The sequence below is a fragment of the Vanacampus margaritifer genome, chromosome 7 (assembly GCF_051991255.1).
Source record: "Vanacampus margaritifer isolate UIUO_Vmar chromosome 7, RoL_Vmar_1.0, whole genome shotgun sequence".
In the NCBI taxonomy this organism is placed as follows: domain Eukaryota; kingdom Metazoa; phylum Chordata; class Actinopteri; order Syngnathiformes; family Syngnathidae; genus Vanacampus; species Vanacampus margaritifer.
In genome coordinates this window covers 1,602,785-2,047,137 of record NC_135438.1, presented here as the reverse complement: position 1 = coordinate 2,047,137, position 444,353 = coordinate 1,602,785, and the positions used below count along the sequence as shown (strand labels likewise).

General features: G+C 40.9%; 24 protein-coding genes and 2 long non-coding RNA genes across 50 annotated transcripts; 15 read left to right on the top strand and 11 right to left on the bottom strand.

Moving 5' to 3' along the window:
• Positions 1–3,715: 3,715 nt before the first annotated feature.
• cacna1ib (calcium voltage-gated channel subunit alpha1 Ib) lies at positions 3,716–140,096 on the bottom strand. 8 transcript variants are annotated; one of them, XM_077569871.1, is made up of 39 exons: positions 139,972–140,096; positions 136,499–136,614; positions 96,863–97,204; positions 82,332–82,444; positions 77,328–77,461; positions 66,841–66,938; positions 59,299–59,458; positions 57,712–58,054; positions 57,552–57,644; positions 53,912–54,251; positions 52,036–52,337; positions 47,058–47,209; positions 44,051–44,236; positions 42,829–42,946; positions 42,568–42,723; positions 42,375–42,462; positions 41,263–41,432; positions 38,457–38,527; positions 37,795–38,290; positions 36,746–36,846; positions 31,267–31,390; positions 30,889–30,957; positions 26,140–26,318; positions 25,936–26,062; positions 24,316–24,441; positions 24,144–24,233; positions 22,299–22,491; positions 21,913–22,064; positions 21,661–21,770; positions 18,637–18,770; positions 16,681–16,751; positions 16,166–16,244; positions 15,724–15,845; positions 13,011–13,439; positions 12,803–12,937; positions 12,607–12,741; positions 12,265–12,457; positions 10,903–11,081; positions 3,716–7,540 (listed from the first exon to the last, which is right to left on the bottom strand). In XM_077569871.1, exons 2-39 carry the CDS (start codon positions 136,548–136,550, stop codon positions 7,175–7,177), a joined length of 6,528 nt encoding a protein of 2,175 aa, XP_077425997.1. In that variant the 5' UTR covers positions 136,551–136,614; positions 139,972–140,096; the 3' UTR covers positions 3,716–7,174. The 8 variants fall into 8 exon arrangements, with proteins under 8 accessions (XP_077425997.1, XP_077425998.1, XP_077426001.1 ...); XM_077569872.1 differs by having other exon boundaries at positions 96,863–97,201; XM_077569875.1 differs by lacking the exon at positions 136,499–136,614 and having other exon boundaries at positions 139,972–140,095.
• Positions 132,234–147,320, top strand: fam83fb (family with sequence similarity 83 member Fb). Its single transcript, XM_077569880.1, has 5 exons — positions 132,234–132,833; positions 140,630–140,797; positions 141,836–141,957; positions 145,543–146,273; positions 147,037–147,320. Exons 1-5 carry the CDS (start codon positions 132,339–132,341, stop codon positions 147,081–147,083), a joined length of 1,563 nt encoding a protein of 520 aa, XP_077426006.1. The 5' UTR covers positions 132,234–132,338; the 3' UTR covers positions 147,084–147,320.
• A 1,030-nt stretch (positions 147,321–148,350) lies between these two features.
• cyth4b (cytohesin 4b) lies at positions 148,351–173,347 on the bottom strand. Of its 4 annotated transcripts, XM_077571814.1 has the most exons (16): positions 173,084–173,347; positions 168,423–168,627; positions 167,385–167,545; positions 165,837–165,973; positions 158,228–158,310; positions 158,099–158,163; positions 157,357–157,420; positions 156,057–156,175; positions 155,159–155,239; positions 154,923–155,035; positions 153,844–153,992; positions 152,539–152,650; positions 152,377–152,453; positions 151,900–151,971; positions 149,428–149,582; positions 148,351–148,546 (listed from the first exon to the last, which is right to left on the bottom strand). In XM_077571814.1, the coding sequence occupies exons 4-16, from the start codon at positions 165,949–165,951 to the stop codon at positions 148,459–148,461; spliced, it is 1,293 nt and encodes a 430-aa protein (XP_077427940.1). In that variant the 5' UTR covers positions 165,952–165,973; positions 167,385–167,545; positions 168,423–168,627; positions 173,084–173,347; the 3' UTR covers positions 148,351–148,458. The 4 variants fall into 4 exon arrangements, with proteins under 4 accessions (XP_077427940.1, XP_077427941.1, XP_077427939.1 ...); XM_077571815.1 differs by lacking the exon at positions 168,423–168,627; XM_077571813.1 differs by lacking the exons at positions 168,423–168,627; positions 173,084–173,347 and having other exon boundaries at positions 167,385–167,685.
• On the top strand, positions 162,799–167,798 carry rac2 (Rac family small GTPase 2). The gene is made up of 7 exons (XM_077571817.1): positions 162,799–162,946; positions 164,565–164,636; positions 165,428–165,545; positions 165,620–165,682; positions 165,908–166,067; positions 167,371–167,507; positions 167,620–167,798. Exons 1-6 carry the CDS (start codon positions 162,912–162,914, stop codon positions 167,499–167,501), a joined length of 579 nt encoding a protein of 192 aa, XP_077427943.1. The 5' UTR covers positions 162,799–162,911; the 3' UTR covers positions 167,502–167,507; positions 167,620–167,798.
• sstr3b (somatostatin receptor 3b) lies at positions 169,753–176,090 on the top strand. Its single transcript, XM_077571812.1, has 3 exons — positions 169,753–169,939; positions 173,091–173,856; positions 174,478–176,090. Exons 2-3 carry the CDS (start codon positions 173,131–173,133, stop codon positions 175,048–175,050), a joined length of 1,299 nt encoding a protein of 432 aa, XP_077427938.1. The 5' UTR covers positions 169,753–169,939; positions 173,091–173,130; the 3' UTR covers positions 175,051–176,090.
• A 521-nt stretch (positions 176,091–176,611) lies between these two features.
• Positions 176,612–178,970, bottom strand: LOC144055648 (protein CutA homolog). 2 transcript variants are annotated; one of them, XM_077571819.1, is made up of 7 exons: positions 178,867–178,970; positions 178,098–178,173; positions 177,737–177,855; positions 177,406–177,465; positions 177,030–177,075; positions 176,896–176,945; positions 176,612–176,816 (listed from the first exon to the last, which is right to left on the bottom strand). In XM_077571819.1, exons 2-7 carry the CDS (start codon positions 178,158–178,160, stop codon positions 176,717–176,719), a joined length of 438 nt encoding a protein of 145 aa, XP_077427945.1. In that variant the 5' UTR covers positions 178,161–178,173; positions 178,867–178,970; the 3' UTR covers positions 176,612–176,716. The 2 variants fall into 2 exon arrangements, with proteins under 2 accessions (XP_077427945.1, XP_077427944.1); XM_077571818.1 differs by having other exon boundaries at positions 177,737–177,885; positions 178,867–178,961.
• Positions 178,971–186,638: 7,668 nt separating this feature from the next.
• Positions 186,639–223,593, top strand: cacng2b (calcium channel, voltage-dependent, gamma subunit 2b). Its single transcript, XM_077570479.1, has 4 exons — positions 186,639–186,986; positions 207,469–207,552; positions 217,273–217,413; positions 222,424–223,593. Exons 1-4 carry the CDS (start codon positions 186,776–186,778, stop codon positions 222,945–222,947), a joined length of 960 nt encoding a protein of 319 aa, XP_077426605.1. The 5' UTR covers positions 186,639–186,775; the 3' UTR covers positions 222,948–223,593.
• A 4,240-nt stretch (positions 223,594–227,833) lies between these two features.
• On the bottom strand, positions 227,834–234,223 carry ift27 (intraflagellar transport 27 homolog (Chlamydomonas)). Its single transcript, XM_077571329.1, has 7 exons — positions 234,074–234,223; positions 233,510–233,589; positions 230,778–230,837; positions 229,517–229,576; positions 229,313–229,430; positions 228,204–228,313; positions 227,834–228,024 (listed from the first exon to the last, which is right to left on the bottom strand). Exons 1-7 carry the CDS (start codon positions 234,105–234,107, stop codon positions 227,920–227,922), a joined length of 567 nt encoding a protein of 188 aa, XP_077427455.1. The 5' UTR covers positions 234,108–234,223; the 3' UTR covers positions 227,834–227,919.
• Positions 229,532–234,494, top strand: LOC144055399 (uncharacterized). Its single transcript, XR_013294864.1, has 3 exons — positions 229,532–229,686; positions 232,369–232,498; positions 233,469–234,494. It is a non-coding gene; the product is annotated as an uncharacterized LOC144055399 (long non-coding RNA).
• Positions 234,495–234,570: 76 nt separating this feature from the next.
• On the top strand, positions 234,571–246,888 carry syngr1b (synaptogyrin 1b). 2 transcript variants are annotated; one of them, XM_077571327.1, is made up of 4 exons: positions 234,571–235,036; positions 241,999–242,236; positions 242,830–242,975; positions 244,283–245,123. In XM_077571327.1, exons 1-4 carry the CDS (start codon positions 234,935–234,937, stop codon positions 244,382–244,384), a joined length of 588 nt encoding a protein of 195 aa, XP_077427453.1. In that variant the 5' UTR covers positions 234,571–234,934; the 3' UTR covers positions 244,385–245,123. The 2 variants fall into 2 exon arrangements, with proteins under 2 accessions (XP_077427453.1, XP_077427452.1); XM_077571326.1 differs by lacking the exon at positions 244,283–245,123 and adding an exon at positions 245,135–246,888 and having other exon boundaries at positions 234,578–235,036.
• A 562-nt stretch (positions 246,889–247,450) lies between these two features.
• Positions 247,451–259,294, top strand: tab1 (TGF-beta activated kinase 1/MAP3K7 binding protein 1). The gene is made up of 11 exons (XM_077571519.1): positions 247,451–247,522; positions 247,931–248,061; positions 248,141–248,294; positions 248,659–248,754; positions 249,216–249,318; positions 250,808–250,924; positions 251,480–251,591; positions 252,570–252,714; positions 253,505–253,718; positions 255,303–255,459; positions 257,939–259,294. The coding sequence occupies exons 1-11, from the start codon at positions 247,490–247,492 to the stop codon at positions 258,162–258,164; spliced, it is 1,488 nt and encodes a 495-aa protein (XP_077427645.1). The 5' UTR covers positions 247,451–247,489; the 3' UTR covers positions 258,165–259,294.
• A 3,235-nt stretch (positions 259,295–262,529) lies between these two features.
• On the top strand, positions 262,530–296,777 carry mgat3b (beta-1,4-mannosyl-glycoprotein 4-beta-N-acetylglucosaminyltransferase b). 2 transcript variants are annotated; one of them, XM_077571552.1, is made up of 7 exons: positions 262,530–262,660; positions 262,743–262,813; positions 266,614–267,118; positions 286,663–287,092; positions 288,143–288,762; positions 289,499–289,781; positions 292,363–296,777. In XM_077571552.1, the coding sequence occupies exons 4-7, from the start codon at positions 286,664–286,666 to the stop codon at positions 292,843–292,845; spliced, it is 1,815 nt and encodes a 604-aa protein (XP_077427678.1). In that variant the 5' UTR covers positions 262,530–262,660; positions 262,743–262,813; positions 266,614–267,118; position 286,663; the 3' UTR covers positions 292,846–296,777. The 2 variants fall into 2 exon arrangements, with proteins under 2 accessions (XP_077427678.1, XP_077427679.1); XM_077571553.1 differs by lacking the exons at positions 262,530–262,660; positions 262,743–262,813; positions 266,614–267,118 and adding an exon at positions 283,317–284,993.
• Positions 296,778–298,487: 1,710 nt separating this feature from the next.
• On the top strand, positions 298,488–303,611 carry atf4a (activating transcription factor 4a). The gene is made up of 4 exons (XM_077571555.1): positions 298,488–298,737; positions 300,132–300,290; positions 300,528–300,800; positions 302,185–303,611. The coding sequence occupies exons 2-4, from the start codon at positions 300,251–300,253 to the stop codon at positions 302,925–302,927; spliced, it is 1,056 nt and encodes a 351-aa protein (XP_077427681.1). The 5' UTR covers positions 298,488–298,737; positions 300,132–300,250; the 3' UTR covers positions 302,928–303,611.
• Positions 303,612–305,228: 1,617 nt separating this feature from the next.
• On the bottom strand, positions 305,229–306,631 carry rps19bp1 (ribosomal protein S19 binding protein 1). Its single transcript, XM_077571558.1, has 4 exons — positions 306,432–306,631; positions 305,823–305,999; positions 305,583–305,680; positions 305,229–305,503 (listed from the first exon to the last, which is right to left on the bottom strand). Exons 1-4 carry the CDS (start codon positions 306,484–306,486, stop codon positions 305,330–305,332), a joined length of 504 nt encoding a protein of 167 aa, XP_077427684.1. The 5' UTR covers positions 306,487–306,631; the 3' UTR covers positions 305,229–305,329.
• A 5,044-nt stretch (positions 306,632–311,675) lies between these two features.
• LOC144055528 (uncharacterized) lies at positions 311,676–321,286 on the top strand. The gene is made up of 10 exons (XM_077571554.1): positions 311,676–311,730; positions 311,880–312,021; positions 312,257–312,380; positions 313,598–313,697; positions 314,513–314,591; positions 315,090–315,217; positions 316,248–316,458; positions 317,290–317,383; positions 317,461–317,527; positions 318,590–321,286. The coding sequence occupies exons 2-10, from the start codon at positions 311,931–311,933 to the stop codon at positions 319,394–319,396; spliced, it is 1,701 nt and encodes a 566-aa protein (XP_077427680.1). The 5' UTR covers positions 311,676–311,730; positions 311,880–311,930; the 3' UTR covers positions 319,397–321,286.
• A 144-nt stretch (positions 321,287–321,430) lies between these two features.
• On the top strand, positions 321,431–330,009 carry c1qtnf6b (C1q and TNF related 6b). Of its 2 annotated transcripts, none has more exons than XM_077571556.1 (3): positions 321,431–323,410; positions 326,974–327,178; positions 329,325–330,009. In XM_077571556.1, the coding sequence occupies exons 2-3, from the start codon at positions 326,989–326,991 to the stop codon at positions 329,870–329,872; spliced, it is 738 nt and encodes a 245-aa protein (XP_077427682.1). In that variant the 5' UTR covers positions 321,431–323,410; positions 326,974–326,988; the 3' UTR covers positions 329,873–330,009. The 2 variants fall into 2 exon arrangements, with proteins under 2 accessions (XP_077427682.1, XP_077427683.1); XM_077571557.1 differs by lacking the exon at positions 321,431–323,410 and adding an exon at positions 325,892–326,098.
• Positions 330,010–331,838: 1,829 nt separating this feature from the next.
• On the top strand, positions 331,839–340,435 carry LOC144054848 (cytochrome P450 3A40-like). The gene is made up of 13 exons (XM_077570204.1): positions 331,839–331,997; positions 332,521–332,614; positions 333,449–333,501; positions 333,591–333,690; positions 333,929–334,042; positions 334,583–334,671; positions 334,737–334,885; positions 335,732–335,859; positions 335,926–336,001; positions 336,483–336,643; positions 337,776–338,002; positions 338,773–338,935; positions 339,642–340,435. Exons 1-13 carry the CDS (start codon positions 331,933–331,935, stop codon positions 339,717–339,719), a joined length of 1,497 nt encoding a protein of 498 aa, XP_077426330.1. The 5' UTR covers positions 331,839–331,932; the 3' UTR covers positions 339,720–340,435.
• Positions 340,436–341,088: 653 nt separating this feature from the next.
• On the top strand, positions 341,089–355,254 carry foxk1 (forkhead box K1). The gene is made up of 9 exons (XM_077570203.1): positions 341,089–341,749; positions 343,664–343,879; positions 348,064–348,256; positions 349,507–349,653; positions 350,776–350,969; positions 351,903–352,075; positions 353,096–353,332; positions 353,761–353,985; positions 354,465–355,254. The coding sequence occupies exons 1-9, from the start codon at positions 341,298–341,300 to the stop codon at positions 354,677–354,679; spliced, it is 2,052 nt and encodes a 683-aa protein (XP_077426329.1). The 5' UTR covers positions 341,089–341,297; the 3' UTR covers positions 354,680–355,254.
• A 448-nt stretch (positions 355,255–355,702) lies between these two features.
• On the bottom strand, positions 355,703–382,858 carry radil (Ras association and DIL domains). 8 transcript variants are annotated; one of them, XM_077570539.1, is made up of 23 exons: positions 382,546–382,858; positions 379,277–379,369; positions 379,102–379,212; positions 377,994–378,486; positions 377,045–377,140; positions 375,459–375,574; positions 375,217–375,387; positions 374,360–374,674; positions 373,233–373,548; positions 372,032–372,162; positions 370,921–370,958; positions 370,323–370,474; positions 369,369–369,481; positions 368,062–368,178; positions 366,789–366,912; positions 364,387–364,559; positions 363,413–363,563; positions 363,087–363,298; positions 358,800–359,070; positions 357,920–357,937; positions 357,789–357,841; positions 357,537–357,676; positions 355,703–356,650 (listed from the first exon to the last, which is right to left on the bottom strand). In XM_077570539.1, exons 3-23 carry the CDS (start codon positions 379,183–379,185, stop codon positions 356,551–356,553), a joined length of 3,384 nt encoding a protein of 1,127 aa, XP_077426665.1. In that variant the 5' UTR covers positions 379,186–379,212; positions 379,277–379,369; positions 382,546–382,858; the 3' UTR covers positions 355,703–356,550. The 8 variants fall into 8 exon arrangements, with proteins under 8 accessions (XP_077426665.1, XP_077426663.1, XP_077426667.1 ...); XM_077570537.1 differs by having other exon boundaries at positions 357,789–357,937; XM_077570541.1 differs by lacking the exon at positions 357,920–357,937.
• Positions 382,859–387,019: 4,161 nt separating this feature from the next.
• LOC144055605 (monocyte to macrophage differentiation factor 2-like) lies at positions 387,020–395,173 on the bottom strand. Its single transcript, XM_077571723.1, has 8 exons — positions 395,054–395,173; positions 394,429–394,655; positions 389,521–389,602; positions 389,247–389,407; positions 389,066–389,140; positions 388,900–389,001; positions 388,719–388,788; positions 387,020–387,370 (listed from the first exon to the last, which is right to left on the bottom strand). Exons 2-8 carry the CDS (start codon positions 394,440–394,442, stop codon positions 387,167–387,169), a joined length of 708 nt encoding a protein of 235 aa, XP_077427849.1. The 5' UTR covers positions 394,443–394,655; positions 395,054–395,173; the 3' UTR covers positions 387,020–387,166.
• A 589-nt stretch (positions 395,174–395,762) lies between these two features.
• LOC144055346 (uncharacterized) lies at positions 395,763–397,601 on the bottom strand. The gene is made up of 2 exons (XR_013294843.1): positions 396,141–397,601; positions 395,763–396,075 (listed from the first exon to the last, which is right to left on the bottom strand). It is a non-coding gene; the product is annotated as an uncharacterized LOC144055346 (long non-coding RNA).
• Positions 397,602–397,740: 139 nt separating this feature from the next.
• On the bottom strand, positions 397,741–404,268 carry hapstr1b (HUWE1 associated protein modifying stress responses b). Its single transcript, XM_077571253.1, has 4 exons — positions 403,809–404,268; positions 400,228–400,308; positions 399,218–399,493; positions 397,741–398,417 (listed from the first exon to the last, which is right to left on the bottom strand). The coding sequence occupies exons 1-4, from the start codon at positions 404,005–404,007 to the stop codon at positions 398,179–398,181; spliced, it is 795 nt and encodes a 264-aa protein (XP_077427379.1). The 5' UTR covers positions 404,008–404,268; the 3' UTR covers positions 397,741–398,178.
• Positions 404,269–405,083: 815 nt separating this feature from the next.
• Positions 405,084–414,104, top strand: abcg2b (ATP-binding cassette, sub-family G (WHITE), member 2b). The gene is made up of 16 exons (XM_077570276.1): positions 405,084–405,290; positions 405,523–405,656; positions 406,570–406,629; positions 406,967–407,084; positions 407,151–407,306; positions 408,271–408,428; positions 408,519–408,670; positions 408,744–408,836; positions 409,270–409,421; positions 409,747–409,898; positions 410,862–410,951; positions 411,030–411,154; positions 411,903–412,057; positions 412,135–412,224; positions 412,968–413,020; positions 413,094–414,104. The coding sequence occupies exons 1-16, from the start codon at positions 405,183–405,185 to the stop codon at positions 413,239–413,241; spliced, it is 1,944 nt and encodes a 647-aa protein (XP_077426402.1). The 5' UTR covers positions 405,084–405,182; the 3' UTR covers positions 413,242–414,104.
• Positions 413,776–418,007, bottom strand: LOC144054885 (proline-rich protein 18). Its single transcript, XM_077570271.1, has 2 exons — positions 416,300–418,007; positions 413,776–415,283 (listed from the first exon to the last, which is right to left on the bottom strand). The coding sequence occupies exons 1-2, from the start codon at positions 416,663–416,665 to the stop codon at positions 414,873–414,875; spliced, it is 777 nt and encodes a 258-aa protein (XP_077426397.1). The 5' UTR covers positions 416,666–418,007; the 3' UTR covers positions 413,776–414,872.
• Positions 418,008–418,165: 158 nt separating this feature from the next.
• LOC144054886 (lipopolysaccharide-induced tumor necrosis factor-alpha factor homolog) lies at positions 418,166–421,117 on the bottom strand. Of its 4 annotated transcripts, none has more exons than XM_077570273.1 (6): positions 420,400–421,024; positions 420,241–420,301; positions 420,084–420,153; positions 419,860–419,982; positions 418,513–418,687; positions 418,166–418,436 (listed from the first exon to the last, which is right to left on the bottom strand). In XM_077570273.1, the coding sequence occupies exons 3-6, from the start codon at positions 420,142–420,144 to the stop codon at positions 418,319–418,321; spliced, it is 477 nt and encodes a 158-aa protein (XP_077426399.1). In that variant the 5' UTR covers positions 420,145–420,153; positions 420,241–420,301; positions 420,400–421,024; the 3' UTR covers positions 418,166–418,318. The 4 variants fall into 4 exon arrangements, with proteins under 4 accessions (XP_077426399.1, XP_077426401.1, XP_077426398.1 ...); XM_077570275.1 differs by having other exon boundaries at positions 420,852–421,024; XM_077570272.1 differs by lacking the exons at positions 420,241–420,301; positions 420,400–421,024 and adding an exon at positions 421,102–421,117 and having other exon boundaries at positions 420,084–420,173.
• A 25-nt stretch (positions 421,118–421,142) lies between these two features.
• On the top strand, positions 421,143–426,085 carry arpc1a (actin related protein 2/3 complex, subunit 1A). Its single transcript, XM_077570270.1, has 11 exons — positions 421,143–421,472; positions 421,953–422,053; positions 422,172–422,276; positions 422,500–422,722; positions 423,041–423,148; positions 423,415–423,518; positions 423,599–423,707; positions 424,640–424,715; positions 424,802–424,995; positions 425,199–425,289; positions 425,500–426,085. Exons 2-11 carry the CDS (start codon positions 421,990–421,992, stop codon positions 425,536–425,538), a joined length of 1,113 nt encoding a protein of 370 aa, XP_077426396.1. The 5' UTR covers positions 421,143–421,472; positions 421,953–421,989; the 3' UTR covers positions 425,539–426,085.
• The last annotated feature ends 18,268 nt before the right edge of the window (positions 426,086–444,353 follow it).

Sequence of the window (444,353 nt, the reverse complement as noted above, 5' to 3'; positions counted from 1 at the left end):
TCTGCTTTTTTAAATTTCAAAAATTTGAGTTTTTCCAGAATATTTTCCTGATGTTCGTGATCACCCCCCCCAGTATCAAATATATATTTTTAAATAACAGCAAAAAATTACCAAAAAAATGAAAAAACAATTTTTTTTTTTAAACAAAAAATCTGGAGATTAAAAAAATAATTAAATGAATGCCATACATTTCCGTATTAATTATTTACTTTTCATTTTAATATTGATTACAATATTGATTATATTGAATATTTAATTACACAATACTTAGTGACTTTTTTTTAAAAATCTTGAACTTGCCAAATACTCCATATATTTAAAAGAAGAAGCTAAAACTAATACTAAAACTAATAAAAAAACAAACAAAGTAAAACCAAAAATAAAAATGAAGTTAAAACAATCCGCTCTAATTCAAATGAACTCAATATAAAAATCAAATTCAAAACAAAATCAAATCTATCCATCAAGAAACGTGTCAAACGTCTACGAGTGCCTCGGGTGAAACTCACCAACCTTCCTGGAACCTTCCTGGAACCTTCCTGGAACCTTCCTGGACATCAAAGCAACGATGATGTCACGTCACGGCCTCATCTCACGCGGACAAACGCTAATTGGTCGCCGAGGTCTCTCCCGTCTGCTTCTCATCCCGTCGCCTTTCCTCTCCACCTCTGGAACATCTGCTTCGTTACCGGCCGACATCTGCCACCTGCGGCCGGGCAGCAGTCGGGAGTGCTGCTCGCCGATTCCCCCCCAAATTCCTCCATCACGTCGCACTTGACCGCGGTGGCAATTTGTCGACTGTTTACGCAAACGTGGCGTTCGCGCCCACTGAGTGTCTTGTTTTATTCATGAAAGCGATCGCAGGGTGCTAATGTTTTGTTTTGGTGTGACATTGTTTATTGAAGTGCTCGTTTTGTCCACTTTGACGCTTTTTAATCATTTATGGGGAGAAATTGGCTGTTTGAAACACAGCAATGCCTGCGCTCGCTCTCTGGAAGTCTAAAGTGTGCTAAATGCTGCTGCTCGAGTGCTAACTCTTTGACTGCCAGACATTTTCAGAAAAGGGATGCCGTGGGTGCCAGCCGATTTTAAGCATTTTGACTGATCTTTCAAGGTCCATAGAAAATTATGTGTTTGGACTATGGAAACACACATACTGCCAAAACAAGATTGGACTCTCATCTTTCATCAGAAAAAAAAGTTTGTTTCTACCTTATTCCGTTTTTGAGTAATCAACAATAGAAAATGGTTAATTTCACCTGTTTTGGAAAAAAAACGTCTTTTAACGTCTTTGGCACTCCTCCATAGGATTTTACGAAACGTTATTTAACGTTTTTGGCAGTCAAAGAGTTAACTAGAATGCTGGCTTGTTTTTGTTTTTGTGTCTTCCAAAGAAATGGGGGCTGTTGCGCTTTAGGATCATCACATTTCTCTTGTGACAAGCAGCAAGTGTAAATTTCAGAGGATTTCCAGAACGCTGCTGCCCGAGTGCTGACGAGAATGTTGGATTCATCTTTTTCATTTCCAATAAAAAGCACCAGCACAACTCTGAGGATCTCCGGAATGCTGCTGCCCGAGTGCTGACGGGAATGCTGGATTTATGCCTTTCATATAGAACAAAGTTGATGCTTTTGGATGATTCCAATTCTTATTTTCAAGTGCTGAATAGAATTAGGAGGACTTTTTTCGGACAAATTCATCTTCTTTATTGGCTTCATTAAATGTCTGCCAAGCTGCACTAGCAGATCTTTGACAGGCTTCAGAAGGCAGTCCTGCTCCTTCTGCTGCTCCTCAAGCGCTGACTAGAAGTAGAAGGGCTGTTTTGACCAATAAATTAACCTAGTTGGGTTTCAATAAAAGCAGCTTTGGGACTTTATGACCGTGAGAAAATGTGGGCATTTATTTTCGCCTTCTAGCACCGTCTTTCATTGTCGTGCCTCGTTTCACACGAGCGTTCGAGCGTTGCGGCACACTCGACGGGGGGGGGGGCTGGCACGGTAATTACACGGCCCCGCCCTCTTTCGGTTGTGCCGTGCATATTAAGCAGCTAACTGCGGCACACCGCTCTCAGCTTGTAAATGCATCCTTCATTCATTTAAAAATAACACACACGGAACAAAAATGCATCTTCGGTCACCATTTATAATCAATTGGTTTCTTGCGCCGACGAAGACTGATGGCAGCTGCAAGTTTTGAAAGTTTGTTAAAAGTTGGCCGAAAAATATTCGAGAAAAAAAAAAAGTGCTACAACTTTTTTTCAGCAAATGTTCTAGGAAGTTGAAACAAAAAGAATTGCTGAGTCAAAAGTTGTTGATGCGCAATTGCAGATTAGAATCAGTACGATGACCTTATTAACTCTTTGACTGCCAAAAACGTTAAATAACGTTTAGTAAAATCCTTTGGAGGAGTGCCAAAGACGTTAAAAGACGTTTGTTCCAAAACAGAGGTGAAACTAACCATTTTCTATTGTTGATTACTGAAAAACGGAATAAGGTGGAAACAAACTTTTTTTTTCTGATGAAAGATGAGAGTCCAATCTTTTTTTGGCAGTATGTGTGTTTCCATAGTCCAAACACATAATTTTCTATGGACCTTGAAAGATCAGTCAAAATGCTTAAAATCGGCTGGCACCCACGGCATCCCTTTTCTGAAAACGTCTGGCAGTCAAAGAGTTAAAAATAAATAAATAAATACTTGGTTTGCACTATCAAGTCTCTGACAGTGTCTAGAATACTGCTGCTCGAGTGCTGAATAGAACTTGGTGAAATATGCATACTTTTTTTTTTTTTTTTAAATTCGTGATGCTGCTCCAGTGCTGACTAGAACTACGAGGAATGTTTTTGGCCAATTCACGTGCTTACTTTGCAACATCAAGGCTCTGCAAGTTTTCAAAATGCTGTGGCCCGAGTGCTGACTAGAACTAGGAGCTGGATTTTTGACAAGCAATGGCATACTGCCTTTAAATTGTACAAGCTGCATAATTGTCTTTTTAAATGCAGCACCAGCAAAATCCGTGAAATGTTCCATAGTGCTCGAGTGCTTACTAGAATCAAGATGACTTTTTTTTTGTTACTATAGTATCTGACACTCTTCTGAATGCTGCCACTGGTGGTCTTTTTTTTTGATTTGGATGAATTTGCTTCGTTTTCATAGTTCAGATTTAGAAGTTGTCCAAAATGCTGCTGTTGCTGCTGCTCGAGCGTCGAGTAGAACTAGCACGACTACTTTTGTAGTGTCAAGACGGCTATAGAAACATGGTCTGCGTATATAGAATTTTTTAACCTAATTCCGGTTACTTAATTCTGTCTGTTAGCGAGAGCCATTACATCGTGATAACTTACATTGATGTTTCTGCATTTGGCAATTTATTATTATATTATATTATTAGTATTAGGGATTTTTTTTAATGGGCTTTAGGTGAACTGATGAATACACGCACGCACGCACGCACACACACACACACACACGCACATACACATACAAAAAAAAAGTATATATATATATATGTGTGTATATGTATATATATATGTATATGTATTTAAAAAAAAAAAAACATTTATTAATTTTTTTTTAAATTGATTTGTTGGTTTTTAAAAAAAAAGAAAAAAAAAAAGGAGAGCAATGATGATGTCAAATCGAATGAACAATACTGAGCTCTCCTGTAGAAAAAAAGCAAAAAAAAAAAAAAGGAAAAGACGGCTCGGAGACGGTCAGCTGCTGAAAAGCTCGTTTTATCTGACACCAGAGTGACATTCAGAAAAACAGAAACAGAACCGCACATGCAATTTGAGGGATGGAAGGGAAGGAGGTCTGCTAGGTAGGTGGGGGCTTGTGGAGGAGGAGGGGGGGGGGGTGTTAGGATACACATCACATGTAAAACAACACCATCCTTTCTGTGACCCTTCAACCCCACTGGCATTTTTATTCTATGACATATATATAATCTTCTCTATTCTCAAATGTCTAACTGTACAGCTACCATAACATATTGCATATCTCCAATGTGTGTGTGTGTGTGTGTGTCTGGGGGGGGGGGGGCAAGGGGCTTGGGGGGACTCAATATTTATTTCATACTTGCGGCTTCTCTGAAGAAGGCCGAAGATGACGTCGGCTACAAAACACCGCGTTGACGTCCACCTGACGTCTTTACATTGGCACTTTGCAAAAAAACCACACTCGGCCAGGAGGATCGGACCAGAACCGACAAGCCGCCAGCCAATGACAACAATCCACGAGACAAATGAGGATCATTTGTTGGGCCGCCGCTTGCCAAAGTCTGTTTGTTCTCTTGCTACACGTCGGCAGACTTGAGTCAAATGAGAGTTTGGAAAAGCAAAATCGAGAGGAATCGGTGGGTTTGGAGCCTTAAAGGAGACGTGTTAAGTCTTTTTTTTTCTCGGCGTCGTGCTAACCTGGCATCAAACAACTTGCAACTCTGCTTAGTTGTTAGGAAGTGAACGTGTTTCCGTGTAGTCCGACTGTCATTTGTGAGAAAAGGAAAAGATGAAAGTGAAGAAACGCCTCTGCTCGAGCGCTGACCAGAACTGCAACTTAAATCAATACAATTGTTTAGCTGAACTATAAAAGTGGCAGCTTTAGGATTTCTTTAAAACATCTAGAAGGCTGCTGCTCGAGTGCTGAATCAAATCAGGAAGATTTTTTTTAAAAAAAAAATTTAATTAACATATTTACTTCGTTTCACTATAAAACTAGGAACACCGCTACGTCTCTGAAAGTCTCCGTCTGCTCCAGAATGCCGCTGCTCGAGCGCAAACTAAAACTAGGGGAACTGATTTAGTTTGACATTTATTAAGTGGCAGCACCAGCAAGTCGCTTAAAGAGTCTCCATCTGCCCCACAATGCTGCCGCTCGAGATGTGACGAGAACTTAATATTCGAAAAATATTCGATTGGCAACTCTGTCGGCACCGTATCAGAATTCTGTAAATCTTTTGAATGCAGTTGCTGATGCTATTCGAGTGATGACTAGAACTAGTTTTCTTGCACTTCTCTGAAAAGTCTTTCAAATAGTCTATATTGGGTCCAGAATGCTGCTGCTTGAGTACTGACACTTTTTACAGGGATGTGATTTGACCAAAGTGAAATTATCTGAAAATTTAGCTGGGGGTCTGGGGGCCGCTGGCACCCAGCTAGGTCCAGTCCAAAAACATTGGACTGCCTTTGCTTTTAAAAACTATCACTGAGAATATCATCATATCGAACTAATGTGATTACTAAGTTAACACATAAATAATGTTGAAGAGTTCAAATTTCATGAACAAATAATTGTATCATGACCAAATGAAAAGTAACTCATATTAGAGCATACCACAAATGTCTTTGTTATAGCAGAGGATGTTATCTGTCGGAGTCATGTGCATACACAATGAACTACTAAAAAAAAAAAAAAAAAAATTGAATTTTTTTTGGGGGGGGGGGGGGGGAGATAAAAAAAGCGGAATTCCGCGGATTAGCGGAAAAATCACATCCCTGTTTTTATGAAGGTATTTAAAAGTCCCTTTTCCATAATATGTCCCCTTTAAAATGCAAAGAGACACAGCAGAAAGTTCGCCATTGGTGCGTGGAACAAGTCAAAAGACGGCCAACAGGGGGCGCAACACATGACAATTAAACGAGCAAAGGTGTAAAAGCAGCCAGGATACGTGTATAAAACTGTTCGGACCTCAGCTGGGACGGAGATCAAATTCCACGCGGCCCCTTGACCTGTGACCTGTGGTTAAAAATGCCACGTTGGGGCATCCAAGACTGATGCTAACAGTTTTGGGCCCACGCCTGCACTCTTTTTTTTATCACACATGTTTAGCCCTTTTTTGCAGGCACAGTCAAGGAGCCCACGTGTTTTTTTTTTAGTAGTCCGCGGTCCGAGCTCCGAACTCCTGTTTCCAACAAGCAGCAGTGTGGTACGGTAGTCCGAACGCATCCATTTGGATTTTCCTCGTCCAAAGTCTCAACTTAGTCATGAGGGAAGTCAAACGTGGCGACATCTAATTTTGGGATTCCGTTGTCGCAAATTACGAGCTAACTGTGAAGGAAGGGAAAGTTCCTGATGTCTTACTGATCCAAAGCACTTTTAGTGGTTTATTCAGACCTGGCAAAGACACTGAAGACCTGTTCGCAACCACGCAGCAGTACATTTCGTTCGCGTTCATTTTGGCTTCCATTTGTCAAGAGTCTGAACCGAACCATGAATGATATAAAAGGTACTGATGCATATAATTGTTCCGAACCGTGTTTAGGGTTTCACTTTGAGACCTGACAAAGACACTGAAAATCTGTTTTTCCACAAAGCAGCAATCAGGTTTTGGTTCAGTTCATTACAATTTTTTTTTTTTTAAGTCTCTAACTGACGGAAACCAAAAGGTGCCAACATAACTGATACACTTTTAGTGGTTCATTTCAGACCAAACGACCTCCAAATATCTGATTCCACAAAGCAGCGGTACAACTTGGTACGGTACACGTTCATTTGGGTTCATGTTACCCAAAGTCTCTACGAGACGACCAGAGACGCTACCAGAGATTCTACCTAACCATGTCAAACACACATACTGGCAAATCACTGATCCGAACCACTTTTAGGGATTCACTTTCAGACCCGCCGAAATCTGAAGACCTGTTTTCACCAAGCAGCAGTACGGTTTGGTTTTCATTTAGCCAAAGTCAAACATACTGTCCATTGCCAATACTTGCCCAAAGTGTTTGGTCAGGGTGTCGGTTTAGCCTCCAACTCAGCAACTGGACCAGGCTGCTTGGTGGAAATATGTCTTTGGAGGACAGACACATGGACATTCACGCACAAGATCACAGAGCATAACCTGGCAATGTCCCGTACCTAACAAAATGCACCTGTCGGTCGATGCTATTGTTAGCGACGGTGCTATAAAAATGCAGACCACCAGCCGCAATCCAACCGCGGCGGTTTCGGTTCAAACAACCGGAGTCCTGAATCACGGCTTAGATTCAACTGGCAGATTTCAGATTATCTACCACAGTCAAACCCGGGGTCCGAAACTCCTTGCCCGTCATCCAAGATTCGGGAAGAACCGGTCGCTCTTAGGACGACCAATCCCGAGCGGCCGAGCGACAGAGAACAGACGGTTCAAAGACGAGAGATTTGGTTCTGAGTTCCGAGCGTGGTCTGATGACGAAAAGTTTCATCTGTTCTTCCGGGAGTTTGCGTCCCTTTCCCGACTGCTCTGCGTGTTTGTTTGCTGACAGGTCAGCGAGAGGCTGCTGAGGGCGTCGGAACGATTCTCCCCCGCGTCTTCGTCTGGGTGCTCCGCAGAGTCCTGGCGGGGGCGGCCGGGACTCCTCTGGAGTCCTTTCATGGCCTGGATGTCGGAAGCAGAGCCGTGGTTCTTTGGGGTCGGGTGCTCGTAATGGTCTAGGTTTGATGGGCGACGCTGGGGATCCGGATGCCGAGTTGGTGAGATGTGGAACCCGATGCCTTCCCCTAGCGCCACCTGCAGGCTCCCCTCAGGACTGCCGGCGGCCGATGACGAGTCGCTCTGGGACGGGCGCTGCAGACAGAGAAGCCAGTTTACTTCCAAGTTTGCACTTCTGCCAAACAAGACCGATGGGTGATACCGTTGCGTTCCATTCTGGATCAAAGTCAACAATGATTAGCTTCTTCCCGGGTCCGTGTTTTGTGAAAAATGCTTTTGTCGGCCTGATGTAACCTTGCGAAGTAGCAACGAAATAAGCAAGTAAACAAAGCAAACAATAAATAAATGCATGAATGAATGAAAAATTGGATGAACCTGATTGAACAAAGGATGGCAAGCAAGTTAATGGACTTACAAATGGGCAAGTAAAAAACAGACTGACCAATTAATAAATTAAGGAGCTAATGAGCAAGGAAGCTAAAGTATAAATGAAGGAACTTGCAAGTGACCAAACAAATGAATAAACAAGCTAAATAGCCAATTCACAAAATAAACCACAAAAAAAGCAAACTATCAAAAAGAGCAAATAACTGAGAACAAACAGACAAAAAAAAAAGACAAACGAGCTAATGAACAAACGAGGAAACTAACAACAAGCTAACTAACTGATAAGCAAACAAATAACCACAAGACAACCAAACAACCAATCAACAAAACAACAACGAAACTAGCAAACAAACACAAATTAGCCAACGGACAAACAGGCAAAATCATTTAAGTCAATACGTCAAATGAATGACCAACTGACCAAAAAAAAAAAACACTTAAGGAAAAAATGAGCAAACGGCCAAGCTAGCTAGCTAGCTAACTAACTAAAGCAAATCAAACAATAAATAGTACCAACAAAACGAATTAACAAATCACTGAGCGACCAGCGAGTAACTAGAGCTTTTAAATCATCGCATCTTCGGAATAAACGGACTTACGACGACACGGTTGCAATAGAATCTCAGGCTACTTGGTTTTAGCCTCCCAAATTAGAGGAGGGGGGGCGGGGGGGTATCCTCCATCACAAATACTTTCTATTGACGATATTGTGAAAGTGCTCGTGTTGACCGAGTGGGATCTTAAGAGGGGTGATATTGGACAGACGGGGTTATTGGTGCAAAAACAATCAAAAGCAAACAAGCAGGGGTGAGAAGAAAAAGGCGCTCGAAAACAAAGAATAAACCCCGCGAGAGATGTAACGAGATTAAGGAAAAACATGATAACCGGAGAGAAGAATGCGAAGGCAAGCGCAAGCCAAGAACGACGGCGGCCAACTAAGCTGAGCGCCAGCCATGCTAATTAGCTCAGCGCCGCCGAGCGCTACCGGATCACAGAGGCACCGAGCTTTACAAAGCCACCAGGTAGAGCGGGAGAGGGAGGGATGGGTCGCCATGGATACACAAGAACGAAAAAAGACCAGGAGCTCTTTGTTCTTGTTGCGCACACACGCCAACGGAGCGAAGGGTGCGAGTCAACGTGGATGCAGCTTGGATTAGGTGAAGCGATAATAAGAATTAAAGCTAAGTTGGGAGATGCCAAGAACTCAATGTGAGCACACGAACAACGCAAATCGTAATCAGAGAATCTCTGGGACTGAATTGGAAATGTCCAAAGAGAGGCTAAAATGACGGCTTCAAACCAGGATGGCAGACTTTTTTTTTGTGTGTCTTTTTAGTCATGGCTTCTTGAGACTTTTTTGTGGGTCTATTGATGATAGACATATCTACCAAATTTCATGTTGCCAAGGGAAACTGGCTCCGGGGCTGAATTTTCGCAGAAGCCCCCTTTTTCCACTCGAGGAGCAAAACACAACTAAGTGTAAATTGTGAACACGCCGGATCAAACTTTGCCACCAAATTCCAACCACACACAATAACCAAAACACAAATGGTTTACAAGTTAAGAGTCACACTGGTGTCTTAATGCGTGGTTTAAATTTGGTAGCACTAACACAAAATATCTAGGAGGAGTTGGTTTTTGAATTTTGATTCACCTCTGAAAAAAAAAAGTCAAAATGAACCTAAAATTGAAACCAAATAGCAGACCTCATTTAATGCATGGCTATGCGAGACTTTTTTTGTGGGTCTCCCAATGATCAACATGACCACCAAATTTCATGTTGCTAAGTGAAAGTGGCTATAGAGGCTCATTTTTTTTCTCAAATTGGGGATGAAATTACCCAAAAATGACCTAAATGGCAGACTTCGTGTCTTTTACAGCATGAGAAAAAAAAAGCAAAATGACCCTAAAATTCGAACCAAATAGCAGACTTCATTTAATGCATGACTTTGTGAGACATTTTTGTGGGTCTCCCAATGATCCACATGACAACCTAATTGACATTCGACCTGATTTTTTATTTTATTTTTTAATTAACACGTGGGACAAAATTAACCTAAAATGGCCACTTCAAACATTCATGGCTTTGTGGGCTTCCTAATGATAGACATGACCACCAAATTCCGTGTTGCTAAGTGAAACTGGTTTTAGGGGCTCTTTATTTTTTTCCCCCTCCACACTTGGAGATGAAATGACCCTAAAATGGTCACATCAAACCAAAATGGCAGACTTCATGTGTCTTTTACAGCATGACTTCTTGAGACTTTTTTGTGGGCTTCCTAATGATAGACATGACCACCAAATTCCGTGTTGCTAAGTGAAACTGGTTTTAGGGGCTCTTTGTTTTTTTCCCCCTCCACACTTGGAGATGAAATGACCCGAAAATGGTCACATCAAACCAAAATGGCAGACTTCATGTGTCTTTTACAGCATGACTTCTTGAGACTTTTTTGTGGGCTTCCTAATGATAGACATGACCACCAAATTCCGTGTTGCTAAGTGAAACTGGTTTTAGGGGCTCTTTGTTTTTTCCCCCCTCCACACTTGGAGATGAAATGACCCTAAAATGGTCACATCAAACCAAAATGGCAGACTTCATGTGTCTTTTACAGCATGACTTCTTGAGACTTTTTTGTGGGCTTCCTAATGATAGACATGACCACCAAATTCCGTGTTGCTAAGTGAAACTGGTTTTAGGGGCTCTTTATTTTTTTCCCCCTCCACACTTGGAGATGAAATGACCCTAAAATGGTCACATCAAACCAAAATGGCAGACTTCATGTGTCTTTTACAGCATGACTTCTTGAGACTTTTTTGTGGGCTTCCTAATGATAGATATGACCACCAAATTGTGTGCTGCTAAATGAAACGGCTTTTAGGGGCTGAACTTTTGCAAAATCCCAGGGAGCGCAACCGAGCCAGTTACATCGAGGACTCCGACTAAATGTCAATTCTCACCTGGATGAACACGCCTGCACAATCTTGTGAATTTTTGACCCTCGTAAGAATCCGCGATGTCTCGACCAGTTTGACAAATTGATGCGGATGTCAGCCGGTCACGCATCCACCCGTGCACACACTCGTCAATCCATTCATGCGGTCGTTAATACCCGTGAGTGCGCGGCCCCGCTGTTGGCTCCGGGTGAGCGGAGGGACGCCCAGGAGGCCGGGGAGGCCAGCCGGGACGGAGGCCCGTCCCCGGGGTTGGCGGCGGGGTGAAAGAAGTCCGCCGGCAGCTGGAAGAGCGGCGAGGACCTGCGGCCGCCTTCCAGGCAGCGTACGCGCTCATCTGCAAAACGCAATGAAGTGTCGTCGGTTCGCATTTCGTTTGCAACGTCAGATTTGGACAAGTCTCAGCTCTTATTGTTTCACATTTGGGATCATGTTTCATTATTTCACAATGTGAGACGGCGTCAAGTTTGGCTGTTCCACATTTTGTGACGTCACATTTGACTGTTTCACGATTTGCTATTTCAGGACTTGATCGCCGTTCCAATATTTTCTGCTCCAAATTTGGCTCCATTTTGAAGTTTTGCTGTTTTTTTTGTTTTGTTCCGTCTTTTGCCATTTTGCAGTTTCAGTGTTGCATATTTTGCCATTTAATTTGATACCAGTTCAAGTTCCAGTTACATTTTGCCATTTTGGATTTCTCTGTTTTAGGTCGCTCGGTTTGTCAATTCCTTTTTCGGCGTTTTGTTAATTGACATGAAATTATTATTTCAAATTTTGCAGTCTTATATTTTGTTTAGGGATGCTCGATACCACTTTCTTTTTTTAGATACAAGTACGAGTATTCACTCTTTGAGTACTCGTGGTTTCAGGTTTCACCATTTTACACTTAATTGATTCATGATTCTTGTTTTATATTTTGCCCTTTCACCTTTTGCTGTGTTACATTTGGCAATTTAAGTTTTTTGCTGCTTCATATTTCATGAATCACTTTTCAGCACTTTACAGAGCAATGTTTTGCTGTTTCATGTTTTTAACCAGCTTTTCAGCTTTAGCTGTTTTGCATTCCACTAATTGTAATTTCTTGTTATGCCATTTTAGGGATCCATTAAGTTTGGTTTTGTAGCCACAGTTTGAGGGCTATTTTAAAAATATTTAAAGATCCACTCATTTTTAGTTCTCTTGGCAGTTTGTTCCATTGTACTGCTGCACTGTACAAAAAAATGTTTTTACCCATTCGGGTTTTGCATTTGCACGGAACAAAATGAGTTGAACTCTTGATGATGTCACTTCTGAGTAACACACTTTCAAACATCTTTATTCCGGTTGATATCGAAATAAATATACTTCAAATCATATTTAAAATCAACCCCAAAGACTCATGTATTAAATTTATTACCAAAGACTAAACCGAAGGACATTTTCACTCTAATTCTAGTTTTAGTTAGTTTCAGCTTATTTCGTTAACGAAAATGTTAATTTGAATTGTAGTTATTTTGTTAGTTTTTGTTCACCAAAATAACCTTGGCAATGCGTCGGGTTTTGTCGTTCCACTGAGGGCGGACACAAGTCAGGATGGACGTTGGCCTCATAAAGCTGGTGGACCGCCTCGTCTTTGTCTTCGTCTCCTCTGGAAGCATCTGAACCAGGGAGCCCCCCGTATTGCCCCTCGGTGGGCAACTCATCCGAATTGTGGGAGCCGCCGCTGCTGCCGTCCTGAAGGAGAGGAGACAACGTGAGCTTGGAGACCTGTGAGTGTGTGCGTGTGTGTGTGTGTGCGTGTGTGAGTGTGTGTGTGTGTGTGTGTGTGTGTGTGTGTGTGTGTGTGTGTGTGTGTGTGTGTGTGTGTGTGTGTGTGCGTGTACCTGGCTTCCTCCTATCAGCATCTGGTCGCTGGCGTGTTCATCCAGGCTGAGATCATCGGGCAGTGCTGGAGATGATGATTTGTCTGACAGCTGCTCCGACATCAGCGAGGTCCGCTCCACCTCCGCCAGACGGACCTGAGACCCCCAACATGGTAAGCAAGCGTCCCCCAACATGTGTGCGTGCGTGCGTGTGCACCTCCTGTGTGTGTCCATCACAGTCCTTGCAAACGGGGGAGTAATGATGGAAGACGGAGCCGGACAGATTGTCAATCATGTCCCCTTCCATTGAGTCCTTGATGAGCAGAGACACACTGTCCAGCCACTGGCTCTCCTTTAACACAAACACACACACACACACTAGCGTCATCACAATGAAACCAAATAATCAAATAGAATATTTATACCTGAGCAGGAGAATGAAGTCGACATCTGTGGTTTGTGTGTCCCTCCTGAGAACCACCACCCCCTCCGTCCTTTGGCACCGCCATCAAAGGTCCGCCGGGCCCCCCGCCGGCGCCCGCCGCAGCCACCGCCGCTCCTCCGCCCACGCCCGCGCCGGTTGCCCCAGCGATGGCCCCGATGCCGCCCATCATGCAGCACAGGCCGCCCTGGGCCAGCTCCAGCTCGATTTCGGCGTCCATCTCGGCGTCCTCCTGCGCCTCCTTGTTGGAGTCGTCCAAGTGCTTCATGAGGACGGCCACCACCACGTTGATGAGGACAAACTGAGCCGTCAGCACGAAGGACACGAAGTACAACGGCGAGATGAACTGGAGGCCCGCGTGGCAGCCGTAGTCGCCGCCCGACCACCCTGGAGGGCACTCGCGGAGAGTGTCCTGGGGAGCGCAGACGGGACATGGAAACATACCAATAAATAAGTGAAAAAGTCAACATGAACATAATGACAATATTGACTTACAGCCAATATTAGTATCAGTACCGTTAGCTTTTGCATTTCACATTAGCATCATATCTACAAAGTCCCCAGTTATCATTCGAGTCATGTCTGTGTAGTCATTTGAGTTTTGAGCAGCCACAGCTAATGCTAGCATCGTACGTGTGAAGTCATGGGGGGAGGGGAGGGGAGGGGGCCACGAATGAGGTGAAAGACTACTCAATTAAATGAGCTACAGCTAACATTGCTACAACGATAAATCAAGCCAACATTAGCATCCAGTCCTCAAAGTCCCCAGTTAGCACTGGCAGCTAATGATAGCATCGTATGTGTAAAATCTAAGGAGGCGCAAATGTAAATGGAAGAATGCGCTATTAAACCATTAGCATGAAGATAAACACTAACGTAATGACAACATTAGTGCCATTTTCATGAATTCGGCTTACAGCAGCAGCATCAGCAATGTAACATATTCAGTCTGCTGTTCACAGCTACACCTCATGTACGTAAGCTCTTGTGTTAGCATTGACGTCATATCTCCAAAGTCCCGTTACAATTAGAAGCTAACGTTAGCGTCACATGGATGAAGTCATTCCAACAGCCGAAACTGATATTAGCATCAGCTTAGCAAAGCTCATTTCTAGCATTCTGTAGCTAATGCTAGTGTGACATATGCAAACTGCTAGCACCTCAAGCTAACGTTAGCGTCACATGGATGAAGTCATTCCAACAGCCGAAACTGCTATTAGCATCAGCTTAGCAAAGCTCCTTTCTAGCATTCTGTAGCTAATGCTAGTGTGACATATTCAAACTGCTAGCACCTGAAGCTAACGTTAGCGTCACATGGATGAAGTCATTCCAACAGCCGAAACTGCTATTAGCATCAGCTTAGCAAAGCTCCTTTCTAGCATTCTGTAGCTAATGCTAGTGTGACATATTCAAACTGCTAGCACCTGAAGCTAACGTTATGGTCACATGGATGAAGTCATTCCAACTGCCGAAACTGATATTAGCATCAGCTTAGCAAAGCTCCTTTCTAGCATTCTGTAGCTAATGCTAGTGTGACATATGCAAACTGCTAGCACCTGAAGCTAACGTTAGCGTCACATGGATGAAGTCATTCCAACTGCCGAAACTGATATTAGCATCAGCTTAGCAAAGCTCCTTTCTAGCATTCTGTAGCTAATGCTAGTGTGACATATGCAAACTGCTAGCACCTGAAGCTAACATTCGTGTCATGTCTAAAAAGTTCACTCTAAACATATGTAGCTAACTTGAGCATAATATTGTCAGTCTCCCATTAGTGGCTATCTATGCGACACACCGTGTGTTAGCATCGGTGGCTAATGTTTATTTCAGCACTAGTTGAGTCACGTAACAGACCGCGAGCAGAACGTTTTCAAAGGAGAGCCATTGATTAGTAATCTTCAGTCTGTTGTGTTGCTTGAGAGATTGTTTAGCCTTTTGACACCGTCTTTGCTTTCATTATTCACTCCATCCGGCACGGATACCTGCTTACTGTGGGTGAGCCAGTGAGTGACCTTTTCCCATTCAATCACTTCTCCGCTATGGTTTAGAACAAAACACATTCAGCTCTCACTGTGATGCAGTGCAGTTGTACGCCACTGCACACTACAATCACAATAATCACAATTTTAGAACAAAAAGATTCTCCGGAGAAAAGCTCTTGGATTTTTTTTATTTTTTATTTGTGCTTTAAATGTCATATTTAGAAAAAAATAAGTATAATATCCATTACAAGAATAAAGTTTTATTTCCAGAAAAAACACATCACGTTGTTTTAGAACAAAGTTTTCAAAATTGAAGTTGTGTTGGGAAAAAAGTAATAATTGTTAGAGAAACAAACGTAAATACCAGAATTGCCAGTTGTCTTTCAAGAATAAAACTGAGAAAAAAGAGAAAATGATGGTATGTTTTTGGGAGGGGGAAGGGAGCTTATTTATTTATTTATTTTAAATATTGTAGATAACTGTTGTAGGATTACAAAAAGTTTATTTTTCCAGCAAGAACTCCTGGTACTATGAAATGAAAAGTAAAACATTTTCTTTGAATAAAACCATATTTTCCAGATAAGATGAAAACAAAACAAAAAACACATTTTCAAGAAACAGCAAAGAAATGTAATTCATCACACCATATTTGATCTCTCAGTTGTTGCTACGAAAAGCTTTGGTATGCATCAGTTGATAACAGAAATGCCAAACCTTCATGATGCCGTTCCAGTTGTCGCCCGTGGACACCTGGAAGAGTGTGAGGAACGCCATTCCGAAGTTCTCAAATGTGGCGTGACGGCTCATGCCCTCGCACGGGTAGTCAAAGTTGCACACTGATGAATTTTACACAAAAAAAAACGTGTCATTCTATGGCTATCATCACAGGAGTGGTCTAACTCACATTTTTGTCCATTTCAAGCGTGGAACTCAATGCAGAAAAGGAATTTCTTTCTGAATGGATACCGGCTAAATTAAGGAGTAGTTCCAATTTTGACATGAGCAATTTTCATGTTCCAATTTTTGGCAGAAAAATCAACAAAAATCTGAAAAATCGTTGCCATATAAATCACCCAAATTGAAATTGACTCGATACGTTGCAGCCATAAAACGCTGACTTGCTCTCCTTACTAAATGCGGGGGTGCAAATCCTTACCCAGTTCTCCAAAGAGCTCCACACCAAGAGCTGCGTAGATGAAGAAGAGCAGCATGAACAGCAGGCCGAGGTTTCCCACCTCAAACACAAGTACACAAATCAATTCAAATTTTTAAAACAGCAAATGGCCCTTTTATGTCATAATTTTTTCAAGGAAAAGTTATGATATATATATATTTTTTTATATTTAAAACATATATGTTTTCAAGAGAAAAAAAAAAAAAATTTCCAGATATTTTTTTGTTGAGAAAAATGTTATTATTATTATGAGCCACCAAATACCGTGGACCGTAAAACATGATTCAAAAATTCTAAATCTTTTTTTAATTTTTATTTTTTTTTACCAGCATGTCTCAGGAGATGTTAAAAATGAATGTATAGTTCATTGAGGAAAGTAAGAAAAATGTCATCAGTGATGTCAGCGTGAAGGTCACAATTCTCCTCCAACAGTGGCCATTGATCATTCCGCAAATGTTAATCAACTCCTGGGAGCTCCCACATGCGTGTGTGCTCACCTGAGGCAGAGCTTGGACGACAGTATCCAGCAAAGCTCTCATCCCGGTTGCCATTTTAAGCAATTTCAAGACTGCAGACAGAGAGAACACACACACACACTTAGAAACATAAGTGGGAGATCACACAGCGGCCAGATAAAGCTGAATAAGAGGAACCGGGAAAAGAGAGAGAGATTACAAGTGATCAATAGATGGACACTCCAATTCCCGCAGGTCCAATTTTCAAATGCTATCAATGGTTAGCGGGAAGAGAAACAGGAAAGCCTCCTGAGAGGTTTTACTCCTAACTCTTGATTTTGACATGCATCTTGACTTGACTTACATCAACACTAGAAAAAAAACATTGCAGGATCCGTTGTTGAGAGAGGAAACTAGCGGGTGAGCGTGCTAACATGGCCTCCCGCGGACCCGGACAGACGCTACACATTAGCGTGGGCGATAAAACCACGAGATGGGTCGCCCGTTAGCCTCCAACTAGCCATCAAACCGCCACCCGGCTCGCTCGTTAATTACCGCCAGCTGCCGTTTGATTAGCGCGCGGCGGCTGCGGGCCCCGTTTCGCGCTAAGGTCACGGGGGGGGGGGGGGGGGGGGGGGGGGTGTGGCTCGGGAGAGGCGGGATAAAGTGCGATTGGCGTAATGAGCTATTATCCGACTGCGTTCAAAGTTAAAGCGTTGGAGCCTGGAGAGCCGAGACGCCAAGTGGGGATTCATGCGGGGGAGAAGAGTTTGGAAATGGGATGCTAATGCTTCGCTTGCAGGAAATGGAACAAAAGCACAATGTCAGTTTATCCCGCGAGACCTCAGTTCTGTGAGCATCCAAGGGATCATCTGCTGCACGACTCGGATATTTTTGTTTTTGTGACACTTCTTCCAGTCAGAGAATAAGAATACGTCGATCCCAATTCACTGCCAGTCGTTTTCAAAGCAACAAGCTTTCCACATTTTGCCGGCCATTTGAGAGCATTTTGATAGATTTTTTTTAGAATGTTCTGTCAAAATATAATCTATCAAAAGAAAGTGTACCGTCTTCTTTCACCCCCAAAAAAGTTTCTACGTTTTTCCGTTCTTTAATAATCAGCAATAGAATATGGGTTGGTTTCACTGAAAACACCGTTTCACAGCAAAAAGTCAAGGCTAGCTAGCTAGCAACGAGCAATTAGTAAGTCGAACTACCTTACAGAGTCACTCCTAAATTGTGACGAATAAGATACACTTCTGATAAGTACAATTTTGCTTCCACACCATCCACTAAACCAAGTTTCACTGCCTTATCTTTATCTTATTCTCCCCCAAAAATGTGTTGATTTTTACATCCAAAATGCAACGCCACCATCTATAGTTGAGGTGGCTTGGGCATCTGGTTTGGATGCCTCCTGGACGCCTCCCCGGAGAGGTGTTTCGGGCATGTCCCACCGGCGGGAAGATCCGGGGATGACCCACGACACACGGAAAGACTATGTCTCTCGGCTGGCTTGGGAAGGAGGAGCTGGTTGAAGTGGCTGGGGAGGGGGAAGTCTGGGCTTCCCTGCTAAAGCTGCTACCCCCGCGACCCGACCCCAGATAAGCGGTAGATAATGGATGGATAGGTTAAAGGTTAGTCTTAATTTAAAGACTAGAGTGGGTTAGGGGTCTTGTGGTTAGCTTTAAGGGTTTTTACATGAATACGATTTTTGTTTAGAACATTAGTAAAACAAAAAACAAAGGAATGAAAGTGGAAATTTTAGGATTACAGGTACAGGGTTAGGGATTAGGGTTTGAGATTAGTCAAAGATTAGGTTTAGGGGTTATGATTAGTGTGTTTGAATTATCGGGTTTTAGGTTTGTAAGGTTTGTTAGGTTTGTAAGTGAAGGGGTAGGATTGTTCGATTTTGGGGTAATGGTTCGTTCCAAACCCGATAATCCTTATTTCTATTTCCATTCTTTCCATTGGGCGCGCGCGTGTGTGCTTGTGTACCTCTCGCTATCCTGAGCACCCTCATGATCCTGATGATGGTTGGATTGATGGGCAGGGAGGCGTTGATCTCAATCTCCTCTAACGTGATGCCCATCACGGACAGCAACACGATGGCCAGGTCCAACTGGTTCCACCTGCGCACACGCACACACACGCACACACACGCACACAACTGTCACCGTCGGCAGAAGTAGCAGAAAGTGAATTGCGAGCGTCGTCTGGGTTCGAGGCTATGTTATGTTAATTCCCCAATGAATATTAATGCTAACTTCACGCATCATTTGCATAATTCTCCCACCAGTAGCGTCGCACCTGACGGCCGATTCTCCTCCTATGAATATTTACGCCGGGACGGGCGAGATCGCCTTCAAGGACCTCGGACCCCTCACCTCGTTATCATTTACTACCGCCTTCAAAGATATTACATTTGAGTCAGTGTTGACTGTTAGGAATTAATTCGAAGACAGACTCAGATGGGTTCGGGTTGGGGTCTTTCTTTTTTTTTTGCAAGTGTTATTTAAAACTGCCTGTATGGTTTCTGAAAATTGGGGCTAAGCGGTCAGAATTGGGTAAGGAGACCCAGCATAGGGTTGGAGTGTGTGATTAGGGGTAAGTGGTTTGGTATAATTGGTTAATTTTGGGAGCAGGCGGCTAGTGTTGGGAAAAGGTGATTTAAGTCAAGGTTTCAGGTTTGTGGTCAGTTCTTTGGGTTACTGGCAAGATGATTCTGCTCAAGATGGTTGTACCCCCTTTCTAGACTATTTAATCCTGGTAACGTGACTGTCTGGAGAAGTCTAAGATCTTCCTGAACCGCATTTATAAATCTCCACATTGGACTTCTTCATTACCTCCTACTTGGCGGCTTACAGGTCGTGTTGGTGTTTTTTTTTTTTTTTAACAGATAGAAAAAGTCGCCATTAAGAGGCTCCCTGATTTGTTGGAATTTAACTCTTTGACTGCCAAAAACGTTAAATAACGTTTAGTAAAATCCTATGGAGGAGTGCCAAAGACGTTAAAAGACGTTTTTTTTTTTCAAAACAGAGATGAAACTAACCATTTTCTATGGTTGATTACTGAAAAACGGAATACGGTAGAAACAAACTTTTTTTTCTGATGAAAGATGAGAGTCCAATCTTTCATTTGGTAGTATGTGTGTTTCCATAGTCCAAACACATAATTTTCTGTGAACCTTGAAAGATCAGTCAAAAATGCTTAAATCGGCTGGCACCCACGGCATCCCTTTTCTGAAAACGTCTGGCAGTCAAAGAGTTAGATGTCTCTGGGGTTGGTGAAGGACTCTGGTTGGTGGCCTGGTGGGTGGTGTCTGGTCGGTGCTGGATTTCACTTTCCTTTCTTTGATCCTTCCTCGGGTCTCCTGACGGCCTCACGACTCTGGCTGGAAGTGTTCGGTTTAGGTGAACGGTATGGGATTTTTTTAATAGGTTTTAGGTGAACTAATGAATACACACACACTCGCACGCACGCACGCACATACACATTCTCACCCACATACAAAAAAAGAAAAGAAAAAAGGAGCGCAATGATGATGACATGTCAAATCGGTAAAATTACCGAATGAACAATACTGAGCTCTCCAGAAAAAAATAAAATGAAATAAAAAGGCAGCGCGAAAGGGTCAAAACACAGTCCAATCAAACAGATATGAGTTGCAGCACCTGCTAAATAAGTCAAGAGCGCACGCACTCACAAAAAGCTAACTTTCTTTTCGAGAAGTCAATTCCCTGCCAAATTGTGAGCTGGAGTAAACGCTTCCTCTGACCAGATGTTATCTCGTGGCGAGGAGGTGGAGAAAGTAGTGCCGTGTAAACGCCCTCAAAATCCAAAACACACAAGAGTGGAAAACAGGACACAAAATGCAGTAGAAAATACAAATAATGGGTATTGTCACAGATGGATGCAAAGGGAAGTAGACAGGAAGTAAAAAGCTTCCTTCGGCACATCCACCTTTTCTAAAAATGGAGCAGCAGATGTAATAATAAATATTTCCTCAGTGGGATCTGCTGAAGTAATATGCAGCAGCAGCTGCTCCATGCGGCGGCCACGGCGGACGCAAGAGGACTCCGCTGATATTGATATCCATTCAATTCTATTTTTTGCACCTGCACAGCTTTAGCGTGGGTGTCAAAATATATATTATTCCTTCCCAAAAAAAAAAAAAAAAGAGAAAATGTCACCACCAGTTTGTTTCCCGATTGAAGAAGACATTTTGCTCCAAATGGATTAGTCACGCATGGACAAACATGGCTTTTAACCAACCATCAAAAACAAATGCAAAAAAAAGGGAAAGCAACGAAAACCCCCGCAAAAGCCAAGGAAGGGGATCCGAGGATTTGAATTCCGCGTTTATGGCGAGTCATTTCATGGCCATGTTTTGCCCACACTCAGTGACGAAGGTGCAAAAATCTTCGCAATTTTTCGAGGTTCAAATTTTGTAGCAATGAAAATCTCTCAAAAATGCTCCAAACTTTCAGTTTCTTTTCAAGCATGAGATTCTGAGACTTTTTTTTGTGGGTCTACAAATGGTAAACACAATAAAACATGTCATGAGAACCGTCTTTGGGGGCTTTTCACAGTGACGCCGTTTTATGGGATGCAATATTTTATGGCAAGTCATCTCATTTCACCGCCATTCTGCACCCACGCACAGTAACTAAATCTCAAAGTCTTCTTCAATTTGGCATTACTCATCTGTCAAGCATGTGATTAAAATTTAGTAGCAATCAGAGAACATCTTAAGGAAGAGTGTTAGAAGAACCCTGGGAAAAGTTCCAAAAATAGCTGCCTCAAATTTCCAGGGTCTTATTGCAAATTTCATGACGCTATGTGAAACCGGCTTTGTGGCCTGAATATTTTCTCTCGGCCAAGTTTGTTTTTCAAAGACCCTCTGACCCTCGGGCCAAAAGCATCGTATAAAATGACAGATTTTCTTTGTCTTTCTGAGACTCTTTGCGTTGTGGCTGAATTTTCCAAACATTTCATGGGTGGCCACCGTTCTTCTCATACCTGTCCTTGAAGAAACGTCGAAATCCGAAGGCCACCAGCTTCAAAGTCGCTTCAATGACGAAGGTGGATGTAAAAAAGTAGTTGCAGTACTTCAGCGCCGTCTCCAACGACTAAGACAAACAAGGCAGGACATCCCTTGACATCGGTTGTGCTGCTAGCACGATTGACTCCAAGACCAATTGCATGCATCCTTGATTATGAATGAATGAATGCTAAATATGTCATGTATGTTATATACACGTTGACTATTACTTGAGGTTGGCTGTAGTGCTCGAGTGACATCGTGATGACGTTGATGCAGATGATGAAGGTGATGGCCAAGTCCAGGTAGTGGCTGGTGCACAACGTGTGGATGGTCAGTCGCGCCGGGCCATAGGAGGCGTAGTAAGGAAGCTTCTGGGCCTCTGCACAACGGTTACATAGTGTTAGGAACGCTGCATTTGAGGACGCTGGGAAATTGGGGGGGGAAATGCTTGGAGCTCTTGATATGCTTTTTCAGAGCAATCGAGTTAAAAAATATTTGATACTATTTTGGCCTTAGCCCACAATTGTGTGTTGACTTCAAATCCATAGGAAAATCGGGATGCTATTAGCATTAGCATAGCATTTAGCATTTCCCCCCCCCTGTGTTTTCTTACTTCGCCTTTTCTTCTCCATGCGCCGCTGGCGCTTCTCCTCGCGCCGCTTGGCCTCCTCCACTTCCTGGTGTTGCCGACACTTGTGGAAGTTCTCCACCACCACGCCCACAAACATGTTGAGCACAAAGAAGCTGACGATGAGCAGGAAAGAGATGAAGTAGAGAAGCATCCACGGGTTGTTGTTGATCACCGGCTGCAAGTGGGGACAATGAGTAGGGGGACAAGGTTAAAGAAAGATATGCTAGGCTAGGCCTAGCTAGCTATTAGTCAACTTCTTTTTTTTTAAATAGTTTGACGGTTAAAAATGTTAATGACAGTTATGAACCTCTAACACTAGCGCTAATCGTAACCCAAACCTCAAACAATAGTTAATTAATAGATAGCAATAATGCTAACTGCTAACACTAACACTTGCGCTAATCACAACTGCCAACCCAGAACCAACACTAGCTTAACTGTAACTCAAGCAGCAACGCTAACTGCTAATGCTTAACACGAATCGCTAACCGCAATCACTAAACCCTAATCATTAGACCTTAGCCTCCAACACGCTTACACTCAAACCTACCGCTAAATCTAACACTTGCAATAGCATTAACATCTAACCTTATTCGGAATGAAGACTACCTTTTTTAAAGTATGCTGTATAATATGCTATCCTACATTTCGTCTTTTTTAATATCAAATCACTGTCGGGTTTCGCCCAATTATCTATAGCATATTTTGTATAAATACATAAATTATCAGTATATAATACATCCAGAAGATTGAAAAAGGAGCAGGTAAAGTTATTACTCGGCGCCATTACCAAACAACAATCTCGGCTCAAGTGTCACAAAAAAGCGGCAGCCGTGCAATTGTGTGAGAAAGAGCTGAGAGCTAAAATTGGATTAATGTTTTTTTTCTTCTTTTTTTTTCCTCCCTCCCTGTGGCAGCCTGACGGAATCCTCCGGAAGAAAGGAGAAAGTCTCCCTGTAGTAGATTACTTAATGGCCTTGAAATGAAAGCAACTGCGAGGGAGAATCTGTCTTTTTACAGATTGAGTGTGTGCGCCTGCGGGCAACACAATGTGTGCAAGCGTAAAAAATAAAATAAAAAAAGTTGACACTTGAGGACAGAAAAAGTTGATGCGGTGAACAAACGCATTTAACCTCTTGGCAAATTTGTTACGTTCGCATTTACGCTCATTGGAAGGGAAGCAATTCATTTGGATCCCACTTCTGAAAACAAATGTTGTGGCAACATGTTTGCATGGAATAGTATCGCGCTAATAAAAACATTACGCGCTTTGTAAGCGTAAAAATGGTCTACAGTGCCCATTGGAACCCACTTCTGACACCAAAGGCAGTGGCAATCGAATACAAGCAAAGTCGACACGATGAGGGGCCTTGTGATATCACCACAACTATTTACAGTGTTTGGACGGTCAATATTTAATTTGACATTACTCTTGTGTCCCACTTTTGACACCAAATGTAGTAGGTACGGGTTTTAAGATGCTAGCTGCAGTTACAAACACAAGACGTGCCTAGATCCTATTTCTGACACCAAAATGGAGTGAGATATCCCATTAGACTAAAACTTGAATGTAAATAAGGTCATCCAAACATTTATCGCCAACTCCCACCTCTGGATCCCACTTCTTTCTCCAAATGATGCAGCAAAAAGGTTGCATAGTAGAAAAAGTCACTCGCGTAGCTAAACAAGGACGACATGTTTGCACCTAACTGACTGGTTTGGTTGGTAAATCTGTGAAGGTGGGCAACATTTGGAGCTCAGTTCTGACACCAAATGTCATGACAATATACAATTTTCCCAACGAATTCCACGGAAGACGTGTGTTACCTGCTGGTCGATGCCCACCGCGTCCAGTCCGTGATACATGATGTTGACCCAGCCGTCTTTGGAGGCCAAAACAAACAAGGACATCAGAGCCTTTGGGAGGTGACACAAAAAGACAAAAGTAATGGGACAAATGTCTTTTCTCACGGATGAATGGATTAGGGGTGCCTTGTACCTGGCCGAGATTGTCAAAGTTATACTTGTGATGCACCCATCGGTAGTTGGCGGCCAGGCAGTCGGACTTGTTGGTGATGTTCTTGGCGTCGAGACCCACGCAGTAGTAGAACTTGCCTTTGAACAGCTGCCTCACGCACACACACACAAGTACCTCCATCAAGGCACTTGTTGTTGTGATATGCTTTTCTGAAGTGCTTCCATAATTAGCACCCGACGCAGCTCCGGTGCACACATGAAAGAGTCTGACAGCACCGGTTGTTGACAGCTTGCTTTTCCCTCGTGAGGAAAATTGTCATTCACAAGTGTTGTATGATGGGAACGTTGAGAACAATATGCGGCTTTAGCAAGATGTTGCGGAGGAAAAGCAACTTTGCCACCGAGTGTGAAAATAGATGTTTGTTATGGGGTTCAAAGAGCAGTAAATATAAAAACACTCAAAGACGAAGACCTTGCCCAAACCCCACCACCCCTTAGACGTACCCTAATCCAAACACTAAAACTAAACCTTGTACAAGAACCTAACCAATACCCATACACTTAGCCCTAACACATTTCCTAACCGACCCAGGACACGCTGGAGAGACTACGTCTCTCGGCTGGCCTGGGAATGGCTTGGGATCCCGTCGGGAGGAGCTGGGTGAAGTGGCTGGGGAGAGAGAAGTCTAGGCTCTCCTGCTAAAGCTGCTGCCCCCGCGACCCGACCCCGGATAAGCGGAATTGAAGACGGACGGACATTTCCTAACCCACACAGCTCGAACCTAACACTAACCCCGAAGCAAAAACCCCACCCTGTACATTTACCACAACTAAAAACACAAACGCTAACCTCTCAGACTAACACAAACTGAACATCAACCCCAAGTACAACCCTAAGTGGTTAGTGGTTAACCCTAATGCCCTAACCCCCGACCCATAACCCTAAACCAAACAGCAAAAATTACCCCTAATCCTACTATATAATCCAATTTTATGCCTAATCCCAACTAGCCCCAAAACAATCAGCGCAACCCTCTGAGAGTCGTGGGAGTTCCCTACCAATATTCTAAATCCGATCCTTCCCCGTGAAGTCTGGTAGGTTGACATAAGACAGACCCCGAACACCCAGACAGACCCCTGGCAACGCCCAGGGAACCCGTGCCCAGGGAACCCGTGCCCAGGGACGGTGTTCCATTCCCAGGTAAGGAAGTTGGATGGTGGCCCCACGTCATTTAGGAACGCCAGGATCTAGAATCTTAGAATTGAAAACTCAAACCCGGTCCTCAAGTACCCCTATCCAGACCGTTTTCCATGTCTCCCTCAGTCAACACAGCTGAGGATCGTTATCAGGATTTATGCGGAGCTTGCTGATAAACTGATCATTTGAAACACCTGTGTTGGCGGGGGGGGGGGAGAAACAGGCTGGATAGGGGTACCCGAGGACCGCGGTTGAGAACTACTGGACTACAAAAATCTTGGAATCTAATTTTAATGCCAAATATCGCAAATATGGTGTGGGGACATTTAAATTCCTCCCCTATGAGAAGACCCTACCCCTAATACTGACCCTAAAACCCTTAACCTTGTGATTGATTAGCCCAATTCTTATCCAAGCATAACCATTTAAAAGAACGGCGTTTACCTGAACTCCGAGAATTCCAAAGATGATGAAGAAGGCGCAGCAAATGAGGACGATGTTGCCAATGGGCTTGAGGGAGGTAATGAGGGTCTCCACCACCAGCTTCAAACCCGGAGCTCTGCTGATGACCCTGCCGAAAAGCATTCACCGGTTGTTAGAAGCCAGACACCCAAGGCACCCAAGAGCTTGTCGTACCCCTAGACGGACCTGAGGGGCCGCAGCGTCCGCAGCAGCCTGAGGACGCGGAGCACGCCGAGGATTTTGGCGCCGCCCGCCATGGACACCACAATGTCGATGAGCGACACAAAGACCAGAAAGCCGTCCAGAATGTTCCAGCTGCTCCGCAGGTAGGCCGTCTCGCCCAGATACAGACCCATGGACACCACCTGTGGAGATGAAAAGCACGAAAAAGATGAGGAGACGATGAAGACCACACAGGCCCGGCGGGGGGTCGGGAGGGCGTTTCAATATTAGGCTCATTTTTCTTCCCATTTAGTCCCTCTCTTTTTTTTTATGCTCCTTGATGATGGACGCAGAGTAGCTCACATCGTGGGAGTTTAAAAGAGACATGAACGCACAGCTTACCTTCTTTATATGTGGCACTTTTGGGTTAGAGAATTTGTGGAAACGGGTTCGGATAATTTTAGAAAATCCTCAAAACTTTGCTACCAGGCTCTGCCTGATTATGGAAACTCAAAATCTTCACAACTTAATGTTGCCCATTTGCAAGTAACACCCAGTTCAGATTTTTTGGGTGGGATAGGTACATTTGTTTGGGTATGGAGGATTGGGACGGAGCCCTGTCTCCATGGGAGAAAATCCGTGAGTAATTGACCCTCCAGAAGTTTGGTTTCTTGAACTTGTTCTACTTCTTTGATCACTCACAGTGACAGTTTTTCTCCCCAAAACAATGCATTTTGTTTTTGATACATTGAGGACTAATTTGTTATTGGTCATCCATCCCACTGCTGTTTGCGGTTCCCGATTTATGACACGTCTTAATTAGTTCATTGTTATTTCTGCTGCGTATACTATTGAATAGTTTGCATATATCAATATTTTAGCTTTCTTTAGGATTAATGGTAGGCCATTAGCAAATATTGAGAAAAGCAATGGACCGCGACTATTTCCCTGTGGAACTCCCCAATCCATTATTTGGACAAACCTCCGATAGAAAGAAACTGTCTGCTCTCTAGCGACAGGGTTGCGATTGTAGTAAAATCATTCAGTTCCAATTTACATAACAAAGATTTACGATCAATGGCTGCACTGAAATCTCGTCGTACGCGTCTTGTCAATTCTCTCGGAACCAATCATCATCCGTTTGCGTGAGCGCTCTAGTGGCGGAATGCTGCTCCCTGTAGGCATGCTGATCGTTTAAAAGCCATTCGCTGAAGGATTTTACTCGGAGAATGTAGCAAGCTTACTGGTCTGCTATTAGAGCCGCAGAATGATAATAATAATAATGCTTAGACTCCGCCTCTTTGGCACATACGTAGATAAGTGACATGACATGTTGTGTCGCTGTGATCTTTCTCCTGGCTCTGCATCTTCCTATCTAACCTTCAGTTGCCAGTTGAAACCAGTTAAGACCAGGGAGTCCCCAATAGAAAGATACCAACAAATTGCAAATCAAGTTTTCCAATCATCAAAGTAATTTTATGTCTATATTATCGACACCAGCTGGTTTATCCTAGTCACAACTTTTCTACATGGCTAATCGCCATTTTATCCAGTCATCCATTTTCTTTTGCTTATCTGGGGTTGGGTCACCGGGGCAGCATGGTTGAAAATAAAGCCCAAAATTTCCTCTCCCCAGCCACTTCGTCCAGCTTTTCCCAGAGGAAAGCCCAAGACGTAGTCTCTCCATTGTGTCCTTGGGTCGTCTTTGGGGCCTCCTCCCGGTGGGTTATTCCCGGAACACCTCACCAGGAGGCAACCAGATGCCCGAGCCACCTCAACTGTCTCCTCTCAACGCGGAGGAGCAGCGGCTTGACTCTGAGCCCCTCCCGGTTGACTGACCCAATGTGTAAGGGAGAGTCCGGACACCCTGCAGAGGAAACTCATTTTGTCCGCTTGCTGTCGTTTCAGTCACGACCTTCAGCTTATGACAATAAGTGAGAATAGCGACGTCGATCCACCGGCCAATCCAGAGCTTCGCCTTCCGGCTTGGCTCGTTCTTCACCACAACGGACCGATTGAGAGTTATAATTTAAGACACTTTCTCACCTTCTCATTTTTAAATTAAAGCACTACTTTTGGCCCAATGTTGGTCATGTCAACCGGGGTTATTATAGTTTGGAAATTTTCATTAATTTTGTTTTTAGTTTAGTTTTTTAAATTTAGTTAGTTTTAATTCGTTTTTTAGGACAGCTCTGTTAGTTTTTATTAGTTTTAATTATATTTAAAAATGTTTTAGTCTAGTTTTAGTATTAGTTTTCTTTGAAAAATGTATTACTTGTGTGCAAGGTTGAATAAATACCACGTTAAAATGAAAAAAGTAACGCCACTTCTTACCCAGCGTTGCGTTTGGGCTGAATCGAATGAGAAAGCAGGCAAGGCGAGCCATTGGAGTCAAAATTCTGAAGGTGCTTTTCTATTGGCTGCTGCTCGATGACATCACTTCTGTGCAACTCACTTTCAAACGTTCCTTATTCCGGTTAATAATTAAATAAATATACTCAAATCACATTTTAGAATCCACCCTGAAGGCTCATGTATTAAATTAATTACGAAGATGAAATCAGAGGACATTTACACTAAAATCTTTTTTTAATTTTTTTTTTTAGTATTTTCGTTTTTTTTTATTTAGTTAAAGAAAATGTTTTTTTGAATTTTAGTTTTATTTATTTTGCTAAAATAACCTTGATGTCAACTGAATGAGATTTAATTTTTTCCAGCACAAAAATACATGCCAAGCTTTGCCAGGTGCAGCAAAAACTGTTTCACCGTCGACACAACATTCTTTTCATCCCGGCTTTCTTCCCGAGCTCATGCCGACATCCAGGCCATGTTAGAAATCCATCAACATTTAGCTCACACGGCAAAGGCGAGGAATGAGAATATCCTGCCGAGGAATGCGGGCATCCCAGCGGGCGGGATGAAGACAGTGAAAAACGTTTGTGGAAAAAAAAAAGAGAGGAGGTTGGAAGATGAAGGCTTTTGTGAGATGCTTCGGAGGGCGTCATTTGACACCTGCCAGGGCTCGCTTGCTAAAAAACTGTCACGCGGGAACACAACGCCGCCTGCTTTCTCCGGGGGAAACAAAGAGAATTGCGGGAAAGGACGGGCAATTCTGTCAGGAGGTTTTTCGGGAAACAACAGCCAAACTTTCTCTTTTTCCGTTTGAAAATCGAACGCCACAACCGCATGCTCTCAAACATGATTAAAAGAGCTCAGCTCAGCGAGCATTAACACGTTTTACTGGCTTGCAGGTGTGTTAAAACTTTGAACACTCCCACGGGCTTCTTTCTTTGCTTTTCTTTCAAGAAAACAAAAAAAAGAAAAAAAAATGCTGGAGCTCTTCATTGATGTCATTTTGATGAATTTTGGCCTTCAAAGAGAGGCAAACGATGTCCCACTGTTTCTAATTAGAAGCCCGTCGGGTTCAGGGTTGCGCAGATCAGTTGGCAGCGTGCGAGTGTGTGTTTAGAGAAACATTTGCTTCGCTTGTATGTGCAGACATTCAAGACATTGGAACCAAGTGCTACTCTATAACCCCCCCCCCCCCAAAAAAAAGGATAGATAGGTCTGAAAATGGTAGGTTGGTCGGTAATTAGGTAGAAAAAAAGAAGATAAAAAAAAATACAGATGTTGCGAGGCAGACAGGACGGAGAAGTTAGTAGTAAGTATGAGTATGATTTTAGAATGGCTTAAAGGGGAAGTCAACCCACATTTTTTGGGCACAATAATGTTCTCTGCAGCCCCACTAGTCTAAATATGCTACTCTGGTTAATATTGCGTTTGTGGAATATGAGTTAAGCAGCAAAATCCAGCCGTTTTTATCCATCTCAGGGGGCGGCCATTTTCTCCCCCCCCCCCCCCCAATTACTGTTTATTAACTAGTGAGTGGTGGTTATTTCGTACTTCGTATTCATTTAGGGATTAAAAAAAGGGGTAGTAAAAACAGATGTTTGCAAATGTCTTATTTTGATTAAACACGGAAGATAATCAGTTTTCTTTCATGAAGGACTAAAGAAATCGGTGAACAATTACTGTTGATATGCTGATATGCTGTGAGGTGAGGGGGGGGGGGGGGGTGTTCCGGGCATGTCCTACCGGCAGGAGGCCCCGGGGACGACCCAGGACACGCTGGAGAGACTATGTCTCTCGGCTGTCCTGGGAACGCCTTGGGGTCCCGTCGGATGAGCTGGCTGAAGTGGCTGGGGAGAGGGAAGTCTGGGCTTCCCTGCTAACTCTTTGACTGCCAAAAACGTTAAATAACGTTTAGTAAAATCCTATGGAGGAGTACCAAAGACGTTAAAAGACGTTTTTTCAAAACAGAGGTGAAACTAACCATTTTCTATTGTTGATTACTGAAAAACAGAATAAGGTAGAAACAAACTTTTTGTTCAGATGAAAGATGAGAGTCCAATCTTTCATTTGGTAGTATGTGTGTTTCCATAGTCCAAACACATAATTTTCTATGGACCTTGAAAGATCAGTCAAAAATGCTTAAATCGGCTGGCACCCACGGCATCCCTTTTCTGAAAACGTCTGGCAGTCAAAGAGTTAAAGCTGCTGCCCCCGCGACCCGACCCCGGATAAGCGGAAGAAGACGGACGGACGGATGCTGAAATCAGAGGACTTGGATAATTTCAATAATAAAAAAAAAAGGCTCCAAACGATGACTCGATTATTAAAACTGTTGTCGAATAATCTAATAATTGATTACTAATTTCGAAAGCTCTAGAGTGAAGGTTGGTGGAAGAGGAGACTAGGAGAAGCGTTTCTTACCTTGAGGGTCATCTCGGCCACGAAGATGGCAGTGAAGACATAGTTGGAAATGGAGAGGAGAAGCCGTTCCTGGAACACATATGAGAAGGTCAAATATAAGTTGGAAGGACAAATAGGTTGGATGTCAAAATAAAAGGCAGGTAGGTTCATTCTGTCAGGAGAGAAAAAAATACAAAACGACTTTGTTTCCGCAATACCTTATTCATAGGTTAGAAAAAGAACCCAGCTCTTTTTTCTTTTCTTTTATTTTAGACAACAGAACGACCTCCAGCTGTTAAGCACAACACCCCCCCCCCCCCACATACCGCCCCCCTCCCCCAAAAGGCTGCAGATGTCCAAGGCAATAAAGTAATAGCTGATAAGAGTAAACAACATTACCAGGCTGCCTTGGTGGATCCTGGGCCTCTCCAGGGCCACCGTGATGCAATTCAGGAAAATGAAGACCAGGACCACGTAGTCAAAGAGCTTGTGAGCGATGATGGACTGGCACAGGGCCCTGAACCTGCCACAGGAAAACCACAAGAGACCATGTGAGATTTGTTCCTTTAATAAACGTCAAAAGGCAGCACAGGGGGAAGAACTCAATGCGGCTTTGTTTGTACGGAATGTGAGGACAGGCAGAAAACATTCTGCATATTTTTTGCATCTCAATTCACCTGCTGTGTCTCAAAAGATCTTTATTTGCTTTCAAGCCCGACCGTGGGAAGTCTTACATTTAATGTTGCAAAGGAAAGGACTTAATTAAGCTTGAAAAAGACATTCAAATCCGACATTCAATGGGCTGAAAAAGGCCACAGATACAAAAAAATAAGATTTTTTGTGTGTGAAGTATTTCTATTGCTATTTCATAATTGAAGTATAAATCATGACAATGATGTTAAATGAAATTTGAGTTAAAAATGTCAATTAGCGGTTAATCATAAATGGAGTAAATTGAATCATAGTGAATCGTACATTAAAATCGGTCGTAAATAGTAATTGCATTGTAGAATTTTGGAGCTCTATGACCACCAACAAGTGATTTTGCATAATCTTTTTTAAAAATAAATAGTGATACATTATAATCCAATTTCAATGTGAAATATAATACCAATAATATACCAATATAGTGTATATACTTAGTAGAATGTGATATTTGATACAATTCACCACAATTACAGTGGAAAAAAAATACATTGCATACAATACATTACACCACCATAACTGGAGTTAAATGAGATTATATCACGGCATAATCCGGCTCAATCACATCATAATTTGAGTGAAATGCATAATATTGCGTCACATCGTAATGAAAGTGAATTCAATTCTATTGCATCGTAATTTGGAGTTAAATGCATCGTGTCAGATCGATTGAAGTTTAATGGAAAGGGAATAGTAATACAAATTACAGAGAGTCAAGAGTCTAGAGTCAAAAATAACCCAACTATGGGTCAAAAATGGACCGATGCTCTACATGACCCAACTTTGAGTCAAGAAATGTGTCTTTTAGTGTAAAACATCTCATAAATATTGGTCAGATCCTATACTTGGATAAAAAAACTGGGTCATTTTTGTATAAAACAACCCAGAAAATTGGGTCAAATTGACCCATCAAGTGGATCGGTCCATTTTTTTAATACATAATTGGGTTACTTTTGACCCAACTGTTTTTAGAGTGTGTATTAATTAAGTTCAACACACCATATTGTGTCACATTGTAATCGGAATGAATCATTTTATGTCACATCTCACTCTAAAAACAGTTGGGTCAAAAATAACCCAACTACGGGTCAAAAAGGGACCGATCCTCTACTTGGGTCCATTTGACCCAACTTTGGGTCAAGAAATGTGTCTTTCAGCATAAAACAACTCATAAATATTGGTCAGATTTAATCAGGTCAAAAAATTGGGTCATTTTGTATAAAACAACCCAAAAAGTAGGGTCAAATTGACCCATAAAGTGGATCGGTCCATTTATGATCCATAATTGGGTTACTTGTGAGCCAACTGTTTTTGGAGTGCACAATTGGAGTAAATCATAGAGAGTGGTTGGATCATTACTGGAGTTATGCATGAGTGAATCCTCTTGAATTTGAGTCAAAAAGGGATCGAGACAACTTTAGGAGTTATCGATTCAACCCAAAACATTTGGTCAAATCAAAAACCATACAATCAATAACAACCCAACCAGACCCAATTTTGGAGTTATTTAGTACAGAAACAAAGATGATTCATTTTGACAGAATTTTTGGAATTCAATGAATAACCCAGCACAAAGTTGGGTCGGTCACTTTTTGACCTCTATTGGGTTATTTTTGCCCCAACTGGTTTTTGAGTGAATCACATAATTGGAGTCAAGCATGTCCTTTTGTCATTGGACTGAATCTTATCGTATTTCAGCATTCTGAGGGAATCGCATTGCGTCATAATTGTAGCAAATATGCAATTCAATGGCGATGCGATATGACATCATAAAATCCACTCCAAACAACAAAAAGCACTCGGGGGCCGACACCGGATTTCCTTCCTGAAGGACAAACGCAGTGCAGGTGTGTAGCAAGATAGCGAGCGAGCGCCTACGCCTGTCAGGTGACTTGGAAGCACTTTGAATAAAGTCAATCCCACATAGTCCCGCTGCCCCCCAGTGACAATTTACACGCGTCTATGCATGTTAAGCAGCCCCCCCCCCCCCCTCGCCGACCCCGGAGCCTCCTGGATTGTTTTATTATGCATTATGCACAAAAGTAATGCACTTGTACAAAACTGCCTGATCTTTTTTTTTTTTTTTGGGTGGGGGGGGGGGGGGGGGGTACTGTGAAAGTCAATTCCAAGCGTGTCGAGTAACACCAACTGCTTACTGCACGAGAGCATATGGGATTATTTTTTCACCATCTGGAGTAGGGATGAAGAATTCATCAAATTCAATTTGACATGGCAATTATATATATATATATATATATAAAATTTTTTTTTTTTTTTATTTAGAAAACAATGATCATCATTTTTGCCCTTTATCTGACATGTTATGGGCCAAACCCGTCGCCGAATCATAATTAATTATGATTGAGTTTACTGTCGTTTTCATGGACAAAATGATTTGACAGCTTGAGTTACGACGCGTTGAGTGTTTAAGAAGCGCAGTAAACACGTTTGAATATCATTGATTCATAAAACATGAAAAGTTGAAGTGATAAAGTCCCAATTTGATTGCATTGTCGTCGTACTGCGATTCGTGGTTGACTCGTTTACTTTTATGCCACTTGTTTGATCACATTTTTGCAAAGTTGTCGTTGTGAAAGCTCAAGGCTGCTAGTCAAAGAGTTTAGTAAGTTAAGAGCTCTAATTGAAGTCGATAAATAAACTGACATTCATAACAATTCACGCCTCATTTGCCTGTTGGCATCAATCAAAATATTACAGTCTCTTGTATCCATATTGTCTATTGTAATACAGACTACTTTATTGCTTGTGTTTGTTAAAAAAAAAAAAAAATCTTGTGAAGAGGACGGTGACAAAATAATTGCATATTATATCACAACTGTATCACTCAGTGGCGGAGATCTAATAATAACTTTCCCGCCGGACCCGCCACCGGTTTATCCCCGGGTCTCGAGCCTGAGCTGACGTTCATTTGTTTGCCGTTACGCTTCTCATGTAAGGATAAACATACGATGCAAGAACGACAAAAGACAAATATGCCATAAAACTGTGCAAATATTACGCGCACGCACGCACACGCACGCACGCCGCTTGACAGATGGCAGCTGCCAGCGAGCCAAAACACAGCTCAGCACCCCCCCCGGCTTTCCTTAAGTGGCCATTGTGGCGCGCCTCCGGGGGCGTTCCCGGCGGCGGGGAAAACAAAAGCGCCGACGATCTCGGGAGTCGATTCCCGTCTGCGGGCGAGAACAAATTCTGCAGACGGCGCAGCGGCGGCGTTTAAACAAGCCGATAGTTGCTTCCTGTCAGGATAATGGATGCTTTGGAGGCCGCGCTCCTCCTGTCCGTCCGTTCAAAGCTGCTCTGGTTCAGTCCAGACCAGCTGTTTGAACGGTACTGTCAAAATCCCCTGAATAATACGACCCACCCCAAAATCAAAAGCAGTTTTTCTCCGTAGTAGTCCGTCAAACTCTGATTCCGACCTTTATTTTCAGGCATGGCTCGATGTAATTTCATGCATTTTTGACTTTATCACCAGTGAACTTTGACCTCAGGCGAGCCCTTTAACTCATTCAAACCCCCAAAAAAACGTATTTATACGCTTTTTATTTTTATTTTTTCATGCCAGAGCATACAGTGTCATGTTTATTTTCAGTCTTGTTTAGTCCCTGTCATGTTTAGCCTCTGTTTTCCTTGTGTGTTCCCCTTGTCGTGTCATTTCCTGTTTTATTGTGAACAGTCTGACTCCTCTCGTTTCAGGTCACTTGCCCTTCCTTGTGTGGTGTCTATGTCAACCCTGATCCCTGATTGTGTCCACCTTTCCCCATTACCCTCATGTGTCATCCAATCAGTGCCCTCAGCCAGGTGTGTCTTGTTATGTCATTAGTGTTGGTGTATTTAGTCGGTTGTCTCCCCCCTGTCTGTGTCGGTTCATTGTTGCCACTGTCGTAAGTCTTTCGCCACGTCACGCTGACCTTTTTGCCTTATCAGGATCCATGTCATGTTGTTAGTCTCGCCTTAGTTGTTTTGTCATGTTTAGCTTCATGTTTTGTTAGTTCAGTTTATTTAGTATTTTGAAGTTAGCTTTTTTTGATTAGAAATTAAAACCTCTTTTTGGACTGCACCTCTGCCTCCTTGCTCTGCCTCCCCGCATCTGGGTCCTAAAGCCCCCACCTTACTAACATACAGAAGGCTTTGATGCCACTTCTGACCTGAAGAGGTCGCTTACAGCAATGGCAGTTATTACAAAAACGGCCAGCAGCTGGCAGCAGAGTATAAGAGATCAGCCAGGGCCATGTTGCAACAAGCTCTTTTTGACAGTGTTTTCTACACGAATGGGAATAATGATGAAACTTAGCTATATTATATTGTAATTGCTGAAAAAAAAAAAAAATCTGATGAAGGAAGTTAGGTTCCATGTTTTTATAGCAATAGAACAGAATATTCTGTTGACCTTGCTGGGTCAAAATCCACGAGAGCGAAGGGGGTTGCTTCAGTGAAAATGGCCGCGAGTGAATGAGTTGAGTGTATAATACGCCACCCCAAAGCCAAAAAGCAGGTTTTCTGTATAGTAGTCTGTCAAACTCTGATTCGGACCTTTAACTTGATGCATGACCCGATGTAATTTGATGCGATTGCTTTTTGGACTTTGTCACCAGTGAACTTTGACCTCAGGCGAGCCCTTTAACTCATTCAAACCCAAAAAAACGTATTTATGAGCGGCTTTTCACCTGCTATGGTTCTACCAAGTTTGAAGACAATTGAATGAAAATTAGCAACAACAAAAAAAATCAGTTTGGGGAGTTTCGGGAACTTGGTAAAATTCAGTTTGTGCGTTTTTCCACCATCAACAATTTCCACTAAATTCCCCAGGGGGCATCCGAGTACTATCTCAGCAGCAGGGTCTTGCTGAGCCAGGCTGGAACTTTGAGGGGGGACTGACCAAGGCTGATGGGGGGGGACTCATCAAACTCTTACGTCATCAAACTCATTTGAATAAATTACCAAGAACTCTGGAAACACAATTACAAATTCCCTGCGGCGCTTTTACAACCAAGAACTCCCTTTACCCAGAACTCAAAGATTCTGGTCTTGTCGGTGGAAAAGCGGCTTATGTGGCGAATATCAATTGTTTGGGTGCTAATTTGTATGCGTAAGAGAGACAAACAAACGGCCCAAATGATAAATAGAAAGTAACAGCAAACGGCTCACTCACTTGTTTTGCGGGGAAAAGAAGTAGACGGACCAGTTCTGTCGGCTCTCGCACCAGTCCGGCTTGTACACCTCAATCATCTTCTGCACGCGGAAACAAACACTCTGCGCAGAAGAAGAAGAACGTTTGACTGCTTCCGTTTAGAACAATTGACTTTGCGACGTCAATTGTTCTAAATTTCGAATTACATTTAAAACAACAACAGGGCTGGAGTTTCATCGGCTTTCAAGACTTGGTTACGACTTTCAACAAATGTTAAGGTTTCATATTTGGGTTTTGTAGCCAGGGGGGTCGCTTACAAATGAGGTTTTCCAGGCTTGGGTAGAATTTTAAACAGGGTTTAGGATTCCAAATGAGGGTTTGAAGCAAGGTCTATGGGTTCAAGTTTGGGTTTCAAACAGTGGTTCAGGAATTAAACTATGCTTTCAAGACTGAGCTCAGGTTTCAGAGATTAGGGTTTGAAGCCTGGGATTTTTAATCTAATGAGAGTTTTAAATGAGGGTTTCAAAGCTGGGTTGGAGTTTCAATTAGTAGTTAGGGTATAAAATGATGTTTTCATTCTTGGGCTCAGGTTGCTCAAGATTGGGGTTTCAAGCATGGATACGACATTTCAATGAGTTTCAAATTAGGGTTTAAAATCAGGTTTGAGGTTTCAAGGTGGACTTTCAAGCATGGGTTGAAATTTAAATTAGGGTTTCCAGACAAACTGCAAACTAGTGTCAAAGTTTCACACCTAAATTAATGGTTCAAGTTAGGGTTTTAAATTAGGGTTGTAAGACTTGGTTAGGGTAAGAGTGAGAGTTTCAAAGTAGGGATTCAAGACTGGGTTAGGGTTTCATGGTAAGCTTTCAAATGAGGTTTTCACACAATGGTAAATGGTTGAGTTTAGAATTTTTGAAAGAGGGTTTTAAGCCTAGCTTATGATTTTAAACCAGGGGTAAGATTTGCAAATTAGCATCTCAAGCCAGAGTTCAGGTTTAAAGTCAGAGTATAAAGCCTGGCTTGTGGTTTCAAACAAGAATGATGTTTTCAAAGTAGGGTTAAGCGCTCACGTAGTCGATCTCTTCATCCAGGTCCGCTCGCTCCTTGCGTGCGTTGACTTGTGGGAAAACATCAACAATCAGTCGGCCGTGGGGTCCTGGGGCCTTCCCGTTGCAGTCCCGGTGGTCCATCCCAACGCCGCTCCCTGTAGTCGAACCCCCTGTGACCGACCCCCTGCTCCTCTTCCCGGAGTCCACGTTGGCGTTGACGGGAGGCGGGCAGCCCCCTTGCCCTGCTTGCCCCGCTTGCCCCGCGGCCCGGAGAAGCTCCGGCAGCTCCAGGGACAGAGCCCGGCGGTCCCTCCTGGACAGCAGGAGTCTGGCCGTGGGAGGGCCGGGAGCGGGTGCAGGATGGTGCGGATGCGAGGGCCGAGAGAGCAGGGACTCCTGCTCGGCCGGTTGTGGGTACGAGTACGAGGTGCGGGTGCTGTGTACGCGGAGGCTACCGCCCATGAGAGGAGCCCCACCGAAGGCGTAATTCCTGCGGCCCAGGCTGTTGGAGCTGGACCTTGGCATGAGGTGAGAATCAACACGGGAGCTTTTGGCACCATTTTGTTTAATGAGGCTTTTCATTTGCAGGGTTGTTAAGCGCCGCCAAAGGTTTCCAATCATCGAGCAGTTTATGAGAGGATTAAAAATTCATGAAGGAAAATGGTGCACTAATTGTTTCTTACCTGCGGCTCCACACAGATTGAGGAGGGAATGGGCGCCCCCAGTTGTGGTAGTTGGAACTGCGACCATGTCGCTAAAAACGGAGACAAAATGGTGGTGACATTTCATGCTGGTCTAGAAACAGGATTTTTACACGACGCGTTTACACAGACTCCAATCTGGATCAGATCCGGTTCAGATCTGGATCAAGCTTTTCCTTTCTTATTCAGACACCTATGCCAACCGAGGTCCTTTCGAGCTCTGATTCTTTTTATTTTCTTCAGGTATTATTTTCAAGTATGCCAGCCAGTGGTTATCATAGACGATTTTCACTACTCAGCAAGATAATTTATCAGGAAATGAGGTCTGCTACCGCGGGTCGATCATTTCTGAATAAACAAGGCAGATGCAAACACGCCATTTGAAATGAGGCCGCCCTCAACACTGCGCCTTTTAAAATGCAAAACCCCGGCAAGTGGCATCCCTATTTTATTTTTTATTTTTTTTAAGGCAGTCGTGTTTGTCTCAGCGTGTCTAATCCTCTCAGCATGATGGACCTAATTATATGTTTTACCCTTCGCCAAGACGCGATCCTGAGCCGCTACCGTACGGCGGAAAGAGAAAATAATTCCGTGTAGCCGTCGCTATGGAAACAGTAATGAAGTGTGCAACACGGCAAGTTATGTCCCGTGTGTGTTAAAGTGTGTTTTAGACACCGCAAATTGCCGTCAGGATAATTTGTTACACAGTGTATGCCACAGGCGACAACTAATGCGACAGCAAAAACTCATTGCTGAAGAAGAACAAACAAGTCGCACATTTTTCCTTTTGATAAAAACTGTCGGTAATAAAAAAAATGATATTATTAACTCATTTACTCCCAGAAACGTAGAAATATGTTCTATTTTAAATATCACAAAAGATTAGTATTTATCTGTTTTTTCTGTTTATTTTTATTTTTTTAATGCTATAGCATACAGTTCTAATTTACAGTTCTGTTTTAAATATTACCCAAAATGTATTAATACGTCTTTGGTAATATTTAAAACAGAATGTATTTATATGGTTTTTTTTATGTTTATTTATACTCGAGCATACAGAAAACTTTGATGCAGTCTCTGAACTGAATAGAACGCTTGAAGCAAAAAACTTATGAATACGTCTTTGGGACCACGGTAATATTTAAAATAGAACATATTTATACGTCTTTGGGAGCAAATGGGATAATAACATCTTTCTTTTTATCAACGACATCGTTTTTATTAAAAGGAAAAATGTGCATCCTGTTGAGGTGTGAGATTACGCATCTCAGTCTAAAAATACTCAACTTTTTCTGTAAGAAATAAACAAAAAGCAAACGCATATCTCAGCAATGAGTTTTTGCTGTCGCCTGTGGCTTGCGGCATATAGTGTGTATCAAAAACGTATAAATGCGTCTTTGGTAATATTTAAAATAGAACGTATTGTACAGAAGACTTTGATGCAGCCTAACTGAACAAAACGCTTGGCAATGGTAGTTATTACAAAAACGGCCAGCAGGTGGCATCAGGGTATAAGAGATCAACCAACCATGTTGCAAAAAGTTGTTAAGCAGATTTGTGAATAATGATGAAACTTTGCTATATTCTGATGCTAATTGCTGCAAAACAGAAACACATAGAAATATACTTTTTTTCCTGACGAAAGAAGAGACTCTGTGGCGGGTTCCGTGTTTTTATAGCAAGAGAACACAATATTCTGTGGGCCTTGCAAAATCAGTCCAAATCCAGTAAAACAGCCGGGAGCGAAGGGGGTTGCTTCAGTCAAAACGTCTGTGACTGACTGAGCTAAGCGATGTTAAAATGTGACATGCACCCAATCTGCCCCCTAGTGGCCGTGAGTAGCATAATGATGACATCAGAGCAATCTGCTGACACGCTTATCTAAGAAGTGCTTGGCTCGTTATATCTTTAATGCCTATTATGTTAATATCAACTCACAGTTGAACTATTTACTGGATGCTAGAAAAATCAAGTACACAGCTGTGGAGCCTATTTCTGCTTGATGCGGAAGAAGGTCTAATCTGTCCAAAATGGGTTCTTTACTCTACGGTCTTAACTGGTTCCAACTAGATATGTGTGCCAGAGCGCAGATAGATAAGAAGATGCCGAGCCAGGAGGACTCGGGTCACAGTGACACAACGACCAATCTCAAGTCTGAGATATGTAAAAGCACACCTTTCCTCGACAAGACCGACATTATGTCTTTGATGAAAACATAACCCGTTGAGAAAACACAAGGCTGTTAGGTGTCGTTTGAATGTCAATTGAATAAGCTGCATTATTTAGCATTATTCATATAGCAAATGATGATGGTGTAAAATTGCGGTCACATATTTGGAATGATCATCCCATGACACCGTCTAATTAGGCTAACGTGCTATCAAGCAAAGCAGCTGCATATTTTCTTATTTGACTTGATGGGATGACGCATGGATCATCACGCAAACATCATCCATCCGTGCCTGACCTTCGGCGTGCCAGACGCGCGGCCAAATACCCACGCGGTGATTAAAAGCCGAGATTGCAGCGTGCGTCACAATGCAGCCGCGTTGTGATCAATTCGCCGAGTGTCAGATGAAGTCCAATTACGACGAGCAGCTGCTCACGTTTAATCATTCATAATTCACTCGTCTGTTGACGTCCGCGAGTCCCCGTCGAGATTTTGCTTGTTTTTCGGTGGTCCCTGGATGAGTTGAACTGGAAATGACTCGGGTCCGGAAGAGACATGGAACTTGTGTTCTTTCCGAAGGTGTGGGAAGATGCGGAAGGTGACGGCTGGCGAACGTACCAGCGAGAGCGAGCGCCTCTCCAGGCTGGCCTTCCCTCCGCTCATCACGCTGCTGTTTCGGGACTCGCCGGTGAAGCTCCGCCTCTCGGAGGAGTGCGAGCCTCCCCGGGACCCCGCCAGGGCACCCAGCTCCAGGTGACCGTTGGGCGTCAAGGTGCAGATTCTGGGGTCTGGGAAAGGAAATCCAAAAAGAGAGAACATGGCCGACTTTTTCCCAGACTTTTGCTAGTATGTCCAAAAAGCGTAAAATGTGAAAGGACTTTTGTGATCGCCACTTTTGAGGAAAAGATCACAAGAAAATATACAAAAACTAAAGAATGCAATTTTTGTAGGAAATATTTTAGGAATGCAAAACAAACAAAACAAATTTGCTTAATATTTTGACGTTGGTATAATTGAAAGTAGTTGATTTTACATAGACAAAATAGTAGGGCTGAGTATCGATTGTATTTTCCTCAATCAATTCGATTTCGATTCACAAGCGTTCAGTTCGATTCGATTTCGATGACCCCCTCAATAATTGTAAATATAAATGAAAAAGATTCAATCAGTTAGGTCTTTTTTTTTTGTCCAGAATGAATTTGATACATTTATTATTTTTCATGTTTCATATTTTTCATTCAATCTATTTTTCCCACTTGCTGTCGACTGCAGATGACGTCACCTGTGCTGAGGAAATCGGTAATGACCAATCATGGCTCAGTTTGCTGACCAAAACCCAGAAAACAAGTGAACCATGATTGGTCGTTACCGACTTCCTCAGCACAGGTGACGTCATCTGCAGTCGACAGCAAGTGGAAAAAATCGTTTTCAAAGGTATTTCTACATGAAAAATAATGACGTTATCAAATTCATCAAGTATTCCTTTAAATATCAAGAAAACAGTAAAAAAAAAAAAAAACTCCTCTGCATTCTATTTTCTCATAAATTTACGGGAAAACGACATTAAAACAATTGATTCATGGTTTTATGAATCAATGAATCACGAGTCGAAAAGGAAAATCGATTCCATATTGATGATTCGATTTTTTAAAACCCGGCCCTACAAAATAGTTTGGACCGTAATATTATTACACGGAATTCTGTGATGGACACAGGAATAAAAATCTCACCCGACAATTTTATGGAATCGTGCTTCTCGCTGTCGTCAAAGTTGGAGGAGGAGCGGTCGTCGTCGGAATAGGAGCGGTTGGCGTCGCCCTGGTGGTCACATGCGGAAGTGGAGAGGAGAGTTTGTCTTCTAACTAAACATGGAGTTGCGTGATGGAGGCAAACTTGTGAGCGGCGCGCGCAGGCGTGTCTCACCTCTGCCTGAAAGCCTTCCACCAAGATGGCCACCAGCAGGTTGAAGAGGACGTAATTGCCGAAGGTCATGAGGGCCACAAAGTAGAGCGCGGCCAGCGGCGACGTGGCCGCCATGCCGTTGTACAAGACCACGTTCCAGTCCTCCTGAGTCAGGATCTGCCACAACAGGGACGACAAGCTCTCTTTGATTATTTATTGCTTATCATGAATATTGAAAGTCGGCTTTGTCGGCGCCGACGAACTGGCGCGCCGTCTCAGTACCTGGAAGACGGTGACGATGGCCCACAGCAGCGAGTCGAAGTTCTTGCGGTCCGGCACCGTGTCCCCTTGCTCCGTCTTCAGGCTGAACTTGCAGCCAAAGATGTGCATCCCCAAAATGCTAGCGCACACAAAGCGCCACTCGTGGTTACCACACACGCATATCGCAAGACGGTTTCCGTTAGGCGGTGTGGCCCAAAAAATCGATTCTCTTCCAAGTTCAAGGACGTTCCCGTACACACTTCCTGGTTTGAAGTCGGAAAAGTCCGACTTCACACTTTCCTTGAATGCAGCATTAGTGTGTTTGTGAGAGACTGACAATAAGTATTGGGACATGAGGCCGTCCCACTTGAGCCCCTTACACAAAAATGGAAGGCTGCTTGCTAACTAGCTAACTAACTAGCTAACTAACTAACTAACTAACTTAATGGCAAACAATATGACTATAATAACTGTATACATGTCAGTATGTATAACTTGTCTAAATTTTATGTATATGTCTTTCTCACTGACTATCATGTACTTTAATGTAACCATGTTAACTAACTGACTCATTAATTTACTGGCAAACTATAACCAGTAACTACTATATAGTGTACTATTTAGTAAACGATATAGTTTTGTGTAATTACTTTATTTTCTGACTGACTGACTTGTACTTTTGATATAACCATGTTAACTAACTCACTCATTTACTGGCAAACTATAACTAGTAACTATAGTGTACTAGTATTTGGTAAACTATATCGTTTTTGTGTAATGACTTTCTTTTCTGACTGACTGACTAACTCAAGTACTTTTAATGTAACCATGTTAACTAACTCACTCACTCATTCACTGGCTAACTAACTATAACAACATACAGCGTGTATAATTATAGTTTTTGTGTGATTTCTTTACTAACCAACTGAAGGACTGACTGACCCAGTGACTAACTAACTTGAAAAAAACAAACATGTTAACTAACTCCCTGGCTAACAAAATACAGTGTAGAAGTCTGGTATAGTTTTTGCACAATGACTTTGCGAAACGACCGGCTGACATACTTTGAATGTAACCAGGTTAACTAACTCACTCATTTACTGGCTAACTATATACAGTATATATGTATACTGTACCTTGTATTGTTTTTTAGTAATTATTGCCTAGCAACAAGTGATCCATGTTCCGTTTTTTTTCTTTTTCACTGATCAATTGACTGATCACTTGATTGGCTTTGTCTTACCTGAAGATGAAAATGAAGAGCATGAGCAGCATGCAGAAGGTGGCCACGTTGTCCATGGTCTTCATGAGGACCACCAGTTGTCTCCTGAGAGCCGGCATGAACCGGACCAGTTTGAGGACCCGCAGCAGACGGAAGGTCCTCAGCACCGACAGGCCGCCGTCAGACTGGCCTACCAGCTCGCACACGCTGGACGCAAAAGACGGAGAGAATGCATACATTCGGGTGGCCGATGTTGACCTTTGACCTAAAACATACCCTAACCAAGACGCCAAACCCTCATTTGAAACTTCAATGTTGGCTCGTTTCAATCCTGAGTCTTGGTTAAAAAACATATTTGGCTAAAAATCCAAGCCATAAACTTGATTTGAAATTGTAACCACGTCTTGAAACTTTTTAAAACATTTTTAAACATCCAGGTCCTGCTATTCTTTGTTTGTTGAAACTAGGGCTAGGTTGATATGGCCCAAAAATAAAATGTCTTTTTTTTTTTAGTCATTCAGGACAATTACGATTTTCATCAATTTTAATCTAATAGACCCAACGAATGTTTATTTAAAGGTTGTCGTTTAATAAAAAATATTTGGATGTAACAGAATGTAAGAACAACAGCTTTTAATAATCCAGAAGACAAAATTCGATTTCACGATTTAGCAAATTTTCAACGATTCGATTTTCAAAATAACGATTAATCAAATTCATTCGATTTATCGAGTTGAATCCCTAACCTTGGCTTGAAAGACGAACCAGGTTAGACCAATTTCTGTTCTGGAAGAGGGCCTTGACCGATTAATCGACGGCCCAATTTAATTAGCTAACCATTTTAAAAAAATCGGCAGTATTTTTTTCCAGTTTTTTTAACACACTAATGACATTCACCACCCCGCGCCCCGCCCCCAAAAAATCGTCCCAAAAAAATGGCCCAAGTTAAATACTGTACTAAAGGACAAAATAATGTAAAACAGTCAATTGTTCTGCCAAAAGAAGTTATTTTAATGAATCGTTTAATTAAATTTTTATTCTGAAAAATATCAGAATCGATAAAAAAAAAAAAAAAAATCCATATTGGCATCTCCGTGTTAAAAAGTGAGACCTTTTAGTGTCCTTAAAAATCAGGGAAAAGCGGAATTGTTTGAAATCAGCAAAGCAAACGTGTGGTGAGCTGAACATGAAAGGTCGGCGCTCTTCTTCTCCCGGTTTATCCGGCGGCCATCAAAGGCTCCGCCTCCTTCATGGCAAGAGAATAGCGAGCACATTGAGGCCAGCCAAAAGCGGCAAATTGGAGATAAGGCGGCGATACGGACGCGCTCAATGGCGCGTGGCGGCCTCATTTGATTTCGCCGAGCTTTCGGGGGGGCTTTCATGTCTTTGATGGGGGGGGGGGGGGGCTCATCAAATGAATGGCGGCAAACAGGAAACGTATGAAAAGCACCTGAAGCCTGACAATAGACCAAAAGGGGTGTTTTGACGCCCTGGCATTCAAATGCTTGACAAGGTTTCATGCAGTGGGGAAAAAAAAAAAAAAAAAAAAAAGACGCAGTAGGAAGCGTTCGTACGCCAGGATGCTTCACGCATCGGCGCTTTTGAAGGTTTTGTCCTGATGTCGTTTCAAATGATTGTTTCAAGCAAAGCGGTCTTGGTTTCACAATGTGTGTTTGATACCCGAGAAGTCACTTGAAAGCCAAACCTCAACTTCAAAACCTCCTTCCAAGTTGAAGCCCAACCCAATAATTCAAAACCACAAACCCTTAATTGAAACCCTGATATGAAATCTAAACCTTCATTTGAGTCTTTTTGGCCCCAAAATGGATCTGCTAATATTTGCTTCCAACCCACATTTGAAACTCTTGCTCTAGTTTAAATCCAAAACCCTGACTTGAAACCCTAACTTACAAATCTTAAAGTTAACTACAAACCCACATTTTAAACCAAACCCTGACTCGAAACCCTAATTTGACACTAGTTTCCACCCCTAATTTGAAAAGCACTATATAAATCTGATGCATTATTATTATTACTATTACTATTATTATTATTACTATTATTATTATTATTACAATTATTATTATTATTATTATTACAATTATTATTATTATAATTATTATTATTATTATTACTATTATTATTATTATTATTACTATTACTATTATTATTATTACTAATACTATTATTATTATTATTACTATTATTATTATTACTATTATTACTACTATTATTATTATTATTATTATTACTATTATTATTATTATTACTATTATTATTATTATTACTATTATTACTATTACTATTACTATTATTATTATTATCATTACTATTATTATTATTATTATCATCATTATTATTATTATCATTATTATTATTATTATTATTATTACTATTATTATTATTATTATTATTACTATTATTATTATTACTATTATTGTTACTATTACTATTATTATTATTACTATTATTATTATTATTACTATTATTATTATTATTATTATTACTATTATCATTACTATTATTATTATTATTATTATTATCATTATTATTATTATTATTTGAAATCCTCGTTTGAAACGGGCTCAATCCCCAAACCTAATTTAGCTTCAAACTCAAATTGAAAAACCCAAAGTTTGTTTTGAAAGCACAAAACTTTGCTTGGTGACTCTCCTTTGAAAGCGTAACCCTGACTTGCAACCCTAATTTGAGACACAAATCTTGGTTTGAAACCCTCATTTGACACCATAACACCAACTCCAAATTTAAGAAAACTTTGTTAACTTTTTTCTTTGAACTAGTTTCAAGCTTTAAAGCTTCATTTGAAACCCCAACATTGGCTTGAAATCTGAATTTCCCGCCATAACATTGACTCAAAACCCTACTCCTTTTATTCAACACTCATTTGAACCCAAATGAAAAAACCCTCACACGGTCTTCATGACGTCAGCTGAAAGCGAGCCCCTAGTTTGCCCAATGAACCACATGCTGCGTCACCGAGCCATCCCGCTAAGGTGTGTGGCCTGACCTGATGATGACGATGACGCCATCAAAGACGTTGTAGGGGTTCCTCAGGTAGCTGAAGGAGCCGAAGGCGGTGAGCTTGAGGATCATCTCCAGGGAGAACATGCTGGTGAAGACGATGTTGCAGATCTCCAGGACGTTGGTCAGCTCCTCGGGCTGGACGCAAACAAGCAAACGCGTCCGTCTGGGATCAAAGCGTGTTCGAAAACCGCACGAAAACCGGTGGACATTTGGTTAGCCTCATTCTGGATAGCAACTGAAATTGAAGGAAAACGAACTTTGGCTTGAAGCCTAATTCATACTCTATGCTTTCATTTTCAAATCCAGACTAAAGCTTTAATCCATAAAAAAAAAAAAAAAAAAAGAAAACTTAATTTGAAAAACTAATCATTGCGGCAAAACCTAACTACAGATCCTAATTTAAATTTAAAACTTAATTTGAAACACGGGCTTTCATTTGAAATCCTGTCCTTGGTTGAAACCCGAACCCAGTCTTGAAACATTCACCTTTGCTTCAAATCTCTAAAATCGAACCCGAGTTTGAAACCTTAACCCTTGATTAAAAACTGAGCCTAACCCTGGATAGCAACTGAAATTGAAGGAAAACCGTCATTCATACTTTATACTTTCATTTTGAAATCCTGACTTTGGTTTCAAGCTATGAAAAAATAAAGATTGCTGATTTCCCGTCTGGCGTCATCGCACGATCCCTCTTTCATCCCGTTTCATCCAACTTTCATCCCGATTCATCCCGTTTCATCCTGCTTTCATCCCTCTTTCATCCCACTTTCATCCCACTTTCATCCTGCTTTCATCCCGAATCATCCCAATTTCATCCCGTTTCATCCTGTTTTCATCCCGTTTCATCTCGCTTCATCCCACTTTCATCCCGTTTCATCCTGCTTTCATCCCGTTCATCCCAGTTTCATCCCGATTTCATCCCACTTTCATCCCGGGTTCATCGCTGCAACGCACTCGTCACGCCGCATGAATAATTCTTGGGCTTCTACGAGGAAGACTAACGCAATTTACAGGACGCAACGCTTACGACAGGCGACCAATCCCGCTTTTTGAGCCGGTAATTGCCACGGCAGGAAAGATCCCGGCAGCGTTTGGCACTCGTAAGCCTGACATTTACGATGTCTTCTTGCAGAATGTCACCACCGCTTTTAATATTGATCCCAAAAAAAAGACATATTTTAACTCCGGGGTGATTTTTTTTATTATTATTATTTATTTTTAAATTTACTGGCTTAGGATGGAAATGTGAGTCAGAGATACCAAAAAAATGAAATGGATCAGTCTTGTTGCATTGCATCATGTCGTGTCGTATGAAATGATGTCAAACGTCACACATTGTAATCGGAGTGAAACGTTTTGCAATTCCAGTCAGTCGTATCGAAATTGATGTTAATTGTATCATTGAACTTTTGAGGAGAAAATAAAAGTTAATTAGCCGGGATATAATGTATTCTAATTGGAGTCAATCTTATTCTATTGTAAGTGAAGTAAATACGATCCTAATTGGAGCAAATTACACCATAATTAGAATCGTAATTTGTGTGAATCATATTAAAAACAAAGTGAGTCATATTGTTATTGGACCGTATTGTACCATAACTGGAGTGAATCGAATTAATTTTTAACTGGTGTGAATTGTGTCATATAATTGAATTGAATTGGATTGTAATTGGTGTCAATCGAATCCAATTGTAACTGGCTTGGATCGTATCATAATTGGAGTGAATCATCAAAAAATGAAGTGGATCGCATTGGAATTGAAAAAAATCGTATCTCAAATGGAAGGAATTAGATCAAATTGTAATTGGAGGGAATCATTTTGCATTTTGATTGGAAAGGAATCATAATGTCAATGGAGTGAATCCTCTCATATAATACAGTAGAATAAATGAATCGTATTGTATTTATTATAAATGGAGTGACTGCAATCAGTTCCTAGTTGAAGTGAATTGAATCGTAATTAAGTTAAGTAAAACCTATTGTAATTGAATTGAATCGCAACATAATTGGAGCAAATCATTTGAGTGAATCGCAGAAATTTGAGCGAATCACATCGTAAATGAAGCTAATCGTATCCTAGCTGGAAGGAATCGATTCATATTGTAAGAATACATTTTGATCGGATGGAATTACATCGTAATTTAAAGCAATCGCAAGGTAAACGGAGTGAATCCAATCATATCATAATTCAAGTGAATCCTAACCGTAATCGGAGTGAATCATATTGCAATGGGAGAGAATCGGATCGTAATTGGAGTGAATCACATGGTCGAATCGTCTTGCATCATAATTGAAGCGAGTCCAATCATAATCGGAGTGAATCATATTACAATGGGAGAGAATCGGACCGTAATTGGAGCGAGTCATTTGGTCGAAAGTGTGTTTTTCTAGTCTGGCATGAGGGCAACAGCCACCGCCACAGCGTTTGGTCTCCGGGGCGACACAGGTGCCGAGTCCGATTGGGCCAGCGCTTCGCCACTTCAAACGCACCCACAGCAAGTTTGGGAGCGAGCGCGCAGCCTACTCCGTGTCGTCCCCATTAAAGCGAGTGGCGCTGAGCCGTCGTGGGACTATTTTTAGCCGTCTCCGAGATGAGAGACGAGAGCGAGGGGGCGCCGGCGTGTATCGAGCGCCGGAGATGTCGATGGAAAGACAAAGCGGGGACGGGAAACGGGAGGTAAAAGGAAAACAAAAGATGCCAAAAGTCACATCGCCGCTGCCGGGAGAAGAAAGTGAAGTGGGAGCTACACAAGGACATTGAACCCGAGTCAGATTATTGTGGATTTCCCCACTTCTACATAACAGCTTCAAACAACAAACTGTATGTAGGAATGGAGCAAACGATTATTAGGGGTGTGCCCAAAAAATCGATTCTCATAAGAATCACGGTTCTCATTTAGTACGATTCAGAATCGAATGTCCCAAAATCGATTTTATTTAAATTATTTTATACTGTCTTGCCTTTGTCTGTGTGTGCCTTTATTTGGAGCGCTGTTCATGTTGTACCCGGTTTGGCCACTGAGGGGCAGTGTGGTTCCACGCGGTCTAATACACTGTTAAGTTGTAGCCACATTAGAGAGTAGAAGGAAAAAGTCCCGATCAAGTTATTCCAATAAAAGTTACTTTTTTCAGCGTGGAGCCGTTCTTTTGAGTGATAAAAGTGCCGCCAGTAGCGCGCTAATTAGCATTAGCGAGTCAGACTGGAGTAGATCAATACGATTTCTTGAACATCGATAGATTGAAGCAAAAATGATTGTCAATCAAATCATTTTGAAAAAAAAAAAAAAAAAAAAATAAATCATCAATCAGCTTAATGGAAAATCGATTCTGAATCGAATCGCAGACCCAAAAATCGGAATCGAATCAAATCGTGAGACATTCAAAGATTCCCACCCCTAACGATGATGGTTTATTATTGTTGTATGTGTTAATCGAATCACGTAATCGGCATCGAAAAGCGACCCAATCATAACCCCTGACACTATTTTGCCTAACCTCAAACCTAACTTGAAACCACACTAGACCAAAACAAACCCCAATCCTAACCCCGCCCCTCGCAACACGTACCCCAACCTGGCCACGATTGCAACATGTCAATCAAAAGTGAACAAGTCCGTTTTTGTAAATTGTGTCCGCAGTGAAGTCCTGGCAAATCGCGCAGGTTCAAAAAGCACCGAAACAAACTCAAGCGAGCGCCTTTAAGTGTGTTAGTAGGACACGAGGACGGAAGACGGAAGACGCCAGCGAGTGAAGGAGAAAGTGTGGCACACATTTAGAAATGAAAAAGAATTCATGAATGCAAAAATGGATGCGAGTGAGCTTGCAAAGTCAGAGAAGAGAAAAAGAATGCGCGTGCATTTGTGGCGAGTTGCTCCATACTTGTTGTGATGGTTTTCCGATTCTCCTCAGGACGGTTCAGCAATTGACATTTTGTGGACACGTGCAAAAGTTGCATAGTCAAGTCCAGACATTTTGGGACGTGGACAAAATTGTCATCTTTTTGAAATGAAATCAACAAGATGCGCTTTAACTGCAAACGGAATCATTTGAGAATATTTTAAAGCAAATCGGTGGAAAAAATGACGGCAATTTGTACAAGGCGCCGCGAACTTGTTAATGATTGTGACTGATAGGTCGTCAACTAGCGTCCAAAAAAAGATGAGGATTGTGTTGATGTCACAATATTTATGGGCTTCAAGAAAAGAAATGTTTTGAAGAAAAATTTAAATTTCAAGAATCTTTTTTTTTTTGGTTGAAGCAATATATTCAAAGTATATTGATGAGGAAAAAAATGGTATACTTTGTAGAAAAAGATTTGCATTTGCAAAAAAAAGAGTTTTACAGTATATTAAATGTAAAAAAAAAAAAAAAGCTGTACCTTAAATAATACATTCAATTTCGATTACATTTTCTAAAAATAAAAGTTGTACATTTTCCAGTAAGAAATGTGTATTTTGACAAAAAAAAGTAACAAAAAATAAAACTAAATGCATAAAAGTTTGAAAGTCAAAATTTTAAAGAATTACATTTTCCAGAGGAAAGGAGTACATTTTGGAGAAGAAGTCATATGAGTTGGATTAAGCCCCCCCCCCCCAAAAAAAGGGAGTGCATTTCAAGAAAATAAAGTTATAATGTAAAATATGATTAAAAATATATATATTTTCTGAGAATTTTTGGGGTAAAAAGACATTATATTGGAAAAAAAAAGAGTATACGTTAAAGAAAAAAAAGTACCACAACACATTTACACTGTTTTCAAAAAAAATACATTGTAAATTCTACAATATTTTTCAAAAACAGTCCTACATTTGCAAGATTGTTTCTAATGATCTTTTACATAACAGCATCATTTCAAGAAAAATATAATTTGAGAAAAAACATTATATTGTAAAAAAAAAAAAAAGTGAATTCAAAAAATAATAGTTGAAAAGAATATTTAATAAGAAAAAAAAGCAGTTCACCTGCTGATGATGCTCGATGCCCATACTGATGGTGTTGATGAGGATGGCCATCATGATGCCTCTGTTGAAGTACTTGCTCTCCACGATGGCCCACAGCTTGGTCCTGGTGTCGTCCCACAGCCTCCCGCAGCGCTCGCCCGCGCCCTCGCCGGCGTGTGGTCCGCCTGCCGCCTTGCCCGAGTCCCCCGCGCAGCCCTCCGCCCCGTCTCCCTCGCCCGCCACAGGTGCAACCCCGTCGGTGAGCGCCGGGGCGTCGCCCGAGGGGGCGCGGCTGGCTTTGTTAGGGTGGCGGCAAGTTGGGCCTGTTGGGAGGAAAATAGCATTTAGAGGATCATAAAAATACAAAAAAAAAAGAAATAAAGAGGATTATAAAAATACAAAAAAAAAAAAAAAAGAAATAAAGAGGATTATAAAAATACAAAAAAAAAAATTTTTAATAAAGAGGATTATAAAAATACAAAAAAAAATAATGAAAAAAATAAAGAGGATCATAAAAATACAAAAATAAATAAATAAAGAGGATTATAAAAATACAAAAAAAAATAAAAATAAATAAAGAGGATCATAAAAATACAAAAAAAAAAGAAATAAAGAGGATTATAAAAATACACAAAAAAATGAAATAAAGAGGATTATAAAAATACCAATAAATAAAGAGGATCATAAAAATACAAAAAAAAAAGAAATAAAGAGGATTATAAAAATACAAAAAAAAAAAAAAAAGAAATAAAGTGGATTATAAAAATACAAAAAAAAAAAATTTTAATAAAGAGGATTATAAAAATACAAAAAAAAATAATGAAAAAAATAAAGAGGATCATAAAAATACAAAAATAAATAAATAAAGAGGATTATAAAAATACAAAAAAAAATAAAAATAAATAAAGAGGATCATAAAAATACAAAAAAAAAAGAAATAAAGAGGATTATAAAAATACACAAAAAAATGAAATAAAGAGGATTATAAAAATACCAATAAATAAAGAGGATCATAAAAATACAAAAAAAAAATAAATAAAGAGGATTATAAAAATACAAAAAAATAAATAAAAATAAAGAGGATTATAAAAATACAAAAAAAAGAAAGAAAGAGGATTATAAAAATACAAAAATACAAAAAAATGAAATAGAGGATTATAAAAATACAAAAAAAAGAAATAAAGAGGATTATAAAAATACCAAAAAAATAAATAAAGAGGATTATAAAAATACAAAAAAAAAGAAATAAAGAGGATTATAAAAATACAAAAAAAAAATTTAAGAGGATTATAAAAATATTTAAAAAAAAATAAAAAAAATAAATAGGATTATAAAAATACAAAAAAATGAAATAAAGAGGATTATAAAAATACAAAAAAAAGAAGAATAATGAAATAAAGAGGATTATAAATCAAGGGTGTCAAAATGAGTGTGCACCATTTTTTTTATTTTTTTTTTTAAATATGTGATAAATGACCGCCCTTTACTTTGAAAGTCTGTAGACTGGGGGAATTAAGCAGCAATACATTTCGAAATAATGCATATATTTGTGGAGACTGGGGTTCAAGCTGGATTTTACACTTTTAAAAAGTGCAGAATTTCACAAGTGACTCTATGTTAAAGATTAGATCGCTCTTAATATGAAAAGAAAAATGCACAGAGATGTCACCAATGTCTGACAAATGCAAATATGCCATCTAGTGGCAGAAAATGCCCTCAAGACAAATCAATATCGCTCATTTTTTACAGTACTGTTTAATTGCTTGACACCCCTAATAAATATTTTTCAAAAAAAAAATCGACTTTAATACTTTTTCTTTTTAACAAAGTATTCATAAAAATGTTTTTGTATTCTTATCAAAGCTAGCACATCATATACTGTACAATTTGCACTCACCCGGTGTCAAAACGGCCGAGCGCTCCCGACCGCCCCTCCCGTTGGCCTTGCGCCCCCTAGCGTCGGCGGCGCGCCGGCCCCGCCCCACGCCGCCGAACCCCCGGGGTTTCCCGCGCAGGGCGTTGAAGAGGGCGAGCGCCTGCCGGCGGCTCTTGCGGATGAGGTGGCAGAGCAGCTGGAAGAGCGCCTCGTAGCAGTCGCCGGGCTCGCTGGCCAGCGTGGACGAGGACGAGCACCGCGCTCGCTGCTCCTGCATCAGCTGGTGCTCGCGCTGCTTGGTCTCCGAGAACTGCGTGGCGATCACCACCAGGCACAGGTTGATCATGAAGAACGAGCCCACCTGCGAGATCACGCGCGCGGCGTGAAAATCAGGACTTGGCAACATGACAAGAAAATGCCGTTTTTGTGTTTCTTTCGCAAGCTTTTATTAGCAATTTGTGTCGTTGCTGTTTTTTTTTTTTTGGGAGAGCTCAGTATTGTTCATTCGGTAATTTTACCAATTTGACATGTCGTCATCATTGCTCTCTCTTTGTTTCTTGTATGTGTGTGTGCGTGCGAGCGTGTGTGTATTCATTAGTTCACCTAAAACCTTATTAAAAAAATCCCATACCGTTCACCTAAACCGAACACTTCCAGCCAGAGTCGTGAGGCCGTCAGGAGACCCGAGGAAGGACCAAAGAAAACAAAAGGAATTACTGTTTTCATCATCAAACCTCATTTCAATTCATTGTGTATGTGGCGGGACCGCAGAATGGAGCCTTTTTGGGCGGCACGGACCGAACGGCGTGAAATTACCGGCAAGAGCTTCCAATTAGTGAAGAGCTGTTGGAGTGGTTTTGGCGGACTTAGCATTAAGCTATTACGCCTTTTTTTTTTTCTCTGCTGCTTGTGACCAAGTCAGGACTTCACCTTTTCCAGATGCGGCCGAATCAGCAGCAAAATCTCCTTTTTTTTTTTTTTTTTACTTCCTGGTAAGCTACTGCGTTAGCACTTCCAAATTTGGGCACGTAGCAAATTGGTCATTGGTGTTGCCGCCCAACTCTTTAACAATGAGTGAGTGCAGTGTGAAAGGGGATTCACATGCAAGGCCTTTTTGCCCAGGATGAAAAAAAGTGCCTTCATAAATCAAGACTAAAATGAACAAAACAACGCTCTCAACGTCTAACTGAGAAATCAATACAAATCCCACAAAGTAATCAACTTCATTATATGCTTAGCAGTGTGACTGCAAAAAACGGATTTATGGTGCGCGTGTGTGTGCGTGCGTGCGCCTGACGAAAACACACGCAATCTTCTGCCGTTTGCTCGGCCTCGGCAAAGCGATATCATGAATATGATTTGTCATCGTGACGATGACGAGACGCGCCTGACGAGCTTCAGTGAGTCAATCGAGATTGAGAGGAAAAAAGAGAGAGAGGGAAAAATAATGAAATGAAATAATAAAGCGCCGTTGCCACATACTTGGAAAAAGAAAAATCGAAATGTAAATAAAACACAAAATAAAATAAAGTTGAATGAAAATGACATAAATAAAAGTGACGAGACTGTTGCCTGTGCAGGCTAATGAATATGAATGTGTCATGAACATAGCGGTTAGCATATTAGCATGCTGAATAGATGGATTTAAAAACAAAACAAAATCCTTACAAGTGTAAGAAAACTGATGAATGGATCAAATAAATGACAATTATTTTTTTAAAGAATCAATATCAATAACTAATAACCCCAAACACTAAAATACCAATTGCAAAAAATGGTGTCATGACGTCAATATTGATTGACAAAAAAAAAAGTAAAACAAACATTCGTCACCGGGCTTTGAATTCACTTGGTTAGACATCATTTGTAGTCCCGCATCGTCCCAATACTTTTGTCCAAATCTTCCGCGTCTTTCCCAGTATGATTACGCGCCGCGCTCTTTATATTTGCCCAGAGACCAAACACCTGCGGAGCTCTTTAATTGCTTTTAACGGCCTAATCGGATCAGGGCCGGCTAACTATTCCCACGGTTGCAAGCGTGATCGCGAGCTTCCTTGTTTGCACTTCATAGCCACGAAAAGTGCCCTTTACGAGACATTCATCAAAGTGACTGACTCGCGGTTAAAAGGTGATTAGCAGGCCGGACGTCCAGCGAGATTCTTTCCAATTAACGCGTCTGCTTGAAGATCAAAGCGGTATGAGGGCATCCCATTGGTACATCTCCGTCCTTCCATCCTTCCTTTTGAGTCATCCATCCATCCTTCATCATCACTAGTCTTCATCATCTCTGCCCTGCTTGGCACCTTTCATCCCCCCTCACCCCCCCCCCTTCCATTTTCCAGGCCATTTCATCTTTCTCTCCCCCCCCCCCCCCCCGCCCCATAGCATTCCCAACGAGCTGCAAAGCTGCCCGACTCATCAGGATGCCACCTATAGATGTAACCTATGCATATATAATCACAAGTTATTATGGAGAGAGGATTGCAGCGGTTGATTCAGTGGTACATTTAATCTTGAGCGGGACCGGCGACGGGAAAAGCTTCGATCCGCTCTGAGCCTCTCCGTAGTCCTCTGAACCTCCAGTAGGGGTGACGCGGGGAGCTTGAAGAGACTGTTGAGTTTGGAAGATACCAGGGAAGCGTGTTCAACAAACACCCAGACGAACCCTGAACAGCCAGTTGACATCAACTGAGAGCGGAAACTCTGCGTTTTGGGTTCCAGGACAGCTGATTTGAGTCGTTTCGCCTGCCGTTGCCACGACACTAGAAAGACCACATCAATGGAGCCCCGATTCGTTGAGTCCCCGTAGCAACGGGGAAGCGCAGCGCGCGGCGCCGCCCTCTGCTTGCACGTTTTTGTTGTTTTTTTGGTGACCCCTCTCAACTGAAAATCGTAACGCGATCATATGGCGAATTTGAACATCTCATTTAGACGGCAGCGGCTCCCCGTAGAGGAAGGAGACGTGGGAGAACGTTGCCGCTCGGGTGTCGGGTCAATGCGTAAAATATATATGTAGTCCTTTGCAATCCCAATAATAACTCAAGGTGAAATCTAAAAACATGATATGTCTGGTCGGTGCTGGCTTTCACTTTCCTTTCTTTTCTTTGATCCTTCCTCGGGTCTCCTGACAACCTCACGACTCGAGCTGGATTCTGAAGTATTCGGTTTAGGTGAACGGTGTGGGATTTTTAACAGGTTTTAGGTGAATTCATGAGGACACACTCACGCACACGCACACACCAAAAAAAGAAAAAGAGAAAAAAAAGAGAGAGAGAGAGAGAGAGAGCAATGATGATGACATGTCAAATCGGTAAGATTACCGATTGAACAATACTGAGCTCTCTCTTGAAAAATAACAAAACAATTAAAAACAAAAGCTATCGAAGAGCCAGATAAGTTCGTCAAGTTAGAGTCGTTCGATGCTTTCGATGAGCTAGCAGTCAGCGGAGTTAGAACACTTTGATGAGATGCAGAGTTAGTTGAGTTAGAACAGTTAGAGGACTTAGCGGTGCGTCAATTGAAGGAGTTAGTCAGCCTTGAGATGTTTCTGCCATTAGCAGAAGTAGCAAAGTTAAAGACGGTAAGAGAGCGGTAGCGAGGAGTTAGGCTAGCTAATTACGGAACGGCTTCATTTGACCATCATTTTGACCTTTGAACTTACGATGATAAGCAGGATGAAGTAGATGAAGTTGTAGAAGGAATGCGCATCCATCACGTAGTACATGATCTCCACCCAGCCTTCCAGCGTGATCACCTGCGCACGCACACACATCACGGCATGTTATCGTGAACACGCTCATCATCCACAGGCGTGTCGCTACCTGGAAGATGACGATCCAGGCGTAGGCGATGTTGTCGAAGTTGATGGCACCCTTGTGCGGGTTGCTGAACCCGGTGTGACACCTGGTGTAGTACTGGTTCCAGTTGACGCACAGGCCGGTCGCCCCGGCGCTGCCGTTGGCGGGCGGCTCCGCGCTGAGGCCCAGCGAGCGGCGGTAGAGCACGTCGTCCTTGTCCAGGCAGCACGCGCGACCCCCCTCGCGCCGCGCCGGCACGTCCCGGCACGTCATGATGCCGTTGTCCATCGGCAGCGAGCAGATGAACGGACGCTCGTCGTCCTCGTCCGCCATGTAGTACGGACGTGGGAGGCGGAGGCCTGTCGTGCTGAGAGACGGCGAGTGGACGCACGTGAATATGTCGCTCCCTTTTTATCCAACCTCTGATAAGATTGGATTTTATGGCCGTGAAGTATTTTCTTTGCCACAGAAAAACGTATCCCATCGAGCGGCGAAGGTTTGTGAGTGTTTGCGAAAGTTGTTTTTTGTCAGAATTCCTTCAAGGTCACAAACAAATTTAAACTCATTCACTCCCAGCCATTTTCACTGAAGCAACCTCCTTCGCTCCCGGCTGTTTTACTGGATTTTGACTGATTTTGCAAGGTCCACAGAATATTCTGTTCTATTGCTATAAAAACATATAAAACATATGCAAGCCAATCAAAGGAAAGATTGGAGTCTCTTCTTTCATCAGGCAAAAAAAAAAGTGTATTTGTATCTGTTTCCGTTTTGCAGCAATTAGCATTAGAAAGTGACCCTGGCTGATCTCTTATACTCTGCTGCAACCTGCTGGCCATTTTTTGTAATGACTACCATTGCTTAAGTGGCCATTTTTGATTGAAGATCTGTCGATTATCAAATGAATCGACAACTATTTTAATAATCGAGTACAATTGTATTTGTTTAAAATTGTCCAAATCCTCTTATTTCAGCATATCAACAATAATTGTTCCATGATTTCTGTAGTCCTTCATGAAAGAAGACTGATTGTCTTCTGCGTTTAATCAAAATAATACATTTGCAAACATGTTTTTACTTTCGAAACAATGACAGAAAGGCTAACACAAAATTGCTTTTGTATTACACTTAAATGCAAAATTAAAATGAATGTGATTAGTTGATTAATCGATTGAATAATCGATAGATTAATCGATTCTAAAAATATTTGACAGCGATAGAAGCAGCCATTGTAACATCGGACTGATTATTTCTCCAAGTGGTCTTCAAACACAAACTCCTCTTTTCTACCTAATTTAAAGAATCTGTTTCACGACGCCAAAATACAAACTATTTAGTTTCAGTCGTTGTGATTATGTGTGAGAGGATCGCGGTGGAGTCGTTTAAATAAATGAATTGGTCGGGCATTTGCAGATAACGACTGACGAGACACCGGACCGCGTTGGTGGTCGACAGGTGGGTGAACGCTGCAATCGTCATCTTCAAATTGGTCGCCATGGCGACGCTTTCACCCTCTCGTGAAACGATTATTTTTTTTTTTCATCCGCGTGAGCCCTCGTTCTGTGTATACCCAAAACCACCCTCTCGCGTACACGCACATGTACACGCACTCACAGGGTGAAGTTCTCCTCCGGGTAGCAGCGGTTCCTCAGCAGCCCCGCCCACAACTGCACGCCGATGATGCCGAAGATGAAGAAGACGAAGAAGCACAGCAGCAGCACGTTGCCCAGCATGGGCAGCGTATCCAGCAGGAGGTTGACCAGGATGCGCATGCCTACGTGACATAACACACACACAAACACAAAAAAAAAGTCACAAGAAGCCATAACACAAAAGGACACATGAAGTCTTCCATTTTTGTTAAAAGCAAACATTTTAAGGTCATTTTGGCCATTAACGGGGGTCGAGTGTGGCGCTAACGTTTGATAAGCCGAGTTCATCCTGGGGAAAATTGACGCTAGCTTTGTTAATTTAGCCCCCAAAGCCAGTTTCACCTGTTATTAATACACAATTTGGTAAAGATGTTTGTCATGACGAGACCACCAACAAAGTGTCAAGAAGTCGGAAAAGACACAGCAAAACTACTGTTTTGTTTTCAAGTGGCCATTTTAAGCTTACTTGCTAGCTTAACATCCATAACTGGCCTGTTAGCATCCCGCAGACTTTTAGAAAATTCACTCACCAAAGGCTGTTTCAGTGATCAACATAAAATTTGGTAGGCTTGCCAAACACAAAAAAAAAAGGTCTTAAAAAAGACACAGGAAGTCTGCCATTTTGTTTAGAAGACATTTTTGTCTTGCCAGAATAACCACCTTGGCAGCACCAGGAAATCTGCTGTTTTGTTTTGAAGGTGCCATTTTAGGCTTACTTGCTAGCTTAACTGGCCTGTTAGCATCACTCAAGACTTTTAGAAAATTCAGCCCTTGAACTCTTTCACTTCATCAAAATAGCAATTTGGTAGACTTGTCTATAATGAGTACAACCACACGCCAAAAAAAGTCTTAAGAAACCATACCTGAAAAAGAAAGAGGAAGTCTGCCATTTTATTTCGAAGAGCACTTTTTTGACTTATCGTGGCGACTTTTAGAAAAAGCCAGTTTCACTTACCAACATGAAATTAAACGTCACAAAGAAGCCACAGACAATCTGTTAAAGTCAGTAAAATTTCATATTGTGTGGCGAAATTTTCCAGGTTTCCTTCAAATTTCTACCAAATTTCAACCGCATACACGAGACGGATTGATGACAGAAAATTGTGAAGCATCCGAGCTTTTGGGCGGCGCGCAAAGGCAAAGTTTAAGCAAACCTGTTGGTCTGACATTTCCATACAAATCCCATATTATCATAATCATCTGATTCATCTCTAATCTCTTGGCTAATATGTGATCTCACGGTCCATTACTTTGTGTCTGAGATTCTCCAGGGAACTCTAATCGGATCATTTTAGCATTTGGCTGACTCATCGGCGCTAATGGGCAAACAGCGGCCACTAGGGGCCAAATGATGAAAGCGCTCTTGGACGTTAAGAGGCAAAGGAAGCCCGAGTGGATTATTTGAGTGATTTATGTTTGAAAAATGGGCGAGGAATGTGACCTTCCTCTCGTGACAGCTTCATTTGAATACACGATGAGGAATATGATTTATGAATGTACTTGCTGATGAAAGTAGCCATACAATGATTGTGCTTAAAATAAATGCCATCCATTTTAATAGAAACATAAAATAAAAGGAGATAACATTATGATTACAGTGCAAAATGAACTACCGTCTTGAACATCAAAAATAAATAATTCCTGAAAATGACACCCCAAAATTAGGTTGGATTAAAATGAATGAAATTAGATTAGCTCAAAATAATAATTGTGATCAATAAAATAAAAATAAAATAAATGACATCAAACAAAATAAGTGGCTGTTTAAACTCTTTTTTTTTTTTCTTCCAGGAGAGCTCAGTATTGTTCATTCGATTTGACATCATCATTGCTCTCCTTTTTTTAAAAAAACAAATAAATTAAAAAAATTTAATAAATGTTTTTTTTTAAATATATATACATATACACACACATATATATATATATATTTTTTTTTTTTGTATGTGGGTGAGTATGTGTATGTGCGTGTGTGTGTGTGCGTGCATGCGTGCGAGTGTGTGTGTATTCATCAGTTCACCTAAAGCCCATTAAAAAAAATCCCATACTAATAATATAATATAATAATAAATTGCCAAATGCAGAAACAGCAATGTAAGTTATCACGATGTGGTGGCTCTCGCTAACAGACAGAATTAAGTAACCAGTAGACCATGTTTCTATAAATTTTGATATTTGTTTTTATTTGATTATTATTTTTATTTTATTTTATTTTAACTCTAACATGATATGATATTATGAACTTGTTTTATTTAAATAAGCTCATTTGAATAAACCAAACAAACAGGGAAAGCTCAGATGTGGGAAAACAATAACGAGGCGCTAATATCCCTTCTCCCAAGGGGGATTATGGGTAATGTAGTAAACAGCTCCGACTGCATTTAAAGCGCAGCCGCTGGGAACCTCCGTTGGCCGGCTTCCATTAGCGTCGCCATTAGGCGAGTGCACATGATTCTTAATCCCACAATAAGCCCGAGCGCCGCCATTGGCCCAAAAGCACCTGCCGCCGCATGCTCCGATCAGCATCATGTGCGGAGACGGAATAATTAGCCCCGAGGTGAGATCCGTGCAATGCCACAATTATATGGTATTATTTTAGGCGGCACATAAAACGCAGTCAAATCGGATTTGGCAGCGGAACGTATCGTTGTGTTTTAAAAACCTTGACTAGCGTGCGAACGTATCCAATGACGTCGTGTCCAAAGGGGAATATTCAAGAGAAATGAGATCCAAAAGTGAAAATCTCTCAAAAAATGATGTGGAAATTCTGGATAGACTTCCAAGGAAAACTTGAAAATGTCAAGAAAAATCTGGTTTAAAAGTACAAATTTCAGGGTGATGCACATGTTGACTTTTTTCTCCTTGAAATGTGCATTTTTCACTATTAGGCCTGATTTTTTTTTTCTTTTCTTTTTTTTTTCTGGAGAGCTCAGTATTGTTCATTCGGTAATTTTACCGATTTGACATGTCATCATCATTGCTCTCCTTTTTTCTTTTTCTTTTATATATATATATATATTTTTTTTTTTGTATTTGTATTTTGTGATTTTCTTTTCAATGTTCCCGCTCCATCACAGAATATAATTCCACCACCTACTTTGTTTGACGCTGTAACTTTGACCAAAGAAGAAGAAGAAGAAAAACAGGAAGTATTTCAGATCACCCTCATTTTTTGCTGAAGATGATGTCAATCCCCTTCAATCCTGCTTTTTATGCCATCAGAGAGCGACAGCTTTTTGCTTCATTTTATAAGGGAAGTCTTTGGGCGCGATTATTGTTGCATATTGTGAGATCATATATTTTTTGATTTGAAAAAATTGGGATCTACTTTATAAGCTGGGCTGTGGATGTTACGTAACTTCATATGAGATGTTTGTATCTCTGTTTATTCTCATATTGTGATTATTATTTGACATTCTCATTGTTATTTGTTGACATTTAAGAAGTCATGAAATCCCCTGATTCAGAGTTTGGCTTGCTGTTTGTTTATTTTTTTTATGTATTTAAATGTGGTCGCATTTTTTTTGTAAAGTGTGTTTAAGCATCTTAAAAGAAATGCAAGTATTGAAAATGCTGTAAAAACATATCATCTAAATGGGGTACGAGACTACTCCCAAGATTGAGGGGCAATCCTGATTTTTTAGATCCGTCCGATTTTTTTAAAATCGTCGGCACATGATTGTTGGCAATCGTCAATCAATACTCCCCGGAAAGCTTTATATCAACCTTATTGATATTGATTCCAAGATTGTAGCGTTTTTTCTAATCTGTAAAAATGAGATAAAGAAATTCATTTTGGAAGACTTTGAGGTCTGTTGATCAGAACAGGAGCAAAAGCGCAACAGAAATCCCAGCGTCAGAACATCCCACTTAAGCTCAGCTCCGTCTGATGGCCGCTGAAACGCACCGGGAATAAAAGCAACCTGATTGGGGAGCTTTGAGCGTCGTCATCGGGCCGATGAAAACGCTCAAAGGTGCATTTGGAATGATGAAAAGATTTGGTGCGGATTAGATGGACTCAACGCACTCGCTTTGAATTGGAAATTCAGTCCCCGGGATGCAGTTGTGAAATTTGCTCGGCATGTCAACCCGCAAAGAAGCTTCATGAGGCCATGCCTGAAAAGACACAGGAAGGCGGCCATTTTGGTCGGAAGCAGCCTTTTTACGATCAATTGGGTAACATATTTATTTTTGATGACACTGAAAGGAATGAAATTTGGGAGCTATATCTATCATGAATAAATCTACAAAAAAAAAAAAAGTCTCAAGGAGCCAAACCGGAAAAGACACAGGAAGGCGGCCATTTTGGTCGGAAGCAGCCTTTTTACGATCAATTGGGTAACATATTTATTTTTGATGACACTTAGAGGAATGAAATTTGGGAGCTATATCTATCATGAATAAATCTACAAAAAAAAAAAAAAGTCTCAAGGAGCCAAACCGGAAAAAACACAGGAAGGCGGCCATTTTGGTCAGAAGCAGCCTTTTTACGATCAATTGTGTAACATATTTATTTTTGATGACACTTAGAGGAATGAAATTTGGGATCTATATCTATCATGAATAAATCTACAAAAAAAAAAAAAAGTCTCAAGGAGCCAAACCGGAAAAGACACAGGAAGGCGGCCATTTTGGTCAGAAGCAGCCTTTTTACGATCAATTGGGTAACATATTTATTTTTGATGACACTTAGAGGAATGAAATTTGGGAGCTATATCTATCATGAATAAATCTACAAAAAAAAAAAAAAAAAAGTCTCAAGGAGCCAAACTGGAAAAGACACAGGAAGGCGGCCATTTTGGTCGGAAGCAGCCTTTTTACGATCAATTGGGTAACATATTTATTTTTGATGACACTGAGAGGAATGAAATTTGGGAGCTATATCTATCATGAATAAATCTACAAAAAAAAAAAAAGTCTCAAGGAGCCAAACCAGAAAAGACACAGGAAGGCGGCCATTTTGGTCAGAAGCAGCCTTTTTACGATCAATTGGGTAACATTTATTTTTGATGACACTTAGAGGAATGAAATTTGGGAGCTATGTCTATCATGAATAAATCTACAAAAAAAAAAAAAAAGTCTCAAGGAGCCAAACCGGAAAAGACACAGGAAGGCGGCCATTTTGGTTTGAAGGATGATTTTAGACTTTTGTTTCCATTTGCCTTGGTGTGTTTATTGAAAACTCACTTCGTTCCATGAAATTTGGTCGAATATGTCTATCATGAGAAAAGCCCACAAAAAAAAAAAGTCTCAAAAAGCAAAACACACGGAAAGTTTGAAGCAGCCATCTCAGGATCACGTTTGTCATTTTTCTTGGTGTCCTTCAAAGAAGAACTTCTCTTAAGACTTTTGTCCGTCTGAAACATTTTATATTTGCTCATTGTGGTCTTAAGAAGATTTCATTTTCAAGTGACAATTTTGGGGTGATTTTGACTATTTCTGCAGCAACGCGACAAACTTGTACTTGACATTTTGTCTCATTGTTGTCAAATTTGGAACGTGTGCACGACACTAATTGGTGAGATGTGAAACAAAAGGCGTTCTGTTGCTTGAGGGTGAATAACGGCGGCTAAATCTGATGACTCGCCATCAAATGTGTCTATTCATCAGAAGTTTAGAGCTTGATAAAAGTTGATTTTTTTTTCATGATTAGGTGTTTTGCCTCGTTTAAAATGTTGTAACGATTGGAGAAAATCTTTAAAAAATGGTCAAGATCTGTGTTTTAATTACATTTAAGTTGTGTTTTCCGTTTTGTCCATTTGGACAGACAGTCTTTCAGGCATGGCCGTGTGAGATTTTTTTTGTGGGCCGACTCATGACAGACCTGCCGACCACTTGCCTGCTGTTAAGTAAAACCGTCAATGTGGGCTAAATCTTCCAAACATGAATTATACATGAAGTGGAAGAATACATTAAGAAAGTGCATGGACAAGATGCTCAATTCCGTTGCCTGGACTCCCAAATGATTTCCATCAAAATGAATGATGTACATTAGTCTTGTACTCAACTCATTTCCACTGCGAGCTGCAGCCAGACAACAACTTGTCAATATCAGCTCTAATTTGTATGCGCGAGTGAAGGCGCGTTTGCCTCCGAGGCGTCGCCGGATGTCGATTCCGGCAAAGATGGCCGAATAATTAAGAACAACAAGGAACAAACGAGGCGTTAAACCATTCTCGACACAAAATCGTCCTCTTTGGCACACGACGCTGGACTGCCGTTGAAAACGAGCCCACAGGAGGGTCCAGTTTCTAATCTCAAATTCTAAATATAAAGGTAAAGCTGGTCTGAAAGTAAAAAATATCATTCAAAATGATGTCCAAAAAATGAAAAAAAAATCATATGCCATCGAACGTTTGAAGAGAATTTGATTCAAATGAGAAAAATTTAGCACCTGGTCCAAAAAGGAAAATCTCAAGAAAAATCAGGAGAACAAGTCAAAGTTTCAAGGAAAAGTTGTTAAAAAAAAATCAGGTTTAAAAAAAAGAAAAGAGGAAATATCAAGATGTCTAAAGGAGAAAATTTGTAAGAAAAAGTGATCTATAAATCAAATTTCACCACGTTAAAAAAATAATCAAAGTCAAAATTGTATGAAATTCAAGTCCCAAAACCTTTCAAGGAAATTTTGGTCCAAAACTAAACATTTCAGGAAACATCAAGTCCAACAATGAAATTGTCAAGAGAAATCAGGTTTAAAATGAATGTTTCAAAAACAATCTAGTCCAAAAAAAAATGAAAATGTCAAGGGAAGTCATATCAAATGAGAAATTCCAAATAATATTGAGGAAAATCTGCTCTGAAATGTGACATTTAGGAAAATGTTGTCCAAAAATGATATTTTCAAGACACATCTGTTCGACAAGAAAAATCCGGTCCAGAAGTAAAAGTTCCAAAGAAAATCAGCTCCCAAAGTAAACATATCATCTGATACAAAGGAGAGAATTTCAATGAGAATCATTTTCCAAAATGAAAACGTTGAGAACAATCTAGTCCAAAAGTTAAAAAAAAAAAATTCAATTAATAATGTCAAGAAAAATCTTGCCCCAAAGAAACAATTTCAAGTAAAAGCTGGTTTAGCAGAGTTAACATTTGAAGGAAAACCTGGTCAAAAAATTGAAATGACAAGAAAAATCGTTTCAATTTCAAGAAAATAATTTGAAAAAGTGAAAATGTCAGAAATAATGTCATTCAAAAGTAAACATGAAACTGAAATCTGGTCCAAAAGTGAAAGTAGGTTAGGGTTAAATCTGGTTGAAAAGGATCAATTTCTAGAAAAAATGGTCACAGATTTGCAGCGACCGGTGATCCTTGCATACTGTATATTTTTAGTTCACTTTCTTTGTTTATACATTTTGCTGAAAGTGTACGTGAAAATGCACACATCCCTGTTTGTGTACGTGATGTGCTTCAGCACCAGGGACAGCGGGCGGCCGAGCGGTGACCGGCGCTGTGTCGCTGTCCGTGGTGCTGACGACGCATTTGCAACGACGCCTTCCATCCGACTCACTTGGCACTCTGTTGATGGCTTTGAGCGGCCGCAGGACTCGCACCGTCCTGATGGCCGTGAAGTTGACGTTCTGCAGGTCCAGCGAGTACTCCACCATGCTGGGGGGGGGGGGGGGGTGTGGGGGGACCACATACACACACAAACACGCACAGTACATCACACATACATACAGTCAATTTGTTAGTGTCAATTCTTGGCACGTTGTAAGAAAATTAATCATCAGGTGAGTGGAAATATGCAAAATAGAGGCTGTGACAGAATGACAGAGAGAGAGAGAGAGAGAGAGAGATGAAGATATAGAGCTAGATGTTAAATTATCCGCTATTTTATAAGAACTCGAGCACTTTTGTTTGCATCAGTCGTTAGTTTCTCAGTTTAGGCCCAGCACACAATTAAGGATTTTGACGACAAATAAAATAAAATATTATATGATAAAAATGCTCCATATAACCCCTCCGGTCTAAACACGATATTCTGATGAATGAATTATTGTGAAATATGAAATGAGCAGCACATTTTTGTCTATGTCAGGGGGCGGCCATTTTGCTTTGTACTGTCACTTGCTGTCGACTGAAAATGACATCGCGCTGTGATGTCAAGTGGCTGTACAAAGCAAAATGGCCGCCACCTGGGATGGCGTTGTGTTATTTTGGATTTTTATTTTTGATCAATTCAGGCCTCCTTCATCTTCTTTTTTTTTTTTTTTTTAAACCTCACTTCCCCGCTTCCCTGCAATTGGTTCCTCAACCTTACCAAACCATAACACACATAAAGATACTTGGGCTGATAGATTGAGAAAAATAATCAATTTATGCTCCCCCTAGAATTTTGTGATTGCATATATGAGTAATCTCCTTGAGGGATTGTTGGCGCCGACTCGTTTCTGGCACTACTATCAGGAAAAATCCGATCCTGGAAGTTGACACATATGATTTTCTGTCATGGGCCACATAAAATGATGCCGCGGGCCCAGATCTGGCCCCCGGGCCTTGAGTTTGATATCGATATAAGACATACATGTAAGATAGTCAGTCGTCCGACGTCCTTGGAAAGGAGAAAAATCAACACAAAGAAAGCCCCGATTATCTGCATGTGTGTGCCGTACCTTAGCTAGCTAGAATTAGAGCGCCTCGTTGTTGCCATATGACATACTTTTGTAGGCCTAATCATTCAAATTTGTTCTAGTTGTTTTTTTTGTTTGTTTTTTTTTCTCAGGAGAGCTCAGTATTGTTCATTCGATTTCTCCTTTTTTTTTTTAAAAAAAACAAATAAATTAAAAAAATGTAATAATTTTTTTTAAATATATATACATATATATACATATACACACACATATATATATATATATATATATATATTTTTTTTTTGTATGTGGGTGAGTATGTGTATGTGCGTGTGTGCGTGCGTGCGTGCGTGTATTCATCAGTTCACCTAAAGCCCATTAAAAAAAATCCTAATAATAATAATAATAATATAATATAATAATAAATTGCCAAATGCAGAAACATCAATGTAAGTTATCACGATGTTGTGGCTCTCGCTAACAGACAGAATTAAGTAACCAGAATTAGGTTAAAAAATTCTATATACGTAGACCATGTTTCTATAAATTTTGATATTTGGTTTTTATTTGAGGCAGATATTTTTCCCATTAAAATGTGATTTATGAGGAGGTTCTAGTTGTTAACAAAATTCTTTGCTGCCGTGTTTCAAATCAACGGTCAATATTTAATCTCATATTTACGTTTACGCACATGACGCCCGATCGCTATCAGTTTGCGAAGCGCATGAGAAAACTTGCGGCGGAAAACGCGCGTCATCTCACCGAGAGGACTTGAGGATGAAAGCGGAAGAAGCCGGTGAGATGATGGAGCGCAATAAGTCGACGGCAATGAAGCCAGTTTAGGAGATAATTACGGGGCTGGAGACAAGCGAGCGGGCTCGCACGCATCCACGGAGAAGAAGAATTCGGAGCTCACGCGGAGGTTGGATGTCAAAATGTCAGAAACCCAACACAGCGGATTGAAATTAAAAAGGCGGGAAAATTGTCGTTCCGCAGCCAGTTTCTAATGAGGCGGAAAGGAAAAGCTTGAGACGTTTCCAGGGAAGACAAAAATTGGGGTTTGAACTTCTTGAGTGTTCCGAAGTTGCGAAGGCTTTGACGGGTCACAGTTGAAGCTCTGAGGTGACGCCCCCCCCCCCCCCCCACACACACACACACACACACACACACACATGACAACAAAGCAAAATTCCCAGAGCGTGGAGTTCAAAGACGAAAAACGGGTGACGCTTTCGCCGTAATCGACCATGAAAGGACGATTGATTATATACTGTAAAATCTCACCCCAAATACTTGGAGAATATGATTTGAACTTTTTTTTTTATTTTCTGCATCCTGTAAACAAAAGCCTGAATGGATTCGCGTACCGTTTCACTGCAAGATTATAACTGTCATTTCACTTAATCCTGTAAGGTCATACAATGTCAACACAAAATGTTTATAAAATAACAATTAATATAATTTCACTGAAAGTACTGTCAGTGTAAGTAATTTCACTACAAATTGTTCAAATTTCACAGACATTTCACTGCAGTCTGTACAATTTAAAACAAACTGCAAGGTTTGATGACTTGATCAACGACTATAACTTCACTGACTGTTGTTAAAAACTTTACAATTTTACTGCATCCTTTATGACTTTATGATTATCTATATATACACAAAGTGCTACATAAATCTGATGCATTATTATTATTTGCCAGTAATTTCACTCATTATGTACTGCATACATTTATGGCCTACATTGAAAGCTAAATTCAGCACTTCATGCTTATTTTTTCATTTATTTATTTATTTACAGTTCTTGAAAAAAAAAATTTCTTTGTTGTGAAGGTAAACAAATACGGGGACAAAGTCATGTAAAGCAATCAAATGGTCTGCCTGTAATTCATATTTGTTGTTGAATGATGATATGTGTTGATGTTTTTAGGTCATTTGAAAAGCGCATTTATTAGCAATTATTGAATTTAATTTCACTAGAATGTATATCTCTTTGACTGCCAGACGTTTTCAGAAAAGGGATGCCGTGGGTGCCAGCCGATTTAAGCATTTTGACTGATCTTTCAAGGTCCACAGAAAAGTATGTGTTTGGACTATGGAAACACACAAACTACCAAATGAAAGATTGGACTCTCATCTTTCATCAGAAAAAAAAAGTTTGTTTCTACCTTATTCCGTTTTTCAATAATCAACAATAGAAAATGGTTAGTTTTCACCTCTGTTTTGAAACAAACGTCTTTTAACGTCTTTGGCACTCCATAGGATTTTACTAAACGTTATTTAACGTTTTTGGCAGTCAAAGAGTTAATGTACAATTTGTTTTATGAATATGACAATAAGCTCAACTAAAACTAATTAGAAGTGGGGGAGCAAATATAATAGTTATTTTATTTATTATAAACCATCTTTTTTTTTTTAATAATAATAATTGGCCGATTGATTGGTAATTAGAATTTTTCCCGACCTAAAAAAAATCCTTAATATCAGTCAAGCCAGACATAAGAATTCCATGGAATGTAGTTAATATAAAGACAAAAAGACTTGTAGAGCCAAGCTCAGCTTTTGCGAGCCCGGCTTCTATTTTCATCTAATGAGCATTTGGGCGCCGTGACGGGCTGCGTCTCGCCACTTTTAAACACACTTTGTTGTTGACTCTATTTCGGGCACCAAATTGGAAGTGGAAATGTCACAGGGCTCAAGTACAAGAAGTGCAAGAAGTGCAAAGCTGGAAGCACAGTTTCACTGCATGCTGCTCGACTTCCATCAAGTCTTCCAAACCGAAACAAATTCCAAACCAATCAGCTTTCAAGTTAAAGTCACAAGACAAAATGGAGGTTTAAATATCCAAACCAACATTTTTTTTTTTTTTTTTTTTTTTTTTTGTCAATTCAAAGCAATAAAGTCCAACATCGTCTTCCACATCGACATGAATTTAGTATCACGCAAACAGCTTGGTGAATTAAAAAAAAAAAGTTTTTGCCCCCCCCCCCCACCCACCCCACCTCCCTTAACTCTTTGACTGCCCAAAACGTTAAATAACGTTTAGTAAAATCCTATGGAGGACTGCCAAAGACGTTAAAAGACGTTTTTTTAAAAAAAAACAGAGGTGAAACTAACCATTTTCTATTGTTGATTACTGAAAAATGGAATAAGGTAGAAACAAACTTTTTTTTCTGATGAAAGATGAGAGTTCAATCTTTCATTTGGTAGTATGTGTGTTTCCATAGTCCAAACACATAATTTTCTGTGGACCTTGAAAGATCAGTCAAAAATGCTTAAATCGGCTGGCACCCACGGCATCCCTTTTCTGAAAACGTCTGGCAGTCAAAGAGTTAAGCAATTAAAAAAACATGTGGCTTCTTCCCTCCCCGCGAGTTTGGCCTCTCGGGGGGGCTGCTCTTCCTCCCGCCATGTTTACGTTCTCCTCGTGGCAAGTTGGCCCCGAGGAATATTCTCCCGGGGGGCATGTGGAGCGGAACGCCGCTTTGTGTTCGTGTAACAGGAAGTGGAGGCGAGGGAACGTCAGGCAGGCGGTGAAAATAAAAACAAACAGAAGTTGTTAGGGGGAGAACTTCGCTGCAAAAACTGCAAAACTTTTAGCGCAACTTCTGTGCGAGAATGACGACAGTTTAAGCAAACGGAAAGTTGGAAAGAGTTCAACTAGAACGCCGATCACAATGTCCAATTTTAAATTTCCATTAAACTTCATTTTATGAAGTAGATGTGCTTTTAGAAATACAAATTGGTCCAGCTCTAATATTTTTTTATGTATATAAAAAAAATCATTGCAACAGCAAAATATGTTAGTTTGCTATCAGAATGGACAACGACAAGTTTGGACATTTTGGGCTAATGTTAGCATTTTTGGAGCAAATGTTGGACCCGCACTTAGCAACATGATAGCGAGCAAACTGACGGCTGAACAGTTTTGAAAAAGAATCAAACTCAATTTCTTTTCCATCTCAACATTGCCATTAAACGTGATTTTTTTTTTTTTTTTGTACACCGAAGTGGAAAAATGATTTGTTTTTGTATTGGTTTCCATGAACACATATTGTATGTTTAAAAAAATAATTTGTTTCTTAAATATTTTAAAATATTTGTTTTGAGATGATCATCTTGAGCAACTTATTTAAGTGAAAAAAAAAAAATCTAGAAAGGATACATTTTATAGAAAAAAAAAAAATTCTACAGTACTTTCTTAAAAGAACCTGGAGGGGGAAAAAAAAATAAAAATCTGGTGATCACATTGCGCACTTTGTTTATTGTACATGTTTCTCAAACATGCTTTATTATGTTTAGTACTGTACAGAGTCTTTTTTTTTTATCAAGTAATTCTCTCACAGGAAACAAAAGTATTTCAATTTAGCGGGCAATTAGCTTTAACAGTCGAAACCCCCCCCCCCCCCCCCATTAGTCGGTTAAATCAAGGTTCCACTGCATGTCAAATGTGAGCGCTTGTTCCATTTCGGCGTCATGGTGACATCATAATGGAAGACCCCCAAGTGGGCGGGGCTTCCTGACACATTTGCTCTTACATATTCCAATCCTCACATTGACAAATAGAAACATCGACTTTGTCATTAGCGTCAAACGTCTTCGGGTTTTAGGTCGACTTTGCCGTGATTTATGAGCGTGGTTAAGCCGGCGAGCCGGACTCCGACTGAAATTATAATCAATTTACTCATATGACAGTCAGTTGTATTTCACTTAGCGTAATGGCCATGGGTATATTTGCAATGTCCAGTCAGAGGTGGGATTCGAACCTGTGACTTCCTGGTTACTGGACAATGCACTTTACCAACTGCCCCACCAAGCAGTATTAGACAGCGGGTAATGATAATAAGTTGCATGTGTGGACGTGGGCGTGGAAAGCAGGACTTTCAAGGAAAAAGTTCAATGTCCGTCCAATTGAAAATTATTTGGGGAAAAGTTGATATTTAAAGTTCAACTGTGCAAAAACTGGAAGCAGTCAGACGATAAATTCTCCAGTAGGCGTGAATTTTTGAAGCAAGTTGAAATTTCAACAGTGTAAATTGAAATTATTATCGAAAGAAAGAAAGATAAACAGAAAGAAAAAAGAAAAACAGGGATGTGATTTGACCAAAGTGAAATTATCTGAAAATTTAGCCGGGGGTCTGGGGGCCCCGGAGCTCATGGGTTTTCCGTGTTTTTAAGTACTTTCAATGCACTCACATGACAAAGAAATAGACAAAACAACAGCATAAATTTTCAATGTATATTGAACTATCCCATATAAAATGGCAGTTTTAGTCAACTCAAAATCAGTCACATTCAAAAACATTGGACTGCCTTTGCTTTTAAAAACTATCACTGAGAATATCATCATATCTAACTAATGTGATTACTAAGTTAACACATAAATAATGTTGAAGAGTTCAAATTTCATGAACAAATAATTGTATCATGACCAAATGAAAAGTAACTCATATTAGAGCATACCACAAATGTCTTTGTTATAGCAGAAGATGTTATCTGTCGGAGTCATGTGCATACACAATGAACTACTAAAAAAAATAAAATAAATAAATAAATAAAAAAAAAAATTTTTGGGGGGGGAGATAAAAAAAGCGGAATTCCGCGAATTAGCGGAAAAATCACATCCCTGGAAAAAGAGAAAGAAAGAAAGAAAGAAAAAAAGAAAGAAAGAAAGAGAATAACTTGAAATAATCTACAGTTCAAAAATGTGGTGGCAAAAAGTCACATGTGTAGAAATGTCATTACTGCAATGCAGAGAGCGCATTGCAGTAATGACATTTACTCCTCAACAGATGCTGTTTTTACGAGAAGCGGTCACGAATAAAAATCTATTTGAATTATTAATTTACACACACAAAAAATGAAACTCTGTGGACCGTGGACTTTTTATTTTTAAGTTTGTATATTATTTCTAATGTGTCTCTCTCTATTTCTATTGTGCATGTTACTTAATTATGCATCACTTACATTTTCCCGTCTGCACGAGACCGTGGACATGCCGCAGATTTTTTTTTTATTTTTTTTTTTTGTCTATGATTTCTACGTGTTGTGCTGGCAGGCAGGCACGACACCTTGCGAGGTAAAACATCAACAACGGGACTAACGAGGGTCAAGACGCTTGACAGCGAAGGACTAGCGCGCAGATGCTACGCCGGCTAAGCGGCATTTAATCACCGGCAGCATCTCTCCAGACGCTCGCCATTAACTCGGTGACCTCGCGCATCATCCGACCGTGACGCTAATTCATTTGAATATGCGCACCTTCAAATGTTCACACACGCGCGCGTAAATTCAAGATGTTGATGTTGCGCTCAAAAAACCTGATTATTAAATATAAAATATTATTGTAATGAGTTTTGTCAAGGAAGGAACAACATGACTGCATAGAATGTAAAGGATTAAAAAAAAAAAAAAAAGTACATTATCATGATTAGTTCTTTGCAGCTCCTCCTGTTGTGTGTGACTTGACCACCAGGCGGCAGTATAATCAATAATAATCCCTCATGCAGGCAAGCGAAGAAGAGTTTCACTCAACTAGTCGAAGTGGCTCAGTAATGTGCAGTAGATGCACGACGACGGCATATTAGGGCCACGTATTAAAAAAAATATATTTAAGCGGGCGAGGGCAATATTCAGAGAAAAAGACTCACGAATTTGCCACTTTAGAAAGTGGCAAATTTGCGAGTTTATAAAGTGTGTTATAAAGTGTTAACGATATCCAAACGTTATGATACAGTTAATATCACAATATGAACCTTGTGATAGGAGAATTATCACGATATTGTGTGGAGGTCGGCGAATCTGGCGATACAAAAATACAATACAATACAACAATATTGTTTAAAAAAAAAAAGGACAAAATTGTTTTTTTGTATACATAAGAACAGCAATGACAAAGAAATCGAATCGGCCATGTAATGTCACATGACATTGTCATGTAGTCCTATTGGCTCAGCGGCGCTGATTATCATGCCCTGTGTAGTTCACAACGCTGTGGTCGGCTGAAGCGGTCGAAAAGTTTTTTTTAGTATATTTTTTTTTTATGTAAATGGCGTTTTCAGTTGTATGTTAGCATTGAGCTAACAGAAGTTAAGGCTAAGCTATGTTGTTGTTTTTTCTTTACTGAACGTTTACAATACAAAATGTAAGAAAAAACAAAAATAAAGGAAGACACTAATAGATTTTATTCTCTGAAACAAAATGAATGTTTAATAGTATGCGAAATGTGTCATTCTCTTTCTTTTATTAGTGGTTTAAAAATAAACAAACTAGAAATGACGTTTAACAGCTTAAAACATAAATAAGGAATGAGGACGTGATGGACATTACTGCTAAAAAAATATATATAAAAAAAAATAAAATATCTAAATATTAAAAAATATATAAACAAAATAATAAATAACTAATAATATGAATATTCAATTCCCCCTTAACGAGTAACCCCACATTCCAATATTTTGTGTTTGAGATGTTTGAACAAGTTGGTTCATGTCCGCTAACAAGCCTCGAAAAACCAACTTGATGACAAACCACACACACCGCAATTCAACGCACACATTTGTTAGTCTGGGGAACACAATAGCGCTTGGCTGCAACGTCACGCTTGGTGTAATTAAAAATTCGGTCCTGTGTTTTCAGGCAGGGGCAAACGATTGTCACGTTTGCACACTTGCTGCTTCTGCTAATCCCTTTCCCGCGCCTGGCCGAGTTCCCGGGGGTCTTTTTTTATCACGCCACCCGTCCTGGCCGTGCCGCTACACGGGCTCCGTGCAGTGGACGCGTGTGTAATCGGCGCTAGCACCTCTGCCGTGCCCCATCGGAGGAGGACGGAAGAGGAAGGGGAAGAGGAAGAGGAAGAGGGGAAACTCGGGGATTAGTGTGAAAGAAGCAACCAAGATAAAACACAAGAAAGTTGTTAGGCCTGCAACATCCACACACACTAACCCCCCCCCCCCAAAAAAAAATCACTATTATTTTTACCGTATTGTTGTCTAGTATATAAAAATGCCCCCCCACTTTCCTTTCCTTTCTTTGATCCTTCCTCGGGTCTCCTGACGGCCTCACGACTCTGGCTGGAAGTGTTCGGTTTAGGTGAACGGTATGGGATTTTTTTTTTCAATTGGTTTTAGGTGAACTAATGAATACACACTCACTCGCACACACGCACATACACATAATCACCCACATACAAAAAAAAATAAAAAAATTAAAACTAAATTTAAAAAAAAAGGAGAGCAATGATGATGGCATGTCAAATCGGTAAAATTAGCGAATCAACAATACTGAGCTCTCCAGAAAGAAGAAAGAATTTTTTTTTTAAAATATATAAAAAAAAAAAATAAAAAAAAAAGAAATAAAAAAAAATGCCCCCCAAAAAATCTATTCAAAACTCGCTGCCATGCACGACTCACACGCAATAATAACGAAAGCTGCCAACCACGTGTTCATCAAAATTTGTCTAAATTGGACACAATTTGGAGGACAGGATCCGCTTTGATGGATGCTTGGAAATTGCTCAAATCACCAAAATGGAATGCCTTCGTATGCATTTTAGCTTCTGGCTTATTGAGAGACGTTTTTGTGGGTCTACTTGTGATAAACGTGTCTAGCAAATTTCCTGTCACCGCCTTTGAGGGCTCCTGCGTTGGATCTCGTTGTGTACCTAATAATGTGGCCGGCGTGTGCATACAACATGTAAGCTGCGGCGCTTTTGATGGCGATGTCGCCAAAGTCCGGCAGCGTCCTAAAGGTCAACATCCAAAGAGAAATTATGCTAATTGTGCTCATCTATTTTAGCAAGGACTTGTAAAATCATTGTCACGTTCCTTTAAGTGACGTTCTTTTTCATTTTATGGCCCTGTTGAATAAAACATGAACATTGAAATGAATTTAAAAGACAGCGACTAGCAGGTTTCATTGTGACGCTTGATTGTCGCCGAGCAGCCGCTTCAAGCTGTTCCAACGCGCCTGCCGCAAGATTCATTAAGTCAGTGGTGCAAAGCATGCTGGGTAGCTCCAAGCATTACGATATGAGCTGAAGTCGATTGTTGGGGCGTCTTTGTTGGCCATGCAGCCAATCACGGAAATATTCACGGGGCTAATATTGAATATCGACTTAAATGAAAGGACAAATCCAATGAAAGTGATGAATCATCCAATCATGAATGTCTTGCTCCACACATGAACATGACATTAAAAACTCACAATCGTTCAAAATCAAGCGTCTTGTATATGGAGTTCAAATTTGGTATCAATACGAGCAAATTTCAAAAATGGTCAAAATGACCCTACAATGGTCACATCAAAGCAAAATGGCAGACGTGAGCGTTTTTTCTAGCGTGGCTTCCAGAGGTTTTTTTTTTTTTTTACTCATGGCAGACAAGCCTACCAAATTTGACATTGCTAGCAGAAACCTGCTTCTCACCCTGCCATGACGATGAAGAAGTCCAGGCGGTTCCAGGTGTCGCCAAGGTAACAGCGTCGGCCGAAGATTCCCAGCGCCACCATTTTGATCACCATCTCCAGGGCGAAGAAGATGTAGATGAAGGCGTCAAAAGCCTGCCAGGTGACAAAAACACAAATTCACCAAAAAGTTTGCAGCATGTAGCCGGTGAGCTTCGGTCTCAGCCGCTTTGTCGCCGTAGCTCCACCGATCCCGCCGCGTACTTTGAAAATGGCGGGGGCCACAAGAGGACATCCGTCCATGAAGCGAGGCCGGCCGCGACGAGTGATGAAGACGAAGATGAGCCCGCACGTTCCCGACATTCGATCGACGTTTCCGCCCGGACGAGCAGGAGAGCTGCTAACTCTTTGACTGCCAGACGTTTTCAGAAAAGGGATGCCGCGGGTGCCAGCCGATTTTAAGCATTTTGACTGATCTTTCAAGGTCCATAGAAAATTATGTGTTTGGACTATGGAAACACACATACTGCTAAAACAAGATTGGACTCTCATCTTCCATCAGAAAAAAAAAGTTTGTTTCTACCTTATTCCGTTTTTGAGTAATGAACAATAGAAAATGGTTAGTTTCACCTGTTTTGAAAAAAACGTCTTTTAACGTCTTTGGCACTCCTCCATTGGATTTTACGAAACGTTATTTAACGTTTTTGGCAGTCAAAGAGCTAGGATGGTCTTCCGAATGCGCAGCTTTTAAAAAGTGACCAACAGACGTTTGGCTTCTACTTTTTGAGAAAATCCTTGAATACACCTTTAATCACAAAAGAGTCTCCAATGGCTTCCACAGTTGACAAATATTAACAACATCTTATGATCGAACCACAAGAGGGCAAGAAAAAAAAAAAAAAAAAAAAAAAAGCCATTAGGGGGAAAATAAGAAACTTTCACTTTGTCCCTTGTGATTCTTGGCTTCCATCATCACGTCTCCACAGTTGCCTGGTGTCAATCAAATCAGTCGCTTCCCCCCCTTTAGACCCCCCACTCCAACTCTAAATGTAGCAGAAAATCATTTGCTGGCGCGCTAATCAGATAAGCTCCCCGCGTGGACCCGGGCCGCACTCCCGACAGTCACATGCTTTAATCAAGCATCTCATTAAAAGAAGAACAAATCCAAAGGAATCAAACACACGCTCGGGCTAACGCATGTTGTTGCTGCTGTCAGCACAAAACTGAAGATTAGCCGCCGCCGTTGTTGTTGTTGGATTACAGCCTCGCTACAGCTTTGGGATTTCCGCAGCTAGCTTTTGTTTTGCCGCTGCTTGAGCGGCAAAACAAAGAAGGAAAAAACGTCCGAGTCAGCAAGTGCCAATTGAAGACGTCAGGCGCTTGTTGCTAATGCTAACGTGAGCAACCTTGACCTTTTTCAAACTACATTTCGCATGTCAAGCTTGTGCGTTTGCCGTTAGAGGCCATTTAAACATTTGCCTGTTGCAATATTTGACACATGCTTTATATGTAATACAGAGCAGCTTTAAGAGACTGAATAATCCACGTTTTTTTTAGTCTGACTTTCGGTTCCTGCCGCCTCTCCCTGTCCTTTTTTTTTTGCTCCTTGTGGTAGATGAGGCGGATTAAAGTAATCACTGAACTACAAAAACAGTTGAGATGGTGTTTTTGTATCTATCAAAGATGGAGGAATCAAATGTACAGTTGGGGAAACATCAAAAGCAGTTTGTAGTCTTAACACATCTTTTCCGTCAACATCAAAGACACTTTGCAGGCTTTAAATAACAACATACTTGCTTTTAGAAATATAAAAAAAATCCAATACAATTTATAGTCTTCATGGAAACTGATACACATTTAGTTAACGTCGAAGACAATTTTTTGTCTTTAACACTTGTAAAGAGAATTGAGTTTTTTTCACAAATGATCAGGACCGTTTTAAGTGAACCTGATGTCAATTTTCAGAAATATCAGAAACAATAATTATTATTATTAGTTTCGCCTTTGTGAAGCTGTTAATAATTTTAAAATATGGATGCACTACAATAAGGACAGTTTCACATTTTACCATACAGATTTTCATACACGGAAAAGATTAGATCATTTAGAGTAATAAAAACAGTTTTTAAAAAAATAGGAAGTAATACTTTTGCAAATCATCAAGGAAAATGTGTCTTTAGTAAAGCATTTTTTGTTAACAACAAACGAGAGACTTCAAAGCGAACAGCGTGTAGACAATAAGAATGAATTAATTTAAAAAAAAACGTGAACGCTTGCATTAAACATAAACGACAATTTAGCTTTGAAAATATATATCTTTTTTAAACATCAAGAAAAAAACACACACATGCAACCGTCCAAACTCGACCAAACCACCCTGTTTCATCCTGGGGGGTTTACATTCGATAGGCCTGTTTTTTTTTATTATGGCATTAACAGCCCTTTATTTTCTTTCAAGGTCTTTAAACACACTTATTGAAAGAGAGTAATAGCAATGGATAACGGGAACATATTGTAGCAACGGCGTACCGATCCCTCTGTGTAAACAAATCCAAACGAACCTACAGCCACCACTTACTGTTGGCGTAAAAAGCAGGATGACATTCAATAATATTCTTCAACAAAAACAAGATTTTGCTGAAAACAGTACTTCCTGTTTCGCTCTTCTTTCAAATTGATCTCAAACTAAGAAAGTGTTCCGCCATCCAGTGGTCATAAGTGGAATAACAGTACACCCAATATACAGGAGGAATTATGACAAAATAGCGGACCCACCTTCCTGTGATGGAGGGCAGGGTGGGTTTATTGCACATGCGTGTGAACGTCACTTTTGCGAGTTTTCCATTTGTCTGCTTTCGACACACGCGGCAGCGTCGGCTATCGAGCCGGCACTATTCATCGTGGACTTTTTCCGAGAGGAGCCCATCGATCTTGGTCGCCGCTGCCCACTAAAGCCACGCTGATAATCGAACGTGGGGCGGGGGGTGGGTGGGGGGGGGAGACCTCTCCTCTACGGATACTAGCGGGAGGAATTCTATTAGCTCCGACTGCACGGCCTCCAGAGACCAATCAATGGCTTGCATGTGTGTGCGACGCCCACTCGTCCACCTTTGACACGGGTGCGAGAGGGGGTGTGGGGCTTCTGACAAGCGAGATGCTCACAACAGCATGAAGACCACATGCTAAGCTGGTGAGTCACAGCCGGGAGCTTCTCGTGGGCGTCGATAGCAACCAGAGATAGCTGAGGAACGCAAAGCGTGCCAAGCTGCTTGTTGCCGCCTAACGGACCTTCTATCGGCCTTTGGACGCCCTTTTGTCCGAACGGAAAATTCACACAATAGCGCCCTCTGGAATGTTAGCGTAAAAGAAGCGCCTCTCAATTTCTGGTCTTCATTTATTGTGTTTGTTTTAAAAACATCAAAAGGCAGTTTCATGTCAACAATGACATTAGTTTTCCTAGAAATCAGACACTTTGAAGTCTTAGAAAATGTGTTTTTATCAAAGGAATACGGGTTAAAGCGTTCAGCTAAACAGGATGACTCGATTCCGACGCTTCACTCGGCTTCAGCTGTAAACGTACGTAGGAGGCCTGGAAAAGTATGGTTGGCCAATGGGATCATACAACGCGTTTATTTTGAAAAGCGCCAGACGCTACTCGGAATATTAACTCTTTGACTGCCAAAAACGTTAAATAACGTTTAGTAAAATCCTATGGAGGAGTGCCAAAGACGTTAAAAGACGTTTGTTTCAAAACAGAGGTGAAACTAACCATTTTCTATTGTTGATTACTCAAAAACGGAATAAGGTAGAAACAAACTTTTTTTTCTGATGAAAGATGAGAGTCCAATCTTTCATTTGGTAGTATGTGTGTTTCCATAGTCCAAACACAACATTTTCTGTGGACCTTGAAAGATCAGTCAAAAGATCAGTCAAAATGCTTAAATCGGCTGGCACCCACGGCATCCCTTTTCTGAAAACGTCTGGCAGTCAAAGAGTTAACGCGGATGTCCGTTGTATGATCACATCGGAAACCCATATTTCAGCACTGCTCAGTCGATGGACAAGCGACATGGTCATTTTTGGCAAGTCCCGTAGCAATCGTTTGTAAAAAAAAAAGTGCCATTTTCAAGTCTCTTATTTTTACTGCTGAGCGCTGGAAGTGAGTCGTCCGCCGTTAGCTGAACGCTACCGGGGTTAGCTGAACGCTATCGGGGTTAGCTCATAACCGCCATTTGGGCTTTTGCGGGTGTCTACATGGCCATGTTGCTAATATTCTGTTTTTTAAAGCATCACTGACTGCATGTAAGCATAATCAGTAACTATGAAGAAACGACAGGAAACAGAGCTGGAGTTGGCAGAAATGAAAATATCGAGGTTTTCTTTGGGAGTCATCAGGTTGGGTACGAATAGAAATGAGCTCATCAGAGGAACACCCAAGGTTATATGCCGACCATCCATCCATTTACTACTTCTTATTATTTGGGTTGGGTGGCGGGGGCAGCAGCTTTAGGAGGAAAGCCCAGACGACTTCCCTCTCCCCAGCCACTTCGACCAGCTCCTCCAACGGGATTCCGAGGCATTCCCAGGCCAGTTGAGAGACATAGTCTCTCCAGCGTGTCCTGGATGGTCCCCAGGGCCTCTCGCCCGCTAGTGGGACATGCCCGCAACACCAAGGAGGCGTCCGAACCAGATGCCCGAGCCACCTCAACCGGCTCCTCTCCACGCGGGGGAACAGTGGCTCGACCCTGAGTCCCTCCCGGATGACCGAGCTTCTCACCCGATCTCTAAGGGAGAGCCTGGACACCCTGCGGAGGAAACTCGCAGCTCGTGACCAAAAGGTGAGGGTAGGAAAGTAGATCGACCAAAAAATGGTCATGTTCTTGTAACTATACAAGACAAAAATCGATGCGTCTAATGTAGATGAAGTAAAGTGTCAAAGGTTAAAAATCTTCAGGTGACATCAAAGCTCACGCTCGATTTTGAGACAGCGTTACAAAGTCATTGAAATGGAAGGAAAACTTCTTACCGACAGGATCTGGCATCGGTCGGAGGAGCAGTCGATGTTCTGGCAGGGTTGGTACATTCCCAGCGTGACGCAGTTGAGCAGGATGACCATCATGCTCACTCGCTCGAACCAGGTGAAGGCAAACAGCTGGTTAAGGGAAACTGCAAACAACTCTCAGGCACCAGTATCGACATGACAAGCGCAACTGGAGTTCCCCAGGGCTCTGTACAAAGACTCCTGCTGTACTCCCTAAACTGACGAGTACTGCTCGTTTAATGAGTACCTTTTTTTTTTTTTCATTTGCTTTTTGTTTTTAAGATCCCTGTCTGACAAGTTCCCGAATAATTTTGTTTTCTTTCTTTGTTTTCTTTTTTTAAGACAAAAAAAAAAGGTTGCGCTTAAACTTGACTAGTTTCGGCACAGGCTGCCGCCTTCCTCAGAAGCTGTCGAGCTGACAGTTGTGACGCGGCTTATCAGCTGATGTTCTTGGGCGTAGCCGGCGTGACGGAGCTGTCATGTGACGCTCCACGCCGACTACGCCCTCCGTCGCTCGATGATCTCCAGAGAATGCGGATCCCACGTGTGGGAAAGTTGAAAAGTTTCTTTTTCCCTGTTTAGTCAGGAAACAGGCAGCGGACACACTGGAATGATGCTGATACTCTCTGGCGCCTGAAAGGTTGTTTACCTCGAAAATAAATAAATAATACAAAACAACAACTATGCTAGTCATGTAAAGCCTCGATTCACACTGCTTAATGGCCTCGTCTCCCAGCTGCTGCAAACAGGAAGAAGGTTCCGGATGGAATGCGGCTCGGGAAGGCCCGCTCGCCGCGGGCGGCAAAAATGAGGTCATTGGCTAAGACAGCAGCAGGTCCTCCGAGGGTGAAAACTTCTTATTAATGATGAGACCCGTAAGTCAGCGTAGCAGCGTGCAAATCCGCAATCGCAATTCTTTTTCAACAGCCCCACATGAGGGTAAAATGCATTTTAGATTCTTTTTGGCCAGTGATGACAACTGATAACAGGGATGTGATTTGACCAAAGTGAAATTATCTGAAAATTTAGCCGGGGGTCTGGGGGCCGCTGGCACCCAGCTAGGTCCAGGGCAGTGCCCTGGTGGGGGGGACAAGGGGGCCGGAGCTCATGGGTTTTCCGTGTTTTTAAGTACTTTCAATGCACTCACATGACAAAGAAATAGACAAAACAACAGCATAAATTTTCAATGTATATTGAACTATCCCATATAAAATGGCAGTTTTAGTCAACTCAAAATCAGTCACATTCAAAAACATTGGACTGCCTTTGCTTTTAAAAACTATCACTGAGAATATCATCATATCTAACTAATGTGATTACTAAGTTAACACATAAATAATGTTGAAGAGTTCAAATTTCATGAACAAATAATTGTATCATGACCAAATGAAAAGTAACTCATATTAGAGCATACCACAAATGTCATGTGTCAATGAGTCATGTGCATACACAATGAACTACTAAAAAAAAAAAAAAAAAAAAAAAATCGGATTTTTTTTTGTGGGGGGATAAAAAAAGCGGAATTCCGCAAATTAGCGGAAAAATCACATCCCTGTGATAAACGTTATTTTAAAAGTGTATTTTTTAGAGTGTGTGTGTATGTGTGTATATATATATATATATATATATATATTAGTGTTTTTTTCACACGAACATTTATTTATTTATTTTTAAAGATTTTTATTACTTAAGAATTATAATCTCATGAGAATAAAAACAATTAAATTCAAAACATGTCTTTTGAGAAGCAATATATGTATTCCTTTGTTTTTGTTTTATTTTACATTGCTAAAAATTATTTTATTAGGGAAAAGTCTTGGGTCTTATTTTTTTCCAGGTTCATCCTTCCACTGATTCACTGAACCGTTGATCTGTTTCACAAGAGTTCTGTCAATTGGTTGGGCTGTTAAGGTGTTTTAAAATCCTGCAATATGCAACCTTGTAAATCCCGTGCAGGAAAGTGTGTAAATGGCAATAAAGCAGTTCAATCCCATTTTTCCCCCCCAAAGTGAAAATCCATGATCGCAATGTCGTTTTCTCACGGGGGGGAAATGCTTAACACGACGGCGCATGCTTGGAGGCAAAGTGTTTGCGGGAAAGCACAATGAAAAGCAGACGAAGCGTTGTGTGTGTGCGCGCTCGCCCAAGAGGGAGCCGGCGCAACGCTTGGCTAAATAGACACTTTAAGGGAGGAGGTCCGAGTCGTCCCGCAGGCCCTTCCGGTGAAAGGATGTCAGAGATCTCCAAAGCCCAGTGGATTTGAGCACACGCACGCACACACACGCACACGCACACGCACACACAGCCAGCAGGCCAGAAAGAAAGAGCAGTCTTTTTTTTTTTTTTTTTTTTTTTTAAGATTAAGTCCTCGACTTGTCTCTCTGAAGCATTTAGCTTTTCAGGAACAAGCTTCCTCTCCACAACAGACAGTAGCTGTAATATGTTGGAATCATCTCAATGCTACTCGAAGGAGAGGAAGAAGAACGGGAAAAAAAATAGTTTAAACCGGTAGCGTTTCGTTTTTGGCAATAATCCATCATATTAGTAAACGTGAATGTTATTTATCATCTTTCATCAAGTGCTAATAGATTTGAAAAGATGTTGGGATTTTGACATTTTGTAGTCTGGTGTCTTTTCTTTTAGGAACCTCGATGAAAGTGCCCAAAATCTAAATAGTTAATGTGAAGATGATGATGAACAAAATATTCAATAAAATCCTAAATGATTGTAAAAACTCTTTTTTTTTTTTTTTTTAGAGAAGAAGCAAGCACAGAGATGGAACTCTCCCACCCTCTGCACCAGGATGTATTGCAGCCAAAATCAACTTTGACAAAATTGGAGTTCGATTGTGCAGGTGGTTCCTAATGAAGTGGCGTCACCATGTGTCATAGTTGGCGGCGTGCGTGCGTGCGTTAACGAGGTGTTGAAAAAACGAATAAACTGTCATTGTCTGCTGTTTGAGTTGACATTTGAACGAGCGATCCCATTTCTCGCCGTGTCAGCATTTTCTTCCCCACGCAGCAAGCTGCACCTAATGAGCCCAACAAATGTACCAGACATTTTCAGCACGTCCTCCTCCTCGTAATCATCATCATCATCATCATCATCATTCCTGTTAAAAGCATGAGATTAAAAAAAAAAAAAAAAAAAAAAAAGCAGGTTGGGGCTTTTTATGATGATTATTTTTTAATCTTCACTAAGGTGTAACTAATGACGGCTGCAGTATTTCTGATTGATTTTGTTTTATGTTTCTGATCGGTCAAATGTGCCCTACAGAGCAATTGCTGTGGGAAAACGTCTCTGCAAATCGTCAACAACAGCTTCAGCTGCAAACTCCATCAGGGGCAGACAAATGTTCACCAGGTCAAAGGTTACTACCAAGGAGAATTAGGGACAAAATGCAAACACAATATTAATGACGACACTGCAAGAATAAGATTGCGATCTGATTAGAATAAAGTCCGATTTCCTAAGGACGGAAAACTCATCTGCTATTTGGGGCTGGGGTCATTTTTCAGGGACAAAATGATCATTTTGCAAGCGTGACGCTATCATTTTCAGGGGGGAGAAAAGTGATTTTGATGTTAGTCATTTAGAAAACATAAAAATAAAGAACACGTGTCATGTAATTTTTTTTTCTAGAAAGTTTTCATAAACATTTAGGTGGTAAAATTAATTGTTCACAATAAAAGGTTATTAGCCTGCATGAATCTTCTAATAATAATAATAATAATCTTCTACTATATATCATTTATTTATTTAATAATTAATTGTATTTTATGATTCTATTTTGAGAGAAAATGTCATTTGTTTAAAACATCTTAGTCATACTTTTTTTAAAAAAAATTATTTTATTAAGAAAAACTTAATAATAAAATAATTATTTTCCCATAAATGTTATATTTTATATGAAAAATGTTTTCAGACATTGACAGTGTTTTTATAAAGGAAATATTGTTTTTGCGATTTTTTTTCCCCTAATTTTTAAAAAGAAGAACTTTATTAAAGTAAAGAGCTGTATTTCTGAGAAAAAAAAAAATATATATTTTTTTAATTATTGTTATTGCTATTATTATTATTAGTTTTTTGTTTTTTATTTTTTTACAAGAAATAGAGTTGTAATTTTGGGGGGATATTTTTTTTAAGGGAAAAAAGTTTTTTAAGAATAAAGTCCTAATCTTGTACAAATTTTTATTAAAGAAAACGTGTTTATTTCATAAGAATAAAGTTTTGAGGGAATAAAAGCCATAACTTTATCAACAACTGAATTCACACGAATAAAGTCAGATTTCTCTCAAGTGGACAACGTTCCTGTCTTGTCTTTCCCGGCGTGTCTTGGATCCGATGTGAGTTGACAGCGTCCAGGGAGGCGTGTGTGTGTGCGCGTGTGTGTGTGTGTGTGTGTGTGTGTGTGTGTGTGTGTGTGTGTGTGTGTGTGTGTGTGCGTGCGTGTGTACGCATGGGACATCTCTAAATGTCACGGGGATTCACACAGCGACGCTTCATGTCATCTCCTCACACTCGAATGGAGGAGCCGCTCGCTTGCTGATTGTCAGCGTGACTTCATTGGTGTGATGCATTCTGGGAGGTTTGCGCTTTCAGTGCACTATCAAGACAAAAATGTTTTTTTTTAATGAGGAAAAGAGCACTTTATATTTTTATTTAAATGTCTACCTTGAACATACTTAAATAGAATGCCAATAATTTCATCATTATTGGTGTTTATTTTATTGTATTAATACAGTCATGCGGACACAAATAAAGAAGAGTTTCACAACTACTGCAATTGACTCAGTGGCCGGCATTTTTTCAAAAAAGCATAAAGAATATATGCCTGTGAGTATCATTATAAAGACGATCTAATGTCTATGCGTTGCTTAAGCATTTGTATTGAAATATCCATTCCTCAAAGTGTTGTAACACACCGACGCTATTTGTTAGCTCGTTGATGACGTTGCAGTTTGACCGTAAAAACTTCCAACTGTTTGTTGGCACTTTTCAGAAAGAATTGTTCACTATCTGCCAAACTGCTGCTAGCTGAGAAGTGAAGTGACTTGAGGTTAGCGCCACCAAACCCCAGAAAACAGGTGAGCCGAGACATTCGCAATGCGAGCTCGAGGGCGCATTGATGTCAATTTCAAAGGACAAATTGATTCATTCTTTTGTTTTTATTCTATGGATGGAACAATTTTAACGCAAAGAACATTTTTGCCTTGAGTTCCGCTTTAATTCTGCCCTTCCACGCCAGCAAACACTTTAAAAAGCGCCATAGAAAAAAAAATTCAAAATCATTTGAACGTGAGCTCGAACGACCCTTTTCACCATGTTCTTTCTGACTCAACATAGTAAAACCCTATTTTCCGCATTCCCTCTGACTTTGTAGTGCGTCTCCCACTCAGCTGCCACGGGATTCCTTGAGACTTGTTGCCATGGCAACCGAAACATAAAAATATAATGTATTAGAAGCTCCTCTGAGATGTGTGTGTGTGTGTGTGTGTGTGTGTGTGTGTGCGCGAGCGCGTGTGTGTTTTAATAAGTCACCATTTGACAGACAAAAATCAGTGTTTTATCATTTCTAAATTTGATGCCTTTTGACTGAGGACGGTTCCAGTGAGATGATGGGCACGGGAACGAGCTCATTTAGCAGTCCATCACCTCCTCAGCTTGCCCGAGGGAGGCAAAGTCAAAGCTCAGCAAGTTGACAAACTGACAAACCTTGTGTGTGACATGCTGGGACGACTGCGGGGAATATTTATGTAACAACTACAACCTTTTTTTTCTTTTCTTCCATAGATGGAATTGTAATCCTCGGAATATAATGTATTTTTCAGATTCCCCCCCCCATATGATAGCTGTTTCTGAACTCAAACTCAGCTGTGACTTGTGTGCTACACTTCTTCTTCTTTTTTTTTTTGTGGTGGGGGGGGGCAGTTGACAAATACTTTGGGTGCATTACTGCCACCTTCTTGGCGGAGACCGCCACTGCGCCACTGCCAATAGAATGATAATGTGTGACAAATCGCTAGCTTAGCATGCGGCTACACAACAACAATTTACCATTTACAGCCACAAAAGGCACAATATCCGACCAGTAATTTACCTTTGGCCACAATGTGACGCGGGATTCTAGTGAAAAGGACATTGTGTATAATTTAGCGCCATCTAGTGGAGAACAATGAAAATGCAACCACTTTGAAGCAGCCCACACTTCGGGAGCAGCTAGCAAGAACTAGCTGGAGTGGCTAACAAGAGCAGCTAGCAAGAACTAGGTGGAGTGGCTAACAAGAGCAGCTAGCAAGAACTAGCTGGAGTGGCTAACAAGAGCAGCTAGCAAGAACTAGCTGGAGTGGCTAACAAGAGCAGCTAGCAAGAACTAGCTGGAGTGGCTAACTAGAGCAGCTAGCAAGAACTAGCTGGAGTGGCTAACAAGAGCAGCTAGCAAGAACTAGCTGGAGTGGCTAACAAGAGCCGCTAGCAAGAACTAGCTGGAGTGGCTAACAAGAGCAGCTAGCAAGAACTAGCTGGAGTGGCTAACAAGAGCGGCTAGCAAGAACTAGCTGGAGTGGCTAACAAGAGCGGCTAGCAAGAACTAGCTGGAGTGGCTAACAAGAGCAGCTAGCAAGAACTAGCTGGAGTGGCTAACAAGAGCAGCTAGCAAGAACTAGCTGGAGTGGCTAACAAGAGCAGCTAGCAAGAACTAGCTGGAGTGGCTAACAAGAGCAGCTAGCAAGACCTAGCTGGAGCGGCTGACAAGAATTGTTATCAGGAAAAGCGATCAAAAGCTAGCGAAAGCAAAGCAGAGAGAAACAAGCGACGGGAGCCCGAATCACAAGATTCAGCTGTGAAATGGAAGCGGCGGTCGACTCATTGGGTTCGACGCTAGCTGCAAGGCAAGCACCACCAGAGGCTAACTACCTTCACAAAAATCTTCGGTCAAGTTTGGGTATCCATAGCAAAAAAACAGTAGTAGCACAACTAAAAAGGTTAAAAAAAATAAATAATAATAATTAAAGCATCTCTATTAATAGAAATGACAAGGCGGTAGGTAGCGATATAATTTTTTCCCACACCTTGGTTAGCGTTTATACGAGTTTTTTCTATTTAATATTGTGTGTTTTGATATTCCGAACACAGACATTTACTAAACACAATTTGAGGGATTTAAAATAAATTAATAAAAATTCATATTAGCAGTATTGTACAGATAATAACATTATATGTTACTAAGATTTTTTTTTAAGCCAATATTTTAATAACAAAAAAATCCACACATTATTACGAGATGTAATTATTGGAACTACAAAAGATGATTATTATTATTTAAGAAAAAAAAAGAAATATATATATACGTATAATATAAAACACTTTGTACTTTGTAAAACAATCCTGTTGAGGGAAAAATAAAAATTATATTAAATATTTTTTTTCCAAGAATGACACCACTTTGAAACCCTTAAAGGCCCAAAACTCATTTGCCTGGATTTGAAGTCCCTTCTGTTCTGTCCCCTCTCTAAGTGCTGAACCATTAAAAAAAAACTAAGTTGCATAAACTTATATTTAATCGCATATTTATTGACATTTAAAGAAGAACCTCAAATAAGCACGCGTTGTCCTGATTGGATCGTGTGCTGGGCTGGTTTCCCTCTCGAGTGCGTGATGTAGCCCGATGCCAACTTTGAGTGTGTAGGTTTACTTGTTGTGCCCACCAGCAGCAGGAACACGCGCACGTGCGCGCGCACGTGCACACACACGTGCACTATTTTCAGCAACGCTGAGCCGTTGTGGATTTGAACGACAGCAACAACAAAACTTGAAGCCCTAAAGATGACTTGAAAGCAAAAACTGAAACCATAATCAGTGTCTGAAAGCCGAACTCTGGTTTGAAAGTCTAATTTTAAACCGTAAGCATTGTTTGAAACCCCAAACATGGATTGAAACTTTAATATCAAACTCAGACTTAAAACCTTCATTTGAAACCCTAAACGGGGCTCGATGCCTTACCTCAAAACACCTAGCCTTGCTTTTGCGTACATTCCGTTCAACAGGTTTCAAATGTTAATTTGAAACTTCAAAAGTTGTCTTAAACTTAACCCAACTTGAATCTCAAACCAAAGTTTGAAACCAAAACTTGAAAACCTACCGCTGACTTGAAATCATCATTTTAAACCTTAACCCATGTTTGAAAATTTAAACAAACCCTTTTAACTCTTTGACTGCCAGACGTTTTCAGAAAACGGATGCCGTGGGTGCCAGGCGATTTTAAGCATTTTGACTGATCTTTCAAGGTCCATAGAAAATTATGTGTTTGGACTATGGAAACACACATACTACCAAATGAAAGATTGGACTCTCATCTTTCATCAGAAAAAAAGTTTGTTTCTACCTTATTCCGTTTTTGAGTAATCAACAATAGAAAATGGTTAGTTTCACCTCTGTTTTGAAACAAACGTCTTTTAACGTCTTTGGCACTCCTCCATTGGATTTTACTAAACGTTATTTAACGTTTTTGGCAGTCAAAGAGTTAATTTGAAAGCCTTATCCAGGTTCTAATAACTCGATTTGACAGCCTAACTATGGATGGAAACCCAAATTTGTAACCTTAACCCGAGCTGAAAGATTTAAGTCTACAATTTTTCGTCCTTTTGGGCAACAAATGTTTTTGAAATTCTCCTAAAAATGTTTTGAACTTGGTCACTCATTTCTCCTTGCGTGCTTTAGTGTGTGGATGTCAATTCGTGTTTTCATTTAACTTTCAAGGTCCATTATGATCTCACTTATTATTCTCACAAACGTAGATTTAATTTGCCAAAATTTGAACCCAATTTGTTCAGAGCTTTAGTGGCTTCTTTTTTCGGTTTTCCCAACCGGCGACCCACAGAGAAAAATATTCATTCTCGGCGCGAGACAAGATTGCGCAACTCTAACACGACCAATCAAAATCTGCTAGCACGCTAAGAAGTAGCTTTGCGACCAATCTTGCTCTGAAATCATTCCACGTTGGCCGTCTACGTTACGCGCCTTCTCGTTCCGGCCGCCTTTTCCCGCCATCACCCGCAGGTTCCACAGAAGCAGACGTGGCGGAGAAGCCATTATGGCATCGGCACAAATGTGTTAAGGAAAACATTAAAAATGACAAATAGGCCACGAGGCCGCCGAGCAGACATTTTAATAGCTTGCACGCGCTCCATGAAATGGCCTCTTTGTCATCGCCGGCTGGAATATTTTTCACAACCCTGGAAGGCCTTGAGGTCAGAGACGGGATTTTGAAAGGTGCGCCGCCATTTCCGTTACTGTTTTCATTTTGCCCGACCTTTTTTGGTTCATTGTTCTTCCGGGTAACAACTGATCATGCCTGACCAACGCCTAGCAAGGATTATAAAAAATACGCCAAATTTAAGGTCAACTCACAAGTTGTTTGTCTGGTTTCAAATGTTCAATGATCCACTGTGCCTGTGTGGGTTTTCTCCGGGTACTCGGGTTTCCTCCCACATTCCAAAGACATGCGTGGCAGGGTCACTGAACACTCTAAAATTGTCCCCTAGGTGTGATTGTGAGCGTGGATGGTTGTTGGTCTCTGTGTGCCCTGTGATTGGCTGGCAACCATTTCAGGGTGTAGGCCCCGCCTACTGCCCAAAAAGCCAGCTGGGATAGACTCCAGCACCCCCTGCGACCCTTGTGAGGGCTCTTTGACTGCCAGACGTTTTCAGAAACGGGTTGTCCCCAGTGCCAGCCGATTTTAAGCATTTTGACTGATCTTTCAAGGTCCATAGAAAATTATGTGTTTGGACTATGGAAACACACATACTACCAAATGAAAGATTGGACTCTCATCTTTCATCAGAAAAAAAAAGTTTGTTTCTACCTTATTCCGTTCTTCAGTAATCAACAACAGAAAATGGTTAGTTTCACCTCTGTTTTGAAACAAACGTCTTTTAACGTCTTTGGCACTCCTCCATAGGATTTTACTAAACGTTATTTAACGTTTTTGGCAGTCAAAGAGAGCGGTTAAGAAAATGGATGGATCCACTTTTATTTCTAAGATGGTAGCTAACCAAGACTTCATTTGAAAGATTAAACATTAACTCATTCACTGCCATTGACGGCTATAGACGTCAAAAATTCATATGAACTATTTCTATTCATTTAAAAATGTTCCCCTCTTTTCTTAACAAGAGTATGAAAACCTAGAAAAAAAAATTGTGCTTTTAGAACAGATAGAAAATTTGGGATTAATTGTGAGTTAACTATTGAAGGCATGCAATTAATTACAATTAAAAAAAATTATCACCTGACGCGATTAAAAAAGAAAAGAAAAGATTATTAAAAATTAGGGGCGTTAAATTTTTTTTTTATCGTAATTGAATCGCATGACTTCACTAGTTAATTAATCACAATTAATCATACATTTTATATCTGTTCTAAATGTACAATAGAAATATTCTAGGTTTTCATACTCTTGTTAACAAAAGTGGAAAAAAATGTTAAACTAATAGAAATATTTCAAATAAATTTTTGACGTCTATAGCCCTCAATGCCAGCATTTGTCCAAATGTTAAGCAGAATCATTAGTTGTTTAATTGTCAAAATGAGTCAATGAGCCATTTTTAATTTACACACCTTTGGGTGATTGACTGTGATCAACGAATTCTGCCTAGCAACAACCGAATGTGCAAACGTCTAGCAATTCCGTTGTTCGAAGTTTCTACATGTGCTAGCTAGTAAAATGTTGTTGGTTTTTTTTTACTTTCGACTTTGCAACCAAATCCTGAGTTGATCGTTAGCAAAAAGAAAACAAACCAAAAAAACAAAACAAAAAAAAAACGGAATTCTCCAAGAGTTGACTGAAATGTTTAATCATTTTCCTGCTGCCTCTTCCTGACCTTTTTCTGCTATGTGGCGCATCCAAATCGGTCCGCGGATTGTTTGGCCTGCACGCCCACACACACGCATGCATTAGTATGACTCATACAGTAGCCATTTAAATGGCTTTACATTAGTGGGAAGACCAACACGGATGGCTATTGCTACATAGACACCGGATATATTGTATGTATACATTTATATACTGTAGGTACCGATTTGTGTATTTAGGTACTGTATATATGTAGTATGCTAACCATAGAAAAGTGACCCAATATGCTGGGTGAACATGGGGGGGGCAACTGCTGCTGAAGCATCACAACTTTCCAAATAAGAGCCACTGATGTTGCCACTGCATTATTGATGAGGAAGACAACCTGCTGCTTTTATTGAGGGTGAGGCCCGAAGCACCGAGTACCAGAGAACAAATTAGCTTTGCGCTTTCCCCGGTGTGTTTGGAGGGAAAGGAAGAGAATGGGGGGACGGGGGGGGGGGGGGCAATATTAAAAGATCATGACAGGAAATCAAGCAATTAAAGCAGCTTGATCTTATTTCAGCCTGTTGCATGAGCCTCCACCACAACAAAGCGCCCCCCCCCCCCACCCCCCGAAACGCTTAATTAAATACATTTCATATTAAAGTATCATCAAAGTGAGATCAGCGGTCTTGCTGCCAGATTTAATCTCACAGTCTGACGCGCTATTTGACCGCAAATGACGTTTCTTTAGATCACAAACTTGACATAAAACCGAAGAATCCTCTGTCGTCTCGTTAGGGAGATAAAAAGTGAAGCGGACGGGATGAATTTAGCTAAAGATAGCCTTTTAAACCGGATCTAACGGGTCTGCACCCCCGACACGGGCCTGGTGATTAATCGCGGCATTAGCATGGGGACTGATTGCAGCATTAGCATACGGCTGGAGGAGTCAAAAGTTCTAGAAGGTTTAAAGAAAGGACAAAAACATGGACTTTTTTTTTCTTACACAGTAAATTTGGCTCTATTTAGAGTGGGACCAAATAGACTCTGTTTCGGAGTCATATTTACACTTGGACGAGAGTAGAATAAAGAATTGAGAATGAAATGAATACAAGTCACTCAAGGGTTGAGGAACAAAGTTACGACCTTCAGCTTGGGAGACAGCCGATCGAGTCCCCGAGCCACGCAGTTCCCGCTGTGTGTTAGAATATCGCTCGTGTCAAGTGGAATCTTTGCAACGCCAAGAGCAACAACAAAAAAAGTGTTTGGTCTCGTCTGGTAAGTTTCAAATTCAGTCTCATTTGCCTTATTTGTTTGTCCATTCCTTGTTTTGTCATTTATGCTCCTCATTTGGTCTTATTTGTTTGTTTGGAAGTTCAGTTTATTAGTTACTCTTATTAAACCAATGTGATCGTTAGTCTAGTTGGCTTGTTTTGCGGTTAGTCCCCAAAAAGTTTGGACATCCCTGAATTTGTCAATCTTGTTGTTCTTGTTTTATTTAGTTGAGTTTTCGTTTCAGTCTCAATCTAGTGTCTTTGTCTTGTCCTAAACGAGACAAGATTCTTCAGACTTGTGTGGCCCAATATGGCTGCACAAAACGGCCGTGGCCTGGTGCGGGTCCGCCTTTTGGTGCAGGGCCGCCTTTTTGCCCGTCTTCAAAGCGAAACCAACGTCACGAGAGACCATGGAGAAGCACAAGTTGACTTTTTTGATGACGAGCCGGTGGCTGAGGAGCTCGAGGTGCGAGCTGTCATCATCTGGCGGCGATGAAATGGATTTTTGGGATCCAAGCGCAGTGACGGCAAGCACATGAAGACGGAACGGACCATTTGCAACCCGGGGGGGAGCGCAGGGGGCAGCGTGAGCTTTGCAGATGGCAAAGTGATTTATATTTGGGGGACTGAAAGTCAATATCAACCCCCCCCCCCCCCCCCCATTTGCCACAGAAAGAACATTTCTGCCTTTCTAGCTGACAATCAAAAGCAAAGCCGTCATCTGCGGACAAACGCGTTGAAAAACTCGTGCATGCGTGAAAACAGCGGCATCAGCTCGCTTTCTTTCTTTCTTCTTCTTCTCTGCCAACATATTTTATTCCGCGCTCTGTCGACTTTCAGTACACAGCAGAAGCTGAGTACGACTCAAATGCAGATCAGGTTGGAACCGGTGGATTCGAAACAGCAAATGGATCGTATCAAAAAAAAGCATTTTGAAGCTAAAACAACATGAACGCAAAACAAATCTGGGGCTGGAAAAGATCCGATACGAAAACCAACCAAATCCGATCGCCGGCTCCGATTGGACCACCGTTTTTAATCCGCGTGTCATTGGATGTCCACTCTTGCCAGGTATCTTGGAACCTTCCGGCATGCAGAAATCCTGACAAGTGGACAAGTGGACATCTCCTGCTAAGTATGCTGAAAAGAACTCAACTGGATTGAGGAAAGGGGAGGAGCTAGGAACTCCATTGTCATAAAGGGCTCGTCTGCAAAGCATTTCAACACGAGACAGGAGTCGTGGAAGACAACATTGGACCGAACGATGACATCGGAGGTCCAGGGTGTCGTCCCCTTGACCCCGAATAGGGTGAGCTGCGTAGCAAATGGACAGATGGATGGATAGGAAGTTGAGCCTCAAATGGAGGGAGGAGCCAGATAACGGTCCTTGGGCACCTGGTCAGAATTCCTCCCGGGCAACTGAGGTTTTGATTCCGAACATCTTCCAGGTTACGTACACAACTTGCTTCAGCTGCAGTTGGTTGTCGTTGCTATAAATGAAGACGGCAGAACACGTGGTTTTGGATTTGAACTTCCTTCTGGTCTGCCTGTTGACGCCCAACCCGTCTTTTTCCTGACCTTCGTTAGACCGAAGCTGGCCGTGTCTACAAAAATCGGGTTCCGTTCATCAAGTTCCTTTAGTCTGTAAAATGCTACGCCGTGGTCTTTTCCTCTCAAAAGTTGTCTATGATTGCAGAGGTGAGCACCTTTTATTGCTAAGGTGAGGATTCGAGGGATGATTGCTGATTGGGTCATTCAGGGTCCGAGTCTCGCTCATCTGCTTTGACCAATCATCGTTATGCAACGTAAAACCAGTTGGCTGTAAGGGAAGGTTTTTTTTTTTTTTTGTGTTTAGCATAATGGACCCAATGTAGTCGTGGTTGCCTGTGAATTTTATCATTCATCTAGGCCAGAGGTGTCAAACTCCGGTCCAGGTTTTGGATGGTTCCCTTCTCCAACACAGCTGATGTATGATCAGCTCATTGGCAAGCTCTGCGTAAGCCTGATAACGATCCTGCTGATTGAAATCAGCTTGTGTTGGAAGAGGGACACCTCCAAAACCTGCAGGACTCCGGCCCTCCAGGACCGGAGTTCGACACCTATGATCTAGGGTCATTTCAAGCTCGGGGGAACTGAATCAATCACGGCTGGATTGTCTTGACGATATTTCACCTTTCATCCAAGCAGGCTTCGTCATTTTGGCTACTAGAAGTTGTTTGGATGCGTTACATCAGTGGGAAAGGCTGACTTAATGGGCGTGAAAAGTTCTGAGAAACGTGTGAAAACTACGGAAATGTGTTCATTGACCGGAAATACACAATTGGACCCCCGACGACCCACCGGCGTGCGTACCTCATGTCCTGCAGCCACAGCTTCAGGTAGCTAAAAAAAAAGAAAAGGATATGGACTGGAAACCATGCGGATACACCAGCTGCGAGGGCAGGTGGTCTGCTTGAGGCAGAAGAAGACCACCGGCACCAGTTCGGGGTACGGGACCACCAGAACGCTGGCGGCACTGCTGCCATCGTCATCGTCTTCGTCGCCGTCCACTTCCTCTTCCTCCATTTCCTCCTTCTCCTCCTCCTCCTCCTCCTCTTCTTCTTCTTCTTCTTCCTCATCCAGGTTGTACGGGTGGGCGGAGGAGGGGTCAATGACATCATCGAACCCGGTCACCCGGGTGATGGTCGCCGCCGTGGAGGGGCCCTCCTCCTCCTCCTCCTCGCTCGTCATGGCAACGCCAAAGTCTGCTTGAAAAAAGAAAGAAAAGAAGAGGTTTTTTTTTTTCTCCGAAATTGCACGACTATTGACCTGGTTGCAGAAATCAATGGTGCGAGCGGCGGGGTCGGACGCGCGCCATTATGGGACCAAAATGGCAAAGGGCTAAAAATACATGCGGAGGCTTTTGTGTGAAATTTGTAGAGAGCTTTCAGGTGGTTAAGTGACGCCAGATGAACGAGAGGATGAATGAAGGAGAGATGGAAGAGCAGCTGAATTGTCACTAGCGAGGGTTCGGTGCGAGAGGCCTGATGATGAGATGACTTTCACCAATTCAGGTCCTTGAGGTCCGGAGTCCTGCGGGTTTTAGATGTTTCCACCCGCCAGCTTACTTGATTCACATAATAAGCTCATCAGCATGCCTGATATCGATCCTGATCTTTAGCATCAGGTGTGTTGGTAGGCGGAACCATCTCAAACCTGCAGGACTCCGGACATCGAGGACCGGAATCGGTGAAGCCCGACTTGATCTAGAACTGAATGTGGGGGTTGACGGACTGTGAGATGACTGAAACCCAGATGAGTGATAACGTCACAGGAGTGCGAGATGATTGCGAGATGATTGCGAGAGGACTAAGACTAAGACTAAGACTAAGACCGAATAGTGATGTCTTAGTATACATTAGCGCAGGCTTCCTCACTCCTGCTCCTTGAGAGCCGGAGTCCTGCAGGTTAGAGATGTTTCCGTCCTCCAGCAAAGCTGATTCTAAACATCGAGATCAGACTTCTGCAGAGCTTGCTGGTGAGCCGATTATATGAATCAGCTGTGTCGGAGGACGGAAACATCTCAAACCCGCCTGACTTGGCTCTGCGATAACGGTTCGAACCCCGACTGCACAGGAATATCATCAGCGTTACGTGAGTGATGAGATGATGACTCGTTTCAAGATGACTTGATGGTGCATATTTCGTTAAGTGAGAAAAGACGCATTAGTCGGGTCGCGCAGATCCGATTCGTCACTCATTTAGAATTCTACATCTTCACTCAGTGACCTCAAATTAAGTCGCCAGCAGGACCCAAACTAAGTTTCGACTCCAAATCTCAAAGCTACCTTGATAATGGAAGTTGGATTTTCGAGTCCCTGCTCGTCATCATTACGTGCCTTATTAGAGCGTTGCGACAAGAACTCTAACCTCCCCCCCCCCACACACACACACACACCTTCTTGTTTTGAGGGGACTGTGGCACAGATTTAATTGGCCCGCCGTGTTTTCGGCGGCGGGACCGCAGTGCGAAATGGGCAGAAGCAATGTGGCCGCCTTTGAATTATGCATCGCAGTCGAGCTCCGTGCGGACAAAAAAAAAAGGACACACAAAAAAGTTGTTTTCTTTGCAGTCCGTCTGCTGCTGGCGGCCAAACGACATGTACGAATATGACACTGCAACCTGTGGACACGCGCGCACACACGCACGTTTGATCGCTTAGAAGTTGTCCGCTTTTATTTTTTATATTTATTTTTTTTAAAATTTATTTTATTTTTTATTTTTTTTTTCGTTGTCCGCTTTTATGTCTTCGTTACACCAGACGACATTTGGTCTGCGCTTTTTTTTTTCTCATTAGCATCACTGCTATGTCACTTGTTCTAATGTGAATTTTACTTCCTGCGCCCGATGGAAGAATCGCAAGCGCCGCACAAGTTGGCAGCAGCACAGTTTTGCGACTAACGACTTTGCAAATGTCATGACATTTGGCGGAGGAATGCCAAATGTGACCTTTTGACTTAAAAATGGACACACTTGTTTTTTTTTGGGGGGAAAGCAGGTTCTTTGAAACGATGATCAAATTGTGATAAAAAATAGCATTTCATAATCACCGAGTGAAATTTTAAAGATGTAAAAGTAAACAAGTGTAAATGGAAAACTGAAAATAAAAAAATAACTCAAATGGTAAAAGAAAATAATAGAATTTTTTAAAAAATCATCTAAAAAATGAAAAATGAAAATGTCATGTAAAATGCAAATAATCATTTAGAAATAATTGAATAACTGAAAAAATATGACAAAAATAATAATTCAACAAAAAAACTGAAAATGGAAGTAAAAATAAAAACAAATGATAGGAAAAGTGAAAAAAATTAAAGGAAAATTAAAAATGTAAACAAAATGAAAAGAAATGTGGTGAATAGCAAATCAAAGGAAAGTTCACTTACAATACATTTAAAAACATCAAATTAAAATACAATACTGTTGATGAATAAATACATTCATTAAATTAGATACAAAAGTATGAATAACTGTGAAAATTTTAAAACAAAAATAAAAGCACTAATACAAATATTTTAATCAAAATGATAAATGATTAACAACTCTTTGACTGCCAAAAACGTTAAATAACGTTTAGTAAAATCCTATGGAGGAGTGCCAAAGACGTTAAAAGACGTTTGTTTCAAAACAGAGGTGAAACTAACCATTTTCTATTGTTGATTACTGAAAAACGGAATAAGGTAGAAACAAACTTTTTTTTTCTGATGAAAGATGAGAGTCCAATCCTTCATTTGGTAGTATGTGTGTTTCCATAGTCCAAACACATCATTTTCTGTGGACCTTGAAAGATCAGTCAAAATGCTTAAATCGGCTGGCACCCACGGCATCTCTTTTCTGAAAACGTCTGGCAGTCAAAGAGTTAAAATTGAAAATGAAAATAATTATGAACAATACCAAATTTATAAAATATAAATATAAAAACACAAATTGTACAAAATTAAACATGTACATTTACAAAATATATCACATTACAAATAAAGAGAAAACTCTACATAACATTTGAATAAATGCCACGTGAAAATAATGAAATTGTATTTTTAAAAAGCTGTGGAAAAACAAACTGGCTTTCTATTTTCATTCTATATTCGTGTCTTGTGTTGCGCAGCTCTGAACTACACGTGATGACGTTTGCATTCATGCACTTCATTCCAAAAAGGAAACTAAACAAATGTTACAATGCAAATGCATTGAACACAATCTCTTTTATTTAGTTCATAGCTGCACATACGTCAACATGATGTCGTTTTTCTGCATTTGTGTGTGTGTCTATGCGTGTGTGTGTGTGTTTCATCTTTCTACGGAAGGCCATAAAACCTTCAAGTGAACCCAAAGCCGGTTGCACTTTGACCCTTACTGATCAGTGACACACACACACACACACACACACACTCAGGTCGTTAGTGGAAATGTACAAGTATTGGATTTTCCTTCATGCACTGGTGATGAATTGAACTGGAAGCACCGAAGGCGCACACATTTTGCATCTTTTAGCCTGCAAGCTAATTAAGTTAGTGCATTTAAGGTCTTTTACAAATGCACTTACTGGATGTCACACTTCACAATAAACAGAGATAGAATGTAAAGAAACTGCAAACACAAATGAAAAAAAATATTTTGAATAAAATCTAAAAAAAAAAAAAAAAAAATTAACTGCATATTAAAAAAATGACAATAAAAGGACAACAAATAATAAATACTGAAGATGAAAAAAAATAGTTAAAGACTGAGACAGTATTTTACAAAAAAATTAAAAATAAAAACAACATATGAAATAGGAATGTAAACATATAAATAAAATAAAGTATAACTACAACTAAAAAAATGTAATTTAAAACCCAAGGTCTAGTTCAAAACCCTCATTTCAAGCCCTAACTTGATACCCAAATATTCTTGAAACATTAACGTTGGTTTCAAATGTTAGCGCTTGAAACCTTAACCATGGTTTAAAGCTCTAAAGTGATTACTGTAAATCTGATTTGAAATTCTAGTCCAGGTTTGAAACCCTAACTTGACACCATAACTTCAAACACAAACCTTCATCTGAAATCTGTAACATTAAATGTTTGCCAAATTTGAATTTGAAAACGTATCCGTCCCTCGAAACTAATCATCTGTGAGAAATTTGAAATGCTGGCTTGAAGCCCAACCAAGGTTTGAAGCCCTCATTTAAAACCCGAACCCTCGTTTAAAACCCTGGTTAACAATAACTTGAACCTGAAACACTAACCTTGGTTTCCTATTTTAATGCGAGACCTTAACTCTTTCACTGCCACTGACGTTTAAAGACGTCAAGTAAAAACCTACGGAGGGCTGCCAATGACGTCAAAAGACGTCATCCAATTTTTTTTTATATATATATATTTTTGAAACTGGTGGAGGGAAGCCTTCCGCATCTGTGGTGAAAGTTTCAATTAGGTCTGTTGTGCCTAAGGACTATTTTTGGCTCATAGAGGGCAGCTATGACTGTCTTTTGACAAGATCGGGTGGGCGTCAGTAGAGGCGGCGCTAGAGCGTCGAGCAGGAGATCAGAATGGAAAACAAAGGAAAAATGGCGACCGGTTGTGAGGAGCTCACGCCCGAGCCGTTTTTTTTCAAAGACCAAAAGCATCGACCAACGCTAAAAGAGCACATTGATGATGACGATGATCATCATCGATGATGATGATGAGGGTGATGACTCCGTGGATGGAAAGCATTGACGCGGCAGTAGGAGACGTGGGGGGGGGGGGGGGGGCTAGATGGCTGAGGAGGAAGTGGTGCCCGTTTGCAAGCAGCTCTACACTTACAAGACGAAAGGCATCGACCAACGCTAAAAGAGCACATTGATGACGACGACGATTATCATCATCGATGATGATGATGATGGTGAATCCGAGCTTGACGGCGAAATTGGAACCGCTGACGCGGCGGCTATGACGACGTCATAAACGCGCAGCACAACCGAGCACGCACAGGCGGACGTTCGATCGGACGACGGAGAGTACCCCGAGTCCAATGCATATTCATCGGAGGAGTGTGTACAGTCTGCTACTTGCTATTTATTCCCCGGGAAAAAAGGCGGTCAAGAAAGTGTAACGTTTGCACGCGAAACGGACAAAGTGAAAGTAAACTGTTGTGCGAGTCCAGCGGCGTCTCCTTGCACGCAGGAGAGCTTTACAAAAAGAAAAACTGTATTTGAAACATCCACATAATTGTAAGTAGTACCACAGTTGCACACATTTGTAAATAGTTTGCGAAATTGTTTTGTCAAATTGTTACACTGTTGAATGGAAATAAACTTATTTTGCAATCCAAAAACACTTTTTCATTGTTGGTGGTGGTGTATTACAGAAGTAAAGCACTATTTAGGTGTTTGTGGCATCATTCATGGACAAAAAGAAGTGTACAATTCACTAGAATGCATGAAATAACATCGTTTCACAAAAAGCTCTTTTTCTCCGCTTTATGTTTCAAAACAAAGCATTTCGGTGAAACTAACCATTTTCTATTGTTGATTACTGAAAAACGGAATAAGGTAGAAACAAACTTTTTTTTCCTGATGAAAGATGAGAGTCCAATCTTTCATTTGGTAGTATGTGTGTTTCCATAGTCCAAACACAACATTTTCTGTGGACCTTGAAAGATCAGTCAAAATGCTTAAATCGGCTGGCACTGGCGACGTCCCGTTTCTGAAAACGTCTGGCAGTCAAAGAGTTAAAGGTGACTTGAAACCCTCATTTGAATCCTTGCATCCTACCTCTCGTTTGAAACCCGAACTTGATTTGCCCAAATCCTGATTTGAAACCCAAACTTGAAATCATAACTTGAAAACCCCAACCTTGGCGTGGAACCATCTGTGCTTGAAACCCGTATGGAACCCTCAGCTTTAGTTTGAACGTCACATTTTTAAATTTAAAACCATAAAATTGTTTCCAAAATTAAACCAGATTTGAAGCGTGAAAGTTAATCCCTACTTTTGTCTTGAAACCTCATCGCTGTCTTGAATTTCTTATTATGAATTATTTTTAACACAACCTCCTCTTGGCTTCAGATTCACTATTTAATTCTAGTTATAGCGCCACCTATTGTTGTGGCTGTGCAGCATTTTCAAGTGCATTCTTTGAAACATCTTGAATGGTAGTCCCGCATTATTCGCTCCCTACTTTTGTGACTCAACATTTTTGCTCAAACGCTGCGTTGCGCTGTCGTGTTTAAATATGCAGAGTTCTTATTCCTCGCTTTGCTCGTCTACATTTGTCTCGTTGCGGCACAGAGCAAACAGGCGCGCGTTGTGTTTCCGCTTGGAAAGTGTTTGTGACTCAAACAACGTTTGATTTCATATCGTTGAAGCGCATTTGCATAAACGGTTTCAATTACAATTTGGTTGCGTTTGGCAAAGAAGCAAGTCTGCGTGGTTCGGAGCTGCAGTGTTTGTTTTTCCACTAATTGCTGACGGTTTGCTCTCGTCTTGCTTGACTAACTCCCCAATACGTATGAATAATTCAGCAGAGGTATGAAACGCATAATATACAAATTGAAATTCATAATTAAGCCATTTCAAGGACTTTTCCATTCAAAATTGGCTATGGTTTCTTTTTTTTCTTTTTTCTTTTTTTAAATATAGCCGCTGACGTCAATTCCACTGAGCAGCATTGAATTTGGTAGACATGTCTATCATAAATATGCCGACAACAAAATCTCAAAACCCAAGTCTGAAAAAGACATAGGCAGCCATTTTGGTTTGAAGCAGCCTGCAGCAGTCACAAATTTAATCGGTAGGAAACTTTTCCGTTTTATGGCAAAATTCAGCCCTCAAATCCAGTTTCACTTTAACATCCTGAAATTTCGCAGACATGTCATTCATGAATACACCCGCACAAAAAAAAGCCTCAAAAGGTACGAAAAATTGGCACACAATCAGATTTTTGTTGAAATTCAGCCCCCGAACCAAGTTTAACTTAGCAACATGAAATTTGCTAGTCATGTCTATCTTGAGTAGACTCAAAAAAAAAGCCTCAAAATTATACTATAAAATGCACAGGAAGTTATTTTGATTGGAAATTATTATTATTTCAAATACAGGCGCGTCCAAGAGATGTGGCCAATTATTAGCAAATTTAAATTTTGGAAACAATTCAGCAACGTTTGAAAACAGCAAAAAAAAAAAAAAGGTCTGATCTTGACTAAAGATTGACTTAGGCGCCCCCTTTTGGCAGACACAGGTAGCTCCACATAATTCAACTCATGCGGGACTCAATCGTCCTCAAATGGCCGCCATAAAAAAAAAAAAAAAAAAAGCACTCAGCACACTTTTGCAAGCGTATGACAAAGACGTATCGTGCATATGCTTGTCTTTTCTAGGTTGCGTGTCGACGAGGCGATTTGTCAGCACGCACGGCTGGAGCGAGGCTACGTAGACGAATGGGCGCTAACGCTAACGCTGCTCATGGCGCGCGCTGCAGCTGCCCTCCACGTTTATTTTTACCCGCCATAGATCCTCGCGCTCCGCTACTGTCATACCGAGAGGCACGCTAACGATATCACGCATGTGAGCTAACGTGCTAACCCGAGCTAGCACACGAGCAGGGTGGCGGCTGCACTGTTTGTTAGCGTATTGCCGCTTTGAAGGAAAGTTTTTTTTTTTTGTATGCATGATATATTTATACAAGTAATAATGACCATAAAAATAGAGCCCAGTGACATAAATCCTGTCTTCTTCCATTGCTTTTTTTTTTTTTCTTCCTTTTGCGCGACAAAGTGTCGCTTCTTTTCTCAGAAGTTAGCAGGGTGACATTTAGCGCAAGAAAAGGTCTGGGAAGCAGAAGTATTTCTTGGCTGCTGTGGACGGCAGCAGTGTGTGGACGTGGTAGCGGAGGTAAAAATAGATAAACTTGGAGGCCTGGCAGATTAACGGCGGAATGCGTGTGTGGCGACAAGTCCGCCTTTTCAGATGACTTTATCTGATAAACAGTCCCACCAAGAAGCCTGGAATTGTTGTCGTTTTAATCTCAAAAAAACGACAGGCTGATATTGGATTAGAGCGGATTTTAATTGAACATTGTGTGTGGGGGGAGGTTTGGGGGGCTGAAGGTTGCTTGAGGTGGCGAGTAGATAGTAAGTGCGGCCCTGCTGAGATTGTGCGAGAACACCGAAAGTGGATACGACGGCGGCCTGTCGTCCAATCGATGCTCTTCGTTTTTCCTGCTACCTTCCTCTTCTTCATCATCATCATCATCATCATCAACATTAATCTGTAACAGTGTACAAGCGAGTCCAATAGAATATAAATGCAATTTGTGAATTGATTAAAATAGACTTTCTTTTATTATTATTATTATTATTATTATTTGTGGTTCCAGATTAGCCCGAGTGCAAAGAAACAAAACAAAAAAATCTGTTTATTCTAAATATTAGGAGGCTAATTTGAAAGAGTTATTATTTGATTGAAAATGTCTTTGAAAGAGGTCTTTGATGATTTCATTGCGAAAGCAGACAACTCCAACACAACTTTTTACTTTTAAAAACAGAACTCCAAACTCTTGAGCTAATCTTAAATTCCTAAATTCATTTTATGGAATCATCTTATTTTATTCTCTTTTTCTTTCAAGCACAGCCAAATTTGTATTAGCATCGTGGAAAATGACAAGTTTGTGATGATACAAGCTCAATATACATTGATAGATTGCTCAATTATGTGCCTCCCGTTTATTTTCGGTGTAATTTCACCATCGACCACGAGATGGCGACATCGTATTACGTTTGTCATTGTCGTTCATTTGAAAAAAGAAAAATGAAATCAGGAAGTATTTCAGGTCAGCCTCATTTTTTGCTGAAGATTATTGAACGTCAACCCTCGACTTGGCGGTTCACTTATTACGGATTCACGCTCACATTTTTATGTTGCTGTGCTTGTCCTTTTTTTGTAATATTTGAATAAATATAAACAGCTCTTTTTTCATTCAACACAATATATTACACTTATATGATTATTAAAGCTGTGTAGCAAATAATGCCCTCATAATGCCGCCGATGTTTGCAACTGCTGTGTAGTGCTTTAATGACTACAAATTCATGAGCATAGAATTGTGGTTTCAGTGTATCCGAGGCTTGTTTTTCAGAAGCAAAAATAATGACTGCTCCACTACTAAACCTAACCCTTACACTAGCCCCTAAACCTCTAAACACTTTAGTTTCTGTGTGATGACAACCATGAACAGTATGTCATATTTCCGTATTTTTTTCATAAGCAATGCATAGCAAACAAGTAATCTAAAATTGAACATTAAAATAATAGCTGTCAAACTATTTTTTTTTTTTATCAGATTAATCACATTTTAGAATTGCTCCCCAAAACGTATAAATACGTTCTATTTTAAACGTAAGTGTCCCAAAGACGTATTTATACGTTTTTAAGGTTTTGTTTTGTTTTATGCTGGAGCATCCAGAAAGCTTTGATGCAGCTTCTCAACTGCAAAGAACGGTAAAAAAAAAAAAAAGAGGTAGTTATTACACAAATGGCCAGCAGGTGGCAAAAGAGCATAAGAAATGAACCAGGACCATGTTGAAAAAAAAACCTCAATTACTCAGAATTCTAAACAGATTTCTGAATAATGATGAAACTGAGCTATTTTCTAATGCTAATTGCTGCAAAACGGAAACAGATAGAAATATAAATTCGCTTTAGCTTTGAAAGCCCAAAAAATGGATGTAGTTCATAGTTTGATGGGTAATTTGACCACCTAAAATTATACAGTAAATAAGTGCAACATTTTAGCAGAGATATTTATTGGTGGAGAATGTTTGCGCTTAACAGACTTTTTTTTTTATTTTTCACCCACAACTGCAAAAGACTTGCTTTAAACAGTGCCGGCGGGCGCCTGGCACTGACAGACAAGCTTTTGGACTTGCTTGAAAGCGCAAGACGCTCACTTTTACAACAACTACATTCTTCGCAATGGTGCAATAGTGACTTAGTTATTTCATCATTTGTTGTTTTGTTTTTTTGCTTTTTGCTGACCCCTCGAAATATGTTGACGTTAAAATGGCGCAAATTTGAGGAGTGCCGATCTACAAAAATGTCAGCCCCCCCCAACCCGTTTTTTTTTTTATGAACGGACCACCAAACATGCAATCATACATAAACACATTCTGATGAAATCATTTTTATTGGATTCATTTCATATAGAATGAAACCAAAGCACTAAAAGTGTTGCGCCTGTTGTGACTGACCAGGCGCTACATGACATATTTCAAACAACGAAACACTCGTTAGCGGCCCGTCACGTTGACCCAAAATGATCTTTGACGTTTTCCTCCTGATGCAACGGCACGACAAGACAATGTAACAAGGCAGTGGAACAAAGTCGCACAATGTAATACACTGCAAGTCGGCCTTCACGTCAATATTTGGAGAGCTTCAAAGGTGTGTGTGTATATACATACTGTATATATATATATATATATATATATATATATATGCACAGTATATCATAAAATACGAATCAATACGTATCTGCAACGATGCTCCTACCATTGCAACATCCTAGTATTTATGTCTTCATTGTTTCTGAAATGCTATTACATTTTGTTTTAAATTTAATAACTCTGCCGACTCTAATCTTATAAATAAAATGTTCCTGGTAATTTAGGACTTTTTTTTTTGTACCCTTACTGCTTCTTGTCTAGTCATTTTGCAATTTCGTTTTTCTGAAACTTTTTTTTTTTTTTAGTTTCTCAAACTTTATTCCCCTATTTTTAGCACATTTCCTTCAATTGAGTCGTGACGGGCTCGTCCAAAAGTCCTAATCTTGTCATCATCTTTGAAACAATTTGCTTGTTGCTGTTTGTTCGCATCTTTATTTCCCAGCACTCTGGCACGCTTCCATCTCGCTCGCTTTCCATTTCCCACCTAATTAATCCTGGCTTGCCCGGCTTCTCATTTCCAAGCCGCCTGGCAATACCGCCATCATTGTTTATGGCCCCGCCAGTACGTGTAAGTGTGTACGTGTGTGTGTGTGCATATACTTGGTATATTGTCCTATTGTTCATATCAGCTGGTGTTTCTTATTGTTTATGTTTATGGAGGCGTGTGATTGCGCACTGTTAAAATATCATTGTGTGATCCAGCTTATGTGTATGTTTGTAGAGAAATGTGTGTGTATTTGTGTGTGTGTGCGTGCGTGCGTGCGTGCACCTGGCTGTCAGAAGCGTTTGCGGGCTGACGGTGGCCGCCAGCTGATAATTAAAGCTGAAGCGCGTAAAAAAAGACGGACGGCGGCGGAAGCGAGGAGCCGTGAAGTTGAGCGTCACTTTCATTCTTGCCTCCAAATAACGTTTATCCTTCTGCATCTTTTTTCTTCTTCCCTTCCATTGTGGTGAAAATCCAAACGCGAATCCCGCCCACCTCTGCTGGAAGCGAGTGGGGATGCTATTTTCTGCCTGGCGTTTTTTTGCATCTTACTTAACGTTGTTACTTTAACAACTCAATCATCCACTAATGTTCCATATCAATAAGGTGGTTGTTCTGACAGGAGTTTGAAGAAAATCAGTTGGAAGAAGACCTGATCTTAGCTACTTTTCATTTTGGGTCTCACAGAAAATCAATGGAGTTCTTGTGCCAACATAAAAGCGTTAATCCCTCAAGTTAAAGTTGAAGCCATTAAGGCCGAGAGTGCAGTACCACGTTTCTACCATCAGATCTGGGGGTGCATTACATTACATTGATGTTTCTGCATTTGGCAATTTATTATTATATTATATTATTAGTATGGGATTTTTTTTAATGGGCTTTAGGTGAACTGATGAATACACACGCGCTCGCACGCACACACACACGCACATACACATACTCACCCACATACAAAAAAAATATATATATATATATATATGTATATATATATCTATATATGTGTGTATATGTATATATATTAAAAAAAAAACATTTATTAATTTTTTTTTAATTTATTTGTTTTTTAAAAAAAAAAAGGAGAGCAATGATGATGTCAAATCGAATGAACAATACTGAGCTCTCCTGGGAAAAAAAAAAAAAAAAAAGATCTGGGGGTGCTCTCGCACTCTTCTAACTTTAAATTTGCAGGAGTTCTGAAATAAATGACGACGGCGCGGCGGAACTTCAAATCATTGTAACCAGTCAACAGTGACATCTTGTTAAGAAATATGTTTGTAGACGATAAGGATGTTGAAAATTTCCACGGCGTTGTAACAAAATGGACGGATAATTACCACTCCATCACTCGAGGTTATTACAACTCCGCTCCAGTGTTGAAGGTAAATAAAATATACCCGCAGACGCGACACAGTTGTTTGTTGAATTTTTAAAAAATATATTGAAGCGACCTTCATTCTACCAAATAGGCTCAATAGGAGTCATCGACTCATCATCAATTTGAAGATCGTTAGAAGATTCATAAACAAATTCTGCTCCAATGAAGCACCAAAAATCAGCATGACAGGACACTCCAACCCTCTAATAACAGTTGGGTCAAAAATAAGCCAAATTGGGTCATAAAGGACTGACCCACAACTTCGGTCAATTTGACCCAACTTTGAGTTGTTTCATGAAAAACAAAACAACCTAAAACAAAAAAACAACAACTGCTTTTAAAGTTGTACACGCTTGAAACTGCTAGGTCAAAAAGAACCAAATTGTGGTCAAAAATTAGACCAACGCGCTACTTGGGTCAATTTGACCAAACTTTGGGTTAGTTCTGTATCAAAACGACCCAACGGTTTGTGTTGTTTTGCACAATAAAGAAATAAATTATTGTGAGTAGTGGGTCGGGAGTTATTTTTTGTGTCTATTTATCTGATGATTCACTCAAAAATAACCAAAAAAGGGTCAAAAAGGGACCAACCCAACTTTTTGTGTTAAATAAAACTTTAACCTGAAAGGTTGGGTCAAACAAATAAACCACAAAACAGCCCAATTATTTCTTGGCAGTATGTAAGAGGAGTTGTATAAAATAAATATTTGTGAGTTATTCGTTTGACAGAACTTTTGGGGTTAAATGAATAACCCCCCCAAAAATGGGTCATTTCCGTTTTTGACTCAGTTTGGGTTATTTTTGACCCAACTGCTTCTAGAGTGTTTTGATTTCAGGCCTTGTTTTTGGTCATTTGAAAAGTGCTTCTGATTCTTGGTCTGTCTCCTCCCCTTAAAAAATCCAAATATAGCAAAACTACGAGCACAATCCAGGTATATACAGCTCATCTTTTCTCTTTTTTTCCCCCCAGGAGGGCACGCACCCCAATTTTTGTGTCCTTTCCTGTACTTCAGCTTCACAAGATCCCGTTAGCACAATGAACTGTCGCACCTTATTGCACTCGGGAGCAATTCATCAAAGGTTTGCCATCATCTTATTTCCACCAACAGCTCTCGACTGATCTGATTCTCGGAATGGCGATTGAATGGTTGCACTCCCTCAAAACGTGCCGGCGCAAAATGTCTATCGGCGGATAACGCATTGAATTGAGAGCGGCGGATATTGGATCCATTCGTCTTTGAATGGTGTCACTTGAGCGCCGAATAAAATCAAGATGCGCTTCAGACGAATGAGGAAACTAGCGAGGCCTCGGACGCCATCGAAATTTAGCACGGAAGGCTAACATGCTTGATGAAGCAGCATGTGGCTCGTTGCCCAAGGTTATTCTCGTTTGTATCACGAAGCAGATCAATAACCAAACAATTGTGCCTTTGTCATCATGAAGCGTCTCCATAACTCCAAATAATTATAGTTGTTATCATGAAAAGGCGCAAAATACAAAATTATTGTATGTTTCTCATCACAAGGCAGATTTTCAACTGTAAACAAATGTATGATGCTTGTCCTGAGGTGGCTCAGTAACTGTTTGTCATCATGAAGCGGCTTGGTAACTGTAAACAGGTGAATGTTTGCAATTATGAAGTGGCTTGGTACATGTAAACGGATGTATGTGTAATTATGAAGTGGCTTGGTTACTATAAATAGATGTAGGCCTATATTTGTCATCATAAAGCAGTTTGATAACTGCTAGAAATTGTTTGCCATCATGAAGTGGCTTGGTATGAAAACAGCTGTATGTTTGTCATCATGAAGTGGCTTCATAACTGTTAACAAATGTATATATTGTCATCGTGAAGTGGCTCGGTAACTGCTAAAAATTGGATGTTTGTGAACACGAAGCGGCTCAGAAATGGTAAACAATTGTATGTTTAACACCATGAGGAAGCTCGGTAACTGAACACATTTATATGTTTTTCTTCATGAAGTGGCTTGGAAACTGAAAACAATTGTATATTTGTCGTAGCTCAAGGTTTTGGTGGCTGAGGTCAGTTGTTTCTTTTGTTATTAGCATCAGCGCTAACGCCACTGTTCAGAGCAGGACGTCGCGCTCGTGCAAAAAGATTGAAATAATCAATTTGTGCTTATTTAAAATTTTAAATCATAATGTGCACCTGTTGGGGAAGCCCTGAAGAGAAGAGCGAGAACAAACAAACAATTGTTTATAGATTCTTTAAGACGGATGAGAAGAAGTATTAGCAATCCTCAGGCTAAGATAGCATCAATTCTATTCAGTCATTTAGAACATAAAAGATAAAGTGAAGCATTTAGGGTAGAAAATAAAAGTGCGGAGCAATTACGGGAGAGCGGCAGAGGTGAGCAGGAACCAATCGGACGGCAAATTGGAAGCAAAGTGGAATGAGGCCGGCGAAAAGGGAGCAGGTGTGTTTGTGTGGCGACTTTTTAATGATGTCTCGGCATCGCCACACAAACACGCAGTCATTAGCGCTGCGCTAGATGCTAACAAACAACAGGGAGATTTTGGCCACCTGAGTCTTTAACCCATTCCGCAGACGCGCAACCCTTACCAGTTGAAAATCATGGTAAAGGTGACACATCAGGTATTCTGACAATGAATAACACGACAAGGGATGAAATCGCTGACTGAAAGGAAGGTTGTCACTTTTTTTTTTTTGCTGCCTCAATGGAAAGGAATGAAGAAGTTGAAAAGTACATAAATATTCAACCGCTTCTCATGAAATCCGACACAGGTGTTCATCGTAGCAGGACGCATGGAAGTCAATGTCGAACAGAAATGTACAGGAAGGCAGCCATTTTGTGTTGATTCACAATGAAACACACTCCAAAGTGTGGGAAAATTCCGCGATTCCGAAACCAGGATTAGAATAGTTTGGGATTTTTCATTAAAGTTACTTTTTATTTCATTTCGACTTTTGTTTTGTAACTTCAGTTCATTTGAACTAGTTGTTAGAGCAATTTTTTATTTATTTTTTTTCCGCAAAGGGCAGCGACACCCCTGATGATTATTTATTGCTACCACTCAATTTTCCAATGGAAAGCTACCTACTAAAAAAGAGCCGAGTCCCCGCAAAGGCAGCATCGTTTGGAAAGTCGTTTAGTGCCAGTAAAATGATGACGGACGCCCCTCAGGCCGTAACCAAAGTTTCATTCATCTCGCTTGTAAATCAATGTTTCATCGGCAGAGTTATGAAAATATGAATTGAAGTTTCAAATCCTATTTAGTGTTGCTTTAAATGAGAATACTTGTTTTTAGTTGGTACCGTTAACACAAATGTTTTTACAGTTTTCGGTGTAACCCTTTTTTTATTAGTCTTTGGCCCATTCACATAAAAAAAATTCTGAACATTTTCCTTTGTGACATTGGACGGTACCAAATCTTTTTCTTCCAAACCTTCATAGAGAAAAAGCACAACATTTATTTATTTTTATTTTTTTTAAAATGCTGAGTCAGTGCTTTGACGCTCCCTAAAGTGTGGCATCGGGCTGAATGGACGCGCGAGTGAGGCTGCGGGCGATCCGTCTGGGAGGCAAGCGGGGTGTCGCCTCAGCTTCCATCTGCTCGCCGCCTTTGCCGCCATCTACCAGCGCAGGTTCTCATTTAGCCGTTTGCTCAAGCTGTGCGACAAACACGCGCGCTAAGACGTCGCAAGGCGACGCCACACGTGTCAACAATTACAAGACGCTTTCCGCTCGCTTCACACATGTTCTGATTGGCGGCCGTTAATGATTCTTACTTTTTTTTTTGGGGGAGTTTTTTCTGGTTAACTCTTTGACTGCCAAAAACGTTAAATAACGTTTAGTAAAATCCTAGGGAGGAGTGCCAAAGACGTTAAAAGACGTTTGTTTCAAAACAGAGGTGAAACTAACCATTTTCTATTGTTGATTACTGAAAAACGGAATAAGGTAGTAACAAACTTTTTTTTTCTGATGAAAGATGAGAGCCCAATCTTTCATTTGAACTATATGTGTTTCCATAGTCCAAACACATAATTTTCTGTGGACCTTGAAAGATCAGTCAAAATGCTTAAATCGGCTGGCACCCACGGCATCCCTTTTCTGAAAACGTCTGGCAGTCAAAGAGTTAATGATTCTTACTAAGAAAACTGGACTTGAAAAAAAGGAAATATATATGTATATATATCCCCAAAAAGCTGTTGCTAACCAAAACAACAGCACCCACCAAAACACATACTATCCCAATTCACATCTGAAAAATTAAATCTCATTGACTGCCATTGATGGCTATGGATGTCAAATATCAATTTTAGCTGGGCGGGGCCTGCCCCTCCAGGGCAAACAACCCCCTGCCTCTTCCTCTAGTAGACACCTCCCCCACCTGCAGGTAAGTAAATAAAGTACCCCTGGATTCTATTTGCGGAAATACGGTAGCTTTTGACATTTATAGAAATAGATGGTGCGCGTGAGCGTGCGCCATGCCCAAGGGGGCAGTGAAGACCGGTGGTCGGGGTCAGTGGGGGGAGGGGGCGCGCTGAGTTATGGGACCCTATCGATCGAGGCGAGGTGCACAGTGATTGAGGGTTGCTCGGGAGGACGATTGGTCGCTTGATTGGTCGCGGCAGGAAATAATAACATCAGGTAAAAGGATGAAGGGTGAGGAGCATAACGGAGTTTGGCTTTAAAGTGTTTAGTTGCCGCATTTGAGATGCGCAATCCTGTTGCCGTCGTTCATATTCATCAATTTGACGCGTCCACCTTCAGTACGGGAAACGTATCAATGGCGAGTGAATCAAAGCATTGACCTGAGCTCCCCGTGACACCTCCCCTCTGAAAATCAATAACGCTCGTGCTGCGATATGCAGCCGACGTCCCTGAAGATTTGTAAAGCGCGGAGAGCGTAGCGCGTCGCCGATGCGGCTCAACCGCATCTATCGACTTGCCCTTTTATTCTATTATGTATATTCAATATTTACAAGCCGCACGTGAACAGCAACGATATGCGGACGGACGTTATGGATGTTCACCGTGACATGTCGAATGGCACCACCTGTTGATTTTTAGCTTTCACTTCTTTTAGGGGCTTTCGTGGGGAAAAAAAAATGTGGGATGAAAATACATTTTGTATCGAGATGAGAAAAAAAATCTTTGTGAAAAGATTTCTTTATACAGTATTAAGATTATATTCGGGGGGTTCTGAAAAAAAAAAAAAGACAGAAATCTTACTTTATTAAATTCTTAGGTTTTTTAGATTTGTTTTTAATGCCTGGTAAAAAAAAAAAAAAAAAGATATTTGTATAGAATCATCACATAAAAAAGAAAAAGGAGCAAAGAAATATAGGGGGAAAAAATTATATTATAAGAACAGTCACTTTTTGTCAGGATACAGTATTTAAAGAAAACTGTTTTACAACAACAAAAAGTTGAATTGTGTTTTTCAAGATTGAAATACTTTTTTAAAACTTTTTTTTAGAAAAACTATTAGCAAAAATAGAGTAAAAATTCATGTTACTTTTTTTACAGAAGACTTTTAGTCAACAAAAGACAATTTCAAATAAATTAGTTAAGTAATTTTTTTCTTTTAATAATAACATTCTTTGTTTTGAGATAATATAAAGACTGGACAGAGGCACGCACGCGCATGCGCACACACACGCACACGTCAGCTCCCTGTCATTGTTGATCACCACCCCGCCCCTTGAGACCACCACTGAGGTCATAGCCTGATGGCGTCTGACCATTTGACCTTGAGGGAATAGAAGTTCTTATTTCCATGCAAAAAACAACAATAACAACAAAAATAATTTATTACATCATCCCACTATATCACATTGACGAACTAATGAGTGATCTGGAATGTCTTGGCAGAGACCTTTTATTGGACATGTGACACGATAGAGTTTAGTACTGTGCGATTTCTAACCTTGTGGAACACGATCGCAGAAAATCCCATTCAAATCAAAAGCAATCGTCACAACAATGCAAGCAATTTGAGTGACTTCATATGGACTACGTCTCCACCAAAGTTGGAGAAAATCTGATTCAAATATTTTACAATTTTGTGACCTTAAACTTTGAACTTGTCCTTTATTGTTTTGGCATGTGACAACCGCTTATAAAAAAAAAATCCTGGCTTCCTACGTTCTCAGCAACCAACAGAGTCAACGCAGCACCCACAGCAGTGTACATGATGCACCCCAAACTCCAAGTTGAGATTTTTCCCGATCGTGCAGGGGTTCCTAATGAAATGGCCACGAGCGATGCGCGGCTCGAGCAGAGCGAGCGCCCCCTGTCGCGCCGACGTCGTTAAAACCGAATCACTCCGCGCGTGTAAGGCGTCGCTTAAATTGAACGGCACACATTCAAACTGAATCTAATCCAGATCACGTGACCGAAAACCAGAAAAAGAATATTGATTATGTAAAAATATGAAATGTTACATATGATAATAATGCTTACCTTCTCCTCCGACATGAAACCTCCGCAATAGTGCTGTGAAAAATACAACAATAATCAGACGACTAAATCCTGGTAATCCGAAAATGGAATTTAAAAAAAAAAATCCGGATCCACTCTGGATGTCCGGATCGGTTCTGGAGCAAATCCAAAAACGTGTTCTCCTGTCAGGTATTCCACGTGCACGAGCGTCCAAACATTCCCGCTGCTTGGAATCCTGTTGCACGTGTCACACACTTTTTTGCCAAGCGTCCGTGCGTCCAGCCGCCGCGCGCCTTGGCGGAGGTATCCCGTGCGCGCTACTTCTTCAGCGGAGTGTCGACGCGATGTCACCGTGGCCGTGGACAACCTGAGCTGGAGCAGGGAGTGTCTCCTCCTCCTTCTCCTCCTCCACCGCCTCCTCCTCCTCCACGTCCTCCTCGCCCCCCTCTCTCTCCCCGCGATCGGCGTGCGCTCGCCGGCGTCATCGGAGGAGCCGCGGGTTCGAGTCTGCCGCCTGCCGCCGCCTGCAGCAGATGCGTCCGTCTGTCCGCGGTCGTCCTCCTCCTCGCTTCCAAACTCTGGGAATTCCTCAAGTGATGTGTGAGAAAGGATTGAACCTCTTCCTCCTCCTCCTACACGCAACCTCCCCGTGCACATATGCGCGCGCACGCTGTTTTAAAATAAATCAACAGTTTATCACTTGATGCTAACGACCAGCAATAAGTACCGTAAAATCCCATAAATGACCCGCACTCATGTATAATACGCCCTCTCAACATCGCTCTTAAAAAGACCTGTTTTTTTTCTCTTTGTACTTGTGTATAATACTTTTCTTAATTTGTTGCTACGCTTAATTAGGGGAGACCGGGGCTAGTTGTATCACTTTTTATACTTTTATATATTTCTTGGAATCAATACATCATATATAAACAAAATGTATACCAGGTGAAAGACCAAAGTCTTACGTATATATTTTTTTTTTAGCATTTATGTCATTTTTATACTTTGTGTCAGTGCAGAGTTACAAGCCATCAAATAGAGGGAGTGAACGTGTGACAAGTTGACCCACCAATGGGTAGGTTGTCACACTATATGTGTTAAAATGTCACACTGGATTTTTGCAACTAATAAAACAAGGACAAAATTATCCTTGCTCTCCTGTGGGGTTTTACGCTCCCTGTATAATACTCAATTCACAGTTTAATTTTCAACATCTAAGTTGGCTTTTTTTGAAACAAATGTCTTTTATATTAAAAAAAGGAATATTATTTTCCACCCAAAAAAAAAGTACATTTCAAGATGAAAAGCATTCTTTACGTTTAAAATGTGAAATTTGGAAGAAAAGTCAGTTTTTTATGGCCAGTCTAATAAAAAAAAAATATTGAATGTGCTAACATTGTTTTCCCAAATACAAATTCTTTATTGCATTTATTTATTTATTTTTACAAAAAAAATATGTTTAAGTTAAAAGATTTATTTTCAAGATAAATTTATTTGAATAAAACCATTGCAATCCTTTAATGAGTTATTTCTTGAAAAAGTGTCATTCTTAAAAGAATAAACTCTTGCCTTTATAGATGAAAGTTTGCATTTTCTTGGAGGAAAAGGTTGCAGTTTTATTAAAATAAAGAATAAGTAAGTAAGTAAACAAATAAATATATGTCTACATATATATTTTTTCTATCTTATGAAAAAGCCTTCTCAGTTGTTGATTAACTCAAGCAATATGACTTTTTCTTATTATTATTATTTCCTCAAAATTTGAGTTTTTGGTTATGCGAGAACTCTGACTCAAGTGGCGAAATCTTTTCTACGACGCACGTAATGAAGGTTGCGCATGGACGGGTGCGATGTGGAATTGGCGCCAGTGTGAAGTGCGCTGATCCCTGCTGATATAATCTCATTTTGCGACCAGGAGAAAATTAGCATCTTGGTTCTCGGCATGCTTTCACTTCTTATTTCATAACAATCTTATTTTCCGTCATGACCTCGCTGAGCCGCACTCTTTTTGTCTTTGTTTTTTTTTTAGCTTTTGAGGTTGTGTTTCAGGGAAAGACAACATGAGCTGATCCATCACAAGGTTGTGTTCAAGGACCCTCTGTTGCCTTTCTGAGGGTTTCAGAAACTTTTACTGCTTTCAGATCCTGGAACCAAAACGTCATATAAATTAAGCCTAACCCTTATTGAAAACCTCACACAGAGGCCAAAACCTCATTTGAAACCCTAATTCAAAACCTCTGCCCAGAGCCATAACCTTTGTTCTAACCCCGAATTTGTCTTTTTTTGAAACCCTACCCTTGGTTTCAAACCGTTGTTGGAAACTCAACATCTGGCTCATTTGAAATCTGAAATTAGGTTTCATAGGGTTAGGGTTTGAAACCCTAGCCTACAGTATGTTTCAAAACCTACTTTGCAACCTGAACCCTATTTTGACATTTTAACCCTTGCTCAAAACCCTAATTCTAACTTGAAATTCAGACAATTACCTCAATCCTAGCTTGCAACCCTAACTTTGGTTTCAAACCTCGTTAGCCTTTTCTGAAACCCTAATATTGCTATGAAATGCGGAAAATTAAAAACCCCAACCTTGGCTTGAAGCAACTATTGTGGTCGCCTTCCCTCCTCACTTCATTGTTTTTTTTTACATTTCTTGTCCGGTATCCAGGTCTGCCCTGTGAGCTCAATTGTGACGCTAATTAAATGTGCCACTCTCTGCTTGTCTGCGCATGTGGCCATCACTCGGACCGTTTTACCATCTGCCACGCGCCTGTCTGGACTGGACGTCCTTCTAAAAGCCAGCCGCTGCCATTCTGCTGCAAACGGGTCTATGCTGCCCATCCGGGTCCCAGATATGCACTGTCCCAGCAACCCTACTGTACATTTACCAGCACGTCCGTCGAGGTTTACCTGTCGGCTCTCTACCAGTCACACTTAACCAGCTGATCTTGGAACTGTCACGGATGATGATGCGACATCAGAGCGAGACGCGTTGTGATTTGGGTTGCTCGGGATGCCTGTGGGAGCTGTGATCAAAGTCGCTAGATACTGTAACGTGGATAAGCGAGACTGATGACAGGCGGATTGGTAGGTAGCTATTTCAACAAGTTAGCTGTGTGGAGAAGAAGGAGGGCAGGCAGATAGTTAGCAAAGAAGTGAGGGCGGACGCTGGGGAAAAGGGTACATGATAACTAGGAAGGAAGGCTACATATAGAAAGTAGCTAGGTACGTAGGTAGGTAAGATGGTTGGTAGGAAAATAGATCGGCGAGATAAAAAGTAGGTAGGTAGGAAAATGGATAGGTAAGATGTGGGTAGGTAGGAAAATGGATAGGTAGGTAGCGAAGTAGGAACATGGATAGGTAGGTAGGAAAATGGGTAGGTGGGTAGGTAGGTAGGAAAATGGATAGGTAGGTAGGTAGGAAAATGGATAGGTAGGTAGGTAGGTAGGAAAATGGATAGGTGGGTAGGTAGGAAGTTAGGTAGGAAAATGGTTAGGTAGGAAAATGGTTGGGTAGGTAGTTAGGTAGGAAAATGGATAGGTGGGTAGGAAAATGGGTAGGTGGGTAGGTAGGTAGGAAAATGGATAGGTAGGTAGGAAGGTAGGAAAATGAATAGGTGGGTAGGTAGGAAAATGGATATGTGGGTAGGTAGGAAGTTAGGTAGGGAAATGGTTAGGTAGGAAAATGGTTGGGTAGGTACAGTAGTTAGGTAGGAAAATGGATAGGTAGGTAGGTAGGTAGGAAAATGGATAGGTAGGAAGTTAGGTAGGAAAATGGTTAGGTAGGAAAATGGTTGGGTAGGTAGTTAGGTAGGAAAATGGATAGGTGGGTAGGTAGGTCTGCAGGCAAGCAGGTAGGAAAATGAGTGGGTAGGTAGGTAGGTAAGGAAATGGATAAGTGGGCTGTAAGTAAGTAGATATAAATGATAAATGTAAGGTAGCTATTGTTTTGAAGTTGGCATGATGGAAGAACAGGTAGGTGGCATGTATGTTGGCCGTCTGCTTGGCTGGAGCTGGTGAATGACGAGGCCGCTCCCTCCGCCTGGGCTGCCCACTTAGGGGGTCTCTAATCTGGGTTCCACAGCCAAGAAAGGAGCCTTGGCGTGTGAGCAGCTGGCCCAAGGCAGACAAAGAAGAGCATTTTACGCGTGCATAACTAAACAGCCATCACAGCCACAACACGGCGGCGGGCCTTTTGTGCAGTACATGTGTGGAGCCATGAATAATGCATGTGAGCGTTGCCGTATAATGGCAGCGTGACAGATGTTCAGTGGAACGTACATACGCGCGCACCCGCACGCGCAATCACACACAAGTGCTAAGCTATTGGCCACAAGTCAGTAAAATGCACAACCCGCCTGGACGTACATTTGGTCTGCAAAGCTCCATTTCACTTTGTCTGTGTTTGTGTGTGTGTCGCGTATGCCATGTGTGTAGGTGGGCGTTGATGAACCAGCACTCAGCAGGAGTTTCAGTTATGCCTGTGGTACCGTTCAACATGCACACTTCTACCTACCAACAACATCTACCAGTCGACTTTAGCCACCATTTACACCATTCACACTTAACAATTGGGTCAAAAATAACCAAACGATGGGTCAAAAATGGACCGATACTCTACTTGGGTTAAAAGAAAAAAAAAAAAAAGGGGGTCATTTTGTATAAAACAACTCAGAAAGCTGACCCATGAAGTGGATCGGTCCATTTTTGAGCCATAATTGGGTTATTTTTGTTTTGACCCAGTTGTTTTTAGAGTGCATCTACCAAGCAACCGTCCAACTCACATTTCCATCCTACCTTGCAATTTTTCCATCCAACCAACCAGCCTATAGGATTTCTTCAAACTACCCATTTGCATAATGGTTAACTAAGTTAGCAAAAAATAATGACATAACTAAAACTAAATGTGTAAAACCAAATATGTATTTTTATATTTATATTTATTGTATTTATTTTTATCTGAAACTATATCTCACATTTATAAAACTGATTCAACTTTAATTATAGGGAATATTTCCTTTGTTTTTGTCGTCAATTAATATCAAACATTTCAAGGTATTGTTCCTTGCATATAAAATATGCCGATCTTCCTACCTCGTTGATTTAGTGCTACCGTACACCGTGACTCCTTGGCAAGGGCATGGATGCCACGTTAGAGAGACGCTTCTGCTCTTTTTTGTTCATTTGACAATACTTAAAAAGGGCAAATGTGTTTCAAATCTCAAGCTTGGTCACTTTGAACCTTTTTTAGCTCTGACCATTCAGCATCCTCGAGTAGCTGAAGGTAGACGCATCTCCGGGTTTCAATTCTGTTCCGGAGCCAAATGTCAGCCGGTGCAGCTCTCGTCCTTTTCTTCCGGTCTCTTTCATCTTATCTCCTCGGTGCGCCCCGTCCCCCTTCGTCTTCTCGACGTTCCCCTTTTTTCTCACGCCTCGTACCCGCCCCCCCCGAGTGACATTTAACGCCTTGCGCTGTGATTTATTGCCCAAACCGCCAGCAGTCGGGCCGACTAACGGGGGGGTTAAGCGCGGGAGTTAAACGAGACGGATCGGCGTCGCTGACATTTGCCGCTGCGCTCGCATCTGGAATCATCTGGTAGGATTCATGTGAAAGCTGCTGTGTTATCATCACAGCTACAAATATAGGAGATGATTGAAAGGGAGGACGAAGATCGTTTTGTTCCAGGTGAGTTTGTGGTAAAAAAAACTTTTGGGGGGGGGGGGGGGTGTTTCCTAGGTTTAGGAGTATAGTTTGGGGATCGTTTTTTTCACTCCCTCATTACCCAAGTTTTCTTGTTTTTCGCCTAAGAAACCGGGTCGCTAAAGCGAAACGCCAGGCTTCCCGTTCTGTATCCCTCCCCTCTGTTAGTTCTTATTTTTGTGTCTCTTGAATAGTTTGTGCGTGTGAAGACAAATTCTTTGTGTTTTTACACACTTGTTACACAACTGTTTGATTATTTTTCTGATCATGCAAGTAAATACAGTACAAAGATAGACAGAATGGTAGGAACGAGGAAAATAGGAAAGTAGGTATACAGATAGGTCGTCTGGTGGGCAAATAAATTATGATTCATTTGTAACATTAAGTAGCTCATGATAAAATAACAAGGTACTGGTTCATAAGGGTTGGTCTATAGTGGTGGGGAGAGGGAGGCCGGGCAGGTGGGCCGGCTCCCGCGGACCCACCATCTGGTTTCCCTGGCAACCACGGGCCAACGTGTGACCTGGACAGTGTTGGACACGGTGCACAACATGCTTGCATCAGCGAAGCTAATTAATCAACAGGATGGTTGCCTTCAAATGGTGTTCAATGAGCAGTCAAGGAAAGGTTTTTTTTTTTTTTTTTTTTTTCCCCCGTCGGTGGGCCAAAATCATTTTTCATCATCTCATTTCTTAACCCGCAGCAAATTGGTGGAACCGCAGGCTGTCGCCTGCACCACTGAAGAGAAAATCAGCGGAGGGGAAACAATTACCTGCTTCATTTGAACACAAACATACGCATATAAACATTTGCCCAGTGGTGCTGAACGGGATAACGTCGACCGTGACGTAGATGAATGGATCCCTCACAGAAGTAGTTTTTAATCTTACAAACAGCGACCAAATTCTGTGAATTTCTGCTCACGTAGCAGCAATCCGAGAACTGATGCGCTGTTGCCACATAGTTATTTACCTTCCATCCATCCATTGCTTATCGGGCCACAGCTTTAGCAGGGAAGCCCAGACTTCCCTCTCCCCAGCCACTTCAACCAGCTCCTCTGACGGGATTCTAAGGCGTTCCCGGGCCAGCCGAGAGACACAGTCCCGCCAGCGTGTCCTAGGTCGTCCTCGGGGCCTCTCGCCGGTGGGACATGCCCGGAACACCTCTCCAGGGAGGCGTTCAGGAGGCATCCGATCCAGATGCCAGAGCCACCTCAACTGGTTTCTCTCAACGCGGAGGAGTAGCGGCTCGACACGGAGTCCCTCCCGGATGACCGAGCTTCTCACCCGATCTCTAAGGGAGAGCCCGAACACCCTGCGGAGGAAACTCATTTCGGCCACTTGTATCGAGGATCTTGTTTTTTCGGTCACGAGCTGTGGGTCGTGACCGGAAAAAAAAAAAGCCCTAACCCATAGAATAAGATGCTTTATGGAATCAGATGAAAGTAGCTAACATTAGCTCCTATCGGTTTATTTCCCATTATTCACTTTTTATTTTTTTTACCAATACCTGTCGGCTATTTTGTGATCTAATTATCATGTTTTCACACATGGTGCTGTGATTTGGCTAATGTTAGCTGCTAGCCCTAGCTGACGTTTGCCATTAGTAGTTAAAATGTGTTGTTTTTACATAAGAAGCAACTTTTTGATTTTGTTTTAGCAGAATTACTCAACAAGAACAATTATGTGAAAAGGCGAAGCAGCATGTGGCTCATTAGCCAATAATAATTTTGAGCGCCCTTTTCCACGTGACTCAACAATTTTATGTCTGTGATTAACTCAACAACATGTGGTTCAGTGGAAGTCTTCAAGTAACTGTAATATTTGGCGGCCCTTCGTTTGACCCAAACGGGGCAGCGGCTGCCTTGTCAGTCTGCTGCATTCTGTGGACCTCGTCATGCAATTTCGCCCTTTTCTTGCCAGACAATTCACTATTAGCAATCTGTGTTCCTATATTTAGCCATGACAGCTAACTAATGGTATCAACACATGAGCTAATGCATCATATGAGCGACAGACACACATGCGCACACAAAAACACTTCTACCCCGCTGAATTATTCAACCTTCCTGCCGTGTGCGTGTGTGTCCAGTATTTCATCCTTTGCCCACTTTGACCTGGTCTTTATCCATAATGAATACCCATTGTATTCAAATGAGGGTCATTTTGCTGCATTAATGGGGGTGGCCCACAAATGAAAAGTGTCGCCATGGTGACACGATGTATCCACGCACAGTAAAATGGGGAAAAAAAATTATTAAATAAAAATTCGAATATCATCATAGGTGAAGTCAGGAAATCTTGTGAGACTACAAGCTCAGTGAACTCTATAAGAGACACCAGGGTTTGAGTTTCTAACTGAAGCTTTCAATTGAGTTAGTGTAGTCAGGGTTGGGGTTTTAAAATACAGGGATGTGATTTGACCAAAGTGAAATTATCTGAAAATTTAGCCGGGGGTCTGGGGGCCGCTGGCACCCAGCTAGGTCCAGTACTAAGTACTTAAGTACTTTTAATGCACTCACATGACAAAGAAACAGACAAAACAACAGCATAAATTTTCAATGTATATTGAACTATCCCATATAAAATGGCAGTTTTAGTCAACTCAAAATCAGTCACATTCAAAAACATTGGACTGCCTTTGCTTTTAAAAACTATCACTGAGAATATCATCATATCTAACTAATGTGATTACTAAGTTAACACATAAATAATGTTGAGGGGTTCAAATTTCATGAACAAATAATTGTATTATGACCAAATGAAAAGTAACTCATATTAGAGCATACCACAAATGTCTTTGTTATAGCAGAAGATGTTATCTGTCCGAGTCATGTGCATACACAATGAACTACAAAAAAAAAACAAAAACAACAAAAAAAAAATAATCGCAAAAAAAATTTTTGGGGGGGGGGGAGAGAAAAAAAGCGGAATTCCGCGAATTTGCGGAAAAATCACATCCCTGAAAATAGGATTTTACTGTATACCAGGGGTAGTTATAGCCAGAAGTAGGGTTTCATTTAAAGATTAGTGTTACAAAATTGGGGGTTTAAGTCTGGGTTAGGGTTCAAAACCAGGGTTAGGGTTTGAAGTCCAAATTAGGGTTTCAAGCCATGGTTACCATTTAAAATGAGGATTTCTAGATAAGGTCTCAAATGTGTGAGCGCTGCCTTTCAAATCGTATTCTCATTTCCCACCAGTTCTGCAATTATCCACAAAAGGCATGAACAAAAAGGCCAACCGCATTTTTCCTTAATGGAGTCCCTCCTCTAATCTCGGCCTCCCATTGATCAGGCTCAAGACGGGCCTGGCGATGGTCGCCATGCTCTGATGGATGAATGCGCCGTGGAGGGAGGACGTCCAAAGAGGGACAGCGCCACATCCGTCTTCAGCTCAGAGATACGGCGCTAACACGTGACGCCTTATCGATTGGCTGGCCCGAGTCACCTCAAGGGCAAGGTTAAGGTGGTTTAAGTTTTGTTTTTTTGCTTTTGCTGTAACGACATTCCGCATGTATTGTTTAACATTATGTAGGTTAGCAACCAATGGAAACAATCCTTTACTTTTATCGAGAGTCCCCATTGGCTGCTAAAACGGTCCTTTTATTTCAATCCATCTGTTGGGATTCAGACATTGACTATTGTTTCAAAAAAAGGGGTCGAGTTCTGAAGACAGGTTATTGTTTCAAAGTAGGGTTTCAAGTCAAAATTAGGGTTTCAAATCTACAAGTGTTTTCAGACAGAGTTAGGTTTGAATGTGGGTTTCAAATCATAATTGGGATTTTAAGACAGGATTGGGGTTTGCATTTTGGCTTTCAAGTCATGTTTAGGGTTTCGAAGTAAGGTTTCGAGTCTATGATAACTTACATTGATGGTTTCTGCATTTGGCAATTTATTATTATATTATATTATTAGTAAGGGATTTTTTTTAATGGGCTTTAGGTGAACTGATGAATACACACACACACGCACATACAAAAAAATATATATATGTGTGTGTATATGTATATATGTGTGTGTATATGTATATATATTTAAAAATAATAATAAAAATAAAAAAAACATTTATTAAATTTTTTTAATTTATTTGTTTTTTTTAAAAAAGGAGAGCAATGATGATGTCAAATCGAATGAGCAATACTGAGCTCTCCTGGAAAAAAAAAAAAAAGGTTTCAAGTCTTTAATCAAAGGATAGGGCTTTAGAATTTTCCTTCCTGACCCTGCGTGTTTGTGGGATCCACTTTTTCTGTTGCCCATAGTCAGGGTTAGGGTTTCAAACTTGGATTACCCTTTCAAAATAGGGTCTCAAGTCTGGGTTATGGTTTCAAAGTAGGCTTCCAACGTAGGGTTTTGAGCCTGGGTTAGGGTTTCAAATTCAAATATTGTGACGCAAACTGCATGTTTTCTTGCATGTATAATGTAATTTTATGAGGTCGCCTTGGCACTGACGAAATAGAAAATGATTCCATTTTATGACTTGCAAGCAATCAATCAAAGTCTCATCCGCACACTTTTTCTTGTTTTCATCAAGCCTGGGAACTTTATGGCTCACATTAGTTTCCATTCCAATTGCATTAAAAGTGATGCATTTGTTTTATTGGCAGTGCACAGGAGGAGCGGAGATCGACAGACAGAAAGGTGCGGGAGGGGCTCGCCTCAGGGGGACCTCCATGAATCGGGGGTTGGGAGGGTTGGATAGCTGGCGGCTGAATGTCAATGACAGCTAACACGCCATTGGCTGAAGGCAAACATGGCAGCTTTGGATAGGAAGAAGCATGGCGGGAATACGACGGGAGACAGGTTGGATATTTAACAGCAGCAGCCGCAAGGAAAGTGCGATCACATTCCGGCAGTCGTACCGTGGAAGGAAAAATATTAAAACCCGACCATAGCGTGTTTTGGTAAAGGTGTCAATCCAGCCTGGGTTGGGAGTTGAAGCCACGGTTTGCAATTCAAATTAGAGTTTCTAGACTGGCAAGGGTTTATCAGCAGAGTTTAAGGGTTTAAAGCAAGGGTTCGGGTTTGAAATGAGGGTTTCAAGCATGGGTAAGGTTTTAAAGTTCAAAAGTTCAAATTGAAGGCTTGTTGGGGTTTCAAATTACGATTTTAAGCAAGTGTTATGGCTTCAAATTGGGGTTTTAAGGCGCACCCTGCCTTAAAACCCCCAATTTGACTTCCAAACATGAATTGGCGTTTAAAAGCAGGGTTGGGTCTTACACCCTTAAAACTGCTATTTGGCAGTTTTAAGGGTGAAATAAGGGTTAGGGTTTCTAATTGGGTTTAGGGTTTCAATGCACGGTTTCAATGTAAAAGTACGGTTTCAAGACTGCTGTAGGGTTTTAACCAAGGGTTTCAAAATTGTGGTTTAAAGTCCAAGTTTGGATTTCAAATCAGAGTTAGGGTTTCAAATAAAAATTTGAAATAAGGGTTTTCATGCCCGGATTGGGGTTTAGAAATTGTTTCAAAACTGGGCTAGGGTTCCAAACAAGTGTGTGTGTGTGTGTGTGGGGGGGGGGGGGGGGGGGGGTGGATTTGGTTGTTGTTTTTTTTACCTTTTTGTTGCCCCAACCTCCTTTTAAAAATGCTTATTGATGCAGCCTCATCCTTTTCTGTGGCTCTCATGCGGCCAAATCGAACCTGAAGAATGTCTGCTCCCCAATGAATTGCATTCAATTCATCCCATTCATTGCTTTTGCGGCGCTTTAATCACTTGCAAGCATCTATTCAATATTTCAAACACTATTGTTTTGTCATCTCATTTCACAGCAGTTGGCCAACGATGGACGTTCGCTGCTGCTACTTTTTTTTTTTTTTTTTTACATCTCGTTCTCGTACGTAAACAGCAACACTTTTCCTTCACCCAGAAAATAGAAAGCTTGTGCTGCGATTGATGTTTTGTTGACTCGTCAGACCGCCCAAGTAAACACTCTGCCCACAGAATCCTCATCCTACCTTTTAGCTCAGATTTTTGTTTCTTCTTCTTACACTCCCCAGAGACACTTTGAAGCCTTTTGGTGGCACAAAGATGCTGCACAAGCGCACGCAACCACGCGTGCACACTCAGTTCGGAGTTAGCGGGCCCGTTAATGTCGAGTGGCACCGAGCAGTGAATGTTTGCTGATGCGTTTCCACTCATTTAAACAGAGCTACGTCAGTGATTAAACACACACAATACTGACAGTGTGAGAGGCGGAAATTTTAAACGCACTAAGTCCATTCATCTTTGATCTTGTTCAAGGTCAGATGACTCGGAGACGACTGAGCACCTGGAATGATTTTTGGGCAAACATCCAGAAACACTTTACAGACTTGAATGAACTCAACAGGCCTGTTTTTGTAAACATCGGAATTCAGTCTTCGGCAAACCTAACAAATGTGATTTCTTCAATTCAAAAGATTTCACATATCAAAGAGATCGAAGTGTTGAAAAACTAAACCTGCATGTTGCATACATGTCGAAGGGAATTTAGCGTCTTCAATAAACGTTTTTTGCCAACGTAAAAAACTAGTTTGCATCTTCAACGAGCTTAGCATTTGTCTTTTTGTGAATATCAAAGGCATTTTAGCGTATTTGAAGAACCGGATTTTGCGTAGAATTATAAATGTCGAAGGGAATTTCAATTTTGTGTCTCCAATGAACTGAATGTTTTGTAAACGTCAAAAACAATTTTGAGCATACAAAAAAACTTAGCATGTGTTTTGGTGCATATCAAAGACAATTTGAGGTGTTTTCGTAACCGTTGTAGAGAATTTCATGTCTTCAACAAATTGAAAGTCTGCAACTTTGAGTCTTCAACTAACTTACCCTTTTGTGTTTTAGAATTATTAAATACAATGTATTGTCTGCAACCAACTGAACTTAACTGTTTTTTGTAAATACCATACGTGTTTTGTTAAATGTTAGAGACAATTAGTGTCACCGATGAACTGATCATCCGTGCTTTTGTAAACGTCAAACAATTTAAAAGCCTCAGGACCTAACGGACGGGTTTTCCTAGACGCCACAATTATGAGTCAACCTAGCGTACATGTTTTTGTTCATATGCAGTTTAGTGTAGTCAATGAACCGAACACGTAACATGGATTTGTAACCTTCAAAAAGAATTTAGGTTCTTCTACGAAACCGACGGACCGTACGTCTTTCTGCTAACAAACATTTGGAGCCTTCAATAAACCTAGTGTAGCTACCGGTTTTTCTAGTAGTCGATATTTGTTTTCGGTGAACCTGACACATGTTTTCATGAATATCAAATAGAATTTTGACTCTTTAATGCAACTAAGTGTTTTTGTAAACAAACAATTTCGAGTCTTTAACGTATTTTTTTTAAAATTGAAAATCAGTCAATTGACTTTTCAGCGAGCCTAAATGACAAAACACATTCTCCAATAAACTTAATATATGCTTTTTATTTCTAAAGACAATTTCTAGTATGTCATGCACCTTGCTCACGTGTTTGTAAAACATTCAAGTCAGTTTTGTCTCCAACTTACATTTCGTCAACATTAACGAAAGTCAAATCTTTAATTACCAATGTGTGTTTTCAGCTCTTAAAAAGGTGCAAAATCAATTACATTTGCTCGCTTCCAGGACGTCATCCGGTCTTGGACACTAATAGTTCCGTCCCCCCGATTGAGTAAACGCGACCCCCTCTTTAATTTGCTGTTTGGCACCAGAGGACAATGGCACCAAATTAAAATAATGGCTGCGGTTATTATGTCTGGGCTGTGGGCGAGCGGAGGAGGGTAATGACATGCTCTTGAATAAATACTGGCCACGCGTTTTGAGGCCGTAATGAGATAGTTGCTCCTATCTGTCCCCAACCCGACTCAATTAAAGGAGGTTTGCTCTCGTCGTGTGCTGAAGGCGAGACGAGCAAAACCACTTTTGGGTGTATACGCTCTTCGGACACAACATTAGGTACACGAGACAATGAGATCCAAGGCAAGAAAAGATTCTGATTTATCTTTTTACTACCTACTTGGCAAATGAGCAGAGCAAGTTCTCACTTTAAAGGGCAGTATATGTCTTTAGCATAGATAGCAGCTCAACAGCGTGGGACACCAAGTTTAAGCTCTCTTAATACTTCGTTTTCTGCAATATTGCCATGCATACAAAAAAACAACACCAATGAAATAATTCAAACAAAACACATTCAAAAATACAGTGATTTTAATGTCCCTTCTAGAAAGTAACTTGTCTTATCACTTTTGCTAATGTTATATATTTCCCCAGCCATTGGCATATCTAGAAGCTGTGGATTTTGCTTGTAACTACCACAAGGAAATATAAAATGTTTTTTTTTTTTTACATTGGTCGTTCAAGAGTCTCACTCTCTCCCTTGATTTAAAAAAAAAAAAAAACATTATTAAACCAGGAGAATCCCATTGAGATCCGAACATAACACAACTTTACGTACAGTTCAAACAGTAAATTAAAAACAGCAACAGATTAATGACTTCATTTCCAGGTTAATTTAAAATGCCATCAAACTCAGACAAAGTTATGAGATCTGAAAGTTGAATTGTCTTTTGTAAAGAATTTCAATCTGTAGGTGCTCGATACTGAAACGCCGACTTTCCTTTCTCTGTCCTGACAGTGGGGACAGTCAGTGAGTAGATGTCCTGAGAACGAAGACTTTCGATGAAGATAAACTTTCAAGTATGGAGGGAGTAACCCTATGAGTTGCAAATAATCCGTACCAGTGTGTCAGCCGACGAGTGTCCAAAGCAGGCCATCCAACCCGGGAATACAGTTCACAGTGATGAGTTTGTGGGGCATAGTTTGTTATGAAACGCAGGGAGGCATGAAAAACAGAGTCCAATGTATGTCGAGCTTTGGCTGGTGCATGTGAGTATAAAAAGGTATCCATAATCAAGTACAGGAAGAAATGCAGCCACAAGTCTCTTCTTTGCATGGAAAGTAAAACACAACTTGTTTCTTAAATAGAAACTTAAGTTTTTCCTCATCACGTGGACATAAATAAGTTGAGCAAGATATTAAAAGCAGTAGAAATGCTGTGAGGCTTTTCAGCACAAATGATCCCGGATGCCTGGAGCAAGTGCCTGAAATGTTGCGTTTTCTTTCCTTGCGTTCTGCTGACATCTTGTGGCAGAAAGAGCAATTACAGCACTGCCAGATTTGAATAATAGATTGAAGGGAGAACTATTAACTATTTCAAATACCGTAATCATTCCCTCTAGGGCAAATACATGTAGAAAATCTGGGCAACAAACTTATTGAGCTGTTGATGATAGAGTGGCCAAAAATTATACTGGAGTGTTGTTTCTTTTAAATAATATTATTCAAATTAAAATGTAAAAAGTGTTCACAAATATGCACTTCAGCAAAAATAAGGACGCATTCGGGGAAGGAAAAACCCCTATAGGTGAATCATTTATAATTTGTTTATCTTTTTAAATAGTACATGAATGTCAGACAAAAACAAAGAGGAAATATGCAAATTCAAATATGTCCAAACAATCTCAATAATGAATTTTGAATTACCACCATGCAGATGATTAATTATATAATCATAATAAATTTGATTATAGTAACCTATATTTAACTATATTGTCAGCAATGTTGACATCGGTTTCATACCCTATTTGAGTTCTGCCAACTTTTTTATCTTTAGTGAGCACACGTGGATTTATTTTGTTCACAACTGCAATTTGCATTCCTGTTGTGTGATTGACAATTAATAGCATGTTATTAATGCAATAATACAGTTAGTGGTACTTTTGGTCTGAGGACATCAGTAATTTACACAGAGCGTGCATGTTTCTGTATTTTTGTGCATGGATTATTTGACATTTTGCGGAGGTATAAACAAAATGTCCTCTAATCCTGGAATGACCCATACATAGACCACAAGAGGGAGGCAGGAGCCTGGATACGAACCCCGAACCTCAAACTTGTGAGGCGGATGTGCTAAACATTTGGACACCATGCTGACCATTTTCTATAATATGTTCCCTAATTAGAATATCTGGACTTTTTTTTTCTCTCCAAAAAAATAAAATAAAAAATTAAAGAATATTTGGACCAAGTACATTGTATTAGTGTAACATTAATGGACAAGGTTAGGAACACGTTTATGTTAAAAGGTAAAACTTTTAAATAAATAGAATGGGATCCCAAAGGCAATATTGATATGATTACGTAATAAGATGACTTAGAAACATGTAATAGCAGATACCATTACGCATGACATCGACCTGAAGTAAATTGACTTCAACACCACTGCAGCAAACCACTAATTGCCAACGAACAATGAAGCCAAACTCGTTGGCGTAACCTATACACACACTTAAAGAAAAGACAATTAAACAAATTCACAGCTGCTAAATAATGATATAGAGATAGATAGATAGATAGATAGATAGATAGATAGATAGATAGATAGATAGATAGATAGATAGATAGATAGATAGATAGATAGATAGATAGATAGATAGATAGATTTTTCAATGCATCCTTTTCCAAGAAAGCATGTGACATTCGTCACACCTTTCCATATCAACGTGAACTTTGTTCAGTTTTGATAATGCGCTGTAAGTACAGCATGTCAACAGAAACAAAACTTCCCGTCGACGTGGTGCGTTCGGGAACCACTTGGAAATCTCTAAAACTGAACGTTTCTTAAGACTAAGAAGCAACGTGAATACGTTCAATGCTGCTAAATATGATACTTGTAATTCAAGTAGGCTATTAGGGAGAAATAACCACGTGTTTATAGATAATTTGTGCCGAACAAATAATGAAGTTTGAGACTTTTTTTTTTAAATGCCTGAATTCCGTTTGTCAGTGAAGGCAGCACGCATCGGCCGCGCCCCTCCTCCACTCCCCGGGCTCAGGTAACTTTCTCCCGGCTCCCTTCCTCCGTACGTGTCGGCCCGCCACTCTCCTTCCAGCCAGGTAGGCAGGCAGGCCAACGGGACGGACCGCAGCCATGGCCGAATCCCAGCTCGTGTGCATGGAGGACGGCCGAATCGGCGTCCAGGTGCCGGAGACGCGGCCGGAGTTCTACTACAGCGAGGAGCAGCGCGCCGCCGTCGAGGAACTCCTCAAGAACGGCGACGGCGCCTTCAAAATGCGTCTCAAGGACGACAACATGACGGACTTTTTATCGGCCAGAGAAGTGAAAATGCTGAACAACAACTTCAAACACTACCAGGAAAGCGGGGGTTGGGTCAGGGAGGCGGAGGCGGCTTCGGCTGCGGCGGCGGCGGGGGCGGGGGGGTCGTCTCCGTCGTCCGACTCCGGGGTCCACTCCACCTACTGGCCCCAGATGTCCGACACCGAGGTTCCGCCGCTGGACATCGGCTGGCCCAGCTGGGGCTTCTTCAAGGGGGTGACCCGGGTGGCCATCCACACGCACCCGCCCAAGGACAACGGACCGCATATCAAGGAGGTGGTGCGCAGGCTCATCCAGGGGGCCAGCAAGGTCAGCGCCGCTCATTGACGCCGCTCATCATCGTGATATTAATAACCATAACAACAGCATGATTTCATGCCGTTATTGTATGACACTAGACTATAGGTTTAAAAATTGCGCTCACTTTTCTGAAGATGACTTTTTCAGTTAGCCCGTTGTAAATATTAAGTTCTTGTTTCAATTTTGGAAAATATTGAGCATTTATTATTTTTCCAAGTTTTATTTTGCCCAGAAAACTGTTTGCAAATCATTTGTTGAAAAGTAGTGCAATAAAAATATACTATTAAATATTTTCTTTAACATGATGAATAATTGTGTTCAATCGTGTTTATAATATTAACCAAAAATAATCGTGTTTTCAATTTTGGCCAAAATCGCGCAACCCTACATTGACGTCTTTTAATAAACTTTATTCTTACCTCTGCCAAAGAGCTTAATATGTTTGCATAGGGTGTTTTTTTTTTTGTGAATGGTCACACTTAACCCAGTTGCACTCACTGACTAAGCAAGCGCTTGTTAAACGTCCACACGGACGCGCATCCTGGAAGGTTTTGTGACACTTTTTGCCGTTCAACTTGTTACTCAGAGTGATTAATTGAAGCGCATTCGTGCTCTGCTTGTTTGCAAAAACACATTCATTGTTGTCAAGTTGGTGAGTTTTCTGACCCCTCTAGTTTTTTTTTTTTTTTTTTTTTTTTACAAGAACGGAGCCTGGTAGAAGATAATCATCGAATTACTCTTGCTGAACATTTCTGAAGTGAAATGAGTCAAGTAACTTGAGTACGTCGATAAAAAAAAACAATGCTGGAGGATTTGTTTCTGCCTCAGTTAATTGTTTATTTGGTGTGCACTGTCGGGCAGCTCAAAAACAAAAACAAAAACACAGTTAATAACCCTGCCATTGTTTGGAATTGAATAGTGTCAGTGTTTAGTGGCTATAGCAAGCTCACCGCTAGCAGTGAGTGCCGAGCTAATAATCGCTAATCACAGCTACGTTCACTTAAGGAAATGCATTTTCAATTATTGTTTTTTTATTTGTTTCTATGACGGCCCATCAGAATATGTCTTCACGTGAAACTGGCCGGTGGAAAAGGCCGGCGACGGCAAAGGGCTGTGCAATTAATCAAAATTCAATTGCAATTTCAATTATTACACTCATAAGAAAAGATTAATAATGCTAGTTTTGAGTTGTTTAAATGTAAATATTTGTACTTTTTTTTTTAATAACTCATTTAGTACATTGACAAGTTGCATAGTTATAGTGTTTCAAATAAATGTATTTGTCTTAATATTTTTTATGTTTGAACATTTTCTTGTTTTGTACCCCAAAAAATTCAAATGATTGTCTTAATCGTGATTTCAATTATTACTAAATTAATCGTGATGAATATTTTCTTCATAATCGAACAGCCCGAAACATCAATGATGTCATCAATTAATCGACTTCGACTTTTATTATATCAGGGATGTGATTTGACCAAAGTGAAATTATCTGAAAATTTAGCCGGGGGTCTGGGGGCCGCTGGCACCCAGCTAGGTCCAGGGCAGTGCCCTGGTGGGGGGACAAGGGGGGGCTTCGGAGCTCATGGGTTTTCCGTGTTTTTAAGTACTTTCAATGCACTCACATGACAAAGAAATAGACAAAACAGCAGCATAAATTTTCAATGTATATTGAACTATCCCATATAAAATGTCAGTTTTAGTCAACTCAAAATCAGTCACATTCAAAAACATTGGACTGCCTTTGCTTTTAAAAACTATCACTGAGAATATCATCATATCTAACTAATGTGATTACTAAGTTAACACATAAATAATGTTGAAGAGTTCAAATTTCATGAACAAATAATTGTATCATGACCAAATGAAAAGTAACTCATATTAGAGCATACCACAAATGTCTTTGTTATAGCAGAAGATGTTATCTGTCGGAGTCATGTGCATACACAATGAACTACTAAAAAAAAAAAAAAAAAAAAAAAAAAAAAAAAAAAAACGGATTTTTTTTTGGGGGGGGGGGAGATAAAAAAAATCGGAATTCCGTGAATTAGCGGAAAAATCACATCCCTGTTATATTGACTACAAAAAAAAAAAACTTTAGTTGTGCAACTGGTGGGGGGAAAAAAACTTGCTTTGAATAGCATCATTGTTATTTGCTTTTTCTACTGAAGGTCGGGAAGTTTTTAAATGGAGCAGTACCAGGCTGTTACATAAACGTAAACAACCACCTACATAAACATATCCTCATTGGCAAAGGTTCGTCACCTTATCGGCAATGCACTTGGGGAAAACCCAGTCTTTGCACAAACATGATCAATTTGGTGCATATGCTAAATGCTGCCTTGAGCTTGCGCCAATGATTTGTTTTTATTTCCATAATCGTTCATCAGACTGATGAGGTCACCGTGTCGCTAGCCCGATGATGCCTTTTAAAACTTCTACCTTTCTACCTTGACCCGATGTCTTGGAAAAAAAAAAAAGTCTAAGTGGTTACTTTCAATCACGTTGCGGTACAGTTTGGATCACGTAACCCGAATCGGTCAAGTTGTTAAAAGCATAAACAAGGCAGAGTGACAACATGAAGGCTAACCATCGAGCGCGTAATTCTACAATTCATGAAACAAAGAAAAGAACAAGCTGAGCTGTGCTTTCAGGAAATGAACACGACTATTAATCATCCCGTCTGTCATAATCTAAAGTATTTTTTTTTATATGAATGACTGCTTTGTTTTCCTTTCAATTCATTTGTCATCACTGAAGTTTTTTCTACTGACAACTCAACAGATTGTGTTATGCATCTAGAAGAATGAATCGAAATAATCCATATTGTGTCAAATGACGTCATCACTCCTCGGACTAGTTCGTTATTGCTCCAAAGAAATGAATTGAAAATACTGAAATAATCCAGAGTTTCAAATGTCCCTACACAGGCAAATGTGCAACGTAGTCATGATTCATGCGATTGCTCTTCTGACGTGACAAGTAAGCTAAAGATGTGAGATATCCTTATTGATCCTCAGGCGATAACCACCAACCTTACATGAATGAAATAAACCAAAATATGATCTTATTGAGCTCAATGTATGTGTGAACTATAATTAACCAATAGCCACCTCGTGGCCTAATAAAAATAAAGACAACTAGAACGAAATAACCCACATGGACAAGTCTCACGAATGCCTTGGAATTTAATCATTGAATCGTATAATCGATAATGCTTTAATTTCTGCGTTGGGCGGCCTGGAACGCGTCCTGGCGCGTGCAAACAAAATATTTGGTCACGCCAGCTCAGACTTGTCAACTCAGTGTTGTCGTAAAAAGACCAAAATCGCAACGCAAAGTCACGTGAAAGTTGAAATGAAAGAATAACACAGCACGGTGTATTTGCTGCTCGACTGGTTGATCGGCACGTCGCTTTGTCTTTCATTTGAGCGCAGCTTTGTTGAATGACATGACAGCGACAACATGTTTATTATTTGTAGTGTTCAGCTACTGCATCGTATTGTTTGTCTTAAAAGGTAAGTGCTGTTCAAAAATTCATAATCGGAACACAGTTTTACTCAAAATTACAGATCGAACGATTATCGATTATTGGTAGTCAAGGAAGCTGGTAACCGAAATTTGGAACTGATATTTATTTGAATATTGGAGTCAAAATTTTGAATAGTACTCACCGGGGTGTTGGGCAGGGGGCCAAGGCAATGGGGTGGGAGGTGCAAGGGTCATTGTTACCACACATCAAAACTTCACTTTTCTTTTTGTTGAAATTCAAGAAGTTCCGTGCCATTTCCTACAGACAGGACAAACATTAGTCACCTTGGAGAAAGTATGAGTTTTGTTCAGCGGGATACAGATACGACTCTCATCCGCATAACAGTGAAAGGAAATACCATCCTTTCCTAGTAGAAGCAACAAATACAATGAAAACAGCAGGGGCCCCAAAATTGAACCCTGTGGAGCGCCACACCAAATTGGGTCAGCGTGAGACTCAGAGCAACCAAGACTAACTCAAAAAAAGTTCTGTCTGCCAAATAGGATCCAAACCACTCTAGAGCACTACCACTAATGTTTCAAACATCAACACTTGTCCTAAAACTCCATTTAAATACCGCAGATGGAAGATTATTGATGAGAAGGGCAGCAGCCGTCGTTTACATCAGCAGTCAACGTTTTTTTTCTTGGATTTATTTGTTCGGAATGATTTTAGAGGCATTTGAAGTGCTTATTACATGTTCCTGTTAGTTTTATTTATTTATATATATATATATATATATATATATATATATATATATATATATATATATATATATATATATATATAAGATGGTGGCCATTTGTCAACTTGATCGTTAAAGGTTGTTCGGCTTAAAACTCTAACAAAAAGTGCAGGGAGGCCCCAAATGAAAACTCTCATAAATCACTCCCTGAAGTTTTCTGCAGTAATTCAAGTTTTCCAAAAATGTCAGTATAACCAAATCGTTATCTTTCACTTATCTCCGTTTTAAGTTCAAATAAAAACGAAAAGTGTGGGGAGTTCCCAGCAAAATTGTTATATTAATGAGCCAGTTTTTTGTTTGTTTTTTTAAGGCAGATGCCGGTATGTGTCGAAATGCCAAATCACTGTGCTGATAATTGGCCTGCCTGGGCGATAATCGCTCCACCCCAACTCTAAATCATTTCATGACATTTACTGTACACCAGAGCTCATGTTCAGCAGCGCCCAACATACGTTTCAGATTTTGGTATATTTTGGGGTTAAATGGTTAATGAGCACCATGGGCGCTAGCTAAGGAACAAACATGAAGGGACAAACGCAAATCATTGCAAGGTCAGAGGTGACAAATCCAGGTCCAGTAAGTAAAAAGCCCGCCACAGTTTGGCTTTATCCCCAGGTGCTAGCTAGCTAGCCAGCAGGTAAATGAGCACCATGGGAGCTAGCTAGGCATCTCGCTAGCTAGCACACGGGGCTAAAGCCAAACTGTGGCAGGGTTTTGACTTTCTGGATCTGTATTTGCCACCTCTGCCCGTAACTCACGTGATGTCATTTTCAGTCGACCGCAAGTGACAACGTGTTTTTAACATGACAAATCTAAGAAGTTATCAAATCAATTATAGACCAAATATGAACTTCTTACTGCTGCAAATGGCTAAATGAGTCAAGTATGTTGTTTTACTCTTAACAGTGATGATGTTGTGTTTACGCAAACAGGCTCGTGCTAGAGTGACAACTACCGTTATTTCCTATGGAAAAAGTTGTTTCAAAATCCAGCAGCTAGTTTCCTGAAATGTCTGACACTGGAACTCTTTAAGACAGCTTCTTTTTTTTTTATTGTGCAACAATGCGTGTGTACCTAATGCAGTGGCCGGTTTGAACCTTCCTTGATGAGGAAAGCCAGAAGCTGTCAGCAACGGGTTCAATGGAAGAGCAACGTTTCAAGTCGTAACTCCTCCGACGGGAGGCGGTAAACAAGCTGGGGGCCGCCTGCCTTAGCAGCACACAAGCGGAGAAAAACGAGTACCGGGTTTTGTTTTGTCACTTAAAATTCTAGCAGAGTGCCTGGTGAGGAGAAGTCAAAGAAGTTTCCACCATTCATTTTGTTGTGCAATAAAGGCGGGCTGTGAAACAAGACTGTGGGTGACCCACTTCTAGGCCGAGTGTGTCAGCTGGAGGAAGAAATGAGTCAGTGTTGTAAAAACATAAACTTAGGAGCTCTGCTGAATAGAGCTAAACTCATTCAAATTCACTCCAAGGTTACTTTGTTGTTGTCATTTGAACTTCTTACTTCAAACCGTTTATTTCCACTGTGCAAGGTGTCAGTCATTATGAATAAATGCCGACAGGAGCAATCTCATTAGTTACATGCGCATCGCAGTCTTAATTTTTTTGAAAAAAAATTGATTCTTTTTAATTGTTCTATTTCTATTGTGCAAGGTGGTGTTTTTAATTCATTAGTGGCAAGAAAAGCACCCGCAAGTGCCCCAATGTGCTGTGGACTATTTTGGAGTGGATTATTTTGAGTTATTTATACCTTTTATTTGATTCATTTATTTTTTATTGTGCACAGTGGTGTTTATGAAGAATAACTAGTTTTGCTTTAGCCATTGATGCTAGCTCCCTAACTAGCTCCCATGGTGCTTGTTTACCTGCTAGCTAGCTAGCTCCCTAACTAGCTCCCATGGTGCTCGCTTACCTGCTAGGGAGCTAGCTAGCTAGCTAGCATCAATGGCTAAGGCCAAATTGTAGCAGAGTTTTTACTCTCTGGACCTGGATTTGCCACATCTGCACTCAAATACTCTCGTTTACTTAGTATGTGCTCAAATGCTGCCAATGTGACAAGTCAATGAACCTGTTTCGTGGCGTTTAATTAACAACATGGACACACATTGACACAACACTAAGCGAGTGAGCTAGCAGGCAAGCGAACTTGCTATCCCGCGGGCTCGCTAACGTGATAAACAGCACGCACTTAATATGGCTGTTTTATGCTAGGATGTCAGTATTTGTTTTTTAATTCAGAGCAGTTGCGAGCAGTGAGCTGAAGGTTTGTGTAGGCAGGCAGTCACAAATTGAGACGCACACACCAATTACAAATTTGTGTCGGCAGGCGAGTGTACAACGTATCCTAGGGTGACCATATTTAAATTTCCAAAAAAAAGAGGACACTCAGCCTGACCTCGAGATACAAAATGCTGAACATTCCAAATATTTTAACATATGTGCATATATAAAACAAAAAAACATTACTCTCTTTTGAAATCTTACATTTTTTGCACAGCAAATCTTTCTCTTTTTTTTTTCTTTTTTTTTTACTTCGAGCGAGGTTCGTACCGAGGTACGGCAGCTCAACACTTGCCACTCATCTGAAGTTCTGGGCCGCCGTCAGCCAGCAGTGCACGTTGCAGTGCACTTCCGCCTCCCATTTGCTGCACAACGAAAAACGGACTATTTCAACCCCTCCCGAAATAATTTAATAAAGTGAATATCTCCCTGTAAAACAGCATAATTCCTCACGAAATCAAGCTAACAATAGCAATGCCAAACACCGTGCAAAGTGAAACAGCCAGTGAATCGAAGCACATCCGCAGAGCCAATCTTTCCTTTTGCACCGTTCTTTGTGAAAAGTACAAATAATTCTTTGTCCCTTACTTTGCTGAAGATCCGGTAGCTAAAGCGTTGGTCTCCCATCCTTCAAAAAGATGACGTTTTCCCTCAAAAGAAAGGCGTGAAAATAGTTTTATATTCTCCAGAGTGGCGTCGTCTTACCGCTTTGCTGTGCACTAAGTGTGTTTTGAATTCACGAACGCGCCGTATGAACGTACGTTCGCGTAGGAATAATACAGCGACGTAAAAAGACTGCGTAGCGATCTGCCAATTTGCGTAAAGGACTTTTCTACTAGGAAACTGACTACGCATGCGCGAACACAGATCGCTACGACGGACAGGGTTGGGAAAAGCTCAGTAGCGGTGTGCCTTCAGGACGATCATTTTTGCAGCATTTTTGCCTGCAGGCCAGACGAAGTCATGAGTCCTTGTTAATTGAGGTGTGAAAATCACCAAATTGTCACTTTTTAACCTATAGGTAGTGTAGGCTTTCTGAAATGAAAGAAATAATTTAAATAAATAGAAAAAGCCAAACGGTTTCAACTTTCATTTCAGCCTGGCCGCACGTCGCTGGTCATTGCACATTTTCATCACTTCAACCATATTTAACTCAGAAACAGAAATCACGTTACAAGGGGTTTAATTGCCACTATTATGCTTTTTTTCAAATTCTTAAATGGAGTGTTGTTTGCATCCTAAACAGGTAATTGCCATCGTGATGGACCTGCTCACAGACCTCCAGATCCTGCAGGACCTGATGGACGCCGCCTGGCGCCGCTCGGTGCCCGTCTACATCCTGCTGGACAACCACGGCGTGCCGCACTTCCTGGACATGTGCTCTCGGCTGCAGATTGGCGCCCAGCACCTGCGGGTAAGACTTTCCCGCCGAGATGATGAATTTCACACATGAGAAATTTTCAACGTTATTTCGCGACTACATTGTAATGTCATTTGAAACTTTTCTTTTTTTTAAATATTTGGTTTGTTTTCTTTTGTTTTGCTGTCTGATGGTCATTGGCGAAGCCAAATTTGGCTACAATGGTCCACTTCTTTGCAATGTAATGTTGTTCCTCTTTTTTTTAATTTGGGCAAATTCCCTAGTAGGAATTTAACATGTGAATTCATGCAACATGGCTGCTTCAAAAACAAAATGTCAGACTCACTCTTCAATTTCGTGCAAGGCTTCTTTGGGCTTTTTTTGTGCAATCTGGTATGATAGACATGTCCACCAAATTTCATGTTGATCAGTGAAACAATCTATTTTTTTTCTCTCCCCAAATTTCCAAAGGGCACTATTGTGGGAATTTTCTTAAAATGGCTACTTTAAACAAAATGGCGGACTTCCATTTCAATTTGGGGAATGGGTCTTTAAAACTTTTTCATGCACCCTGGGATGACAGACATGTCCGACAAATTTAATGTTGATAAGTGAAACTGCTGTAAAAAAAATAAATTTAATGTTTAAAAATTCCAAATGGCAGTATTGAGAAAATTTGCTCAAAATGGTGACTTCAAAATAAAATGGTGGACGTCCATTTCAATGTTGGGAATTATTCCATAAGACTTTTTCTCGTGTCCTGTTATGATGGGCATGTCGTCCACTCACACCGTCTTCACTGGAACAGGATGTTGATTTGCATGTTTTTATTTGTTGACAGTGGCCACCTGCTGCTCTCGTTTATTTTCAAAAGTCATTTCCTGAAGGTGCGCTTGCTTCGCTCACCGCAGAAATGCAGGACGGCGAGCCAACCACAGGCTGACATTTGAAGCTATTTGAACTTGTGACAGTATGAGTGAGTGACGCGTGTTGTTTTCAGGAAGGAACTTGGTCCGGACAAAGATGATCACGTTATTGTCCTCTTCTTTAACTTTGTAATATATTCATGATCGCAAACTCTGCTGTTTTCAGAACATTCGTGCCCGAACACTCACGGGGGTGGGCTTCAACTTGTCCTTCGGCAGACTTCCCGGCTCCTTGTGCTCTAAGTACATGCTGGTGGACGGAGACAAAGTGGTCTTTGGATCCTACAGGTGAAAAAACTATTTCCACAGGAAATCATTTCCCATTGGCCGATGGGTCAATTGCATATTCTACCTAGCAACAAGTTCCCCTCTACATTTTTTATTTATTTTTTACTCAGCCCCCCGAAGCCAGTTTCACTTTGCAATATGAGATTTGGCAGGCTTGTCCATCATGAGTAGACCCACAAAAAAGTCTCAAGAAGCTATGCTTGAAAATACACAGGAAGTCGGCCATTTTGTTTTGAATCAGCTAAGGTTCAATTTGCGGGTTTGGCCGTCCTATCTGAATTATAATTTTTTTTTTTTTTTAAAAATCAGCCCCTGAAGCCGGTTTGACTTAGAAACTTGATATTTGGTAGGCACATTTATCACGAGTAGACCCACAAAAAAGTCTCAAGAAGCCATTCTTGAAAATACACAGGAAGTCGGCCATTTTGTTTTGAATCAGCTAAGGTTCAATTTGCGGGTTTGGCCGTCCTATCTGAATTATAAAAAAAAAAAAATGATGATTCAGCCCCTGGAGTCAGTTTGAATTAGCAACTTGAAATTTGGTAGGCACGCTTATCATTAGTAAACCCATAAAAAAGTCTCAAGAAGCTTTGCTTGAAAATACACAGGAAGTCGGCCATTTTGTTCTGAAGCAGCCAAAGTTCAATTTGCGGGTTTGGCCGTCCTATCTGAATTATAATTTTTTTTTTTAAAAATCAGCCCCTGAAGCCGGTTTGACTTAGAAACTTGATATTTGGTAGGCACATTTATCACGAGTAGACCCACAAAAAAGTCTCAAGAAGCCATTCTTGAAAATACACAGGAAGTCGGCCATTTTGTTTTGAATCAGCTAAGGTTCAATTTGCGGGTTTGGCCGTCCTATCTGAATTATTTAAAATAAAATAAAAATATTCAGCCCCTGGAGTCAGTTTGAATTAGCAACTTGAAATTTGGTAGGCATGCTTATCATTAGTAAACCCATAAAAAAGTCTCAAGAAGCTATGCTTGAAAATACACAGGAAGTCGGCCATTTTGTTCTGAAGCAGCCAAAGTTCAATTTGTGGGTTTGGCCGTCCTATCTGAATTATATATATATTTTTTAAAAATCAGCCCCTGAAGCCGGTTTGACTTAGCAACTTGATATTTGGTAGGCACATTTATCACGAGTAGACCCACAAAAAAGTCTCAAGAAGCCATTCTTGAAAATACACAGGAAGTCGGCCATTTTGTTTTGAATCAGCTAAGGTTCAATTTGCGGGTTTGGCCGTCCTATCTGAATTATTTAAAATAAAATAAAAATATTCAGCCCCTGGAGTCAGTTTGAATTGGCAACTTGAAATTTGGTAGGCACGCTTATCATTAGTAAACCCATAAAAAAAAGTCTCAAGAAGCTTTGCTTGAAAATACACAGGAAGTCGGCCATTTTGTTCTGAAGCAGCCAAAGTTCAATTTGCGGGTTTGGCCGTCCTATCTGAATTATATATATATTTTTTTTAAAAATCAGCCCCTGAAGCCGGTTTGACTTAGCAACTTGATATTTGGTAGGCACATTTATCACGAGTAGACCCACAAAAAAGTCTCAAGAAGCCATTCTTGAAAATACACAGGAAGTCAGACATTTAGGTTTAAAGCAGCCAATTAAGGTTCAATTTGCAGCATTGGTCATCACATTTGAAAGGGAAAAAAAAATCGGCCATTTTAAGGTGACTTTTCCAGCCATCCTTCTAAGACATCCTCATCAGAAGTCTCATCTTGCCAAATTTAAACCAAGTATACAAACTGAGGGATCACACTTAATTGCGAACAAATGAAATTTTTGTAGACAAATTTTGATGAAACAATTAGTGTTATTGTAGGGATAAAAAAGAAAAACATATTGGACAGTACACAAAAAATTCCCCCCCAAAATGGCCACTATAAGAACCAGAACATTACATAAACAATCAAGCTGAATCAAGGCAGAGCACATAAAAGAGTTCAAACAAACAAGTTCGAGCGGTAATTGCAGCCCAGTTTGATTTCAGTGCGCCGCCACACCCGGAAAGCCGCCCCAAGACTGGATGTTCTGGTTCTTGACATGCTGAAGCGCTACGCTTGAGAGCGTCATTAGCGCTTGAGAGCGTCATTAGCGCTCGGAGATTGACACCAATGAATTATACGGGAGATCAGCTGCACCTGCGCCGTCAAAAATGACAGCCGGGCCAAACTCATTAAGCTCAAAGAAGAAGTCGAGGCCACGTGTAAGAGTCGCTCGTTAAATGGCGCCCGTCGGAATGATCTCACGTATCCGATCGGCTCGGACGATTTCATGTCAGCGATTCCACAGGTTTTCATGCGCAGAAATGAACTGCGGTAATTACTGACTGCAAAAGATCCCTTTTGTGAGCAAACTGTGACAACTAATTGGAATGCTAACGATGCTACTGTATAAACGTGTCTGGGAATGAACGGCTTGGCGATAGAATTACGTATAACTTACATATAACTAGAACTTTGCGTATAACGATGGACGATCCTGACCCATCAACAAAAGGTTTTAAACAGGATTTTTTGTCCGATCACGATCGCTGATCAAGTAAAAAAAAAACATAATTGATCAACGATTCGATAAGAATGCATCAATGCATTATATGCATTTAAACAACTTTAGGGACTGGCAACGATAAACCCAAGCGGGGTCGGGGGTCACAAATAGGCAAAGTAGCTTTATTTATATAGTGCATTTCATACACAAAGTAACTCATTGTTTTTCACAAGCAAAACTGTAAAATACATTTAAAAGCAAAGTAAACAAGATTTTGGAAAACCTGATTTAAAAAAAAAACAAAAACTTGAAAATAGCTTAATTTTAAAAATGGGAAAATATAAAAAAAAAATGTTTAACCTGGATTTAAAAGTATTCACATTTGGGGCTGACTTCACTTCTGTTGGCAGTTTATTCCAATTGCAGCGTAACAGCTAAATGCTGCTTCACCGTGTTTGCTTTGCGTTCTGCGCTCCATTAAATGTACAGCATTCAGGAACCAAACCATTCAGCCATTTACATCTTAACTCATTCACTCACAGCCATTTTCACTGAAGCAATCCCCTTCACTCCCAGCTGTTTTACAGGATTTTGACTGATTTTGCAAGGCCCACAGGATATTGTGTTCTATTGCTATAAAAACATGGAACCCCCCAAAAGAAAGATTAGAGCCTATTCTTTCATCAGAAAAAAAGTATATTTCTATCTGTTTCCGTTTTGCAGCAATTAGCATTAGAATATAGCTAAGTTTCCTCATTATTCACAAATCTATTTTAAAGTAATTGAGGGCTTTTTCCTTTTGCTCTGCTGCCACCTGCTGGCCGTTTGTGTAACAACTACCATTTATTCAACCGTTCTTTGCAATTAAGAGGCTACATCAAAGCCATCTGTATGCGCTTGCATTAAAAAAAAAAAACATTACAAAAACGTATAACTACGTCTTTGGGACACTTAAACGTTGAAAATAGAACGTATTTATACGCATTTGGGAGCAAACGAGTTTGATTATTTTTCAAAATTGTAATGTAATGTCCTGCAATCCTCGTGATGTGACCCGAAACATGTTGTTTCCCACGCGTCAGCTTCTCGTGGTCCACGTCGCGCATGGACCGCAACACCATCACGGTGATGACGGGCCAGGTGGTGGAGTTTTTCGACCAGGACTTCCGCGAGCTCTACGCCGTGTCGGATAAGCTGGACCTCTTCCGCGAGTTCCACGTCAGCCCGCCAGCCAACATGAGCGCCAGCGTGCGCACAAAGGCGGGTCCCAAGCGCCCCCCGCTGCCCGCCACCACCTCCCGCTTCCAAGTCAGCCTGGGCGACCCCCGCAAAGTCAACAACATCGAGGTCCCCGCTCACAAGTACTACAACCCCAAGTACTTCCTCATGTTCCCGGACGTCCCTCAGCCGGCCAGGTCCCTGCAGGGGCCCACCAGGCCGTCCCAGCTCTTGAGCCTCACCGAGCCCCCCGACCAGGTCACCAGTAGCGAGAAGCTGGACCGCCTCAGCCCGCTTCCGTCGGAACCCCCCTTGGAGTTCTTCAAGAAACCCAACGGAGTCCCGCAGGAGAAGAAGAAACTGACGCTGAGGCAGAAGATCACCAGGAGGCTGTCGGCCAGCAAGCTGTCCATCAACAGCGGGAGGTCAAGCCCCGCCCCCGCCGGCTCCACCGAACACCTGGAGAGCCAGGACCACCTGGATGTGAGGGTCAAGTCGCCCCCCAACAAGTTGAGGCTCTTAAAGAGGCCGTCCGCGCTCGGGCCCCGGACGGACTCGGTGCAGACGGTGGACACCGCCGCGCAGGACAACATAAGTGAGTGACCACGCCGTCAGGTTACAGCTCAAATTGAAAAAGTCTACACACCCCTGTTCAAATGCCAGCTTTACAAGTCATTTCCAAGCTTCTTTTTTTTTTTCTCTCATTACGACTCTAATCTTTTTGAGAGTTGCAAAAGTGTGCACACCCACTTACAACTGGGGGTGGCGTGGTGCACGATGGCTTGTGCTGCAGGATGCGACTGCAAAAATGTCAGGAAAAGCCTACTAGAACCACAGAGTTTTATTTGGGCTACATTAAATTAGGGATGGGCGACTACTGATACCGACTAAGTATAAGACAGGGTGTGCACACTTGTGCAACCACATTCTCTCCGTTGTTTATGTTTACTTCCCTTTTTGAAAATATTTTTTAAACATTGTAAAATTAGGTGGAAAATTTTTGAAATATTTTTTTCTTAGTCTCATTTTTTTATCTCTATTTTTTTATTCCACACTTTTTTGCTATATTTTACATTTCAATTTGACAAATGTTATTCTTTATTCTCTTCATTTCAAAATGGTATTGTATTCATCCTTATTTTGTATTATTGCTCTTACAATTTTATATTTATATATTTTTTTTTTACATGTATTTAATATTATTTTCCATCATCTTGTTATTGTTGTAATATTCAATATTTTTTTCTTATGAATACATGAACAGCCTCGCTCTTTGTTGCCTGGCTGTGACATTGATTATTTTTTGTTCTCTTTTTTTTTTTATTTAAATAATGATATTTTTTCTCTTCATTCCACAGGCCTGAAGAGTCATCGTCGATCCAAGCAAGTCTGCAAGGTGTCCTGAGGTCTGGTTTTGGACAAATACATTTTTCTCAAGTATATTTGAAACGGTTTACATGCACTAAATTCACTTTTGTTATATAGCATGTAACGTGTTTGAGCAAAGACTCGGACTTTCCGCTGCTCAGTGGACGTAGCGTGCTAGCGGAACCTCGGACCAATCCAAGCGGCTATTAAAACAAAAAGACAAAAAGTGCCTTCTTCATTGTCGCAGAAAAATAAAATCACTTTTATTCTTTCATTGTTGTTCATAATTTGGATTCTTTGAGGTGTTTTGTCGATGTTTAGCTCATGAACTGCATTTTCCAGGAAGGTTGCGGGCATTAAATGATTTAAATGAATAAAAATTTAATTTTGCAATTTGTCCAAAAAGAGAATAAAATATCTTAGTGTTTTTTTTTTTTTTTACAATTTTTTAATTATTAATTTGCATTAATTCATTACAAATATTTTTATATGCTTAATTTTTTATAATATATCAAATACAGTACATATATTTTTAATTTATGTATATATTTGTTATTTTTTCATTAAAGATACTGGTATCTTTTTATAAGTAGAAACTCCAGTAAAAAAAGACGAATAACTAGTCAATTTAATTATTAATCCATTGTTTTAATTGAAAGCATTTAGTTATTCATTTTTTATTTTTTTTCTTGCTCTGACCACTTGAGGGCAGCAGAGTGCTCAGGTGCGTCAGAGAGATACTGTGCTCACATTTTTATACATAACTTAACATAACAGCCATTTCCAGCCATTAGTAACCTGTAGTTGAAGTTGTACGAGGATGGAGGAAGTGGTCATAAAAAAAAAAAAAAATCTGATACAGGAAGCGCACGTATATCTTTGTCTATTTATATACAGTGTACATATTTTGTCCAAACAATGTGCATGAAAAAAAGCAGAAGTACAGTAAAAACACTCCACAGCTGCTTGCACCCAAGGAAGAGGAAGTGATGAATAGTTTAACCCTGAAAAAGGTCCTTTAAATGTCCACCTTCATTTGTCACCAAGCCCCCCCCCCCCCCCCCCCCCCACCACAAAAAAATATATATACGGCATTTAACTGTTTGGCAATTTTAAAAATATTTACAACAGCAGATGGCTTGAAAACTGAACACCACAAAATGTCCGTCCAAGGACCCCTCCAGGGTTCAATCAATCTTCAGTCACTGTACAAAAACTTTGGGGGGGGGGGGGGGTGCTAGGCCAAACCCAAATATGGGCACGGTGCTGCCAATGGGGACTCGCTTCCTTTTTTTTGATGGGGGGGGGGGGGGGTACTCACTTCCGTGGGGCCCACATACGAAGAGAAAACTTTTCCATTTGGATCCAAAATGTCCGCCAGTGCGCGCGTGTTCCATCGACCAGAGTCCGGCTCAGTCCTGCTGGCTCTGGTTCTGCTTGATCAGCTTCTTCTTGCGCTGCGACACCAGGTCGTAGAAGGGGTCCTTTGTGATGCTCGCCCTTTCAACATCCAGAGACATCATCACTCGTTTATTTATTTTTTTTCCATCACTCGTTTAGAATCAACGCAGTGATGTCCCCGATCATCGTTCACGTTAATTTGACATTTTCATATTTTTTAACCTTTAATGGGCTTTACACAGATCTGATCGGCTGACGTTTTGCATTTTAGGGAAAATTGGAAAAGATTGGTTGTCATGTCATCCATCATTTGCACATCGATCAATCACCTCATTGATCAGATCTGCAAAATAAGACGGGCACAGCAAACGTTCACCTAAAGGGATTTCCTGTGTTAATATTGGCATTAATAATTCAAGATTTCTCAACATTGAGTCCGATTTTTTTCCCCCAAATTGCTTTAAATACATTTTTTTTCTTATTATTATTCATCAGCATTTTTTGCAAGATTTTTTAGATTGTTATTATTTATTCCCAGTGCATTTCAGTGGTTGTCAATTAAATGGGAATTTTGGCTTTTCATGGACCAGGGTGGTCCCAATTCCCAGCAAATGAACCCTAAATAAATAGTTTGCTTAAATAAATGTAATATATTAGTTCATCTTCTGATTGGATCGATTTTCTATCCTTTTTTTTTTGTTTTAAGCTCACAGATCGGTGATCCGCTCCAAAATCCCGATTGCCCAAAAACTAGTATAAATAAAATACTCCAACCACACACTGTAATACATTTCTAATTTATATTCCTTTTAAACACAATGCAAACATTATAACAGGCTAAAAAAAAAGTACAATGTAAATGAATGGCAATAAAATAAAAAGTATTTTATAGATAAAGCCCCTTTTTAAACCAAATGTAAAAAAAAAAATAAAAAAAATCATTAGTTCTTTGTGCCGCCAACATAATAAGTGTTTGTTACCTGATGGCGTCGATCCAAGAGTCTCGCTCGCCGGCGCTGGCTGCGCAGATGGCGTACGATTGGTGTTTGCCTTCCACCACGCGTCCGTCCGTCTCCGTCTTGCACGCTTTGATCTTCTGACCCCGACTGTTGGGGTTGTACAACTCCAGGCAGTACTGGCACCAGCGGCAGCACATCACATACACACAAAAAAGAAACTAAAGTAAGATAATGCATGCATTATATCCTAAAAAAAAAAGAAAAGAAAAATAGCCTACCCTGTTTTTACTGGGAAAAAAAACGCTTATTGACACGGTTTGTCCCTATTTTTCAAGGTTATTTTTTTAATGCATTTATAATTGGTGTCAATTATATTAAAAATTTTGCTATTTCAGCTTAAAAAAAGTTATGAATTAATTCATATATTTATAAATATGTAAATAAATACACAATTTTAAAAATAAATATGAAAGTATAATTAAAACACTATAAATTATACAGTATAATTTTACTTACTTTTTTTAGATTATTTTTAATGAATTTATATTTCTCTGTAATTAAAACACTAGAAATTATATAGAATAATAAAAAAAAATTGGGGGGGAATTTTAAATTTTTTAATGAATTAATGTTTCTCTATAATTAAAACACTATAAATTATGCAGTATAATTTTACTTACTTTTTTTTGATTATTTTTAATGAATTTATATTTCTCTGTAATTAAAACACTAGAAATTATATAGAATAATAAAAAAAAATTGGGGGGGGGGATTTTAAATTTTTTAATGAATTAATGTTTCTCTATAATTAAAACACTATAATTTATGCAGTATAATTTTACTTACTTTTTTTAGATTATTTTTAATGAATTTATATTTCTCTGTAATTTAAACACTAGAAATTATATAGAAAAATAAAAAAAAAATTGGGGGGGAATTTTAAATTTTTTAATGAATTAATGTTTCTCTGTAATTAAAACACTAGAAATTATATAGAATAATAAAAAAAATTTGGGGGGGAATTTTAAATTTTTTAATGAATTAATGTTTCTCTATAATTAAAACACTATAATTTATGCAGTATAGTTTTACTTACTTTTTTTAGATTATTTTTAATGAATTTATATTTCTCTGTAATTAAAACACTAGAAATTATATAGAATAATAAAAAAAAATTGGGGGGGGAATTTAATTTTTTTTAATGAATTAATGTTTCTCTATAATTAAAACACTATAAATGATACAGTATAATTTTACTTACTTTTTTTAGATTATTTTTAATGGATTTATATTTCTCTGTAATTAAAACACTAGAAATTATATAGAATAATAAAAAAAAAATTGGGGGGGAATTTTAAATTTTTTAATGAATTAATGTTTCTCTGTAATTAAAACACTAGAAATTATATAGAATAATAAAAAAAATTTGGGGGGGAATTTTAAATTTTTTAATGAATTAATGTTTCTCTATAATTAAAACACTATAATTTATGCAGTATAGTTTTACTTACTTTTTTTAGATTATTTTTAATGAATTTATATTTCTCTGTAATTAAAACACTAGAAATTATATAGAATAATAAAAAAAATTTGGGGGGGGATTTTAAATTTTTTAATGAATTAATGTTTCTCTATAATTAAAACACTATAAATGATACAGTATAATTTTACTTACTTTTTTTAGATTATTTTTAATGAATTTATATTTCTCTGTAATTAAAACACTAGAAATTATATAGAATAATAAAAAAAATTTGGGGGGCAATTTTAAATTTTTTAATGAATTAATGTTTCTCTATAATTAAAACACTATAAATTATGCAGTATAATTTTACTTACTTTTTTTTGATTATTTTTAATGGATTTATATTTCTCTGTAATTAAAACACTAGAAATTATATAGAATAATAAAAAAAATTTGGGGGGGAATTTAAATTTTTTTAATGAATTAATGTTTCTCTATAACTAAAACACTATAAATTATGCAGTATAATTTTACTTCCTTTTTTTAAAGATTTTTTTTAATGAACTAATGTTTCTCTATAATGAAAACACTATAACTTATATAGTATAATTTAACTTATTTTTTTTTTAGATTTTTTTTTTAATGAATTAATATATTTCTATAATTAAAACACTATAACTTCTATAGTATAATTTAACTTATTTTTTTTTAGATTTTTTTTTTTAATGAATTAATATTTTTCTATAATTAAAACACTATAACTTATATAGTATAATTTAACTTATTTTTTTTAGATTTTTTTTTTAATGAATTAATATTTCTCTATAATTAAAACACTATAACTTATATAGTATAATTTAACTTATTTTTTTTAGATTTTTTTTTAAAATGAATTAATATTTCTCTATAATTAAAACACTATAACTTATATCGTATAATTTTACATATTTATTATTATTTTTTTTTTTATGAATTCATATTTTTCAAAATGAAAAATAAAGAGTTCCTTGTGGTATTTGAACGCTCACCGGTTTGCGCGGGAAGGGGACGCCTCTGACGCACAGGTTCTCCAGCGGGATGATGCCTCTGGGCTCCTTATCCTGCCAGTGAAAAGCCAACCATCAGGAGCATGCCAAACAGCTACCTACCACCGATAGAAAAAGTCTACACACCCCTCTTATAAATGGCAAAGTGGTGTCCCAATCAAGTAAAAAAAAAACTTTATTTGACTCCCGTTTGACACGAGTTTGAATGTGATTGTTTATTTTGAACACAGCCACATCCCATTATAATAAGGTGTGTACACTTACGCAACCTAATCTTTTCTTGGTTATTTTTACTTACCCTCTTGAAAATATATATATTTTTTGCAATTGAGTTGTACATTATGGTGAGAAAAGGTTTCAAATGATGCAGGTTGGTCACATTTGAACAGGGGTGTGTAGACTTTTTATATCCACTTGTAGCTTGTTTGCAAACGGGGAGCGTCTGGAGGGAGGCCTTACGGTGGTAAACTCAAAGTAGTAGAGACAGTTGTCGGTCAGGATGAACCATCGCCTCTTCCACGTCTTCACCCGGCCGCCTTCAGATCAAGACGGAAAATGCTCAAATGTTGAAAACGAAAACGCCGACTCTTGGAACGTGAACCGAAGCGCTCGCGTGCCGACCGAGTTTGAGGAGCCAGCCTTCTCGGTCGGGGTTGAAGAACGTGTGCGTCAGGTCGTTGCCGTCGTCCTCGGGAATCTTGAAGGGCTCCTTGCGGATGCTCTCGTACAGTTTCTGAGGCAAAAAGGAGGAATCGTGAATGCCTGGACAACATGCGTCATCAGAAGTCATATGGAAAAATAGAACTGCAAGGTGTATCATAGAATGGAAATAAATGATCAATTATTAACCTTGCTATATGAAGAAAATGGGAAAAAAAGTAATACAATTATAACAAAGAAGGAATGAATCTAGAAACGATATGAAAAAAAGAGTAAATCAAATGTAAATCATTGACAAAATGAATATAACTAATAACGCTAAATAAAAACAATAACATAAGACAAAATTTATTCTATAAAAAAAATAAGTAAATAAAAAAGAAAACGTAAAAAATATTTCAAAATAAATTAAATAAAAGTGAGTTATAATTCTAATATATATATATACGCACACATATAATTATGTGTAGTAATATGCATGCTATTATTTTATACTGTATGTTAAATATATTCTTATACATAATTACAATTACAAATTGCCAATAATAATAATAATAATGCGTCCCATTTATATAAATAGAAATATTGGAAAATAAGTCAAATACAAACTGTAAGAATCAATCAACTAAAATTACAAAAAAAACAATATAGCAAAATAAATAAATAAACTTAAAACTATATAATAAAATATAATAATAATAATAAAAAATATTCTTATTTTTGAATACCACATAAACAAAACAGCTAAATAAGAATATATTTCAAAATCAACTCAATAAAAATTGCAATGCATTAGAATATTACAGATAAAGAATAACAATTATTTAAAATATCCTCATAATGTGAATAAAATAAAAATGGGATTATAATCATTTAAAATTAAATGTAGATACATTTAAAAACAAATAATGACAATAATTTTAAAATCTATAAGGGAAATAATCAATACTAGAAAAACATTACAAAATGAATGCAATTAAAGAACAATAGTTATTAGTAATTAAAAAAAATAAAAAGAATTGCAACACACTTGTGGTTTAAAATGGAAGAAAATATTAATAAATAAATTAAGTAATTTTGTACTTGCAACTTATATGACATGATTATTTTCTTCCTGGGGTTCCTAATAAAGTGGCCCACAAGACCAACAAAACCAAACTCTTATCCAGTGAAATCCAAATTCCCAAATATTTGATATCACGTAATATATCCTATTTTTTTTTGCGACTGCTTCCAGTGAGTGTGTTGACCTGCACGCGTGTTTACCGAGAGCAACTCTGTGGGGAGGTCGCGGCCGTTGTTGATGCCCTTGTTCATGCACACGAATCGCTCCAGCGTGGTCTTGTCCTTCACGTTGGGGTTGTGCAGGCTTGTGTTCAGCATGATGATGGCGAACGACAGGATGTAGCACGTGTCTGTGGCGCGCACACGCAGAAAGAGAGCGAGGTCAGCGGGACGCACGTGCGGCCGCGGAGGAAGACAAGCAAGGCAGCAGACGCCAAAGTCCCAAAGAAAAACGCTTTGCGGACAAAAGTGGGAAGGCGAGCGCTCGGCAATACATTGCAGTCATTGGGTTTATTTACAGCGTGCAAAATGGGCGGAGCTACATGGTGGCCTCCATTGTTTACCATACCATCCGCAGTCATAAAATGTCATCTCATCTCAATTAGTAAATCATTGTGTCACCCCCCGTTGAAAAGGTTCTAGCTCCGCCCCTGAGAACTAATCCACAAGTAAAAAAAATTGGGGTGTCAGGCGATTAAAATTTTTAATCATAATTAATCGCGTGACTTTAATAGTTAACTCACGATTAATCGCAAATTTGATATCTGTTCTAAATGTACAATAAAAGATTTTAAAAGTTTTCATACTCTTGTTAACATAAAAGTGGGGAAAATGTTAAACTACTTTTAGTCATTGATACAGTAATTCCATAATAATTCATAAAATTGGGTTGCACTGTAAAAAAACGAGTGTGATATTGATTTGTGTTAAGGTCATTTTTTTCTGCCACTAGATGGCATAATTGCGTTTTTAAGACATTGGTGACAGCTCAGTGCATTTTTTCTTACATTACGAACTAGCTCATCTTTAACATGAAGTAACTTGTGAAATTCTGCACATTTTTAAAAATTGTAAAATACAACTTTGGCCCCAGTTACCACAAAAGATATGACTTATTAATCAATTAAATGACTGCTAAATTTTGATGTGGATGTGTCTGGAAGGGCGGTCATTAATCACACGTTAAAGGAACTTTAAATTAACTCAAAATGAATGCACTAATTTTGGCACCGGTAAAAAAATATTTTTTTTTTAATTCAACCTAATTCAGGCGAGCTCACCCGTGGACTGGAAGACGTTTGCGTTGCATTCGCAGTATCGGGCGGCGAAGGCTTCCATCATGCGGTCGATCTTCTGGGCCTCGCCGGGCAGACGGAAACTCCACAGGAACTGTCTGACGGGTCCGCCGGAGGTGAAGGTCAACAAGGTCAAAGCGACATCATCGTGCGACGTCGCGAGCAGACGTCGGAGTGTGATGTCATAACAAGAGCCGTGACATCATCGCACGTTGACCGACCTGAGCGCCTGGACCAGGTTGAGGTCGCAGAACTGGTGAAGTTCCACAAAGGCCTTCAGGCTCTGCAGGTGCAGCTCGTCTCTGATGAGAAAGAAAAGCCACAATGGAACTTTGGGGACTTTTTTTTCTCACCGAGGAATAATCAGACAAAAAAGTGAGCCTAAAATCAGCACTTCAAAGTAAAATGGCAGACTTCCTGTGTGTCTTCATGGGCGGGGCTTGTTGAGACTTTTTTGGTGGGTCCACTCATGATAAGCACTACTTCTAAGTCAAACTGGCTTTGGGGCTGAATTAATTTTTCAACTTTTTTTTTTCAACTCGGGAGGCCAAATGAGCCTGAAAGAGCCGCTTCGACGCAAAACGGAACATTTCCTGTACATTGAGACTTTTTTTGGAGCGTCTACTTATGATGGACATTTTGACCAAATGTTATGTTGCTAAGTCAAACGCTTTAAGGGCTGAGTTTTGGGGAATGCGTGTTTTTGGGGTCCTTCAGCGGAACCATTTTACTGCAGAATTATTTTGGTGGGACTTCCTGTGCATTTTTAGTCACGGCTTCTTCTACCAAATTTCCCACTCAAACTTGCGAGAGGGGCTGAATTTATTCCCCCCACCCCATTTTTTGAGAAAATGCTGCTATGAAGCAAAATGGAGTTCCTGTATTTTTTTTGGCCATAGTTTCTGGAGACTTTTTTTGTGGCTCTACTCTTGATAGACATGCCTACCAAATTTCATGTTACGTAGTGAAACTGTCTTCAGGGGCTGAATAAAAAATATTTAAAAAAAGCCTCTAATTTTTGTGGTTAAGCATCAAACTTGGCTGGCAGGGTCAAACTAAAAAACGAAACTAGTTAACAATCTGGTGACTCTTTCTGTCGAGGTGGTTAACCTTTTTCACCTTTCGCCCAGAAACTCCCCGATGGCCGTCTTGTTGAGGCCCTCCTCCTTGTACAGGAAGTCGGCGATGCAGGCGGCGTTCCTCTCCAGTAGCTTGTTCTCCACCAGGTAGTTGATACCCTGAAGATTCACATTTGTTAGCAAATGGACAACATTTCTGGGACAATTTTGTTTTCGAAGGACCTCTTGAGTGGGACAACCAAAATGGCATTGGTTCTAGAGACTGTTTTGTCGGTCCTACCTACCAAATTTCATGTTGCTAGCACACCTGCAAACACGCACAAAATTTGCTACTGTATATCAGATGAATTAAATGGCAAATAAAAATTAATCCAGATCTGATCCAGATTGCACATTTAGCCGCAATGTGAACACAACAAATTCATTTGTTTGCACCTCAGCCAAATATTAATTCGCTATGTTTATGTTGGATCTTAGTCAATATTCAATGATTTTACAATGAAGCCTTGGCAGAGGCCCTTATAAACAAATCAAGTTTAATCCAGATCTGATCCAGATTGCACATTTGGCCCCATTGTAAATCCAACAAGTGGATGTAGGAATGTCAATTGTGTTTACACTTGTCAGAAGGATTAAATGACAAATCAAGTTGAATCCAAATCTGATCCAAATTGCACATTTATCCACAATGTAAACGCAACAAGTTCATTTGTTTGTACCTGAGCCAAATGTTAATTAGTTATTTTTGTGTTGGATCTTAGTCAATATTGAATTATTTTACAATGAAGCCTTGGCAGATTCCCTTAAAAACAAATCAAGTTAAATCCAGATCTGATCCAGATTGCACATTTGGCCCCAATGTAAATGCAACATTTTAATGTAGGAATGTCAATTATTTGTGTTTACAATCCATTCAATTGATTTAACAAATGTTGCAGCCTTGGCGGAGGTCTTCGAGCCCTCTGTTTGACAATGATCTCATCTCCTGCTCATGTGTAAATGGGAACCAAGTTCAGTAATTCCGATTCCCTAAAATCACATCCTGTTTCTGCTTTTTGCATTTTAAAGAAGTGCAAATAAAAATATTTTACTCTGTCATAAGTTACACCATTTGGACAAAAGTATTAGGACACATAAAGGGATTGAAAATGAGCAAAATCTGCCGTTTTTCTCATCTCTTGCCACCTTCAAGTGGTCTATTTCAGTTCAAGTTTCCAGTTTGCAAACAATGCTGTGATGTGTGAAGCGTGGAGGAAACCACACATGCGGCATCATCGGGCTAAACAGGAAGTCCTTGCAAACCCCGCCGGGTGCACGACAACAGACTTTTTGCCGCTCACCTTCTTGGGGTCCATGTTGAATTTCTTCTTCCCATTAAAGAACTGCTTCCTTCCCATGTTTCTGCTGCAACAAAAAACACAAAACAGCTGTTGATGGCAAGGCGCCAAACTTAAAATAAAAATGACAAATAATAATATTTCCCAGCCGATTTTTTGGAGCTCTCTATCATTAGGGATAGACCGATTATCGACTGGGCCGATTATCAACATCAGCCTTTTTGAATAATCATATCATTTTAAAAAGTGTCATCAGGGAACTAATTATTTAAATTTCAAGAGATGCTGTGCTGGCTTTGCACCTTCTGTTTTTGTTTGAAATTAAAACTAAGATGAGTGAAAAATAATAATAATACAGTACTTGGGAAACTTTATTCACAACTATAAGGAGCTATTTATTTAAATGTTTATTTAACTTTTGAAAACATGCTACTGCCGCTGGGAGATACCAGAACATTTTTACCTCTAATATTTAACAAACCCTCAAAGTTGTTCAATAAACATCCATCCATCCATCCATTTTCTTGACCGCTTTTCCTCACAAGGGTCGCGGGGGTGCTGGAGCCTATAAAATTCAATTTTTTTTTAAAGCTGAAGTTCGTTTTTTTTTTCTTCACATTTTGATGCCAATATTTATTCAAATGAATATCGGCTCCAAATATCGGTTATCGGCACGCTTGACTACTAATTGGCGCTGAAAAAAAAATCGGGGTCCATCTCTGCTCCTCATGATGGACTGGCTTACTTTTCCTCAGCCAACTGGAAGTTGAGAATCTCGGCCATTACGCTGTCGATGTCCTCCCTCAGTTTCTGCACACACCAGGAAAAGTCTCCATGAAGTGCATTTTGTCTTTCCAAAAGGCTGCCATTGTACCTGGATGTCATCCAGCAGTCCTTTCTTGTGCATCTTGATGCTCTCCAGCTCCAACTGTTCAGCTGCTGTGAAGTCTGACAGAACTGCAACACCACAAGTCACGTCATGAAGATGTTAACTCGGTAAAATTGGATCTTTGACGTCTATAGCCGTCATTGGCAGTGAATGACTTATGATGAGCCTTAACTTTGCAGTGGCAGGATATTCAAATTGAGGTTTTAGTGATAAGAAGAAAAAATATATATATATACACAACAAAATTAAAAGGCATCAAAAATGTAATGAAAATTGAGATTTACATTCTATTTGAATAAACAAAGGCAACGTAATTCCTTGTAAAATTCCGCCCCCCAAAAAAATCAAACACGACCAAGTTTGCAAAATTGAATACGAATTAGAATTTTTATTTCAAAAAATGAATAGAGCAAAAATAACGTGAAATTTCCCTCCAAAATCAAACAAAAATTCAGCATTTTACAGAAGATAAAGGCAAAAAATCTTTATAACTATTCTCATTTAAAATTATAAATTTATATATAATATAAATATAATAAATTTAATCATGTTAAACAAAAAAATAACACAAAATGAATGAATGAAAAAATAATGATTTTTGAAATAGATAAGAAAATTAATAAAAGTATCATTTATAGTAATTTTTATGCAGAAAAATATATGAATAACATGCGGCATTTTGATAATTTTTTTTTTAAAAATGATTCAAATAAAAAAAGCTAACTTTCATATGGAGATTTCTAATCAATATTCGTGAGGAAAATTGGAAATGTGGAAAATGCTATTTACAAAAATATGTGTATACTAAAAATATATTTGAAAGAATATAAATATCAAGACTAGGGATCTTTCTTTGACATTACACAATAATCGTTGTGACCACAACAGCAATCTGTGAGATTGAAAATCCGCCATAGACCAAAAAAATGTCTTCCACTTGACGGATTTATTGCTTTGCATGAAAGCGTCTTTTCGCGGGGGGCGATCATTGGATCATCGGCGCGCTTCCTCTTGCATGTGAGCGACAACGCGGCGAGCGCCACAACACGACAACACTCCCTTCCTGTGTGCTGCTTGAGCAACACGCGCGCGCGCACGCACGCACGCAAGTCATCGAAGATGTTGCGAACATCGGGAGAAAGAAGAAGCAGCGTTGAAAGGAAATGACAGCACACTTGACTTTGTTCGACTGGCGTCAAAAATCGAGAGACGCTTTCTCAATGAGCAGCATGACAGGGTTTTGCAATTAATGTTGCTTTTGGGTAAAAAAAAAAAAAAAAAAGTTTACATGCTTACATTTGTGTCTCAATTCACTGTTGAGGATAAATTGATAAGAAGTTCAATTCAGAATTGTAAATAAAACAAAGGCGTAACAAATTAAATGGGTGGGGTCATGTTTAAGAATGATCATTTTAAACAAGAGGGAGCAAAAAATAATAATAATAAAAAAATATATATATCTAGGTTAAACTGTATAGTTTTGAATGGAAAATTATTATATTAAACAAGACAAAGCAGTGAAAAAAAGAATAAAAAAAAGAATAAAAATAATCACTTCATTCTTTTATACAAAACTTTCAATGACAACAAAATTTATATTATTAGTCGTACTTGGACAAAATAAAAAAAAAAAGGATGGTGAAAACGGATCTTAAACAAAAACTGTTATAAGAATGTAAACAATTCTGACATTTAAAAAACATCTTATCTGAAACTAATAAACAAAATAAAAAATAAAAAAATTCAAATGCATGTCAGTCAGCAAAAATAAAACATCTATGAAGAGATTCAGAATTTTCAACAACAAAAACAAAAAGCAAAAATAAAATAAAAATTCATGGGGGGCGGGGGGGGGGGGTCATAGAGACAACTCAAGCAAAAAACATAACTACAAGATAGGCAGAAAAAATCAACAAACAAAAAAAGAAACATTACAAACGGGCAACAATAAAACAATGAAAATGTGTCTTACCCATTTGGCCGTCAGTCATGAGCGCCACCAAAATAAAAGTGTGATGTGACAAGATGAACTATGAGAATGAGCTGGTGCGGATGCTGCATCAGCACAAAGCCTCCAAAATGACACGTGATTGACTGACACGCTCCGTAACCTCGCCGCTTCCTGCCCCCCCCCCAGCAGGAAGTCACCCTTTCAAAATAAAAACAATGACTACGAGAACGGAACATGATGTGCTCTTGTGACATTTTTTTTTTTTTTTTTTTGAATCACATGACATCATGTTCCAGCAGCACTGTCTGTAACGTCCTGTTCTCTTCGAAACAAAGCAAGGGATGGCTATTGTTGATCAAGTCATACAGTGGATATCAAAAGTCTACACACCCCTGTTCAAATTACTTTTTTTTGTTGGTGGTTTAAATAATTTAAGCAATGAGAGAAGGATAAATCATCACAAAACGTTGTACACTATTCATTGTGACCGGTAACCTAAACAATGGTTGCAAAAGTGTGTACACCCCCTTATTAGCACTGCCATTGACGGCTTTTGACGTCAAAAATTCATTTAAATTATTTCTATTAATTTAACATTTTTTCCCCCACTTTTGTTAACAAGAGTATGAAAACCTAGAATTATTTTTTTTTGTACATTTAGAACAGACGCCCCTAATTTTTAATAATCTTTTATTTTATTTTTTAAATCATAATTAATTGCATGACTTCACTAGTTAACTCACAATTAATCGCAAATTTGATATCTGTTCTAAATGTACAATAAAAACAATCTAGGTTTTCATACAATCATTCAATTCAATGGCAGTGAATGAGTTAATGGCACCTGTCTGTGTTCAGAACTCACAGATCACATTCAAACTCACCCTAAATGGGAAGTAGCACACACTTTTCAAAGTAGGGCTTCAAAGACGGGTTACAATCTATAACGGTGGTTATAAAACTGTGTTCAAAAACTCAACTGTCAGATTGTATGACGTTGGGTTTTGAAGTAGTTCGGGTTTGAAGGATGGGTTTGGATTTCCAAGTAGAGTCCTGTCCCAATTTTTGATACCAATTATTTACAAAATTGAATAAAGAATGTGTGACCTAAGGTTTTGAAGTAGTTCGGGTTTCAAAGTGGGTTTTTAAAGATTAGTCTGACTTTCCAAGTGGGGTCCCAACATATAACAGTGGTTACAATAACAATTTAAAAATTCAGCTGTCAGAATGTGTGATCTCAGGTTTTAAAGGTGCCAAGGTTTCAAAAGAAGGTTTGGCTTTCCAAGTAAGGTTCCAATTTTCAATAGTGACTACAAAACTGAGTTAAAAAATTTCAGCTGTCAGAATGTGTGATCTCAGGTTTTAAAGGTGCCAAGGTTTCAAAAGAAGGTTTGGCTTTCCAAGTAAGGTTCCAATTTTCAATAGTGATTACAAAATTGAGTTAAAAAATTTCAGCTGTCAGAATGTGTGACCTCAGGTTTCATATTGTTTCAAAGGAGGGTTTGACTTTTCAAGTAGGGTCCCAACATATAACAGTGGTTACAATAACAATTTAAAAATTCAGCTGTCAGAATGTGTGATCTCAGATTTTAAAGGTGCCAAGGTTTCAAAAGAAGGTTTGGCTTTCCAAGTAAGGTTCCAATTTTCAATAGTGATTACAAAATTGAGTTAAAATTTTTCAGCTGTCAGAATGTGTGACCTCAGGTTACATATTGTTTCAAAGGAGGGTTTGACTTTCCAAGTGGGGTCCCAACATATAACAGTGGTTACAATAACAATTTAAAAATTCAGCTGTCAGAATGTGTGATCTCAGGTTTTAAAGGTGCCAAGGTTTCAAAAGAAGGTTTGGCTTTCCAAGTAAGGTTCCAATTTTCAATAGTGATTACAAAATTGAGTTAAAAATTTTCAGCTGTCAGAATGTGTGACCTCAGGTTTCATATTGTTTCAAAGGAGGGTTTGAATTTTCAAGTAGGGTCCTAATATATAACAGTGGTTACAAAATTGAGTTTAAAAAAATTCAGCTGTCAGAATGTGTGATCTCGGGTCTTAAAGGTGCCAGGGTTTCAAAAGAGGCTTTGGTATTCCAAGTAGGGTTCCAATTTTCAATAGTGGTTACAAAATTGAGTTAAAAATTTTCAGCTGTCAGAAAGTGTTATCTCAGGTTTCAAAGTAGGGTTTCAAAAGAGGGTTTGGCTTTCCAATTAGGGTCCCAACTTTTAATGGCCATTACAAAAATGAGTTTAAAAAAAAATCAGCTGTTAGAATATGTGATCTCAGATTTCAAAGTAGGGTTTACTGTTTATGCTTAGGATTGTGTGTGCTGGACAGAAGCTTGTTCAGCATCCTCCTTAGTCGGGCTGTGGTCTGAAGCAAGTCGACGTTGTCGCCACATGACATCAAGATCAGCAAGTGTTCAAATGTCAATGACGCCGGAAAAGTACCAGCATTATTTGGCCCCCAATTTTTTGAAATACCCAAAAAATTATAATTTTTTTTTTTTAAATAGGGCCAAATAATGACTGGGGTGCCACCTTGTGGATGGAAAAGTACAAGAACAAGTTGAACAAGTTGAAAGAGGAAGTTGAACACAAGCAACTGACTGACACACACACAATGACAAGAAATGTGCATGTGTGAGTGTGTACGTGTTACAAGTTCCTGTGCTGTCACACGGTAGCTCGTCTTTGTGCGTGCGTGTGGAGTTTGAAGCGGATCAGCATGCAGGCCATCAAGTGTGTGGTGGTGGGAGACGGGTACGACTTTCATTATTATTTGAATTTATCAATTAGGATCAAGTTTGCGATTTATAACTGTTTGATCATTTCTCTATTTGTAAAAGCGTGCGAAGTGCGAGTGTGTATGTGCGCGCGAGGGCGTGACTTCAATTTACAAGTGCTGAGCTTTACTTGGACAGTATGGCCAAAAATATTGGGACACGCCATTGCTGGATCACATGTTGGTGAACCAGTTTGAGAATAATGAGGAATTTTCTATTTTGAGGCGTACGCCGTTTGTTGCGATCACGTCGGAAGACTTTGGCCAACTTCTTTTTCTCGACACAAAGTCGACTTTGTAAGAAACGGCGCCGGGATGAGTTTGGTGCGGAAGAACAGTCGGTGGATTGCACGTCGGTGAGCGTCCGTGTCATAAAATCCCCAGAGACGCAAGACTTCCTGGTCTTTACCCTTCCACTTCCTGTGTGTGGCCCAATACTTTTGCCCATAGGGTTTATTCTTCTAATATGATACATTATTCATTACAGTATTTAACTAGTCAAATGTACTTATGGCTTGTTCGTCACAGCTTAACAGAATGAACTGGCTAACTAATTGAGAGACTAACTAAACTACTAACTGACTGACTTACTAACAAAGTAACTTACTGATGACGGATCAACTGACCAACTAACTGAAGTCCTGACCAGCTAAACTAAATGACAGACTAGCTAACTGATTAACTGACTGCACAATTCACTGACTGAACAACCAACAGACTAACTTACAAACACACCAACTAATTAACTAATTGATTGATGGACTAACTAAGGGTCTTTCTGTCTGAAAAACTACCTACCTAACTAACTAGCTAGTTAAAAGTCTAACTGACTGACTGCCTAACTAACTACCTATCTAATCACATTAACTAAATAACTGAATGACTGGCTAACTAACTAACTAACTAAGATACATAGATTTATTTATTGGTAACACAAACCTGACTGACTGACTAAATAACTAAGAAAATCACAACCAACTGACTGATTACAAACTAACTAATAAATGGACTTGCTAATCAACCCACTTTTCAACCAATTAACTAAACTAACTAAAATAAAAAAAACGAACCAGCCAACAAACCAACCCACTCACTGCTGTAAAAGACGAGCTGGCCCGAACACATACGTGGAATTTACAGGGTTTATTTTTTGTAAAGTTTTTTTTTTTCTGTTGGAAAAGAAGGTTTGATCAAGCTGTTGACATCATCAACTTGTGCAATTCCTGGAAGGGATCATCCAAAGTCCCAAATAAATAATGATAACCAATTGGGTTGTGTCTGCACGAATGGCAACATCGTCTCCTTGGCGGAGGTAACAGACTGGCAAGCTGACTGCACTTATTTAACAGAGACCTCATTTTAACATCCTATGCGGTTGTTCGCGTCAAGAAAAAAACCCAAAAACGGGCGTCGCAAGCAGCTTGCGTTGTGTGTGTGACGCCAACGTGTCAAGCTCACCACTTCCTGTTTTTCACACACTTCACTTCTCTTCAAATTGACAGGCACCCACACACTTTGTGTCTTTTTTCACCGTCATATACATGTGTGTGTGTGTGTGTGTGTGTGCGTGTGTGTGTGTGTGTGTGCGTTTTCCAGAGCCGTGGGGAAAACATGTCTGCTCATTAGCTATACAACCAATGCCTTCCCGGGGGAATACATCCCCACTGTGTGAGTACACACACATGTACACACAAAGATTTTCACACGTACACACAGACAAGCATACGCACAAATACCGACCCAAATATATTCACTAGGGGTGTCAATCGATTAAAAAAAAATTGGAATCGTAATTAATCGCATGACTTCAATAGCGATAAAACACAAATATCATATTGGCTCTAAATGTGCAATAAAATCCAAAGTGTACGTTTTCATACTCTTGTTAACATAAAAGTGGTCAAATATGTTAAACTGATAGAAATATGGCTGCATCTTTTAGTCATTGATACAGTAATTTCATAATAGTTCATCAAATTGAGATGTACTGTAAAAAACAAATGTGATATTGATTAGTGGTGAGATCATTTTTCTGCCACTAGATGGCATAGTTGCATTTGTAAGACATTGGTGACAGCTCAGTGCATTTTTCTTTACATATTAAGACCTATTTAATTTTTGACATGAAGTAACTTCTGAAATTCTGCACATTTTTTAAATGATAAAACACAACTTGGCCCCAAGTCTCCATAAATATATGCATTATTATGACAGTTATATTTCTATAAATGCCTGCTGCGTTGCGACTGGAATTGCCCCAATGAAGGCTTTCCAAGTAAGGGGCCGTCATTAAAGGAGCTTTGAATTCATTTCAAATGAATGCATTCATTTTGACACCCCTAATATTCACACATGTACACACAAATATTTGCACACACACACACATACATACACACGGCGATGTAAAAGATGGAAAGCGTTGTCATGACGACGCGTTCCCGTTTTTGTTTTTTTTCGAGTTTCGACAACTACTCGGCCAACGTGATGGTGGACAGCAAGCCGGTCAACTTGGGCCTGTGGGACACGGCCGGCCAGGAGGATTACGACAGGCTCAGGCCGCTGTCCTACCCTCAGACGGTACGTGCGCACGCGCGCGCGCGCCCGTACGTACACGCGCGCGCCCACACACTCATCGTCACGCGTGTGCGCAGGACGTGTTCCTGATCTGCTTCTCCCTGGTGAGTCCTGCCTCGCACGAGAACGTCAGAGCCAAGGTGAGTCTGGCGGGCCACGTGACAATATTGAACACACCAATCGCGCCTCGGAAACCAACCTCGAAAGCCTCCGCAGGCTTTAAACCCTCATTTGAAACCCTAACCTGAGCCTGAAACCACAGATTCTAAAACCAGTATATCGAAAGTTCCTAACCTTGCCTTGTGACCCACGAATGTCCCGATTGGGGGAGTTGCCGCGGTGACGTTGCTGCGTTTGTGCGCCAGTGGTACCTTGAGGTGCGCCACCACTGCCCGTCCACGCCCATCATCCTGGTGGGCACCAAGCTGGACCTGCGGGACGAGAAGGACACGGTGGACAAGCTCAAGGACAAGAAACTGGCGCCCATCACGTACCCGCAAGGACTGGCGCTGGCCAAGGAGATTGGTGGGCCCCCCCGAGACACAACTTCAAACCTTAACTTTTGTTTGAACACCTTCGCTTTAGACCCCAACCATGATTAGAATCCTGACCTGAAACCCTGACAACAGTTTGAAACCCTAATTGAAATCTATAACTTGGAAGTGTACTGCTGTGCTTTAAACCTTACTGCTACCTTGTAACTGTCATTGGAAACCCTACCTCCAACTTTGAAATATCCTACCCTACCTCTCACTCGAATCTGCCATTTAAAACCCCACCTCTAACTTGAAACTGCCATTTGAAGCCCTACCTCTAACTTAAAACTGCTATTTGGAACCCTAACTCTGGCTCGGAATGCTAATTTGAAATCCTACCTCTCACTTGAAACCATCATTTAACTCTTTGACTGCCAAAAACGTTAAATAACGTTTAGTAAAATCCTATGGAGGAGTGCCAAAGACGTTAAAAGACGTTTTTTTTTCAAAACAGAGGTGAAACTAACCATTTTCTATTGTTGATTACTGAAAAAAGGAATAAGGTAGAAACAAACTTTTTTTTCTGATGAAAGATGAGAGTCCAATCTTTCATTTGGTAGTATGTGTGTTTCCATAGTCCAAACACATAATTTTCTGTGGACCTTGAAAGATCAGTCAAAAATGCTTAAATCGGCTGGCACCCACGGCATCCCTTTTCTGAAAACGTCTGGCAGTCAAAGAATTAAAACCCTAACACTATCTTGAAACCATCATTTCAAGCCCTAATTTGAAACCCTAATCTTTGCTCGAAACCCCAATTTGAAAACAAAACCCTATCAACAGATTGAGAATCTAACTTGAAAACGTCATTTAAAACACCAACATTATCTTGAAACAATTTGAAAACTCAACTGTGACTTAAAACCCTCTCAACAGGTTGAGAATCTAACCTTCGCTTCAAACCCTAATTTAAAATCCTATCAATGACTTGATACCCTAAATAGAATCTCTAACCTTTTTTTGAAAAGCTCATTTCAAACTCTAACACAGACTGGAAACCCCAAGCTTGAGTTTTCCATGAAGAGCTCGTTACCCCAACTTTTGGAAATCTCAGCATTGCTTAAAACCCCAAACCAGACTTGAAACCCTAACCTTTGTCTGGAACCCTAATTTTAAACCCCGACACTGACAAATCTAAACCCATGCTTGAAACTCCAATTGGAAACCCCAACTTGAAAGGCCCAATACGGCTCAACTTAAATTTGAAACCCCGCCTGCGGCTGCAAACCCGAATCCCGAGCGGACCTCGATTATTGAATTTGTTGCGTTGCGTGCGTGCGTGCGTGTTGCAGACGCCATCAAGTACCTGGAGTGCTCCGCGCTGACTCAGCGAGGTTTGAAGACCGTATTCGACGAAGCCATCCGAGCCGTTCTTTGTCCTCAGCCCACCAAAGTCAAGAAGAAGGCCTGCGCGCTCATCTGACCGCAGGTGACACACGCCGACGCACACACTTGGACATTCACAACCTAGAAAATGACTCAACTTTTCATTGACACACACACATTTTTTAAAAACTGTTTTTCTTTTTTCCCATTATAAGGCTACAAAACAAGGAGATGTCCGACTTCTTCAAGAACTTGTTGAAACATCCGGCGGAATTCTCGAATGCCGGCAAAAAAAACGTCAACATCAGTCAAGTGGAAGTAAAACTGCGTCAATCCTTTGCTCGATGCTCAGTCAAATGTATTCAAATGAATAAATGCTACTTGTGATAAAGAAGGGAAAAGAAAGTCTGCAGTTATTTTAGTGCAAGATGATTTGTCATCATAATCATTAGCGCGAGAAGTGAGATGAATGGTCGCCGCGCTGCCTCTCATTCATCTCAATTCATCAAAGGCCGCCCTCTGCCAGCAGTGCAAGTCGCCTGCTAAATGATGAGTAGCGTCGTTAGCACAGAACACATAAGTGTGGATGTCAACGCAAATTAGCATAGCTTGATTGGAACATATAGAAAAGTAGCATCATTTTGAGATCAAAAGTCTGATTTTTTTTTTTTTATCAAAACACAAATATTTTCTGTAAAAAAAAAATAAATAAATAATAGAATAAAGTAGAATATGCGTCACTCGAGAAATAATCCATAAAAGGATTTGCCCATGGTTCCGGCTGACTTGATCCTCAGGTATAAAAAAGGATAGCAACCAGAACCTTCTGGCGCAAATCAACATGAGGGCTCTAAATGGCGAGCAACGCCGGCGGTCGCTCGGGACTCGTAGAACCGTTGTTACATACGTAAATGGCGTTATATTTTTCTCCCTCCCGACCGCTAGGTGGCGCTGCTGAAAACAGCATGGAATGCCAAATACCAACAATGTCACGAATACCCGGGAAAATATAACTCACAGAGGGGCCTCGGCGGGACCGTGAACCACATCCAGTGGATGAGGAGAGGTGACATCCAACCTGTCGAACCTGGGGAACGTGCATGGCGACGACCAGGAAGTAGACGGCACAGACGTCCTCCAAGGAGACGCCTTTCAGAACGGCCCATGACGTAGACCCGGTACGACTGCCGAATCCCATCCCCGATCCAGTGAGAGAGTCATTGCTCGGGAACAGCAAAAAGCATCCAAATAAGAGCAGAGCGCCGTCACGGGACAACAAAGACTTGGAGCGTCATCCCCATCCGGCCACGGCGGGGTCAAACGATGGTCGGCTCGAAAGCCAGACAAAACCCGTCGGGGTGCCAACGAAGGCACTTGGGGCTAACAGAAAGGGCGTGGCGCTGCCCCTACCCGTTTAGCGGATCCTATCGCAAGTAGAAAAATGCCGTCTTATGAGACAACCAGCAAAGTTGCACTTCGGTCAACGGCTCGAAAGGGGACCGACACAGCGTGTTGAGCACCAATCGAAGGTCCCAGGCGGGGGACTCGAGGCGAGTTTCTAGAATGAAGGCGAAGGGCACCCCTGAGGAAGGGGGCCACTAGGCCATGGCAACCCACAGACTTGCCATCCATGCCGAAATGGCCGCCACGTAAACCTTGATCGTAGAAGGGGAACGGCCCTTATCCAAAACAGATTGGAGGAATTCTAAAACAATAACAATAGGGCAACAACGTGTGACGCTCCGGAAGGACCCTCTGAAGGGTTCCGATGAATGAGGGGGAGAGGCCCCTTGGCCAGGGGCGGGGTGTGCCAGAGCATCCTGGCCTAGCGGGCTGCTCTGTTCCCTCACACGCGTCTTAAGGTTTGAACCTGCAACACTGCAATGTTTTACTTAATCAACTTTTAGCAGTTACTGTAAGCCAAGTACACAAAGAAAGTGCAAATACACGATATGAGTCAAACACAGGATCAATGCTACACACTATAGAAAATAGGATTCGTTTGTCTTCAGATAACCAAAATCAGTCTAAATAAAAAAAATCACAACAAAATGTGTGCCCAGAAAATAGACAAATAAAAATACTGTACTCCTAAAAATACATTCAATAAATCGCCGAGTTCAGGAGTAGGCAACCCTGGTCCCAGAGAGCCGCAGTCCTGTGTCTTTTAGACGTCTCCCTCCTCCAACATAGGTGAGGATCCTTATCACGCTTCTCCAGATCTTGCCGACGAGTTTACGATTTGATCAATTAGGACTCCCTAGTTGAAATTGACAACGCAGTAAAGCGTTTTTCTAAGCCCGTTGCTGCCACCATTGATTTTGACGCGCTACTGTGGTCGTTATCTTTGGCGGCGGCGCCGTCGATACGCTATTAGCGCGTCACGATGGTGTGCGTGCGTGTGTGTGTGTGTGTGTGTGTGCACGCGCGTTTGTGTGTGAAAAGGGAGGTTGGGTGATGTTCGCCGGGGCTTGCTGCATCTTCACGCTGACCATCACGCGTCTTTCTTGACAGGGACTCTCAATTGGAGCAAAGGTAAGCGTTAGTCTCCATTGGCATGCTTTTACAATTTTCATTTACAATTTTTTTTTATTTGAGAAAAACAACAATGCTGAGCCAAAAAAGGTTTCAATGGGAATTGGTTAAAATTTGACAGCAATTTTTTTTTTCTTTTATGTGTATTTTTTTATTACTAGTTTTCTTTATTACACAATATGTGTAGTTTTTGTTTTAATTTTATTCAATCATACACACTATTAAAGCACATACTGTTTCATGTATTCTCATTTATTATTATGTCAATTATGCGTTCTTATATTTGTTAGACATGCCATTTTAAATGACTGTATTATATTTATGACGGTCTTGGATGGATGTGTTTAGGATGCACACTTATAGACAATTCATGATTTATGTGTCTTAAACATTTATTTATATGATCCTGGGAGTTTTGTGCCTTGCACTCACATAATTTAATCTCATACTGTAGTGATTTTTTATAAAAGATACTGAATTTACTTTTTCTTTCATGCTGTATTCAATTATTTCCTTTATTATTCAGTGAATTGTACGTACATTTTTGAAAAGTTTGTTTTCATACATTTTCATATACTATTTTGAAGAGTTCTGTTTTATATCAAATGTTTCTTTTTTTAAATAAGCAAAAATATTTTATAATTTACATTGAGTATATATATATATATATATATATATATGTATATGCACTAATATATATATATATATATATCTGTTAGGTATTATTATTATTTTTGTGATTGTCTGGTAAAAGCATTTAATCATACGCTGTCGCTTTTATTGAACGAAGATGACACCTTTTTGGATAGATGATTTTTGCGGGCTGCCGTCATCCGCCCTGAGGGACTCCACCCACTTCAGGCTGGATGGACGATTAGCTGATTGCGCGCTGACGCGCGACCAGGCAATTCGGGTGATTGCTTTGAGACAGGCTGTTGACAGCGCTCGTCAATTTGCGACCGTGTGAGACGACCAATCAAAATGCAGCGATCCCATCCATGTAAATTTTGACAGCACGTGACGCCGTGTGCGTTTCGGATTCCGTCAAAATCAACGACATCGTCGATTCAGCGACTTCTAAAAGCCAGGCAGGTTATTTGCATCCACGAGTTGGCGACTGATCCACCCGTGCATCACGTTGTCCTTTTGTTGCCTGTCACCGCATCGCCATCACCAAAACCAAGCAGCCCCGCGTTGCTAATTAATAGTTAGCATTTGGCTACATATAGTGTCGCCGCCGCTGCATGGGACAATGAGCAAACAGCATGAAGTCATCTGACAGCCGCTCGAAGCGTGCAGTCGCGCGTGGCCGTGCTTTCCCTCATTTATCTCTCAGCCGCATTCATGCCTTGACCCGTCGTCGCCACGGCAACACCTGATGGGAACTTTTGGGACAAAAAGGAGCACGGATGCCTTGCGGGAAGAGACATCCGCTCTCGTTGTGCAAGTGTGCGACTTGATTGGATGAGTTTGAAAGAAAAACTCTGCGTTTGTTAGCACTGTAAGGGACGGAGTCATACGGCGGCCTATCCATTCACATGCTGATGTAAGCCTCTGCCTGACCATTCATAATGCACTGATTGAACAGGTCTCACTGTCCATTCACATACACAAAGTCTTGGTCTATCCATTCACATACATGTAAACACGTGTTTGTCCATTCACAGATACGAGTGCATATACACATGAAATTTGTCCATTCACATACAGTACATACATACGCAATGTAAATCAGTCTGTCCGCTCACATATGGTTCATCTGAACATTTGTTTGTCCATTCACTTACATAATGTAAACAACTGTCTATATATACAAAAAATGTACAGTAAAAATTCACTTATTGTGACTTTTACTTATCTTGCACTCTACTCCCAAAAATTATTTTAAAAAATTTAATAAAAATTAAAAAGTCAATCGAATACTAAAACTAATTAAAAACTCATTTAAAATTGAGCGTTTTCGGAGAAATAAAACTGCACATTCATCCAACACACCAACACGCTGGCGTCCTTTCGTTCAGGTTTTTGGAGGTTGTTTTTCCTCCCATTTGTCGGAACATTTTGTTCTGAGCGGAGTGGCGACCAATTATCGGCCATTACAAGCGAAGGGTGCGGGTGTGCCTGCGCGCAGCCTATCGACCATTAGCGAGCCTTGTTTTTGCTTATGTTGCCGGCGGTGCGCTAACATAATTAGCGCCTAAACATTCAACCGGCCTCTGCATCATCCGTCTATCTATTCACGTCTGTCTGTCAATCCATTCACACAAACGCACAAGTTCAAAACCCTCATCCCTAATTTCAACCCTAACCTTGTCCAAGTCTGAATCACAACACCGTCTTCAAACCCTACTTTGAAACCCTAACTGTCTTGAAACCTCACTTGAAATTCCTAACCTTGACTCAAATTTAAATACTAACCCTGTCTAGAAAAAATAAATTTATAAAATAAAAAAATAAAATATTTTAAATATTTTGTGTTGGGTTTGGTGGGTTATTCGTGTCAACTTTTTGGGTAAAAAAAATACTAATAAATTCGGTCAAATTCGTTTTTTTAGCCCAAAAAGTTGGGTCAAATGAACATCTTACAAAACAAAACAATATTTTTGGGGTGGTGGGGAGTTGGGTTAAATACATAACCCAATGTTGGGGGTTCTTTAGTGGGTTATTCATTTAACTCAAATTATTGGGTAAAAAAAATAATTCAGTCAAAAAAGGGACAAAAAAGTTGGGTCAGATGAATATCCTACAAAACAACTCAATATTGTTGGGAAGTTTTTAAATGCATAACCCAAGTTTGGGGGTTGTTTGGTGAGTAATTCATTTGACTCAACTCATTGGGTAAAAAAAATTATTCAGTCCAAAAAAAAAGGGACAAACTTATTTAACCCAAAAATTTCAAATCAATATCCTACAAAACAACCCAATATTGTTGGGAAAGGGGGGGGGGGGGTATGAGGGGCGGGGTTTTAATACATAACCCAATTTTTGGGGTTGTTTGGAGTTAAATGAATAACCCCCAAAAAGTTGCCTTTTTGACCCAATTTGGGTTATTTTTGACACCACTGTTTTTGATCCACTGTTTTTGAGTGTAACCTTGCCTTGAAACACTCCTTTAAAAACCTAACCAGAGTTAAAAAACCTTACCACGCAGGTTTTCCGGATGCTGGCTGACGGTCTCCGTTGACGTCCCCATGGAGCTCCTTCCGATTACCCAGGATGCCTTGCCCTCGTCCGGCTGGAGCCTCCACTCCACCGCTACCTCGTCCCTTATCAACAGCAGCCAGAACTATACGGGGGAGGAAAGCGGAGAAGAGCCGTCGGGGTCTGTGGGACCCCTCCTGGGCCCGGCGGGGGTCTTGATACCACTCATCTACGGCGTGGTGTGCACCGTGGGCCTGGCGGGAAACACCCTGGTGATTCACGTGCTGGTCAACCACAGCCGGGGGCCGTCGGCCACCAACATCTACATCCTCAACCTGGCGGTGGCCGACGAGCTCTTCATGCTGGGCCTCCCGTTCCTGGCGGCCCAGAACGCGCTCCTCTCCTGGCCCTTCGGCTCGCTCCTCTGCCGCGTGGTGATGACGGTGGACGCCATTAACCAGTTCACCAGCATCTTCTGCCTGGCCGTCATGTCGGTGGACCGCTACCTGGCCGTGGCGCAGCCGCTGCGGGCCGGCCGCTGGCGGCGCCCCCCGGTGGCCAAGGCGGTGAGCGCGGCGCTGTGGCTGGGTTCCTTCGTGGTGGTGCTGCCAGTGGTGGCGTTTGCCGACGTGAGGCGAGGGGACGGCGACTGCGGCATCATGTGGCCGGAGCCGGCCGAGCTGTGGAAGACGGTTTTCATCATCTACACCTTTGCAGTGGGGTTCTGCGGCCCCCTGGTGGTCATCTGCATGTGCTACCTGCTCATTATCATAAAGGTAGGGTAGGACCGCAAATGTTTATGGATCATTTTCATATCATTTAATGAATAACAGCGATAAGACATGCCACCTCAATTTCTGTTTGAAAATCAATTACTTTTACCAGATTGAATTATTGGCAGTTGTTAATACGTGTGCAGTAAGAATTTAGAAAGCTTGCCCTGTTGTTGGCCATCCAAAGATTTTAAGATGCCCCGCCTCCTGTTGTTGACTGACATCAAAGTGCCCTCGGGCTCGCATTGCGAACATCACAGCTCTGTTTTCAGTTTTTTTGTCGCATGAGAACAATATTCCAATATAAATCTGGACTGAAACCAGCCAAAGTGGCTCACCTCAGTCTGAAATTGTAACCTGGTTTTGAAATCCAAACCCTAGCTTGGACCCCGAACCAACTTGAAACCATAACCGTGTCTTGAACTACGACTTTCAAATCCTGACACTGTCATAAACTCATAACCTTGTCTTGAAAGCCTGATCGCAAACCTTAAGCCAGGCTTTGCAACTCTAATCGGAAACCCGAACCCAAAACACTTTTCAGCAAATCCGACATGTGGAATTGCCAACATTTGGCCGACGTGGGATTGTTGTATCTCGGCCTTAACACCGTTTTGCCTTCAGGTCCGCAGCGTCGGCAAACGCGCTCAGGCGACGTCGTCGCGTCGCCGCCGTTCCGAGCGCAAAGTGACCCGCATGGTGGTGGTGGTGGTGGCCGTGTTCGTGCTGTGCTGGCTCCCCTTCTACGCCCTCAACATCGTCAACCTCTTGGTGGTTCTGCCCGGCGACCTGCGCGGCCTCTACTTCTTCGTGGTGGCGCTGTCCTACGCCAACAGCTGCGCCAACCCCATTCTCTACGCCTTCCTGTCCGACAATTTCAAGCGGGGGTTCCGCAGGGCTCTGTGCCGGGACTCGCGCCGGGTGCGCAGCCACGAGAGGGCCGATTCCGACGGGCGGCGCCCCACCGAGGAGTGGGGCGGCATGGCCGTGCTCGGGCCCGGGAGCCGGGGGGAGGGGGAGGGGGACGAGTGCCGGGAAGCCAGCCCCAAAAAGATGTCACGAAATGGGATGGAAGGTTCGGAAGGTTCTGGGAGGGAGAGGACTCCAGAGGAGGTGGAGAAGGATGGAGGGGGTCGAGAGGAAGGAGAGCCAAAGTCACAAGATGAAAAGTCAGCGCTGGAAATCAGCTGCTTGTGACTGGCATGTCCTGAGCGTGTTAAATTGACCACACCCTCATTTCCAGTGAAGGACAAACTTTCCACATTCCCAGCGTGCAGACGGCATTTCAAAAGCGATACATCCAGTTGTTGTTGTTGTCCCAGGCCAGTGCAACTACGTCAAAGTGTCCTTGAGCAACATACGGAACCCCCAAGTTGTTCCTGAAGGCGGGACATCAGTCGTCAAAAGTGCTTTGAGGGCCTCGTAAGAAGGAAAAACGTGATATCAATGAAGTAGCATTTAGCAGACTGAAGCGTTAGTTTGAGTTACATGTTTAACATTTACACTCGTGTAGAGTACTTTCAACACTACTTAGTGTTTACCAGTGAATTTTTTTGGATTGGACAGATATAGACACGTTTTCTAGTGTTAGATTTAACACAACTCAGTGTTAATTTAACACCACTTTGCTGCGTAACGAAAAACTTCGCCTTTCAACTCAACTGATTGCGTCGGTGCTAAAGCTAAGTGCTAAAGCTAAGCGGACTTTGGTGCAGCTGTTGTCAATATAGTTATAGATATGTATATGCAATATGTGGGAATGTATTGTACATGTGTTTTTAAGCATGAACAAAAAAAAAAAGAGACTTATATACATAAGTTTATTGTATTCTTTTGGATGTTTTTATGGCAGTGATGTCTTTGCATTTCCACAACCGTGCCAAGCATCCAATCAGGTTGCTCCATTGTTATATCGCTTACGGCAACTCGGCGGTACGTTCTGGCGATTGCTGTGCTATGATGTGATTCTAGTGTCATAATTAGTATATAGTTTAGTTTATTTTTACTCCTCCTGTTGTTTCGTTGCTGCCACCCACTGCACGTTTGCAGGTCGATGAGAGCGAATGCATGTTTCCTCCACCCAAACGGAAATATTTAGTTGTTTTTTTTTTTTTAAAAATCGATGAGTATTCCATAACATTGTATATGTATATAAAATAAATAAGTATTCATTATTTTTCCATTGTGAATCTAGAAAAATGTAAAAAAAAAATAAATAAGAATAATTATGTATGGCATCTGCTGGCCAAAATGTGTCCCCTTTTTGGTGTCAATCTTGTGTATATTATTGTTTGGTGGCATTTATTTATTCATTTATTTGAATTAAAAAAACATTCAGATTTGAAAATCAGGTGAATTTGACAGGCAACATTAACAGGAGGGTTGATAATACAATTTTATCATTTATGCTCTTTGGACTGTACATTATGAAATGTGTTTAATTTTTTTTTAAATGTCCAAATAGCATCTAGCCGCCATTTTGTTACCATATCTTCACCTTCCTAAAATAATGGTCAAAGCATTTTTTTCAGAAAACATGAAAAACGGAACCAAATCCTGATTATAGGAATAATTTCATTTCAGGTGTTGAAGTGATCTGTTGAACTAACGATGTAGCTAATTTTAGCAGAGGCAGCTAGCATCCTGAGAAGTTTAGGGCAAAAACGTGAAAATGTGACCATTATTCTAAGAGGGTGATGATATTTATTGGTACAAAATTAAATCACAATGGCCGTTAAGTATTCTTTTTTTTTTGGGGGGGGGGGGACGTTCAGTATTTCTGTGAACGACATGTTAACTCCCCACATATTAACTAAAGCCAGTTATTATTTTTGACAGTATTTAGTACAATAATCACCCATCCTCATTCAGGCACAATGTCGGCGATCCACTTGAGGTACGGCGGGTTGCCCTGGTCGATGGGCAGGCTGATGACTTCGGCCACCTCGTACGGGTGGTTCTTACTGGAAGTGGCATCAAACAGAACAACGGCTCAATCGACATGGAGTCTGATTGACACCGAGACACCAATTGACCTCTTACCGGACGTAATCGGTGAGAGCCGGGACCTTGGAGCTTCTGGTCTTGATCATCTAAACGAGGTGAAAATGCACATCAAATATCTCAAGTGCTTTTTTTTGAAGGGCGATTTGTGCACTTTTGAAAGTCACACTCACCAGCAGAACCTCACTGTCCTCATGGATGGCCCCCTGCCATTCATACCTGCCATTCATAACATCAAACGGAAGAATTGTGTCAGTGATTCTCAAACTTTTGACACCAAATAAAAAATACTTTGCTGATCAAGTAGCACCATCAAAACCAACAGTGAACTACAGGATTGCATCGTGCCACAAAGTTTAATATAATTGTACTGTACTTTTTTCATTTACCACTAGAGGGAGCCCATATACCACACTTTGAGAGTCACTCAAATCAAATGATCAACTACAGATCTTTTCAAAATGGATCAAAAACAGCGTGACATTAATAAAAGGGCAATCAGGGACCCTCACTTTTGTTTGTGCGTGCGTGCGTGCGTGAGACACCTACACGGACGTGATGGCGGGCACAATGTTGACGCAGGCGGCCAGCTTCTGTTGCACGATGCCTCTGTGAGACAACCAAAAAACAATACAAATTAATACTATGTATAAATAAGCAAAGTTCACTATTTTATTGTTGATCAAAATCAATTCATCGAGACTTTTTTTTTTTTTTTTAATTTTATTTGAATTTTATTGTGGCTGCACATTTTGGGATGTGCAAACTGGACACCACCACCAATCTCAAATAAAAACACCTTATCTGCGATTGAAAGTGAAAACAACCGTCCATGCTGCGAAAAAAGACACAATAGGATGATAATATTGAGCAAGACAACCTGGCCAAGTCTTTGGCCACCGTGTCGTTGGGGCAGGTGACGAAGGCGGCCGAGTGTGCGCCCGACGTGTACGTCTCGGAAGCCATGGAGAACGCCCTCTGTCCGATGCTTCTCAGCAGCTGGAACATAAACGCGCACAGCAGCACCGTCTGACCAGGAAGAGGAGGACATTTGGTCACATGATCTAACGTTCATCAGACCTACATTGACGAAAGGATTCAAGAGCACGCAGCCTTCTAATGCTAACTAATAGAAGATGCAAGCTTTTTCCAAAAATAGTTACCAAAATCCAATTAATACACATAACTATAGAGGTCATATGGATGATGGTAGCATCATCATAGAGCTTATACATACTAACCAGAAGCCAACCTCGGCAAGATCCACCTTGCAGCGCTTCAACGTTAGGAAGTCCAATGCGCATGCCCCAAACACACCTGGTAAGGAAAGAAAGAACACAAGCACATTTTGTTACCACAACAACTTGAAACAAAAATGCACCGTCAACCACAACAAAAAAAGCGATATTTCTTTTACAAAAACGCATTCTTTTAATCTCAAAAATGTAATAGCTTGCCATTAAAAACACTGAATTTGACCCCAAACCCCCCCCAAAAATTATTTTTTTTACATTTGGTCACACAGAAATGCAAATTTTGGCTAGTCCAACATGTGATTGATAGCATTTTCACCACGTAAATGTATTAGCTGTTTACCATTAAAGTTGAAAACATTATATGTGGTTAATATTTGACTACAGAAATTCCTAATTTTGCCATTATAACGCTTTTATTTGGCCATAAAATTATTAATTTGGGGACAGATATTCAATTGCTTGCTATTTAGGCCGCATTAGACCAGTATTGTTTGACTTGAAAACATTCCATTCCTGCGAAGTCGTTAAAAAAAATTAATCTTGAAAGGCATTTTAACAATACTCAAAATGCCGTGTTGTGAATTTTGTTTCAACATTTGCCGCGCCTCCTCTCGCTCCTTTGTCTCAATGAGCAGTTAGCGATTATTAGCCGCTAGTGCTACTAAAGGGCTTTGATGGAGCGTAAATTAAGAATATATGAATGCCATAATCGCAGATAAAAACTCGATATTTGGTTGTGTGCCTCTAAACTTACCTACTGTTGACAACTACCAGTACCAGCGAGCGTCGGCACTACTGCCGTAAAGTGTGGCAACTGTCGTCGAGCAGACAGAAACCGTCACTGTGAGATATTTAAAAATAACCGCGACTTTTCTAATGTTTATGTGAAAATACAACATTTGTAATTAATATGAGGTTATCAATCTTCAAACTATTTTTTTTAAATACATTTAGGGTAATTCGCGATGGTCCAAATTTACGACATTTTTCCACATATATGATGGGTTGAATTGAACATGCAAAACTTTATTTAAAAAGCCAATGGAAAAACAAAAACATTTACTTTAGTATCGCTATCATTATTTAATTTATTTATTACTAAAGGTCCCCTTGAAAAATCTTGTACAATTGATTCAAGAAAACTAAAAAAAAAAGTTTTTTAAACATTAATAATTATCTCTGAATAATTCTATTTTCCCAGAATTGCATTCTTATGTAACTGCATAAAATGAACAGCACTGTAATTGCAAATGAGCAAATTTACGTTTTATAGTGGAATATTCTTATTCCGTATTCTGTTAGTTATTTAAAAAAGAAAAATTGCATTGCATTTCCTAGAAATGATGAATAATGAAAATATTTAATATACTTCATTGTTCGGTCATTACAGAGAATAATAGTAATACATTACTAAAGTCTTAAAAGAAATCTATCTCGGGAAACCAAAATCTAAAGTGTAAAATATAACAAAACATTATTTGATTATTAAAAAAAAAAAGAGGATTATTATTTTAAAATGAAAAATATTGATTATATTATATGTATACTGTATTGGTTTTTATTTTTTATTTTTATTTTAACTGAACCCAGACTTTATATAATGGGCCGTCACGATCATTATTGAACATGCAATGACAGTAATGACCACTGGGGAGCGGCATTTCGGCACTTGTCTGAGGGAATTGGTTGGAGCTTGATGCCCATCAGCTTCTTTCACACACACACACACACACGCACACACACAACACGCACTGATTTATGGCACGTGCGCAGCCACTCTGTTTGATAACATTCCCTTTACCTCCTTCACACCCCTCTCCTCGCCTCCATCTTGAATTGAGTGTGTCACAATCACGCACGCAAAAAGATTTACTTTGGTGCACGGAAGCACATAAAGACGCGAAAAGACACATAAGCGGCTGTTTTTTGCAATGATGGCGTCGGTGAGAGGAGGCGAAGATGCACGGCGCGGGGGTGGGCGGGTGGGGGGGGGGGGTTGTCTTGTTCCCATGGAAACTGTGCAGTCAGCACATCTGTACGTCCTCCCTCGTCGGCATCCCGTGGCCTCTCGCCTCCACAGCTGGACGTGACACACGCACACGTGCACGCAGCGCCCTGGCCGCGTTGCCATGGTGAGCGCAAGGCCCTCCACCCATTGCGCGCGTAAGCAAACATGGGCTCTTGACTGTTTTATGAGCAGGTTTGATCCTCCTCTCCTCTCTTCCTTCTCCCTCTGCCTGTCCATCAGCTCTTCCTCCTCCTCTTCCTCCCCCAAGCACGAGGAGAATCAATATGTTTTCAATTTGCGGCAGCGCCGTCCTCCTCTGCATTCTAATCAGGCCGCGCCGCCGGCCCTTTAAGTGCGCGCCGCGTGGCAGAGGACATTGACGCCGACTGCAGCGTCCCCACTTTCGTGCCCCCACCCTTGCCTCCCCTTCCTCTGTTTTACAATGTGGCGCTCCGCAGTGTTGTTTCATCCTGAAGTGTTGGAAGGCCGCCGGGGAACTTGTTGCTTCTTTTTTTTTTTTTTATCTAATTCGCAGCCAAATTCATTCTTTGGTCTCATTCAGGGAAAAAAAATGTGATGTGATGATTTACTTGTCTTGATGTTAAACTTGTGAATCAGTCCGAGTCCATTCCAGGCCGAAATAGTCGCGCATCAATTACGTTTCGGTGCTCATGTCGCCTCCCGTCAGTCATTCCAAAAAATTCTCTCTGATGTCACTGTTGTCAAAGGTTCCCTGTTATCATTGTGTTGCAGAGGGGGTGTAGCACCTCAGGGATCTCGTTGGTGCCCCCTGTAGATGGCACAGAGATAAGACGAGCCCCGCCGCCGTCAACTTCTGGAGGAACGTCCCTGTGAGGATTACAATCTGCAGCAATTAGCTATAGCGCCTCCGCTTATCTATTCATGAAAATGCACACCGCCGCGCTCATTAGCTCTTTGACCTCGGGTCACGACCTGGAGAATCACCAGGAAAGGAAGAAGACATGGATTAAAGAGAAGGGAGGACGGACGGACAGATAGACAAAAGTTGAAAGCGTGTTACAGGGGTGGTTTGTTGCCTAGCAACGTGGAATTCAAGACACATTTAAAGGACGAAAAGTCCACACGAAGATGCGCTTCAAACTAAGTTATTGTCTTTGATATTTGCAAAACGCGCATTCGAGTCATTGAAGATATTTACAGAAATGTCGACTACATGTTTGTTGAAGACTTTGATATTTACAAAAACATCTACATTAGGTTCACTGATGCCAAATTTGTATGTGATATTGATGACAACTATATGTCTTTGATTTTTAGTGAAACATTAAGTTTGTCGAAGTCGAAACTGATATCTACAAACGTGTACATTAGATGACTTGAAGATGAAGTTAGCTTTTAGTTTAGTGACATTTTTAAACTTTAAACTGCTAACGTAAATTGCAAACGTGACCACAGAAGTAAGAAGACCGCAGTCCCTCCATTAGCGTTATGGATATTTGCATTCGTTCCCAGGACCTCAATCAAATTCCATTAGCGGCGAGATCCATCCATCATCATCCATCACGCCGCCGACTGACGTCATATTGTTTGTGTGCGTTAGCCGTGTCAACAATCGTCCTGCTTTTGACCTTCAGACGCTAACGCAACAACAAGCTTTGACGCAGCGGCGGCTGCCATGATGGAAGGCTTTTCCCAGCCTCTGCGTCCACGCAGGAAAAAGTGGCGAGATGAGGAGGAGGATCAGGAGGAGAATTTTAAACATGTCCTTTAGACCCCAGAGGAGGAAGAGGAGGGAGCTGCTTCTTCGTCGCCACCTCCCATATTCATCATGCTACAAAAGCACACTTTAGCCCTAGCGCTAGCTAGCGCCAATTGGGATGACCTCAACTGGGATTATTGATGGTGCAATATCATAATAAATCGGCGTAACACTTGCAAAGATGCCCGAAGGGCGATCACCCCACATTTAGTTTTTACAATTATGACTTACGACACACAAATAAATACGCAATGTTTTCGTAACAATCAAGCCGCTCAGAGCGCTCGTCCTTCAGCTAATTCTGAACCAAGCTTTAAAATGGTTGCCCGAAACAACCCTAATCCTGAACCAAAGTCCAGGTCTAATCCTAAAGTGAACTCTAACACTTACCCCAGCCCTATATGGCTAAATTTAAAAGTGTGTGTGTGTGTAGGGGGGGTGGGGGGTCAATTTCGCTAAAACTGCTAGCAAGATTTAAGTGTAGCCTCACTTCCCTTCACGTTGGCCACGGCTGCTATGTTTTGGTAGCACGATTTAGTAATGGAAGTTACTTGTAAGTGCTCACCAAATGATTGAATTATTTGTAAGTTATTACTCGCACCATCCGATTGATTGGTTTTCTTTGGCGGCGAAAACCAACCGGCTTTCGGTTCAATCCAAAACGGCTAACCTCGCGTGTGCCTGGCAAAACATTTGACAAGTGAATCCTCGAGTCGTATATAGTCCAAGCGTGCGCCCCGTCTGGGCGGGCGTGTGGGACGTCAGCCGCTGCAGTTCGAACGCTGCCTCTCCAGGCTAAAAGTGGACCGTGTAGCTATTGAAGCCCAAAAGCTGTGTAGGATGCGCGCTAGCCTTTGTAGCACGCCGCGTAGCCCACAGCTAGCGGCTAACGTTGCGTATATGTGTGAGTGTACGTGTGTGTGGGCGGTCGACTCGCAGCCTCGTCACGGCGCGTCCACTCAGAGAAATGCTAAATACTTTCCTTTTCTCATTCATTTGTATATTGAACAAATGCTCACGGATACTTTACATTTAATATGTTGTTGATAAAAATGTACACTGGCGAAACACTCTAAATTGAGTTGACTAGTCACGACATTGTTGTGATATTACAAAAACAGGTTAGGTTTGATCAAGAGTAAATTGTTACAAAATTTAAAAAAAAAAAAGAAAAGTTTTTGATGCTTTACTTTTTTCTTCTGTTGTATTCTTTGTTTAACCTAATGTAGGGGTGGACAACTTGCTACTTTAAATACGGACAATATCTGTGCACATGCAAATACATGCACTTCATACATGTCATTTTTCATCATACAATTTTCAATGCATGTAAAAGTTTCACTATCCTAACAAGTCCAAAGGTCTCTCGCATAAAAATGACCATTCAAGGGACGGCACAAAACTGCACTCTAAAAACAGTTGCGTCAAAAATAACCCAAATATGGATAAAAAAAATGGACCGATCCACTTTATGGGTCAATTTGACCCAACTTTCTGGGTTGTTTTATACAAAATGACCCAATTTTTGGACCCAAATAAAGGATCTGACCAATATTTATGAGTTGTTTTACGCTGAAAGACACAATTCTTGACTCAAAGTTGAAAAGTTGGGTCAAATCGAGCCAAGTCCATTTTGTACCCATAGTTGGGTTATTTTTTACCCAACTGTTTTTAAGAGTGTGTTAAACAAGAAACCAACATTAAGTGCAATAATTTATTTTGTACATTAAAAAAAAAGAAAAAGAAAAATGAACAGATAAATCGACTCACTCAAAATTTCAATATAATTGACGGTCATATTTTCGTTCGGCATATTTTTCCAAATCCGCCCAAAAATGATTGGCCTGAGTATTAGACCCAATGTAAGGTGCAACTATGGCATGTCAGCCATCTAGTGGTGAATGGTGATATTACAGCTTCAAACTACAGTTGGCCCCTGCATATTCACAGTTGGGCACCCACAAATTTCCGGATTATTTTCTTTTATTCAGCATTTTTTTTCTTCCAGATTTTGGATTTTTTTTTCAATAGATGGATGGGTAGATAGATAGATAGATAGATAGATAGATAGATAGATAGATAGATAGATAGATAGATAGATAGATAGATAGATAGATAGATAGATAGATAGATAGATAGATAGATAGATAGATAGATTGATAGATAGATAGATGGGAGTGAACCCAAAGTGTGTCGGTTGCATGCAGGCCAGTAGGACGCGTCAACGTGAAGCAACACAAACAAAGCCGACGAAAGCAACAACAAGCGCCGCACCCGCTAGCCATTAGCATGCGCCTTCATGTGTGGCACAATGTGAGCAGAGAACATACAAAGTGTGTGCAGTGTAGTGTGTAGTGCGGCGTAATGTAGCGTCGCTGCGGGCCAGCCAGCCACAGCTCGCCACACTGCGCCGCACTGCACGGCTTTGTGTGCTTGTGTGTGTGTGTGCGCGCATCCGTGTCACGTGACCACGCCGGCGACCAATGACGGGGCAAAGACGCGCCGGGAGCTGTCCGTTTCAGCACCGCGAGGAGGCGGCCGGGAACATGTGAAGATGAGTGAGGACGGGGCCAAAAAAGTGGCTTTTGGTACTCCTCATAAGATGGAACCGTTGAGTGGCACGTCTACGGCTTGGTACCCCCAGCGGAAGTTTATTAATCACCAATCCAAGCCACTATGACCTGTCAAGTGCTACCCCGTTAGGTACCTTACCGCTGCACATAAATAGAAGGGTGCCAAAAAGTGATACAGTGTGGCTCTGTGTGTTTTTTTTTTAACAACAACGGAACTGCACAAAAATATTAATACTGTTCTTGGTACCCCAACGGTCCAGCTCACCCCTTTAGGTACCATACCAATGTGAGGGGGCGTCAAAAAACTTTTGAAAGTGTTTATTTTATTTATTTATTTTTTTATACAATAAGCTGGAGTTTAAACAAATCTGATGGTGCAACACTGGTCAGTGTTGGTTTTTCACTACACTAGTGTTAAAATAGCATTGCACAGCGTGCGGGAAAGAATTGGGAGCTTAATTGGACACTGTTGTATTTCTTTCTGAATTATTATTTTTTAATTCCTTACGGACACACAATGCGACAAATTTCATCCATCACATCATTTGCAACATTAACATCCGAAAAAAGGGCCGATGGGTTGTAGGGTTACGCTCTAGCAGAATTAAATATTTAGTTCATATTAACATTTCTAGTGTTAATAAAAGCAACTCGTTTTGAAGTACACGACATACACTCTAGTGTTGTGTAAAACGAACACTAACCAGTGTTGACTAGTTTTAAATTTCAACTACCATTAGAGTTGTTTTAACTCCATCTCAGTGCAAAAAAAAACTTGATTAACTATATTTAGTGTGGACCAATGTAGACACTTTTGATGTGTTACGTTTAACTCTGTAGGGTGTTGAAATAACACTGGCAATTTTGCTGTGTGCTTGTCATCATTATCTTTAATTGCAGAAGCGTGCCAACATTTTGCAATACAAATGTGACTTCTTACCATTTGTTTTAAACAAATCTTTTTTTTTTTTTTACTTGTATTATTTTAATATGATTATTTAATGAATTGTGAACGGCTAAGATGCCAGTAAATGTGACAACATGTTATTTTAGATGCGCTGAACTGTTGAAAAAGACATTTTAATTTATGAAGCGCCAGCCTCCTCTTCTTTGCTTGTGTGGATTATTTTTTTTTTCATCCTCGGCTTCTAAGCATCCTCCTCCTCCTCCTCCTCCTCCTCCTCCTCTTCTTCTTCTTCTTCTCCTCCTCTCTGCTCCGGTGAGAAGACGAGCCAGAAAGCCGCGGGTTGACGTGTCGCTGGAGCGAGCTCAAAGAAAAATAATCATTTTTAAAAAAAAAAATTTAATGAAAAAGCGGGAGTGAAAAGACGCCGGATGATTTTCACCGGGACGCGCCGTCGTGCGGCGACCGACAGAGGAGCTTCTGGATGCGGCAAGGCTCGCGCGTCGTCCCGCTAACCCTCCACCATCTCCTCTACCGCCGCCGCCGCCGCCGCCGCCTCCTCCTCCTCCTCATCGGCCGCCTCCGCGCTCCGTCAGCCGGCTGCATGAGCGCCGATGCCCGGCCAGCTCTCCGGCTGGATGCGCCCCTCCAGGAGCCCGCATGGAAACCGGGGACCAGAATTTTAGGAGGAAGGCCAAGCAACTAAGCAGGCTGCGCTTTGATCTGCATCTTCTTCAGCTTCGTCTTTTCTTGGATGGATTATTTTGACATGTGGTGAGGGGCGTCCACGGTGGGCTTCTTTTCAAAATGGCAGTTTTGCACCCATAGAGTTCTATAGCATATCATGATTTAAGGTGGTATTACTATTTTGGGGGTCATTTTTGGGGGGCGTCAAAAGTGACGAGTGGTCGCAGGCTGATGTTGAGGTGGCCCGTTTTCCAGAACCGTTTGTCGGTCCATGTGCAAGCTCATAAAGTTTCTACTGTGTGTGTGTGTGTTCTAGATTGGCTTAGTTTTGCATCCCAAAAAAGAGGCCCCAATCTTGTTTTTGGGGGTCTGGCCTTCACAGGGCTTCCAAAGTAGGCCTCCCTCCTGAGGCATCAACTTTTTTTTTTTTTTTAGGTCGCTCACTTGTTCCACTTTGGCGTCTCTTTGACCGCCCCCCCCCCCCCTAAACTCCCCCCGCCCCCGTCCCCTTTTAAAGGGTTCCTCTTATTTCTTACCTGGTCGGCGACCCCCCACCCAAAACCAACCATACGATTTCCCCCGAGCTCCCCTAATTCCCCCGCCCCCCCTGCGGCCCCCCGCTACCGCCGCCCTCCCGCCGCCGCTGCCCACCCCCCCTTTTCCGAGCTGGCGTGGCGACGCAAACTCACAAATATTTACTTCCTGTACGTGAAGAGGAAAGGGGGCCCCCCCTTCGTGGAATGCGGCAACATGGGCGTGTTTGACCGCGGGGTTCAGATGCTGCTGACCACGGTGGGGGCCTTCGCCGCCTTCAGCCTCATGACCATCGCCGTGGGAACGGACTACTGGCTGTACTCGCGCGGCGTCTGCAAGATCAAGAGCAACAACGAGAACGAGACCAGCAAGAAGAACGAGGAGGTGATGACGCACTCGGGCCTCTGGAGGACCTGCTGCCTGGAAGGTGAGGCACAAACGCACCCGGCCATGGGGCCAATGCATCTTAGGTTGCTGCACAACATCAAAGACACTTGGGAAGCTTTGGCGAGACGTCAAAGACGATATGAGGGCTGCAGTTGGGCCTAACATACACGTTGGGGTAACATCAAAGAGACTTTATGGGGTTTTGATGTGCCTAACATGAGCTTTTGTCCAAAAATTTAAGGAATTTGTACAAGTTTGGGTTCCATCAAAGACTTGTTAGGATTTTTGACGAACACAAAATGCGTTTTGTAAACACCAAAGACAATCTAATGGCTTACATGTGCCTAACACAACTTTGGGCAACATCAAAGACACGTCAAGGTTTTTGATGGGCCCAAGATGAGTTTTTGTTAACACCAAAGACAACTTTAGGGCTCCTGTGGGCCTGGGACACAATTCTGGGTAGCATCAAAGACACCTCAGGAGGCTCTGACGCGTCCAATGTGAGTTTTTGTAAACGTCAAAGACAATTAAAGGGCTTCCATGGGCCTAACGTAAGTTTGGGCGCCCTCAAAGACATGTTAAGAGTTTTGATGGGCCCGAGATGAGTTTTTGTTAACACCAAAGACAACTTTAGGGCTTCTGTGGGCCTGGGACACAATTCTGGGTAGCATCAAAGACGCCTCAGGAGGTTCTGACGCGTCCAATATGAGTTTTTGTAAACGTCAAAGACAATTAAAGGGCTTCCATGGGCCTAACGTAAGTTTGGGCGCCCTCAAAGACATGTTAAGAGTTTTGATGTGCCCAACAAAACTTTTCGGAAAAATCAACGAGTATAAGTGTTTGTAAATATCAAATCCATTTTTGAGGAATTAAGGGGGATATCATATTTGTGTCTTTACTTGATATAACCAAAGATACTTAAGGGTCTTACGTAGCCGGTAACGTTGAGAGGAACCAGTTGAGGTGGCTCGGGTATCTGGTTCGGATGCCTCCTGGACGCCTCCCTGGGGAGGTGTTCCGGGCATGTCCTACCGGCAGGAGGCCCCGGGGACGACCCAGGACACGCTGGAGAGACTATGTCTCTCGGCTGTCCTGGGAACGCCTTGGGGTCCCGTCGGATGAGCTGGCTGAAGTGGCTGGGGAGAGGGAAGTCTGGGCTTCCCTGCTAAAGCTGCTGCCCCCGCGACCCGACCCAGGATAAGCGGAAGAAGACGGACGGACGGACGTAGCTGGTATTCAGGTTTTCTTAAATGTATAAAAACAAAACAATTTGGAGTGTTAATTCAAATTTTTGTAAACATCGTCCTTGATGTTTAAAAAAAATTAGAGGCTGTGATAAGGCCATGAATAACAAAGCTAACACAAGTTTTGGTACACATCAAAGATAATGTGTAAACAACAACAAATTCAGTCTTCAATAAGCCTAACTTACGAGTTAGACATCAGCATGCCAAACGTGTTTTTGAAACATCAAAGACAATTTGGAGTCGTTCCTAATGTACACGTTTTGGCAAACAAGACATTTTAGAGATAAAATGAGTCTTAACAAACTGATTTTTGTATCCATCAAAGACAATTTAGAGGCTACCCTGAACCTAACAATTTTTGTGAACAACAAAAGAAAATTCAGCACCAAACATGACATCCGTGTTTTTGAAAACATCAAAGTCAACGTCTCTTTGTTTGGCTTTGGAATCATCCAAAACAATCTGGCATGTTGACATCCAAGATCATTTTGTCTTGGTTGTACATTACGAACATGTTTGCGTCAACTCGAAACACAATTTAGACTATCCGGGTACTTACTGCAAATGTAAACATCAAAGCGATTTTCAAAGATTGAATATCTTATTTTTATTTTCTTCTGGTTCCTTTTTTTTATTTTTTGATTTCCAATTCCGCCAGTCAACAGTGAGTTGCCGTCACCTTGTCGTCAGTCTTCTGGTTGGCTGCGTGATGTCACGTGATTTTCAGAGATGGGAAAAATATTGACATTCTCTACTTGAGTAAAAGTTCAATTACTTGTGTAAAAAAAGTACCCACTCAAATAAATACTCAAGTAAAAGTACAAAAGAACAGGCTCTGAAATGCACTTGATGATAGATGTGAAAAGATATTAGCTAATGAAGCAAAACCGGGGATACATCGGACAATTGACTCTCTGATTCTATCACGTTCAAATGATCCTTATAGTTTGGGGTTGTTGTAATCTCGCCAATTGCACGTCATGTGATTGGGTGTCGGAGAGCCAATCACAAGCTGGGATGCCGGGTGCCGTATGATTGACATTGACGCTGCTTTTTTCTTCCAGGTCAAGAATTTGAATCGTTTTCATGCATTTAACTCTTTGACTGCCAAAAACGTTAAATAACGTTTCGTAAAATCCTATGGAGGAGTGCCAAAGACGTTAAAAGACGTTTTTTTTTCAAAACAGGTGAAACTAACCATTTTCTATTGTTGATTACTCAAAAACGGAATAAGGTAGAAACAAACTTTTTTTTTCTGATGGAAGATGAGAGTCCAATCTTGTTTTAGCAGTATGTGTGTTTCCATAGTCCAAACACATAATTTTCTATGGACCTTGAAAGATCAGTCAAAATGCTTAAAATCAGCTGGCACCCACGGCATCCCTTTTCTGAAAATGTCTGGCAGTCAAAGAGTTAAAAACAAAAGTAACGACCTTGTTTTGAAAATTGATCAGATACTCATGTTCAAATGTTTACAATCTCATGTTTGTAAAAGTTCAAGACACTGGGCTCCGTTTTCATTCTGCGTAAATCCCGCGTCACGTGACGTGTCGTTGGGTGGAGCACGTTTGGCCCGGTTTTGCTCATTTCGCAGACGAGGTCGGCCGGCAGAGGTGCGGACGTTCAGTCGCGGCCAATAAAAGCGTCTCCTTTCGTTCCCTCTAACTCTTTGACTGCCAGACGTTTTCAGAAAAGGGATGCCGTGGGTGCCAGCCGATTTTAAGCATTTTGATTGATCTTTCAAGGTCCATAGAAAATTATGTGTTTGGACTATGGAAACACACATACTGCTAAAACAAGATTGGACTCTCATCTTCCATCAGAAAAAAAAAGTTTGTTTCTACCTTATTCCGTTTTTCAGTAATCAACAATAGAAAATGGTTAGTTTCACCTGATTTGAAAAAAACGTCTTTTAACGTCTTTGGCACTCCATTGGATTTTACGAAACGTTATTTAACGTTTTTGGCAGTCAAAGAGTTAAGGGCGGCATGCTAGTCGCGCGCTAGCATCTCGAGACGGCGGAAGCACAACTCAAATTCAGTTTCTATGCATCTTTTGTAAACATCAAAAAAAGATATACTCGGCGATAGAGAATGAAGAATCATTCATGAACCTGCGGTTTTTGTTTTGATTCTTGGCAATTTAGTCTTTGATACATTTACATCTTCTGCAAATATGAAAGAGTTGTCCAAATACTTAACGTCGTTTTTTTGTGTAATCATCAAAGACAACGTTAGTCTTCAGTAAATACTTTTTTGTTCTGATGATGGATGAAAGATAATGTAGTGTCTTAAATAAAGCGAACATTATTTTTTGTTTTTTTTAAAAGTACGATTTAGGTCCCGAGGTTTTTGTTAACGGGATTTGTAAAAATCAAAGACGTTTTACTCATTAGGGCTCCTTTTTGTAAATATTGATAACATATCTTCTGCTCACTGACAAACGTAACTTCTGGACACAAAACATTGACATCTTTTGTAAACCGCAAAGACAAAGTAGTCTTTCGTAAACAATACCGTCTTCAATACGGTACATTTTATAAACATAAAACAAATGTAGAGTATTCAAAATTTTTTTGCAAAGACACGTCATTAACAGCCACCCAAAAATGTTTGTAATTGATCTACAGAAAAAGACAAAAAAACAAAATCAGCAAATAGACACATTTGCAAAAGTCGACCTGCGTGGGTTCATCGTCCAGCGACATTCTTGTCAACATCAAAGACACGACACATTTAGCAGCAGAAGCTCCATTTCACACATGATAAATATTCACACACTCGTGCTAATGAAGTCGAGTAACGTCATCGAGCGTGACGGAGCGTCCCGTGACGGATTTGTCCGTGATGAATCTGTCCCCGGGACGCAGTCTGGTTCCGAGGCGCCGGGCCCGGCGGCCCCGAGGGCTCGCGGGCCGTGACAGGTGGAGCTCAGCGGGCTTTAAGTGCCGCTATTAATCTCCATCACGCCGCCGCCGCCGTGTGTGTGTGTGTGACAGCAGATATGTTTCTGGGAATGAGACGTGAGCACGTATGTGTGTGCGTGTTCATCATTTTTCTTACAGAGGACATCTGAAGCCAGTGAACCTCGCAAGGTTAAACTCTTTTTAAGCTGTGGAGACACCACAATGTTTTTTATGCCTTTTTTCTTTTCCTTTCTTCTTTTTTTTTTAAACCGTTTTTTAATGCAAAAAATAAATAGACTAGCTAGAATATGCAATATGCATTTAGATTTGACTGAGGGTGATTTATGGGAACGTGTAAAAAAATAATAATAATTGGAGAAGATGATATATGGTAATTGTACCATTTTTAATTCAAATGTATCATTTATAATTCTATGGTGGGGTGGATGCAGTCCAAATTGCTAAATTAAAAAATATATATTCTAGGTGAGTAGGCTACTTCCATTTTTATGAAGAATGACAGACCAGACTGTACCATTTTCAAATCTGAGGTGTGGACGAAAAGGTCAAAATATCTAAAAGCATAATGCCATTTGTTGGTTAGCAAGTTTCTGCGGTTGGCTAGCAGGCTACGACTTCCTGGTTTACGAGGAAAGACCAAATTCGGTAACCAGGTTTGTGGAGGGTTCCCTAAGACAACCGAACGGTATCAAGTTTCATGCTTCGTTAGCATTCGCAGGCTACTTCATGAAACAACCCAAATAAATGCCTCCTTTTCTTTCCCTGTGAAAACAATGAAACATATGACGGCAATTAAATGTCACACCTGAAATAAAGACAAAATAATAGGTGATGGTTGAAACGGTTTTCAAAATACAGATGTGTTTCAATTTAACGTGACGTTTGTCCTCCTTGAAAAAATAAATGCCGCACCTCAGACGTATTGAAATATAAGCATGAGGTTTGTCATCATATGAACACCACACCTCTAATAAACCCCTCTTTTTACCCTGAGATAAAAATGAAACCGTGACATTAAAAATAATGTAAATATGTGACAAATAAATGCTTGAACCTACAGTATAAATGCCGAACCTCAAATAAGCACCTTTTTTTCACCTAAGAAAATAAGAGCAGATTGTTGAAAAAAATTTTTTTTTTAAATGTCTGGCTTGTCATCCACTTCAACGATTACACACCATACTTCAAATCAAATCTTTTTTTTATTCTCCTGAGAGGAAAAATAACAGGGGATGAAATGTAAACGAAGGGTTTGTACGACTTGACAAGTAAATGCCGCACCTCAAATAAATCATTTTTTTGTGAGATAAAAAAAAAAGAAGAACAGGTTACAGCTATAAAATACAAACATCAGGCTCATCATCTACTCCCAACATATAAACACCGCTCCTCAAATAAAAACCTCAAAATGATTGTACTGCACATTCCTGTGTGCCGTCACAGTTATGTCACCTGATGCTTGTTGTTGCTTCACGTGGCAGTGTAGTGTGTGTGTGTGTGTGTGTGTGTGCGTGTGTGTGTGTGTGTGTGTGTGTGTGTGTGTCTGGTCTGCTGGCACCTCCATGCGCCCTCTTTAACGCTTGGCGGGAAGGTGCTGACAGGCCGCCTGTGCCGTCATCCTGCAGCCAAAGGGAGTGACCTGTGTGTGTGTGTGTGTGTGTGTGCATATCTCTACCCAGACACACTCACTGTTGTCGGTGATCAAAAGCAAACACGCTATAATCTGTCAATCATCAATCAGGACTGGGACAACATTGCGATACAGCGATATCAATATTGATATGGTATCGATCCGCCAGCTTCAAATATGGATTTGTCGCCTTTTTCTCAGTCATGTAGCTATTCTGATGTTTTGTACGTCGCGGTCGGGCAGGTCGGACACGTATAGACCGTGTATAGTATCGGGTCAATACTGGCTTGATTTTGAGGTATCAGGTACTTGCGTAGGCTGCCAATCAATACCATTGATTGCCAATTAAGCATTCAGTAGAGAGGACAAAACAAACAGACACGCACACCCAGAAGGGTCATCATTGACCACATGAACAAATGCCACACCTCTTATAATCACCTCCCATAAACACCACAACTCAACCACTTCCTTATACTCAGATATATATGAGAGAGAGAGAGAGAGAGAGAGAAGACAAAAATAACATGTAAATGATGATTTAAAAAAAAGGCATATTCATAAAACAATTCAGGTACATCAGGTAAGTGAAAAAAATAAACACCACACCACAAGTAAAAATGTCCTGTTTTCCCCTAAGAAAAAAATAAACAGATGGTGACGATAAAAAAAAAAAAAAGAAAGATAAATGTGTGACGGCAAAACCCTGAGATTGTTGTCATCTACATGAACAAATAAAAACCCAACCTCAAATAAACAAAACTTGTTTTTCCCCTAAGAAAAAAATAATAGACGGTGACGATAAAAAAAATACATCGAGTGATAATCAAGGTTTGACAAATAAACGGCACACCTGCATTTTTCCCTAAGAAAAAAAAATAACCTAGTGGTGATAACCAAAAAACAAAAAAAAAAAGACTTTTAACAGCTACTGGAAATGCCGGGTTCGTTGTCACCCAAATGAATAGATAAGTGGCACGCCTTAAATAAACACCTTTTTTTGGTCATCAAAAAAACTTAGCTGCGTGACAATCATTTCAAATAAAAACCTCCTCTTTGCCTCTCTGGGAGGAAAAGCAACAGGTTATAAATAAAAAATAGTGACAAAATTATAAAATAGTGACCTGATAATAAAATGAGGATCAAAATTAAAAAAATTGTAGGCGCCCCTTGTGAAAAGAAGCTTTTAATCATGAGCAAATTCGGTGTTTCGTGGTGTCAAAAGGAGTCAAATGAGTTTCCAATTGAGACAAACACAACAATAATTAATAGCAATAATAATTAATAATCATTCATCATCTTCATTATTGAGGGATGATACCAGGAAGATCCAGCGGTGGCGCCATCACAATCACCATGACAACAGGGCTTAGTCATCTACAAACAAGAGCACTGACAATGACTAACATCCTGTGAAGGTGTCATCATCCTCTCCCTCTCTCCCGTCTCTTTCTCTCTCTCTCTCTCTTTCTCTCGTCTCTCTCTCTCTCGGGGCGGGATGATTAATTGGCCACAATCGAGTCCTACAGAATGTGGGCAAGATCGAAAAAGGGAAGAACAGCGAAGCAACAGGATGAAGAGGATAGGAGGTGAGGGGGAGGGGGGAGGGGGGGGGGCTTGACTAAGAAAATAGAATCATAAAATTGTGACCAAATCTTAAAATAAGGTTGACAACCTGAAGCAACGCTGAAACTTCAAGAAATACATTTAAAAAAGTTGCACTAGAAGCCCCCAAATTATGCAAAAAAAAAATGATGAATTACGATTAAATGAAAAATGACTACCAACATAAAAAAATGAAATCAAAATAAAAAATTGTAATCCACACAAAATGACACACATGAAAAGTGGCCATAAAAAGAAAATTGACGAAGGACATAATAGAATGATGAAAAATGGCCATCAAACAAAAATAATGTTAAAAATTAGAATTTACTAAATGACGCTTGAAACGTAAGATAAAGTGAAGAACAAAAACACCGATCAAAACATAATTAAAATCAAAAAAAGAAAATGATTATACAAGACAATGAACGAACCAAAACGGTTAACGGCAATTGAGAACAAAATGGGGGGAAAAATGGTGATCCGAATGAAAAAAATGACAATCAAAACGTAAAACGATGACATTTAAAACGGGTCCATTTGATTAAATCCTCAAGAATTCATTGTCGTTCGTCTGGATCAACTCACTCCAAAATAGGCCAAAGGAAAACAATCGTCTTCTTCTCGCCAAAGCAAGCAGCAGGACGCCATTTTGGTGTGACGGACGGCCGCTCCATAACTTTTGGATGTTTTATCAACCGGACACGTGAGTGAATAATCGATAGATTAATCAGCCTTGAACTGCCAAATGCCGACTCAGCCGAAGCCACGCGCAGAAACGATAAACCGACAGCGGGATGAAAAGGAAGCCGCTTAGCATATATTCAATGTGTTGACCTCTGAAAGTGAAAGTTGCCTCCGATACTAAAACCGCACGCAGCGATGTTTCCCAACATGTTTTTTCCATACATCTTGTTCATGCAAACAATGTTGCATCGCGAGAAGGGGGAGGGGCTCATTTTTCCGAAGACGTCACAAATAAATGATTCGTCCCAAATTGGCCGCAAACCAAAATGTCCGACTTTCTGTTTGACTGCAGTTTCAGCTTTTCAAGACATTTTGTGTGTCCCGTTCAAATCGCCACGTCCAATCAATTTGGTGTTGGTTGCTGAAACAAGTCTCAGGGGCTGATTTTTTTCCGATTTTCCACTAATGAGTGAATTTGCCCAAATTGGCTGCTTTAAACTGAAATGGCCGACTTCCAGTTGAATTTTGAGCAGAGGTCCGTCAAGACTATTTTGTGCATCCGGTTATGATAGACATATCTGCACAATTTGATGTTGATCAGGAGCTCTTTTAAAAAAAAAAAAAAAAAGATAAATTCCAAAAAGTCCAAAATCGCCGCCTTAAACCAAAATAACTGAATTCCTGTTTATTTTCAGGTATGGGAACTTAATATTTTTGGTGTATTTTGTTACGTTAGACACGTCAGTGTTGAACAGTGAAACTGGTGATGGTTTTTTTTTTCCTTTTTTTTTTTTTTTTTTACTTTCAAGGGGCTCGTGTGTGAATTTGCCCAAAATAACCCGTTCCAAATCAAAATAAATGACTTCCTGTTCATTTTCAGGCACGGGTCCTTCATACTTTTTTACGGGTCCCGGTATGATAGACACGTGTGCTCAATTTTGTATTGATGGTAAAACTGGTGTTGGCGCTATTATTTTTCAAACTTTCCACTACTGCGTGAATTCATTTCAAACCAACATGGCCGCCTTCTTGTTCAATTTTGCGCATGGGTCCTTGACACTTTAGTCGGGGATGTGATTTGACCAAAGTGAAATTATCTGAAAATTTAGCCGGGGGTCTTTGTTTATTTTAAGACCCCTCATTTGCTAATTCTGACAATAAGCTCAGGAGAAGTTTTACAATGTTATTTTCATAAATCACCTTTTCTAGCTTGTCATATTGAAGTATTCGCCGCTTTGCACGGCGGTCGAGAGATCCGACAAAATACGAGCAACACCTCTGAGTCTTTACGCAGGCACGCCGCCGTAAAATACATAAATCCACTTCCCTTTCAAGGAGATTAAAAAAAAATAAAAAATAAAAAACTGGGAACAATCAGCGAGCGAAGGAAGGATGGGGTGAGGAAGAGGTTGATGCGGGATAGGAACGGATGAGGAGGCAGAAGGTGTGATGGGAGTGGGCGGAGGAGGCGATGGGAGGGGGGTGGGGGGGGATAACACGGGTTGTGCAGGCTTGGTTTTTCTGGAGTCATCAAACCGCATTGTTGTGCTTCATGCGCGCCGCAAAACGAGGAAAACGCGAATGTTTCGCAAATAAGCGTCTGAATCGGACGTCGTCAAATGGTGGTTGCAAAGCAAAATGGCAGCCTTCAGATTGCCTTTTCAGGCATGTTTTGATTTTTTTTTTGTGGTTTTCTACCCATGACAGACGTACTTTTTTTTTGTAACGCAAATTTTCAAATTGTCCAAGCAACTTTTTGAAATTAAAATGGCTGACGTCTGTCCTTTTTTTTTTTTTTTTTGAGGCATGGCTTCATTTTTTTGCAGGTCTGCTCATGATAGCAAATTTCATTTGGCGTGAAAGTAGTAGTCCCAACTCTGGCTACAGACTCAAATTAGTGAGACTCAACAAAAATGATTGACTTTCTGTCTTTTCTGGCATGAGTTCCATCAGCTTTTTTTTGTGGGTTTTCTCACGATAGAAACTTCACGGGTCCTTGTGAAACTGGCCTTGGGGCCCTGAATTTTGCCCAAAAACTGCCACGACCAATCACAGATCAGGTACAATCTGAAAAGAGAATTGTTGAACCAATTTAAGATTACAAATTTAATTGGTGACTAACTTGGGGCGGGGGGGGGGGGGGGGGGGGTGTGGGTAACTTCAATTGGTAACACACAATTGAATGAAATTAGTCCAAAGTGAATATATTAAGTTTGAGTAAGCATGAGCTCATTAAACTTAATACTTTGGATTGGAGTCACTTTGGATGAACTTAATTCAGGTGAATATATTGAGTTTAATGAACTCATACATTTAATACTAGGGGTGTCAAAATTAGCGCGAGTTAATTTAAAGTTCCTTTAACGCCACTAATGTTTTTAACGCGTGATTACTGATGGCCCTTTACTTGGAGTTGAAATCGGGGGACTTCCAGCAGTCACGTCCACGTCAAAATTGAGCAGTAATAAATTTAACAATGCATATACTTGTAGCGACTGCGGTCAATTTGTATTTGACAATTTTTTAAAATGTGCAGAATTTCACAAGTTACTTCATGTTAAATATTAGATAGCTCTTAATATTAAAAGGAAAATGTACAGTACTGAGCTGTCACCCGACGTCTTACAAATGCAATTATGCCATCTAGTGGCAGAAAAATGACCTCAACACAAATAAATGCCATACTATTTTTTTCTCCTCCACGTTGAGAGGAACCAGTTGAGGTGGCTCGGGCATCTGGTTCGGATGCCTCCTGGACGCCTCCCTGGGGAGGTGTTCGGGGCATGTCCTACCGGCGGGAGGCCCCGGGGACGACCCAGGACACGCTGGAGAGACCATGTCTCTCGGCTGGCCTGGGAACGCCTTGGGATCCCGTCGGAGGAGCTGGGTGAAGTGGCTGGGGAGAGGGAAGTCTGGGCTTCCCTGCTAAAGCTGCTGCCCCCGCGACCCGACCACGGATAAACGGAATTGAAGACGGACAGACTATTTTTTTTACCGTACAGTACACATTTTATTTTTAACTCAATTTTAGGAATTATTATGAAATGACTGCATCAATGACTAAAAGATGCAACATATTTCTATTAGTTTAAAAAAAAAAATCCCCACTTACAATCGTGTGTTATCAATTGAAGCGATTTTTAAAGTTGGTCTACAATTCAATTTGAATTCTTAACTCTTTGACTGCCAGACGTTTTCAGAAAAGGGATGCCGTGGGTGCCAGCCGATTTTAAGCATTTTGACTGATCTTTCAAGGTCCATAGAAAATTATGTGTTTGGACTATGGAAACGCACATACTGCCAAAAAAAGATTGGACTCTCATCTTCCATCAGAAAAAAAAGTTTGTTTCTACCTTATTCCGTTTTTGAGTAATCAACAATAGAAAATGGTTAGTTTCACCTGTTTTGAAAAAAAAAACGTCTTTTAACGTCTTTGGCACTCCTCCATAGGATTTTACTAAACGTTATTTAACGTTTTTGGCAGTCAAAGAGTTAAGTTTAACAATTCTCTTTTTAGAGTGTATGACCACAGCTGCAAAATGTGTCTCAGCGAGTAAGTAAGAGTCACATGATGTTGCCGTCACATCTCCACATCATCAGAAGATCCGTTAAAGTCACTAATGTAGCAACACACACACATACATGCATAATATCAGAAAGAGCAGTTTTATGTGTGTGTGTGTCCCTCTAACAGTGTTTATAGGCCACTACGCTATCAGCGCCGGTTGCTATGGACCTATATGAGCCTTTGAACAGCCGTTGCTATGCAGCGAGCGAGCGAGGCAAAGCAATGAGCCAGAGGCCCATGCAGTGGATGACTCATAGACCCCCCCCCCCCCCTTCCCTCAGCACTCGCCAACCCAGACCTCCCTTCACTCACACTTGTACCCCCCCCCCTACTGCGTTCCTTACACACAAACGACGGCGAGCCTCCTGGCGTTGTGTGGCGGCCGAACCTGTCAAACATGGCTGACGGCACAAACACAAACACACCTGGATGCGGCGGCGTTGCAGAGGCGCGCACACACACACACACACACACACACTCATTGTAACCTGTTGTGATGTGTGCACTGTAGCTTGACACGCCCTCCGCTACTACAGACGAGAGCTCAGCATGGTCATGTGACCTGCATTGCAGCTTAAACCTTAAGACCTCCCTAGGACATTTTGTGCCTTAGGATATATATACTGTTTTCTTCTCTTCCCCCCCCCCCCCCCCCCAAACATTGTGGCGTTTAAATATGGAAAATTCCGGAGGATAGTAATGGTGTATATTTCTTTGAGATAGCCTAAAATGTCGAAGCCCCCCGAAAAAACCCCCACAGTCGTTTCAAAGTAAGATGGCAGACTTTCCTGGCACGGTTTCTCAAAACTTTTTTGTCGGGTCTACTCATGACAGACATGTCAGCCAACTGTCAACTGATAACTGCGACTGTCTCTGAGGGTTACCGGTAAATATTAAAAAAATGTCCAAGGGGCACATTTCATTTTTTGAGGGTTGCAACCACCTGAAAGCAAAATGGCAGACTTCCTGTGTCTTTGAAAGTTTGACTTCCTGAGCCACACTCCTAAGCCACTTTTTCTAAACTGCAAATTAACTCAAAAATGGCCGCTTAAAACAAACTGCCAGACTTCCTGTGTCGTTGCAGGAATGGCCTCTCAAGGATTTTTTGGTGGGTCTAGTCATGAAAGACATATCTGCAAATTTTGTTGCTGAGTAAAACGGACTTTGGGGGCTGAGTTTTGCCACAAATTTTGTTGGGCACAACCAACATTTGGTCCACCCATACGCAATAACAAAAGCTGTCATTTAAGATCACCCATCTGGCTAGCATATGTGGTTTATATTTGGGGGGGGAAAAAATGGACAAAATCTCAAGGACAAATTTGTCTTTGAAGGAGGGTTGGTTGGCTGCTTCAAAGCAAAAATGGCAGATTTTCTGTGTCTTTTTGGGCAAGACTTTTTTTTTTTGTGGGTTTACTCATTATAGACATGCAAACCCAATTTTCATGTTGCTCTGTAAAATTTCCCGAGGTGCTGAAATTTTCCCCACAAAATTGTAAATCCCACTATTTTCTGTAAGGCTGCCTCGCTACTGAAATGATAGAACTCTCTAAAATATGGTCCATATTTGACATGTATGGAAGGAAGTATTTTGAATATATTGACTCTTAACTCTCTCTTAGCTAGGTCCAGGGCAGTGCCCTGGTGGGGGGACAAGGGGGGCGGAGCCCCCCGGAGCTCATGGGTTTTCCGTGTTTTGAAGTACTTTCAATGCACTCACATGACAAAGAAATAGACAAAACAACAGCATAAATTTTCAATGTATATTGAACTATCCCATATAAAATGGCAGTTTTAGTCAACTCAAAATCAGTCACATTCAAAAACATTGGACTGCCTTTGCTTTTAAAAACTATCACTGAGAATATCATCATATCTAACTAATGTGATTACTAAGTTAACACATAAATAATGTTGAAGAGTTCAAATTTCATGAACAAATAATTGTATCGTGACCAAATGAAAAGTAACTCATATTAGAGCATACCACAAATGTCAAAAAAAAATAAAAAATAAAAAAAATAAAAATAAATAAAAATAAATAAAAATAAAAATAAAAATTCGGAATATTTTTTTTTGGGGGGGAGATAAAAAAAGCGGAATTCCGCGAATTAGCGGAAAAATCACATCCCTGTCTTAAGGTGGAAAAATTATTCATCTGTTATGTTTTTTTTTTTACAGCAATTCTGGGGGAGTTTGACCCTTTTTGTCATTGACTGAAAACCTTTAACTTTATTTTAGAACTTGAGGAAGTCATTAATATGAACACCAATATGAACAGTTGGAGTCAGTATTAGGGTCTTCGCCCTGTGCTGGAGCTCAGCGGACAATAAAAGTGGCCTCCCGCTTAATTCCCAGTCATCAATTCAAGCTCAAGTGAGTCGATAGACAAATGAAGGCCATTAAGATCAAATTAAGATGAGTGTGGATTCACTGTCATAAAAGAGCATCAGGATAAAACAACGACATAAACATACCGCTGCGTCACCAAACGTTTTTGCGTCCAAAAGAAAAAAAAAAGATTTGTATCCACGATTAACCCCGCAGTGCAAGCGTGTTTGAAAAAATAAAAACTATCATCGCGCATGTGGAAAGTATTCACAGGTCATTACTTTTTCGACATTTTGTAATTCCAAACTGTAATGAAGTCATTCATTTCAGTCCATCACAAAGAAAGTAGAGTTCATTAAGTTTTTGCTCATTCAAAAACAAATAATGTGGATAAAGTGATGTGCTCGATCCGCACAACACCCAACATTTGGGCTGGGAATTCATGTTTTGCCAAAACGTTTGTCACAGATGTTGAAATCGCACCTCATGCCAAATTGTTTCCCCTTTTGAGCTGGAGGGTGTAACTCGACTTTTTCCAGATTGTACTTTTAGAAAAACAACATTGAGGGCAATTTCATTGCAGTCTGACCATTCAACTGCAATGTCCGACTTCACCGGTGTTCCCCAGGGCTCTGTTATAGAGCCTCCTTCTTTCCAACAAACCCCTTCAGACCCGCAGTTTCTCAGCTGGGCAAAATTTATTCATTTATTTGACAGATTTTTGCTCTTTTTCCCCACATAAGAACATGGAAAGTTTTTTTCATGTTTTTATTTGTTATTGTGGACGCCAGGATAGTATGGCTGTAACATGTTGTAAACTTACCAAGCTTATATGTAACATTTTGAATATGAACATCATGCAAATCAACTTGCGATTGTGATTGGTTAGCTCGTATCCAATCACGAACCAGAAATGTTGACATCATCCAAATGATGCGTTTCTATTGATTTAGACGCGTAAATATGTCAATTTTATTGAACTGTTATCCCCAAAATACATCAAACAAAAGATGTATTTTCTTTTACAGTTGCTTTATATCATGTAGCGCATGTCCATGTTTACTCTGACTAATCCGAGGTCAGTGCCAGTCGTTTATTTCCATTAAATTCACTTTACCGTCCTGTGGCCACTTCACCTTCCCCGTCTTAATAGCCAATGTCAAAGCCTTTTAGCGTCCGGTGGTTGTAAAAAGGCATAAATAAGGCAGCGAAACATTAAACCAACGTACACATTAAGTGTGATGCGATGTAATGCACTGATTGCGTGATAAAAACAAACATCCGCCGACCGCCATCAAGCCAAACAACGTCGGAGTATATTTGGACTAAACTAAGCGAAGGTGAAGCAGCGTGACCGAGTCGGACAAAAGAAATGATGCGCTAGCTCTGCCCAACCGATAAAATTCTTTAACACTCGGCCCATTAAGTGTCATTCTCCATGAATCTGCGCTTATATCTTCCGTGGAAATGTACCTGTGCCGTGAAGTTACAGTCTCGTGTGCTAGTTGACATCATTTTGTTTTATATTCGTTAAAGAGGAAGCCTGATCCCGTGACAGTTTAGTAAGAATTTGTGCCAAAAGTAAGACTACCAGTGGAAGAAAACTGAACGGTTGGGGAAAGTGTGAAAAAAATATTAGTAAATGCAAAAGAGAGCCATTTTATAAAAAAAAAAAAAACGAACTATATCTTATTTAATGATGTTTTTCCGTCTTTTTTTAATTGTAACTTTTGTTGTTGTTGCAAAATTAGCCTAAGTATGTCTGTGACGTTGATATGTTTTGATGGATGATGTCACACAGTGTTTACGTACCTACTAAAACTCTGAAAGGATTACATTTTTTATCGTGATGGAAGAAGCCTGGTACAAAAAAAATGTAATTACATTTTATAATCTTTTTTTTATTTATTTTTATTTTTTATTTATTTTTCTCTTTTTTTTTCAGGAGAGCTCAGTATTGTTCATTCAAAAAAATTTAATAAATGTTTTTTTTTTTAATATATATATACATATATAAACATACACACATATATATATATATATATATTTATTTATTTTTTTGTATGTGGGTGAGTGTGTGTATGTGCGTGTGTGTGTGCGTGCGTGCGTGCGAGCGTGTGTGTATTCATCAGTTCACCTAAAGCCCATTAAAAAAAATCCCTAATACTAATAATATAATATAATAATAAATTGCCAAATGCAGAAAAATCAATGTAAGTTATCACGATGTGGTGGCTCTCGCTAACAGACAGAATTAAGTAACCAGAATTAGGGTACATTTTATAATCTGAAGGAAGGGTCACATCTTTACAGCAAAAGAAGAAGTCTGCTCTCGTGACAATTTAACATGATATTTAGAAGGACATTTGAAAATATCAATGACTATACGGAGCTAATGTCAAAATATACTTAAAGTTTTAATGAAACGGCAAACATTTTGTGGCATGAAATCTTGTGTCTTTAAAGAATTGTGTGTTTGGTATTTGGAGACCTTTCAATTGATAAAAAGTAGAAGGCCACTTAACTTTATGTATCATTTCCTACTCAATTCCGGAATTTATAATAATTTTGTAATATTTTTGAGCAAAGAATTATGCTGGAATGAGAAGAAAAGTGACATTAATGTAAGGCACTCTAATTACTTTAAGAAAATGATAGTTATACGGCGCTTTTCAAAGGATAATATGAGTATACAGCGTTCCCTCGTTTTCCTCTGAAGTTCGGTTCAAAAAAAATACTCGCGATAAATGAAATCCGCAAAGTAGTTAACTTTATGTTTTACATTTATTATAAATGTTTTAAGGCTCTAAAACCCCTCAACACACAGTTTATACACTTTTCTCATCAAGGCATTTACATGTTCTTACTTATTTGCTTAAACATTCTCAATGTTCATTCTCAATGTTCAAACCGTTAGAAATTTTATAAAATAGGTACATTACAGTAAAAAAAATAAAATAAATGCATGCAAAATTGCACCAAAAAATCCATGAAACAGCGAGGCTGCGCAAAGTCAACCGTGTTATAGTGATGGAACACGGTATTGTTTACCTTCATGGATATTTTTCTACTCAATTACAAAATCTGAAATGATTACATTTTCGTGACTATTTACTAAGACTGTGAACAAATAAATAAATCAAGCTTCAGCAGCATCCCTTTATAGAGTTAACTGAAAATGTCAATAAGGAGTTCCCTGAAGTTTCAAAATTGATCCGTTATTTGCCGTAAGATTCTTCAAAAAGGCCGATATTGCTCAAAATGTTCAATATCGGCGTCACAAATCGGCCCAGCTGATAAGTCGTTCTAACCCCGAGTTTGAAGGCAAAATGCCATGTTTTTATACATGCTTATATTTGTGATTGTCAATACACACCTTGAAAACACCTTCGGGAAAACTACGTTTTTGTGAGTTAGCCATGTCGGCCACAAAGTGTTTTAGTGGAGACACGAGTAGCAGACAGGCATATTTTGGAAGGGGAAAAAAAGCATTGCTGTGTTTTCCCGGCGCGGCGAGCCACAAAAGGCCACTTTGTATAAAGTATTCAGAGGCAACACGAGGCGTTCATGTGGGCGACATGTCCGACGCGGGATGGGAACGCAGCGACAACTTAGCAGCCTCCTGAGGTGTGAAATGCATACACGGATGATGCCGTGCTTTTTATGGAAACTTGCCTTTGCCCTCCCGGCTTGTGTATTATTCAAGACGGTGGATATCTTCAGTTATCGACATTTTGGCAACGTATCGTCTTATCTCGTCCTTTTGGAAACAATAGCTTCATATTACTACTAGAATGGTATTAAAGTGACAATCCTGGAAGATGCGGCTAAAATTATGATGTGGGAATATGTATTGCCAAAATGACGATACGGAAGGACATGTGGCAAAGATGTCGTTACGGAAAAATATGTTAGTAAATTGGAGATATGAAAGACATTCAGCTACAATGATATCATGGGAAGTTGTGGGGGAAATTATATACCAAAAATGGCAATAAGTTCAGATTTGGGTAAGTTGGATAAAACGGTGATGCAAATGATGATACATGAAAATACTCAACAACGATACATAAATGAGGATCACGAACAATAACGATAAGTGATTACGCAATCATCAAAGAAATGCGTGCATACTGTACATAATGAGAGAAAATCGACAAAAAAAAAACACTCCAAAGTGTGTAATGCGCTTCTTTGTGTGCGCCCTGCATTGCTTTGCAACGCAACGAAGCGCCTCCTCCACCTCCCGTGTCAGCGCGGAGCCGTACCATCATCATCATATCAGCGTGCCGCTAAATAATGCACGTGCGATTAAACACGGAGCACATGCTATTATTGTGAGGCCCGCCAGGACATCTCCATCACTCACATTTCCATTCAGCCGTTTCCCGCAATGATTTACACCAATGGAATGCGACCTCGGTGACCCCAGCCAATCAGAGGGCAGCTTGTTGGCCGACCCCCGGTGCTGTTAAAGACCCGTTAATGTAGAACAGCAGCAGGCATCCTCATTGTACAATTAGCACAGCTCAAGGCACAAATGTGATACTTTTAAGTCTTCCTGCATCGGCGTTTTAGGAAAATATCGAAACATATTTTTTGTTTTAACATAATATCTTCACGCATTATCATTTGAACAACATAACGTATATTTACACGTGGTTATTTTAGCAATATATCTTGACATAACCGTTATACGTAGCAAAGTGTCCCATTGTGTCATCATTTTTTTACCAAAATATCTTCTCCTGTCCTCAATTTAGCATTTCACTTTAGCCACATATATTTCCATTATCGTCATTTTAGATATTTTGACTTTCCACACGTGAGACTAAGACGACCTCAGTCTTCTTGTGTGAGAAGATGCTGTTGAAAAAGTCAACAGGCTTCTTGCCTGGATGTAGTACGATAATCCGGAAATGTTCAAAGATGAGTTGACACGACCACTCGCTCATTCTTTTGATGTTGGATTTCATTCCAAACCATCAGGGTTCGTGCTTACTTCATAGATTGCCAAGAGTGGAGAGCACTTTTGTTTTAAATCACATCAAGAGCTCAACAGTAGATTTCCGGTATTAAAAAAATAAAATAAATAAACGTTATGATGTCATGTTTTAAATAGATGACTGAGTTTTGTGGCTCAATCGTCCCCAGCAGTGAACGACGTCTATTCATCTTCATCTTATTTCTGGACTTCCTTTGTCGCACTCATGACAAAATTGGGCAGGAAGTGGAGTCCAGACACCCTTTCATGGGACACAATATTAGGTACTCGTCGATTGCCAATCAAGGCGCGTTAAGGGCCCGTTTCAGAAGGCCATCAATCTCTCCATGTATCCTTCTCATGTATGATTATTTTAGCAGCATATCTTCTCGTACGATCATTTTGGCAACATGTATTGTAATCAGCTTAGCAACGTATTTTAACAACATATCTTCCTGAAGCTTAGTTTAGTGTATAATTTCTTTATGTATGGTCATTAGCAACATATATTCCTATTATCTAAATTCTTAGTAACATATTTATGCTTATCATCATTTTAATATCACAACTTACTGTATGCATATTTTAGCAAGTGTCATCATCTTCGTAAAAGATCTTCCCGTGTTTTGTTTTCAGAATAATATCTTCCCGTGTCATCATTTTAGAAACATGTCTTTCCAAATTGCTACTTTAGTAACGTATCCTTAAGTAGGGGTGTGAATTGCCTAGTACCACGATTCATAGGTCACGATTCGATTCCGATTAATCCCGATACGAATCTATAAATTGATTATCGCGATTTATTTATTTTTTGACTCAAATTTAGAAAATACTAATCAGTAAACTACATGTACACTGTAAGATTTGTATGAAAACGTATTTACTTATCTGAAACGTCAGGCTTCTAACTGAGCCACTGCATTTAACAAACAGGTTGCAGTCTGTGTCATGTTTGAACTGCACTGAAATCAAATGTTAAGGCTTAATGTTCCATTCATATAACATTCTTCCCTGCCTAATGTGTGAATCCTAACCCTAAGCAAGACGTTTTGTTGAATATTCCCATAAGAAATGTATGTTTAAAAATCGATTGGGACGCATATCGAATCGATTGGAGAATTGCGCGCTGTAATATCACGATATATTGCCGAACCCGTATCCTCATGTATCATCGTGTTATCCTCACGCATCAAAACAACGTTTGTACAAATGAGCCGCTAATCAAGGCCAGTTAAGGGCCCTGTTTCGGAAGGCTTATAAAAGTGCCGGCTACTTTATTTCACCCTCCTGCTCTACTCCGCTTATATGTGCTGCTTGTCCTAATTCTTATTTAATAATGAATTGAGTCTTTCAAAGAGCCCGCGGGATTAGCTGTAAGCCGAAAACACGTCTGTAGGAGCGTGATGCGGGTTGAAGGCAGCGTGACCAAAATATATTCGCACGCATCGAACCGACGATACCACGCGTGAGACGGCGCCTGTTTACAGGCTTGTTTCTTCCATTTGAAGCGCTCAATGACATTTTCTTTTTGTGTCTGTCAGGTTCCTTCAAAGGCATGTGCAAACAGATCGATCACTTCCCGGAGGACGCCGACTACGAGGCCGACGCTTCAGAGTACTTCTTACGTGAGTCCAACCTGATCTGTATCGAAGGGGGCGGGGTTTCATGTATTGCCAATTTAGCAGCATATGGTCACATATCGTTGTCGTCATTTTCCCAACGTATTATGTATCATTATTTTAGCTACACATTGTTATATTTTATACATTTTTACGTACCGTCATTTGAGCATACCATCATCTACGAAAGGTGCTTCCAAAGATCGTGTATTGTTTCGATGTTGTGTTGGACATCAAAAAAATCGGCAGACCTTGTCAGAAAACTTGTTCTTGAACTTTTGATCAAGTTCAGGCTAAGTTGAGCGGCGTCAACATTGACCACTAAAGACAGTACGGGACCACAAAAGGGCAGCAAGGAAGAGGACTGCGTGACAAGAGGGTAACGTTTGGGGAGGTGAAGGGCAAGGAGAAGGGTAGCGAGGCTGTCGCCGTCTCCCAGCGGCCCGCCAATTAGGACACTTTGGTCTATAAATACTGCCAGGCGGCTGCGTTATGTGGGTCAAACCTCCTCTCGTCCTCCCTGCCGTCCTCCCTGGTGTCCTCCCTGCCCATCTGTTTGTACATCCCCGTCGAGGCCCCGACAGCTGGTCCATGGCGGGCGAGCGGCGGGGCGGATAGACGGAGTGACGGGCATGAGCGGGATTTATGGCGTGGATCGCCATGCGGGTGTCCACCCCACCACCCCGCCCTTCTCACGTTTGCTCGAAAATCGGAATTTTTGTCACCTTTAGTAACAAATGAATTCCCGCGTGTCATCATTTTAGAAATGCATCTTCCCAAATGATCATGACATAGAACTACGCATTGTGATCTAATAATTACCGGTCCGTAATATTTAGGTACGGTACATATTGCCAGTTTAGCAACATCTTGTCATTTTAGTATCATACCTTCCTGTCGTTCTACAACGTATCTTCTCGTAGGAAACATATCATCCCCTATGGTCATTTTAGGAACATATTTGCAGAGATCATCATTTTACTAACATATCTTCCCGTTCCGTTCTTTTACAAGCTAGCTTCCAGTAGCGTCATGTTGGCAACATATCGTATCTTCCCATATCATAATTTTAGCATCATATCAACTTATATCGTCATTTTAGTAGCATATCTTCTGGATTGCCATTTTAGTAACATCTTTCTGGATCCTCATTTTAGCATGAGATATACCTACAATGTCATTTTATCATATCTTCCCATGTCATCATTTTAGCATCATATAAACTTATATTGTCATTTTAGTAACATTTCTTCTGAATTATCATTTTAGTAACATATATTCCCATATTGATATTTTAGCATCATATAAACTTGTATTATTTTAGTAAAATATCTTCCGTATCGTCATTTTAGTAACTTATATTCGCATATCGTCATTTTACACCGTGTCTTCCCATACCGTCACACTCGAAATGTGTTATTTTGGTAAACATGATTTTGTTAGATTAAGCCTCTTAATGATTAGATAGGTGTCTTAAAATGGGGCCGTTGTGTCGCTGTGACCATTTTGCATAGATTAGACCTTCTTCCGCATGTTAATAGAAAAAAGAAAAAGGCTCCGCATGTATACTCGATCTTTTTGGCATCCAGTAAATAGTTTCACCAAAAATTTCAGTGACATATTTTAAGCCCTGGTAAATGTTAGCAACATTGTCACTTTAGCAACGTATCTTCACATCTCATCATTTAGTAACGTATCTACATAATACGTTCTTCATGTATTGACATTTTAGCAATCTATCTGTACGTATTGTCATTTTAGAAACATATGGGCCTGTATTGTTACATTAGCAAAATATCTTTAGCTCCATATCTTACTATATTGTTATTTGAAACACATATCCTTATGTATCATCATTTTATTTTCCTTTCTCCTCATTTTAATAACGCAGTTTGTGATACTTTCACTCCCGACCGTACTTCCTTTAGTTGCGCTGACTTTGACAACACAATTGACTGCTGACAGTTAAAATGTCTCTTTTGCCTGTACATTTAAAATGTTTTGATTTCTATTGCCATTATTAATAACAGGGAAAACCCGCTTCCTAATAAAAAAATTTTTTTTTTAAAAAACAGCGTTCAAACACCCATTGTGCTCGACTTTCGAGGTCCTGCTTTCATGTCTTTGGTCATCTTGCGTGTCAAGCGAGTGCATTTGGTGTCCGCTGACCTACATTGTGCAGAAGCAGATGCACGGGAAACGCTGTAGGGGGAAGGCCAAGAGAGTGTGACAGCCGTCCTTATTGCTACATAGCTTGAGCTTCAACCTAAAAGTGAACACGAAAGTCAGCGTTCTTATCTTTGGTTTGGTGTTTTCAAGCTCACGTGAGCCATCTGTGCTGCATTTCTGCCTTTTGCTTGTGTTACCATGGTAAACGTGAACTATTTATAAATGTAAGGCCTTCATTTTGGACACCATGAGTGTAGTAACGCAGTCAACATCTTCACTGGTTGTTGGGAGATGTGTATTAAAAGCGGCATATACGGAATATAAAGGTGACTTTTTAATGGCTTGTAGACAAATGTTTGTGTCTAGAGTTAAACAATCAAGTAAAGTTAGTAAAAAAATGACATGTCAAATCGGTAAAATTAGCGAATGAATACTGAGCTCTCCAGAAAAAAGAAGGAAAAAAAAGAAGAAAAAAAAAGTAAGTAAGTATTTCCCTAAACGTATCTGTGAGCAAGCCCTTCGGAATTAGGGTACGAAAGAGTGACGTCACAATTGGGCTCATTTACATAACCACGCCCCCACTCCAATTCATTCTGGCCATGACCTGCAAGCTAGGGTCGAGGAAGATCCGCAATTTTCAACCAAGTGAACCACTATTAAATCAAAGCTGACAGCTAAGCAGAGCTGCAGTGTTTGCACTGATTAGCGTGAGCTGATAACCTTGCTGGCGTTAGCTTCTGAGGAGCAGCGCATTCCAATGTTCAATTATTTTTTTCATAACGTAACCCCACTTTATAAGCATAGATCCTCACCTAATTTTGGCAACTGTTTTAAAATTCTGTTAAAAAAAAAAAAAAAAAAAGAGTCTCCTTTGATGTCAGCATTGTCATCATCATCATCCTTCGGCCTCTCCAAGTGGATAACCCCCCACGCCCCCAACTCGTCGGATGCGTACATGTGGATATTATGTAAGCGAGAGCAGCCTGCCTTTTTATGAGCACCGAGGGAGAAACATAGCTAACTTCCCCCCTACGGCGTCACGCTCCCCCCACGCCCCTCCACCACCACACACACCACCACCACCACCACCACCACCACCCTTCCGTAGTACGCAACAGAGCCTTCCAGCGGAGTCTTGGACTTACGCTAAACATTCAATATGTTTTCAATGTGTTGACAACCAGATGAATACAAGAGAAATTTTATATATATATATATATATATAAAATCAGTAACTGTCCTTCCACCTCAACTAATTTACGTAGTCCTTGTCTAAATTAGCATTCGATGTTTTGTATATCTAAAATTTTCCCGACAAGTTTTTAATCTAAATTCATGCACAGGTTAGTAATCAACTTTCATACTTACAAGTGTTTGTTATGTAAATTCACGCTAACAAATTTCTTATCTGAATTTTTTATTTACGTTTTTATTGACATTTGGGCTCATAAATTTTGTTTTCTCACATTGAAAAGATTGTTATCCATATTCAATTTAGCATTTTTGTCTAAATTTGTGCTTGTACTTTTTTTCTACGGAAGCGTATTGCATTCACTTGAGGGAAAAAACTCTTTTTTGGGGGAGAGCTTTGTTTTTGTTTTTTGAGTAATTATTTTTTTCAGTTTTTCTGAATATTCCTTTTTAAATTTGCATTTTTGTTATCTAAATACACACACATTAAGTTTTTTATAAAAAAAAATATGTGTCATTATTTTTTTTATTTAAGTTCACCTTGACAAGTTTGTTATCTAAATTATCATTCAGAATTGTTTATCTTAATAAGAATTTTGTTTGTTTTTTGTTTTATTTAAATTATTTGTTTCAAGTTTTTGTTGTTGAAATTTGCACTTTGGTAAGGGGTTGTTTTTTATTTTCTGAATTGAAGCTTGCCATTATTCTTAAAATTAAATTCAAACATTTTAGATATATTAAAAATATGTAGTAGTATTAAGATTCAGACTAGTTATTTATCACTTATCTTGCTGGACTATTGGCATCCTCATTTTGGCTACCTTTGACCTGCAGTGGTGATGAATCTACATTTAGCATGACACTAATTCCTTTTGTATACAAATGAAAGCCTTGTTTTGATCGCTAAATATGCACCTTGTGTGAATTACACTCGCTTTGAGCTCTGTCCCAGTACTTTAGCCTCAAGAGTGTACGTATTTCCTCTGGTCTTTTGCAATGAACGGTTGAGTTGACTAATCCGTGACGTCTTTCATATTAGTCCAAATCAGCCTACTTTTACTGACATAAATCCTATCTTGACCTTCAAAGCGCATCTTAGACGCTAATCTGTTCAAACTGACGTCAGGAAAAATTGTTCCGATACAAGTTTTCCCGATTTTGCTCTGACGTGCGCTCGCTTGCTAAAATTAGACGGCCGGGTCCTGGTAACATCATGTTAATACGACCCGGGATGGAGGTGGGGAGCTTTGGGGGGTCCGTGACATCAGATGGTGATGACGTCATTGGTCCGGCTGATGTCACGGCGGGCTATTTTTGTGGACATGGAGGCATATCACCATTTACACCAGTAATGTGTCTTGATAACCACTGGCACACACACACACACACACACACACACACACACACACACACTCTCACGCCTGGTCGAGTGTGTTTACATTTGCTTTGTGACCACGCTGCATAATGTCACTGTCACTTCCGACTGACTGAGCCCTCAAAAGCTGGATTCACACTGCAGGTCTAAAAATGCTAACATGTAGCAACAAGAGGAAGAAAAAGTGCTAAGGCTAAAGTGCTTTGTTGACACTGCAGCTCAATTCAAATTTTTATTTTTTTGATAATATGTAACATGTATCTATGGAAGCGTATTGCATTCACTTGGCCCCGCGACCCTTGTGAGGAAATGCGGTTAAGAAAATGAATGGATGGATGCATTCACTTGGGAAAAATACATTTTAAAAAACTCCTGTTTTTCTGAATATTTTTTGGTTTTGTTTTACTGAATATTTTTTTCTCTCATTAAAAAATATTCAGAAAAATGGGGGTGGGGGATATTTAGAAAAACAGGAGGAAAATTACTCTGAAAAACAGAAAAAAAATATTCCGAAAAATGAGGGTGGATATTTATAAAAAATTGGAAAAAAAATTACTTATTAGTATTTTATTTATTTATTTATTTTTACCTCTGAACTCTAAGCGACTTGTTGCAGACTCGCTAATGGCAGACACTTTCCCGGATACCTCTAACATACTTTCAACTATATCACTTACTGGTTAAAATTAAAAATTAAAAAATACTCAGTTTTTCTGAATAAGATTTTTCCCCTGTTTTTAGGAATATTTTTTATGACAGAAATAAATACAGTAAAACAGAAAAACAATATTCAGAAGACCAGAATTATTATTTTTTTAATTGTCAGAAAAGAAAATAGTTTTTTACTTTTTAGTTTTACTAAATGCAATAATACACTTCTCTATGTATCAGATGTTTTTTCATGCAGTGTGAACAATACAGTTCAAATCTGACCCGGGCCACTTTCATGTGTGGATATAAATCTGATAGGTATCCAATGGGCCTACAGTAAGAACACTCATCCGTACACAGCCGACCTATATGTCATTAAAAGCCAAATATGCGCTGAATCAGATATGTAGTTTAGCATATTTGTGTTGACTTGATTTAATCCCACTTGAAACATGAAGCATAAGTTGACATTTGTGGCGAAAGTAGAATTTATCCACACAGATGGTCCATTTTTTACGTGCAAATATGTATGAATATAAAAAATGATCGGACTTCGCAAAAAATCTGAATTTGGCAACATGCCCAGCAGTGTGAATGTAGCCTGAATTAACAGGTGTTATGCTAGCATAAAGCAAAAGTGCTAAGGCAGATCCATAAAGATTTTACATCATGGCCTGGGGTCGGGTACTATTTCTGATTAGAACTAATAAAATGCGAACATTTGGTATGCTAACATAAGATAGCAATTTCAGTGCAGAAAGTGCAAAGTCAAAGTGCCCTGGGACTGATTTGAAACGGAAAATGCTAACGTTTAGCAAGATAGCAACACGAGTATAGAAACCACATTTACTCTGTTACAGTTACTTAAATAAACTGTTTCGAATAAAAAGTATTTGTCAGAATAGTTTTTACTGCAACATATTACATGATTATCCCCTGTAACCCGGAACTATTTCAAACCAGAGTTAATCAAACGCTAACATGCTAGCAGTTGTGACAGTACGGTAGCAATTTTCCTGTCTCCTTGATAGCTGTTTTGCTGCGTTTTTAACAACCACATGTTCTTTGCTGCTGGGCTCTCCCACGTGGGTGGACAGTGTGTGTGTGTGCGTGTGTGTGTGTGTGCGTGTGCGTGTATGTGTGTGTGTAAGCGTAGGTAGTACATAGTGTGTACGGAAAACACCCCACTTCGGGAGGATCGAGCGAGGATGTGGGTGGGCGGCTGATCGATGAATGTGTGTGTGTCTTGTTGTGCTTACTGTTAGTGTGTGTGTTTTGGATAAAGCGCGCACACACACACACACACACACACATACACAGAGGGAGCTCCCATGGCGCCCCCTCCGCCCCCTCTATAATTCAGCCACAATTAAAAGGCTCTCCTTTACCGGAGCTAATGAAACCATAAGTCAAGACCACACACGCGCACGCACACACACACGCACACACACACACACGCACACACACACACACACAATGCAGCATATGTGAAGGGGATGAAACAGACAAGATGTCGGGAGTGGGAGGTGTTGCGCAACATGTACATTATTATAATTTAGCGTACAACAGTTTTAACAAGAAGTGAACCACTGTATTATCCAATGAAAGGAAGGTAAAATGATGTCAAAGTCAATTGCATGTTAGTATTTACCTTCAATCGATTACTTAAATACACATTTGAATATCTGATACTTTCAATTCAAATACATTGTACTCGATGAATAATTTTTGTATTGACTACATCTAACGATTTCCCATTGGATGCATTTGTGCTCGCGTTTGTTATCTAAATCAACAATTGCAAGCTTTTGTTACCTTTTGATTTTTGTAGAAATTCACAAGTTTTCTAAATTTGCATTTGTGGCCTGCCATATTTGCTCCCAGGGAACGCCCCCAGCTCACTAATATGCGTGCACAGAGTCCCGCTTAAGGCAGCTACATTGCCAGCTTGACTTTTTCCATGATGGGAATATTGCCAAAATGAAATGTCACTGGTTTGATGTTGTATTCATTCAAATGTATGATCAATTAAAACATGAGAGGCAATCAACGCATCCCTTGGTCGCTACACATACTGTCTCTGATTGGTTAGTTTCATTCACACCAAAATATGTTAATAGTTACATATATGAGCTTTTTGTTTTTATCACTGAAAATGCCACCTTTAACGAGACATTTCCGTAGAAATTGCGTGGGAATGCTGAAAGCTGAATGCTAAGATTTGAATGCGTGTGGATTCAATTGAAAAATGCATTATGTGAAAATGACAAATTATTAATTGTAGTTGAATGATAAATGAATAAAAAGAAAGCTTGAACTGCAATCTGTCTAAGGTGGGACTCGAACCATCGACTCCTGTTTACCGGTCAAAAAAGTCAAAGTCAGTCCCATTGAAAATGAATGTGGAAAAGTTGATATTTAACATTAAATTGTGCGAAAACTGTCATCAGACAATATATTGACAGGAAGGTGTGAATTTTTGAAGCAAGTTGAAATTTGAACAGTGTAAATTGTATGCACGGCAAAAAAAGTATGGAGAGTAAAAAGTACCTGAAATACTAATAAAGAAACTACATTAATGCTTTAACATTCGCAGCATGCAAATTCATGCATGGACTCTTCGCACTAGATTGCTCCTGTGTCAGCGGGTTCTATAAAATGGACTCAAAGTCACCAACAAGATCAAGACCAAGTGTGTGTGTTCAAATTGAATCCAAATGCGAGGTGTCAAAAAGGCCTTTGATGTTATTGCATTGTGTCAAAACGCAACACTGTCACAAATGTGATTGAAGCGTCTACAAGCTCGCTGTCGTAAACCGCGAGTGTACTTGTGCGTGTTGCGTAGCCCTCCCTCGTCCACCTTGGAGACAATTTGCCGCGACAGCACGTCAATAAAGAGGAGATGGGGTTAAAACAAATAGGATGAAGGGAGGTGTGTGTGTGTGCGTGTGCGGTTGGTGCGACACCAAGTGTGAGGTCACCTTAAAATGTGGTCAGCGATGGCGGCCGTCGCATACCGAACAGTCCCTGCGGCAGCAAAAGGCAGCAGGAAAGAAAGCACGTCGAGGTTTTTGGGCTATTGACTAGTGTCCATAGTTTAGAAGGCATTATTTTTCATCATTTGCTAGTGGGGGCCGTATTGAAAATATTATTGAAAAGAAAATGTGTGACTTAATGGTTAAAGTACCACTGAATGTCACGGCCATCTAAGTGGGCTGAAATTCATTCTCCGCATTTGACCAATCCGCTGAGGGAACGGTGAGCAGCAACAGGGAATGGCACTCGGAGATCATTCGGTGATCTAACCCCCCCCCCCCCCCTCCTCAATTGCAATCCATAATGCTGAGTGTCAAGCAGGAAAGCAAATGGGTCCCATTTTTATAGTCTTTGGTATAACCCGGCCGGGGATTGAACCAATCACCTCCCAGTCTCAGGGCACTCTACCACGAGGCCACGGAACTGGTAGACTTGACTTCCCCTTTAGCAATATATCACATTTTGTAATTTTATTTATAAGATTGTATGAATCAGATCACTATTTACAGCATCATTAACTCTTTCACTGCCAGACGTTTTCAGAAACGGGTTGTCGCCAGTGCCAGCTGATTTAAGACATTTTGACTGATCTTTCAAGGTCCACAGAAAATGTTGTGTTTGGACTATGGAAACACGCATACTACCAAATGAAAGATTGGACCCTCATCTTTCATCAGAAAAAAAAGTTTGTTTCTACCTTATTCCGTTTTTCAGTAATCAACAATAGAAAATGGTTAGTTTCACCTCTGTTTTGAAACAAACGTCTTTTAACGTCTTTGGCACTCCTCCATAGGATTTTACTAAACGTTATTTAACGTTTTTGGCAGTCAAAGAGTTAATAATTAATTCAGACCAGCTGACCTTGGGAAAACATTTTTAGTACAATAACTAACACGCAAATATTAGCAACGTTATGATGTAGCACTAAGCACAGTTGCTTGTTGTTGTTGTTGTTTTCATCTGAACCATTTCAACTATACGGTTGTACCTTGAATTGCGAGTGCCGGTACCACATATTTTTCGAGTTATGAGCATTTTTTCCCCCCAATTTTTTGTTACAATCATGATTCCCATGGCCAGTCACACTTGCATAACTCCCACATTTGTTTGTGTTTTGTTTTCTGGAAGCTATGCACTAACACCTCCCACTGTTAGACTTAAGCGCTGCAGTTGAAGTAGCACAAGTAGCAAGCAATTTTTGTCATTTTCGAGATATCCTGGAAGAAAACCTAACCCCGGTTATTCCAACAGAAAGGCCCTTCATTTAGGATTTAGCTATGAAAGTTGTGTTTATGTGTTTGTAGGTGCGGTGCGAGCCTCCAGCATCTTCCCCATCATGAGCGTGATCCTACTATTCATGGGGGGGCTGTGCATCGCCGCCAGCGAGTTCTACAAGTCGCGCCACAACATCATCCTCAGCGCCGGCATCCTCTTTGTCTCCGCAGGTAAGACTTATTTACATTGTTACAATTATGAACTGATGTTCCTATGACGATAAAGCAATGCTAATACTCGTAGACCCTCCCCACCCCCCCAAAAAAGTGGGTCATATACCAAATAAGAAAAGGCCTTTCTTTGGCCCAAAAAACAATATAACTGTCCAACCAAATCAGAACAGAAAGGTGATAATAATAAACTGCGCTTCACACACCACACAAAAGTAGGTAAAGGTAAGTTATTTTGTTAACGTTCACATCTTTCGACAATGGAAATATAAGATGACCCAAATTCGTACCTCAGCGAAAGGGTGCCGAAATTTGGAATGGATCAGTAATTTTGGAATCTTTCACAACTTTTGACAATGGAAAAGTAAGATGTACCTAAACGAGCTTCCTATCCCAATAGAGAATTGCCAAATTTAGTACATATTAGTGTATATGGTACCTTTCAAACCATTTGCAAAAGAAATTTAATAATAACCAAGCCGTGCTTCCTAATATAATGAAAGGGTGCCAAAAAATGGCTGTGGATCAGTTATTTTAGAACCTTTCACAACTTTTGACAACAGAAATGTACTATAAGTTGAACCAAACCGCGCTTTGTACGCCAATTTAAAGTTGCCAGAAATGGGTACAGATCCGTTCATTTAGTACCATTTACAATATGTAAATGAAATAAACTAAACCAATTTTTCATATCACAATGAAAGTGTGCCAAATGTGGCTCCAGATCAGGGAATTTTGTGCCTTTCACCATTTTTGACAATGGAAATGTTAGATAAACCTAACCAGTGCTTCGCACCCTAATGAAAGGCTGGTAGTTGGTACAGATCTGTTGCTTTGGTACCTTCAACAATGAAGTGTAAGCGGAACCAAAAAAGGCAAAAAATAAATAATAATAATAATAATAAATGAGGTATAATAATAATAATAATAATAATACAAATCAAAATAATAAATGGGTTAAAGTATGAGAGGTGTGATTGAGACGTATCTGAACAAAAAAGAAAAAGAAATGAAAAAAAAAAAGAGGATCAGGACACCTTATTTTTAGCGTATAATCCCAGTGGCTCCTCTTAGCCTAGCAACAGGGGCGAGAGGCAGACATTGAGGGCGAGGAAGAGAGAGAGACCAAAAGCGTGACTTAGAAGGGTTAGCGTGAGCGATCTGGTGCAGCCCACTGGGCCACGGCCTAGAACCACACCGCAGAAAATCTCACAACATGGCCGCCTTCATGTGCCCTCTGAATTGATGTGGACGCAATGGAGCCCAATTTACCACCTAGTGGTCAGTGGGTGTTTGTGTTGGAATATGACGGGCGGTTTGGTTGAACTTACCTTTACATTGTCAAAATTTGGCACAAAAATCATTGATCAAACCAATTTATGAAATCCTTTTATTTTGCATTTTTCGCTCATTTTGCATATTTTACTTCATTTTGAATTTCCATTGTTAAAATTTGTAGCAAGGCACCTTAATCATGATCAATACCAACTTTTGGCAGCCTTTCATTGTGGTATAAAGCAATCTTGGCTACATTGTCAAAAGTTGCGACAGGTACCAAAATAACTGATCCTTACCAACTGTTTGCCTCCTCCTGGGGGTTCAAAAGACGGCGTTATGGCCTCTCATAAGTGGTGAATCTGAAGAAGACAAACCAGAGCTTGTCTTCTCAATCCATCCATCTTTCCATTCATTTTCTATTTTTTTTCTGGGTCACGGGTGAGCTGTAGTCTCATCCCAGCTGACAACATTTGTCTTTTCTATCTGTCTGTCCGCTTTTTTGCCCATGCCTCTATTTCTGTCAAGGGCGCTAAAGCCCAAATAACCAAAATAGAGGATGGAGAGTTTATTATTATTATTATTATTATTGGGGACATTTGAACATCCTACAGTGGCACAAAGGAAAATAAGTGACCATGTCAGGCAGTGGGATGGCTGGGATGGGGGTGAACTGCTCCAGTTTGAACCCCACAGAGGGTGAGGAGACGGAATCATGGGAAACGCTCAAAAGAAAACGACGAAAAAAAACTGCTTCTGGAAACGCGTGGTCCGTAAAGTGGAGCAGAACTGAGGCTCTTGTTTTTATCCTTTTATATGCTGACCGCTGCTGTAAAAGCTGTAGATGATCAGGATTGGTTTGATTTCCTGTCGACCAATCATCCATCTATCATTTGATTTTGTGACCCTGCTTCTCTTGGTAAAAAGATACCGTATTGAAAGGAAATCCCGATAGTTCTGGTTTTTGGTGGGATGGTGATCGCGTGACACAATAGCAGAGCCAAACAGTTGTGCGGCCAGTAAATGGATGGACGGCCGGACAGACGATGGATGGGTTCTTAACTCCAAACAAGATGGATATGGATCAGTTATTTTGGTATCTTTCCTACCTTTTGACAATGGAAAAAACATAAGCTGAACCAAACAGCTTTTTAACTCTTTGACTGCCAGACGTTTTCAGAAACGGGACGTCGCCAGTGCCAGCCGATTTAAGCATTTTGACTGATCTTTCAAGGTCCACAGAAAATGTTGTGTTTGGACTATGGAAACACAGAAGATTGAAATCTCATCTTTCATCAGAAAAAAAAGTTTGTTTCTACCTTATTCCGTTCTTCAGTAATCTACAATAGAAAATGGTTAGTTTCACCGAAATGCTCTGTTTTGAAACATAAAGCGGAGAAAAAGAGCTTTTTGTGAAACTATGTTATTTCATGCACTCTAGTGAATTCTACACTTCTTTTTGTCCATGAATGATGCCACAAACACCTAAATAGTGCTTTACTTCTGTAATACACCACCACCAACAATGAAAAAGTGTTTTTGGATTGCAAAATAAGTTTATTTCCATTCAACAGTGTAACAATTTGACAAAACAATTTCGCAAACTATTTACAAATGTGTGCAACTGTGGTACTACTTACAATTATGTGGATGTTTCAAATACAGTTTTTCTTTTTGTAACACTGCCCTGCGTGCAAGGAGAGGGAGCAGGATTTGCACAACAGATACGTTTCACTGCGATTGTCCGTTTCGCGTGCAGACGTTACACTTTCTTGACGGCCTTTTTTTCCGGGGAATAGCAAGTAGCAGACTGTACCGACTCCTCCGATGAATATGCATTGGACTCGGGGTACTCTTCGTCGTCCGATTGAACGTCCGCCTGAGCGTGCTCGGTTGTGCTCCGCGTTTTCCGGTGTTAGCATCGCTAGCCGGTGAGGCTTTATGACGTCGTCATAGCCTGCCGCGTCAACGCTTCCAACTTCGGCGTCAACCTCGGAGTCACTATCATCATCATCGATGATGACCATCGTCGTCATCAATGTGCTCTTTAGCGTTGGTCGATGCCTTTCGTCTTTGAAAAAAATTCCCAAGTGTGAGCTGCTTGCAACCGCCATTGTTTGCTTCCTCAGCTATCTAGCTGCGCCTCACGTCTTCTACTGCAACGCTTCCAACATCGGATTCACCATCATCATCATCGATGATGATCATCGTCGTCATCAATGTGCTCTTTAGCGTTGGTCGATGCTTTTCGTCTTTGAAAAAAAATGCTCGAGCGTGAGCTGCTTGCAAACCGGTCGCCATGTTCTCTTCCCTTCCCCAGCCATTGTCCCCTCTAGCTCCGCCTCACGTCTTCTACTGACGCCTACCCAATCTTGTCAAAAGAGAGTCATCGCTGCCCTCTAGGGGCCAAAAATAGTCATTAGGCTCACTAGACCTGCTTGAAACTTTCACCATAGCTGGGCAAGGCTTTACTCCTCCTGTTTAAAAAAAAAATGGGTGGACGTCTTTTAACGTCTTTGGCGCTCCTCCGTAGGTTTTTGCAGAACGTCATTTAACGTCTTTGGCAGTAAAAGAGTTAATATGATAAAAGTGTGTCAAAAGTTGGTGTGAATCAGTTGTTTTGGTATCTTTTACAACTTTTGACAGTGGAAATGTATGGTGACCGAAACCGCACACTGTAACCCAACAAAAGGCTGCCAAAAGTTGTTAGGGATGTGTGATTTTGGTCGCTTTACAACTTTTGAGAATGGAAATATAAGATGAACCAAACTGAGCTTGAGTGGGGAAAAAAGTGTCTCAAACCCACTTGCTTTGAAACTCTATGGTCCCCTCTTAGTATCCATTTTTTTCCACGGGTTTCAAGTAGCAGTTTTGTAGTTAATCCAGGTGTAGAAATTCCAGAGATTTGTACATTCCTGTTTAATTTCCAGTGGAACGTCTCAGGGTTTGTAGCACGTTGTCAGACTTAAGCGATAGAGGCAATCAATTTCCAAAGGGTCAGCCAAGGTATTTGACTTTTTCAAAATTGCCGAATGCGTCAGAGACTGCCACTCTAAAACCAAAAGTACTTATGTACACAAGATTGATTTCCAATCTTTGCGATCCATCTGTGAGCAAAACGTCGTCAAGGATACGGTGACTTTGGTCACTTATGACCAATGTTTCTTGAGAGAAGGTGTTTTAACACTTTCTTAGAGTTTCTATGGTCTGCTCTTAGAATCCAGTTTTTCCAAGGGTTATAAATTCTACATTCCTAGTTAATTCACATGAAAATGTTGCAGGGATACAAAAAGTCCTATCTCATTTCCTTCTTTAAAAAAAAAAAGAAGTCCTATCTAATTTCCGGTGGAAGACATAACACGTTGCCAGACCTAAATAACGGAGTATGTAGAAGGCCAAATAAATACCAAAATGTCATCCAACGTGCTTGTAGGGTTGAAGGGTTCTAGGGATATAGACATTCATGCTTCAAATCCAGGGGAAGTTTCAGAGTCATTGCACATTGTCAGCCATATGACGGCGTAGGTAGTAGCGAGCCAACTAATCCCAAAGTGTCAGCCAAGGTATTTGACTCTCAAGGTTGTCACTCTAAAACCAAAAAGGTGCTGGTTTAAAGATCGATATCTCATTGGTGCTCATCACATCATCAAGGATACTTTGCCTTTGGCCGTGTAGCGTCCAAGCTTTTCATTGGCCTCATCTGATCTCCGTTTTTTTTCCCCCCTTCTGCCTTAGGCTTGAGTAACATCATCGGCATCATCGTGTACATATCAGCCAACGCCGGCGATCCTTCCAAGAGCGACTCCAAGAAGAACAGCTACTCCTACGGCTGGTCCTTCTACTTTGGTGCGCTCTCCTTCATCATGGCCGAGATGGTGGGCGTGCTGGCCGTGCACATGTTCATCGACCGCCACCGGGAGTTGCGTGTGGGTGTGCGGGCGGCCGACTACCTCCAGGGCGCAGCCATCACGCGCATCCCCAGCTACCGCTACCGCTACCGCCGTCGCTCACGCTCCTCGTCCCGCTCCACCGACCCGTCGCACTCACGCGAAGCCTCGCCGGTGGGCCTTAAGGCCTTCGGGACACTCCCCTCCACCGAGCTGTCCATGTATACGCTGCCCAAGGGCCAGACGGGCACGCCCACGGCCACCTATAACTCGACGGAGAGGGACCACAACTTCCTGCAGGTCCACAACTGCATCCAGAAAGACCTGAAAGACTCCAGCAACCCCGCCAATCGACGTACCACGCCCGTATGAGACTGATGGACACTTCCAAAAAGGCGGCATCAGGGAGGGGGGAGGTGGCGGGAAAAGTCTAACGAAGGGTCTGGCACTTTGGTTACTGTTTGACGGAAGCGGGAAAAATGCATAAAAGCAAAAGAAACATGCATGATTTTTCCCATCTACCCTTGTTTATCAATTTGATGTTTGTAAAGATTTGAAGGGGTGGGGGTGGGCGGGGTGAAAAGAGGGATCTGGGGATGGTCTGTCCAATCCAAAAGGCCAACTTTATATTTTTTACTCTTCCTCGGTCTGGTGAAAAATGGGCTTTGCCCCCAACCTCCCCTGACAATCCCCAGTTTGTCTCTTTAGTTTCTCTATCTTCTCGATGTTCTTCTTGATTTGCATAAATACTGTGAACCACTGCGGTGTACGATTTTAGCAGGGAGAACTTCAGAGGCCGCAAAAAAAGCAAAAAACAAAAAAAGCAAACATGTATTGATGATATATATTAAACATACAAACATACGAGTATACCTGTTAATACATCATGCCCAGACTTTCCTGGCATAACGAGAGAGAAAAAAATTAAGTAGCGATGCTAAGAGAGATGCTAACGGAAACGAACCCAGATGAGACATTTGTCCGGGAAAAAGGCTTTGTGTCGGTTAGTAATAACGCATTTTTTTACAGCAAAAAACAAAAAGGTTAAAAAAATTGACAACCTTTTGGCCTTGCCAAAAGACTGGCTGCCATCTTTGTTCAGGAACAATGAACTGCTGGGGGTGGGGGGTGGGGTAAACTTCTGAGCCGAGGAATGAAGAGACAACTGTGGACAATGCGACAGACAACATGAAGTCCCGAGAAACAATTAAAAAACAAAACAGAAAAAAAAGATGAATTTACATGCATGCAAATCCAAATCATCCAATCTGCTTTTAAGGAACCTCTTGTTTTTGAACAATGATGCCATATAAAAGGCAGCAGGCGTGACAAAGTAGAACTTAATGTTACAGTACTGTGTCTTTATTTTCTGTTTTATTTCTTGAATTATTTTTTGGTTTTCTTTTTTGTTTTCTTTTTTTGAGTGGACCATTTAGGGGCCAGAGGCCTCATGACGCTACATATAAAAAAGAGTAAGTTTTGAAGAGCTTTTCATTTCATCCTTTAGGTTTTTATTTTCCAACTCACACAGCCTTATTAATATCATTATTATAGTAGTCTTATTTTGTCTCATTTTTGGGTTTTCCTTTCTTGTTCTTTGGTTCTTGCGTTGTGTTGTTGTAAATGACAATTTAAAAGAAAACAGAAAAAAAACTTGAACAAGCGTAATGTCTTTCAAGGTGCCAAAACTGAATGATTTTGAACTTGGATGCATCAAGTCCTGATGATGAATAAACATTGAACCCCCCTGTAGGGAACACAACGTGTCTCTGCGTGGTCTTAAAAAAATAATGAGAAAAACAAGTCAAATGAGAAGACAAGACTGTTGCTGAAGTTGCCGTATTGCCTGCAAATGTCAGGAAGTGTCCCTTTTTCGGTGCAGGTTAGAAATTCCCGAAAAATGCTTGTCATAGTACACTGTGCTGCATCAAACTGAGCCAAAACCATCTTCTGATGGATTATTAACATTAAATGTAAGACATTTTTGGCCACTTGTATCAGATTTAAGATCTGTTTTAGTGATACCTCAATGTCAGGCATTTTCAAGACCGTTGAATGACGAACGTGAAGATTATGTGTCTTGTTTGAACACGATTTAGGCCTTCATTTTAGAAAATGTAATTCAAATATTTTACCATAATACTGTACTGAAAAGTGAGACAGTTCAAGGTGGAAAATGCTTACTGTAGTGCACCAAACCGTGCTGCCTTTAAAAAGTCAAATTTAAGACTTTAAAAGGTTTGCTCTCTATTATTCATTTTGGTTGTTACTAACATAGCTACAAGATTTATATTTTAAAAATCATTTCCAGTTTGATACATTTTGTAGAAACTTTATTTGGACGTATGCTGCCATTGTTACTTACGTCCCAACGCATTCTGTGCGTAGTGACGTAGAATGGCGGCGGCTCTCTGCCGAGCAATGTGAAACGCCTCTAAAGAAAGCAAGGTAAGCCTCGTAGCGTTCCTAAAGAAATAATAATAATAATAATAATAATAATGCATTATATTTATTTTGGACACTCAAAGACGCTTCACAGTGGATGCATTATTCGTGAGCTCACACGTTCACACTCTGGTGGCGGTAAACAGCTTAAGTAGTGTACGGTAAAAACAACTTCAGTAGTGTTCGCACCTTACAGACACCAGTGTGTGTGTGTGTGAAGTGTCTCGTCCCTTTCGGAATGCTACGGAGGCTTACCTTGCTTTCTTTATAGACGTTTCACATTGCTCGGCAGACTCCCGCCGCAGTTCTACGTCACTACGCACCAAATGCGTTGCGACGTAAATAACAATGGTGACGAATGTCCAAAAAAACTTTCTACAAAATGTATTAAACTGGAAATGATTTCCTTTTAAAGTTCCATTTTAAGACCATTTGGGTCCAATTTTAGACGACAATTGTGTTTAACACATCTTTGGCATTTGTTAGACCAATGAACAACAGATTCAAAGTTCAAGTGTCACAGACTTCAGCTATCTCTGTGACGAGAGTTGCGACAGTACGGGTTGAAAATGGCAAAAAATGCTTACCATACCTTACTGTGCTGTATCAAACCAAACAAAATCGCACCTTAACTCTTTGACTGCCAGACGTTTTCAGAAAAGGGATGCCGTGGGTGCCAGCCGATTTAAGCATTTTTGACTGATCTTTCAAGGTCCACAGAAAATTATGTGTTTGGACTATGGAAACACACATACTACCAAATGAAAGATTGGACTCTCATCTTTCATCAGAAAAAAAAGTTTGTTTCTACCTTACTCCGTTTTTCAGTAATCAACAATAGAAAATGGTTAGTTTCACCTCTGTTTTGAAAAAAAACGTCTTTTAACGTCTTTGGCACTCCTCCATAGGATTTTACTAAACGCTACTTAACGTTTTTGGCAGTCAAAGAGTTAAGGAATTCAAAATTAAGATGTTTAAGACCTGGTATGGCAATGCGATTTTGATTTGTTTCTCAACTTTGTGACCATTAAGAAGACCCTTGAGTACATTTTAAACGATAATTGATGCTTTCTAATTATTATTGCTTTCTAAGATCTCATTTAAGGCTGCTTACAGATATGCATGGTGACCCTGCAGACTTCTTGTCAAAACAGTCCCAGGTGAATTTGTGACTGTTTTGATGATGGCGACCATCAAATAATGTTTCCTGTGGTGAAACTGCTTTGTTTCAAGCTAATCTCTTTTTTGCCGCCGTCTCCGATTCTCCGCCTGTAAGCGGCAGGCGCCCTCAGCTGCGGAATAAATGTCAGCGCGGGTTTCCTCTGTGCGGCCTGCTGCATTGTGCACCTCCCGTCTCGGCCCCGGCCCACTCGCTCTCCCCCTATGCACTGATCACAGCGGCGGCATGTCTCTCTGCAGTGCTGCTGTGATCAGAGCAGAGGGGGAGGAGGGTACGAGGGTGGGGGTAGCGGGTGCTGTGCAGGCGGCTGCAGCCCAGAGAGGATGACTCAAACAGCTCCACACTGCCCACCGCTGGAGCGGAGGCTCAACAACGTCATCAATGTACACCAGCTGTATTTTCAACCCATGTCTCATTCGTTCTTTCCGTTTGTTTTAAGATGGCAATCGAAATACAAAAAATGCAAAAGGGTCGGTCCTTCCTGTGTGAATGCTGACCAGTAACAACATAAAGCAGACTGTGCACGCTTCTTCTCGTGTAACCGATGCACAAATGAACAAGTACACTACTTGACCAGTGTACGATCAGTACTGAAAGCATTCTAGTATTTTCAACTCTCCAAGGGGCAAACAATGTCCTCAGTGTCGGCCTGTCATGTCTCAGCTGGACGAGCAGATGATTTAATTAAGAAAGTCTCCCAAAAGCAATAAGCGGCAAGCAGCCCACACTTGCTGTTGGCACCGTATTAAAAAGATTCCATATTTGTGACTCAGGATTTTCTACCGCTCCACGGATGGCTGCTGTTTTTACTGATAATTAGTGTGATGTGCGTAGTGGGCTCTACATAAATACTGTATATACGAGTACGGTGGAACCTCATTGGTCCAATGCGTAGACTTCAGCGCATCTCACGAGACCTTACTTTAAAAAGTATGTAGGGATTTATACTGTGCTTTGTTTTTTTGGGGGGCATTATCCGACATGTATTCCAAGAGAAGATTCTATAAGTGATTTAAAATTTAAAAAAAAAACATATTTTTGCACTAAAACAAGAAAAAGGAAACAAGTGAGGTCCTATCCCTGGATTAAAACCCTATAACCTTGTTTAGAACAATTTCTTTAACTTCAAACAACAAGTAGAAAGCGTAATCCATGTTTGAAAAACAAACCCAGGCTCGAACCCTTAAAAATTGTAACCCATGAACTTGAACCTTACAAAGTCAATACTTGAACCCTAATTTGCAACCATTATTCCTAGATTGAAATGGGTTTTTTTTTGCACTTGATGACGATGTTAAAAGTGCTCTGTGACCAAAACTGCGCAGTTAAGCTAAATTGTACCGTACGTGATGGTGACAATTTAGTTCTATTTTAATTAAAACCCTCATCTAGTTTTTAAAGGCTTCTTTTCAAAACCTTAACTTGAAATTCCAACCTTGGCTTGAACCCCAAATGTGAAACCCTAACCCTGTCTTCAAAACCTACTCTAAACTGCTGCTTGAATCGCAAATATTAAACCCATTAGGTTCTTGCTTGTCATATGAAAAAGTTGAGTTTACTCCATGAGAGATTCTGGTAGTGACCGGCCCCGGCCCCTCATGGGGACAGCATTAACACAGAGCGGAAAAAAACATTTGACATATTATTTTTTTTAATTAGTGTTCATATCAAAATATTATTTGTGTGTGTGCGTGCGTGTGCGCGTTCGCATGTGTGTGTCTAGCCTGGACTCAGGTTCTGTATGGCCTCTTTGCGTTCCTGGTAGAGAGTGTGAAAGGCCCGGGCTAAGCTGATGAGTGGGGCGTCACAGTTCTCCATCTCCTTCTGCAACAGACATAACATGTCAACCAACACTGCCACAACATTCGGTTTACATTTACATTCAGATGCCGTACAATACAAAATGGCTTCATCATGAATGTAGGAACTATTTGGAATATGTTGATTCAGATTGGATGTTACAGATGAACCTAATGATGTGGCTGTAGATTGTGTGCACTCACAGCAGAGGTCTCGTGGTACTCTAGTCCCTGGCTTTGGGCCCACTTCTGGGCCACTGCCGTTTGCACCTCCCTCCTGGCTGACAGGTCACACTTGTTGCCCACCAGAACCCCTGACAAAACCAAACATGTAACGCTACTTCAAAACACTGGCACATCTAGCAACTATGGCTTCTTTAATACTGTGATTGGTAAACAACATGGGCTGTAATTTGGTGCCTAATGTAAGTCTGGTGCAAGATGCGGTCAAAGTCTGCGCAGGGGCAGGCTAGATGAAGTGTTGGTATTTTCACGGACCCATGCAAGCTGTGACACATAAAAAATAAAAATAAAGCATTTTGCGCAGTTGTGGACATGAACACAGCTGACTTCATCCGCCGCCAATTGAAGCAGCTCCTCAAATTCCCTTTCAATGCGTCAGGTCATGGTGCGCAAAGAACGTTTATTAGAAACTGCAAGCAGACCTCCCGAGGTGGATGATATAAATTGGCTACGCAGAGTACGGATATGAAAAGTGGTCACTTGGATCGTACATGTCCATGAGTGACCACTCCTAACCCTGGTTGAAACCATTCATCCCTGTATTGAAAACTTAATTTTGAAACCCAAAGATGTGTTTGAAACTTTTACCTTGGCTTGAACCGCGAACTTTAAACCCTAACCTGTGTTTGTAACCCTAACTTTAAACATAACCTTGGGTTGAAGCTTAGTTAAAATCCTACCACTTGTTAAAAACCACAAACAAACAAAAGTCCAACTTCTGCTTCAAACCCTACTTAAAAATGGCAACTCAGACTTTAAACCCTTTTTGAAACCCTAACCCTATCTTGAAAGCCTAATTTAAAATCTTAACCCATGCCTGAAACCCTACTTTAAAATGCCCCACTTGAAAACTATCATTAAAATCCAGGCTTGAAAGCCTAACATTTGGTTCGCAACTCTCATTCTTCAAAACACTAACACGGGTTTGGAAGTTTAACTTGACACCCCATTTCAAAAATTTTAACCTTAACTTGAAACGATATCTTAAAACTCTACATTGGGTATTTTCTGTGTGCGTGAAAGCTATGTGCAATTTGATTGGCTACATAGCGGGGATTCGGCGACTTTACCAGGAACGTGGAGACCCCTGCAGTGGGCGCGGACCCTCTCCATCCAGCGACCGCAGTTGCCAAAGGAGCGCTGACTGGTCAGGTCAAACACCAGGCACAGCAGAGACAGCTCCGCCCACTGCACAGAGAGAGGATGGACAATCATATTATCCTAATAAAAAGATCGCAAATAACATTAGCCTGTTGTCTGTGTTTGTGTCTCACCATTTTTTCATTGGCTTCCACCAAGGATTCCTTCCCTGCAGAGTCAATGATGTAAAGCTCCTGTAGGCAAGAACACATTTGGTTCACATTTTTCAGTATTATTATTATTTTCAAAGCCTATTTCGAAGTTCAAACCATGGCTGACAAGCTTCATTGAAACACATTAAAGGGTAAGTCAAGTTAAAAATGTTCCTTACAATATGTTCTATGCGCCCAGGATGCTAGTTTAAACACGTGCCTCCAGATTTGGAAGCCTAACTTGAAATACTCATTTGAAACCTAACCTTATCAGTTGAAACCATACTTAAAAGCGCTAACCTTGACCAGTGTTGGGGTTTACTCTAGAGACTTTTAACGGAGAGTTGAAAGCCCACTTTAACACTAACCTTGGCTTGAAAGCCGATTGTAGGCTAGAAACCCCAATTTGAAAGCCAAATCCTGTCTTGAAACCATAACTTAAAAAGACTATACCTGGCCTAATTTGACCCCTAACATGGCACCCTAACGATATCTTGAAACTCTACTTTAAAACGCCAATTTAAAACCACAATCCTTTCTTGAAACCTGAATGCACTGTAGATGTGAAACCATAGTTTTGTCTTGAAACCAAACCTAAACTCTGTCATGAAACCCAAATTTAAAACACTAATCTTGACTTGAAACAGCAAACCGGTCTTAAAACCCGGGAACTCAGAAACCCCAAATTTAAAAATCTAGCACTGACTTGAAATCCTGATTTGAAAACGCAACAATGTCTTGAAATCTTACTTTAAAACACAAACTCAGATTGAAACCCTAAAATAGGCTTGAAACCAGAATAGAAAACCCAACCAGCTGTTAACCTTAATAATAAATTTTAAACTCTCCCTTAACCCCTGGGCGTTATTTTATTTTGAAATGGCTTGGTCAGAACCAACAAAAAGCCAAAAAATGGTCAAATAACGCCCAGGGGTTAAAACCTTAATACTGCCCCCACATCTGACATCCTTCCCCCTAATTTGAAGTAACCAGTGTTTGAAACCCTGTGGAATGTTTCCTAGCTGCCACTTTTCACAAAGCCGCGCCCTATCAAACACCAAACGGTGATTCGTGCTAGGCGCAGGCCCTCATGGCTTTATCACAGCCTACTCTGCGTAGCATCTTTAGCGTCCCATGCTAGCATGAGCATTTAGACGCTACTAGCCATATTACGTGTCTTTGTCGCATCGACATGGCAGAAAGGTGTTTAAAATATGACAAGAGAGACAATGAGCAGACTCACCACGCTGTCACTGCTCTCGGGAATGTTGACGCTTTTGATAAGCAGCTCCACTCCTGTTGTCTGTCAAATAAACAAACACAACCACACTCATAATTAATAAGCTACGTAAAGTGGATAAAAGACAGAATAGAAGAAAGAAAGTTGTTTAAAAAAAAAAAAAAAGGCAATTTTGCGGGCAGTGCCAAAGCATCCACTGCTTCCATTACTGACCAGTCTCCGTTGTCGTTATTAATCCCACAAGTGGTTGCATTGCACTGTTCATAACTTGACCTATTCACACATTTTTCAATGGATCCTGTTCACTGAAAAACTCACATTTTAATTTTTTATTTGTATTTTTTGTGTGTGTGGGGGGGGGGGGGGGTGCTCTTTCTGCAAAGCTTGAAGATTGTCATATTTATTTTCAGTCTTGTTTACTCCCTGTCATGTTTTCCCCTTGTCTTGTCATTTCCTGTTTTATTGTGAAAAGTCTGACTCCTCTCGTTTCTGGTCACTTGCCCTTCCTCGTGTGGTGTCTATGTCAACCCTGATTGTGTCCACCTTTCCCCATTACCCTCATGTGTCATCCAATCAGTGCCCTCAGCCAGGTGTGTCTTGTCATGTCATTAGTGTTGGTGTATTTAGTCGGTTGTCTCCCCCCTGTCTGTGTCGGTTCATTTTTGCTGTTGCATCTGTCGTAAGTCTTTCGCCACGTCACGCTGACCTCTTCGCCTGATCAGGATCCATGTCATGTTGTTAGTCTCGCCTTAGTTGTTTTGTCATGTTTAGCTTCATGTTTTGTTAGTTCAGTTTATTTTGTAGTTAGGTTTTTTTTTGATTAGATATTAAAACGTCTTTTTGGACTGCACCTCTGCCTCCTTGCCCTGCCTTCCCGCATCTGGGTCCTAAAGCCCCCACCTTACTAACAAAGATGCCACAAGATGGTACCAAAGCCCCATGTCATGGCAAATGTGTACATTGGAGTCAAGGAAGTAAGATGAAGTAACACATATCGACTGAAAGACTAGAGATTTCCATGTTGGGTTGTTCGCAAAAGACGTTATGACTGAATCTTCAGAAACCCTAAAACCAGAACCTTGGCTTGAGACCCTAATTCCAAACCCTGGCTTGAAACACTAAACCTATCTTAAAATCATAATAAAACCCTAACCCAGGCAACCCTAACATGGAGCCTCATTTCAAAATGCAAATTTGAAGTGTTAATCCTGGATTGAAACCCTAATTTATACGCAAAAGCTTGAGTTTGAAATGACAATAATGTTAATAGTTCATGGTCACATTTTTAGGTGGGTGTGCCATCAACTACTTATGGGTTGTTGTTGTTTTTTGCTATAGCGGAAATTACTGCAACCGGTTGGCTAACAACCTTTACCTGACCTTCAAAAACTTGTGTGGTTTAGGTCATCCAGGTTTTGCTTTTTTCCCCCCAGTCAGTTTAACACACACGCAAAGACCTGGACACACACTGCGGTAGCGCTCTAATGAGCTACACTGACGTGCAGAAAGCCTCTCTCCGGAATGCCAATGAGGGCCCCGCTACTGGAAAATACACTGGGAATATCACTAACGGACCGCCTGACATTTTCAACAGAAAGGAGGACGTGAGCGGAATGGCCACCGGCCAGCACCGGTCTTCATGGCAAAGCATGGAAAAGACGAGAGACGGGATTATTGAAGCCAGCAGTTGCTTTTGACGTCTCAGAAGCGGAGGGAAGACAAAGGTCTGAACAAGGGTTTGATAAAATTTGGGTAGATTACATTAAACAAGCGTTTACGCTTGTAGAACAATAGCTTGTTAAAACATTGTCATATAAATTGACTGAATACATCAACGTAAGGTTAAAGACACGCTTGCCTCCCCTGGTGTAACATTAGCAGAAATAATGCAGATGAGCATCAGCTGCAAGGGTATTCATTTTCTCATTATGTCGTCGTGCACGCCAGTGATCTGAGCTCGGCGAGACCTTGAAAGGCGGGTTGAGGACACTTTATCGGATTCCCTGAGCTGTAAATAAATGAATAAATAATTAAAATAAAATCGACATTTATATTATGTACAGTGAACCCTGTTTGATAAGGGAACGAGCCCCAAAGCAAAGAGTGAAATTTTTTTTAATGGCAGACACCACTACTGATATGCAAATTATAATTGACAATATTAATAGTTTAAACCTTGAATGTACAACAAATTATGTTCCCAAATAAATTAAAAATAATTTCCAACTCATTTTACACATTATTATTACAAACAAATTGATCATTTGATTGGGGGGAGGACAATGACATTTATGTTGTCATGTCGTAACGCGTAAGAATATGAATTACTACTTTACTATTACTACTTTACCATCTGTTAGCCAGTAGCCTGTTTACAGAAAGCGCAAATAGTCGAGTTTTTCAGCAAATAGTCAGTTAGGTTCCACCAAAAAATAAATGAAAGTAGGTGAGTTCGCGAATAGTGAATCACAAATGAGCAGGGGTTTATTATGTTTGTTTGTATATAATTGTGGGATTATTTTATGTAGAAGTGGTACCTTGACTTGAAATGAAATGAAATTAATTAGCTCTATGACCAAGCTTTTGAATCAATACAATTATATAGTAAATTAATTTTCACAATTGAAATGAATTGAAATGACATTATTCTGTTGTAGCCGCAAGATTGGTAACATTTGGCACTCTTAAATCCAGGTTGACTATTTCATCCCAGGGTTGACATAACATGATCTCACCATGCTGTAGTTCTTCTGGAAGAGAGTACCATCGCTGTGGAACATCTGCGAGAGGGCACTTTTGCCTACTGCTGGATCACCTGCGCACAAACACACAGACATTATCGGGATGAATAAATAAACAAGATCATACAAAATGGCTGGCTACACACTCTCAAAATTCAATTCTACAAAATAAATATTGTTTCTGTCTTCATCCATCGATGCTAGTGACATTGTAGTGATGGGCAGAAAAATGAAATGCTCTCAAAGTGGATGGCAACCAGATTTCATACTGACTACGTGTATTTATATTTAATTAGACGAGTTCAACATTAGTGACATTTTCGTTTGATGGTGTGCCGTGCCATTTTTCAATTTCAAAATTTGTGCTTTGGCTCAAAAAACGAATGTAGATCTTAGAAAACCACAAACTAGAGCAGATATAGTGTAAATGTTGAGTAAACCAGTACAACATATCCCAACTTCAGCCAAATTACTAGCACGGTAGCTTGTTAGCCGCTGCTTTGCTAACTTCTGCGTGGCTAAAATAACAACAGGCTTAACAAGTTAAACTCTACGTACCGACCAGCAGACACCTCGCCCTCAACCTCACCATGACAAATGGGGCAGAATAGAGTTTTTTATTCCTAAATATGCTTATTTTAATGCTTTTCAATCGTATTTTCTGCCACACGCCTCGGCGACATGTCTCCTAGCAACCACTCAGTCAGACGTCTCATTGGTTACGTTGAAGCTTGCGTAGACGCGTAGGTGCGTCATCATTGGTTATATTTAAGACATTGCCTACAATTTGTTATACCCTTAGTTTTGGCTGCAAGGCTAAATCATCCTTACACTTCATTTCGAGTCTTCATCTTCTTGACATAACTATGACATTCATGACGGTTTATCCTCAATACTGTAAGACTTACATATACATAGGGGCAACTCGCTATTGACGTTATCCAGTAAGACCACCAGGGAACGCTAAAACTATACCGTACATACATACATACACCTGTAGGTAACGATTTATTTATGGAAATTATTAATGGTTTAGCTTTGTTATTAATAGTATGTATTGATTCATGCGATACATGTCATTACACTTTTCCTTTGTTAAAAAACACAAAAACCTATAGGGCAATTATAAACGGTGACGTGAATAAGGGAGCGCGTGACTTCATGTGAGGACGTGCGCGCGCCCGCCCTGCGCGTCCCGGGCGTGACACCGGCTTGCGCGTCCACGCGATCTGTTGGAGAGGGGAGACATCCATCACGCGCACGTTTCGCCCAGCGCGGGGATATTTAGAGGTGAAATCAACTCCAAAGCACAATTAACGAATAACAAAAAAAAAACAAGAAAAGAGCGTGAGGGTACGAATTGGAGGGATTTGGCCGGGCAGGAGAGGACCAAGCCACTAAGGCAGGCGTGGGGGCGCCATGGAGGGGATGCAGGCATACGGAGCCGGGAAAGCCGGAGGAGCCTTCGACCCGCTCACCTTCTTCCAGCAGCCGCAGACGGTACTACGCATCGTGTCGTGGGTGAGTTCTAGATAGGCTAAACATATGATGTACTTTTGAAATATTCATTTCTCCCCATAAATGGTCATTAGAATTGTGAATTGCTGTGACAGTGAAGGACAGCAGTAAACAAACATGGCAGAATGGGAGAGACCAAGTGGAGCCTCCATGGGGCATTTTCATACTACAGTCATAAATATTGTAGGTTGTATTTTAAATAAATTGAGGACTTTAACTTTGGCACGCACTATAATCCCAAATTGCATGTAGATGTCACAAGGTGGCGGCAAAACACTCTTTTCTATTAGACAAGGCTATGGCCTCATTAGATGAAGCCCCTCCCCTCATGTTGGCTTATTGCCTGGAAGATGCCACAATATGTTGCCAAAACAGTTTTTTTTCCTATTTGACAATCAGCAATTAAATGGGTTAATACTCAAACAGGCAATTCTCAAATGCTCAAGCACAAATATGCAGGAATTTTGTTGCTCTGTACTTCTATGCATGCACGATGACCACAAAGACACATTCTGTTCACATGACAAGTCACATTTGTTGTTCTAATGTGAACGATAAAACCATTTCTTTGCCTTGTCTCGTGCAATAAATGGTACGTCCCATTGCTGTCGTTCCATGAACCAGGAAATAACCATCTGAAGCTAGCTAACATCTGAAACCGTGCCCCCCGCCCCTCTCCTAATCCACTAACCTAAAATGCAAAGTCCCATAGTTTTATGTCATTTTATGAAACCACACTGGTTCCGCCTGTTTGATAACATTTTAGACCCCCCCCCCCCCCGCCCCCGCCCCCCATCTACTCCCCACCACAGCCCCAAATATATACAGTAAATGGTACACAAAATGGTGTATCCCATTTTCTTATGTCATTCCACGAACCAGGCAGTGGCCTTTGAGCTAACTCATATATTTCTCTACTTAAAATAATTAATAAAAATTAAGCATTAGAATCTCGATGGAATTGTGCCCCCATTCCAGGCTTCAAATGGTACAAAGCTGCCTTTTTAATTTCTACATGAATGAATTTGTTTACGTTATATTCCACAAAAAATTAAGTAGTTTGCTAGCTAACAATAAACACAAATACCTTTATGTCACTTTATGATTATTTTTCCTTTTTACGATATCCCCAGAATTTAAAAAAATGGTTTGTTATCTAATTGTTCATAATTCCATGAACCAGGAAGTAGTCTGCTAATAAACACAAACATGCCGCGCTACCATTCATTTTTGTTCTTTTTGTCGTTTGAGTCACAATGAAACTCTTCCCCCCAAAAGCAGAATAAAGAATAGTATGTCCTGACACCCTTACATGATTTGACAGGAAGTTGCCTGCTAGCTAACCTTTGAATGGAAAAATGAACACAAAGAGGTCGTTTTATGATTTTTTTTAATTTCATTTTTTAAATTTTAGTCACAATGGAAGCATTCTCGTGTCTCTGGAATAAAAACAATGTTGTGTCCCTGTGGTGTTACGTTCTTGCTACCTTTATAAAGACAGACTTGCTATACAGCTTTTGATATTGGCTATAATTACAGTGTGTAATTTAATGTTGACATAAAGACGTAGATTTGTTCTTCCTTTTTGCCATTTAAGTCACGATGAAACCGTTTCCTCTGTCCTAGAATAAAAAATAATGAGATGGTCCCTGTGGTCTTGGATCTCATGCGATCATGTCACTAATGTTTTTGTTAATTTGTGAGTTTGATCTTTTATAATATGACCAGCGGTCTTGACACATCTACAAAAACTGTCTTAAATTCAGATTCAGTGTATTTGGAGTCAACACCGGAAAGGGAAAAAAACCTTAGTTGGTACCGAGGAGTCATGTGACTGCTCGATGAAGCGTGAAGGATTATGAGTGTGATGTGGATTTCTTGGAGGCTGTCTTCCTGAGGTATGTCCTCTTAGCTGTTTGTCCTCGTCTCTTTGAGTCTGAGATGGATTATTTCTTCTTTTGTCAGACGCATTGTTAACCAAAACAGCAGCGCCTAGCGGAGCAAATAAATTCTCTCTTAAATTAATTCAAATGTGAAGTCTTATAGTTTCTTTCAGCTGGATTTTTTTTTTCAAATATAAAATATTTGTGTATTTTTCATCTAATATTTTAGTGTTTTTTTTTCTAATATTAAATAAAATTGTAAAAAATATTTGTGTTATTTGGTTAATGTTATTTATGTCTAATTTTCTAATTCGTATTATTTATCTCCAATAATGTTAAAATATTTTCATCATGTTCATGTTTTTTGTTTGTTTTGTTTGTCTACTGCTCCATTATTTTATCAACTTTTTTTGTTTTGTTGTGTTTAGTGTAGTGGTGCAAAGCAGTATAATTTGTATTTAATATTTGATTTCATTTCATATTTTGGATGCATAGGTAGTTGAAAAGGCTTAGCCATAGGATAACCCAAAAGCAAACAGTGGCGCAGTGCGGCAACATTCTGTCAGGTGCGTGCTAACGTTAGTTAGCGCTCACATGCCGGAATTTAGCCACGCAACGCTATTTGCATGTTTGTCAGCGGTGCTTTGGTGTTTTAGTGCCAAGTGAGCCATGTGGGCTGTTGAAACTTGGTTCTTAGAGACTCCCTTTCGCTTACGTTAGGGGGGTTCCAAGATACAGTTTCAAGTTTGGGTTCCAATCCTGGTTTACAATTTACTCAAGGGTTGGGTTTTTTTAAAAGCATTATGTGTTATGTTTACAATTTGGACCTTGACACGAATCTGAAAGTGGAGAAAACAATTTTTGCGTGTGAAAAAATGTTTTCGTTTCCGTTTTATACAGTCAAAGACCTTGTGGCGTTAATAATTTGGACCTGCTAACGATTTTTTTTCCTCATATGGGCCAATGTGTGTAATCTCACATTGTGTTTGCCACTGCAACTTTGCTACGCGCCGTATCGTTTTACATTCTCAAACAAGCGTTTTCATGCCAAGCGTGTCCATTGTGTGCTCACGTTGGAACACGCGATTCGACCGCGAAGAGCACTGCCGCGCGCAGGAGGCCCCGGCGCCGTTGTTTGATCAATCCAGTGTGTGCGTGTGTGACAGGGTTAGAATAGGGGTTTGTTTTTATTTCATTTTTACGGAAGAGGATTAAGGCCAGTGAAGAGAGAGAAAAAAAGTTTGGCAGAATTTTACTTCATTCTCAGAATTCTCGCTCAAAAGTCAGAATTCTGACTTTTGAGATTAAAGTCAGAATTCTCACTTTAATCTCAAAATTCTGACTTTAATGTGAGATTTCTGACTTTTGAGTCAGAATTTTGAGATTGAAGTCAGAATCCTGCCAAACTTTTTTCTCTCTCTCTTCACTGGCCCTAATCCTCTTCCGTAAATTTCGACTTTTGTTTTTCAAATACGAGCAGGTTTGTTAGTTTAATCAGTTTTTATTCTTTCAAACATGATTTGGGTCTTCGTTAGGGTGTCAAGCAAAAGTTAGGGTTTTATGTTAGGGCTTCAAATGAGTATTTCAAGCCGAGGGCAGAGTTTTAAAGAACACACACATGCGCGTCCATCCCTCCTGACGGTCACAAGACAGAAGGCCCTCATGTGGTCCTCCACAGGACTTCCTTTCATCCCCGGCGGTGGGAGTCTTGTGATTTTAGATGCTGCTTATTATTATTATTTTTTTATATAGTTGGTAGGGCATAGTGAAAGAAAGGCCCAATGTGACCGCGCCGGCCTCGACTAAAACATCACATGCTCGGCTTAGCGCAAACCAGGAATGCGTCAGCTCGGTTTAGTTCCAACGTGCAGGTTGAGTAGAAATCGCAACGTGCGTCTGTTTGTACCGTCCACCAGGAAGCAGGAAACAGCCTGCGAATGTTGCATTCAGGAAAGCTAGGGATGTTAGAGCTTCGGAAAGGTTGTCAGTGTTTTAAGTCGGGGTTTTGCGTTTCAGATGAGGGCTTTAAACAAGGGTTTGTTTTTTTCAGGGAGGGGGTTTTAGGTCTGGGTTGGGGTTTCAAGTTACAGTTTCAAGTGTGAAGATTTCATGCTAGGATCAGATTTTCAAATTAGGGTTTGAAGACGAAACTCTTTCAATCTGCACTCCTGACCATGTGACTCCAAATACAATTGTGACCTACACAATCGGGGCGGGGGGGGGGGGGGGGGGAAGTTGGTGTTTTCTTAAAGCCCACTAAGTAGGTCACGCCAGAAGCAATCCTCGTTTGTGCGCGTGACATCGGCGCAAAAGAAACAGAACGTTGCCTCCGTCTTCGTTGGATTTCCCGCTCGACTTGCTTGAGCCTGGAAATCAAAGCACTGTTTGTCGCAACCAACCGGAAGCATGCAAAGTAGGGTTTCAAGCCTGGGTTAGGGTTTCAAATGTGTTTGCTCACGAATATTCAACATCACAGACGCAGTCTACAGAATCGACAGGGTTTTTACTTTGGGGTTTCAAAATAAGTTTCAAGCTATCTTTATGGTCTTAAGATAGAATTTCAAATGGCAGTTTTTCAATATAAACTTAATGTTATGAGCAAATGGGTAAGGAAAGGATAAGGTGTCAAGAAATGGGTCAGGTTTCAAGCAAATGTTTTAAGGGGTTAGGCTTTCAAGCCATGCTTTCAAATTTGGGTTTTAAGAGAAACTGGGGTCCAAGCAAATGTCCGGGTTTTCAATTAAGGTTCCAACCCAGGGTTATGGTTTCAAGCATTGATTAGGGTCCCAAATGTGGGTTTCAAGCTAAGTTTACAGTCTCAAGATATGGTTTTAACTTTCAAGCCATGGTTAGGGTTTCAAAAAAAGGTTTGGGTTTCCAATTTGGGTTTTATGCAAGAGTGAGGGTTTCAAATTTAGGTTCCAAGAGAGACTCCGTTTTTCTTAGGCTAAGGTTAGGGTTTCAAATTCAGGTTTCAAGCCACGGTGACTGTTTCAAGTTAAGGCTTCAAGTCAGTGTTGTGGTTTCTACAGCAAAGTTTACATTTCTGATTAGGGTTTCAAAACTTAATTAGGCTTTTTAGTTGTTTTTTAGGTGAGTTTTAATTTAATTAATTTTAATTTAATTCAAATATGGGTGTTAAGGCAGGTCTAATATTTGAAGTTAGCGCTCCAAATGACGGTTTAAAGCAAAGGGTATGCTTTCAAATGTGGATTTCATGTGGTTTTAAGCTTGAGCTTTTCAAGGTAGGTTGACCCGTGTTGCCAGGCACAGTGGGAGGAGGCGGGGCTAGACGGAGGCTGTGTGTTGATTGGTGGAAAAATGCCTGTTCAGATCCACTTGTACTCTTTCTCCATCTTCATCTATCTATCTATCCGCTACATGTTTGTGAGTGTGCGTGTGTGTGTGTGTGTGTGTGTGTGTGTGTGTGTGTGTGTGTGTGTCTGTGTGTGTGTGTGCGTGCGTGCGTGCGTGCGTGCGTGCGTGCGTGCGTGCGAGTGTCCCATAATGAGGGAGATGGCGGCACTGACGGTGCAAGCGCCGCTCTATAAATAGCACCTCCTCCGCACCCCCGCTGCCCCTCAGCCAATCGCCTCTTCGCCTCGTCTTCATCACCTTGTCTTCATCGCCCCTTAATGAAAAAGGTTGCAGGTAAATGTCGCCCAGTGAGGAATGAGAGACGAGGAAATATCTTAAAAGCCTTATTAATAAACCTAAGTGTATTTTTTCAACCCTAACCCTGATTTGAAACCCCAAATCTTTTTCGAAACCCTAAACCTACCTTAAAACCTTACTTTGAAATCCTAACCGTAAATTGAAACCACGACTCTGGGCTGGAACCTTTGTTAAAACCATCATCCTGGATTAGAATCTGTATTTGAAACCTTAAACCTGGCTAATTTGAATTTTTTTCAAACGCTAACCCTATCATGAAACAATAAAACTCTTTTGAAACCCCTACCCTTGTCTGAAACCCTACTCTGTGTTTGAAACCCCAGAAACCGTTGGCCTGAAGTGGAGCGGTACATTGTAGTTGCTTAACGCTAGTGGCTAAGCTAACAACAAATCACATGTTTTGTCTCTATCTAAGCCTCAAGCCTCAAACGTTATCCGTGTTGTGTCGTACTACAAACTCATTAAATGAATGCAGCATGACACGCAGCCTCAACACAAACTCTGTTGTGTGTCTTTCTTTTGTGTACATATCGTTGGTGGCACGCACGCACACACATACAAACATGGAGCATCTGGGTAAACCACTACACTGACTACAGTATTGAGATGTGGCTATTGCCTAATGCTTGTTTGAAACCCTAATCCTTGCTTTTCTAATACAAATATATAACAAACTGTACAATGCGATCCAGTTGCGTATTTACATAATATAATATAGTTGCCTATTGAGTAAATATGTAATGTAATGTTATTTACATCATAACCCTATTTGAAAAGCCGAGCTCAATATGTCACCTCACACGGGCTAGAAACCCAATTCTACCATTTCATTGATTAAGTGGTAAGTCATGTGACTTGTTTCCATAGCTACGCACCAAAGCTAATAAATTAGCACAACAACCAAAATAGAACCCATCTTTAAATGTTGCTTTTATCGTGACACAAGAGTCGTTGCTCCTTGTTTTTGTGGCAGTCGAAGCCATAGTTTACACTCTAAAAATAATTGGGTTCGAAATGACCCAAAATTGGGTCAAAAAGTGACTGGTCCAACTTTTTGGGTTGTTCAATTAATCCAAAAAGTTGGGTCAAATAAATACCCCCACAACAGCAAAAATAAGGGGGAAAAAACAAAAATATTGTGTTTGCTATGTGGGTTATTCATTTAATTTGACCCAACATTTTGGGTTAAATAACTCAAAAATGTGGGTGTGTTCTTATTTTGAGCAAATTCAATTGTGTTATTCAACTAACCCAAAATGAAGGGTCAAATGAATAAACCACAAAACAATCCAAGAAATTGGGTTGCTTTGTTGGTTATTTATTTCAATTGTATTTTCTTCAATTAACCCCAAAAATTGGACGCAACTGTTTTTAGAGTGTAGTAAGCATCTTTTCCTGTCATTGCAGCTCTTCTCCATCGTCATCTTCGGCTGCATCGCCAACGAGGGTTACATAAACAGACCCGACGAAGTGCAGGAGTACTGCATTTTCAACCAGAACCAGAATGCCTGCAACTATGGCGTCTTCATGGGCTCCATGGCCTTCCTGTGCTGCGTGGCCTTCCTGGCCCTGGACGTCTACTTCCCGCAGATCAGCAGCGTCAAGGACCGCAAGAAGGCGGTGCTGGCCGACATCGGCGTGTCAGGTATGCGGCCCCTTTAGGCAAAAGCGAGAAACCAGAGTTATTTGTTAGCCCATCGGTGGTCTTTTGTAGCGTTGGTATAAGTAGACTTTCATCAGGCGAAGGTTCAGCATCAGCTTGTTTGAAAAACACAACAGATGAAAGTCCACTGCTTTTCATGTTTCCTTTTGATTTCTACTGCAACCTGTCAAGGCAGCAAACACATTGGGAAGCTTACGGACGAAAATGATCATGTCAACGTCTCTGAGCTGCCTTGTGACAGTCCTAGAGATGATTTTTCTTTGTTTCCTTTGATTTTTACCGCAGCCCGTTTAGGCAGCAAACACAAGAGCATTTCAACATGGGAACGAACACTTGTGGCAATCAGTCCTTCTGATTAAAACACATTTTAATCCACTTTCTTTTACAGCCCGTTTAGGCACAAAATACATAACCTGCTAAAGCATCCTTGTGACAGTCATCTTACAGATTTTTTTTCCCAAACCTTCATGTTTTCTTTCTATTTTTACGGCAGCCTGTTCAGGCGGCAAATGCACTGGTCATACATATATTTGTGACACTTCCTGTTCACTGGCGGTGTCACTTCCTGTTTGCAGCCTTCTGGTCCTTCATGTGGTTCGTTGGCTTTTGCTTCCTGGCCAATCAGTGGCAGGCGACCAACCAGAACGACGACCCGCTGAGGGAGCGCGGGGACGCCGCCCGAGCTGCCATCACCTTCTCCTTCTTCTCCATCTTCACTTGGGTACGCGCCACCATTTTTCAATTGACTTCTTTGCATTGTGGTCCACTGTTGTATAGTGACTGATTCACGACTTTGCCACCAAGGGGCGCAGTTTTCGGAGACTGCCACAGATGCCGGCGTATTATGATTTTCTCATCAGCGCAAGGCTCGCTTCAAGGTTTAAGTATGATTCTGGCGGAGTGACAATTTGGTGGCAGAAAGTCGGTCTAAAACTTCCGCCTGCAATCTCAGACCTAAATATCAGCACAGCTGGTCTAAGACACAAAAGACAACCTGTTTTTGTCCCGATAAAGGATGTCAAACACCTGACTATCTTATATTTGATAAGATTGTCCGCTAAGGTTATCTTCTGATCTGACGTGTGTTAGGAATGGACTTGTCCCGATAACCCAAGCGGGTTGGGCCGACAATCCTAAAAATATTAAATGTGTTCAATATTTCCGAGCAAAAAATCTCCATATGTGTAGGGAAAGTCTTTCGCCTCCATGAACTGTGACGTGAGCAGAATGTAGCCAAGCAAAGACGCGATCTCCAAGTGCCCGCGTCACGAAGCAAATGCGCTTCCATCATATCGGGACTCGAATAGCACTGCATGACTCACGCGCCGCATTTAACTAATTCTTTCCCAGCCGTTTTTCACTGAAGCAACCCCCTTCGCTCCTGACTGTTTTACTGGATTTTGACTGATTTCGCAATATTGTGGTTCTATTGCTATAAAAACATGGAACCTACCAAAAGAAAGATTAGAGTCTCTTCTTTCATCAGGAAAAAATGTATATTTCTATCTGTTTCTGTTTTTCAGCAAATAGCATTAGAATATAGCTAAGTTTCATCATTATTCACAAATCTGTGGGTAAAAGAGCTTTTTGCAACATGGTCCTGGTTGCTCTCTTATACTCTGCTGCCTCCTGCTGGCCATTCTTGTAATAACTACCATTGCTTCAAGCATTCTATTCCGTTCAGAGGCTGCACCGAAGCCTTCTGTATGCTCTAGCATGAAAAAAAAAAAAAAATTTTTTTTTTTTAAAAAACGTATAAATACATCTTTGGGAGCATGGTAATATTTAAAATAGAACATATTTGCAACTTTTTGGGAGCAAATGAGTTAAAGGGAATAAAAGAAGCTCCGAAATGACCAACATCGGGTTTAACCCACCTCCACGCAGACATGTGCCATGCACCTCATCCAATTTACGCCGGTCACATAAGTAGAGCCCCAAAAGTCAACAAGTGTACGGAATAAAACAGCGTTTGAAAAAAGTGTTCACCCTGGTGGTCGGTGTGTGATGTGCATGTTGTTCCGACAGGGCGCCCAGGCTCTGTTCTCCATGGAGAAGTTTAAGAACGTGTCCTTTGAAGAGGAATACACCAAGCTGTTCCCACCTCAGCCTCACCAACCGCTTGTCTGACGCTGCTTTTTTTAATATCGTAGATCATTTCCGCATTTTCCCAAAGCTCAAACGCATTTGCAATAAAATGATTATGTGAAGCTTTACAATAGTTCCCTTCCGTGACTTTCTTACACAACGCTGAATGTGAATTGCACTTTTTTTTCTTCAAAAGACAAGCTGGGCTTCTAATTTCGATGTTGTTATTATTAGCGAATCCATTACATAGACAAAAGTATCGGGACACACATCTTATGCCTGATCAAGTGTGCCGTGGACTTTTTTCCTTTGTGTAAATGAGTACTAATTGTTGTGTTTATTTCTATTGTACAAGTAGCGTTTACATTACAATGACTGCCATTGCAAATGCGTTTCCTTCATTTTTTGCTTCCCGTTGCTGTCCCTATACTTTTGTTCCATTATGCGAATTTGACTGATTGACAGAGCAGTCGTGCTTGTGTCTCATGTGGGCAAAAAGGAGAGTTTGCAAGTGACAATTTGTGACATTTTATGCACTGCGGTGCTGCGTCTCTTCAATAATGCATCGCGCGTTCCTGCGCCGGTGCAGCCTGGAGATGCTGAGCTGGTCAAAAAGCTTCTCTGGAGTAACTTACCTGCTGCCACTGACTAACAACTAATCCGCTTTGCCAGCTTTTCGAGATAACTAATCAATGTTTTCCTTCTTCTCTCTTTTTAACACCGCCATCTTCTTCTATTGCTTCTGCTTTGCATCGTCTCGTCCATCAAACTCAACCACTCGGCTTCCCCAAGGCGGCGCAGGCATTCCTGGGCTTCCAAAGGTACAAGCTGGGGTCCGACTCGGCTCTCTTCTCGCAGGAGTACACGGACCCCAGCCAGGACGCAGCGGCCGGCAGTGGACCCTACACCTCCTTTGGCGGCGATGACCTGGAGAGCCCGCCGGGTGGAGGTGGGGGAGGAGGAGGAGGAGGCGTCGGGCAGGCGGGAGACAGCGTTTTTGATGGCACCACTGGATACCAGCGTCAGGACTACTGAGAGACAGACAGGAAATTGGATCACTTTGTTGGAGAGGGAAACAGATCTTCTGTTAATCACTTTCTATTTAGGTCAAGTGCAGTAGGAACGTTCAAGTCCAACACAATCACTGGTAGGTTTTCATTTTATTGGGATTTAGAAAGAAAGGGAATCTGGATCCGTTTGTGTTCACATTGCAAGCCGGTTTGACAGAGAATTGTGTCCTTTTTGGGGCTCAAGTTAGTACAAGGTCAAATTAATCTGGAATACGTGTTCACATTGGGAACAGGTTTTTAAAAGGATCCTTGGCTATATTCTGATCCATTCAGCTCTAATAACAGCTAAAGTCAATCCTGGTTTGAAAGTAGGTCTTTCACACAAACCCCCCTTAGTCCATTTCAGTTCTGAAAGGGCTTCAAGTCAATCAAATGCCAATTCAAAGCAACTTAAAGTTGACATATTTAAACAAGCTTGTGTTCACATAACAAATTGGTTTGAAACTGGATTGTTTTTCCAGATAAGATGGTGCCTCTGTTCCATATTTACATTGCTTTATATTTCCAGACTCGGGCCACATTCACGCATGGGCCAAAAAAAGGAACTAGATCCTCTTTGACACCAAATTTGTAATGTGGTCCAGATTCAAATTGTGATGGATTGCCATTGGACTGACTTAAAGCACAATCAGGCTTCATGATACCCGAAATAGATCAATTAACAGAACTGGATCCTCTTTCAAACCAATTTGCAATGTGAACACAAAGTTTGCCATATTCACTTTGCCTTGTATTGCCTTTCTGTTGATTTGAGGCACCATAAGATCAGGAAAAACAACTGGATCCACTTTCAAACCAACTCTCTTATGTGAACACAAAATAGATGCAGTGACCTGTTGTGTTGTTTCACCTTTTGGTCCACTTTACAAGCAGAGTGATTTCATTTAAAAGATAAAAGTGAAAATACCTGTCCTGCTAGTGGTACTTTGGTCCACCAAAACAAATAAAACCTCTGAGAAACTTGTTTTAAAAAGAAGAAGAAAAAAACTCTACACTGACTTTAACATGAACAGCCTAAGTATGAAACTGCATTGCTGCATTTTAAACTAAATATATAAATAGTGTAAATAAATAAACAGTTCGGTATGCTAGTGTTTGAAATTAAAATTATACTTTATTTTAGAGCATTTCAGAATCAGGGGAAAAAAAACTAAGAAAAAGAACAATGAAAAAGAAAAGAAGGATGACTGATAACATTTTGGGTGGTCTGTATGCCTCAACCTTTTCTGTTGCGTGAGGAGATGTTATTTATTTCGGGATAATAATAATGAGAGTAAAAAATATGTGACCAAACTATCAAAGTATATACACATACATATGTGTACTTTATACCATGCAAGTGTGTAGCTGTAGACATGCGTGATGTTGCCTGTCGAATATGTTAAAACAAGACGAATTATCTATTTGAAAATGTATACATGTATGTTTTTGATGTTCTTGCTTTCAACCAATGAGAATAAAGACAAGTTAAGTTGGTGTGTGATGTATTATATATTTTTATATTATCATGTATTACTTACTATATGGAGCTCCAATTGTGTTTTCCATTTATTTGGATGTAATGTAACAATCTCAGCTGAATTCCGAGTTTCATTTAAATGAAAATTGCTTTTTCAGTGGTATTTATTATTTGTATTTGTATAAAGCTGCAGTAAGTCCTAAGCAAGAGGAAAGAGTTGTGCTATTGTAATTCTCACTCTAACCATCCGATGGCGTCACTGAACAAAAACTCGAAACCCAGAAGTGATTAGGTTTTGTTGTTGTTGTCAAATAATTTCATGATATGGCAATAAAATACGAGTAACGCATCTGCATGTGACGAAAACGCATTTTTTAACGTGGAAAATGTAAAGAGTGCTGATTGCCTCCTTAAAGAGCTATCAGAAAGTAATAACTTCAAACCATTGCGCCGATTATTTATTCACCGTCGTAAAACATAACAAAACGAATTAAAAGACACTCCTCAATCGTTTAAATCTAAAAATATCCGGTTATTTTCGACTCAATGTTAAATGTTAAGAATCTCGGTAACCGGGAATCGGGAGCTGTACCTGAACGCAACCTGCCCACTTTCAACATGGCGGCGCCACGGAGGAATTTGATGCAGAGTGTAAGTGTAAACTTCGTCCTCCATCCATTTCTTTAGCGTGTTAAACTCAAAAGTTAATGTCTTGTAAGCATTGTAATATACTTATCCTACACGGCTTGCTTGGTCTTATTTGCTATTTTGCTCATTTTCGGCTGTTTTTGTGTAGTTCCGCGACGTTAGCTTGCGCTAGCTTCAACCCTCAAGCTATGTGGCTAACATAAGCGCAACTCCTTAATGGTGATCAAAACATTGAAAACTTTATTAAGCTAATTTTTAAAAGTCAATGTAAAGCAATAATGCGGGTGACTCGCCACAAAGAAAAAAAACACAGAGAAGATGTGGACACAGTTAAAAGTTTGGATGCCTTGTTTAGGCTACACGAGAGGGTCTTAGTAGGAACATCTCTCAATATGATGCTGACTTTTCTAGCATCAGAGTTGGACGGACGACCTTCCTCTGTGCCAACTCTGCGGCGTTGGCACCGCGCCCAACTGCGTGTATGGCCCCGATGACAAAGGCACGCAGAGCCACCCCAATGAAGACACACACCTCCGCTTCAGGTAAGAGAATTGGGATTTTACACACCTGCACAATGCCAACCCAAAGTGGTCCAAATTCATCTTGCGCTCTCCATTCCAGGAGCGAGGATGGCTGCTCCCTGTACGGCGTCTTCAACGGCTACGACGGCAGCCGAGTGGCCAGCTTCGCGTCGCAGTGTCTGACAGCCGAACTCCTGCTGGAGCAGCTGAGCGCAGACCACACGGACGCCGACATCCGCAGGATCCTCACGCAGGTAGGTGCGATACCACATACATGGGTAGGAAATGGAACTCTAGCGTTAAGCAAAAACAGCAGCACCTAATGAGGCACAACAATTTCACTGTGGATGCTCCATTTGAAAGTTTTTAATGACTTTGTAATCAAATAATGAATTTGTTTGTTTTTCTAGTTTGTGTCTTAAAATGAACTGTCACACGATCAGTGAAAGCCAGTCGTTTTCCTTCCAGTGTCGCTAAAAATATTTAACTGTGCCAGACAATTAGAAATATTTAATATTATTAATTATTTCCCTGCCATCTATATGCAGCTGATGCTAATTATTGATGCACCTTTGCTAATCTACTGTCTGTTGCCATGATATGTGTGTGTTTGTGCAGGCATTTGAAGCGGTGGAGAAAAGCTACTTGCACACCATCGACGACGCTTTGGCGGAGAAAGCTAATCTGTCCAGCTACATACTACCGCATAGCGAGGTGTGTATGCACTAGTCCTTCTCAAACAGAGGGTTGGCCCCCCAGGGAACATGTTTTTATTTTTGTGTATTTGTAAACCATTCTAGAATGATGTGTCATTGCACATCCACTACAGTAGGTGGCAGTAGAAACAATTGAGAAGCACTCCAATTATGTTGGAGTGATGTGAGGAGCTTCAATTAACCAGGCCATTCCCCTGCCTGATAAAAGTATTGATTTGGTGCCACTCATTGCAGGTTCAGTGCATCAGTTTTTTTTTTTTTTATGGTATGGTATCATTGTTAACATCGTTAGCCAAAGTATGTTTTCATATGTCTACTTCCACGTTACTTAACCGAGTAGGCCCCTTTTAAAAGGTGTACACATGGTTTTTGTTTTACATTTGTACTCATTTTGCATATTTACTTCCTGAACTCTTTTTTTTCTTTCTTTCTTTTTTTCTTTAAAATCGGGCCTGACAGAAGGTGCAGGAGCGCCTGAAAGAATTGGAGCAAGAGGTGTCAGGAGGAGCCATGGCTATTGTGGCGCTCATCCTTAACAACAAACTCTACATCGCCAACGTTGGTATGAAATGAACACGCAAACGCAACGAGCTGTTTTCATTTTGGCTGTTAGCTGGCTGTTTGAGTTTATCACCAGCAGGTGTCATGCTTGCGCCATGGATGCATTCAAGTCTATTTCTCCTGAATTTTAACATCCTCCACTCAGCATCTCTCATGGTATCCGCAAGGTTTTAAAAAGCACAAAAACTCATCAGTTGAAATAGCTAAAAAGTTTGGTAGTAAGCTATATGTGGTATTAAATCACTTTTTTTGCCCGAGCTATGTTTTATTACATTTTTTTTTTTGCGTGTCAATTTACTTTACTTTATTTGAATCTTTGCCATTGATTTAAGGTTAAATTTTTCAGGTTATAAGCGAATACTTGGTCAGTTTTTTGTGTGTGTGTGTGTGTTGTGAGCCAAAATTTGAGAAAAATGCTATTTAATTAAAAAAAATAATTTTTTGTTTATACCATAGTTTGGGTTCATAATTAATTACCTACTTTGAGATATAAAATATTGTTCACATTGCATGGCTCTACTACCCAGTGCACTAGTCCAGCATTTTAATAGTATTTACTTGGGCTTACTGTAAGTGCCTGATTCATTTGCTGACTTTTTTGAAGAAGAAAAATCCCCACAGTAGCAGACTGTGGTTATTGTGATGTGTATGTGACTTGTTTTACAAGAAGGGGGACTCCAGGGGCCATCTAAAGTTGCCAGTTGATTTGAGGCAGTAATCAAAGCATGCGTGTCCCACAGGAAGCTCATTTGGGGTAGCGCTTTACCACTACTGTTTGTCGCATTTTTCACACTCTTAAATGTGTATTCAAGGATTTTTTTGAAAAGTAGAAGCCAAACGGCTGTTTGTCCCCTTTTTAAAAATGCGCATGCGGAAGACCATCCTACCAGCTCTGCTGCTCGTCAGGAGGAAACGCCTCTTAAATGTCGCTAACGTGCAAGCTCATATTCATCATCATCTTCATCAGTCTCTGCAGCCGGCCTCACTTCATAGACGGATGTCTTCTTGCGGCTCTCAGCTATTTTCAGAGTACTGTACGTGATGAGCTCAGTGGAGCTACAACGATGAATGGCTGAGTACAAAGCTCAGCGGCCTCAAAGCCTTCTGTATGCCCTAGCATAAAAAAAACAACATATAAATACGTATTTTGGGACACTAAAAACATTTAAAATAGAACGTATTTCTACGTTTTTGGGAGCAAATGAGTTAAGAAATGGGAGAATATCTTATGACATCACTTTGGGTAAAGGAACACAACTCATGATACACAGTTTTTCAAATAAGAGGCAGAGTGTGCTTGCTTCTGGCCGTTTGTCACCAACCCTTAAACAAAAGAGAATTAAACATTGCTTATTTAAAGATACAATGTTAAAACAAACCAAAGAATCCAAATTAGTGAAAGTTGGCTAGCTTGATGCTAACACATAATGTGATACACAATGTCGTCCACTGTGCGTAGAATGATCTATAATTGCGTCCGTGTTTTTTAGGAACCAACCGGGCTCTACTTTGCAAAACCACCAGCGACGGCCAAAACCAGTTCTTCCAGCTGGGCCGACCTCACAGCACTGATAACGACGACGAGCTGCAGAGACTCGCCGCGCTGGGTGAGGTCATCTTTTAGTATTGGTGTTGTTTGCATTAGGGATTTTTGATACCACTTTTCTTTTCAAATCCATACCAGTACAAAGTACTCATTCAAAAACAGGATTTTTTTTCAAACTGACAGTGTAGAAAATGCACATTTTACATTGATGATTATTTAGTTCGCTTTGGGCTAAACTGGGCAAAAATTCTGATAATTGTTTTGTAAAACAAAAGCAGGTATTTGCAAATTTCTTATTTTGGTAAAAAAAAAAAAAAACGCTAATCCTACAGAATACAAATAAAATCTGAGAATATTTAATGCTGAGAGGCTGGCCAGTCTTAATTAAGCATGGTCTCTAAACAAATCAATTATCAAAAAGTTGTTGATTAATCAGTTAATCGTTGTACTCCATTTCCAGTAATGTTAAGTATACTTTATTGAGATCAAATATAAGACAAAATGGTGCAAAACCGGGATTTGTTGATAACTAATAGTTGATCTGGGCTCCTCGTCGGAGTTATTTTCCCGTCCAACTCATCGAATGTTACTTTTTTCACGCCTGCGCTTATTCCAGGATTGGATTTGGCCCGCGTGAGGCAGGCGGGCCAAATCGCTGGGCAGAGCAGCACCAGGAGGCTTGGAGACTACCGGGTCAAAATCAACTACAATGATATTGACCTGCTCAGGTAGATCAAAGGACCCGCAAACACATTTTTGACATTTCAGAGTTCATTGCTGAGCCTGTTTGAACTCAATTTCTAAGTTAAACAGAAGCACCCAGTGAGGCCCTGACCGGTCTGTCATGTGAATTAACATCCGAGGGAGATTTTGCACCTTTCAGCTTCTTACTTTCAAACCATTTTGGCTCGGTGGAATGACTCAGTTTATTAAATTAGTCTAAAATAGCAAAGTTCCACAGAAACTACACAGCACATTATAAATAAAGCTGCCTTGGCTCGTCTTGCCTTGCCTTACACGCACACGCACGCACACGCACGCTTGTACGTTTGAATTTGCATCTTAAAATGACACCTTTATTCATCTTTCAATATTTTTAAAATGGCAAAACCATAATAAATGGAATGTTGTCTTTATTCCAAGCAAATGTCATCTCAGTTTCTTAATGAGCCAAAAATGAAAAAGCTGCGCAAAAATATTTTTGCCATCCGAGTTCCCTAAATTAGACAAAAATGGCAAAGTGACATTCAAAAGAAAATGGAATGGTCATGCTAGTTGTTTGAATTAGCCACTAATGTTAGGAGTAAACACACAAGATAGACTTGTCATCTTAGTTCTTTGAGTGAGATTCAAGTGGCAAAACTGCGTATTGTCATCTCAGTTCCTTAAATGAGTCTCAAAAGCTAAGCACTCGTGACCAAAGTCTTGAAATATGGGAAATCATTTATTGTCATTTTTAATCACATATTTATCTTAACACACGCAATCTTTTGAAACTATTTCAAATTGCACTACAAGTTGTTGTTTTTTTCTCCACTAGATGGTGTTGCACACCATCTTAGTGTTGTCTGCAAAATTGCCTCATTATTGAAAGCACTGTTTGTCATTATTTACACGTGATAATGTTTTGCATTTGGAAAGATTTGCGCGATTTTTCAATTCTTATTTCGAAATGCATATTCTGTATTTTGTGTGCCGGCCTTCAGCGCGGCCAAGACCAGGCCCATCATAGCCGAGCCAGAGATCCACGCTAGCCAGTCGTTGGATAGCGTTACCGGCTTTCTGCTGCTCATGTCAGAAGGACTCATCGACGCCCTGGAGTGTGCGCACGGGTCCGAACACGTCAACAAGGTAGCTGGGAGGGAGCATCGCACGCAAGCGCCACTAGAATTACACGTCTTGAAATCACTCTGTTTTCTTTATTTTCATACCAAGCCAAATCAATTGCAGTTTTTAGCTTTTGGGGGGGGATTCGTAGCCGGTTGTATTTAGCAACATGAAGTTTGGTCGATACGTATTCCTATGCCACCGCTTTCACACTAGTACAAACTCACACACATTAGCTGTTTTGATGACACTGAATAAGAATCCAATCATAATTGCGACATGTAGGTTTTAGAATAGACAGCTTTTCCAGGGAAGGAGTGGTTGGCGCTGATTTACAACCCATTATCTCACAAGCCGGGGCCGCCTGACTTCCTGAACCCACGGGAGACGGCGGTACGACGCAGTACTGATGCTTTTACTCAACCGTAGTGTTTGTACTTCCTTTTTGTTGAATGAAATGCTCAGACAAGTTTAGTGTAGTGGAATTTCATTTGGCTAATACATCACATGTAAACATTACAAGACCCGCCCGGGAGAAGGAATTTCATTGTGGATACTTTTTCCCGATGTGGCTGCGGGGAAGTTCCCCGATGGAGGAGCAAAACTGCCAAAAAATGTCTAAATAAATAAATAAGTGAAAATAAAAACCGATCTAAAATCCCAAATTTGTTAGATGTTGAAAGAAAGAAAAAATGCCATTTTACCATCTTTTCTTGAGATTAGTGAGATGGGCGACGTTAAATTGCGAAACATTTGATTTTTTTTTTCCAAATGTCACCCCGACATGCCAACATCCGTACCTGTGTCATCACAGGAAATTGTTGCCATGGTGGCGGCCGAGCTGGCGCAGCAAAGCACCCTGGAGGCGGCGGCCCAGTCTGTGGTGGACCGCGTCAAACGGCTGCACCACGACGTGTACACGTCGGGCCGCCAACGGGCCACCTTCTGCTCCCGTCACGAGGACATGACCCTGCTCATCCGCACGCTCAACTACCCGCTGGCGGACGGCGCCCAAACGCCCACGCAAGGTGGGTCGCATGTTCTGGAGACTCAAGTGTAAAGTTGAGATGCAATCCTTACAGGCAGTTGAAGTCAACTCTAGCTCACAAAAATGATTATTTTGCTAGCTAAAGGCAATTCTCAGTCACTGTTCTGCTTGCTTGCTTCTTTTCACAAAAACACTCGTTTTCTCTGCTTTTTGGTCTGAAACTGAGGTTTTTGATGGAGCCAACTCGGTTCTATTGCTGATCACTAAAAAAGCTGAAAAGCTAGATACAAATTATTCTATTTGGTTGGTGATGAAGGACTTCACTTATCACAGCACTTTACTTGATTTGCCCAAGACTTGAAGTTTGAGATTGACCTAATCTAAGCTCTGGTTAAAACTATGGGAGTCAGGAGATTAAAATTCTTAATCATAATGACAGTCATTTCTGGACTATAAACCGCTACTTTTTTCACTTGCATTCGACCCTGCGGCTAACACAAAGGTGCGGCTTTTCAATGAGATCACAAGGGGGCGCACTATAAAGGAAGCGCAAGAGCGTCAGGCAGACCGAAACAAACCAAATACAGTAGGAGAGACAAAACAAGAGCGAGATCATTTGCGTCCTCATTATGGAAAAGAAAGTAGCGGGAACCCTTATATACTGGTGCGGTAACATCAAAGCACCTGCGGCTTACAGTCGGGTGCAGCTTATATGTGTAATTAACTCGAGTATTCCCCAAATTTAGCTAGCGCGGCTAGAAATGATGTCATGTAAAATGAAATGTAATCACATGACTTCAACTCACGATTAAACGCAAATTCTATATCTGTTTTAAATGTACAATAACATATTTTTTTCTAAGTTTTCATTCTTGTTAACATAAAAGTGGAACAAAAGTTAAACTAATAGAAATACGGCTGCATCTTTTAGTCATTGATAAAGTAGTTGCATAATAATTCGTAAACTTGAGTTTAAAATTAAATTAAATTAAAGAAATTAAAATTAAAAAGATATACTGTACTGTGTGATTGATTTGTGTTGAGATCATTTTCCTGCCACTAGATGGCATAATTGTATTTGTAAGACAGTGACCGCTCAGTACATTTTTCTTTTCAGCTATCCAATCTTGAACATGAAGTAGTTTGTGAAATTCTGCACATTTTGTAAATTGCAAAATACAACTTGACCCCAGTCTCTACAAATTTATGCATTATTATTAAATTTATTACTGCAAAATTTTGACGTGGACGTGTCTGCTGCGTTGTAAGCGGCGGTCATTTATCACGCATTAGGAAAATTAATGCCGTTAAAGGAGCGTTAAATGAACTCAGAATTAACGCGCTAATTCTGTCCAAATGAATGGTGATGAAGCTTCCTTACTTGATAAAATTGCAACTTCATGCTCTGGTGCTCAAGCCCAAAGTCTGAAATCAACATGACGGTGCTAATACAAATAAAACCAGCTGGAGCAGAAATCAAAGTCAGTCATAAAAGCCAAACCAAAACATGCTTGTATTCCCACTTTCATCTGGAAGATTTGTGCCAGGAAAAATGTGTTCAGATTATTTATTTATTTTTTTTACTTCCCCTTTCTTTGTCTGATTTACCGTCTGGCGCTGCCAGGCGGCCGCATCTACCCGGTGTCGGTGCCGTACTCCAACAGCCAGAGCACCAGCAAAACCAGCGTCACCCTCTCGCTGGTCATGCCCTCGCAGGGCACCCTGACCAACGGGACCAACACGGCCTCCACCCTGGAGGAGGGCACCCCCACGCCCGGCGGGTAAGCACACTCACGCCTCCTCCTCCCTTTCCACTTTCTACCGTGCAGGGCTGAACGATTCATTGTGTTTGCATGATAATCGCCAAGGCTGCGAAAAAAATTTTTTTTTTTATATTCTTATTAATTATATTAATAATAATAATAATAATAGTGCCAAGATAAATTCAGTGCTTAGGAAGCGTAGTTCACATGTTTACATATTGTTTCATGAAACAGGAAAAGTTTACATGATAAAGAGAAGGCGTTATTGTAACTTGTAATCTGACTTATTTGAATTACTGACTCTTACAGACACCACACTAGAATTCGTAGTGAATTTTTGTAAGACCACAAGTCAAAGTCAACACCTAAGTGAAGTAGATTACTAAATTGTCTTTTATATCATCAATTTGCCTTTATTTTAACTTAAGCCTAATATAAAAACCAAAACATTCGTGTATAATAATAAGCCTACTATTGTTTATTGTCATACAGATTAATTTACTGCTTGTTTGTTTTAAAAAAAAATCTATTGGAGGAAGTGCTTGAAAAGATGGTATATTAACTCTTTGACTGCCAAAAACGTTAAATAACGTTTAGTAAAATCCTATGGAGGAGTGCCAAAGACGTTAAAAGACGTTTTTTTCCAAAACAGAGGTGAAACTAACCATTTTCTATTGTTGATTACTGAAAAACGGAATAAGGTAGAAACAAACTTTTTTTTCCTGATGAAAGATGAGAGTCCAATCTTTCATTTGGTAGTATGTGTGTTTCCATAGTCCAAACACATAATTTTCTGTGGACCTTGAAAGATCAGTCAAAAATGCTTAAATCGGCTGGCACCCACGGCATCCCTTTTCTGAAAACGTCTGGCAGTCAAAGAGTTAAATTCGCAATTGCAGTATTGGGCGTCAGCCTTATTGATTAGCTATCATGCCAGCCAACGTTCAATGTCATTTTTAACTTACTATTTTTCTTCTTAGAAAACGTTACCAAAAATGTCTTCTTTTTCTTTTTTGAGGGGCTTGAATGGATTCTTGCCATTTCCATTCATTTCCCTGAAGAAATTTGATTAGTGGTGTAATTGATTTGAGTTACAAACCTGGTCACTCAACAAATGAAACTCACAAGTCAAGGTACCTCTGTACTTGCCTCCATTGTTTGTGTTTGAACTGGACCGACACCATTTTTCCTGGCTTCCTGTGTCAGCGCCCTCCCCCGCTGCTCATTTAGATAAGTAATATCGCCCCGCCTCCCCTCCCTTTATTTCTATATTTATTTTGGGTCTGTCGTCTTTCTGCTTCCCGGTGTTCCTCCGCCGCGTTGCTTATTTTTACGCGTGAGCTTTTACTTCCTTTCTCTTTTTCTTCCCGGCCAGAGAGAATAGAGCACAGCTGCTGGAGCGTTTTACAACTTTTCGTCAAACAAAACATAAATAAATGATCGTTAAGACTTCCAGACAGCTGAGACCCGAATGTTTAGAACATTCTCCACAAGTGTAACAATTGTAATATGTATGAAATAAGGCGGTGCTTCACTTCCTTCCTGTCTTTTGGAATAAGGATTGGGGGGGGTTGTGGTGTGTGTGTGTGGGTGGGGGGTGGGGGGGAATACTGCTTTACTCTGATAATAGGGCAACATGTTTTTTTTTTTCCATGCTAAATTTTGACTGTAAGTTTGAAAATTTTCCTTTTCTCTAATGTAATGATGTTCCTTGTTTTATATTAAGACTTTTATTCCTGAAAAGATTAACTTTATTCCAGTAAAAAAAAAAAATTGTTTGTTCCCCTTATTGGAATTCCCCTTTTTGTTCATAATAATAAAAGCTAATTCCTTGTCCTGTTAAATGTCAACTTTAATCGCCTAATGGTAAGTTTTCCTGGGGGGAAAAGACCTTTTGTAAAATGAAAGAATTCCTTGTTAGATTTTGACTTTTTGCAATTTTGAAAACATTTCCTCCTCAAAAGGCGATTAGTAATATTCATTGAAAGGTCTCATTTTTTCCTGAAAATGTACAACTTATTTCTAAAAATAAATAAATGATAAAATAGGTTTCTTGTTTAAAAAAAATAAATAATACAACTTCATTCGCTTAACTGCTAAGCTTTTTCCTTAAAGCCTGCAAAAAATAAAATCGAGAATTGAGAATTTATCTAAAAAAAAATAAAAAAAATTGGTGAATACATTTTTTTTTTCTCCCCAAAACACTCCAATTTATTCTTCTTGTATTAGGATTATTTTCCCAAAAATATAAAACTTTTTTTTTTTTAACCCTTTTCCTCCCACAAATTAAAATTCAAATTTATTTGCTTAATATTCTATATTTTTTTCTTAAAAATATTGCGACACTTGCTCACTCTGCCTCACCATCATTATTCCTCCTTCTCCCCGTCGGCCCTGACGCGTCACCACCATCCATCCCGTGTCCTTCTCTACGCCCCCTCCTTATAATGGAACCCTGACCTGTGCCCCCCCTCCCTCCGCCCCATCCCCTCACCAGCAACCAGAGCCCCACGGCCACGCTGCAGTCCACCATTACGCAAACGCAGAGCTCCAGTTCCAGCTCGGGAGACGGCAGCCTGTTCCGCCAGCGGGCTAGCCAGGCGGCGCAGCCGGACGAGACGGGTCGCGTGCCGCCCTACGTAGACTTTACGCAGTTCTACCGGCTGTGGGGGAGCGAACACGGCGACGGACAGGTCGCTCAGGGCGGCCTGGGACCCCAGTAAGACTAACTTGGCCGAGATTCTTATTTGTCTTTTTCTATGGAAGTGAGACGCCGGGACAAAATGAGCAGGACGCCTTCGCGGACTTTACAATCCTCGCTGCTTGGAATTTTGCTGCCCGTGTTTGGATTCCGAGTCCAAATGTTTTTGCGCTGGTGCTCTCCAGGACGTAAAGGTGTCGAGGGACTTCTCTCTTAGGTACATCGTCCAAAAGACATTTATCATAATGTCTGATTTTAAAAAGAAAATCATTTTTCTTTTGATAGGCAACATAAAAAAAAAGGCAAATTAGTTACAAGCATGTGCACAGGAAGAACTCCAGCACCAGCCCTTTTTTACTGAATTAGAAAAGTGGCCTTTTTTCATTCATTCATATTGGAAACATTTTGAAAAAATAACCTGTGTCGCCAATTCCTCTCAAAAGTTTGTTCATATTATGAATAATTGTGCGAATTGTGCCCATCGCAGATCCGCAGTGCAGACGATCCTCCCTCCGCTTTTTGAACAGAAGTTTGGCTTGCATTTGTAGAAATGAAGACCTCACTTAAGCAATGCTTGAGCACGTTCTCCCAAAAATGTCTGCGCACGTGCCCGATTGGCTGTCGCTTAATGAACTGCATATTCGCTGCAAATACACCAAAAAAAAAGTAGCTGCTTATATAATCGTCACCCAGTAGCTTGTCATAAAGAGTGCGTCATTGAATTAAAACACAAAAAAATGAACTGATGATTTATGAGGTAAGCACACAAAGTTTCTTACTACATACAAGGACTGGGAAGCCATCTTTTTTTTCTCTTTCTCAGCGGCGTGCATGTACCGCACTATTCCAAACTCTTGCGGTTCTACGGTGTTTGTGTCTAAATGATAAATAATAAATGTCAGTGAGCTTGAAATCAAACAATCCCAGCGGCGTTGGTTCCTACTCCTGGTTTAAAAGGTGCGCTAATATTGGATATCAGAGGACGTGTGTACCTAATTATGTGACCAGTTGAGTAATGTATCATGGATGGATGGATGGGCTTGTCATTTGAATTCATACGTCCTGGACTTCTTTTGAAATGTTCAATGTACTGCTTTTTTATATTATTATTATTATTATTATTATTGTGTAATAAATATATATAGCGCATTACATATATCCAAAGACTGAATACCCCATTTTTGTTTGAAGTGGGCATTTTAGGCTCATTTTCCAGAGGTTCATTCAAATATTAACTCTCCTCAGAGACTTTGTCTGATGGCTCCAAAATTTGGATAACCTTCACTAGACGGGTAGTTTATTCGTTTTGACCGTGGTGTGTGTGGGCGGAGCATGGCAGGGAAATTTGATCAGTTGTGTTGACTGTGATGAAAAATGTACATTTAGTTTGAAAATCCAGATTCTGGAAGAAGTTTCACTTAACTTTGATGGGCATGTTTTATCAGGAGTAAACCTACAAAAGAAAAAAAAAGTCTGAAGAAATCATGCATGAGAAAACACTGAAATTTGGGCAATTTTTTTGTTTGATGGGACAATTTTAGGCACATTGGCAATTTCCTTAGGTGATCTTTATGGTGTGGCTTAAAAAAAAAAAAAGATGCATGCAGGGCTGGACTGGACATCTAGCAAACAAGGCAGATGCCCGGTGGGCCAGCGTCTTTTGGGGCCCATGTGGTGCTATTTAATGATCATTTTTGCTCAATTTTACCCGGCCCACACTTTAGATGGTGCAACCCACTAATCAATTTGCAATATAGATAGCAAACTGAACCAATCAGTGGCAGAGCTACGTGGCGGTAGCCAGATGTGGTCAGGAGTTGGGCCAGGCCAGCAGGCCTAAATCAAAATGACAGGGCTATTTTGGGGGGGCGGGGGGGGGGGGGGGGTCAAACATTTGTGGTCATCTTCGGATCATTTAGGACCTTTTTCCGAGGACTCCTCAAAGATTTTGTCCCACTTTTTTAAATGTTTATTGAGCTTGATTGAAGTGCAGGACCACATGACAGCATTGTTAGAAGTGTCAGCTATTCTTGTTGTACTGCTTCCTGTTTTCCAGCGGCGCAGGCAGGAAGTGGAAAGGAGGTGGGGGTGGCGGGGGCATCTGGATAAGAAAAGGAACATTGCACAAGCTGGCAGTTTCAAACACACGAAAATGTTTCTTCTTCCACACCGAGATACACTGACTTGCAGATTACCTTTTATCTTCAGCAGGATAGTAGACTTCTTCTACTACTATTCCCTTAACTCTTTGACTGCCAGACGTTTTCAGAAAAGGGATGCCGTGGGTGCCAGCCGATTTAAGCATTTTTGACTGATCTTTTAAGGTCCACAGAAAATTATGTGTTTGGACTATGGAAACACACATACTACCAAATGAAAGATTGGACTCTCATCTTTCATCAGAAAAAAAAGTTTGTTTCTACCTTATTACGTTTTTCAGTAATCAACAATAGAAAACGGTTAGTTTCACCTGTTTTGAAAAAACGTCTTTTAACGTCTTTGGCACTCCTCCATGGGATTTTACTAAACGTTATATAACGTTTTTGGCAGTCAAAGAGTTAAGTAATTTGATACCTTTCTGGCCGATTGGCTTATTCAGCAACATGATAAGGGGGGGGGGGGGGGGAATGAATCCATGCAACATGAATAACAATCATTTCCCACAACAGCCTCTCATCAGCATCTTTGGCTGTCGTTGGGCTTGTAGGCCATGCTTGTTGCTAATTGCTCCATTTAGTTGTAATTGCTGTTTTCTTTCCACTCAGGCCATAACCCAATTCGTGAAAAGTGGCTTTAATTAGCGTAATTGCCGCTGGATGGGGGAAATGTTTAAAAAGTCCGAGGGGGATTTGGAGAGGGGAGGTCAAGTCGCAGTTACGGCACTCGGTCCGACTTCCTGCTTTCAAGTCTGATTGCTCTCGTTAGTTGCTGTGATTCTCCTTCTGCTTGTGTAGCTTGGTTTGAATAAACAGACGTATCAAACATTAGTATTTCCAAAAATCAGAAAGAACATGTCCCGCTATTAAACAAAACATATTTTTTAATTGTGTGTTTTTATGCTAGAGCATACAAACTGAAGAGAAAGCTTAAAGCGTGGTAGTTGTTTGTTTTTTTTTTTAAGGCCAGGAGGTGGCAGCAGAGTATAAGATATCCAGCACAGCCATGTTGCAAAAAGGCTCCCCCCCCCCCCCCCCCCCCGCAGTGTTTTAAACCGATTTGTGAATAATGATGAAACTTAGCGATATTCTAATGCTATCTTTCTTTTAGGTAAGTTCCATGTTTTTTATAGCAATAGAACACAATATTCTGTGGTCCTTGCCAAAAAGTAGTCAAAATCCAGTAAAACAGCCGGGAGCGAAGGGGGTTGCTTCAGTGAAAATGGCTGGGAGCGAATGAGTTAATAAGTATGGCGGTCTCTCCTTTCTCAATTGAATGGAATTTTGAATGTAAAAGGTGGGTGGGCTGGGTGATACTGCCCTTGTTGACGTTATTAACATTTTTATTGGTTTATTTTCCTTTTTTACCTGTTTTACATTTCATTATAGATGTGTTGATGAAGGTGTAATTATGTTGACCTGATATAACCTGTGTGAGTAATGCTTTTTGACATTCTTGCTATCTTTTGTACTGTTTTCCCAGAAATGAGAAAGTTACAATGTTTCTATGTTTATCTAAGAAGTCTAGTTGCTGTTCATTAGAAATCCGGTTGTCAAAATTTCAAGGACGATCTAGTTTACTGGGAAAATGCAAACTCATTCTGTGCGTCACGGGATGACGGAGGCGTTTCCTCATGTTTTGAAATAAAGAGGCTGTGTGGGCAAAAGAAGACACACACATTGGATGACACTGCTTGGGTGATGTCTAACTGTGTGACCAGAGATCTCTGTAATAAACCAACCTTGCAAGGACCCTCTCCACCAGAATCTCATCTTGCAATTATTTGAACACGCAAACGATTACAATTCATGGTAATTCCTTCACCCTCTAGTGGATTATCCGTACAATGCAGGTGTCAGATCACATACGTCGGGGTTTTAATGCGGGGGTGGGGGGGGGGGGGGTCATTATATAAATGAAATAGAGGTCTCAAAATGTCTTGTATTTAATATGATACGTTTGGAGTTATAGGGTTTTAATGAAGTCTTGTTTTAACATGTACAAGTATGAAGGATTTTGTTTTTATGCTAGTCTTGTTTTAACCTGCACGGGTTTTTTTTTTTTTTTTTGGTGCCAAGTATCAGCCCGCTTTTAGGTCTTGACGTTGAACATTGCATCCATTTGTGCTTGCCCAAGTTCAGCTTGCATCACTCCCACTTATTTATTCCACTTTACCATGTCATCGCATCTTTCGCCCCCCCCCCCCCCCCACATCCACTTTTCAACTTCAGGACGACGCGACCGAAGTGCGGCACTTCTCTCAAAGACAAGCCCACGTGACGTCTGTGCACGTACGGCGCACTGCATATGTGTAATTTATGCATTTGGCCACAAGTTCACCTTTCGCAAGCTCCCTTTAAGGTGTGTTTAAACAACGGGGCTTGGCTTTTCAAATCACACACACACACACACACACAAGCCACCCCCTTCCTGTTTTTAACAGCACAGCTGATTAGAATCACCTGCGAGCGACAACAAGTCAAGAGGACGACGAGGCGTTTACCCGAAGATGAGGTAAGTTTTTTTTTTTTTTTTTACTGTATGTGAAGTGTGTACAAACATCTGCAGGTGTGAAGTGTAGCGTAACGATGATGTGTTGTCAAGAGGCTGTCATTTGGTTGTAGTGGAGCGGTGTGTGTGTGTGTGTGTGGGGGGGGGGGGGACACACCTGCGGACCGTGGGCTACATACAGCCCAGCCAATGTGACAATTTCGATTTTAGAGGCTTATGAAGCACCAACCTTACGTGTGTGCTTTTGTGAAGAGCACAATTCATGGTTACATCGGTCACAGTAAGTCGTCCTGGTCCTGAGGAGTGAAGCAGCCCCAGACTATTTACTGCTCTAATTTTATCCGCCATTTTTAAATCTAGTCTGTTTTGCTCTAGTCCACTTTCAATCACGCTTGTTTTTAACAGTCAACCTCATCCCGTTTTTATTTAATCAATTTTTAGTCGACTATAAATCTGACATTTTAGTCCAAGAAAACGGAATTTTATTCATCTAGTTTTAGTCAAAACAAAAACTTTAGTCAGGGCAATTATTTTACCTATGTATATTTTTTTGTCAGCAGATAATGTTGAACATTTCAGATCTAAAACAATTTCACATTTTCTGACGAAAAACAACTTGACACACAATATACAGTATATCAAGTGGCTATTATGGCTCCATGCTAGCAAGTTAGCCAGCATTAGTTAGCGGTCAGATTAATATTGTTGGAAAATTCTAGCCGTTGGATTAATGTTACATTATAGCTAGTAAAAGTGCAGTTTGTGCAGAAATTGCGTGGGAAAGCTGAATACTTGTGAAATGCTTAGAAAGTAAATTGAAAGAAATGAATTTCATTCATTGATTAGTCAACGAAAATGCATCCTGTTTTAGTCTTTTGGGGATTTTGGATGCTTGAATGTTTCACAACCCACTCGGCTGTTTTTAGACGCGTCACGGCGGCGAGCGGTGACAGTTCTGACAAAGGCTGGAGTGACAGTCAAAACTGTCGGGGGGGGGGGGGGTCGAATTGTTGGAAACAAATGAAACCTAAAGCGTACCATAAAAGGTGATGACAAGTTGAATGATGGCGCTATTAGGTGTGGTGTGTGAAAATTGAACTTCGCTTCCCCCCCAAAAATGTCATTAGCCGCACTTCATTTGGGATTGGAAAACTAGGGCAAATCGACACATTTTAGAGTATACATAAAAATAAAAGTATGATATAATACAGTAACTTGTGAAAAATGCCATTAACAAATACAAAAAAGAAAAAAAACTGAGCAAACGGAAATAATACAACAACAACAATAATACAACATAGGTAATGCTTACACATAGCAGATTACTAATTTATCAATATTGTAGTTGCTTTACTAAAAAATATAAACAAACCGTAAATTGAAAGTCAAGTCAAAATGTGTCTTTAAAATAGTTGTTTCCATAATCCCCGCCCCTTGTCCAAACATGACATTCTGCTTAATATAAATAAAGCACAAAACTCCGCCCCATCTCAGGAGGCAGCCATTTTGCGACATGGCGACCGAAAAAGACAATCGCGGCTGTTGTTGCCGTTTTCTGGGTGAGGTCACGTGACATTGGCATGCTGACCCCCGACCCGAGCCACTGTGATGTCATTTTCAATAAACAGCAACTAGCAAAATGGCCGCCTCCTGAGATGGCTAAAAACAGCTGGCTTTTGCTGCTTAATTCATATTCCGCAAACACAATATTCATCGCAATACTGCTTTTACACTAGTTTGGGACCACAGAACATATTTTAAAGAACGTTTTCGACCTCTCATTTAAACCGTCATTTTCCCGTAAGCATGAACGGATTGTGTAGCAATATTATAAAACTCTCGATATTATAGTAATGCATGTCGTCATGCCACAACTAATTCCAAACCTTGTTTTTAAACCCAGCTCTTCCTTTTCCCTAAACCTCTCCAAAATATGTTTTTTTGTATTTCTTTTTAAGCTCATTTCTGCTTGGACATTGTTGACGTCCCCGATTTAGTCTGTTGCTTTTTCCCGGCACTCTAATTTTGGAACGCGCTCAACCATTTTCTCCACCGCTTGTCCCGTCCTGTTCCCCGCATGCAACTTTGTTTGCGTTTGCGTTTTGTTGATCTCACATTCATTATTCCAGAACAACTCTGTGAAAACATTTGTAAGAGCCGACAACCTAAGCCACAGAATCAACAAGGAATGACGCTCGTAATGCATTTGAGCTCATGTAGCTTGCGCTGTCGAGAGGTCAAAGGTACCGTGGTGAAAATTGTTTGCTGTATTATTGCTGGGCCATAAAGTTGTCATGGCGACAAAGTCCCGTGCATGCGTCTGCTAAATATTAGCAAGGCCGGTCAATGTGTCACACGCTTGGTAAGACTTGGGAGACGCATGCACTCTCCAGTTTCGGGACGTTTTTAAACCTCTTGATGTCTTATCGTTTTTTATTTCTATTTTAAAACGTGATCATGGTCGCTTGAGTTTTGATTGTGCGTTCACATGAAAAATGTCAGACTTTTATTTTTTTACCAACTGCTTATTCGTTTTTTTGTTTTTTTTGTGTGTGACTATAATGTACTTTTTTTCTTTCAGTCCACAACTGAATATGATAGAGACTTCCATGCACATTTTTGTGAGCAGTTTGTCAGTTAATGCAATGTACAATAGGATAATATTAAATACAGTATAACACAAAATTGCTCAAGATTAAGACCAAGTAAGACAAAATAGAAAATTATGCACAAATATTAGAGTACAAAACATTCGATTAAAAAAAATACACAAATCCAAAAAAATATATATGATTCAATCAAAAGTAGAAAAAAATCAGATGAAAATATGACAAAATAATTTACGAAATGAGATAAAATAAGAAAAATATTGGAAAATGCACAATAATATCAGGAGGGCGAATCTACGAAAACCAGAGCATAATAAATACTTACTGGAAAATATCCCAAAATACTGTAATAAGAAAAAAGTTGTGAAATAGAAAATGAAGAAAAATAAATACTGTGGGAGCCCAAGACTTTTTCAACTTTTTAATCATCAAAGATGGGAACGTCCTGAAATCGCCTCTTTTTTTTTTTTCCAAACGATCCTATTTTTGTGTCTAGTTAAAAACTAATGTTGCTGACATTTGCCGAAGCGCTTTGCATTTTATTAGGTACCGTATGTTGTTTTAAGTTCTATTTCATCACCAAAACAAAAACAATAGCCCCCCCCGCCCTCCCAAAAACAAAGTGTGGGTGTTTTGGGGGTCTTCACTTCAGTGGATCCACCTTCTAGGTCATAGACGCCACCAAGTTAGCCCCCCAGTGGAGGTATAAAAAAAATAAAAAATCTAAAAATAGCACTGGGCTACTCCTATTCCCATCATGTGTTGGATTCCTGGTGTGCGCTTGCGATCCATCTTAGAGGGGGCAAGAGAGAGGGTCTTTGAGGGGGGTCTTTCCTATTATCACAAGCAGGGGCGTTGATCTGTGGGGGGTGGGGGGTGCCTGTGGATCCCTCCCACCAATGACATTACACAATGTAATGTTGTTCACTATAACTGTCAGCACTCACCCCCATTGAAAGTGAGGGGGGGGGGGGGGGGGGCTTCCTAATGATTACTTTGGGGCCCAGATTTTGGTGCGACGCCCCTGATCACACGACAAATAACATGGACGTTGACTACCAAACCGCCTCCTCCTCCTTTTCATTCGCCAACCCCCTCTCATATTTCCACCCCCCCACCCCCACCCCTCTGCCTGTGGTTGCCCCTCCTTGCCCCCCCCTCCAACCCTTGTCCGCGGCTGCATGACGGGGGAAGGGGCGGAGCTCTCCTCTGGCTGCTGCTGCTGCTGCTGCCTTCACTCGCCCTCCTTCCAACCTGCAGCGAAGATGGTGAATTACCACTGAAGAAGAAGACGAGGGGGACGATTTGGATTGTTTTTGCCTGGCGGGGAAAGAAAACGCGGAGGAAGCGGGCAGGCGGAGGCCGGGAAAGGCGCTCTCAAATCGGGCCAAGAAGACGGCGGACATCGGCGGTCGCCACCCCCGCGAAGGCGCCGTCACCGCGTCCCGCCTCATTCGTCCCCTCCACATCCCTCCATCGTCACGAATTAGGATCGAAAGGATTACAAGCGCCGCCGCCGCCGCCGCCGTCGCCGTCGATTGGAGACCATCCGAGCCCCGGACTCGCAGCGCTCCTGCCCGGCCGCAGCAGGGTCCTCCCAGCCGGGGATGCGGCGCCTCGTACGGGAGAGAGTCGGACGAGCAGCCGGGCTCTCATCCGCAGTGGACCCATGAAAGACATCTGACACAAGCACAGATGGGTAAGAGGCGACGGTGTGTGCGTGTGTGCGCGTGCGCGATGCTGGATGAAGTTGATAATAACAAGAAGCACAGATGGCCTGCTCTGCCTTTCCATATATGATGACGTTCTTTACTGTCATTTCTAAGGTCTTCATTGATACAATGCGGCGGACCCCGCATACTCGCGGTTCACCTAATCCCGTTTTTTTTTTCTTTTTGTAAAATCAACCCGTTTTTCCCATGGAAAACGCTTTTTTTTCACAATACGTTCAATGTACATGGTCTGTGCCACTTCACGCTAGTTTGTATCTCAATGGCTGCTGAAGATATGAAAACATATATTTCCAGAAAGATGTTAGTTGATCTTCAGTTTTTGTCGGGGGGGAAAATGAACATCCAAAGAAAATTAATACATTTTTCACAAATGTTCCATATCTGAGGCCTACATTTTAGATACAAAGGGACGATTGATACCAGTTACCTTTTTTCTCTCTCTCTCTCTCTCTTCAAACCAACATCATTAAGAGTACAGTACTCATCTTTAAGTCAAGTCAAGTCATCTTTATTCATAATGCGCTTTCAAACAGCCTTATGGAGCCACAACACTGACAATAAGATTTGCTATGGGGGGGGGGGATTGTCATTGTGGAAAAAGCTGCAATGACATTAAAACAAGTATCGGCATTGTAAAAGGTTGTATTGAAAAACTAGAAAAATTCCCGCGGAAATAAAATACAGGCATAAAAAAAACACTATTTTCCGTAAGCATTTTTTTTTTTCAGAGTGTCGCAGGTTTTCAGTTTCAACTCTCTTTTATTCAGTTTCAACTTATTGGCAGTGTTTTAACATTGGGGGCGGGGCTTTTAAGCACGAGAACGCCTTCCAACTTTTCAGGAGAGGAGAGAAGGAGAGCGCCCTCTGTCTGCTAAAGGCAATACTCATGGGTACAAGTTCACCAGGAACCAGTAAATGTGATTCAGAATCATTGTCTTTTCAACTCAAACGTACACAATCGTACCACTGGCGTCAGGCTACAAGCTAGCTGGCTAACTGTTACGAGTGGTCTTAAACGGTCAAACAGAGACTCATTAGTCATGTATCGACGTTCTGTAATTATGTAGACATCTTGTGAATGAACCAATGCTTAAGTATAAGTATATATTTCCATCAGTATGCAATGTATAAAACAATAACATTGCACAGTGTCACATGTTTACAGCAAACAAATCTTTTTTTTTTTTGTCAACCTAAGAAAATGATCATCTCACAAATATGCATCTTACTTGTACTTGTAAAACAAATGTACAGTCATCGCTTTCTGTAGGCGTAAAAATCAGGATTGAAGAGGATTCGACTTTAAATCATTTTCAGCAAAAACTCGGCTGAGCTGAAATACTCAATGTCCTGTTTTCATTCTTCTTTCTAATTCGCACTATTTCAAGCAAAGTAGTGTGCCACCAACTATTAGCAGATAGTGGAATCACACCCCAAATAAACGTCGAGCAGAATAGGCAGACCAATCATTTTGGTGATGCTAAGCTAACCGTGCTAAGCTAACCTGGCTAATCACTTCACATCACATCCTGCTTTTGCCGCTGTTGCCGTGGCGATTAAGCTGTGTTACACCTCTGATCTGGCAGCTACACACACGCTCACACACGCACACGCACACCAGGATGCTGGCTGTGCTTACACTGTTCCTGGAGAGAATAAAAGACATTGCTTTCCAATTTTAGTGTTTTTGAACAGTTTCCCAAGCAGTGTTTGTGCATATTTTACTTCCGCACACACACACACACACACACACACGCATACATATTTAGTGCAAGTGTGTTGCCACTTGTCCTTCCTGTTGTTTTGCCCTCTCGCTCACCCCTGAGTGCTCAGCTGGAGCGTCCAAACACATGAAAGTCGGCCTCGTCGTTGCGTTTCTGGTGTGTCACGGTTTGGGGAAACAGGAAGAGACGCTTACGAGGTGTTGTCGTCGTCGTCGTCGTCGTCGCAGCCGCGCTGATAAGATTTGTCTTAAATGGACGTATTATTGCCACAAGCAACCAGCTGCATAATTGACTGATTTAATTAGATAGTCGCCTGAGACGCTCAGGTCCCGGAAGAGCGATACAAGTCCGCTTCGACTAGCACCCTACGGGAAGTGGTAGTAAAAATGTGGCTTGGCAGAGTTTCAGGCTCCAAAGCTTGTGTCACTCAGCAACATGAAATTTGCCAACTTTCATCAGTACATCCACTAGAAAGTTCTCAAAAAGCCATGTCTGAAAAAGACACAGGAAGGCTGACATTTTGGTTTGAAATAGTCATTTTGGGTTCATTCTGGCCCCTAAGAATAAAAAGGAAAAAAAAATCTGCCCCCTCGAGCCTGTTTCATTTGGCAACACAAAATTTGGTAGGCGTGTCTATCATAAGTAGATCCACAAAAAAAGTCTCAAGAAGTCATGCCAGAAAGGCCACATGAAGTCTGCCATTTTGGATTGAAACAGCAGCCATCTTGGGTTAATTTTGGTCCCTAAGAGTTTTCAAAAAATTCAGCCCCCAAAGCCAACAAGAAATTTGGTAGGCACGTCTGTCATGAATAGACCCACAAAAAAACAGACATTAGGAAGTCTGCAATTTTGGTTTCAAATTGTCATTTTGGGTTAATCTTGGCCCTTAAGAAATTTAGAAAAAATGCCTGTTACACTTGGCAACATGAAATTTGGTAGGCGTGTCTATCATGAGTAGACCCACAAAAAAAAAAGTCTCAAGAAGTCATGCCAGAAAGGCCACAGGAAGTCTGCCATTTTGGATTAAAACAGCAGCCATCTTGGGTTAATTTTGGTCCCTAAGTGTTTAAAAAAAATTCTGCCCCAAAAGCTAACAAGAAATTTGATAGGCACGTCTGTCATGAATAGACCCACAAAAAAACAGACATTAGGAAGTCTGCAATTTTGGTTTCAAATTGTCATTTTGGGTTAATCTTGGTCCTTAAGAAATTTAGAAAAAATGCCTGTTACACTTGGCAACATGAAATTTGGTAGGCGTGTCTATCATGAGTAGACCCACCAAAAAAAAGTCTCAAGAAGTCATGCCAGAAAGGCCACATGAAGTCTGCCATTTTGGATTGAAACAGCAGCCATCTTGGGTTAATTTTGGTCCCTAAGAGTTTTCAAAAAATTCAGCCCCCAAAGCCAACAAGAAATTTGGTAGGCACGTCTGTCATGAATAGACCCACAAAAAAACAGACATTAGGAAGTCTGCAATTTTGGTTTCAAATTGTCATTTTGGGTTAATCTTGGCCCTTAAGAAATTTAGGAAAAATGCCTGTTACACTTGGCAACATGAAATTTGGTAGGCGTGTCTATTATGAGTAGACCCACAAAAAAAAAGTCTCAAGAAGTCATGCCAGAAAGGCCACATGAAGTCTGCCATTTTGGATTGAAACAGCAGCCATCTTGGGTTAATTTTGGTCCCTAAGAGTTTTCAAAAAATTCAGCCCCCAAAGCCAACAAGAAATTTGGTAGGCGTGTCTATCATGAATAGACCCACAAAAAAGTCTCAAGAAGTCATGCCAGAAAAGACACAGGAAACCTGACATTTTGGCCCGAAGCGGCGAGCAAGCCATAGAAAGTGCCGGAAGTGTTCATACTGGTGATTAGCTCGTCAAAATTGGCTTAAGACCAACTGTTTTCATTGTGACAACTTTGTTTATGTAAAACAGTTGTTTTATATGTTTGTTTTTAAAGCTGATATAAAGAGCATCAATTTGGCTGCTCATTTATATAAAAGTGGCATTTTGGAGTCGAGGTTTGGTCTGGCACATTCTGGTGTACTTCCTGTTTTGATTCCTGTGGCAGCCTGTTTAGCCAGCTACCTAGCTGCTACACTATTAAAAATATAACGGCTAATGATTATTTTTGTTTTGGTTGCTAGTCTGAAAGACGATGACGTTTCGGAAATGGAGATGGTGAAAAACTCTCTATATCAGAAAACGATGCCTGTTTAATCCCAAACAGAGACCCCAAAAAAAGCCTGAAATGTCCTTATTTCTTTTCTTCGAAATGCTATTGCACCAAACTTTTAGCTTTGGTTCATCTCCTGTCTTAATTCCATTTGCAGCCCGTTTAGGCAGCTTGTTCCTTTTTGTTTGCTTGTTTGCTTTTTGGTCAATCATTTCCACAAACACATTCTCAATGCTCTCACTGGACATGCCCACCCCCTCCTTCAAAACGGCACATTGTCATACCCGTCTACCTTAAAAGTGGTGCGAAAAGGGGGGCTAAGGCAGATTGCTGCCCTTTGTCAAGGTCACACGACATGTCGTCGGAAAGGACGCGTTCCGACCTTTTTCCCTTCCACCATCACTGGCCTGCTCCTTCAACCCGCCTTCTTCCTCACCTCCTCTTCCTCCCCCCGCCCCTTCCCCGAGCTCCACTTTTCTAAATCCGCCACCCCCACCCCCCCCCCCGTCAGCACGAGCCGCCCCCACCCCCTCACTCAATACTGCCTACTGTCAGACAGCTCGCCCCAGTTTCACCGCCAACCGGGGCCAAAGTAGAAAAGCTCTCTCCTTGACGACATCTCCGCCATGGCCTCGCTCACCCGTTGCTGCCCCCCCCCCCATCCCCTGAAAATACAAAATAACCCCCCCCCCCCACCACCCCACCTCTCCTTGCTCGTAGTGTCGCTTTACAGTCGCCGGAAAATGCCAGGGTCAGAATGTGAGGCATTCCTAGTGTTGCTGGCTTGCAAACAGATCCAATCCCATTCTGGATGTACGCGGCGGCCATGTTTGTGTGGCAGTGCAGGCACAACAGCATACCTTTTTTTTTTTTTTCTTCTTCTTCTTTTTTTTTAAAGGCACAACAGCATACCATGCACGGTTGCCACTTTTGAAGAGTAACGACACAAATAGGAATGTAGCAACTTTGGTCGTACCTTTTGCGCAAATTTTGGTGTTTGATGACTTCCTGTTTGCTGAGTTAAAAAAAAAAGTACGAGTATTTAACTTGACTTTCATTTTCAACTTCAACTGCAGATTTGTCCACATTTTGTACAACAGCATATCATGCACTGTCCTAACCATGAGCTTTTATTGGTTTCTGTGAATGTTTTTGACGTTCCATGATATATATTTTTAAACTTAATGAATTTCTGTGGCGGTTTTTTATGTATTTGTTTGTTTTAGTTCAGAGAGCTGTTATTTTTTTTAATTTTTTTTTGTAGGCTACCTGACTTTCTATGGCTATTTTCTTGCTTCTTCCTCAGAGGGCTCGCGTCCAGCAGCGTCTCATGCACTTTTCTCACAAAAGAAGCTTATTCCGATGACGACGACAACAATTCGGATGCAAAATCATCCATCTTGACTCATTTGTGTCGTCAACCGCAGATTTCTACAAATGTTCAAATGACAGCATGTCATGCACTTTCTTGACATGGACTTGAGTTCCTGTGACTGTTCTCAAATGTTTCAATGTTTTCACTTTGAAAACTTCTTCAATGGCATTTCTTCGCTTTCTTCTTGACTTCCGATTGGTGTCGCGGCAAGCAGCATATCATGCACTCTCTTGACTGTGACAATTTCTTTCATTTCTGTGCTCTTTTGCCAAAGCTCGTTTCCATGACTACGAGAGGAAAAAAACTTGATGTGAAGCAAGGGCAGTCAGGCTGACTTTATTGTTCACCTTTGACCTCTGCTGTGTATCCACTGCAAGCAGCGTATCATGCACTGTCATGACATTGACTTGATTTTTTTTGTGTTACTTTCTTTGACTCACTCTATTTGTTTTCCTTTTGTGAACTTCAGAAAAATTTGGCAGCCAGCGTCACAACATTCTAGACTTTCTGGACTACTTGGTAGCGTCTCTTGCTTTCTATGACGATTTTCTTCCTTATTGCTGAATTCAGATGTCCGTCTTGACGCTGGCTATTTTTATTCTTTGGCATTATGAGATTTATGTTCTACTTGCTGAGGTTCGAGAGCCGTTGCAGCAAAAAAAAAAGCATATCATGCACTGTCCTCATTAGGACACACCATGATGTCTTGTTTCCGTTGTCATCGTATGAATTATGGCAATATAACTTCAATATTTGGCAGGTTTTGGAGTTTTTGGCGTTCAAAATCAATCTGGATTTTTTTCCAATTTTTTTTATTGTTACGCAAAATTTTACATGTAAACCCCACTAGTGCTGTTAAAGTTAAAGTGTTAACTAATCACAAAAAAATGATGGCATTAATCGTGTCTTAACGCATATTAATCACACTATTAATTTTGACCGCAGATGATCCTTTAGCTGACAGCGGATGGCTGCGTTAAAGGTAGCGCAGGTTGTGTTTGAGCAATAAACATAATTAATAAATGTTTGCGTATGACTTTCAGAATATTTCTTCATGTCAAAATATTGGGGTCATTTTTTTTCCCATTTTCAATTATGCAAGTAATTTACCGATTTAGAAAAAGAGGAGGATGTGTGTGGATACATTTTTTTTTTTTTGAAGACGTCCTCATAACATTAAATGTGGAAAAAAGAAATAACATAAGAGGTGCTCTTTAAATTTGGCAGGCACAAAATGCCTTTTTAATTAAGCAATTAATTGTGATTAATCAGAATCCTAGCGTGTGATGAATCTGATAAATAAATAAAAAATCCCAGCTAAAAATTGGCGTGCGCAGGTGTGTGTGAAAAATGTCTGTTTTCATCCGTTTGTGCAGTTTCCCGCCATTAAATGTGCAGTCGTTGTGAACTTGAAGGTCACCTACACGCACACACAATTAATCAAACACGATTAGTTTGCTCGCCTCCCGTGAGCCCGCAGCTCCGTTTCGGAGTGAAAAATAGCAAATGATGCTCGCGCACGCGCGCACACACACTCGTTCCCGCCTCATCCAGCTTGTATTAGCCGCGCATGAGATGTGGGGACGTTGCCATTTTAATTCGCAGCCACGGCTAATGGCTAACTGCTAGCTTGTTCGAAAGAGAAAGCGTCAGCACTTTTTCCCTCTTATGCTTGCCAGAATGATGTTGAAGACGGAGGAGGAGGAGGAAGGTCATTGGGTGCAGTTTTTGAGGTCAAACAAATGGTTTGGCAGGAAGTTGAAACCGGATGGCAGGAAGTGGACGACGGGTCGCGAAGGAAGATTTTATGCATGGATGGACGAAGAGAGGCAGCGAGGGAACGAGAGGACATTTTTATCGCGATTATCCGGCAGTAGAGATTCTCATCTGGCAGAGTGGGCCAGTATACACACACACACACACACACACACACACACACACACACACACACTTTCACGTACACACTACTCAAGTAGCCACAAAAGCGCCGCTTCACCTCATTTTGCCCGGGAAAGCCCCACAATGAGCGTATGCTGCGTTTCACCTCCACATTTTCATCCAAGTGTCGGCGTGCGTGTTTGTGTGTGCGCGCGCCGCGTCTATTTATGAAGTCCCTCCCACTTGTTTGTATTATTTCCTGCACTCGTCTTGCCCACCCACCAGCCTGCAGCCTGCAGGGAAGCCTTAAAAATGCTCGCTGATTCTCGTTTGAACTCACCATCAATTCCAGGAGAGCGACTCATTAAAATATGTGCGCGTGCGTGAAAAAGCGCGTTTGGCTCAGTAAGCGAGCCCCTGGATATTTTCTTTTTTTTGGGGGGGGGGGGTGGAAAATTCAGCCCCGAAGGTGGTTTCCCCCTCGCTGTGTGAAATGTGGCTGGCATGTCTTTTGTGAGTAGACCCACAAAAAAAGTAATGCTTGAAAAGACATCGGAAGTTTTGCCACTTTGGTTGGAAGCAGCCATTTTGGGGGCAATTTTAGCTACCTCCGGGTGTTCTTCAATTATAAATTCAGCCCACAAAACTAGATTTTGTCCAATTTCAACCAAACTCAATATTTCACTTTTAGTCATTGCGTGTAGGCATCAAAGCTTGACGACTCATAGACGGAACTCAAAGATCCAAACCCGATTTTTGTCTGCATCGCCGCCAAATTGCACGATTCCGCCCCCGAAGCCAGTTTCGCGACACAAATTTGTGCCGACACGTCAATGATGACCACAAAAAAAAAAAGTGTGCGAATCTTATCAGAAAAGAAAGAGGAAGTCAGCCATTTTGTTTGCAGCAGCCATTTCCTGTGGTTGCCGAATTGCTACCAAATGTCAACCACTATTTGACCGATTGTCATCGTAAAAGAAAAAGTCATTTGGCGTTTTGGTGAAGCACCCTCCATTTTTATTATTTTTATTATTTTTATTCAAATTGAGAGACAGCTTTACTGAGCAACGTGACATTTGTAAGACTTCCGAGTAGACCCACAAAAATGAAGCCGTGCCCTGGATGCCTGCCATTTTGATTGAAGCGGCCATTTTAGGGTCAATTGGTCCACTCGCCTCCAGCCATGCTAAGCTAATCAATACGAGTTAACAGTACTGATACTTTTGGCTGCGCTTTTTGATCGTGCTCATTGTTGGGATCGTTTATTGATCGCCGGCCACACTTTCAGTCTGTGAACGTTTACAATTTGGTGCCATTGATTGTTTGGCCGGCAGCACTGCGGCGGTTAACACGTGCCCCACACTTCAGGGGATCCGGGTTCGAACCATCAATTTTCTGGAGGTATTCCGGCTTCTTTCCACATTCCAAGAAATTTAACGTTAGCTTCATTTCCGACTAAATTGTCCTTAAGTGTCGATGTGAGTGTGAATGATGTCAGTCTGGATGTGCCCTGGATAGACGATTGTTTGGCCTTGGCAGAGGTTTAAATGGTTCGCTGTCTTGATTCAAACCTACCGTCTCGTGATGGTTTTAGTGCTTCTTTCAACAACTCTTTAGTCATTGATGTTTTAGCCAAAAAAGGCGGCTAAAATGAATTTCCCGTTTTTGCCACTCATTCCAACATGAGCGTTTCTCTTCAATCAAAAGCAAGCGTGTAAGCAGAGCTGCGAGCCGCTGTTTAAGTCAAATGTGCGGACCAGCGCTTATGATCTTTGGCACAGAAAAGCATCGACGAAAAGTGAGATTCTTCCTAAATGAGAAGCATGTGCCGGACATTTTTCAATTATGCGGGAACATATGGCAAGGCCCGCGTGTCTGGTTCTGTTAGATCGCAAACATTCCAGGAATTCGGACCCTTTGGGCTGTGATTCTTCTTGAAGATTAGCATCACTAAATACTTCACCTCGGTGGCCGGCATGCGGAGGCCTGGCCCGCCGTTCCCGCCGTTGCCGTCACGGTCATCCGTCCCACAGTGTTGTGCTCCGTAAGGCGACACCCGGACGGACACTTTGCGGCCTCCGACGGCTGATTTCGCAGCTGCTCGCTGCGACCGCATTGAAAGGACGCAAGTTAGCTCGGGAGTCCGTGAGCCGTCAAGTTTTCATTTTTGAAAATTCAGCCCCCTGCAGCCAGTCTCACATTTGGTAGACTTTGTTTGTCAATCATAGACGGCTCAAGAAGCCACAGCCAGTCAGCCATTTTGGTTTGAAGCGGTCATTGTTTACTCAAAATAGTTGCATTTGCAACTCCCGGACTTGCCCCAATGATCGGTTTATTTTTTATTTTTAGAAAATTTTGCCGCTGGGGCGAGTTTCACAAAAAAAGTCTCTGAGGAATTCTGCCATTCTCTTTGATGTAATAAATTACAATTTATTTTTTGTTTTGCTTCCACGTTTTCAACGCGAACGACCGCTAACGCTAGCAGACGTCGTCTTCTGTCTGTCGGCGCGACGCGTACGAAAACGTGCCGCTTTTGTGCTGTTGCCTGTCGGCGTACGTCGGGCGGCTGCGACAAGCCGCGGAAGATTGGAAAAGATCGCTTCGACGTCGCGGCGCCTTCAAAATGGCTTTATCGAGGATGAACTGTGCGTGTGTGTGTGTGTGCGTATGTGTGTGTGTGTCACACGCAAACACACGAGGAGGCAGGAGTGATTCAGCACTATTGGCCAAAATGTCAACTGAATGGACGCCATTGTGTTTCCTGCTGCGCTATCTTGGAGACTGCTTGGCTGGCCAAAACACACACACACACACACACACGCGCACAAAGTTTGCGACTGACTCACTGTCAGTTTTCGCTCAGCAAAAAAAATATAGTGGGAGAAATGGGAAGATGTTAAACATCTCAATCAGTGCATGTTGAATACGTTTATTTACAAAAGTTAGTGAATAGAATTGATTTTTGGTTGTTTTGGCAGAAATTTTCACGTTCAAGGGTCGAATATTTTGGGGATTAAACAGTAAAAAAGAAAGAAAAAGAAATAAAAGATCGCTGGAAAACGAGTTGGGTAAATAAATAACCCAATCTGGGTCAAAAAGGGGCCGATCCACCACTTCAATTTGACCCAAAAGATGGAGTCAAAAGTTGAGTGACATAGACCCAAGTTGGCGATCGTTCCATATTTGACCCAGATTGGGTTATTTTTTTGACCCAACTCTTTTAAGAGTCATCCATCCCATCCATAAACAGCTGGGTCCAAAATAAACCAATCTAGGTACAAATGGGACTAATCCGATGTATTGGGTTGTTTTGTGACCAAAAAAAAAAAAAAAAACTCAGAAAGTTGACTCAAATCAAACCATTGCTCTCTTTTTGACCCATATTGGGTTATTTTTGACATACCTGTTTTAGAATGATCAATCCATCCATCACAAACAAGTCCAAAATAATCCAGTCTGCGTTTGTTTGTTTTTTTAAAAAGCACCAATCCACTACTTGGATCAATTTGACCCAATTGGGTTATTTTTTATTTTTTGGGGATGGATACTCTCAAATCGAAAATTGGGTCAGACGGACCCTTTTTTTTCCCCCGCCTTTCCCTGAAGGCAGCACCTGCCTTAAATTTATGGATGCATGTGCAGGGAAAATGACTTTTGTGAGGGGGAAGCTGTAGTTTTCAACTGTCCCTGAAGGCAACATCTGTCTGGATTGACGACTAAAAGATGTATGAAGGAGCTCCATTTTGAGGTCGACGGGCACTTTCAGACTTCTCCCCGAAAGCAGCCCCTGGCGGAAATGGCCGTTGGATGGTTGTTGAAAGTGGCTTTTGTGGAGGGAATATCAAAGCGTCCCTGAAGACATCATCTGACTTAATTGGCTGCAAGAATGGATCGATGGACTGACGGAATGACTTGAAAGGATCTTTGGAAGAATCAAGAAGTCGTTTTGCTCTTCAAAGAGGCCCCAATCATTTTTCACTTCATTTCACGTTTCCGTATTTGTTTGGGTCGTTCGTTGTTCAGTGTATGTCGCGTGGGCCCGTCGTGTGCTCTTCTCGGTACTTTTGGTTGGGTTCTTGTTTGTTGCGTTTCGACGGCGGCACGTTTGCAACGGCGCCGTTTTTTGGTTGCCAGCCTGGAAGAGAAGCGCAAGTCAAGTCAGATGATCGAATACATTTGCTGGCTTACTTTCGCACTGCACTTGTGGCAGATGTGAGTGGCGTCGACGATCTTGGCCGCGTCATCTGGTCTAAGGTGGCTTCAAATCTCAGCTTCAAGCATGTGATCTCATTCACTGCCATTGACGGCTATAGACGACAAAAAATTCATTTTTACTATTTCTATTAGTTTAAAAAAATGTCCACTTTTGCTAAGAGTAGTATAGTAAAACCTAGAAAAAAAAATATTGTAAATTTAGAACAGATATATAATTTGTGATTAATCATTAGTTAACAAGTGAAGTCATGTGATTAATTACAATAAAAACATTTAATCGCCTGACGGGCCTAATAAAAAAATAAATAAAAATAAGGGCCGTTTAATCGTAATTAATCACATGATAATTTTATATCTGTTATAAATGTACAATATAAAAAATCGAGGTTTTCATAAAAAAAATTACATAAAATGAAAAAAAAAGTTAAACTAATAGAAATAGTTCACATGAATTTTTGACGTCTATAGTCGTCAATGGCAGTGAATGAGTTATGCAGCAAGAGGGAATGAAACTCTCACCTTTCTGTGTGCCGAGTGCCAATTGGGGAGGATTGCTCGATTTGATTTTGTTCGGATCAAAACCGAACTCTTGTGAATCAAAATCGAATGGATTGAGGAAATTAGAATCGATACCCAGCCCGAGTACAAATAGTTGAAAACTTGTATTGAGCTGTGTGTGTGTGTGGGGGGGGGGGGGGGGTTGCTATTTCAGACTGTCCTTGAAGACAACAAATGGATGGAACGAAAACTTAAAAGACATTGTGAACCATTGCACAGTTGTGGAGGGAGAAAAACTGTAATTTCAAACGGTCCCTGAAGGCAACACGTGGAGGGAAATGTACTATATCATGGAGGTCTTGATAAATGGGTTGATAGATGAACTTCTGGTCTAGTTTCAAGGGAGATCGATGCTTGCTGTCTATCTATCTATAGCTTGTATTTCCTTCTTCATTTGACGGGCCACACTGGACACTCAGACGATCGTTGATTCGAGCTGGTCCCTGAAGGCAGCATCTAGATAGATAGAACGGCCCGCGTTGGAGAGCTTCACGTCACTCTTGTTACGAAAGGTTGTTATGAACCTCGCAAACGCGCGCGCGCGCGCGCACGCACAATGAAGGCCACTGTACCAGAATCAACAGCAGTCTTGTTCCTCCGTCTCACGCACACACCTACGCGCGCGCGCGCGCACACGCACAACTCCCAACTCTCCAAACATGTCAACACAGGAAACGGACATTACATCCACCAGTGCAGCTCATCCGCCATGTTGAAAAATAATCTTTGTTTGTCTTGTTGTTGGCAAAAGTGGAAGCATGCATGGTAAAGTCATTTGGACACGCACGTAATAGACAATAGTGTGTGTGTGCGTGCGTGCGCGTGCGTGGCACAAAGACTGGGCCTGTTATGTAGCGTGCTACAGTAGCGCACACGCACAGTAGTGCGAATGTGCAGTGAAAAGTGCGTGAATATAAACGAAGCCCGACGAGTGTAAGTCGTCGTCGTCGTCGTTTTTCTGTCTGACTTGCTACATTTGAACAATCCACAAATTCCATATGAAAATGTGCCCCCTAGTGGCCGTGAGCAGCACGTGGACGACGTCGGCCGTCATTTGAAAATGTCGCTCAAAGTTGTGTCCGTAGCTTAACATTGAGTTGAACACTTCTGTTCCTTTTCTTTTTTGGATTCCTGAGGAACACTTTAGCCGTTCTATGCTTCTGTCAAGTATGACCTCTTTGACTGCCAGACGTTTTCAGAAAAGGGATGCCGTGGGTGCCAACCGATTTAAGCATTTTGACTGATCTTTCAAGGTCCACAGAAAATTATGTGTTTGGACTATGGAAACACACATACTACCAAATGAAAGATTGGACTCTCATCTTTCATCAGAAAAAAAAAGTTTGTTTCTACCTTATTCCGTTTTTCAGTAATCAACAATAGAAAATGGTTAGTTTCACCTCTGTTTTGAAACAAACGTCTTTTAACGTCTTTGGCACTCCCCAATAGGATTTTACTAAACGTTATTTAACGTTTTTGGCAGTCAAAGAGTCAAGTCCAAATGCGCTCTCGCTGGCCATTAGGGGGCGCTTTGGCAAGACCACCGCGACGACGCAATCATCTTTTCATCTTCAAGTATATTTCAAAGCTCATTTTTGATTTGAATTCCATCCCACTTAAAAGAGTGGAAATTTGTGCTGTACTACGAGTGACGCTTCTTTGGATGATAGACAGAAGTCGGGTTTCCATCCAAATGTTTCTAAAAACTTGAAGCGAATTTTGTGAAAATGCGCAAAACGGACATGCGACTTATGCCCGTTTCCATCCGTTCTGTTTTTGTGACTATTGCGAGGGGACCCCGCCGCTGTAGGTGGCGCTATACACCATAGAGACGTGATCCACCAGTCATTTCAAAGAAGAAGAAGACCAGGAAGCGACTGCGCCGTGCGATGACGTCGTATTAGTTTGCTATTGTACATTTAAACAAAAAACTTTTTCTTTTTTTTTTATATTTTTTATTGCATTTGACAAAATTTTATTTTATTTTTTTTTCAGTTTTAAAAAAAAATCTATATATGGTATATATCTGATCCAGCCCGCGGGCCGTATGTTTGACACCCCTGATTTGGAGGGTATTTAGTCGCATGTCATTCATTAACTGAACAGAATCCTTTAATGAGTTATTTTGTTATGTTGGCTTTTTTTTCCTCCCTCTGAGGCACAAACTGCTCCTTATGAATGGATTCCTTTGTTGTCGTTGGCTTTCGTGGCGGCAGGAAAGACTCGGGGTAGCACCTAAGCATGTTGTGTCCAAGCTTCTCCTGGACGGGGACATCGAGTCACAATCGGCAGACGTATTCGGGAGACTTGTTCGTTCTTGAGCCGACGGAGAAGAAGAAGAAGAAGAGCGCTTTTGTCCGAAAAAACGCTCTCTGCGGGCTTCTCTGTTTCCTCCACAGAATGCAGCGTTGATCAGAAAGGGGGAAGGGGGAGGCGGTTGGGGGGGGCGATGATGCGTTCACTGACACACTGTCGTATTGTACGTGACTGGTAGAAGGACAAATGCGGGGCAGCGAGGCAGGAGTAAAAGAAGAGGAACTTTCGTAACACATAGTGGGAAAGGTGAGCAGACAAACATGACTGGGCCAGACGAGAGTAGACTGGTCGCCACGGCCGGGCAAGAGTGGATTGGTCGCCCCGCGGGTCGGGGTGGGAATCGAATGGTCGCCACCACCCGAGTAGGCTGGTCGCCATAAGGGGGTGGGGCATGAGCAGACTGGTTGCCGGGGCGGGTGGGAGCAGAATGGTCGCCATGACTGGGCCAAACGAGAGTAGACTGGTCGCCACGGCCGGCCAAGAGTGGATTGGTCGCCCCGCGGGTCGGGGAGGGGAATCGAATGGTCGCCACCACCCGAGTAGGCTGGTCGCCATAAGGGGGTGGGGCATGAGCAGACTGGTTGCCGGGGCGGGTGGGAGCAGAATGGTCGCCATGACTGGGCCAGACGAGAGTAGACTGGTCGCCACGGCCGGGCAAGAGTGGATTGGTCGCCCCGCGGGTCGGGGAGGGGAATCGAATGGTCGCCACAACCCGAGTAGGCTGGTCGCCATAAGGGGGTGGGGCATGAGCAGACTGGTTGCCGGGGCGGGTGGGAGCAGAATGGTCGCCATGACTGGGCAAGACGAGAGTAGACTGGACGACAAAAACAACCCTAATGAAGCCAAACATGACAAGTATAGAGTCCGACGAAAAAAAGAGAGGACGGTAGAACGCGGGAGAAGCAACGGAGGAGAAGACGTCGCCTTCTGGCTTGTCTGCTCTCACGCTTGGCCAGGAAATGAGACGGATTTACGGAAAAACACACACACAAAAAAAAAGGACATGTAAAAAGCCGGAAATTAAACGTGCAGCTGAGCAACAGCGAGATGCTTTTCCTTTTGACTTTGAAGCTTTGCCATTTGATGTTGTTGTTGTGTTGAGACACTTGATTACGCTCAGGAAAATGACGTTTTTGTCTCTTTACAAGAGTCGCGAGGAGCCGGCCCTCAACTGCCCCTGCCCACGAAACACACGTCCACTTTATCCAAACGTAACCAGCAAAGTAGCGCTTTGACGCAGGCAGCTGTTTGCCCGGGATCGTCATTTCTCAGAGGACTTGATTCAACTTTCAAACGTGCGCAATTCCCACAATCAAACATGATGGGGAGGCCGGAGCGGTAATTTAATCGAATCATTTAAAAAGGGCCGATGTCGATCACCGATACGTGAGCCGATAATTGTTTGCAAAATGAAAATGGAAAGTTTTGTTGATCTTGGGCCACAAACACAACAGATGGATCAACGTATTATAATCGGTGGATTTCTTTCTTATCGGGTTTATCTCTATGACATCATATTGGTCAATAATTGCCGATAATTATCGGCCACCGATATTATCGTGCTAACTAAATGATGATATAACATTAGTAGGAATAAACCGGTAATTTATTGGGCATTTTGACAAATATCGTAATCATCCTTTTTTTTTTTTTTTTATCTGACGGCCGATATAAGGTCAATCGAAAACCATTTTAACAATTTATTTACATTTTCAGTTCACTTTATAAGAGATGCTGCTGACCCCGGGAACCTTCTGAACCTTTTGTTTTTCTTTGACATTAAAACAAAGAAATGTGAAAGTTTAAGATTTCAGGTATTTTTAAATTTGGGAGAAAAAAATATTTTCTGTAGAAAATGTATGTATGGTGTCTAAAAATAGAGTGACCACCCCCCCCCCCCCCCCAAAAAAAAAAAAACCTTGTGTGAGGAATGACATCATTACTGTGCCAAAGGTGGGATCAAAACATATATTTGCCCGTAGTTCACTGTGGAAGGGCTTAAAATAGCGTGATAAAGAAAGAGTAGTGTCCTAAAAGAGGTCATGTGACGCCACTTTTTCCCACGCTCCTTCAACATCTATTTAAATGACACACACACACTTTAGATGTTGGCTCTCAAATAGTTGGCACATTTGGCGTCAAACCTAGAAAGCGCCAGAAGCTTTTCCCGGGACGTTCCATGAAGACGTCCACCGCGGGGGGTTGCGACACAACCGCTTGCCACTCATGTCACTCACAGGCGGAAACCTGCTAGCGCTCGGTTTGTTTTTGATGCGCCAACGGGGCCCCGCCTTGGCATCGAACCCGTGACCAGTGTGCGGAGGCCCCATGCCCAAGCGGACACACTTGTTGTGAGGCATCAATGTGTCAGACGGGCGGGAAACCTGCCACAGATAACGGCTCCGCGTGTGCGCGCACGCGTTTGTGCAAGAGAGTCTTGAGTTGTGCATCGGCAAGTGTAAATTACGGCCAAACCGATTCATCGGCTGATATTAGCTGTTGTTAAATCGACTAAAGGGGGGAAAAAACGTTTTAGATGATTTTGTCCCTTTTGTCTATATTAACCTGTTACAAAATGAGACAAAGATAATTGCATTCCAGTAAACATAATAAAAAATTTAAAAATTGGCCGATTTTGCCGATTTCTCTCTCTGATGTAAAGCTAAACACAAAAGGACAAAGTCTTGTAAAACATTAAAAGGTTCTCCCAGTAATTAGTGGTGCATCGATTAATCAGCGACCCATTGTGATCGGCCAATTTATGTGGAAAGGCAGGCGATTGATTAGCATATGTTGGTAAATGTCATTTAACTATTTCTATTAGATATGAAATTTGTGATTAATCGCGAGTTAACTAGTGAAGTCATGCAATTAATTACAATTAAAAATTGGCCCTAATTTTTTTAAATCTTTATTTTAAACGAATTTATGGCAATAAATGAGTTAATTCAAATGTTGTCTCACTAGATTGGGCCAGTGTGTCCCTAATGTTGTGGCTTGCACTCTCACACACACACACACACACACACACACACACGCACACGCACACACACACATACACACACACTCAAGACGTGTGCATTATTGAAGAGTCACTTAGCACGCACGCTTTGTGCACACGTTTGCCTCAACCCGCCGCTGACCCGCCAACTCGCAAGCGGAGGAAGAAAAGAAAAAAAAAAGAGAGGAAACGCCAAATAAAAGCCATGAAAAATGGATGCGCGCTGACATGACGGCTTGACGTGTCACGAGGGCAACAGTAGGCCTCAAAACGCTGCATTCTGATTGGTCGGCCGAGGAGGCGATCTGAGTCTGCGCTATAAAAAAAAAAAAAAAAAGTCCGCCAAATCCTCTCGTGTGAGAGAAAAAAAAGAAAAAAATGTTTACAGAAAGCGAAATAAGCGCTTGATTCACTTTGCCTTGCTCAATCTGTGCTCAAATCGGGTGGCGAAAAAAAAAAAAAAAAGAGGAAGCCGGTCCAGTATAAGGAAGTTGCCAGTTGAAATGTCTCACGCTTTTTGCATATGGACGACGCACCTGCACGGGGCACGCGGTCAGCTGACAGACAAAATGGTGACGCGACAACATCGATGCTGAATGGTATCCGCAATCCTTTCACTTTGCTCTTTGCATTTCAATGATAAGTTTGTCGATTAATCAATCAACTCGTATTTCGGACGCTTGCTTTCCATCCGCGTCGCGTTACAAATGCAACCGCTGAACAATGTTCAGTCTGTTTTTTTTTTGTTTTTTTTTCCTGCACTCGCCCCGCCCCCGCCCGCGCGGGTGCTCGTTAGGTGAGGTCAGTGAACTCGGTCAGACTCCGGCAGAGCTTGTGAATGGGACCCTCGGATGCTTTGTAGTCTTGGCGTGGTTTTTATCAGCTTTTCTTTGTGCCGGAAAGGAAGAAGGGGGAGTTGGAGGGGACACGCGCGGACGCGCACACACACACACACACACACACTCACACACACACGCGCACACATTGATTGCAAGTTTATTGAGTTGTCAGGCTGGAGGAGCGCTGCATCATTCATCGCCGCACCTGCACAATTTTGCTGACACGGCTCGCTTAAGTGTGCGCGCGTTCGTGTGCGGATATACACAAAGCTGTTTGACAAGTGCTTCACATCCATGTTGCATTACAAACTCAGCCCGCGTCCAAGTTCACGAGGCTGGGTCCTCCGGAAGGCCGAATTTGTCGGCTGCGTGACATCACTCGCGACGCGACCGCACGCACGGATTTGTATATCGATGGATTGTCAATACTGCTCGTCAGTAGCACGTTGACCGACAATCCATTCATGTGTAAATCAGTCCTAAATCCGTGCGTGCTGGCGAGTCGCGCCGGAAGTGACGTCACGCAGCCGACAAATCCGGCCTTCCGCAGGCAGCACGCACACACAGGCAAAAAAAAAGAAAAACAGTAGATGATGTCCCAAGACAGCTTTGGTGAAACGTTTTGACTGTGCTTATTTGGTCGAGGTGGCCAAGAATGAGTCTTTTATTTATTTATTTTTTATTTTTTTTGGGGGGGGGGGGGGGGCATCCTCCACCTCTATAACTTCTTCCATTGCACAGAGATGGTTATTCTGGTGCATGGGAATGCTACAAGCACAAACACACACACACACACATGCAGACGCGCGGAGTTTACGTGCCGCACAATCGCGTCATGCAATCACAAACATCAACTCACCAAACGCAGCAATGCATGCACAGAGACTCCAAGCCATGCGCGTGCGTGTGACGCATCCAGGCCCGATCTCTCCATCCCAACCACTCTCACTTGTTTTTGTAATCAAACTTGGCGATAACATACTTCAGGACAAGGAAAGATCATAATTAGCTCTCTACCGCCGTCTGCTGGATTTTGACTATGAACACACGAAAATCCAATTTTTCATTTTCTATCCGCAGTGAAAGGATTATTTTTGGGTAATCGCGGGAAATGCGCTATAACGCATCAACTGAAAATGATGATTTATAAGAGTCATAAGGAGTCAATGGAGCCAAGCCTTGGACAAATTGCCTCAGTGAACTATAAAAATGTATACCCCACATGTATTAATGACAATAATAATTTAGAAATGATGGATGGTGCCACATGTTGGGCCAATCTGGGTGAAATTTCAGATCCCTAAGTGAATGTTTGCTATTCTTTATCTATGAAAATATAAACGTTAATATGCAAAATAGCCAAGACTTGGACCAAAAAAAAACCCCCACAAGAGTGTATTGAGGGTTTTTTTTTTCTTCTTTTTTTCAGGATGAAAATGCGGCGGCACAGGGTGTTCTTGCTGTGCACGGTGGGCCTGTGCGTCATCTCCTTCCTGCACTACTACAAGGCCCTCCACTATGTGTCCCTCCTGCGCGAGCTCTCCGCGCCGTACCCCAATATCAAGTCCTTCATCATGGTCACTGGATTCTTCTGGCAAGAGAAGGGAACCGGAACCGGCACGCCGCTCAGTCCCGCTTCCCCCGAGGAGGCGCCCCCCGTGCCGGTCCTGCGCCCGTCGGACACCAAAGCCAGAGGGGGAGCTGCGGTGGGGGCGGGGGCGCAGGTGGACAGGATGGCGGCGGCGGCGGCGGAGTTGGAAGGGACCGGCGTGGTGGGCAGTGCGGGACTGGAGATGGGGATCAGGGAGGTGCCGGCGCCTCCTCACCCTTGGGAGAAACCAGACGAGAATCCAAGTCAAGTAGGATGTAACAAAATACAATCAAGTGCTTAGATCAGCAGCAACAAGGTTGCGTAAAAAAAAAAAATACATATGTATCAACAAACTGCACTCGAAAAAAAATTGGGTCAAAAGGGACTGACCCAACTTGAGTTAAATGAATTGGATTGTTTTGTGCAAAAATGACCCAATAAAACTGGGTTGCTTTGTGGGTTCATTTGACCCAACTTTTTGGGTTACATGAATAACCCAAAAAGTTGGATCAAATAAATAACACAAAATTGGGTTGTTTTATGGATTATTCATTTGACCAATCTTTTTTTGTTAATCCAAGTATGCATACATTGGGTGATTCATTTAACCCCAAAAAATGGTTGAAATGAAACGAACAATTGGGTTGTTTGTGGTTCATTCATATGACCCAACTCTTTGGGTTAAACAAATGACCCAATGCCAATACCCAAAAAGGTTGGGTCAAATTTATTTAACCATTGTTTGGTTATTTATTTAACCCAGAAAATTGGGTGAAACGAATAATCCCAAATTGGGTTGTTTGCATGTTATTATGACCCAATTTTTTAGAGTATTGGCATTGGGTAATTCATTTAACCCAAAAAGTGGTTTGGTTTAAACGGTTTATATACAGACATATTCTAAAAACAGTTGGATCAAAACAACCCAAATTGGGTCAAAAGGGGACTGACCCAACTTTTTGGGTTATTCATTTAAATGAATTGGGTTGTTTTGTACAAAAATGACCCCAAATATTGGGTTATTTTGTGGGTTATTGATTTGACCCGACTTTTTGGAGTATTGGCATTGGGCAATTCATTTAACCCCCCAAAAAGTTGGGTCACATGAATAACCCACAAAACAACACAAGTCCCTTTTTGACCCAATTTGGGTTGTTTTTGATCCAACTGTTTTTGGAGTATGTCTATATGTAAACCGTTTCAACCAAATCGATACTTTATTTACACAGATGCGAATGTGGACAGCAACAAGACTGAAACTTTATGACTTTACTATTTCTTGTGTTTGTAAACAAATGTTTCTTTTTTTCCCATCCAGCATCAACAGGAAGACCACCTTCCCCCACGGGATCCCACTCACCCGGCCCCAGACCTGGCCCACCCGGCGCTGCTCCTCAAAGCTGGATCCCCCTCGGACTCGTCGGAATCCATAAGTGACCTGCACACTCGCACTTACCAACTGCAAGATGACAAGACGGCGTACTTTGCTCGAACCCGAGCCGGGGCGCTCTGCTTCCGGCAGGGCACCGAGGTGGCCGGCCCCAAGGAGAACGGCAGGAAAGCGGGCGGCGCCGTGGAGGGCGGCCGCCCCGCTGCCGTCGGGCATCGAAAACCCCTGCAGGTCCAGCAGCAGACTTCCATCACGCCAAAGTCCAAGACCAGGGTCATGCGGGGCGGCCGGCGGCTGGTGAAGTGCGTGTGCCGGCCCGGCTGGCACGGACCCTACTGTGGGGTGCCCACCATGGTGTACCACTCCAACCTGCCCACCAAGGAGCGACTGACGCCCAGAGAGACGCCCCGCCGCGTCATCAACGCCATCAACATCAACCACGAGTTTGACCTGCTGCACGTACGCTTCCACGAGCTGGCGCAGGCCGTAGACCTCTTCCTCGTATGCGAGTCCAACTTTACCGCCTACGGGGAGAAAAGACCTCTCAGGTGACCGACCGGCTTGCTGCCAAGTTTCCTATGAAATGTCATAGATTACTAGCTGCCAGTAATCAGTTGCAGCTAAGGCGGACATGAAAGCTATCCGTGTTGGGCTCCTTTCTTTTTTTCAACACATTTTTTAATACTTTGTCTTGCACTTCAAAAAAACGTATTTATACGTTTTTGTTTAAAAAAAAGAAAAGTTTTTTCATGCTAGAGCATACAGAAGGCTTTGATGCAGCTTTTGACCTGTAGAGGTCGCTTAAAGCAATGGTAGTTATTACAAAACACGGCCAGCAGATGGTAGCAGAGTATAAGAGATCAACCAGGGCCATGTTGAAAAAAAAATCTATTTTTGCCAGTGTTTTCAGCAGGTTTGTGAATAATGACGACACTTAGCTATATTCTAATGCTAATTGCTGCCAAACGGAAACAGATACAAAAATACTTTTATTTTTCCTGATGAAAGAAGAGACTCCAATCTTTCTTTCGGCAGGTTCCATCTTTTTAGAGCAATAGAACAGAATATTCTGTGGGCCTTGCAAAATCAGCCCAAATCCAGTAAAACAGACGGGAGCAAAGGGGGTTGCTTCAGTGAAGTAATTGGTTACAGCTGAACCATCACGTGTTGGAAAAGTTATAACCACAACTGCGTATTTCTAGTTACCAGTAATTAGTTACATTACAGTATTACTATCTTCAAAGTATCAAGTTGTTCTTTCTCCCTCTCGCGTGTGCTTTTCAGTTTCCTGCGTCTGCTCCTGAACGGTACTTACGACTACGTGCGCCACAAGATCATGTACGTGTTCCTGGACCATTTCCCCGAGGGCGGCCGGCAGGACGGCTGGATCGCCGACGACTACCTTCGCACCTTCCTGACGCGCAACGGCATGTCGCGGGTGGAGGGCGGCCGGCCGGACGACGTCTTCGTCATCAACGACGCCGACGAGATCCCGGCTCGCGAGGGCCTCCTCTTCCTCAAACTCTTTGACGGCTGGACCGAGCCCTTCGCTATTCACATGCGCAAGGTGAGCGTTTGGGATGTTGTCGCCGCTTGTTGTTGCGGCGCTGGCGGGGGACGGAACCCACTTTTTGATTTTCGCAAAAAAAGACTTGTAATGCTATAACTTAGCATTACACATTTTCCATTTCCACCAATCGTGTACTTAGTATAGCTTAATGCTAACAAACAATACAAAACTAATTGACATGCTAATGGTTAGCATCGATATTTGAACATGAAAAATGTATTTCAACCACTCACGTAAAAAATGTCAGTTTAGCTTAACGCTAACAAACAATGCAAAACACATTGACATGCTAATAGTAGAAGCAACAGATATTTGAAAATCCAGCATCTACAGGGTCAAGAAAGAAATCCTTTCACAAATTCTTATCTTTTTGCATAATTAGCTCACCTGATTATTGTGCATATGCCTGCTAAGTATGCATTTTTCCATGGGGAAAAAATTCGCTATTTTTAGGAAAATGTAATCATCTTTATATATTTTTCAGATATTCTTTATTTTCGTCTGTCATTTTTCTGTTTTTCACTGCCATTTAGTATTTTTTTCAAGAAACTAAATCATATCGAAAAAATCATCAGCATTTCAAGAAAAACATTTATGTTTTTATCATCCTTTTTTTAAAAGAAAAAAATACATAAATATTTTTTAAGAAAAGTTAATAATATTACAAGACCCTTTCTTAGATATATTTTATTATTTATTTCAATATTTTTTCAGGAAACAAAATCATATAATCCTCATCATTTCAGGAAAAACATTCATGTTTTATTATCTTTTTTTAAGAAAAAAATTCTAATCTTCTAACTCTTTTACTGCCAAAAACGTTAAATGGCGTTTAGTAAAAACCTACGGAGGGCCGCCAAGGACGTTAACTCTTTTACTGCCAAAGACGTTCTGCAAAAACCTACGGAGGAGCGCCAAAGACGTACGTTAAAAGACGTCCACCCATTTTTAAAAAAAAAAAATTTTAAACGGGTGGAGTAAAGCCTTGGCCAGCTGTGGTGAAAGTTTCAAGCAGGTCTAGTGAGCCTAATGACTATTTTTGGCCCCTAGATGGCAGCAATGACTCTCTTTTGACAAGATTGGGTAGGCGTCAGTAGAAGACGTGAGGCGGAGCTAGAGGGGACAATGGCTGGGGAAGGGAAGAGAACATGGCGACCGGTTGCAAGCAGCTCACGCTCGAGCATTTTTTTTCAAAGACGAAAAGCATCGACCAACGCTAAAGAGCACATTGATGACGACGATGATCATCATCGATGATGATGATGGTGACTCCGAGGTTGACGCCGAAGTTGGAAGCGCTGACGTGGCGGCTATGACGACGTCAAAAAGGTTCACGGGCTAGCGATGCTAACACCGGAAAACGCGGAGCACGCTCAGGCGGACGTTCAATCGGACGACGAAGAGTACCCCGAGTCCAATGCATATTCATCGGAGGAGTGGGTACAGTCTGCTACTTGCTATTCCCCGGAAAAAAAGGCCGTCAAGAAAGTGTAACGTCTGCACGTGAAAGGGACAATCGAAAGTGAAAGTAATCTGTTGTGCAAATCCTGCTCCATCTCCTTGCACGCAGGAGAGTGTTACAAAAAGAAAAACTGTATTTGAAACATCCACATAATTGTAAGTAGTACCACAGTTGCACACATTTGTAAATAGTTTGCGAAATTGTTTTGTCAAATTGTTACACTGTTGAATGGAAATAAACGTATTTTGCAAACTAAAAACACTTTTTCATTGTTGGTGAAAGCGTTTTACAGAAGTAAAGCACTATTTAGGTGTTTGTGGCATCATTCATGGACAAAAAGAAGTGTAGAATTCACTAGAGTGCATGAAATAACATCGTTTCACAAAAAGCTCTTTTTCTCCGCTTTTTGTTTCAAAACAGAGCATTTCGGTGAAACTAACCATTTTCTATTGTTGATTACTGAAGAACGGAATAAGGTAGAAACAAACTTTTTTTTCTGATGAAAGATGAGAGTTCATTCTTTCATTTGGTAGTATGTGTGTGTCCATAGTCCAAACACAACATTTTCTGTGGACCTTGAAAGATCAGTCAAAATGCTTAAATCGGCTGGCACTGGCGACGTCCCGTTTCTGAAAACGTCTGGCAGTCAAAGAGCTAAGAAAGAACATAATTATTTTTTTTTAAAAAAAGTTAATAACATTATGTTTTCTTAGCTATATTTTATTTATTTCAGTATTTTTTCAAGAAACAGAATCAAATTAAAAATAATCATAATTTCAGGAAAACATGCATAATTTATGGTACTTTTTTTAGATAAAAATTGAATTTTCCTATATAACGTACTTATTTTTATTATTATCTTAATAATAATAATATTTGTATATTTATATATATTTTTCTTTCACTTTTACATACATTTTCAAGAAAGGTGGACACAAATTCATACTAAATATAATGATCTTTTTAGGAATAACATTCCTATTTTTTTTTAAAGAAAAAAAGCTGCGTTTCTACCCCCTCAAAATATTTGAGGCAAACTAGCCATATTTTATTTGAATAAAAAGTGGTCGAGCGCTAACAGATGAACGCTTTGTGTGTGTGCGCGTTGTTGTCCAGTCGCTGTACGGCTTCTTCTGGAAGCAGCTGGGCTCCCTGGAGGTGGTGTCGGGCTGCACGACGGGCATGCTGCACGCCGTCTACGACGACGACGGCATCAAGCTGCGCCGCCGCGAGTACTACACCATGGCGGGCTTCCGCAAGTACGAGAACGACACGGGCCACATCCTGGTGCAGTGGTCCCTGGGAAGCCCCTTCCACTTCGCCGGCTGGCACTGCTCCTGGTGCTTCCCGCCCGAGGGCATCCTCTTCAAGCTGGTGTCGGCCCAGAACGGCGACTTCCCGCGCTGGGGCGACTACGAGGACAAACGCGACCTGGGCTACATCCGCCAGCTGATCCGGACCGGCGGCTGGTTTGACGGGTCCCTGCAGGAGTACCCGCCCGTGGACCCCAAGGAGCACATGTACGCCCCCAAGTACATGCTGGACCACCACCAGCGATACCGCTACCTCCTGGAGAACCCGTACGCCGGACGGCGCTGACACCAGCGCCGGGACCGGAACCGATGCAAGCACTGGATTTTACGCAAGCGCTCCTTCCCCGACACCGGAGCTCACCTCCACTCTTTTCGTGTGTCTGGAGTATTTCGGTTGACGTCTTCTTGTCGCCTTTGGAGACATCCTACATATGGAAGACCAAAACTGCCCAAATAAATAAATAAAGGTGAAAATAAAAGAAAATAATTATATAATTCAAAAATTTAATACAAAAACATAAATAAATGGAAATTAAAAAAAATATATATATATATACATACACGTTTTTATTTTCAGTTTTATTTATATATTTATTCATTTTTAATTTGGGCAGTTTTTGTCCTCCATACCTACACACACAAACACACCCTGCTGGATGATGACACACACTCTTTCCACGTGCACCTTTCAGTGTGTGCGAGATGAACTACTTTTTTGTGTGTGTTTGTTCCAACGACCCGTCAATCGTGTGTGTGTGTGTGTGTGTGTGTGTGTTAAAGGGAGGTTTTGTTGTTGGCACATGTGGATTGCAAGCGCGTGCATGTGGGGGAGGCGTGCGCTTGCGTGTGTGTACTAATGAGCTGAGTCATGAGTGTGCATGTGCGCGCTTGTGTGTCTTAAAGGGAGGTTTTGCGCTGATTTGGGTCCTTTTACCCCATGAGAATTGCAGGTGTGTGCGTGTGCGCGCCAATCAGCCATGAGTCTTGAGAGTGCGTTTGTGTGTGTCCAGCAGGCAAGATGACTTTTGTGTCCTTGGTAACAAAATGGTATATAACGGGAAGATGAGTGGGCAGTTTCTCGTTTTGTTCATATCAAATAATGTCTCCTCACAGCTGAATTAGTCACTCAAGTTCAACTTGTACGTATATCTTGTTAGTCACAGTACGCAGTGTGCGTGCGCACACTGGTGGGCACACAAAACACACTGAAGGACATCCCAAGACGCACACTCGCTGGAAAGCACAATCACGCACTTTTGGATAAACGCATACTTAGCAGGCATACGCCCTGACACGGTCCCCATGGCAACGACAGGACAGGACAGTGGCTAGTTGCCGTGGTGACAAAAGACAGGAGAGGACAGAGGTTGCCAGTGTGACGGAAGACACGCCCGGGATTAGTTGCCATGGCAACAGACGAAAGGACTGTGGTTACCATGGTGACAGAAGACACAACCAGCAGTGGTTGGTTACCATGGCGACGCAAGATAGGAGGACTGTGATTACCACAGTGACAAGACAGGGAAGTGGTTAGTTACCATGGCAACAGAAGACAGGACAGTGGTTAGCAGAAGGAGAAAGGTCGCTAGTTAGTAACCATGGCTACAGAGGACATGATAGCGGTTACCATGGTGACAGAAGACAGGACAGTGGTTTAGTTATTTAGGCGTCCCAATACTTTTGCCCATATTGTTTAGTGGTTTTTAAAAGGAAGTTTGACATTTATGAGCTTTGGTTGCCACGGAAACGCCATCCGACTTTTGGGCGTGCATGTGCGGCGACGACCCACGTGATCGCCTCCCCGTCGCCGAGGCAACCGTCCTCGCCAGGAATTCCCAGCATGCCGACGCTGTGATGTCATTAAGTTAGCCTTTAGCTTCTGAGGAAATGTTTCAAAAGCTTCGGTCCTTCCATTTCAATTCAGTTATACCGCTTCAGTTTTATTAAGATTACTGTAGGTTTATTACAATATTAAACTGTGAAATTAATAACTGATGCATCACTAAATGTTTAAAATTTAATTGTAGTTATTTTTTAATAACCTTTTATTTAGATGTAATTTATGTTTACAAATTTTTTATTTTACAAAATTAACAAATGTCTAAATATCGCATCATTGCCTAAGTCGTATTTAATAACCTGCTGCCGCAATGATAATTTATTTTACCTTCATAAAACCTTGAAACACAAAAAGCCAAAGAAAACGCTTTAAATCCTTGGCCAATGTCATTTGGATTTTCCTTTGAGGGTTTTGATGTGGGTTGCCAAGCGGGAAATCAACGAGACGCTCGGTGACGCTACGAGTGCTTGCGAGAGTTGCAACAAACACGCTAATAACATCAAAATCATCTCTCTCAATCTCTTACTGCTGCTTTTCACATTTGATCGTTTTTATGAAGTCCGCGTGTTCAACCATTCCCCAATTGCGATCGTGTCTTTTCCACATGTGACTTTCTTCTGGAATCTCATTGGCTGAAAAAAAAAAGACCCGGAAGTTAAGGAGTTAGTTTAGTCTGTTCCTTCTGCCACATAATTTCCCGTGTGTGTGTGTGGGCGTGTGCACGCGCGCTCCTGCAATTCTCATGCGCTTTCCCACCAGTCCACCTTAAAGAAAACAATCATATTTTCATTTTTTTCACCGCAGAACAAATTCCCTCAACATCCACCAGTGACGTTTTTTTTTCAAGGCGTCATGGTCGTCGGTCTCCATGGCGACCACACGGTGGAAGTGGGAGGGAAATTGGAGGGCGGAAGTTTCACGCAATCATTATTTTTGCACTTTTTTCTCTCGTTTTGATGAAATGTTCCCTTAAGATGGAAAACGGTGTGTGTATGTGTGTGTGTGTTTCTATTTAAATTTGGTTTTAATTGCATCTACTTGGCAGCTTGATATTTAATATCTTTTTTGAGGCGTCGCATGCGTGCGTGCTTGCGTGTCAGCCTACTGTTAGCATAGACGTCCACTCACACGTCTTTGACCTCCGCCAAGGCCATCGAGTTGGTGTAACCAATCACTGAGGCTTTCTGTGATCGTTTTTTTGTCGTTCCGGATGACATCATCCCCGCATCCCTGGCTGTGATTGGTCGCCTCCGAAGCAGTTTGGAGCGCTTGTGTTGTGTTTTCTTACGCGTTTAACAGTGTGAATGCACCTTATTGATTTGTGTTGTCATTGTGTAACATGATCAATTATAATAACATTAACAGGGTTGTTGTTTTTGTTATCTTGATGCTGTTTTTTTTTAATGTTTAAAAATGTGTCACATCCCCCCCCCCCCTTTTTTTTTGTGTGCGTTAAGCAGATTGTGTTGAAGCCAAAGTGTGGTAGCACAACATTCACACACACATACAACCAATAACCCTTTTCACACTGCTTGTTAAAGCCCGACCCACACATTTTCCGCCTTCCAAGGTAGTAAAATAGCCATGAAAGTTGGCTCTTTCCTGGACTCGTGTTGTGTGTGCATGGAAGTGACACGGAATTGGCGGTAGAAGTTTGCCCACGACGATCGTGGCTCGCAAGGTTTGTCCACATTGTGCATCGACGTCTGTTTTTTCCCATGCTACTCTAATGTGTGAAAGGTAATAACACGGAATGGGAGGTGAAAGTCGACACGGGAATTTCCTGGCTTTGCTGAGTTCTGTATGAAAGTCTGAGTTTTTGGGGAAACTGTGTGAAAGGGGCTGTTGTTTGTTGCTGTCCAATGAAAAGCTCGAAATACTGATAGCTTTATTTTCAAAGCACATCCATGAAAACGTGTGAAAGTTTTTTGTTTTGTTTTTTGGACGGATCGCAACATGTGAACTCCCTCCGTCTGTCCGTCCGTCCCTGCACTGATTGTTCAAGCTCACATAGTTTATTTTTTTATATCTTTTTTTTTTCTTCTTTTGACTTGTTGATTTTGGTGGAGTGTGTGCCTGCGTGTGTGCGGTCCATTGGCTCGGTGTTCCAAGAGGAGGACCCGTTGGAGGCAAAAGCCCACCCGCCACCCCCAAAAAAACAAATTGAAAAAAGGTTGTGGGGGGGAGAAAGATACTTTAACACAAAATAATAAAATACATTTTTTGATGATGGGGGGAAAAAATGTTGACAAGAAGAAAACGAACATTTAAGTGAACCCAACTCGTGTTTATTCAAATGGCTGGATGTATGTTAACCATCAACAACCACGAAAGTTCTATGGAAAAGATATAATAAATTAATTTCAAAATTTCAACAATGCTCTGATGATGTGTGAAAGTTTTAGTGGCGTGAGAATGTTTTTTTTTCTGCAAGCTTTTTCGTTTACAAATTAGCCTTTTTAATGGGGTAATTAATTGTATTTAGTGTTTTTTTTTTACATATATATATTTTACAAAACTTACATTTTTAAAGGAAAAAGTTGAGAGGGTTTTGCAATAAAAAAAATATTCATTAAAAAAAATGAAAATAATGGAAGAACAGCACTCCCAAATTGTAGTCAATGTTAAAATACACATTAACGTCTTTAAAAACAAAAGGGGGAAAAAACAATAGAAAGTCTCCAGTGTTGTAATGCATCTCATGTGGTGGTTTCTTCCACCATCTAGTGGTCAAAGAGTAAAAAGAAAACAACAGGCTTTGAAGCGATGCCACGTTGACGTAATACATGCAGGTGACCTGGTGGGGACGCTGGCGTACCAAAATATGGCACCACGTGGTCAAAAGTATTGGGAGGCAGAAAGCAGTTCTAACCTAATGAGTTAAATTTGTTATTTTTTAAGTGGCCTGTAAAACAAGTTAAGTTAAATTTAGTATTTTAAATTGTAAATACACCAGAAAAGTACAAGATAGACATTTTTATAAAAAAAAAGAAAAAAGAAAAGAAGCACAAATGCTACTAACTTTTTGTCATACAGAATTTAAAACTGTCATAATCGGGGTTTCCACTCTGGCCCGTGGGGATAAAAAACAAAACAAAAATAACTGCGATTTTTCAATAAAAGTAAAGGTTGTTACTAATTTTGTCCACTCGAGGTCGCACTGACGAAAATTTTTATGAAATTTTGAGTATCAAATTTTTGCGGAAAAGTTTAGCCTACTTCATAGTAAATATTGTACCACCTTTGCGCTGTGCTGTGCAAATGAATACCTCCTGTGGAAATATTTAAGATATTGAATATTGTGAAATAACAGCTTCAGTTCAAATGAGAGTGGTTTGGCACTGTCCTTTTATTATGATTGTCTTTTTTTAATGCACTACCACAACTTCTATGTCTACATTTACAAGGCAGGGTGATAACTGCAACATTTTCTGAACTGCTTACCTCTTTCTGGAAAGTTCCCATTTTAGTTTGTATGTGATGCGTCAATTTTCCAAATATATCTGTATTTTTATTTTATTTTATTCTAGTCAAAATACTGGGAATAAATGTAATTTGTCGTTATTTATATCGCATGACCGGAGGTGTGTTCTTCTCGTCGTTTACGTGACGTCAGTGTTAGCCTACTCACTTGGCTGGCACTATTTTCTAATCCGTAGTTTACGTGTCAGGATCAATTCGAATTAATCTGTTAATTGTTTCCATGACTAAAGACACTTTGGAGTAGATAAAAACAAATTTGAATACGGCTGTATGTTGTAAAATAAAATCGCTATACAATGTATACAAAATTATACAAAAAAAATTGTAGCAAAAACATCTCACTGTGTTGTGGCATCTTAATGAAACTAATGTTGACGTTTCCTGTTTGACCTAAATTTACAATGTATACATTTGACGTATAACCTTATTAGAATGCACGTATACGTTCAACCAATCGAAAGACGCGAAGAGCAGGGGTACGCGTGTTTTTCAGCACGGCACTATCCGGTAGTGGGAGATAAGGCGGGTTTCATCAGGAACACAAATTGCTCCGATCACCCGCGCTGCAGTATAACACGACAAACATCCCTTTGGCGGAGGGACACACTTGGTAGTGCTTCGGCGCCGTATAATCAGTTGAGGAAGCGCTTACTCACAACAGTCCCGCTTCATCCACCTCTTGTGCGCGTTGTTGTGTTATGTCGGCAGCTATCAACCATTGCGCGTTGTTGTGTTACTGTTGGCAGCTATCAACAATCAACATGGCAGTTTAAAGGCGGGTGGCGGCAATCTGCGCAGCGGCATCAAACGGGCAGGGCATCGGCGAAGTGCACTGGCGATTTCTGGCAAAATGGCGTAAGTATACATTAATTTCCTGTTTTATGGTGGCTTTGCGTAGCGATTTTGGAGCGACGGACTGTAAACGTTCTCCCAAGCTTAACTTGAGACCTCTCGATAATTGTGTCAACAGGCTGATATGTAAATTGGCTTGTGTCTTTGATGACACCGAGTGGTAGTTGAAGGGAGTCGCGCCCTGGACGATCAACTTTTTATACTCCAAATCGCTCCGTTTGGCTTGCGAGCTCAACTAAATGTTCTAAAATCGCAGTCGAACATTTCGGACAGCCGAATTGACTGTCATTCGTCGAACTCTGCTTGTATGTGGACGCCGGTTTTTGTTTGTGTACATGAAGTACTTTGACAACGTGGCGTGCTCAAAATGGCGCGCAAGCTCAGTAGTCACGCACCCTTCGCTCTCCAGCGGACTACTTGTCAGGGAAATGGCGGGGCCCATATTTCCCGGGGGCGTGGTCACCGGGCATCGAAATGACCAAATTAGGAAATTTACTCCGGAGCCGGGGGTTGGCCGTTTGGGTTTTATGTCACGTGACGCAGCATTGGTTAAGGATTGGCTAAAATTATCCTCCCCTCCCCCACGTTAAACTGGTTAACGACTTTGTGGTGACGTGAAACACATTTTTGACGTGAGGAAGTTTTTTTTTTTTTTTCGTGTTTCAGATTGTGGCAGAATTGTATATATTTATTATTAGTAGTAGTAGTATGAGGGAAAATTTATCATAGAGGAACAAGCAGCTTAAATCGAAACACTGAGAAAGAATAAATAAAAATTGAAATCTAAGCAAGAAAAGAAAATTAAGATGTTCAACGTTGGTATATGGCAAGTAATGGATACTGTATAGCTGCAGTAAAGTTTGTACAAATATTTGCACAGTGGAAGGTATAACATTGACTGATGATGATCCAAAGATGGATAACATAACCCATATGTACGATGAAACTGCTTTTATTTTCTTTTGTATGCCCAACGGGATTTGCAACCCTTCTTGTTAAAGACTTTTTCAAAATTAAGATTATATTTAATGTTTTTAATTAGATTTATGCCTTTTTTCGATTGAGTTTTCATTGCCCCCAAATAATCAGAGCCTTGTAAATGGATGAGAAGTAACAAAAACAGTTCTGACTGAATTAGAAATGTCATTGGCGGCTAATAAAAGCCGTTTATAACTTGTCACTGTTTCAAAAAGTGAATATGACACTTTTACAGTTTTCCACCAGATTAATAATGCAAACACATGAATTGTTGCTGGGGGGAAATGTTTCCATGCTATGTAGGCACGTAGAATTGGTCCTTGAGCATGAAGTAAGTCTGAAGGTGTTAAACTATGAAAGCATTGCTGGTGATTTCTATCCGCCTCATTAAATGGACATTTGTGGCGTTTTGTCCGCAGGTCTCACTTGGCAATTCCCCTCAGCTTTGCTGTAGTCGACAGCAGTACCGAACGTCTCGACTTACGAACGTCTCCGCACTCCGTTGTACCCGCCTTACCGCTGACCACACGCTGCAGCCATGATGCTCGCATTGGAGGCCGTGGAGGCCCTGTGCTCAGGTGGGTGGTGCAAGATGTCACATTTTAATGAGTGATTGTCATTATTAATAGTTACTGATGTCAATTACTGGATACAAATCATTCATCAAAATTGGTTACACATAATCAATTTTATTTTTAAATGTCATGTTTACGAAATTCAGGCCATTTACTTGCATTCGTTTCCCGGGCAGCTCTGCCACATCCAATATGGCGGCGTTTCCGAATGTTTTGCTAAAGGGTGTAACTTTTCCACAGGGCCCTCATTTCTGATGGCTGACCCAATGGGGCCCCTTCTGGACCAAGATGAAGAGGAAGCACTTTCACCCTCCTCCTCGCTCGGGGAGGAGGTCCCGGGTTCACCCCCCCTCTCCCTGTCCCCCTACCACGCCACCTTGCTGTCTCCCCCCTCCCCTCCTCCCGGCCACCCCTCCTTCCTGGAAGCCAAGGCGGGATCCGACGTGACCGCTCTGCCCTGGCTGGCGCCCGACGACCTGCTCCACACCCATGTGGGAGCGGACAACGTCCAAGGTGAGCTTGTTTATTTGGCTGAATATATATATTTTTTATGTTGTATTAAATTTAATTAATTTATAGGTTTAAAAAAAAATGAGGTAAACTTAGATAGTGTAAATAAAGTAATGTGATCGTAGTCAAATTTTTATAGTAAATGAAAAGATTTGAATATCCATAATCTGGTTGTGTGTTGATGTTATGCGGAGTGCTTAAACTGTCAAGAACATGTGGTGGTTCTCTTGCAATCGGTCGTGACATTAGGCGGGCGTGGCGGCGTCTTCTAGGACTGGCAAAACTGGTTTTTACCGGCTTCCTGTCTAAACTAAACGACTTTTCAAAAAGCAGTCGACGTGAGCAGTAATGTGAATCGATTACTTCGAGGCCGATTGACGTCATTTTCCACTCGGGCTGATTGAACCATTAAATTATGCTACTAATTGTCACATGCGTCGACTCACAAGCCCAAACATGAGCAAAGTTTTGTTGCCTATTAGACATGGGCCCATATTAGATTCTGGTGAATGATAACTGATGTGATAACTGAGCAAAATTATATGATTACAGCTCTTTATGTTATAATGACTTAAAAAAAAAATATATATATATATATATATATATATATATATATATATATATATATATATATATGGGTAAATATAAACAGCATTTTTTCTCTCCATTGAACACTTTTTTTATAATATAGACATTTAGCACAGAAGAACGCACCATATTGAGTTAAATGTTAACATCCTTCTTTTGTTTTAGTTCTTAGTAAGTCAGTCTCCCATCACTATTAAGTTATTTTTAGAACAGACCCGTGTGCTACTCATGTTGAGCTTGGGGGTGACTAGTACCCGCTGGCGCCGTTTTCATTTATTTTTGTGGGATATTGGTAATTGTCCCGTGCCTACTGCCTATGCAATCTAATTTTGGCGACGCATGACGTCAAAGTTTGATCCCGAAGATGGAGAGTTGTAAAATATTAGCCCCGGACATTGGGGTCACATATAAAAAAGTACGTTAATTGAATGGGAAGTCTTCAGAGTTTGTACTATGCAGGACTTCTACGATGAAAGCCGTCCAAATGACATCCAATCAGAAGCAAGTGCCCGAAGAGATGGGCGAGGCCTAATTATAAAGCTACCATGTTAAGCGCGAGCATTAACCAATAAACTTGCTGTAAAACTGAGAATTACACATTTTATATTCAAACACCAAAATGTTCAACAAAAACCATATATTTTCATTTTATTGAAAGTCCTGCTAGCTTAATGATCATATAATGTGAAATACCCTAGATAGGCTAACAAAAAATTAGCATAAATTGTGAACCTTGAAACCACTTGAGCATACAAACGGAGCTTGAGGGAACGTAACCGAACCGATGACCTGTCTGCAGACGACACCTTCGCGGGCATGGACTGGATGTCGGAGAAGATCGACCTCAGCGACTTCGACCTGGAGTCGCTCATCGGCCCCTGCTCGTCAGACGAGCCCCCCGCCTCCCCCGAGGACCTCCTGGCGTCCCTCAGCTCCCACATGGATCTGGACTTGGAGCCCTTCCAAGTCTCGCCCCCTGAAGACGGCGAGCAGCTGGCGCCGGAGCCGCCGGTGGTGGTCATGAAGTCGGAGCCCCGCTCCCCGGGCCCGCCTCCCTCCCCTGCATTCTCCGAGACCGACACCAAGTCGCCCCTGGCCGCCATCGTCCCGAGTCCCGAGCACCCCCAGGAGGAAGTCTTGGTCAAGACGGCATCGCCGCTGCCCTGCGACTGCGACAGCGACTCCGGCATCGAGTCTTCCGCCGGCTCCCCCCGCGCCAAACCCTACGCCAGACCCGAGCCCCCTTCCGCATCTTCCTCGCCGTCCCCGAAAGCCAAGGTGAAGTCGCCGTCCGGCGCTCCCAAGGTGGTGGAGAAGAAACTGAAGAAGATGGAGCAGAACAAGACGGCGGCCACGCGCTACCGCCAGAAGAAGCGCGTGGAGCAGGACCAGATCAACGTGGAGTGCGAGGCGCTGGAGACCAAGAACCGGGAGCTGGCCGAGCGAGCCGACGCCATCAGCCGAGAGATCCAGTACCTCAAGGACCTGATGGAGGAGGTCCGCAAGCACCACCGCGGGAAGTTGGATGCGGCGGCCAAATAGGAAGACGACGACGAGGGTGCCGGGAGGTGGTCCGGCGAAGCATCGGTACATGCTTGCATCTCCCGCTCCGCTCTTGGATCCTCACTTTACAGTCCTCGCAAAATTGGACCTCAGGATGAGCAAACAGTTTGACATGCGTCTTCAAAAAAAAAAAAAAGTTTACACAAATTTGAAAGGAAGTCCAACCTGTTAATGGTCTGAGTTATCTCTCCAATGATATGAATGGAAACGTATCTCAATACATGAGCTGCGATATGAATCAAGCGGGAACGATTCTCTACACTCCACCTTTTTTTAAATCAAAAACAATATTCCGATTCAAATCCATTTTTTGTCACAGCCCGCACATTGTAGGTTCATCCTGAAAGGTCAGTATAATGAAATTTGTCATGAGTAAAAGTCCAAATGAATCATCATAGGACCCACAAATCCCCATCTAGTCGCCATAGCAACCTTCCTCTGATCCAGAAAAGGGCCTCTTGAGTATATTTATGAGTTTTCATAAAGCCTGCTTGTGTGTGTGTATATTTCGTAGCTTTCCAACGCAACTTATTTAGCTGATTTTGTAGTTTTTAATAACTCCACGTTCACGTCTCCAATTTGTTGCTGCGCTCTTTGCTTGTACAAATGCTGGAAGACGCTTTTCTCTCTTTTCTAATAAACTTTATTTCTGTCAAGTCTCAAGTGATGTCTTGAAGGTCTTTTTGTGTGTCCAAATTTAGACATGATGAGTTTGGCGGTGTGCGGGACGATCCCTGACCATAAGAGGTCAAATGTGAAACTTTTTCTACACATATTAGACAATGAAAACGACAGATCCTGTTTGACATGATGAAAAGCCAGTTTAAGGAATTTCACGTTCACCATCACCCAAAAAACCTTGAGTCCATTCCAAATTCAAAATAGTAAGCGCTTTCAACTCTTCTTTGGAAAAATATTCAATTAAATTTGAGAATTTCCGACTTAAAACAAAAATCACAATATGCACATAGGAAATTTACAGTTACTTAATGCCATCCTCACATATAAAAACAAAAATCATCTTGGGTTTATAAAACAGTAGAAAATCTTATTTTTTGCTCCATTAAATATGCACATGATTTTGTTTAATTTTACATTTATTTTGGCATTGCAGTACACCAGTCAGTTGTTTGAAAAGTGTAGTGCATTTTAGACGACTTGGTGACTTTTTTTGTAGTCTTGCACTCAACAAATAGTGTTGAAACTAAACAATTAGCATTTATGAAAAAATAAACTTGCTCTAAAACGTAAAACTGATAATTATTATTTATTTTCAACATTAGTTACGTTTGCAAATACTGTAGCAGAATGACTCCATTTGCCACGCGTGACCCAAACCAAATATCGGTGCCGTCACAAGCTAACAAAACGCGGCGAGCAGCTGACTCGCACATGCTAGCTTGAAGCTTCACGAGGTTCAACTAATGGCACAACCGAGACCTCGTGTCCTACTTGATGTCCTGCTTTAGTACTTAAGACAATTATCCTGTCCGTCCATTATCCCTCCTGCTCCTCAGATGACATTCAGCACAGATTAGCACGTACGTTTGTCCCCCGTATTGCCGCCTGACACTACTTAAATCATGGCAATAACAATTTTCTACTTTCTATGTTGTATTTTTTTTCTCTCTCACCTCTCACAAATCTTAACATTTACTGAGCTAACCTTGGACTTCATATTTTGCTTGTGGCATATCATGTGGAAATAAAAGTTAATTATGGGTGTGCCACGTCCAATAAATCATAAAATTTGAAGAACCAGAATTTCTTGATTATACTGTAAAACCATAGGCTGGAAAGATTGAGTACACCACACCCTGGTGGCCAATTGCTGCTACTACACTGCATTTTTTCATACTGTAGATGCATTCCGTCCTACTCAGAAATAAAACATTTATTATGTCCGAATATGGCAGTCATACTCAGAAAATGAGAGCCATATGTATGACAGCATTACATATAATCTCTGGTGAGTGAGTGAGGAGTCAAAGTAAACAACAAAGTTACTTCAACATCAACAGATTGTGCTATAACATTTCGAGTACGACGCTTACACCTTGTATCTCCACCTTTATTATCAGGTAGACTAATTGAAGATTCCAGAGCAAAAGAAGCATTTTTACACATTCCCAACATCCGCTTCTTATGTTTGCCGAACTTGTTGACAGGATGGCAAGTGTAATTTGGTGCCTAGGATTACTACAGGCAGTGGGCAGTCTAGTCTGTGAAGTTGCTAGCGTAATTAAAAATTAAAAAAAAACTCACTGAACGCCAACAAAATGTTATTCACATGAGCATTCACTATTTTTAATAGTTATTAAATTAACAAAGTCTGTTTTTTATAAAAATACAAAATGTGGTATTTAATCCGAGGAAGTCAGTCAATGTTGTTTGTAGGATTTGTTTTTCTTTTTTTCCACGGTCCTGCCAAAATATTCCTCCTGGAACTGCTGGAACTCCTCCTCCGTGAACACCGACTGCGTCTCTTTGGGCTTGTGAGCGGCGGGCTGGTTGGGCCGATCACGGGACCGCCTTCCGGTGTTGAAATTCTGGAGCTGAGCGGGACACAGAGAGGAAGTGGATGTTCATTTCTGAATTTTACAGAAATGTATACAAAATATGACATCCTCTCACTTTTAATGTGTCGGAGTCTGTCGCCTTGAAGGTTGTTCCCGTGAAGTATCTGAGATTGGCTTTCATCTGATTTTTCTTCTTTGTCTTCCTGAACTCATCTAGAATCATCATGCACATAGAAACCACATACAAATCCATTAATAATCATAAATCAGATTTTTGTGGGGGGGGGAGATTGTGTTTTAAATTCATATCGCCCAGCTCGATATTCCTTGATCATTACAGTTTGTGTGCACTGACCCAGAGCACACTTGATGAACTTGTCCTTGACCGTCGCTTTGCTCTTGCCGGGTCCGAGTCGACCCTGCAGCCGCTTCACTTGCCGGGTGACACCGTGGCGGTTGGTGCTCACCAGCGCCTTTGCCGCTGCCGTATTGGGTGTCTTCGACTGTTGCTTCTTTTTGATATTATTTCCACCTGACAGGAAACACATCACATGCATATATTAGTTCATCTTGTTATTAGTATGGCCATGATACCAGCCTATATTTCACTTGGTATCTATCAGTAGACTAGAATTAGTATATTGGAAATGTGATCAGTTTCTACTTGTTAATAGACTTAACGTTACTGACTGTGCTACTTTTGCACAGTTGCAAAATGGCGGCCACAAGCCTACGTCACCATGTAGCCGGCTCTTCCACTTCGTAACAATTTCCAACCACGCCAGTTAAGTCTGCAGTTTGAATTTCAAATTGACCATTTACACTTTTTACAATCTAAATACAACTTTAAGAGGAACGTTTAATCGCACGAGTCGATAGGGTGGCGTTCATGCAGCACGGCGTGGTTACGAACGTCCGAGGCTAATGTTAGCCAGCTAGCAAAATCAATGGGCTCCAAACGAACTTTTAATGTCGTTCCTCAGCAGCTCCAGTCCTCTCCTGATCAACGACGCGGACATCTTCCTCTATTCCAGGGCGTTTTGTTTCCCAGAAACCTAAACTACAACAGTTATAATAACAAAACCAATGAACGCGTCAACATGTGAACGTTTAGTCAACATCCGGTTAGCAAATGAAGCCGGGCGGAAATAATTTGCGATGCTATTGGTTCCGACTTTGCGATCCTGAGTTTTATTTATGGTTCTATTATTTTTATTGCTGAATGGCTGGTTTCTCTATCTGTAATGATGACTAGAACAAGTTTAGCTTTGTCTTTTGTTTATTTCGACCCTACTTTGTTTTTACTCCTGAATGCATCCATTTAAAATGTAGTGCAATTTTTGACACCGCATATTCTCAATATAGTTATTTGCGCCAAAATTGAAACAAGTATAAAAAGTGATTAATAACTAAACTGTAAATTTATAGAATTGTTCCATTTATTAATTAAAATGTGAAAGTTATTTTATTCTCGTTTTTAGTGACGTGCGCACCCATTTTAAATGTTGTACAATTTGTGACAACAGTTCTAAGTGCACGTGTATGTAATGTAATGTAGTTTGCGCTAAAATTGAGATGGTGAAAATCTGAGCATTTGGACAAATTTAGTTTATTTTTTAAATTTAATTAAATTAAGGTCCCTAACCTTGTTTAGTTGACAAACTAATCTTGCAGAGATTTTTTTTTTTTAAATCAAATACTTGTTGATTAAATGATAATTGTTGTACCTCTAATTTTTTATTTCAACATTTCCAATAAGCTAATTATTTTTATGTAAAAAAAAAAAAATGTAAATACCGCAAAACAAATGCAACAAATATGACTAACTTGATTGATTCCATTGTGGGTGTAAGCGCACAGCTTTTGTGGGCGTGGTCACAAGGCCACCGCCCCTTTTTTTTGTCATCTCCTCTCCATCTCTCAATGACGAATGGAAATCATTTCAGTACTTCAGTCTGAGATCTGCTAACTAGGTAAGTTTCTTTATCATTACAAGTGGAAGTTTCTATACTGTTGTAATAATAATAATCATAATTCCTGTTAATTTTTTGGTGCTTTTCTGGGCACTTAAGGACACCGTACAAACATAATAAAGAAAACAAGCAGTACAAACTTCTTTTTTTTGGGGGGTAAAGAAAATCTTACAATCATCGCTGAATCTGGAATTTGAGACTTAATTCTTTGACAATTTTGCTTGTGCCGTGTGTACAAAGAAAAGAATGCGTGTATATCTAGTGAAACAAACTTCGGTCTCTGTTGTTTTCTGGGGCTGCTTTGCTAAACCCGGCAGTCAGTGAATCTGTGCTGAGTGCAATCAAATTTGAAGACTATCAAGGCGCCCTGGGGTGAAATGTGCCACCCAGTATCATCAGAAAGCTTGATACGCAGCAGTTGCGGGTCTTTGGTCTTCCAACAGGATAACGACACAAATGCTCAGCTAATAAACTGTACAGACGAGTTCAGTATTGGACGTCTTTAAAAGAAGAAGCAGAAGTGAGTATTCTGAATTGAATGTGGTGTTGGACAGGAAGCCGCTGGAGTTGCTGCGGGTCCTTGTTTGATGTGAGCTGCGCAAGTCCATGAAGTAAGTATTGTACAGGTTCCTTTACCTTTACAATATGTTATCTGTCTATTTGTATATCTAGAGATCTGTCTGGAATTGGGCCTGACCGATTAACAGGCTAACCGATATAAGCGCTTTTAAAATCAGCAAAAATGGATTGATTTTTTTGTTGTTGCTGACTTTTGCCTTTTTACACATTGCAGCATAAGACAAAGAAAATGCCATTCAAACATTCCACCTAAAAAAAGAGGCAAAAAATGTGTCGATTTTTGCCGATTTTTTTTCAAGTTAAATAAATCCTAAAGACAAAGTCGTGTAAAACAGTGAATTTTCTGCCAGTAATTCATATCTTTAATGTAAATAAACTGTTTTATTCATTATACATTTTTGATCATCAGAATTTGTATCAGCCTTAAAAAAAAATCCAAATCGGCCATGCCCGACTGTCTATCCGTCTATCAGCCTGTTTGTCCGTCGATTGAATGATCTCTATCAATCGGTCCCACTGTACAGCCATCTGGCTGACAAAGTCTGTCCAGCTGGACCTGTCACTTAGAATAGTGACAAAGAAGTTCGGAATCGTACGGCATGGTGTGCTTTGACGCCAGTGGTCAAGTCTGAGTTTCCGCCGTTTTGCCACATTTTCAGCATGTTCATTCATTGATTTTCTTTGTTTTGGACCACGTTGCCTGCATGTTCCATTTAGAGATTATTAATACAAGGACTGTTCAGAACGAGGTAAAAAAACCCAGAAAAGCAAGTTTGGACTTTCCCTTCGCACGTCGTTTACACACCAGCACGAGATGGAAACCGGCATGAGCACCAACGACCACAACAAACCACTTCCTGCCTCCTTTGACTTGAAGTGAGCGCCGCTTCCAATAAGCGAACGATAGACGAAAAGGACGGACGTGGGAAGATTGTGTGGGGAAACGACTGCTATTTAAACAGATGCGTAACTTGTGATTTGCGTTGTGATCTTTTTTTCTTTTCTTTTTTTAAATATTGCCACCCGCCAGGGATACTTTGAACTCTCATCTAAACAGTATAAAAAATACATATGATTTAAAAACAAACAAGAAAAGTAACTGAAAGTACATCATACGTTTATACAATTAACTAAACAGTATAGTGAAAATATAATAATAATAATTTGTTTTGGTTTTGTCAATTTATATCGTATACTTGAGCTACATGAGCTTTTGGGTTTCATTTTAAATGGGATTGTTTTGGAATTGCTGTATTTTCATACTGAAGAAGGGAGGTCAAACAGTCGTTTACCTTACTTTATTACGCAATACTTAGCGAACTTTAAAAAAATTTTTTATCATGAACTCGGAAAAAAAATCCATATATATATATATATATATATAATGCAACTGATGGTAAATATTATAAATAAAATAAAAACAAAAATGAAGATTTTTCTTTAAAAAATAAAATAAATAAAAACTAACCTGCTAATAATTAATTAAAACTAATTTAAATTAAATACAGGTCAAAAACAGACTACAGAATGAAAAAATCCTAAACTATCGTAACCCATAAATTTAGTAAATCTCTCATCCACTTCAAAAAACTGTCATTGGTTCTTGTGAAAAAACAAATCAAAACATTGCTGTTGCTTGTGTACTTTTGAGATTAGTGTTGTTGGGGCGAGCTAGTTTGAAATCTTTCTTGGGTGATCGTGTCTTGAAGTAAGTCAGTAGTAACGCCACCTTTGCATTTCAATTTGGCCAACATATAATCTGCTTTCTATTTGATCTAAAAAAAAAAACACGCAATTTTCATGACTTAATTTGGTCTTTGCACTCTCTTCTCTAATATACAAGTCTTGTCTTATGTCTGCCATCTAGTGGTGAACTTTGTTATTACGACATAAAACTGCTCAGCTAAAGGAAACATTTTTAATTTTCAAAAATCAAATCAAGGGCCACCGAGTGTTTGGGACACCCCCTCAGTTGTTATTTTTGAGGCCAAAGATGATTTTAGACTGGCAACTATGAGTCGGTGACGGTGAGAAGTGAACGTTTGAAAATGCGATGCGGCGAGACGAGGGGGAGGAAGTGAGAGAGCGCGCGGGCGACAAGGGGAAGCGGGTAACGTTTAGACCGGGAATCAAACAGGGAACGCATTCAAAGTCAGACTGCATACACGCAAATCGCAAGTTGTGCGCATACGCAACTTCTCAAAAGGGGATGAAAATTGATGGAGCGATCTGTCGGGGTGCGAAACAAAACACGTTGAATATATTGTATAGACACATGTTGTGATAATTACATTTAAGTGTATGAAAAAACAAGTATGCGTGAGGTCGCGTGGCACTGGTTGAAAGCAACGGAAGTCACTAATGGAACATACTTAGAAAAAAATGTTTTTACCTGAACCACAAAAAGAGGTAAATGCGGCTCATGACTTCCTCTCAGCAAAGAAACAGAACACAAGCAAAGAGCTTCCACGCCTCGAAAGTTACGTTTTCACCACATTTCTTATGTCACGTGTAGAAGGCTGAAATATCTGATTTCACTCACTAAACACTAACTGTTCTGATTTGCTTTGACCTTGGTGTTATGACGGTTATGTATGTATGCATGTAGTCCATCTAGCTAACTGGCGAGCTCTCTACTAGCTAGCTAGCCATATTGCCTGTCTATCAATCTGTCCAGCCAGCCAGCTATCTTGTCTTTCTGTCTAGCTAGCTTTTTCGTCTGCCTGTCTATCTGTTTCTTAGGCTAGCCCCTTATCATTAGGGCAATTTTGCTGAAAAATCATAAAAAAGGTGCAGCCAAAGTACATTTGAAGCTGTTCTTGAACCATTTGGAGTAGCCTATCAGCATAGTTTTGATTTTTTAAGATTTTTTGCCACCGATGGGACATCCACACGATAAGAGGCTAGCTCTCTTGTCTATCTAGCTAGCTAGCTAGTTTGTTTTTCTGTCGAGCTAGCTTATCAGTCTTGCTAGCTTGCTTGTCTGTCTGTCGGGCTAGCTAACTTGTCTGTCTGTCTGTCGGTTGGTCATACGAGCTAGCTTGTCTGTCTATTGTGCGAGCGAGCTTGTCCGTCTGTCTGTCTTTCGTGCAAGATAGCTTGTTTGTCTGTCGGGCTAACAAAATGCTAGCTTGTCTGTTTGCACTGATCTGAATAAATGACTGGCTAGCCGATAGCCCATACACGCCCGTGCAAGCCGTGAAAGCCCATATACACCCGAAGTCACAGGGCGGCCATATTGCTCCTCCCATCTTGCCAGCAGACTACTGTATAAATTATATGGTATACGTACAGATTAGACATAATCAGCTCGTAGGTAGTTAGTATAAGTCCGGGGGCGGGGTGGTCACCATTTTTTAACAAGTAAAAAAATAAAATAAAAAAAATAACAAGTGGACGGTATGTGCTGCTTTTAAGACACCCTTTTTCTTTTAAAAAATGTAGTAAAATGTCAGAAGTCTTCTTGTTTATGTTTAACAAATTTAAAACATCATAAATCATGCTGTTTCTACGGAGTACTGTCTAAAACGTTATCCAATTTCGATACTGTGAATGTATAGAATCGTATGCCGAGAAACGTTTCTTGGGAGGAGCAATATGGCGGCCTCGCGACTTCAAAAGTCTTGGCCTATCAGCTATCCAGTCATATATTCCGATCAGTGTCTGTCTGTCAGGCTAACTTGTCTGTCTGTTGGGCGAGCGAACTTGGAGGTCTGCCTGTTTCTAATTTTGATCGGTTTTTTTTGTTTGTTTTGTTTTTAAGTAAAAGCACCTCACAGGTGGAAGTGAGTCACAGAAACTAACATTTCCACTTCTGTTTTTCGTTCACCTGGCGTGCGTGTGCGTCTCTTTGTGGACAGAATGCGACAGAGGAGGAAGCGGTGAGTTCTACATCCGAAACAGAGAGAACCATGAGGACTGCTCTTGTTCTTGTTCTCCTCTTGACGTTTTGGCTCGCTTTCACCGCCGCCATTCAAGAGTGTCCCAAACGGCAACACAGCAGTGAGTTGCACATGAATTTGTATTTTGGCCCACACACGTGCATACATCAAAGCATAACTAAGTTTACAACATCGCTGCTAAGATTAGTGTGCCCCCCCCACCCCGCTATACCACAGTGACATCACGCAGTTTAAACATTAACAGTTGGTTAAAGGACAGGGTTTGGCACATTCAATGCACACTACAAGTATTCATCAAAATAAGTGTGTGCGTTTTTGTGTGTGCGTCCTCTCAGACCTGAGCTGCCTCAACGACTACAATCGAACAATGACGTGCGTCTGGAACAACTCGGACATACGTCCGGGCGACGACGTGGCGGCGTGCAGTTTACACGCACGAAGGATCAACACTCGGAAAATGTAAGGACAAAAAAAAAAAAAAAACTGTCTCCCATTCGAAGGAACATCAAGTTGTGATGCTGCATTGGGGCGTTTCGTATTTTTGTACTTAATACAGAGCAACCATTTGATCATAACAGGAATCATTTTTGGGTGAGACAAGTTGCGGCAGCCCTGACTTGAAACGAAATATTGCTTCTGAGCTATTTGAAAAGCAGGCGTGTTGATTTCATGTCATTGATGGAATTTGTGCTGCTGCTCAATGAACTTGTGGCCCAACACGGTGACGTGGTGGCCTCGCCGTTGATGTCGGACCCTGCGTGAGTGGGTTGGCTGAAACAGCGAGGGCGGACGTTTCTGATTAGGGTTTGCAGCCAATGATGGGGTTTACAATTTGAAAAAAAAAAAAGTAGCCAGAACCATGAAATACATGAGAGAAAATTCTGATTATTTGTAAATTGAGTATTTATTGGTCCTTTTGAACAAACAACATTATTATTTTTTTTTTAATCAATGTCCACATAACTTTTGATTTGTGTCATATTTGATACATCCGGTCACAATGCTTTAAATTTGTACTTTTTTTTTTTTTTGTCAAACGTTAGTATTTACGACGGCGTATAAATATATATAATTTTTAGAGGGTGGGGGCAGTATTCCGAGAGAAAAAACTTGCAAGTTTGCCACTTTATAAAGTGGCAAATTTGCAAGAAAAAAACTCATTAATTTGCAAGTTTATAAAGTGGCAAATTTGCGACTATACAAAGTGGCTGATTTGCGAGAAAAAAACTCGGAAACTTACGATACATACACAGTGTAGTTTAGTCTAACGTGAGGACTCATTGGTGGTTAATGGGACACTGTTTGTGAAATGAAAAGACAGGACGGAGACGGATTCTTTATTCATTTTAAACTTTACTCGTCATTCACCGCAGCTAGAGCGACAACACTTCCTGATCAGCTGACTACCGCTAACCAATCAGAAGTTAGCATACTTTAGGTCAATGCAAGTGAATGACGGAGAGCAGCAGATTCCACACATCAACTTGGACAAAAAAAAAGGATGAATGTGTAAATAATAATTCTGGAAACATAAATGTGCAAGTAAATATACATTCGGGTGAAGGTTTCTAAGTAGGATTTGGAAATGTAGCGTTTCAAATGAGTGTTTAAACCAAGCCAGCGTTTGGATTTCAAGCCCAAAAAAATGAAAGGTGCTTTCAATGTTGTGATTCCAGTTGGCGTGCCTACAAGTCTTGGTGTCTCCTTCGGCCGCTGGACGTGAGGACGCCGTCCTCGCTGCAGACGTGCTCGCTCATCTTTGGAAAAGACGCCATTGTGAGTCCTGACGCCGTTTCACACACGCCGGCGTACGCGGTGGCCAAAATACACACGCGCTCTACCTGTGGTACGCGTGTGTGTGTGTGTGTGTGTGTTGTAATTATCCTCTGACCTAAGTAAAAAAAAAAAAGATTTTTTTGTGTGACACCATCTTGTGGCATCATGGTGCAAAGGTGGCTTCATTTAGACAGAAGTAGCACTTTGGCACCATCTTGATGCCAGGGAACTACATTGAAATGAGTGGAGAGGCGTCAGTTCAAAAAAGATAGTGATTTGGTGTCATCATGTGGCAACTTTGTTGGAAATAGTTTGAAATGAGTTGCGTGGCTTCAAGTAGTGCTTTGGCGCCATCTTCTGTCGTCTTGTTGCAAAAAAAGCTATATTGAAGTGAATTAAGGAGCTTTATTTAGACTAAAGTACTTTGGCACCACCTTGTGGCATGTGGGTGCCAAAGAATGATGTGGAACAGAGTTCAGCAGCTTTATTTAAACAGAAGTAGTACTTTGGCACCATCTGGTGGCAACTTGGTTCCAAGAACATTTTTTGAAGTGAGTCAAGGAGGTTTATTTTGACAAAGTTTTATAGGCATTTATAACTCTTTTCGGGCGTGAGTGCCAATTACTGGTTGATTTTCAATAGGGCACCGTCCCAATCCTTCACAAATAGTGGGGGAACTGTTTCCAAAATTAGGGAGTTAAAAAAAAAGTTTTGAGAAAAAAAAGAATACTCCAGTAGAGTACATAAGAATCCAAGTCGTATCGTTTTGAAAGTATTTCCACTTGGTGACTTTCCATCACTTTGCTTGTGCTCAGTTTCAGTCAGACCACGAGCTGAACGTCTTCATCAACTGCTCTGACGTGAAGATGCTTTCCTACAAACCGGCCTGTCACGGTGAGTACGGTGCTGACGCCGCGGCCCGTCTAGGCAGCAAGTAGTTTGGCCTTCATTCCTTCGTTTGACAAATAGCCATCATCTCTCCACTAATTACAGAAGTTGCCATGACATCAAATAATGATCAAATCCCACATGACTGAACAAATTAGTCAACAGCTGTTAGCGAAACGGGTATGGTGCCCAAGGCTAATCATTTCATTATCCAAGGGGAATGTACCTCCATGCACTTTACACCACTCCGTGTTGTATGTACGAATGCCATGTGATCTGATTTGTTGTTATTTTGTTGAAACCGTCAAGTCAGACATTTTCTGCAGCCCGTTAAGGCAGCAAAGAAAAGGTTAAAGGTGAATGTCACTCCCTCTCTGTTGCAGCTCCATACACTCCTATATACTGGACATATGTTACTATCTCCCTGTCTAAGTTGCCCTTCTCCTGCAGCCCGTTTAGCCTGCTCAATTCACTTTGTGTGTGTGCATGTGTGTGCATTTGAAGTGAAATTACCTCCTCCAGGGAAGCCTCAAATCAACCAGACCACCGTTTCCTGGGCGGTCGCCAAGCAGCATTTCATGTCGCTGTACAACTTCCAGCTGGAGTGGAAGCTGGCGGACGAGCCCTGGAATGTGTGTAACGCACACGCCGTGTCCAAATACGCAACATGACGTTAACGGCGATGTACTGTATTTATTTTTTTTCCCACAATTTAATTTTAGTTGCTATTTTATTTAATTCTAATTTGTTGCACAGTGGACCCCCACTATTGCACATTAGCGAAAATCTAAAAATAATCCATGCGTTCTTATACTTGCCGTGAAAAAATACAAATGGAAAAAACTGAATAGGTGAAGAATTGGGTAAAATAATAATAATAATCAAGTAGCCTAAGCAGAGGATTGTGTTATTCAGTAAAAATAAGGTTGAATAAAATCAGGTGTGAAAATTCAATAAGTAGGGATTTTGTGAACAATGGAGGACATTTCTCCCTCAAAATCTGCCAACAGGTCAATTCAATTAGATTTTTTTTTTATGCCGATTTCAATATTTGGCAGAGTAAAATTCCGAGAACCAGCCGATTAATTAAAAAAAAACATAACTAAAATATAACTTTCTTTTTGGTCCCTTAATGCTTAAAACAATAAAGATATGAATTACATGCATAATAGATGACCTTTTGTTGTATTTGTTTTACTTTATAACAAAGACAAAAAATTGACGATTTTAAATCTATTTTATTCAGTTTTATTTATTTTGTTTGTTTGTTGTTGTTTTTTTGGGGGGCGGGGGATGTCATTATCTTTGTTTTATGCTGTATTGTTGTGATGTGAAAAAGAAACAAAAAATCTACAAAATCCGCACAAATTTTCAAAGCTCTAATATTGGCGGATTATATCGCCCAGCCGATTAATCACTAGGGATCTAGTAATATTACTATTTTTTTGAAGAAAAATACAACTTTATTCTTAGACTATTCTATCTATTTCCTTGTGTAAAATATGAGCTTATTAAAACAATACAAATGAAATCTCATAAAATATATAAATTTTTGAGAAACTAAACAATTCTTGTAATATTCTGCCTTTTTTAAAAAAGTCAATTTTTCACAATATTCTGAACTGTTTGTTTACAAGCAAGTAAAACCTTTACCTCCACCAGGGGGCGTCAGTGCACAGAGAGACGGCATTGAGTCATAATGCGTCGAGCCGGTCTGAGCTGAGTCTGGACCAGCTGACGCGAGGCGCGGTGTACGAGGCGCGCGTTCGGGTGAAGACCTCGAAGGACGATGAGGTGGAGTCGGTGTGGAGCGACTGGAGCGCCGCCGCACGCTGGACGACCGATGTCGGGGAGGCCGCAGCGCCACCTGCTGGTAGGTTGCAGTTCCACACATTTCAAGTCAGCCTAGGATCCAGATTTCTCAACCGAGATAAGAAGTGAATCCATTTTGAAATTCAGATTCAGATTCTGATTCAGGGTTTTAAAGTTGTGGTTAAAAAAAAAAAGAAAGATTAAGGTTTCAAGCCAGAGTTAAATTGTGAAATGATTGTTTCCTGGCAAGGTAAGGTTTTCAAACAAGGGTTAGTATTTTGAGCCAGGGTTAAACACAGTAGGATTTGAAGCCAAAGTGAGGATTTCAAATTAGGGTTTCAAGCCTGTGTTGGGGTTTCAAGAGAGGGATAGGGTTTCAACAATGGGGAAGGATTCAAGTTAGAATTTAAAATGAGGCTTTCAAGCCTGGATTAAGGTTTCAAATTGGGGTTTGAAGTCTAGGTTAGGGTTTTAACATCAGTGAAGGTTTCAAGTTCGAATTTCAAATGAGGGCTTCAAGTCTGAATTTAGAGTTTCAACAAGTTTAGGTTTTTCAAATAAGTGTGCCAAGTAGAGGTTAGGGTTTCAAACTGGGGGGTTTGAAGCCAGGGTTACTGTGTCAAACAAGGGTTCAAGCTTGATTTAAGGGTTTCAAATTAGGGTTCAAACAAAGGTTAGGGTTTAAAAATAGGATTTCATGTGAGAGTTAGGGTTTTAAGACCTGTTTAGGGTGTTAAATTACGATTTCAAACTAGGGTTTGAGAAATGAACCAGAAACGAGGTTTTAAGGTTTTCAAGCTCAAGCCAGGGTTCTGGTTCGGAACAATTGGTGGGTTTTAAAATTGTGATTTCAGGCAAGGGTCAGATCCCAAACTTGTCTTGTCTTTGCCAGACTCCCTGTGGTTGGTTTTGGGCATGACGCTCTCAGGAACCGCCCTTGCCGTCTTCCTGGCTCTTCTGGTCTTTAGGACAGACAAGACCAACTGGTAAGCACAAGTGCCAGTGCCAGCCATCCTGTAAATACTTCCAGAGCAAAACATTTCGTGTCATTTTGTGTTTTTAGGTTTTATGTCTTCAAGAAGATTCGAGGTCCACTGCTCCCAGACCCGGGAAAATCCTTCCTGCAGAATGTAGGTTTGCCAGAGCGAGAACCAACTGCCACATGGCTCCTCCCGACCATTTAGCCAAGATGACCCGCTTCCCCGATGGTGCACTTGGTGTGACTTTGGTGAAATCATCGGGGTTCAGTTCTTACTCAGGGACAGTAAACGTGCGAGTGAACGGTTGTCTGTCGCCACAAAATATGCGCCCTGCAAATGACTGACGACCAGTCCAGGGTTAGTCTTGTTCTTAGGATCCAGGACAAGGCTACAACTGAGGATCCAGGACAAGACTACACCGTGGATTGACGACCAGTCCGGGGTTAGACTTATCCTGAGAGTCCAGGACAAGACTACACCTTGAAAATCCAGGACAAGACTACAACTGAGGATCCAGGACAAGACTTCATCGTGGACTGACGACCAGTCCGGGGTTAGTCTTGTCCTTAAGATCCAGGACAAGGCTACACCTTGAAGATCCAGGACAAGACTACAACTGAGGATCCAGGACAAGACTACACCGTGGATTGACGACCAGTCCGGGGTTAGACTTATCCTGAGAGTCCAGGACAAGACTACACCTTGAAGATCCAGGACAAGACTACAACTGAGGAACCAGGACAAGACTACACCGTGTACTGATGACCAGTACAAGGTTAGTCTTGTCTTTAGGATCCAGGACAAGGCTACACCTTGAAGATCCAGGACAAGACTACAACTGAGGATCCAGGACAAGACTACACCGTGTACTGACGACCAGTCCGGGGTTATCCTGAGAGTCCAGGACAAGACTACATTTTGAAGATCCAGGATAAGGCTACACCTTGAAGATCCGGGACAAGACTACATCTTGAAGATCTAGGACAAGACTAAACCGTGGACTGGTTTCCGGTCAGATGCAGGGAACATCCAGAGAAAGACAACCATTCACTCTCACAATCGCATCATCACTGAGTGGGAAGTGGAAACTGAACCCAAGATGCGTCCACCCAAGTTAGCACGTACAGCACACAATGAGGGACCTTAGACATAATCCAGAACCTAAATCAAAACAAAAGTACACTCACCTTCTGAACTTCTGCTCTTCTCCAGAAGTGGGCAAGTTCTCCTTTCACCAGCGAATCCTTGCAGTCCTTCCTGCAGCCTGTGGAAATCCTCACGGTGATGTCTGTGGGTCGTGTGGATCCTGAAGACTCGAGAAGTCCCGGAGACCGTTGGTACCCTGGAGGCACCAGTGACCACAAAGCCCTCCTGGAGATGATGATGAGGACCACCACAGTCGACTTCTTCCCCCCCAGGAGCTCCCAACCGTGGCCTGCTCCTGTGACCTTCCTCACCTCGGGCAACCTGAAGCCGTGCGCCCCCGACTCCCACTACGGCCACGTGGGGGGTCTCGCAGACCAGGATGGGGAGATGAAGGATGCTCGGAACCTCCCCCTGGAACTTCTTGGCAAGTTCTCCCAGAGCGAGGCCATGCCGGTTATTTCAGACTATGAGAAGAATGAGAAGCTCCCGAGTGAGCATTCAGGACAAGATGAAGAGTCAGGAGGTCATGGCGGAGGTCAAGGACCATCTCCCTTTGAAGGAACTTTCACGAAAGGCTCCATTCAGGTGAGTTTGGACTACGAATGCATCGGGTCAAACCATGACGACGGCCCCGAGCTCCCCAGCGCAGATTCTGGCATCGGGGGTGTGAGCGAGGAGCACGGAAGCCCCGAGGAAAGCTCGGAGGACGGAGCGAAGACCTGTCCTCCTGGTCTTCCTGTGTGCGGTTCTCCTTTGAGCTTCCACAGTCCAACTCTGGAGAATCTGCAAGCTCTCATGCTGGACTCCAGAGACTTCACACGTGGAGCAGTAAACCCCCCCGAGATGATGCCGTTCATTTCGGACTACGAGTAGAACCAGCAGCTCCAAGAGTGAACTTTCAGGAGAAGTTGAAGCGAAAGGAGGTAAACACGGAAATGAAGGACAATCTTCCATGAAAGGCTTCATTTGGACAACTTTGGACTATCAAGCTCCCTAGCACCGATTGGGACATCGGATGAGGAGCACGGAGGCCCCGAGGAGAGCTTGGACGAAGTGGAAGAGAAGACATCCTCCGTCCTCCTTCGTCCTCCTGGGTGTGATTCTCCTTTGGACTTCCGCAGTCCAACTCTGGACGCTCTCCAAGCTCTCATGCTGGACGCCACCGACTTCACATGTGGATCAGTAGAAAACCCTCCGGGATGTGGATCACGTCACAGACTGATGGTCTTGCACCCCCCATTGAGTTGGCGCACCTCCTGATCCCGCATGTACACGAGCTATGAAGTCCCAAAATAAACTATTTAAATTAAACTTATTTAACTTTTTAAGTTGCACACTCACTTCAACATCCCAAATGAGATGAGCGCACCACCCTCTACCTTGCACCCCCCCCCCCCCTAAATGAAAGTGACAAAAATTAACTTATTTGAGTTGAACATGAATTTGTGAACAGTTTCCTGCAGTTTTTCCTGAACTTTTTTAATCCATGCATAATCTTCAGCATCCCAATTTTAGCTGGCGCACCCCCTTTCCTATTGCACAAACCCTTCAAAAGTTAAAGTCCAAAAAGGCTAATTTTCTTCATACATGTAATTGAATTAACCTTTTAAAGTCAAGCACTCACTTCACCATCCCCAATGAGATGGCGCACCACCCTGTATCTCAAAAGCACTTTTTTAATTCAAATGTCTTTTTTTGTGTGTTGCTTAAATCAGTTGTATATAAACCTCTGACGCCACACACTCCTTCAACATCTATATTCATTTGGCACACTTCCTCTTCGACTCACACACACACCCCCTAAAAATAAAAATAAAAGATTTTTTTTCAAGTTATAAAAAATCATTTTATACAGTTAAAAGAAAAAGTTATATCATTTAGACAAGATTTACACTCACTTCACCATCCCAAATGAGATGGCGCACCACACACTACCATGCAAATACTCCCAAATAAGTCCAGAAAAAGCATTTTGTTTTAGTTCAAATGTTGTTGTTTTTTTGTAGTTTAAAGCAATTTTACCCAAACAATAATATGGTGCACCCCCTCTACTAAACTTACCCCCTAAATGAAAGTCCCCCCCAAAAAATTTGTTTGTGTTAAACTTTAATTTGTATACAATTTGTAATAGTCTTTCCTGTGCTTTTTAAGTGATGCAGCCCATTGACTTTAAAATGGCGCACCCGATCTCCCATGCACACCCTTAAAAAAAAGTCCCCAAAAAAGCTAGCCTTAAAACTCAAACGTATTCAGGTCACTTTTTTAAATAAAGCACTCACTTCAACATCCCAAATGAGAAATGCGCACCACCCGCAACCCAGTAATCACCCCCCCCCCCAAAAAAGTCCAGAAAAAAACTTAATTTTTAAAGTTCAAATTTCTTTTTTGTTCTTTTTTTTTGGTAGCGTAAAGCAATTGTATCCAAACCATTGAAAAAATCTAACTGAAAATGTCATCTGATATGACGCACCCCCTCTACCAAACGCACCCCATCCAAATGTACCAAACAGCAATTTACTTGAGTTAAAGATGAATTTGTATACAGTTTCTAGTAGTCTTTCCTGGACTTTTGAAGTCACGCGGCCCATTGAACATCCCCACGTCGAACGGCGCACCCTCTGAATCCCCCGACACCCAAGTGGAAGTCCATCAATCAACAAAAGGACATTTCTAGAGGAAGGGCTTGTCTTCAACCTCGAACCTTGTGCCAGTCAAAGATGATTTAAGTGAACTGACAAAGAAGCGTTAACATGTTGAACAACTTCCGGGTGTGATTGTTGATTTTTGTTTTTTGTTTTTTAATTCCCGCCCCTGACATTCCACATCGTGCTGTTGGTGCTTCATCAGTTGTTTGGGTTTTGTGTCAGCCTGCAGATGTTTTTAATGAAGTCAATGAAAGTGAAGACAAGTGATATTTTCCACAGAAGCTGGTGCGGGGGAAAAAAAATAGGCCAAGACAAGACAGTGTTTTGCTAAGTAAAGATTTATTTTGGACTGTGGAAACACTTGCGCTTATGCAACATTCATGCCCACGTGCACAAAAAGTGCACCAACACAACGATTTCACAAAAAAACCAATGATTGCTAACTACCTATTTTTGCTTTGGTGAAAATGAACTACTAAATATTTTAACTTACATGATTGGTCATATTTTACAAGTTGTCTTTTTCTTAGAAAACCAAACTAATTTACAACTTTCATATTTTTCCTTTTTTTTTCCACAAAGAAAAAAAATACAGTACAACACATTTTGAGAAAATTATTCTTATTTGACTCTATTGGAGAAAAACCTCTTTTGCTCCATAGTTCCCCTTTGCTGCCGTCCTGCCTTGTGGGTTTGGCGGTCAGACTGGGAGGAGGCTTTGAGAGTCCGTCAGGAAGTGGACAAGCAGCAAAACCATAACAAGAAGGAAGAAAAAACAGTTTGCCTTCTTTGCACGGCTTAGTTTAAACAATACAGACCAAAAAAAAACAACAGCCGCGCCACCGTGCAAGCAGAAAGTGAACTACTAATTTATTTATTTATTGAACTCGCACCCAAATCTAATGAGCACGTTCCGAATTGGGGGAATCGGTTTATTGTGTTTCCCCCCAAAAAATGCTTTAAAAGTGCAATAAATGAAAAATCCAATTTGATCAAAAATACTAAAAGGGCTACACTTACAGTATTGGTGAAAGATGGCCGTCATGTGCATCAATCGCTAATGCTAAATGCTATCTTGGTTGGCAGCACAGTGCTAAACAATGCAATGCACTCACCGTTATCCAGCCTTTTTTGCTCGTTCCCGACAGCTACCGGAAGCCGGCTGTGCCATTAGAGCTGCCAAAATTGATCGATTAATCGACAAGTCATTCATTATCAAATTAAACGACAACTACTTTAATAATCGAGTAATCGTTTGGAACCTTTTTTTTTTTTTTTTTTTTTAATTGTCCAAATCACTGGAGCTGTTCGCAGCCGATTGTGAAGCGGTCGGAATGAGGTTAAGCGCCTCCAAATCCGAGACCATGGTCCTGAGTCGGAAAAGGGCGGCGTGCTCTCTGCGGGTCGGGGATGATATCCTGCCCCAAGTGGAGGAGTTCAAGCATCTTGGGGTCTCGTTCACGAAGTGAGGGCAGCAGGGAGCGGGAGATCGACAGGCGAATCGGTGCGGGCTCTGTATCAGTCTGTTGTGGTGAAGAAGGAGCTGAGCTGAAAGGCGAAGCTCTCGATTTCCTGGTCGGTCTGCGTTCCTACCCTCACCTTTGGTCACAGCTGTGGGTCGCGATTGATCGGGTACAAGCGGCCGAAATGAGTTTCCTCCGAGGGTGTCCGGGCTCTCCCTTAGAGATCGGGTGAGAAGCTCGGCCATCCGGGAGGGACTCGGGGTCGAGCCGCTGCTCCTCCGCGTTGAGAGGAACCAGTTGAGGTGGTTCGGGCATCAAGTTCGGACGCCTCCCTGGAGAGGCGTTCCGGGGCATGTCCCACTGGCGAGAGGCCCCGAGGACGACCTAGGACACACTGGGGAGACGATGTCTCTTGGCTGGCCTGGGAACGCCTTAGAATCCCGTCAGAGGAGCTGGTTGAAGTGGCTGGGGAGAGGCAAGTCTGGGCTTCCCCCCACGACCCGACCCCGAATAAGTGGTAGATGATGGCTGGATGGATGGATGGAGTTTGCAAGTCTTATGAATGGAGGAGTGAGAATGACGGATGGAGGGAGGGAATGAAGGGAGTGTGGGAGAGCCTCTGTAGTGAGTGTGTGTGCGTGTGTGTGTGTGCGTGTGTGCGCGGAGGACAAAGAGGCTGAAACTTTCTCCTCAGTCGTTCCTCCTCGTAGCGCAGCAGCAGAACACCCTTTTTTTCCCTCTTCTTCCTCTTTGTCATATTTTTCTTCTTGTGGTGAAAGGTAAGACAACCCCCCCTCCCCCCCACCCCTCCACCCCCCGGGAAAAACATTTTCTCGCGCGTGCATGTACATGTAGTCTTATCGTCCACTTCCCGCTCCGGAGCGCGGGGGTGTTTGCTCTCGCGTGCATACGTGGCCAAAGTGATGTGCGTTGAGTTGGGGTGCGGATGTTGTGAAAGCGGGCGCTGACGTCACGGGCGTGCACGTGAAGGATTTGATGAAACGGCCTGGCAAAAGTGAACATCTGAAATGCGATTTCATTCGTTTGCTTTTCAAATACTGACAAAACGAGAATGAGTAAAAAAAAAAAAGAATTGTCGAATAAAATAGCACATATTGTGTTTCTAAAAATGTGCGTCTACTTTGTTGTAGGTCGACTGATGTATTATGTGGAGAATTTAAAATGGACAAACTCATTGTGATCTATTTTGCAATCCAGCAGAAACGCAAGTGGAAAGACAAACGGGTGAACATGTGATATTTGAGTTTTTTATTTTTTTATAAATTTGCACCCCCCCAAAAAATTTTTTTTTAATTAATTAATTCATTTTTATTTTATTTTATTTTATTTATTTTTTTTTTTTTATAGATATATACTACGTTTATGTTTTTATTTATTTTTATTTTTTTTACTACTACACAAAATCAACAAACATTTATTTTTTTTGTCAGAAGCAGCAATGAGCCCGTTTTGGAATATGGCTGTAACATTAGAACATGTGGAAAAAGTTTTTTTTTTAAAAAAGTGTTGTTATATGAGTTAGTTAGTTTGTTTTTTAATTAATTAAATATCTTTACCCCCTTTTAACTTTATAGGCCATTGTGTGCTAAATTATATTAGCTTTTTTCCCCCCCATTTTGTCGTCTGTGGCTCCGAGTGTCGAGACGGTCGTTCAGTCACCAGAAGGTCGGCTGTTCGATCCCGGCTCTCCCCGAGTCATGTGTCGCCGTGCCCTTGGGCAAGGCCCTCGACACGCATTGCCTCCAGTGCTACTCACGCCGGTGCACGGGAGGTGCGAATGTTTGGTGGCGGTGGGAGGGGCCGTAGGCGCACGCTGGCAGCCGCGCTTCCGTCAGCCGCGCTTCCGTCAGCCTGCCCCAGGGGCAGCTGTGGCTACTTTAGTAGTTCAGTGTCTAGAAAAAGAGCGATATAAATCCGAGGCATTATTATTATTTTAACATAATTTTTGGGAAAACTATATATTTTTGAAATATACAAAAATGAATACAATAAAATAAGCTGTGCAAAGACAGCAGCAATACTAATGATTACATTGTGATTTTTAATTTTTTTTTATTTTGAATAAATGTGAAAAGAAAAACTCAAACTGATTGTCTCCCATTGACCACTGATGTTGCTTATACAAAGTGGACTTTTGGCTGCCGGATGATCCAAATCTTGTTTATTTACGCATAGCAGCACAATCAACTCCATTCTTGACCGGCATCCAAATTGGAAGCGCATAGTTTGGATGTTTGGATGTTATCTGCAGCGCACGGAAAGCCCAACACAGCTGACGTCATTTGTCACCATTTCACTGTCACTTTTTCCATTTACTTTTCACTTTTTTATATACTTTGACATTTACAAAAATACTTTTGGGTTCGTTGTCGAACTCAGCTGGCTTTGATGTTGAGGCGACGTCGTGTGTTTGTGCGTGTGCGTGTGCGTCATATAATTGGTGTTGCCGTAGTGCGCGTGTGCATTGACTTCCTGTAGGTGTCCCGATACTTTTGAAAACATGTGCATTCACTTTAAATGGAGCACAGAGAAGAGTGCTTTTAACATATGGTTTGTGTTACGTAACCTCAAGGACACGAACGGACGGGGGGTGGGGGGGGAGGTTAATGGGGGGCGGAACAACCAAAGCCACTTTATATATAGCGTTCAAAAGGAAGTCGGGGGCTAGGGAAGTTTTTCTTTTCTTTTAGTGTGTGTGTTCGCTTGTGCGAGTGCTGTTCGTGTGTGTGTGTCATCAGATGTACAGTACAGTAAAGATGTGTCGTTTCAAAACTTGTGCCTGCCACATGAACTCGCTTCTTATGTAAGGTGGGATGTGCAGTACATGCAGACCTGGACAAGAACAGGTGGAAACAAAAACCGAACCAGTAGGCGTGACATAAAAATAAAAATAAAAACCTGAACTAATCAACAGAAAGTCAAAAGAAAAAAAAAACAAGGAGAGCAATGATGATGACATGTCAAATCGGTAAAATTATCGAATGAACAATACTGAGCTCTCCAGGGGAAAAAAAACAGAAAGTCCACAACAGAGTGGGTGTCATGGATGCTGGTTTCGGGTTCCACACAACGGCACCGGTCTGGTGGGCTTCCGGGACTTCGCACAAGAGTTTTTACTGCGATGCCGGACCCGACGGCACTGCAGGGATCAGGCATGGCGGGTTTAGTTCACGGCCGTAGCAGGAACAGGGTCAGGCGGCGGTCGCAGGAACAGGGGTCTGCAGCTGCAGTGACACAGATACGGAACGGGGAACCTGGAGCTGCTCCAGAGCGGGAACTGGATCTTAAGAGTTGCCGCGGAGCAAGAACGGCAACCTGGAGGTGCCGCAGAATCGGAATTGCGTCTCGATTTGCCTCTTCGGTCTGCCGCCGCAGACGTTGGGGAGTTCAAGAAGCAGGAGGAGCAGAGAGTGTCCGGGAAAAAAAAATGGCTGCCACCGCATGAGGTGAAGAAACTGGCTGAAGAAACATACAGAAGGCTTTGATGCAGTCTCTCAACTGCAGTGAACGGTTGAAGAAATTGTAGTTATTACAAAACCGGCCTGCAGGTGGCAGCAGAGTATAAGAGATCAACCAGGTCCACGTTGCAAACAAGTTGTATTCCCCACAGTTTAAAACAGATTTGTGAATTATGATGAAACTTAGCCACATTCTAATGCTTATTTCTGCAAAATGGAAATAGATAGAAATGAGACTCTAATCTTTCTTTTGGTAGATTCCATGTTTTTATAGCAATAGAACACAATATTCTGTGGGCCTTGCAAAATCAGTCCAAATCCAGTAAAACACCGGGAGCGAAGGGGGTTGCTTCAGTGAAAATGGCTGCAAATGAATGCCTGTTAGCTGCTTGACCAAACCATGAAACAAAAAACCCTGCCACAGTTTGGCTTTAGCCCCAGGTGCTAGCTAGCTAGCTCCCTAGCTAGCTCCCATGGTGCTCGTTTACCTACTAGGGCGCTAGCTAGCTAGCTAGTCAGCATCAGGGGCAAAAGCCAAACTGTGGCAGGGTTTTTACTTCCTGGACCTGGATTTGCCACCTCTGACCACAGCAGTGCATAGAAGAGCCAAACTGAAACAAAACGACTAGATCGATATTATAGTGCCACTTTCGATCCGATATCATTACTGACTAATATCGATATTTGGATCGTTCCGCCCACCACTAGTGTGAGTAACTCGGACAACTGAAGGACATTGGTGAAAATTATGGAGAGAAAAAAGACGTCCAAAACGGTGTTCTGGCTGAAAGCGGTGTCAGGTTGCGGAATGTGTTATCGAATTTGCAGGAATCCTGATTCCGCTTGTGTCTGCTTCATCTCAGGTGCACTCTTCCACGATGCCATCCGGCTTAACCTTCCTGTTCCTGTTCCTGCTGCCGCTGGCTCGCTGCCTTCCTTCGCCGTCGCGACCGCCGTCGCGCTACTGCCGCCGTTGCTGCGACCACTTAGATCCTCACGCCTTAGGCTCCGCCCCCAACTACCGCCTCCCCGAGGTCCGCACCGTGGTCAACATGACCATCCTCAAAGGTAATCGGCGTACCTCGTCGTATGGGTCAAAGGTCAGGAGTTACGGTGGTGGGTTTCACAGACTGGCGCCCGGCGGTTCTGCTGAGATGCTGATCCAGATTTGACTGGTTTTCGTGCTGTGTTTAGTCCGAGCTGGGTGAAGTCAAAGTCGAAATGGGCGTCGCAATCAATCACAACTGTAACAAAACATTTTAACCCTGGAGAACCCACGGGGTCAAATTTGACCCCTATAAATGCTGCTACTCAAATAACAAAGACCTTTTTTTTTTTTTTTTTACAAATTTAACTTCAAAAGTCCAGAGTGCCACTTCTGACCCCTGTATGGGGCCATCTAGTGGATGAATATTGCACTTACATGAGCCAGAGTGGTGAGAGCTAGTTAAAAAAAAAAAAAGGGTTAACATTGAAAAAACATATATTTTGGTGTTCAGTGAACTTATAGCAGTCATTTAATGTATAATTCATAATTTTCCAAAGAAGAAAAGGCTTCTTGGGTTCTCCAGGGTTAAAGAGATGAACTACTGGTTGAAAACGTCCATAGCAGTCATAGAGACTCCCACCAAAGGCGCATTCCCGGCGGTTGATCCAGAACAGCAATCAGTTTGACAAGAGGCAGAAATATGAGTGGAGACGAGGATTAGGACTTACAAGCGGCTCAACGCCGTCCAACATCCTGACAGGCGCAGGATCTTTTCATAAGAACCTTTCGTCAGAACAGAACCTGTGGTCCAAATCGCGTGAGCGTTCACTTCTAACCCGTGTCGAGAGCGGCCACGTTCGCGCTGGCCTCAAAAGCAGTCGGGAACGTCGGGAAGGCCAACTTTTGGATTTGTTGTAAACGCAGACTGAAGCAGAACATTCCGGGCGGCCACAAGCTAACTGGAGCAGACGGATTCCCAGCAGACTTTTACAGAAAAGATGAAGGACGAGCAAGGAGGGAGGGGGCGGGGGGGCGCGGGGGGGGGGGGGGGGGGACTCGAAGCATTAAGGCAACTGCTTTTATCAACATTCCATCCAGGGTGAACATTTTCCGTTAGGAAGCAAGAAACATGAAGCCTAAAATGACTTTCTTTTCCTAACGCTGGTGTTGTGGTTCGGGTCAAGGTTTTATGACTTAGGTTGACCCTACAAACTAACCCAAATCCAACTCAGATCCTGAAACTGACTCGAGAGTTATTGTTTGTGTTTGGATTTATTTTGGGAGGGTGAAATGTTCACCCTGGATGGACTTTACGGAGGGCTAAGGTTTGGTTAACCCCTAAAACGTCAACCCTAAAACCCTCAACCTTCAACCCGATCCTCGGCCCAAAAACACTTAGAATAGAAAAGATGCAGTGACTAAAAATACAAATAATATTATAATTGTGTTTTGTTTTTTTAAGTAAAATAATGGAAATCATTTTCAAAATGATGATGAAAACACGTTAGGAGTAGAATTTATTTATAAAAGATGAATTAAAAAGTAAAATTGGAACAAATACATTGATAACAGCAAAGATATATGTATTACATACATAAAAAGTAAAAAATATAAAATAAGAAAACTGTAAAAATAATAATAATAATTTTAAATGAAAAAGCACAAAAAGATATATATAAAATGGAAAAATAAAAATCAAAAAGCAAACAATAGACAAAAACATAAAAACAAAAAATTTAACTAAACTAAAAAGAAGAAATAAACAAAGTTAAAAAAAATAAAAAAAATGAAAAATGAATTAAAAATGCATTGACAAAAAAATAAGACTTAAACCAACAAAGTAAAAATTATTCAAGCGTAAAACAAATAAGAATAATGCAATAAAAAAAAAGCAAAAACAAGAAAAAAACAGTTGGAAAAAAAGGAAAATTGTGCTAAATAGAAAATACTAATTCAAATCAACAAGAAAAAAATACAAACTAATTTTGAATAGTTTTTAAGTTTAAAAAAAGAACAAAAAAGAAAACTTTGCTTATAAAAAGTAAAAACATTCCATGAAAAATATGTTCCCTAGCATTGACAATTGTGCATATAAAAAAACAAAACCATTTTCCAATTTTGGGCATAATACTGGCTGTCTTGGCCTTGGACTTAATCCTGGTCTTGGTGTCATCTCTTCTCTTGTCCTGCCTTCAAACCACATTGCAATTTGCTGCACCCCGGCAGGCGACAAGGGCGACAAAGGGGACAAAGGCACGCCCGGCAAGCCTGGGGCGGAGGGTCCCTTGGGCGTGCCGGGACCGGCGGGCCCCCAGGGCAGCAAGGGTCAAGCGGGCTCCCCGGGTGACCCCTGCAAGAACCCGCGGGCCGCCTTCTCGGTGGGCCGGCGCAAGTCCCTGCACAGCGTGGACTACTACCAGCCGCTGGTGTTCGACACGGTCTTCGTCAACCTGCACGAGCACTTCAACATGTTCAAGGGCAAGTTCTACTGCTACGTGGCCGGCGTCTACTTCTTCAACCTCAACGTCCACACCTGGAACTTCAAGGAGACCTACGTGCACCTGATGCGCAACCAGGAGCAGCAGGTCATCCTCTACGCGCAGCCCAGCGAGCGCTCCATCATGCAAAGCCAGAGCGTCATGATGGACCTGCAGCCGGGCGACGAGGTTTGGGCTCGCCTGTTCAAGCGCGAGCGCGACAACGCCGTCTACGGGGACGACGTGGACGTTTACATCACCTTCAACGGATACCTGCTGGCCCCCGCCGGACAGTGAGTCACCCCTCGTTGCCATGGCCGCACCGGGAAAACGCAAGCAAACTACAAAATGTGGCAAATAAAACACTTTCTTAAAAAAAAATACAATTAAAAGACCTTTTTTTCCTCAGAAAAATGTGACTGCTTTCTGGGGAAAAAAAAGTAAGATTTTTTTCTTGGTTCCTTTTTTAAAATAAAATACTTGTTTTATTTAAAAAGAATATCTGTTGGATTTTTTTTCATGAAAAAAGTTCTCAAACACAACATTCAAGAAACATTTCTCGAAAAAAAGAAAAAGTGCTGCTTTGCTCCATCATGACCTGCCGACAAGTTGTGATTGATGAAATCGTGAATTCTGCTCTGAACAACAAAATCCTGAGGGAGAATGTTTGACTATCACTTTGTGACGTCAAGATGAAGCACTCTTGGCTTCTGCAGCAGGACAACCAACAGTCCAAAGCACCAAATCAACTCCTCAATGGCTTCCAAAAAGCAAAATGAGGGTTTGGGAGTGGCCTAGTCAAAGTCTGTCATTAAAAAAGGCCAACATTAATTAGTTATTTCATACAGATTATAATGATTTTTCTCTCTCTTAGAAATACTACTTTTTACATTTTCTTTCCTATGCCTTCTTTCTTGAGAGAGTGAGAGAGCGAGAGAGAGAGTTTACAGCACAATAGCGCCTACTGGTGGCACGTCTTCAAACTGCAAGTCAAATAAAATGTCACTCGTGTGTCCCGTTGAAAAAGTCGTTAATCTGACTAGAATATAATTGTTTTTCCCCCCTGAAATATTGTTACAATAATAATGCTATAATATCACTGTCGAAATTTGTTAAATTGCAGGAATTTTTCCCTGACATCCACTTGTTAAATGAATGAATGAAAACAAAAACAGATTTGATCATAGGGCAAGGATTTTTTTATTGGGAAAAAATAAACCAAAAACCCGAAACATTTATGACTTCAGTCACATAAAATGGCAGCTTTTTTGTAAAAAAACAAAACAAAACAAAAACTTTATTCTTGCAAAAATATTGTGTGACTTTTGCATTGGATGGCGTACCTAATGAAGTGGCCACTAAGTGCATCAAGAGCAATCGCAAGTTCAAAGTTCGACATCAAGTCAACAACCACACCGCAATAAAAAGGTGGGTGAAAGTTGGCTGTTTTGTGACTCAAGAGGTGATAATCGCTCCGGATCAGGTGTGGGCAAACTTTTGCCACATTTGATTTGGAAAATCGACACGTGAGCGACATTGTTCGTACATGACTTTCAAAAATATACTTAAAGGAAGTGCAATGAAAACGATGTATCAAGAAAGTTTTCATTGTTTTTTATTTCACGCAATGATTTCGTAACAACATCAACTTCATTTTCATGTTTTGTTTTTTTCTCCAACGCATTGACGGGCTGTTTTTGTTAGCCCGTCAACGGATCTTCTTATTATGTGTTAGCAATAAGCTAGCAGACTTTAAGGAAGTCTCGTGGGTTGCTTAACTACAGGGTGTAAAAAAAATATATACATATATATGTCAAAATTAGTGTGTTAATTTTGATGTATGTATGCATGAATTATTTTTAAAATCTGATAAACCTTCAATAATATCACGTTTTAATGCAAATAAATAAATTAATTGATTCATTAATTTGGAGGTTGGATTTTTACCCCAAAACCTGACTTCGTTTTGGGGAGAATTGCACATTTTCTGCTTTATGGAAAGTTTTTGTCAGGGTAATTTTTGCTCACAGGCCAAAGCAAAAAAAAAGAACAACAAAAATGTTGTTGTTACTGGGTGCGGTGTGAAGAATTTTGAGGAAGAGAAAGAGAATTTATTCTACTCCACCCTACCATACACGCCCATCATTTTTTTTTTAAAGACCCATCAATTGTGGCTGTGTGCTCAATCATTGACCAAGGTGTGCCACCGGATTGGTTCAACCCTCACACACTTGACACACGCACACACATATGCACGCGCACGCACGCGCGCACGCACATGTACGCAGAGGGTTGGGATAAAAGGTTGCGTGTGCTGGAGCTGCCCGCACAGCCACCGCCGGACCACAACAAGCAAGATGGACTTGCTGTTTTCGGCCACGACGTGGACTTTGCTGGCACTCCTCGTCACGCTCTTTGTCATGTGAGCGACACGCACGCACGCACGCACGCACGCACACACACACATGCAAACACAATCTTTTGTAATCAAGGGCCATATTTGATTTGGAAAATAGACGGATAGACCAGCTCAATCATTTTGTTATAATTAAGTAGCCAATTATTTAATTTAAAAAAATTTGATAATATGTAAAATTGTCTGCTTTACCAATATTTTTCATCATATCACTTTCAGTCAAGACAACTACATGCTTTTCTTCTTTAATGGTCAAATAATTCACACTCGTTTTTATTGCATTATTCATAATTGATTTAAGATAATTAACCGACCTGTTTAATCCATTAAAACTTGTTAAAAGCACCTGTAAAATTGCTTCATTATATTTTATTATTTACAATGAATATATTAACATGATATATTTCAGGGGGGGGGGGGGGATAAAGCAACATTCAATACTTTGTTGTTTTTGATGTCATCCTCGCTGTTGTTGTCGTGTTTGTCTTTGCCGTTAGAAGTTATTGTTGCTGTTGTTGCTGTCTTGCAGCTTCGGCTACTGGCCCTACAACACCTTCAAAAAACTGGGCATCCCGGGTCCCAGGCCGGTGCTGCTCTTCGGAAACATGCTCAACTACAGGAAGGTAGGAAAAATCTGCTCAGCCACCGTTGATGCAAACAAACTTGCTCTCAAGGTCCATTGTGAATTTTTCTCATTTTCAAGTAGGGAAGAACGTCAATCTCATAATATTTTGCCTTTTTTCATCTTTCTGACGATTCTTGAAACTTTAACATCAAGCAACTCAGACATTTTTGGCCTTTAAATATACAACTCACGTCTCACATTTTCTCAGTTTTTTTTCCTGTGGAAAAATGTTCTTCTCATAAATTTTGTCTTTGGGGAAAAAAACAACTGCATATTTAGGAGATTACATTTTTTTACATTGGAAAAAAACAAGACTTTTTTTTCTTCCCACCCAAAATAAAATACGAATGCTAACTTGAAGTATTTAGACTTTTTTTTTTAATCTTGAAAAGAATTTCAAGTCTTGTAAAATGACAGCTTTTGTTTGTTTGTATTTAGAAATATACTAATTTATTCTTATAATGTGAATCTAGAAAAATCGGACTTTTTTTCTTGTAAAGTTACTTTATATCCTGAAAAAAAATGTAACTTTAACTTTGAAAACGATTTTTTTCCCCCTCAATAAAAACCCCCAGCAACTTAAACCTCGCTTTGCAGAAAACAGGTACGGTGACATTCGCAATGCGAGCCCGAAGGCACTCCGACATTGTTTTCTGTTGACATCCTGAGGCCAACATTTTAGCCCTCTGAGACAAGTGGGGGCAAAAACAAGTGGCGCGGTCAGCCCAATATTGATCAAATATCCTGTTTCGACTCACGAGGGCACATATCGAAGATTTGGAAAGGAAAATGTTTGCCTTGAGTTTCCCGCCATGTGTTTGTCTGCTTCCAGGGTTTCATTCACTTTGACATGGAGTGCCACAAGAAATATGGCAAAATATGGGGGTTCGTTCACACGCGCCACAACATGCATCATGGCATTACAATTCTGATTAAAAATGAAGAAATAAATAGTGTGGCCTTTTTGTGTTTAGCATCTTTGACGGCCGTATGCCGCTTTTGTGCGTCATGGACCCCGTCATCATCAAGACGGTGCTCATCAAGGAGTGTTACTCGCTCTTCACCAACCGCAGAGTAAGCATGATTTCAGTCGGGAATCGTTTCCACGGATTCCCAAAAGCTTCTTTTCACATCCTTGTTGGCTTTATTGATCTCATTTGTGATGTGAGCTCTTCGCGTGTCGTGTTTACTCGCTGACCCGCAAGTGTTTGTTTGTCCCTCAATATGGCCGCTGCATGCACTTTTCATGATAGGCATGCCGACCAAAAATGACGTTTTTTTTTTTGGTTTGGTCTTGTTTTGTGTTTTGAAGAACTTCCGTCTGAACGGCCCCCTGTACGACGCCGTCAGCATCGCCGAGGACGAAAACTGGAGGAGGATCCGAAGCATCCTCTCGCCCTCCTTCACCTCCGGACGACTCAAAGAGGCAACGCACCAAAATACTCACCTGTGTATTTTTGTTTGAGTTTTTTATTTCGTTTTTGCGTTTGTTTGTGTTTTTGCTTTGTTGGTTTCGTGTGTGTGTGTGATTGTTGTGTTTTTATGTATGTACATGTATTTTTTGTTTGTTTTTAGTTTGTGCGTGCGTGTCAGTAAATTTTGCTGGTCTGTCGTTCACCAGCGGCCAAATTATAGTTAACTGTCATTTTCATCATGTACAATGAAAACCTTTCAAGAACACATTTTTGTCACTTGCTGTCGACTGAAGATGACATCACGAGCCCTCAGACAACGACCAATCATGGCTCAGCTTGCGAAGGTCACATGACTACACGGCCGCGAAGGCTTGTTAGCTGAGCTCTTAGCACCCGCGATGTCATTTTCATTCAACGGCAAAATGTGTTTTTAAAGGTGTTAACTGTACGTGAAAAGTCATGAAGTCATCACATTAATCCTAGACAAAATATGAACTTTTTGCTGCTAAAAAAGGCAAAATGAGTCACGTATTTCTTTTGAACCTGCGCAGATGTTTGTCATCATGAAGCGTCACTCGGCCAACCTGGTGAGCAGCATGAAGAAGGCGGCAGACCTCAATCAAGCGCTGGAACTCAAGGAGTGAGTTTGCATCACAGCCGCCCGTCCGTCCGTCCGTCCGTCACGATGGCGTTTGCGCTCTGCAGGTTCTTCGGCCCGTACAGCATGGACGTGGTGACCAGCACCGCCTTCAGCGTGGACCTGGACTCCATCAACAACCCCACCGATCCGTTTGTCACCAACATCAAGAAGCTGCTCAAGTTCGACTTCTTTAACGTGATCTTCCTCCTCATAGGTGACCCAAAAAAGAAAAGAAAAGGCATTATATTGTGAACTGGACATAAATTTAGCTGTTATACTTTGAAATTTTTGTTTAAAATTTAACGTTTAACATTCAGATTACAAATACTAACCCCCCAAAAATTATGTAAACATTACAAGAAAGGCATACTTTTAAAAATATGCAATATTAAAAATGTCACATTTTTAATTTGGTGAGAACTATTTTTTTTTAGGCTGATTAAAGTTTCAAAAGTCTCAAAATTTTTGTAGAATTTCAAGGGGAAAAATAAATTTACTTAATTTTGAAAAAGACTGTAGCACAAGAAAATCTTGAAAAAGTGAGTTGTGTGAATATGTAGGCACGGGTTTTTAGTTTTTATAAATTTTGGGGAAAATTTGCATTGAACTTTAATGGAAAAATGAACTGTTTTGGATTATATGCAACGATCTTGTCACATTTTTTATTTATTTATTTTTTAGATTTTAAGTTTTTAATTTAAAAAAAATCCTAAATTAAAAATAAAAAAATTCAGAGAATACATTTTGGATTGAAACAAAAATTCCAAAGGGTGAAAGTGTCAGATACTTTCATTTAACTTCTGATTCTAATTAAATGTACCCAAACCTTAAAGAAAAAAAACAGCACAGATTTTCATTGGAAATGAACTGAATCCATACAAAAGTAAAAGTAGTAAAAAAAAATTGTTAAGTAGATTTTTAGTTTCTATCATTTCAAAAGTCTGAACATTTTTGTAGCAATGTAGAAAAGGGCTGAAAATAATTTTCTACAGTAAGAAACAATTTAAAAAAAAGAGTCAAATAGAACATTCTGATTGATTTATTTGTGGTGCATCGGCAGCCTTCTTCCCCTCCTTGGGTCCCGTCTTCGAGAAGATGGAGTTCTCCTTCTTCCCGACCTCAGTCTTCGACTTCTTCTATGCTGCCCTGCAGAAGATCAAATCCAGCCATGAGAGCAGCGGGCGAGGGGTACGTACGCTCTTGAACGCGGCGCGACCATGTTGAGCCAATGATCGGCATCGGGTTTGTCCTCAGGGTCGCGTGGATTTCCTGCAGCTGATGATTGACTCGCAGAAGAATGACAACTCCACCGAAGATGACAAGAAAAAAGGTAGCTGTAGATTATTTCTATGATTCTGTTGATTTCTATTTTTGGAAGGTAGGAATTTGTAATACAATATATTGTAAATAACATTTGTGGATAGGCAATCCATTTTTTTTTTTTATAAAGTGCATTTCATGCACAATGTAATGTGCTTTAAAATGGTTGCAACAGTTCGAACACAATACAACAAAGTGCGAGGTTTTTAAATTTAGAACAGGACAAAAGAATCAACTCAAAACAGAATCATAATCATCTGCATAGTTAGGTTAATTTATGTTATGTCTGTGTATGACTTGAGAAAGGGGAAAGCATGTAAAGATTGAATAACAGCGGGCTAAGAATTGACCCCTGTGGGACCCCACATGTGATATCACAAAGGAATACAAAATGGCGCGTTAATAACTGCCGATGACAGAAATCCTATAACACGCTTGCCGTGGAATTGCATTTTGACCGTGCCGATGATTTCTGGACGCCATTTTGGCAGGTCTGAGTGACCACGAGATCCTCTCCCAAGCCATGATTTTCATCTTTGCCGGCTACGAAACCAGCAGCAGCTCGCTCAGCTTCTTGGCGCACAGCTTAGCCACCAACCCTCACGTCATGAAGAAGCTGCAGGACGAGGTGGACGCCGCCTTCCCCAACAAGGTACCGCTGGTCATGGCAGTAGTAGCGCTAGAACTTAAATGCACATTTTTCTGTCTTTGTCTAGTAATTACCAATAGCTAAAACTCTTTTTCTTTGCCATTGCGCATGTCACAAGTACACAGCAATGACATTTAGCTAACAATTACAACCGGAAAAACAAAACAAAACAATGACCAACAGAGGGAGACAGAACAGGAAGCCTGATAGGTTGCCATATAGCGCCCTTATTTTCTTAGACAAATAAGAAAAACCGGAATGCCCACCTCTGTATGCAGATATGTACTGTATATTGTATCAGTATCTTTTGAGTATATAATGTTCTTGGCAAAAAAATAAAATAGCAGGACCTGAAAATGATGTCCGGTATGATAGTGATGACAGCAGGAGAGATTTTTATGCTTCACTTGTTTTCACTTGTCTACTTTATGAGGTGATAAATGTTATGAAAATGTCAACCGCTTGTCCGACCTCAAGTGACCGACACCATGAATGCACCCTTAATAACTTCCTCTTAAGTGGTCATAATTATACAAGAATAAACACTTAGTTATGGCGGTAAATTGTAATTTTGCAAGAATAATTATTTTGGAGACAAAGTTGTAATCTTTTTAGAATGAAATTGTACTTTTTTTTTTTTAATCATAGATAGTTGCACACTTTCCAGTTTGTTTTTGCTTTTAGCTCTTAGAAGAAATAGTCTTTTTTTTTTGGTAATAATTGTAATATGTAATTTAAATATATAAACATAAAATGAAGTTGTATAGTTTGGTAAAAAAATAATTGAAATTTGTGAGAATATTTTTTTTTTCAGGGAAAAGGTTATAATCTCATGAGAATAGTAATTTTAGAAAATAGATGTTTCTTTCTTTCTTTTTCTTTTCTTTTCATTTTTTTTTTTTTTTTAGAAAATAAAATATTTTCATGGGGGGGGGGTCATAATTGGACTAAAGTCGATTTTTCTTTCCTGAACATCATGTGACCCAAAAAAAAAAAAAAAGTGAGCAAAACTACGATGGTTCCAACCACATTGAGTTCAAAAACCTTTTTTTAAAGTTCAGTTCCCCTGCTTGAAAGAAAAAAAAGGTCATAACGGTCATAACAGTCTGAATATTGCAACAAATGTTTTTGTCAGGCCGCCGTGCAGTACCAGGAGCTGATGGAGATGGAGTACTTGGACATGGTGATCAACGAGTCGCTCCGCTTGTACCCCATCGTCCAGCGTTTGGAGCGCGTGGCCAAGGCCAGCATTGAGGTCAACGGCGTGATCATCCCCAAGGGCATGCCCGTCGTGGTGCCCACCTGGCCCCTGCACCGTGACCCCGACCTTTGGCCTGAGCCCGAAAAGTTCAAACCGGAGAGGTAACTTTTTGTGTGAATGCTGAAAGCATTCACGTGTTGTTTTTGTTTTTCTCCCGCCCATTATTTTGACATGCATCTACTTCCACATAATTCATCCAAGTCACATCGTTCCACTTTCAACATATTCCAGAAATTCGCGACTGGCAGGCTAGTATTTTTCTCCTTGTAAAAACTCAACATTTTTGAACAAAAATTCACCATACATTCTTAATGCGACATTCAACATAACAGTTTCACGTTGTCCCAATTTGATATTCATAACATTCAGCTCATTCAATTCATCTGGCCAAAAGATTCAACATTTTCACCACTGAAATTGACAAAAAATCAACTCTCTTCATTTCCATTCTATATTATTTTACCATTTTGTATCCAAATTATTCATTCAGCATTCAACATTCACATCCACAAATTACCGGGATAAAGTACTAATAACAGTATTCCCCCGCTATAACGCGGTTCACTTTTCGCGGCCTCGCCGTATCGCGCATTTTTTTAGTACAATCTTGCATGCATTTTTTTTTTTACAGTAATGTACCTATTTTATCAAATTTATGAAGGTTTGAGCATTGAGAATGTTTAAATGTGAGAAAATGTAAATGCCTCGAGGAGAAAAGTGTATAAACTGTGTAGTGAGGGGTTTTAGAGCCTTAAAATATTTATAATAAATGTAAACCATAAAGCGAACTACTTTGTGGATTTCCGCCGTGGAAAACGAGGGAACGCTGTAAAACGAGAATGATCTTGTCACTTTTATTTTCTGTTTGTAGGTTCAGTAAAGAAAACAAAGACTCCATTGACCCGTACGTGTACTTGCCATTTGGCGCGGGTCCTCGTAACTGCATCGGGATGCGCTTTGCGATGGTCAGCATGAAGCTGGCCATGGTGGAGATCTTGCAGCGCTACAACTTTTGCATGTGCGACGAGACCGAGGTGAGAATGTGTGACTTTGTCTTTCGCTTCATCATGTTTTTTCTGTGGTTGCGTTCAATGGGTCACATAGCTTGACAATTACTGAGAAAATGGAGTACAGTTTATTGTACATACTGTACAAGGGCATACGCAAACTTTGTTCCTGTAACACTGCAAAAAGTCGTGCCAATTATGAGAATTAAGTCCAAATTTAAAAAGAAAAAAGTGTTATCAAATCATATTTATACAAGAACATAAAGCGTGAATAACGTTTTGATTTTTCAGGAAAAAAATCATAAGAAAATAGTCAGATTACGTTGGCAAATCTTAATAGCACAAGAATAGAAGAATCACAAGAATGTAATTGTACAACAATAGTCATATTTTATTCAAGAAAAAAATTGTCGTGACAGAATTTAAAAACAAAATTTTTTTTTAAATGCTGTAATCATACAAGAATACAGTTATATAAAAGTCATATTAAAGAAATAAGTTGTCATATTCACACACACAAGAATAAAATAACCATTAGAATCTTATGCAAAAAAATTGTCTGAAATTTATCGGAATAAAGTCCGATTTTCATGATGAATGTATTTATATTTCGTCATAAAAAATCTGTTGTATTTTGAGGTGACTTTTCACTGATTGCTTATCCTGCCTTTCCATAAACCTGAACACATCCGCTGACACGCGCTTTGTTGACGCCTTTCCTTCTTCCCATCAGGTGCCCATCGAAATGGATGTGCAGGGCCTGCTGATGCCCAAGCGACCCATCAAACTGAAGCTGGAGCTGCGATCGTGAAAGTTCATGAAGCAAGGAATGAAAAATGCTTGCTGCAAAATAAAGAACATGCTCAAAAACATACAAAGGAAAGTCCTAAATGTGGAAAAATATCAACTGGCAATGGTAATACAGAGTAATCAGTTTACAGTAGTAGAGGTCCAGTCAGCCTTGTACATTTCCTGTGTTTTTTCGGTTTTGGCTTGAGACTTGTGGGTCTACAGATGATAGGACATGTTTTGGGGATTTTATACGTTATAATTGGGGAGGAGGAATCAACAAGTAATCGACAAAATATATCAGTCTAAATGCCAAAATACATTAAAACTAAAAAGGGCCCGGGCCCCATTGGAAAGAATGTTGTAACTTGTACCTAATGAGGTGTCCATCTCAACAGCACCCTCGCGTGGCCGTTCCGCGTTATCGCTCCAGATCCTGATCGTGTCTTCGGTATGTGCGTGCTCCATTTCTCCGTGTTTTGTAGCCATCTTGTTCTTTCCATGTTTATAAACAGACGAGCGATAACAAAAAGACAGAGGAAAAGGCGAGATGGGGGTGGGGCCAAGCAGCTTCTTTTGCACACGCCACATGTTCTGAGCGCTGTGATTGGACGAAGGCCAACATGTACACTTTTCTCTTCTTCCAAGCTTGTACAGTCGAACACATACTGTACATGTACGTGACAGGAGTACAAAATGGTGACTTCTCTGTTAATATTATACAGCACTGATTACTGCCATGTTGTATAGTAAGTAAAAGTTTTATACTGTGCGGTACTTTTGTTTTCTTTTGACATTATTTACTTACGTCTGCAAACAAGCATTGGCGCCTAATGCACGCACTTCCGTCTGCTTTTCAGTTGCAGCCATTACTACTAGGAGCACCTGAACGCAACATAAACATAACTATACGCATTAAAGCATTTAAGAAATGTTTGTGTATGACATTCAGAATATTTGTTCATGTCAAAATATTGGGGTCATTTTGTTCCCGTTTTAAATCATGGAAGTAATTAACTGATAAGAAAAAGAGGAGGATGAGCATGTACAGTGGATAAAAAGTTTTGAAGACGTCCTCATAACATTAAATGTCGAAAGAATTAACACATAACAGGTGCTCTTTAAATTTTGCAGGCAATAAAAGGCCTTTTTAATTAGCGTTTAATCGTGATTAATCAAAATTCTAAGATGTGATTAATCTGACTAAAAATGTAATCGTTTGACAGCTCTATATATAATATAATATAATATAATATAATATAATATAATATAATATAATATAATATAATATAATATAATATAATATAATATAATAATTCCAGTTGCAATTCATGTGACAGTAGTGTTGCTACTGTTGATTATTTCACTTCCCATAACGTACAACTGTTCTGACAGTAAGAGAGTAGTTTACGAGGAGTTCGTGAACGCAGCATCAGTCCGGTTCCTCCCATGGCTCCATTCCACAACTTCCCCCCTTCCCGGACTCCATGTTGTTCTGTCAGCCCCAGCGAACAAGTGCCCCGGCCCCAAACTCTCACGTTGCAACTCTGTGTGCGAGCGAACTGTCTGTGGAAGTGTGTTTGACCCCCCGCGAAACTACATGGCAGACTACCGGGAGGACTCCGGAGCTCGGGCCCTGCTCGCCTTGCAGTCGGCGCCGTGCAGCCCCGTGCGAGTGGCGGTCACCTCGCACCCCTTCCTTCACCAGCCGTCGCTCTCCTTCCTCAGTCCGCCGCTGACGGAAGCCGCCGCCGCCGCCGCCGGGATGCGCCCCGCTCGCCTGGCGTCTCCTCTTCCGCAGGCCCTGGCCAGACTCGAGGGCCGGGACTTTGAGTTTGTCATGCGCCTAAGGACGGTCACAATCGGCCGGAACTCGTCCCACGGCTCCGTGGACATCAACATGGGGCACTCGAGCTTTATCTCGCGCCGGCACCTGCAGCTGTGCTACGACGAAGAGAGCGGCTTCTCGTTGCGGTGCCTGGGCAAGAACGGCGTGTTCGTGGACGGGGTGTTCCAGCGGAGAGGGGCGCCGCCGCTGCTGCTTCCCCGACAGTGAGCTCCGCCTGTAGCCTGTTAGCGTGTTAGCTTAGCATCCGAGGCTAATAAACGTGATTCTTATCCTTTGTAATTGACACGCCCCGTACATATGCATTTATATGTACATCAAAGTTGTGGACTTTGAGTAACTTTCAGTCTTTTTTTCGGGAGCTTTGACAGCTTATCCAATGCTAAACAAACGACCGACGATACAAAGTTTAGCACATAATTAGACTTACATTTGTGTATTTTTTTTTTGAATTGAAATATTTAAAATGCTCTTCTAAAGTAATGTATTTATTATTAGTTGTAAAACAGCTGATCCAAACTGTTTTGCCTAATTCGCAAGTGAATGAACTTTGGCTATGGCTAGCTAGTTAGCCTAGATCACTTGTAACTATGTCTTCATTTAGTTGCGTTGTTTTCAAAATTAATTATTATTAACCGTAGCCGCTCTGTGTATACGTCATCGGGCGTTTAAGGTGCAAACTGTGGGACGCTTGTTGCTGGAAAAGAACCAATAACATTCGTCAATAGCTTTCGCAGGGGCTGCTAGCCGACGTGTGGCTGTCAATGTAAACAAACGCACCCCTGTGAAGTCTACACGGGGCTCCGTTGCGGGGAGGTGCGTTTGTTTTGTAGATGAAAGCCTTGTTCAGCGTAAACTTTGTCGCTAAACGTTGAGCACGTGTTTGTTTTGTTTAGTTTTACTCCAGTGATGGTGGTTACTTTGGTTGAATACAGTCGCGACTACAAACAAACACGTTGAGGGCGTTTGCTGTGTTGTGGTTGTCAATCAGCCCGCTGAAGCGCGAGGGGAGGGGGAGGTGGCGCAGCCATCGAAGGGGGTGGGGCGGGGCGTTGCTCGCCTCTGATTGGCTGTTTGCAAGTGTTTGGGCAGCAGGTTCCGGAAGTCGAGTGCAGAATGACTTGAAGCACATGGAATAAACACAAGACCAGCACATCCACGCTGTGGGACTAGCTAGTTTGAACATTCTCCTCATATTTTTGTGGTCATTATTTACACTAAATACATACATTGTTTTGCTACTTTAATGAGAAATGAATACAAATGTTCAGGTTTATGGAAAGACAGGATAACACAAGGCAACAAATGATTAGTATTTATAATACTGGTCCTACTAAATAAATGTTGTGGTTTGTATCAGATAGAAAAGTTTTTGCTTTTCGCTGCACTTCTGGAATCCAGTAAGAAACAATTCTCGTCGCCACAATTTGGAATAGCGTCCTGTTAAAATAAACTTGACTTTAAAAAAAATATATAAAAAAATTATTGAAGCGTTTGCCTCATTATAGCCGTACGGAACAGTCTTTCTATTTATTGTATCAGCTGAGATGTCATGAGTTGTGCAGTTCTTAACAGTGGGATTCTGTTTGTAACTAGTGCGTTCTGCTCGATGTTTGGACTACTGTAGTACTTTTCTTGGCGTGCATACTTATCTCATTTGTTGAAACATGGTTCAGTCGTTGGGGTTTTGTTTTTGTTTTTGTTTCTTGAGTTTGCAGGATTGGAAGAAACCATTGCGTTTTAGGGCACATTTTCACAATACAACCATTATTTCTCACTGTAAAGTAGATTGCCTTTGGGAGAGCTCTGCGTATGTGTTTATAAATAACAAATAAATATAAATCAAAAAACAAAAATAACATCAATAGTATGCAATTTTTTAAAAGTACTTAAGTAGTACAATATGGGATTGCGGAGGACAAATGACAAGCGCTGTGATGTAATTGTGAGTTTAATTTTGATACTGTATACTACTGTGGAGAGTTATCTTATTGTTACAATTTATTTACAAAATGTTTTTTTTTTTTTTTTTTGCTAGAACGGATTAATAGCATTTCCATTCATTTCTTTAGGCAAAGATGAATTGAGATGACTACCTCTCTCATCTTTCCCTCCCTCAGGTGCATGTTCCGCTTTCCCAGCACGGTCATCAAGATCCAGTTTGCGTCACTCATCCCCTCCGAAGAGCATCGGGAGAAGGACGCGCCCTCGCCGCCCATGCGCCCGCTTTTGCCTCACATCTCCCCACTCAAGATCAGCATTCCCACCGCGCAGCAGCATGAAGAGCACATCAGGGCGTTCGGCTCGCCGCTGCCGTCGCCCACGGGCACCCTCAGGTACGCACGCGCACACACACACGCACGCACGCACACATGCACGTAAATCTAAGTAAAAATAAACACCAAGGTGTGTTGGTGTATTTACACATGCACGGAATCCTGGTCAGACCAAAGTTGTCTGTTAAACCGCAGCATGTCATCATATCAACATTATTGCATGTATGGATTGTAAAATAAATAAATAAAGGAACAGGCTTGTTTTGTACAAAACGTTAAAAGAAGTCTTCATCAAAGAAATACATTAAAAAGTTAACAAAGTCTCTCTATATATATATATAAAAAAAGTTTTGAAAAAAAACCTTTGAAAAAAGAAGTTACTAAGCAAAGAAATACTTCAATAAATTAAATTACAGTTAAGCTTGTATTTTAGAAAAAAAGGTTTAAAGAAGTATTGTAATAAAATGTATTGATATTTTGACAAAGATACTATAGTAAAAAAAAGTATTGTATTTTGAACAAAGTTGCTAAAGGAGGGCAATATTTCGTCAACATTTTTTTACTACATAAACATTATAAATTTAGAAATGTGCATAGTAAGATGTTACTAAAGTAAAAAAAGAAAGAATTGTTAAAATTAAAGCTATTGCTTTGCAAGCATAAAAACAAAAAGTATGTAAGTTAAAAAAAAAAGTATTGTATTTCTAAAAAATAAAATAAAAAGCTCGCCAGCTAATCATATATGAATGAAATAAATGAAAATAAACTACAATAAAATAACAACCGTTACAGTAGCCTATAAAATAACTATAGTTATACTGGGTGATAGACAATAAAAATCTAATATACAAAAAAAAAAATTATATATATGGCAAAATAACACCAAATATTAGAAAAATTCAAAATCTGATTCTGAAGAAAATAAAAAATGATTTGTATTAATTTGATTAAGAGGCGCATGATGAACAATAGTTTTTGTATAATAATGAATATCGCCAATGCAAAAAAAGAGAGCAAATTGTTGAATGTAATAAAATGTAAAAAAAAAAAATCCAAACTATGTGAAATGTTGGGACTGCATGCTATGATGTAAGTGATGCAGTTTCTTCAGTTGCGTGTCCGTCCATAGGTGACTGCGTACGAACGTATGTGCACTTTGTGTACATGGAGGTTATTCAAAGTGCAGCCTGACATGTGACCGCTCACAGGACTTTGCTGTCTTGCGTCATGTGACTGTGTGTGTGTGTATGTGTATAGCTATACAAGTGTGTGTAATGTTGACATGAGCTCATTCATATCTCACACATAGTTTTTCCCTTCCCTGTTGAACATTAACTCTTTATGGTCAGAGTTGTGTGCGTTGGTGAGAGCACCCTCTTGTGACGCATTAGTGTCACTGCAGTGCGTGCGCATGCCTTATATGGCAGGGCTGCAGCTACGCGCTGTCTGATTGGTGGAGTCCAGTAGACGACTGTTTGCTTTGGAGGCCTTTTTTTTTTTTTTTTTTTAAATAACGTGAGTGTGTGTGTGTCAGAGGATTAGACTTTTAAGGGGTACCCAGCCCCCCCCAATCATGATGTCAAGCAAATTATACATTATTTTGTAATTAACACGTTTTATTCTCATACACTTTTTTTTTCTCTCCAATAATATGACTTTATTCTTATTATTATGTTATTTTTTGTGTGGTTGTATTTTTAAGTGAATACAACCATTTTTGTGTAAAATAATATAAAAAATAAAATCTATATATTTAATAAAATAATATCAAGTGCAACTTAATTTGTGAGATAGTACAACTTTTTACACAGAAAAAAAAGTTAAATTTTCTAAATTTATGATTTAATGTTAAAGAAACACAACTTTGTTTTGTAATACTTCTTTTATTTTGGAGACAATGGTACTTAATTGTGATTTGATTATGACTTTTTACCCCCCAAATAAGTCTTGTAATATTCCGACTTTTATCTTTCTTTCTTTCTTATCATTTAATTACGGCTTTTTATCTCAAACATCTTGTAAAATAACCTCTTAATATCTAAATAAGGACTTTTTCTTGTATGAATGAACTTTGTATCTGGAAAAAGTACGATTCTTCTCAACAGACGACCACTTCAGCACAAATACGTAGAATTAATCTTGTAAGATTATAACTTTTTATCCTGGAACTAAAACTTGCTTTATTCTCATAATACAACTTTTAAATTGGTGAAAAATACAACTTTATTCTTGCAACTTTCTCCAAAAATATCATTTCATTCACACAATGTTATAACTAGAGGTGCAACAATTAATCGGTTATCAAAATAATCAACAACTATTTTGATAATGGATGACGCATTTAGAGCTCAAGAATTAATATTCTCTCATTTCTGTCGGCCTTCGTGAACGCAGTTTGTGTTAAATCCAAAAAAGACATTTTCAAAGTCAAAAAAAAAAGATGAACATTTTTGCCTATTTGGCGACGCACGTTATGGACAAAAGGAAAAAGATAATGTTTTGAATTTTATGTTGCATAAATATGACTCCACGTAATATTATGCCTCGCGTTTCAGAGCCTGCGTTTTGCTAACGAACATTCAAATGAAAACACGAGCTACAAAAGCGAACATCCGCCTCCAGCATGTTAGCTTGTTTTGAGAGAACGCGTGTGTGCGTGCGCGCGCGCGCGAGTTTGTCGCTAATGCCAAATCAGAACCGCATTGTTGACTTTGCAAACAGCGCCAGCTGCTGTTGCCCGTCCAACGCCGACGCTGGCCAATAATTAACATACGCGGCTGATTGAGCGCGTGCGTGCTTTTTGTTGCGTCTCGATGATGACGACTTCTCATCTTAACATTTGGACTTTTTGACTCAAGCATTTTAAAAGGCAATTTACTATCATTTTATTCTCTAAAGATAGATTTTTTTCCCCTTCTGTTTGACTTTTTTTTAAATCGATAAAATAAGTCTTTTTTTCCCCTTCCAAATAAGACTTACAGTATTGTGATAATGATAATAATAAAAAAAAAAAACTTAAATATGTAGGGGACATTTGGTACGATTTCTTTTAGGCCAACATCAATACAAGTTCTCATGTTTTGAGTAGTACTGTTGATACATATAATTTCTCCCCCCAAAAATAATGACAATTATAAAGTAGGGCCAATATTTCACAATATGGCGATTTCCTTAATGAAATGAATGGCAATTTTCTCTTCTTCTAGTTTCAATTGGGGTGTCGTGCCGGCCTGATACGATACCTGGTAGCAGTACTCGCCCATCCCTGTTCAAAAATATCCGACTTTATTCTCATATTCTCTGTAGAAAACAAACCTTTTTAGGAAAAAAAAAAGCCTTTTTTCTTGATAAATACAAAGCAACACAATAGTGCTATTATATTTTTCTTGCAATGTTTGGGAAAAAATAAAAACGTTGTCGTAATGTTGTGACTTTTGTCCTAAAAAAAAAAAAATCAGATTTTATTCAAAATTGTGACTTTTTATTCCAAATTTGCCTCTATTCTTTTCTTTTTTTTTTAAAAACTTTATTTTTGTAACTATTTCAAGTATAACAAAACAACAAACATACATTTGGTCGTCAATTTCACATTACAGAAAAATAAAATACATTAATTACAGGTCTTTTTATACAGCAATGGTTCAAAAGTCACTTTTTTTAATTTTTTTTTATAAACACCAAAATCAATTTTTCCCAAAACAGAAGAAATGTTTCCATTTTTGGGTTTAAAGAGAAGGAAATTTTCTCCAGACTTTCAATTGTGTTCATAATACTTATCCAATCGGTCTGTGTTGGAGGAGCAGATGCTTTGCCTCGGTATTCTTATTTACAACTTTTCATAATGCAGAAATGCATTTTTTTTGGTAAGTTTCCCCCAAAAATTCTCCCCAAGATTTTTTTTAATCAAACTTTTTTTTTCTTCTAAAAAAAAATGCTGCTATGTTTTGTAAGCTTTTGGGGGTTTTTTTCTTGGAAAAAAAGCTTTTATTTACACAATTGTGAGTGTTTTTACCTTTAAAAAAAAAGAAGTATTTTCGTAATTATTGTTTTATTCTCACTCCTTTTTTCCTCTAGAAACTCCCCCCGACCTTATTCACATAAGATTTTTATTTATTTATTCTGGAGCGAGTGTGACTATTTCTCTTGAGAAAAATATGAAATGAGCACTTTTGTCTGTATTCTTCTCACACGACAACTTTCTTGCCCCCCTCCAAAAATCTGTCTTTCTTTTCCTTTCCTCTCAGCGTTCCCAACTCATGCCCGGCGAGCCCTCGCGGCGCCGGGTCGTCGGGCTACCGCTACGGCCGCAACGTAACCAGCGACCTGCAGCTGGCGGCCGAGTACGCCGCCAATGCCGTGTCGGAGCAGAGGCGGAACGTCGCCGAGCATCGGGGCGAGTCTCGAGGGGAGGCGGCCGGCGGCGGCGACAGCCCCAAGGTGACTTGCTACTTCTTTTTTTGTTACAAAAAAACCCAAAACTCATTCACTGGCAACCATTTTCACTGAAGCAACCCCCTTCGCTCCCGGTTGTTTTACAGGATTTTGACATATTTTGCAAGGCCCATAGAATATTGCTATTGTTCTATTGCTATAAAAACATGGAACCTACCAAAAGAAAGATTAGAGTCTCTTCTTTCAACAGGAAATAAAAGTATATTTCTATCTGTTTCTGCTTTGCAGTAATTAGCATTAGAATATAGCTAAATTTAATTAATTTTCACATTCCTGGTGAAAACACTGCTAAAAAGAGCTTGTTGCAACATGCTTGGCCCTGGTTGATCTCTTATACTCTGCTGCCACCTGCTGGCCGTTTTTTATTAATAACTACAGGGATGTGATTTTTCCGCTAATTCGCGGAATTCCGCTTTTTTTTATCTCCCCCCCCAAAAAAAAAATTCCGATTTTTTATTATTTTTTATTTTTATTTTTTTAGTAGTTCATTGTGTATGCACATGACTCAGACAGATAACATCTTCTGCTATAACAAAGACATTTGTGGTATGCTCTAATATGAGTTACTTTTCATTTGGTCATGATACAATTATTTGTTCATGAAATTTGAACTCTTCAACATTATTTATGTGTTAACTTAGTAATGACATTAGTTAGATTTGATGATATTCTCAGTGATAGTTTTTAAAAGCAAAGGCAGTCCAATGTTTTTGAATGTGACTGATTTTGAGTTGACTAAAACTGCCATTTTATATGGGATAGTTCAATATACATTGAAAATTTATGCTGTTGTTTTGTCTATTTCTTTGTCATGTGAGTGCATTGAAAGTACTTAAGTACTTAGTACTGGACCTAGCTGGGTGCCAGCGGCCCCCAGACCCCCGGCTAAATTTTCAGATAATTTCACTTTGGTCAAATCACATCCCTGTAACTACAATTGCTTTAAGCCACCTCTTCATGTCAGAAGCTGCACCAAAGCCTCCTGTATGCTCTTGCATAAAAAAAACATATAAATACGTTTTTGGGAGTGAAGGACAAAGTATTAAAAAAAACCGTGTTTACACGTTTTTGGGTTTGAATGAGTTAAGATACTGTGATGCCCTCACAGGTGGGCAAGGAGAGCTGTAGTTAATGCTAAACTTTCCAACCTTTTGTCGAAACTCAGAAGTGAGAATCTGTTCGTAAATGGCCGATTGGCATGTTTGTGTGTGTTTTTTTTCTCTCTTTTTCTTCAGGATGAGTCCAAACCGCCGTATTCGTACGCTCAGCTGATCGTCCAGGCCATCTCCTCGGCGCCCGACAAGCAGCTGACGCTCAGCGGCATCTACGCTCACATCACCAAACACTACCCTTACTACCGCACCGCCGACAAGGGCTGGCAAGTGCGTGTCGCCGCAAAACAAATACGACCACTTTCATTACGCAGTAGGACTTTATTCTTGCTCAATTTCCAAAACTTGTTTTCCAAAATTCAAATAATTTTTCAACTTTTAATTGCCAACAATATTACTTCATTAACAAAAATAAGACACAATTGTGTGTTTTTAAATAAAACATTAATATAAATGTATTCTCATAAGATCGAGATTTTCTCCCCAAAATATGACTTAAATTTCAGTATAGTTTTTTTTAGAGACAAAAATTCAACATTCTTCTATTAAGTTATTTCTCTAAAATATTAAGTTTTAATTTCAGAATATTATTTTTTTCTCCAAAAATGCCACTTTATCCGTATAATGTTAAGACATCTAATTACCCCAAATTCTCGCTGTACTGTATTTATAGAAGCACATGACTTTTCATTTGTAAACATTTTGACCAAATGTTTGTACTATTACAACTTTTTCCTCCCAAAATGTTTTCTTCTTTCTTGTATAAAATGTTAAAACTCTATAATTTGACTCTGATCTTGAAAAAAATAAGATTTTGCTCTCATTCGATTTAGATAAAAATGATATATATATCTTGACTTCTGAATTCTCACAATACTTTTTTTTCCTTTACTAAATAAAATGTATCCTGAAAAATACTTCTGGTTCTGTACTATTTTTTTTCTCCCAAATGTAGCTTTATTTAAAAAAGAAAAAGAAAATGTATCCATATAAAACTCCAACTTTGAATTGGACAAACTTGACTTTATCATAATAAGATTGTTTTTTTTATTCATTTCTTCATTTGAAGAAAGTCTATTTTCTAACTTGAATACAACTTTACTTAACTGTCATATAAATGACTACTTTTTATTTCCAAAAATTTGACTTTATTATTAGATTCCGATTAGTTTTTTGTGAACTTGTGACGTTTGACTTAACAAATGATAAAGTAATAAACTGCCTTTTTTTTGTTCAAAAAAAAAAGTGGTGACTTTATTGTCAAAATCATTACTCCATTCTTCTGATATTCAGTTTGTATCTACAAAAAATAAAAATAAATGATTGATTCTGCCTTTGAATTTGAGCTGCGACTTAGCGAGACGACGTCTTGTCCCGTCTTGTCCCCGGCAGAACTCCATCCGACACAACCTGTCGCTGAACCGCTACTTCCTGAAAGTGGCGCGCTCGCAGGACGAGCCGGGCAAGGGCAGCTTCTGGCGCGTGGACTCGGCCTCGGAGGGCAAGCTGGTGGAGCAGGCCTTCCGCAAGCGCCGGCAGAGGGGCGTGGCCTGCTTCCGGACCCCCTTCGGACCCCTCTCGTCCCGGTGAGCGCCTCCGCGCCTCATCTGGCGGCACACGTGGAATATGATCGGCCGGATCAGATGATATTTTGCAAAATCGGTTTTTCGGCTCCAATGTCTTAATTTGCCCAATTTATTGACCAAACATTTTGGATTGATTTTTGTCTTTAAACTCATTTACTGGCAGCCATTTTCACCGAAGCAACACCCTTCGCTCTCGGCTGTTTTACTGGATTTTGGCTCACAGAATATTGTGTTCTATTGCTATCAAAACATGAAACCTACCAAAAGAAAGATTACGCTCTTTTCTTTCATCTGGACAAAAAAAGTGTATTTCTATCTGTTTCTGTTTTGCAGCAATTAGCGTTAGAAGTTTAATCATTATTCACAAATCTGTTTAAAACAGTGGGGAAAAGAGTTTTTTGCAACATGGCCCTGGTTGAGCTCTTATACTCTGGTGTCACTTGCTGGCCGTTTATTGTAATAACTATCAGCCGTTCTCTGCAGTTCAGCGGCTGCATCAAAGCTTTCTGGATGCTCTAGCATAAATAAATTAATAAAAAAACATTAAAAACGTATAAATACGTTTTTGGGACACTGGTAATATTTAAAATAGAACATATTTATACGTTTTTGGGAGCAAATGAGTTCATCACCAAATTACAGAGCCCCTAAAGTGTCATGTGGGGGGGGGGTGAAATATGTTCCTCTTCTTAGAACGATATCTTTTTTTCAAAATATTTCGACTTTAATTAAAAAATTTGGGCTGAATTCAAGCAATAATCACAATTCCACTTTGGATTCTTGCCATGGAAAACCGATTTTCGGGGTAACCATTTTGTTTGTCCTTTCTGCTCCTCGCTGTCGCGTGATTGGACAGAACGAAGTAAGTGGCGTTTACTTTTGAGGCGTCCGCCGCGGCCGCCGTCTTGATGTTGTTGTTTTTTTTTTTTGCAGGAGCGCCCCCGCCTCGCCCACACACCAGGGCCTGCTTTCGCCGCCGTCCAGCGGGCTTCAGACCCCCGAATGTCTGAGCAGGGAGGGGTCGCCCCTCCCCCCGGACCACCATGAGCAGCTGGCGCACAAGCTGGCCGCTGTGCCCGAATATCGATACTCGCAGAGCGCGCCGGGTTAGTCTTCCAAACACAACATTAGACATTTTATGAAGGAAAACTTCGTTCCTACAATTTACAGTTTTTACCTAAAAAAAAAAAATAAAAAATCTTCCCGTTGCATAATTTTTTGGAAATATTCCCCCCCCCCCCGCCCCAAAAAAATACAACTTTGTATTAATTTCATATTACTTTTTAAAATCAAATTTCTCTAAATCTAAATTTGAATTTATTCTTGTGTGACTGCAATTGTTCATGCCAAGATATTGTGACTTTTTAAAATAAAGTGTATAATCTCCCAACAGTTAATTAAAAAAAATAACATAAATGATTAAAAAAATTATACATTGTTTTTCCTAAAAGAATTCTGCCTTTATTGTTGTACAATACCAATTTTGTGTTTAAAAAAAAAAAAATTGTTACTGCAGAAAATAATTTTTTTCCAGCCATAGTTCTCTGTTAATAACATAACAATATTACTTTGATCTCAGAATACTCAAACTTTATATTCATAAAAGTATGATTTTCTTTTCTCTGAAAGATCGGACTTTTTCTTAAGATTACGATATTTCTCCAAAATATTATTAATGTTCTCTGTTTTTCCTTAAAATTATTCATTCTACCTAAAAAAAAACAAAAAAAAAACTTTATTCTAGTAATATTGACCTTTTTTCCCCCTAAATAAATATTAAAATAATAATAATAAAAAATCTCCAAAATATTACCATAGTGTTTTTGTTTTATCTGGGAAAAAGCTATGAATGAATTCTCGTCAAATCTATTTAGAAAAATATTATGACTTCTATATACAAGAAAATTCATCAGTTTTCAAAATATTGACTTCGTCTTTCCGGTTACATTTATTTTATTTTATTTTACATCTCAAAATACCGCTGGGAAAAAAATGACTTAATTATTGGAAGATTTAAAATTATCTAGCAAAAAAAAAAAAAAAAAGACTTCTCAATGATGATAATATTTTTTCCAAAGTACAAGATTGTCCTTTTCAGCTTGCGACTTTGTCCCATGTGCGTGCAGGGTCCCCGGTCAGCGCCCAGCCGGTGATCATGGCGGCGCCCCCGTACCCGAGCGCCGCCCTCGGCAAGGCGCTGACCCTCATCCCGGGGGGCGGCGGCCAAGTGCACCTTCTCCAGAACCCGCCGCCGCCGCCGCCGTCCTCCGTCACCATGCTGCGCGTGGTCACCGCCGCCCCTCCCAACGGCTACTGCGCCCCCTCGCCGCTCAACGCCGGGCTGTGCGGCGGCGACCTCAGAGGTGGGTCCCAAAATGGGGGCACTGAGTTGGACAGCCGCTTTCAAACGGACATTCTTTAGTAGCAAACGGGCCAAATCCACTTTTCCTCAAAATATGTTTTCGTCGCAAAATAATCCACATTGAATTATCGTAATATTTTGTATTTTTCTTTTTTTTTTTTAAATCCAACTTTATTCTACATTTACAAAACAAAATACCACGGGAATCTTTTCTTGAAATTATGTAATTATTCTTATTTTTTTGTTATTTTGACTGCTTTATTCTTGTTATAATTCTGACCTATCAAGAAAAGAAAATACTGCGTTATTCAAACTTTTTAGTCCCATTTTTTGGATCTAAAAAAAAAAAAAAAACGGGCTAACTAATGCACGAAGCATTTCCAGTCTGGAATGTGCGGTTTCTCACGTGAGCCGTTTTGGGGTCCTCAGAGGCGCAGTTGAAGCGAGATCTGGTGATCCAGACGCTGGACAGCGCCGGGCATCACAACGTGGACCCCCGCAACGTGGACCCCCGCAACGTGGACCCCCGCAACGTGGACCCCCGCAACGTGGCGCTGGGGCTGCATCAACTTCCCGTGCTTCCCGTCATGCAGAACGGGAAGCACGGCAGCGCCGCCGTCGCCACGGCAACCAGCCTGGCCGCGTACACTTCAGGTAGGTTTTTTGCCGTCATACAGAACGTTGTGCTTTTTGTTGTTGTTGTTGTTGTTTTTAGGTGGGCTTTTTCTACAAGGTAACATACAGGAAGATACAATTTAATCTGGGAGTTTTTGATTTGAGGAAGAAAAAAAAAAAGGTTATTATCCTCATAAGATAATAATTTTTGTTTTAAAGTTTTTCTTGTGTTTTTTTTATCTTGGAAAAATTGTTGTTTTAAATTGTGACTCTTCAATATTACATACATTTTCTGTGGGGGAAAATGTCATAATTCTGTTAATTAGATACGGGTCAAATTTGACCAATTTACTTATTTACAATAATTGTCATTTTTCCTTTAAGATTGTGACTTCTTCCTTGAAAAAGGTCTGACTTTATTATTGTAAGATTTTTTTTTTCTCTCCGAAAAATGTGACTTTTTCTTGTTTTCTTTTTTTTCTTTCTCTCTCCTCATCTTTCTTCTTGCCGGCGTGCAGGTCTAAGCAGTCCTCTCCAAATTCTGGCGGCTCAGGCCTCCAGCTCCCCTCCGGTTTTGGTGGCTCGTCCGCTATCCGCCGAGCATCCGGGCACCGGCGACGAACCTCACGCCAAGCGGTCCAAGATGGACGACGGCGAGGGATCCGCCGCGCCCGTCGCCCAGCAACCCGTTATCGTCGCCATGACGCCACAAAGCCACGAGCCCAGGAAGTGAAAAAAACAAAAACAAAAAACAAAACACCTGAAGGGAAATTTGTCGTAAAAAGATTTGACCAGTTTTACAAATTGAAGCAAACACTACTTTTGTGGACTTTTTTGACGGACGACGAAACGAGATGATCGAGTCTTGCGACTTGGTTGGCTAAATTACGCCAATCGTTTCTAATGGCCTAAATGAAAACAATGCGTCTCTGTTGCAGGTTGGCGGCGCTCAGTTTCTAACTTGGAACAAAACCATTTTTTGAATTTAGCGGTTAAAAATGAGAAGAAAAGACATGCTTATAACCCTTTAAAAAAACAAAACAAAAAAACGCCTTAAAAAGATTTCTACACGTTGTCATTTTTATTGTAACCTTTATCGCTTTTTAGAATGTAACTTTAGCCGTGTTCGCCGGGCTAACGTCGCTACTAGAAGTTATTTTTTCCTAAAACATTTTGTGTAAAAAAAAATACATTAAAATAAACATGCATTAATACATTCTAGAGAGATTATGTATTTTTTGTAAACGTCCCACAGTTGTGATTAAGAAGAATGTTGTAGCACAAAATTAAAGCCACGTTGACTTCAAACTTTTTGTCTTGTCTATTTTTTCTTGACTTCATCCAACAGGAAGTAGTGACTCGCAGAAGAACCATTTGAAACCATTTGGATTTTTTCTTCTTATCTGTAAAAACGAAAACAAAAAAACTTTTAAGTCTGCCTTTTAATCTTGAATTTTTTTTTTTTTTACAATTACAACAATTTTATGAGAAAAAAAAAGAATTGTAATTGTTGTTGGATTAGTGCTTTTTTTTTTTAGAGAACAATTATAACTGTTAGATGATAAATGTTTCAAAATGTTTTGCATGTTAAGATTATGACCTACGTTTAAATAAACTTTTTCCTGTAAGTTTCTGAGTCTATCTTAAAAAAAGCCAAATGACTTTTTAACCCAAAAATTATTCTTGTAAGATTACAACTTTCTCTGTTTAAACTTTTTTTTTTTATCAAAATAATACCACTCCCAACAAATCCATGTTAACGTAAAACACTTTTATTTCCGTTTTCCCCGGGTGGGATTTTCCACCCTGACTTGCCAGGAAGCAGTGTATGTCCATTGTCCAAATATGGTCAAGAGTGAAAAATTATGCAGAAAAGTGAAGAAACAACATTCTGAACAGTTTGAAATTTTTATCATGTAAAAAAAAAGAAGAAAATTGTCTTTTTTTCTTACTACAATCATAAGAAGAATTAAAGCTGCAAACAGCTGGTGAGTGAATCCTCCAAATGACCCCAAAAATGTTTGATGCCATGGTGGAACCCACATTACCCCCCCCCGCCCCCTTGGAGAAATTGTCAAAGAAGAATTCACCCGAACCAAAATGGCCGCCGTTTTGCTCAATTGCGGCCGGGCATGGGTCCTTGAGACTTTTTCATGCTGCTATTTTTTCTTCTAACTTTCCAATGGTCATTAAGTGAATTCACTCAAACTTGACAACTTCCTGTTCAATTTTGGACATGGGTCCTTGAGACTTTTTTTTGTCCTGTCTTGACTCCCGGTAGACATCGACCACCCAATTTTGAGTCCATTAGTGCAGTCAGGTGCTGATTTTTTTAAAATATTTTTTGGATTGCAACTTTTTGCAAATTTTCATCAGGAATTCATGAGTTTCAAAGTGTCGACGTCATCGCCGTCCGCCATGTCACGAACAAAGGGGGCGGAGCTTCGGTCAATTGTCCAAACAGCAATGGATGAATGACGAATGTTTGCCGGCATGATTCCCATCCGGTGTGTGATCTTTCACACACGGCCAGTTTCCCTACTGGAGCCGCGCGTGCTCATCTGCAGTTTGATTGACAGCCGGCCCGGTCGGTCCATCTGTCCGTCAACAGGACGAGGCGCTGATCTTCTCCGACACTTCCGGGTCCGACTTGGCCACCAGGAAGCGGAGGCGACCCCCTCCCAGGCGGATCAGGTCCACCGCACTGCATGGAAAGAGAGCAAAAAAGGGTCTATTTATGATAAGCAATGCACAATAAAACTACCGCGAACTAACGTCTCGGCGCTTTGGGCGCGTGCGCGTCGCTGGCGTCCATTCTGCTTTTCGCCAGAGGGGGCGCAAATCTTCAAAAACTCGGTAACTTGCGTTCAGTGCCTTCAACGGAATAAAATAAAAATGTTAACTGAAACTACATTTTATGTTTACAAAACTAACTATAATTCTAGCAAAAAATGTCCTTGGTTTTAGTCTTTGGTAATTACTGTAATGCATGAGCATTTGGTGTTGATTTGTAATGAGAAATTCATGACTTTTTTCATGTTACCAGGGTGTTTATTAAATATTGCACACAAGCGATACACATAAAAAAACGAACGCTAATAATAAAATTAACTAAAACGACACTAATACGAAGCATTTTTTTTAAACTAATAAAAACTAACGGAACCACCCTGAAAACTCCTTCAAATTAAATACATTTAAAACAAAACTTAAAACAAATTAAAAACTAACCTAAATGAAAATTCCAAACTATAATAACCCTGTTTGTAACAATAATAATGGTGAAGAAGAAGAATTCCTTCAATTACAATAAGGAGCTCGCAATGGTAGCTTCTCGGGCGCTAACGAGAGCCGCAACCAGCTCTAAAATGCCCCTCAGATATCAAGATCATATGTTGATATGTCCCGTATTGTGTAACATTGAGAAGAGCACACAAAAAAAGGCGCGACGACGATGATGAGATTCTGACTCGGATAAATGAATAAGGCTGAGATCGCCTAAAAAAAACAACCAAAAAAGAAGAATGGGTGTTGCGAGCCATGCCAGTAGGTGGCGCTATGACTACCACTAAATAACTGCAGACACGAACCTCTGGTAGTCGGCTCCGATCAGACTGGTCCCGTTGACGGCCAGGATCCGATCGCCGATCCTCAGCCGACCGTCGGACGCCGCCGGCCCGTCGGGGATGAGCGTGCGGATGTAGATGCCCGTGGCGTTGAGCGGCGTGTGCTGGGGGGGGGGCATGAGGGGGGGAGGGGGGGGGGGTGAGTGAATAACCAGGTTTTCAAAATTCAAAAAACTGATTTGAATATAATGAGAGGGAAAAAGTGCAAGAACTCACCAGACCGTCAATGAGTCCCATGCCGAGTCCGAAGGGTCCTTTGTCCAGTTCCACTACAAACACCACACACATGTCATCAGGGGGTGGGGGGGCGTCCGGGGACGAGGACCACACGGGGAAGGGGAACTCACAGCCACTAGTAACACAACCTGCAGTGGATAGACATACACGCACGCGCACACACACACACACACACACACAGAGGATCTTGCTATGGGGGCCACATACACGAAGACAACGATGCAGGTGAAGGGAGGGGTGGGGGGGGGGGAGGGGCATAACATACATTTCTATTGACCGCCAGCAGCGATCATTGTTTCTTTTGAAAATATGTATTTTATTCGATTTCTAGACTTATGAACGGGTTAAAATAATTATGAAAGTAATGACAAATAAAAAAAAAACATTTTAAAGAGCAACATTTTACAAATATAACTAAAAACTAGTGCTGCCAAAGTTAAAGCGTTAACTAATTAATTAATCACATTTTTTTTTATTGATCATGTATTAAGGCAGATGAATTGCACTATTAATTTTAATGTAATCAAAATTCTAAGATGTGATTCATCTGATAAAAAATTGAATTGTTTGACAGCTCTAATAAAAACATAATTAAAAATAAAATTGAATTAAAAAGCATTTTTATTATATATAAATTCCTTTTTGAAACTTTCAATTTTAAACATTAATAGATCAACATGAAGATACAAAAAAAAAAAAAATCCAAAATATTTAAAGATATAATTTAGGAAATTAACACAAATGCAGCCATTTTCAAAAGGGGAAAAAACATTTTAGAAAACAATAAAAAATTCATATAATAATTACATGAGAAAAATAATCCCCAAAAATGCACACATTTTTTTAAATTTGTTGTTGAACTGAAAAAATGTCGAACCCTAAACCTGATGGGTCAATTTGAGCCACCACATAAACTGCAGAAATCATATTCGCTCTCATTGGGGGGCCGCCAGCCCAAAGGAATGTTGCGACCTCCCAAAATCCTCCTACCTTCCATGCCGTTAGCGATGAGCCCGTTGGCCTTCTTGCCGCATCCGTTCATCTGCGGGGCTCCTGCCCCTCCCTCGGGGTAGCTGCTTATGGCGGGCGGGTGCTGATGGTGAGGATGAGGAAGATGATGATGATGATGGTGGTGGTGGTGGTGGGCGCTGCCGCCGTTCCGCCGAAGACCGTGCGCTTGGCCACGGCCGTTTTCTTCTTCGCCGTCGCCGGCGGCCGAGCGGGGGCTGCCGTGCGCCAGGGGCGGGGGCAGCAGCTCCCCCTAGAGGAGGAAATAGGAAATACATTTATGACAAAACAAAACAGGAAGCAGTAACATTTGCGGTATCGATATGTGGGGGTTTTGTAGCGTTGCTGTGCTGGATTTGTGCCTTTAAGGGGCGTGGCCTAGTGGGTGACTGAGAGACAAGCTTCAGGGAGGAGTTAATGTTAGTGGAAAGATTTATTCTTTTTTTTACCACTCCAATTTTTTTTTTTAGTCATCAAAGTTGACAGCAACAAAAGGTTGACACAAATCCAAAATTCATTACAATTACCCAAAAATCCAGTTGCCCAATTATTGAATGGAGCAATCTAGAAGTTCTGAAATCTTTTACATCAAGTAGACCCCCCCCCCAACAAAAAAAACATTTATTTTGCTCTGCAAGGACCACAACGACAACCAAAATGAGAGTAGAGATGCGTAGCTTACATGTTCATCAAAAATGGAGGTTGTAGTCCTAAAGTTGTAATGTTACAAGAAAAAAAGACTATAATTATAATATATCTATTATCTAATATATAATTATCCAGGAATGAAGTCCAATTTTTTTGTGTAAAAAAAACAAAAACATTACATAAATAAGATTTTATAAGAACATTTTTTATAATAAAGTTGTGATATGGAAAAAACAACATCACAAGTTTTATAAGAATAAAGTTAAAATATTATTAGAAAAATACCCAAAACTACAAGAAATATACTTATTAAAAAAAAGGCAAATGTAATAATATAATAATATAATGAAGTAAAAAAACTGCACCTAAGTAATGATTCAATTAAATGTAATATACATTATAGGTAAATAAAAATGATATAAAAGTAAAAAATAAAATAAAAAAAACTTAGGGTTAGGGTTTAGGGTTGGTTAGGGTTAGTGGGTTAGGGTTAGTTAGGGTTTAGGTTTAGGGTTAGGGGTTAGAATTAGGGTTAGGGGTTAGTTAGGGTTAGGGGGTTTAAGGTTAGGGTTTAGGGTTAGTTAGAGTTAGTGTTTAGGGTTAGTTAGGGTTAGGGTTTAGGGTTAGGTTGGGTTAGGGTTTAGGGTTAGGGTTTAGGGTTAGGGTTTAGGGTTAAGGTTAGTTAGGGTTTAGGGTTAGGGGTTAGTTAGGGTTTAGGGTTAGAGTTAGAGTTAGTGGGTTAGGGTTAGTTAGGGTTAGGGGGTTTAAGGTTAGGGGTTAGAATTAGGGGTTAGGGTTAGTGGGTTAGGGTTAGTTAGGGTTAGGGGGTTTAAGGTTAGGGGTTAGGGTTTAGGGTTTAGGGGTAGTTAGAGTTAGGGTTTAGGGTTAGTTAGGGTTAGGGTTTAGGGTTAAGGTTGGTTAGGGTTAAGGGTTAGTTAGGGTTTAGGGTTAGGGTTAGTTAGGGTTAGGGGGTTTAAGGTTAGGGTTTAGGGTTAGGGGTAAGAATTAGGGTTAAGGGTTAGTGGGTTAGGGTTAGTTAGGGTTAGGGGGTTTAAGGTTAGGGTTTAGGGTTAGGGGTAGGAATTAGGGTTAAGGGTTAGGGTTTAGGGTTAGGGTTAGTTAGGGTTAGGGGGTTTAAGGTTAGGGTTTAGGGTTAGAATTAGGGTTAGGGGTTAGGGTTAGGGTTAGTGGGTTAGGTTTAGGGGGTTTAAGGTTAGGGTTTAGGGTTTAGGGTTTAGGGGTAGTTAGAGTTAGGGTTTAGGGTTAGGGTTTAGGGTTGGTTAGGGTTTAGGGTTAAGGTTGGTTAGGGTTAAGGGTTAGTTAGGGTTAGTTAGGGGTTAGGGTTAAGGGTTAGTTAGGGTTTAGGGTTAGGGTTAGAGTTAGTGGGTTAGGGTTTGTTAGGGTTAGGGGGTTTAAGGTTAGGGTTTAGGGGTTAGGGTTAGTTAGAGTAAGGGTTAGTTAGAGTTAGGGTTTAGGGTTAGTTAGGGTTTAGGGTTAGTTAGGGTTAGGGTTTAGGGTTAAGGTTAGTTAGGGTTAGGGTTAAGGGTTAGTTAGGATTAGTTAGGGTTTAGGGTTAGGGTTAGTTAGGGGGTTAGGGTTAGTGTTAGGGTTTAGGGTTAAAGGTTAGGGTTAGGTTTAGGGTCAGGTTTAGGGTTAGGGTTTAGGGTTAGGGTTTAGGGTTAAGGTTAGGGTTTAGGGTTAGGGTAGCTGTTGTTAAAGTTGAAATGTAATTATGACTTTCAAAATGAAATACTGTACTGAACAACTGAAAGATGCTTTGGCAGGGATTCTTTCACTTGCCACTAGAGGGAGGCCTCGCACCACACTGTGAGAATTACTGGAATAAGCAATAGAGTAACTGATTGTAAAAGTATTGGTTAGTGAGCCACTTGGATCTGTCAGTTTCATGTGGAAATGAAAAAAAAATGGATTCATAAAAACCTTTGAAAACTTTCAGATTGCTCATACAAGGTAATAACCAATAAATGTGACTATTTTCAACAATGTAATAGTAATTATTTGTACAATTTGGAACACGTCAGTGGCATCATACTAAGCCACGATTGAAGTGGCCCGCTTGAAATCATATTGTGAAGGAATGTGGCCCCTGAACTTCAATGACAGCCCACATTTGGACAATTTCGGAGTGTGAAGGGCATTTTTTGTCAAGGCTCGGTCACCATCCTCAGCAAACTGCGGCTGATCAATGCGGCCATTTTTTGAGGAAAGGCCTTCATGATGATGATGATGATGATGATGGTGATGTGTTCTAAGATGGAGGATTACGGTCTAGTCGGCCCCCTGATGAGACAGCCTGACCGCTAAGCAGATTAGCCATGATTTAACCATGTCTAGCTTCTTCTTTTTCTTCTTCTGCGTGTGTGTGCGTGTGTGCGTGTGCGCGCATGCGTCTGAGGTTTTGTCTTTCATTTGCAAGATTAGCAGGAAACTCCTCAACCAGCACAGCTGCTTACGCACAGATTACAGTTTTTAGGTGTGTGCATGTATTTTGTGTGCGTGTGAATAAGTGCATAAAAGTACAAATGTGTGTGTGTGTGTGTGTGTGTGTGTGTGTGTGTGTGTGTGTGCAAGGCAAGTTTGCATGCGCACAACCAAGGCTGCTTCGAAAAAAAAAAAAATAGGGGCGCTGTTGAACCATTTTTAAAAAATTGCACAATAAACAAATAAAATATTGATGATTTTGTCAGGACTGATATGTGTGCGTTGTTTCATCAGTTTTCATGCATGTTTAGACCCTCAAAGTGAGCATTGTTTTGTAGGCAAACAGCGCGTTGCCACGGCAACAGCATTTTGCGTTCGGAGAACTCCAGCAACGGCCGACAACTATCGTGTCCTTTGTCACCACAGCTTGCGACTTGAGTTGCTCGACAACACGTCGAGGTGACGGCGGACAAGAAAGTTGTCGGCCATTGCTGGAGTTCTCCATGTAAGTCGCAGAGACTTCCTTGTTGGTCGAACCGCTCGCTCCGCAAATGAAAGGCAGTTTGCGATCCAACCCAACCCAAGACACGCTCAGGACCGCTCACTCATTTGAATAACATTTCGTCCTGGCAGTATGGACCAAAACTGCCAACATTCAAAATAAATAAATGACGAAATATATAAATGAATAAATGGCTAAAGGTGAAAATAAAAACGGACATTAAAAAATATATTTAAAAAAATGTATACAAATGGCCGTGTATGACGAGTAAAGTTTAAATCTCCATCCTGCCTTTTCATTTTATAAACAGTGTCCCATTAACCACCAACGAATCCTACGCTAGGTGTGTTTGTCGGAAGTTTCAGAGTTTTTTTTCTCGCAAATTTGCTACTTGTTTTCTTGGAATGTTCCCCCCTCTGAACAAAAAAAAAAAAGTATATGTGGCCCTAATACGCTGTCGTACCTAGACACTCATCAAATCTGTGATTTAAAAAAATAAATAGGATGATGTGAGTCAAGTTACAGCAGCTTTTGTTGTCACAGCAAATCATCAGAGTTGTGGCGCCATATAGGCCACGCCCACTGCTGAAAAGTCACAATATTCGTTTAAAAGACGTTGATGTAAATAAGCCTCACTGTTACGTCGCAGTCCGGTTAGTGTCGGGACACGGTCTCACCTGGACATCGGCTGCATTGTTGTTGTTGCCGTTAGCGTGCGCGGCGTTAGCGTTAGCGTGCGTCTTGGCGCGCAGGCCCCACAGGAAGTGGCGTACGTAGAGCAGCTGTCGGTAGACGCTGTCCTCCACGCGCTCGCCGTCCAGGTCCACGCCGAAGCCGCCGCTGGGCAGCACGATGGGAGGGTGGTTCTCAAAGCTCTCCAGGAGGTCCACTGCATGAAGCCGTGGCGTCACGTTAGCATTTCACGTTTTCGGTGTGGTCAACGTGCTTCCTGCTGTCCGCAGACGAGCGGCAAGCGAGTCGACCCGATGTCGGCTTTTGTCACCTGTGCGGTAGATGTAGGCCTCGTCCTCGCTTCCGGGTTGCCACGCGGGCACGGGGCCCGTCTCGGCGGTGATCTGGTACTGGGTCAGGATCCTGTGCAGCTGCACCGGTTTCAGGGACGAGTGCTCGCCCGACAACACTCGCCAGCTCATCTGCACAAGCAGGGAAAGGAAGTGTTAAACCAGCTGGAAATAATTCGGCACATGAATTGATGTGCATTCAATTACTGTATAATATAAATGGCAAAATATCTGATTTATTAAAATTAAATGTATTGCATAATTATATTCCATGTTTAACAAATATTGAATTTAGTTTTTTTTTTTTATGTAGTTAGTAAAATCATTTTATATTATTTTTTTAAATAACATTTTAGTTTTTTTTCTAACTAAAATATAGTTGCATTAATAATAAAAAGGAGTATGTTTATTTGGATGAAAATTGTTTTTTTTAAAATACATAAATGAATTTAATCATTTAAAAAAATGACTTGGACTTAACAAATAAAACAAAAAATTGTTTTTGTGAAAACTTAATACTAGTACTTCGTGCTTTAATCAGCATTTTTATGAAAAAATACGTTAATTAATTTTTTATGTTAAATAATGATTTAAGGGTTAGGGTTTAATTTTATTGAAATATAAATCAACAAGATAGGGCCTGTCATTTTTTATAGTTGTAAAAAGGAAGGATTTTTGTAAAATATCAAATATGTTTGATTATAAAACTTAACATTAAATTCAGTTTATTAAAGAGAAGTTGACAAAAAATGCACTTTACTCATGTATTAAATGGGTTAAAAATAATAGTATTTAATATATTATTAATTTATTATTATTATTATATTATTATATATTTATTTATAATATGTTCAATTTTTAAAGGTTTTTGTTCATTTGTTTCATAAAGAAGTAATCAATTTCCATTTAGCTAAAAGAAGAACCTAAACGCCAGCGCGTGTGCGGCTCGGCTCGCCTGCGTGAGTTGCTGCGGCGGCGTGGCCAGGACGGCGACGGCACTGTTGAGTTTGGTGAAGAATTTGTCGGCCAGATGTCCCAGGGCCGACTTGCGGGCCCATTCCGACACCATCCGCAGGCACGCTTGCATCTGCAGAACTTTGGAACGCTGGAACCAGCCGCGGGACGGACCTGCACGCGCACACAATGAGTTGCTTCTTTTATTGAAATGGAGGGAAATGCATTTTGAAAAGAGCTTTTTCAAAATAGGACATTTGAAATAATTAGGATTCGCCCTTCGGATATCGTTAATGCGTAGCGATTGTTACTCGCTAATGTATTGATGACACGCGAGCGCACGTGCGCTGGAGCTTCTTTTAGCTCCTTGACTAAATTACTATAGATTGACTGACTGCTGCTATTTGATGAAACCGCACTTCAAATATTGCACCATATGCCTTGGACACACACACACACACACACACACACACACACAAACACACACTGGTGTGTGTAATAGGCTTACGTCTCGGCATACAGTAATCTCGGGACTGTAACAGACGAGACGTCGCTTGACCTCCCTTGCAAAGGTGTCATAAAGCTCCGCTGCGACTGCTTTGCGCGCACACGCCAAACAAAGAGCTACGCTAGGTAATGGTAATCTATTTAGCAGGTGAAAGCACAATTAGCCGCTAGCCGCTAAAGTTGAGGCTTTCGCCAAAAGGATACAAAAAGCGTATCAGGAGAGTATTCACAATGACATTTTTCTCATTTTGTTATAAAATGTGGATTGGTTTGACTTTTCACACATTCCATTTTTAACCGATTCATAAAAATTCCCCTAAAAATGTTCATTTCTGGGTGTCGCGTAGAAATTTGAGCAAAATAAATAATAATAATAATTTCTTCGATTTCAGAACAATTTTGTAACAGGGCTTCAATTTATTTCTTCTTCTTAAGAAATATTTACATTACATTACATTACAGGGAAGAATCAGAATTTATTTATTTTATTAGAATTTATTTATTCATTATTTTATTTATTTATTAATTTATTTATTTAAATTAAAATGATGAATTTTGAAGCCCCAAAAATATTTACTGTAACAAAATGTGGGGAAAGTGAAGCGCCGTGAATATTTTCCGGCTGAGCTTGTTTGTGCGTGTGCGTGTCTTGCAAACGTCAGCGTAACGCTCAAGACGCACACACCCCTGTTACCATAGCGACAGAAACATCAATGAGCGACTGACGACAAGGAGCCGGACGGGGTGTTCCTCTGCATTCATGTGAAGGTGTTGCTGTCCTCACTTTGCTGGCTAATGAAGACGTACGACGTGTGTGTGTCAAGTGGAAGCACCTTGGAAATGGCTGCTGGTAGATTTGGTGAAGCAGTATGTGGCTCGGGAATTTTCACAAATTCTGCCAGTTTCACATAACAACATGTAACTCGACATGTCTACCATGATTAGAACAGCCAAAAAGTCTCAAGGAGCCACGTCCTAAAAGACACAGGAAGTCCTCCATTTTGTTTTCAAGTAACCATTTTGATGGTCATTTAGGCCACTTCCAACAGTCCTACGTTTGATTTAATTGTTTGAAAATTCAGCCCTCCGGAGCCAGTTTGACTTTGTGACATGAAATTCGGTATGCATGTCTGTATTGAGTAGACCTTCAAGAATCCATGACCAAAATGACCCAAAAAAATCTGCAATTTTGGGCAAATGCCCTTTCGATGTCAATTTTAGCCAATTCCAAGCACAGGAAGTCGGCCATTTTGGTTTTAAGCGGGTTTTCAAAGGTTGAATTCTCGGGAGTTTTCATTTGAAACTTCATCCTCAAAATCCAGTTTATCTTCGTAACATGACATTTGGTAGGCTTGTCTTTCTTGAGTGGACCCACAAAAAAGCCTCAAGAAGCCCTCTCCCTAAAGTCAAAGGAAGTCTGCCATCTTGGTTTTAAGCAGCCATTTTAAGGTCAATTTTGAGCGGTGATTAGGTTTGATTCTACAACGCCGCCATGAAGTTTTCATTTGAAAATTCAGCCCCGAAATAAGGATTATATTTGTAACATGACATTTGGTAGCTTCCACATTTTTGATGACTCGGAGTACGAGCGAAGCAGCATAACAAGGTTTTGACCTTTTCCCCGTCATGGCGCTTTCTCCCTTGCTTCATTCAATCAGACCTCCTCTTCCCACTCCCACATGGAAAAAGGAGGAGGGGGGGGGGGACTGATGGGAATTAGAGAGCAGATAGGAAGGAAGGACACAGAGGACAAATCTTGATTCCCGCCCCCCCCGCCTCTGCGCGACGTCTCCCTCGCTTCAAGTCAAACTGCTGACAAGGACGCTCCCTAACAGCTGCGAGCCTCCTCGGGGAAGGTCTGCCGGAGGTGAGAGCCCCCCCCGTGCTCCCATTTACCTTTGTCCATCAGCTGGTTGAAGAGCGACACGTTGGAGAAGAAGAAGAGGTATGCGAACATCTGCGCCTGGATCTCCGGGTGGACCTGGTAACCCTGCAGCAGCTCCTGGGCGCTCTGGAACACCTGCGCAGGCACGCACGCACATCCAAACACTTGGAAACGTTCGGCAAGACAATTTCAAGATCACCTGCAATCCGTTCCACGCAGTCCAGCGTGATAAAAGACTTATTTTATTTGTTTGTATTTTGAAGTATGAAATTACATTTCAAATCATTTGACTTTTTTTTTCATATTTATGTATTGGATTTTAAATGCCTATTAATAATAATTCATTTATTTATTATGAAAATGTTTTGCAATTTATTTTGTTTGGATGATTTCATTTGTATTTTAAAAAATACATTTAATTAATCATTTTACTTGATTAATTTTAGGTGCCTTTAATATCATGTAAGATCTTTTTTTATTTACAATGCCGAGCAAAAGGAAAGGAAATAAAAACAAATAAATACAAATAAGACACACGAATGTGATAAAAGCTATGTAAATAAAATACTCTCCTTGATAATAATCATTTTATTTACATTGAAAGTATTTTCATTTGTATTTAATTAGAACTTTGGACATTTAACTCACTTACTGCCATTGACGGCTATAAACATCAAAAATTCATTTGAACTATTTCTATTAGTTTAACATTTTTTCAACTTTTGTTAACAAGAGTACGAAAACCTAGAGAATTTGTTTTATTGTACATTTAGAACAGATATAAAATTTGTGATTAATCATGAGTTAACTAGTGAAGTCATGCGATTAATTACTGAGATGATTATTAAAAATTAGGGGCGCCAGGCAATTAAAATGTTTAATCGTAATTAATCGCATGACTTCAATAGTTAACTCACGATTAATCACAAATTGTATATGTCTTCTAAATGTACAATAAAAAAATCTAGGTTTTTATACTCTTGTTACCAAAAGTAGAAAAAAGTCAAACTAATAGAAATAGTTAAAATTATTTTTTGACAATTGTAACCGTCAATGGCAGTGAATGAGTTAATCATGATTAAAATAATATAAAGTATTTATTTATTTATTTTTAAATTTCAAATACGCATCAGAATCAAGTAACAATAACAATTTTAAAAAATATATATTGGACAATAAAAAATAAGTCATAAAAATGTACATAATTTCAATTTACAAGCCATTTAAAGCTTTTTTTATCCTAACTGCCGCCATCAGTGAAGTTTGATGACGTCCTGGATTTACCTGGAGGACCCTGCGGACCGGCTCTGGAAATCCGACGCCTCCTTTCCAGCATGGCTCCGAGCTGTCCACCGGGAACGGGTTGCAGTCCAGGAGACCCGGCAGGACCACGTACAGAGCCTGCACACGCAAAATGCACGGATGACATCGCACGCTTAATACGATTTCTGCCAAAGCACACAATTGTCCTCAATGTCTACAAAAACACATTCATTGACAACTTGGAATTGTAACTGATGCGCGTACAAGAAAACATACGGAAGGTTTTCCTTCAACTGTTTAACTCTTTGACTGCCAGACGTTTTCAGAAAAGGGATGCCGTGGGTGCCAGCCGATTTAAGCATTTTTGACTGATCTTTCAAGGCCCACAGAAAATTATGTGTTTGGACTATGGAAACACACATACTACCAAATGAAAGATTGTACTCTCAGCTTTCATCAGAAAAAAAAGTTTGTTTCTACCTTATTCCGTTTTTCAGTAATCAACAATAGAAAATGGTTAGTTTCACCTGTTAAAAAAAAAACGTCTTTTAACGTCTTTGGCACTCCTCCATAGGATTTTACTAAACGTTATTTAACGTTTTTGGCAGTCAAAGAGTTAAGAAAAACTCAAAACGCACACATTAGCTTCACTGAAGACTAAAATGTCTTTGATGTTTAAAAATCGATGTCAGGTTAATTGAAGATTAATCTGTCTTTGGGATGAAGGAAAAAACCTGTACAGGCTCATTTGAATACCGTAAATTGACTAGATTAGTTGAAAATTCAGAACTGTCTTTGATGTTTAATGAAACACAAATATTGTCTTTAGTTACTAAAACTCTCCATTGTCTTTGATGTTCATGATTACTTGAAGACTAAATTGGGTTTGATGCTCATGAAAACTAAGTACACCATGTTTATTGAAGACTCTAAACTGTCTCCGTTTTTGCAAAAACACAAAAAAAGACTCTGAATGGTCTTTGATGTTCTCTAAAACATGTATGGCAGGTTAACTACAAGATACCTCGTTTGTGTTGTTAACAAAAACAAGTTGTTTCTAAACACTAAGTAGTCTTTGATGTTACCTAAAACAAAAAAAAATGCTTCTGAGGTTAACAAAAAAAAAATGATTTGATTTGTTGACAACTGAATCGCCTTTGATGTTTATGGACATGTAGGTTAGCTTTGATTAAATAGCGTGTTATGTAAAGATTCCAAATTGTGTTTGATTCTTACTAAAACATGTATGTCATGTTAGATTAGGACTAAGTTGTCTTTGATGTTTTACAGAAACCCATCACGTCTTTGCTTGTTGTACACGTACACACCTTGGTGATGTAGTAGACGCACTGCTGGAACGTGTACATGATGACTTCCTCCAAGATGCTCATGGCCTCCTCGTTGGCCGAGATGGTCGCTGACAGCAGCGACTCCTTCGAGCCTGCAACCCAAGAAAACGTCGACATTTTACAAGCAGACACTATTTATTTATTCAGTGAACTTTCCCTAAAACATCAAATTCAACTTGAGTCATCCAACCTAACTTTTCCTGAATATCAAAGTCAAATGTGTGCATGTTTTACGGAACATGAAAGATAATTTAGCTTCAGCAAACCAATGTCTTTGTAAACATCAAAGACAAGGTCGTCTCTTGAGTCAGAATCAGAATCTTTATTAGAGGAAGGAATTTGCCTCCAATTTTGAATGAACTTATGGACGTTTCATGAACATCAAAGACAATTTGAGTTAGTTTAAGCATTTTGGAAACATCAAAGAGTCTTCAACACAACTCAAGTTATAGGGAACGTCAAAGACGTGCGCCTTTGACAAATAAATATTGTAAGCAACAAACTTGATATTTTTTTTCCTAAACAGCAAAGAGACTTTGAGTCATCAATTAACTTAGGCATTTTTGAAACATCAATGACAAGGTAGTCATTTTATTTATCAAACACGCTTTCACCAATATCAAAGAAAATTTTGAGTCGTCAGCAAACATGACATACATTTTTTTAAACATCAAAAACCATTTTGAGTCTTCAATGGATCTAACTCAGGTGTAAAGGGACATCAAAGATGTGCATCTTTGACTCAGGAATTTTGTAAGCATCAAAGACAAATTTGTCTTCAACAAAGCTTTCCTAAACGTCAACCTCACTTTTGAGTCATCGGTGAACTTAGACGTCTTTGTAAATATCAAGCACGTTTTCTTGAACATCAAAGATAAAGTGTGTGCGTGTGTGTGTGTGTGTGTGTGTGTGTGTGTGCGTGCGCGCGAATACCTTGCATCGTCTCCATGTTGTGCGTGTACGACGGCGCCCTCTGCTGAATGAAGTAAAGGATCTCGATGGAGTTGGACATCCAGAAGAAGATGGTCTGCAAGTCCGGGATCAGGTCTGAGATGTTGAGCAGCGACAGCGATGCCGGGTCCTGGCTGCAGCATGCGCACACACACACACACGCACGCACACACACGGGAGATGCCAAGATGATGGACAGCTGACAAGGAGCCTGTCAAGGTTCTACCGGGTTTAAATTGGTCTAGATTGGTCACATACACATATTCATTTAAACATGCAACGACACACACACACACACACACACACACACACACACACACACACACACACACACTTGTCTTTGTATCATCGTGGGGCCATATCATTGACATGACGCATTTCCTAGACCCTAACCCCAGCCATCAAAAATGATTGCCTACCCCCATTCCGTACCCGAACCTCAACTATAACCCAATGGTAGTTCAACCTGGAAAAGCACGCGTGTATGGTCCCCACAATGTAGCAAAGACAAAAGCACACACACATAAGCAAGCAGGCTCGCCCACACTTTTTTATCCTGGAGACGGAAAACGATACTCACTGCTGAGCTTGCTTCTGAGCTAACTCTTTTGTCTTCTCCTGCAAAGTGCGCGCACACACACACGCAAATACACACAAAAGGTCTCATTAAAGTTTAAGCATGCACATAGGAGACACTTGACCAGGGTAAAAAAAACACCACCTTCATTTTGCTTGAGTGTCTAAAACTTGAAACATGATATATCCATAAAAAAAATTTTTTTTAGAAACATTTATTTTGTGTTAATCATGTTAATTACATTTTTGACTCACATTTCCTACCCAGAATTTTTTTTGATGGCCTACAGAAATCATTTGAAATTAAACATTTTTAAGAAAAAATATTTTTGGGAATATTGTCACTGCTATATGAAAAACACTTATGTCCATTTTTTTCCATTATTTTATTTTTGCGTTTTTGGGATATCTGCATTCAGTTTTATCCCAAACACATAAAAGTAAAAAAAAAAAAAATGGGGGAAAATTGGGCATAAGTGTTTTTCACATAGCAGCGATGACATGTATTGTTCATATTATTATCAGTATTTATTGTGTCCAATGAAAAAGTAAGTTATTTTATATATTGTAAAACAAGATGCTTTTTTTTACTGTAAACTAAAGAAATTATTATGCTAAATATTTCACAATAGAATGAAAATAAAACATTGTATATTATTTAAATGTTCAAATATACTCTGCATAATGTAAGACATTTGCCCTTTAAAATCTCTATTTTTTTTATCTTTAAAACACGAATACTATTTCATGTAAATGCCAAATTGTAGACCATGCAGAAGATTTGTGTCATAAAGTCCAATATCGTTTGTCCGTTAAATGTTTGATTGGAATTTGTGTGGAAAGGATCTCATCACAGAGGAGGAATGTGGGTCGTGTGAGTACACCAAAAAACTGATACGTGGTTCCGGTTCACCTGAGCAAACGGGCTGAGCTTAAGTAGCATGAAATAGAAAGGAAGAAGAATTAGAAGAAGAAGGAAAAGACAAGCCCAAGATCAATCATTTGAGACCTACATTTTTGCTCCGTTTGAACTGGATGTTGGAGTTTGAACTAATAAAGAAAGCGACAACAAAAAAAGAGCAAGACTTTTGAAGTGCACCCGGCCGGAGACTGACCCAAGCCACGGTCTGGATCCGCCGGGCGATCTTGAGCAGCAGTTTCCCGAAGCTTCCCGGCGGGAAAGTGGAGGCCGAATGTTGGATGCACAAACACAAAAGGTACGCCGGCGTCAGCTTGTGGTCGTCGCCTGACAACAATGACACAAACAGGACAAATTGTCTTTGACGTTCTTGAGGAAAAAAATTAATATTCGCGAAAATGGATGTCAGCTTCACGGTAGACTAAATTGCCTTTGATGTTTAGGAAAACATGAATGTTAGCATTGTTAAAGACAAAATTCTCTTTGATTTTTATACAATTATTCTTTCTTCTAGCGGCCATTAAACGTGTGAAATGTATTAAGTACTAAATTATGGAGGACCAAAACTGCCAAAATGCAAAATAAATAAAAGACTAAAAGTGAAAATAAAAACGGATATAAAAAAATATAATTTGAAAATTAAATCCCAAAAATATATATAAATGGGGGGGGGAAAAATTATATATATATATATATATATATATAAAAAGACATTTGTATTAAATTTTCAATTTATATTTTTTTTATATACGTTTTTGTTTTCACTTTTAGTCATTTATAAAGTAATTTATTTATTTTGAATTTTGGCAGTCCTCCATACTAAATCGTCTTTGATGTTAATGACATCGCTTACACATCGGGTGTGTCTTTGATGTTTTAAAAAGTATGGATTGTCTTCTAATGTTTATAATGACATATTAGGTTAATTGAGTAGGAAACTCTCATTGGGCTCATTGAAAACTCTAAATTCCCTTTGATGTTGACTTTGATATTTACAGAAACACATTCATTAGGTTTACTGAAGACTAATTTACGGAAAAAAAGTCAATAACTTTATTGAAGCCTCTAACTTTTCATTGAACTTAATGGCAACATCTGGTAAGCTCTTTGAGGACTACAATGTCTTTGATGTTAACACAAACATATTACGTTCAACGAGGATTCTAATAATTGCCCTTAGTTTCACTCAAGACTCCAAATTGTCTTCCATGTTTCGGAAAAGATTTTTGATAGGTTCATTGAAAACTAGATCTTCTTTGATATTTACAAGAAAATGGACGTCGATTTCATTGAAGACTCTAAATCTGCTTACATTTTTAGGAAACAACAAAGAGGTTTGCCAAACTCTGAAACATTTCTCTCCTGCTTCTGTAAAAGGCGTCTGCTCGTCATGTTACCTCCAGGTTCAATGAGGGACATGATGCGGTTGAGCAACTGGTCTTCGTGAGCCGGCTCGAACTCCAACTGCAGCTTCCGTTTCTGTGCTCCTCTTCCTCCGTCCGTCCCGGCCCCAGTCCCACCGCCGCGAGGTTTGAGGGGGTGCGGCCTGAAGCTGCGTCGCGCCGGCGCCGTCACGGTGGCCGGCCTGTCTTTGAGCACTGAGCCGCACACCTTGCACGTGCCGCCCTCCTCCGGACCGCCGTCATAGAGCTGGCCCAGGCTGCGGAGACGTGCCAGGGTCTGGGCGGGCAGAGGCTTGGCGCCCGTCGGGTCCTGGGACCAGGAGGATCGACGATTACAAAATCGCATTGAAATCATGCCTTTTAGCATTTCTAAAACTAATGCTAAAACAAAAAATGCCAAACTATTCTTGGCTAATTGTATTGACATACAGTAAGCCACCGAATGACCGAATCAACTCGAATGGGTTACAGAATGTTCTTTTGCCCAAAAACACCTCATAGTCTACAAATCCAATCCAATTTCATCAAAACAGTAAATGGAGTGTACTTGTACAGCACTTTATCTTTATCAAAGCTATATTCAGGAAACCTGCGCTTGAAAAAGCCAAAAGAATGCTTGTTCTCTTTGGTCCCATTTCAGATCCATATATGTTGCTACTAGCCTCATCCACGCTAGCGCTAAGCTAATTCGTCTCTCAGGTCCCGTGGCAAAGTTTGCAAACTCTTTTGTTTGTTGATAGTACGACATTAGCATGCTAAAGCGAAGCGTTAGCCAGCCAAAAATCCTCATTGCTAGGATGGCGTTAGCCTGCCAACAGCGAGGCATTAGCCGGCCAAATATTTGCGTTGCCAGCACGACGCTACCTGGTCAACAGTATGATGTTAGCTGTAGCCGACCAGCGGCAAGGCATTAGCTGGCCAAATAATCCCATTGCTAGGATGGCGTTAGGTCGTTAGCTGACCAACAGCGAGGCGTTAGCTGTAGCTGGCCAACAGTAAGGCATAAGATGGGTTCTGACTCGAATGGGACAATTCTGATTCGGCGTTGGTTTTCAACAGCCAATTGGCTACTCAATTCGAGTCACCGCCGATTAGTGCACAATCCTGCTTTATGAGCTTGCCTTGTACAGGAAGATGTAGTGTGCACCGAAGGAGAGCAGGTCGCCATGGCGTAGCGTCGTGGAGCGCTCGCAGCGGGAGAAGTTGACAAGCACGGTGGCATCGAGGACGGGTTCCACCGCCACGCAGGACGAGCGCTGCGGGCCGTCCGACTCCGGCTCGTCCACCTTGGTTTGGCGGCGCGGGGCGGGCACGCGGCGCAGGCGGCAGTGAAGCGGCAGGACGTCGGGGGAGAAGAGGCAGATGTTGGGACGGGCCGACGGCGTCTCCTGGCCCACCGTGTGCTGCTCACGGTTCAACAGGTACACCAGGCAGTCCTGGAACAGGCACGCAGAAGTGTGTCTTTGATGTGGACAAACACATGCTGGACTCGTCATTGTATTTGAAGTTGACAGCAACACAACTTGGACTGGTTACTGTCTTTGATGGTTACGAAACTCAGTTTTGGCAGGGTAACAAGATGGCGTCCATACGTCACAGTGTAGTACCGTTGTGACTGGTCAACTGCTGGTCACATGTATGGACGCCATGTTGTTACCATGCTGAAAACGAGTTGGCCAAACTCTCTCTATCAACAGCTGTGGCCCAACTAAACAATGTCTGACATCTAGTGGTGAATGATGATATTACAACTTAAAACTGGAGTTGATGCACATTCGTAATTCGGCACCCGTGAATTCACATATTTGTGTATTTTTTCAATATATTTTTTTAATTGTTTATAGTTTTTTCTTTTCCCTGAATTTTTTTCCACATTTACCACTTGTTTTTCATGAAATGTATTTTCTTTTTTCAACAACGAATTGTCTTTGACATCATTTCCGTCCCATTTTTCCTGCTTTGGTTTGTCCCACCTCACCTGCTTGTTGTACCCCTGAAGCAACAGGAGGTGCGGCGACTGGTAGAGGGAGTGGCGCACACCGCCCTGCCCGGCATCCTCCTGGCGCCGCCCGCCGGACGACGCCTCTCGACCCCGGTACGGCCCGGGAAGGGTGGAGTAGTAACGTTTGGGCTCGTCGCCTACCGCCAACTTCATACACACGCACACAGGAGACATGTCAAGATGATTGACAGCTGGCAAGCAGCCCGTCAAGGTCCCACCTGGTTGAGGCTGGTCTCGCTGAGGCTGCGGCACAGGGACGAGTTGCTGGAACGAGGCAAGGTCAAAGCTCCCTTGGCCCGGTTCCTCTGCAGCTTGCGGGCCTGAGCGTTGATGTCTAAACAAAGAGCAAGACAAGAAACAATAAGAAAGACCACAGGTGGCTGAAAAAAAAAGAAAAAGACTTTAGCTTTAAATTGGAGCATTCAAGGCTTTAAAGACAAACATGTTGCAGCGAAAAAGGATGCAGCAGCTAACATTAACGTCAACAAACAGCTGGAATACCTTCTCCTTTGATCGAGTTTGTCGTAAAACAACAAGAAAAAAATGAATAAAAACATGAAAAATTATCCCCTTAATTTAAATCCGCCAGAAACATGAAACGAGAAAAACGATGAAACTAAGAGAAGCCATGGCTTTGTTGTTAGCCTTGTTTTTAGCATTAGCAGTCCACAGAGTACGATTTGTTGTACTGTCAAAAAATGTGAAACGTTTCCGCACACATATGGCGAAACCTGAAACAATAATAAACAATAAAACGCTAAACCAAAAAAGAAGTAAACAACTAAATGAAGCCAAGCAAATTGCGTTGATGTTCGCCTTGTTTTTAGCATTAGCATTTTTGTCATACAATGAAAAATAACACAATTAACGTGAAAATGCTGTTCGCAAAACGGCGATACAAGAAGCAGCGATACGTGACAAGCTGCATGAAAAGAGACACATAGCATTGTTATTAGCCTCGTTTTTAGCATTAGCATTTTTGACGTACAATGAAAAATAACACAATTAACGTGAAAACGCTGTTCGCAAAACGGCGATACAAGAAGCAGCGATACGTGACAAGCTGCATGAAAAGAGACACATAGCATTGTTATTAGCCTCGTTTTTAGCATTAGCATTTTTGACGTACAATGAAAAATAACACAATTAACGTGAAAATGCTGTTCGCAAAACGGCGATACAAGAAGCAGCGATACGTGACAAGCTGAATGAAAGAGACACATAGCATTTAAGCCTTGTTTTTAGCATTAGCATTTTTGACGTACGATAAAAAATGTTGTTCGTAAAATGGCGATACATAAAATGGTGATACGTAAAATGGCGATGTGTAAAATGATACGTGAAAAAGCGATACGTGACTAGGTGACCAAAAGAGAAGCACATAGCACTGTTATTAGCCTTGTTATTAGCATTAGCATTCCAAGTCCATGGACTGCGGTAATGCTTTCCTCTTTTAGTCATAAACCGTGAACCAACAAAATGTGGGGGAAAAAGACGACACGTGTGACGACACCTGACAGACACAACAAAGTGAAAATGCTGCCTTTGGTTTTGTTGTTGATTTGTTTTGACAGCTGGCGACAGTTTGAAAGCATGCGACCGACACCCACAGCTCTCGGGATCGGTCTTTTTCTCTTTTCTTTTTTTTCCCCTTTTCATACCACTCATGCATTGACCAATGAGGTAATGGATGAGACGGCAACAGGAAGAAGACACAAACATTGGATGTCAAAGGGAAAGGGGGCGGGCAGGTTGGTCTCCATGGCGATGACTGACAGCCGGCCTACCTGAGGCCAGTCCCCACCTTTGGAGCCCGACTGAGCAGCCCGAGCCGACCGCAGAGGGGAGCTCCTGTGCATGCGACCCATTAGAGCCACCAGGAACTGGGGGGCTTTGGGCCCTACAGCGGGGGTGGGAGGGGTTCAGAGGCTGAGAAAACACAAAACCCCTCCACCAAAAAGATCACAACAGTACACACAAGCCGGCATGCACTTACTTGTTAGTAGTGCGACAAAACAGGAAAGACCGTCAAACAGAGGACCAAATATGGTCAGAATAGAGCTTTGACAACTGAGACACTTCCTGTGTCTTTTTCAACCTTGGTTCTTGAGACTTTTTTGTGGCTCCACTCATGATAGACATGCCAAATGAAAATGGCCAAAATGGCAGACTTCTTGGGCCTTGGTATTGGTATTCATTTTTTTGACATAAACATGTATAACAAAATTTTATGTGCGTGATTTATCATCAAATCAAATGTTTCCATTGGAAATGGCCAAAATGGAAGATTTCCAGAGTGTTTTTGGGCATGGGTTCTTGAGATGTTTTTGGTGGGTCTACTTATGATAAACACGTCTACCAAATGTCATATTCCTCAATAAAGATGGTTTCGGTGGCAGTTTTTTTTTTTTTTTTTACATTCTTTGGGGGAATTGCCAAAATTGCAGTCTTTTTCTGTGTTTTGGGGCTTGTCTTATTGAGACTTTTTTGTGGGGCTACTCATAACAGACATGTCTACCAAATGTAATGGTTGAACTGCTTTCATCAGGTAAATTATTTCTAAAACCTCAAGGGCGCTATCAAACCAAAATGGCAGACTTCCTGTGCATTTTTGGGTATGCCTCCTTGAGACTTTTTTGCGGCTCTCGTCATGATAGAAATGCCCACCAAACTTCATGATGCTAAGTCAAAGTTGATTTGCACCATTGTATGCGTTTTGGTGCGTGCGTTTGTGTGTGTGTGCGTATGCTGACCCGCCGTGATGGTGTCCTTCTCCTTGGCGTTGAGTTCGTCCACCTCCGCTCTCCTGCGTAGCTCAAAGCGTCTGGCGTGTCCTTCTCGAGGTTTCCACAACTCCTGCAGCAGCAGCGGCTTCTCGTTGTCGCCGAGCGCCCGCAGGCACTCGGTACGCCACACGCCGCCGACCCCCTCCAGGCGTCCGATCACGTCGCACAGGACGTACGAGTGGGAGGCGTCCTTTTTGAGCGAGTAGCGCTCCAGAGCCTCCTTGACCAGCTCCTGAGCGCTGGAGCGGGGCGTGGCCAGGACGCTCTTGTAGTTGGCGCCGGCGCAGATCTCGTCGCCGAAGATCTTCAGGACGCCCGGCGCCGAGCTTTGGGTGGAGAGCTCGGCCGGGTCGTCCTCCGGTCGCTCCGGGGGCTCGGTCGTGGAGCGCCGGTCGCCGCGCGTGTTCGTTCCCGCTTCGGCCGCGACGCGGTCGCGGTAGCTCAGCGTGCGGTACAAGACCTGGCGGACACACACGGAACGGCGAGTTCAGGACCTTGGAGCGCTCTTTATTAGAGGTGGGAATCTTTGACTGTCTCACGATTCGATCCCGATTTTGGGGTCTGCGATTCGATTCAGAATCGATTTTCAATTCAGAACGATTTTTGTTTGAAAATGATTTGATTGACAACGATTTCTGCTTCAATTTATAGATGTGCAAAGAATCGTCATGATCTACTCCAGTCTGACTCGCTAATGCTAATTAGCGCGCTACTCACGGCACTTTTATTACTCAAAAGAACGGCTATTCATGTGTGTGTGTGTGTGTGTGTGATCTTGTTTTTTGTTACATAGTGGGGCCAACATTCCGGGATTTCACAGAGCTGTGGGGCCCGCCCGTCCATGTTGGGGCCATTTTGCTGGTTCCCACAAGTTTAGACCTCTTTTTGACGGTCAAGACTTGGTTTTAGAGTTTAGGTTTGAATTGGGTTATTGTTGAGGTTAGGGTAAGGAATAGCGGTAGGCAATCTTTTTTGATGGTTGGGGTTAGGGGGAGGGGCTAGGAAATGCATGATGTCAATGAGATGGCCCCACAAAGATAGTAAACCAAACTGGTGTGTGTGTGTGTGTGCGTACCTGCGTAAAGGTCCGGCTCTGGCGCTTTAGTCGGCTCTTGGAGGGCAGGGACATACTTGCCCCGGAGGAAGAACCGTAAAACATTTTTGCGCTGTCGGTTCTTTCACACTGCTGGTGACACACACACACTAGTGACACACGTTTGTGTGGGGCGTGTGTGTGCGTGTGTACGTACCTTGTGATGAGTTCAGTTGCAGGTAATGAATCTCAGGATGAACTTTTCATGACATTTCATTCCCCAAGGCAAATTTTCTCTTTGGCTGTTGAGCTGAAACATTGAATTGATTCATTAAACAAAGGAAAAAAGTTTTTCCTTTTTTTTGGTACACCAGCACTGAATGATGCTATTTTTTTTACAAAGCCACAAAATAGTCATTTGAGACCTCAAAATTTTAAATTGTAGACACAATATACTAAATAGTGGACATGAAATGCTAATTTGTGGGTTTAAAATGATTCCCTTGAACAACGTGGATGCCTGGGTGAGCAAATGGAGTGCACCTTTTCAAGAAACTGATGTCTTCTACCTGTAATTGACCAGTTCTACGGAAGGCTTGCTCCATTTGCTGTTCCAGCTGTCTTGGAATCACATCAGTATACTATTTGTGGCCACAAAATGCAAATGTGGTTGTTTAAAAAAAAAAAAATTACCTTAAGAACTCGCAGGTCTACGTAAGTAATCTTCACCATTTCAGGGCAAAAGGTGCGCTTCATTTGCCTACATAACTGTCCAGGAATTACATTCATTTTATTTTCATTTTGCACATGTATTATGCCAAATAATTATTTTGTGCGCACTTCATATCTAATTTGTAGCCACAAATTAGCATGTTGTGTGCACATTATATCAATATTGTGGCCGTAATTTAATTTCTTTTTTCCCCATATCATGTCTGGGGCTCTGTACGTGTGTGTGCGTGTGTGTGTGTGTGTAACGCAGCGTAAACACCATCTTGTGGGTCACCAAGGCAAAATGGAGGCCATTTGTGTGTGTGCGTGGGTGGGAGGGGTTTGCCGTCCCCGGGTTTGAGTTAACTGCGGCCAAGTAGCCAGATTAGCGTGGATTAGCAGGCATTTAAAATAGTCACGTTATCCGGGCAGCAGGAACGCTTGCAGAGTCAGCGCCAACAACACCTCCGCCACTCCCCTGCCCGCCCCAACCCCCCCTTTTTGAGAGCACCCAGACGCATTCAGGGACTCGCCACTGCAAATAATAGCAGGCATGAGGATGCTGAACTCTCAGCATTCGCACTGTAAAGGTGTTTTGATGCACAATTGGGTCAGTGGGAAGGATTTTGCTCTGCAAAAATGTCAATTCTTTCAGCATTCTACAACGTGCGTATTTAGCATGACTGTGAGTACACGACTCTCGCAACATTCCCTCACTAAAGGTTGCGCCAATGCGAATGATCACCTCTCGGCATTCACAGCATTTCATGCACTAGTGTAAATGCTCCACTCTCTCAGCATTTTGACATAGTAGCAGTGATGTGAATGATCGATACTCAGCATTCAAATAATCATTCCGTATCACACAAATAGCAGCATTGTATCATATGTTTCGATGCGTGGTCCCAAATGCGAATGTCCAATTCTCAGCATTAACGTTACAAAGGGTTCAATTCCTTCAGCATTTCCACATGGGAAGATTTACTGCAAGTCTTTCAGCATTCACTCAATGATGGTTGTGAATGCTTGACTCAAAAATCACCCAACAAAGAGTTTCCACAAACACAACTGTGACACTGTGAATTCTTCATTCTCAGCATTCGCACAGTCAAGGTTTTTGGTGCACAATTAATAATACATCACTCTCTCAGCATTCACGCCATAGAAGGGTTTTAAAGGTCCAATGCAAGTACAGACCATTTTTCTCCCACTGACATGGGTCAGAATGAGTCTAAATCTGACATATCACTTTGTTTTTGACAACAGCAGTCGTGCTCGACTGCCAGCATTCACACGTTGTGCCGGCCGCACCGTCAGTGTGATTTCTTAACTGTCAGCATTCAGTGTTCACGTACAATAATGCATGCATCCCTCAAAGGCTTTTATCAGCTGTCATACGTATGCTTAACTCGCAGCATTCGTAGTATGAAGGGTTTGGATGCACAATAACATCCATGGGAATTCTTGAATTTAGGTTTTAGACATTCGACTCTCAGCATTCACAGTTATTTAAGGTATTTCCTGCACACAAGAATTTGCGTCCAGCAATATCTTAACATGTAATGTAACAGTAGCAGTTTTGTGAATGCTCAACTCTCAGCATTCACACTGTAAAGTGTTTGGATGTGCAACAGTGTCAGTGGTAATTGATGACTCGGCATAGTACAGATTAGCATTGTCTCAGCATTCATTTAATGTTTTGACACATACAGTTGGAGCTGTAGTGTAAAAGCTTGAATCTCAGCATTAACCCAATAGAGGGTTTTAGTGCACAACAATGTCAGTTCTTTCAGCAGTCTCACCGACTTAACATGACTGAGTTTTTTTATTTATTTCATTTTTTAGCATTTATTAAAAAATGTTGTGACAATTTAATGGATGTTTTAACACTGTCAAAGTTTTGTGGATGCTCACCTCACACGGCTGTGGAGAGGGCGTGGCCTGCTGGTTATGCTCATCTCACAGCATTTACAGTTAGCGTTTTGACTTAGTAGCAGTCATGCGAATGTTTTACTCTCAGCATTGATATTAGGAAGTGATTTTGATGTGCAACAGTGTCACTGTAATTTCTTTCTTTTTTTTTCATTTGATGCATTCAGCACTAGTCTTTCAGCATTCACCCAATAAAGGTTGTGAAAATATGAATGCTGACTCCATCATTCAACGCACAACCATGTCAGTGTGAATTCAGCATTAATGGAATGACTTCACTGTCTCAGCATGAATTTAATCAACGTTTTGAGATGGCAGCGGTTGTGTGAATGCTTGACTCTCAGCATTCACACTAACTGCTATAAATGATTTTAGCACTCCCACTTTTTGAGCAGGATGTTCGTGTACAGCTTTACTGCATATTGTGAGTACATGACTCTCTCGGCATTCACGCAACACAAGGTGTAGCAATGCGAAGCTCGACTCAATACATTCCCACCATCAAATATTTTTGAAGGTGTTTTACGTCTGTGATAACCAAAATGTCTCTGCATGCATTCATTCCATGTTTTGACACACCAGCAGCAATCATGCACGCGATTGCTGGTCACTCAGCATTCACACAATTTAAAGGCTTTCTCCCCCTCGGTATGTTGACCTGATGGTCGCTCGTGGCAACCGGCGGAGCGACTCACCGCGGCGGCCAGTGCTCCGAAATTAATCCGCCGAGCGGGCGTTTTGCTCGGCGGAGGCGGCGACGTAGCACCGATGCGGTCTCCCGACCAGCAGGTGTGATAAAGTACGCCGCCAGCCTCCGTCGTGAAAAAAATACTTGTTACGCACCTTACAAGTGGGACGTTTTACAGCAGGTGGATAAAATAGAACCAAAAAGTTGCCGTGGTGGTCCTCCGCCGGTGGGTGTCTGCAATGCGCGGCTCCATGATGCTCGAGGGTCCTCCGAGGCTCTCATTCCGCTCCCCCGACTTCCCCTCAAAATGACGGAAGGAGGTATAACAATTGTCCGGTACTCCCCGCAAAACAGCTCTGTCAACTCGGGCACCGACCAGCCGCGGTGATCCCCCGGCTCGGTGCGTACATCTCAGCCGCCTGGCCGGCAATGCCCACTGGCTCCCGGCAACCGCATTCCACCGTCGGCGGCAGGCTGAACCGAGTGGTGACGGAAATAGCCGAATGCACCTCGATATGCAGGTTGAGTGCACGTGGAGACAGCAACCTCTGGTGGACAATAGCGGTATTGCACAGAAATCTTATTAGCATTATTATTATTTTTTCCATCCATTTTCCATTTCATGAACTAGATGATCTTTATTAGATTATTTTGAGGAGCATTTTTTATATTAAAAATATAATATACAATTCAGATATAAAACTATATCTATAAAAAATATATATATATACACACACAGTATATCATATGTATTATAACATTCATTTGTTAATTATATGATTTTTTTCTGTTGAGAAAGTAGGCTAACACTCCAATGGGCTGGTTTATTTTAATAATAATTTTGCAGTAATTGGGCTATTTAAGGGATCATAATTAAAATTAAAACACACGAATAAAACAATGTTGTGATAATAAATGCCTGTTTTGTTGTTAATTTAAAATGTTCATAAAGCTGATCATTTCACTTCTTTTTTTCATGGAGTGCACATTATTGATATTGCACAAGCTTGCACCAAAGCTTTCACCACTTTATGTTCTGCTTTAAATTACGTTGTCTGTCAATGCTGTGCTACATCACATTCTAAGGGTAGTTGCATATAAACTTGCTGAATCGTCATTCCGCCCCGAGCTGGGGTGGAGGAAAACACGCTCCTAATGAGCCCAACGCTGACAAAAGTGTCGAGTCGTAACGTAAAAGTGCGTGAAAAAGCTTATTTTGTTTTTTTATTACAAGTGAGATAGAAAAGATAAAAGCATCACGTGGGCCTGTCACAGCACAGAAGCATCACATGGACACGAGAAATAAACCAAGCAGACGTCAGCAACTAAGAAACGCACACAAATGTGTGGAAGAACACACGAGGAGTAGTGAAGTTGCATGAAAGATTTACACGGAGTAGTGAGGTCATGTGACAGGCAGATTTCACGTTCAAATAGTGTCACACAAAAGACATTAAAAACGAAAATCTAGAAGTCAACAAAAAGACAATCACCGTCGTGAGGTGTCCACTAAAATGTCCCAAAAATAACGGCGTGTGTACGGAAACAAGCAAAATGACTTAATCCCAATCCCTAACCTAAACCCTATCAAGATTGGACTAAATCAGTTTACCTGAACCCTAACCTCAACCCCAGTCCCATTTAGAGCTGATTGGTTCTGCCTGTGTGCAAAAAAGAGAGAAATGAACATACCCTAACTCCAGGCCAAATGCATACTGTAACTGTGACCCCAAATTCAAATTGTAACCCGAACACCAACAACCTTTATCCCTATTTCACAACACTATCTAGATTTGACTGATTCTACTGTATTTGTGTGCAAAAGGGGGAAAATGACAAACTCCAATCTCTTAAATGAATCCCTAACCTTTACCCCCCAATCACAACCCTCAACCACTTTGGAATATATATATATATATAAATAAAACATATACAACACAAATTCACGTGTTTGGATTGATGAATCGGATGGTGTAACACGCACACACCTGAGAGGCGGTCATAGAGATTGTTCAACACATACTGTGTACATACTACATACTGTAGGTAGATTTGCTTTACTTTCACATTCAGCGCGTAAACAGCATGTCAAAGGTATTAGAACACCTGAAAGAAACGTCCATCCTACATGGGGTGCCAATCAGCAAGCTTGTAAGCAACAGCAGGCCTCGGGAAGAGAGACAAGGCTGCAATTGAAGGCAAATGACGTGGAAATGCAGCGCACATGTCCCAAATCAAAAGGAACCTGTGAAGGCTGCATTTGAAGGCCAATGACCACTTTGAAAAGCATTTGAAGGCCCATGGCGGAAAGTTAGCCCAAATTGCAGGATATTTCAAAGGCTGCACTTGAAGGCAGATGACGAGTCAAAGGCACCTTCAGTGCCCTACATCGGAAGCTTGATGATGACGTTAATAAAATTCGTAAAAGCTCAAATGTGGCCTCTGAAGGCAATAGTAAGATAAAAAGGTCACAAATCCAAAGCTCCTTCAAATTCGTCCTTTCAAGGCAACATTTGAAGACTAGTGACATATATCAAAGAGTCCTTCAAATGCATTCTTCACAGATGACATTTTTTGTCCTTCAAGGTCTACATTTGCCTTTAAAGGCTCCATTTGAAGGCACCGCACAAACTCAGACTCCGTAAAATATGTTCTTTGGAGGCTGCATTTGAAGGCAGGCCAAATTCAGCCTTGGTGTTCCAAAACCTTTGCTGTTTACGTCGCCGTGTGCTGTCACTTGCAGCAGTTAAAAAAAAACAAAAAACATCATCATCTGGCAGTGTCGAGTTGTACCAAAATAAAGAAAAAATACTGCATGAAACTTGACATACTGTCACATCGTCAACTTGGAACGGAAGCAACCTGGTGACTGAAAAACACTCAATCAATATAAATATAGTCAACTGACAGTTGAAATATTACAAACAATCATGCTTGATTCGTGAATCACCATAAAAATAAAAATAAAACGACAGCAAAAAATAAATAAGCGTCACATTCGTATTTGGAATATTAGATGACGTAAAACACAGTGATGATGCCAAAGTGCAGCGGTTCTCAACTGGTGGGTTGCAACCATGCTCATTTGAAGGCCATCGTGCACAGTAGAAATAACCACAACCACTAGAAATGATCCACATAGTAATAAAGAAATCAAACCAGCCACACATCCTCGTGTAGAGGTTTTACACAATTACCCTGCCATCGTGGCCTCCTTGTGAAATAGTCATGAAAACCAGACACCTGGCACAATAGAAATGAAGTGAGCGACTAGAAATAATCCACCGAGTAAGAAAAAAAACACCACAGTGTCAGAAATAATCCAGTCAAAAAACAAACATCTATGGCACACCCGGGCGGCCTCGTGGGCAGTAGACATGTCATACAATTACTGTAATACGGCAGTCGTCTTGACCACCTGCACCTTGCACAACAGAAATAAACTGAATGACCAGTTTATGACCCACCAATAATCTACACAGAATAAAACATTTAAAAAAAAAAAGAAAGGAAAATATCAATGGCACGTTGGGTTAAGAACCAGCATGTCTCCCCAGTTACTTATGATTACTGGCCACCTTGCACAATTGAAATAAACAGAACTAGTAGAAATAATCCACAAAATAATAGTTAAAAAAAATCCCATCACGGATTGTCTTAGTAGATGTTTTACAATTACTGTCATGATAACCACCACTTTGCACAAAGTGAATGACTAGAATTAATCCATAAAGCATTTGTTCACGAATTATCATGTAAACGTGTGACATGATTACTATAGAACAATTGTTCCTTATCAGTTAGGATGACCAGCTGCCTTGCACAAATAAGCAAAACCACTAGAAACAATACACATAGTAATAGAATTGGCCACACATACTCATGTAGGTTTTATACAATTGCTGTAACGCCATTTAGTCATGATAAGCAGCCACCTTGCACAATAGAAATGAACACAAGCACTATAAAAAAAGAGCAAAATCTCCTGAATAGGTTTCATACAATTACGCTAACGCCATTGCTCCACGCTAGTTAGTCATAACAAGCCACTTTGCACAATAGAAATAAACACAACCACTAGAAATGATCTACATTGTAATAAATAAATAAAACCAGCCACACATCCTCGTGGAGAGGTTTCACACAATTACCCTGCCATCATGGCTCCTTGTGAAATAGTCATGAAAACCAGCCACCTGGCACAATAGAAATAAAGTGAGCGACTAGAAATAATCCACAGAGTAAGAAAAAAAAACACAACTGTGTAAACATGTCATACAATTACTACAAAGTGATCGTTCCTTGCCAGTCAGTCATGACAACTGACATATTGCACATTAGAAATAAAGTGAAGAATCAGAAATAATCTACAAAGTAAAGAAAAAATGGTCCACATCACGACTGGCCATTTACAGATGCATCACATAATTGCTGTAATCTTTTAGATTAGTCATGATTACTGGCGACCTTGAACAATAGAAATAAATAGCGACTAGAAATAATGTGCATGGTGAAAAAAAAAACATCCTCATACAGCTACCGGTACTTGAACGGTATCCCTCCTCACCGGTTAGTTGCGATAAGCAGCCACCTTGCACAATAGAACACAACGACTCGAAATAATCCACACAACCAGTTGAGAAGCGCCTGCTCCAGCACAGTGTAAACATTTGACGCAAAAGACACCGAATGTGACACGCGGCTTCTCCAAGAGGACAAACCACAGTGACTTGGGAATGGAGCGGAATGTTCTGCGGCTCTCCCTCAGCGGCGCTGTCATCTGGAGGTCCGCACCGGGCCGGCGGGCAGAGCGTACAGGTACTTCCAGATGGCGTAGTAGTGCACGGCGGCGCCGATGGCCACGAAGAGATGCCAGATGGCGTGGGCGAAGGGCACGATGCCGTCGCTCTTGAAGAACACCATGCCCAGGCAGTAGAAGGCGCCGCCCAGCAGCAACTCGCACAGGCCCGACCGCTCCGGCTGAGACAACAAGGGAAAGCCATCAGGGACTTAAAAATGGCTGGCCAGCAAAATGGAGCGCACCACTTGTTGGACAACAGAACATTTGCATGGAGTGCAGGAAACGTATTGGATTCACTTGAGGAAAACTCTAATCTGTTTTTGCTTTCTGTTTTTCAGAGTAATTTTTCTCTACTTTATGGAACAATATTTTTTGCTGCTTTTAGAAAAGAAGTGTCATTTTAAAAAAAAATCTAAAAAAAGACATGTTTTTTTTTTTATAAAAACAATTAAAAAAAAAATATATATATATATATATATATATATATTTATTGTGTAAAACAGAAATAAGATAAGTTAAAAAATATATTAAAATCCGGGAGAGACAAAAATAATCCTGAAAAATGTAGAAAATTATTCCAAAAACAGGAAACAAGAAAAATATTTTTTTATCCGAAGAAACAGAAATATTATTCAAAAACAGGGGAAAAACATTCTGAAAATGATTCAGAAAAACAAAAATAAAATACTCTAAAAACATTATATATTCTTCCTACACTGTGAAGAGTGAGTTATACTTCATGCTGTTCAATGGCAGCTTTCTTCTTCTGGTCTTTTAACAAAAGTACTGTTAGGTGTGCAATCTGCATGTGCACCACACTGCCCCTAAGAGGCTAAGACATGCACAGCAGGTATAAATCATAGTATTGTGATACATTTCTATAAAAAAATAAAATACAATCAGTACTTACATTTTTTTTTAAATAATAATAATAATAATTGACAAATATAGAACTATCCATTGTCAATTATGTTTTAATCCCACAATGAAAAATTCTGAAATTATTATGCAATTATTTAAAAAAAAAAGTTCAATAAACAAATTAATAATACATACAATAGCTGTTGTCTGTAATTTTACCCATCATCAATTGTGATTTTGTTGTTGTTCCTGTAGTCCTTTTAGTCCCTCAATGAAGAAAGTCCATTAAAGTTTGTGAAATTATGTTACATACATAATAATAGTAATATTTGGACATTATTATGGGACAGTATTAAACTTTGTTTATATCAGGAAAGTATGAGAATTGACTGCACCCTCAAGTGCTTGCCGCCAAATACACTCGCAATGACATCACGTGATCAAGTGACCATACCTCCGTTCACCATGCCCATTGATTCAATTGACCATATGCCCGTTGAGCCAGTTACTCATACCCATTGGTCCAAATGATCATACCCGTTGATTCAAATGAGCCTACCCATTAGGTCGAACATACCCGTCGATTCAATGGACTCATTTCACCATGCGCATTGACTCAAGTGAGCATACCCGTTGATTGAAGTGCGTATCAATGAGCGTGCTCACCATGGAGAGGATGACCAAGGCGGGGAAGAGGCCCATCACCGTGTAACAGATCAACTCCACAATCTTGTACCTGCAGCAGGTACCACAAACTTTTTACACTAAAACTTAACAGTTGTGGCGTTCGCTATCACCTCGCGCAACGGAAATAGAAAATCATCCACAGAGTCAAAACAAGACGAACCTCTCGTGGAAGAAGAAGACATAGGTGGTCCCCGACAGCGCCATCACCCACACCAGCCAGCGCATGTGGCTCGCCCAGGGTCCTAGCTCCCTCAGGTTCAGCCTGGCAGATGCAAAGAGTGAGCGGCGCGCGTTTGTGCGCGTTTGTGCGTGCTTGTGTGTCTCACCAAGGCGCGTAGGAGGCGGCGATGAAGAAGTAGATCACCATCCGGTCACACATGTGGAAACACTGCTCCACATCCCTGAACAGGCGCGCAAACACACACATACGGTTGCTGCACAGGTTGCGTTGTGTAGCATGTGTGTGTTTGTGTGCTTTTTTTTTTTTGTCTTTTTGTGTGTGTGTACCGTAGGTGGCTCTTCTTCCAGGCGACGGTGTGGAAGAGGGTTGAGACTGTGAATAGCGAGCTGAGTCCGGCCCCGTACACCCACGCCGACACGCACTCCCATTGGTCTTCCGAATGGAAGTGCAGCAGCGAGCTGCCCAGCAGGCTCGGAATGATCCATAACTACGCACCCGCACCCGCACACACCCACACACACGGCATGTACATTACAGCCTGCAGTTCTAATTTATGATCACTTTTGAATGCCAGAGTGCATGCGTGTGCGTGTATTTTACCGCATGAGTGGCACAGTTAGCGGCGTGCTCGTAGTCTGTGGGCTGGTATCTCTTGTTAGAAGGAACACGCTTGTTCATAAACCTAAAAGCAATCAACAGGAAAACAAAATCATCACAGCAAGAATACACTTGATTACTTTTTTACAAGAATGTTAAAAAAAAGAGTAAACACACACACATATGTGTATATATATATATATATAAAACTATATATATATATATATATATATATAAAATATATATATATATATATATATATATATAAATATATATATATAAATAAAAAAAAAATATATATATAAATATATATATATATATAAATAAAAAAATAAAAAAAAAAATATATATATATATATATATATATAAATATATATATATATATATATATATATATAAAAATAAATAAATAAATAAATAAATAAATAAATCTATCTATCTATATACATACACATATATATATATATATATATATATATGTGTATCTATATAGATAGACTATATAGACTAATTTAAAATCATTAAAGCAGGGGGAAAAATAATTGGGGAAAAAATCTCTGATATGCAAAACCGTTGTTGCTGAACCGCAAGTATACGGGTGTCGGTTGCACTCTTATTCCAAATTTTACAGTACAATATAATATAAATGATTTTTAGATGATTGTTATATTGACATGATGTAAAAATGTCAACATCGCCTCCTACGTGGCGCTCTGGAAAACGCCCGCTGATGGCACCTTGTTGCCTAGCAACCGCTGTGCGCACGGTTGGGCTTGTTGCCGTGACTAACTGCGGTTGCTTGGCAACAACGGAAGATGGAGACAAGGAGGAAGAACCGCCGAGCATCTTTTGCAGGGAAGCCCAAACAAGCGCGGCGAGGAGGAGGGGAGATTGGGCGGGTGGGGGGTCGGGGGGGGCAACGGATTGATGTCACCGTCGCCATGGAAACCACCCAGCAAGGGACAATCACCAGAGAGAAAAAGAAAAAAACATTCCTTCTTTCCGTCTTGCTTTCTGCTTCTCTTGTGATTGCATTAACACGCTGCAAACATGGTCGGCACACGCATGGACACGCACGCACACGCGCGCACACGCGCGCACCGCCTCCTCCTGCTTTGCGGAGGCAGATTTCATAAGAGACCTACATTTAGTGAGGTGTTGATCTGTGATTGTTTGGTAATGTTGCTCGTTCCTCTTTGCTCAGTTTACATATCGTTGTTTCGTGGAACATGAAAAGTTCACGTGATAAAGCTACAGATTTGTTTGCATTATTATTGTCATCTGATTTATGGATTAAGTGACTCATGTTTACACCACACTTATTGGTAGAATTTTGTCAAGTTGTCATAGTGAACGCTTAAGACAAAGTCAAATTATATCATAAATTAGCAACTAATTGAAAAATAGACCGTCTTTTATAATAATTGACGGTCCATTTGCCTTTGGTTTAGTGTAAACCTAACCCAAATTATTTATAACAAATCTGATATTGTTTTTTTGTAATACAGATTGATTTATTGTTTGTGTTTGGAGAAAAAAAAACAAAAAAAAACACACACACATGGGAAGAGGACCTTGAAAAAAAAAAAATATATATATATATATATATATATAAAAAAAAAAGGAAAAAAAAATAATCGTGTATTGAATCAATCGTAATACTGAACAAAAGTTATTGCAGCTACAACCCCCCCCCCCCCATTTATTTATTAATTCATTCAGCCCTACTTGTAAAGCCATAAAGCAGGTGTGTCCAAACTTTTTCATTTAAGGGCCATGGAAGGATGCAAGACCCACTTGGAAATTCTTTGACTTGAATTTAATAAACGCGCTGAAACCAATCAAGCAAGCCATTATATTTAATGTTTAATATTTAACTTATATTTTGCAGTTATTTTTTTAAATACCGCTACATAACAACTTTCTGTTAAAGGTGGTAAGGCAAAGTTGAGGACTTTCAAGATTTTGGGGTGGCCTTCGGCCCTAGACTAGATCCAACCCTGCACTGAACCGCATTCAGAACCCAAACTGACCATTTTTAACAGTTACTTGAGGATCATTCATGTTCAGAAATTGAACCTAGACACAGAGCACAAAATTGAATTATCTTTATTAACCACGCTCTTCTGAAGAGAAATGTCATTTTGTTAAGTCACAAATAGCTTATTTGCTTGCTCACTTTGCACACTTCCAGTTTCTTTTTTTTCTTCTTCTAATCAGCCTCTTTGGGCTGTGTCAAATATCATTTTATTTTTTTAGTATCAGTCGCGGGCACCAGAAAAATAGATGGCAGGACACTACAGCCTTAAACCAAAAGCCCAGAAGTATCTGTGTATCAGATTAAACGATGATTCATACAGATCATAGCAAGCCATGCACAGCTCATCATCCCTCTCACTTGCAGCTCTTATGAATACAAAGTGACCCGGCCCAGAAACAAGCGACACCGTCCCAAAAAAGAAACAAGAAAGACCGAAAATGACAGGGGGGATGCCTAGAAGCGCTAGCGAGCGAATGAGCGTGTGCATGCGTGCCAGAGCCGGCAGTGCTTTGGCAGCCCCATTAACGACTCCATCAAGATGGCTGCTAATTAGCAGGCCACAGGCCAGTCGGCTGGGGACACGGCATGCATTGTGATGATGACTCAAAGACTCAACCAGCTCGCAGCACTCAAGCCCACTTGAGAAAGTGGATGAAAAGACAGGCTTGTGCCAGACTCCTTGGCTCTCGCCGGCCACTTCATTAGGCACGCGGCCTATTTGGTTACCTTGCGTGTCTCAAAGGGAGTGTCACTGTTTTTAGATTTCAAATATTGTAACCAAAATGACAACATGTTTTTATTCATTTATTCCGTTTTCTCTATTTGTATTTAATTTTAATTATTTTGACGATACAATTTGTCTCAAATTTAACTTTGTGTCTATGTATATTTGTTGTCGTTTTTTTAATTACTGGATGAATACTCCACAGATTCTTGAATCATATACAGTACTTGTATGTGAAAATAGTCATTTATTGTCATTGCATATGATATGGTATATATTATGACATAATGATATTGAGAGAGAGATAAAACGTATTACAAGTAATAAAGAAAGAGTTTAAAAATATTATGAAGTGGTGCAATGCTAACATACTGTCTATATTAGTAAAACCAGATTTGTGATTTTCAGTTGTAGAAATATAGATGTTGAAGCAACACTGACCGTGCAAGGTATAGAAATAGAAAGGACTAATGAAATTAATTAATCATATAACATGGAAAGCACATATAGAACATGTCAAATCTAAGGTGTCACAAACCGTAGCTGTGTTACACAAGGTCAAAGAATCATTGAAGAATGCTTTAATATTGTTATATAATTCATTGATTGTTCCATACCTGACGTGTTGCCTTGAGGTGTGCAGCCAAAACCTACACTGAATCCATCTTTTTTTTTTTTAATTTACACAAACGTGCTATTTGTGTTGTTTGCGGTTGTGGATACAGAGACCACACTAATCCATTATTTCTACAACTAAAAACTTTAACCTTTAAAAAATTGATGGAGTTTAACCGCCCTAAAATATTGTATAAAGCCCCATCATGAAATTTTACCAGTCAATATACAAACCACATTTATAAAAAGGGAAAGTGAGTACAAATGAAGAGGAACAGACATTTTTTTCCCAACCTAAATATAGAATCAAACAAAAAGAAAGATGTATTTCAACTCAAGGTGTCAGTTTGGGAAACAACCTGGATTGTAAAACAGAATCTTCTCAGTCTATTTGTATTTTTAAAAAATAGGAGTGTATAAAAGCAGTCACTGCAAAAATGTATATAGCACAAGGACACGCAGTTGAATTGTTTTGTAGTATTGTTACACTGAAAGCGTCTTGACCGCTCGCTGTCATTATTTTTGTGTTGTTTTTGTGTGTGTGTGCGAGTGTGTGTGCATGTGAGTGTTTTTTTTGTATTGATCAGTGGCAGACAAAACAAGTTTGACTTCTTTGTGTCCCCTTTTATTTCTTTTACTTTATTATTATTATTACTTTGAATTTGAATATTGATTTGTTTTTTTCTTTTCTTTTTTTTAACAAATTAATTAAATAAAAGATTGATTGTTATTGTAGGCCTGCATATACACATACAAATATATACATAAATAAATACACGTATACACAATATACGTTTAAAAAATATTTTGATTAACTTATTAGTTTATGTAAAAAATACAAATATCTAATAATAAAATATAATCATTATAATAACAGGTAGAACAGCTATAGAGATTATAAAATTGTTATTTTTTTTATTACACGCAATGCCTAGAACTAATACCATAACAAGCATATTTTAAGAGCTGTTGCTGACATTTTGGTCAATATATTTAGCGCAACATGATGGTCAAAATATTAGAAACAGCTCTCTATGTGATTCTGTTCAAATGTGACATGACGTGCATATTAAAACCATTAACAATATAACCACTAATTTTCCATCCAAAGTTTAATAGGATAATGTAACAAGTATTACTATAAGGTTCACATTTAAACTTTTTTTTTTGCATGGAAAGGCTTTTAATAAAAATTGCATCATTAGAACAGACACCAATGTTAACAATTTCAACAAATATGCTTACATCTAAAGCAAATGGACTGCATATATCATCGTTATGACATCTTGTGTATGAAATGTACCGTGTGTACTAACAGCAAAATACTGTAGATGACAACAACAACAAAAAAAATTAAATGAAATAAAATAAAATAAAAATCTAAATGATAATGCCATCATTTGTTCTCTCATCATCCACCAGCTCCTCCTCATCATCTGTCATCAGTGTGGTTGCTCGGCGACAACAAGACGAGCAATGGAGAAAAGAAAAGAAAAAAAGCCTAGTAGCAAATGAAATGGCGTCTGCTTACCTTCCAAGAGTCATTGACGTCGGCCAGTAATCAACAGTTGACAGCACGGACACGACGGCGGCCTGAGAGCTTCGCGATGCCGCTGGATGGGAAAAGAGGGGGAGGAGGAGGGATTGGAGGAGGAAGGGGGCTCTGGTGACGTCACGGGATACGTCATCGTCTCACCAGGAGCATCCCAAATCAAATCGTGCTGAGCCTTCGTGGACAGCAAATCCGTCTGTCTTATGCTGCCCCCAGGTGGCCAAGGCGGGCACAGCAGAAGGAGCAGAAAAAAGATTATTCAATTGATGCAATGTGTGACACAGTCGCAACTGACAAAAACTGTTTGATTCGATCTAATTATGTTTTGAATGTATCTCCAGATATAATACAATATTGTGGAGTGACTTTGGGCATTCGAGTTTATTGGACTCTGTGTGTAATATGTACGCATTTGCACTTGTGCGCAAATGCATATGCGATGTGTTCACAAAAGTGTTTGTTTACATATTGTAACGTTCATACGAAAGCATATGAAACTGTAGAATGTGTCGAAAATGCTCGTTTATTCTGACAAAAAAACGGTAAGCACGCTAGTACGTCAGCGAGTGGTCACACATGAACAGCGGAAACAAGCACACTTTACCTCGTGTCACAAAAATGAGTCGTGAAGCAGAAACAGAAGCGACGGTAACAACATCCTTCTCCGAGTCACAACTGTGCAAGTAGTGGCCACTGGCGGGAACTTGCACCTAGGCGCCGTCCGATGACATCACTTGTCAGCGACACGCCAGCGTGTTTTTTTGTGTGTGAACATTTTTATTTACAAATAGCAAAGGCAATTTAAAACAAACAAACATTTCACAGGCAAATCCTTCAATAAGCGAGGCCAGTCTTATTGCGTGTTTGTGGTTAATTAGTATACAAAAATAATTCTAAGATTTCAAAGCGTTTTTTTTTTAATCCTTTACATTTGTCACAACACGCATTTGTTGAGTACCGTGCGTGTGTTCATGTATGCAAAACACGAGTGTTCATGTGGCATGTGCGTGCACAAACAATATATTTTGCTGCTGTGAATTTTGTCTAACAGCTTGATTATTATCATTATTAAATGTTTTATCCTTTTAATTTGATACATAAGTCCTCTTAGAGGGTTGCTTGAGTCATTTAGACATTTTCAGCAGTAAGAGGTAGACAAAATATTAACTTCTTACTTCTAAAAATGGCCAAATGACTCAAGTATCCCTTTAAACAGATTAGCATTTAAAGTGACATTATAAATACCACATTTCAAACACTCTTTGTAAGACATGTTTTTTTGTGATCAATACCAGTGAAAAGATACAACCATCTCTTTTGCCATGCCTTTATTTACTACTACGTGGTGATTGCAAAAATGAACAGAAGACAGCCAATCAGGAGCTGTTTGGTTACACCTTGATCCAATCGGCCTCGGAAACCCATTGGCAGGCCCGGTTTACTCGATCTCGGTATCCTGGAACCAGTACTTGATGGTGTAGAACAAGTCATACATCGCATTGGACCAGGAATGGAAGGTCACGTCTTGGCACCCCTCCGGTTCCCAGTTGGGGTCAACGGCGTTCCATTCCGACTCGATAAGGTTACCCTCAAAGGGACCATCCGGGGGAGTATCCCGGTAAGTATCTGTAAAGAAAAAAAAGACAGGAGTGATCGATGGGCCAAAAGGCAGATTGAGTGTGAGTGCGTACCCATGGGACGGCTGGACACGTCCATGATGACCACGGTCATCATCACTACCATCATCATCATCGCCATCTTCATCATGTCTGGATTCAGTTGTGTCTGTGGAGGAAGGTCTCGGCTGTGCAAGAGCGCGAGTCGTCCTGGATGGCTGCGGTGAGTCAATGTGAGCTGCGGGGCCCTTTTTATATGCTCACTTAGCTTTCGTTTCGGCTGTTCAAGTCCGTGACATCAACACAGAACAAGCAAGGGAGGCGTGACATGCACACATGACAAAAAGAGTGTGAAAAGAGAAAAAAAAAAAGAGTGCGATAAATGCTAATGTACTCAACAAAAATATAAACGAAACACTTTTGTTTGTGCTCTCCTTTTTTATGAAATGAACTCAAAGATCTCAAACTTCTTCCACATACACAATATCACCATTTCTCTCAAATATTCTTCACAAACACGTGGAAATCTGTGCTAGTGAGCACGTCTCCTTAGACTGCCCACAATAAAAGGCCACTCTGAAAGTTGCAGTTTTGTTTTATTGGGTCTGGGGGACGAGTTTTCGGAATCTAGTGTAAGCACTAGTATTAATTTGATCCACCATTTTAAAATGTTGTCTTTCAATCACGCTTCTCAGTTTTGATCATAGTTGTCAACCGCATCCTGCTTTTATTTAGTCCAATTTTAGTTGACTATAAATCTAGCATGTTAGTCTTTATTTTAGACCAAGGAAACAACATTTGACCAAAAACTGTAAATATTTTAGTCAAGTTTTATTCAGGACAATCATTTTACCCCTGAATCTTCTTTTGTCAGCAGATTATGTTGAACATTTCGGATCTAAAACTATTTCATGTCAAATTTTCTCTTATCTTAATTTTCTCAATCAATGCAGTCACAGTGGAATGGTCGTGAGGAAAATATGTTTTTAAAAGTACAAGTACAGTATATGTCGAGTTAATAAATTGTGTATTTAAAAATATTTTTTCCTAAATACGCAAGGCAGGAATAAAACAGTGGTTGAAAGTACAATGCTTGTTAAGGCGTTTACGAATAATAAGTTAAAGTAATAAGTGAGGGACAGCAATTCTTTTCTTTTGTAAATGCTTTTTTTGGCAGTCATTATTTATGGAGAACAAAACGTTATACTTCATACTGGTTTTGTAGAAAAGCTTTGTTAACTCTTTGACTGCCAGACGTTTTCAGAAAAGGGATGCCGTGGGTGCCAGCCGATTTAAGCATTTTTGACTGATCTTTCAAGGTCCACAGAAAATATGTGTTTGGACTATGGAAACGCACATACTACCAAATGAAAGATTGGACTCTCATCTTTCATCAGAAAAAAAAGTTTGTTTCTACCTTATTCCGTTTTTCAGTAATCAACAATAGAAAATGGTTAGTTTCACCTCTGTTTTAAAAAAACGTCTTTTAACGTCTTTGGCACTCCATAGGATTTTACTAAACGTTATTTAACGTTTTTGGCAGTCAAAGAGTTAAACGTCTGTTGTTGTTTTTTGACACAATTGTCAAATTATAAAAATAATTAGAATAAAAAGAAAAGTATTTGCCGAGTCGCACTTCCCCACCGCCAAACAAACAAAACAAAAACAAGTGAGCTTCACACTTGTAGTTCCTTTATTGTCATAATGAGTTATCGTACATGGACATCCCCGCTTTCATTAACTTTTTTGTCTTTACAATATTTACCACATATAGTAACAGCACCTACGTGTTTATTATTTACACACATTACATAAAGATTGTATCACAAAGCATGTGTGAACTAAAAACCAAAACTGAGAGGGAGATTGTGTGTGTTGGGTTACTTCCAATGTAAACACGAGTGTAAACATAAATAGTGCATATGTGTTGCCTGGTAACCAAAAGTAATGGGACACGCGCGCGCACTCAAAGGCCGGTGACGGTGTGTCGAAATTAAGTCTAGCATTTCACTTGTATTATACGTAGCAATGCAGCTAAGGTTGGCGCGTTGGGGGCCGGCGGGGACGGCCGACTTTCAGTTCTCGCCGGCCGCTTTCGGGACACGCGTGGCGCTCAGAGCATCCGATTGCGTTTATGCGTGGGCGAGTCCGTGATGACGTCGCTGCCCCGCTTGCGGCTGGCGGCCGAATCCAGGTGGAGGGCCATCTCCTCGGCTATGAAGGTGTTCAGGTCCACGTCGTGAAGGCCGTTGCGGCGCCGGCCGTGGGGGGGCGCCACCGCCGGGTGGGTGGGCGAGCCGGGCGGCGGGCCCGACGAGCGCACGGAGATGCTGGCCATGGCGCCGCTGAGACCTGGGGGGGCGGGGCACCAATGTTGACATCGCCGCAGACTCAAGACTGACTTCTACACTCTTGCCTTCTAGTATGAAACTAGTTTTTCCGCCCATGTCAACTAGTGACGTCACTATCAAATATTATTTGAATCGATTATTAATCGATCGATTATTCAACCAATTAATTGACTAATCAGTCATTTTAATTCTGCATTAAAGTGTATTACAAAAGCATTCCTCCCCCCCCATTTTTTACCGTTTATTAACCAGCGATTGGTGTTTATTTGGTACTTCATATCTGTATAGTGATTAAAAAAAAAGGGGGATTGATGTTACCGATTTGGTTATTGTTTTTCAAAGTAAATACAGATGTTTGCAAATGTCTTAGTTTGATTAAACAGTCTTCTTTCATGAATGACTGTATAATAAGTGAGCAATTACTGTCAATATGCTGAAATCTGCATCAGAATATGTGCGTGCATGAGCAAGTATGTGCCTCAGTATATATACATATTGAGTTCTTCCACATATTGACTCGATTCACAATCATATCACGTTCCCCTTCATCTGACCATTAGCGTGGATTTTAAACATAGAAGGGCCCAAACGTGCCTTGTGAAAATTAAACTGCACTAAAAAACTAGCCACCAGAGGGTGCTAGAACTGCGCAAATAGAAATCAATCCATTTTTTTTAAACCATGTGCTGCTTTTAATATCGTGTCATGATGACAACGATATATTGTGGCAGTTTTAATATTGCGATATCTCGATATTGCAGTTATCGTTACACCCCAACCGTAACCTGTATCCGTACTCACCGTGCAGGGCTATGGCCTCTCTGAAGGGCTGCAGGTCCGTCTCCACGGAGCTGCCCGTCTCTGGCGGCGGCGGCCGGCTGGCGGCTACCATGGCTCCCCGGGGCGGGGCCCGGGCCGCCCTGGGAGGGGGGTTCTTGCCGCACAGGAAGCTGATGAGATCCTCCCGCCGGATGGTTCTCCGCCGCTTCTTCACCCAGGCCATCACCTCCTTGTTCCGGCGCTGGTAGCCGATCTGGATCCCCAGGTCGTAGCTGCGCTGGCGGGCCTCCATGCTCTCTAGACCACGACAAAAACAACAACGCTTACTCATGCTCAGCACCGCCACCCGTAATGACCCAATTCAACAGAATGTAAAGAATTTAATTTGCACTACGAAGCTATATGGCAGCAGCGCAAAGAAGACGGTCATAACCACTCAGTAAGCTGTGATTATATTTGCTGTTTTTGCAGAGGATAAAGAATATATGCTTGGAAGTCTTGTCATATGCGCTAGCAGCATGTGCTGCAGCACCATTTGAGTTCAAAAATCCATTTCTTACAGGATTTTAACACCCCAACAGCAATGTTAGTTTTCTTTGCCCGTGTATAGCGTTTAGCATTAAGCTACCAAACTTTCCTCAGACAGTTCTGTGGTGCTTAGTTAAATACATATCTTTATTCAGTTTAGCTTCACTGTAAACTTTCAGTTGGCTTGTAAAGTTCGGAAAGTGCTTGCGACTCAAATTTTTGCTCTCAACTCAAGAAAGAAGAAACGCCCCATCTTGAATAACTCAAGTTACATGCTATGATATATAATCAATCCCTCAATAACTGCCACCTTGCACAGTAGAAATCAACACAATTACAAACAATCCACTGAGACAAAACAAGCACGCTAACCGTGGCCACACAACGTTAAACTTAAGCATAATTCATGTACTCACTCCTCCAGTTATTTGTGAAAACCGCCACTTTGAACAATAGAAATAAACAAACAACTGCAAATGATTTTTTCCGATATCATGACTCACCTTTGTACATGTTAGTAACGGCAGTGGCTGCATTCTGGAAAGGAACCCAGAGGGAAAGACCTTGTTGCTGACATTCTCTGTCTGTGAATCACATTTCACACACATTTTAAATAAATAAAATCTCACTTCCAATTGTTCTTCACCGATTTCCTCCATTTGTACAAAAAGCAATTAACATTCAACAAGGCAGATTAGAGCCCAATTGATTCGGTTAGTCTAGTTTTATCAGCCGCTTTTCAAAATAATCACGAGAGTAACTTCTGCTCAGTAATTGGAGTCACTGAAAATGTCATTGTGCCATTTGTCCACCAGATGGAGCCAATTCAATTTGATCCAATTAGCATCTGGTGAGCAAATGACCATGTTGTTCAAGTTGTTGAGCACAAGTCACGTGCTGCAGATGCTGCTGAGCTGAGCATTATACTGCGATTAGAGCAAAACACAGAAAATTATTGGCAGCTCAGAAGCACACATCTCAGGCCAATAGTTTACAAAATGTTGGAATTCAAACTTGCTAGTAGTTTTTTTTTTTTTAAAGATACTTACTAAAAACAGTCAGAAAAGCTGCTAAATGCAGTAGAAAAAATAAAAAGCAATTATTGCCAACCCTACTTTTCTTTTGCTGTTCTTAGTGTAAGCAGGGCGCATCGGCAGGGATGGCAGCTAACCTCGGAAAACGTTTAAAAAAAAAACAACATATTTTTAAGAATTTGTGGTTTCAGTCCTAACAGACGACAATGCAAACCTCAAGTGTTTGTAGGTCTGCGTGACCCACCACCCGTCAGTCCCAACGTTAAGTCGTGTGATTGTTTTTGTGGCTTCCAAACATCAAACATCTGGAGCGTAAGTAAGGCCAGCTCAGAGTCACACCACGTTTAAGGCAAATCCTCTGCAATTAATCTCATCAAAGATGATGAGCTGTCTGTGTTTACTGCAAACCCGCCTGTGTTTTGTTCCTTTCTTTCCAAAATGTCCTCCTGGGATTTTGACCTGTAAAAACCTTAGTCTCTTACAACAGTATTTGGTGCAATTACTTTACTAATTTTTTTCTCCACCATAAAAACTAAAAAAGATTTCGACAACCCCAGGACTAAAACTTGAAAAAAAATAGTGATGAAACACTATGCACTAAAATGGGACGAAATCAACAGGATTTGACCTTAATAGTGCTCGGGGGCAACGATGTGAATGTGTCGGACCACATGATTTCCCTTCAACTAGGCCGACCAGGCCAGTACAAATAAATACAATAAAAATCAACATGTTTTTGTTTTTTCAAGATTTAAAATTCATTATTCAATATTTTATGTTTTAACCTCTTCAATTAATCAGTGGCCGATTCACTACTGATATTTTTGCTGCACACTTTTTTGTGTGTCATGTTAGCTCTTCCCCATGAGGAAATTCTTGTCTCAGACAAGCCAGACTGGATTTTTGTTGTTGTTAAGAGACCAGTGCTAATCTGCTGGTTTTTAGAATCGGCCCGGCCGATAGTCAGCATTTTATCAATATCGGTTTGTTTCGATGGCTGGTATATTAAAAACTGTTTGTTTTTTTTTGGGCCCGCCCACAGCAACATCTGGTTGCTCGTGCAGTGCTAACAGCCAATAAGCAGCGAAAGATCAGTTCTTCTCTAGACTTTCACATGCAGAAGAGAAAAACCTAATGCAGAAGGGCCACCGGCCGGTGTGCAGTTTAAGAGGCAAGTTAAACTTACTACCTACCTTGTGTATTAAATAAGATACATAAATAAAGCTGCCCACGGCAGGTGACAATGTGTTAGTTCGCGAATTGGCGGCTATTAGCCCGCGAGCTAACCGGCTAGCTCACGAATTAACGGCTATTTGGGAGTTAGCGTGCGGGGTGAACGGTTAGGAAATATTGATAAAAGTAGGCAATTAGCGAGTGCATAAGCGTTCCGATATGTGTCTCTGCGTGTAAGCCACATTATAGTTTGTGCAGAATCTGATGGCAAACACTTCAAGTGTAAGTCACTCATTGTCTGTTTCGCTACTTCCTACCACAGAAAAACCAGTATGGTGAAGACTGCAGCGGCATATGAAAATAACGGAACACCCACAAAAAGCAAAGGAGAGAAGACAGCCGCGTTGATCAGACATTCATTTCTCAGCTGGCCAGCAGCTACGTTGAGGATGCACTTTTTGTTTTAGAACTTTAAAATAAAGATAAGTCAAAGATGAACATTGAATTTTTTTTAGTTATATTTATTTTTTGGGGAAACTTATTTACTATAGTCAATTTTAATGAAATATTTGTTTTCATTTAACTTTATAAGACATAATGCTGCGCCTGGGGCCACCATGCACCTTTTGTCAGAATTTTAAAACAAAGTTGTCTATTGTCTAAGATCTAAAAACAAAACAAAAGCTGTTTAATAAACATGTGCTTAAAGGTATTTAAGCAGTCAAGTGCTGGAGTTTTTATTATTAAAATTTTGACATCAACTTTTCCCCCCCTGCAAATGTATATCGGCTTCAAATATCGGTTATCGGCCTCCCTGACTACCGATAATCAGTCTCAGTATTGGCTCTGAAAAAAGCATATGTGTCGATCTACTGTTTTGCAACTTGATTAATGTGATAGATAGTAAGAAGCACTTGGGCATTTTAGGAGAGGAGCATTATTATGAGATCCATCATGTGCATTATAAATTCTTCTATAAATCTTTATTTTTTAACACATACAATAATTTTATAATTTGCAAGAATTTTGTTTCTTTTTTTTCTTGAAGATTTAAAGACTTTTTCTTGCCGTTCTTTGAAAGAGAACGTACCCATTGTTGTTTGTTTGTCAAGTGTATTCAAAGGAAAATTAAAATGGAAGACAGGATGACCTTAAAGTTGCTTTAACTGTTCAACCTTGTTATGTTTTTTAAATGGATTTTTATGGTCTCGGTCTTGATTACCAAGTGTTGGTCTAGTCTTGGTCTGCTGCAAGTTTTTCCCCTTTTCTTTTTATCAGATTGCAATGTTGGCAATAGAGATGTCTGCTGTGGTGGGTGGCTTTGAAAAAGAAAGCCATTTGAAACCTGCTGATGCCAATGAATGTATGCCTGACCATAACAGATTGCAATAATTCAAGTCACATAGTGCAGACTGGAGGGGGGAGCACAAGGGCTGGCTAGTTACTCCTTAGCTCAGATGACCGCAAAGTAGCATTAGCTTAGCATCTAGGAGGAGACGGTCGAAGACTTGAAAACATGGTTATCCATTATTTAAACACACTTTTGTAAATGTATGGTTTTGAAAGTCCCCTTTTCGACCCACTGGCTTCTACGTGGTTACACTTCCATAAAAAAGCAACCGTGGCCGGCTGTTGGGGCTAACAGCTAACGTTAGCATCGCGCTACACCGAGCGTACACGAGCCCGGTTGTCGCGAATAAATCCCCGTTTAAGGGCAACGATAGTTACAAAGAGAAAAGACACAATATAGAATTATTGAGAGGCTGGCGTTCAGTTGAAAGCTGCTAAAAAGCGGCTAGCCTGCGTTAGCCGGTGTCCTTTGTGTGCCCCCCTCTTCTCTCTCTTGCCCCCCCACCCCCAAACGCCTGTCATCATACCTTTGTAGAGCTGCGCCACCGCCGTGGCCGAATTCTGGAAGAGGTGCCACAGCTTCTGTTGGTTCTGCTCAGTCTCCTCGTCGGCCAGCGGCTCAGTCTGCTCGGCGGCGGCCAGGCACTGGCGCTCCCACTTGGAGAACCAGTGCTCCGGGCCGTGCTCCTGGATCTCGGCTTCTCCCTCCTCCTTCCTTTCCTCCATGGCTAACGGGTTAGCCTCGAAGCTAGCCCGCCCGCCCGACCGGCCGCTTGCTCTGTACGTCTTCGCAGGGGTCCGCCGGTACTTGGCGGTTTTTGCTCGATACTTTGTGGGAGAGAATAATGTTCCACAGGCCTCTAGTGCGAAAGGGAGGCTGCGGGCGGACGCGGATAATTACCGCTAGAGTCGCATTGTGTTTGTCGGCTAGTCCGCCCTACGTACACAATACACACACACACACACCACAGTCCACCGCACCAGAATGACAACACAAGAATTTCTGCGTTTAGCCCCGCCTCCCTATTCTCCGTCCTGGAAGGTGATTGGCTACGGTGGGGTCAAACAAGAAATCCGATTGGCTAAAGCAGAAAACGAACTCTGATTTGCCAAATCTGGGAAAAAAACGACAACGAACTCGCCTTTTTAAATGAGTCTTTAATGCATTGTGTCCGGCGGGGGGCAGCAAAAATCCTGTGGAAACATGATATTAGAGTTCCACTGAACTCCCCCTGCTCAATGCTCATTGGAAATGTTAACGGAAGACCTTCTTTTTTACAGGTAGATTTGGGCGATTAAACGTATCTTTACAAAAAGCCTTAATGTCCAGGTGACGCCATGAGTGCGTGGTCGTATCGTGGGAATGAAGAAATGGGAGATTTTGTTGTACTAACCTGTTTTCGAGCGAAAGTAGGATGTATTTCGTTAAAATTACTTGCAAAAATATATATCTTCGAACTCAAACCTTTTCCTTGACGCAACATCTTTATTTTAGTATATTTTCAATATACAGTTTCAAATATTGACAGTATGTAGATTTTCTTCAAAAGACACATTCTCCTGCTGTAATATTTATCGTTGGTGATTGGCAAACCAGTTTATTGTGCATTATCTCCACCTCTGCGGACTGACAGAACGTGGAAGATTCTTTTAAACATAACCAACTAACTAACTAACTAACTGAAAGCATTCACTCCAATATAGTTTAATGGGTGAGTTGTCACTCACTCGCTCACTCACTCACTCAAAGTCAGACCAGATCAAGTCTGTGCATGTGCAGTACTAATTAAGGATGGAATACAAGAGAAGGTTGATGGGAGTAATTGAAACACTTGTGATAATTTAAAACTTCATGAATCAGTTGTTTGAGATGTGTTTTTGGGCCTGAGGTTGTTTGCCTCATGAAAAGTCCGCCGCTGGTCCCAGTAGCCATTATGAAATCGCAGTACTGCACAGTGCTACCCTACTGCAAACTATACATGCGCATTAACATTGTAAAATTAATGCAGGTGGGTGTTTATGGTTTTATGCTTGTTATCAGATGACCATCTTAGGCTGCAGCTGATGAGATTAGATGTTGAGTGCATGGAGAGTTCAAGTTCACGCTGGCGTTTTTTATGCCCGAGAGTGAGGGAGAGTCCAAAGATGAGATGTTTTTATGGCAGCTTGCACGTTTCCGTGTTTCCCATGAAAACTTCAACGCTTCCATTTGCTTGTCACATTTTGATCATGACCAAGCAGGACACGTTTGCCTTGGAGGATTACTTCCAAGAACGAGGGCCCACACTGACGTTCAGCAACCTGCACTACTGCGTTCAGGAGAGCAGATGGTGTCGAAAGAAGCGTCCGGAAAAGTACATCCTCAAGGATGTCAGGTAAAAGGCAAACATTTCCACATTGTGTTTCAAAAGCAAGAAAAGTCGGTTTCTTTATGTTTTGAAAATAAAATCAGTAATAAATTTAGCACTTTATTCTCATTATTTATTTGTTTTAGTAATAAACATAGCTCTCCAGCGATATTTTGTTTAAAAACAAAACTAATTATTTTTGATTTTGTGTTTTTGTTATTATTACTGCATGTAATTTATTCATTTAAAAATATGTATTATTAATACAAAACATAATAGCTGTCCAACAAAATTATAGATTTTGTTGGTAAAACTACCAACACTTGTGTGTGTGTTTGTGTGATTTTTTTTTTTAAATAACTCATTACATACTACCATGCTTATTATTGAATTTATTTTGCATACACATTAATAACAAATGATTGCTTTCCATCAAACTTGAATGTGAATTAACAATTTAAACATTTAAAATTACATATTATGTAGAATTGTTAATATTTTTTAGTTTCTGATACAATAATCAAAGCATGATTGTCACCCACCCCCTAAAAAAAAATCAAAATATTTGTGTATTTAAATGTTTATATTGTAAATTATAATAATTGTTAAGTGTGTGTTATTTGGAAAAACAACACAGTTTTATATATATATATATATATATATATTTTTTTTTTTTCAATGTATGTATTAATACATCAATAAATATGTATTAAATACATTACATTTAATTCTATTTTTTTTTTTTTTAATCACTTTGGGTACATAGAGAATTATGATTGCTACATGATTTTCACCATTTTCTTTTTAAACATGGTGACTTCAGACGGTATAACACAACTAAATCTTAGTATGCACAAATGTTAATGCTATGGAGCTAAAACATGACATTTCCAAAAAGAAAATAGTATTGGATGAATGGATATTTGCTTTGTTGTTGCAGTGGCATCATGAGACCCGGGATGAATGCCATCATGGGCGCCACGGGAAGCGGTAAAACATCGTAAGAAGCGCAACTTTACGCACCCCAATGTTATATTTCTAAACAAGATTGTACACATTTTGATTACTTGACCGAAATAGCAAAAAATGCAGGTAATTGTTGACCCCACTAAAAATAGTAGAATTGCCTATGGATGCCATAAGATGTTATTTCTTAAGACTTCCTTGGCAACAAGTAATATTTTTGTTGCATTGACATGAGCAAAAGTACAACAAATTAAGGCAAGAAGCTTAAGAAAAAAAATCCAATAGGTGAACTTGCAAATGCTGAGCTACTAAATTGCAGTAACAAAGTATTTTTACTTAATTACTTTTAAAAGCTGTGTCTTGACACTCAGGCTCCTGGATGTCATTGCTGGGAGAAAAGACCCCGCCGGACTCCGCCAAGGGAGCGTTCTAGTGGATGGCAAGGTTGTGACCTCTGACCTCAGGCTCAGTTCTGCGTATGTGGTCCAGGTACGTCACGAGTATGCCACACACACAAATTTGGGGTGATGATCACATGGGTGTTGTGCTTCCCAGGATGACATCCTGATGGGAACGTTGACCGTGCGGGAGAACCTCCGCTTCAGCGCCAACCTGCGTCTGGACCCCCGACGCCACTCGTCCGTTGACAAACGCGGACGAGTGGACGCCATCCTCGGCGAGCTGGGCCTGAATGACTGTGCAGACACCAAGGTGGGACGTGCTCGCCTCAGTGACAATTTGGTGGCAGCAAGTCGATGTCAATTTACAGCCGCACGGACCACGTCTAAAAACTTGCACAGCTGGTCTAACACAATTTTGATTCTGAGCTACGTGTCGGACATGCGGTGGCTGTCAGACGTACTTCATACAGGAATTCGTTTTCCACATGAAGTAGTTCAGAGTTCAATTCCAGAATAATAGTTTTGGAATTTTTATAATAGTTCGTTTTTATTTTGTCTTGAGTTGTGTTTTTTTTAATTTAGCTAGCAGAGTAGGTTTGTTTGTTTTTTAAAAAAAAATTTTTTTTTAGTTTTTGTATTGCATATTTCTTACAAGATTTGTTGTAAAATGTAAAGAATATTATTTTATATCTATATTATTTAAAAAAAATTCAGATTTCTCAGACTCTGAAGCATAAGTGCAGTGCATAATACTGCTTCGAAAGTCAGATGCATTACAACTAGTGCTGTCAAAGTTAAAACATTAACTCATTGATTAATCACAAAAAAATATCGCATTAATCATGTGGTAACGCAGAAAATTGAAAGAATATTTCACAGGGGTTACATCACTGAAAACTACTGCTCTAGAGAACAGCGCCATGTCTCCTTTGAGACATATTCATATTGAGACATAAGGGATTGCGAGGAGCCGCTTTGATAAGGGTTGACTTCGGTAGACTGTGTTCACACCCACAGCGGCACAAATTACCCTCTTGTAGATACTCGCTCCCACCTTCTCGTGGATTTATGACACCCGCCACGCTTGATTTGGGATTTGAGATAAAAGACTGCTGTGTAGTTGAAATGTAATACATATGAGTAAATAAGCAAGTCAAACTATAATGTGTTGTAAATAACTGTAACAGTACAAGTAAGTCATCATCATTTGTTGTGAGCTGTGGTGAATGACGTATTATTTTAGTCAAATGGGTCTTGTTGGTGCTTACGTGCAGATCGGGACGGAGTTCCTGCGCGGCGTGTCGGGCGGCGAGAGGAAGCGCTGCAGCATCGGGATGGAAATCATCACCTCGCCCGCTCTCCTCTTCCTGGACGAGCCCACCACGGGCCTGGACTCCAACACGGCCAACTGCATCATCGCTCTGCTGCACAAGTACATGAAAGCACATTTATTATTGAAAATCCAAAAACAAAGCAATCCCAAGTGCATCGAGTCAAACTACGTGACGTGTTCCTCCTCCAGACTGTCCCGGCGAGGCAAGACGGTCATCTTCTCCATCCACCAGCCTCGCTTCTCCATCTTCCGCCGCTTCGACCACCTGACGCTGATGCACAAAGGCGAGGTGGTGTACGCTGGGGCGGCCCAGCGCACCCTCCAGTACTTCACAGACCTGGGTGCGACCCGCCGTCACACTGTTGGAACGACATTCCTTTCTTGCTTTTGCTAACATCAACCCTTTTGTGTCAGGCTACCAAATCGAGTCCTTTGACAACCCAGCGGACTTCTTCATGGACATCACCAATGGCGAAGCTAAGTCAACCCTAGAGGACATAAATACAAGTACGCAACGTGATGCCGTGGCTCCCAATATTGATTCAGAAAAGGCACATGTTTTACATTTTACACATTTCACAGCAAACAAAAATGTCACAAAAAGTATTGTTGATCTCTCGGCTTGTTCAGTTAAATCCAATGCTATTATTCTGTTGTATGGAATGGCAACAGTTAGCTACATAGGCTAGTTAGCTACATAGGCTAATTGTACCTTCTGCTATCAAGTGAAAGAGCCTTTAGTTGTTCATCTGTGCTGTCACGATCCATCACCGGCATAGATACACTAGATAAACAAAGACATTTTCAGTAGATAAGAAGTCCATTTCTGGACCAATCCAGTGTCATTTGGATAATTTCCTACTGCAAAGTGTTTGTGATTTACTATGAGCAGTGTCAACAAACAACCACGTTCACGTAATGACTTTTTTACCTCCACCAGGTGAGCGGAAGAACATCCTGGCGGTCAAGTATTTTCAGTCGCAGCTGTGCCAAGACATGCTGCATGAGCTGGACTGCGTCAATCGTAGCCTCGCATACGAGGTCAAAGGTCAGGAAGAGGCGGCTGGTTACGCCACTTCCTTCCTCTACCAGGTCAGCCATGCACATCAGTAAATCCCTGGAATTAAACCAAAATGGTTGAAATTTGGTAACAATATATATTTTTTTAAAAATCTCTAGGACGAGTTTGACTTTTTAGATCGCTGAAATTGGCCAAAATGGCAACCTTTCTTTGAGTTTTTGTTGGTGTACTCATGTCCACCAAATTTCATGTTGCCGATTGAATTTTTCAAATGAAGAACATGATGGCCAAAATGAGCCTAAACGAGTCGCTTCCAAGCAAAATGGCAGACTTGGTGTGTTTTTCAGGCATGGCTTTCTGACCATCTTTGTCTGTGTGTGTGTGTGCGTGTGACAGATGCGCGTGGTGTGTGGCAGGACGGTGCTGAACACGCTGAGGAACCCGCAGACGTCGTACGCCCAGCTGGCTCTCAACGTTTTCTTTGCTGTCCTCGTCGGACTCATTTATTTCCAAATGCCTTTAACCCTGCCTGAAGCTTTGCAGAACAGGTACACTGCACATCAATTATGACAATTTGTATTATTTGTAAGTAGATTTGAATTAATTTGATTAAACAACATGTTCAATAATGTATAGATCATTGCACTTCTCATTGATAGTGTCAGTTTTTTTAACATTTTATTTTCAAATATTTAATTCTATTATACGTTACACATATTATTGCTTATATTATTGATTGAATACAATATAAGAATATTCAATATTAATATTTAATAATATACAACAAAATTACATAGAATATTGTGTAATAAATAATTATTCAATTCCTCCAAACAATATGAGAACAAAGTCATTTTTGTAGATACAAAAGTTGTATTTTATGGAGGAAAAAATGTTTTAGATTTTCGGGGCATTTGTCATTTTATAGCTCTGAATTTTTCTAGATAGAATAATATTTTGAGAATAGTCATATTTTTTTATTGCCATTTCCAATAATAAATATTAGTTTTAATTTTAAGAAGTACTTTAGAAAACAACTTGTAAATAATGTTTTTTTGTTGTTGTCTACTTGGTCTTTTCCAATATATAGATATTTTTTTTAAGCATTGGGATTATTTGAGAATGAAGTCCTTTTTTTCTAGATAAAATAATGGAAAATTATTAGGATATATCTTTTTTTCTGAATAAAATGACTTATGAGAATAAAGTCCTATTTTTCTAGATAAATTGCAAAATTAATAACGCTGTCCTAATGGGGGTTAAAAATAATATCATATTTTACCTTGATAAAAAAAGGGGACACAAACATACAACAAATGTGAGAAGCTACTCACATTTGAACTTTTTAAGCACCACAGTAAACACTACTTAGGGATTAGGGAGGGGCTCTCCTAATTTTGACACCACGTTGTCATAACCAGAATTATCAGCAAGACATTTTTTTTTATGCCAAAATAATCATAATAATAATAGGAGCACACCAATTGCGATCACTAATCTTCTTTGGGCAGGAGCGGCGCCTTTTTCTTCCTCATCATCAACATGGTTTTTGGAAATCTCTCCGCTGTGGAGCTCTTCATCAACGAGAGGGCCATCTTCATGTGAGCCAAGTTTTTGAACACTTTGTTCCATTTTTGATGGGGAGGGAAAGTTCATTTTTGCTTATTTTTGTTGCGCAGCCACGAAAACTCCAGCGGCTACTACCGCACGTCCGTCTACTTCCTGTCCAAGATCTTTGCCGACCTCATCCCCAACCGCATCGTTCCCATCTTTATCTTTTCTGCTATCGCCTACTACATGATGGGTAATCAAAGGAATGTGCATGCAAAAAAGCGTACCAGAACATTTGAACTTGATTTGGGGTTAGTGAAAGGGACTTTAATAAACCCCCGTTTCTGTTGTTGTTGGAAGAATATCTACCAACAATAGTCAAAACACAATATTCTGGTTAATATTGTGATCAAGAAATAAAATAATTCAGTAATCTCAGAGGGCCGCCATGTTGGGCAATATCATCCTCAGTTGTCAACCGAAATTAACGTCTTAATTACACTGTCCACCATATGCGAGAACGTCACATGACCAGCCCCAAAACAGCTTAGGCCACTTCCTGCGTATGCTGCTGTAACTAGCATAACTATTGTTAGAGGTTAATGGCATGATGCTTTGAGCAAAATTTGAGCAAGCTCAGGTTCAAAAGTCAGTACAAGTGTGATGAGCTTTTTTTTTTGAATTGTAATTTCCCCACCTCAATGGTGGAAAAGATTTATTTAAAAAAATATTGTTCAATTTGTAGTTAATCAATTATTAGGGCCTGACTGATTAATAAACCGGCAGATTTAATTGTCCACTATTAATTGTTTTAAAATTGGCGAAAAATATAATTTTGATGATTTTTTTCTTCCTCATTACATCATTCAGCTAAAATGAATGACATTCAAACATTCCCAAATCAGAAAATTTTTGCGGGTTTTCCTCTGCTGTAAAATTAAACATACTGAAGGAGATTTAAGGAACAAAAAAAGAAGGTTGAATGTATTCATTGTGTGCAGGACTGAAGTCGGCATTTTTGGCTTTCCTGCGCTTTGCGCTGACCATGTCCATGGTCAGCCTGGCGGGGGTCAGTTTGGCCTTCCTGGTGTCGGCCAGCGTGTCGTCCTTTGCCATGGCCAACATCCTCATCGCGCTCCCCTTCGTCTTCATGATGGTTGGGTCCGAGTGCGCCCTTGCTCCTTGGCGGCGGCTTCCATTTTTACTTCCATGGCGTTTTGTCCCTTTTTGCAGGTGTTTGGCGGCTACCTGGTCAACCTCAACGGTATGCTGAACTGGCTCTCTTGGCTCAAGTGGGTCAGCATCTTCAGATATGGACTCAATGTAAGCGCCTAACTCACACTGCGCCGTTTTAAGGAGGAAGTCAACCCCCAAAAAATTCTTGACAAAAATATTTTCTATGCAGCCCCACTTGTCTAAATACAGTATTCTGGTTTATATTCATTTAGTGGAATATGGGTTAAGCAACAAATCCAGCCGTTTTTATCAATATCAGAAGGCGGCCATTTTGCCACTTGCTGTCGAGTGACAATGAAATCACAGTTGCTCAGGTCTCTGGTCACAACCAATCACAGCTCAGCTTCAGAAAACAGATGAGCTGTGATTGGTTGTTGCCTGAGCAACTGCGATGTCATCTTTCCGTCGAGAGCAAGTGGCAAAATGGCCGCCTTCTGATATTGATAAAAACGGCTGGATTTTGCTGCATAACTCATATTCCACAAATGTAATATCAATCACAACAATGAAAATGTACTCATCAAACGATCCTGTCAGTCAACTACTGTGACAACTTCCTGATCGGCCAAAAGAGGGCGCCAAAACAACAAATATTTGCCTCATCAGGCAAAATGAATCTAACGATGTAAATGATAGAGGATTATGTCTACGGTCGACGTCGTTATATTGCACAGCAATGTAAATAGATGGATAGAAATATAAATAGACTGGAAATAATCCACTCAGTCAAAAGTAAAAGTCATCACACACAGGTATGACATACATTTGTTATACAAATACTGTGAACATTTTGGACAATAGAAATCAATACCTCTTTTCCTCTCCGCCAGGCTGCGTTCATCAACGAGATGGCCGGACAGTTGTTCTACACCAACACCACCATGTGAGGAGAACCACAACTCCAAATCCGAAAACAGCTGAACCCAACCTCATGGACTCATTTGTGCCCTTTCCAGTGTCCCGGGCGAGTTGTTCCTCCGGAGTCAGGACATCGACTACTCCACGTGGGGCTTCTGGCAGAACCAGGTGGCTCTTCTGGGGATCATCGTGGTTTGCATGTTCTTGGCCTACGTCCAGTTGCGCAGGATCAACCGATGGAAGTGATGCATGGTCTTTAATTAGGACCCAGGTGAAAATTGGTGCATTTTAGGGTGCCCGAAACACACACAGTAAAGCCGCATGGCAAATCTGAAAAAAAAAAAAAGCCACTGAGATTTCACCAGCAGAAATTAAATTGGCTGGACATATCTAAACAACGTCAAAAAGTCTCTAGGACCCATGCCTGAAATGAAACAGGAAGTCCTTTATTTTGGTTTGAAGCAGCCATTTTGGGTTTGAAATCCACTAAGATGGCAGTGAAATTGGGTGGACATGTCTATCAATACAAGGCACACAAAAAAGTATCATCTCGTGAAATTATCCGGATGCAAGTATACGAACTGGACAGAAGGCTAACACTATTAGCTAATGTTGAAATGAATGAGCTCGTTTGACACCCTGACCACACGTGTTTCGACATTTGACTGCAAGGCGTATAATCCGCCCACTTTAAGCACGAGGGAGGCGAGCGTGCAGTAATCCACCGTTTAAGACCTCACTAAGCTTCTTATCGTGACAGAAGACACATTAGCTGCTGGAGCGGGACACATGGAAGACATTTTATTGAGGAATTGAGGCCTCCACGCTAAAGAGGAATAAGATGAAAACATTTACTGTTTACACAACAGTGATATCACATTGTTGGAAGGATCTTATAAAAGCTATTCATTGGGCAGTTAAAAATATTACATTTGTATTTTTTATTACTAGCATTTTTGCAAAAAAAAAAAAATGCATTGCAGTGAAAGGTGGACAGGTTTAAAAAAAAAAAAAAAAGTCAGTTGCTGTCCACTAAAATTTATCTAAACAGAAATGTTTTATTTATATCCAAAACACACACACACGTTTCAGATAAGAACTAAGTCACTGAATTTGTTCACTCCAGTCTTTGCTGACTTCACTTTAAATCTCCTTGGGTTTGAAGTGCTAATAAAAGATGTTTCTTTTTAATGTTGTTCAAAGGCATACAAAGCAAAATCATTATTTTTTTTAAGATGAAACAATCAACATCCCTAGAATTGACGTAGCGTGACAGATAATATTGTACTGTGATGTCAAATATTGGAAACCCTTTTTTTGAATTGAGCAGTTCTGCCTAAATGCTGAAAACTGGAATTCGTGAAAGTACGTCACAAAAAACAAACATGATGACACTTGATGAGGTTTTGAGTTACAACATAGGGTTAGGGTTTCAAAGTAGGGTTCCCAGCCGAGGCTAATGTTTAAAAGTTGGGTTTCAAGCCTGGGTTTGGGTTTTGAAGTAGGGTTTCAAAAAGGGCTCCAATCTCTACAGGGCTTCGAATCAGTAGTTTCAAGCCAGGATTAGGGTTTAATGTAAGCATTTGGTTTTTTAAACTAGGGTTTCCATCCCGAGTTAGGTTTTCTAATTACAGTTCAAAGCCAGGATTAAGGTTTTAAATTCACGTTTCAAGCCTAGGTTTGGTTTTCAAATTACAGTTTGACCAGGATTAGGGTTGTAAACATGGCTTAATGTTTCAATACTGGGTTATGATTTCAAAGTAGGGTTTCAAGCCAGGGTAAGGTTTTTAGTCTAAATGCGCCCTCCAACAACAAGCATCCTCTCAGTTAACCTGCTGCCACGGCTTGAAGCCAAAGGTCGGGTTTCAAAGTCGGGTTCACAAGCTCTTGACACTGGCGCTCTTCCTGTGTCCAACCGTCACGGGTGCGTTCTCCAGCCCCCGCAGCCACTCGGTGCACTTGAGGACCACGCGTTGGTCCACCCCGCCGTCCCGTTCCCCGTCGTCCTCGTACTCCACGTCGTCGTAGCGGTGCCGCTCGTTCAGCAGGGACACCTTCACCATGGAGCTCACGTCGCAGCGAGTCCTCACCAACGCCGACGCCCGGCCGTGAGACCACGGGGATGGGGAGGGGGTCGAGTGGGGCCCCCTCCTGGCTCGCCTGGAGTCCGGGACGCTTCCGGAAACGTTGTTGTTGTTGTTGCGCCTCTGGAGCAGTAGGACCGCCTCGGGTGTTAGGGTCAGCGTGAATCGGGTTTCCTCTGGGCGGGTTTTTCCTCGGGGTCTCACCTGGTGGGTCGGCATGGGGAGTAAGTAGGGTTTCAAGATGGAGTTGTTAAGGTTCCAGATCAGGGTTAATGTTTTAAATTTGGATTTCACGCAGTTCACACTCGGTTTCAAAGATTCTAATTAGGGTTTCAACCTGGGTTGGTGTTCCAAGGCAGGATTAAGGTTTCAAATTGAGTTGATAATTTTAAATTAAGCCATCAAGGGTTTCAAAATTGGGTTTCCAGCCAGGGTCAAGGCCTCATAGTAGAGTTCCAAGACAAGGTTAGGGTTTCAAATTGTGGGTCCAAGTCTGGGTGAGGCTTTTGAACAAGTGTTCCTAGCTAGGGCTAAGGTTTCAAAGTAGGGTTTCAAATGGAGTTTCAACACGAGATTAGTGGTTTAACATTGGATGTGAAGACAGGGTGAAGGTTTCAAAATTGAGTTCCAAGCCAGAGTTAGGCTTTAAAATCTTAGATAGGGTATCAAATTATGAGTCTAAGCCTGGCTTAGGGTTTCAAACAAGTATTTTAAAATAGGGATGGAGTTTCAAAAAAAAAAAAAAAGAAGAAGCTTTAAAGCCAGTGTTAGGGTTTCAAGTAAGGATTCAAGGGTTAAGGTTTCTAAGTAGCGTTTGAAACCTGAGCTAAGGTTTTAAAGTTGAGTTCCAAGCTAAGATTAGGGTTTCAAACAAGGGTTAGGGTTTCAAGTGAAGGTTTCAAGATAAGGTTAGGTTCGTGTTTGAAATGCAAAATTTCAAATAAAGGTTTCAATCTTGGATTAGGAATTCTACTCTTAAAACAAACCCAATTTTGGTCAAAGGTTGGACCACTTATATTACAAAAGAGTTTGGGTTGTTTTGATACAAACTAACCCAAAGTTTGGTCAACTTGACCAAATTAGCGGGTTGGTCCAAGTTTTGACCAAAATTGGGTTCTTTCTGACAGCAGTTTAAGGGTGTCACGCCACAATTGGTGTTACATAGTCACATTTGTAAGTATGGGTTAGATCTTGAAATGATGGTTTCACCGTGTTCTGACCTGACGGGTCTTGCTCAAGGACTCCCCAGACCTGGAGGCGGGGATGTGCGCCGGCGGCCCCCCGCAGGACGAGGGGCCCTTCTTCCTGGGCTCCGGCGGCCCTCCGGCGGCTGTGGGCAAGTGGCTCTTTTTGCCCAGCTGCTTGAGGTTGGACGCCAGACGCTCCTTCACCGAGGGGCCTTCTTTCGGGGGCGGCGTCCTGCCCGCCTTGCCGCCCGGTCCGGCCACTGGCACGGACACGGGCGGGATGAAGGGCATCTTGGACACGCACAGGAACAAGTAGGCCAGGAGCTCGGTCTTCCGCCGGCACCTCAGGAAGGGCGTGAAGAAGAAGGAAGTCAGGTACTTGCGAGCGTCCCGGGCCATGCGGCGGGGTTTGCTCGGACGCAGCCTGGCGGAGCGCAGTGGTGCGAGCTCGCCCCGCGTGCATGGGGTCACCTTATAGACCAGCGAGCTGATGACGGCCAGGCTCAGCCCGCCAGAAATAGACGTGAACTTGTAATCCGTCGCCGTCGGCGTGATCCACTGAGAGATGCACGTTTGCAAAAACACAAGCGCAGGTAGTTGTGATGTTGTGGAGGATTGTTTTTTTTTTTTAGGTGATGGTTAGAATTTGCTTTGAAGCCCGTGTTAAGGTTTCGAATAAGGGTTACAAATTAGGGGTTGGATTTGAATGAATGGTTCCAAGCAGGGTTGGGATGTCAAATTAGTGTTACAAACCAAGAATAGGGTTTCAAGCAAATGTTAAAGTTTCAAAATAGGGTTTTTAACGAGGGTTATAATTTTCAGTCAGGATTTTAAATCACTGTTTCAAGCCAGAGTTAAAGTTTCAAACAAAAGGTGAGGGTTTCAAATTAGAGTTTCAAGCCTGGGTTAACCTTTAAACAAGGATAATGGTTTCAAATTAAGGTTTCAAGCAGCGGATAGGTTAAGTTCCAAGTAAGGTTCTGCAATTAATCTAAATTCAATTACAATTTCAATTATTACACTGCACAGTTACAAAATCAGCATAATAGCAAAAATATATATATTAATACTAATTTTGAGTTGTTTAAATGTTACATTTGCATCTTTTTAAATTTTTAAAATAACTAATTTATTACATTTTGTTTCATCCAAATGGAACTTGCTTGTATTTATCTTAATATATATATATATATTTTTTTTTTTTTACATTTTCTTGTTTTATACCCAAAAATAAATGATCATCCTAATCGTGATTTCAATTATTACCAAAATAATCATGATTAATATTTTCTTCATAAAATCGAGCAGCCCTAGTTCCAAAGTGGGATTTCAAAATGAGATTATGGTTCCAACGTAGGGTTTCGAGCAAAGGGTTAGGGTGTTAAATCAATGTTTAAAAAACAGGTTTCAACCAAGAGTTAAGGTTAAAATTGGAAATTTAAAATAGGGTTAAAAGTAGAGTTTCAAGCAATGGGCTAGGGTGTCATATTAAAGCTAAGGGTAGGATTTCAACCAAGGGTTATAGGGTTCCAAAGTCGGATTTTAAAATGGGGTTAGGGTTCCAAAAGAGGATTTCAAGCCACTGATATAGTTTCAAAATCATTTCAATGTAATGGTTCAAACCAAATACAGGGTTTCAACCCAGTGTTGAGGTTCCAAAGTGTTTTTTTTTTTTAAAAGAGGGGGTTAGGGTTCCAAAGTAGAGTTTCAAGCATAGGGTTAGGGTTTGAAATTCATGGGTTTAGGTTTCCTAAGTATGGTTTCAAGACAAGGATAGTCTTTCAAAGTCATTTCAAATGAACGTTTCAAGACAATTTTCTACCAAGTGTTTAGGTTTCAAAGTGGGGTTTTAGATAAAGTCCTGGTTAGAGTTTCAAGAGAAAGTTGCGGCAAGTTAAGTAGCTTTCCGCCATATAAACATATTTATTGACGTGTTCCAAAATCGGATTTAAAAAAAAAGAAGAAAGGTGGGCAAGATTACTTGGCAAGTGTCCAAATTGACAACATTGAAAGCACCGACGTTTTTCTGCTAATGAGTTGCCAAAGGCGTTTTCACTGATAGCATCTCCTGCGATGCACGTGAAGAAGGCGATGACATCGAGGGCAGCAGTGATGAGCGTCTTTGAAATGATTCACCAAGAACGGAAGCAGACAGCAGCCCAACACCAACCTGAAACGTGACGTCATCGTGACTCTTGCACACCTTGCGCGCGGGAGAGAGAGAGAGAGAGAAACAAAATGCTCACCCGCACAGCACGAAGAGCACACACATGGTCCATGCGTACGTTCCGGCTCGGTAGCGCACCCTGGTGGTCACCTGGGCCCGGCAGGAGGGACATGACGTCACAGCGGGTGACCGGCGCAAGTCGCTCTCGAAGCTCACGAACTTGGGCATGGGGGTTACCGAGGCGGACGCGAACACTACATGAGAAAGCAAGAAGACCACAAGCGACTACAAAAGCAGTCAAGGTTTCTAGCACAAAAAGACAGGACATATCATTAGGTACACCATTATACTGTATTGCACTGTGTGTGGCACTTCACTGTGGCCTATTTATTTACGTTTATACATCGGACCCAGCTATTTGCGGGAAATAGGGACCAAGCCAGAATAGCGACAATATCAACATGTAATTTATGCCTATAGCACTCTGAATTTCTTAAAACACTTTTTTCCCCTTTTTAATTTGCGTGGATAACCACCAATTGACAATTCCGAACATCTGGGTATTTCTGCTATTTCCCACAATGCAACGTTTTATTTCCACGGCCTATTGCTTTTGCCTGTGACTAGCATACAAAGAAGGCATATTGTTATAGTAGTCAAACATTGTTTTAGCATATTTTCAAATCAAAATAATGCTCACAAATCAAATCACAACTATTGAAAGTGCAATGCTTTTCAATGAGTGGTGAGCGGCGTTTCACAGAGGAAAAATGCTGCATTCGAGGAAAGTAGGAAATCGGATTTATCGTATTCTGAGTGTCAGTTCAGACCTTAAAGCGTTTGAGGCAAATGTAAATACAAGACACGTGTTCACGTGACAACGTGATTTAGAATTATTGCGTTAACCACAACAACAAATAATTTATCGAAATCAGACATCTTTATTGCTAGTATTTGCCTCAAACGCTTTGAGGGCAGAACTGAGACACACAGAGTAGGATAAATCCGACTTCAAACCCTCCTCGAAAGCAGCATAACACCGCCATTTTGACTTGTGATGTGTTTTGCACATAAAAAAAAAACAGGGGCTGATTACTAAAATATAACCCAAAATAAAATTACAACTTACATTCCTTAAACATCCATTCATTTTTTTACATTTAAAAAAAATAAAGTATAGAAATAAAGTCAGAATTCACCTTCTGAAAATAATTGTTTCTCTTTTTTTTCTAACTTTTTCCAACTGAACCTGTCGTAAAAAAAAAAAAAAAAATACATCGAGTGATCGAGTTAAACAGGAAAAACCTAAATCAATCCCTGTTAATCAAAGTACTTAGTAGTCATATTTTGGTTCATGCAGTCACAACTACTTGTTTATTATGTGTGTAGTTGTATTCAAAATGGAGGCGAATTAGCCAGCAGGTACCTTGAGAAGGAGACTTGGTGGGGCGTATCCCCCCCGTTGGAAAGTCAAACAAAGAAGAAGCCGAAGGATATCGAAGGGGCGAGCGAATGTGATATATCCTCACCTGGTGCCCTGCTTTGTCATCTGCACACACACATCATTTGTCATTAATCTCATATTTAAAAAAATATATATATTACAGAGGGTAAACCATTCAGAGAATGAATGGATGAAAAAATATTTACCTGGTGAGTAGTAAAGCGGCGGTGTGGTGAAGGAATTGCCCCGGTGGGAAAAGGAGTCCATGCTGACCAGCTGTGGAGGAGTTCGGTTCACTTGTAAAACATACCAGGTGACAAGCAAATAAGCTAATTGGTTGGTTCAATCTGATTGACTTGTTACCAAGAATTCAACAGTCCCGAAAGGAAAGTACGTTTTTTTTCTATTGCACTGCCAAGCGGATCTAAAAACAAACAAATGTGGAATTATGGAAAAAGTACGTTTAATGTGGTACAATTACATTATTTATTGATTAGTAATATTAAATGCTCAAAATTTGACTTTTTCAATGTTGCAGCAGTCCTCAAACTTAAAGGCGGAATGCCTTGAAGTTAGCGTAGTATCAAGCCAGGGGCGGGGTTCCAAAGTTTGGGTTTCTTGTCTGGGTTAGGGTTTACATTGGAGTCAGAGTTTCAAGGCAGGTGTCATAGTTTTGTAGAGGAATTAAGGTTTCAAATGGGAGTTAGAAGCCAGGATGTCAAAACAGGGCAGTGTTTCAACGTTTGGGTCTCTTGCCTGGATTAGGCCTTGTAGTTTGGATTTAAATCATGTCAGGTTAGGGTTTTAAAAACAAGGGTTAATGGTACTTTCTTCCTTTTGTGGACATCTGGTTTCCTTCATTTCTCCTTGCCTTACTGGCTTCCATCTTTCTTAAATATTCATCTTTCTCTTCCATTCTTTCCTTCAATTTTTCATTCTTCCCTTGCATCCTTGCGCCCTACCCCTTTTTCCACCTTCCTTTTCTTCCATTCTATTCTTGCTTCCTTGATCCTTCATCCCTTCCAGTTTCCTTCGTCCTGCTCTTGCTCTTCCTCACTTCCTGTCTTAGGTTCCCCCTTTCATACCTCATTTGATGCCCTTAATCCTCCCATTTTAAATTGCCTTCTCTCCTTCAATCTATCGTTTCCTTTCCTTTCAACTTTCATTTTGACCCCCCTCGTCCACCGTACGCCCTTAGTCACGTGAAATCAATTTAGCACTCACTTCCTGTATGACGTATGTCTGTAATTCCTAACGTATGCACCGGCGGCGCTGTTTCTCCGCCTTCCTGGTTATGCACGCGCTCATGCACTTGACCGTAGCTGGTTGGATAGCTACTCGCGTGATGTGGCTAAGGTAGCTGTCACTCAGTCAGTCATCCGCCGGATGTTCCCGGACGCACGTCGTCGTCGTTGGCCGTCTTGATTTTCCCTTCAAACATTCCCGGACGAATTCGTGTCGACTGACCAGAGTCCGCGAATTCACGTCCGACTCCGTGGTGGTCGTTGAGCCTTTCCCTCACCTACGCCGCAGCACCGTTAGCGCTGCTTAGCTCGCCGGCTAACGTGAGTGCGGAGAGCCGAGGAGCGGACGAGGTGAGTTAGCGCGCAAAGATAGCTCGATAGGAAACACCGTGGTCGGGTTCGGACGAGTGAGGCCTTCCTAGCGACAAATCATAGAGCGCGTGGGTACTACTGATTTTATATCCATGATAAAAACAACAACGCAATTCTCCAAAACAAGGACGCACATTTTGCCATCTTTTGTAAAAACTGGATAGTCCCAAATGTAATTGAAAGGGGTTTTTGGTCGGTTAGTTGCGGCTGTGTTTCATGTTTTGAACGGGGCGGTTCGGCTAGTGATGCTAACCGGCTAGAGTCGCTTTCACGGTAACTTGTCCCATGTAATAAAACAATCATAATGATTTTTTTTTGATTTGCCATGCGTGGCGTTTTTTTTCTCTCCCTGTTTTAATCAGCGGGAGGCAAAGTCCTCACCCTCCCGTTACACGAAGGTGAATAAAAAGGTGGCGGCTGTAATAAAACGACTGCACTGCCTGTGTGTGTTTGTACCAGCGGAGAGCCCCGAATTGAAGGACCACGCCCAGACAAGATGTCCCTTCACCAGTTTCTGCTGGAGCCCATCACCTGCCATGCATGGAACCGTGACAGGACACGTCAGTGTGGCCCTTTTCTCCTCACCCTCTTTGAATGCACCACTTCAGACGTGTCATTCCAGCAGAGGGAAACAGGTTTGGCTGGTTACTTATCTCTTGTTTTGTTTCTGCCGTGCAGAGATTGCTCTCAGTCCCAACAACCATGAAGTTCATATTTATAAGAAGAGTGGCAACCAGTGGGTCAAGACTCATGAGCTGAAGGAGCACAATGGACACATTACAGGTACTTGGTTCACCTTATGGGTTAGGGTGGCTGGTGAGTTGTAAACTGTCCCAGATGTTCTCCCACTCGTCAAATTCTCTTGCAGAGTAATTATTTTTGGCCTGGTTCTTGTCATTCATAAAACAGGTTTTGGTGTCACAGTCACACCAAAGAGGTCTTTCTGATAGTCATTGTCTTTGTCTCGCTTCCCTCACACCGCTTCCTCATGTCGACTTGTCCACAGGCATCGACTGGGCCCCCAAGAGCGATCGCATCGTGACGTGCGGCGCCGATCGCAACGCGTACGTGTGGTCGCAGAAGGAGGGCGTGTGGAAGCCCACGCTCGTTATCCTCAGGATCAACCGGGCCGCCACCTTCGTCAAGTGGTCCCCGCTGGAGAACAAGTTTGCGGTGGGCAGCGGCGCGCGGCTCATCTCTGTCTGCTACTTTGAGTCGGAGAATGACTGGTGAGAAAGCCAAAAGCCTACAGTGGCCATTTTGATTATTGTGATTTTTAAGGTGGAGTGCTGATCGACCGCCCTTTTTTTCTTCTGGTTTAGGAGATGAAATACATTAGCATTATTGAGGTTCATAACCCGGTGTAAAAGTCTGTTAACGACTATTAGATGCCAAAACATTAAAATACATTTAAACCTTTAAAATGTGTTTGGATGTGTTTGCATTTGGAACTAAATGCAAACATTTTCATTGCTGCGTTTGTAGAATAAGAATTAAGCAGATTAGTTCTTCGCCTAAACACATTAGCTCTAATTTCCCTACTTCAGGTGGGTGAGCAAGCACATCAAAAAGCCCATCCGCTCCACCATCCTCAGTCTGGACTGGCACCCCAACAACGTCCTGCTGGCCGCCGGCTCCTGTGACTTCAAGTGCAGGTGATTTGTTTTCATGGAACTAAGGGAAGGACTGGCATTTCGTCACCCTCCTAAATTAATGGCTTAAGTTGAAATGTTTTTTTTTTTTTGCCTTAAACATCTATTCAGGGTTATATAGTTAGTATTTGTTTCAGTTATTTGTCTGGGCCATTATTTTAATAAGGTGACGGTTTGAAGAAATATCCTTAGAAATGACAAATGAATTTTTTGATTGTCATATGAGCGGGATATACTAACATGCTAACTATTTTGCGTGTTGTATCCAGGGTGTTCTCAGCCTACATTAAGGAGGTGGAGGAGAAGCCAGGCCCGACGCCTTGGGGCAGCAAGATGCCTTTCGGGGCTGTTCTAGCAGAGTTCGGCGGAGCAGGTGCGCCCCATCGGATGTCTTTTCCCGCATGTGCTTTCGAGACAAACGCCATTTGATGCAGCCTGTTGCGCTTGTTTTAGGAGGAGGAGGTTGGGTCCACTCGGTGTCCTTCTCTGCCTCTGGCAACCGCTTGGCGTGGGTCAGCCACGACAGCACGGTCACCGTGGTGGACAGCTCCAAGACCGCCTGGTATGTTGTTTGTACCTCGTCAAATGGAAGCAGTGGGGCACAAGTTTGCTTCTCGCAAAGTCATTTGACTTATGTTGGGCGTGTATTTAAAGGGACGTAATGTCCATGCGTCACATTTACAAACTCAACTCTCGGATATGTCATTCCACGTGTCGTTTGGCCCTCCTGTTACCCGTCCCAGGATATGGCGACATAGCGTGTAGTCATTTTGGCTTTGGATTTTGGGAACAGTAGAGCTAGCCTGGAAATCCAGACTCGCTCGCGGCTTTGCCGGAGAGTGACTTTTTTTCTGTTGAGACTTGATGGGCCCTCAAACAGGTTAATTCCAACAAGGCAAAGAGAACTAGTGTGGAAATGGATCCCAGCGCACTGCTTATCAAATGGACAAAAGTTTAGCTCGCTATTGTCCGGCAGTATGTGGGCGGGGTGAGGGCTTATAGATGTATCGCGAAAACAAGCCAAGCTCACAGTGGCAAAAATTATGTACTATAAAAATGTATACACATTTTTTCTCTCTTAGTGTTTTAATGAAAGAACCTGTCAAAAATAAAAATGCAAATTGTCCACTTTAACTCTTTGACTGCCAAAAACGTTAAATAACGTTTAGTAAAATCCTATGGAGTGCCAAAGACGTTAAAAGACGTTTTTTTCAAAACAGAGGTGAAACTAACCATTTTCTATTGTTGATTACTGAAAAAACGGAATAAGGTAGAAACAAACTTTTTTTTTCTGATGAAAGATGAGAGTCCAATCTTTCATTTGGTAGTATGTGTGTTTCCATAGTCCAAACACATACTTTTCTGTGGACCTTGAAAGATCAGTCAAAAATGCTTAAATCGGTTGGCACCCACGGCATTCCTTTTCTGAAAACGTCTGGCAGTCAAAGAGTTAATATAAAATTGAACTAAATGCCTTTTTATTTTATTTTTTAGTCCTTTACAACTGAAGACGGAGTTCTTGCCTCTCCTCAGCGTCTGCTTTGTGTCCGAGAACAGCCTCGTAGCTGCTGTAAGCTTCCGCACACTCACACTTACTACACGGCGGCGAGGCTTTTTTCCAATTAATTTTGAAACCGCATCTTTGCACATCTCCAGGGCCACGACTGCTGCCCCATGCTGTTCCGTTGCGACGACGGCGGCACACTGACCTTCATGTCCAAGCTGGACCTGCCCAAGCAGAGCATCCAGAGGAACATCTCGGCCATGGAGCGCTTCCGCAACATGGACAAGAGGGCCACCACCGAGGACCGCAACACCGCGCTGGACACGCTGCACCAGAACAGCATCACGTAGGTGACAACGCAAAAACCCAAGCCGTGGGGGCAGGCCAGTCATGACAGTACTCAACAATATTCTGTGCTCTGTAGGAAGTTAAAATAACGTGGCTTTATCCCGCCAGCCTTTTTTTTTCTCTCTCAGATGTTGCATTGTAGTACATAAAAGTTGCGTTGGAGGCTGTTATATGTCCAACATATGGTGTACTTTTTCACAGCCAAGTGTCTATCTACGAAGGGGACAAAAGCGACTGTCGCAAGTTCTGCACCACCGGCATTGATGGCGCCATGACTATTTGGGACTTTAAGGTACTACTCACCAAAAGTTTGGGATATTTGGGTGAAATTTCAACATGAGCCTAAAATTCACTTCAACCTTTTGATAAGCTACTGTGATATTTAATTCCATGCTTCTATTTGAATCCCACTAGCGGAAGTAACGTATAAAAACTGTGCAGTGTAAATGTGAGCATGTACAAGCCGAGCTTTCACGGCCATCTTGTTTTATTTCCCCCTCAGAGTCTAGAAGCTTCTATCCAGGGTCTCCGCATCATGTGAAGAAATTGTGTGAATGGAAACAAATGGAGACGCTGCGACCTCACCTACACTCACTCTCCACATAGTAACACACGCACGCACACACACACACCTTGAGTGTCCGCCGAAGCACTGATCAGGCCGACACGCAAACACACACACACACACACACGCACACTGAACTGACATGTGGCATCACTGTTGATTTTCTTGAGTTGCTGTCGTTTGGTTTTAAATGAAGCAGTTAATGGAGGGAGGGAGGAGGTTCCGTATTAAAAGTGTGTGACTTGTTTTTTTATGTTCTCTAACCTCTTCCAAAGTACCAAAAGTTCAACACTAAGCTAAGTTTTATCACACAAAAAAAAAATATGAATAAAAATCAGACTGAATATCAGCACGGCTGAGCCTCCACGTGAATATATCAGCGCGGCGACGAGGCGACTGACGTTCTCTCTCACTGCCCCGCGCCGCCGTCGCGGCTCGAGTAGAAGCTGAAAGGAGCTCATGTATGATGGAGGATGTCTGTGTCAAGTGAGTTGAAATAAAGTTTGGAGATGCATTTACAGAACACCGTGCAGTTTGGTTACTCTTTCTGATGCTGATAATGTGGAGGTGGTTGTTCCCTCGCAGTTGTCAACTTTTTTTTCCCCAGCAATGTAAAGAGGTAAAGCTGTCAGTAAGTGAGTACTATTGAGTAAACACAAAAATCGGTTTGCTGCTGCCATCTTGTGGCGCCTTGGCAAAACTGCCACACCGGAGAACCGAAGGAGCCCAATTGCGACGGTGTTTGCGGCCTCTCTTTCCCGGGTCAGGTCACGACGAGCTGAATGCAGCTTGGACTTCACTTGGCCACAGATACACAATTAAAACCTCATGAAACAGGCCTGGACAAAAACGATGTCCCTAGAAAAGATAATAAAATAAGGGATATGTTCAACCAAGGTGTGTCCTCTAAATAGCATCACAGGGGCCGACATTCGGCCAATTGAAAGGGTAAGAAATAGTCACTGCTGTTTGGTGACATTAAACATGGACCAAAGAAAGGCAACGAAAGAGAAAGTAGTCTCAGGAGATTTAGACAGAAAATCACAAACTTACGTATTCATGTAGCTATAGTTGCACAAATTATTCCAAAATGTAAGATCCATCAGATTGCCAAAAGATTGCGGAAACTTGCCAGCTGGAAAAGAGACCCTTCAAACCTGAGACAACTGGGGGAGGATTGTGCCAAAATAAAATACTGTGGACAGGTGCATAAAGTAAGTCTCATTGAAAGTTACAACCATTTTATGTAGCTGCGGTGTCTGCTTGCTTGCCACTAGAGGGCGACTGATTTCCGCTCGAGCTAGTCAACCATCTGCAATGAGTCAAGACGTGTGGATGATTTTCATTTATTATTAAAAGCGCACCCCACCCCCACCCCCCACCTCACATAAAATGGCACATTTTTATGCCTCGACTTTCCTTATTATCATATTTCATACCGTTGCTTTCACAGGGTGCTGTGCTTATTAAAGGGCAAAAGGCAATTTGGCCGACAGGGGAATAAAAATATCCAACTTTTAAGGATAATAATAAAAGCCCAGGGTGCGCTCAGCATATGATAATGATGACGAATGATTTCAATTTTAGGCTAATTTGAGGGGAAACGACCTCTGCTGGCTAATTGGACGTATTTATGTGTGCACTGCGGACCTAAAGGAGCTCAAGAAAAACCTCTCAACGTGATGCAGTGCATAAAACTACAAGCGCAATTATAAACCTCTTGGTACACATGACAAAAGAACTATTGAGTTAGTTAACAGGATTTAAAAAAAAAAAATTACAGTTGAGTGAGTGTGACGCAAAAAGAATAACACGTTTGAGTGAGTTAAATTAGAATTTTTTGTGTGCAAAAAAACAAAGAAAAAAAATACACAAGTGAATGAATTTGTTTGAAAAGTCAGTCATTTGAATGAATGAGTTAGTTAGTTAGGTCAATGAGTAAGCAACAATATGTAAAAAAAAAAAAATCTCAGTCAGCCAGTCACTTACCAAAAATAAAGCTCTTTTAAAGTAGCTACTAAATTCCTAAGTAGCTACAAAAACCTACATTTGTTATTTAGTTATTATGGATCAATGTGCCCCCCCCCCCCCCCCCACAAAAAAAAGTACAGTTGAGTGAATGAGTTACCGGTAATTAGTTAGTCAGTAGGCCAGCAACAATGTTATATATATACTGTATATATATTTTATTTAACATTTAACCAAGTAAGGCAATTATGAATTGTGGAAATAAATAAATAAATAAATAAAGTTGAGCGAATGAGTTATTAGTCAGCCTGCTAATTAGCCAGCATTATTATGCCCCCCCCCCCCCTCCTTTCCAAAAAAAAGCTATGGCCATATTCGCGAGCGAGCTACTCAATTAGTCGGCAAGATTACAAATAAATAACATACGATTGAGTTAGCTAGTCGATCAGTAGCATTACAGAAAAAGTCGATGTGTGGTGTGTGAGTCTTTGTGTGTGCGGAACCGTGCGTGTGTGCGGAAGTGTGCGTGTGTGATGTGACAGCTGGTTTGACCCGAGTGCTGCTGTGAACAAAGGAGAATCCCCCTCTGTGCTAAAGATAGCGCTAAAGGAGGTGCCACCTTGTCTGATGTGCGGGAGAAAAGAGGTTGCCAGGCCTTGAGAGCACCTGACCTCCATTAGGGGGGCAAAACCCTCTGAGTCCCCCCCCCCCCTTCCACACCTGGAGGAGGTCAAGCGTCAAACAGCATCCAGGGAGAGTTTATCTGCGCTTTTGTTACCTCTGCCAAGCAGGAAGGAACAACAAAAGGCAGCCAAAGGTTTTTGACTGACAGTTAAACAGGGAGAGAAAATGCTTGATAGAGTTAGTTTGATTATTTACTTTACCTGACTTGTACTAGTTAGCAGGGTTACACAAAAACAACAGAGTTAATTCAACAGTGCTATTTAAAAAAAAAAAAAAAAATCGGTTTGGTAGTCAGCATGATTACCCCAAAACGAGTTAGTTGTTTATTTGTTTGTTAGTTCACTCCTCCATTAGTTAGTAAGTTAGTTAGTTAATGAGATGACATTAAACAACACCAGTTAATTTCCTTATTTGCTAGTACAACAAAACAGTTAAGATTAGGTTTCGTAATTAGCATTCTTATCCCCAAACAACAACTGCGTTATCTAGCTAGTGAGTTAACAGGATTAGGCAAAAAGAAAACAAGAGTTCATTCCTTATTTTGCAGTATTGTAACAGAATAAACATTGAAGCTAGTTTGGTAGTTAACATTATAATCCCCAAAGCAACAGTGTAGTTAGTTAGTTAGTTATTATTTCTCAGTTTCATAACAAAATATACAGTTAAGCTAGATTGGTCGTTAGCAGTATCCCCAAACAACAGATTGGTGAGCTAGTTAGTTAGTTAGCTAGCTAGTTAGCTAGTTAGTGGGCTGGAGTGGAACCACACACACAAGTAAACAGAAGCACTTTTAGGTTTGCTCGGCCTTGGCGGAGGTCTGCTGACGGACGACTGCAAGCTGCTTCACACCTCCGGAGAAGACGCCGCCACGGCAACAAGTGTCTAAATGTTCCAGAGATCCCCTCCAAGACCACCATCTGTGCCACACACACACACTCGCACGCGCACAAACACACACATAGGTGTCTCCGTCTGGCGTGCAAGCAGGAGGATAGTCATGTGATTGCTGGACATCAATGACGCCAAGGGGGACAATGCTAGCTAATTGCTGCAGCAGCCATCTTGCACACAGACACACAAGCTAGCACGAGGTCCATTTCACAACATTTTACAACAGATTCGATTTCAGGCAAGCCAGTGAAAATATAATCAAACAACTTTTCCGCAGTTAGAACATTGCATATTTCATTTTCTAATCATTGACTGTCGAACTTTTCGACACCGCATAGTGTCGATAAAGCCCCTCGAAATACACCATATTACGCTACAAATCCAACCGTAATTCGAATCAGCATTTTACAAGCGAGTCAAGACACTAACACTTACAAACAATAACACACGCACACACATATCCACTACACACACACACAAACGCAACATGACTTTACATATAATCATGCACATAAAATACACACATTCCTACACTCTGCATGCATGTTTGTTTGTTTGTTTGCTTGCTTGCATGTGTGTGCGTGTCGCCATCAAATCAAACAAATAAATAAATAAATCTGCACGTCACCATAGCAACACGTTATATATCTCCTGGCCATATTTATCCAAGCCGGAGGAGGAGATGGATGAAGGGAGGAGGAGGTGACGCGCGCGCGCGCGTGTGTGTGTGAGTGAGTGAGGGGGTGTCGTGATGCAAGTCGTCTTCCTCGTGGCGTCCACGGGAGGGCGGCAGAGGAGAAGGTCACGTCCCCAAAATTGTCTCCAGAGAAGAGAGAAGTGAATGGATGGAGAGTGATTCCTCCTCCATCCCGTATTTAGCTGCAGATTCTCTTTGAAAATGACCAAAATAAGTTTAAAATGTGCACTTGAAAAGTTTGCATAAAACTGTGTTGGACAATTTATGGCTGTGTTTTGTTTTCGCTTTTCTTTTCTCGCACGGCCCGCGTGGCTCACGAATTAGCTTCCACTGAAAGCCCATTAAGAGAAGCAAAGTTGCGCGTGGGGACAATAACGCGGCAGCCCGGAAGCTCGTTATTCCTCGCTGGCGCTCCTCCCATCTCGGCGCCCGATCGGGTTATTGTCGACCTTTTAATCTGCGGTTTGATTCCGAGTAACGCTTCAATCATTAATGTCCACTTAGGAGGTTTCAAGTCTCAACCTTCTCGCGGCTCTTTAGCGCTAAGCCGCTTTAGCGCCTTGTTGATCGGAACATCCAAGGGAACATCATGTTAGGGCTTGAGCGAGAGTGTGCGCACACACACACGCACACGCACACACACACACACACCTGGATAATCCGCACAGAAAGGAGCCTCGACTGTGAACTTGTGATATTTTGGGAAAGGTAAAAAAAAATGGAGCGGCATGGAGGCTTCCTGCTCAGGGTCGTATAGCCAGCACCCGGGGCGAGTATGTAAATTTCCCAAACACACCAAACCGGAACCCAACACATGTGGAGTACTCAGACCAAACTATTATTATTTTATAAAAAAACAACAAAAAAACACAAAAGAAAAACAGCTTTTTTGGTAAAAGATGTCCAATATTTCGTCTTCGGACTGGGAAAAACAATAGCACACCTGTTCCAAATGACCTACATACTTTATCCTTAGTCAGGTTGGTTTCTGGGAGAGTAGAATGAATGAATGAATTTGACGCTATTAAAGCTTTTTTTTTTTTTTTTTTTTTTAAATGTGTGTGTAATAACAATCATGTAACTGCACCGATAAGTGTTGAGACGAGTACAGTGTGTGAAAGAAATAGCAGACCTATTCTGGAATTAGTCCCACATTTTGTAATTGATTCTGTTGGACTTCACTGACCAATGGCGGTACTATTTTGCACTTTTGAAACTTTTTTAAGTTTATGGTTTTGCAGCGTGAAATAACAATAGTTCCCCAACACAAATGCGGTATTTTGGCATTTTTAGGCCCAATCTGATCGTTCGGCGTACTATTGTAGCTAATGTTGATAAAAGACAATAATAAATATAAACTGTATTGATTTTGTGGTAACTATAGCCCGTATTTCGTGTTTGGATTGACAAAAACAATAACACACCTGTCCCTAATGGGACAAATAGTTTGTCTTGATTGAGTAGGAATCTGCGTTGAAATGACGATGCTATTATTCATTGCTTAAACTTTTCATCATTCATCATTTTTTGCGTAATAACAATAGTGTAAAGGGTACTAAACTCTCAGCATTCAAGTGATGAAACAGACCGAGATGAACAAAAGAACACCCGTCCTTAACGTGGCATAGCTATCACGTGCTGTTAAACCTCATCGACATTGTCTAATGTTTTGTTGCGGAATAACAATCGTGTAATGTGTGGTCTCGGCATTCACAAATCGGAATTGAAAAGTGTTTGGATTGAGAAAGAAAGAATAGCGCAACGGTCCCAAACGAGCCACTTTGTGTCCTTTGTAAAGAAGAGAACAGCAGCAAAATGACACATTTGAAATGATTAGCACGTGCGCTATTGTTATGACACAACAAAAATATGAAACAATGCAAGAAACAAATAAGCAGCGTGGAATTGTGTTGACATTTCTCTGTGAGTTTCAACCCAGCAAATAACAAAATATATTTGGCAGGTGTACTATTATTTTTCTCCAGAAGGAATTATTGGTTCCAAAACTTTTTTTCTTCCACCAGAAAATTGAAGGTCAAGTTGACGAAAGTTTGTGATGGGAACCTAAGAAAACCTCGGGGGGCCTTTCCTGTGATGTGTTACACGCGTGATGAATTTTACGGCCACATCAAGAAGGTCTCGGGATGCTTTCAGTGCTGCCGAGTCGCTTTTCATTCAACACACTTCTTCAAGTGGTTCCGCGCCATGAAGAATCCCGATCATAAAAATAAATATGAGATATCAGGGTGCACTTAGCGGGCATTTGCGCTGTCCTCCAGCTTCATTGGAGCCATAAAATAAGTGCGCGGGTCCACCTTGTAAGGGACTTGGCGGGCTTTGCCGCGTAACGCTTGAACAGCGGAGCGGACATTAGCCGGGATCGCAACGCGGCGTCACGCACATCATCCGGACCTTCATGCGTTCATTTCGCAGCCTCTTGCCTCACGCGGCACATAAAGGTAGGATCGATGTTCAAGTAGGACCGCGCTTAAATGAAACATTTCATCATTTATCATTTTGGCTTGTGGAATAACAGTAGCTTAATCGCTGCCGAACTCTCTCAGCGGTCACAAAGTGGAATTTGCTGAACATTTGGAAGGAGGAAGTAATCGCGCACCAGTTTGTGCCGCACAATTTGGAATCCCGGCGGAAATTATGACACAAGTATGCACAATTACAGTCGTTCGTCGCCATAACAAATAAATGAAACCTTTGTCGTATTCAGAAAAGGAAACTGGCAAATGTTTGGTCTGTGAAAAGTAATAGCGCACCTGATCTTAACATGAGGTTGTTCTTTAATAATAGCGCAAATGTGACTAAATTCAGCATTCATAAAACCGAATCGATGAGTCTTTGGACTGAGGAAAGTAATAGCACACTTGTCCCTAATGTCTCGAACCTGTTGCACTTTGTTCAATTGTAATCTGCGCTAAAGTGGCAAAGCTATTGCGCTCCGTTACAAGCCTTACTTGTAATAACAATCGGACTAAATTCAGCATTCATAAGAGGGAATTTATAAGTCTTTGGACTGAGGAAAGTAATAGCACACTTGTCCCTAATGTCTCGAACCTGTTGCACTTTGTTCAATTGTAATCTGCGCTAAAGTGGCAAAGCTATTGCGCTCCGTTACAAGCCTTACTTGTAATAACAATCTGACCAAATTCAGCATTCATAAAACCGAATCGATGAGTCTTTGGACTGAGCAAAGTAATAGCACACTTGTCCCTAATGTCTCGAACCTGTTGCACTTTGTTCAATTGTAATCTGCGCTAAAGTGGCAAAGCTATTGCGCTCCGTTACAAGCCTTACTTGTAATAACAATCTGACTAAATTCAGCATTCATAAGAGGGAATTTATAAGTCTTTGGACTGAGAAAAGTAATAGCTCACCTGTCCCTAATGTGGGATTCGTCGTTAATTTGCAATCTGTGCAGAAGTGGAGATGCTAGAATGCTCCAATAAAGCCCTTTGTTGGAAAAACAATAGCATAAAGGCAGCGAAATTCTCTTAGAACTGACAAAAGTCTTCAAAATGAGAAAAACATTTTGCTGACCTAATGTGATGCATGTTTTGTTTGTCTTGAACAAGTTGGACTTTGGGGGAAAATAACAATTACGCTCCACTAAAAGCATCATAACAATCATGTAATACGAATGAACTCACGCATTCATAAAACTGAATTCATAAGAGAAAAGTCTTTGCAACCTGACCTTAATGTGACACATTTTGTCCTTTGATAAATTAGAATTTGTGTAATAAAGTCGCTGTAAGCTTTGCCGCTCTGATCAAATCTTTGTTGTCATAGCAATAGTGTCAATATTTAGCATATGCTGGTAAGCATAACTGCTCATGTCTACCTCTGAAATAGACTTCAATCCACATTCTAGTCGCATTTATTTTATTTTTGCAAAATCTTTCCCCCCGCTAAAGTAGGACGATGCTTAAAGATGAGCGCATGATCAGCACGTGCGCTTCATGCATTAATAAGCGCAAGTCGGCAAGAATGAACGTGCGAACAAATGCACGGACGCTGCACAGCCGAGGCTAATGAAAGGCAATTGCGATTAGCATATTTGAAAGAGAATTCATCAACACGCTAGCTTTACGTTCAGGCCGCCGCTTCGTTTCAATGGCCGACATCCAGATCGGGATGCTGCGGAACGACGGCGTCGTCTCCCGTGAAAGGCAAAATCAAGCTCATGTGAAAAGTCGAACTTTAGCATCCTCGGGGATTTAGACATCAAAGAATTTAGGAGGCACGATTCATGAAAATGAAGAAGCGCTGCAAAATATCTCTATTTTAAGGCATGTCGTATGTCCCGGGTCCAAACACTTCCTGGAATATCGGTCATTTCGCACCGTTGATTTTGTGTTGAGTTGTAAATTCTTCATCTTCTGGAAAGAACAATGGCATAATATTACGGTACACTCTTCACGTATGTCTGTGTTATACTGCCCCCGGTGGTCGAGACGCAAATACACACTCGAAGGAACACCGTAACGTCCATTGAATTGAAGCAAAACAAAACAAAACAAGAGGAAAAAAAATGGTTTGGGTTTTTGTGATAAAATTGTTGGGATTTTTATGGAGGCTAGTAGATAATTAATTAAAGTCATTTCAGTGGGGAAAGATAATCTGACAAGGTCACACAAATAATTCAATTCCTATCACAAGGCACCACTGCATGTGCTATTATTTTTTCATGTTTCTTGACACTGTTTAGGAAACATTGGACATTTTTTTTACCAGTAACTTTTCCATACTATGTTGAATGAATGAAAACGCTAGCAACTATCACTCGGCACCACGGGGGGATTTTTTTATACATCAAAGAATTTAGCCGCCAAGATTCATAATAATTAAAAGGAAAAAAATGGTAGCACATGTGGCAAAACAAATTAAAATGCCGACGACGTCGCGCGTAATGAAATGAGATTTTTGCATTAGTTGCGCCCGACGGGCCTCGAGCCACACGCTGTTTGCCAGCTAATGGCAGGTGTAAACAGCCACATTAGCTCCTCCACCCCGGGTGCTAAAAGCAGCGTTGCACTATTAGCACCTGGGCCGCGAACAGCAGCTGCTTAAAATAATCTCATGTTTCGGAGGCCTGCACTTAACGGAGAGAAAGGCCGTTCCAAAATGTCGCCGAGGGGCGATGCGGCCAAAACCACGCCGCAGCCGACATGCAAATATCGCAAGTAAAAATCAGCAAAAGAAGAAAAAAAAAAGAGCTGATTCATCGGTCGGTGCCTCAATTAGCTGTACTTCCTTATTAAGACAGGCCTTTGGCGCCATCTTATGGCAATTTAGAGTATTTCAGAAAGAACACAACAAATTGAAATAACGGAGACGAGCTGCTCCACTCCAAAAAAGGAGCAGGTGACTTGTGAATAGTAGGCCAGACAAAAAACGATAACGCGAGCTAAGCTAACGTTAGCGCATGTTCGTTTTGTGCCCTCTAATGTTGCACTGATGCGAATTGGCTAAAGCATTAAAAAATGAATGCTTATTTTTGGGGTTTTAGCCAATATGCAACGCTATTTGCGGAAGCCGGATAAATAATGCAAGCAAAAAGTGCAGTAGCTTGTCGAGGTTGTCACTTGTGATTGTCAGGCGGGATCGTTCCCAAACTTCGGGAACGTCTCTGCAAGTGCTTTCACGGGCTAGTTAGTCTAGTTGGTTATTATTTTTGGTGCTAATGCTAACCGACGTGCATGAGAACAAGACTTTTTAATATTTGTATTTTTAGGTGCGTCAATTGGGTGCTGAGAGTCTCGCAGCATTTAACACGGCTGTTGTTATACAAAAAAAAAAAAAAGGTATATTCATCGGTTTTGGAATCATAGCATTGACAATGTTGTTAAAATGAGAAGTTCGAACAGCACATAAACAGACTAAACATGCAGCATGGTTGGAGATGTGTAATTATTTTTATATGTCACTGTTCTTTTTTGAAATACTGGATCATTTTCGCCACCAGAGTTTCATGCACTGATTCAGTGCTTGTTACAAAATTTACTTTGTCTTTTTTTCAACTCCACCAACCTGCGAATTTGAAAATACGCATATAACTCACATAGATTACAAATACATTAGTAATAATTAAAAAAATAGAAAAACTTGCAAAAAAAAAAAGGGTCAAACCGCCAATGAAAAACAGGAGTTGGCTCTAAAACAAACACACTCAAAAAAACAAAACAAGAGAATTAAAAAAAAAAGATGATTCGGACCAACAAATCAGCTCATAATTGACGGCTGTTCTAAATGGCCGGAAAAATTATTCTTACACAATATTTTTGTCTTATCAATTGCTCTTGCTCTCTCTCAGTATATCATGTTTAAATATACATTACGTCATACAATGTATTTATTAAAAGTATGTTCAAAGACCTTAAAAAATGAGTGTCTGTAAATGGTATAAAAAAATATGCCTGCGGTGCTTTATTTAATGGAGGTTGACGCGGGTTTTACGCTACTTGTTAAATATGCAATTGGATGAATGTGCAGCATACTTTGCTATCAAGAGAAATCTCTACAGTTCATCTGATTTTGAAAAGATATTTGCACAACATGGCCGTTGGCGTTGCCACTCATCTGCTCCGTTTCCTGCCGGACAAACAACAACAACAAGCAGCATTTCTGCCAAAATGCTAACGTGCGTGCTAACGTGCGTGCGTTGTCAGAGTGATCAGCGAATATTTCCCTTGCGAGCGTGACAAGCGCGTTGCCACTGTCAGCTCCGCTTACTGTGTCCGACCCACTTCCGTGTGCGCTTCCCTGTGTGTATTTGTGTTATCAATGTCTGTTAACGGGTATCAGTGGTCAGTTCGTGTGTGTGTGTGTGTGTGTGTGTGTGTGTGTGTGTGTGTGTGTGTATTGCACTCAACAACTTTGTACGTTTTTTTTAAACATCAATGCAGCGATGCATGTAATACTGAATTTTGAACTTCATTTATTTAACAAAAACACTAACAAGGGTAAAGCTCTAAATCAACCAACAAAGTTCTGAAAAGACCAAAAAAATCAAAGTAAGAACAAAACACAAGAGTGTCGACAGCGACAACGATCAAACCAGGACTGCCCGAAACCAGGAAACTAAATACAAGCCAACTGACGAGGCAACGAGAGCCACCTGGGCAAGACACAGGTGGCTTGGCGGTGATGATTGGATGACGCGAGGGAAGGTGGACGAGCACAGGTGCGAACAAAACCTTAACGAGCAAGACAGGACACAAAGCCAAAACTACAAACCTAATTATGATATACACAAATCACAACAATCAAAGACAATTGAACGTCTCCCATCAACGACAACTTTGCATATCAATGTACCGAATGTATGATTTTTTTTTTTTGCTTCGAAGACAATTTAACGTATTCAGTGAAAATGACGTACGATAACGCCTTGTTAAGATCAAAGACCATTTCATGTTCAATTCCACAAACATGCGACGTAAACACAAATATTTTTTTTTCACATTTCAAATACAGTTTTACATCATCAATGAAGCCAACGTTTGTGTTTTTGTTAATATCAAAGACAACCTCAATCAACGGAACGTGCGCAGAACATCAAAAACTATTTTGCGGAACCAATTAAGCTGACGTACGTAAATATCAAAGACAAATAAGCGCCTTCAGCAAACCTAAGCTTTCATGCAATTTAGTGTCTTTGACGAGCCGAATGTACGTGTTTTGCAATCCTAAGCGTTTCCATACACATTAAAGTCAATTTTTTATCCTCAATAAAGCTAACGTATTGTCGTAAGAGACAATTTAGTGCCTTCCATGAATGGAACGAAAACAATCTTGTAAACGTCAAAGACAATTTAGCATCGTCAGTGAACCTAAGGTAGGTTTTCATAAACATCAAAGACAAGCCAAGGTATGTTTTGGAACATGTTCAAGGTATCTAACGTACGCGTTTTCATCAATTTAGTTTTCAACATGTGTAATGTTGGTTTTTGTAAACATCGTATTTAGCTTCCTCGATGAACCTAACGATGCATTTTGGTCAACATCAAAGACGATTTGGTGTCTTCAAACAGCTTAAGCCTCTCAAATGTCCCGACCCGCCATGCGTTGCACAGTAATGCCCACAGCAATGGCTGCCACTCACACTCATCTGTTTAGCGCACACACACATACACACACACACGAAAGGCGTCTTTTGCTTAAATAGTTGATGAGGTGTGCGAGGCTGTCAGGCGTCATTCGGCCGCTCGGCGGGACGACTTGTCGCATCCAATGAGCAGTTTCGTCTGCCGCAAAGTCTCAGGAGGGCCGAAATGCCGCACAAATGGATTCCTGACAAGCTGGCCTTTTTTTTTTTTTATTTATTTTTTTTTTCTTCCCAAAGATCCCGACGCACTTTGCGACCTGCCGCCGTGTAACGACAAACAGCGGCGACATGATCCCCCACGTGCAAATAACCAGCGCATTAACTATTAAACCTGCGCGCTGAAAACACTGAAAGCGAAGGCCTGCTATGTGACAAACTACATTAAATGAGAGACACTGGATGGTCAAAAGTATTATTAGAACCTGGAGTGTAAAAGCGCTTCTCACGGCTACAAAATATAAAAAATAAAAAATAAAATTCGCAAGACCCTTCAAAAGTCTTGAATGATCCTATTACACATGTTCAGAAACATCAAAGACAGTTTCGTGTTTACATCAAACTCAACATTCTTGCATCATAAGTCAGGTTTGCATCCAATTTTGTGAAAATTCCACCTGTTCTTTTTTGGCGAACATTGAGAGGGGACTCCGCTGCTGTAGGTGGCGCTGTACACCATTCGAGATGTGATCCAGCAGTCATTTCAAAGAAGAAAAAGAAGCCCAGGAAGCGACGGCGCCGTGCGATGACGTCGTATGAGTTTGCTTTTGTAATTGTTGACGAACGTAGCGTTTCGTTGCGGTTTCACATCCAAAATTGCATTAATAATCGCTTCTTTAAAGAAAAGATTTCTGTTTTGTTGTTTCCCCAAACGTACCTTACTTTACCGTCCGACATTGCTTTGGGACGACAAACGTACGTGTGACGTCATATCCAGTCGAAAGGTGCGACGGCGTTGCCAGCGGTTCTTCGCGTAATCTGTTCCCACCGGCAAAATTTGCATTTTCATTTTTTTGATACGCTTCAAAATCGACCCCTTCTAAGCGTAAAAGCTTTTTTTTGCGAATTATGGCAAGTAAAGTAAAGTATTCAACAAATCTAAATACATCTTTTATTGAACATCAAAGACACTTTGGGGTATTTATGAACGTAACGTACGTGTTGATAAATATAAAAGACAACTTTGAACCTTCAATGATTTTAACGTAACCGTTTTACTCATCAAAGCCAATTTAGTCTTCAATGAAGCTAACAATTGTCAGCGTCAAAGACAATTAGCTATGTTGACATTATTAACATTTTTATTGGTTTATTTTACTTTTTACCTGTTTTACATTTCATTATAGATGTGTTGATGAAGGTGTAATTATGTTGACCTGATATAACCTGTGTGAGTAATGCTTTTTGACATTCTTGCTATCTTTTGTACTGTTTTCCCAGAAATGAGAAAGTTACAATGTTTCTATGTTTATCTAAGAAGTCTAGTTGCTGTTCATTAGAAATCCGGTTGTCAAAAGTTCAAGGACGATCTAGTTTACTGGCAAAATGCAAACTCATTCTGTGCGTCACGGGATGACAGAGGCGTTTCCTCATGTTTTGAAATAAAGAGGCTGTGTGGGCAAAAGAAGACACACACATTGGATGACACTGCTTGCAAGGACCCTAAAGGAATCTAAGAGTTTGTGCAAGTGGGGGTTGCAGGAATGGAATGTTGCAGAACAAAGGATGCTAATTGCAAGGGGAGATGCAGAGCCGCGATAAGCTCAGAGTATGTTGTAAACCACATTTGTTTTACACCGGGGCGGAAAAGTACAAAACAGGAGAAGCCACCCAGTGACGCTGCGGATGAAGATCGGCCAATGAAAAGCAAGCTAAAGTTAAACTGCAGAAAACACATAGCCAATAGAATAATGTCAGGATGCCTTTGTTTCTGTGTCATTTAAATACTGTGTAGTATAACTATTCACTGGGGCAACTCGGATGAGACTACGTCGGCTGCTTGAGACAGAGACGTATAGAATTGTATTGATAGGGACCCGGGACCCCAGCTGTTTTGTATTAGATTTGAGTGTTAGGAATAAATCCACTCGTGTGTGAAAATGCCGGCTTCCTAATACCTTTCTATTGCAGAACGAGCATGCTATTGTTGGATGGGTGATAGTTTGGTAAGGTCACAAATTGGAGTCAGATTATTAACTTGAGTTTATATTAATATAGAAATAAATTCCAACAACCCTCTCCACCAGAATCTCATCTTGCAATTATTTGAACATGCAAACGATTACAATTAATGGTAATTCCTTCAAATGGTGACCCCGACGAGCGACGTTGCGGGCTGTGGCGTTCACGGACGGATACAATTCCAGGCGCCTAATTAATTACGGTGAGTGGACATTTATCCACGTTTGAGGAATTCTGTCTGTCTTTGAGCCGCTGCAGCTGGTATTCGTCTTGCAAAATTACTACATTGGAGATGAGATCAGGTGAACAGGTTTTTGGTAAAATTTGAAGTCATTGTGTTGGACGCGAAGTCCCTGATTTCCGATTTTACTACGATGTTCGAACTGTACACGTACGTGGTGACGACAGCATTGTTTACGGAAATGTTGTCACGTTGCTTGTTGCGCTGAACGGGAAAAACAGGCGGACGCGGCGGATTAGCGCCGCTGTTAAGAAGTCGGGAGATTCTTGGATAAATTCGATTAGCTACTCCAACAAACTGAAGACATTTGCTTCAACATTCTTGAACCCCAAAGACAATCTTGAGTCTTCAACGAACTGAAGGTATTTTGGAAAGAAAGACAAATTAGTTGTCGATTTGCCTAACAGGCAGATTCATAAACATCAAAGACAATTTCGAGTATCAATAAAACTAAACAGCTTCGTCCTAATGTATGCGTTTTCAAAAACATCAAAGATAATTTCCTCTTGCAGTCGCCTCAGCACAAGAGGAAAAACAATTGGGAGTCTTCAAGAACCCGCCAGTTTTCCCCCCCCCCATAAACATCAAAGTCAGTTTGTCGACTTGAAGAGTACGTCCCACTCAAATGTAGCGACAGGCTGTTTTTCACGTCCGCGCTGCAATTGGTCCATCACGGCCGACGTTTTGATCCGCCGGCTGATCGACGGCCTCCGAGTGAGCCAGCGGAAGTCCCGGGAAGCTCCCGAGGAGATTTACGCCGCCTTCCGTTCATGCCAGAACGACACTAGCGGTGATTACAAGGCCCAGAAGAAGTCGCCTTGACGGATGCTTTTTTCTTCTTCTCCAAGGCAAACACACGTCCGACTCAGCAAATAACCTCGTGACACACACACATACGCACACACACACGCACGCACACACGCACGCGAAGCTCAAAATCACTTCATAACAGCCATCAGTTTCATGTTCATGTCAACCTAACATAACGTTGTTGTTTTTTTGTGAACATCAAAGACAACCTAAAGATTTTGCCAAACCTAAATTAGGATTGCATAAACATCAAAGACAATCTTGCGTATTTTGTAACCTTATGGCACATGTTTGGTCAACATCAAAGGCAATTTAGTGTTCAACAAACACGTTTTTTTTTGCAAACCTTCGACACAACTTTATAACATCAAAGGTAATTTAGAGTGCATGGTTTTGTTAACATCAAAGACAATTTTATTGTCCATAACAAAAAGTGTGCGTGTCTGAGATTACTTTTACGGACTCTTCCATGCAGTTGCGGGCCTTGAAAAACACGCCAAAGTGCGTACGGTCGTGCGTCTGTGTCGACCTGCACACACCGATCGTTCGCATTCCAAGGCGAGCAGCAGCGGCGACCAATCCATCAGGCTTGATATCATCGTGCAGATTTACCACACTTGTGGGCGGCAGACGGTTGGGGGGGGGGGGGGGTGTTGGCCCTCGGCCTCCAGCATCCATCAAACGTCATCCTGCTGAGACGCTCAACATCGATAGGAAAAGCTTTCTCGTTGCTTTCCCAGCTGATAACCAGAGTGAAAATATTTGCATCCTGCACCAGTTGGTCCGATTGACCCGGATGTTCATCACGACAAGACGCGTAAAATGTCCACTTTTCGGGGATTTTGTTACATTTTTATGTCAATTTGCAAATCGGATATCCTGAGTAAAAATATTTGCATCCTGCACCAGTCGGTGGCCATTTTGGTTGAATGGTTTAGTGGTGAAAAGTAGATAACCGCTACGCATACAAATATTCGCATCTGGCACAATTTTGTCCCATTGATATAAAATTCGATGTGCGTCAACAGGACACATGGAAAACATAACAGAAAATTTGCTGTGAAATTTGGGTTGGAAGGCGACTTTTTTCATGAACCTTGGCCATTTCCAGGATGGATTGACAAAATCCGGCATGCATGTTCATCATGACAGGATGCGCAGACACCAGTACTTACACTGTAAAATTTTGGGGGTTTTGCCCCATTTCTCAGCCAATATGAAAAATGGAGAACTCACACAAATACGTAAATCCGGCACCAGTTAAATCCAACACGCAATTCAAAATTCATGTCCGTCATGACAGGATGTCACAAAATCAATCATGGAAGGTTGAGTTTTTCGTGGATTTTTCCACGTTTTGACAACATGAAAACCAGGCCACTCTTGTAAAATATTTGCATCCTGCACCAGTGTGTCAAATCGACACAAAATCCGGCACAAATGGTCATCATGACATCACACTGAGAAATAAGAGCAAGTTTAAGTTTGTATGGATTTTTGATACATTTCGCTGCTAATATGAAAAGCAGATTACCTGAATTTAAAAAAAAAAATTGCATCCGGCACCAGTAGGTTAACAGTAATCCGCCATTTTGACTGGATTGAGTTTGGCACGTTTTGCTGCCAATATGACAATTAGACAACCTCAATAAAAATGAAATGCATCACTTTGCTAAATTGCCACAAAATCCGGCACGCATCACCATCAAGACAGGGTTTACAAAAATGTGTCAATCATCTACAGGAAGTCGGCCATTTTGGTGGCGCTGTTTTACTGGGATGCGAAGTTGACGTTGAGGAAGTATGTAAAATCAAAGCGGTGCGCGCTGCCATCTTTTTTTTGCGGGTTTGTTTACACACTGACGACTCATTTTTCATCCAGATTTTCACACCTGCGGGTCGATCCGCCGGTGGCGCGTTCCACCACGGCGAGTCAAACGGGAGCAATTCATCAATTTGTGAGCGGGGGGGGGTCAAAGAGAAGAAAAGAGAGCGAGCAGACGGGATGCGTTGCGGACAAATCATAAACGTCGTGTTGCAAAAACACGACACAGACAGAAAAGCGTCGCGTTCCGATTGGATTGCGTACCTAATAATGTGTCCGGTGAGTGCGTATTGATTGGATTTGGCCTTTTGAAGTGCCACGAGAGTCGCGCAATACAAACATGGACAACGGCTATCAATTCACACACGCACACACACACGCACAAACACACACACACGCACACGCACACGCATACACACACACACACACACAGAGTGCTGGAGGCTGAATATAGTTGCACTGTAGAAATAGATGTTCCAAGTTTAACTTTTATTCCTCTTGTTCATTTTGCTCCACCTCTCTGGTCTTTCTGTGTGTGTGTGTGTGTGTGTGTGCGCGCACCGTATTTTTAGTGTGTGTACGTGTAGGCGTTGGCGGGTGCTTATAAATTTTCATGGCTTTGTTTAGCGTGTAGGCTGACACGCTGCGCTACCTCCCTCCATGGCAACACACACTTAACACACACACACACACATTCGTGTGTGTGTTAAGTATGTGTGTGTGTGTGTGGTAAGTGTGTAGGCTGGCTGCTTCTTAATGAGCATGTTTTCAATGTCGGGAAGAGCCAACGGCCTGCAGCTGCGCTGTCAAAGTCCAAAGTCGCCCTCGCCGGCCATCATCATCATCATCATCATCATCATCATCATCATCATCATCCAGGAAGTCAATGATCCTCATCACGTGTGTGTGTGTGTGTGTGTTACCTTGTCTCGTGCGATTGCAGCAGATGGACGACGTCGACACGCATTCCGCCTCCTCTGACACACGCGTACTGTAAACGGACGAAGACAAGCGTGCACGCGCATCCACGCCGCACACACACATTTGATGCGTATACATGGATACACGCGCACACAAACATTAGATAGGCACACATTTAACACACACTTGACACACAAAACTCCACACTGAAATGTAACACTTTTGCATAGACACACAGTTTCAACACAAACACTCAACTATATGATACACACAGATATTTGACACACGCACACACGCGCACATTTGCGTGTGAGTGTGCGTGTCCCACTTCAGCCCAGATTAGAGTGTCCATCTCCTGAGGGAGAAAAAAATGGCAAAAATAAAAGTATTTTTTCCTACCAGACACACGCACACACATGGAAATCGAACGTGTGTGTGCGTGCGCTCCGAAAGG

Bases quoted from the DNA above. Each gene is read 5' to 3' on its own strand.
- atf4a (XM_077571555.1), top strand. From the start codon at position 300,251: ATGATGCTCGCATTGGAGGCCGTGGAGGCCCTGTGCTCAG. The intron at 300,291-300,527 runs GTGGGTGGTGCA...ACTTTTCCACAG, and splicing joins CGTGGAGGCCCTGTGCTCAG to GGCCCTCATTTCTGATGGCT. The intron at 300,801-302,184 runs GTGAGCTTGTTT...ACCTGTCTGCAG, and splicing joins GGGAGCGGACAACGTCCAAG to ACGACACCTTCGCGGGCATG.
- LOC144054848 (XM_077570204.1), top strand. From the start codon at position 331,933: ATGGACTTGCTGTTTTCGGCCACGACGTGGACTTTGCTGGCACTCCTC. The intron at 334,043-334,582 runs GCAACGCACCAA...GAACCTGCGCAG, and splicing joins CCTCCGGACGACTCAAAGAG to ATGTTTGTCATCATGAAGCG. The intron at 334,672-334,736 runs GTGAGTTTGCAT...TGCGCTCTGCAG, and splicing joins CAAGCGCTGGAACTCAAGGA to GTTCTTCGGCCCGTACAGCA.
- cacna1ib (XM_077569871.1), bottom strand. From the start codon at position 136,550: ATGACCCTTGCACCTCCCACCCCATTGCCTTGGCCCCCTGCCCAACAC. The intron at 41,433-42,374 runs GTGAGATTTTTA...TTCCTTTCCCAG, and splicing joins CGATTCCATAAAATTGTCGG to ACCCCAGAATCTGCACCTTG. The intron at 21,771-21,912 runs GTAATAGTCAAC...TGTTTGTCTTAG, and splicing joins AGCACTACAGCCAACCTCAA to TCGTTGGAGACGGCGCTGAA.
- LOC144054886 (XM_077570272.1), bottom strand. The intron at 419,983-420,083 runs GTAAATATTTTT...GTGTGTGTGCAG, and splicing joins GCCGCTTTACTACTCACCAG to ATGACAAAGCAGGGCACCAG. The intron at 418,688-419,859 runs GTACCTGCTGGC...TTTCTCATGTAG, and splicing joins CACCAAGTCTCCTTCTCAAG to TGTTCGCGTCCGCCTCGGTA.
- fam83fb (XM_077569880.1), top strand. From the start codon at position 132,339: ATGGCCGAATCCCAGCTCGTGTGCATGGAGGACGGCCGAATCGGCGTC. The intron at 132,834-140,629 runs GTCAGCGCCGCT...CATCCTAAACAG, and splicing joins TCATCCAGGGGGCCAGCAAG to GTAATTGCCATCGTGATGGA. The intron at 146,274-147,036 runs GTGAGTGACCAC...TTCATTCCACAG, and splicing joins CGCCGCGCAGGACAACATAA to GCCTGAAGAGTCATCGTCGA.
- abcg2b (XM_077570276.1), top strand. From the start codon at position 405,183: ATGAAAAGTCCGCCGCTGGTCCCAGTAGCCATTATGAAATCGCAGTAC. The intron at 405,657-406,569 runs GTAAAAGGCAAA...TTGTTGTTGCAG, and splicing joins TACATCCTCAAGGATGTCAG to TGGCATCATGAGACCCGGGA. The intron at 413,021-413,093 runs GTGAGGAGAACC...TGCCCTTTCCAG, and splicing joins TTCTACACCAACACCACCAT to TGTCCCGGGCGAGTTGTTCC.
- radil (XM_077570537.1), bottom strand. From the start codon at position 379,185: ATGTTTTACGGTTCTTCCTCCGGGGCAAGTATGTCCCTGCCCTCCAAG. The intron at 368,179-369,368 runs GTGTGTACGTGT...TTGCGTGTGCAG, and splicing joins GCGTCTACTACATCACCAAG to GCTCTGTACGTGGTCCTGCC. The intron at 363,299-363,412 runs GTGACAAAAGCC...GGCTTCATGCAG, and splicing joins GGCCTACATCTACCGCACAG to TGGACCTCCTGGAGAGCTTT.
- rps19bp1 (XM_077571558.1), bottom strand. From the start codon at position 306,486: ATGTCCGCGTCGTTGATCAGGAGAGGACTGGAGCTGCTGAGGAACGAC. The intron at 306,000-306,431 runs GTTCGTTTGGAG...GTTTCCTGTCAG, and splicing joins GCTGAGGAACGACATTAAAA to GTGGAAATAATATCAAAAAG. The intron at 305,504-305,582 runs GTGAGAGGATGT...TGTCCCGCTCAG, and splicing joins CAGACTCCGACACATTAAAA to CTCCAGAATTTCAACACCGG.
- foxk1 (XM_077570203.1), top strand. From the start codon at position 341,298: ATGGCAGACTACCGGGAGGACTCCGGAGCTCGGGCCCTGCTCGCCTTG. The intron at 343,880-348,063 runs GTACGCACGCGC...CTTTCCTCTCAG, and splicing joins TCGCCCACGGGCACCCTCAG to CGTTCCCAACTCATGCCCGG. The intron at 349,654-350,775 runs GTGCGTGTCGCC...TGTCCCCGGCAG, and splicing joins CCGCCGACAAGGGCTGGCAA to AACTCCATCCGACACAACCT.
- LOC144055605 (XM_077571723.1), bottom strand. The intron at 389,141-389,246 runs GTACACACACAC...GCGCCTGTTCAG, and splicing joins TGGAAGAAGAGCCACCTACG to GGATGTGGAGCAGTGTTTCC. The intron at 389,002-389,065 runs GTGAGACACACA...TGCATCTGCCAG, and splicing joins GCCGCCTCCTACGCGCCTTG to GCTGAACCTGAGGGAGCTAG.
- sstr3b (XM_077571812.1), top strand. From the start codon at position 173,131: ATGGAGCTCCTTCCGATTACCCAGGATGCCTTGCCCTCGTCCGGCTGG. The intron at 173,857-174,477 runs GTAGGGTAGGAC...TTTTGCCTTCAG, and splicing joins ACCTGCTCATTATCATAAAG to GTCCGCAGCGTCGGCAAACG.
- c1qtnf6b (XM_077571556.1), top strand. From the start codon at position 326,989: ATGCCATCCGGCTTAACCTTCCTGTTCCTGTTCCTGCTGCCGCTGGCT. The intron at 327,179-329,324 runs GTAATCGGCGTA...GCACCCCGGCAG, and splicing joins CAACATGACCATCCTCAAAG to GCGACAAGGGCGACAAAGGG.
- arpc1a (XM_077570270.1), top strand. From the start codon at position 421,990: ATGTCCCTTCACCAGTTTCTGCTGGAGCCCATCACCTGCCATGCATGG. The intron at 423,708-424,639 runs GTATGTTGTTTG...TTTATTTTTTAG, and splicing joins GACAGCTCCAAGACCGCCTG to TCCTTTACAACTGAAGACGG. The intron at 425,290-425,499 runs GTACTACTCACC...TTTCCCCCTCAG, and splicing joins TGACTATTTGGGACTTTAAG to AGTCTAGAAGCTTCTATCCA.
- LOC144054885 (XM_077570271.1), bottom strand. From the start codon at position 416,665: ATGGCCCGGGACGCTCGCAAGTACCTGACTTCCTTCTTCTTCACGCCC. The intron at 415,284-416,299 runs GTCAGAACACGG...CCGACCCACCAG, and splicing joins CCTTGAGCAAGACCCGTCAG to GTGAGACCCCGAGGAAAAAC.
- syngr1b (XM_077571326.1), top strand. From the start codon at position 234,935: ATGGAGGGGATGCAGGCATACGGAGCCGGGAAAGCCGGAGGAGCCTTC. The intron at 235,037-241,998 runs GTGAGTTCTAGA...CTGTCATTGCAG, and splicing joins TACTACGCATCGTGTCGTGG to CTCTTCTCCATCGTCATCTT. The intron at 242,237-242,829 runs GTATGCGGCCCC...TCCTGTTTGCAG, and splicing joins GGCCGACATCGGCGTGTCAG to CCTTCTGGTCCTTCATGTGG.
- mgat3b (XM_077571552.1), top strand. From the start codon at position 286,664: ATGAAAATGCGGCGGCACAGGGTGTTCTTGCTGTGCACGGTGGGCCTG. The intron at 287,093-288,142 runs GTAGGATGTAAC...TTTCCCATCCAG, and splicing joins CAGACGAGAATCCAAGTCAA to CATCAACAGGAAGACCACCT. The intron at 288,763-289,498 runs GTGACCGACCGG...TGTGCTTTTCAG, and splicing joins GGGGAGAAAAGACCTCTCAG to TTTCCTGCGTCTGCTCCTGA.
- LOC144055528 (XM_077571554.1), top strand. From the start codon at position 311,931: ATGAGGACTGCTCTTGTTCTTGTTCTCCTCTTGACGTTTTGGCTCGCT. The intron at 314,592-315,089 runs GTGAGTACGGTG...GTGCATTTGAAG, and splicing joins CTACAAACCGGCCTGTCACG to TGAAATTACCTCCTCCAGGG. The intron at 316,459-317,289 runs GTAGGTTGCAGT...TGTCTTTGCCAG, and splicing joins GGCCGCAGCGCCACCTGCTG to ACTCCCTGTGGTTGGTTTTG.
- hapstr1b (XM_077571253.1), bottom strand. From the start codon at position 404,007: ATGGAGGAAAGGAAGGAGGAGGGAGAAGCCGAGATCCAGGAGCACGGC. The intron at 399,494-400,227 runs GTGAGTCATGAT...GTCGTGGTCTAG, and splicing joins CGTTACTAACATGTACAAAG to AGAGCATGGAGGCCCGCCAG. The intron at 398,418-399,217 runs GTGAGTACGGAT...CCGCCCCCCCAG, and splicing joins AGAGGCCATAGCCCTGCACG to GTCTCAGCGGCGCCATGGCC.
- cacng2b (XM_077570479.1), top strand. From the start codon at position 186,776: ATGGGCGTGTTTGACCGCGGGGTTCAGATGCTGCTGACCACGGTGGGG. The intron at 186,987-207,468 runs GTGAGGCACAAA...TGTGTCTGTCAG, and splicing joins GAGGACCTGCTGCCTGGAAG to GTTCCTTCAAAGGCATGTGC. The intron at 217,414-222,423 runs GTAAGACTTATT...CTTCTGCCTTAG, and splicing joins CATCCTCTTTGTCTCCGCAG to GCTTGAGTAACATCATCGGC.
- tab1 (XM_077571519.1), top strand. From the start codon at position 247,490: ATGGCGGCGCCACGGAGGAATTTGATGCAGAGT. The intron at 248,062-248,140 runs GTAAGAGAATTG...TCTCCATTCCAG, and splicing joins GACACACACCTCCGCTTCAG to GAGCGAGGATGGCTGCTCCC. The intron at 252,715-253,504 runs GTAGCTGGGAGG...GTGTCATCACAG, and splicing joins GGTCCGAACACGTCAACAAG to GAAATTGTTGCCATGGTGGC.
- LOC144055648 (XM_077571818.1), bottom strand. From the start codon at position 178,160: ATGCGCATTGGACTTCCTAACGTTGAAGCGCTGCAAGGTGGATCTTGC. The intron at 177,466-177,736 runs GTTGTCTTGCTC...GTTGTCTCACAG, and splicing joins GTGGCCAAAGACTTGGCCAG to AGGCATCGTGCAACAGAAGC. The intron at 177,076-177,405 runs GTAGGTGTCTCA...TATGAATGGCAG, and splicing joins GTGCCCGCCATCACGTCCGT to GTATGAATGGCAGGGGGCCA.
- cyth4b (XM_077571814.1), bottom strand. From the start codon at position 165,951: ATGATGGGCGTGGACGGGCAGTGGTGGCGCACCTCAAGGTACCACTGG. The intron at 158,311-165,836 runs GTTAGGAACTTT...GTGGTGTTGCAG, and splicing joins TTCGTGGGTCACAAGGCAAG to TTCTGTCAGACTTCACAGCA. The intron at 156,176-157,356 runs GTGAGCGGCAAA...GTGAATCTTCAG, and splicing joins TCAACATGGACCCCAAGAAG to GGTATCAACTACCTGGTGGA.
- rac2 (XM_077571817.1), top strand. From the start codon at position 162,912: ATGCAGGCCATCAAGTGTGTGGTGGTGGGAGACGG. The intron at 165,683-165,907 runs GTGAGTCTGGCG...TTTGTGCGCCAG, and splicing joins ACGAGAACGTCAGAGCCAAG to TGGTACCTTGAGGTGCGCCA. The intron at 166,068-167,370 runs GTGGGCCCCCCC...TGCGTGTTGCAG, and splicing joins GGCGCTGGCCAAGGAGATTG to ACGCCATCAAGTACCTGGAG.
- ift27 (XM_077571329.1), bottom strand. From the start codon at position 234,107: ATGGTGAGGTTGAGGGCGAGGTGTCTGCTGGTCG. The intron at 229,577-230,777 runs GTGAGTCTGCTC...TCTTGCCTACAG, and splicing joins CCGAGAGCAGTGACAGCGTG to GAGCTTTACATCATTGACTC. The intron at 228,025-228,203 runs GTGAGTGCACAC...TGTCTGTTGCAG, and splicing joins AGTACCACGAGACCTCTGCT to AAGGAGATGGAGAACTGTGA.